The sequence below is a fragment of the Homo sapiens genome, chromosome 11, assembly GCF_000001405.40.
Source record: "Homo sapiens chromosome 11, GRCh38.p14 Primary Assembly".
Lineage (NCBI taxonomy): Eukaryota > Metazoa > Chordata > Mammalia > Primates > Hominidae > Homo > Homo sapiens.
In genome coordinates, this window is record NC_000011.10 from 106,628,225 (window position 1) to 107,204,940 (window position 576,716).

The window sequence follows — 576,716 nt, forward strand, 5'->3', positions numbered from 1 at the left end:
CTGTGTCAGGGAAAAGTTTATTGTGGGGTTGCAATGTCTCTGGTCGGAGGGGAGGTTATCTCAGGGCTGGCATGTCTCTGGTTGGGGAGGGGTTTATCTTAGGGTTGAATGTTTCTAGTCGGAGATGGCATTTGTGATTTATGGTCATGCTGACATTAGCCATTAGGCTGATGCCCTTTGGGTTGGATTTAGGTGGTTTTTGATCAAGAGGAACTTTAAAATGGTGGTGCTTGTCCAAGATGGTGATGCTCCTGCTCTGTCAGTTATACATTATGTTTTATAAGAAATTATCAATAATGTTTCAAAGTTATTGTACTCCATTTATACTCCCACCTAACAATGTAGGAGGATCCCAGTTACTCCACATCCTTACCAGCATTTGTATTTGTCAGTCTTTTAGGTTTTAGCCATTCTGAAGGTTATGTAGAGGTATCTATTTGTGATTGTAATTTGCATTTTCCTAATGAGAAATGAGATTGAGCATTTCTTCATGTACTTATTGGTTATTTGTATATCTCATTTTGTGAAGTTTCTGCTCAAAACTTTGGCCCATTCTTATCGGGTTGTTTGTCTTTTACTCTTAGTTGTAAGAGTTCTTTATATATATTATACTAGACATAGGTCCTTTGACAGATATATATTTTGTGATGCTTAATAATTTGAGAGTCAGCATGTTTAATTAATCTTAGTATTGGCTGCCTAAAGTTTATTGAGGTAAATTTTGAGATTGTAGACAGATTGAGCAGGAAAGGATTCATGATCACTTAACACTTACCATGTAGACAAGAAAAAAAAAACTAAACTTATATTCTTGTTCTTGACCAACACAGTGTCAGTGCAGATAGAATGGAAACAAATTTCTGAGGCAAAATACTGAGAATCTGATCACAGTACAGATGATGGAACAGAAGGAAATAGAAGAGTTGAGTAAGATTCTAGATTACTAGCTCATAAGAATAGGTGGGTTCAATTATAACAATACAAATAAAGAAGAAGTAAATATAATGAGTTTGGTATGATACTTGTTATATTTGAGATCAATTTGGGCATAGATGTCTGCTGAGGAGTATAGATGTCTAATGGGGAGCTGGATTTAAAGGTCTAGAAAATCCTTATGAGAGAGCTATTCCCCCCTCATTTGACAGATTAAGAAACTTGATGTCCTAGAGAGGAAGAGAGACTGTATCAAAATCTCAATGGCAGCTCTAGGTCTAGATCCACGTTTCTTGCTCCTTCGTCTTGTATTTTCCCTACCAGGCAACCCACAGATGACATTCTCACAGCTGAAGTCAGAATATTAGTGCAGGAACAAAACTTTATTTGGTAAACCTTTAAATCTTTTCCCCAAAGAGCAGCACACCATTGGGAAAAATACTAGATGTATTCTGCAGTTGATTAGCTGGTTTAATTCACCTGTGGTAACTAGAGGTACAAACTGCATGATGTTTCAAATGATGCCTGGTGTAGTTCAAAGTCCTCTGGATCTTCACCTTTTGCTATTAAAAAAAATTAAGATTTGACGCTCAATATGATGCAGCTTAATTGACTACCTGATATCAAAACAACTTGCCAAAAAAACAGGTGTTTCCTAAAGCAGATGCAAGGGGAGACAAAAACATAGCTGTTGTGATCCTATATTGAAGCACTGTTGGCTTCTCACATGGAGGCAGAAGAGACAAGAAGTGCCATTTCATCTTATTTCAGATTTAAATGTCAACAATTTCACATCTACTATTCTTGCAAAAGCCTTGAACTCCACTTCTTAATACCTAAAGCCAAGACCAATGACTTCTCAGTAGGCTAGGCCCCATCCACCAAACCTACCAACCTCTAGATTCCAAGCATTTCTAAAGTCAACTTGTATGTAAGAGTTCTCTTAAGAATTCTGGGACTTAAAGAGAAAGTTCCTGAATATGACTTTATTGTAGGGAATGCTATCAATTTGAGCTAGAAGATATCTCACATTCACAAATAATAAACGAAATAACAGATATACTGGGGAAGAGTTGATGTTATGCATGTGGCAACAAAAATTAAAATACTCTAGCTCCTATTAATGTAGTATCCCACCACTCAGTATAGGAGTAGAGAACTTCTTTAAATTGAGATTCCAAATGAGAATTAAATAAGAATCCTTACTAAATACTCAGGAATCCCAGACCCTCATCTGAAATCACTCATTTTCCTGTTCAGCGTATGGCACACCAGTTTGGAACTGCTACCTTAGATGTGATTCTTCCTCCTTTTTCCCTCATTTGTAACTCAAATAGAAACAAGTTCTCAGTGATTGTACTTTTAAAATCGTAATAATACATTTGAGGAATTATTTTCTTTATCGCATCATAGCACCAGTGTTCTGGATTTCTTCATTATTATCTAGGTCCAAAAATTTACTTAACAAATATTTTAAGTGCCAACTGTGGATCATGCATGGTCCTGGGTTCAGGGTATAAAGTGATAAATATGAGAAGGAAATGGTACCGTGGGGTTTACATTCTACTGGATAATAACCCATATTTATATAGTGCCTATTCTGTGCTAGTCATGCCCCAAGTGGGTTACATATATTGTGTTAACATCATGTAATCTTTACTACACTCTAGTACTTCATTACACAGATAAGGAAACCAGAGGACAGAGAGGTTAAATAACATGCTCAAAGTCAGAGAGCAAACATCAGCTGGAGTACAAACTCCTTTCTATTCTATCCATACTCATTGCCATGGGAATTTCATCTAGTCTCATGTCGTTAAACATTTATGCAGCAGTGACCCCCAATTGATATCTCACTTATATGTCTCCTGAATTTCAGGTGCATAGATCCCATTGCCCATCCAATTTATCCACTTGGATTTCTAACAGATTTCAGTTGATAATGTAACTAATTGATCTCTTGATACACCTCCCGGACCCGTGCCCTAAAATTACTCCACTTGCAATAGGCTTTATCTCAATTGGCAACAACTGCATCTTTCTAGTTGCTCAGAATCCCCTGTTTCTATGACACCTCATGTACAATCCGTCTTGGCTCTACATTACAAAATTTCTGGCACTTTGCAGCAGCTCCACTGCTACCACCCTAGCATGAGCCACATCATCTCTCCCCTGAATTCTGCGGTGGCTTCCTAACTTGTGTCTCTGCTTCCAGTCTTGCCTCCATATCACAGCCTGATAATCTTTCTAAATTTTTTCAAGTCCATCAACTTTGAAGTCATCTCTGATCACTCTGCTTTAGCAATGCTGGCCTTCTCGGTCTCCATTGAACAGACAGGCTCTCACCTTGGGGCCTTTGCACAGTCTCTGGCACCTACTGACATGTTCTTTCTTCAGGCATCCACACACTAAATCTTGCACTTTTTACAAGCCTTCATTCAAATGTTATATTCTCCAAGAAGTCTATCCTGTACTTGGTATTTAAAATTATAACATCCCTTTCCCTCGGTATTTCTATTCCTGCTCCAATTTTTTTGACACTTATTCCTTTTGTCTTCTAAGACATTATATAATTTATTTATTTAGTCTATCTTCGCCTACGTGACTGTAGGCCCCAAGAGGACAGCAATTCTTGTCTGTTTTGTTCATTAATGTATCTTGATAACCTACAATGTCTAATATCTAATAGCTGCTCGGTAAGTAATTCTTGTTTTAATTTAAACAGAGGCATTTATAAAAAGTCATGTGGAACAGCATTCCAAAGTTAGAAACAATTAGAGAAAGGAACTTGGGTGGCTATGAGCTTGGCAGCTTCTTGAACTGAAAGATCAATGTAACTGCAGCCCAGTAACTCAATAGGAAAGTGGTATGAAGCTGTGCTGCTGGGGCAGGAGGGGCAAAACTGTGGAGGGCTTTGTAGGCCACAGTGAGAAGTGTGGGCTTCATTTTTAGTGTTGCATGAATCACCCAGAGGTCTTAAGCAGAGTAGAGACATAACTGAGTTTATATTTTAAAAATATATTGGGTGCTGTACGCAGGGTCAGTTGTAGGGAGGCAAAATTTAACATAGGCTGGTGGCATTTTTAAAAATTAAGACTATTTTGGAAAACTATTTGACATTATCTTCTAAAATTGAACTTAGATGTGTCATAGACTCTGCAATTCCATGCTTAGTTATAACAAATATACGTATTAACCTGGGCACTAAAAAGACAGGCACAAGAAGGTTCATGACAGCATCGTTCATAACAGATGAAAATTAGAATCAGCCCAAATGACCTCAAGAGTAAAATGGATAATTAAATTGTGACACATTCATACAATGGAATATGGCATGGCAGAAAAAAGACCCTCAGCTCCCGCTGTGAGGAACTGTGAAAATTGATCTCACAATGTCTTTCAGCAAAAAAAGCTCAACACTAAAGAATACATACTTATGACAACTAGTCTCCAGAGATGGCCCCTCAATGAACTAGGCCTCTAGGAATTCACATTTTTATATAATTCCCTACAGCATTGAATTCAGCCTCAGTTGGGACTAACTTAAACCCACAGATTATGGTAGAAGTGACATGTGCCAGTTCTAAGCCTAAGCCTTAAGAAGGCTTATTAATTTCCACTTTTGTGCATTTGGGAATTCTGACCTGCATGTAATGCAAAATCAGCTATCCTGCTGAAAAGACCACTTGGACAGGCCCCATGATAAGGCCACATGGAAAAGAGAGACCCTGGGACTACTTTGTGGGGGAAATACCCAGATGTCCCACGTGACATCAGCTGCCATCTGACTGTTAGCACATGAGAGAGCCAAGGCAAGAACCACCCAGCTAAGTCCAGCCAACTTTCAGAACAATGGGAGAACCATGTTGTTTTAAGCCACTAAGTTTTCAGATGGTTTGTTGGAAAGCAATAAATAATAAAAACATAAATTAGAACATATTTATTAGAGGAGAGTTCTGTTTACAATATAAACTGCTGTAACAAAAACCTAAACATGTAGCATTGGCTTTGGTAATGGGCAGCATTTGGAGGCCAGAAGGCCTAAGCCTTACTGTTAAAGGAGGCTGCAAGGACAAGGAGGCTGCAATAATGGTGACCCTTGGAATGCAAGGACGAATAGTTTGGCAGCACTGTCATCTGTGGTAACATAGAAAATAGAAAATATATCTAATAAATTGTGCATATTTGGTTAAGGAGATTGCTAGGCATAATGTTAAAAGTGCCAACAATTTTCCTTTAGCCGTACTTAATCAGATACGAATACAGAAAAAGATTAGGAACTATTCAATTTTCAACAAGATAAACATTTCCATGTCAAGACTTTCTGGGTCCCTGGCAAAATACTCTAAAAGGAAGAAAGGGCCTTAGGGGGAATATCAAACCCAGTGTTTTTCATTTAAAATGTGATCTCAGGGTAAATATCTCAAGATCCTTTTTTTAAGATCTCAGAAAAAATGAAGATGGTGCCCCAAAGGCCCCCTCAGCTAGATGTAGGGCTTTTAAAATCCTAAAGGTACTGTTTCATAATATTCTGCCATAGCAGTTACTTAATCCAACATAGAAAGAGACCTGTCTTACAGAGATACGTGGGTATGGCTTTTGTCTCATGCTATAAATTATAATTTGAATTACAAGAAAACCCACAAAGTTTTAAAAAGAACTTACATAATTTTGAACTGAAAAGGAAAGAAGAGAAGCCATTTGAAATAGAAGAAAAAAAAAGCAAACCAAAAGGTCTTTGGGCCCCTAAATTCTGACGGGAGGGAGCAAACCAAGAAAACAAACATGAATTTTTTATTAAAAAAGGAAGAATGACTCAGAAGCTGGAGCCAAAAGCTCTGAGGGTAGAACTAAGAGGGGAAAACCACTTCCAGGGAACAGAAATGGGCATTTATCAGGAGCTGGCAACAGGTGCCTGGTGAAAATCTGGAGTTCAGATTTGTTATGAAGGAGTGACTGCTGTGTGCTTGCTGGTTTTCCATTCTCTTTTTAAATGGAAGTGTCTACTGTGGTCCTTTCACTGCAGTCTCATCACTGTATGTTGGTGGTGGATGAAAAGTGGGGAGAGAACATCTCTTTAGTTCACATGTCTTCAGCCTGAGAGAAGTCATACTCAGAGAGCCTTATCAACACCTGGACCTAATTTAAAAGACAAGGTCCTAAAATCCAACCCTTAGCCTGATGCTATATCAGAATGAGATCTGAGAATGGGACATGGTGGGTGCATTTTACATGTGGGAATGACATGACTCATTGGGGGCCATGTGGCAAACTGGTAGCCATCCAAAGATGGCTCCCCAGTGAATACTTCCTGATGTTTACGCTCTTGTACAGTAATTTTCAGGATCTCTTTCTCTGATTATCCTTTACTTAGCATCGTGTTCTTGGTTTATGGATGCAATAATCTTCTTAATCTGTCTAGAGATACTAATTTGAGTTACTCTCATATAAAGTGATGCTCCCTCTCACACCCTGAATTAGCTCTTATTCCATTTGGAATCATTTTCTTCTATATGTGTGTGTATTTTTTTTCATGTTGCAACCTTTCCTCAAATAATAGTTGATGTTAGGTTGCCCATATATACTTAAGGATTAGATACTAAAACTGACTGAAACAATGGATGGAGCTTGTCAGTTAGCAAGGCTTCATTTTCAGATCATCATTTGTTCCTGCCACAAAGCCTTGTACTGGTTGCTCCTCCTACCTGGGAATTGCTTGAGAGGATATTTGCACAGCTAATTTCTTTGGGTCATTTTAGTATCATTTGAAATATCCCATATTCAGCAATGCCTTGTCTGACAAAAGTATTAGTATTTAATGTTACCTACTACTAACACCTCCCCTCAACCAGGTACATGCTCTCTCTACATTATATTTTCTGAAGACTGATTACTATTTTAAATGGTCCTTTTGGTTGACTTGTTTGGCTGTCTTTTGTACTAGAAAGTAAAACTGTGAGGGCAAAGGTCTCATCAGCTTTGTTCGCCACAATGTCCCAACACCTAGAACAAGGCACTGGATGTTGCATGTTCTTAATAAAAATTCATTGAATCGGTGATTGAGACCCAGGCAGCCGCCTTGTTCTGGAAGTCTCGCACACGTATCTTAACTCCCATTGTCCAGTAAACCCTCTCAGTGCTCTAACGAAACTTTAGGAAACTGACTTTGAAAAGTCTCAATAAAAACAGTTAAAGTCCACTATGAAACTCTCTCCTTATGGAATTACTACTAAATCACACAAATCCAGGCCAAGGAGACTATTTTCAGCAGCGTTTTTATAAGAAAGATCATCTCATACACCAATTGTCCTTTTCCTATAGAGCAGAATGAGGCATGGAAAAAAGAACACTAGAATTAGGTCAGAACACCCGGGTTTGAGTCTGGGTTCTGTCACTTATTAGTTGTATGATCTTATTCAGGTAGCTTAAAATCTCTGAGCCAATATCTTTATATGTAATTTGAGGATAATACACAGTTGAGGTTCTGTATGAAAATATCCACATAGTGCATGTCATGAGTAGTGATTTAATGAATAATCCTTTTCTTCCTATACTGTACTTTACAATTAGGAAGCATTTCTCCTGTCTAAAGTCCTCTGTTCTGTGTTCCTAAATCTGTCTATTCTTTGTTCTCTATTGTGAATGTGCTAACAGAAACTACCCACCAGATATGGTGATTCTAAAGTTTTACTTTAATTCTCAAACCAAGCAGGGAGTGGGAAAAGCTGCCTGCTTTGTAAAGAAAATCTGAAATACAGCCATGTTCATTCTTTTACATACTATCCAGCTTACAGCTGCTTTCATGTTATAACATCAGAGTTGAGTAGCTGCAATGGAGACTGGATCTGCAAAGATCAATATATTTAGTTCTTGCCCTTTAGAGAAAAAATGTGTTGAGCCTTGCTTTAATCCATTGGCAAGCAAACTTTTAAGCAAATAAAATGTTTAAAACATAATTTTTAAAAGTAATTTTTGTATTACAAAAAGTTAAGGCAAAATGGGTAGAAGTCTTAGGTGATTGACATGTTTTAAAATCCCATTAAAAAACAAATTCAGAAAAATCATAAAAGTTACTGTCCTCTAAGGGACGAAGCTTTTACTTTGTAGAACAGTGGCTTCCAACTGGGGGAAATTTTGTCCCCCAGTGGATATTTGGAAATATTTGCAGACATTTCACTGTTGTCACAACTAGGGGTCAGGCAGCTACTGGCACCTAGCAGGTAGAGGCCATGGATTCTGCTAAATAGCCTGCAATGCACAAAGCCTCCCCCAACAATGAATTATTCAGCCTCAAATGTTAATAGTGCTGAAGGCGAGATGGAGGGACACGGTGTAAAACAAGCTGTGTACATAATTAAACAGCTCCTTTGGGATTTGTGATGGTATCTAGTGTGGCTTTCAAAACCTTTGACGTGCTGACCTGGCTCTCCAAGGAGAGTCCAAAACACTCAAGTAAGTCAGCCTTCTACTTATGACTGACTGACAAGTGTAAAAAGCATATGGCTGTTTTCCACAATAATACAGATGTTTTTGTTGTCCCTACATTCCCTCTTCCCAGGGTACAAATAGTTACACCTTCCCAGGTTCCCCCATCTCTGCCTGCACCAGAGGCACTGAAACTGCATCAGGTCATTAGCCCCTAAATGCTGCCCCGTGGCTGAAAATGTCCAGATAATGTCCACGTGCTTCTGCCAGCCATTGCTAGCCAGCATTTCCCTAATCATCACCATTACAGGCTTATTTTAAATAAGGCTAAAATTTTTATTTCTTCTTCTAATCAGGCAGTAGAGGTATTTAGAAACAGTGAGCACTCTGTATGAAAATTGGCTCCAGTGTCTGGTCCTCAAAATAGCATTCAGACACCTGAAAAATGCTTTTGGGAGAACAGAATAGTTATAATGAACATTTATTATATATCATTTTCTCCCCACAGGAGAATAAATTGACAAATGGACAATTTAGTGTACCCTCAAAGATTTTGTCATTAAAAATGTTTTTATGCAAAGACCATGCTAACAAAGATTCTCTGAACACATCATATGCACAGCATGTCCCAGTTCCCTTTCTTATGGGGCCTGTGGGTACATTTGTGTACGTCCACTTCAATATTGAGCTTGACTCATTTTCAGACACAACATTCTATGGTAGTGATGTAAAATAATATCTACTCTGTGCCTCTTGTCTTCTTTAGTGTCACAAGTATTAATCAAATAGAATGTTTGATAGCCAAAGTTATTTCAGTCCCTGTGGTTGATTCTATGCTCTTCTGTGATGGTTAATACTGAGTGTCAACTTGATTGGTTTGAAGGATGCAAAGTATTGATCCTGGGTGTGTCTGTGAGGGTGTTGCCAAAGGAGATTAACATTTGAGTCAGTGGACTGGGAAAGGCAGACCCACCCTTAATCTGGGTGGGCACCATCTAATCAGCTGCCAGCATGGCCAGAATAATAAGCAGGCAGAAGAACACGAAAAGACTAGACTGGCCTAGCCTCCCAGCCCACATCTTTCTCCCATGTTGGATGCTTTCTGCCCTCGAACATCGGACTCCAACTTCTTCAGCTTTGGGACTCAGACTGGCTTTCTTCCTCCTCAGCTTGCAGATGGCCTATTGTGGGACCTTGTGATCGCGTAAGTTAATACTCCTCATTAAACTCCCATATATATATATATATATATATATATATATATATATATATATCACACACACACACGTGTGTGTATATATGTGTGTGTGTATATATGTGTGTGTATATATGTATATATAGGATATATATGTGTATATACGATATATGTATGTATATATAGGATATATGTGTGTATATATGGGATATATATGTGTATATATGGGATATATTTGTGTATATATATGGGATATATATGTGTATATATAGGATATATATGTGTGTATATAGGGTATATATATGTGTGTATATAGGATATATATATGTGTGTATATAGGACATATATGTGTGTATATATAGGATATATATATGTGTGTATATATAGGATATATGTGTGTATATATAGGATATATGTGTGTGTATATATAGGATATATATGTGTGTGTATATATATAGGATATATGTATGTGTGTATATATATAGGATATATATGTGTGTGTATATGTATAGGATATATATGTGTGTGTATGTGTATAGGATATATATGTGTGTGTATATGTATAGGATATATATGTGTGTGTATGTGTATAGGATATATATGTGTGTGTATGTGTATAGGATATATATGTGTGTATATATAGGATATATATATGTGTGTATATATAGGATATATATATGTGTGTATATATATAGGATATATATATGTGTGTGTATATATAGGATATATATATGTGTGTGTATATATAGGATATATATGTGTGTGTATATATAGGATATATATGTGTGTGTATATATATAGGATATATATATGTGTGTGTATATATATAGGATATATATATGTGTGTGTATATATATAGGATATATATATGTGTGTGTATATATATAGGATATATATATGTGTGTGTATATATATAGGATATATATATGTGTGTGTATATATATAGGATATATATATGTGTGTGTATATATATAGGATATATATATGTGTGTGTATATATATTGGATGTATATATGTATGTGTGTATATATATAGGATGTATATATATATATATGTATATCCTATTAGTTCTGTCTCTAGAGAACCCTGAATAATACATCCCCCATACCTCACTGCATGAACAAACAGGAAAACATGGGTAGCCAATCACTTCTGGGCTATATAATGTTCTGGGGCTAGTCTACTGTATTAGTCAAGGTTCTCCAGGCTAACAGAACGAGGCTATAGATAGATTAGATAGATATGGATATAGATATAGGCTTTTAAAAATTTCGGAGATTTTTATATTCTCTCTCCTTTGTTTCTTTTTCTTACTCAATTAGATAGGGGATAATTATTGGCTAAGTTGATCAAAGAGATCTCAGAACCAAAGCCAAGATTTAATGTAAAAATTGGATCCTTAATTATAAATAACCAAGTAGTCAAACTTCTGGCTATGCCTACCTTTACATGTATAAATATTATACCCCGGAAGAAGAAAATGCTTACAACAATAGCCAGATTTTACTAAGGAAAATTTAAAATTACAGCGGAACATTCCAGATCCACAATAGTATACTTTTAGAAGTGCATGTAAAAAAGAGAGCTCCTGAATTAGGTTAAACCAGGGATGTATATTGATATGTGAAAGCTTCTTAAGAGATTTTAATATTTGTATTGCCTCTTTTAAAAACTCTTTACAAGAGGAAATTAAAAGCTTAAGTGACTAATTAATAACAAAACTTGAATCTGCTCACCATTTGGCTTAGTTACTATTGTACGATAAAGGCCAAAGAAAGGTGGATAATGTATTTATGAAAGGGAGGCCCTCAGATAATACAGGCTTGCTTCTTTTTCAGAGCTATTCATGCTGAGTCCCTGCATAGGGAATGCTTTCTTTGCCCTACTAGTTAATGGAGTCTTTTCTGAACTCAATAGTTTTAGCTAACAAACAGTGGCTAAGTTAAAAATATCTATATCCAAAATATACCTTTCTGGTACTTAGCTGGCTATTTTGAAATCCTTTTTAAAAGAAATTTATATCTATAAAGAAAATCTCCATTTGTAAAGATGTTTGCCTCTGCAACCTGGAGTGAGGAAGGACTGAGTCACTGGGAACCCTTACAATTGGTTTAAATTTACAAACAAATCTTACTTTTGTTTAAGGTGCATTTTCTGATCATCCTGTCTCAACTGGCCTTCACCTAAACCCTTCCTCCTTGGTTTGGGCAAATGATGATACAACATTTATACCTGAAATCTCAGATTTATGCTTTTGAGATAAAAAATTTCTATCTTATTTCATCTAGCAGTCAACTGTTTAGATATAAAAATTTAGGATTGCTTAGCTAACAATTGCTTAGGGCAATGAAACAGGTAATTGACAAATTGATAGTATGAAGGAGAAAAGGAAAAAAACTATTTGGAAAGTGGCAAATAAAAAATCTTTATGAAAGCTGTAAGATCTACTTCTGTTTGTGTATCTCTGTCTTTGTCTATGTGTTATGTGTATGTGATATCTCTAATATTTCACAATTAAAGCTAGCTTTAAAATTGGTGGTAAAATAAAATAGGAATGTCTTCAGAATTATTAGTATTAAATATAATTCAGACTTTTTGCCTAGGTCTACTCATCAGACAAATTTATACCGTCTCTGCTAGATGTTTTAAGGTAATAACATTCCTACTTTCATAATTTTTTTGATACTTGCTTAGTTTGTCCTTAAGCCAAAGCTATAAGAGCTGGCTGCTGGGTTCCCCCAAAGCTTTGCACACACCTTACTGTGAGCTTGTGTCTTTGGTTTGGAGCTTCTGGATTCTGAGGTCTGGACAGGTGGCCATGATGATGTCAGGAATATATGGGATTCATAGTGCTTGGGCCACCATTTGCAAAGCAAATGCAAGCTCAATATGGCCCCATCCTTTCTGACCTAGCTGCCTCCTGACCATGTTGAGAGGCATCAATTCCTCTGGGCATCGCCTGCACAACTCTGTCTTCTGTCCTGAGCTTTACATTTGGTGTGTAAATTTAGGGCCCAGACAGGCCATGTTCTTCATATCCTTCCTTGGGTGCCTCATGGGTACTTGAGAACCAGGACAACTGGGGAAGATATAAGGAAGAGTACTTGTGTAATAGTTTCAAAACTATTTTTAGTAATTTAAAATCCTAAAATCATGTTATGTTAAGTAACATATTACCGTAAAGTGTATGAGGCATCTCTAAGTAAATTAAATTACTGAACCATTAATTTTTAAATGTAAGTTTATATATGTTGGAATCTAATTTCTTATGGTATAGAAAAGCTAAATATATTTAGATCTAATAAACATAAAAAATGAGAAAACATTTATAAAATTACATCTACAAATTTCAAATTGATGGAATAAAAAGAAATATAGGTAAAACTAGATTAATATATAAAGTTGGGAAAATAAAAAGAACAGATAAGAATTATGTTTATGGAAATCTCAATATGGTCAAAAGCTAACTGACATTGGATGAATTTGTTTATAAAATTTTATTAAAATTAGCTAATACAAATTTGGTTTTCTTTTTTGAACAAGATTTTCATGTAGTATTAATGCAAAACAGTAGAAGATTTTTGTTCACCTGTTGAGTAAACTGCAAAACAAGAACAACAACAAACAAAAAACAAAAGAAAAACAGAGGAGAGAGAAGGAGAGACTAATTCCATCTCATGCTGTTGTTATTGGGTCTTTTAATTGTTTGGAAAACTGAGTCTCCACTCTGTAAAAGAGTAAAAATATTTGCTTTTAAAAAACTTTTTTAGTTATCATTTGGCTAAATAAATTATATTACTTTACATTGACCTGTGATTTGATTTGGATTAAGTATTAACCTTTGATGTATTTAACAGACTTTCCAAAATCAAATTTTAACTCTAAAATTGTTTATTGACCTCAAACTAACTTTGAGATGTTCCCAAGGGCCCCTGAAGCATCCAAAAGACTGATAATTAACAGGTTTATTTGATGTGTTATGTTACATGGGAGGCATTGCAGTAAGAAATAATATTTAATTTTTAAGTTATATTTGTATAAATATAACTTAATATGTGTTTCAAAATTGTATGAGGTTTCTAAAACTCTGATATGTTTTGGTATATGTTATCGCACATAATTATGGCTATTATTTTAAATCATTGAAGGCCACAGAAATTACTGAATTTTTCATCAATTGTGTCTATAGTCATGAAAATTTATCTTGTCCAAGTTAATTGCTTAATTCTGATGATTTTGCTACAAGCTGTTTGCAAGCAGTTGTAATTCTAAAGTATTCTTTCTTCAAGGAGATTCATAAACAGAATGAAAATAATACTGACAAGCACTCCTGAATAAAAGTTTCTGATAACATTAGGATTGTATCATTTGGCCTGGGTAAGAATTCCCAGAAATCTAATGAAGAGACTGAATGGATTATAAACCAGCTAGCCCATGCAGAACAATAAACAATTTAATACCAACAAAATACTTTGCCGCATTTTCATGCTAAATCAGCCAGTATTAAAATGCTAAGATATGCAATTTGAATGAACTCCAATCTCAGAGGTTCAATTTACCTCTGGTCACCCATTTAATAATCAGTGCTATGCACCTAAGCTAAAAAAACAAAATTGGTATTTAAGAGGATATAAGCTCAGTGTGGACTCATGGAGAGCCTGGATGGTCTCCTGGTTCTTCTGAGTCCTTAAAGCTTCCATTATTAAAAGCTCTGTATTCCATGACTCATCGTGGAAGAGATAAAATGATCTAAATAAAATATGTATACACATGCCCATATATAGTGTGGTGACTGTTCTAACTTTCTGAAAGTTTATACCAATGTTTGTTTTGTCAAATCTTTAATCCTGGGAAAGAGAACTTCTGGTTCATTTCTGCTATCTGATGGATCCCATGAACATTAATAGAGAGATTTCCTTCAACTGCCATTTTCAATTCATGTTTTCTAGTTTTATAGAAATTCTCCCAATCAGGAAGGTCAATGATATAACAGTAGCTAAAATGTTGTTAGGAACTGTATTTCTTTCATGAGACTTATTTGAAAAATATCCATTGATAGAAGTACTTGTTTTACTAGACATGCTGTAAAACAATTAAATAAGGCATTACAGATACGATTGTATTAGGCAAAACTAAATGAATTGAGGATTGCCTTGGTGAGAAGTCTTACAGATTTGTAGCAATTAGATCCACTTTCAGTGTAAAGCAGAAGTTGACCTCTTATAAAATAGTCAGTGGAAGACTATTTATGTATCTTCTATGTATCTTCCCAAGTATCTTCCACTGCTAAACTCTGCTATGGCTAGATGTTGTGAGGCTTTAATGCATTATGACAAAATGTATTTTCAGTAGGTAAAGGAAGCTTTTGATCATCTACGGACTGAGAGCAATCAAACCCTTCATGATCCAGAACTTAGAGATTGGATATTCTGAAAACCAAGAGAAAAACTGCCTTTTCCACACACCCTTCCACAAACCTTTGGGACTTCAAACCTTAGGTTTGTAATCTCAAAACTCAGAAGGGTTTCTCCAAACTCTTGGAATATGGCACACCCTTGGAAACCTTAAGAATCAAGAAAGCTTCTCCCCAGAAGCAGATGACATCCTAGATTTGGACAGTTTCCTCAAGATCACAAATCAATACTTCTCTGCCATCACAATACTTTTAGCTCTCTTAATTGTTTCCCTTGCTATGAACAATAGAACTGGAAAAGGGGGCTTGTGTTTACCCACTTCTTTTTGTGAAGGATTTTGCAGCCAATCTTATACATGGGCAGTCTTGTGCCTTGATGAATGAAAGATGAAAGTCCAATGTGGGTTAGAAATTTTAATGGTACCTTTGTTACTTCATAGTTAGAACATTGGTCAGCTCCTCTTAACCTACATCATAGGTTAAAGAGAACAGTGTCAGGAGGACTTGAGCTTTCTGGCTGGGCATCAGTTTTAGGTCACTTTTTCCATGGCTTGGAGTAAATGAGGCAATAATCAAAAATTTATCCCGCATAATAAGCTCTGTAGCAGGATTCCACTGTGAGGTTATTGTTGCACAATAGAATTTCAAAAATTATCTCGCTAAAATTGTACTAGATTATAGAATTGCTCAAGATTACCTACTAGATGACAAAGGAAAAATTTGTGCAGTTGCTGATATTTTTTGTTGCACACGGATGAATATATAATGCATTTTAAAGACTCAGTTGCAGGGGGTTAATGAAGAGGCTGCTTGGTTAAAGCAAGTAGACTCTTAATTTGGCTCATTCTTTGATTGATTTGATTTTAGTTGGCTTGGATCATGGGGACCCTGGCTAGGGAACATACTCCAAACTTTGGTATTATCCTCCTAATAATCATAATGGTAGTCTCCTTGGTGTGCTACATTCTTTCAAAAGTTTAAATGTTTACATGCAGCCACTAATACACTGTCAAATGGTCGCTCTTCAGCTGGAATGACAACTCAAAGAAATGCATAATCATAAGAACAACATTATCCACAAATGATATGCTGAGACCGAAAACCCAAAATGATGGTAACTGGGAGTAGCATTAAAGCCCCAAGTTTTGGTCACTCTCACCTAACTGAGAACCTCATCAAAAGGGGGTAATTGTAAAACAAAATTAGGAGAGGCAATTGTTTTGGACTGAGCTTGTACACTACGCCACAAAAGACCAAAATAAAGTCACTCATGCTAAGTGCAATATAATCAAACTGAAACTTTAAGCAAACAGATATAACCCTAAACAGACCAGCTTTTTTTTTTCTGCTAGAAACAGGAGATTCCAGCAAAATAAGAAAGTCTTGTGCTCTAACCCTTACAAAAAAGTAACCTGAAGTGACTTTATGTTAACCCATTAGGTTTTTTTCCTATTGTTCTGTTTCCTTGTTTGCAGCATACAAAACCCACTGATTTGTTATTTCCCAGATAAGTGGGAACAGATAAGTGGGAATGAGTAGGAACAGATAAGTACCCCAGTAAGTCCATTTATAATGGTGACAGAGTGATGTCAATGCCTGAAGTTTGGTCAATCTCTTTGGTCAAAATTGAGAGGCTGACCAAAAGGGAGGAATTATTATATTAAGTTTAGCCTAAAGTTGCCTCCCTAAAGGTTTTTCCATACATAGTAAACTGTAGCATAACTGAATGTGTGAACAAACTGTAACCTACTCATGTAACAAGTAGCAGAGTCTCAGCCAATCACAGGCAGCCAACTGTTCAAACCATGTTCAAATAAAGCAAACACCCAGCTGTGACCAATTCAGTTGTTTCTGTACCTTGCTTTCATTTTCCTTCTCTGTCCATAAATGTTATCTGATCATGTGGTAGCCGGAGTCACTCTGAACCTATCCAGGTTCTGGAGGCTGCCTGATGTGTGAATCATTTTTTGCTCAATTAACTGTTAAATTTAGTTCATCTGAAAAGTTTTCTTTTAACACTTAAAAATGCCAATTGGATCAAAGACTTAGTAGAAAAATATAATTTATTAAATGACTCTATTAGACCTAGAAAGTTTAACAGAACAATTCAATATAGGAAAGAAAATGGAAAAAAGCCTACCAATCTTTTAAAAATCACATATTTCTAGTGCTACTTAAACTGTACCAAAATTGAAAAAGAGACTAGTTTAATGAAAAGAATATAATATTGTTACTAAAGCTTGATAAAGATTATTTTAAAAAGAAAAACTACATACCACTTAATAGTTATAAAAGCATAACCATTATCCTATACAATTCAACTGCATATTCAAAAACACATTATAATCTACTGGGGTTCATTCCATGAATCCAGTTTCAATAAGTAGAAAATAGAATTCATTGTATAAGTAGGTCTGAAAAGAAAAAATCCGCTTATTTCCGTAGATACTTTAAAATCCTCTAACTTTTTATTTAATGGGGAACCATTAGAGGCATCCTAGTAAAGTGAAGAAATGACACAAGCATGATGACTTCTGCTACTATTTAGCAAGCTATTGGTAGCGTTATGAGATGTATTTAAGTAAATAAAATCAATAGTAAGATATCTAGAAACTCACAACCTAACAAAACTGACTCATGAAAAAGTAAAGTCTAAATAAAACTATACTACTAAGGAAATTGAATCAGTAATCAAAAAACCTCCCAACAAGGAAAAGTCCATAATCAGATGGCTTTACTGATGATTTCTACCAAACATTTTTAGAATTACCACCAATACTCTTTGAATTTTTCCAAAAAACTGAAGAGAATACTTTTGACAAAGGTTATAAGTTGCCTCAAAGGGGGCAAGGCAGTCTTCAACTAACGGTGTTGGGGAAACTGGATATGAACATAGTTATAGAAAACCATGGGCAAAGAACTAAAGGAAATCAGAAAAATAAACAGTAAGGATGTCAATAAGGAGATATAAATTATAAAAAAAGCATAATTTCTGTGCTTAAAAGTACATTAACTAAAATGAAAAATTTGCTGCAGGAGTCAACAGTAGATTTGAACAGGCAGAAGAAAAATGTAAGTTAATTTGAAATTACCCAATCTGAGAAGCAGAAAGAAAAAGAATGAGATTGCCAGTTCCAACCTCTCCTATATAAGTTCCAGAGCTGACACTAGAGATAAAATATTCTATTTTAGCCCTCTTTACCACTCAAGTGTCTGTATTCCCTTTGCAAATCTAGTTCTGGATGAAGAAATTGCTGGATGAAGGAAGATCATCCTTTCTGGCCAACTCCAGGGGTTTGCTATATCGTGGTTGCCTTTTTGGGTATCAGCACTTCCGAAGTCAAGAAAGCCTAGAGAATTCTGTACTTCAGTGATGTTTACAGATTGTGCCTAGGCCTCCTCAAAATATATTTTTCCCTGCACACACTGTCCTGGTGAGTGGGAGTTGAGATTTTGATTCATAGGAAGCCATTTACGTGAGTATAGAACATTTACCTTGACCTGAAAAATCTCAGAGATCCCTTCATCTCAAAGTGTTTTCCAAATACTTATCTCACTTTGCAGAAGTGTTCCAAGTCTTCCTGTGTATATGCTTTTGACATTTTCAGTCTCTTCCTTTTAACCTCTCTCTGGAAGCTCTTCAGAGACCTGCAGTTTATCCTGATTATAGAATGTCAGGTTCTTTTCTTAAACTAACTCCTTAGGGAAAACATTGTTTTTGTAGATTTAAGAAGGAAAACTTACATTTCAGCCTTCTCAGTGTTCTATATTTAATTAAGGATAGCTAACCCTTTGCCTTTTCTTCACATACCAGTAAGCACCAACAAGTTGTGAAGATTAGAATTTCAAAACTTATGAATTCAACCAAAACCAGTAACTTAAATTTTACTATTGTTTATATTTGTGCTCTCATTTGTTCATATATGAATACAAAGTAAAATATAGTTAATAAAAATTGAATATATCCCACAATGTACTCATCTTAATTAACTGGAACTCTGTCAGCCTATATTTCTGCTTAAACCCTATGTAGTGTTATTGGAAATTTATTAAATAGCCTTGAAGCACTTAAATAAATGAAAAAAAGTGGAATCAGTCACAAATTTTTAAAGGTAAAACCTGCATTTATTTGATAAACTTTTAGGTCTGAATACATTTGAACAATTGTAAACTGGTAATTTTTTTAGTGATGTGTATAGACATTTTCTGTTAACTGAAATATTTGATTAAATCCTGATATATCAAAACAAGAGTGATGGTCAAAATATTCAACAACTTGTATGGTACAGACAACTTCATCGGCATGGGCATTAGTCATAAACAACCAGTTTGACCCATACTACTGAGTCTCTATTATAAGTCTTTTTGGGAGTTTTGACCTTAATTTTTCTTTTTAGCTTTAATAGTAGGCCATCTTCCTCACCATCATGCTGTTTATATTAGGCTTTAAAAATATTACTTAATGGCAATATGCTGAAACCTGTCAATGAGAACATTTCAGATGGTTCAAGATATTTTATATAACACAATTTTATTTTGCTCTATATTCCCTTATACCATGCAATCAGCAAAAAATATATGTGGTCTCTTAAATAACATCTAAGTTGTGATCTAGCTCTGATTTCTTGAGAAATCAGATGGCACTATGTGTCATCCCATTATTTAGCTTTATCAAATATTATTTTCGTCATATTTGTTTCCACTCACTCTCTTTAAATATATATTAAACCAATACCGACAAAGTGATACCTTCTAGATACCCATGTCTGAACGTATTTATCACCAGGGATTGTCAATATTGTGAATTTATCCGTCTTTATACATCCATTTTTCCTTCTAGCTAATTAGAATTATATTGTATGACTATATTACATTTTTAAACTATTTTTATACATGTCTCCTTCTGTACATATGCATACATTTCTCCTGCATATTAAACAAAGGCTTAGAATATGTGGTATCTGTAACTTCAATTTGGCCAAACCATGGGGTGGGGGTTGTTTTGTTTATTTATGTTTTATTTCATTTTAAATTGACACTTAGTAATTGTATGTGTTTATAAAGTGCATTGTATTAGTCTGTTCTCACACTGCTGATAAAGACATACCCAAGAGTGGGTAATTGATAAAGAAAAAGAGGTTTAATGGACTCACAGTTCCATGTGGCTGAGGAGGCCTCACAATCATAGCTGAAAGTGAAAGGCACGTCGTACATGGTGGCAGACAAGAGAGAATGAGAACAAAGTGAAAGGGGAAACTCCTTATAAAACCATCAATCTCATGAGACTTATTTATTACCACGAGAACAGTATGGGGGATACTGCCCCCAATGATTCAGTTATCTCTCACCAGGTTCCTCCGACAACATGTGAGAATTATAGGAGCTACAATTCAATGTAAAATTGGGGTAAGGACACAACCAAATCATATCATTCTCCTCCTGGCCCCTCCCAAATCTCATGTCCTCACATTTCAAAACCAATCATGCCCAACAGTCTCCCAAAGTCTTAATTTATTTCAGCATTAACTCAAAAGTCCACAGTCCAGAGTCTCATCTGAGACAAGGCAAGTCACTTCCACCTATGAGCCTGCAAAATCAAAAGCAAGTTAGTTACTTCCTAGATACAATGGGGGTATAGGCATTGGGTAAATATAGCCATTCCAAATGGGAGAAATTGGCCAAAACAAAGGGGCTACAGGCCCCATGCAAGTCCAAAATCCAGCAGGGCAGTCAAATCTTAAAGCTCCAAAATGATCTCCTTTGATTCCGTGTTTCACAACCAGGTCACGCTGATGTAAGAGGTGGGCTCCCATGGTCTTGGGCAGCTCCGCCATTGTGGCTTTGCAGGGTACAGCCCCCCTCCTGGCTGCTTTCACAGGCTGGTGTTACATGTCTGTGGCTTTTCCAGGCACACGATGTAAGCTGCCAGTGTATCTCCCATTCTGGGGTTTGGAGGACAGTGGCCCTCTTCTCACAGCTCCACTAGGCAGTGCCCCAGTGGGGACTTCCCACTGGAGAAGGGAAAACCCCACATTTCCCTTCCGCACTGCCCCGGCAGAGGTTCTCCATGAGAGCCCTGCCCCTGCAGCAAATGTCTGCCTGGACATCCAGGCATTTCCATACATCCTCTGAAATCTAGGCAGAGGTTCTAAAATCTCCTTCTGTGCACCTGCAGGCTCAACACCACATGTAAGCTGCCAAGGCTTGGGGCTTGCACCCTCTGAAGCCGTGGTCTGAGCTGTACATTGGCCCCTTTTAGCCATGGCTAGAGCAGCTGGGATGCAGGGAACCAAGTCCTTAGGCTGCAACAGAAGAGCCCCACAAAACCGTTTTTTTCTTCCTAGGCCTCTGGGCCTGTGATGGGAGGGATTGCTGCAAAGGTCTCTGACATGCCCTGGAGACATTTCCTCCATTGCTTTTGGCTATTAACATTTGACTCTTTCTGCAGCCAGCTTGTATTTCTCCTCAGAAAATGGGTTTTTCTTTTCTATTGCAATGTCAGGCTGCAAATTTTCTGAAATTTTGTTTTATTTCCCTTTTAAAACGGAATAATTTTAACAGCACCCAAGTCACCTCCTGAATGCATTGCTGCTTAGAAATTTCTTCTGCCAGATTCCCTAAATCATCTCCTTCAAGTTCAAAGTTCCACAAATCTCTAGGGCGGGGGCAAAATGCTGCCAGCTTCTTTGCTAAAACATAGCAAGAGTCACCTTTACTCTGATTCCCAACAAGTTCCTCATTTCCACCTGAGACCACCTCAGCCTGGATTTTATTGTCCATATCATTATGAGCGTTTTGGTCAAAGCCATTCAACAAGTCTCTAGGAAGTTCCAAACTTTCCCACATTTTCATGTCTTTTTCTGAGCGCTCCAAACTGTTCCTACCTCTGCCTGTTACCCAGTTCCAGTTCCTTTCACATTTTCAGGTATCTTTACACCAGTGCCTCATTCTACTGGTACCAATTTACTGTATTACTCTGTTCTCATGATGCTGAAAAAGACACACCTGAGACTGGGTAATTTATTAATAAAAAGGGGTTTAATGGACTCACAGTTCCATGTGGCTAGGGAGGCCTCATCAGCATGGTGGGAGGTAAAAGCCATGTCTTACATGGTGGCAGACGAGAGAATGAGAGCAAGTGAAAGGGGAAATCCATTATAAAACCATCAGTTCTCATGAGACTTATTCATTACCATGAGAACAGTATGGGGGAAACCATCCCCAAGATTCAGTTATCTACCACCAGGTCCTTCGCACAACACATGCGAGTTACGGGAGTTACAATTCAAGATAAGATTTGGGTGAGGACACAGCCAAACCATATCATGCAGTGTGGTGTTTTGATACATATGTATTGTGTAATGATCAAATCAGGGTATTCAGCTTATTCATCATCTCAAACATTTATTTTTTGTGTGTGTGGTGAGACCATTGAAAGTCTATGTTCTAGTTATTTTGGAATATATAATACAATATTGTTAACTATAATCATCTTACTTTTTCAATGGAACACCAGGACTTATTTCTCCCATCTTTAACAATAATCCTTTCCTGTAATCTTTTCCTTTATAGTTTCTCTGGGGCTTACATTAAAAATCCTGTATAAGATTATTTTCAGCTGATAAAAACTTAACATTGGTCATATACAAATATTCTAGACTTTTATCTTCCTTCCCCATAATGTGTAATTTTGTTACCTTAATTTGCATTTGTATAGGGTATATTCCTTAACAGCTTATTGTAGCTATAGATATCCATGTCTATTTTGATGTTTTATCTTCATAGGAGAGACTTAAAAGATTACATGCCACTATTACAGTAATGAAGTCTTCTGAATTATGCATTTACCTCTACCAGTCAGTTTTATACTTTCATATAATTTCATAGTAGTAATTGGCATCCTTTCACTTCTAGTTGAAGTACTGCCATAAATGTTTCTTTGTAAGGCTGCTGTAGTAGTGATGAATTCCCTCAGCTTCTGCTTGCTTCATTTCTGAAAGATAGCTTTGCTGGGGAGATTATTCTTTGATAACAGTTGTCTTTTCAGCATTTTGAATATATAATCCCATTCTCTCCTCGCCTTCAAGGTTTTGTTGAGAAATCTGCTGATAATCTAATGAGGATTAAATATGACTTGACATTTTTCTCTTGCTGCTTTTAGAATGTTCTGTTTGTCTTTGATATTTGGAAGTTTGATTATAATGTGCCTTGAAGAGGACCTCTTTGGGTTGATTCTAATTGCAACCTTTAAACTTCGTGTATCTCATTGTCCATGTCTCTCTCATGACCTGGCAATTTTTTAGCTTTTATTTTGCTAAATAGCTATCTGTACCTTTCTCTGTCTATTCTCCCTTTGCAATGCCCATAATATAAATATTTATGAGTCCGTAGGTCTTGAAGGATATTTTCACACTTTTTCATATTCTTTCTTTATTTTCCCTCTGACTAGGCTATTTCAAAAGACCTGTTTCGAGTTCAGAAATGGTTTTTTCTGCTTGATCTAGTCTGTTCTCAAAGCTCTCAATTGTATTTTTTATTTTATTCATCGAAGGCTTTAGCTCAAAGGTTTGTTTTTTTTAATATCTATCTCTGTTAAATTTTTCATTCAGATCATGAATTGTTTTTCTGATTTCACTGAATTGTCTGTCTGTGTTCTTTTTTTATCTTGCTGAGTTTCCTTAAGATCATGATTTTGAACTCCTTTTCAGGCAATTTATAAATTTTCTTTGGGGTGAGTTATTGGAGAGTTATTTTGTTTCTTTGGTGGTTTGAAGTTTCTTTGCTTTTTCATGTTTCTTTTTTCCCTGCATTGACATCTGTGCATCTGGTATAAGAGTTACCACTTCCAATTTTATAGAGCATCTTTCACTGGGAAAGATTATCACCTATAGATACATCTTCCGGTGTTGGCTTTGGTTCCAGGTGGGCACAGAAGTGTAGTCTCGTGCAGTTTCTTTGGCTGTAGTCAACTTCAGTGATGCCTGCCAGTGACTCTGGCTTAGGCTACAGAAGTTTGTGCAGCTTCTCAAGAGCAGCCTCCCCACTGGAGCCAAGGGCACCAGGTTGTTCCATGCACCAAGGGTATACTGGGGCTGCTTGACCACTGGGTCTGCCATGACCTCCCTGCTGGTGATGGCAGCACAGAGCTGTGCCATGGTGAAAGGTGCCTGGGGGCTACTCCACCACCAGTTCAGTCACAACCTCAATGTGAGCAGGACTGCCTATTCCTTGCAAGGCAGGACACGACACCTTGTAAGATTGAGTGCCCAGATTATGGCTATTCTTCTGGGCCTAGGCTTTGAATAGCAGGGTCAGGATTTTGCAGCAACTTGAATGGGAAAGATACAGTGCCTCCTATACAGTTTATTCTTGGAAGGTACAGCTGTAGCTGCTTGGCTAGGGGGTGGTGTGTTATGTATGAGCACTGTGTAGTGGCAGCAGAGCCTCAGGTTTGGGGAGTTACAGTGGCTACTGGCCCCCAATGCAGGACACACTAGCAGTGGCTTCAGTCTCAAGATAACACCTTACAGCAGCAGCTTGGATCATGTCATGAGGTAGAGGAAGCACAATGTAGACTTCCACTTTGGAGCAATGCAATCATGTGAACTCTTGGCAGCCCCACCCCAGACTGGGCTCAGGACCTGAGAGTACTAGATCGTTCTCAACCAACAAAGACAATGAGTTTTGACAGTTTTAATTAGGACTTCTGGTGACCTCCTGCTTACCTTTTCCCCCACAGGAAGAGTCTCTCCTAGTTCCAAACTGACCCCAACTAGGGAGATGGAGTAGCAAAAACACAGTGTTTAGTTTCCTTTTCTATGCATCCATTCTCATATGGTTTGCCTGTGTCCCACCCAAATCTCATCTTGAATTGTAATCCCCATAATTCCCACATGTCATGGGAGGGACCTGGTGGATGGTAATTGATCACTGGGGGCAGTCTCCCCCATGATGTTCTCATGATAGTGAATGAGTTTTTACGAGATCTGATGATGTTATAAGCATCTGATATTTCCCCTGCTGGCATTCATTCTCTCTCCTGCCACCCTGAGAAGAGGTGCCTTCCGCCATAATTGTAAGTTTTTTGAGGCCTCCCCAGCTATTGAAACTGTGAGTCAATTAAACCTCTTTTCTTTATAAATTACCCAGTCTCGGGTATTTATTCATAGCAGCCTAAGAATGAACTAATACACATCCCATGTCTCCATGCTCTACAGGAGATCTGCCAGTCCCCTGCTGCACTCCAGCACTCTGCTTCAAGTACTTTGGTTAAAATATGGTTGTTTGTTGTTTGGGTCCTTTTTTTTGTAGGAGAGAAATGAACATTAGGCACCTCTTGTTAGCCATCTTGCTGACATCACTCCTAAACCTTGATTTTGTAACTCTTTTTAATTTTTGCCAATAACTGGATTTGAAATGGGATATCATTGTTGTCTTAATTTGCATTTCCATGATTACTAGTGAGTAGCACACCCTTCACATATGTATTGGCCATTTGTGCTTCCTCTTCTGTGCTACTACTCATTCTCATGCTTTTCCTTTGTAGTTATTGTATCTATACATTTGTCTCTTCCCAAGCAATATATTTTTAGATTTATCTGCTCTTGAATATTATATAAATAAATCATATTTATATGATTTTAAAAATTTGTTTCTTTTGGTCCACATTATGTTTTAGAGATTTATTAATGTTTCACCATATTTTATTTCATCAATTTACATGCCTTTTCTTAGATCATTTTAAGAGCATACCATAACTGAATTAATCTTTCTATTGTTGATAGACATTTGAATAGTTTTGGGGGGTTTTGCCTTAAAACAAGGATTTTGTAAATATCCTTGTACCTGACTTCTGGTGCATATGAAAAATTTCTCTCACATATAAATATAGTAGTAGAATTAAGAAGCCATAGGTTATAGGTATGTTGTGTATATTCAGCTTTAATAAGTAATACAAAACTGGTTTTTAAAGTAGCCTTCCCTAATTTGTATTTGTACCAAAAGTGAACAAGGATTTCAATTTCTCTACACACTCTGGCCATCACTTGATATTGTTTGATTATTTAATTTTGTCCATCTGGAGGAAGAAAATGGTGTCACATGGTGGTTTTAATGTGTATATCCCAAATGATTAATGGCTTTAACATTCTTCATATGTTTGGGACAATTATAGTATCTCTTTTGTGAAATTTCTTTTTCTTTTGTAGTTGATTTTTTTACTTATTTTTGGAAGTTCTTTAATATAGTATTCCTTTTCTAAAATGCTTGGGACAAGAAATATTTCTGATTTTGGAATGTTTTCATATGTATAATGAACTATCTTGGGAATGAGATCATGTCTAAACACAAAATTTATGTTTCATGTAGACCTTATACACATAAACTGAAGTTAATTTTATATAATATTTTTAATAATTTTGAACACAAAACAGTTTGTGTACATTAAACCATCAGAAAGCAAAGGTGTCACTACTTTAGCTACCCATGTGGACGATCTGTGGTTGTTTGGCATCACTGTCATTCTCACTATACATTCATAAACTACTGATAAGCAATCTTTTCTTACATTTATTCACACATAAGTACTTAACAGTAAAAAAAAATTCCATATTTAACACAATGAAAAAATAATGTGTTCAGCGTAACTAAACAGCACAGTAGCATCACCAGAATACCTGTATCAGGTATTCAACAAGAGCAACAACAAACAATATTGTTTTTTTGGTCTCCATCTGTGAATCTGTTTTGATTAAATGGGAACTATACACTGTATTTTAAATTTTTTAAGAGGAGAAACATCAGAAGGAATTGAGGGCCCAGAAAGTAGGTTCTCTGGGGATGAGCAGGCATTCTGCTGGATGGCTTTTAAAACTATTTCTTCCAGAGTCATTTTCCTCATTAACAATAGTTTTTGTCTTAGAAGTCTCTCTTTAATTTTATAAACTGATGTGATTTCTTGTTCTGTTATGAGGGCATGCTGCTCTAGTATGATAAAACCACATCACACATTTTTACCATGTCATCTATAGGCACTTTTTCTCCAGTGTTAACATCATCTTCATTGTCACTATTATCACAATCACCTTAACTTGGAAGGACTTTAACTAATTTACCACTGGTTAATGAATGAACAACTGGAGCCTCATTATTGATGTTAAAATCTTCTTCAACATCCACTTCTTCCAGCTCACAGATGGACTCTGAAGGTACATATTTAGCATATGAAAGAGATGAAACTTTTTTTTCTCATTTGAATACAGAATCTAAGTCACCCATCTTGTTCACGATCACTGTACATAGCTCAGGCCAGAGGTTGTGCCAGGCATGCACACTGTGTCTTTAGTCACTGTGTTCCAAGCATTGGGAAAAGCATATATGGCATCCTTCATGCTAAACTTATTTTGAAGACCTTCCACACCCACACCTCTGTTCACTGCTATTACCATGCTGTTCAAGAAAGTGTTTTTATATCTACTTTTCATTGATCTAAGGATATCTGGTCACAGAGTTGAATTAATAAAGTCATATTTGGAAGAAAGTACATGACATAAACATTATTTTCAATGGGAATTACAGCTGGAGAATAAGCGTAACAGTTGTCAAGAAATAACAAAATTTTATAATCGTTATCCAGTCCTACTTCACTGCAATCAGCATGTGCCACTAGTACAAAATATTTGTGAAACCAGTCAAAAAAGATGTCCCTAGGGATCTATGCCTTTTTGTTAGCATAATAATATAAGAAACTCACTACTTGAATACAGAGAGAATGCAAATTTTGCCTATCACAGCAAGTTTACACTTATGCATACTTGCTATATTAGCACATCTCCACACAATTATTATTTACTTGGCATCTTTAATTACAAAGCTATCTCATCAACTGTCGTCCACGTCTTCTGAAACAAAAATGCCAAAATAGTGGTGCTTCATCATCATTTTAGACTTGTTCTGGCATCAGATTTTCATCAGTAATGACCTTGGCAAACTCATCAATGAATTTCTCCCCTGCTTCATAATCAGTGGATGTTTTCTTACCACAAATCTTTAAAAGTTTAATGCTGTGTCTTTTCTAAAATTTCTGCAATCAACCTGTTGAATATTCAGTTCTCTTTCACTTTTAAACCCTTTCACTTTAATCCATTGTGATAGTTTTTTCTTGTTTCATGATCATCATACAATTAAGTGACACAAGTTTTCTGTAATGCTGAAGGATCCATTCATTCAATACACAATTGAGATCTTCATGCAGTGTTTCTGTATTTTTCATTAATTTTTGTTCACTTTCAGCATAGAACTCCAATAGTTTATCCTTCTGTTTCTTCAGGTCATACTAGCTGGTCATTCCAACACCATACTTCTCTGTAAGATGTTTCACACTTACACTGCTGTCTAGTTTCTCTAGTAGCTTGACTTTCTGTGCTATAGTTAAACACGAATGCTTCTCTTTTCCTAATTACTAGTACCCATATAGGTATCTGCAAGTCCTTTTGACATTTTTAACAATACCTTTACCAATACCTTTATATCACAGAGAAAGAATAAGCAAAAAAAAAAAAAAAAAACAAACAAAAAAAACCACAATGAGTAATGCACATAGGTCTTGGCCTCATGTGGATCATTGTAGGGAACATGCCATTGGCGTGTCTAACCTGCAGATGTGCCATTTTATTGTCCTTTTGGGGCATGCTTGCATGAGGGAATCTGGGCATGCACAAAAAAACATGTCTCACAGCTGAAGGGGGTGTTTTTCTCTGGGAGATGCTGAATGATTGTGTGTTGTGTGTCCACATTTTGACTGTGACTCAGGTCAGGGCTAAAATTTCCAGTTATGGTATCATTTCAGCACTCAAAAATTTTGGATTTTGGAAAGTTTTGAATTAGGAGTGCTAAAGCTACATGTTCTGAATAGAAATGCTTTATTGATTAGATGTGATGAAAACATGATTTTCCAGTTTGAGCTTTTTTTTCCCACTTCCTTTGTGTTTCTTAAAATTTAAAAAAATTAATATACCAGTATTTTCTTTATGACTTATACTTTTACTGTCTCAATAAGATATCCTTCTCTGCCCTAAGGTCATACAGATTTTCTGCTTTATTTCCTTCTAAAGCTTTATAGTGTAGCCTTGCACATTTAAATTTTTAAACCACCTGAAATGTGTGTTATAGATGATATGAGATAGAGGTTTGATTTAATTTTTCCACATGAATGTTATAAAGATCACCATAGACACCTTATAGTTTTGATATCATAATATTTAAATGATTTGTGGGTCAAAGAACAAACCATAAGGAAACTTAAGTAATATTTAGAACTGAAAAAAAAGCAATCCTTTGGAATTTGTTCAGATGTGTCATATAGTACAAAATGGAAACATTTCAAACCATTTTGTGTGCTTGAAAAGGGAGGGTATTCAGCCGTTAGGTAAAATGTTCCATACATGTTGTTAAATGTGTTGTTCAAATATTTCACATACGTATGACTCTTATATCTGCTTGATCTATCAATTACTGAGTAAAGCATGTAAAAAGTATTTTTCACTAGGATTGTTGATTTGCCTATTTTACTTCTCCTTTCTGCCAATTTTTATTGGTACATATATGGTTTATATACATATGCTTATCTATCTATCTACCTACCTACCTACCAACCTACAGCCAGCCCTCCATATTCATGGGTTTTGCATCCTTGAATTCAACCCACCACATGTCAAAACCTGAGGATGTGGAGGACCAACTACATGTATTTTCTGTCTGCAATTTGTTAAATCCTGAAATGTGGAGGCTGAAAATATGGAGGGCCAACTTTACTACACTGTTTTGTATAAAAGGCTTAAGCATCTGAGGATCTTGGTTTCTGTGGGGGGATCCTAGAACTTCCACATATGGAGGGCCAACTGTACCTGTGCATACATACACACATCCGTACACATGAACACACACACACCTCTTCTTTACCAAGAGCAAGTTTATAATTTTACTATCTTAAAGTAAACTGAACATTTCAGAATTGTGAAAGTGATATTCTTAACATCTAGTGGTGTTTTTTGTCTAAAGTCTATTTTCCATGATATAAATATAGCTAAATTTGGGGAGGGGGACTCTCAGTATATTTTTTCTATCCTTTTATTTCCACCTTTCTGTATGTTTCTGTTATAAATGTGTTTATTATAAATAACATATAGATGAACCTCCCCCCAGTCTGACAATTTTTCCTTTTTTAACATCTATTTAACCTCTAACAAATTTAACCTCTAAATTTGTCTTTTTTTATTATAATTTAATGACATATTTTGATTTATTACTAACATGTTTTTGTGCTTTTATTTCTCCCAGTATTTTCTGTTTCTTTTTCTTTGTTTTCTTGCTTTATTTTGGATTGAGTGACTATTTCATTTTTCATTATATTTTTCCTCTACTAATCTGGATATAATTTATTTATACCATTTTAATATATATCTATAAATTTTAAAATACATATGCAACTTACCAAAATCTCACATTAATCAATACCTTTAGCCTCTGGCAAATGACACAAGGTCTATTCTTAAAACATCTAAGGATATATAAATATGCTTTATATTATCTGTGACCAGCCTGTCCCAACCTGTATGATATTGTTATCATATATTCTGGTTTAGTTTTATAGTTGATAATCCCAAAATATTATAATAATTGTTTTATGTGGCCAATGCATTTTTTAATTTATCCACTTTTTTTTGCTTTCTATTTTCTTAATTAATTGTGGAATCTCAGATTCTTTTCCTCTGGATTCATTTTCCTTTCACCCGAAGCACATTCTTTAGAAGGTTCTTTAAAAAAGTTCCGTCAGAGACAAACATAGACCATTTCTTTTGCCTTAAAAAGATTTTATTTTGCACCCACTCTTGAAAAATTTTGGCTGGGTATAGAATTTAGTAAATGAACATTTATTTTCTTTAACACACTCTGCAAACCATCTCACTGTCTTGTGGCATCTATTGTTACTGTTAGTCCATTTTTCACTATTTTAATAGTGAATCTGTCTTTTATTCTCACTAGTTTTAAAATCCTCGGATTCAAAGTTCTGCAGTTATAATATACATAGTTCTGGATTTCTTTTTATTTGTTTTACTTTGATGTTGTTTGGCTTCTAAGTTTTCTGGAAAATCTGAACTGTTATCTGTTCAAATATTACCCCTGCCGCATTCTCCCCCACCACCGTCATTCTATTCCTCGTGGCATCTCAGTTAAACCTGTGTTAGCTTTTCTGACTTTATCCTCCATTCCTCTTTATCTTTATTTCACATTTCTATCTCTTTATTTACCTAATATGCCTTCCCTTATTATAAATTCTATCTTTCCATTCACTATTCTTTTCTAATTGTGTCCAGTCTGCTGTTAGGCTTATAGATGGAGTTTTTAATTACATTATTATATTTATTCATTTCTATAAATTTTGTCAGCTCTGTTTATATCCTGATTGCTGTTTGTTCTTATTGTAAAGCCTCTTTAAATTTCTTGAAACTGTTAAATATACTCATTCTATAATCTGTGTTCTATTAATTCCAACATCTGGAAAGTTTTACAGCCCTAATTCTGCCACTTTTTTTAGTTGCCTCTTTCTCATAATGCCTGATTTCCTTCAGTTATTTTTATCTGTTAAACACTTTCCTTGAAACTTATCTGAGTAAATGTCTTTGTAGCCAGGGCAAAATTAGGTTCCTCCAAAATAACTTGTCTCCTTGCTTCTCAGGTACTTGCGATACAACTGGTTTGGTATGACTCAATCCTTGGCTTGAGGTTATTGGCCAGCCCAGTCAATTTTCATTTGACTTGCTCACCTGCATTAGAATCAAGATACGGTTATAATTTCTCAAGGGAGATTTTAATTTTGTCCTTTAATCAGTGACAAGGAATGAAATAGACAGTTTTCTTGCTATTTTCTGAGTAGTAGGGAGAAGTTACATTTTCGCTTACTCTTACATCAAAGGTGTAGTTCTTCGTGGTCTGAGTTTAAGAAATGAAGGTAAAATCCTGGATTTATCTTCTATTTTCTGATGATACTAAGCTCTCAACTCACACATGTTCAGTTCTACTGGATACGATAAAATGTTCAAGGGTAGATTGGCTTTATGGCTCTTAAATACTTGGCTCATGTTCTATTTCTTATACCTCAATTATACATATATAAACACACATACAAGCATACACACACACATACACACACACACACACACACGCGTAAATTATTTTTAGTATTCCACAGAAAGGCTGCAATGGGCAGACTGAGTGCTTGCAAAATTCATGTTATAATCTTAGCCCCCAATGTGGTGGTATTAGAAGGTAGGGCCTTTGGGAAGTGATTAAATCATGAGGTGGAACCCTTGTAAACAGAATTTGTAACCTTATAATGGCCCAAAGGAGCTTGTTTATTCCTTTCATCAGGTGAGGACACAGCTAGATGGCACCATCTATGAGGAAGCTGGGCTTCACCAGACAAGTATTTGTGTGCTTTGATCTTGGACTGGAAATGTGAGAAATAAAATTTTGCTGTTCATAAGCTACCTAGTTTATGGTATTTTGCTATAGCAGCCTTGAAAGACTAAGACCAAGGCCTAGGCACCTGGACTTTTCATCTTTCGAGAAATTGAACAAAGTATTTCTCTTTACCACTTAAGCTGAAAATTATCATTTTTGGACTGGCAACATTAATTGATTGACATTATTGTCATTACTCTTATACACATTCTATTTTGTAGTTCTTCTTGGCCATGCCGATGTATTCTCTTTTTCTGTTTCTTTGTATTAATTGAAGCTTTTTTAGTTTCTTTCCACACACTTATTTTTTCTTTGTTTTCTCTTTTTGTGTTTGAAAGTTTACAATTTATTTCTGTTTCTGTTGAGTTTACTTTTAAATTGTAACAGGCATAACTGATGTAGAAAGTCTAATGTTAATCAACATTTATATCCTCCTCTCAAGAACAAGACTCAAAAAACTTAACTCTGATCACTTATTCTCATTTTACATGTTGTTATTTTCTGTATTATCCCACTTTGATTTTTGTAATCTCCTAAATTAGCACTGTGGTTTTATTTATGTATATAGTCAGTGCTTATTTGGATTTACCAAAGCCTGCATTAGTATCTTACTTCTTATTCTTCCTACGTCTCAGATCATCTTTCTGAGATATTTTTCTAATTTCTTTCAGAAATATATTCTTAAGTAGCTTTTTGTGATGAGTTCATCTTCATGTAAAAATGTCTTTATTTTGCCCTAACTTGTGAATTCCAAATTTGTAGTCTTTTTCTCTCAGCACACAAAAATATACCAACTCCTTTCTGACTTGTGTTATGGTTACTGAGAAACGTGCTGCTTGTCTAAATATTATTCCTCTGTGGAAATTCTATTTCTGTCCTCAGGTTACTTTTAAGGTCTACTTTTTTATAAGATAATTCTTTTGCATTTACTGAGATCAACAACTCTTCTCCTTTCTGTCATTTTCTGTTTGTACATTTTTGGTGGAAGTTTTTTTTCTGCTTCTATGTCTTGAAATTTTAGATTGTGAACTAATGTTTGGTAGTGCTTTATCTTTAGGAATTCTATTTCTTCTGGGTTGGAATAATCTCATTCTAGAGATATTTTGATTTCCTTTTTGCTGGGCACCCAAGGAGTTTTAGCATTTCAGGGGAAATTTTTTATAGTAGCATAATCTCAATAGCCTAGCTCTGGCCTGTGGTCATCAATTCTTAGGAGAAATTATTATTTGTGTCCCACCTGAATCATACTGAGAAAGAAAAACTTCCTCCATGCAGCTGTACAGGAGAGGGTGGATTTTTTTCTCCCCAGTCCACCTTTTTTACTGAGCCCATATAAGTTTTGAATTTCTCCCAAGTGTTTCCGGTTCCCTGTGGCCTATGACCTTGTGTCTGTTAGATGTTAAAATTTCTTATTTAATGAGACCAACGGTCATCTTTTTTTCTCCCCCTCCTCATACCACTACAGGGCTTCTGAAGCATCAGCTCAAGTGTTTCTCTGACTTTTTGGCTTCCAGTTCATCCTCTTACTTTCTTGTATGCCAATCTATATATTTCATCCTTCATTTTTACCTCTTTTTTAGAGGGGCATTTTCAGGCTTTCTCCTCTTTTACAGTGCTGGAGATAGAGGCCTCTCTTCTATTTTTTTAGAACTCCCACTCACCCATCAGAACTCAGCTCAAAATCTACATGCTCAGTGATTTTTTTCTTTCATCTCTATTGTACATATCACAGTACTTCCTAAGGTTCCCACATCACACCATTCAAAATTTGTATTTATACATTTGATTGTGCAATTCTGATTAAACTTTGTCTCCTTTATAATTTATTCAGTTCCCTCATGGGAGGAAGCATGTGTTTTACTCATGATTGTCCATGAGCCAAGCACAGCTCCAGGCACAAGTTTATGTTTAGTAAATAAATGTTTGATAAATTAGTGAATGTTAGAACCTGGATAGGGATGATGAAAAATTAACACATACCATTCAAGCATTGCAATTCAGGCTCTTTAATGTAAGATGAAGAAAACTGGAGGTGATTTTAAGACAGAGAAAATTAACAAAAGGAAAGATTTAGCGTTCCTCTGTAAATATTGGAGAAATACAGGTAATAACACTGAATCTGATGTTTAGCTCTGTAATCTATCAGGTGATTTTGGAACAGTTGCTAATTCTCAATGTTTTCTTTTTTGACTAACAGATACCCACACACTAATGTTAAGATGGGGACAAAATGAAATAAATAATGTAAAATGGGACCTTACACATAGTCCAAATTTACTAATAACCATAGCCCTTTTTTACCCGGAAAACTTTAAAGGAGAATTTACTGTTAAACTCAGCCTTAAGAAACCCCTTCTGAATATAAAGATGTGCAAGGATTGGCCATGAAGCTTGGTGATAGTTGGGTATCTTCTGTTGGAAAACTGCATGTGGGGTCATTGTGATTATGTACAGTGGTTCCAGTCATCTTGTGCTGAGGTGGTGGGTGGATTAGGTGAGGTGGTGGGTGGATTAGGTGAGGTGGTGGGTGGATTAGGTGGCCATTCTTATCTATGAGTCTTGATTAATTGCACATAACCACAAAAAAAAACAAAAGTTATTTGGAGAGTCCTTTTCATCTTAACTGGCTGAAAGTCTTGCTCTACATTTAAATGTGTTACTCAGTGTGTATCAGGTATTTAAATCAATTCTCACTTTCTTATATTAGCACTAAGAAACTCAGAGTTGCATTAACTTATTGAAACATCTTTATATTTGGTCCCAAAGCAGAAAAATCAGTCTTCTGACTAGATAGGGTTCCTACATGTTCAGTATTACCATTGATCATGAACCTCCTTCCGTAAGAGCATGTAGGAATCCTTCTAGGTGAATGATGAGGAGCAGACAGAAGGCAGAGAGACAGACTTTAAAAAATCTGTTTAAATTAAGATTTTAATATCTCTCCACATGGTAGGTAGATTGTATCCCAAATTCCCTACCCTCAATACAGTTAATAATTTAAAAGAGGCATGATTTAGCAGTGATATTAAAGCTCACATTACCTTTTTTCTGGTCCTAGAATTGCTTTTATGCATATACAAAGCAGGAGGCTACCTACGTGATGTGACTTATAGGATACTAGGAACTAGCCTTCATCTGAAAATATTACCTTCTATGCGCTATTTCATCACTGATGTTGATTCCTACTTTGAAAATGCAAATATCTCTACTACAATGAATTGGTTACACGGGTACTAAATATGTTTAAAATGTGTTGCATATTTTGGGTGACCCACTGGCAGATTAAATAATCCTGAGATATTTGGCATAACTATGGCTAACCTGCTAAATCCACTCCACCCTTTTCCGATTGGATAACTGCCAATCAAAAGCTACATGGATGCTTATTTATTGCCATAAACTAACAGTATAATTTTCTCCCTCTTTAATTCAGGCTGGGTTCAGGGATGTTTTATAATCCAGCTTCCACTAGTGAGGGTACAGCATTCCTCCAGTCAAACCAATTATTTTAAATTTGTTTTATGCTTCACATCAGAACATAATCCAGAGAAATAGAGAGGGCCTTCTTTTCCTTCAATGACTGAAGAAAAGTACTACCAAAGCCATTTTATTTTACAAGAGGAGCCAGTCTGCAGACCAAACTGACAGGAAAAGGAGGATGGAGTCACAGGTACACAAAATCTGTGCAGCACATCTAAATTTTTAATTCTATGAATGTATAATTTTTCTTTATTTTTTTAAAAGTCCATTGCATTCAGTTTTCTATTACTTGCTAGTATACCCATCTTAAAAGACACTCTTGCTTTTCCATCATTGGCTGTTAATGAATAATGGTCTGTTCTGTTTTAGATTCCTAAGGCTGGGACAACCTCCCTCTGATACTAATGTCCCACAGTGGCATTACAGTGTGTTGGGAAGAAGATAAGAAAAATTTCATAAAGGCAAGAGATAGTAGTGGTCACACTGAAGAATGGATAAACATTCTCTAGGTAGGTCAGGACAATGAGCAAGTATTCCTACAAACTAAAAAATGAACATCTATTGTCAACCGAGGCTCTCGATACAGCTAAATTGGGCTTTCTGTTACTCAACCTCTAAATTAAAAGCTGTTTTTCAAATTAAATTGATTTAGCACCACATAATTTTTTTTCATTTTTATGAACAAAAAAGTGTTTACAGATAAGTGCTGTTTCATGGACCAGTGCTAGTGAAGCATTGTCTGGGTAAGAGACAATTGCATCTGCCATATCCATGACAGCAAGAACCACTATACTTTGGTTGAGGATGGAAAAGAAGTTATCTGAGGCAGAAATTTCAGGATTTGATGATAGCAAACAGGTATTATGTCTTACATTTAATTATGTGATAGATTGCTTTTGTGTGACCTTATCTCTAAAAACTCAGTAACATTTGGAATTTAAATCCTCTCTCTAAAGTTTAAACAGATCTTTTGGGGAGGACATCTCTTCCACAAACTCTGTTAAATTCATCACCTGGGCTTTGAAACAACACTGCTTGTTGTCTAGGTAGCATGTGAGTCTTTAGCAGAACAACTTTTACAGCTTTGGCTTTTGGGGTTCCTTCCTATAAGAGTCCCTGGGGCCAGGTTGGGGAGCAAATACTGTATTCTCGTTTCTGAATTTTTCTGTTTTTCCCCTTAGAGCCCACCTATAACTCCTCCTTTCCTTTAGCATATGAATAAATATCTTCAGGTTAATCAAATCATGCCCATAAACAACCATGCTTATTCATCCAATTACTTCTTAAACTTAGCTAGGACGCTCTGTAGCCCATTTTTTTCCTTTTAACTTTTTTGCCACATAATAATCGTACATGTTTATGGGATACAGAAGATATTTTGATACATGTATACAATGTATAATAATCTTATCGTGTCAATTAGCATATCTGTTACCTCAAAGATTATCATTTCTTTGTGTTGGGAACATTCAAAATCTTCGAGCTTTTTAAAAATATACAATATATTACTAACTATATTCACCTTACAACGCTATACAGCACTAGAACTTTTTTCTACTGTAGAGCTACAACTTTTTATCCATTAAAAATCCTCTCCCTGTCCTCCCCTGTCTCCTCCTCTTCCCAGGCTCTAATAACCACAGTTCTACTCTTTACTTCCACGTGCTCAACTTTGTAGATCCCACATGAGTGAGAACGTGCATTATTTATCTTTCTGGGTCTGACTTACTTCACTTAATGTAACGTCCTCCAGGCTCATCCATGTTGTCTCTAATGACAGGATTTTATTCTTTTTTATGACTGAAGAGTGTTCCTTTGTGTATATATTCAACGTTTTCTTTATTCATCTGTTGATGGACATTTGGGCTGATTTTATATTCAGGCTATTGGGAATAATGCTGCAATTAACATAGGGATACAGATATCTCTTTGAAACACTGATTTCCTTTCCTTTGCATAAATATCCAGTAGTGGGACTGCTGGATCATATGGTTCTATCTTTAGTTTTGTTGAGGACTCTCCATACTGTTTGCCATAATGGCTGTATAATTTACATTTCCACCAATAAAGTATAGGAGCTCCCTTTTCTTTGCATCCTTGCCAGCATTTGGGGTCAGGTGATATCTCATTGTGGTTTTAATTTGTATTTCCCTGATGATTAGTGATCTTGAGAATTTTTTCATATACTTTTTGGCCACTTGAATGTCTTTTTTTGAAAAATGTCTATTCGTATCCCATATTTTAATGGAATTTTAAAAGAACCCTTGTGTTATTTGACTTTCTTGCATATTCTGGATGTTATATGGATACTTGTCATATGGATAGTTTGCAAATATTTTCTCCCATTCTACAAGTTGTCTTCTGACTCTGTTGATTATTTCCTTTGCTGTGCAGAAGCTTTTTAGTTTGAGATAGTACCATTTGTTTGTTTTTGTTTTTGTTGTCTGTGCTTTTTAAGTCTTATCCATAAAGTATTTTACTAACCAATGTCCTAAAGCTTTTATCTTACGTTTTCTTCTGGTGTTTTCGATAATTTCAGGTCTTTCATTTAGTTCCGTAACCTATCTTGAGTTGATTTTTGTATGTGATGAGAGATAGGGGTTTATTTCATTCTTGTGAATATGAATATCCAATTTTCCTAGCAGCATTTACTGAAGAGGGTGTCCTTTTCCAGCAGTACATTTAATATAATTGAGTATCTAGACATTCAGCATCTATCTAGCAGAAATGCATTAATGATTACAGCCAAGAACATAGTGAAATGATATGTAGAATAATACAAAATATTTAAATCAAATATGCATTTGATTAAGAGATTGATCCCAAAACCTGTAAGATCGAGAAAGTAGAAATATTGAGCTGCAACTATATTCTGATGAATGTTCTCTTGGTAACGTCCTACTAATCGATACTTATTTTGTTACACAGAGGACACCATATAAATAAATCTTGAGATTATAATTTAAAGATAGCTAATATTGGAAATTTAGCTTTTGGAAGAAGATGTAATTGGTCTAATCTTGGATAGTTAGCTCTTTGCTACAACAACAAACTTAATGACAACTCCTGAGACTAAGGCCATCTGAATCACTAATGCTGTCAAAAAAGTTCTGTGTGGAAGTCACATAAAATCAACATATTCCCTCCTATTTGTATGTAATTTAAAAGTAGAGCATATGATTTTTAGTCAGCCCCTCAAGCATTCTGCATTGAGAGACAAAAGCTTATTAGTCACAGATCCAGCATCAAAGAACATTTTAAAATGTAAGCAATTCCCTTCTCCAAATTGAGAAGATCAGCTAAGTTGCATGCTAAAATAAGGAAATTAACAACGTCTCAAAGAGCCTTATCTTGTCTTAAAAAAGAGACTCATGCCAGTCTTCCCATGGGGTTTATTAGAGGAATGGGAAAAAAGTTTTCCAATTTTATTGGAAATCTAGACTGACTGAAGTACAGTTATCTAATTTAGTAGGAATATTTTGTCATTTCCTAGCTAATAAATTCCATAGCTGGAACAGAATACAGAACCCAGAAATAAAGCAAAATACCCACAGCCAACTGATCTTTGACACAACTGACAAGAACATACACTGGGGAAATGACATCGTTTTCAATAAGTGCTGGGAATATTGGATTGTTGTATGCAGAAGAATAAAACTGGACTCCTATCTCTCACTGTACACAGAAATCAACTCAAGGTGGGTTAAAGACTTAAATGTGAGACCTAAAATTATTTTTTAAAAAATACTAGAAGAAAACCTAGGGAAAGCTCTTCTGGACGTTGGTCGTGGCAAAAAATTCATTGTTAAGACCTCAAAAGCACAAGAAACAAAAATAAAAATAGACAAATGGGACTTAGATAAACTAAAAAACTTCTGCACAGCAAAGGAAATAATCAACAGACTAAACAGAAAACCTGCAGAATGAGAGAAAATTTTTGCAAACTGTGCATCATACAGGGGACAAATATCCATAATATATAAGGAACTCAACAAAAAACTCCCCAAATAATCCCATTAGTAAGTGGGCAAAGGGCATGAATAGACACTTCTTAAAAGATGACATACAAATAGCCAACAAGCATATGAAAAAATGCTCAACATCACCAGTCATCAGATAACTCCAAGTTAAAACCACAACGGGATATCAGCTTACACCAGTCAGAATGGCCATTATCAAAAAGCCAAAAATAACAGATGGAGAGGATGTGGAGGAAAAGGAATGTTAGTGGGAATGTAATATGGTTTGACTGTGTCCCCACCCGAATTTCACCTTGAATTGTAATAATCCCCATGTGTCAAGGGCAGGGCCAGGTAGAGATAATTGAATCATGGGGGTGGTTCTCCCATACTGTTTTTGTGGTAGATCTGATGGTTTTGTAAATGGCAGTTCCCCTGCACAAGCTCTCTTGCCCTCCCAACATGTAAGAAGTCCCCTTTATTCTTTCTTCATATTTCGCCATGATTGTGAGGCCTCCCCAGCCATGTGGAACTTTGAGTTCATTAAATCTCTCTCCTTTATAAATTACCTAGTCTTGGGTATTAGCAACATGAGAATGGACTAATACAGAATGTAAATTAATACAACCTCTATGAAAAACAGTATGGAGATTTCTCAAAGAAGAAAAAATAGAACTACCATTTGATCCAGCAATCCTACTACTGGGTATATATCCAAAGTGAAAGAAATTATTATATCAAAAAGATACCTGTACTTATCTGTTTATCACAACACTATTCCCAACATGGAATCAACCTGTGTGTCCATCAATGGATGATTGGCTAAAGAAAATGTGATATATATATATATATATATACATATATGTGTATATATATGTATATATATATATATACATATATATATACACATACACATAATGGAATCCTATTTAGGTATAAAAAATAAAATTGTGTCTTTTGCAGCTATGTAAATGGAACCAGAAGCCATTATCCTAAGTGAAACAACTCAGAAACAGAAAGACAACTACTGCCCTCACTTATAAGTGGGAGCTAAATAATACGTACACATAGACACACAGTGTGGACTGATGGGCGTTGGAGATTCAGAAATGGGGAGAGTTGGTGGGGGGCGTGGTGAATGAGGAGAAATTACTTAATGAATACAATGTACATTATTTTGGTAATGGATACACTAAAAACCCAGACTGGCCAGGCACAGTGGCTCATGTCTGTAATCCCAGCACTTTGGGAGGCCGAGGCAGGTGGATCACCTGAGGTCAGGAGTTAGAGACCAGCCTGGCAAACATGTTGAAACCCCATTTCTACTAAAAATAGAAAAATTAGCTGGGCATGGCGGCACAGGCCTGTAATCCCAGCTACTCAGGAGGCTGAGGCAGGAGAATCACTTGAACCCAGGAGGCAGATAAATAAATCTTGGGATTATAATTTAAACATAGCTAATATTGCACATTTAGCCTTTGGAAGAAGATGTAACTGGTCTAATCTTGGATACAGCCAAGATTGCGCCATTGAACTTCAGCCTGGGCAACAAGAATGAGACTCCATCTCAAACATTAAGTAAACAAATAAATAGAAAATACAAACTCAGACTTCAATTCTACACAATATATCCATGTAACAAAATTGCACTTTACCCCCTAAATTTACATAAATAAAAATAAATAAATGAATAAATAAAAATAAAATAAATTGCATAGCTGAGATTGATTCCAGGTCTGTGTAATTGCTAATATCACACACTTAAATTATAACACCACGTGCTTGCTTCTTTTGTTTCTGTAGTCATAACTTTGAACTAAAAGGCAGACATTCAGGTCAAAATCTGGTAATGTGCTTCTATATAACTTTTGTATTTTGAAAAATTGAAATCGTACAGGTATTGCCTCCCCATAATGGAAAATGTCCTAGGTTTGAAGTCTAATGCTGAAAACCCAGAACTGTATGTAATCTATCCAGTACTGGGGTGGAAAAGAGTTACTTACTTCCCTTGTTCTGCTCACTGTAATTCTAATGACATATGCACTTTGCGTATGCCAACAGTTCTATTCAACAGGATCATTAGGCCCTTTTAACTTAGTGCTTGAGAGGAAATAGTGGTGGGGAGGCTTTGTCCTAAGGAATTTATGTTACTTTCCATCTTATTTGATCATGGTGATGACTACACTTTTCATTGAAGTCCCTTCCTGATTAGTATAGCTCACTCAAGAGAAAACTGAGAACCTTGTGGGATCTGTGGTCTAGTCAATGTTTTATGTGGGGGATTTGTTTGCAGATACTAATCATAATTTGGTTAGAACATCTCTATCCATGGGAATTAGAGAACCAAGACAATCTCATAGCTGATATTATAATTATGATTTTGAATGATCTGAGCTCTGTTTTGAATAGAAAGACATAGCTTTAATTCTGAGATAGTTTCATTTTCCTGAGAATAAGATAATAAATAATCTCAAAAAATACAATTGTGGCAGAAATAGCTGTCCACCAAAATCCTTACTCTTCTTTCTGGTGACAATGACTCCCTCCTCACCAAATCTGAGTCAGGGTCCTCTCAGCCCCCTGTGTGGTTAGGCCCCAACCTTGTCCTGCTTAGCCAGTTTTAGCATTAATCCTGCTGCGTTAGTTTAGAGGAAATGGCTCAACCCTTGATATCTCTCAATATTTGATCAAATTCCTCATATTCCACTCTCAATATCTAATCATGCTGACCTCTCATCAGGAAGAATCCTGTCAGATGTTTAGCCAGAATTTCCCTAGCTTTGATGTTTTCTTTTGGTAATTTTCCATCCCTCCATTGACGCCCACCCTGCTTGTTGGCTATAAATCCCCACTGATCCTTGATGGAGTTGAGAGTTGAGCCCAATGTCTCTCCCCTACTGCAAAACCCCATTGCAGTATCCCACAAATAGTCTGCCTTATCTTTAACAAGTGTTTGAAAGATTTTTCTTTAACACTGGTATGTAACTGGAGTGCATTTTCCATCTTTTTTGCAGTTTGATTTGGTTGTGTGACTGATTCTAGAGGTAGAAATGTGAGTAAAAGTAATCTGTGCTGTTACCAGGCCTGGCCTATGAAATCTTTTTTTTTTTTTTTTTTTTTTTTTTTTTAAGACAGAGTCTCGCTCTGTCACCCAGGCTGGAGTGCAGTGGCGTGATCTCGGCTCACTGCAAGCTCTGCCTCCCGCGTTCACGCCATTCTCCTGCCTCAGCCTCCTGAGTAGCTGGGACTACAGGTGCCCACCACCAGGCCAGGCTAATTTTTTGTATTTTTAGTAGATTTGGGGCTTCACTGTGTTAGCCAGGATGGTTTCAATCTCCTGACCTCGTGATCTGCCTGCCTCGGCCTCCCAAAGTGCTGGGATTACAGGCGTGAGCCACCGCGCCTGGACCTGGCCTATGAAATCTTAACAGGTAGAATCCCTGTCAGCCTGGGCCTCTAAATAGCATGAAGCAGCTTTACTCCAATCTGGTACCCTTTTGGCCTGATGTATTAGTGGGAAATACACATTTATTGCAAGAGGTCTTTATCTGTTTGGATTGTTTAACCTAGCCTAAGTAATATGCAGAATATGAAGCCTTGAAGATGAGTGCTCCTAAAACAGAAGCCTAAATTCTGTGGCACTGGCTGAGAACCAAGGTGGGAGTTTCTGAGATCAAAAAGAGCTAGGTGGTAGCAAAACACTTAGTAAGTATGCTGATCTTGGATAACTTGGAAGGCAGATCAAGTGCTCTGAGTGTCTACATTTATAGGAGAGTGGTTGAGGGGAACCAGAATATCAGTAAGCGTTGGCTTCTTGTTTTACAAGAAGGTTTTGGACAAACCTGGGTGGTTTGTAGGCAGAAACTGAAGAATGCCAGTGACTTCTGTCCTTCAAAAAAAGGAGACAAGACTGATAAGGACTGAGCAACAGCAAGTAACTCATTAAGACTTCTCATTTTACCAAAGGGACTCTGCCCCGTAGCAAAGATCAGACAAAGAGTGCTACTTTCCCTCCAAAACCTTCCTTCCAGTTCTGTGTGACATCAAAGTAGCTGCCATTAAATTAAGGGACAAAGAAATAAGGCAGGAGTAAAAACTTTAGAAGAGAACCTTGGTTGGGATGTCTCACATGGGACAGACTGGAAGCAAGCAGATCAGAAGCCTTTCAAGTTTTAAGGTGACTGTTTTGTCCAACAACAAAGACAAATGTGATCCTGTCCTGGATCATATTTCAAAATGATCCAGTGAGTCAAATTTATTGCTTCATTACAAACATATACTAGCAGGGAGTGGGCTGTGAAAGCTATAGAGCTCCTAAGGAGGGCATGTTTCCTAATATCCACTTCAGATGCAGCCATGGTATGGAATGAACAAGGAAGAACTTCCCAGCCAATGGAGGCGAGTGCTACAGATGGAGCTGGAGGCCATAGATAATGATTGCCCATAGGGACTCCAGCTAGGGCAGGGGCTTCTTAGTACCTGTCTATCATGCCATGAACCAGAGAATTATAATGTGTTTTCCCTTTCTTTCAAATTTTTTATTGAAATTATGCCTTTGTCTTTGTCTGCCTTTCACTCATCGATCTATGTGACTATGCACACACACATATATTTATGTGGGAGTCTGGGTAGAGAGGGATAAAGCAGACATTTGTGTTTTGGTTCCTAAGTGACCAGGTGATGATGGAGATGACTGCATATCACCCAGCACATCTGGACTTGAGATACTCTATATTGTCTTCTTTGCAGAGGGACCTGAAGGCATTCTACTTGTTCAGGAAAGTGTGCAAATCAGTATTTGGCATGCAGAAGGGCAATTGTGTCAAAAACTGCTAGTCCTTAGCCAAAACCATTTCTAGTTTTCCTGAGCACAATATCACTTAACTGCAGTTTGCCTTGTAGTTAAGTTCCTGAAAGTTCAAACTGTTAACAAAAGGCCTCATCATGTGTTAAGTAGCAACCACCTTGGCTATGCCACAGACAACTTCTTAGTCTCTCTCTCTCTGCTTAAATTTTCTTACCTCTAAAATGAAGAAAGCAGGTTTTTATAGGATTAAGATGTAATTAAGAAAATTGTTCATAAATGCAATTTTACCGTGATTATCATTTAAGAACTATTCGATAAGTGTTTCTTCTTTTTTACCTGCTCAGTGTCAATTCTCTTATGGTCAGGGAAGTGGTTCTCAGGAGTAGCATGGCTTCTGAGCAGCAGATAACAAGAAGACAAGGGCAGAAGATGAGAACAGCCCTGTTTTGTGAACACAGGATGAAGACTGCCTTAGGAACTTCTAGAAATAGATGGAAATTTGTATGGTTGAGACTAAATGGTTATAGAGGAGAGGGCCATTAAATAATGAAGATAACTCGATTCTGCCTACATAGACTGCTGGAGTATAGGAACATCAGAATAAAATGGTCCTCTTATAGATATGTGCTGCGTCTCATCTAGTTGATGGTTATGCTCTTGAAAGTTACTCAGCGGGCATTCAAATGACATTGAACTGTGATAGTAATATGAACCCTTTTCTCTGTCCTTTCAAGAAAGCAACTGGCTAGTCAGAAGACAGCTGAGTTATGCCTTTTCTTTGTCATATATATTTGGGGTACATAGCACTACAGTAATTATAATGTGTACTCTTTGGTTTTGCAAGAGGACTAAAGAGATATTTCATGTTTAAAAAATTCAAAATTGGCTTTGTCAAATATTGTGTTAGCAGCTGCATCTGCAGCCATAAAGGTAATGCATTATGAACATCCCATTCACTCCTATATTCTTTCCCCCATTCTTTCATCTATTATTCATTCACATTCTTAGGCATTGTTATTCACCTTCATTGTGTGGAAAGAAATGCTAAAAGAATGTTCAGACTCCTTTTTGGTATTATTTATTGATTTAAATATTTTATAAGTGACAGTTTGGACACTTTTAAGGTAAATAAATGCATGACTTAACTAGACAATTTTGTAATGAATTATGTAAATATAACACAGAACTATCATTTCCACTTTGTTTTATAAGAATCCCACGTTTCCATCACTTATTTTTCATATACAAATTCACCTTGTTCTGCAGTCTGTAAATGCAAAGACATTTTACATCATGAAACATGCTATTTACATTGTGAATGATTTCGAATAATAACAAATAAAAGAATGAGTAAAAAGTGGTGTTACATGAAAATCAAAGAAGATATTGTGGATATTTATAATCTTATATGAGTTATACTTTTACATGTATTATTCTTAAAATTCTAGTGAAATGAGGCATATTTTATCATTTCAATCAGAAAAAGTTTCTTTAAACCTGTACTACTAGATAAAGAAAAATATTTTAAAATATAATATGAAATACCAAATGAAACTTTTTTAAAATTAATGGTACAGGTTTAAGAGATGCATTCATTTTTTTAAAAAAACAAAAAATAGTTTGACATTTCAAAATATATGCAATTTAATCATGCCCTACATATATATTAGTATATTTACCTGGTATTAGTTGATGACATTATAATTTAAGTTTTTGATAACTCAATTTTTAAAAGATATTATTCACAAAGTAAATCTAATAACAAAGGAGCAGATATACAATATGATTTACATTGCAAACCAAACCAAAAATTTAGACCCATGAAATTGCAGCAAACAAATTAGCCAAAATGTTAAAATAATTCAGGTTAAATGAAAACCACCCCATGCAGAGGATGCTAATGAAGGCCGAGCACATTATAACTGTGTGTTTTTATTAAGTGATTTTGGAAACCTATTTATTATTATATAGTGCCTGCAGACTTGATGGAAGTGCATTGGCTGTTTATTTTATGCATTGAAGTGAGTATTAATAGGATTATTACTATTAGGATATTACTATTAGGATGATATTTAAAGTACTGTTTGGGAAATGAGACCCTTTGGTTTTGTAAAATGGCTACTCATGATTGAAGAGTCAGAATTCAGGTAGGTTGATTTTGAAATGAATGATATGTATTATTTCTGGAATGCACTTAATCAGTATTTTAAAAGCATAATGAGACAGTTTTGTCACTTAATTACCGAAGTTATAATGTAGCTACAGGCAGCTGTTATAAAACTTCTTTTTCGAAGGCAAAATTCTCAGGAGGACTTTTTTTTTTTTTTTTTAAATAAAGAAAAACCTTTCCATCCAACTTGAAGAAAAATCAGAAAGTATTTTTCTCCATGGACCATTATTCTATTTGAACCTAACCTGAATTCCCTCATAGTCAAAACCTGCCATGATGATGTGAATTCATTTCCGCATAGTCGGAATAATTTTTGCTCCAAATTCTTAAAGGAGACAATGAATTAGTAGCTTGTAAATTTTGCAGATCTGGGCCTTCAATAACTTAGTAGAAGGCAATAAAATAGAGGGAAAAATGGGACTGTGGATTACAACTGTTCAAATTTCATCTTAATTTCTTCTATTTTTCTCAACCATATTTCTTCTATTTTTACAATCATTATTAAAATATTTCCCTAAAGAAATACAAATGGTAAAGGTATTGAAAGTCACATTTCTTTATCTGAACAAGTATTAAGATTGTCCATCATTTCAAGACAAAGGTTTTCTTAACAGTGAAAATCACAGGAAGAAAGTAATCAGTATTTTCATAGATACCAATTTATATGGTAGCTGCCTGTTTTTTCACAATTTCAAAATAAGTCAGTATAGGATAAACAAAAGTTAACAGAGAAATTCGTCCCTTTTGAAGTTTTAATTTTTTTCAAGTATTTTATACCCCTTTGACTACTTCATCTGTTAGAATTTAAGACCCCTGAGGTACATAACAGAAAAGTCCAAATAAGAAATGAGAACCAAAATTCAAGGGTATTTAACTCATTGAAGCATATCTTTCCACAGAGGAACAAATCATGTTTTTTTCTGTATAATTTTCTATTAACACAAACTTATGTCATGAAGATAATTAAGTGGTTTGAATATAATCTTAATACATAAAAATAAAAAACCAGAAAGAATACAATTTTAAGTTTGGGAGATTATAAATTCTTTAAATCTTGTTCAAGATTTGTTCAAATTATTATAAAGTCAATTAGAAATACCTACAATGGAAGAATGCCCTTACTCTTAAAGAAGATATTTGACTTATTTTCCCTTAGGAGTCAAATACTCTGCTAGAAATGATTTAATTTTCCCTGAAAAATAATGGCTTTGGATTGAGATTTGTAAATGTTTGATCTCTTGATCCAAGCTGTACTTTTTTTTTTTTTGTATTTAATAAAATGGCAATTTGTAAATTCTGGTGAATACTCAAAATTGTAGCTAAAAACAGCTATCTGAATATAGGTTTAAAACCTCAAAGACACAGAGCTAAGAAATATGGAATACATTGTATATTGCTTTTTCAATAGAGTAGACATAAAATTGATGACAAATGTTTCCAAACCCTCAATAAGAACTCAAAACATCATACTATGCCAAGCTGAATTACAGAAGGGTATCTAAGAAAGAAGACAGTGCATCAGTTATCTCTAGATAAAGAGCCAGTAAAATCAAGTTGCATTTGATGTATACATCTTATTGGGAGTAGTTTTCAGAAAGCAATTTCCCTACAAACAGAAAAAGCATTTTTTTTTTCTATTTCAGTCTTTAGCAGTGTGGTACTCACATAAAAAAAAATGACTACTTGAAAATAAGAGGTTTTTCTAACTTAAGACATTTGTAAGGGGGTAAAAATAGGAGATTGTCCAAACAGATTGACCCTGATACTTCTTGAAAAAGTGTTTAAATTCAATGAAAATGAACACACATAGATTTTTATAGACCCACATTTCTCTTGACTGACAGTCTCTGGAAGTCAAGGTCCCAATTCTCTCAGTCACTTCTATCCTCAACTGATCTGCATCTACGTGCTCATCTTCTTTCCCCTTTTCTCACAAATCCACAAAGTGTTCAATCATGTGAAAGTGAAAAAGGGAGGCTCCAGCCCAAATAGTAAAGTACTATTGTCATTTATCTTATAAGAGCTAGAAAGAAATAAAGCAAAGAGGGAGGGAAGGAAAGGAAGGAAAGGAAGGAAGGAAGGAAGATAGGAAGATAATTCAATGGAAAAAAGAGGAGCTAAGCATGCTAACAAGTTTTAAAGCCTAATTAATTTACTGCACATAAAACTTATGTATATAAACCATTCATTTCACATTCATCAAGAATTTTATTCATGAACACCAAACTCAACTGATTCAAGCTGTCACCACACTTGATATTTGGACTCTTGCATGGTTTCTCATTAGCACAAAAAATATACTAATGTTTAATTAGATAATGCAGCAAATATTGATTGAAGACATAAAACCAAATTTTCCCAGCAGATAATAAATTCTGCACTGGGGAGACATCTATGATGTGACAAGTTATTTTTGTCCCTTTAAATATTCACTCTAATTAGCATATTTATTAAATTTCTTGTTTGTTTTATCAAAGTTTTGACATGCTGAATTTCATGGCATTCTGTCATTTTTATGACATTCTGTTAAATATAAATACTGTGTTTAAAAATCTATTTATCCTTACCATCTATTTTCAGCTTGCCTCTAGGTTAACAGGATTAGACAACAGACCTAATTTTGATGTAAGCAAAGTCTGATTTTTGTGTCTCTTTCCATCTTCTCTACTGGTATCCATTCCTTTCTCTAAGTTGCATTTCATCTGAATCCAACTAAATATTTCATACATGTTCATAAAATGGGACTCCTCCTATAGCCAGGTAATCATTTGGATTTTAGCAGGAGAATTTTTTTTAGACAGAATAAAATTGTTTTTAAGGATCAAATGAAAAAGCAATGAGCACCTATTATTTCAGGTCATTGAGTTATATAACAAATAAATGAATTTTATGAGTGCCTGGTGACACACTTGAAACAAATTTTAAAAGAAGAATAGTAATTTGGGCTGCCATCCATTAATAATAATTTTTACACAGGAACAAAAATTAAAGAATTTTTCTAAAAGTCCCCCTGAATTACTTTAGATAATTATACAGTCCTCTAGTTTATCTAGACCTTCTTGGCTAGAGTTTGATCTACCATCAGAAATAATTTCTTCTTTTTGAGAATACTTTGTAGTCAAAGAATACAAAAGCAATTTATCTGAGAGTCCAAGCCAAGGTTAAGTTTTGGTTTCAGTGTGGTAATTTTTACCAAAAAAATTCAGAAGGAGGGTTTCACATTATTGATAAATCAACTAGCTGTTTTCATATTTTGCTTCATTTTATGGAAGTTTTAATTTAAAAGGCCAAAAAAGGAGACAGCCTTTCAAGTGGTTAGATACATAAATATTGATCCAGATTGCCCAAACCTCAGAAGAAAGTCATATTTTGCTAGCTTTTAAAGAGTGATATTGACCATGAAGAAATAGTTCTTGGGAGGCAATAAAAGTAGAATTGCTGTAGGAATTGAGGTTTCATTGGGTATGGAAATGCATAGTTTCTTACTAGTCAGAGAGTCAGAGGTGATGTAACAATATTCATATTTGTTGTTCAAATGATTTGAACATAAATTGGTTTTGACTTAGATTTTATTCCGAGAAGTTTACAATGCGTTGTTCTATATTCTAATGTGAACAAGCTGAAAATACAGTATTATTTGACTATTATCCTTAATGTTTATGTTATTTTAAAAAGTGTAATATTTTAAGTAAAATAATATTGCCAAATTTGCAAACCCTGGCTCAATGCCACAATTTTTAAGTCTGTCATATTTATGACTTTTTTTCTGTAACAAATGGAAAATATAAAGTAAAAATCACTTAAATGTAATTCACAATTAAGTGTTATCATCAGAGGATAAAACTCTAAGGAACCTAGAAACAACATTAATTGAATCTCTCATTGCTGAAGAAGTTGACACATTCAGAAAACTTTCAAAAGTCTCTGACATTCTAAGTTTTGGATATGAGTGAGTTGACTCTTTCAGGACAATAAATCTTTGTCTTAAATTCTTTTTCTAACTGATAATTTTGATTAAAAATTGCTCAGGTTTGTTCCCTCCTTTTAAAGTTTCTGTTCTAAACAAACTCTATATGAATTAACCAGTTACATGTAAGTGAAAAATCTTTGATGATTAAGGTACTACCTAACCACTTTTAAGTTTAGAAGACTAGAGTCTTCGTGTCTCACAGAATACCATTAAATGCTATGGGGTGATTCTCTCTCCAGCTCAAATACTCTGGCACATTCTGTAAGAGACAGATGGACATTTTTCTGCTCTAAAGTTCCACACTTGTTTTGCTAGCAGCCAAACCCAATTTGAGAAGAATGTGAAGAAGAATATGGCGTAGAGTACAGCCGCCAAAAGTTTAAAAATTTCAGGACACAAAATAAATATTTCCTATTATTTGTGATTAAATTTTTCAACTAAGGGAATATGTAATTTATTTAATGTCAGAACAACAACAAATGTTTTTAAATGATTCATAAGACAAAAGTATATTCTTCTCACTGAATGCTAGCTCAGCCAGGCATGTTATAAAAGGAAAAAATATAGTTTGTTTTAATATCACTTGCATAGTGTTAGTCTGTTTTTCTATGCTAATTTTAGCAGGGTTTTCTGTGGCATATGGCAGAGCTGGTATTGGGCCTTCTTTGTTCCTTCAACCCAGATGTTCTGACACTTTCATTTACCTTAATCATTGTAACCAAGACTAGTTCTATCTGCCACCTTCAGAAAGCATCTATTTGTAGCTCTGTAAGCTTCTATCCCAGCTTCACTGAGATGTGCAGCTGCCGAGAGGTTGGCACTACCTCCTAGGAAAACTAAAAATGGCTTGTGAAGGGTTTCTCTTTTTTTGTCTTTCTCTTTTCTTTTTAAAAATGAGTGACCAGTAGTCAAATAAATCATGTGGCTTCCATTAAACCAGAGGTGTTTGTTACGGAAATTGCCTCTCCTTTAAGAGTCTCTACATCTTCCTGAATAAAAAACTAACTCTCTTTGCTTCATCTCTTCTAAAGCTCCTGCCCACCTCACTCACTCCATTTGTCCCTTTGTCCTGAGTCTGCTGTGTAAATGCCAGGCAGCAGAATGCAAAGAAGTGTCTTCAGAAAGTGAGGTATGAAGAAACAATTTTGCACATTCCTGATTTTATTTCAGTTATTACTTTCCTCTTAGATATAGGTTTAATGACATTTAATAGACCACAGTAAAAATATATTAAGTAGAATTCCTTCTTTATCTGCAAATAGCAAAAAGTCCACAGAAGAAGACTGAATATAAAGTGATTTCTTCAGTTTAAAAATATGTATCAAAAGAATCAAAAAGTAACTATTACTCAGACCTGCCATTTGGTTTTTCTTTTCTGCTTTTAAATAATAAGCAACAATACTTAAGTCTAATATAAAGAATGATCTGATCAGCAACTAGCTGAATTAACTGGAAGGATAACTTCAGTGTAATTTAATAGATTCAAATTAAATATTTTCCATTATTTATTTAACCCAAAACCATTCTTACTAAGGATTTAAGGATCCAGTGATATACAAGAGGATAATTGTCAAAGCCTCAGTAAATCAACAATCCGGTTTGATTTTGATAGGGAAATTTTCCAAACTGTGGGCAGGAGAATGCTAAAATTAAGTTTTGCTATGAGTAATAGAAAGGTAAAGACAAAATATCGAACACACCCACCATTCAAATGGGTTCATATTCATGTTTAGGGGATTGTTTACCTTGCAGGGCAATAATAGGAGCTGTCATCTTATTTAGATGCTTAGGAATGAATCCTAAGCTTATATGCTAAATCATAATCTGATGTTTAGATACTGTTCAGTATAAACATAAATTTACTAGTTGATTTTAGCTGTAATCCTTATACATTATTCTAAATGATGAAGTAAATTTAACTACTAAAGAACTGATTATCATTGACTATGCCACATTCTATTAAAATTGTATTTTAAGTAGACTAAAAACATGATTTTTTCATTTCGAAATCTGAAAGCTTTAGTGTTTTTTCAGTATTACTGAATAATCATTTTCAGACTTTTATTTATTGTGCTACAGGTGACTTTCAGTCAATCATATTCTGAAGTCAAAATACTATCATACTTACCAAAAACTTGTGTAGCTATCATTGAAAACAGTAATAATGAGCTCTTTTATCTTTACTCTTTCATCTTCCAAGACCATATCAAACCAACATTTGAATAAATCTGCCGCAAGACCCATCTATATTTTTGCAAAGCCTACTTTCTCAATCACCTCTTCCAACCTATGCTCTACTTCCACTCATTTATCCATCCTTAACTTCTTCCTTACTATTATATACTACAAAGATCCAAAAATTGGGCAACATTATAAATAATACACAAATCTCTTTGACAGGAATAGAAATCATATTTTTATAGCCATGTTTAAAATTATGCACCAGAAATAATCTGATGTATATTAATCACTTTACAGCATGTTTGCAAATGAATAACTTCTGAGATAGATTAAACATGTCATTTGCCCGAATATTTTTAATCTGAGTCATTACTTGCTGCTCATTTTGCTACAGAATAATGAGTATCTTTAAAAAGTCCACACCAGCTATATTATTGCTTGTATAAAACATGTTTCTGTTTTCACAAAGGCTCTATGAAATGCAAAGAAGTGCAAGCTTCATATGGCATCATCACCATGGCTTAAATTATTGCTTGAAAGGTTGTTACACGGTATTGCTTGGAAATCAGTTTTCAGATAATGTACAATTCAATATGAAAAGTACATAGTGAGACTAAGTATTAAGTTGATGTCTTTTCATGACATAAAAATCAAAGCATTCAGAAGTAAGGCTGTCACTTTGATATTTGCTTCTGTGTCCCAAAGGTCATAGTTTTTACCTCGGTGGTGAGGATTAGCAAATGTTGTAATATACTGCACAGCTCTGGCAGTAACTAAGAAAATGGTACTGTATCTAGTATGCCTAATAGCCCTATAGTGAGCAATATTCATCCCTCATGCTTATCAGTGTTGACGTCTGTCTCTAAGTTTGAAGATTCATGCTCAGAAAGAAGACCACAAATTGGAAATCAAAGCTAAAATTAAAATTTGTGAAAGAAATAATGGTATGAGGCCTAGAGTATTTAACTTTTCAAAATAACTACAAATGAAATAACATCACTATCCCAGTCAACTTGTATTTATTCCTAGTAATTGGGATTATTTGAATACTTTTCAATGATTCCCAAGTCTGGCTGTATATTAGCATTACTTAGAGTGATTTTCTAAACACAGATTCCTAGGCCCTACCTGAGACCTACTGAATCCAAATCTCTGAAGGTAAAGACTAGTCTTCTGTATTCCTAAAACTCCCTACGGAATTCTTATGAAGCCAGCCAGATACTTCCAAGCAGATCAGCTGAACCACTGAACTAGGTCATTTCTTAAGGATGGGATGGCAATGAGGTACTTAACTGAAACCGTGATCTGGTTATAACATATTAGAAATAAAGACACAAACTTTACTTCTCTGCATTCCCAAGTCCTTCCAAAGAAACTTACTTCTTTCAATCATGAAACATCTACATTCAATAAACACAGATGCATACACACAAACTAAAAATATTAATCACTTTATAAAACTATTTTAGAATATGGGATTAGCTGTGATACTTCCTGTGTTATAAATGTATCAGTGACCTTTTTTAATTAAAGGAAAGAAGGAACAAAGGAAGGAAGAAAACAAGGGATGGAAGAACAGTCATACGCAGGTTTCAATTGTTTGGATCAAGTGTGAGGAAGGAATTTTGCACACTATCTCAGTATAGCCTGACAAGATTGTTAATCTGTATGTAATATCAGTGTCTGCTCTTCATTCACCACTACGAGGATCTTGAAATTGAGTCCATAGCTGAGGTCAACTTACCCATTTAACAATAAATTTTGTTCAATCACATGAACACAATTTATGTGTATGTTAAACCAGCTGGTTGTGGTTTAGGAACATTCATATCAAGAGCTGCCCATAAATCGTTTAGAAATATGTTAAACTTCAATAATTCAGTCTCATGCATCATGATTTTTGGGTTATATCTATTATTAAGCTATGATTATAGAAGCCTCTGAAATGACATAATTTTTGTAGCTGAAGGTCTATAATCTAATAGTAGAAAAAACTAAGCTACGATATAGGGCTTGGTTCTTGAACTTGAGTTTCTAGATATTGTCAGCTGAAAGACGCCTGGTGCTACCCAAAGCCTATTCAGAGTCATTTATAATTAATTTCAAAGGAACATTCAGTGAAGCTGTATGAAGTGCTTGGAGTCAGACTGTGTTTTGAAGAAAGAGCAGAGGGTGAAGCTGCAGATATAATCAATGCCCCGGCACATCCAGTTCATTACTACACTTCAGAAGTACATTGTTGCTCAGGCCTGACTGTGTGTGGTCCTTCCTATCCGCCTGAATGAGGCACCAGCAACCCTTTCTGTAGCCATTCTGGGTTCAGAAGTGAAGAGAGAATGCTGTTTGCTGTGGCCAGGCGTGAGGGGGTGAGATGGTTTCTAGTGACAGAATGGAGTAAGAAAGGGTCCAGAATGGACTGAGTCATTCTCAAAATGACAAGACAGAAACCTGTGTGTAAAAGTTTTACTTTTTGCCTTAACCATCCACAACACCTGCTCTCAGAAAGTCAGGGACCCAAGGAGCCTTCAACAAATATATTTAATTATGGTCATAATTTTGAGCTCCTACCTGATGCCTTACGACTTTAGATACACAATTTCATTCAGCAGCAGTATGATTCTATACAAAACACAGAGCCTGGTGGGGTTTTCAGAATTCTCCATGGCTTTGCCTTTTGTTATCTATCAATTTAATTTTGCTTTATTGCTGGAACTCTTTGGAGGCATTTGCAAAATTAAAAGTCTTGCTCCCCTTGTGAATGAGATTTTGTTTAAGTTGTTATTATCCTCTTTTGCTTTGTTTTTCCTGGAAAGACACACATATTCACACTAAACTACTGTGTCCTGACACCGTTGTTACTGGACAAGAGGAAGGAGTGCAAGACTGTAAGAAACAACATTTGAAGTGCTGAACCTACAGACCCACTCTCAAGTCTCAGGCATCAATGTCTGTCTCAGAGTCCCAGATCAAAGCTCACTTGATTCCACATAATCAGATATTAAAAGGAAAATCTGAAATTACTTAAAATATAGAGCAAGAGATGAATATAAAGGCAGATTGTACGCAATTGGGTCCCATGTTACCTGGAAGCTATGTCTTCTTCCCCTTCTCTACGTTATATAGACAAGAGATCCAACTACTATGTTTCTGAAGCATATTATTATTTTTTATTATGGCCAATGTTACCTAATGATTAAGGTCCACAAAGAAGATACAGGGTAGTACATTCTGAGTACATATTGGGGGATTCTGATTTTGTTAGATAACTGATTTATTTGCAAATGATGACATTCTCTCCATCAAAATAATCCTGATACCAACGTGATGCTTTGGTGCTAATGGCTAGTTATAAGGTGCCTTCTTCCAAACAGCAGCTTAAAAGAATATTAAAATGCAAGAGCTATAGGTGCCAAATTATATTTTAAAGTATCCCTTGCAGAGTGGGTTAAAACCATTTCCCCAATTTAATATCATTTGGTTTCTAAGGGAACATCACACAAATTTCTTGTATCTGCCATACTAAAATGCATGCTGTTGGTAATAGTTTGTAAGTAAGTGAGAATACTGTATAGATAAAAGTCATATGAAATAACAAATGCCACCACATTGTTACAATCACAATTCCTAAGAGAAGAGATGTAGATGGCATTGTGTAGGACAAATAAAAATATAATTTTTTCTCCATCTTCTAACTTCTGTGATTGAAGTTTGAATGAACAGACATTTTATATAGTACCTCATAAACATATATAGCAACATTGTAACTACAATAATCAACTATAATAGATTAGCAAAATGATAACAAATTGGACCATTATCTCGGACTATAGCTGTGAAAATACACTTAGGTTATAATGTATGAAAAATGTAGTTGACATCCTGTCAGTGATAAATAAGAAATCTCTGGCACGTTCTTCATCGTGACATTTATGGCAATGTAAATGGATACTTATTCTCTAAGTAAAATCATATAAACTAATACAGAATTTGTGATTCTTCTGATAAATTGAGATATATAAATACAATACTTCTCTCCAGGCCTATCACTAGTATTGAGGTGGATTTCCAATGATGCTTTTCAAATATGCTTCCCGTAGATATTCTTAAGTATGGAGATAATAAATATGTGTTTAGAGTAGTTGCTTAGACAAATCTTTATAAAAAGTGAGAGAAATAGATTGGATATTCCTGGAAGTCCCTTTCAGCCTTATGGTTACAAAACACATTGTTCATCACCAACATTTTATTGATTTAATATACCATAATAAGTTCTAAGTTACTGAAGACAATAGGCATAAATGACATCAGTGAGCTTGTTCCCTCCCCATGCTCCAGTGCTACAAGGAGCCCATCAACATTGCTAAGGCATTTTCTAATATAAGCATGAGGATTGAGGTGCTCCCAGTCTGCTCTGCTCATACTGGCTGTAAACCTCCCCATTGTCCAGAAACACAGGCCCACAGAAGAGGGGGTCAGGCAAAGGTTTAGAGCTCAAGGTCTATTTCCTGTCTTCTCCATATAAAGAGTGTTGCACTCGTGTCCTTGTAAACCCCCAGGGCAAGAAAATAACTCAAATTATAAAAGGGATCAGGATTATAACAAATATTTGCATATCTACAAATGCCTTCTAGCCACACACATAGAAAATTTAAAAACATTAAATGAACCTCATAGACTACATTGGAAATTAGTAAATATATTCCTTAACTGAGTTATGTCATAACCAAATCATAATGCAGCCAAAATCCCTGAACAGAAAAGAATATTGCATTCAGTAGACATAAGCTATCAATGAGTAAGAAAATGACCTCTCCAAGGCTTAAAGGAAACAAATGCTTCCAGCTTATTAACCTCAATAGAAACTTAGATTTTATATCTGAACCCAAACAGGAAAACTCTGGACACCTGATGCTCCTAATTTTAGTGTGAGCCAGTAATATTTTCATGCAGTATTGATTAATGAGAACAGGTCTTCATTTGAGCAGGACATGCGATGGAATCCTATCTGTAACTATAATGATTACTAGTTCTGAAGATTATACCTACTTCAGTATTCATGAAAGTGATTCACTGAATTTAAAAGCCATATCAATCAAACTGCAGAACATTTTTTAAAACCTCAAAGCCATAAAATACAGAGGTTTCCTTGCTTTGTGTTGTACAAGAAGAAACAACATTCTTGGCAAACTGTCCTGACACTTCTTTGTCACTAATGCCAGTATCCAGGAATTTGTTCTCAAGAATAGCAGTCGGCTCTTAGGAGGCATCAACTGGGGAAGAGGAAGGGGGTAACTAACATGTCATTTAGCTGAATGCTGTTTATTAGAATGCAGTTTAGTGTTGCAAAAGCTACCTATATTTGTAAGTGCTAAGTTGAAAAGGATCCAGTGTAGCAAAGCATTTCATTTTAACTGATATTTGTTAGAAGGTGGCAAAAAGACCTTTCTTTAATCTTGGTTACAGATACATCTGGTGTTAGGAAATTCCATTTCCTCTGGATTCCATGCTACATTAGTTAAATCTAAAAGATATATTTACTAAGCAGACATATAATGCTTTCTTGGTATCTGAAATCCTTGGTTATATGTATTCTCAGTCGAAGCACTGATCTCTCTAAATAAGGGAAACTATATTAGATTAATAGGTTAGCATTATATATAATATACTAACAATACAGAAGCAGATTCTGAAAATCTAATAATGTTGTGCGAAATGTAGTTATCTAGAAGAGATATGTATAAAAATAGGTAATATCCCTAAAATATTTTGCCGAGTTACAATTCTTCCAGTTGGGAAGTTTACCACACTGCCATGATACATGTATGAAATGTCTGTTCAGAAAAAGAAACTTAGAAAATATTCCTCACCCACCAACTCACTAAATGTAGGAATATATAATCAAAACTGGCTCTCAAAAGTGGTACAAATATATAGGGAAAGATACTTGTATGTGTGATAAACAAGAAAACATGGAATCTATTTATTGGTTAGTTCTGAAAGGGGACCCACACTTGTAATTAAAATATATGTGTATATATATGACCAAAACCACTCATATGAATGGACACATCTTATTTCCCTCATCCTCCGGCTTTTTATTGACAGCGGTCACCTCCACCTTTTAGTAGGATTATTGCCTGACATAATACAGAAATTTTGCTGCTTGTTCTCAACAAAGCAATGAAAGAGACACAATCTCTTTCCACCCCCCATTGGTGACCCATGTTCTGGGCTTGTGCTTTTTGGAGGAGTCTTTGATCTGTAGCAGGTCTCAGAGGCTTGTCTCCCGGAGGAACATGGTGCCGATGTTGTAGGAAACCTTTTTTATTCTCGACGAAGAAAGAGAAGGCTTTGGTGGCTTTGGACCAGTCCTTACCTCCAGGAAATAGCAGATCCCAGGAATTTCCTTTGGAAAGTTGTCTGGAAGCTCTTCACGAGACCGCGGAATGAATGTGAAACTTTCTTCTCGTTTTAATAATCTAAGAAGAAAATACAGAGCACATGAATCAAGTAGGCCAGGGAAATGTAAATACATGGACAGAAATTTTAAAGGCTCAGGAAGCCTATCTCTGACTGTTCATGGTAATACCTCTATTTCTTTGTATAGATGTGGCCTTCATCAGATTCCAAATGCTAGGAAATGTTATAACTCAGAAAAGATCCCTTCATGTGATAATAATAAAAAAACCCCAAAGCTGAGTATGGTACTACCTGAAAATATTTGTTCAAGATTGATTTCTTTCTAAACAGCATTCCTTGAAAATATTTGTTCAAATGTTATTGTTTTCCCTAAACAAATGCCCAAGGAAACTTCATAATACAGGTTTTATTTCAAGCATGCAGGATTTACCTTTTCCGTTTTTAAAACCTGCCCAAATTCTAGTGCACTCCTTTTATGTTTGGTAAACCGTAAGCTTTAAATGTGTGTCCTGTATGTAAAAAACTTTAATCAAGTATTTAACTTTGTAGAACAACACTTCGTGACTCCCAATGTCTCTGATATCTGCTTGCTGATTTCTAGCCAAGCATGCTATCCAAACTCGATAGCATTATTGGTTAAACAGCTTGATTCTTCTCTTCCAGTCACACATAAAGACTCTTTTTCAAAACACTAACAACATTGGAATAAATTTATTCTTTAAACTTGTCCAGTTTCATGAAAGGTTCAGTTTGATACTTGTATCTAAAAGTGTGGCCCAACAATTCAATTTAATTCAACAGCTCTTGATAGACTGTTTCTTATTGCCCAAGAAAAGCCTCCTAGACACTTCTGTGAATATAAGAAGTGGAACACATCTAAAAAGCTCACAGTTTTGTCAACAGATATAGAAACAGAATAAAAGAATTTTTAAAAAAACCCAATAAATGAACAAAACACAGAGTAATATCAAAGTATAGAACGTAATAGGCTAGATGCCATCAGAAAAGTAGACACGAAAATTGCAGAAGTCTAGAAGAAAAAAAGTATTTGCAGTGGGAGGACCACAAAGCTTTCATGGACTAGATGTTATTTAAAGGCATATACAGTTTCAACAAGTGGATAAGGAAAACAATGTAACCAAAGGGTTAGAAACAAGAATATTGTAAAGTTTCTAACCATATGATAGCATTACCCAGTGAGGTAAGAATGAGGGTTAAGGCTGGGGCAGTAGGTTAGGAAAAAGTTTTAAAGCCCTAAACTAAGAGTTTAGACTTTATTTGGAAAGCACCTTGGATCCAAACCCATTATCTTTTTCTTAAAAACAATCCATCCTCCTAAGACAGATTCATGTTAGCAGCAGCTCCAAGTAGGAGGCAGGTCGGGGCAAAAGAAACAATGAGCACAAGAAGAATAAAGGATGTGTGAACAGATAAGAACATTGCACAATCAATTATGAGTATCTCTAAGGAGAAGAAGAAAATATTCCTCCTCGAATGCTATTAATGGATAGAAAATATTACCTAAAACAATAGTTGGTAGTACTAATAAGTTATAATATGAACAGTCTATATTTAATTTTAAAAACTAGAGCTATAGTATTTTGATTGCTAAAGGATATAATGGCAGTTAAAAAAAACCACAAAATGATGATATTCATTCGGTATATAAAAAACAAGTCTCCTTCTAACATTTCAAAATTCTTTCAAAAGCCTTATCCCATTTTATTCACATAATATAGTTGTATGCAAAAGCTAAAAGTATAAACTATGCATCCAACAAAGGTCTAATATCTAGCATCTATAAGAAACATAAATTTACAGGAAAAAAACACAACCCCATTAAAAAGTGAGCAGAGGACATGAACAGGCATTTCTGAAAATAAGACACACATGAAGCCAACACGTATATGAAAAAAAGCTCAACATCACTGATCATTAGAGAAATGCAAATCAAAACCACAATAAGATACCATTTAACACCAGTCAGAATGGCTATTATTAAAAAGCCAAGGGCCGGGCACGGTGGCTCACGCCTGTAATCCCAGCACTTTGGGAGGCTCACAAGGTGGGCAGATCACGAGGTCAGGAGTTCGATACCAGCCTGGCCAACATGGTGAAACCCCATCTTTATTAAAAATACAAAAAAAATTAGCCGGGCATGTTGGTGCGCCCCTGTAATCCCAGCTACTTAGGAGGCTGAGGCAGGAGAATCACTTGAACCGGGAGGTGGAGGTTGCAGTGAGCTGACATCATACTACTGCTCTACAGCCTGGGTGACAGAGCGAGACTCAGTCTCAAAAAAAAAAAAAAAGTAAAAAAATAACAGATGCTGGCAAGGTTTTGGAGAAAAAGGAACATGTATACACAGTTGTTGGGAATGTAAATTAGTTCAGCCATGGTGGAAGACAGTGTGGAGATTCCTCAAAGACCTAAAGACAGAAATACCATTTGATCCAGCAATCCCATTACTGGGAATATACCCAGAGGAATATAAATCATTCCATTATAAAGACACATGCATGTGTATGTTAATTGCAGCACTATTCACAATAGCAAAGACATGGAATCAACCTAAATGTCCATCAGTGGTAGACTGGATAAAGAAAATGTGGTAAATACGGACTATGGAATACTATGCAGCCATAAAAAAAGAATGAGATCATGTCATTTCCAGCAACATGGATGGAGCTGGAGGCCATTATCATTAGCAAACTAATGCAGGAACAGAAAACCAAATACTGTATGTTCTCATTTATAATTGGGAACTAAATGATGAGACCACATGGACACATAGAGGAGAACAACACACATTGGAGCCTTTTGGAGGGTGGAGGGTGAAGGATGGGAGGAGGGAGAGGTTCAGGAAAATAACTAATGGGCAGTAGTCTTAATACCTTGGTGATAAAATAATCTGTACAACGAACCCCCATGACACTCATTTACAAATGTATGTAAGTATGTATATACATTTGTATGTAACAAACCTGTGCTTGTACCCCTGAACTTAAAAGCTGAAAAATGCTCATCTCCACCAAATTTATAGAGGGTGAAAATGAGTTCAGAATAAGTTAGACTGAATTGCTCCAGGAAACAGCAAGACAGTAGTGACAATGGAACTGGAACCTAGACCTGTAAACACAGTCAAGCTTAGCCCAACAATAAATAACAAGACTACGTAAGATAGCTCTCCATCACAAAACAACTAAACTAAGAAATAATTAATGACAATAAGAATGGAAGTCATCAGTACTTTTTACTTTCATTTTCACAAATGTCAATTTTCTTTACTATTAATATATAATCAGTCACTTCAGAAATAAAATGTAAAAAGCTCTATACAGCAGTTTTAATTTAGCAGTGAATTCCACAACAATTTTGCTAAGCTCAAATAGAACAGTCATCAATGTGTAATATATAGGTGTCAATCATTGATGTCAATCAATCAAACTTTTTTTTAGTGGTTATGACATTGTAAATAGTCCTCTGAATGGAGACGAGTAAGTGGGGACTTGCAGAATAAGTTAATATAACTAAAAAGACAAGAAATGCTCATTGAAACAAATTAGCAATACAATGATACAACATCTGATACAATCTAAAGGAAGAAATTCTACAGGAGAAAGGGAGAGATGATGACTATGGATTTAAGTACAAAAGTTAAGAACCACATATAGCCATAGTTCAGTCTTTCCACAAAGTTTCCTTAAAGCCCATAATCAACAATTAGGACTGCACATGAGCTACACTCTCTTCTCCCTATCTTTTAAGTCCTCAAATGTATCGTTTACAGTTTGTCTCACCAAGATCTTTGTTTTGCTATAATTGAGATTTTTCAACCCAAAACAAAAATGGGGTTAGATCTATGAAGGTACTTGTAAATGACTGAAAGAAGATGGTACCAGCTGCTTCAGATGTCAGAACTTTTAAATAATTCACTGCACATTGGCTGGGAGGAAACTTTTCACAATGAATTGATCTCTTGACATTTTAAATAGATCTCATGTACTTTGCTAGAAATTACAGAGACAACAGTTTTTATGAAATGGTATTTGCTTTTCCCAGTAAACATTTTGGTATCCATAAACTAAATACAGTTTTAAATTTCAATAGTAAAAATGAGAGCACATAAGGATAAATTGATTCAAGCTCCTATGATATCCAGTATTTATTACAGCAGACTTTGTAGATAAGAACACTGAAGTGCAATATTCAGTTGACTTCCAATAGGACAATCTGAATGACTTACTGGGGGGTTTGTGGAGGAGGTCAGGGGAATCATTTCACACAGCATGCCTGTTGATGATATGAGTCATGGTGCTGAAACTGAGTAAGCAATCAAATGTATACAAGGATTAGGAATTATTTAGAACCTGATCATCCCAGAGCCTAGGATCCCCTCTGAAATGCTTTATTAAGTCCAAGTCCCTGGGTTGGCTCTAAAGCTCTGCCTAACAATCCATTTCTTTAGCACCTCAGGGCTGATATGGAAGGTTAGATTCTATATAAATCTAAATTAATCCTCTAAATTAATCCCCAGCTGTAATCCCCAGCTGGTTGTTACACACTCTGGGAGTTTTGGCAACATGTTTAATAAGCATTTGGAAATCACACAAATCCTAGTTTACCTGCCTGTCACCCTTTCTCTGCTCAACAGTTTTTTCTACAAATTGTTTTTCAAAATAAAAATCCACTGCTGCTTTGGATCAATGGATGGCTCCCAAGCATGTGCAGGAAGCTTGATTCCATGGAGGTCCATGGAGCTTCTCCATCACAGCTGCAGAAATGAAGCTGGTTTCTGACTCTCTCACCTCTTGTTTTTATGCTCATTTCCTCCAATTTTCACCAAGCTCTGTGCTCTGTCCTACATCCTACCTTGGGAAAGGGTCTGACACTTATTCATACTGAAGTACAAATGATCTAAATGTAGTTCAAATTTTAACACAAAACACAGAATTTTAAAAAAGGGTCAGTGAGTTCAGCAGTCAACTGGTCAACAGGTAATCATTAAGTGCCTTCTGTGAGCTAGGCCTGAACCGATACTTTCCTATCTCTGACGATAATATGTATGGGACAGGAGAAGACTGAGAGGGAAACAAGAGAATTTTGAGTTTTGCTGAAAATGTCTTTCCATAAAGTGATTATTTTTATTTGCGAATTTGCCCCCTGGACAACCCCATGGACAGAATAAACCTTGCTGAAATGAATAGATCCAGTTCCAGCCTCTAATAGCGGCAGACTAGTATATATAGCTCTCTGACATCTGCACGTTTGAAATCACTGTGTGAAATTGGAAAATCTTTTGTTTGTTTCAACAACTGGAAAGATCTGTGTAATGTGCAGAGCTATAAGAGAGTGACATTCTCAGAATGCTGTCTACCAGGGGGTAATCACAAATTTGTCTACTCACTACCCAGCTACTGCTCACCAAGCGATACTTGAAGGGCAAAGGAAGAGGCAGTAGAATCTGATGCATCTTGTAGAGGGGTAGAAAAGATATGAGGACAGTGACATTTTAAAGACTTTAGATGTCGGAAATATCTTTAGTTCATTCTTCTCTCAACTTGATTGGTTTAATTAGGTATTAAATTCTTCTTTAGAATTGACTTTCTCCTCAGTATTTGGCTGTTAAAAAGTAAGATGTCATTCTGTTTTTTAATCCTGGGCATGTGAATTTTCTCCTAGTCTTTTTTATCATCATCATCATCATCATCGTCGTCTTTCTATCTCTGGTATTGTGAAAATTAATAATAATATGGCTAAGTGCATCTTTTTTATTTGGTACAATGACAATTAGTGGATCCTTTTGAACCTTTTGACGTAGCAAACTATGTCTTTCAGTTCTAGGAATTTTTAAAAAGTTATTTAATAATTTTGTATGCCTTGTTTTATATGTTTTCTTTTTATGCATTTTGGCTTAGTCAGACATTGACCTGGTAAATTAATCTTCTAATTTGTTTTCCTTTTTCTCGAATTATTCCCTCATTTTAAAACATTCTATTTTCTGGAAGATTGCATCCAACATTATTTCCCAACACATAAAGAATTTTAAAATTTCAGATATCTCATTTTAATTTCCACTCTTGTGGTATGATTATTTTTTCTTATGTTGTGTTCTTACTATTTTAAATCTATGAGAATATTAATCATCTTTTTATAGTTTTCTTTAGTTCTCTATATTGTCTCTTTTTCCTCTAGATATTAATTGACTAGATTTTGTTGTTTGCTTTTTTGTTTTGGTCTCTTTTTTCATGTCAAGGCATTCAACAAATTACTAATGTCTGTAAATATCTTTCTATTTAAGTATAAGTCATTATGACATGGTTAGAAGTTTTGTGTGTAGCAAAATAATGTTGAATTGTAGGTTTACCCTGACCATTTCATTAGGGTTCCCAAATATCAATATATTTACTGTTTTTCCTTTGGTCCAGTTTGTCCAAGTAACAATATTCCAATCATTCCTATGGGATTACACCTGGATTCCAGCATTCTGGAAGTTGAATTTAGGAAATAACCTGGGAATCTCACTGTTATGAATGTAGACTTTTATTTAATCCTCCCATATTTACCTTCCTGAATTTAGAATTCCTCTGGTTCAATGTCTCAGGAGAACAAACCTCTCATATCTTTCTAGAGTTAGCTGTGACCCAAAATTTGTTCTCCCTTTATTTATTAGTAATAAAGTTCTACAAAAGTACATGGCTACCCAGCTTGAAACTACATTTCCCAATTTCCCTAGCTACTATGGTTCTGAGTAATTATTAGGCTCCTAAAATAAGATTGACCTGACAAAGTTTTGAATGGCAGAAGTGAAGTAGATTCCGTTTCCCTTGGCAACTGACCATTAACAGTGACTATTGATATTGGAGTTTTGCAGAAGCAGGCTCCAGTTTTTAGCTTCCTAAGTGTCAAGAAAATGGCCCAGTACTGGTGACACGTTAGTCTAACATCTAACTTCATAATCATGGGAATGCATATTTAGGCATCCATTTTTCAGTTTCCTGACGTCCAAAGGCTGGTATGGCTGTGGCCACGGCTCCTGACCTAGACTATTACAGTTCCCGTGGTGAGCACAGGGGTAGGAGCTTGTGCACCTGGCCAGTTCTATATTTTATGGGTATCATTTCAAGATATCCAGCTTAGAACCTGATTTTTATCTCTTCTCATGATTCTGTAAGCACATTATTCCCTGTATATCTTCTGACTTAAAATACCCTAGAGTATTTTCTACCCTTGTACTTTTTCTGGAATCTCTTTTGGTCATATTTTGGATGTTTTAGATTATCCTCCTAATTAGGTTGGGTGTGTGTGCATGCATGTGTGCATGTAAACAGGCTGATATTTAGATTTAGAGTGAATATACTTGCTTCTTACCCACTCCCTCTTCTGTAGGACCTGAGACTTCAGCTTTCTTTTAGACATTAAGCCAAATATCACTCAGGCATACACTTACCACCTTCCTCTCTTCCATTTTTAAATCCTCTTCCAGTCTTTGTGTGTTTGTATGTGTATATGTCATTTTGTTCCAACAAAATGGAAGAGAGGACGGTGGCAAGTGTGTACCTGAGTGATATCTGGAAGCCATTTTGTTGTCGTTTCAAAAAAGATTAATTATTAACTTCCGAAAAGGGTAATGATAAACTCAGGGCCTCAATTTGCTTAATTAGAAATTTCTGTTGTTACAAATTATTCATCTGAATATCTTTTTTTGCTAAGGAATGCATTTGGATTCTATTGTAATAGCATTGGGCACTGCATTTTTGGGTGTAGGAGAAGGACGACGGTTCTGAAAGATGAAAATAAAAGACATCAAGACACATTATGTTTTCCTAAGTGTTGTAAAGTTCCTGAATTTTTCCTATTTACCTTCTTCTTTCTACTTGAGTGGAAGAAAGGAAGGAACTCTGCCCTGTATTTCTGCTTTGTGCTTCACTGCTCCAAGATCTGATGCAGTCTGAAGATAGGTCCAATGGAACTGTTGTTATTGAGTCGGCTAGACAGCCTGAAATCCCCTGAAATGCAGTGATTCATTCTCTGGAAATACACCTTTCCAAATAAGGAAAGGAAGAATCTAGCTCATGATGAAATAAAACAGAAAAAGGATCTCACCAAATGTTTATGCGTTTTAAGGTTGCAAATATTTTTACTTGTAGATGTTGAGGTAATTTTATAATTTGAGGCAATCTGTGGGATCTAAAATTCAGGCCAATAAGTTCTCCTAAAGGGATAGCCTTCCTGTATGTCCCCTGAAAATGATAAGGCAGAGAGTCTCAGAGGCACTTCAGCGACACCCCTGCACATTTTTTCTGCAACCCACCCCAGGAGTAGGTACTGATGGCAAAGTGTGCTTAAGTATAGGTTCATACTCTGCATACCTGATACCTGCTAGAGAGTGTACATCTTCTGGGATGTTCCTATTTGAGTGGCAAAACTAATGCCCTTTACATTCTTGAATTTTAGGATGCTAAATAACTAAAGATCATTCTACCCCATTGACTTCTCTGGACCCTGTCAATTTTGACCTTTAACAGCCTAAAAACTCCACTTCTAGTAAATGTCAAGGAATTTAAACTTTAAAACATTCATGCAAAAGTTTGATATGTCTATAGACAGAACTTTAAAAAGAGATAAGTGAGAGATTAGAAAAGATAACTGTAACCAGTTCTTGTAAGTTAAATAATTTCCTCACATTTTTCACTTCTCTGACCAAAAGTCTTTCTTAAAAACAAGTTCATCATTGTGCTGGTCTTTCTGTATAAAAGATAAAGAAGTGGAAAGAAGAAAATATGCACAATTATTTTTAAAAATTAATATTAGTTGATTTCATTACTTAAAAATTAGTACCAAATTAGATTCCTAGACTTAAGAATTCTATGTTCTCTATTTTCTATATTATTCAACCAATCAGAAATAGTTAGCCTAAATGTATTCTAAGGAGATCATGCAAATTTTAATAACTTCAGCCCCCAAGAAGGCAAATCAACCTAGGAAAATATTTGGAGGCTAAAAAAAGGGCATACTTTTTTCCTTTTCTTTAAGAGTTCAACCGACTTCTTATATGAACAATGTTTTATAGAAAATATTCCTTGCAAATTCCACTAAAATTATGCTTCTCAGAAATACTCATTTTTGTGGAGAGAAACTAAGAGAGGAGAAGAGGTATAGGTAGGCTCAGTATATCTAATCTCTTACATTTTAGAGTTTTTCTTTCCCCCATACAGGTTAGATAGAGACAAATTAGTTGATGGCATTAGTTAAGTCGCTTAAATTCTCTGGTTTCTTAATTTCCTTGTGGAAAAAGAAAGATTTTACTCTAATTTATTTCAAAGATTAGTTACAGCTCTAACATTTAGGGAAGCTTGAGAATTTATAAAGTATTCAGTTTATAGAGGATCATACAAAGCAGCGTGATCAAACATGTTAGTTTTAGACTTGCAAATCTGAAAAATTTTCAAGTAAGATCTCCAGAGGAAACACTGTCATGTTGGCTAATATCACAAAAACTGATTACAAAGCAATTTTGATTTAGTAATAGGTGACTAATGCATGAGAATCTTTGCACTTTAATAAGAGCTGCAGAAAGGATTCTTAACATAGCATTTAGAGCAATCAGATTTTTCCTGATGCACAGTGTTTCACACAAAAGAGCAGTGGGAAGAACTGACTGCTAAAAGATTAAGGCCCAGTTAAGACTGGTTTCAATTCTCTAGTTTAAAAACGAATACTCCAAACATGCTGTATTTTATTAAATATTAAAATGTATTTAAATAATACAATTCATGATCAGCTTTTTGGAAGTTAGACTTCCAAAAGTCTACCTTCCTGTTTTGAGAGGATTTGAAACAAACATATTTCCTTAATACAACATAGTACCATATACGAACAAACAATATAATATAAAATTTTGCCATTTCCTTCAAAGGACAATGTACACACAATTAGAAAAAAGGAGAAATTTAAAACGATATAGAGGCTTGATTACATGCTAAACCTAAAAGTAAGAACTTTAAAGTTAAAAATATATTCATAAGGCATTAATTCTGAGAGTGAATAAATATGGCTTTCCAATTTCAAGGCACAGTATTAACCATACAATATATAGAATGGCTATGTGTTTTTGCCCAGTCAGCCCTGTCAATTATTTCTTTAAAGTTTTTTCATACCTTCTATACCTCTATTCCCATGATCATGGCCTTAGTTCATGACTGTACCTTAGGCTTGGAACAACAATGACCTCTTCTCTTATGGTCATTTCACCTCTAGGTGTTCCCTACTCCACTCCCTGTGGAACATCACTTCCAAGTAAGCTTTTCTTTGATCATGTTGTTTCCAGGCTCAAAAACATTCAGTGGGTCTCTAATAATATATAAGATCCTCTGTTATGTAAGTTGAAAATAAATTTACAGCTTTCACTGAATGTTAGAATTTTTTTTTTTTTTTTTTTAGACAGGGTCTCACTCTGTTGCTGAAGCTGGAGTGCAGTGGTGTGATCACGGCTTATAGCAGCCTCCATCTCCTAGGCTTAAGTGATCCCCCTGCCTCAGCCTCTTGAGCAACTGAGACTTTAGGCACATGCACCATGTCTGGGGATTTTTTTTTTTTAATTTTAGTAGAGACAAGGTCTCACTGTGTTGCCCAGACTGGTCTCAAACTCCTGAACTCAAGTGATCCTCTCCCCCAGACTCCCAAAATGCTAGGATTGCAGGCATGAGCCACTGTGCCTGGTCTGGATGTCAGAACTATAATAATTTTTTAAATAAGCATTTTTTGGAATAATGTTAGATTTATAGAAGAATTGCAAAGATAATATAGAAGAATTGCAAAGATATATAGTATAGTTCTGCAAGAAGTGAGTTCTCTTATATTCTTTACTCAATTTCATCTAATATTAACATTCCACTTAACCTGGGTACATTTGTCAAAACTAAGAAATTAACAATGGTATATTACTATTAAGTAAATTACAGACTTTATTCAGATTTCACTGATTTTCTATTAATGCTACTTTTTCTGTTCCAGGATTTAGTACAAAATATTTGTAGAATTATCTAGACCTAACCTAGTTTATAAGTACATGAAAGATGAGATCATTTATGTGGCTTATCCAGGGCCATAAACTAATTAGTGGCAGAACAGGAATATGAAATTCACATTATTTTATTTGGTCATTCATTTATTTAATCAGTCAGTAGTGATTCTTAATATTTTCTGAATCACGGTCCATTTTGAAATCTGATGAGAATATTAAAAAAAACTCTTTCCAGAAACAAGCACATGTGAGTATGCAAAGAAAATGCTTCATAAACACACTAATCATAAGGCTTAAATGTAACAGCAGCCCCCAAAATCCTCAACAGTAATACTTTTATCTATGTTCTACCTTGGATTTTGAGTTAGATATTACTTGAATTGTTTCCACAGCCAAACATGTTTAACACTTACTTTTCTAAAGAACTTGGCCTTTTTAGCTAAACTGTGGACATCTAAAAGAACCTTCAGAAAGGATTATTAAAGCTGTGTTAATTACAAAATAAATATTGACCTCCAGGCCACTAGAAATGGTGCCATTTTTAATGGAGAAAGGGAAAGGAAAATGTAAGGAGTGACTTTTTCTTTTGCTTTAAATCATGCTTAATTACCTTAGTAACTAATTTTCACCTTATAGTATTTTAGATAATGTGGAAAATTTACTTAAGCTTGGCATTCTTTGTAAACGTTATTTATGACATATATTTATGTATATGATTCCCACATTTAAGCAGAGTTGCCAATCACAGTATTTATACTTCAAGGAAATTCTTTCTGTGTGTGAAATTAACAGATGTCTCCCATATAAATAGGAATTATCGACATGAATACCAGATTAATGCCTTTAAATTCTGAATCCTGGAACTAGGTAATTAACTTTTTAGCCCTGCCGTCATGAGAAGAGAGAACCACCAAGCTTTCCCTTCATACTAGTTAGGAATGGGACCTAAAGAAAAACAGCAAAACTTTACTTCTAGATTTAATCTTATGCCTAATCATATAAGCCAAACCTATGCCAAATAATAAACTAAATCATAAAGAAAAATATGTCTTTTTTCTTTTTTTTCTTTTTTTTTTGAGGCGGAGTCTCGGTCTGTCGCCCAGGCTGGAGTGCAGTGGCGCCATCTCGGCTCACTGCAAGCTCCGCCTCCCAGGTTCACGCCATTCTCCTGCCTCAGCCTCACGAGTAGCTGGGACTACAGGCGCCCGTCCCCTCGCCTGGCTAATTTCTTTTGTATTTTTAGTAGAGACGGGGTTTCACCATGTTAGCCAGGATGGTCTCGATCTCCTGACTTCGTGATCCGCCCGCCTCGGCCTCCCAGGGAAAAATATGTCTTAAATTTCCAGACATACTCTTCATTTCATATCTATGAAAACAACCAACCACTTTTGCAAAGTACATAATTATATATTTTCTCATTGATTCTTACAAATTTTAGCAATTAGACCTTTAAGAGTAAGCTAATAGGTAAGTTTTTACTATTTTTACTGTAAAAATAACTGCAACATTATATTCTGATTTTTAAAGACTTCACTGCAATGGCCTTAAATATGCTGGTAAATATATGGAATGACTGAAGTGGAATATTCTAAAATCCCCCTACCCCCAAAAAAGACAGACTTATTTTTAAAAAATTGGGAAGGCATCAGATTCCTGATCCACAGAATTACATTTTCTGGGGAAAATGCTTTTTGATATATAGCAGAGAGACAAAGAAAGAGATAGTAAAAAGAAGTATTGAAATGAGTAGAATATCTCATTCAATTGTGCTAGATATGACTTTTATTGGCACATTTAAAAGGGTAATATTAATGTTGCTGTTTGTAATTGGAAAAATAGAAATGTAATTCTTGAGGCACCGCTCCAGTTTATCCTTTTGGGAAAACTACTAAGTCATTTGTCTTTACTGATTATATTTCTTTTGTAAAATATGTTTACTGTTTTGGTGCTTCCATAGAGAAAAGGATAAGATGATTAATAAAGTTATTTAAAAGACTGAAGGATAGTAGCATGCCAGCCCGAATACTTTTTATTTTTAAATATCAAATCACTAGTGCAGATGAGCATGTTGATTTTTTTTTTTAAGAAAAGGCTACAGAAAAACTACTAGATAAGAATTTCTTGAAGTTTCTTTGGATCTTTCCCCACATTAAGCGTCCATAGGAAGAAGAGTAAATATTTATAACATAGTATCTCATCCTTGTATAATAATTATATTGACAAAGGAACAGAAGCAGAGTTTCTAGCTAGTGTTTTTGACTAGTATTACTGATTATTAAACTATATCGAAGGTATAGTTTAATGAAATAAAAACTATACCCAAGGAATGTCATCATTCTTCAATTATTCCATTCGTCTTTCTCTGAATTTACCAGAAAGATATGCATTCCTCCAAATTGTTTATAAAGTAAATTCCTAAAAGCAAGCCTATATTCCCAGTAAATTATTATATGCATTAGAGACATGCTTATACAAAATGTTTTTTAGCCTCACAGAGGCAACAGACAATTTTTTTTTTCACTTGGAAGCTTCCACTTGCCACAAGTTTGTCCCATATACTCATGTTCATTTCAGAGCTAGAGACAGAGATACTAATATAGTTAGAAATACAGACACTCCAAATAAACACGTTAGAAATAATATCCTTCCTTTTTATTATCCTGAGTATAAAAACAACTCCAGAATAGCAAAAGTTCAACCTGAGGGCATTATATCTACAAAGAGAAAACGAATCTCCCTTGCTGTAATTCCACTTTGCTCCCCACTGCTCTCTTCACCATTTTCTTGCAGAAGAAATCCTCTCATCGAGGCTAGTAATATTCAGAAATTAATGGGTCTTTAAAAAAATAAAATTTGTGCTCATAAAAGTAGAGAGTAGAATTGTGGGTATTAAAGGCTAGGAAGGGTAAGGGGGAGGAGACAATGTAGAGAAGTTAACAGATACAAAATTTCAGCTAGATAGGAGGAATAAATTCTGGTGTTCTGTAGCACTTGGGGTGAATAGGGTTAATGATAATTTATTGTGTATTTTCAGAAAGCTAGAAGAGCAGAGTTTGAATGTTCCTCACACAAAGAAATGATAAATGTTTGAGGTGATAGTTATGCTAATTATCCTAATTTAATCATTATGCATTGTAAACACTTATCAAAATATTACTCTGTATCCTATAAACATGTACTATAATGTGTCAGCTAAAAAATTTAAAAAGTAATTATTGTTTTTTTCCATGTTATTTCAAGTAGTTATCAACCCATGGGACAGCTTGGCCACAGATAAGATCTCAGGCTTTAGAGTAGGGCAGCTACGGGTTTGAATTATGACTCCCGCACTTATTTAGCTCAATGTTCTTAGTGACTTATTTAACCTAAGTTTCAGTTTTTCTCATCTGAAAAACAAAGATAATCACAATTCAGAACTCACACTCTTGCTGTAAGGATTAAATGACAATATAAATAAATTGTCAGTAATTCAATAAATGTTTGCTGTGACTATGATGAGATATTGGAGCTAAAAGATGCATGAGAGCTCATCTAGGACATCAAATAGCTTAACCAATATTAGATGCAGTTCTCTTAATTCCTAGGGTAGGAATTATGCACTGTATCAAACTCTTGCACAAAAATGTGGTCTGTGCAATTTTAAACTTGGTGCTAGAGGTCTAAAGAGAAATTAAATATTATAACTTCTTGAGTTTTGTAAGAGATGATATGTGGGTATCTGTGTCTGAGGGCAGGTTATGCAGTGAGAGGACTGCAGTCATCTTTATAAAAACTGCTTATTTCTCAGGATAGCTTCTTAGTCTTCTCAAGCCAAGGGCTCTACTGCTTCTTAAATATAGAAATATCATTCAGTCCTACACTAGATTCCTGTCTTCAGGAATCTATATCTTAAGTCCCAGTAAAAATCCTTTACAGGCCAGAGGTCTCATTTGTGAAAGTTCTTTTTCCTCCCTAGATTTTGCTTACATAATTTATATGGTTTTTTTTTTTCAAATCCTCAAAGACAAGTATGCAGAAGTAAGATTGGGGCTATATTTCCAGGCAGGTTTTAGCATTTAAATTTTCCCTTCTTGTAGGAAGAATAACCCCCACCTCCCAAGATGTCCACATCCCAATCCCTGAAAAATGTGAATATGTTAGGTCTCATGGTATGACGTTTAATATTGAGTGTCAACTTGATTGAATTGAAGGATGCAAAGTATTGTTCTTGGGTGTATCTTTGAGAGTGTTGCCAAAGGAGATTAACATTTGAGTCAGTGGACTGGGAAGGGCGGACCCACCCTCAAGCTGGGTGGACACAATCTAATCTATTCCAGCACAGCCATAATAAAACCAGGCAGAAGAACATGGAAAGATTAGACTGGTTTAGTCTTCTGGCCTACGTATTTCTCTCATGCTGAATGCTTCCTGCCCTTGAACATTGGACTCCAAGTCCTTCAGCTTTGGGACTTGGACTGTCTCCTTGCTGCTCAGCTTGCAGACGCCCTATTGTGGGACTTTACCTTGTGATCCTGTGAGTCAATACTCCTTAATAAACTCCCCTTTATACATACATCTATCCTATTAGTTCTGTCCCTCTAGAGAACCTTGACTAATACACATGGCAATGATGAATTAAGGGTGCAGATGGAATTAAGATTGCTAATCAGATGACATTAAAATAGAGAAATTACCATGGATTATCCAGTGGGCCTGACATAATCACAAAAGAGTCCTTAAAAGTAGAAGAGGGAGGAAGAGTCAGTAAAAGATATGTGATGATAGAAGTAGAATTAGAAAGATGAACTATTATTGGCTTTGATGATGGAAGAAGAAGGTTCTGAACAGAGGAATGAGAGTGGCCTCAAAGCTGGAAAAGGCAAGAAAGCATGTTATCACCTAGAACTTTCAGCAAAGAATGAAGGCCTCATGACGCCCACGCTGATTTTAGCTAGGTGAGACCTGTGTCAGACTTGTGCCCTATAGAACTATAAAATAATGTTTGTGTTGTTGAAGCCAACAGTAAGTAATTAATCTAATTAGTAAGCAATCACATATATATGATTACTTACTAATTAGATTAATTATATACTATATATACGATTACATACATATATATGATTACTTATTAAGTAATGATTACTTAGTAATCATATGTATATAGATATACATATATGATTCCCACATTTAAGCAGAGGTACATAATTCAATTAATCATGTGATTAATTGAATTAATTATGTACCTTAGCTTAAATTTGGGAATTTCCCATGTACACAGCCAATTTTTAATCATATGACTATGATTTAGACAGTCATCAGTAAGGGACTTTTGTTAATAAAAACACATAGGAATAAACTGATTACTATCTCAGCTCTTAGTCACAGCTCAAAATGCACCTTTGACCAAATTACCAAACCCATTCTTTCTCTCAAATTTCCAGATGAGGTCTGTAATCCTACTAGCACACATCATTCATCATGGCTAAATTTATAAATTATGAGATTCAAGTGAAGGAATAAGATGGTTTCTTCCTCCATGGAAAGAACAGGATGAAGCAGTAAATGAATGTCTAATATGTTCCAAGTATAAGGAGCTTTAAAAATATCACATTAAATGCCAACAATAATCTTCATAAACATGTACCCATTTTAGAGATGAGATAACTTGGTCCAAAGAAATTAAGTCACTAAAGTTCATGTAGACAGGAAAATTTAGAGCCTGGATTCTACCTTAGGCATTTTGATTCTGAGCTCATGCACTTCACCACTGCCTAATCTGCTCGACTGTACATGCTCTCATACAATGAGCTGTTCAGGTAGCAGTGGTTAGGAAGAAGCTTGGTTTTAACAGAAAGAAGCCTTTCACAGTCAATTAAAAATAGGCGTTCTAAAACATCTGGAAGTAGATCAATTGTAAAATGAGAAAAGCAAAAATGTTTAAAGATTAAGAAAAATTTCATACCAAAGTAATTCAAGTCTTTCTACACTTTTAGTTTGCACTGTAGCAAGAAAAAATAATTATGCTGAGATAAATCATTTATTTCAAAATTTGCTAAAGCCATCCTTCATATAAGCAATTATTTCTGTTTTATAGATCAGCAGCATGATGTTAAGACAGTTGTTTATAATATATGCATTATTTTAAAATATATATTATATGCAGTAAAGTAATATTAGTATATATGATATATATATTATATGCACTATTTAAAGTGCATATATTAATGGTGCATATATTATGTGCACTATTTAAAATCCATATCCCATAAAAAACTTATCCCATCATTGGGATGATGGGAACAAAAATGTGTGTAAACACATTTATTGAAGAAAAATGAAAATGTCTAATTTGGAAAACTTAAAACTCAATAAAAATTTCTTTTTTGTAATGTCATGTAAATAATGTTCACAGGAACAAACTTTGTGATAATTAAAAAATAGAAAATATACCGAAGTGTTGATCAACAGAGGAATATATGTATGAAATATTAAAATATGGTGGAGTCATACACTGAAATGTCATACAGCGATTAAAATGATGAGCTAGAGCTGTCTATGATTTAGACAGTCATCAGTAAGGGACTTTTGTTAATAAAAACACATAGGAATAAACTGATTACTATCTCAGCTTTTAGTTACAGCTCAAAATGCACCTTCGACCAAATTACCAAACCCATTCTTTCTTTGGAATTTCCAAAGAAAGATGCTCCAACATGGATAGATCTTAAAAGTATTAAATTGTGTTTAAAAGAAACCAAAGTTAGTGATAACAGTCATACAGTAAAATACCATTTATGAAAATTAAAACATGTAAAATAAAATTATATTGTTCATGGATACATATGTAGAAAGTTAATATATAGAACATGGGACTGAGGCAGGGCGCAGTGGCTCAGGCTTATAATCCCAGCACTTTGGGAGGCCGAGGAGGGCAGATCACGAGGTCAGGAGATGGAGACCATCCTGGCTAAAAAGATGAAACCCCGTCTCTACTAAAAATACAAAAAATTAGCCAGGTGTGGTGGCACGCACCTGTAGTCCCAGCTACTTGGGAGGCTAAGGCAGGAGAATCCCTTGAACCCGGGAGGCGGAGGTTGCAGTGAGCGGAGATTGTGCCACTGCACTCCATCCTGGGCGACAGAGTAAGACTCGTCTCAAAAAAAAGAAGGAAAAACAAAACACGGGCCTTTGAAACACACCAAACTCATTAGGATGTCACAATGAAAGACTGAGAAAATTACAAAGAAAATGTTTTGTTCATTTTTATTAAGAAATATCTGAAGCAAAATATAAAGTGTTTAACTATGGTAGGATCATGGATATTTTATTATCTTTTCAGTACTCCACAATAGTTACAAAAATATTTTTAAAATTCAATTATTTGAATATTTAAGACAAAATGCATTTGGAATGAACAATTCAAAAAATGATTTCAGTTTATCATAATATCAAAACAGTCCACTTCCAAAGTTTATAATAATCATATAGTTTTCAAGATAAACAGGTAATGTTGGACATTCTACAGAATGTAATTCAGGGATAAAATAGAGATTTCAAACTCTCATGAGCTTAATACTGGGTTTTACTTCATAAATTATATTTGTTCTAAGAATCTACCCACCTGTCAGCTCAACGTGTCTATCTATGGCTCTGTTTGATTTTGGGGGGCCTGGGGGTGAAGGTGCAGAACAATAACACAACAGTAAGCTTCAGTGTATGCAGTAGTTGAAATGATTTCATTCCTCAGACCTTGTTAATCACTAAGGATCATCATAAACTGTGAAAAAGACTACAAAAACTCTGAGTCACCACCAAAATGCACAGACTTGTATGGCTGGCAGAGTTTTTTTTTTTTTTAATACATCACTATGTAAACAAAGCCAGCTACTGTTATGATGTCTAAGCAACAGGGCATGAACTCCTCACACAGGTTGGGCCCATTCTTTTACACATCTTTTTTTTTTTTTTTTAAGTGAAGTTGTCACAGAAGACATAAATCTACACTAAGTTACACAAACATGGAAAATAAGTATCAATACCATGATGGGAATAAATGGAACCATGTAATAGGATATGAGTGAGGTAGCTGATCTTCAGTAACTTTTTTCATCGTATAGAGCAGAAAGTATCAGAATCACTGATCTCTACTAGAGAATTTGACAAAATTCAATTTGCCATGGTAATTGTTGTCAGATCATCTGTAATATGCCCAGAATTGTGTTGGGAAAATTGGGAGAAGTTTAAAAGATGCAAATCCTCTTATAAATATCCTGAAAATAGCATATAGTTCTTAGATAAGTAATGATTAGATAGAATCCTGAAACTTTGTCCAGAAGTTGTCTGTGAGGCCCTCAAAATCTCTTGGGTTCCTTAAAATTAGTAAGAGGTGTGTCTTTATTCAAAAACTGTAAAATCAAGGTATCCACTACTTTAATGAGCTTAGCAAGAGCTTTAAAATGTATTTTTAATGTGCACTTTCTCTTAATTTTATATTTGTAATTTCAGTTTTCTTTCTCATCTATTTTGCAGAATCTGGAAGTATCTGCTTTCATCTAAAAACTTTAAATTCCCTCTCTGGAATTTCTGATACCAAATTACCCTCTAATTTGGTATCAAAAGTTTGAAAATATCACTATTTTATTTATTATTATAGTCAACTTTTATCTTTATATTCAAATTTTCTGCTTGAGTTTTTTGTAACCATGTTAATAGAAAAATCAATGGCCACTATTCCTACTATACATTTTTTTCAGTATGATTCTAAGTTACCTAAAACATGAAATTAATTAAGCAGCTGTACAGTAATGCCCAGAATAAAGCCAAAGTGTGATAAAGTAAGACATTTTCATGCTTTTCTTTGCTGTTAATTTTGAAAATGTCCATCTTATCAATGTATTTATTCATTAATTTGATAAATATTTACAGAGTGCTTATTATGGGCTAGACATTTTTATAAGTTTGGGGATATAATGATGAGCCAAACTCATCATTATGACTGTGAGAGACACAGTCGCTGCCCATATACAGGGCTTAATATCTAATAGGGGAAATTTCTACCAGACACAAAATAAGAATGAATTCAGGAGGCAAAAATGTGTAGTGTTGTCAAAGATTACCTTTAAGATAAAAAGAATTTAATGTTTTACTCTGTACCTGGTATAGCAGAGCATTCAAAATCCCAAAGTCCAAAATGCTCCAAAATCTGAAACTTTTTGAGAACCAACACGATACTGAAAGGAAATGCTCTTTGGAAGATATTGGATTTCAGATTTTCAAATTTGGGATGCTCACCAGGTAATATGCACAAATATTCCAAAACTCAAAAAATTTCAAACCGTAAAACACTTGTGGTCCCAAGCATTTTGAGTAAGGTATAATTTATATATATATAAATTTAAAGACTTTATTTATTTATTCAAAAAAACAGTCCAACCACCTTTTCTATTGTATTTCTTCCATTTTTATAAACAGAAACATTTTGAAAATATTGAGATTTCTATTATAATGCAGATCCTTAAGAACATTTGCTCTCCTGTATTTTAAACAGGTATACTTAAGAAGGACAGAGACTGTGGGAAATGACAAACCTATATTCACCTCTCAGTCATGTCAGATTTTTCATGCACTCTCACAGAGTGCAAATAAAAGTTTGTGTCACAATTACTATCTATCTTTTGGGTTTGGGCAGTTCTACTCATAATATCTTGGAGAATGACAGGATCAAGAAAAAGAACAGGGACTCACAGATGACAGCATAGCAGCCCAAAACAAAGGCCAAGACAGGAAGGAGGAGGCCAGAGAACACTTACTGGTAAGTGGTTGGGCTGACATTGATGCGCCGAGGGTGACTTCCCGACTCGAATTTGCTTGCCAGTGTGACATTATTTCCAAACAGGCAATAACGTGGCATTCGCACCCCAACAACTCCAGCCAGCACGGAGCCTGAGTGAATTCCTATCCTCATCTAAAGAAGAATGAAAGAGGAAAAGGAACATATTTGTTTCCATTTGGTATGCAATTATTTTAATGAAAGGCACTGCTAATTAATAATAATAATAATAAAAAAAAACTATGAGCTCCTCAAAGACAGGAACTGAGTCCTGGTCATTTTTGTGAGCCTAATAGCTGGATCATTATAGGGCTCAAAGAAGATAAATGCTATTGAATACACAAATAAATAGATTAAGTATATGAAAAAATTTATGTTTAATTTGCTACATAAATCTGGTTATGTTACAGGTTAAATCAGATTTCATCTGTATGTAATATGGTCTAACTTGAAAAGTATATTTTTCTCCACTTTCTCCCTCCAGTTATTCTTAAATAAAACCTTATTTGTTCCTTTCATAGCACTAAACATAATTATAAATTAAATATTTATATTTCTGTTTATTTTGTTTAAATGTTGGATTTTCCCATCAGAGAAGGATATAGTTATATATATTATATACATGTATATAATATATATAACTATATATTATATATAACTATATATAATATACATGTATATTATATATAGTTATTAATAATTGTATACTATATTGTATATAATATATATAAATATATTTATATATATAAATTTATATATATTTATATTTTTATATTTATATATATTTATATATATTATATAAATATATATAAATTTATATATTTTATATAATATATATAAATTATATATATTATATATTATATAAATTATATATTATACTATGTATATATTATATATAAGTATATATAATAATATATATTCTATATTTATAGAATAATATATATTATTATATATTTATATATATATAATAATATATATTATTCTATAAATATAATAATAATATAATATATTATATTATTATATAAATATGTTATATACGTGTATATAATATATAGTTATATATAATATATAGTTATATATTATATACGTGTATATATTATATACACGTATAGAATATATAGTTATATACACGTATAGAATATATAGTTATATATTATATACACGTATAGAATATATAGTTATATACACGTATAGAATATATAGTTATATACACGTATAGAATATATAGTTATATACACGTATAGAATATATAGTTATATATTATATACACGTATAGAATATATAGTTATATATTATATACACGTATAGAATATATAGTTATATATTATATACACGTATAGAATATATAGTTATATATTATATACACGTATAGAATAGTTATATATAACATATAGTTATATATTATATACATGTATATAACATATAGTTATATATAATATAGTTATATACATGTATATAATATATAGTTATATATAATAGTTATATATATTATATACATGTATAAAGTATATAGTTATATATAATATATACATGTATATAATATATAGTTATATATAATATATAGTTATATATATTATATACATGTATATAATATAGTTATATATATAATATATAGTTATATATATTATATACATGTATATAATATAGTTATATATATAATATATAGTTATATATTATATACATGTATATAATATAGTTATATATATAATATATAGTTATATATTATATACATGTATATAATATAGTTATATATATAATATATAGTTATATATTATATACATGTATATAATATAGTTATATATATAATATATAGTTATATATTATATACATGTATATAATATAGTTATATATATAATATATAGTTATATATTATATACATGTATATAGTATATATATTTCTTTACTGCTGAATATTCGACATTTAGTATAGTACCTAGAGCAAAGCAGGTATTCAACATTAGTGATAAATGTTGAATAAATTGGCTGAATTCCCCATTTAACTCCATTTTAAAATGGAGTTAAAATAGAGACTTCAACCCTTGAGACAGTCAATAGGCATTGATTAAAAATTCTGAAGAGTAAATTAAGTGCTGTGTATTTACTCTCTGATTAGTCTGTCTGGTCCATGCCTTGAAAAAGCTCTCAGTGTACAGTTGTTATATAATTAAACACGATAACAGTAATGGGGTTATACTGACACAGTCTACACCAAATAACTGAAGCGAATGGATAACAAGTGGGAGATGATATCCTTAGTTCTAGGGGAATGTAGAGTGTTCCTTGGAGGGAGGAAACCTGACCCCTAGATGCCTACCAAGTAGCCAAATATCACCCCTTCACCACCAGGCTCTCTTTGCCACTCTGGTTGTAAGGAAAAAAGTCAGTCTGAGAACAACCCTTGTATTGGGGCTGGAGACTTCTGCATATATCAACTCATAAAAAGATAGGTTGAAACTAATGTGACCTAGCTGCATCCCCTTATAACCTTTTCACCTACTTTTAAAAAATTGACTCTAAAATTTATTTGAAAATTCAGTATGGTAGAAAGAGTCAAGATATATCTGAGAAAGATGACAAGTTACAGTATTTGCCCTACCATAAACATATCTAATTAGTGCATGGATAGCATCATATAAACAAATAGACAAATGGAGCATTTAACCCAGAAAGGCTGCCATGCATATGTAGGTGCTAGATTTATAAAAGAGTTGGCATTTCAGATAAGTGAGAAAAAGATGTCTTTTTTATTAGAATGCTCTGGATCAACTTTGTTTTATGTGGAAAAAACATTCCAAGTAAATTAAAGATCTTGATGTAGCAGACATAACTTCACAGCTTTAAAAATAATTGTATTAATTAAGAAACAATTGGTAGTATCAGTAAAACTGCAAAATATAGATACTTTGAAAACATAGACTTTTATTTGTCTTTCAATAATAGTTCCTAGATGGGTCATCCAGATTGCCAGGCTGCTCTATTCCCCTCAGTAATTCAAGGACCTGGTCCTTTTCATTGGTCCTTCTTCATGTCTTGGCACATATCCAGAGCACCCTCATGTTCCAACTCATGGGATGTGGAAAGATAGCAAATTTATCATTTAAAGTGACCTTCATTTCTTTGTGTAGATCCATTTGTATCTGGTATCATTTTTCTTCTTCCTACAGGACTTCTTAAATATTTCTTATACTGTAGGCCCACTGATAATAAATTCCCGCTGCTTTTTTATGTTTAAAAGTCTTAATTTTGTCTTCATATGTGAAAGATACTTTCACTGCATATTGAATTCTAGGTTTAAAGAGTTTTTTACCCCCAGTAGTTTAAAGATGCTGCTCCACTGGCTCCCATCTTGCATCATTTTGGATAACAAATCTGCTATCATCTTTATCTTAATTCTTCTATATATAACATATCTTTTACTTCTGGTTGCTTTTAAGTTTTTCTTTTATCATCAGTTTTAGGTAATTTAGTTATGATTTACCTTGATGTTTTTTTCTTGTGTTTTGGGTTTGTTGAGCTCTTGGATCTGTGGGTTTATAGTTTTTATCAAATTTGGTAATTTTCTATTTCTTTGAATATTTTTTTCTGTCTACCTCTCCCTCTCAGAGATTCCAATTACACATATGTTAGGAGCTTGAATTACTTCCAAAGTCCACTGATGATCTATTCATTTAAAATAATTTTCTCCATTTATTTGGGATAATTTCTATTGCTATGTCTTCAAATTTATAATATTTTCTTTTGCAATGTCTAATTTGTTATTAATCACATTCAACATATTTTTCATCTCAGACATTGTAATTTTCCTCTATAGAAGTTCAATTTGGAATTTTTAAAAATCTTCCAGGTATCAATTTAGCTTTTGAAAATATGGAATACAGTTAAAAATCACCGTTTTAATGCCCTTGTCTGCTAATTCTAAGATCTGTTTCAGCTCTGTACCTATCCATTTGGATTAATTTTTCTCTTCATTATGAGTCCCATGTCTCAGATTTTCTTTATGTCTAGTAATTTTGGATTGGATGCCAGATATCATAAATTTGACTTCTTAAGTGCTGGATATTTTTATAATCTCATAAATATTATTGAGCTTTGTTCTGGGATGCAGTTTAATGACTTGGAAAAAATTTGTTCCTTTCAAGTCTTGCTTTTAAGATTTGTTAGGCAAGACTGGAACAGTGTTTCATGAAGGGCTAATTACCCTCCCTTACTAAGGCAAGAACCTTGAGTACTCTCTGCAGTGTCCTTGATTTATGAGGTTTTCCATTCTGCCTGATGGAAACAGGCATTGTTTTCCAAGTCCTGTATAAGTGCTAGGTGCTTTTCCATATGATCTTTTGGGTATCTCCCTCACACCAGGGCTCAAGTAGTTTCTTCACATATGTGCACTAATCACTACCCTGCAGAATACATAATGAGGATCCTTGGAAGATGTCAGAGGGTCTTTTTGCAACTCTTACTTCTCTGATACTCTGTCTATGACCTTTAGCCTCCTTGGTCTCCCAAGACTCTCAGCTCCATCTCTTCAACTCAAGAAGTTTGTTGGGTATCTCCTGGTTTGCCCCTCCCTGAGCCACAGCCTGGATGCCTCTCAAGGCATTTAGCTAGGACAATCATAGGGCTCATTTAATTTGTTTCTTATCTCTCAGGAATCACTATCTTCCATTGTCTAATGTCCACTGTCATGAAAACTGTTCTTTTGTATGTTTTGTCCTGATTTTAAAAAGTTTTTTTAAAGATGAGACTGCAAATCTAGTCACTGTACTCCATATTGGCTGGAAGCAGAAGTGAGACCTACTTTTTAAAAAAAGTAAACTATTTGAAAAACTTAAGCCTGTTTCTGATGAGGGATTCTCTATTTGGACTGAAAGCAAAACATGCTGAGTAGCAGTATTCCTCTTAAACAAACTAAGTGTAAAGCACCTTTCTCTAAAATCAGCAAAGCACACTGCAATATTAGTATGTTTCTTTTTTTTTTTTTTTTTTTTTTTTTTTTGAGACGGAGTCTCGTCCTGTTGCCCAGGCTGGAGTGCAGTGGCGCGATCTCAGCTCACTGCAAGCTCCGTCTCCCGGGTTCACGCCATTCTCCTGCCTCAGCCTTCCGAGTAGCTGGGACTACAGGCGCCCGCCACCACGCCTAGCTAATTTATTGTATTTTTAGTACAGACAGGGTTTTACCGTGTTAGCCAGGATGGTCTCGATCTCCTGACCTTGTGATCTGCCCTCCTCGACCTCCCAAAGTGCTGGGATTACAGGCGTGAGCCACCGCGCCCAGCCCAACATTAGTATATTTCTTTGGGTTTGTTTACTTTCAGAAGGCCAATTTATATTGTTATCTTGTGCAATGCATGTTTGCTAGAAGTACACCCAAACTTTAGATGCTAAGACTGTCCGTTTGAGATTCTAATTACTACAGCGATCTTTTCAAGCAGGAGGAGAGCAGAAGTGAGTATTACACTGACACATTTTACACTCTTTTTTTCTTTTCTTTCTGTTAAAAAAAAAAAACAAACTCCATACTCCATACCAACTATTTGAAAGGCTTATCTAGTTCTATTTCTGCCTCCTTTCAAAAGACCTGAGGCTTTCTTTTCAGCCTAATTTTTAGAATTATAATTTATTATAACCCGAAAAATGCTGAAGACAAAAACTCTGATATCCTTGAGGGGGCAGAGGGTCATAGAGAGGAACAGTCATTAAAAAAAAAAGTCTTGTCTCTTAGAAAACTATCTAAAAGAGGCACAAGAGTATCAACAACCACATAAACAGCACTGACCCACAGTCACTATCCTATCATGGAACAGGACTCAGAGAATTATTTAGTTTGGGAAGTAAGGCGATACCACTGGAAACTTACAAGCTGAATCAGCAGACTGTTTTCTTTTGCATTTCTTCTGATAATTTATTGAGATTTCCCAGGAATTGTTGCCTATATAAGGAAGTCACTGATTCCCTCATTCAGAATGTGCCAAGAGTATCTAGCAGTAAGACAAACAGTGAGATACATTTAACTATCAATGAGGGCTTTACATTCATTTGGGCAAGATTTAACTTTGTTTAAATGGGTTAACCAAGCAGTAATATTTGCATCCATCTGGCCAGTATGCTCTAGTTAAAGGAGATTACTTTGCACTAAACCAATGGTTCTCACCTGAGGTCATCTGAGCCCCTCAGTGGACATTTGGCAATGTCTGGAAGCATTTTTGATTCTCACAACTGGGAGGGAGAGGTGCTACTGGCATCTATCTGTTAGAGTTAGAAATTCCTGTAACAGCTCCCCAGCCCTGGAAAAGAATTTTCCAGCCCCAAATATCAACAGTGCCAAGACTGAGAAACTCTGTACTCAGACCTCTAGCAACCTATTAATCTTGGTAAACGAGGATAAACAGAAATATAAATGCTTTCATCTGATCAAAGCTTTGACAAAGCATAGTAGACTTTATTTTAAGAGAGTGTTCATGGAAAAAAAATATTTGTCCTAGGGATTTATTGAAAAACACAAAAACTTAAGGATATATCGTGAGGTTAGGCTATCTATCACCCAATCTTTTATATATTCAATGTATAAAATAATGCAAAACTCTGGGACACGTTAAAGTCCCCAATTATCAAAAGATTCAGTTATTCTCACAATATTCTGCTTCTTTATTACCAGGTTCACAAACAACTGCATTAAAAAAAATTCCTCCTGCAATTTTTAAAAGTAGAATGCTTGCACAGTTCCATCTCAGCAAGCCAAAACTCTCTTTTAGCTTAGTAAAGGAGGAGTGTTGGATTAGGAGGGCGGCACAGATCCTTTAGTCCAGCTCCCTCATTTTACAAATAGACTGAAGCTCAAAAGAGCACAATGAAAACAGTACATTAGTGTTAGGCTCAGCTCTAGATCTTAGTTCACTTGGCTCCGAGTTCAGCGCATTATAAAAAATGCCCAAATTTAAGTGATGCCTCAGGCTGTTTCTTCTGGGCCCATCAGACTTAATCAGATAAACAAAATCAGATTTAATCTGGTTTTACCTACTTCATCTACACAGAAGAGTTAGCATATTCCAATTGAAACTCAGAAAATACTAGTTACACAATTATTAAATCCAACACCAGAAACCTTCCATCCCTTCTCCATCTTACTGTTCATGCTTTTCTACACTAAATATTTCCTGACTGCTCTACTCAGCACACTCCCTAAACTGCTTGCTGCATTCAAGCCTGTGAGCTTTTACTCTTATTGATTGCCTCATCTAAAATACATCCAATCTTAATCACAGACTCTGTTCTAAGTGCTCAGAGTATAAACAGAAATAAGTCTTCATTTGTTGTTTTAGAGTTTTCATTTGCTGTAAAAGATACAATAGCTAATTGAAATTATGATCATTGCTACAAAGTTAAAGTATAAAAGAGGGCAGGGCACTACTGACAGGTGGGTGGGGCTGACCCACTCTGGAGAATCAGTAGTCTTTCTCAAGAAAATACTCTTTGAGCTCAATGCTTCCCCACCTTTGGCTAGGTTTGGAAAGAATGATGCAGCTGTAGTCAGAGGGGTGGGAGGAGAACATCCAGGTAAAGTGAAAATAATGTTCAAAGATCCTAAAGCCTGAAGAGCTTTGGCACATTTTTGTAACTGAAAGGAGGCCCCTCAAGGTAGCTGCTGCTTAAAGAAGAGGGGAGGGAGGCAGTTTGTAAGGCTGAGGGAATATGCCCCACAGCAGATCATATAGCACAGGGTTTCCCAGTGTTGGCACTATTGACATTCTGGGTTGGATAATGCCTTTTCGTGGGTGGCCTGCATTGTGCATTATAGGATGATTACTGTCCCTGGCCTCTGACCACTAGATGCCAGTTGTAAACAGAAGGAGGAAGTTATGTCCTGTTAGTTCTGTTGCATAACGGACACAGTGCAGACTTTATATCCAATCCTGGCTCTACTACTTAACGGTGGTAGAAATTTTCCAGCCAATAGCATTGTGATTTTCTTTAGGCAATTCGCTTTCTCCCGTTCTCAGCTCCGCAGGTTTGGTGGGACTGACGCCACCCCCAGGTCCAGGAACAGACCCAAACTGGCAAGGGTATGACAGTTCCCCGAGGTTAGCAAAAAAATTAGCTGAGCGTGGTGGAGGACACCTGTAGTCCCAGCTACTCAGGAGGCTGAGGCAGGAGAATGGCATGAACCCGGGAGGCAGAGCTTGTAGTGAGCCGAGATCACGCTACTGCACTCCAGCCTGGGCGACAGAGCCAGACTCCGTCTCAAAAAAAAAAAAAAAAAAAAAAAAAAGATAAGAGTAAATCTCAGGAATTATAAGAGAGCTATAAGGAGAGATCCTCTTTTCCCCCAGCTAGTGCAGGATACATTTGTGAACACGGTACAGCGTTCTAGTGAACGGCTAGAGCCAATTTGACACCATAGTTGTCAGAGTGAGGGGGACTGGGGCTGCAGCAGATCCGCTTGTAGAGCCTGAGGATAAGGCCAATGCTGGGAAGGGAAACCAAAGAGAACAACAGAGATGCCAAGTTCATGGTAATATCAATTTTGCAGCTATATCTAGCCTCTTAGAGAGCTAGTCCTACTTCTGGGCTTCTGTTATTTGAGTCAGTGGATTCCTTTAATTGTTTATGCCAGCTTATTTATTTTGTCACTTGCAAAAGAAGGACTCTTAAAAGATACTCTAGCTGTGTGAATTTTAGGCATTCAGCTACCTCTGTGAAGTTTTCATTCATAAGATAATAATGATAATACCTTCTTGGCATGATTAATACTTTCTTAGGTGGGCTGTTAGCAGAATCAACTGAGAGAAACAACAGGCCCATAGTAGACATTCGAAAAGATCTAAGTTCCTTTCCCCCACTTCCTGATAGCCATTATATTTCTCATGGTGTCAAGGACAATGACACACACCCATTTATAATTAAGTAAATAGATTTATTCTGGAATGTGCAAGTCAAACTGAAACCATGAGTAACATTATGAGCTAGCAAGTTAATACATTCAAATTTGTATTGAAACAGTCTTATTTGTGCAAGAAAAATGTCCAAATTCAAATAGGTCTATAATAGAAAAAGAAGAAAGTCTTTTAGTAGAAAAAGCCCGTAAGCTCTTCACTCATGTTTGCATTTAAGTGTTGCTTTTAGATTTATGTGATTAAGATTTTAGACTTTGGAAAAGTCTTTAACTGCTTTAACAGAAAGGAGCTTAAAATCATTGTGCACATTGTGAGGTAAGGGTGAAACAAATATTTAATCCTTTCACCAGAATTAGTTAAAATGTATCATAAAGTTTTATTAAATACTCCTTTAATAAAATTAGGTAAGTAAAATTTCTTTTTACATTTTTGTCTCATTCTTTTCTTAATAATCAATATTTTTCTGACAAGAAAGTCCATTATTTTAAATTCAAATTTTGAAAGCTCAAGATTCTTAGGAAGAAAACAATCAGCTCACTCTAGCAGCTTTTACAATTTTTGCTTATTTCCCAGATGTGCAAGGAAACAGGGTGAAATAATTTCTGTGGCTATGTGGCATTTTTCTTTTTATCAGAGGACTCAGCCTCCAGTCTGATGGTGTCAGAATGTCACATCAAGTAATACACTAAGACAAACAGCACTTTGGGCAAAATATCTTACTGTATTTACTGTCAACATTACAGAAGCACCATTCATAGATAAATTTAACTTTACAGAAAGTATTTGACCAAATAATTATTCTCATCACTGGTAATTTCAGACCATATAATATGAGCTATTATCACTTGTATAAAATAAAACACGGTAAAATTTTAAATAATTAATATTTTACAGTTGGGGAAGAAAGTGGGTTTGTAATCTTGTTTACATTTTCTGATGAGGAAGGATAAAACCCTACAAACCACTGATTAGGAGGGCATGTCTAGAATCATATAGCTGATGGCACTGAATAAAATGTCAGATATTGCTGTGGGGATATAGCAATATGGCTCAAATTCACCACCACTTTCTCACAGGGCACTCATTAATGTGTATGTTTTTATTTAAATATATTTAATACCTGATAAGATATTTAAATTTGACTCAGTCTGTAGGAGTGTTATTATTAAGGCCTATAAGCTGAATCTGAAATTTACCTCTGTGCAAAAAAAGTCTTAAAAATCTTTTCAAAGTAAGAAACTGATTTAAATCAACTGAGATACTTAGATTGAATATGCATGTACTTAGAAATAACCAGCATATAACTTAGCGGTTGAAAAAAAAGATCATTTTGTGTTAGAAATGTAGACAGCTGACATATTTAACAACATAGTGACATACTTGAAGCACACACAAACTGACCACTATAATGAAGAGTAATAGCAGAATTCAAGGATGAAAAACATATTTAAGGAATTCAAGAAAACAATTGTGACTTTTTTCTATAATTTGATTTTGATTCTCATATGTAGAAAAGAATTGGAAACCTTTCTCTGACATCCAGTCTTTGGCTATCTAACCAATGGCACTAAGGATACACTTATTCTACTAATCACATTTATAGCATTAATCAAATCATTCTGTGATATTTTAGTTAGTAATAAAGACGTCTATATTGTATAATTGCCCAGATTGAAATCTACCTTGTATTAATATCCTTGTTAGTGGCTTCATTTTTAATAAAGTCTGTTAATTGCTAAAACTTCAAAGCTCTTAGAAGTTTCTATCTTGAGACTACCACTGGAAAATATTCCTACTTACTTATCAATTCACTCAGTTAATAAGGAAAATCATTTTCTGTCAAAATGCAGCTCTTAACAGATAATCCGGAATAAAATTTCTAGGAAGAAAAAAATTTCATAGAAGCACAAATTAAAAAATGATTTAAAAAACTTTAAATATGTAGAAATAAAATCCTTTGAAAATAGATAAAAGGATTTAGGAAAGGAGTCTCATAGTATTACATGTGTGTTTATCAGTTATTAATTCATTCATCTAAATTACTCAGAGAAAAAACAATGCATTTGACAGAAGTATAAGAAAAAAAGGAATTTTAATAATGAGTTTGATTGTTAAACATAATAATGCTTATCATCTTTCGTAAGCCATACCTTCTTTTAAAAATAAGAATAAATAGCATAGCTAAGTTTATGCTGCAGAATAAAAGTACAGGAACAATATTAAACCCCTGAGTTACAATGTAGAACTCTTGGCTACACACTGGAATCAACTGGGGAGCTTTAAAATTGCTGTTTTGAATTTGATTACTGGAGAGTAAGATTTAGCTGGTTTGGAATGAAGATTGGGTATTGGGATTTTTAACCCTCCCTAGGGTTTCTAATATGCATCCAAGGTTGAAATCTATGAGTGTACAAAAATCACTTAATGTTTTACAGATATATTCACAAATAATCAATACTGCAGGATCCAAGTAATTTATATACCTCTACTGTTTGCCCAGGAAATCATTTTCGCCAGCATTCTATAAATTCCTTCACATCCATATACACATATATACTACTTCTTCAATTAGGAAACACAATATTCCATTTTGCTCCCAGGACACTGAAGTTATCAAAAAAATATTCCTTTATATCTCCTGATGGCTTTTAAAGGCCACAAAAATATATGTTTAATTAAAATATTAGCAACTAGGACAGAACTGTGAACCCTCCTCAGACTTAATGCATTCCAGTTAGTGTAAGACAGAAGTTTCCTTGAGACCTCAGCACATCTGTTTTCGTGGCAAACACAAAACAGTTTGGGTGGCAACCCAGGCTCATTTATAGAGTATTTTATATAAACTTTTTATATAAAATAAAAAGTGCTTGTGAGGGGCAATGGGACTCCAAAGGCAAACGACTTTGTCTTGGGCGTTGGTCATTCCAGAAGCCCTTGCAGCAGCATGGTGCTGGGGTGGAGGGCATTTTAAGCTTATGCATGCCAAAAGATGTGTTAGCTTTTTGGAAGGTGTCATAGGCTTTGGAATCTGACCCATCATTTATTTATTATATTATATTGGCAATCTTGGCAAGTTAAACATTTTGATAATCCTCTTTCTTAACCCTTTTTTTTCATTATTAGAGATGAACGATGCATAATGATAATGTATGTTTATACAAACCCCTATAAAACTGATTAAATAGTCATGCAGTGTTATCAAGGGAACAGAACAAGGGAAAGTGTTTTCTGAAAAGTTAAATTGTTTTAAGATTTTGAAAAATAACAGAAAGCTAAAATAAAATTCAAAGACATACAATATCAAATGTAAATCAAACTGTCATAACTAAGCCTAAGGAGGTATGATTACCAAATGTAATGTGGTGTCCTAGATGGGACCTTGAAACATAAAAGAACATTAGGGGAAAATTAAGAAAATATGAATAAATTGTAGACTTTAGCTAATAATAATGTATTGATACTGGTTTGTTAATTGTAACAATTGTACCATATTAGTTCTGGGTGAAACTGGGTGTGGGATACTTGGGTATTCTATGGACTATCTTTGCAAATTATTCTGAAAAACGAAAAACATTCTAAAATCAAAAATTTATTTAAAAATGTAAGTCATATGCTTCTCCACCAATAAAAAGGACATATTTGCAAATTTTTTTTTTTTTTTGAGACAGAGTCTCTGTCACCCAGGCTGGAGTGCAGTGGTGCCATCTTGGCTCACCGCAGCCTCCACCTCCCAGGTTCAAGCAATTCTCCTGCCTCAATCTACCGAGTAGCTGGGACTACAGGCGTGCGCCACCATGCCCGGCTAATTTTTGTATCTTTAGTAGAGACGGGGTTTTGCCATGTTTCCCAGGCTACTCTCAAACTCGCGGCCTCAGGTGATCTGCCTGCCTCGGCCTCCCAAAGTGCTGGGATTACAGGAGTGAGCCACCGCGCCTGGCCAACAAAATGTTTCTTATTGTTAAAAATGTTTCTTATCTTCAAATTCAGACAGTAAGGGACTGTTATGTGAAATAAAATAATTGAAAATGATAATATCAAAAAATAATTAACAAGTGTTAGAAATGAGTCAACCAACCGATAACAAAGTTAATTCCTTTGTACATACACCCCATACTCTAATCTTCTGTGTATTAATGTTGTTACCAACATTTATTCTGTTTGGGCATTAGATGGCGCTCATGTTCATTTTACTGAGCAGGTTGGTTCTTTAACGTCAGCAGTAGGTCTCTCAACTGGAGAAGTGTCTTTAAGATTTGACCCAATATTACTTTTAGGGGTTAATTATGAAAACGAAATCAACCTTATAATAAGGATAAAAGCTTTGGATTGGATGGCAAAATTCAAACAATGAACAAAACTGTAATTAAGAAATTGCTAAGCAAAATTCATAAGTCCCAAGGAATCCAATGGTGGGCTTCAAGGCATCCTCCTCAGCCCCACTGAAGTTATGAGCACAGATATGCCTATGTTGCACCCATAGTACCTATCACCTTTTCAAAGAAGTTCACAGATTTCTCAAATTTTGAGAACCATTACCTTAAGTTTCTTTTCAGTGCCAAATCATTGCTGCATCATCAACACCCACTAGTGGATTTTGTATTGAGTAGGCAATCTTTAAATGTTTGTTGATTGACTGAATAAGTGAATTAATAAGCAGAAGAATAAATGAAAATGAAAGGAAATGCTATGCCAGGCACAAATGTTCCTCTTTCCCTCTTCTAAATACTTGCAGCATGATATTTTTGACACCAAAGGGACTGGATGCTCATTCATCTTTGTATTCCTCAAGATTTGCAAACAAAGAATGAGAAGCACCATTTAAACAAGAAATCTTGAATCAATGCTTTATTCCTAGTCCTACTTCTGCTTGTCAGATTATTCCAATAACTGATAAAGTAATCTCAGACTAGACTTTCTAAAATTGTATGTTGAGATCCTCCCAAATTTAGCTATTTTTAAAAAACTAGTTAATGGCTGCAAAAAGAAAAAAAAATCTTGGTAGTGGGGTCTAAAATCACTACTGAAAATTCAAGATTTTTCTTTTAGTGTTTCAGTACAGCTGTGATGTTTTTATTTATTTTGATAGTGCCCTTAGTACAAAATAAAAGAATAATAGAACCATGAACCAGTAAATCTATGGACTAGAATATGTCACTTGATTTAACTGGGACTCTTCTTTTAACCTGGGCTTTGAGAAGAAAGCTCTGAAGTTTGAAATAAAAGGCTTGGTAGTATTTATTTACGATTAGCCAGTCATCGATCCCATTCAAGCAAACAAAAGAAAAAAAAATAGGAAATTTTCTTTTTCAGAAAGAGCACCTGCTAAATGAAGAACTTATACAAAATAGTCATCAAAGACCAGTTCTGTGTGTGTGTGTGTGTGTGTGTGTGTGTGTGTGTTGCACACAATGTCAATTTTAAGGAATCCCTTTGCATATAGAACCAGAATGGTTAGCACTGGTTTGTTTTGTTTTGACCCCATTCCCCCAGACATGTGAAATTCAGAATAAGAAATATGTAGTTTTAACCAAAGCAATATCTTCAATAGCAAATGAATTTATCACTATTATTTATATGTTTATATATGTGTAATTTTATAGGACTATTAAAATAGTTATTTTGATATATTTTATTATGATACAAAGTCAACTGCATATCTTAAAACACAGCAAGCTGTTTGTCTCCCCGATCCTTTATGATTGTTTCCTCTGACTGTGCCCCAACACTTCTCTTGAGAAATTCTCATCACCACAGAGGCCCAGCTTAGCCATCATCCCTGCTCCATGTCTGCGTATAAGTTGTTTCCTCTGGTTTTCTCAACCCTTCATCTAGCTGGATAGTTTCTCACTTTTCAGACCACAGCTTAGAAGTCACTTACTTTGGGAAGCCTTTCATCAGGAACTTAGGAATCCCTGGTATGAACTGTATTCACGATTCTTCTCTCCTAACATTTCCTACACTTTATTTTGACTGTTTTGTTTTGTTTTCATTACCTGTCTCCTTTGCTTAGTACTGACTTCTGGGAAAACAAAGATATAACAACATTTTTCTCACTGTAATATTCCAAGCACCCACCAGAACCTTCCTGGTACACAGCAGTGACTCAATATTTAAGTAAAAAATGGCCAGGCTCAGTGGCTCACGCCTGTAATCCCATCACTTTGGGAGGCCAAGGAGGACAGATCACCTGAGGCTGAGTTCGAGACCAGCCTGGCCAACATGGCAAAGCCCTGTCTCTATTAAAAGTACAAAAATTAGCTGGGCATGGTGGCGCATGCCTGTAGTCCCAGCTACTTTGGAGGCTGAGGCAGGAGAATCACTTGAATCCAGGAGGCGGAGGAAGCAGTGAGTCAAGATCATGCTACTGCACTTCCAGCCTGGGCAACAAGAGCGAAACTCCATCTCAAAAAAAAAAAGTAAAAATATGAATTTAAACCACTTCTTAAAACATCTTTGAACATAAATTAATATGCTTTTTGAATTAGATATTTGAAATGTATTGTTTTCTTCAACTGTTTCACCTCGTAAAGGGAGTTTCTTAAAAAATGAATTTAAGTAAATAATAATTTGACAGAAACTTGCTTAAGGTATTCCTCCATTCCCGTTCAGTTTACTTTTTCTACCAAGTTAAAAACAACCATATGAATAAACAGAACAAGCTAACTTGGGTCAAGTGAGTGTATCCAAGCCATGGCACCTGCCTTGTGGAATTATCTAAGGGTGGCCTGAGCCCTTTCAGAGATGTACACCAGGAACCAGTAACACAGCAAAAGGCCAGGACAGCTACTGTGGGCCTCAGCCCTGCAAGCAGTCTAAGGGCACATGGCAGGCAGAATTGGCCAACACAAGAGTTTATTCATCAGACTCAATTTGTCAGACCCTTCTACTTCTCAAGTTAAAAGGAAGAAGAGTACTATAACCCAGTAAGGAACTTTTGTTGACCTGGGTTCATTTTTCATATTGTCACGTAGCTAGATCCACAAAAATTGGCTCCAATCCCTGAATCTGATCACCCTATCCTTCCCTCCGGCCCCATCTCACTCTCTCTGGTCACCTGCCCTTAAGTGCCTTTATCCTGTTTACACAGGAGGAAGCTGTGGCTCTCTTGCTCTTGAGTGCTTATTCCAACCACACTGGGTTATCAAGGCTTTTTATTTTTCAAATCCTGAGAAGTTCTTGCTCAAAGCATGGTTTAAGAGTCTTGGATTTAAGCCTATTTGAAAAATCAGTGTTTCACTCCTGGTTATGCAATATATTATCTGCCTGCCCTTATGAGTGAGTCATTGTTACTCTCGCAGCTTTCATATCTCTATGTGTAAAATGAGGATAACGAGATAACCTGACAATACAGATGTGAGCATCACTATCCTCATCATCTCTGGCATTTTACTGAGCACTTAGAGTGTGCAACACTCTGTGTCAAGCCCTTCGCATCTATTATCTCATTTGATTTCATTTACTAGATTAGCTTTACCACCAAATCTTATTCTCCTACTCAGATAAGCATATCTCCAAGTATACAGACACCTTATGTAGATGTTTATTAAAAAGAAGCCTGCAACAATTGATGTTATTACTTTTTAAGAATATTAATTTTCACAATAGAAATTTAATTACACTGTGCAGAAATAATTAGGATTGCAGACTGAATTATTTAAGAAATCCTTTATTTTGGTAGAGAACAACTCAGATATTTATGATATTTCTATGTATCTTCTTATTGACATAAATTCTTTTTTTTTTTTTTTTTTTTTTTTTTTTTTTTTTTTTTGAGACGGAGTCTCGCTCTGTCGCCCAGGCTGGAGTGCAGTGGCGGGATCTCGGCTCACTGGAGGCTCCGCCTCCCGGGTTCACGCCATTCTCCTGCCTCAGCCTCCCAAGTAGCTGGGACTACAGGCGCCCGCCACTACGCCCGGCTAATTTTTTGTATTTTTAGTAGAGACGGGGTTTCACCGTTTTAGCCGGGATGGTCTCGATCTCCTGACCTCGTGATCCGCCCGCCTCGGCCTCCCAAAGTGCGACATAAATTCTTATTGGCTAAAATTCTAACTGTGATATTTATTTTCATGGTGTATATTTAGGAGAGTATACATATTCTAAAATTATCAGAATTATACCAAATAGTTCAATTTAAAAATATATTTTTAAAAGTTAATTTAATCACGTAAAGTTATTATCAAAACAAAAATGAAGCCATGGTAGAGTATCATGTATAGTATATGGTAATATTTTAATATGTAATTACTTTTTATCACAATATTAATAAAGTATTTGTTCCCATTGATGGAGGTTAGTAATATTTCAGAGTACTTTGAGCCAAATGTTTGAAATGGTAAATTATGAGCTTAAAAGTAGTCAGTGACAGGCATTTGCATGTTTAATTAAATGCTTGACTCTCCAGTGACTACTAAAATGACAGCAGTGGACTCTAGTTTCTTACTCCAGATCTTTTTTTTTTTCCCTCCTTTTATATACCCATCCACAGACTGTGCAGTACTCTGGGGGCAGGGAGAGGACGAGGAAAAGTAGATCTTACCCATTGCAATACCCCATTTTTCAGCTGGTAGGCTGGAACAGACTAGGATTTTATGAACTGTAAGGGCTTTTAACAGATTCTGAAAGGCATCAAGAGTATAAGATTGACTAAGTATATTTTATTTATTGTGATAACACTGCATCCTCCCACAGTGCCTGACACATAAAAAGCAGATCAGGCTGGGCGTGGTGGTTCACGCCTGTAATCCCAGCAATTTGGGAGGCTGAAGCAGGCAGATTGCCTGACGTCAGGAGTTTGAGACCAGCCTGACCGACATGGTAAAACCTCGTCTCTACTAAAAAACACAAAAATTAGCCAGTCATGGTGGCGGGCACCTGTAATCCCAGCTACTTGGGGGGCTGAGGCAGGAGAATCGCTTGAACCTGGGAGGCAGAGGGTGCAGTGAGCCGAGACCGGGCCATTGTACTCCAGCCTGGACGACAAGAACAAAACTCCATCTCAGAACAAAACAAAAACAAAAACCACAGAAAAACAGATCAATAAGTGTATATATATTGGGTAAGCAAGCAAAAATTAAGTAGCACATTGGCAGATTGTATTTCTGTTTTAGAGTATTAATATGGGCTACAGGATGGAGAATGACCTTAGGCGGGTGGGCAGGAAACACTACAGGCTAAAAGTTTTTAGTGACATTTAAGTGGTAATGGTAATGGAAAGAAGGAGACTGATTAGAGACACATGTAGGAGAAAAATTGATAAGACTTGGTGACTGACTGGATATTAAAGACAAGAGATAGCATTACAAAGAAGGGTGTCCCAAACCTGGCTTAGTGGGTTGGTGTCATGGATTGGAATAAGAGCTAAAGGAAAATTAACAAGTTCCCTTTGGGTGAGATAAAGGTGGTGGCAGATTGTGAAATAATTTTGAATGGAAGAGTTAAATCTGAATTGAGAGATACCAGCTTTGAGGTGGTTCTGGATGTTCTGGCTGTGGCGGACTTACCAAAGAGTATGTGGCATGGGAAACAAAAAGAGCTGGATGAATAATTTTGGAACTGAATATTTAAAAGATTCGTAATCGGGGTAAAACCGAGGACCTGAAGCCAAGTGAAGAGTGTGAAATTTTAGAGCCAACAGGTTGGGACTGTTGGTCAGAACAAAATGGCAGAACAAAACTAGGAAGCAAGAGATGCACAAGAAGTCAAGTGTTGAAGTATGAGGTAAAGTGTGGAAAAAAGGAGTCCTTGATATCAACGCAAATCTGTTAGGACAGGAGCCATTCCCATAGCAGGGCCTGTGTAAGGTCTGAAGAAAGAAGGAAGCTACAAAGAAGGACATCCACGTTGTGGTGAGCCAAGTCATCCTGACAACATGAGACCAGATTCAAGAGCTGTCCAAATTCAAGAGCTGTCCTGTGGGATGCAGCCCACCTTGAGAGTTTCCTGGCTCAGAGTCCTCTGAAGCAGGCTCACTGAATCTGTCAAACAGAAGCCAGCCACTGGCATTTTTCCACATCTGCAAGATGAGAACATGTGATGGATGACATGAACTTCTCCATTAGATGACCTTAGCTTCTTGATCTTGGAAGAAAACCACATTCTTAATTTCTTATGCCCCTGAAGAATTTTCAATCTACTAAACACAGTACTCAGGTCACATTTTTCAAGGACTCCTTTGCTCCAGTCATTTAAAAAGAATTCAGTGAAAAAAGATATACACATTTATGGAAAAAAAATCACAGGTTTCTTAAAAATAAAAGGAAAAACAACTTATATTCAGAAACTAGACTTTGTACACTAAAATCGCTTAGGAAGTATCTTGCCAATTTTGCCTTCTAAATGTCTCCATATTTTCTGCTTTTCTCCATTCCTACTGTTCCTACTTTAGCAGGGATTTTCCTCCTCTTACCTGGCCAATCACACTAATCTAATTTCTCCACCTGACTCCAGCCAATTTCCCCTTCAAATTTCCAATACACAGCTACCAAATGGTTCTTTCTAAAACATTCTAAGACATTCATCTGAACAGGTTTCTCCCAAATTAGAATCTCCCAATGGCTCCCAACTTCCCACTAATAATATCTAGAGATCCCTGTGAAAGGAAGTCATAATGCCTAATGGCCTGGCTCCTCGTAAATGTCCCATTTCATCTGATGCTCCTCCCACCTTTATAACTGTTTCTCTTAAAACACCGCATGCCTTCTTGTTTACTAAATTCCCCAAATAATTTCATATTTCTGGGATTTTATACATGCTATTTCTTCTTCTTGCACCATCCTACCTACCTTAATTACCTAACAATTTCCTATTCGATCTGTTAATCTTCAACACTCGTGTCATACAACTTCTCAGCAAACGATCTCCTGACTTCTTGCCCTCCTTTCTCTCACCCTTTACTAGCCACAGTTTATCATCCCATCCTCTCTGCTATCCCAGTTTCTTGTACATTCCTGTATTTTAGTACATATATATCATAGTAGACTCTGACAATTCTCCTGAAGAGATAGAGAAGACACCTCTTTGGAACTCCAAACAAATATTTGGAAATCCCTGAATTCATGATGCCACAGCATCAAATCATTTTTCCCAAAAAATGTTTATCTAAGAATGAGACAGAACACAAGCCATGTGGATGTGCAGATGGTGAACACTAATCTAAAATCACTGACTAGCTCTCTACTCAAGCCTTGCAGCATGGGTGATTTAAATGCATGCATGCTTAGGCAAAAATATATTTACTATATATAACTACTCTGAGATCACTTCTGAATAGTTAAAACTGAAGATGTAAATTTTATAATTACCGAAGATCAATATTATGACACTTATCTGTTTGCATATTTGCAACCCCATCTAAATCTACACTCTGAGAGGAGGGACTATCTCTATTTATCTTTATGTAAGAAGTAGTGGATGTTCAATAAGTGTTGACTGCAATGTTTAAACAATCACAAAATGCTCATTTCCCTCTCCCTTACTTTTGATAAGAATGACAGTGTGACAATGTCTTCATATTTATGAAAAGTATGATTGCCAAGGAGAAGATTTACTTCATTTAATATTGATTTATTTCACTTATTCATTCATTCACCAAATATTTGTTGAGTTTGTAATACATGCTTTATATTGTTCCATGTGCTAGGTATAGAGGAATAAATAAGACAGATGAGATGTCTGCTTTTATGGTATTTAAAGTAATGGAGACATGCTATAAGCAAATAAATAAAAATTCCATACTGCCACAAATTCATTTTTTAAAGTCTTTTATTCTTTTTAAAACCTGGGAAGGAATTAGGTGGGAGGAAGATATGGGGATTGAAGCTAGAAGGAAGAATTGGTGGGGACTGCTGTCTTACTGCCGTTATCCAATACATACTCTGAGCGTTATCACTTCAGATTGAGGATCTTTTAAGTCTTTTCAGTGTTCCTAATTACCTGTTTGTGTAAAAAGCATTGCCAAATGAATGACTAAAATATGTTTTTTTTTAAATTTCTGTGGGCTGGGTGTGTGACTTTGCAAATGAGCAACTTTGCCAGGAAACTGAGAAATATATTCAAAAAATCTTACTTTTGTCATAGGGACTATGTCTTGCTGAGAAAATGGAAAGGAAATTAGAAGATACAGCCATTTTGTGGAAACTGCTCTTTAGAAGTTCAGGAAGATTTAATTACAGACCATTTTCTGCAATGACACAAGCCAGCTTATTATTGTAATATCAGCACAGCAAAAAATGATTCCCTCAATGACAAAATAGCTGTTTTTGTAAATTTAGAAGATGTCATACTTGCCAGAGTAATCACAATTAATTATGCCAGGCTAGAAAGAGTGAAAATATCTTGATATTGTTTCTCACAACTGCTGTCTCATTTGGAATAATTTCCCCTCTACATGTCTTTCAAGGTCTAGCTAAGGGATCACATTGTATTTTAATTATTTTTTATAAACCTGTTTCCTCTCTTGATTGTAATCTTCTTGTGTCTATGTACATTTCTAACCCTCAGGAATTATCTTTGTGGAATGCATAGGTTGAATGAAAAATTAGAGTCTATTTTCTACATTGGCATAAACAGGCACATTATTCTCAAGTGATAAGCAAAAATGTCATTCTTTAATGACAAAACTGCTTTCTTTAATCAGCATGGAATATATATATATATATATATATATATATATATATATTATAGTATATAATATATACTGTTTTTAAAACTTTTAGGTTCAGCGGTACCTAAAAGTGTGCAGGTTTGTTATATAGGTAAATTGCATGTCACGGGTGTTTGTTGTACAGATAATTTCATCACCCAGGTAACAAGCATAGTACCTGATAGGTAGTTTTTTGATCCTCACTCTCCTCCTACCCCCTGCCCTAAAGTAGGCCCTGGTGTCTGTTGTCCCCTCTGTATGTACATGATGTTTAGCTCACACTTAAAAGTGAGAGTGAACATGTGATATTTGGTTTTCTGTTCCTGTGTTAGTTCACTTACAATAATGGCTTCAGCTCCATCCATGTTGCTTCAAAGAACAAGCTCTCATTCTTTTTTTATGGCTGTGTAGTATTCCATGGTATATATGAACAACATTTTCTTTATCCAGTCTACCATTGATGGACATTTAGGTTGATTCTATATCTCGCTATTCTGAATAGTGCTGCAGTGAACATACACATGCATGTGTCTTTATAATGGAACAATGTATATTCCTTTGGGTATATACCCAGTAATGGGATTGCTGGGTTGAATGATATTTCTGTCTTTAGGTCTCTGAGGAATCACCACACTGTCTTCCATAATGGCTGAACTAATTTACATTCCCATCAACAGTGTATAAGCATTCGTTTTTCTCCACAACCTCGCCAGTAGCTGTTATTTTTTGACTTTTTAATCATAGCCATTCTGACTGGTGTTAAATGGTATCTCACTGTGGTTTTGATTTGAATTTCTCTAATGATTAGTGATGTTGGGCATTTTTTCATATGCTTATTGGCCATGTGTATGTCTTCTTTTGAAAAGTGTCTGTTTGTGTCCTTTGCCCACTTTTTAATGAAGTTGTTTGTTTTTGGCTTGGAAATATGTTTAAGTTCTTTACAGATTCCAGATATTAGACCTTATATTTTCTACCATTCTGGAGCTTATCTGTTTACTCTCCTGATAGTTTCTTTTGGTGTGCAGATCTTTAGTTTAATTAGATCTCCTTTGTCAATTTTTGGTTTCGTTGCAATTGTTTTTGGCATCTTCCTCATAAAATCTTTGCCCAGTCTTATGTCTGAAATGGTATTTCTTAGGTTATCCTCCTGAGTTTTTTATAGTTTTAGGTTATACATTTATGCCTTTAATGTGATTCATCACCTAAAGAGAACTAAAAACAAAAACCACATGGTTAACTCAAAAGATGCAGAAAAGGCTTTTGATAAAATTCAACATCCTTTCATGTTAAAAACCTCAACAAGCTAGGCATTGAATGAACATATTTCAAAATAATAAGAGCCACCTATGACAAATCCACAATCAACATCATACTGCATGGGCAAAAGCTGGAAACATTTCCCTTGAAAGCCGGAACAAGACAAGGATGCCCTCTCTCAACACTCCTATTCAAGATAGTACTAGAAGTCCTGGCCAGGGTAATGAGGCAAGAGAAAGAAAAAAAAGGCATCCAAATAGGAAGAGAGGACGTCAAACTAACCCTGTTTTCAGACAATATGATTCTATACCTAGAAAACCCCATAGTCTCTACCCTAAAACTCCTTGATCTGATAAACAACTTCAGCAAAGTTTCAGGATACAAAATTAATATTTAAAAATCAATAGTATTCCTATACACCAACAACATCCAATCTGAGACCCAAATCAAGAATGCAGTCCCATTCACAATAGCCACCAAATAAATAAATAAATAAACTACCTACTTAGGAATACAATTAACCATGGAGGTAAAAGATCTCTGCAATGAGATTTACAAAACACTGCTCAAAGAAATCAGAGATGGTACAAACAAATGGAAAAACATTCTATGTTCATGGATAGGAAAAATCAATATTGTTAAAATAGCCATACTGCTCAAAGCAATTTATAGATTCAATGCTATTCCTATCAAACTACCAATGACATTCTTCACTGAATTACAAAAAACTATTTTAAAATTCATATGGAACCAAAAAGAGCCCAAATAGCCAAGGAAGTCCTAAGCAAACAGAACCAAGCTGGAGGAATCACACTACCTGCTATAGCAACCAAAACAGCATGGTACTGGTACAAAAACAGACACACAGACCAATGGAACAGATAAGAGAGCCCAGAAATCAGGCCGCAAACCTACAACCATCTGATCTTTGACAAAGTCGACAGAAACAAGCAATAGAGAAAGGACTCCCTATTTAATAAATGGTGTTGGGATAACTGGCTAGCCATATGCAGAAGACTTAAACTAGACCTCTTCCTTACAAAAATTAACTAAAGATGGATTAAATATAGTATATTTTTATATTCATATTCTTCAATTTTAAGTACATAAAGTTAGCTTCATAAGACATTTAGCCTCATTTATTGAATTTGTTCACTAAGACAAAATGGAATATTTAATGCATCTGTAACCTACTAGAAAATATTTAAATGTTAAAGATTATTGTTGCCTTTCCATACTGCCAACAATGCATTTAGATGGTGGTAATGATGATGATGAAGCATATCCTTGAAATAAAACAAAACAAAATGTTATTCCTAACAATGACATGTTTAGTAGAATTGGATTTAGTGAAAAACCATTAGGAGAGCAAGAAATTCTTCAAGTTCTTCCTTTAGGATGGACAGTTTTTCTCACTACAGAAATTAAGGAATGAAATATGATTGACTCATTTGTGAACATATACACACAAGGCAAATGGATGCAGAAGTCATTTCTTAATGGAAGCTGAATGATAACATCAATTTAAGAGAAAAGATATCAGAAACAAGATTGGAATAAAATGTAGCCTAGATTTCATAAAAACAATAGCCTTACTTTCCCTGTCTCATTCATCTGCTACAAAATCACATTTAGAAATTTAGTCCCTGAGAAAAATAACACAGGAATGGAAAATTCAGATTTGGAATAATCACAGACAACTGTAATCTAAGATTATTTGTTATACTTTCTTTCAACACTATAATGGTTTCAAAAACGCTTGTTTTCCAGCGAGTAACATAAACCACCAAACACATTGCTGTTCAAACTTGCCAAAAGGACATGTTATGTATCACGGTTTTTTAAACTGCTGGTTGCAATCTTTTAGTGAGTTGTAAGGCTAGGAGTTTTATTTTTTTAAATGAATCTTTTTTAGTTAGATGTACTTTTTATATACATAAACATATATGTGTGCTCTGGGTCAGGATGTAAAATGTATTTATTATGAGTTGTAGTCAAAATATTTGAAAGCCATTGTTTAGAGACTACGAATATGCTAACAATGTTTAATGAATATTACTGCCAATAATATGTTGGTACCAGACTGTAAGCAATATTTTCTCAAGAAGTTAACTCCTCAAACACTGGTCAAGGCATCATTCTCTCTTCTTCCCTTACCAGAAAGTCTCACCATTTAGTACCTCTTTAAGAGAATAGCTGCTTAAAGATCATATATAAAGTAATTACTTTTTATTAAAATGCGATGAAATTTTAAGTCTAGTTTATGAAAGCAGCACTTACTAGACTGAAGATACAGAAAGACTGGCTCTGAAGAACAGAGATACGGAGCAGACACATGAGGTTTAGAAGTACTGAGCGAGCTGACCGAGTGGTGGGGACAGGCCAGGGGAACTGATTGGAACTAATTTGGAAAGGAGGAGGAGCTTGGACAGGGAATACAGCCCTCAACAGCTGGGGAGAAAGACTGAGGAAGCAGGCCAGGAGAAGGAACCTTGGCAATGAGATGCCCAAACTTGGATATCGAAGGCAATCAGGGAATCTCTCTTAGAAATATTATCAGTCCTCTCTTGAAAATGCATTCCTCAACTCCTCCTAGGGGAGCATTCCTCTATCTCCTAGAGACTCTGAAACATTTGGCCACATGTAGACTGTAGGCTATAACTGGTTAGTCACAGTGTATGACTGTGGATGTGAATAGGTAACAATATAGTAATCTCCCTTGAGACAAACTATACTGAGTTTCTTTTCTGTTTGTAAAACAGGCAAAGAAGAAAGAATGATTTAATAGTATTTTATGGCACCTTTCAAATACACTTTTAATGAACCTTATCAGTATCCTCAGAAAAAACACAGAGTTGACATGACCCACACACATCCACATACCAGCAACCACTGGAGCAAGAACTAAACTGCACTCCAAATTCTTTGCCCTTTAGTTACACTGACCTGCTTCTCTCTACTTGAGAGAGAACAGAAAGTCAAAATCAAAGATATATTTTGCTTACCTCATGCCTCTGCCCTTAGCCTGCCTTGGCCTAAGGATATATAAGAATATCCTACAAACTTGAGGGTGTTGCTCTGTCCTATCTTTTATGTACCCTTTTACAATAGGTTTGAAAAAAATAAATGTATTTCATAGAATGTAAGACTCCATCAATAGCAAAAGGTATGAGTATTTTGTGTACCACCAGGAAAAAATTAAACCATGACATGTTTGCATATCTTAGTATTTCCTTTAACAACTGCTAAAATATTTGACTGATTTAGATATATTTTTTATTATATTCATTCTAGTCACACATAAAAAGAAAATATAAGCACAATAATGCTGTGAAGTTATTGCCAAAGTTCCTCATTTTCAGGGTCTAACTCTTCTGAATCACTTTTCAAGTTGGAGGTATTGTTGTCCATGTTTTCCCACCTGTTTCATTCTCTGGGACATCAAGAATATTTCTTAAGAGGTTTCACTCTTCAGGCTTTGAGGTTGGAACATCTCGATTTTAGCGGAAGATGAGCAAAAGAATGTTTGCAATCACTAGGACCCATGGTCTTTCTTCAAATATGGTAAGACATATCCTGGGTTCAGTGATTTTAAACAACAGGAAGGAAAAAGGTGTGTTTTAGAATTGATGGAATAAAATACTCTCCTAGTATTTTCTTTTAATTTTTATTTTTTTAATTTTTTATTTTTATGGCTATATAGAAGGTATATATATTTATGGGGTACATAAGTATTTCGATACAGGCATACAATGTGTAATAATCACATCAGGGTAAATGAGATATCCATCACTGCAAACATTAATCATTTATTTGAGTTATAAAGATTCCAGTTGTATTCCCTCAGTTATTCTAAAATGTACAAAAAATTATTCCTGACTAGTCACCCTGTTGTGCTATCAGATACTACATCTTATTCATTGTATCTAAGTATATTGTTGTACCGATTAGCCAACCCCATTTTCCTCTCTCCTTTCCAGTACCCTTTCCAGTCTCTGGTAACCATCATTCTACTCTCTATCTCCATGAGTTCAACTGTTTTAATTTGTAGCTCCCACAAATGGGTGAGAACATGCAATAGTCATCCTTCTGAGCTGGGCTTATTTCACTTAGCATAATGTCCTCCAGTTTCATTCATGTTGTTGCAAATAACAGGATCTCATTCTCATGGCTGAATAGTATTCCATGTGCATATGTACCACATTTTCCTTATTAATTTGTCTGTGGACAGGTTGAATGCAAATCTTGGCTATTGTGACTAGCGTTACAATAAACATGGGAGTGCAGTTATCTCTTCAATATACTGATTTCCTTTCTGTGGGGTATATAACTAGCAGTGGGATTGCTGGATCATATGGTAGTTTTATTTTTAGATTTTTGGGGAACCTCCATACTCTTCTCCAACAGAACTGTACTAATTTATTTTCCCACCAACAGCATATGAGGGTTCCCCTTTCTCCAGATCCTCAGCAGGATTCATTGTCATCTGTCTTTTGGATAAAAGCCATTTTTATCTAGGTTGAGATGCTCATGGTAGTTTTGTTTTGCATTTCTCTGATGATTAAGGATGTTTAGCACCTTTTCATATACCTGTTTTCCATTTGTGTGTCTTCTTTTGAGTAGTGTCTATTCAGATCTTTTACTCATTTTTTAATCAAATTATTAGTTTTTTTTCCTATTGAGTTGTTTGAGCTCCCTACATATTCTGGTTTTTAATCCCTTGTCAGATAGATAGTTTGCAAATATTTTCTCCCATTCTGTGGGTTGTATCTTCACTTTTTTGATTGTTTCCTTTGATGTACAGAAGCTTTTTAAGTTGATGTGATCCTATTGGTCCATTTTTGCTTTGGTCACCAGTGTTTTTGAGCTACTACTAATTGAATCTTTTCCCACTCCAATGTCCTGCAGAGTTTCTACAATGGTTCCTTTTAGTAGTTTCATAGTTTGAGGTCTAAGAATTTAAATCTTTAATCTATTTTGATTTGATGTGCCTATGGTGAGAGACAGTGGTCCAGTTCGTTTTTCTACATATGGATATCCAGTCTTCCCAGAACCATTTATTGAAGAGACGATCCTTTCCTCAATGCATGTTCTTGGCACCCTTGGCAAAAATGAGTTAACTACAGATGTATAAATTTATTTCTGAGCTCTCTATTCTGTTCTATTAGCCTATGTGTCTATTTTTATGCCAGTACCATGCTGTTTTGGTTACCATAGCTCTGTAGTATAATTTAAGTCAGGTAATGTAATTTCTCCAGTCTTATTCTTTTTGCTCATAATGGATTTGGCTATTTTGGGTCTTTTATGGTTCCATATATATTTCAGAATTATTTTTTCTATTTCTGTGAAGAATGTCATTAGTATTTTGATAGTGATTGCATTGAATCTGTAGATTGCTTTGGGTAGTATGAACATTTTAATAATATTGATCCTTCCGATCCATTAATATTAAATATCTTTCCATTTCTTGTGTGTCTTCAATTTTTTTTAAAGTCTGTAGTTTTTAAAGGTAGAAAGTACAGGATTGCCTTTTATCTCCAAACGTGACACTTACAGTGATCATTGCATTTTGCTTGTTTCTGATGATCAGGTGCTACCAGACAGTCTCTTTCATCTGGGGAGCATACCACCACATTGCTCTCAGGGAAGCCAGTCCTTCAGCAGTATCTTTTGTCTATGGAGGGCAGGACTAGCCTACAGAGGGCAGCTCCACTGACTTTACTAACATTGTTGGTACCCATCCTAGTAGCAAATCCCTTAGCACTTTGGTAACTCAAACTGTCATTGCTTTTCATTGTAGACGCACATTTTGATTTTTAAAACAAGTACAAAAAAAGAACAAAAATTTATCAGTTTTATCACTCAGTATCCCAGCAAGAAACAGATGGTACACTCAAAGTGGTTTAATGAATAGAAGAGAACTTAACATACTTACTCTGGCTCCCCCGTGATAGTTAACTAGTTAATTGTATGGCTTTAGATAGTATATCCACTTTAGAATGCTTATTCATTTGAGGTTTTTGATTACTTCTTTTTAAGGTAGATTTGGTGGCTCCACTTCTCTTAGAGTGGACCATCTCTTTTTCTTTTTTTAAATTATACTTTAAGTGCTGGGGTACATGTGCAAAACATGCAACTTTGTTACATAGTTATACACGTGCCATGGTGGTTTGCTGCACCCATCAACCCATCATCTAAATTAGGTATTTCTCCTAATGCTACCCTTCCCCTAGCTCCCCACCCTCACAACAGGCACCGGTGTGTGATGTCCCCTCCCTGTGTCCCTGTGTTCTCATTGTTCAACTCCCACTTATGAGTGAGAACATGCGGTGTTTGGTTTTCTGTTCTTGTGTTAGTTTGCTGAGAATGATGGTTTCCAGCTTCATCCATGTCCCTACAAAGGATGTGAACTCATCCTTTTTTATGGTTGCATAGTATTCCATGGTGTATGTGTCCCACATTTTCTTTATCCAGTCTATGATTGATGGGCATTTGGGTTGGTTCCAAGACTTTGCTATTGTGAACAGTGCCACAATAAACATACATGTGCATGTGTCTTTATAGAATTATTTATAATCCTTTGGGTATATATCCAGTAATGGGATTGCTGGGTCAAATGGTAATTCTGGTTCTAGATCCTTGAGGAATCACCACACTGTCTTCCACAATGGGTGAACTAATTTACAGTCCCACCAACAATGTAAAAGTGTTCCTATTTCTCCACATCCTCTCCAGCAACTGTTGTTTCCTGACTTTTTAATAATCACCATTCTAACTGGTGTGAGATGGTATCTCATTGTGGTTTTGATTTGCATTCCTCCAATGACCAGTGATGATGAGCTTTTTTTCATGTTTGTTGGCTGCATAAATGTCTTCTTCTGAAAGGTGTCTTTCATGTCCTTAGCCCACTTTTGATGGGTTGTTTGTACTTTTCTTGTAAATTTGTTGAAGTTCTTTGTAGAATCTGGGTATTAGCCCTTTGTCAGATGGATAGATTGCAAAAACTTTCTCCCATTCTCTAGGTTGCCTGTTCACTCTGCTGATAGTTTCTTTTGCTGTGCAGAAGCTCTTTAGTTTAATTAGATCCCATTTGTCAATTTTGGCTTTTGTTGCCATTGCTTTTGGTGTTTTAGTCATGAAGTCTTTGCCCATGCCTATGTCCTGAAGGGTATTGCCTAGGTTTTCTTCTAGGGTTTTTATGGTTTTAGGTCTTACGTTTAAGTCTTTAATCCATCTTGAGTTAATTTTTGTATAAGGTGTAAGGAAGGGGTCCAGTTTCAGATTTTTGCATATGGCTAGCCAGTTTTCCCAACACCATTTATTAAATAGGGAATCCTTTCCCCATTTCTTGTTTTTGTCAGGTTTGTCAAAGATTAGATGGTGGTAGATATGTGGCAATATTTCTGAGGCCTCTTTTCTTTTCCACTGGTCTATACATCTGTTTTGGTACCAGTACCATGCTGTTTTGGTTACTGTAGCCTTGTAGTATTGTTTGAAGTCAGGTAGTGTGATGCCTCCAGCTTAGTTCTTTTTGCTTGGGATTGTCTTGGCTATACGGGTTCTTTTTTGGTTCCATATGAAATTTAAAGTAGTTTTTTTCTAATTCTGTGAAGAAAGTCAATGGTAACTTGATGGGGATAGCATTGAATCTATAATTACTTTGGGCAGTATGGCCATTTTCATGATATTGATTCTTCCTATCCACGAGCATGGAATGTTTTTCCATTTGTTTGTGTCCTCTCTTATTTCCTTGAACGGTGATTTGTAGTTCTCCCTGAAAAGGTCCTTCACATCCCTTGTAAGTTGGATTCCTAGGTATTTTATTCTCTTTGTAGCAATTGTGAATGGGAGTTCACTCATGATTTGGCTCGCTGTTTGTCTATTATTGGTGTATAGGAATGCTTGTGATTTTTGCACATTGATTTTGTATCTTGAGATGTTGCTGAAGTTGCTTTTCAGCTTAAGAAGATTTTGGGCCGAGACAATTGTAAATATACAATCATGTCATCTACAAACAGAGACAATTTGACTTCCTCTCTTCCTAACTGAATTCCCAGGGAATCAACCAAAAAAGGATACATTTCAAAATTATTTAGCAAACAGTGGTCGAACATAAAATTAACATTTATTTAACACTTACAGAGTGCCAGACACTATGTTTTACCTTGTTTCTAATTCTTAGACTTTACTTTTTACAGATTAGGGAATTGAAAGTCAGAGAGGGTAAGCAGCTTGCCTACAACCTAAGGGCAGCACAGGCCAGTGCCTGAATTCAAACCTGTGGAGGATACTGCACTGCCTGAGCTATAACCCTCAATTCTCTTTTATGCTCCTAATTAGTTTCTTATTATCTATAAAACATGTCTTTTAGAATTGATTTTCCCTACTTTCTTCATTTCTATCTGCCTCTTTTTCCTTTGTTCATGTTTCCTTACTCAACAGATACTTTATGGTGAACCATAAGATATCCCAATTCTCAGGAGACATACTATTGGGAAGTGTTACTCTTGTGTTTCCCCTCCCTCCTGGAGTTAAGCATGGGTACAGGCGAGCTACTTCTTTCCCATTTCAGTAGCTAAAACCAGAGTTTAGCTCCTCAGAGGTCCCTAGCAGCACGACTGACATAGCATCTTTCTAGTCTGCCGTAAGTACCACTACCTTTACACCTCATTGAGAGGCACTTTTTTTTTTTTTTTTTTTTGAGATGGAGTCTTGCTCTGTCACCCCGGCTGCAGTGCAATGGCACATCTCAGCTCACTGCAACCTCCGCCTCCCAGGTTCAAGTGATTCTCCTGCCTCAGCCTCCCAAGTAGCTCGGATTACAGGCACCCACCACCATGTCCGGCTAATTTTTGTATTTTTTAGTAGAGACGGAGTTTTACCATGTTGGTCTGGCTGGTCTCAAACTCCTCACCTCAGGTGACCCACGTGCCTTGGCCTCCCAACAATGTGCTGTGATTACAGGTGTCAGCCACCATGCCCGGCCTGAGAGGAACCTTTTTTTCTCAGTGGGAGTAGGTAAGGAAGTAGAAACAGATGCTTTTAAGAAAAACTGGTAAGAAGCTTAAAATATTTTCTGGATAGATTTTTATTTTTCTATGGTTGGCCATAGAGCAGTGATGTGATAAAATAATATTTGAGGTGACTGTTTCAGCAGCCTGTTTCTTGTCACCAAGACTTAACTTACACTGTCTTCTGTACTTGAAATGCTAACACCATTGCCCTCCTTCTATGATGATTCAATATCACTTCTTCCATGGATCTTTCCTCAAATGCCCTGTTAGAAATGTTTACTCACTCTTCTCTTTACACTCTCCTATGGACCATATCACTGTATGTATGTATGTATGTATGTATGTATGTATGTATGTATTTAGAGACAGAGTTTAGCTCGTTACCCAGGCTGGAGTGCAATGGTGTGATCTCGGCTCACTGCAACCTCCGCCTCCTGGGTTCAAGTGATTCTCCTACCTCAGCCTCCTGAGTAGCTGGGATTACAGGCATGTGCCACCATGCCTGGCTAATTTTGCACGTTTAGTAGAGACAGCGTTTCTCCATTTTGGTCAGGCTGGTCTCGTACTCCCAACCTCAGGTGATCCACCTGTCTTGGCCTCCCAAAGTGCTGGGATTACAAGCATGAGCCACCAAGCCTGGCTCCAATTTATGATATTATAGTTAGTCTAGCTGCACAGTCTTGGAGCAGAGAGCATGCCCTCTTTAACTCTAGTGTCCTTTATTGCAATGCTGTCCAATAGAAAAACAATGTAGGCCTCAGATGTAGGAGATGTACACAATTTCAAAATTTCTAATAGGCATGTTAAAAACAAAAAAGTCCAACTAATTAAATAGCATTTTATTTAATACATTCAAAGTATTATCAGTTCAAACTGTAATCAAATTAAAAATCATTAATGACTTTTTAAATATTCTTATTTTGGAGAAAGTCTTCAAGTCTGGTATGTAGTTTTTATTTACAGCACATCTCAATTTTGACTAGCCATATCTAAAGTATTCAATAGTCACATGTGGCTAGTGGCTACCATATTGGACAGCAGCTCTGGAGCTGCACACTGAAGCATACATGTGAGCTGGGGACCTTACATTTTTATTGAACAAAAAAGGCAGTGCAGTGGAAAGATCAGCAACATGTGATGGTATTGTGTATCAAAGGAGAAGGAAGAAGGAAAAGGAGAAAATAACCACAGAAATGGAGCTTGGGAGAACAGGTTATGGTATTACATTAGACACCAATAAATTATTGGAAATAGAGGAGGTAAGGGACCAAAATAAAAGATGATAAGTTTTGTACTATTGTTGTCAGAATTATCCTGGAGAAAGCAAACGTAATGCTTTTAACAAAAGTGTGGTGATTCTACTAGCACCACCCACATATGGATATTTAGAAAAAAGTTTACAATGGTGATAATGATGAGAAGACAAATACATGTAACCTTTCCTCATTTTGCAGTCACAAGCAATTATCATGAAGATGATAGATTTTACCATTAAATAAAATGTCAACAATCAAGTGCACTGAATCCTTTTAGTTCTTAATCTAGATAATTACTTCATGAATTTGACTTGCATTCACTTCCACATAGTGCATACAGCTAGACAGATAAAACTGAATGAAGTTATGACATTTGCATGTATAACAAGGCTGTTCATTTTTGTTCTCTCCAACTATTTATCACTTGATTAAAAATATGACCCCACTATACCTACTTAGTATTACTTACCTAGCAATTACTGCCTTTCAATTGCATGCCATTTTATTCACAGTTCATGTTGTTATCAAAATACACTCAACAAAATCAAATAATAAGTGGGGAGAAAAAAGTAGCACATGAATTTCAAATGGATGAATTTTCTTTTTTTTTCTTTCCAACTTTTATGTGCAGGATGTGCAGGTTTGTTACACAGATAAACATGTGCTATGGTGGTTTGCTGCACAGATCATCCCATCACTTAGATATTAAGCCCAGTATCTATTAGCTATTCTTCCTGATGCTCTCCCTCATTCCACTCACTACCCACTGAAGGGCCCCACTGTGGGTTGTTCCCCTCATGTGTCCATGTGTTCTCATCATTCAGCTCCCACTTACGAGTGAGAATATGTGGTATTTGGTTTTCTGTTCCTGCGTTAGTTTACTAAGGATAATGGCTTCCAGGAACCATCTGTGTCCCTGAAAAGGACATGATCTTGTTCCCCTTTATGGCTGCATAGTATTCCATGGAGTATATGTTCCACATTTTCTTTATCCAGCCTATCAATGATGGGCATTTAGGTTGGTTACATGTCTTTGCTATTGTGAATAGTACTGCAATGAACATGTGTGCATGTATCTTTATAACAGAATTATTTATATTCCTTTGGGTACATATCCAGTAATGGGATTTCTGGGTCAAATGATATTTCTGCCTCTAGGTCTTTAAAGAATTGCCACACTGTCTTCCACAATGGTTGAACTAATTTACACTCCCACCAACATTGTAAACGCTTTCAAATGGATGAATTTTCAATGAGTAAACAGATACTACTTTCAATAAGTAAACAGGTACTTCTGAAGTACCCTCTTCATTTTTTTGTTTGGTATTTGCCTATTAATCTGAGTCTTCTTTAGGTTTTGCTAATATGGAAAAGTATAAATATATTCTTTTGATGTTCAGTGGGTTCCCATTAATGTCATAGTACCACACCACTAAATTGCTACTACCCAAGCTATAATCCTAAGAGTAGTCTTTTATTCCTTCATGTACTTCATCTAATCAAGTAAGTTTATATACATATATATTTTTGAATCCTGCTCCATCTCTTCTTCTTTATCTGTAACACTACTGCCTGAGCTCAGGCTTTTGTCAGCTTTCACGTGACTCCTATGGTCACCTCCTAACTGATCTTTCTGTTCCCAAGCTTGTCCCTTCAAATTCATAATACATAAAGCTACCAGAGAGGTACCTTCCCGCTTGAAAAAGGTCACGAGTTCTCAGGTGACCACAATGGTTCTAACAAAAATGTGGGGCTTCTATTAGCTCCACCCACATATGGGTATTTAGAAAAAAGTTTACAGTGGTGATAATGATGAGAAGACAAATACATGTAACCTTTCCTCATTTTGCAGTCACAGGCAATTACCATGAATATGATAGAATTTACCATTAAATAAAATGTCACAAGTGCACTGATGTGGTTTCTGCCCAGCACCTGTCTCTCTTCCTGTCACTCAATTACCCTCCATTGACTTTGTATTAATAACGAACTCGTGGTTTCCATGACTAGAGGGCGGGATTGGGACCTCCTTTACCTTTCATATGCTATCCATATACTAATTTTGTATTTATTTTTCTGTATTTTAATTATGTGTTTCTGTATTTGTCTCTTCTACTAGTTTGTAAATACACTGAGGCCAGGGAAAGCCATTCAGTTTGTAAAAAGTCTAGTTATTTGCATAATATAGAATGTGATAGGATCTTGATTGGACAACCAAAGTCCTAGGGTAGTGTTTTATGTATAAAGTGGCACTGAGTAAATATTTGTTGACATGAATTAAATCTATGAACATGCCCAGAACTGGACACAAGATTCCAGAGTTGAATACAATATGCAGAAAACTAAAAGGTTGCCTTTTCCTGTAAGTCCCTAGTTTAAGAATCCACCCCATTTTTAGATGAATCAAGTTCTAATTTAGAAACTAGCTCAGGAATGAACGACCAAGAAGACCATGGATGTATAACATACATCATTATTAAATAAGGAGTATTCCTATCACCCTTTGTTACTCCATCAAGGAAAAGAAATACAGTTTCCTATCATTCCTAATTGAAAAGAGTACTGAAAACAAGAAAGTTGAGGAGGATATGAGAAACTCTGTAAACTTCTAGTATAGCAAATATCTTTCTGTGTCTCATCAATCATCAACATAAATGCTTTTTTTTTTTTTTTTTTTTGAGACGGAGTCTCGCTCTGTCACCCAGGCTGGAGTGCAGTGGTGCAATCTCAGCTCACTGCAAGCTCCACCTCCTGGGTTCATGCCATTCTCCTGCCTCAGCCTCCTGAGTAGCTGGGACTACAGGCACCCACCACCACACCCGGCTAATTTTTGTATTTTTAGTAGAGACAGGGTTTCACCATGTTACATAAATGCTTTTTAAATCATCGGAATGGTTGCCTTCCCAAAGAATTTAACTTTTATCTTGTACAAGCTTTCCCCACCCTTATCCTTTTGACCTTACATTTTTTTGGACATTTTTGAAGATGTGCTTATGAAAAGTAATAAGCAGGAAGGTTTACTTGTCATGTCTTATAATAAGTTTGTTTTAGGAGTTATTTGAAGAGCCATATAAAACCTGTTTTACTGAGTGAACAAAGAAAGAGCTTGCTAGCGCTTCCCCAACATTCAAAAATAGTAATTTGTCATCATAGAATGATGGAGTGGGGGATGGGGCAGAACTTATATTATGATCCATATAAAAGCAGCTAATTGTGTACCTCATTAAAAATTATATTTTGGTGGGTACTCATGTTGTCAACATGGATAATGATTGACTTCTCTTTGTCCTTAAACTGCTATATACTTTAGTTAAGCATTACTACTTTGACATTTCTGAAAAGGCTGCCTCATCAAATATTTTGAATTTTAAAAAAAATCTTGTGAGTGTAAACTACTTTGTATAAAATTATTTAAAATACTATCTAAAACACTGTTAATTATGAAGGAAAAGAATAAAAATTATTAGATTTAAGAGAGAAAAACAGGTTAAATTTACCATGAGTTAACAAAGTACAGAAAAAAGGAAAGGATTGAACGATTTGCCATGGTTTATCCTCTGAAATATTCACAATAAGTGCAACAAGCAGTTACTATATTACTATATTTAGACTGAAAACTAGTTTCTGTATTTTTATTTAATGGCATTCTATATTTAAAAGGGTCTTACTAAACCCCACAGTGTTCTAGGGTAATGTGTAGTGACATGTGTGAATGGACACACACCCACACACTCTCTTTCTCTCTTAAAAAATAAATGAGAAGTACTTTGTCTAATTGGTTCTCCACTTCTTAAAAAACAGTGAAATTTATTAGCCATTTTATTATACCACTGTGTATTATAACTCTCACTAAATTGCCTCCCATTTTAAACAATAAAAACCTATCAAATATTTATTTTAATTACCATTTGTTGCCACATACCACCATTTAGTGAATTGAGATTTTAATATTCAAATACTTTCTTGGCATGGTGTAAACACTGATCAATGTTTATTTTGTAGCAACAGGAGCTAAAGAATATTTCCTTCTTAACTACCAACCCATCTGTATACAATAGATATTCCATAAATAATGACTAACCATATGTAATGACTGTCCTAAGATGCACACACAACTGTTGTCAGAATGAACTATATTTGCAAATGTGGTCCCTCATGGTCTCTATGATGTCTTGCAACTGGATAACACATTTTATCTTTTGCCATGAATTCTTCAAACATTTCTTAAATCCTACTATAGTTCTGTGCTAATGACAGCCAGAGGGATATATTTTGAGCCCAGCAAATCTGTGCTATCTAATGTAACTTTTTCAGTTTATACTCCCTTCTTGTAGGCTTTTGCTTTGAAGCTTGCACATTTTCCATCATTTTGGTGGTCCTTATCAGTATCTATTATAGAAACAAATGGCGAATTTCCATCTTTAGCCCCACTACCAGGACAAAAAAACTGGGGCAAAAACAAAAGTATTTTCTCTTTGGCTAAAGGACAGGCACTTCCTGGTGAAGTAGAAGCCATGAATGAAAGCCACTGGAATCTGGGGAGCATATCAGTGGCTAGCACCCAAGAGATGATCAAGCCTGGAGAGCAGTAGCTCATAGTGGAGGGAAAAAAAAAAGCTTTGAACTAAAGTGACCTAAGTTTGATTTTTGGTTCTGCCATATATTACCATGTGACTGGGGCAAGTGTCTTCATTTTTCTTGGCCTGTTTTATTTGTAGAGTGAAGAATGTGAGACATACTTTATAGGGTTTCTGTGAGGACTGAAAAAATTAACATTTACATATGCTCTAAATAATATTTGGGACAAAGTAGAGTCTCAACAAACTACCAGTACTACTACAAACAAAAGGATGATGATGATATTTGAATAAATGAATAAGGATTATACTCAAGGAAGTAAGTAATAACCAATATGCATAGCTGTATCCTCTGTTTTCCTTCTCCCTATAAGTGAAGCTCATTACCTTTTCAGTACCCAAATCCGTTTCACTTTGATGCTGATCTGGAACCAGCTGGATGGAAACAGGAAAGGAGAAAAGGAGTTCACTCCTCTGGGGCTTGAAAAGTCACACCGAGACACCAAGTGAATCAAGGGACAAAAATAAAAAATCAGTACTGTGACATTTTTTATTTGCATATACATATAGCCATGATTTTGTAGTTTATGGCCAATGTCACTGAGGTTGACATTGGTGGTACAATAAAAAAATTATCTGGCATAGGAAGCTCTGTCATTTGAAGGGATGAGAGAATATTCCAAGGGAACTTGGAGAAAGCATCGTAGAAAAAGGAGTGTAAAGGCACCCACGTGATAAAAAATGGCACGCTGGGCAAAACCTTATTTTCCATACTGAGTTGTGCAAATAGTCACTGTCCTTTAAGAATCAAAAGATGTGGGTTTTTTTTGTTTGTTTGTTTTGAGATGGAGTCTCGCTCTGTCGCCCACGCTGGAGTACAGTGGCGCAATCTTGGCTCACTGCAAGCTCCACCTCCCGGGTTCACGCCATTCTCCTGCCTCAGCCTCCCAAATAGCTCGGACTACAGGCGCCTGCCACCATGCTCAGCTATTTTTTTTGTATTTTTAGTAGAGATGGAGTTTCACCGTGTTAGCCAGGATGGTCTCGATCTCCTGACCTCGTGATCTGCCCGCCTCGGCCTGCCAAAGTGCTGGGATTACAGGCGTAAGCCACCGCGCCCGGCCCATGAAATAATAAATGTGAGAAATTCTAGGTTTGAAAAGTTAAATAAATTTTTTAACCTTGATACTTTTCAGAATCTGTAGTAGGCAACACTTTGCGAAAGTTACTTTACCACCAAATTGTCATTTCACAAGACACCAATTGACTTGACAATGAGGTCAGTTTTTCAGATTGCTATACTGGAGGATCTACTGCAATGAGGAGAAGGCAATAACTGCTTAAGGATTAGTACTAATAGTGTTTATTAGAAACAGCTGTGTACTCAGTTGTAGAACACATCCAGCAGTAGCTGGCAAAAGGCACATGACATTCTGGGTTTTTGCATTTTTTCCCTTTATCCACCCCTTTTGGGGTTTATTCTCCAATAACTGGAAGATAATCAATTACAACTGAGATTTGGTGAAATATTGATATTGATTGGTAACCTGTGAGCACACACTCCTGTGTTATCTTTCCCATGAGACAGATTTACAGGAGTGCTGGGGTGGGATGGGGAGGTCGGGCTTCCAGGAGGAGCTGTGTACACAACAGCAAAGGTGGAGCTTGTAAGCATGAGGGATCTGATGGAAAGTTATGGCTTGTGTGAGGGTTACTATTCCCTTACTTGTTCACTTACTCTTTAAACTGTACTCTGTTGAGACAAGTCTTACAACAGCAGTGCTTGCAGATCACTGTGGCTGTGATATCCTTAAACACAACAGCTGACAGTAGAAAGAGGCAGCAAAGCTCATAGAAACTTGATGGGATTTCCCATATTCTTAAGCTCTCATTTCCTCCAAAGAAAATGCAATAAGAAAGAATAAAGAAGTTTCTTTAAAAAAATCCATTTGATTTTGAGGGTAAAGTGGGTGGCTGAATTATGATGACACACCTTCAGAGCATAAAAATTACAGGTAATTTTCTCTTCTAAAAGGTGATTATGATAATAGAGCTATCCTCTTAGGAGACTGAAAGCTCTTTCTCTATGAAAAGAGAAAAGAAGCTTAAAAGTGACAACTGTCAAAACAACCTGAAACAAACATAAGATGCAAAAGGATCCTGAGATAGGGCACTAGGAAGCTCTACCTATAGGGTAACATCTAGCTGGCTGTGTATATGTACACATACTTATACAGGCTGTATATACGAATTCTCCTCACTATATGTATATGAATTGGGATAGCAGGAATCACAGCAGCTGAGGTAAAAGAAGGAGAACAGCACCTCATTTTTCAGCCCTTCTGTGTTCCCTCCCTGTTAATTCTCTTAGGGAGCTAGATGTTCTTTATCCATTTGCAGATTCTGAAACACTGACAGATGAAATCTAGAACCATGGTACACATTTAAACCATGCTACTCTATTTTCTAATTTCTTAAGAATTGAGTCTTTCTTGACCTTAAAACTATGACCTTTATTTCTAAACATCTCACTGTATATGGCTTAGGTTACATGATTTCCATTATTTTTAATACGCTAATATTTACCTTCTTAGGTAAATTAATTATCTTTTCGGCCAATGTTTTCCAAACCATGGATTTAAAAATTACTTTAGGGAGTTATGAAGAGCAGTGTTTAATTAAATAGAACAGAATAACACAGCGTAGAACAGAATAGAAAACATCAGACCTCATTGTGCACAGCAAGGGTATTATTTCATAAATTTTTGTCTCTGTATGCCCAGTAGAATCATATACAGTCATGTGTCACATAATGACATTTTGGATAATGATGGGCTCACATATACAATGGCAATCCCTTAAGATTATAATACTGTATTTTCACTATACCTTTTCTTGTTTGGATACATAAATACTTACCATCATGTTACAACTGCCTACAGTATTCAGTATAGTCACATCCGGTACAGGTTAAGTAGCCTAGGAGGACTAGGCTGTATCAGGTAGCCTAAATTTGCAGCAGGCTGTACCATCTAGGTTTGTGTAAGTGCACTCTGTGACATTTGCATAATGATGAAATCATTTAATGATTCATTTCTCAGATCATATCCCTGTCATTAAGCGACACATAAATAACTGTAATGTATGTATTGTCCACAAGAGAAAATATTTGAAATCTATTGTTTTTGGTGCTATTTGGGTGTCAAGTTCTCCTTTGGGCTGCGGAATCAATCATGTTACATAACCCCTGCCTAACAGAATCCCTCTGCTGCTCCACCTCACAGCCTCTGCACCCACCTCTGAGTTCAGCCATAGCTACTGGACTGTTCTTAGGAGCTTTTAGGCTTGTTCTATACTGATCACCTTTTGCCTTGAGGTAAGTTAATGCAGCCTGGAAGTGAGAAGGAGTTAATGTCCTTGGAGTGTTAACCAATATAGAAGAACCAGTGGATATATGTTCTTGCCTGCTCTTCCCTAGACAGATAATTTAAGAGGTATTCTCTATGCCTCTTAGGAGCAATCCCCAGTGGAATCTAGTCCACATTGCTCACAGAGGCATGACCTTGAAAACGTACTCGTACATTGCCCTTTCCTCCTTCTCACTCTTCACTCTCATTCCTGACCCTGGGATCTCCTTCCAAGTAAACTACCTACACCCAAGACCTTATCTCAGATTCTTGAGAACTCACACCATTATATCATGTAAACATCTAGCACTAAATACACCAGTAAATATGATTGTATTAGGGTTCTCCAGAGGGGCAGAAACAATTGGATCTATGTATACATAGGAGAGAGTTTATTAGGGAGAATTGGATCACATCATTACAAGGTGAAGTCCCATGATAGGCTATCTGCAAGTTGGGGAGAGAAGCCTATAATTTCTCAGTCCAAGTTGGAAAGACTCAAAACCAGAAAAGCTGACAGTGCAGCCTTCAGTCTGCTGCAGAAGGCCTGACAGCCCTGGGGAAGCCACTGGTGCAAGTCACAGATTCCAAAAGCCAATGAACATGGAGTCTGGTATCTATGGGCAGAAGAGTGGAAGCAAGTGTCCAAAACAGGCAAAAGAAAAAGAGCCGGCAGATTTAGCAAGCCAGCTTATCCCACCTTCTTCCCCCTGCTTTATTCTAGCCATGCTGGCAGCTGATTGGATGATGCTAACCCACACTGAGGGTGGGTCTTCCTCTCCTAGCTCACTGAGGCAAATGTCAGTCTCCTCTGGCAATACCCTCACAAACACACCCAGAAACAATGCTTCACCAGCCATCTAGGCATCCCTCAGTCCAATCAAGTTGACACCTAATATTAACCATCACAACAAAACAAAATATTGAATATTTTCATGAGCTATTACAAAGCTAAAATTTTAAATTATTATGCAGTAAAGTCCTTGCTGCAATTAGAAAACAGTACCAATTCAAACTGCATAAAAATACAAAATGACACTACTATAAATGAAATGAATTCAGCACTATAAATGGTTTCTAAATAAGAAAGATATTTGATTCATACCAATTACCCCATAACTAAGGGATTTTTCCAGTGTAGTTGTTTTAGCACCATAGTGGATGTAAAAAAAAAATTATGTATTTTCATCACAAATTAAGCTCTTAATTAGACATGCGATTTCCTTTTTTTTTTCTATAATATTTCTTTCTTTTCTCTTGCGAAATCTTTTCAAGGTGTCCCTGGATTACAAGAATAGAAACACACTTGATGGATCCTACTTGTCAATCAAATTGACAGCTATAAAATAAAATCAGTCATTCTGCTAAAGTATAACTTTTAAGGATGAATTTTTAGCTCAGAAATTTAATCATATGAGTGCTTCTGAAATAAAATGATGATGCCTGGTTAATTCTATGTGCCACTGCATATTAATTCACACATCTCCTCTTTAAGAATACCATTTTAATGGGATATTGTCACTGTGTAAAATGTATGACTAGCCCAACTGTTGGTGCAGTTTGTATTTTTTCTACTTTTCACTGCAAAGGTTGATAATGTTAAATCTAACAACTAGTAAAGGGCAGAAATAGCTAATTATTCAACCTTTGGTGACTTCACTGAATTCTATAAGTAGTCCTCTATATTCAAGATATTAAAATGTACACATATGAGAAGGAAGAATCTTCTCTATTTCTATTTCTAGAGTCTTGCCAGCTAAGGCAGTAAATGATATACAATAGAACTGGAAATGATCAGTTTCATTAAACCCAGTTTATAAAGACTCTTTCGAAGTTTTATTCTCCTGTGGTTACTATCATGCATCAAATCATTAAATAGCATTCTCTTCTCTATTCCCTTAGGGATTCCCTTCATGGGACTTGACACAGGACCAGGTTTTCAATGTGTCTGAGTAGTACTGATGTGAATAGTACTGTATCACATCCCAGGGTTCTGAGCTATGGTTCTTAAGAGACCACGTGCAAAAACATTTGCCAGTATTTTCTAATTTGCCAGTATTTTCTCAAAATAAAATAAAATAAAATAAACTTTCATATTTTTATTTTAAAATATAAAGTCAATATTATATTCCCCAAATGCTACCAGAGTGGATTTATTTGTAGAATTAAATTATAAAATAAATTTCAGTTTATTTAGTACCTTGTATTAAGCACATGGTAGTGTCTTGATAATATTTTATATGTAAAACCAATGTATGAAAAATGAATAAAGAATTAACAAACGTATATCAGGATATAATTTTCCATATTTTGCTGCAGAATTTTATATATTTCTACATTGATAAATCTGTTTAATTCACAAATAATAAATTCCTTGCACTATGATATACAAAGATGAACAGGACATAGTCCCAAACAGGAAAGTTCTCACAGCCTAGTACATACAACACAGGAATTTACACACACAATTTATTTGCAAGTTACAATATGTTAAATACCAACAGTAAATTGTGACAAAGTTATCAGTTTCCTAAGGAAGAAGGAAGTAATTGCTACTAAGGAGATAGTGAGTGTTGGAGATGACTTCTTAGGATTTGAGCTGGCCAAGAAAGATGGATAGAATAAGAAAATAAACAAAATATAAACGTAACAAAACCTAATATAAATATAACAAACCAATTAACAACATGGCTAAGGTAAACTTGGTGAATATGGTAAAGAGATAGCAATGTACAGAATGGCAATAATCTGGAATGTTTAATGCCATATTATGGTTCAAAAAGGTTTATTCAATAGAATATAGTTTTATTATACTTTAAGTTCTGGGGTACATGTGCACAACATGCAGTTTTGTTACATAGGTATACATGTGCCATGTTGGTGTGCTGCACCCATCAACTTATTTACATTAGGTATTTCTCCTAATGCTATCCTTCCCCCAAGCCCCGACCCCCCAGCAGGCCCTGGTGTGTGATGTTCCCCTCCCTGTGCCCATGTGTTCTCATTGTTCAACTCCCACTTATGAGTGAGAATATGCAGTGTTGGTTTTCCGTCCTTGTGATAGTTTGCTGAGAATGATGGTTTCCAGCTTCATCCATGTCCCTGCAAAGGACATGAAGTCATCCTTTTTATGGCTGCATAGTATTCCTTGGTGCATATGTGCCACATTTTCTTTATGCAGTCTATTACTGATGGACATTTGGGTTGGTTCCAAGACTTTGCTATTGTGAACAGTGCCACAATAAACATACGTGTGCATATGTCTTTATAGTAGCATGATTTATAATCCTTTGGGTAGACAGACAGTAATGAGATTGCTGGGTCAAATGGTAATTCTGGTTCTAGATCCTTGAGGAATCACCACACTGTCTTCCACAATGGTTGAACTAATTTACACTCCCACCAACAGCATAAAAGCATTCCTATTTCTCCAAATCCTCTCCAGCATCTGTTGTTTCCTGACTTTTAATGATCATGATGTTAACAGGCATGAGGGCATGAGATAGTATCTCATTGTGGTTTTGATTTGCATTTCTCTAATGACAAGTGATGATGAGCACTTTTTCATATGTCTGTTGGCTGCATAAATGCCTTCTTTTGAGAAGTGTCTGTTCATATCCTTTGCCTACTTTTTGATGGGGTTGTTTGTATTTTTCTTGTAAATTTGTTGAAGTTCTTTATAGATTCTGGATATTAGCCCTTTGTCAGATGGATAGATTGCAAAAATTTTCTCCCATTCTGTAGGTTGCCTGTTCACTCTGCTGATAGTTTCTTTTGCTGTGTAGAAGCTCTTCAGTTTAATTAGATCCCATTTGTCAATTTTGGCTTTTGTTGCCATTGCTTTTGGTTTTAGTCATGAAGTCTTTGCCCACGCCTATGTCTGAATGGTATTGCCTAGGTTTTCTTCTAGGGTTTTTATGGTTTTAGGTCTTACATTTAAGTCTTTAATCCATCTTGAATTAATTTTTGTATAAGGTGTAAGGAAGGGATCCAGTTTCAGCTTTCTACACATGGCTAGTCAGTTTTCCCAACACTGTTTATTAAATAGGGAATCCTTTTCCTTTTGTCAGGTTTGTCAAAGATCAGATGATTTTAGATGTGTGGTGTTATTTCTGAGGCCTCTGTTCTGTTCCATTGGTCTATACATCTGTTTTGCTACCAGTACCATGCTGTTTTGGTTACTGTAGCCTTGTAGTATAGTTTGAAGTCAGGTAGTGTGATGCCTCCAGCTTTGTTCTTTTGGCTTAGGATTGACTTGGAAATGTGGGCTCTTTTTTGGTTCCATATGAAATTTAAAGTAGTTTTTTCCAATTCTGTGAAGAAAGTCAGTGGTAGCTTGATGGGGATAACATTGAATCTATGAATTACTTTGGGCAGTATGGACATTTTCACGATATTGATTCTTCCTATCCATGAGCATGGAATGTTCTTCCATTTGTTTGTGTCCTCTTTTATTTCATTGAACAGTGGTTTGTAGTTCTCCTTGAAGAGGTCCTTCACATCCCTTGAAAGTTGGATTCCCAGGTATTTTATTCTCTTTGCAGCAATTGTGAATGGGAGTTCACTCATGATTTGGCTCTCTGTTTGTCTATTATTGGTGTATAGGAATGCTTGTGATTTTTGCACATTGATTTTGTATCCTGAGACTTTGCTGAAGTTGCTTATCAGCTTAAGGAGATTTGGGGCTGAGATGATGGGGTTTTCTAAATGTACAATCATGTCATCTGCAAACAGAGACAATTTGACTTCCTCTCTTCCTAACTGATTACTCTTTATTTCTTTCTCTTGCCTGATTGCCCTGGCCAGAGCTTCCAATACTATATTGAATAGGAGTGGTGAGAGAGGGCATCCCTGTCTTGTGCCAGTTTTCAAAGGGAATGCTTCCAGTTTTTGCCCATTCAGTATGATATTGGCTGTGGGTCTGTCATAAATAGCTCTTATTATTTTGAGATATGTTCCATCGATACCTAGTTTATTGTGAGTTTTTAGCATGAAGGGCTGTTGAATTTCGTCGACGGTCTTTTCTGCAGCTATTGAGATAATCATGTGGTTTTTGTCTTTGGTTCTGTTTTTGTGATGGATTACATTTATTGATTGCATATGTTGAACCAGCCTTGCAACCCAGGGATGAAGCTGACTTGATCATGGTGGATAAGCTTTTTGATGTGCTGCTGGATTTGGTTTGCCAGTATTTTATTGAGGATTTTCACATCAATGTTCATCAGGGATATTGGCCTAACATTCTCTTTTTTTGTTGTGTCTCTGCCAGGTTTTGGTATCAGGATGATGCTGGCCTCATAAAATGAGTTAGGGAGGATTCCCTCTTTTTCTATTGATTGGAATAGTTTCAGAAGGAATGGTACCAGCTCCTCTTTGTCCTCTGGTAAATTTGGCTGTGAATCTGTCTGGTCCTGGACTTTTTTTGGTTGGTAGGCTATTATTGCCTCAATTTGAGAAACTGTTACTGGTCTGTTAAGAAATCTGACTTCTTCCTGGTTTAGTCTTGGGAGAGTGTATGTGTCCAGGAATTTATCAGTTTCTTCCTGATTTTCTAATTTATTTGCAAAGGGGTGTTTATAGTATTCTCTGATGGTAGACTGTATTTCTGTGGGATCGGTGGTGATATCCCCTGTATCATTTTTTATTGTGTCTATTTGATTCTTATCTCTTTTCTTATTAGTCTTGCTAGCAGTCTGTCTATTTTGTTGATCTTTTCAAAAAACCAGCTTCTGGATTCATAATTTTTTTGAAGGGTTTTTTTTGTGTCTCTACCTCCTTCAATTCTGCTCTCATCTTAGTTATTTCTTGTCTTCTGCTAGCTTTTGAATTTGTTTGCTCTTACTTCTCTATTCTTTTAATTGTGATGTTAGGGTGTCGATTTTAGATCTTTCCTGCTTTCTCTTGTGGGTATTTAGTGCTATAAATTTCCCTCTACACACTGCTTTAAATGTGTCCCAGTGATTCTGGTACATTGTGTCTTTGTCTTCATTGGTTTCACAGAACATCTTTATTTCTGCCTTCATTTCGTTATGTACCCAGTAGTCATTCAGGAGCAGGTTGTTCAGTTTCCATGTAGTTGTGCGGTTTTGAGTGAGTTTCTTAATCCTGAGTTCTAATTTGATTACACTGTGGTTTGAGAGACAGTTTGTTGTGATTTCTGTTCTTTCACATTTCCTGAGGAGTGTTTTACTTCCAGTTATGTGGTCAATTTTGGAATCAGTGCAATGTGGTGCTGAGAAGAATGTGTATTCTGTTGATTTGGGGTGGAGAGTTCTATAGATGCCTATTAGGTCCACTCGGTCCACAGCAGAGTTCAAGTCCTGGATATCCTTGTTAATTTTCTGTCTGGTTGATCTGTCTAATGTTGACATTAGGGTGTTAAATTCTCCGATTACTAATGTGTGGGAGTCTAAGTCTCCTTGTAGGTTTCTAAGGACTTGCTTTATGAATCTGGGTGCTCCTGTATTGGGTGCATATATATTTAGGATAGTTAGCTCTTCTAGTTGCATTGATCCCTTTACCATTATGTAATGGCCTTCTTTGTCTCTTTTGATCTTTGTTGGTTTGAAGTCTGTTTTATCAGAGACTAGGATTGCAACCCCTGCTTTTCTTTGCTTTCCATTTGCTTGGTAGATTTTCCTCCATCCCTTTATTTTGAACCTATGTGTGTCTTTGCACATGAGATGGGTCTCCTGAATACAGCACACTGATGGGTCTTGACTCTTCATCCAATTTGCTAGTCTGTGTCTTTTAATTGGGGCATTTAGCACTTTTACATTTAAGGTTAATACTGTTATGTGTGAATTTGATTTTGTCCTCATGATGCTAGCTGGTTGTTTTGTCCGTTCATTGCTGCAGTTTCTTCATAGTGTTGATGGTCTTTACAATTGGCGTGTTTTTGCAGTGGCTGGTACTGATTGTTCCTTTCCATGTTTAGTGCTTCCTTCAGGAGCTCTTGTAAGGCAGGCCTGGTGGTGACAAAATCTCTCAGCATTTGCTTGTCTGTAAAGGATTTTATTTCTCCTTCACTTATGAAGCTTAGTTTGGCTGGATATGAAATTCTGGGTTGAAAATTCTTTTCTTTAAGAATGTTGAATATTAGCTCCCACTCTCTTCTGGCTTTTAGGGTTTTTGCCGAGAGATCTGCTGTTAGTCTGATGAGCTTCCCTTTGTGGGTAACCCGACCTTTCTCTCTAGCTGTCCCTAACATTTTTTCCTTCATTTCAACCATGGTGAATCTGACGATTATGTTTCTTGGGGTTGCTCTTCTCGAGGAATATCTTTGTGGTGGTCTCTGTATTTCCTGAATTTGAATGTTGGCCTGCCTTGCTAGGTTGGAGAATTTCTCCTGGATAATATCCTGAAGAGTGTTTTCTAACTGGATTCCATTCTCCCTGTCACTTTCAAGTACACCGATCAAACGTAGATTTGGTCTTTTCTCATAGTCCCATATTTCTTGAAGGCTTTGTTAATTTCTTTTTACTCTTTTTTCTCTAATCTTGTATTCTCACTTTATTTCATTAATTTGATCTTCAATCACTGATATCCTTTCTTCTGTTTGATAGATTTGGCTATTGAAGCTTGTGTATACTTCATGAAGTTCTTGTGCTGTGTTTTTCAGCTGCATCAGGTCATTTATATTCTTCTCTAAACTGCTTATTCTAGTTAGCCATTCCTCTCATCTTTTTCCAAGGCTTTTTAGCTTCCTGGCATTGGGTGAGAACATGCTCCTTTAGCTCGGAGAAGTTTGTTATTACCCACCTTCTGAAACCTACTTCTGTCAAGTCATCAAACTCATTCTCCATCCAGTTTTGTTCCCTTGCTGGCAAGAAGTTTTGATCCTCTGGAGGAGAAAAGGCATTGTGATTTTTGGAATTTTCAACCTTTTTTCATTGGTTTCTCCCCGTCTTTGTGGATTTATCTACCTTGGTCTTTGATATTGGTGACTATGGATGGGGTTTTGGTGTGGGTGTCCGTTTTGTTGATGTTGATGCTATTCCTCTCTGTTTCTTAGTTTTCCTTCTAACAGTCAGGCCCCTCAGCTGCAGGTGTATTGGAGTTTGCTGAAGGTCCACTCCAGACCCTGTTTACCCGGGTATCACCAGCGGAGGCTGCAGAACAGCAAATATTGCTCCCTGATCGTTCCTCTGGAAGCTTTGTCCCAGAGGGGCACCCATGAGATGCCAGCCAGAGCTCTCCTGTATGAGGTGTCTGTCAGCCCCTACTGGGAGATGTCTCCCAGTTAGGCTACATGGGGGTCATGGACCCACTTGAGGAGACAGTCTGTCTGTTAACAGAGCTCGAATGTGGTGTTGGGAGAACCACTGCTGTCTTTAGAGCTGTCAGGCAGGGATGTTTAAGTCTGCAGAAGCTTTGCCCACAGCTACCCCTTTCCCCAGGTGCTCTGTCCCAGGGAGATGAGGGTTTTATCTATAATTCCCTGACTGGACTGCTGCCTTTTGTTCAGATATGCCCTGCCCACAGAGGTGGAATCTAGAGAGGCAGTCAGCCTTGCTGAGCTGCGGTGGGCTCCACCCAGTTCGAGCTTACTGGCAGCTTTGTTTACACTGTGGGCATAATACCACCTACTCAAGCCTCAGCAGTGATGGACGCCCCTCCCCACACCAAGCTCCAGCATTCCAGGTTGATCACAGACTGCTGCACTAGCAGTGAGAATTTCAAGTCCATGGATCTTAGCTTGCTGGGCTATGTGGGCGTGGGACCCACTGAGCCAGGCACCGGAGGGAATCTCCTGGTCTGCTGGTTGCGAACACAGTGGGAAAAGTGCAGTATTTGGGTAGGAGTGTATCATTCCTCCCAGTATAGACTCTCATGGCTTCCCTTGGCTAGGAAAGGGAAATCCCCCACCCCTTACACTTCACAGGTGAAGCAACGCCACACACTGCCCTGCTTCGGTTCGCCCTCCATAGGCTGCACCCACTGTCCAACCAGTCTCAATGAGATGAACCAGGTACCTCAGTTGGAAATGCAGAAATCATCCATCTTCTGCATTGATCTCACTGGGAGCTGCAGACCACCACTGTTGCTATTCGGCCATCTTGAAAGCTCACCAGAATATAGGTTTCAACAACTAGCTTGAGAACACATTAAAGGTACTTACTGATTAGGATTTAGTTCTTATTTCCTAGGCAATGAAGAGTCAACAGAGTGGCTTTCCATTATTTTTTGATCATAAACAAAGCAGCAGCATGTAGCATAGTTAGAGAGGGAAGCTTTCAAAGAAAATGACATTTTTGCATTAATTACAGAGGAGGTTTTGTTGACACACTGGGGCCAGTCAAAGGGGAGAGATGAAAGGCAGAGAAGATATTTGAAGAAAGAATAGTGTTGGGGAGGGGTGTGGAAAGAATGTCAAATTTATTCATATTGATGTCTTCTAGCATTTCATTTAGTTAGGAAAGGAGGGGTCTGTTTGGAGTAAGAGTAGCAAAGTTAAAAGTCAAACAAATGTAGTGACTATGCTCACTACCTAGATGATGGGATCATTTGTATCCCAAACCTCAGCATCACACAACATACCCATGTAACAAACATGCACATGTACCCCTTAATCTAAAATAAAAGTTGAAATTATTGAAAAAAAAAAAAGCAAGTATTTGCAACAGTCATAGCTAGGGGATGGTGAAACAAGATCCCTACAGATTTAAGGCCCAGTTGAGTTCAAAACATATGCATTCTTAATGGGTATTTTATTACCATGATTATGTAATTTTCACCAGTAATGTCCATCAATTCCAGAGCAAGAATTTTCTACTTAGGTAGCTCTGTATGATGGAAGACAAGAATAAAATTAGAAGGGTGATAGGAGCCATGTTGAGATAGGAGATAATGGGATTCTTCTTTTCTAGATAAGAAGGTATTATGGATGGAATTGTGCCCTACCCCCTTAAATTCATATACTGAGTTCCTAATCCTCAGTATCTCAGAATTTAACATTAATTAGAAGTAGGGTAATTGCTGATATAATTAGTCAAATTGAAAATTATTAATATGAGTTCCTACCAGAGTAGGGGGGACCCCCCAATCCAATATGACTAGTATCCTTATAAAAAGGAGAAATGGCCAGGTGTGATGGCTCATGCCTGTAATCCCAGCACTTTGGGAGGCCGAGGTGGGCAGATCACCTGAGGTAAGGAGTTCGAGACCAGCCTGCCCAACGTGGCGAAACCCTGTTTCTACTAAAAATACCAAAAATTAGCCAGTCGTTGGGGCAGGCGTCTGTAATCCCAGCTACTGGGGAGGCTGAGACAGGAGAATTGCTTGAACCTGGGAGGCGAAGCTTGCAGTGAGCAGACATTGCGCCACAGCATTCCAGCCTAGGTGACAAGAGCGAAACTCTGTCTCAAAAAAACGAAAAGGAGAAATCTGGACACAGATACATCCATGCCCACAGGGAGAATGCCATGTAAAGATTGGATTTTATGCTGCCAAGGAACTACCAGAATCTAGTAATAGTAGAGAGACCTGGACAGCTCCTTCCCTAGTGTCTTCAAATAAAACATGTCTTCAAATAAAACGGCCAACACGTTGATCTCGGGATTCTAGCCTCCAGAACAGTGAGACAACAAATTTCTGTTGTTCTAAGCCACTTAGTTTGTTGGTTCTTTGTTATGTCAGGCACAGAAAACTAATATACTCAAAATAGACTGGAAACCTAAGAATGGATAAAGGCTTATACATCACAGTGATGAGTGAGAATGGTAGAATAGAAAGTGGCAGAAGAACAAGTAATGTGACTATGAAAAGACATTTGGAGTTGAGATTATGTAGTTGGAACAATTCTAAGCTATGATGAGTTTGGAGGCATGGCTATATGTGAATTTCTAAAGTGGGCCGAACTTCAAGGAATGATACATAAAACGATCGTTTATGTGAGCATATATTTTTTATAACAGTCATAGTTTTTCACTTTTTAATACATGAATAGTATTTACAACTTGATATTTGGACAAAGTAGGTAAAATAATTTTATTCTAATTTTTTGACATACTTGAGGATGGTAACAAATAGAAGAAATGATGAAAAAATAAATATTCCTGAAGATGTACCACTATTTTTAAAGATCTGGTATTTTCAAAAAATTAATATGTTCTGAGAGATAATACAGAAGAGGTGTGGGGATATAAAGGTACACATTTATTGTTTTTTCCTCCTTTTACAAGCTAACAAATAACTGGCCCATCATTTCCATAGAAAATACTAAAGGTTAAAAGGAGAAAAAAATCCACGTCAACTTTGGCTAAATTCTATATGAATAATGAGAGGCTCTCACAGAAGGAAGACAGGAACTGAGGAAAGAATTAATAGTTTTAAAAGATTAAAAAGGAAACAGTAAAAATAGTAATACTCTGATAATAAAGAAATGACACTCAAGAGGTCAAGATAATTGGACCTTCTGCCACAGATTTGTGCAATTTTCCACCTCTTTCATATAATAACCTCAAAACACACTTTCCAAATTATACTTCTTCTATCATGATGAACAATTGCCAGAAAAAGAAAAACTACAATATTATTTCTCCTTCTTCTGGCCTTATCTTCTTCATTAGCTTCCCTGGTGAATTTCACATGTTCAGATCCTATTGCTAACTAGTTAGATAACTTAAGTATAATCAAATACTTTTTTGATATCTTTTTATCATGTATGAAATGAGAGTTGATCTTCAAATTTCCAACTTTTAAAAGCTTACAAAATGTTAGTTATTCACAACCAAATTTCCTAAGCTACTATATAATTATCCTTTTGTAAATTATCTCTGGTGCATTTCTGGCTAAGCTAAACCACAAGAAAAGAAGGATGGGTGTCTTAGCCCCAGTTCAGTAAAGCAAAAAGGGTGAATTTACAGTCATAGTTGCAACGTTTTTTCAGACACCAGCAGCAAGTCAGAAAACATCTGGAGACCTCAGGCAAATACATTTGGCTCTAGAATCTGGCATAAATTGGCCATCAAAACATTGCCATAGAGATGGATAGAAATATGTTTGCCTGAGATAATTTTTAAATCTAAATATCAATCTACTTGAACACACTAATAACTTTCCCAGTGTAAAACAGGAATTAGTAATTTTGGAGCAAATTTTTGAAGGCATAAACAACCCTTGAAGCACCAAGTTTAAAAGGGAAGCTTTGCCATGATTGTTTGTGGCTGATACATTATGCTTAGAGCTCTGATAAACTGTATATTTTTAAAATATGGTATGACTCTTGCTTCCCTGGACAGGCCTTCTTAACCACAAAGTAAGAGTTTTCACAAACTACAGTTAAAATGAAGAGAAAAATAACACAGAACAATGTTTGGATATAGTGTGCTACAGTAACACAACTAGTGAAGAGATTTTAATATAGCACAGGATGCTGCGCTGCATAGAGCACAGTGTGATCACTAATCATAACCTCATAATAGGTATTCTCACTGGTGTAATGAGGCAGGTCTACTTTACTTCATTATACTTTGGGTAGCAAAATTACTAATTTGTATTTTGAGTGCTGGGGTAAAATATGAGCATGGGATAAGTTTAGTATTTTTCAAAAGGACAAGATTATGAATATGCAATTTAGAGTAAGAGAAAGATGAGAAAACACAATAAAAGAAATGGAGAATACTATAAGTTTATTAAAAACCTGGAAGTCAATGTATTTACTTATTTATATGTGAGGTAAAAGACATGGCAAAAAGTTGCAAATATAAAAGAATACTTACTTGTGCAGCAAAGGATCAGAGAGATAAAAACTATAATCATCCAAAGATATAATAGCTATCACTGCCACAACTAAATAAAGTTCTCTACTTTCTCCTACCAGTTGGTAACATTTAATTCAGTTTATTGAGCATGAATGTCTAGAACCATGATACAGCTTCTGTTAATTCATCAAATAATTCCTTAGGCTAATAAAACAGTTATAGTTCAAGACATTTGCACCCCAACAAAGGAGTACAAAGATTGAATGAAATATAATAATACTGAAGAATTATTATGAAGAAAATTATTTTCTGGACTAAATGCTATTAAGTCAATTTAATTCCTTGATCTATTTTCTGTATACTACATATAAATTGATTCTAATATTTTACATTTATTCTAATATTTTACATTTCCAGTTGTGTCCCTCTGAAAATATTTTAATTGGCATGAATTCTTTCCCATTGAAACTTTACAGTGATGATTTGGGACTCATTAAGCAGTAGTTTGCTCATATTAATTTCTGCCAGTATAGTTTTCTTTTATGGTCATTATTTCTATAAACCCTCATTAGGCTGGCCAAATGTTTCACAGTGTAATTTTGTCAAAGACATTTGATGCTCCCACTAATTTTTAGCCAATAAAAATTTTTATTCTGTGCAGTTGTAGGCATTGCCTGCTGATTATTCCTGTGAACCAAATATATAAGTGAGAATTTGTGCTTACTTTAGAAATTATATTTATGAGTTATTTTAAGTATAGGAAACTTTAAAGAAGGAAAGAAAAATGGTCCGTGATGGCAACTCCCATATAATTTCTATGGATACTAAAAGGCAATACATAAATAATTCATACGTATATTTGGAAAATGTGAACAGATATAAAACTGTAAGATTAAAAATGGAAAAAGCTCTTTCCCCTAAGTTAGCCAGTATCAACAGTTTTGCGTACATTATTCATAACAATGTAATTTTTTTTGGTAAGTCGTTCTTAGGTAATTCATGGAAAATTGATGTCACTTTTAGGAAATTGAGAGAGAAATGGAGACTGAGGGGTCCCGAGAGTGGGGGGCAGTGAGAGATGGGTGAGACCAATTCAAAAAGGAAGGCAAACAGTATAGAAGGCAGAAAACAACATTAAATCTGTTAAAAGCTTGATGGAGGTGGGAGGAACAGAACCTGTGTTTTCTTCCCTCCATAACTGTACCTTTTCATATGTAAGATGCCAAGTACTATTGAAATAACTAAATATATGCTATTACCTATTTGACATAGCTTTCAGATAAACTAACTAATTAAGGCAAACAAGTTGAATGGAATCCTAGAATCAGAAAATCTGGGCGGTCAATTGAATTTTTGACTGAATGGATTTAAGTGACCAGATGTTTGGGTATTGTGTATACAGAATTTTGACTTGAGAGCCAAGAAAAAAAGCAGATTAGTATTTGGCACTCATGCAGTTCAGTCTGCAACTCAATTATGTGGTTTTGCACATGAGAGAAATTCAGTAAAGGCTTGCAGGCTGACTGATCAAACTATTTGACTACATTTTTCTTTTTCAATCAATCAGTGCTTTTCGTTACGTAAATAAAAAATAATCTTAGATAACAATATCCAAAAGGATCAACTGATACCATCTGGAAGATAATATGTCCAAAAAAGCAAATATGCCTTTTGGATTCTCTGATACGGTTTTAAATTTCTGCTTTCCTAGTTTTTGGATTATTATGTTTCTACAAAAAGTTCATTTCTTCTATTTTTTATAAAAAGCTAATATTACAGAAGTGTATATTTCAATATTATTCCCAACTTAATTTTTTCTTCAGATATTTTGAAATTCTATAGAACTATCAATTTTCAACTCATTCTGTTAAATGTCGACATAATTGTCCTCATTATTTCAACATCTCGATGTGAGTTTGCCTTGAGTTAGAATGCCTTCAAGACATTGCACTGCTATTACGTCTTCACACTTCTTTCTTAAGGAACAGGGAATAGCAATAATTTTTTAAGGAAAATTAAAGTTATTAGCTTAGTCATAAGATTAGAAATCATATTAATACATTCCAGTTGTATTGTGAGTGGCAGTATAGGGTAATGGTTACGAGCATGGACTTTGAAGTCAAACAGATTTGAATTCCAATTCCGAATCAATTCTTACTTAGTAATATTATTTACTCTTGACAAAAAGTCCCTTAACCTTTCAGTCTTGGTTTTCCCATTTATAAATAGAGATAACATCTAATCCATGGTCCATGATTGTTGTAATAATTATGTATATACAGTACAGGCATATTTCACAAATATGAAAATATGCCTAAAATATACACATACATGTAAATAATTATACAGGTGTATGTGTATATGCATATATATTAGGAAGGGAGAGGACATGTAAGAGAGAGAGTGCTCACGCACTCTAGCTTGGCATAATGCTGAGCACGTAGTAAGCACTAGGTGAGAAGTAACTCTTGTTATTAAGTACTCAGGTAATAAAATTCTACTCTGGGCATTCTCCAGTTTCCTATACTGAAAAAAAGCAAAGCTTTTTTCTTTTTTCCAAACAGATATATCTGGATTCAAATTTAGTTCTGCAATTGGCTAGCTACATAACCTTGATCAAATTATATAAACTTTCTAAATCTCAAATTCTTTAAATGTAAAATAAGATTAACGAAACTTACTTTGCAGATTTTTTTGGGGGGGGGTTGGGGGGCAGGAATAAATAGTGCATAAAGACATGGCACAAGTCTGACATCTGGAAAGTGTCCAGTATGCATTTTTTCCTCTATAATCTTGTACATATTTTTAACCCCAATGTCTTTTTTTATCTTTTAAGTATATAAAAATTGCATATATGCCCTTCTTAGTTGTTGTGTAGATTAAGTGAGATAATATGTAAATGTCAAGCTAACCCCTACCACATAGTTGGTTTTTAATGCCTTTCAACCTCACTTCCCTAAGAACATATGAAATCTACAAAAACACCAAAATAATGTAGGTCTGAATGTAAATGACATCCTGAATATTTGCTCTACAAAGAATTATATTCCTAAAAGCCTAACCCAAACCTCTCGATGTTAAGGTGGAAAGAGTATTGAGAGAAAACTGAGTCTATTTCTCCTTCCTCACCAAGTTAGTAATTTCTAGTTGTTGGTTCCATAGGCTGTAATTCGTGGGAGGATCAGGGATGTACCTGGTTTGCTTACCCTCACATTTCTAATACCTAACCAATTGTTTAGAAAATCATAAGCATTCAAAAAACATTTGTTGAATAAATGAGTAAAAGTCGCTGCCAGCAAGGCTCCAACCAGATTCATGTAGAATCAGGCTTCATGTGAGTTGAAACAGCAAGCCTCCAAAGTAAGCCTTTTCTCCCCTGGGACACCCCATGCATACTCCGGACCTGTGTTTCTAACAACCTCCTGATTACATGGTCATTTGACCATCAAAATTACTCTGTTTCTTCAACTTCAGGAGGTTCCCCACTAAGAACTATTTGCATATATTTTGGAATTTGTCAAAATTACCATATTTCCCTAAAGAGTCTGAATTAATGAGGTTTTCTAAATTCATTTTTTATGATTGATTGGTTTAACCTCTGAACAAACACATTAAAGGCAAGTGATAAAGCAAAATAATTTCTTAAAATGGAATCTACATGTAAATTTGGTCTTGTAACATTTACACACAAGGTGACAATTTCTGATGCAGTAGGAAGCATTACAAATGTCCAGAAATCAATTCAGCCATTAGGAAAAAGCAAGAGTTGCTAGGAAACCACATTCCAAATAAGGAATATTATAGTGGTGACCCAGACAATTACCATATGCCTGACATGACATCAACAAAAAGCTTAACATACTTTGAAAAGCACTTGTGACACTGAATTGTTAGTACCACATTTGCAACTCAGGTGATTAAAGAGTTACCTTCCAGTGTCTCAAAAATTCAATTGTAGGAACAGAAAAATACAAAACCAAAGTGAGTTAATAATAATGAAAGATTCTTCCTAGGGCTAACCAAGTTTTTTCTGCATATTTCTCTGCATCTTTGGTACACTGTGTGTCATGATATTACCAAGTTGAATGAAGCTTATTCAGTTTTTAAAATAATCTACTTTTTAAGTCCATACCTTCTATTTCTATGTGTTTGTATTGAATGTTTGCATATAAAAAGACTTTAAAGATACATAAAAATGTAAAATATGTCTATAATTGGTTGGTAAATTATAGGTGATTTTAACTATCTTCTGTAATACTAGTTTTCAGAGATCTTTTTTTTGTAATTTTAGAAAACAAATAAAGAGATTAAATAATTTTTAAACTTTTATTTGAAACGAGATATGAGATCTCAAAACAACAGGTCAAAAACGTAAAAGCTAACTAACTAACTAAATCAATAGTGTGATTAGCATGCAGATAGCACATTACTGTCTTATGTGTTGTATCTTGCTATTTTCATATCATTTTTCATATTGTAAGAGTTAGGCTACTCATGTTGGCCTATATGCATATAGGCTTAAAAGAGACTGAAGTGTCAGTAAAAGATTAAAAACCCATTCAAAAACACCTAAGAAAGGGACCATATGCTAAAGATAATGGGCTAACCTACTAAATGGGTTGATGAAATCACATTTACTGTCTCTACCAGGGAAAAAATATTGGCAGATGGAGATTCCTATTCTTTACATAAACGTCAGATAAATAAAAACACGAGCTTCCTAACTGCTTGGAAGTCTCACACTTCTAAAGCACACCACACAAAAATCAAATAAAAATGAGTGACTTTGCTAATATAACTTTTAGCCTCTTCTATGGACATTGTATCAGTAGTCTTAGTGGGACACTGGAGACAAGAGGCAGGAATAAAATACATGAAATAGATTATAACTTATTTAAAGGTAGTTATCCTCATAGTGATGATAATATTTAACTAACAAAATACTCAAACCATGTCTCCACTAAAGAATGTATTTTTCTTCCAAAAATGTGAAAGTCAAGACTGTTGCACAAAATCAAACTAAGCAATTTTGTGCTTTGCATGCACAGTTTCATGTGAATCAGTTTAGCTTTTTTTCCCATCACTTGGTTTTGTTTTTTCTTTCACTAACTTATTAACTATTCTTTCTTGTAGCATAAATATGCAAATATCTTCACAAAAGGACTGCTTGGGAAATCTGTTTGACAAATATCATAATAAAACTTTTCAGTAAGACTAGCATTTTTAGAAATGTATGCCTGATAGACTATTTTATAGTCTGAAAATATGATTAAAATTCTGTGATTATATAAAATTGGAATCTTTCATGATTACAGATAAAAGCTAAAATAAACTAGCAGTGGAATTCTGTCTCATTGACATACACATCACAGACACAATATTGTGTTTTAAATCATTATGCTGATATCTTACAGAGGAATTGTAAGGTATTAAGGATGCTCTGTCTATTGAAGTTCAGCACTATAGCATCATGTCAGAAGAGTAATTCTATAATTAAAACAAATAATGTGCTCAGTAAGTAGATCTGTCTATAAATAAATTTGTGTATTAAAGTTCAGCACTATAGCATCATGCCAGAAGAGTAATTCTATGCTTAAAACAAATGTGCTCAATAAATAAAAATAATTAAATAGAATATGACCTAATCTTTAAATTCAATGACTACCCTATGAAATAATGTAAATATAAAACGTTTAAATATGTAGCTTCTGCATTACAATCCACAACAAACAATAAACAAGGGGAAAATATAGAAAAAAAGCAGAGCATCATGACTAATACATCCCCCACCCAATCTGGCCAGTGATTGCAGTTTACAAAATGATTGATAGAATAACACTCATTTTTTTCACATAACTGAATTTAATCAATGTCAATCTCTCTCTCTCTTTCTAGATAAGGTATTGTTATGCTGTCCAGCACAGGCTGGTGTCTAACTCCTGGATTAAAGCCATCCTCCCTCCTCAGCTTCTCGAGTATCTGGGACTACAGGTATGCCCCCCTACCACCACATGCAGCTAGAATGTCTCTTACTTTCTAATTTAAAAACAAATTATTTTATTTTTGGATGGAATACCTTTAAAATAGAGAACTTACTTCTACTTTTTCAAAGAGGACATCTAACATACATTTAAATTTATTGAAGACTAAAGCCATGAAAAGTCTAACTTTAATGGAATATTCAAGGCAATAGGAAGATTTGACAATATAAATGTTATTTAACATGCTTTTATTTAATGTATACACAGTATATATATTAGAAGCTCTGGTTAACTATTTTTTATGCTTATTTTCTTCATTTACAAACTGGAAATAATAGCAATAATTCCTTCACAGAATTATTGTGAAACTTAGCATATATACATATAAAATAGCAGGTTATATCATTTGAATTACCCTATGCTGGTCAGCTAACAAAGTAACGAAAAATTATTGTACCAAGATATGGCAGAAGATAAACCTGAGAAGTGAAAAGTAAACTTGGTGGTGCTTTTATCCTGTGGGCATCTTCTGGCTCCAGAAAAGGTAATGGAAAGGTTGAGAAGCTGAGCAGCATTTTTGACAGCCAGGGCCAAGAGAACATAAACTGGAGCCTAAGAATTCCTAGGGCAAAGACCTTAGAAAGCCCTCCCCACTTTGAGATGGGAACATGACCACAGGTATAAGGGTAATACCAAAACATAGAGGTGAACCAGAAGTAGACAGGTCCTCACAGAGACCAAAACCCAGCTTTAAATCCCCTGATCGCTAACTGCTAGAGCCCCTAGTCTCTTTCAAGAAGCACACTAAAATTTCCCTGCAAAATCATCCTAAGTCTTAAATTATTTCTATAATATTTTATATACAATCTCCAGCATTCAAACAAAAAAAAGTGTAATTAGTCACACAGGAAACAAGTAACATGACTGAAAATTAAGTGAAAGAACAAATGATGTAATAGACTGCAGGAGTTCTGGAGACTGACTTACCAGGAGAAGCATTTACAATCATTACAGATGATTTATTCAAGAAAATAAATAAAAACGGTATGAAAAATTTTGTCAGACAAATGGAACTGCAAAACACTATAAACTGGTATAATCAGCATTTAAGCATCAAGTGGATGAGTTTAATCAATAATTTTTACAACCAACTGAGGGAAGTATTGGCAAGTTGGAAAATAGATCTAAGGAGAGTATGTAGAATGAGGCATTGATTATTAAAAGGAAGCAAACTACAGAAGAGACTCATAACTTTGCTGGTACACTCACAAATATTAATACTTTAAATAAATACTTTTTAAAAACAAACACATTTATAGTTACAAATAAATTTACTATTCAAAATGATAAATCTATCGGAAAATATATCTATCTAGTCCTAAGTTTCACCAGTAACATTATACGGTATTTTTCCATATTACTGTTACAATAGAACACTGACTTATGAAAACTGCCACTATATGCATTATCTAGGAGATTAAAAGCAAATTTAAATACTCCTAATTGATAAATGTGAGAAATGAGGATAACTGGGATCAGTATCTTAACAGTAATTTTATATAATGCCTATGTAGTTTTTTCTGACCCCTTAGGTTTTTCTCCTTATATGTTTTTAATCTCAATGTGATTAAAAAGTACTAACTTGAGTTTTATAAATAAATAATTATCAAAGAATCTTAGAAAATTAATTAGGTTACCAAATACAGTCGACCCTGTGTATCCACAGGTTTCACATCTGCATGTTCAACCAACCGTGGATTGAAAATATGGCATTAAAAAATAAAAAAAATATAACAAACAAAAATAACAATTCAACAATTAAAAACTACAAACAAAATGATATAGTATTACAATGATTTATATAGCATTTACTTTTTGTTAGGTATTATAAGTAATATAAGAGACTTGCAGCCCTTATATTAAGTAGTGTTGTACATGCATACAACCTATGGACATCCTACCACATTCTTTAAATCTTTAAATCCCCTGTAGATTACTTATAATATGTAACGTGTTGTAAATAATGAGTAAATAGTTGTTAGGCTGTATTATTTAGAGAATGACAAGAAAAAAATGTCTATACATGTTCAATACTGAAGCAACTATCATTGGCCTACCTACATTTTTGACCCACAGTTGGCTGAATCGGAGGATGCAGAACTCATGGATATGGAGTGCCAACTGTAATTAGTTTTTCTTTTTTCTAAATACAGTCTCAGGCTGAAATCTGATAGGGTTAATTAAATATTGCAATATTTCCAAAACCCAAATCCCTCCAAATATTAAAATAACAACATCAGGTTTCCTCTGGAAATAGCAAAAACTATTTAAAAATTAAAAATTATTAGAGAATAATTATTGCATAATCTCAAAAAATCCTGTAAGCTCATTAAAAGTTGAAGCTAAAAATTAAAAATTAATTAGAGAACAATTATTGCATAATCTCAAAAAATCCTGTAAGCTCATTAAAAGTTGAAGCTTAAGGAGCTGTAATTTAATGTGTTACAATACATGTAAATTGCACATTAATATTCCTGCTTTTGCACCAGGCAGTAATACTAATGTGTTTAGCAATCTCAATTGCAAATCAGGGAATGCTGTGAGTCTTTTTCTCATAGCATTTCCCTGATTTGCAATTGAGATTGCTAAACACATTAGTATTACAACATGATTACACATTGTTTAACTCTAGTTCACAATGTTTCCTGCATACTTGCCTCATTATATAAAATGCACTGTCTTTGAACTAATGAAGAAAATTTGAATTTGTATGCCTATGAGATAAAATTTAATGAAAATAGTTTTTAAACTAAGTACAGAATTAAAAGACATTTGGACATACTCAATATTCTTCAAAAGCCTTAAATCGTGAAAATGCTATTTGTCTTTCTCATATACCCTAGGTACATTCTCTAGTTAATCCTTGACCCAACTTCCCTTTCCCTATCAACAGTGTTTTTTAAAGAAAGAATAAGTCATAGGCAGTAATAAATATTTGGTTATTTTAATCAAAGTGTGGTTAAACTATTAGTGTAAGTTAGCCAGTCAGCACTAAAAACTATTCAAAATACCTTTGGGTTCACAAGATTAGAGAACTAAAGTAATACATTTCTCTGGTGAATTCACAATATAGCTAGTGCAAACAAGGAAGAGAGAATACAAATATAATTTTACTTTTCAATTGTCTACTGTTTAAAATTTAAAAATTCAGTCCTGGCATGGTGGCTCATGCCTGTAATCCCAACATTTTGGGAGGCTGAGGCAGGAGGATTGCTTGAGGCCAGGAGTTCACGACCAGCTTGGGCAACATAGAGAGACCCCCATCTCTACTAAAAAGTTTTTTTTAAATAGTCAGGTGTGGTTCCACATGTTTGTGGTCCCAGCTACTCCAGAGACTGAGTTGGGAGGATCCCCTGAGCACAGGAGGTTGAGGCTGTAGTAAGCTGTGATGGTGACACTGCACTCCAGCCTGGACAACAGAGCAAGACCCTGTGTCTTGAGGAAAAAAAACAAGAAAATCAGATTCTCCCTTGGGAAGAATAAAAAGGAAACAGTCATAATGCTGTTCTTCCATATTTTCAGCCAGCAGAAGAAATATCATATTGATCCAGGGTGAAAAAGTTCTACTCACTTTTTATAAAAGCAGTTCTAATTAAAGTCAACATGAACTGATTTTTCAGAATGTATTGTATAGATAGACCATATTTATGAATGCTTTATAGATATAGTCCAGAAGTAGCCTCTGAGTTTCATTAGAGTACTTATTGAACAATAATTTACTTGAGTATTTATAGGCTGAAAAAACAAAATGCTACATTCTCTGGTTATTTTCAAAATTAAAAAAAAATAAATGCAGGCAGTTTTACAATTAGTGAGTCAAGGGCATTACCAATCATTTCCAAGCAATTGTATATGACAATTTTGGCTCCTATTTCCCATCATTACAGGATGCCTCAAAGGTTCATAAATCCATATACAAATTATCAATTTACTTTTCAAAGTTTGGATTCAGTTTTAGTCAATTATTGCTATTATAATAACTTGTAATTTAAATCACCTAAAAACTTACATAATTTGAGGTAAACAGTAAGCTATCACATATCAACTCTACTACAACACCCCAGCAGTTTCATAATAAAAGATTCTCTCAATAAGTTTGGAAATGTTCCCACAGCACCAAGCTAGAAGGCAATTTAAAATCAAATTAATATGATGAAAAATAATCCCAAATCATGCAAATACTATAAATTAGTAAGGAAGCTAAAATTACTAAGGTGGTTTATTATTTTGAATTCTCTTTCTGCATTCTTATTAAATCTTTATGGATATTTCCTCTTCTGATTTAATAAGACTATCTGATTCATAAGAAAGAGCTAATATTAAATCCCACAAATGAAAATATTGATGAACACACTGTAAAACACAATTCCCTGGTTTTGTTCTCGGGTAATTTAACTGTGCTATGACAATGCTAAATTCAATACAAACATACTCTCCATAAAAGAAAATCCAACATCAAAAACAATCCCAAATGAGAAGCCTGCCCAGCTGGTAGGCTTGAAAATTTAAGAACTGATTAGTTCAATCTGGAATGTCTATATTTGCAGTGTGCAGCAAATGTGAGACAGTATTCCTTTTGTTTGTTTTCCTGGCATGGTAGAAGTACCATTCAATAATTATTCCCTGAGGGAACTTAAACTAGATTTTATTTTTAATGCTCCATATTTTCCCATTTTCATCACTGGTAGGAGTGGTTAGAAAACTCTCTTTCCACTTATAAATGGTTAAATATAAACATATATGTGCATATTAAAGAAGAGTAATAAAATAAAAAATTTTATACTATGTTTATCTTCCCTATTGTATCCTCTTACTTCCCATATCTTTCCCTCAGAGATAAGCACCAGCTTGAATTTTGTGTTAATCATTCCTTTTATTTTTTACACTTTTTGCCATCAATGCAAGTATTTCTAAATAGAATTGTTTCCATTTTTCCAGTTTTAAACTTTAGTTAAGTGGAATAATACTACAGCATTCTTTAATGACTTGATTCTTTTGTTCAAGATTATGTTTTTGACATTCATCCATGTTGATGTCAGTAGCTGAGGTCTTTCATATTCCCAACTATATGGTATACCAAGGTATAAATATAACACAGTTTATCTATCCTACTGTTGATGGATATTTGAATTAGCTAGAGTTTGAGACTGTTACAAAAACTATTCTTGTGTGTGACTTTTGCTACACGTGCACAAGTACTTCCCTTGTACATGTGTAAACGTCTAGGAGAGGAAATGCTGGGTTGTAGGACATGCAAAAGTTAAACTTTACCAGGTGATGCCAAGTAAATTGTACCATTTATACTTCCACTAGCTATGGGTGAGATTTCCTGCTGCTACAGATCCTCACCAACAGTGGCACTGTCAGACTTTCAAAGTTGTGTCAAACTAGTAGGGAGAAATGCTTATGATAGTGTTGTAAATTTCTATTAATTTGATTACTGACAAGGTTAACTAGATACTTATTGATTACATGTGTCACAAAAATATTCTCCTAATTTGTAGTTGTATTTTAATTTTTTAGTTCTTCTTAACAGGAAGGTTTTAATTTTAATGTTCTAAACTTTTATTTTATGATTTGCAAATTTTTGACCTGATAAGTTCACAAAAAATCCTTCCCTACTTGTCAAAATTTTCTAATGACAAATTTATAGTTTTATAATATGAATTTTTACATTTACCTCCCACACCAAAAATTGATTTATATAAAGATTCATAAAGTACAATACCAATTTCAATTAGTTTTCTTCATGAATAGCCAAGAGTCCCCCAAGCATTTATTGAATGCCTTGTCCTTTTCACACCAATCAATGTCACTTTTATAATTTTTTTTTTTTGAGATGGAGTCTCGCTCTGTCACCCAGGCTGGAGTGCAGTGGCGCATCTCGGTTCACGGCAACCTCTGCCTCCCGGGTTCACGCCATTCTCTGCCTCAGCCTCCTGAGTAGCTGGGATTACAGACGCCCGCCACCACACCTGGCTAATTTTTTGTATTTTTAGTACAGACAGGGTTTCACCATCTTGGCCAAACTGGTCTTGAACTCCTGACCTTGTGATCCACCCTCTCAGCCTCCCTAAGTGCTGGGATTACAGACGTAAGCCACCGTGCCCAGGCTGTCACTTTTATAATTTATCAATTGCTCTTTTTCTCTGATGCCCTGCAGTCTCGTTAAGATGGGTTTAGTTTTGGATTCCTATGGTTTAACTTTTGCAGAATTCTTTGGAATTACTGTGTCTGGGTGCTGATTACTGTGTCTGGGTACTGATTGACATCTTTTAATAGTTCCTGAAAATAATTCTCTTTTTTGTATTCACTCTGTTACCTTCATTTGGAACCTCAATTGAATATATATTACATCTTTCCACTCTCTCCGCCCTGTCTCCCACATATTTTATATTTTACATTCTCTTATTCATATTCCCCATTTTTAAATATCTGAACTTAGTTATTGATAATTTCTTCAGTTCTTTTAGTGAACAAGCTCTTGCTTCATCTATGTCTAATCTGCTTTTAAACTTGTCCACTTTGTTCTCTCTTCTTTTCTTAAGCATCGTGTTGATTGCTTAGAAGTTCTCTGATTCTTTCCCAAGTCTTGTCCCTTTCTCACAGTTTTCAGCTCTTTTTATTTCTTATAGTTACGTTAAAAATTGTCATTTTAATTCTGTGTCTGATAAGTTTGATATCTGAAAACATCCCAGGTATGTTTTTTCACATCTATAATTTCCCCCGGTTCTTCCCCATAGTACTTTGTTTTCATGTGTGTGTGGCTTTTTTCTTTTTTATTACTCGTTTTAATAACCTTTATCTTCCAGGTGGGTTAAATGTAAAAACCCATACTATGAAACTGCAAATTTATCATTAGGAAATTCTGACTTAAGTCAGGAAGAATTTTTTGTGAACTGGTCAGGTCAAAAATTTACAAATTATAAAAGAAAATATGTATCATTTAAAACATTAAAATTAAACCTTCTGGTTTATCAAGAACAACTAAAAGATAAAAATACAACCACAAACTAGGACCTTATTTTTACAACACATGGAATCTGTGGAAATAATTTGAGGATAGGATTGAAGTTGGCATCCTCCAGGGGGGAATAGTATTTCCCAGTTTCCTTCTATCATTGCTAATAACAGGGCTCTTAAGTTAAATTCACCAATTACGTTTTTTTTTTTCAATCTACACACGTAGTGTAATTGTCATGTTTTTCCTGTTCCTGTGAGCTCAGAGAAGTGCCTAATAGTTTTTTAAAAATATTTTTTAATATATTTAACCCAATATTTTCATAATTTTAATCAGATGGATTGTTCAGTGTCCCCAATCTGCTATAATGCCAGAACTAGAACGGTACTCATATTTTTAGCCATTTCCTGTGCCCGCCCCCCCGCCCCCGTGTTTTCTTAACTCTTAGCTGGTAAGCTGTTATAAAAGGGTGGACTTGAATACAAGTTTACTTCCCCAAATATAAGATTTCTGATTTCAAAGTAATGACACTTCTGGGATCCATCACTGGGCTCAAGCAGAAATATGGTAGATGACCTCATTCATTCTTCATTCCCAGAGGTAGACCTCAGATTGCAGAAGACCATCAGACCCAAGAGTACAACACACCAGGATCTGGACTTTCCACTGTTTTTAAAGTTTTCACAGGCTGCAATCTTCAAACTCTGCCACAAGAAAAACTCCAGAAGTAACTCTGAGGTCTGATGTTTCACAAGGAATACCTGTATACTATCTACAGGAAGTTGCGCAGGTCCTCCATTTTCTTGCTTTTTTTGTGTTTTACTTCTTGGATTACCTCTAAAACTCCGAATCTCATCATCATCATTCTTGCTTGGATTTCGTGACCTGGTCACTGACAGTAAGTTCTTCCCTTGGGTCTAATCTTTTAGCTCTTTCTTTCCTCCACAGTAATTTGCCTTCCACAAACCATTTCCTATCTTGGACCTATTCCATTTGTTCTTTTCCTGGATTTATGAGTTATCTCTAGTCACTCCTTGTCCTCCTTAAGCACCCAACTTGTCTAGATCTATAAATTACAAAAAGTAGAACTTGGAAGGGAATTATTTGCCTCCTCCAGTTAATGGTGCACTTACTACTCAAACTAGATTGTTGGGAGGGTTACCTGAATCGGTCTTCCATCAGGTGTCAGCACCTCTTCTGAAAGTTCCATCATCTTCAAGGCCATCAGAGCAATGGGTTTAGCATGGCAGAGGCTTTTTCTGTGGAGCCCTGCTGCAACACAGTAGGCATCACCTATTGTTTCCACCTGCAGCAATCAGACAAATCAAATGCAAACGTATGATAATGAGCCCAAAGAGAAATGATTAGTTATCTGCAATCACAAATGTTGCTGAAAAACATGTCGGCAAAACATCAATAAATTAAGCAATTAGACTACTGTTTATAATCACAGCAGAGTTTGCAAACAGCCACAGTCAAATACTGACATCTCACTCCAGGGTTGTTCATTAACATTATCACTAGAGATGATCATTGAAATTAGGAACAACTATAATATAAAATAATTATCCCCCACGAAAACAGGACTGTCAGTATTTTGCCTAGATAATTTCCAAATAATCGCCTTTTCCAGAGCCATCCCTTCATCTCCTTCCAACTTTCAAGTATTCCTTTGGAAAGCATTTTTTTCCCAGTTTTTCCACCTGAAGAAAATTGTTCCACACTTTTAGATATATCTGTAATTTTTCGTCAGGTCTGTTCTTTCTTACTCTTAAAAATTGTAACGCCTAATGTTTCTTAAATATTCATACCCCATACCATTGCGTCAACCACTTTATGTACATTGTCTCATTTTATCTTCACAAATATCCTACATGAAAGAAACAAGTATTGGGCCAGGTGCAGTGGCTCACTCCTGTAGCCCCAGCACTTTGGGAGGTTGAGGCAGCGGATCACGAGGTCAGCATATCGAGACCATCCTCCAACATGGTAAAACCCCATCTCTACTGAAAATACAAAAATTAACTGGGCACGGTGGTGCGTGCCTGTGGTCCCAGCTAGTAGGGAGGCTGAGGCAGGAGAATCGCTTGAACCCAGTAGGCGGAGGTTGCAGTGAGCCGAGATTGCACCACTGCGCTCCAGCCTGGTGACAGAGTGAGACTTGGTCTCAAAAAAAAAAAAAAAAAAAAGTGGCACATATACACCATGGAATACTATGCAGCCATGAAAAAGGATGAGTTCATGTCTTTTGCAGGGACATGGTTGAAGCTGGAAGCCATTGTTCTCAGCAAACTAACACAGGAACGGAAAACCAAACACTGCATGTTCTCACTCATAAGTAGGAGTTGAACAATGAGAACATGTGGACACAGGGACAGGGACATCACATGCTGGGGCCTGTCGGGGGGTGGGGGGCTAGGGGTGGGATAGCATTAGGAGAATATCTAATGTAGATGACAGGTTGATGGGTGCAGCAAACCACCATGGTACGTGTATACCTATGTAACAAAACCTGCATGTTCTGCACATGTACCCCAGAACCTAAAGTATAATTTTTAAAAAAAGGAAGAAACAAGTATTAGTGACATTTGAAAGATGAAAAATTGAGGTGCAGAGGCCCATCCATAACCATATAATTGAGAGTTAACAGCTACCGTAGGGGTCTTTCCAGACCCTCTTCTAATTCTATTGTCACATCCATTCTGAATGTCCATTGCTGTTAATAAATATTTTAAATATTTACCCCAGGTTAAAACTCCCAAATTTCCAAAGCATAGAACATGGAATAAAAGTTCTATTACTTTAGAGAAAAGCTCTCTAATTATCCACAATAGAGATGGTGGTATTAATGGCAAAAACTGCAATTACTTTTGCACCAACCTAATAAAATCCTCAATAGTTTTAATATTATTAATTAGGCTGAAGTGATGAAAAATTGTACTAAATGCACAATTCCAGTGTCACTTTTTCTGTGATGTGCTCCATGTTCCTTCCTTTAGTTTTTATCAAATAATTTCTCAAAGAACTAATCCTTTCTTTATTCTGTTTCCACAGCACTTCCACATCTTTCTGCTTTAACGTTCAGCACAAGCTATAATCAATATGTATCTATATAAAGTCAATACATATCCCTGGCTACGATGTGAGCTTTTAAGAAATGGGACTATGTTCAGGAGATCAAGACCATCCTGGCTAACACGGTGAAACCCCATCTCTACTAAAAGTACAAAAAGAATTAGCCGGGCATGATGGCGGGCACCTGTAGTCCCAGCTACTCGGGAGACTGAGGTAGGAGAATGGTGTGAACCTGGGAGGCGGAGCTTGCAGTGAGCGGAGATCACGCCACTGCACTCCAGCCTGGGCAACACAGCGAGACTCCATCATCTCAAAAAAAAAAGAAATGGGACTATGTTTTTTTCATCTCTGTATTCACAGAGCTTAGCATAATGTCTATAATATAGCTATTTATTAAATATCTCATATTTATTGAATATTTGCTAAATGAATAAGTCAATCAACCATGCTAACCATAATCACAATAAGTAATTTTCACTGTTTGCTTATTTTCACCATTCATTTTATGAGCGCCATCTAGATCTGTGTGCTATGTAGATCTGTATAGGAAAAATATGCGTCAGTGATGGAGATGCTTCCAGCATAAATATACCAAGAATTATTATAAAATATTCTGTTATTTTTAATATCAAAAATTAAATTTCCATGTAAAAGCATTCCAACACTACAATATTAAAAAGATATACTGCATGAAATTATATGAGCACTAATTTAGGGAATATTATGAGAACACTTAAGAAGCTCATGAGACCAACAGTGCAAAACTTATCACTTGATCATCAGGAAATATGCATTAAAACTGATTCAAATACCCCCAGATCTATCATTATATTCAAAAATTTCACTTTAAGACCTGTTTTCTGATGCCAGAAAAATGAAAATAAAATTATACTATAAGAATAGAAAGACAATGCAATATGAGTTGGCAAAAGTTTTATTCCAAAGACTAAAATATACTTCCTGGAAATAATTCTCACTGAGGAAGACACCCATCAAAGAATAAACATCTAAAATGTGCCTATTTACCATTTTACCCCTAATAAGACAATGTTCTTTGCTAATCTTCACATTATCCCACCCGTTCATATTTGTATACACTTTGAAAATCTATCTATGATGCTATTAGCTGTGTACTTCAAAACTTATTTCTGGTAGTCAGATATCAGAACATATAGTCAGTAAATTGCCTGCACAAATCAAAATGCTTTGCAGTAGCTCTGAACATCCAAGTTCCTAGAGCACAATCACTTCCTGAAATGTCTATCACCATCATCATCCTCATCAGCATCTCAATTATCTTTTCAGAAAAAAAAATGCATTGAATTCCATTAAATATGTATGACTAGAATTTGCACAAGAATACATGGAGATTAGTTAGTTATATGTTGCATTTTCTCCTTAGGAGTATGTACTCTAATTGCATAGAAAAGTTAGACCAATATGTTACCAACTGATACATAAATGAATGAAGTAGAAAATAAATGTGGGCACAATGTAAATATGACAAATTCATATTACAATCCGTACATGATTGTATAAAACTTTAAGACTAGGCGTGGTGGCTGACACCTGGAATCCCAACATTTTGGGAGACCAAGGCAGGAGGACTGCTTGAGTCCAGGAGTTCAAGACCAGCCTGGGCAACAGTGAGACCTCAATCTTTACAAAAATAAAAATTATCCAGGTAAGGTGGACCTTACCTATAGTCCCAGCTACTTGGAATTGCTAGAGCCCAGGAGATCAAGGCTGCAGTGGGCTATGATTTCACCACTGCACTCCAGACTGGGTGACAAAGCGAGAACGAGACCTTTCTCTCTTTCTCTCCATAGGTGTGTAAACTAAATATATATATTTAGTTTCCAAATATTAGAAACAATAGGACCAAAGAGGTAGGGAAGACACAGACATCAAAAAAACAGTGACACATATTAGGAAATGAAATTCTCACAATTATTCATAAATATCCAACATACAGAAACCTAAAAAATGTTTTCATAGGCTGGGTTAGATTATGATACAGTAACAATTTAACCTCCAAATCTTAATGCACTAAATTAGCAACAGTGTATTTCTCATTCATTCTACATATCCATTTGGATTAAGGGATTGGGGTGGAGGGGAGAAACTGTGCCACATCTCTTCACTCCAGGAACAATGCTAACAGAACCTCCACGTCGGGAACTAGTCGCCACAGCAAAGGAAAAGAGGTTCTGACCCAATTGTACAGGAGCTCTTAAAGCTTCCTCCCAGATGTGACATATATATCTTCTTTTCATGATTCATTGACCAGAGCAAGTTACATGGCTATGCTTAATGTATAGAGAATGGGAAATGCCAAACTACCTTGTGTACTGCATGAATGAATAAATAATCACACATTCTCTAATATCAAAATGTCTGGAAAGTTTAAGTAATTGGCATATACATTAAGTAAAGTGTATGTAATATATCTTTGTGATTTTTTTTCTTTCCAGATATATTCGGCACCTTAAGAATATTGGCAGAAACACAACAGTCTTAATGCAGCTTTCCAGGAATGCTCCATTTTTCTCTCTTCTCTCTTCCTCTAAGGCAGCTCTATACAAGTTTAGCAAAATTAAATATATGTGGAAGTGTTAGTGGATTCCTTCAAAGTAATTAGTGGGTTTTGCTTCATGAGGAGCAGGAAAAGTGAAAGTGTCATGTATCAATTCCATTGCTCCTGAGTTTATTTCCTTGAGCTAAACCAAAATGAAACAAGTGGACATGGTAAACAGACTACAAAAAAAAAAAAAAAAAAAAAGAAAAACTGTCTAAAAGTTGACTTTGTTCTGAATTCCTTTATAATTGCCTCAGTGTTTTTATATAGTTTAAATACAACAGACACAGTTTAAAATAGTGCATTTCATTTATTTTCACCATCTCCCACCTGTTCGTGAATGGCACTGGGTAAGAATAAAGATGGCTAAACTAAGCATGGAGATGGGGAAAAGATAATGCTTATGCAAATGTCTGAAAAAACTTACATTATTTTCTGAACATAGAAGAGGAGGCTTAAGTACTAAAAATACATACAACTGCTCCCTTACATATTACTATAGCTGCTTTTATAAAACTTTGAAGAATTTGCCTATCTCAGTTTATCTTTTCTCAAAACTTCAGAATCAAAATCTTTACATTATTCCAGAAATAAAGGTGGTGTAAATAAATATATTAGAGCTATGCATTCACCTTGTTTTTTTGTTTTTTTAAGACAGGGTCTCACTCTGCCTACTTAGACTGGAGTACGGTGGCATGATGTGGGCTCTCTGCAACCCCTCCATCCCGGGTTCAAGCAATCCTCCCACCTCAGCCTCCCTTGTAGCTGGGACTACAGGCGCATGTCACCATGCCTGCCTTTTTTTTTTTTTTAATTTTTGTAGAGACAGGGTTTCACCATGTTGCCCAGGCTAGTCTCGAACTCCTGGGCTCAAGAGATTTGTGCACCTCAGCCTCCCAAAGTGCTGGGATTACAGGCATAAGCCACCACGCCCATCCCATTTACCTTGTTTGTTTATTTTAGTTTTAGATCATTTAAAAGAATTTCTTTTAGCTCCTAATTAAATTTCATTCCCATAACATTTTTCTCCTTGCCCTCTAGGCTAATACTTAAGAAATATCTGGGAACTTCTTGGATATTTGGGCACAGATGGAAGAAAGAAGTCGGGGTGAGGGGGTCAGTATTGAGGATAAGATTAGCCAAAAAGAACAATGTACACAATTAGGCAATTAACCATCCCTGTTCCATGGGACTGGTGACCACCTCAGTCCTTCAATCTGACAGTCCTAGGTCTGTGCCTCTTTGAATTTTCTATGGGGCATAAGAGCAGAGGTTCAGAGTCTACATTACTGAACAATCTTCCCAGGACACAATCAAGAGAAGCAGCAAATTAGAAAGTCTGCTTTCCAGCCGTTTTGTGTTCTAGGGTGCTCTGGTGCCTTAAAAAGAGACAGAGAGAGAAGAGATATTGGAATAAGATGTAGGCAGACAGATATAGATAAACTTTAAAGATGAGAAATGCTTTCTTTTCTCTCTTAGTATCTCACAGAGCACCTGGACACCTCATCATGCTCAGGTGGGTGAAAGGGGACTGGTAAATGTCCCATATTCTTCATGGGCTTATTGGCTGTCACCAAGAATGCTTGGTTCTTAGAAAGGATGCCATATTTCCCTTGCTGAGAGAACTGGGCCACACCTGCCAGCCCAATCAGCTGACATTTGTTGTGGTTCCTGGGTGACAGGGAGGATGGGGCATAGTAGAGGGCTTCTCCAATGGTTGGCCAAGAGTCTGAGTCCATAAGCAGTTGTGGAAGTCTTTGGTGACTAGAAACTGAACAATGAGGTCAATGGCGGTCTGCACAAGAATATCCAAAAGGTTGGCCAGGAAACACAAACACACACACACAAAACCATAGCCCAGACTTTCATGGATACTTACTAGTAACAGAAGAGCAGGAAAAACTATGGTCTTGGGTACATTAAGAGGCCCTCTACTTTTTATCCTTCACTTCAGACATACACAGCAACTTGCCACTGTTTATGTCCCTGTGTTGCCAGATACTCAGTAGGGTGGCTGAAGTGAACTCTTAACCAAAGATGAAAATCTACGTGATTGTGGTCAAGCAAAGGTATTAGGTCCATGGAACGCCCATGGGACATACTCGAAGATAACCAGCTTGCCACCAGCCTTGAACCCAGCCTTTCGTTGTTCCTGAGGTTGCGGTTCTTAAAGATACACTGACCCTCTTTGAAGATAACTCATAAAGACCTACATCAAAGAGAGACAGGAAGGCCCTGACACAGACAAGGGTTCAAGCCATGTAGATGAAAGAATGCAGTTTTCACCATTTTCCTGGCTTAGACAAAGTGATGGGCATGTTCATAAAAGCCACATTCTTGAAGCTGGGAGCACTAAAAGTCCGGAGAAGCCAAGATGCAAGGAGGTCAGCACATAGACATCACTGTTGGCCAAGCACAGGTCCAACAATAGATGGCAGATGATCTGGAGCAGGGGCAACTTCCAAAAGTAGGAGTTGGCTACACTGATACCAGAACAGCCTGAGTATCTCCATGGGCTGCCCTGCTGAAGGTAACCTGGCTTTCCCTCCACATGACAGTTGGTATTTCAGGAGTTGGGCTAGAGATCCCTTTAAAAATAACAGCAATCTTATCAGGTTCTGGAAGGCTACAGTCTGAGGACCAGATGAAGAACCTATAGGTGATATCCTGCTCCTACAGGACTGGGGCATGGGATCCTTGCCATGTGACTGGAATGAAAGGAAATCCCACTTGTCCAGAGGATCTAACCCCATATTGTTTAATGATTACCTTGTTTCTGAAGTAGAGGTTTGTTCAAAAAAAGATTTTGAACATGTAGCATGTCGTTAGATGTCTGAACTCTTTACCTCTTAATTGAGATGGCCCTCAGCAAATCTGCACCTTGGCCCCTACGCATGACCTTGGGTGGGGGTGGTTTCAAAAGGTGGCATCCCAGAAGGGATATTTTTTGTTTGATGAATCTGTGGTCTCATCTCAGTGTCACCATATCCACCCAAACTTGGGCTCCAGCTGGAGGAAGCCCCTGTTAGCCTGTGCAGGTACTGTCTCCAGCTCCAGCCTTCAGAAAGTCCGTGGCATTCAGAGGCCAGGGCTTTGCCTCCTCCTTCATCTCTGTCACTTTATTTTCCTTCATCATTTCCTCTCTTCTCTACATGGATATCACTTCATCAACTCTTCTTCAACCTACATTTCTTCCTCCACCAGCATCTCTCCACCTTCTTTTCACCCACCACCTCCGCTGCTTTCCTCCCCTTTCCTGCTGTTATTGAGAAAATGGCACACTCCTCAGTTGTCACTTTTTTAGCCAACTCAACATACCAGCTATTGCCTGAGTCCCGGTGCCAGCCACAACCCTGTAGGTTATTCTCCCAGTATTTATGGGGGTTAAGAGGGCACTCCTTCCTGAAAGCAGGATGCTCACCAAGACTAGTGGTGCCAGTAGAAAACTAAGTCATCACAGGTGATGACTGGCAGGGTGGGGTAGCCTGAAAATTGCCATACCTCGGTCTCCCTAGCTCTAGAGGAGGGAGTGCCCCTGGTCCCAGTTGCTGGGACCAGAACAAGAGATAAACAAAACTGAGGAAAAAGGGGCTCCACCTCCCATAGGGAACAAAGAAGCAGCCTCTACCTCTTTGGCATCTGGGCATAAGCATAAGCATTTTAATCAGACATTATATTGTGATTCTACCTCCACATTTTAATTTTATCCTTCCCCATAAATGTGATTACCAAAAAGGAAAGTTATTAAGATTTTTTTTAGTTTCTGTAAGTAACCTTGTAGTCATTCAATATGAAGATCTGCATTATAGGATCTTATTTTATGATGCGAAAGATTAATATTCTAGCAATAATTTTTGTATATTAATGAGATTAATGTTGCAGAGGCTGGAGCTCCGTACTTGTCCTCCATGTGAAGTCATGGGTAATATCTACAGAACTAAGGTGTGATAAAGAGTCATTAAAGTAACCTCATAATACCTCTAACTTTCTATGGGCATTAATCTGTCATATGAAGAACTGAAAGTCCTCAGCTGGCATTGTCATTAACCTACACAGGCACTTCAGAGAGAAGAATCTGTGTACATAGGTACCCACTCCTTGCATAGGCTCAGGAAAATAAAAGGTCATCTCATCTCTTAATGCCCACCATCATTTTTAGATGTGGGTAGCTTTTTTCTCCAGTACAGCTTTAAATTCACAGTCTGATTCTCAGAGACCCTAACGGAGACGATGGATTGAAACTAGGCTTATTTACTCTTTCTAAAGGCCCCTGAAAGCCTCATGGATGCACATATTACTTTTAAAGGAGAAGATGCAAAGAGAAAAACCGTTTCCACTTCACTGAGTATACGACTTTTTCAGGGCACATCCCAAACAAAGCTGCAAACTAGGCAAAGTCTATCTCAGCACTCAGCCCTCAGGATTTTCAACTTTTCTTTCCTGATTTCTGGATCTGTAATTTTCTTTCTTTTTGTTTGGCAAGGGGGTATCTGTAACTTTCTTACAACCATACCTGATGGACAAATTTCTATCACTCTCACAGTATGTATCATGTTAATGTGTGTGTGTATGTTTATACTCCTCTCCGCCTACTAGATATTTACTTAACTTTATATCCCTGGACCTGAGTACAGTATCAGGATGCCCATAAGAGTTCTATTAAATGCTTTAAATTGCATTCAATTTCTACACTTAGGGGTCAGAAGTGGCCCTTAAGCAAGTTTTCAATTGCAAAATTCAGGACAACCTGCATAAGAATCACCCAGAAGGTATTTGTTAAAAATTAGATTCCCAGGCTCCACTTGGATTTACTGAATCAAAATATGGATATAAGGGCCAGCTATCTGCATTCACAAGCTTCAGTTGTTTTAAATGATTCCCAAAGTCTGAAGACTTCTGTATATGAAGTGAGTTAAAAATAGTACAATATTCACCCCGATATCCACCTTTTTTTTTTTTTAAAGAGCAGTGGCTTTCAGAAAGGAGAAAAGCACTTCTAACCTGACCCCAGCTATTCCCATGTACTCCTTCTCTGTTCTCCACTCCATCCATAGGGTAATAAACTTTTCCAGATATTTCCTTGTTTGTTGAAAGTGCAGACTACAACAACCAGTCCAAATGTGCACATGCACACACGTACACACCACACATGCTGAGAATCTGGCACAGTAGGCATTCAATGATCCAAAGAAAGTTTGTTGAGCTCAATTAAACACACCCAAGCTCATTGTACATAATGATTTAGCAATTCAAATGGAAACAGGTTTAAGGATTTACTGACAAGGCTACAAACAAAAACAAAAACAAAACAAAAACAAAACAGCCTCTTCATTCTTTCTTTAAAAAAAAATTTTTGTCTAATTACACTCATTTTGGTTGACATTTTTGACCCAAATACGGCTGCTTTTAAGGATGACTCTACACAGTGCTCAGCTGGTACAGTGTTGAAAAGGAGGTCATGGATATAAATAGAACAGTGATTTGGCCTGGGAACTACTCCCAAATGAAGGAAAATGGATTCCAAATGACTGTCTATCACAGAAAGCTCTCCTCCTGATAAAACTCTCAGTAGGTCTTTCAATGTGCATTCCAATTCCTGCACAGGAATGTCCATCGTGTGGAAAATACTGTTTCTACCTCCCAGGTTGTTTATCATAAAGGATATTGAATACTGAAGCATGTTAGGGAAGAGAAATACATTAAAATATCAAGTCAAAATTTCATTCTAAATCATTGTTAGATGTGGGCAATTCAAAATTTCTTTCTGACAGTCCTGTAAGATCTTCAACACTAGGGCTCCAGTTTCCCAGGTTCATCCACCTCTACCACTGTAATTGACTCCATGTTCCAATCAAAATGGGTAACTCAATGTTTTTTGCAAACTTTCTGTACCTCCCACCACCATATTAATACTCAATGTTATTATTCTACCTAGAGTTCATCCACTCACTCTTTAGAAAATAATATTGAGTCTATTATTTTTCAAGGATTTCTGATTTACCAGAACTTTAAATATATCCCCAGAGAATGGCAAATGTCTGCTATATTTTGAATAAACACATAAGGAGTGCTAAGTAATGTTAATTGATGTCACAAAAGTAAATCCTGTGACCCAATTTAGCATATCAAGTGAAAATATTAAGAATTCATTTTTTTAGTATTTTTTGTGTGGTGGTTTCTTTTTTATTAATTTTTTATTTTTAATTGTGGGTACACAGTATATATTATATATAATTATACTCTTAGTTATTTTTAAATGTACAATTAAATTATTTTTTACTATAGTCATCCTGTTGTGCCAGCAAATACTAGGTCTTATTCATTCTTTCTCTTTTTTGTACCCATTAACCATCCCCACTTCGCCATGACCACCCTACTACCATTCCCAGTGTCTAGTAACCACCCTTCTGCTGTCTATCTCCATGAATTCAATTTTTTACATTTTAGTTTCCACAAGTGAGAACGTGGGAAATTTGCCTTACTTTGTTTTTTTTTTTGCTTGAAAACTTTATTAAAATAAGGATTAAACCTGAAAAAAGAGCAATCAGAATGCCAGCCCTTAGCATAAAAGCAGCAAGAAAAAGGAAAGAGAGAAAGGGAGAGAGAAAGAGAGAAAGATAGAGAAAGAGAGAGAGACAGAGACAGAAGGAAAGAAAAAGGAAGGGAAGGGAAAAAGAGAAAGAGAGAACAAGAGAAAAAGAAGGAAGTTTGTCTTTCTGTGCCTGGCTTGTTTCAGTTAACCTAATGATTTCCAGGTCCATCCATCTTATCGCAAATGACAGGATCTCATTCTTTTTATGGCTGAATAGTACCCCATTGTGTATATGTACCACATTTTCTTTATTCATTTGTCTGTTGATGGACACTTAGGTTTCTTCCAAATCTTGGCTATTGTGAAGGGTACTACAATAAACATGGGAGTGCAGGTATCTCTTCCATATACTTACTTCCCTTCTTTTGGACATATACTTAAGAGTAGGATTGCTGGGTTGTATGGTAGCTCTATTTTTAGTTTTCTGAGGAACCTACAAACTATTCCCCATATTGGTTGTACTAATTTACATTCCCACCAACAATGTACAAGGGTTCCCTTTGCTCCAGATTTTCTCCAGTATTTATTATTACCTGTCTCTTGGGATAAAAGCCATTTTAACTGAGGTGAGATGCTATTGTATTGTACTTTTGATTTGCATTTCTCTGATGATCAAAGATATTAAGCATTTTTTCATATACCTGTTTGCCATTTCTCTTCTTGTGAGAAATATCTACTCAGACCTTTTGTCCATTTTAAAATCAGATTATTAGATTTTTTTTTTTCCTATTGAGTTGTTTGAGCTCCTTACATATTCTGGTTATTAATCTCTTGTTAGATGGGTAGTTTGCAAATATTTTCTCCCATTCTGTGGGTTGTCTCTTCACTTTGCTAATTGTTTCCTTTGCTGTGCAGAAGATTTTTAACTTGATGTGATCCCATTTGTCCATTTTCACTTTCATTGCCTGTGCTTGTGGGATGTTACTCAAGAAATCTGCCCACTCCAATGTCCTGAAGAGTTTCTCTAATGTTTTCTTTTAGTGGTTTCATAGTTTGAGGTCTTAGATTTAAGTCTTTAACCCATTTTAATTTGATTTTTCTATATGATGACATAGTGGTCTAGTTTCTTTCTTCTGCATATCCAGTTTTCCCAGCATATGCATATCCAGTTTTCCCAGCATCATTTATTGAAGAGACTGTCCTTTCCCAAATGTATGTTCTTGGCACCTTTGTCAAAATTGAGTTAACTATAGATGTATGGCTATATTCTGGGTTCTCTGTTCTGTTCCACTGGTCAATGTGTTGGTCTTTATGCCAGTACCACGTTATTTTGGTTACTATAGCTCTGTAGTATAATTTGAAGTCAGGTATTGTAATTCCTTGAGTTTTGTTCTTTTTGCTCTATAGTTTTAGCTATTCTGGGTCTTTTGTGATTCTGTATACATTTTAAGGTTATGTTTTATATTTCTGTGAAGAATGTCATTGGTATTTTGATAGGAATTGCATTGAATCTGTAGTTTGCTTTGGGTAGTATGGATGTTTTAACAATATTGATTCTTCCAATCCATCAACATGAAATATATTTCCATTTTTGGTGTCTTCTTCAAAACATGAAATATATTTCCATTTTTTGTGTCTTCTTCAATTTCTTGAATCAATGTTATATACCTTTCATTGTAGAGATCTTTCACTTATTTGGTCAAGTTCATTGCTAGGTATTTAATTTTATTCCTCTGACTGTGTATTTTCAAGTAGCTTGTCTTCAAGCTCACTAATTCTTTCTTCGGCTTGATCAATTCTGCTATTAAAGAGACTGATGCATTCTTCAGTATGTCAATTACATTTTTCAATTTTAGAATTTCTGCTTGAGGTTTTTAATTATTTCAATTTCTTTGTTAAATGTACCTGACAGAATTCTGAATTCCTTTTCTGTGTTATCTCAGATTTCTTAATTTCCTCAAAACAGCAATTTTCAGTTCTCTGTCTGAAAGGTCACATATCTCTGTTTCTCCAGGATTAGTCGCTGGTGCTTTATTTCGTTCATTTGGTGAAGTCACATTTTCCTGGATGATCTTGATGCTAGTTGATGTTCACTTGTGTCTGTGCATGAAGAGTTCAGAATTTATTGCAGTCTTCATAGTTTGGGCTTGTTTGTACTTGTCCTTCTTGGGAAGGCTTTCCAGGTATTTGAAAGGGCCTCGGTGTTGTGATCTAAGCCCTAGATCTAATGCCACCTGCATTAGCTCTGCACTGGGGGCACCCAAGCCCAGTAATGCTGTGGTTTTTACACACCCATAGAGGTACCACCTTGGTGGTCTTGGATAAGACCCAGAAGAATTATCTGGATTACCAGGCAGAGACTTTTTCTCTTCCCTTACTTTCTCCCAAACAATGGGAGTCTCTCTCTCTGTGCTGAGCCACCTGGGGCTTGGGATAGAGGGACACAAACAACCCTGTGGCCACCAACACTAGGACAGTGCTGGGTCAGACCTAAAGCCAGTACAACACTGGGTCTTGCTCAAGACCTGCTGTAACCACTGCCTAGCTACTGCCTTTGTTTTCTTAAGGCCCTTGGGCTCTAAAAGCAGCAGGTGGCAAAGTTAGCCAGGCTTGTATCCTTTGCTTCACTGCAGTGAGTTACCCCAAGGCCCAGAGATGCCATCTGATAGCTAAGGACTGGAATAAAAAAACTTGGAAGTCTACGTGGTTTTCTATTCTAGTGTGGTTGAGCTGGCCCTGAAACCATGATACACCTTCCTACTCTTCCCTCCCCTTTCCACAGGCAGAGGAGGCTCACCCTGTGGCCACCACCACCATAGGCCCACAGGGACATCAAACAGGCTACCGCTGATGTTCACTTAAGGCCCAAGGGCTCTTCAGTCCACTTGCGTGAATGCTGCCAGGCCTGGGGCTTATCCTTTGGGGCAATGGGCTGCCCTCTGGCCCAGGGCAGGTCCAGAAATGCTACACAAGAGCAAGGCCTAGAATCAGGAACCTCAATGGCCTACTTATTGCTCTACCTTACTGGGGCTGAGCTGGTACCTAAGGTGTAAGACAAAGGCCCTTTTACTTTCCCCTCTGCTTTTCTCAACCAGATGAAGTCGCTCACTGTAGCCTCCACAACTGAGATTGCTGAGTCTCACTTGAAGCCAGTGCATCTTAGAGTCTTGCTTAAGGCCCACAGAATAGTAGCTGGGTATCGCTGGTGGTTATTCAGGGCCCAAGGGCTCTTTAGGTGATGGGTCCAGCTAGGACTGGATCCTTCCCTTCAATACAGTAGGTTCCCCTTGTGGCCCATGGTGTGTCTAGAAATGTCTGGGAACTAGTGCCTGAAATGGGGGCCTCATGACTCTGACTGGTGCCCTATCCTACTGTGGCTGAGCTGGTATCCAAGATGCAAGACAAAGTCCTCTTTACTTTTCCCTCTCTTCTCCTTAAGCGAAAGGAAGAAGTCTCTTTTGGAGATGTAAGTTGCACTGCCTGGGGTTGAGGGAGGGGTGCTGCAAGCATTCCCTTAGCTGCCCAAGTTGGTATCTCAGTAAGTTGTGTCTCCCACAAGTCCACTGGCTCCAGGCCCAGCTCAGCACTAAAACTTGCAGTACTTGTGGCCTGGACTGACTTTCAAGTTTATTTAAGACTCCAGAGCACTTTAGTCCATGGTGGCAAGGTTTGGCAGAACTCAAGTTCTGAACACTGGCATGGGTGATTCCCCTCTGCCTAGGGCTGGTCTAAATGCTCCCTCTGTGTGAGTGTCAGCTGAATTCAGCCTGGTTTTGCTTTCTGCTATGACAGGACAGCACTGAGTTCAATACAAAGTCTCACAATCACTGCAGTCTCCTTCTCTCCAGTGTACAAATTTCTCCATGCTTTGCAGCTACTACAGGGGGAATTGGGAAGGTATAGTGTCAACAATTGAGGACTGTCTTTCCCACAGTCTTCAGTGCCTCTTTCAGCGATATGAAGTTTAAATCAGATACTGTGAGTATTCACCTGATTCTGGTTCTTATGGAGGTATTTGTGTGTGTGTGTGTGTGCATGTGCACACGTGCTTGTTGAATTTGGTGTCCCTGTGAAGGAGACAGTCAGTGGAAACTTCTGTTCTTCCATCTTGATCCACCCCTCAATAATTCATTTTTTAAAGGAGACCATCTTAACCCATAAATCCTACAATTTTTATATATCTACGGAATTACTATCTTTTATTTTCAGAATAAATATAGATTTAAAAAAGGCCTCCCCTAGTCCCTCTTCCAGAAGTCAAATTTGTCACATGCTTCCAAGTCCACCTCTCATGCCACATCTTTTCTGAAAGTATCCCCAGTCCTCAGCAGAATAATACATTTGATTCCTTTAGAACACCAATAAAATTTGGTTTTTATATATCTTATACTAAACTCATTTACGTTTCATACCAGAAGAGCTGGTACCATTCCTACTAAAACTATTCCAAAAAATTGAGGAGGGACTCCTCCCTAACTCATTCTGTAAGGGCAGCATCATCCTGATACCAAAACCTGGCAGAGATACAATAAAAAAAGAAAAAAAACTTAGGGCCAGCATCCTTGATGAACACTGATGCAAAATTCTTCAACAAAATACTGGCAAACTGAATCCAGCAACAAATCAAAAAGCTTACCCACTAACAGCCGGGCGTGGTGGCTCACGTCTGTAATCCCAGCACTTTGAGAGGCTAAGGCAGGCAGATCACGAGGTCAGGAGTTCGAGACCAGCTTGGCCAACATAGTGAAACCCCATCTCTACTAAAAATACAAAAATTAGCCAGGCTCAGTGGTGGGTGCCTGTAATCCCAGCTACTGGGGAGGCTGAGGCAGGACAATCACTTGAATCCAGGAGGCAGAGGTTGGAGTGAGCTGAGATCACACCATTGCACTCCAGCCTGGGCAACAGAGTGAGACTCCATCTCAAAAAAAAAAAAAAAAAAAGCTTACCCACTATCATCAAGTAGGCATTATCCCTGGGTTGCAAGGTTAGTTCAACATACACAAATCAATAAATGTGATTCATCACAAAAACAGAACTAAAGACAAAAACCACATGATTATCTCAAGAGATGCAGAAAAAGGCTTTCAATAAAATTCAACATCCATTCATGTTAAAAACTCCCAATAAAATAGGTATTGAAGGAACATACCTCAAAATAATAAGCATCACAAATGACAAGCCCAAAGCCAATATCATACTGAATGGGCAAAAGCTGGAAGCATTCTCCTTGAAAAGCAGCAGAAGACAAGGATGCCTTCTCTTGCCTATCCTATTCAACACAGTATTGAAAAAGAAATTAAGAAAATGATCCCACTTAAAGTAGCAACAAAAAGAATAAACTACTTAAAATTAATTTCATCAAGGATGTGAATGATGTGTACATTGAAAACTATAATATATTGATTAAAGAAATTGAAGACACATCAGTGGAAAAATATCTGTTCATGGAATGGAAAAATTAATATTGTAAAAATGTCCATAAAACCCGAAGTGATTACAGATTCAATGCAATCTCTATCAATATTCCAATGCAATCCCTATCAAAATTCACAGAAATAGAAAAAAAATCCTAAAATTCATATATAACTACAATATCCAAAATAATCTTGAGAATGAAGAACAAAGCTGGAGCCGTCAGATTTCCTGATTTCAAACTAATCACTACAGAATCGTAATGAAAATAGTATGGTGATTGCATATAAACAGACACATACACCAATGGGACAGAATGAGATCCCAGAACTAAATCTACACAATCTTTTACAAGGGCACCAAGAAAACACAATGGAGGAAGAATCTTCTCTTCAATAAATTGGTTGGGCAGCTAGATAGGGTTGGGGAAATGAAATTAGATCCTTCTCTTATGACATACAGAAAAATCAACTCAAAATGGAATAAAGACACAAATGTGAGTCCCAAAACTGTAAAACTTTTAGCTAAAAACATAAGGACAAAGCTCTGTGACACTGGCCTTAGCAATGAGTTTTTTGGATACAACAACAACACAGTCAACAAAAGCAAAAATTAGCAAGTGGGATTACATCAGACTAAAAATATTCTGCATAGCAAAAAAAAAGCAATCAACATAATGAAAAAGGCAACCTACAGAAGGGGAGAAAATATTTGCAAATCACAGGTCTGATGAGGGGCTAATATCCAAAATATTCAAAGAACTCATACAACTCAATAGCAAAAACAACAAACAGCCCAATTTAAAAATGAACAAAGGACCTGAATAAACAGTTTTCAAGAGAATACCTAAAAATGGCCAAGAGGTATATGAAACAGCTCAAAATTAGTAATCATAAGGGAAGTACAAATTAAAGCCACAACGAGATATCACCTCACACCTGTTAGAATGATGATTATCAAAAGTCTGAGATAACAAATGCCAGTTAGTGTATGGAGAAAAGGGAACATTTGTACACAGTTTTTGAGGATGTAAATTGGGTCAGCTATTATGGAAAACACAATGGAGGTTCCTAAAAAATTAAAAGTAAAATTATAATTTTCAGCAACTCCACTTCTGGATACATATCCAAAGGAAATGAAATCAGGATTTTGAAGAGATATCTGCACTTCCATGTTCATTGCAGCATTATTCAAAATAGCCAAGATGTAACATCAACCTGTGTCTATCAACAGATAAATGAAGAAAATGTGATACACACACACACAGATGTATGTAAAGAAATATTCAGCCATAATAAAGAACAAAATCCTGCCATTTGTGGATGAATCTGGAGGACATTAAGCTAAGTGAAATAAGCCAGACACAGAAAGATAAATACTATATGATCTCACTTATGTGGAATCCAAATAACTCTCTGAGTTTCTCATATGAACAGAGAGTAGAATGGTGTTTGCCAAGGGGTGAGGGTGGAAGAAATGGGAAGATGTTAGTCAAATGGCAGAAATTTTCAGTTATAAAGACTACATTCTGGGGATCTACCATATAGCATGCTGACCATAGTAACTAATACTGTATTTTATACTTGAAATCTGCTGAGAGTAGATATTAAATGTCCTCACTACACACACACACACACACACAGAAACACAAAGGTAATTATGTCTGATAATAGATCAACTATGTATTAATTTGATTGTAATAATCATTATACAATCTATGCATATATCAAATTGTCACATTGTCAACCTTAAATTTATACTATTTTTATTTAATTATTAATATAACCCAAAAAAGCTGGATAAACACATAAAATCCAATAAATAAAATCCAAATCTAATAAAATAAATATCTCAATAGTGTTATTACCCAATGCCTAGATTAGCACTTAAACACAGTATGTGACTGATAATTATTTATTGAAAATGAAAGTAATGAATAAACATATAAAAAATTTAGCATGGTACCTAGCACATATTAGGCATTCAACTAATATCAGTCCCTGTCCCTTCTTTCATAGCAAATTCCTAAAGACATTCTCTCTGATCTTGGTCTTCTTTCATATGAATAACTCCAGATGGAGTCAATTGCTGATACTGTTGATTAATTTACAACAATTTTCCACATATATATCGTTATTTTGAATTATGAATAGACAAATTCCAAACAATCATTTGCTGAACAAGTTTTTTGTGTCAACTGCAACAAATATGTGAGACCTATAATACTGCTCCCATTTTATAGATGCAGAAGCTGAACACAGATAAGTTACGTGACTTACTCAGTTATGTGACAAAGATATAATTAAAATCAGGTTTTCAGACTTTATCTTCAATACCCTTTCCCCTACATTTAGCTACCATTGCACTGTCATAGGCAACTACAACAGTCCTCATCTGGGCTCTCTCTGATCGTCAAAGGACCTTATATTAAGCAGAGGGCTGAAATATGCCCGACTGGATATGAGGCGATGACACTAATTATGGAATTTGGTAAGGGAAAAAGAGAGAAGCACGAAGTTGCCCTTTGATGACAGCATAAAAAGCTATCCAATATTAAACTCTGACTATCACAGGAAAATATAACATTAAAAATGCTTTGGACAATCTTAAGAACAGCATTATCTTAATAGACAGCTTTCATAGACTCCAACACATGTGCACCTATGCATGTGCATGCCCTCCATCCCAACACATACTCACAGCTAAATCAGCAGTCTCACAGCGATTTTGTTTCAACTGATTTATCTTTTTCCAACTTGAAAGTCATGTTACCCATTTCAAAGCTTGAAAAATGCATCAAAACTTATTTATATCCATTTTAACCCAAATTTAAGATGACAGAGTTAAATTCTCATCTTTCCACTTTAAAAGATGTTTGCAAAAATAAACACAAATCATTTAAAACTTATTAATAGGGAGGCAGCAGCATTGATTTGCAGTTTGAAAACATTTTCCTAGCAAACTACATATAGCTCCAACACTAAGAATTTAGAATATTAGAATCTCATAGAATCTAATGTTGACAGTGGGGTGTTAAAATCTCCCACTATTATTGTGTGGGAGTCTAAGTCTCTTTGTAGGTCTGTAAGGACTTGCTTTATGAATCTGGGTGCTCCTGTATTGGGTGCATATATATTTAGGATAGTTAGCTCTTCTTGTTGAATTGATCCCTTTACCATTACGTAATGGCCTTCTTTGTCTCTTTTGATCTTTGTTGGTTTAAAGTCTGTTTTATCAGAGACTAGGATTGCAACTCCTGCCTTTTTTGTTTTCCATTTGCTTGGTAGCTCTTCCTCCATCCCTTTATTTTGAGCCTATGTGTGTCTCTGCACATGAGATGGGTCTCCTGAATACAGCACACTGATGGGTCTTGACTCTTTATCCAATTTGCCAGTCTGTGTCTTTTATTGGAGCATTTAGCCCATTTACATTTAAGGTTAATATTGTTATGTGTGAATTTGATCCTGTCATTATGAATTTAGCTGGTTATTTTGCTCGTTAGTTGCTGCAGTTTCTTCCTAGCATCGATGGTCTTTACAATTTGGCATGTTTTTGCAGTGGCTGGTAACAGCTGTTCCTTTCCATGTTTAGTGCTTCCTTCAGGATGTCTCAGCATTTGCTTGTCTGTAAAGGATTTTATTTCTCCTTCAGTTATGAAGCTTAGTTTGGCTGGATATGAAATTCTGGGTTGAAAATTCTTTTCTTTAAGAATGTTGAATATCGGCCCCCACTCTCTTCTGGCTTATAGAGTTTCTGCTGAGAGATCAGCTGTTAGTCTGATGGGCTTCCCTTTGTGGGTAACCCGACCTTTATCTCTGGCTGCCCTTAACATTTTTTCCTTCATTTCAACTTTGGTGAATCTGACAATTATGTGTTTTGGAGTTGCTCTTCTCAAGGAGTATCTTTGTGGTGCTCTCTGTATTTCCTGAATTTGAATGTTGGCCTGCCTTGCTAGGTTGGGGAAGTTCTCCTGGATAATAACCTGCAGAGTCTTTTCCAACGTGGTTCCATTCTTCCTGTCACTTTCAGGCACACCAATCAGACGTAGATTTGGTCTTTTCACATAGTCCCATATTTCTTGGAGGCTTTGTTCATTTCTTTTTACTCTTTTTTCTCTAAACTTCTCTTCTCGCTTCATTTCATTCATTTGATCTTCAATCACTGATACCCTTTCTTCCAGTTGATCAAATTGGCTACTGAAGCTTATGTGTTCATCACATAGTTCTCGTGCCATGGTTTTCTGCTCCATCGGGTCATTTAAGGACTTCTCTACAATGGTTATTCTAGTTAGCCATTCGTCTAATCTTTTTTCAAGGTTTTAACTTCTTTGCGATGTGTTCGAACTTCCTCCTTTAGCTCGGAGAAGTTTGATCGTCTGAAGCCTTCTTCTCTCAACTCATCAAAGTCATTCTCTGTCCAGCTTTGTTCCTTGCTGGAGAGGAGCTGCGTTCCTTTGGAGGGGGAGAGGCGCTCTGATCAACATTAGACAGATCAACGAGACAGAAAGTTAAAAAGGATATCCAGGAATTGAACTCAACTCTGCACCAAGTGGACCTAATAGACATCTACAGAACTCTACACCCCAAATCAACAAAATATACATTCTTCTCAGCACCACATCGCAGTTATTCCAAAACTAACCACATAGTTGGAAGTAAAGCACTCCTCAACAGAAATTATAACAAACTGTCTCTCAGACCACAGTGTAATCAAACTAGAACTCAGGATTAAGAAACTCACTCAAAACCACTCAACTACATGGAAACTGAACAACCTGCTCCTGAATGACTACTGGGTACATAATGAAATGAAGGCAAAAATAAAGATGTTCTTTGAAACCAGTGAGAACAAAGACACAACAAACCAGCATCTCTGGGACACATTCAAAGCAGTATGTGGAGGGAAATTTATAGCACTAAATGCCCACAAGAGAAAGCAGGAAAGATCTAAAATTGACACCCTACATCACAATGAAAAGAACTAGAGAAGCAAGAGCAAACACATTCAAAAGCTAGCAGAAGGCAAGAAATAACTAAAATCAGAGCAGAACTGAAGGAGATAGAGACACAAAAGACCCTTCAAAAAATCAATGAATCCAGGAGCTGGTTTTTTGAAAAGATTAACAAAATTGATAGACCACACAGCAAGACTAAAAAAGAAGAAAAGAAAGAAGAATCAAATAGACGCAATAATGATAAAGGGGATATCACCACCAATCCCACAGAAATACAAATTACCATCAGAGAATACTATAAACACCTCTACGCAAATAAACTAGAAAATCTAGAAGAAATGGATAAATTCCTGGACACATACACCCTCCCAAGACTAAACCAGGAAGAAGTTGAATCCCTGAATAGACCCATAACAGGGTCTGAAATTGAGGCAATCATTAATAGCCTACCAACCAAAAAAAGTCCAGGACCAGACGGATTCACAGCCGAATTCTACCAGAGGTACAAGGAGGAGCTGGTACCATTCCTTCTGAAACTATTCCAATCAAAAGAAAAAGAGGGAATCCTCCCTAACTCATTTTATGAGGCCAGCATCATCCTGATACCAAAGGCTGGCAAAAACACAACAAAAAAAGAGAATTTTAGACCAATATCCTTGATGAACATCAATGCAAAAATCCTCAATAAAATACTGGCAAACCAAATCCAGCAGCACATCAAAAAGCTTATCCACCATGATCAAGTGGGCTTCATCCCTGGGATGCAAGGCTGGCTCAACATATGCAAATCAATAAATGTAATCCAGCATATAAACAAAACCAAAGACAAAAACCACATGATTATCTCAATAGATGCAGAAAAGGCCTTTGACAAAATTCAACAGCCCTTCATGCTAAAAACTCTCAATAAATTAGGTATTGATGGGACGTATCTCAAAATAATAAGAGCTATTTATGACAAACCCACAGCCAATATCATACTGAATGGGCAAAAACTGGAAGCATTCCCTTTGAAAACTGGCACAAGACAGGGATGCCCTCTCTCACCACTCCTATTCAACATAGTGTTGGAAGTTCTGGCCAGGGCAATCAGGCAGGAGAGAGAAATAAAGGGTATTCAATTAGGAAGAGAGGAAGTCAAATTGTCTGTTTGCAGATGACATGATTGTATATTTAGAAAACCCCATTGTCTCAGCCCCAAATCTCCTTAAGCTGATAAGCAACTTCAGCAAAGTCTCAGGATACAAAATCAATGTGCAAAAATCACAAGCATTCTTATACACCAATAACAGAAAAACAGAGAGCTCCATTCACAACTGCTTCAAAGAGAATAAAATACCTAGGAATCCAACTTACAAGGGATATGAAGGACCTCTTGAAGGAGAACTACAAACCACTGCTCAATGAAATAAAAGAGGACACAAACAAATGGAAGAACATTCCATGCTCATGGGTAGGACGAATCAATGTCATGAAAATGGCCATACTGCCCGAGGTAATTTCTAGATTCAATGCCATCCCCATCAAGCTACCAATGACTTTCTTCACAGAATTGGAAAAAACTACTTTAAAGTTCATATGGAACCAAAAGAGAGCCCTCATAGCCAAGACAACCCAAAAGAACAAAGCTGGATGCATCACACTACCTGACTTCAAACTATATTACAAGGTGACAGTAACCAAAACAGCATGGTACTGGTACCAAAACAGAGATGTAGACCAATGGTACAGAACAGAGTTCTCAGAAATAATACCACACATCTACAACTATCTGATCTTTGACAAACCTGACAAAAACAAGAAATGGGGAAAGGATTCCCTGTTTAATAAATGGTGCTGGGAAAACTGGCTAGCCATATGTAGGAAGCTGAAACTAGATCCCTTCCTTACACCTTATACAGAAATTAATTCAAGATGGATTAAAGACTTAAATGTTAGACCTAAAACCATAAAAACCCTAGAAGAAAACCTAGGCAATACCATTCAGGACATAGGCATGGGCAAGGACTTCATGTCTAAAACACCAAAAGCTATGGCAATAAAAGCCAAAATTGACAAATGGGATCTAATTAAACTAAAGAGCTTCTGCACAGCAAAAGAAACCACCATCAGAGTGAACAGGCAACCTACAAAATGGGAGAAAATTTTTGCAATTTACTCATCTGACAAAGGGCTAATATCCAGAATCTACAAAGAACTCAAACAAATTTACAAGAAAAGAACCACCCCATCAACAAGTGGGCGAAGGATATGAACAGACACTTCTCAAAAGAAGACATTTATGCAGCCAACAGACACATGAAAAAATGCTTATCATCACTGGCCATCAGAGAAATGCAAATCAAAACCACAATGAGATACCATCTCATACCAGTTAGAATGGCGATCATTAAACAGTCAGGAAACAACAGGTGCTGGAGAGGATGTGGAGAAATAGGAACACTTTTACACTGTTGGTGGGACTGTAAACTAGTTCAACCATCGTGGAAGACAGTGTGGCGATTCCTCAAGGATCTAGAACTAGAAATACCATTTGACCCAGCCATCCCATTACTGGGTATATGCCCAAAGGATTATAAATCATGCTGCTATAAAGACACATGCACACATATGTTCATTGCGGCACTATTCACAATAGCAAAGACTTGGAACCAACCCAAATGTCCATCAATGATAGACTGGATTAAGAAAATGTGACAGATATACACCATGGAATACTATGCAGCCATAAAAAAGGATGAGTTCATGTCCTTTGTAGGGACATGGATGAAGCTGGAAACCATCATTCTCAGCAAACTATCGCAAGGACAAAAAACCAAACACCGCATGTTCTCACTCATATGTGGGAATTGAACAATGAGAATACTTGGACACAGGAAGGGGAACATCACACACCAGGGCCTGTCGTGGGGTAGGGGGAAGGGGGAGGGATAGCATTAGGAGATATACCTAATGAAAATGACGAGTTAATGGGTGCAGCACACCAACATGGCATGTATATACATATGTAACAAACCTGCACGTTATGCACATGTACCCTAGAACTTAAAGTATAAAAAAAAAAAAGAATCTCATAGAATCAGGGGACCTACTGAAAGTTGTTCCTACCTGCTCCACCAAAAGGTTGTGGCATATCACTCCTGTGATCAGAGCATATGCTTCTGCCAGTCTATTTCACTGTTAGAAACACGGTTTTTCTTAAGGATCTTCTACTGTGCTGAAACTATTCTTTTAACTTTTGTACAAAGATCCTCTTTAACCTCCGGGAGCCAAAGAGAATAAGTATTTATGATATCCAACACATATTCAAAAATAGTGCACATTTGTTGAATACCTTAAAAAAGGAAACCTAGTTATATTTTTACCTCTAGGGTAGAATTCAAATTGCAATTTACAAATTCATGTTCATCTTCTAATTACTACATTGAGGGCCTCATGTTTGTAACAAGGACCTTTGGCTCATAGTTCTTTTCAGCCTCATAACAGTCCTGTGACATACTATTGTTTTCATTTTAAAAAGATGAACTCTGGTAATTTGTCAAAGTTGTTGGAGAGACCGTACCAATTGATAAATGAATATCTCATTTTATGTATTAAAATTAAGGGCAAAACCCACAATTACTTTTGCACTAACCTATAGTATGTAAGTGCCAGAACAATTTTTTTGTCCTGATTCTCCATCTAGGTAATTGGAAACACTAGCTATCTGACACATGAATGATTTAAACCATTGCTTTCTAAAATTTGAGCTTTTAACTAAATCAGAACTAAATTCAAGTAGCATCTGCAACTTACTAAACTCATCTTCAAAAGGGACACTTATTATTTGATAGCACAACAGAGCCATCATACTTAATAATAATTTAATTGTACATTTTAAAAGGGTCTAACTGGATTGTTTGTAACACAAAAAGTAAATACTTGAGGGAATGGATACCCCATTTTCCATGATGTGATTATCACACATTGCATGCCTGTATCAAAACATCTCACGTACTCCATAAATACATACTCCTACTATGTACCCACAAAAATTGAAATAAAAATTTAAAAACACAGAAGGGACATCATAACACCTATTCCACAGGATTGTTCTGGAAAATAAGTGAAATATCACAGTTTAAGCACTTAATACTGAGAATACAAGTAAATGTGAATTCTGTTAGTTTCATTTTGCTTTCAGAAATTTTCACTTTTTAAATCACTGTTATTAAGTGATAAATAGTGGCAGAAGTATTTACAGCATTTCTACTACATAAAAGCATTAATTAAAGGTTTGTTTGTTTTAAAAAGGTAATAGAAACACCTCAGTTCAGTGAGATTTGCAGATTGCATTAAGGCTATCCTATCAGGTGAGTGAGAGATAGCGGTCCTGCCTAGAAAATGAATTTCCATTTTAGTAAACTCACCCTATGTATAAACTAAAGGCAAGTTGTTCATACTGTTCTGCTGAAGTGGTAGTGGCAAAGATAAATGAGCAGTTTGAGCTTACAGCTTAAATTCTTTACAGTTTATTGATACACAAAAGAGAGATACTGTGCAATAACACAATTAACTCTATAAGGCTAATGAAAATCTTTCATTTGCATCAATGGGACGGTAGCATTTATTCTTATTAGATACAGGAAATCCTAGCAATATGGACTAATCTACTAAGAGAACTTACTAGAGACTTGTATCATGAAGAAATTTCCACACTTTCTGTAGAAGTGATATACCTTCTCTTGGGATTTCAGTCTGCTCAGGCTGCTATACCAAAACACCATAGACTGGGTGGCTTAAACAACAGGAATTTATTCCTCATAGTTATGGAGGCTGGAAAGTCCAAGATCAAGATGCCAGCCAATTCACTTCCCAGGTGAGGGCTCTCTTCCTAGCTTACAAGTGGCTGCCATCTTAGTGTGTCCTCAAAGAGGAAAGAAAGCAAGCTCAAGTCACTTCTTCTTATAATGATGCTAATTCCATCATTGAAGTCCCCACCTTCAAGACCTCATCTAAACTTGATTAACTCCAAAATACTCTACCTCTAAATAATATCACATTAAGTAGGGCTTCAACTATGAATTTTGGGGGGTCATAAATATTCAGTTCATACTGTTTGTAAAAATCAAAAACACCAATCTGTTTGCAGTTGCCACCACTCTTCAGAAATTAAATATCGATAGGGACAAAAACCTCAAAACACTTTGAAAAATTCAGCAAGACACATCATTAATATTAACTTCTGCTTAGCAACTAAAAGTATTTTAGCCTTCTAACTGTCTTCAGAATATGCCACAACACTAAAAGAAATGTTCTCTGAATATAGAAGAAAAATAATTCAGGCTGCCGTATTAGAATATAAAAATAGACATTTGGGGTTCAGTTTCATAGTATTGGTCACAGACATCCCACGAGTCATTCTGGCTTTCAGAAATATTGTCATCTTTATAAATTCCATATTGTAATTCAGAGTATGCAGATGGAAGCATCTTTAAGAATCTTTGAGGCCCCATGAAGATGACACAAATAATGCATTTCGGAAAGCTATTTATCTCCCTCCCTCCTTTTATTTCTCTATCCTTCCTTCACAGTCTTTGGCATACAATGCAATTCTAATAACCTAAAAGAATAAATCCAAATAAATAAGCATTTTATCTATTTCTAGTAAGCGTTGGATACACAATGTTTATGTACATAAAAATGCCTGCAGATATACAACACACACACTCACACAGACACACGCGCTTCCCATATAGGACCAGATATACCTGTTTGGAAAGTAATAATAGCTAATATGTACATTTACTACCATGAAGGAGACACTGTTTTAAGCACTTTACATAAATCTCATTTAAAAGCTCACAAAATAAAACTATAAAGTGATAAAATTAGTCTCTTATTTACAGATGATAAAATGAGGCAGAGAGATTAAATAACCCATGAAAGGTGGAATGATGAGAAATCCAACTAGTGCACTCAAGATAGCACTGGGATTCCACAGCCTTGTCTGAATGGATTGAAAGAAACATATCTTACCCTTGCCTCTTCCTTATCTCCAACCAAAGTGCTCGCCAAAGGCAAACGTATAAATGAGGTTAAACCCTCTTCAGGTAATTTTTACAGCATTATGGTATTTTGAAACTGACAATATAACTCCTGCCATAGAAAAGCTATTGGAACAGAATGCTTATCTGTGACTTTCACCTTACTTCCTACAGCATATAAATGAGTTCTTTTCTATTCATTAAAATTGTTCTAAAAATACATGCTAATTTCCATAACATTTTAAAGGTTCTATGGAAGTCATGGCTCCTTATCAAATGAGTTGTAAATGTTTATTGAGTGAATGAATGAGTTGAATAAATTTTTGACTTAAGAAATTCTTATTTCCTAATTAGAAAACATTGTTGCTTTGTTTCCAACAAAATATCAGTAAAAGCAAATGATGTTGATGTTGATGGAGACTACTGAAGAGAACTAACATAAATCTGAAACAGTGCTCAATTTAAAAAGTGTGTGCACTGATCATTAAAAGAGAAAATATGTAAATCTTGGGGAAAAATGAAGCAGTTACTCTTTACTAAATGGAACTGGCATTTCATGCTGCAAATGACGTAAAATGGCATATACATATTTATAAAATTCCAACAATAACCTAAGTACCTAAGTACTTTGAAAGGCAACAAAACAAGGTGGAAGTGAAGCATTTCATTTTTCTGTGAAATCTATTTCATGCTGAAGTGATATCCTTGAGAATCTACTGCATTTTCTAGAGGCTGGCTGAAGGTCCAGCGAAGAAGAGAGGGCTTTAGTAGCTTCCTATCAAGTGGCAAGACAAATCAAAATTCTTGAGGCATAAAGCTGTGTAGCCCTAAAACTCTATGTCAGAAACATCTGTTTTCAGATGTTTGATGAGGTTGCCATATTCAGTTCCCCTTTGACACTGTAGACTTGTCCTGTGCACCCTCTGATTCTAAGCTTAATTCTGTCCAGGGAAAAGACTCTGCTTCTTTATCAAAGTTTGTACTGATACCCATATTTATACTTTCTATCTAGACATGTTGCCTGGTTTCCAGTTCCTATCATCTAGTCCCCTTGGGCCCACTCATATTCCCTGTGAGTGAGCCTGGATTTCCTACTTTGCTAATTGGCCTGAACTCTGCTTTTCCAGCTAGGCTTATAATACTTACATTTCCTTGCCAATATGAACTTTGTGTTGTTGTTTTTCAGATTTTTAACATCAGGTTCCCTAATGTAATAGAATTTGGGTCCTGGTATTACCTGGTTGCCCTATCTTGTCTTACTGTTCCTTCTTCCCAATCTAAACCTGACAATGTTTAATGCCATGGACATTTGCAAACCACACTTAGAGGCTGTGATGGGAATACTCCCCCTCTACCTTTACTCTGACAGAGAAAACTATTTTATCACTAACATTTTTTTTTTTTTTTGAGACGTAGTCTCACTCTGTTGCCCAGGCTGGAATGCAGTGGCGTGATCTCAGCTCACTGCAACCTCTACCACCTGGGTTCAAGCAATTCTCCTGCCTCAGCCTCCTGACTAGTTTGGATTACAGGCACCCACCACCATGCCTGGCTAATTTTTGTATTTTTAGTAGAGACAGCGTTTCACCAGGTTGGCCAGGCTGGTCTCGAACTCCTGACCTCAGGTGATCCACCCACCTCGGCCTCCCAAAGTGCTGGGATTACAGGCGTGAGCCACCGTGCCTGGCCATCACTAACATTTTTAGAGTTACCTGGGTAAGATGATTTTTAAAACCAGATCAACTTTTATTCCACTTCACTGTTTAAAAAATATACCTCTTATTGCCTGCACCTGGGACCACTGCTCCCACAATGCCTCTTTTGGTATGCCACTTTCCATAGGAGGAATGAAGACAGAGGTGCTGGCTGGTTTCTAACAAAGAGAAAAGATGGCAGACGGGAGAATCTCCTACTTTACAGAATCAATAACTGTAGTTATACTGTCATGTCATTTTTAAACAGTTTCCACTCTTTGTTTCTATCATTTGATCTTTGTCTAGATCACAGCCTAAATTGTACAAAAACTATAGGCTTTAGAATCAGACAAGTCTCAGTTCAAATTCTGACTTGTGAGCTACATTATCTGGATTTAACCTTTCCAAAACTCAGTTTTCTTATCCGAAAATGTACATAATGCCACATGTTATTCAAGGAGGGATTATATGAGATCATATTTTATTCTTTTCTAAAAAGCTCTGGGCCTACTAGGTATGTGTGTATATATACACACACACACATACACACACACAAACATAATCACATAACACACATCCCTGTATGTCTAGATAGATACACCTGTCTGAGAAGTTCTAATGGCAGCTAATATTTACATTTACTACTATGTACCAGATGGTATTCTCAACTCTTTATAGGAAAGCTCACTGAAATGCTTATGATGTAACTGTGAGACTGATGCACTGAATATCTTTATTTTATGGGGTATAGAACTGGAGAAAAGTCAAGTTAAAGTGCTTAAAGGTGAAAAGATGGGGATGCTAAAGATTGTATTTAAAATAGCACTGGAACACTGCAACCATGGCAGAATGGAATCAGAGAAAGGCAAAGTCTTTCTCCCTGCTTATCTAAAATCAAAGGCTTTCCCAAAGACAAATGTAAAACAAAGCAAAATGTACATGAATTTGCTTCAATAGTCAATGCCATTATTATTGTTACTATTTATATGCCATTGATTTACAAAATTAGATACTGGTTCTTTATGTTCATGTGAGAACAATCTGAGAAGCAAAATATTACGTATGTTGTTTATGTTGACTTTTACTGAAAATTTGCCTTTCTAATTACAAGAGAAACAAAATTATAACCCAGGCTTTCTTCAATTTGCCTAGCTCTTACTTAGTATTCATACACCTGTAACATCTTGGCAGTTAAGCATTGGAAAGGCTTTCATTTTCTCAGTGCTTGATATATGCACAGCAAAATCCACAGCTTCTTCCTCAACCCTCTAGTTTATAGATAGCTTGATTATTTTAGCAGAATGGTCATATTATGTCTTAATTTATCTGAATTCTACCACTGAAATTATAATTCTTCACTCTATCATCTGCCTGATGATAGGAAAACATGGAGTAATGACATGAAGAAGAGAGGGGCAACCACAAATTTAGAGACTAGTATCTCATGTCGTAGCACACTATGAAAGCCCCATGTGGGCCACTCCATCTAGTTCTTTTCTCTTGGCATTTAGTTTTACCTGGCTTCCTTTCACATTTCTAACATAAAAGGTGGGCTGTACCTTATTTTTCTCTGTGGTATGGTTATTCTACATAATTACCCAAATTCTATACATACTTTCAATCTAGCAAAACTCTTTTCATTTCATAAAATAAGACTTGTGGTCCTTACAAAAAATTCTACCACCTCTGGGATTCTTTGTTTCAATAGCCATTAAAAATCTGGCAAATAGTTCATGGTTTAAAATAGCACTGTGTGTATTTTCTAGAAAATACACTAGAATGTTTATGAAGATTACAAATCAGGCTGGTCAAATAGAAGTTTTCTAATTTATATCCCTCCTAATGCATTTCTCCTAATGTACTTTTTTTATCCTATACAGGACTAATATCATTTTGTCTTTCCCTCTCTGGCCAAACCATTACTGCTATGGATTTAGCATATATTGTATTTCCAGTCTGGATCTCCCAAACTCAACCTCCCTAATCCTGAATAAGCAGCCAAAGCTGCCCTATACACCTATCCTAGATACATGTACTTACTAGCTGTGATAGTTAATATTGAGTGTAAACGTCATTGGATTGAAGGATAAAAAATATTGTTCCTAGGTGTGTCTATGAGGGTGTTGCCAAAGGAGATTAACATTTGAGTCAATGGACTGGGAGAGGCAGACCCACCTTCAATCCAGGTGGGTACCATCTAATCAGCTGCCAGCGTGACTAGGATAAAAGCAGGCAGAGGAATGTAGAAGGACTAGACTGGCCTGAGTCTTTTGGCCTTCATCTTTCTTTTGTGCTGGATGCTTCCTGCCCTCAAACATTGGACTCCAAGTTCTTTAGCTTTTGGACTCTTGGACCTACACTAGTGGTTTGCTCAGGGTTCTCAAGCCTTCGGCCACAGACTGAAGGCTGCACTGTTGGCTTCCCTACTTTTTGAGGTTTTGGAACTCGGACTGGCTTCCTTGCTCCTCAACTTGCAGATAGCCTATGGTGGGATTCCACCTTGTGACTGTGTGAGTCAATACTCCTTAATAAACTCCCTTTCATATATACATCTATCCTATTAGTCCCATCCCTCTAGAGAACCCTGATTAATACACTAGCATTGAAGATATGTTAAGAACACCAAGGCCTGGAATCTTTAGTTGTAATTAATTGCAAAATTTCCTAAACAAGTTTAGTTTAAGAAAAGTTGTGAACTAGAATTATTATATGTGTGTGTGTATATATATATATTTATATAAACATTTTGTAAGTTAAAACTTGTTGATTATTATTCATGACTATATGAAACTGTCCACGGTTTAATAATATATAGGAAAATTTGAAGATCATACGGAGTATTTCTACTGTTTTTCTGTGAGATGTCCTAACTCACAAGGGAATGAATGCTTGATGTCTAAGAAATCAAATCATATTTTAAAACCTTGAACCTGTTTTGGCATACTCAGAAGCATCACATTTCTTCTTTTCTCAAAATCTAACTGATACTTATGTTTGTCAGGGATTCCCATGTTTTTTCCAGAGAATAATTTATTTATCTATTATCATTCTCATTTAGTTGTATGAACTTAGGGCTAAAACAAAACAAAACAAAACAAAAAAAACATGACTGCTTTAACTGGAGGAAGCAAACACTGCAAATCAGTAGTTTAGAGGGAAAAGATTGGTTGTGGCAGAGATTGGTGTAATAGTGCCCCAAGTATGGAGGAAGGAAAGTGATGCCAAATTCAGCTGATCTCCTCTGTCCTGGAAGTGACAGTTTAACATTATAGTATCTCTCCGGTTTAGAATCAGACATTTGGCTACCACTGCTGTAAATTATATACCAATAAATTATAAGGGAGTTAAAGATAATTTATAAGAACTTAATTTTCTGTAACAAGGAAAATCCCTTATACATACTTCATACTGAATGTTTACCACTCAGAAGAGATTCAATTAAAATATTTAACATTGGCTACATAGTCTACATAATGAAACTAAAGAGCTCATTTCCCCAAGAAGACACACCTTCATAAAAACACCTTCTGGATGATAATATAAAATTTACAAAGTGAATCAGACAAGTTCTTTCCAAATCTGCTTATGTGAAGATCATACTGTAAAAATAAGTAGCTGGTCAATATGTATTAGTAAAGAAGAAAATAAAACCTGCAGCTCACAACTATTTATACTAAAAGTACTTGATTCCCTTCATATAAAAAAAGCCCTATGCCCTGACATTGTGCAATCTACGTAAGATTCTAGGTAAAGTTGTAGAGTTATTGATTAGGTAGATATGGAGCTAAATGACTCAAAATATTGCTATGATCTTAGTAAGAAATTAATAAGGAGTTCACCAAATCAAACCAACCATGGTGGTTGGCACCAATTTTGGAAATTTTTCCATTATGTAGCTTGGAAAATTAAGGTACTTCCTCAAAAACTCATTAGTCATTTGAGCAATAGCTAGAGTATTTATATATAGGTTTTTTTAGAATTAAAGAGATCTCACTTAATAATGCAGTGCAAAATACTGATTAGCCATATTTGACAATACAATGCATATTTTAATATAACTTGCTATTTGTTTTTAACTGTCAAAATAAAATTCTTAGTTTATATTGGAACCCCATTTTCTAAGCAAGAATAATTATGTGGTAAAAAGTTACCTAGAATTCAACAAGTTTAATTTTTTAATAAAAATAAACTTAGAGGAGTAGCTATATAGAATTTTTCCTTACTGAGCAATATCATGATTCTTCACAGTTATCTATGTCAACACAAACGAACTCATATTGAAAGTTTACTCATAAAGAAGAAATACCTGTATTATCTATAAAATTTCTAAATTAAAGAGTTGTCAATTATTTAGTATCAAGTTTAAGTAAAAAAATCAATTTAATTCACATGACAATTTACTATTAAAAAACATTTATATGTAAGTAACTAAACTCCCTTACCTTATAAATATCCAAAAATCCACACTGGTGGTCAAATCTGGTGTACAGTTCATTCAGCATGCTGATTACTTGCATGGGAGTACACTGGGCACATATGGCTGTGAAGCCAACAATGTCTGAAAAGAGCATGGTGACATCATCAAACTTTCTGGCCTGTACTTGCTGCCCTTGCCATAATTGCTGGGCTACATCACCAGGGAAAATAGAATATAGAAGATCCACTGTCTTCTTTTTCTCTTCTTCCAGGGCCTGGTGAGTTCTTTCTAAAGTTGCCTTTAATTTATCCATCCTTTTCTTCAACCCATCTTGGGCCTTTGCCTGCTCACCAACCAAAATGACATCTCGGGTGGCATCATGGATAGGGATGTCTGAGAGATGTAGCCCTCGGCCCATGAGTTCATCCAACTTGTCCACACATGGAGAGCCCAAAAATAAAATGGAATTTGATTCTGGAACATGGATCATTTGTCCTTTGACTTCCATCACCTGTGAAATTAACATGGAATTTTGATCAGTACTCTTCACATAGTAGGTTCACAAAATTTAATATATTATCTGATGAATAGAAAGAAAAAATGTTTTATTAGCAATACTGAGTTACTGCATTCATATAAGCAAATTTAAATCTGATTTTCAGCCAGTTTAAAATTCATGGTTCTGAAGAGAAACAATTGTTTTATATCTCACTCAGCTACTTTCTAAAGACAATAATGAAATGGAAAGTGAGATCAGTGAAAAATGAAACAGGAAAACATTTTTTATTCAAGATGATACTCCAAGGTACATCATGAAACTGGTTTATGAGCCAATTCAAAAGCTTTCAGCCTACTAAATAATAATGAAAATATGGTAAATCCATCTGTCAAAATAACTATATTTAACTGTCATTAAAATAATACCCCTTTCAGAAAATAAATCCAGGAGGTTAAAATGAATCAAAGTAATTGGCCTTATGTAAATCATTTTTCAACTATTATAGTACTTTTAAAATGTACTAGTCATTGCACTTGTTAGGTTAGTGGACAGTTCTCTTATTCTTAAAAATAAAAATATAAACCAGATATTAAGCTAGCATTATCAGAAAATATCACTCAACTAGCATGTTCATATAAGCTAAAAATAAATGAAAAAATAATAATTATAATACTAAAGGAATTTGGGTCATATGATAAAGAATCTGAGGGTAAAGTAATTTAAATCTATTCCTCTTTTCTATGCCCTTTCACTGGAGAATTTAGGGAACTGAGATTTAATGGGAAACTTAGTGAACACAAGCTTATGCCCAGTAGCCTAATGAACACCTTCAGAGGGCATGAACAATGAACACCAGTAGAAAAGGAAGGTGGAGCTGGGGTATGGCTACAACTATAACTATTTGGATTGGACTAAGGTTAAACTAAGCACACCTGGAGAAAAAGCCAGTTGCAATTACTTAGAAAGAATAGGCTAAAAGTTGACCAGTTGGGACTGTGCATCAGTTTCATCTATGTTCCACTACTACATGGAATGTGCTCAATACATGTATTTTCCTGTTTTCTTTATAGCTAAATAGTTAAGCTAGTTGATAAAAACTGGTGGCACTGAACAAATATGGAATAAACTATTGGGATCTGGATTTTTAAGTCATTAATATTTTTACTTTTCTCCCTTGTACCATTCACCAAGATCTTGTTTATATAAGAAAATAAAATGGAATCTTGCTTGATGTTATAATTTTTATGGAATTAAATGCTCACTTTACCTTATGTAAAATTTCTGCTAAAGTTCAGTATTTCATCCTTTTATTTATATTACTCTTATTTATTCACTAAAATATTGATTATTTTCTATTTACTAGTAATGCTCTGCTCTGGATGATAAGGATAGAAAGATAAAATACAGTTCCCCTTTTCAAACGTATCACAGTATGGTGGAGAACCAAATCTATATCGGCCAGAGAATAGGAGGAGGAAGACATTCTAAATTCACTACCTAAAATAGGCTCTCAAAATACTACAGGTTATGGTTTGAGTAAAAAGAAAATAATTGTCCTGTAAAATATTTACAGATTGTTTGTATATGTTTCATATGCTCTTTAGGGTAGGAGTGTTGCTAATAATACATACTTTCTTGTTATTAGGATCTTAAGGGCATGGTAAGGAAGAAACACATAATGTACAATCCCATAGTTTAAAAATTATTATATAAATTTTTTTAAGATTGACATAAGCGCAAAAACCTTGATAAGCTTAATAGAGTTAATCATATTTTTAAATGGCAATGATAACATCTGATACTCATATATTTAAACTTCTATGTAGTCTCTCTCTCTCTCTTCACATTTCTTTCCAATTACTTCTTTTTTCTTCTCCATCTTGATTTCTTCTTTCTTCTCCCTTGCTTCGTGGAGTTACACTTTTTTCACCCTCCTCTCTTTATTTGGTGTTTGTCTCTCCTTCTGCTGGTCTCTCTTCTTCATCGCTTGGACTCTACTCTCATTTTTTTCCATTGGTTCCTGTTTTCTTTTTCTTTCTCTTTTCTTCCTAGGTATCAACTTTAACATTTACCATCACAACTAGACCTTATTCTCTTTTGCCTTTATCATCTCCATCTTAATTTTAAATGTGGAATTAGTGTATGTATGTATGCATAAATTAATATATATTATTTCCTATATGTAATGCATTTTAAATATTAATTTATAAAAAGTCTAAATTGAATAGTTCACATTCCTGTCTCAAAAATGTAAAATAGCAAATATGTCCTTGACTTATATGTGGCCATTAGTTTGTTTTCTGAAATCTCTACATAAACAGACCCTGAAGGAAGAAAATGTTGTTGATTGCCTACACTACAGAAAAACAATTCATAGACGATAAGCCCAAAGAAATAAAGTAAATAACTTCCTTTTCAATATTTTCTATCAGTGAACTTTTTATTTAATAAATGGGCAGATTCAATGGCACCATTTGTATCTCTGTCACCAATGCATTTTTACTTTAATTGGAAAATAATATAAATTATCCTTCTTGAATTATGTTTCTCATAATTATAACTTCAGAAATTCATCATTATTTGCATTTATTAACTTAGCAATAAGCAAAACTATTATAAGAACTACATATTTGTATATAAAAGAATTGTGGAAAATTGCTTAAAATATAAACATCTATCTAAGGTTTTATTGCATCTTACATCATATTGAAGTTTCAATGAGATAGCACAGAAGACATAAGAAAAATAAATTGTCATAACATTTGTCAGATTTCAGAAATTGGCAAGCATAACAAAGGGGAGTATTTTGCTCTGAGCTATAGTAAAGGGTTAAATATCATACTATCACAAACCTTGGTTGTCAGGTTCTGTTAAACTATCTTCATTATTTCTTTTTTCATTTTACTTTTATGCTGGGTTGGGGGGTACATGTGCAGGTTTGTTATATAGGTAAATTCATCTCATGGGGGTTTGTTGCATGTTAATGCTCAGATAGTTCTATGAAAATATTCACCACTGTTATCAATAAGTAATCAGAATTGAGTAAGTCCAGGTCATATAACTGCACATTACATGTTTTATATTTTTGCCTATCTTGAGCATGGCCTAATCCATGCTCTCATGGAGCTTCAGGTTTTATAAGAAAATCATTTGATGCAGTGTTACATAATAGTTTGAAAAGAAGGATTTGGAAGAAGTCAGGTCTGAATTTGAATTTCAACTCTCCTGAAAATTAAGTGGGAAAACTGACCTACGTTCAGTTCCCTATCCTTTCAAAGCCTCGGTTTCCTTATCTATAAACTGGAAAAGATGATAATGATGTTGAGGAGGATGATGCCTGTAGCTAACTCAACACATCTGTGAGTACTTGCTATTGCCCATGTACTGTGCTGAGTACTTAATTAATACTTAATTTATACTTTGTTACTGAATTTTACTCTTTTGCTAGCTATTACTATCCTCAGTTTTAAGATTTAGGGAGGTTAAGAGATTTGTAAAGAATACAAGCTAATAAGCAGTAAGGTCAACACTCAAACCCAAACTGGACTGACTCCAAAGGAAACACTCTTAACCACTGTAGAAGCCTGAAGGTGAAGGAGAGAGAAGCGAAGCAATTACAATTTTAAATATAAATCAATGTGATGGCAAAACAACCTTAAAGAGATGTTCACAATGGGCAGTTGAAAAGAGAGAAGTTGTTGCTACAGATATAGATGTAGCTGCTGATATAGATTTGCATGACTATTCTTTAGAATTCAGTTCAGTAACAAAAAATGGGCACTTCTAGATTTGGTTTCTGGTCTTTCAGATCCCTGCAATGTAATTTATGAAAGCACAAACAGAATGATATGTCCCGGGTGCTTCAATAATTAAAGGGGCTTCCAGAAGGGCCACTGCTCTCACAGAGCAACATTTGCTTTCAAAGAACTAGCTCTAGCTAAAAAAGCAGGAGACAGTGCCCAGTCTGAGAAGCTTCCATGTTCTTAATGTCCTGATATTCTCCCTCTCACACCCACCATAACTCACTACTCAAGAAATTGTATGGCTAGAGTCACCAGCAAGAGTAATTTTGCACAACAAATGCCCAGCTAGGAATTACTCTTCATCCACATGGGCTGAAAAATCCCCTCCATATAGAGACATAAGGATATCTGACCTGGAGAAGCTTGCTCTGCACCCTCAAGCAGCATTACCAAGGACAGTGGGAGCCATGAGGCATGAAATAAACCAAGATGAAAATAGCACCACATAACCTCTGAAAATTACACAGTCATTGCAACTAAAACCCACAAAAGTAGGCCAGGACCTACATGCCAAACCTAAATAGAGGAATTGACTGTTAAAATAAAAATTTTAAATAGAATCTAGAGTCTCCTAACAAACACAATACCCAAATTATCAAAAATATAATAGAAAGTCAACCATCATAAGAATCATAATAAGAACCAAGAAAATCACAACTTGAATGAGAAAAGACAATCGATTGACGCCAACACTAAAATGAATCAGATGTTGGAATTATCTGTCAAGAATTTTAAAGAGGGCATAAGAAAATATTTCAACGAGCAATTATAAATTCTTTTTAAATGAATTTTAAAACACAAAATCTCAGTAAAGCAATAGAAATATAAAAATAACCAATGTAAATTATACAACTGAAAAATACAGCAACAAAAATAGAAAACATGCTGGGTGGGCTCAAAATTAGAATGGAGATGACAGAGGATAGAATCAGTGAATTGAGGACAGCTTAATAGAATTTACTCAATCTGAACAACAGAGAAAATAGGCTGAAAAAAAGTTTTAGGGATCTTTAGGACAATAAAAAAGAAATCCACATTCATATCCTAAGAGTTCCAAAAGTATAGGGGAGAGTGAGGTTGAAATAGTATTTGAATAAACTATAGATGAAAATGTCTTAAATTTGGTGAAAGACATAAACCCACAAATTCAACTATATGGATTCTAAATAAGGATAAACTCAAAGGAATTCACTCCAAGATACATTTTAGGGTGCATATGTACCCTAAAACTTAAAGTATAATAATAATAATAAAAAAGAATGGCTAAAGAAAGGTCTTTAAACAGAAAGAAAAAGATAAGAGAAAAAAATCTTTGAGCACCAGGAAGGAAGAAAAGGAACAGAAGGACTAGAAGTATGGGTAAATACATAGATTATCTTCTCCTCATGAGTTGTCTAAATCATATGCGATGACTGAGACAAATATGATAATATTATACATTCTGATACTTTGATCGTCATGAGTGGCCTCACAAGAGGAAGGCAGAGGGAGACCACACATGCACACAGACACACAAACACACGCACACACACACCACACACAAAGGAGAAGGTGACGTGAAGAAAGAGACATAGATTAGAGTGATGTGACCTCAAGCCAAGAAACCTCAAGACCTGCCAGCAGCCACAAAAAGCTAGAAGAAGCAAGAAATGGATTCTACCCCAGAGCCTCTGGAGATAGCATGGTCCTTTTGACACTTTGACTTCTGGCATGCAGGACTATGAAAGAATAAATTTATGTTGTTTTAAGCTACCAAGTTTGTGGTAATTTGTTACAGTAGCCACAGAAAACTGATACCTTAACAACAAAATCTACAAAAACAACAAAATCTACAAATACGATCTAATTAATATCTAAAATAATTTGACAATCCAACAACAGCAGAATACTCTTTCTTTAAAAAAAAAAAAAAAAAAAAAACCCAAGGAGATCATGGAACATATACCGACCAAATCCTAGGCCATAAAAAAACACCAGAATAAATTTCAAAAGTTGAAATTGTACAGAGTATGTTAACTAGGTGAAATAATACTAGAAGTCAATAACTGAAAGACAACAGAAAAATCCCTAACAATGTGAAAATGAAACAACACTTTTCTACACAATTCATTTTAAAAGAGGAATTGTTAACAGAAATTAAATTGCATAAAATGAAATCAAAATGGAAATACAGCATATTAAAATAAGTAGCATGCAGCCAAAGCAGTGAAGAGAGTGCTTATAATCAAGGCGAGAACAAATCACGAATCAATAATCTAAGTGTCTACCTCAGAAAAGAAAAATATAAGAGCAAAATAAACCCAAAGCAAGCAGAAGGGAGGAAACAAAAACCATAAGAGAGGTAATCAATGAAATTACAAACAGGAAAACAATAAAGAAAATGAGCAAAAAAAAATGGTTTCTTTGAAAAAACATCAATAAAATCAGTAAAGTCTAGCAACACTGATGAAAATGACAGCTAAGTAAACAAAAATCAACATAAGGAACAAGATAGGGGTTATCACTATAGATAATATAGACATTACAAGAATAATAAGGGGATATCACAAACAGCTTTACATTAAAAAATTTGACAGTTTAAATGAACCAATCCCTTGAAAAAAACCCAAACTACCAAAACTCAACCAAGATGAAACTGATAATCTGAATCATTTTATAACCATTAAAAACATGAAATGTATAATTTAAAGTTTTTTGAAAAAAAAATCTTCAGGCCAAATAGTTTTGCTGGAAAATTCTAACAACTATTTGAAAAAGAATTAACACCATTTTGTCAGTGTCTTCCAGAAAATAAAAGGGGAAGGAACATTTAAATGTGGTGCAGTTCCACCCCTTCCTAAAGATTACATCAGCTAAGTTAATGACGAAATAATTCATTTGTCCTCTAACATTCATCTTCTAGCTGGGATATGATGAAGCATATGAAATGACAGTTATATCTGGCCCAAATTAAACAATCACAATATGAATTTTCCTTAAAACATATTGATAGATGTCATCTTGCCCCCAAGATTTACCATTATGCAAAGTTTATCCTTTAAGCTTGGAGTATTTGCACTAGGACCTCCAGCAAAAATAGCTCCTATAACTTTAGTTCCAATAGTTCCTATTTAAGACTAGAAACTAACTACTAAAAGAAAACATAGAGGAAAAGCTCCTTGACATTGCTCTGAACAGCAATTTTTTGGACATGACCCCAAAAGCACAGACAATAAAAATGAGAATAGATCAATGAGATTCTATCAAATTAAAAAGCTTCAGCACAGCAAAGGAAACATCAACAGTGTGAAGAAACGACATACAGAATAGGGGAAAATATTTGCAAACCATATATCTTACAAGGGTTTTAGTATCCAAAATATATAAAGAACTCAACTGACTAAGAAGAAAACAACCAAATTAAATGGGCAAAAGGCCTGAATACAGACATTTCTCAAAAGAAGACATACAAATAGCCAAGAGAAATATGAAAAAAATGTCCAACATCACTAATCATCAGATAAATACAAATTAAAACTACAATGAGATATCACCTGATACCTGTTAGAATGGCTATTAAAATGATGAAAAATAATGAGTACCAGCAAAATGTGGAGAAAAGAGAACCCCTGTACACTGTTGGTGGGAGTGGAAATTAGTACAGCCATGATGACAAACAGTATCAACATTCTTCAAGAAAGTAAAAATAGAATTACTATATGATCCAGCAATCTCACTACTGAGTATATATTTAAAAAATGAAATCAAATGACAGTAATCTGCACCCCATGTTCACTGCAGCATTAAACACTATAGCCAAAATACGGAATAAACCTAAGTGTCCATCAACAGATGAATGGATAATTGTGGTATGGATTGTGGTATATACAAGCATACCTCATTTTATTGTGCTTCACTTTATTGCCCTTTGCAGATATTGCATTGTTTTACAAATTGAAAGTTTGTGACAACCTTCTGTTGAACAAATCTACTGGTGATATTTTTCCAACATCATATGCTCATCTCATGTCTCTGTGTCATATTTTGGCAATTCTCATAATATTTCAAGCTCTTTCATTATTATATGTGTTATGGTAACCTGTGATCAGTGATCCTTGATGTTACTATGGTAATTGTTTTGGGGCACCACAAACCACACCCGTATAAGACAGTGAACTTAATCAGTCAACATCGTGTGTGTTCTGAGTGCCCCACCAACGAGCTGTTCCCAGTTCTTCTCCCTCTCCTCAGAGCTCCCTATCACATGAGAACAACAATATTGAAATTAGACCAATGAATAACACTACAATGACCTCTAAGTGTTCAAGTGAAAAGAAAAGTTGCAGGGCTCTCACTTTATATCAAATGCTAGAAATGATTAAGCTTAGTAAGAAAGGCATGTCGAAAGCTGAGATAAGCAGAAAACTACACCTCTTAAGTCAGTGAGCCAAGTTGCGAATGAAAATGAAAGGTTCTTGAAGGAAATTTTAAAAAATGCTACTCCGGTGAACACACAAATGATAAGAAACTAAAACAGTATTATTGCTGATACGGAGAAAGTTTTAGTAGTATGCATGGAAGATCAAATCAGCCATTACATTCTGTTTAGCCAAAGCCTAATCCAGAGAAAGGCGGCCTTAGATCTCTAATTCTATGAAGGCTGAGGGAGGTGAGGAAGCTGCAGAAGAAAGCTTGAAGGTAGCAGAGGATGGTTCATGAGGTTTAAAGAAGCTGTCTTCAGCATTAACAGTTTGGAAGAAGTTTATTTCAACCCTCGGTGATGACTTGGAGAGCTTCAAGACTTCAGTTGAGGGTATCACTGCAGATATAGTAGAAATGGCAAAAAGCACTAGAATTAGATGTTGAAGATGTGGCTGAATTGCTGCAATCTCATGATAAAACTTAAATGAATGAGAAGTTACTTCTTACAGATGGGCAAAGAAAGTGGTTTCTTGAGAAGCAACCTACTCCTGCTGAAGACTCAGTGAACACTGTTGAAATGACAACAAAAGATTTAGAATATTACCTAAAATTAGTTGATAAAGCAGCACAGAGTTTGAGAAGACATATTCAAATTTTGAAAGCAATACTACTGTGAATACAATGCTATCAAACAGCATTGCAAGCTATAAGGAAATGTTTTGTGATAGGACGAGTCAATCGATGCAGCAAACTTCATTGCTGTCTTACTTTAAGAAATTGTTAGAGCCACCCAACCTTCAGCAACCACTACCCTGATCAGTCAGTAGCCATTTACATCAAGGTAAGACCCTCCACCAGCAAAAAAGATTATGACTTGATGAAGGCTCAGATAATCATTAGCATTTTTAGCAATAAAGTTTTTTTTTATTAAGGTATATACATTTTTCAGACATAATGCTATTGCAAACTTAATGGACTACAGTATAGTGTGAAAAGAACTGTAAATACACTGGAAAGCAAAAAATATTGTGTGATTTGCCTTCTTGTAATATTTGTTTTATTGGAGTGGTTGTAACCAAACCCACAGTATCTCTGAGGTGTGCCTGGATACACCAGAGAATACCATTCAGCCTTACAAAAGAAAAAAAATACTGTCTTTTGAGACACCATGTTTGAACATGAAGAACATTATGTAAAGTGAAATAAGTACAGAAAGACAAGTACCCAAATACTGCATGGCCTCACCTATATTTGAAGTATAAAATTCAAACTCATAGACATAGAGATTAAAATGGTGGTTACCAGAGGCTGGGATATGGAAGGATTGAGGAGATGTTGATCAAAGAACACAAACTTTCAGTTAAAACATAAATAAATAAAAATAATGTAGAAGAAGTTTGTTTTCCTTGCTTATTTGTTTTCCTTGCTTATTTGTTTAATCATTCGATGTGTATGTGTGTTTTGATTCTTAACACACAATTATTCCAAAAAAATAAGGTGCTTTGAAATAAAACCAACTTTCCCCCATAGGGCTATTTATTTTTTAAAAAAATATCATCCTAATGTCTGCATTTATAATAACCATTTATTTGTTTTAAAAATATTTACTTAATATCTAAAACCTACCAATACTATGGTCTTCCTTAAGAAATTGTCACAGCCATGCAACCTTCAGCACACGCTACCTTGATTAGTGAGCAGCCAGTACTAGGCTAAGCACTTTTTAAAAAAAATATTATTTATTTAGAGACAGAGTCTCACTCTATCACCCAGGCTGGAGTGCAGTGGCATGATACCGGCTCACTGCAACCTCTCCCTCCCAGGTTCAAATGATTTTCCTGCCTCAGCCTCCTGAGTAGCTGAAACTACAGGTACATGCCATCATGCCTGGCTAATTTTTGTATTTTTAGTACAGACAGGGTTTAAACATGTTGGCCAGACTGGTCTTGAAGTCCTGACACAAATGATCCACCCGCCTCAGCCTCCCAAAGTGCCGGGATTATAGGCATGACCCACTGCACCTGGCCTAGCCTAAGCACTCTAAATATGCAGGAACTAAAGCAGAAAAGATTTGCCTTTTTACTGAAGTGAACCATAGAAAAGTGTATGTGTGAGGAGGGGATATTAACTCAAGGCTAATTATGCTACTGTTTATTCAATAGATTGAAATGTTGCCTTTGTTGAGATGAGATACTGTATAATTCATATTGTTTATTCATTAAATAAACAAAAATACCAAAAATATAGCCTTTTAGACAATTTATCTCTGTGCTTTTTTATTTTCTTGTGTGTTTGCATTTAGTTTCATTTCTATTCTTTAAATCTCAGAAATTCATTCTAAAAATGGATTTGAATTCTTTTTTGATAAATAAGCCATAAACTACATAACCAAGTCAATTTAATGTTCCATGATTAGATGCCACTTTTCTTTTTAAATCACAGCAGGATTCATATAATATTTAAAGGAAATACGTCTATGCTTTATAGTTGAAAGAAGAACATCAACAAATATTTTGGCATTCTGTTGTGCAAATTTTCCAAATATGAAATGTTTATGTTTTGCTTTTAGAGTCTTTATTCAATTTTACTTAACAAGCATTAAATTTTATGCTATGTGGAGAATATTAAATTTATATGCAGTCTTTAATACCTTACACAAACAAACTGCCTTTTTTCCCACAGGGTGAAAATGATTTTATTTTTCAGCACATACACACAATCAGTAAATCATACACATTAAAGGCACAGAACTAAAAGTTTTCCTTGCTTTAAAACCAACAGTTAGCCTGAACCCCTGGGGTGCTTTTGTCACCACACTGTCATTCACACATCCCATGGGAGATGTGGGTTCTATTTCTACATATCTGGTGTATATAACTACACTTCAAGAAGCTATAATAAATATATAGCACCACCATTCAATGTTCTGCAAAGACAGAAAATTCTACACTTTTTTCAAGGAAATATTACAAAAACAATTCTGCACAAAGCACTAACACAGTGTCACACAGGAATGAACGAAACCTCCTCAGTGTAATAGAGAGCCATTTGGATGTGTAAAATCTTATTGGCCATTCTGACCCAGCCAATTTAACACAGAATATTCTGATAAAGCCTTAAAAAAGACTAACATCCAATTATTATTATGTGTTTGTGTATTATTTTATGTTATCATTAAATTATTATTATTTTACGTTAAAATTTATTTGTTCTTCCATTCCTCGTTTCAATTCTGTGGATTAAGGGTGAGGAACAAGTCAGGGGTGTTTGTTTAATATATTGCTTAGTAATAAGGATAGTGTTTTGGCATTCTGGCTGACTTGCATTAAATATTTAAAACAAATAACTAGAATTTAGGCTGGGACCCAAGTTGGCAAAACCCACTGTTACATACTGAGAATCCTGGCTGTTGCATAAGCAGAATTAAGAAAATTTGAGTACAAAAGGAATTTTCTAAAGGAATAATAGAACAGTTGCTTAGTCTATGGCTAAAGAAATACAGAGAGCTGCTAAACTTAGTTTTATTTATTTTGCAAATTTTAGGATTCATGTAGAAATTCAAGACTTATCTTTTTACATTACCATACGAACAATTTTTTTCTTTGCTTTGCTAAATATTAAAATTTTAATTGACCATGACACAGAAGTAAAATTATGAATTTTTCCACTATTATTGTTTATTTATTTTTCTTTTCTCAACTTTTATTTTAGGTCCAAGGAGCACATGTGCAGGTTTGTTACATGGGTAAATTGTGTGTTGCTGTGGTTTGGTGTACAAATGGTTTTATTACCCAGGTAGACAGCATAGTACCCAACAGGTAGTTTTTCGACCCTCACCCTCCTCTCAGCCTCCTCCCTCAAGCAGGACCCAGTTTCTATTGTTCCCATCTTTGCATCCATGTGTACTCAACGTTTAGCTCCTACTTATAAGTGAGAACATACGGTATTTGGTTTTCTGTTCTTGTGTTAATTCACTTAGGATAATAGCCTCCAGCTGAACAATTTGAATAAGTAATACAAATTCCAAGAGGTTTGGTCTCAAAAAGTCTAGAGTTTAAGAAGAATATTTTTTAACTCCTGTACTCATCATTTTCCCTTATCAAAGTAAAGCATTTCTTTCACAGGTTATACAGTAATACCTCTATTAATGAAAAAAAGACATTTGAATATCACAATTTGTCATCAACAATTTTGTGATTAAAATAATAGTTGAAGGCATTGGAATGTATTCTAGGAAGAGGGAGAATAGGGAATAGGATACAGAAGATATTATTTGTAATTGTTACTTTTTTTAAAAAATGTAGATTCTAGTGCCAGGGTTTGGACTGCTACACCCTGTTGTTTGTCAAGTGCTATGAGATCAGAGAGAAGAAAATGATATTTGTTTAGTTTCCTAAAAATAAAAACAATCACTTATTTTCTTCTGAAAAAAAAATGTAGATTCAGGGGGAACATGTACATGTTTGTCACATGGGTATTTTGAATAATGTTGAGGATTGGGCTTCTGGTGTACCCATCACTCAAATATTGAACATTGTACCCAAGAGGTAATTTTTCATTCCTCAGAGCCCTCCTGCCTTCCCTGCTTTTGGAGTACCCACTGTCTACTATTTCCATCTTTATGTCCATGTGTACCCACTGTTTAGTGCAGACTTATAAGTGAGAACAGGTGATATTTGATTTTCTGCTTCTGAGTTAGTTCACTTAAGATAATGGCCTCCAGGTCCATCTATGTTGCTGCAAAGGATATGATTTCATTCTTTTTCATGGCCATATAGTATTACTTGGCATGCATATACCACATTTTTAAAATAAAATCAACAGTTGGTAAACACTTAGGTTGGTTCCATGACTTTCCTATTGTGAGGTACTGTGATGAACATTCAAGTGCAGGTGTCATTTTTAATATAATGATACCCAGAAGTGGGATTGCTGGGTCAAACAGTGGTTCTATTTTTAGTCCTTTGAGCTATTTCCATACCGTCTTCCATAGAGGCTGAACTAATTTACATTCCCACCAACAGTGTGTTCCTTTTCTCTGCATCCACACAAACATCTATTGTTTTTCGACTTTTTAATAATAGCCATTCTGACTGGTGTATGATGATGTCTTAGTGTGGTTTTAATTTGCATTTCTCCAAAGATTAGGGATACTGATCATTATATCATGTGTTTGTTGGCTGCTTCTATTTCTTCTTTTGAGAAATGTTTGTTCATGTCCTTTGCCCACTTTTTTTTTCTTTAAAGGCTTTATTTGCATTCTTGTAAATTTTATTATTTCAAGTCAATGTATTAAAAATTACTGCGCATATAGTTATTGCTTTTATAAATTTGTTTTCCGTGATTCCTTCAAAAGCTTTCTTATTGTTGGCATTTTCTGCAGAGAAGACTACAGTTTTACAGCTTATGCTACCATTTCTTATTTGAAAATAGGACCTAAAGCTAATCTTCTGAACAATGAGGCACATGCTATTACTGTGCAAGTGACAAAGTCCACACAGAACTCTTTCAGGGTAAATGGCTATTAATTTTCAGTTTTATATATTTTAAAAAGTATATTAAAGCCTATGGGATGCTTTTCTGTCATATTCCCCTAGGTCCAGTTGAACATGAGAAAAGTCAGTTTTCTGATTAGATTTCTGGGTATGGAAGAGAGAAAATATAGTTTTCTGTAAAGATATAAGTGAAAGAATTTAGACTGGCCTTTTAACATAAACTAGGGGTTTCCAGTTTCTTGGAATGGGAGGACTCTGTTTTAATATCTAATTTTGTTATGCACTCTGCTCTTATTTGGTTGTGATTACTAATAGTTGAGAAGTCTGTTTCTGCTGTTCCAGTGGTTAGAAACCACTGTTTTAAACCAAATACTATCAAGTCTGCAAAAGCATGTCAAGTCAAGTGCCATTGTGTCTAAGGACATTTGAGGTCTTTAGAACTTCTCTCACAATGTAGCCCCTTTTATTCAAAATAGAGCTCATATTTGAATAGAAATTTGTAGATAAAAAACTAGACCCCTGTATACTTAAAAAGCCAACTGATACAGAAAGAATATTTTGAAATATTTAATCTCATGAGAAAACTGAATAGCTGGATTTTTACCAAGGTGCTTGCTTTGTTATTTTTTTTTTTTGTAGGCTGAATCGTCTCAAACTTGTCATTCTGAACAAGGTGATAAAAAGATGGAGGAAAAAAATTCAGGCAACTTCCAGAAGAAGGCTGCAAACATGCTTCAGCAATCTGGTTCTAAGAATACAGGAGCTAAGAAAAGAAAAATCGATGATGCCTGACATGAATGTTACTAAATTTTCTAATTAAAGATGGTTTATGCATGTATATGCCACTATTTTTGTAGTTAGACAATAGTTTTTAAAAGAATTTCATAGATATTTTATATGTATGGATCTATATTTTCAGAGCTTATCTCTGAAGATCTAAACTTTTGAGAATGTTTGAAAATTAGAGATCACGATTATATAATTTTCCAGTATAAAACAAGGGAAAAATTTTTATGTAAAACCCTTTAATTGTAAAATATTTGAGAATAAGTCCATATAATTGTCTTAAGTTTTTTATGCCTTTATATACTTAGCTATATTTTTTCTTTTGACATAACTATCTTTTTGAAAGCAATATTATACTGACAGAGGCTCAATGAGTGATACTTTAAGTTAAATATGTAGATCAGGGATGTCCAATCTTTTGGCTTCCCTGAGCCACATTGGAAGAAGAATTGTCTTGGGCCTCACATAAAATATGCTAACACTGATGACAGCTGATGAGCTTAAAAAAAAAATTGCAAGAAAAATCTCATGTTTTAAGAAAGTTTACAAAAAATGTAAAATATTTGAGAATAAGTCCATATAATTGTCTTAAGTTTTTTATGCCTTTATATACTTAGCTATATTTTTTCTTTTGACATAACTATCTTTTTGAAAGCAATATTACACTGACAGAGGCTCACTGAGTGATACTTTAAGTTAAATATGTAGATCAGGGATGTCCAATCTTTTGGCTTCCCTGAGCCACACTGGAAGAAGAATTGTCTTGGGCCGCACATAAAACATGCTAACACTGACGATAGCTGATAAGCTTAAAAAAAAATTGCAAGAAAAATCTCAAGTTTTAAGAAAGTTTACAAATTTGTGTTGGGCTGCATTCAAAGCTGTCCTGGGCTGCATTCGACCCGTGGGCTAGAGTTGGACAAGCTTGTAGATGATTTCAGGTTATAAAACCAGAAGTACAATTCAACAAAAAAGGAGTAAGTCATCAATATAAATATTAGCAAACGAGATATTGCTACATCTCTATTTAAAGTAAAATACAACCGATTTTAAAGTTCCTGAAACCACAGCCATATTTTGACATTTCACAAAGAATGGTTCTAATCTACTAGAGTACATTTGGCTAAATAGATAACTTACCTAAATTTGCTCCAAAGCTAAATCACAAGTAAACATATTTATGTTTAAAACACAGAAATAAATAACTTAAGATTTTTATCCAAGTGGTCAGTGTTGTATTGGAAAGATATATCTATAAATAAACTTTGAACTGATTTCAAACTTAGAATTTATGTTTTTATATTTTTCCACTAATATCATTATCACTTCTGTAATTTTCAGTGTGGTCATCATTAACTCAATACAGTCATTCATTTTATTGACTTGTGATTTTTCTGGTGTCATTTGGAACTTTATATGATTCTTGAAGAAATTCCATTTTTAGTCAAAATAATCTTCTATATCAATATTTGGATCTAGCAGATCTTCTCCATATGATGAAAGATTCATTTGGTTTAAGATTAGGTTTTCAAATGTTTCTTCTAAATCAGTTTCACCAATTAAGAAAGCTCCCATCATTCGTCCATTTTGCATGACGACTTTGATGTATTCTTGTCCTTTGGTACATCTCAGCATTAATTCATGATCTGAACCTAAGCCCTGTGCATTGTATTTTCCCAGCAGTACAACCTTATAGTTAAAAAATTTTGTCACATGAGCAAACAGTTCAAAGCTGAAATCCATGTCAATAGAGTCTCCTGAACTCGCTGCAGCCATGCACTTTGCTGCATACCATCCCATCTGTCTAGCCTGGGTCCACAGCCTCATCTGCTGCCAGACTGGGCTCAGCTGCCAGGATGTAGTACAGATGTCACCGGCAGCATAGATATCAGGAAGGGATGTGTGCATATGATCATCCACTTTCAGGCCACCATCTTCTCCTAGATCAAAACTGTTACCATGGAGAAAAGGTTCTATATTCGGTGTAACTCCTGTAGCACTGACAATGAAATCGCAGCCATATATCTTTTCATTGGTCAATTCCACATAGACAGGCCACATCTCTGTATTAGTTGTAACTGACGTATGGTCTCTTGGAAAAGTGAAGGACTTTTTCTTCAAAATTCTAAACTCATCCTGAAGGTAGATTTTCTTTACTTCACACATAGCTTCAAGGTGAATCTTATGAGAAAACTCTTTTGTTCCTTTAAGATTCAAGCCTTCATGCCAATCTGGTCCCAACGCACTGCCTACATTATCTGATTTAGATTTGCTTCTAGCTTCCTTTTTCCTTCCTTCAGTTGTATATCTGGTTCTTTTATATGCAATTTTAGCCTCTGATTTTTCAGCAATGAGCTTTGAAGTCAAGAATTCAGCTGCTCCTGCATCGAAGAAAGTATTCCCTATAGCTTTATCTTTAATGGCCCAAATCACTTCACAGCCTTCAATTTCATACACTAACTCAAGTGCGATACCACCGTTCCCTAAGATCATTATTCTTTTAGCTTTAGTAAGCTGTTTCTGAAATTCCTGAGCACTGTCTGTATCACGGATTCCTAATACATAAGGATTTCCTTCACATATCAACTTTGGTTTAGCTCCAGCACACAGAGTTTCTTATATACATGCTGATTGCCATCTTCTGTTACAATGCAGTGTTCTTCACTCTTCAGTTGCTTTACGCCAGATTCTATAACCTTGATGTTGGGAAAGCGTTTTTCTAACATGGTACTTGATTGTTCTTCAACATCAAATTCTTCCAATATTTTAGAAATCTGCTTGAAATTTGTAACTGCTTTCATAACAGGAGAAGCTGTTACCAAGAGAATATCTTCTGATGGAAAGTGAGTAGCCAACTGCTCCGCACAAGTGACGCCCGCGATGCCGCCGCCGACCACCATGAACTTCCCTGCAGTCATGGGAGGGCGCGCTGCCTTCATGCTGCCGGACTCCCAGTGGTTTACTGAATATCGCGGCGGAACAGCGAGACTCTGGACTCCAGGAGAGGAAGCAGCCGCGAGGCGGTCACTTCCGGTGCCTTATCCAGAGAATCCGACCTACGGGTGCTCGGGCCCTTTGCCCACTTTTAATGTAGCTCTTTATTTTTTTTTCTTGTTGAGTTGTTTGAGTACCTTGTACATTCTGGCTATTAGTTCTTTGTTGGAGGCATAATTCGCAAATATTTTCTCCCGTTCTGTTGTCTGTTTGTTGATTTTTTTCTTTTGCTGTGCAGAAGCTTTTTAGTTTGATAAAGTCACATTTGTCTATTTTTGGTTTTGTTGCATTTGCTTTTGGGGTCTTCATCATAAATTATTTGACTAGGCCCATGTTCAGAAAAGCTTTTCCTAGATTTTTTTTTTAAGGATTTTTATAGTTGCAAGTATTATGTTTAGGTCTGTGATCCATCTTGAGTTGATTTTTGATTATGATGAGAGATAGGAGTTCAGTTGTATTCTTATGTGTATGGCTAGCCAATTTTCCCAGTACCCTTTATTAAATAGGGTGTCCTTTCCCTATTGTTTATTTTTGTCAACTTTGTCAAATATCAGTTGATTGCAGGTATGTGGCCTTATTTCAGAATTTTTTTATTTTAACAACACCTACACATGATTCAAAATATCAACTACACTGGGGAATTATTGTATCAAGTATCATCTTGTCCAATCCATCCACTCAATGGTATAAATGAAAAGAAGGCATGGAGAGGAAGACAACTTGCATGACATCACAAGGCAAACTCGCAAGAAGGCAAGGATTGAACCCTGACCTCTTGACCTACACAGCCCACCATAGACGGCTCTGTGCCAGAATATGTTTTCAAAAGAATGAAGACTAGAATGTGGAGTTCAGTGGAATCCCAGAGCTAGCACATGAACAAGTCCATCAAGTAGCCTGTAAATACATTAATCAAAGATGAATCACAGAGCTATTTCAACAAATACTCCAGAAAGTATTTGTTTTAACAACTTTATTAATGATTTTCCTCCAACATTCGTGAAAACATTAGAGATGTAAAGGGGCCCTTACATTTTCAGTCGCACTGCTATATTTTATAAGAGGAATTATATGATTGCTTTGTTTCCAATTTGGAGATTTGAGTGCTCTGGGCATATCCTTAATATTTGCCAAGAGTCTGCTCGACGAACAAAGTCAATCTGTGACTCAATAATAATCTTCTGATTATCCCTTGGATTTGTACAGCATGTTGGAATTTTCAAAGTTTCCACATACCTTGTTGCATTTTATCGTCCTGCAGTGGTGTGGAACACACAATCACAATTACTGTAATCACGGAAGCTAAGATAAGGGAGGGTTGGGTGAGTTGCCAGAGATCACACAGTTTATAAATTAAGAGAGCCCTGATTGGGGCCTGTCTCACTCAGTATTCTTTCCATACATGGTGTGGAAAGATGAAAAGAGTGAGACTTTTGAAACTAAAAATGGCCTGACTTTAAAGCCTAGTTCCACTACTTGCTGGCTGAGTGACGACAGGCTGATCACATGGTCTCTCAGGGTCTTAGCATCCTCATTTGTAAGACTGGGATAATGATAATTTTAACAGAACAGGATCAGGATGAATATGATGGTTAATATTGAATGTCAACTTGATTAGATTGAAGGATGCAAAGTATTGAAGAATGCAACAATTCTATTAAGCTGGAAGTTAAGATTGCCACCTGGATATTTTGAGCTCCTCCTACCTTTAGAAGGTAAGTTAGGGAGGCTAAGAAGGGAGTTACAGTGTTTGGTTGGGGTGACTGACCTGGACTATCAAGATGAAATCAGTCCACTACTTCAAAATGGAGGTAAGGAAGAATATGTGTGGAATACAGGAGATCCCTTAGAGTGTCTTTTAGTATTACCATGCCCTGTGACGTGATTAAGGTCAATGGGAAACTAGAAGAACACAATCCAGGCAGGACTACAAATAGCCCAGATCCTTCAGGACTGAAGGTTTGGGTCACTACACCAAGTAAAAAACCATGGCCTGCTGAGGTGCTTGCTGAAGGCAAAGGGAATACAGAATGGGTAGTAGAAGAAGGTAGTCATCAATACCAGCTACGACCATATGACCAGTTGCAGAAATGAGGAGTGTAATTGTCATGAGTATTTCCTCTTTATTTTGTTAAGAACATGTTTGTGCATGTATACACTTGTACTAAGAAAATATCTTCATTTCATTCATTTCTCCTTTATCATGTGACATAAGATTTATTGATTTCATGTCAGCATTTAAGTGTTATTACTTTATGTGATAGCACTTGGGTTGGGGATTGGTGCATTTCTGGTTGTACAAAGGATAGTTGTATTATGTTATGTGTAATTATGAACTTATTGTCTTTATTTGAAGATTATGTATGATTTCAGGAGATGTGTATGGGTTCAAGTTGACAAGGGGTGGACTTGTGATGGTTATTACTGAATGTCAACTTGATTGGATTGAAGGATGCAAAGTATTGTTCCTGGGTGTGTCTGTGAGGGTGTTGCCAAAGGAGATTAACATTTGAGTCAGTGGACTGGGAAAGGCAGACCTACCCTCAATCCGGGTGGGCACCATCTAATCAGCTGCCAGCGCTGCCAGAATAAAAGCAGGCAGAAGAAAGTTGAAATATTAAACTGGCTTAGCCTCCAAGGCTACATCTTTTTCCTGTGCTGGATGCTTCCTGCTCTCGAACAACAGACTCCAAGTTCTTCAGCTTTGGGACTCAGACTGGCTTCCTTGCTCCTCAGCTTGCAGATGTCCTAATGTGGAACCTCACCTTATGATTGTGTGAGTTAATACTTCTTAATAAACTCTCCTTTATACATTTATCCTATTAGTTCCGACCCTCTAGAGAGCCCTGACTAGTACAATGAAGTTTAAATGAAATAATACATATCAAAAGCATAGGCCAGTACCCACATATACATGTACACAACAACTACTATCAATTATTATTGTTGTTATTAAGCATTATGACAATGATAATGATTATTCAGCTGGCATATGAAAGATACTACCAACAGGTACTATTAATTATGAAACTATTAACTATGAAATTATGTTGAAGAATTTATAATACATTTTATGAAGCTATATAAGCTTCATAAAGCTTATATAGCTATAAGCATGGAATGCAGATTAAAAATACACCCTTATTCAGTACAGCATTTTCAGTAACAGTGAAACTCTGGAAACAACTGTCTATAAATACATTTCTGCTTAGTTTTATCAATTAAAAACAGTTTTATAAAGCATAAAAAGTGCCACATAAATCATAATATCATGATGAAGGTTGACTTTGCACTAGCAAAATGTCTCAGACACAGATAATCAGAATTTGTCTTTCTAGACATTCCCGTGAACATGAACAACGTGTAAAAAACTCCTTGACAAGATGATAGAGTTCAACTGAAGAAACATTCCTTGGAAGCTTGCTGTGCTGGTGAAAAGCACGTGGGTTATTGGGATATGGCAAGGAAGTGCCCCAAGACGGGTAAAGGAAAGTTCAAAGGCCCAGAAGGAAAAGAAAAATTGCATACTTAGAGCACTGAAGAAAGGCCCATATGATGATAGCAGAAAGCAAAACGTTATTGGTCAGGGTCTTGTCAGGTTACAGCTATACTGACTGAGTTATGACCATTGGAATGTGAGTTTAGCCTATGTGATTCTCCACTTCTCTCTCTACTCTTTCCTCAGTAGCCATGGAGGCCACTTGTCTAAGATGGTAAAATCACAAGATAGGAGACTGGATTCCACAGTCTCTCTCGCAGCAGGGCTGCTCAGTAGAGGCACCCAACCTGCCTCAGACCTATGATGTGAGCAAGAAATAAATGTTTCCTGTTTTAAGGGACTGGGATTTCACGATTGTTTGTTATAGCAGCTAGCAATACTTACCTTGACTAATATACCAGGTCTTGGTAAGAAATCATTTTCCCCCAACTCCATCATACACTTGAGATGTGATCTAGACTCGCACCTCCTCCATACTAAGAATGTGGTGAAAAGAATCCATCAAGATTCTTTCCCAACCCAGTCTGACTATATTCACTCTCATTTTAATTAATATACTTCCCATTTTTAGGTTCTATGCCATAAATTAATTAAAGGCAAGTCCCAAGATTAACACATATTTTAATCTATAATTCTGAATCCAAAGCTTTGCTTAAAGGACAAATATGCAGTTGGTTTTATGCTCGTTCAACATTAATCATTATGAATTATAATTTCATATCAATTTTTATCTCTTTGAAAGTAATTGTATGTGTAGTTTGCATTCCAGTCAGATGGTTTTAAAGCCTTTCAAGTATTCTCTAAATAATTTAAATGGTTTCTTAAATCTCAGTGTTCACAAGCAGTGTATAAATTAATACATTATTTGAGAAAATATTGAGGGAATAATCCCTCTAAAAATGAAAATCTCTAGGGCAAACTATGTATTAGAGACTTTATTTCTTTTTGATGTTTATTTTAACATTTAAAATTATCATCTGACTTAATTTTATAGTAACCTAGTTAGTATTAGGAGGTGTAAGATGGAGGCTGAAAGAAATGATGTGTCCAGGGTCTACGGCTCAGGAAACAGAGGTGCAGGACTAGGATACAGGTATTCTTGTCTGGAGCATGTCCTTTGCCTACGTCTTTCACTATCACTAGAGAATGAGCTTTTTAAAAACTTGCATAAGTGTGCATGTGTTATATGACACCCTCAGGAAAATCCCCTATATAAGGTCTAAGAATGTCTGCCCTGCCATGCAATGTTTGCTTGAATGTTTTCCTGACATCTTTAAAATAATAAATGAACCTATATAACACAATTGTTATTTGGATGCACATTGGTTAATATTTACAAATTTTCTACAGTAGTCCCTAATTTATCATAAACATTATATATTTGTTAAATTAAATGAAAGCAGCTATACAGTGGGCTAGAAGTAATTTTAGAGCCCTTAGCTCAGCACCTACTATTGTCCTACATACTATTAAGCTGTCTATATTAGTTTGCTAGGGCTGCTGTAAGGAAGTATCACGAATTGAGTGGCTTACACAACAGAAATTTACTGCCATATGTATTGGAGGCTATGAGTCTGAGATCATGGTGTTGACAGATCTCCATTCTCTCTCCTAGGTTCTGGTAGTTCCTTGGCTTGCAGCAGCATAACTCTAATTTACACATGGCATTCTCCCTGTGTTTGTGTCTGTGTCCAAATATTTCCCTTTTTGTAAGGACAGAGGTCATACTGGATTAGGGCCCACCCTACTGGCCTCATTGTAACTTGATTATTTCTGTAAAGAAATAATAGAGAAACTTATCTGTAAAGAAACTTATCTCCAAATAAGGTTACATTCAGAGATACTGGGGGTTAGGACTTCAAAGTATCTTAGGAAGAGGTACACAGTTAACCCATAACACTCACTCTCCTAAATAATCTGTTCACTAGATTATGGGAGTGGTCCGCCTGTGATCTAACAGTCCACAGAATGCATTAAGAAAATGCTCAGAAGCAGTGAATCCATATACCCATCTAATATTACAACAACTTTCACCATTCTTGATTCCTTTTCCAAGTTTTATTTTTCTCCTTAGCACTTACTATCTACCGTACTATTTATTTTACTACCTTTTCTCATTTATGTCTATCATGATGATAGGATGCTAGATCCATAAGAGTAGCGATTTCTATCTACATGTTCCTTGCTATGTTTTCTACCATGTGGAACAGTACACGCCATGTAGGCACTCTATAGATATTAATGGAATGGTTAACTTATATGAACTTAATCAACCGTAAGTAAAGATTATTAACTATTGGAAAAATAGACAAAATATCTTTTAATGTCTTAGACTTTTTAATGAGTCAATTCTCTACTTTCCCTTCAATTTTCCATTACAAAGCATATTAGAATAAAGAAAAAGAAGCTTTGAGAAGAGCTATGCAGTAGTCTCCGAGTGGCCCAGTCACCACTCTGTAAAAGAGAAATTATTTTTTCAGCCTTATTAAGGTACAATTGATAAATTAAAAATTTTATATATTCAATGTGTACAACATCATGTTTTGATACATGTATATACTGTGAATTGATTACCATAATCAAGCTAATTAACATATCCATATTTCACATATTTATTTTTTGTGGCGAGAATATTTAAGATCTACTTTCTTAGCCTATTTCAAATATATAGTACATTAACTATAGCCATCATGCTGTACATTAGGTCCCTAGAACTTATTCATCTTATACTTGCAAATGTGCACCCTTTGACCAACACCTGCCCATTTCTCCCATACCCCAACCCCTTGTAACTGCTATTCTACTATTTGCTTCTATGTATTAGCCTTTTTGCAGTTTCCACATATAAATGAGATCATGCAGTAATTGTCTTTCTGTGCCTGGTTTATTTCACTTAGCATAATATCATCTGGGCTCATTTTAAATATTTTACTAATACAATATTTTACGTTGCATCCAAATAGCACAAAGTAGCAAGAATCAGTAGAGACTACTAAACTGGACAAATCAGATGCCAAGTTCATTTTTGTTTGTTTATTCTAAAGTATTCCAGTTTGGCTTACCTATATTGATCAAAACAACTTGATAATTTCCAGACTGTCATTGTGCTATAGGCAAAAAATATCTATCATTCAGCTTCTGGCAGTAGGCTGGAAGGATCCTCATGAAAAACAAACAAAAAAAGTAGATTTTGCATAAAATATAATTTTCATAACACTGCTGGGCTTAAAATAGGTGAGGAAAATCTCCAAGGGGCCTAAGCAAAAATAAAAGCATAAACGTTGAGCTAAAAGCTTAACTATGAGCTGAAAGCGCATACTTAAGATAGGATAGCTTGAGGGTAAATGCCAGTCTCTGCACTGTGGTTTGGAGATTTAGCTTTACCTTAGCAGCAAGGAAGATAAGCTGAAAATGAGATTCTTGGATTATACCTGAAACCCTGGAAGGGGCTAAATTTGTTCTAGGTTTGTAATGTCTCCAAAATCCCTGTGGAAACACATGAACCTTCTCTTACATGGAATATATCTTTAAATTAGGCATCCTAGTTTTCCTCAGAATAAAATAAAGTCAAATATAAGGTAACAATCAACAATCACCAAATTTACAATAAAACTTACCACCAGAAATGAGAGTAGGTAGGAAAAAACATAATAGATTTAGCTCACCAAGGGCATCAAATACTAGATTTTACGACTTGGAATATAAAATATACATAGGACATTTAAAGAAGTAAAGAATGACATCACAAAATACAATGAGAGCCAATTAAAAACTGATGAGGGATATTTGGAAAAGAAAATAGAACCTTTATAAATTTTTAAAAAATGGTTGAAAGTAAAACAAAACAGCAGATGGGTTAAATAAAATATTAGATGCCACTAAAGAAAGTAAATAAACTAGAACTGGAAGATCTAAAAATACCGTAACATGTAGAACAAAGAGCTAAAGAGTAGAAAATATGAGGAGATCAAGTAATATATGATATAGAATGTGAAAATCTAAATTAATCAGAGTACCTGAGGGAGAGAATAAAGAGAATGGGGAGAATAAAGAGAATGGGGAAAGGTAAATTTTGAAGTACCAGATTGTGAAACTCCCTGAAGTAATGAAAAATATGAACTCACGATATCAAGCACAGCATCCACCAAGAAATATAAATAAAACAAAATCCAGAATTAGACGCTTAGTCATGAATCCACAGATAGCACAGAGATCATAAAAGCAGAGAGAGAAGACTGACACTATATAGAAGTAATAGAAACCAGAACACAATGGAATAATATTTTCAATGGATTGAGAAATAATAACTGTCATCCTAGTGTGGTACACTCAGAAAAGCTATATTTTTATAATGCTAATGAGATCAACACAAACCAAGAGACTTCTCCATGAATAACACAAAAGAAAATTCTAAAAGTGCATTACTGAAACAAAGAAAAATGAACCCAGAATAACCTAAGATTAAAAAAATAGGAAACAAAGAATGGGACGAATGTAGGTAAATCTAAGCAAAAATTTTCTGTGGAAGATAATGGAATAACTATAATAACTGTAGTATGCTATCTTTTACAAGCATCCCAAATGATTCTTTGTATTGAGTGAGTTTAAGAAACAATTATGTAAATGAAAAGTTTTATAAACCATATAGAGATTAAAAAGAGTAAATTATTAAGAATGAAAAAAGTGCAGTTGGCCCTGGAACAACATGGGGATTGGGAGCGCTGGTCCCCCATGCAGTTGAAATTCCATGTATAACTTTTGACTCCCCTGAAACCTAACTACTAATAGCCTACTGCTGACCAGAAGCTGTACCAATATCATAAACAGTTGATTAACACATATTTTGTATTTTATATTATGTATTATGTTCTTACAATAAAGTAAGCTAGAGAAAAATAAAATGTTATTAAGAAAATCAAAAGAGAAAATACATATACAGTACTGTACCATATTTATCAATACCATAAGTTTACATTGTCTGTTTACAAGATGAATCGTCTGTCTGAAATGACAGGCAACTGCAGCTGCAGGCCGCAATATACAGTACGTATAAAGTATTTCAACTTTTTCTTGTAATGTCATGACTTTTCTCTGCCTCAAGGAAGCACATTCAGCATCACCAGTGGGACTTCATGTGGGCCCCATGGTGTTATTCAAGAATTACATTATTGCACTAAACACTGTAAAAAATACACAAAAACCAAGAGAGGTAACTTTTTACTGTAATACGCAATTTACTGGAGAGATGAACTGCTCATGCAGATCTGATTAGCATCACATGCCATTTTAAGAGGATACAATAGGACTTCAACAGCAACAAGAGGTGGTTATGAAATTATTGCAATAGTACAGTATGTACTATAATCTTATGCAGTTATGATGTAATACTACATCTTTACATTTGTTTACATTTCTCTCAACTGCAAGTGGTAGTGCCGGGTAGAGTCAGTGTTTTTGTGCATAAGTTTTTTTATAAATTTCAACTTTTTGCAATATATTTGTATATATTTTATAGTAGTAAATGATGAAACAGACTAGTATCTACATTTTTTTAAACTTTTATTTTTGGTTCAGGGGTACATGTGTAGGTTTGTTATACAGGTAAACTTTTGTAACAGGGGTTTGTTGTACAGGTTATTTCGTCACCCAGGTACTAAGCAAACTACCCAATAGTTATTTTTTTCTGATCCTCTCCCACCTCCCAACCTGCACACTCAAGGAGGCCCCAGTGTCTATTGTTTCCCTCTTTGTGTCCATGAGTTCTCATTATTTAGCTTGCACTTACAAGTAACAACATGCAATATTTGCTTTTCTTTTCTTGTATTAGTCTGCTAAGGATAATGACCTCTAGCACCATCCATGTCCCTTGCAAAGGATGTGATGTAGTTCTTTATGGCTGCATAGTATTCCATGGTGTATATGTACCACATTTCTTTATCCAATCTGTCATTGCTGAGCATTTAGGTTGATTCCATGTCTTTGCTGTTGTGAAGAGTGCTGCAGTGAACATTTGTGTGCCTGTATCATTATGGTAGAATGATTTATATTCCTTTGGGTATATACCCAGTAATCGGATTGCTGGGTCAAGTGGTAGTTCTGTTTCTAGCTCTCTGAAGAATCACCACACTGCTTTCCACATAACTAACTTTTAAATTATTTCAATATACCTAGGCCACAAGGTTCATCTGCAAGTTTTTTCAAATTGTCGCAAATCTCCAAAACATTTTCCAATGTATTTATTGAAAAAAGAATCTATATAAGTGAACCCACACAGTTCAAATCTGTGTTGCTCAATGGTCTACTGTATACTGAAAAATTAGTACATAAAAATTTATAGTCACCACTGTATTGCAACTGTTCCCTTCCTGCAAACAAATGAATCCCCACCATACTATTAGTTTCTTCCTGAGAAGAATCCCCTTGCTATTTATGTTTAATAATAGTTTTTGGTTATTTTTCCATTTGCAGAACATGCAGTCTGGTCACCATTCCAAGCCTTTTCAAGATCCTGTCTTACTCCATGCTTTGCATCTTCTCTATTCTGAGCACACACTCTATGCTAATACTTTCCTCACAGGCTGGAAAAATGTGCTTTTCTCCAATCCTGCTATGTCTCTGTCCTATCCATTCTGGGAGATGCTTTCCCAATGTCACCTCCATTATAAAATTGTCCCTCGTGTGCAACCCTACCCTCTCAAGTAGAAATAACCTCACTTGTCTCAGATGTAGAATGGCTTTGCACAAGACTTTCTTTTGGTGCTTAGCACATTGTCTCTTGTAGTATGTCTCCGTGCCTTACCCCCTTTCTAAACTGAAAGCTTTTTCAAAGCAGGATCTGTTTAAAAGTCAACTTTAAAAATAGGTCTAGCATGGGACCTAACACACAGTAGTGTTTCAGTGAATATTTGTAGAGTCAATCAATGTATGAATGAATAAATGAAAATGTATAAAGTTGAAAACATTTTGGAAACAAGTAGAATTCAGTTGTAATTTCAGAGGGATCAAATATTTGCAAATTTATATACATATATTCATAAATTTATTCATATCTACTGTTAACTAATAACTAATGGACAAACAAATTTTCATCTTTATAAGCAGCCGCAGACCATGAGCAATTGGTGTAATTTATCATAAACTATGTATCAGAATAATCCCACATTTGGCAAGATCAGAGCCTACTATATACAAATTTTCTGGGTTTCTTCGTGATTTGAAAAATGTCATTCTAACTGCTGTGAGATCATATCTCATTGTGGTTTTGATTTGCATTTCTCTGATGGCCAGTGACGATGAGCATTTTTTCATGTCTGTTGGCTGCATAAATGTCTTTTTTTTGAGAAGTGTCTGTTCATATCCTTCGCCTACTTTTTGATGGGGTTGTTTTTTTCTTGTAAATTTGTTTGAGTACTTTGTAGATTCTGGATATTAGCCCTTTGTCAGATGAGTAGATTGCAAAAATTTTCTCCCATTCTGTAGGTTGCCTGTTCACTCTGATGGTAGTTTCTTTTGCTGTGCAGAAGCTCTTTAGTTTAATTAGATCCCATTTGTCAATTTTGGCTTTTGTTGCCATAGCTTTTGGTGTTTTAGACATGAAGTCCTTGCCCATACCTATGTCCTGAATGGTATTGCCTAGTTTTCTTCTAGGGTTTTTATGGTTTTAGGTCTAACATTTAAGTCTTGAATCCATCTTGAATTAATTTTTGTATAAGGTGTAAGGAAGGGATCCAGTTTCAGCTTTCTACATATGGCTAGCCAGTTTTCCCAGCACCATTTGTTAAATAGGGAATCCTTTCCCCATTTCTTGTTTTTGTCAGGTTTGTCAAAGATCAGATAGTTGTAGATGTGTGGTATTATTTCTGAGATATCATCTCACACCAGTCAGAATGGCGATCATTAAAAAGTCAGGGAACAACAGGTGCTGGAGGGGACGTGGAGAAATAGGAACACTTTTACACTGTTGGTGGGACCGTAAACCAGTTCAACCGTTGTGGAAGACAGTGTGGCAATTCCTCCGGGATCTAGAACTAGAAATACCATTTGACCCAGCCATCCCATTACTGGGTATATACCCAAAGGAATATAAATCACGCTACTATAAAGACACATGCACACGTATGTTTATTGCGGCACTACTCACAATAGCAAAGACTTGGAACCAACCCAAATGTCCAACAATGATAGACTGGATTAAGAAAATGTGGCACATATACACCATGGAATACTATGCAGCCATAAAAAAGGATGAGTTCATGTCCTTTGTAGGGACATGGATAAAGCTAGAAACCATCATTCTCAGCAAACTATTGCAAGGACAAAAAACCAAACACCACATGTTCTCACTCACAGGTGGGAATTGAACAATGAGGACATTTGGACACAGGAAGGGGAACATCACACACCGGGGCCTGTTGTGGGGTGGGGGGAGGGGGGAGGGATAGCATTAGGAGATATACCTAGTGTAAATGACGAGTTAATGGGTGCAGCACACCAACATGGCACATGTATACATATGTAACAAACCTGCACGTTGTGCACATGTACCCTAAGACTTAAAGTATTATATACATATATATATAAATGTCTACTGTAAAATAATTTAACATGAGCCACTGAATCCATAAAGTTTGAAAATATGACATTGTAAGCTGATTAAGAAGTCATTCTTTCAGTTGTGTCCCTCCATCTATACATTCACCTAAGAAATAAGGTATCTCTCATCTGTGCCAAAAATGATGATATTGTTATTGGAAGAAAAGAAGCACTATTGATGGCACTATTCCTTTTTTCTGTGTTAATATCCATCAGGGCTACTGTAGTGGTGAAAGAAGATACTTGGAAAAATAATAACATGGAGAAACATATGATTGACAGGATCCCCAGTAATTCTGACAGTGATCTTATGATGGGTTTTGACAATACATGTTTGTATGAAATGATACCATCTGCATAAACGCTTCTAGCTCAAGAGGGACTCTGCATGTCCTTTTTGCTTGGCTAGAATTCAAAGAAATACATATTGGTTGTGATTTACCTTCTCCAGAAAGGCAAAATAACTATATTGATATAGAAGTATCAGTAAGCTGAGGCAGTAGATGAAGAAGTTTGAAAGTAAGTGCTATTGCTGACAGAGATTAAGAAATTCCAGCAGTAAGAATACACACATACATACACATAAAGAGGTGTAAAATTTATTTCCTAATTATTCACATAATTCTGTGATACTTTTTGTATTCTACTTTTGGCAACAATCAATTTAAAATGGTTCTATCTTTATAAAATTGCTAATAAAGAACACTTGCCAATTTCCTTTTAAAAGATGTTATTACTTTAATATACAGCAAAACATGACAGAAAATTCCGAACAATTCAGCTATTTTCTTAAATTAGAAGTAAAAAATAAACTTCGGAAAAAATTTTGAGAAAAATTCATTCTTGTGCTTATTTCTCAGAAAAACTTTAGAAATAAACACATCAACATAAAGTTTTAGTTCAAAATGGTAATAATAGAAGTCCAAATTTTATATTCATAATTTTTCCATTTGATGGAGTGATTCATTTACTTAGAATATTTTAATACCTTTCTAGTGCTGTAGGATAAAGGACAATACCACACTCCCTTTACTTTCTGCTCCAGTTATAATAGATTACTTTCACTTTGTTAAATATGCCATGATCTCTTTTCTCCCTGGGCCTTTTGAACACATGATCTTCTCTGCCCTTCTACTAGTACGCCCCTGCAAACACCCTCATCTCTACTGCCCCCAGCTGCCCTTCACCTTACTATCCTCTATGACCTGAATAACTTCCTACTTATACTTCTTAAATGCTTCGAGGAGGCTTTTTTGGCTCCCCAATATGTTAGGTGTATTTGATACAAATTCCTAAACAACTCCGTATTTCTCTTTTCAAAACACTTATCATGCTTGAAATGTATAATTAAAGTCCACCTTTCAAACAAGATTACAAATTCCCTGTCCACAGGGAATTTGTTTTGAATTTCTGACTCGACTTAAAGACATTGCCTGGTATATAGCAGGTGCTTAATAAATATTGGCTGAATGAACGAAATAAAGCATTCCATTCCATGTGCATATTATAAACATATTTGATGTTTTTGCCCTTCAACCAAGATCATAGTTCTCTGAGGGAGGGACCATGTTTTATACTTGAGTGTCCTTAGCAGTGCCTACAAAAGGGTATGTGCTAGATAAATACAGATTAACAACGTTCTCTTATCTAAAACTTTCTACAGCAGAAGAAAGTATAAAGTCTCTTCAAAGTACACATTTTCTGCTACATCTCACTATGTCTTAGAAATTCCCCCTTGTGCTTAATATACATACACACATAAGTGTATGAACATATATGCAAACAAAACAAGCACAAATGAAACCTTTCCATTAGAATTTTACTTTACTACCTTTTTTTTCCTATTTACAAATCCAACTATTTATCATGTTAGATATTCTGAATTTCCTCTTCAGAACCACCTTCCACCTTCTGTACCCTGCTCTGTACCCCAGGAAGATGACTTTTCTGTACTGCATCAAATCATTCCCCTGCACTCTAGTTTCCAGTTGGGTTTGGCCAATGGTAAACGATGGCAGGTGACCAGAGTGGGAGAGGAGAGAAAGTCTGGTTTATTCATTCTCTTGGTTTGCTCTCTGCTGATCTGTGATTTGGCAGTGGCTTATTCTCCCACCTAAGGCAAGAGATCCCACAGTGGGCCCTTCCCACTGTTAAAGCTTTCCCTAGGTTCCATCCCTTCCCTTGCTCCATCAAGATTGACAGTGTTAGTGGTTCCCACCATTGCTAGTCCCTAGGGCTTCACCATCCCTTAGTGGTTTCCTTAAGATTGCCCACAACTTTGTTAAGAAGTCTCCCACTGAGTGTGGCATTAAGTTCCTGCTGGGGCCCTGACTGATATGCTAATATACATAAAGGCCACTATGTAGTCCCTTTCTTTGAGTCAGTGTTGTAGAATAAACAGACCACTGGACTGTCTACTAAATAAAATAAAACCCTGCATTCTATATTCCTATATTTCTATAAGACTAAAAATGGCATTAGTGCCACTATTTCTTGTTCTTCTTGCACACTGGGCTTCCAGCTGAGAATCAGTCAGTGTGGTGTGTGAAAGGACAAAATGAACATCATTCATCTCTATGAGTTAACTAGTCCAGTAGTTACTTTTCAAATGGAGTTGCATCTGTATTTAGAGCGGAGCTTCTCAAACTTTAGTGTGAACCAGATCATAGTGGTGAGGAAAAAGGGGGTAGGGAGGAATGAAGGTGGGTGGTGGGTGGAAGGGGCCTGTTAGAATGTAGATTTTGATTTAGTAGGTCCCACTGGAGCTTGTGATTCTCAAATAAGCTTCTGAGATTCTGTATCCCTAACCAGCTGATGCAGCTGATTCCTGGACCACACTTTGAGTAGCAAGGCCCTTGGGTGTCTGTGGCAGTGCCATGTCAGTCTCATAAGGATGGGAATGGCTGAAAGGGTAGGACTCAAGAACTTCTCCTGCATCTTTGCCTTCATCTGTTTTACATATTATGATTCCAAGTAAGAGTTCATTCAAGGGAGAAAAAGGTTCTATTTATTTATTTTTAAAAGTGAAATCATCAGCAAATTCCAAATTTATTATGTTCTTCCACACATGTAAAATTCCCATAAGGCTCTGCTTGTGAAAACAATTGCTACCATTTTGAAAAGTTTATAAGGAAAACATGTAGAATGGATGAGTAGCTTAAAGGAGTAATAAGATACAATATCTGAATATTTTTAAGAAAAAAAGTAATAAAACAAAATGATACATTGGACTTTGGGGACTCAGGGGAAAGGATGGGGGTTGGTGAGAAATAGAAGACTACACACTGGGTACAGTGTTCACTGCTTGGGTGATGGGTGCACCAAAATCTATGCATGTCACCAACTACCACCTGTTTCCCAAAATCCTATTGAAATAAAAAAAATTAAAAAGTAGATGAACATAGAGGGCTACTGAAAGGCACAGAAATATACCTGTAGAGACGTATTAGATATATTAGGGTGTAACAGCAAGTGGGAGAAGTTGAAATTAAAAGCATTTGAAAGTAAAGAATAGGAAAAAGGGTCAGAACTTCAGGAATAATTTAAAAGTGGAGGAAAGAAAGTTTTCTATACTATACTTTATTGATAAAGGTTCTACTTCTTCAAACACTTGGAAATTATTGAAATACAGCCTAATGTTCATTTTGCAAGTGAAGTCAATAGGTAAGATGGTTTACCCAAAGTTTCTAGCTAGTTGGTGACAGAGACACAACTAGAATTTAGTTCTCCTGACACAATACTAATTATTCTTACTACTTTACTGATTCTTCTTTCCTTGTCTCCTTCCTATCCTTATTTTTAATGTCACATTACTTCGAAAATTGTGAGAAAAATCTCCTATTTATTATGACAAAGGTTGTTGACTCTCACCACCATAGGATCCATCATAGAGCACTTAGAAACTTTCAGGAAATGAGGTATAACATCGGTCAGCATCTTGTCATATCATTGGAGGGCACTCTTAAAGAAGTCATTATATGAAAAAGACACTTGCACATGTATGTTTATGAAGTAAGCATCTTCTTATACAGAGTTCCAAGGCCATATTTTCAAATACAAAGAAAACTTATAGTTGTTTATGTTTCAGATTTGGCTGGCATTACTTTTCCTTTGTATTCTGGAATCTGTGGACATAAGTATTTTTAACCTCAGGTACTAATTTAGATTTTCAATTTACTTTTGACATGGAAATATGGCCCATGCTGTCTGCCATTCTGCTTATATGATTTCTCTAAAACTTGTGACTTTCTGAAAATATAATACAGGAAAACATTTCTGAAGGGTTTTTTCCATGTTTTTATGTAGTATATGTATTTATGAGTTCGGAATATGTGCAATACCTAAGAAACATTTATCACCAGACAAATTCAGTAGTATGGATCATCAATATTTACTCATATTCATCTTCAATTTGGCTCTTCTCCGTGGATATCAAAATTGAAACCTTACTCTGATCTGAAGCCCTGACAAAGTTGGGTTTATTATTTTCATCTGGTAGCTACCTGTGACTCACTGCTCTTAATTACTATTCCTTCAAAATATTTATATTATGTTTCTTGTGTCTCACAATCAATATTTATAGGCTTGAAATACACATTTTAAGCCTGTGGTCAAAGCAGAAACATAAAAACCAGGATTGTACTGTTTTGCTCTTTTTCAATATCATTGCTATTATCAGACATGTTTTCAATAAATCCTGTTTTGTTTAATATCTTGCCATGGATGGGCCTGTCTAACAGAATCAGAGTGGAAGGGCTTATTATGCTATAAATGATGAGTTGCAGGATGTTATCAAGAACAATATCTTACTCTTCTCTAATATCACAGGAAAGCTTTTGCCTATGATTCTCACAAATTAGTGAACTTTAAGGCATCATTTTTCCAATTACCTTTCAGGTAAACATAACAGAAAAAAAAGGCTTCATTTGTGGAAAAGAATGGCAAATCCTTGCCATCAGTAGGTTAATCTTTGCTTATGTTATTTCCTTCACCTAAAGTTACCTCCGGCAATCTCCACATGTCCTAATTCCACCCATCTTTCAAGATGGAGTTACCTGTTCTTCAAAAATTTCTCAATCCTGGCTGTACATTAGAATCACCTGGAGATGTTTTGAAAAATTATCAATGTCCAGAGTCTACTCCAGGCCAAATATATGGAAAGCAAATGGCTTATGTTTCATAGAATTAATGTTTTCTTCTTAATTAAAATAAAACAAAAACACTAACAAAAATCCCTGCGGCCGATTAAAAAAAAAAAATGCTCCATTTTCCAATAATAGAGTAGGAAATTTGAAGTCCTTACAGTATTGCTCCCCCTCTTCTTTCAGAATGAGTTTTATATTTACAATTGGGTGTTTCTTAACTGTTTACATGAAGGAAAGGAGACATATCCAAGGATGAGTGCTAGAGACAAACATGTTACGTGGATTGTCTTTGCTTTCCTGAAAGATCACTCAGGTGCTCACTGACTATCTCTTCCATATTGGAAGAAGTTAAAGAGCAGGTCAATGTAGGTACAATTTTTTTGTGTTCCTGATGCTCATTAGACATTTAACACTGTACTTATTTCTTTTTTGTAAAAGAGATCTCACTGTATCTACCAGATAGTTTTAAAAAAAAAAGAGGCCCAGAAAATTTGGGACAGCTACCTTAATGAGGTCATAGTTGTGCTTAAGAAGATTAGGAGTAGAATTAGAAAATCACCATTTTGCCAACACGAATACAATTGATTCTGGCAAGGATCATTAATGATTTCTAAATCCATTCAATGAAAAGTTGTTGGAAAACGGTATGCTCATATGGTCTAAAGTGTCACCCTACAGATAACTTGTTAATTACCAAAGGAAAGTTTTCCTTTCAACGAAAAGATTTACAGCCAACACCTTAACTAAGTAATTTAAGATAACATTACAAAGAATAGGATAAACTACTATTTTGTACCACTTAATGTGATACAGCTCTTGCCAAAAACATTTAACCTAATCTAATCATGAGGAAACAATCAGAAAAATTCAGATTGTAGAACTCTAAAAAATGTTAACATCAGGACACTTTAGAATAAAGGATGTTAAAGAAACATGAAAACTAAATGCAATGTGTAATACTCAATTGGATCCTAGGAGAGACAATCTATAAATAAAATTGTTGAGAAAATTGGGAAAATGTGAATATAAACTACATCTTTGGTAATATACTTTCAAAGTTAATTTTGGGGGGTACTGTGACTATGTAGATGAATCATCTTCTTTGGAGATACATGCTGAAATTTTAGAAGACAGTGGAATTTAATTTTAAAGAGTAATCAGTGAATCTAGATTTGTTTTAACATCTTGCTAGTTTCCAACTTTTCTGGAAGCTTAAAACTTTTTAAAATCCAAAGTTGGTGGAAAAAAATCTAGATTTTAGACTAAAGCATTAATATCTTTTGTCTTTACAGGACTTAGCACATGGTAAAGACACACTAAATGAGGGTTAAATACTAACTTAAAAAACGATTAAGAAGGAGCAGTGTTCTATTTGTACTATTGTAGGGAGTCTATGATGGCTGACACAATACGGAGATCTTCAGGGGAAACATTTTGATTGGGTTTCCCAGACGCTCTGACCTCTTCGACACTACTTGTTCTGAACTGTACATCTGATACATTTCCTTCATCTTTGCTTCTTATAATGTCTTATATCTACTTAGCATCTAACCATTTCATATTTTCCTCTTATTTTCCTAAACTAGAGAACTGAACAAATGAAATAGAAAATTATTCAAAGATATAATACAGGAACGTTTCTGTGAAATAGAGAATTCAATAGTAAGGTAGAAATGGCACACCATGTATCAGGGGAAAAGGTTATTAAACTTCAATATTAAATTAAAAATTCTATAGGCACCAAGCAGAAATAAAGTAAGTCTCAAGGGACCAAAAAGAGGCCAATTTCAAATGTCCCTAACAAGAGGATTAGATATAAGAAAATAAAAGGTTCTGAAGGGGAAAATGTAACCCAGGTTTATTTTGTACAGAATAATTTGCTCAAATTCTCATTATCAGCAGAAACAATCCTTATAAAAACCATAGTTATACATATAACTGAAAAATTATATAAATCCATTCACTCATTCCACCAATATTTAATTGGATACTCAACATCTGCCTGGCAGTACACCAAGATACACATTTGTTATAGTGATATTGCAAAACTCAAAAAAAAAAATATATATATATATATAAAAAATTGTGGTTTTTATAAGGATTGTTTCTGCTTATATATATACTCACATATATATTTATGATTCTACATGTGATAAAATGACATATGATAAAATGAAGATGATAATAATACCTTTGCTGTAAGATAGTTGTAAGAAATAAATAGGATCTTACACATCAAGTATCTGACCCAAAGGAAATAATCAATACTAATCATTGCTATTATTATTATTACTGTTTAAAACAACTAAGAACTATACACAAATTACTCCAAGATGAGGCAAAATAAACAAAGCCACAAAGCCCTGGGGACCCAAAGGAAGGAGAAGGCATTTCAGCTGAGCCCCATTAGTGGAAGCTTCCTGAAAAGGTGATATTTCATTACATATGCCTTAGTAAATTTCAGTGGCACAAAAAAAAGTAAACTATTAATTAAAATTTGAGTCTGTAGAGGCTGAGCCCTAGAAATTTTTGAAAGGTGTATAAATCCATTGTATTTCCTTCTTTTTCAACATATGTACTTATTTATTCATGGGATAAGAGGCTAAAGAAAGGACAGACCAAAAAATTAATAAATAGCAAGTTTTGAAAAACACTAAAAGAAATAAGAAATGCTTTTTTTTAAATTAGAAATCTAACCCAATGTATTAAATGGGGAGAGCAAGAATACTATAAATGACTCCAGAAAATCTCTGTTTCTACAAAGGACCAGAAAAGCAGCCACTGCAATAAGAGTGCAAAACACCATGACCAAATAAGGAAGGATCTGGACACTGATTACTTAAAGTAACTTAATGGATTCAGATCTGTGGGCCCAATGAAGTTTATTACGCAGAAATTTGAAAATAGGCTGAAGACATCACAGAGCTCTACCAATCATAACAGAGAAGGCATGGAAAGCTGGTGAAAATGCTGGAACGAGTTTCTTTTTACATGTTGTTCAATTTTTATTTTTGCAATTAGAGCTATATAAAAATCAACAGAATGTATGTCAATATAAATAGGTCAAAAGCCATGAGCAGAAAATAAAGAGTTCAAACAGCAAGCATAAGCACACAATCAGTGAATATGAAATAATTGATTTTTCAGAAACATATACAGATATTGCTAAAGATGTACTCCCTTTAAAGTAACAGAAAAATCATATTAATTCATTCACTCATTATACCAACATTTGATTGGATACTCAACATGTACCTGGCAGTGAACCAAGATACACATTTGTTATAGTGATATTACAAAGCTCAAAATCCATTTTTAAGAACTGTAAATGGTAGCATATCTTCTTGTTTTAACAGTGGATATAATTTTGGAAGCACCCCAAAGTGAGCTAACCCTAGAATGAAGTGGTTGACTAACTGGAGTATTATAATTTTTGTTATAAACAATTATGATGGAAAAGTACCAAAACTGTTTATTCATATAATTTGTACACTGGCTTTGAGAGAAGGACAGACATTCCAAAAGAATAGCTCCAAAAATGATTTTATAACAGCAGCCTTAGTGGGAAAAGTGTGCTGCCTGCCAAGGACCTCCTATGAAAGATGCTTATTTGAATGTTTAGTCATTTATTGAAAATTCCATCTTATTGCTGTATTGTATCTTGCACATGTGGAATACTTGTACCAAATGAAGTATTTTCAGCATTTGTTTTTAACTTTGTAAAAATGTGTGAGAGGAAAAGTTACGTTTTGAATTTTACTTAGAATTCCAGTAAGTCAAAGTCTTCTAAGCCAATTCTATTTCACAGAGCTACCATTTTCTGTACAAAAATGAGCTACTAACTGATGAGCCCTGTAAGATTGTATAGAGTATCTTTAATCTTTGCAAACTATTTATCCAACAAGGGACTAATACACAGACTATACAAGGTGCCATTCTATAATTTTCTGGATTACTGATAAAAGCCACTCACATTAATGTTCAACCCCTTCTCTCTGGTGTAGAGACTGGCATTATCTACTACCCAACTAGAAACACTTATTAATTAGCTCATATATGTAGTGAACTGTGTTAGGTCTTTAGGAAACTTTAAAAAGCTTTCGTCTATTGACTTACAATTTATAAATTAAGCTAAATATATATAATATGCAAATTATTATTTTACATATATTATATATGTAATATATAAACATATATATTTAACTTTATACAAGCCTGCATATGGTAATTATAAGCAAATTATAGAAAAAGAAGTATTACAAGGTTCAAAGGAGGTAGCAATTAGTGTTTTGTGGTTTAAGCTGTTGGATTTGAAAGCTAGTACATAGTTATTTTGGTAAATATATTTGATTGAGTGTATTTCGAGGAATAATGTAGAAAAATACGAGCTACAAAATGTGATTTGAGCCCTCTCCCAGCTCCATAACTGAATTTTAAATCTTTTATCATATATCTACAGCTCTGTTTGTATAAATGTTTCATAATGTTCCAAAGGAAAAGGTAACCCCCATTTAAGACACTCTTTTGAAAAATATCTGATGGAAAACCACCAAACCTACCTGAAAATTTCAGCAAAAGGAGAACTAATATTCCATCCAAACTGAGCATTATCTTGGAAAGAATTTAGGGAAAACAGTCACAGGAAGGAGAACATAATAGAGGTGAAGAGGCCCCTTTGTCTTTATTTTTAATGGTTTTATTTAGATAAAATTCACATACCATAGAATTAACCCATTCAAAGTATACAATTCAGTGGATTTTACAGACGATTCAGAGAATTACAGAATCATCATCACAAACCCTTTTAGAATAGTTTCATCACCCCACGAAGAAACTTTGTATTCCATTAGCAGTCAGTCTTCATCTCTCTCCCTCCCTGCGTCAGTCATAGGCAAACTACTAATCTAGTCTTCACAGATTTGCCCATTCTGATGTTTCATATAAATGGAACCATATTCCCATGTTTCCTTCTAAGAGATTTATTAATATCATTTGAGTTCTCCATTTAGGTCTATAATCCATTTTTTCCCTTTTTCTAGTTGATATTTAATAATTGTATACATTTATGGAACGTAGAATGGTATTTCAATGTGTGTACAATGGGTAATGATCAAATCAGGGTAACAAGTGTATCAATCACCTCAAACATTTATTATTACTTTGTGTTGTGAACATTCAAAATCCTCTCATCTAGCTTTTTGAAAAGACACAATAAATTATAGTTATCCATATTCACTGTAAGGTGCTGCAGAACACCAGAACCCATTCCACCTATCTAGCTGTAATTTTTGTATCTGTTAACTAACCTCGTCCCATCTTTCTCTATCCCCTACTCTTCCCAACCTCACCCACAATTCTACTCTCCATTTCCATAAGCTCAAAATGTTTTTTTGGCACCCACATATGTGTGACAACATGTGGTTATTGATCTTTCTATGCCTGATTAGTTGTGTTTAATATAATGTCCTCCAGGCTCATTCATGTTGTTGCAAATGACACGGATGCATTCTTTTTTTATTTCATTGTGTATATGTACTGCATTTTCTTTAACCATTCATCCATTGATTGACATTTAGGTTGATTCTATATATTAGCTATTGTAAATCGTGCTGTAATAAACATGTGAGTGTCAGCAACTTTTTAATATCCTGACTTCGCTGGCTTTGGATAAATACTCAGTAGTGGGATTACTAAACTGTATGGCAGTTCTATTTATAGTTTTCTGAGAAACCTCCATGATGTTTTCCATAATGGCTGTACTAATTTACATCCTACCAACAGTGTATAGGAGTTTCCTTTTCTCTGCATCTTTGCCAGCATTTGTTATTTTTTGTCTTTTTGATAATAGCCATTCTAACTGGAGTGACATCTCTCATTGTGGTTTTGATTTGCATTTCCCTAACAATTAGTGATGTTGAATGCTTTATTCATATATTTCTTGGCCATTTGTATGTCTCCCTTTGAGAAATGTCTGTTTAGTTTCTTTGCCCACTTTTTAAATGGGTTTTTTTTTGTTTTGTTTTGTTTTTTGCTGTTGATTTGTCTGAGTTCCTTGTATAGTCTGTGTATTAGTCCCTTGTTGGATAAATAGTTTGCAAATATTTTCTCCCGTTCTACAGGTTGTCTCATAACTGTTGATTCTTTCCTTTGCTGTGCAGAAGCTTCTTAGTTTAATATAATCCCATTTACCTATATTTCTTTTTTGTCACCTGTGCTTTTAAAGTCTTACCCATAAAATATTTGCAAACACTAATGTCCTGAAGTGTTTCCCTATGCTTTCTTCTACTGGTTTTATCATTTTCATTTTACATTTAAGCATTTACTCCATCTTGAGTTGGTTTCTGTCTATGGTGAGAGAGAGGAGTCTACTTTCATTCTTTTGCATATGGATATCCAGTTTTCCCTTCACTATTTATTGAAGAGTGTATTCTTTACCCAATGTATGTTCTTGGATACTTTATTGAAAGTCAGTTGGCTGTAAATATGTGGATTTACTTCTCTATTCTGTTCCATTGATCTATGTGTCTGTTTTTATATCAATAGCATACTATTTTGATTACTCTTGCTTTGTAGTATACTTTGAATCACACCACGCCAGGTGGTGTGATGCCTACAGCTTTGATCTTTTACTCAGTATTTCTTTCGCAATTAGGGTCTTTGTGGATCTCATACAAATTTTAGGATATTTTTTCAAATTCTGTAAAGAATGTCATTAATATTTTTGATAGAGATTGCATTCAATCTGAAAATTTTGGGGGGTAGTATGGCCATTTTAACATTATTAATTCTTCCAATCATGAGCAAGGGATGTCATTCCATTTGTTTGAGTCCTCTTCAATTTCTTTAATCAGTGTTTTATAGTCTTCATCATAGCAATCTTTCACCCCTTTTGTTTAATTTATTCCTAGGTATTTTTTGTAGCTATTGTAAATGGCATAGTTTTCTTGATTTCTTTTTCAGCTAGTTCATTATTGGTGCGTAGAAATGCAATTTTACTGAACTTGTGTATCACTTCTAAGAGATTCTTTTTTATGGGGTCTTTAGGTTTTCTTATATACAAGATCATGTTGTTTACAAAGAGGGAAAATTTGACTTCCTGTTCTCCAATTTTCATACCTTATATTTCTTTCTCTTTCCTGATTTCTGACTAGGACTTCCAGTACTATGTTGAATAAGAGTGGTGAAAGCAGACATCTTTGCCTTGTCTCAGTTCTTAGAGGAAAGGCTTTCAGCTTTTCCCGATTCAGTATGTATGTTAGCCATGGGTTTGTCATATATGACCCTTATTATATTGATGTATGCTCTTTCTGTGCCTAATTTGTTGAGTCTTTAACATGAAGGGATGCTGAATTTTATCAAATGCTTTTTCTGCATCTAGTAAAATGAACATTTGGCTTTTGTCCTTCATTCTATTGATGTAACATATCACATTTATTGAGTTGTGTAGGTTGAACAATCACTGAATCTCTGGGATTCCTATTTGATCACGGTAAATGATCATTTTGATGTGAAATCGGGTTTGGTTTGCTAGATTTTGTTGAGGAGTTTTGCATCTTTGTCCATCAGGAATATTGGCCTGTACTTTTCTTTTTTCTTGTGTCCTTGCCTGCTTTTGGCATAAGGGTAATGTTGGTCTCATATAATGAGTTAGGAAGAATTTCCTTCTATTTGATTCTCTGGAGTTGTTTTGACAGATTTATTTCTCCCTCATGTTTGAAAGATAGCTTTGCTGGATATAGGAGTTTTGGCTGGCAGTATTTTCCTTTCAGCACTTGGAATAGATCATTCTCTTTTCTCTTGGGCTGTCAGACTTCTGTTGGAAAATCTGCTGTTAGTCTGATATGGCTTCCCTTACATGTAACTGAATTCTTTTCTCTTGCTGTTTGTAGAATTCTCTTTTACTGTTGCCTGTTTGACTAAAACATGCACCAGAAAAGATCTTTTTAGATGAAATATGTTTAGGAATCTTTCACCTTTCTGTATCTGGATGTCTATATCTTCCAAAAGACTTGGGAAATTTTCAGTTATTATTTCATTAAATAGGTTTTCTATAGCTTTGCCCATCTCTTCTCCTTCTGAAAATCCAAATATATCTGTTTACTTTATAGCATCCCATGTGTCACATGGATGTTCTTCACTCCTTTTATTTTCTTTTGGCTTTTTAAAATTTTTTTGGTTTTTTGTTTTTATTGGGGCTGGGTTATTTTGGAAGCTCTATCTTCAAGTTTAATTATTTCTTCTGCTTGATCTAGTCTACTGTTGAAGATATCAATTGTATTTTTAAAAATTCATTGAATTCTTCAGTTCTACAATTTCTGTTTGGTTCTTTCTTACATCTATGTCAAATTTCTCATTCAGGCCATAAATTATTTTTCTTATTTCTTTATATTGCTTATCTGTGTTGTCTTGTATCTCACTAAGTTTCCTTAAGATCATTATTTTGAATTTTTTCGGACATTTAATAGACTTTTCTTTCTGCAGGATCTGTCACTGAAAAAGTATGTTCCTTTGTAAGTGTCATGTTTCCTTGCTTTCTCATTCTTGTGTCCTTATGTTGATACCTCTGCATCTGTCTTAATAGTCACTTGTTCCAATTTTATGGACTGGCTTTAGTCGGGAAAGATTTTTTTCCCTGTAAGTAGATCTTTATTGTTTGTTCAGTAGGGTGTTTTGGCTTTTATTCTGGGAAAGTGCAGTAGTGTAGTCTCTGTATGATTTCTTTGGCTGTAATAAATGTGAGCAGTGAGTTCCTCAGTGACACTGGCTGCAGTTGTTGCTGGCAGCTGTGACAAGGACTTGCTGGGGACAAGGTCACCAGGTGGGCTGGTCCTTGGGCATGAGTGATGTTGCTGGTAAACTAGGCATGCCAGTCCTTGGGCCCTTGGGTAGTATACACTGGCACCAGTAATGGCTGTGGGGTGACCCAGGTAGGCTGATCCTCAAGCCCCAGGCAGCATGCTTGGACATTAGTGGTAGCTGAGGAGGGCCAGGTTGGCATGTGTTTGGGCCCCTGGACAGTGTGCATAGCACTGGCAGTGACAATAGCAGTGGCAGGACAGCCTTGGGCCCGTGGGAGTGAAGACACCAGAAGTAGTGTTTGTAGGCTGGGCAGACCAGTCCCTAGGATCTTGGATGGAATGCCTAGATGAGGAGTACAGCAGCAGGTTGAGTGGCCTGTCTCTGGGGGCCTGGGAAGTGCACATGTGCAGTGGTAGTGACCATGACAGCAGATGGCAGCAGGTAGGCATATGTCAGTGGCAATGAACATGGTAGGCCTGTCCTCAGTCTTCTGGCTAGTGGACAAGGGGGCATGTGGTGGTGAGAAGGATGGGCTGATCCTCAGGCTTCAAAATAGTGCATACAGGCAAAGCGGGGTAGTACCACGTAAGGCGGACGAACCCTCAGGCTCCTGGATGGCATGCACAAGCATCAACAGTGGCGATCAGGGCAGGCCTGCCCTCAGGGCCCCGGATGGATGAGCATGTGGTAGTGGTGGCAGCTATGAGTGGGGCAGGCCAATATGCAGGTATCCGGAGGGTGTATGTGGGCACTGGAGACAGTCTGCCTATGGAAGTCCTGTCCTCAGGCCCTATGAAGGTGCACACAGTTGTGAAGTTGGAGTGGAGGGGAGGTTGTTCTGAGTTGCAGCAGCCCAGAACAGGCAGCTCTAAGGCTCTGGGGAGTATCAGTACTGGGGGCAGCCACCCTGGTGTGCTCTATCACCTGTTCCCCAGGGTGTAGTGCACTGCATAGGCCAGAATCCTGGGGACCAAGCCACAATGCCAGATTTAGCTGTCATTGTGGTGTTGCAGCTTTCTAGGTGAATACAGGGGTTATAAGTGGGACTTTGGGGATGTGAAAATGCAAGGCCCGTTGGGCCTCAGGGAATAATGTAGTCTGGTGGGAGTTGGGTTCTCAAAGTGGCTCCATGCTGCAGCTGCTTTGGTCTCGGGGAGTGAGTGGGAGCCAGTGTGAGTTCCCTCTCTGCAACAATTCACTTGCACAGACCCTAGGCAGCTCCCTGTACTAGGCTAAGGGCCTGTGAGTGCTGAGTGGCTCTCTTGTGGCTAGTATTACCAGCATCTGTGGTGGGAAAGTGGATGGCTGGGGATCTCTCACCTACCTTTTCCCCACAATGAAGACACCTTCCTCATTCCAAACCGATCCTGGCCAGGCCAGCTGCTTGGCTGCCCTCTCACTCTATGCCTCAGAGGGTCCCTGTCACTTCCTTGCTGAATTTCAGTGTTCTCTTAGATACTCTATTCAATGTGTGGTTATCCTCTTGCTGTTTTGGTCCTTTTTTTTGTGGAGGAGGTGACTGCGGGATACTTCTAGTCAGCCACCTTGATCTTTCTCCCAGGTCTACAACCCATTTTGAGTTAATTTTTGTATATGTTTTAAGGTAGCTGCCCAAACTTATTTTTTCACATGGAGATAGACACTTGTACTAAAAACATTTGTTGAAAAAAGACTATTCTTTCCTTGCTGAATTATCTTGGCATCCTTGTCAACAATTAATTGACCATAAAGGTAAGGGTTTATTTTTGAACACTCAATTTTATTACACTGGCCTACATGTCTATATTTATAGCAGTACCACTGTCCAATTAAGACCACTATCTTAATTACTGTAGTTTTAAAATAAATTTTGAAATCAGAAAGTATTAGTCCTTCATAGTTCAAGGGTGTTTTATCTGTTTGGGTCTCTTGTATTTTATTTATTTATTTATTTATTTATTTATTTATTTATTTATTTATTTTTGGTGACAGGGTCTCATTCCATCACCCAGGCTGGAGAGCAGTGGTGTGACCTCAGCTTACTGCAGCCTCAACTTCCTGGGCTCAGGTGATCCTCCCACCTCAGCCTCCCAAGTAGCTGGGACTACAGACATGTGCCACCACACCTGGCTAAATTTTTTTTTGTATTTTTTTTTTGGAGACAGAGTTAAAACTACAAAAATTAGCCAGGCATTGTGGTGGGTGCCTATAATCCCAGCTACTTGGGAGCCTGATGCAGGAAAATTGCTTGAGCCCGGAAAGCAGAGGTTGCAGTGAGCTGAGATCATGCCACTGCACTGCAGCCTGGGCGACAGAACAAGACTCCATCTCAAAAAAAGAAAAAACGTGTTAGCTAGAAGAAAATTATTCCGTCTTCACATGCCCCAAAGCCTGGGCATTTTGTTTCACTGTCATTTTACATAAGTAATATGACAGAAAGAACCACAGAGAATAAAAAAGATCTGCCTTTTTTTTTCTGAATCTGAAGCTATACGAGTTTTGGCAATCTTATTTTCCTTATCTACAACTCAGAGATAAGACCATCAGTTCTATCTGTTTTTAAGGATTAATTTTGAAGATAAAGTGAAACTATGTTAAATATTTCTGTAACTAGAAAGTTTCATTCCTCTATATCCTATTACATTTATTATTTCTTGAATATAATATAAAAAATTATCTCTGCAGACAGTCAAAATTTCCATTAAGTGTCTGAGAAGCAAGACTGGCACCTTAATCTATGTCCCTGGGGTAAGTATTACAGCACCACGGTGTGCATTGTACTGAAATGAGTACCCGTGGTGATGTGTACCCAGTTCCTTTTTCTTTCCATTACTCTTTCTTCTAAACTCTATAGCACCAAAAGTAGAAGGCAGAGCTCTGCCAACTTCCCTACTTGGTGTCTTTATAAGAAATGCAGACATCATCTGGACATTCTTTTCACTTAAACCGTACAGTTTATACTAGTCCCCATAGTGCTTTTCACTTCTAGAAAACAAAGCTAATCTCCAAATAACTGGTATGTTCCCTTAAAATGGACTATATCCTACCTACAGAATTACCTAAATGAGCTATTACATATCTACTTCTATGTCCAAACCTAGCATTAAGTGAATTAACTTCCTCATTTCTATAACCTTGAGAATAAATTTAGTCCTTGTCTTAGCTAGGGCTGCTATAACAAAATACCACAAACTGTATGGCTTAAACAGCATTTATTTCTCATAGTTTTGGAGGTTGGAGGTCCAAAATCAGGGTGCCAGAAGGGTCGAGTTCCTGGTGAAGACCCTCTTTCAGGTTTTAGACTGCTGACTTTTCACTGTATCCTCGCATGACAGAAAGCTAGCTAGCTAGCTCTCTTTTTCTTACACAGGCTCTAATCTCATTCCTGAGGGCTCCACCCTCATGACCTAATTACCTCCCAAAGGCTCCACCTCCAAGTACCAACACATTTGGATTAGAATTTCAACATATGGATTTTGGGGGAACATAAACATCCCATCAGTTGCAGTCCCCTACTTACACACAGCTTCATATAAAACCAGTCATTGCTGCTTCTCATATCTTGCTTTCTCAACCTTCAACTGACCTGACCTTTATTCTAACTCCTCCCTCTATTGTAGGTCACCTTGCCTTTGCCAAATGATTCAGTTTTTTCGAGAACGTACAGTCAGCTCTCTGTATCTGTGGGCTCCACATCCATGGATTCAACCAATTGTGAATTTAAACCACTTGAAAATAAACTGCATCTGTACTGAACATAGATAGACTTTTTTCTTGTCATTATTTCCTTAAAAATACAGTATAGCAACTATTTACATAGCATTTACATTGTATTACGTATTCCAAGTAATCTATAGATAATTTAAAATATACACGAGGATATGCATATGTTATATGCAAAGGTTATATGCAAATACTATACCATTTTATATCAGGAACTTGAGCATCTTTAGATTTTGGTATCTGTCAGGGATCCTGGAACAAATCCAGGACTTTAAGAAGGAAAAGTACAAAAGGAAAAAATATATGATATAAAGATTAAACTTCCACAAACTAAACCCAAGATAGGCCTCTCAGCAATGACAACCAACCTGAAAGGCAATGTGCCCCAAATGTACCTTTCACATATATTGTCTAAAGCTTTCACTTCAATTCATCATCATGCCTAAATTTTCAATATTTAACAGATTTCAAAAGATAGATATCTCTTAAAACATAAATAAGTCTTGGAGAGTTATGGTTACCAGTGATTCACATCTTAGTAAAAATTAATGTAGCTAGATTGTTTACCTTTTAATGTCTATTTAAATTCTATGAGTTATATAAAGAAATGAATTATTTGTCAGGGAAAAGATTAGATCATCTTGAATGAGAAGCAATTTGTAAAGTTGAAAAGCTTTGGCTGTATACCACATTAAAGGACTTAGGGCACTATAATGTCAATACTCATCATATATTTAGTGAGTTATATCATTTAATCTTCTTGACAAGCCTGTGAAATAGATACTACTGTTATCTCTGTTTTATAGATGAGAAAACTGAGACTATGGGGAATTAGGAAACTTGGCTAGGAATACATCATCAAGAGGTAGAGGCAGTAGGATTTAAACACAGGTCCATCTAAACTCAGAACCAGAGTTCTAGGCCTCTATGATGCCTGGCACGTATAGACCCAAGACCAGAAGTATTATGACTTATAAGGCAGATAAAAATGGATTACAAATATGTGAGAGACAAATTCCTTTGACAACCTTTGTTGGTATCAAATATTGTTCTAGGCCTAAATCTAGAAGACAAGGAGAAAAATCACTATGTTGCCAGTCCACTCCCAGCTTTCTTCAGGCTAAAATCTTAGATGAGTACAATTCCAGGCCACTGTATTTAGATAACAGGTTTTCAGAAAGTAACCTGAGAACATAATAAGAAATATGTCACATAAGCAGATAATTGTGTTTTGATTACAAATAGCTGATTTAAAATTGAAACATTGGAGCAGGGGCCATTCAATAATTCTGGATGCCTTGATCACATATAAGATACATAGGTTATAAAATCTGAAAACTGTAAATTAAAATTAACCCTGGCCTCTTTTTGTCATAATTTTTAGGGACTGTAGTTCATTGTTACAATAATTTGACCTACTACTGACATTATGTAAAATTAATGAATTCAGATTAAAATGAAGGGTAAGAGTGCAGTAATTATAAATAATCTTACATCTACAATTCAATTAACAGGCACCAAACTGTGAACCAAGATTGTCAGTGAACTGATAACTTTAAACCTGAATCCAATCCTGTGTTAAGGCTTGGTATTTTTGTATGAACATTTGAACTTCCCTGAAAAAACAGTACTTTATTACCAACAGGGGATAATAGACATTGTCTCATACTTAAATTGAGCTGGCCATCCATGCTTAATTTATGTATTTATTCTGCTGAACCTCATCAGTCTATTTTCCCTACCCTGTTAAAAAATAAATTACAAGAAAGGTATAGTGCCAACGGAATTGTACAATAGATTTAATTAATTGACTTCATAAAAGTTTACTAAGCATCTTTTATGCAAAAGGCATGATCAAAAATTTAAGTACTAGTCAGACAGATTCCTGTTCTCAAGAAAAGTGCATTTTTAAAAGTGAAATAAGATTCTACAAAAAATAATGACAATACAAATACCAGGTAAAAGTGCAGTCATACATCACCTAACAATGTTCCAGTCAATGACCGACCACTTACACAACGGTGGTCCCATAAGATAATACCATATTTTTACTGTACCTTTTCTATGTTTAGATATGTTTAGATACACAAATATCATCATGTTACAATTGCCTAGAGTACTCAGTACAGTATCATTCTGTACAGGTTTGCAGCTTCAGAGCAATAGGTTATACATAGCCTAGGTGTGCAGTAGGCTCTACCATCTAGATTTGTGTAAGTATACTCTATGATACTTGCACAATGATGAAATCACCTAAAAATGCTTCTCAGCAATTATCCCCATTGTTAAGTAATGCATGACTGTACTGTAATCTAGCACTAATGGGAGGAGTTTCATCTAATTCAGCATAAATAAATGAAATTACATGAACTAATATGTGTAAAGTGCTTTTAATTGCTATTTTACTATTATTACTCAACATATTTAAATTTTATGAATTACTTAAGTTTATGTTTTAAAATACCAAAATATGTTTCAGTTTTAACATATTGGGTTAAAAAGAGCTAATAATGTATACACACAGTGCTCTGCTGTTTTCCAGAGTACCCAGACATAAACATTTCTCAAAACTAAGAGTAATAGTATGAACATTGATTTTTTTTTTTTTGCTGTGATGTAATACAGCAATGCTTGCAGGGGAAAAAAGGAAAACACATGACATGAACTAAGTGTCTAGTATTTATCAAACATTTTACATATTAAATATGTACTAAAATGTATATTTTAATATTTGTTAGAGTTTCTGTCTTTCAAATTATAGGTCATTTTCCTTTATAGCCCCATTGACATCAGGTTTTCCACTATCACATTTGCTGTCATTAGGGGCAACTCTACCCAACCATAGTGTATTTTACCATATTGTATCTAATCTGTTGTGGACTGGGAAACCAGACAACCAAGCATATTCAACTATGTATAAAGAGAGTAAGTGAGAGCATAATGAATTCTTTTTACGTGCCTGGTGACCCAGATTTTGTGGTCTATATTTTAGCTTCTCAGAGCTTTCTATACATACTTGGCTGAGTTCACAAAACTTGAAGCTGTCAGATAATGCAACTCCATATAAAGGAGGTGCCAATGTCTATCCTTTCACTTATTGTTCTAATGGCTGAATTAACTCACAAAAATTAAGACAGTGCATCTTCTGTTGCTGCCACTGAATATGCAATGCCATCATAAATAGCTAAAGAATACCCATCCCAACCCTCATTTCAGCTTGACTCCAGTCCAAGGGATGAATCACAGATAAGAAAGGGAAAAGCTCTACTCTTCCTGTTATAAAGATAAATTTTAAGAAGGAGGAGGAGGAGGAGGAAGATGAGAAGAAGATTATTTGCTTATGAAGAGGAAGGAGGCAACTTCCTTCTCTTATCCTCCTGAGTCTCCTTGAAAACACAATGTGCTTGAGTCCTCGCTCTAACCTATTAGATATAAATGGTCTCCACAGGGTCTAGATAAACCCAGTCTCTAGTTTCACACTGCAAAGATGTCTCCAAGGTTGCAGACCTCATAACCCCTTGAAATATAAACATACTCTTAGAGCTAATCTAGGAGCCTATCTTGAGATGTAACTGAGGAAAGAAGAGAAATGTTATTTCATTTTCTTATTCTTTGCTGTATAAATTGTGTGAAATGTCATTCTGTCTTCAAAGGTTTTGTGTGCTGTCTACATGCACGTAGTCTGTTGTGTGTACTCAATAACAAATCAGTATTCTTTTTTCCCATATTGATGTGGATAGGTGTCTCTTTGTTGCTAGGACTTTTTACTTATAAACTTCCCATTTGTCAGCCATGTTCCCATCAACTTTCAGTTCTGAAATAATCATCTTCCCCAAAGCACCAAGCTTCAGAAACAAGTTGGGGCTCTATCACTAAGAGTCATTACAGCTATGGTTAGCAAGTTAAAGGGATGTTCTTAGGATAATAAATACATCCCTAATTCTGAAGGCAGAGATGTGTATAAAAGAATAGCATTTAAAATTAGGATTTCCTTTGATATATTACGTACTCAAGCTTACAATATGGTAATGCAATTTTTTCTTGAACAAACATGCTATTAAAAATGAAATGCTCAAAATCAAATATGGGGAAATTACTCATTTAAAAAAACACTTTTATCTCATTTTTCTATATTTTATTCCCTTAACAACACTTATCATTATCTAACATTAGCTTTTATTCAACAAACCATTTCTTTCTACCAAATTTTCTGTAAAATAACAAAACTCTGATAAACTAATGGTGAAAAGAGGAAAACTTCTAAAAGCAAGTGTTAAGGGCAGTTTTGGTTTTCCTCTTCATTAAACACTGTAGAGAAATCTGTACCTAAAGACATAATAAATGAAAAATGCAAAATTATGTCGTCAGTCCCCTTCGTCAACACAGATGACCTTAAGTGCTCTAAGAATGCAACACATAGCATCTATTGTTCTGCCCACCCCACTAATAGGTTTAGAACACTGTTTTCTTCACCAGAGTCTGTGTTAATAGTGGAAAGACTATATAGGCTTTGAGGTCACAGAAGATCTGTATTTAAATAAAGTATCTATTACTCACTGACCTCAAACAAGTTCCTAAGTTTCTCATTGGTAAAATGAAGATAATACTACTACTTTCATATAATTGTTATGAGAATTGAATGAGATATAAAAAAAACACATCAATAGATAAGTTTCTAGTACAAACAAGGAGGTTAAATGGTAGCTGATATCATCATCATCATCATCATTTAACCATGCTCAGCATCCCAGCCAGAAGCATCTTGCTCCTGAACAGCTTCTGGATTTTATTTAACTCTGTAAAAAACAAACAACAAACAAAAAAACCAGCCTTTTCTATTGTGAAAACTGAAAGAAGCAGCACCTCACTGAAGGAACAAAGAAACATTTAAAACCTTTGTGGGCACTCTAAGGGAATACCCAGAGAAGAGTGATAATTGCTGTCTTCCTTAGGCAATTAATACTATACTGAACCGTTTTTGCTAGATTAATGGGAGACTCTATTCCAATTCCTTCCCTGACCAGAAACTGGAATGAGGAGAAAATTCTCTGCAAATTGAATTTAAGAAAAGGGAGGCATGGAAGTGGCTCTGTAAACGACTCTGTTCTAACAGATCCCTGGCTGGATTTTCAGATACATTAGGACAAAAATCCTGGGAAGTGCAAACTGCTCTTTGTTTCTATGCTTTTAAACTTCTCTCTTTCATTGAGATACCTAGAGAAGATTTCTTTTGAAAAATGCTATGCTTTGTAAACTAAGAGGAAGAAAGATCTGCCAACTTTAGGGCATTTGTGAATCATCTGTGACCTGGGACAGAGGTGGCTGGGGCTGTCTCTGACTATGCTGCCCCCTCTCACTGCTTAGTCCTCAAAGATAAACTTGTAAGAGATTTGTATCGAGGCTAAACACAAAGGGAGAGTGAAAGATAATCCCTTTTGCTGTGCAGAAGCTCTTTAGTTTAATTAGAACCCATTTGTCAATTTTGGCTTTTGTTGCCATTGCTTTTGGTGTTTTAGTCATGAAGTCTTTGCCCATGCCTATTTCCTGAACGGTATTGCCTAGGTTTTCTTCTATGGTTTTTTGGTTTTCGGTCTTAGATTTAAGTCTTTAATCCACCTCGAGTTAATTTTTATATAAGGTGTAAGGAAGGGGTCCAGTTTCAGTTTTCTGCATATAACTAGCCAGTTTACCCAACACTGTTTATTAAATAGGGAATCCTTTTCCCATTGTTTGTTTTTGTCAGGTTTGTCAAAGATCAGATGGTTGTAGATGTGTGGTGTTATTTCTGAGGCCTCTGTTCTGTTCCATTGGTCTATATATCTGTTTTGGTACCAGTACCATGCTGTTTTGGTTGCTGTAGCCTTGTAGTATAGTCTGATGTCAGGTAGCACGCCTCCAGCTTTGTTCTTTTTGCTTAGGATTGTCTTGGCTATATGGGCTCTTTCTTGGTTCCATATGAAATTTAGAGTAGTTTTTTCTAATTCTGTGAAGAAAGTCAATGGTAACTTGATGGGGATAGCATTGAGTCTATAATTACTTTGGGCAGTATGGCCATTTTCATGATATTGATTCTTCCTATCCACGAGCATGGAATGTTTTTCTATTGTTTGTGTCCTCTCTTATTTCCTTAAGCAGTGGTTTGTAGTTCTCCTTGAAATGGTCATTCACAAGCCTTGTAAGTTGTATTCCTGGGTATTTTATTCTCTTTGTAGCAATTGTGAATGGGAGTTCACTCATGATTTGGCTGTCTATTACTGGTATATAGGAATGCTTGTGATTTTTGCACATTGATTTTGTATCCTGAGACTTTGCTGAAGTTGTTTATCAGCTGAAGGAGATTTTGGGCATCTTTGAGACAGGGCATCACACACCCTGCCTGTCGGGGGTTGGGAGCGATAGGGGATGGATACCATTAGGAGAAACACCTAATGTAGATGATGGGTTGTTGGGTACAGCAAAACACCATGGCACGTGTATACCTATGTAACAAACCTGCATATTGTGCATATGTATCCCAGAACTTAAAGTATAATAATAATAAGAAGAAGAAGAAAGATAATGCCAGACTTGAATTCTCTCTACCCAGGACTTTTTTTAAAAACTCGTATGGCAATTATTATATAATTTATATATAATTACATAAAAATGGGGTTTTCTAAATATACAATCATGTCATCTGCAAACAGAGACAATTTGACTTCCTCTCTTCCTATTTGAATACCCTTTCTTTCTTTCTCTTGCCTGACTGCCCTGGCCAGAACTTCCAATACTATGTTGAATAGGAGTGGTGAGAGAGGGCATCCTTGTCTTGTGCCAGTTTTCAAAGGGAATGCTTCCAGCTTTTGCCCATTCTGCATGATATGGGCGATGGGTTTGTCATAAATAGCTCTTATTATTTTAACATACATTCCATCAATACCTAGTTGAGAGTTTTTAGCATGAAGCGGTGTTGTATTTCATTGAAGGCCTTTTCTGCATCTATTGAGATAATCATGTGGTTTTTGTCAATGGTTCTGTTTATGTGATGGATTACCTTTATTGAGTCACATATGTTGAACCAGCCTTGCATCCCAAGGATGAAGCCGACTTGATCATGGTGGATAAAGCTTTTTAATGTGCTGCTGGATTCGGTTTGCCAGTATTTTATTGAGGATTTTCACATCAATGTTCATCAGGGATATTGGCCTGAAGCTTTCTTTTTTTGTTGTGTCTCTGCCAGGTTTTGGTATCAGGATGATGCTGGCCTCATAAAATGAATTAGGAAGGAGTCCTTCTTTTTCTACCGTTTGGAATGAATTTCAGAAGGAATGGTATCAGCTCCACTTTGTACCTCTGGTAGAATTTGCCCGTGAATCTGTCTGGTCAACTACTAATTACTGCCTCAATTTCGGAACTTGTTATTGGTCTATTTAGGGATTTGACTTCTTCTTGGTTTAGTCTTAGGAGGGTGTATGTGTCCAGGAATTTATTCACTTCTTCTGGATTTTCTAGTTTATTTGCGTAGAGGTGTTTATAGTATTCTCTGATGGTAGTTTGTATTTCTCTGGGATCAGTAGTGATATCTCTTTTATCATTTTTTATTGTGTCCGATTCTTCTCTCTTTTCTTCTTTATTAGTCTGACTAGCAGTCTGTTAATCTTTTCAAAAAACCAGATCCTGGATTCATTGATTTTTTGAAGGGTTTTTTGTGTCTCTATCTCCTTCAGTTCTGCTCTGATCTTAGTTATTTTTTGTCTTCTGCTAGCTTTTGAAATGTGGCACATATACACCATGGAATACTATGCTGCCATAAAAAAGGATGAGTTCATGTCCTTTGCAGGGACATGGATGAAGCTGGAAACCATCGCTCTCAGGAAACTAACACAGGAACAGAAAACCAAACACCGCATGTTCTCACTCATAAGTGGGAGTTGAACAATAAGAACACATGGACACAGGGAGGGGAGCATCACACACCTTGCCTGTCAGCGGGTGAGGGTGATAGGGGAGGGATACCATTAGGAGAAACACCTAATGTAGATGACAGGTTGTTGGGTACAGCAAAACACCATGGCACCTGTATACCTATGTAATAAACCTGCATATTGTGCATATGCATCCCAGAACTTAAAGTATAATAATAATAATAATAAAAAGAAACATAATCCCAGACTTGAATTCTTTCTACCCAGGATTTAAAAACAAAACTCATATGGCAATTATTATATAATTTATATATAATTATATAAAAATGCATATGGAAATTATTTCCTTTGTTAGAATGTAAACTTCTTGAGAAAATAAACATTGTCTTTCTCTTTGGTTTACTCCACAGCATCTATCATAGCACCTTGCACACAGTAAATGCTGAACACATATGTGTTAAGGCTTATAATATTCACTTATGCTTTTATTTTAGTATGCATATTATAAAGAAGCAGTGTATGTGGTGCAAAAAGAACTAGATCAGGAACATCTAGGAGCTACTTCTGGCTCTGGCAGTAATGAACCTGTTTGGGCCTTCGTTTCCTCAAATGAAATAGTTAAATTGGATTATCTCTAATTTAATTTCAAGTTCTTGAATTAAAAAAAAAATGAAAGAAGGAAGGGAGGACAGGAGGAAGAAAAGGGGGAGGTTAGGAGACAGAGAGGGAAGTAGAGAAATGGTGCTTCTCCTGTTAGACTAATGAGTCACAAAACATTTCCTAAGGAAGCATATTTGTCATTTAATGACTTCAATGCATGACTTGAGACAGTGTGGACGTCGCTGCTGCTATTCAACTAAAGACAAATTTTAGTAAATTGAAAGAGATTTGGAGAGAGAATGAACTATTCTGTGCTCAGGCAGATGCAAGGAAGAGAATGCGGATGAGCCACTGAAAATCGCCAGTTCCCAAGGTCATTCTGCAAGTTGGTCCTTCTATGTTCAGTTAGCATTTTTGTACCTTTTATTTGGTCTGTGGTAATAATGACATTTCTCCCTTAGTTTGCTAAAGCCTGAGCATTCATTCAATAGCTCCTCATCTTTGTAATTCAAAAGGTGAAGAGGCAAATTAGTCAATTAAAATGCACAGTATCTGTGGTGTGTACCTCAGTGTCTTAGAATTGCTATCTGCTGCTCCATGGAATAACACAGAGAGAATCTTTTCTGAAATGCAGACAATGAGGATCTTACCTTATAGCAACAACCTACAGTAATGAATTATGTTGCCATTAGTTGATACTAGTAAAACCTTTTCTAATACAAAAAAAAATCTATTTTAAAAGATAGCACAGGTCATAGCTGCCCACCAAATTTCCACAAGCCCTAGGTACTGCTTTCCCCTAAGTATAAATATTAACCAAACTTTCTTTAGAATACTATCTATGCATTTCAACAAATAATACCAAGTTTCCCCCAAATTAATTAATTAATAAGTCAGTTAATTAAAAATAAAGTGCTACTGGACTCACTCCTTTAGGAAGCTAAAATATCTGGTGGTTCTCAAAGAGAGGTAATCATCTATGTTTATTATAAAGATAGTTGGTTTTCTACAAAAATGTACAATTTATTTTTAAAACACTGTCCAAAGTATATTATGTGTTAAACACTACACAGGGAAATAAAAGAGACATAAAGATATTTATCAGCCTGCTGTCACAATCTCAATCTTATTTTCTACCATTCTGAAAACACCACAGTGTCTAGGAGATAGACATACGTATCAGACACCAATACAAACTATGAGCAATAGAGACTCTCCAGTTAGGAAGAGAAAACAGAGCACACGCTAGAACAGAATTATTTTCTAGTTGAGACTAGTTGAAAAGCCATCTTAAGTTTTCAGTCTGTAGAGAATCCTCTAGAATTAAAATTTACTTAGACTGGCTAAGTTTTAGTACATCCTCATCCAAGATCCAAAATATCTAATCAGCATCTTATAACATATTTAATATAAGATGAAATAAATTAAATCCAAGTTCAACGACACAGCATGAATGCTAAGGACCATTATAGCACTTTAAGAACAAAATTCAAGCTTAATAGACTCCTCTGAATAAGTTAAAAATTTCAAAATAAAACAGGCCAAATGAATTTTTGGTGCAGATCACTGAATCGTTGATTTTATATCAAAGACTAGAATATCAATATTTAGGACACAAAAGAAAAAAGAGGAATGGAACAGAATTAAGAGGTTTTTAGTGGCCATGGCATGGTAGCTCAGTGCTAGTAAGCACATGATTATTTATAAACTAATCTGCATATGGAATGACATTTGTTCCAAATTTATTATTGAATTTATATGAGAATTGCCTCTCCCACCTTAAATACACACCCCAACCCCCAAAAAACCCTCTGGTCTGGTGACAGATATGCAGAACAAACTAAAAGTAAATTCTGAAAGCTCTATTCCTAAAGTGAGTTAGTAGTATGTAGTCTTCGGTTTCATAATGTTCAAGATAAAATACTGAATAAAACTACATAAACCCAGGTTAGGGAACATAATCTAAAATTTGGTAGCTATAAAGCTATGCCGGTACCTAGAAAAGGCAAGATTGAGTAGGTGAAATGATAAGTAGTCATAACATTGAATGATAATTTACAATTAAGGAAAAGTGTGTCTCACATATTCAACCTAATAAGCAATGCAGTTAGGCAAAGAGGAAGTCAAATTGTCCCTGTTTGCAGATGACTTGATTGTATATCTGGAAAACCCCATCGTCTCAGCCCCAAATCTCCTTAAGCTGATAAGCAACTTCAGCAAAGTCTCAGGATACAAAATCAATGTGCAAAAATCACAAGCATGCTTACACACCAATAACAGACAAACAGAGAGCCAAATCATGAGTGAACTCCCATTCACAATTGCTTCAAAGAGAATAAAATACCTAGGAATCCAACTTACAAGGGATGTGAAGGACCTCTTCAAGGAGAACTACAAACCACTGCTCAACAAAATAAAAGAGGACACAAACAAATGGAAGAACATTCCATGCTCATGGATAGGAAGAATCAATATCATGAAAATGGCCCTACTGCCCAAGGTAATTTATAGATTCAATGCCATGCCCATCAAGCTACCAAGGACTTGCTTCACAGAATTGGAAAAAACTACTTTAAAGTTCATATGGAACCAAAAAAGAGCCCACATTGCCAAGTCAATCCTAAGCCAAAAGAACAAAGCTGGAGGCATCACGCTATCTGACTTCAAACCATACTACAAGGCTACAGTAACCAAAACAGCATGGTACTGGTACCAAAACAGAGATATAGACCAATGGAACAGAACAGAGTCCTCAGAAATAATACCACACATCTACAACTATCTGATCTTTGACAAACCTGACAAAAACAAGAAATGGGGAAAAGGATTCTCTATTTAACAAACGGTGCTGGGAAAACTGGCTAGCCATATGTAGAAAGCTGAAACTGGATCCCTTCTTTACACCTTATATGAAAATTAATTCAAGATGGATTCAAGACTTAAATGTTAGACCTAAAACCATAAAAACCCTAGAAGAAAACCTAGGCAATACCATTCAGGACATAGGCACGGGCAAGGACTTCATGTCTAAAACACCAAAAGCAATGGCAACAAATGCCAAAATTGACAAATGGGATCTAATTAAACTAAAGAGCTTCTGCACAGCAAAAGAAACTACCATCAGAGTGAACAGGCAACCTACAGAATGGGAGAACATTTTTGCAATCTGCTCATCTGACAAAGGGCGAATATCCAGAATCTACAAAGTACTCAAACAAATTTACAAGAAAAAAACAAACAACCCCATCAACAAGGGGCAAAGGATATGAACAGACGCTTCTCAAAAGAAGACATTTATGCAGCCAACAGACACATGAAAAAATGCTCATCATCACTGGCCATCAGAGAAATGCAAATCATAACCACAGTGAGATAACATCTTATGCCAGTTAGAATGGCAATCATTAAAAAGTCAGGAGCAACAGGTGCTGGAGAGGATGTGGAGAAATAGGAACATTTTACACTGTTGGTGGGACTGTAAACTAGTTCAACCATTGTGGAAGACAGTGTGGCGATTCCTCAGGGATCTAGAGCTAGAAATACCATTTGACCCAGCCATCCCATTACTGGGTATATACCCAAAGGAATATAAATCATGCTGCTATAAAGACACATGCACATGTATGTTTATTGCAGCACTACTCACAACAGCAAAGACTTGGAACCAACCCAAATGTCCAACAATGATAGAGTGGATTAAGAAAATGTGGTACATATACACCATGGAATACTATGCAGCCATAAAAAAGGATGAGTTCATGTCCTTTGTAGGGACGTGGATGAAGCTGGAAACCATCATTCTCAGGAAACTATCGCAAGGACAAATACCAAACACCGCATGTTCTCACTCATAGGTGGGAAATGAAAAATGAGAACTCTTGGACACAGGAAGGGGAACATCACACACCAGGGCCTCTTGTGAGGGGGGGGGAGGGGGGAGGGATAGCATTAGGAGATATAACTAATGTAAATGACGAGTTAATGGGTGTTGCACACCAACATGGCACATGTATACATACGTAACAAACCCATACATTGTGCACATGTACCCTAGAACTTAAAGTATAATAAAAAAAATATATCTATAAAAAAACTACACCATAGCAGGTGCAACTTAGTTTCAGCAAACATTTACATTCATATAATTTAACACTGTTAAATTGAATTTGATTAGTTTTGTGGGAGTTCTTTGGTATTTAGTTTATAAATATATTTTATTTTATAGTTGTATGTGAATTATATGTACAAGAATTCCAAATTCCTGTTAGGTTTGAACATAACCAATTAACATTAATATAAAAATAATTTAAGTAAATACAGGGGATCAACAAGAAGTTATTTTGTATGTTTTTGTTGTTGTTGTTACTTGTTTGTTTCCCTTCCTTTGAAAGAGCTTGCTACACATCTAAAGTTTGTAGGGGTGGGAATTATTATAATGGCTGCGTATGACCTTCAGAAAGAAATCCAAGATCTCTCAATAAACAGCTCTGGATAACTTTTCCAGCCTTCTCTCTTCCCTGCCACTGACTGTACTGCAAACAAATCTACTTACCTAGATTTCCAGAAAGCTTCTTCTTCTCTCCCATCTCCATGCTATGCAAGGTTCTTTCATTCTTTTGTTTTAATTAATTGATGTATGTGGTTTCGCCTAAAGCCATACATCATATTGCACTCAACCTTAAATTCAGTGCTATGGAAAACTTCCCAGGTTTCTTCCCCCTATTCTTGCTTTCTCCTAGGACTACAGGTATCCTATTTCATTACACTTGTTGCTCTAAATTACAGTGATATTTTCATTGGCTTATTATGATAAGCTTCTCAAGTCCAAGGACCATGTCCATATTTCCAGTGTCTAGCTTAGTTCCAAGTGCATAATTAGCAACTAATAAACAATTTTAAATGAGTACACAGTGGAGTAAGTGAGCATCTGACTACCTGGAATTTGTATAAACTTAGAGGAACATTAAAATATCCTAATAATGTGATGATTAATCAACCTTCAGTAATCTTCAGAGAAACACAGAAAACCAAATTACTGCCAGAAGAATTAAGATGAGTATATTTTGATCTAATTTCAAAAAAGGGGTAAAAATGAAATGTCGACATTAGCGTTATGTCAAGGTTTTTAATTTTCTACAAACTGGCAGTCTTAAAATAACAAACATTTATTCTCTCACAGTTTTGGATGCTAGATGTCCAAAAATCAAGGTGTTGACAGGGTGATGCTCTTTCTAAAGGCTTTAGGAAGAATCTGTTCCATACAGCTCTCTTAACTTCCAGTATTGTCAGCAATCCTTGCTGTCCCTATGCTTTCAGACATGTGACTCCCATCTCTGCCACCATGGTCACAAGGAATTCTCCCTGTGTATCTGTCTTTGTGTTTCTTCTCTTCTTACAAGGATACCAGTTATATTGTATTAAAATAATGACCTCACCTTAAGGTCATTTGATTATAACTGCCAAAAGCTTATTTCCAAATAAAGTCACATTCACATGGAAAATGAAATGGACATATTTCTGGGACTCAACAAATGTGCATTAAAAGAAAAGGTATGTCACATTAACACGATTTCTATTTGCTTTAAGGTTATTATACTATTTGATCTGGGTAATGTCAAAGATGTAATGTACTTTGATTTAGAAGATATTTAACAGACTCATTATGAATTAGGAGTATAGACAGGAAAATATTAGCTGGTTTAGGTGAATTAAACTAATTAGTCAAATCCCTGAAGTATTTTATATTGCAAATTCTGCATATTACCAGCCTTGACGTGTGTTCTATAGTGCTCTGCTGTAGATGTTGTCATGTATCCTTTGAAATTCTACATTTTTATCAAAAGTTAGAATGAAAGTATATTTATCTAAGTTACACAGGATTAAAAAACATAAGCGGTTGATAACACAGAGAAAGAGAATGAAGATTTAAGTATCTCTACAGGCAATTATGCTAGACCAAAATTAACTATAATTAAATTGAACAAGAATAAATGTAAAACCTTGTAACATAGGAATCATCTGCACGATTACAGGATTGGGCAGAATCAACACAGGAGTGAGTCTTGGAAAACTAATCTATGGGTTTTAAAGTCAATATATACAAATATAATGTAGCTGACAATTATAGCAATAAAAATACTAATATTATCATAAGTGACACTCATATTCCTACTTGCAGAATCCAGAGAAAGGTCACAACATTGCTACATACCAGTCAAGTTGCTTATTATTAGACTATCTACATTCTGAGGCTGGAATGTTCTATGAAGAGCATGATAAATAGTTTGAATGACTGGAACTTTAATTCTGAAGACTAGAAGATAAGGAACAGACACTTTTAAATATCTGAGGGATAGTCATATAAAAGAGATTTATACTAATTTTAATTTAAGGAGTTGAGAATAGGACCAGTGAATACAAATCAGAAAAAGATCTCAGCAAAATATATAGGCAAAAAGCCGGCAATTAGCAGTACTCAAAAGTGTAATTGCTGCTTTGTGAACTCTGGATATAAGCATGCTGTCTGGATGACCAATTTAAGTCCCAATTCTTCAGAATGGTGCATGTGCACACACACACATACCAACACAAAAGCTGTTCTTTTTTTTCTTTTTTAAAATTTTACTTTAAATTCAGCTACACATGTGCAGAACGTGCAGATTTGTTACATAGGTATACATGTGCCATGGTGGCTTGCTGCACCCATTGACCCGTCCTCTGAAGTTCCCTCCCCTCGCCTCCCACCCCCGAAGAGGCCCTGGTGTGTTTTGTTCCCCTCCCTGTGTCAATGTGGTCTCACAGTTCAACTCCCACTTATGTTTGAGAAATGCAGTGTTTGGTTTTCTGATCCTGTGTTAGTTTGCTGAGAATGATAGCTTGCAGCTTCATCCATGTCCCTGCAAAGGACATGATCTCATTCCTTTTTATGGCTGCATAGTATTCCGTGGTATATATGTACCACATTTTCTTTATCCGGTCTATCATTGATGGGCATTTGGGATGGTTCCATGATTTTGCTATTATAAATAGTGCTGCAATAAACATACATGTGCATGTGTCTTTATAGTAGAATGATTTATATTCCTTTGGGTATATACCCAGTAGTGGGATTGCTGGGTCAAATGGTACTTCTGGTTCTAGATCCTTGAGGAATCACCATACTGTCTTCCACAATGAATGAACCAATTTACATTCTCAATGACAGTGTAAAAGCATTCCTATTTCTCCACAGCCTCACCAGCATCAAATGTTTCTTCAGTTTTTAACAATCACCATTTTGACTGGTATGAGATGGTATCTCAGTGTGGTTTTGATTTGCATTTCTCGGACGATCAGTGATGTTGAACTTTTTTCATATGTTTCTTGGCCACGTACATGTCTTTTTTTGAGAAGTGTATGTTCATATCCTTTGCCCACTTTTTCATGGGGTTGTCCATTTTTTTCTTGTAAATTTGTTTAATTCCTTGTAAATTCTGGATATTAGACCTTTGTCAGATGGGTAGATTGCAAAAATTTTCTCCCATTCCGTAGGTTGCCCGTTCACTCTGATGATAGTTTCTTTTGTTGTGCAGAAGCTCTTTAGTTTAATTAGATCCCATTTGTCAATTTTGGCTTTTGTTGCAATTGCTACAAAAGCTTTTCTTAATACGTTCTTCACCAATAGACTAGTTTCATCTCATGTCAATCTGTTAATAATTATCCAAATTGTCTATGAACTCTCCATGTCTCCATGTTTTTGCATATTGTCTCCTCTGCCTAGCGTGCTCTTTGTTTTCTAAGCTTCATGTTCAAAGACTAATTCAAATGTTAGAGCTTTCTGGAACCTCTGATATATAAATCAATGTTATCCTTTATTATAGAATATTTTAGTAGCCTGTTCACTCCATTCTTCTATCTCATTACATTGAGAGTTTCAGCAGGAGGGTATTTTGATCTTATTTATCTTTGATGTCTAGCACAATGTCTTCTAATTAATATGTAATCAAAAAATATTTGCTGAATACATATTATATAGTGCACTCTCCCACACAGCTGGATGTTATGTTAGATAACCTTACTTAAGGGCTCTTTAAAATCCAATAGGCTGTGGCCTTTGTAGAATAGGATCGAATACAGAAACCGAGTAGTCCAGGAATTGATTAATAAAGAAATAGCACATATAAGTATTGAGGAACAAAATCAGCAATCATACAGTAGTCTGATAATAATTAAAAGGTGATCTAATTATTTATCCAAGAAGAAAATTTTTGAATCTTCCCTCCTTCTGCCTATCTTATGTCACAGTCTCAAAGCAGAGTTGTTCTGAATTGCAGACACTGCATAGTGACTGCTCTGTTCATTTGTTGTTTCCAAGTAATTTTAGTATGCCATTGTTATTTTCCAAATATTTCTATAGTGCCACTTATACGTAGAATTTAGACAACTTTCTTTTCCAAAGAAGAATGCCGACCTTATTATTGGCATAAAAATCTCAGCAAACCAGAAAAAAGAAATGGGCACAACTTCTGCAAGAGTTAGCAACAGAACTACTCTCTCTGCCTCTTAGGTTATATGGGGTGATAAGAAAGGAGAGCCACTAAAAGAAAAAAAAACTGGAAAAAAATATTGTAATATTTAATCTTTTAAAAAAAAACTTGGTTAAAGTTTCTCCCTAAGCAGAAATTATGGATGAGAATCAAGACTGATTCCTATCATTTACTGGATATCTCACATTCAATAAAATCTTTAAAGATTCTTTTAGCAAAACTATCTCTTACTCCTTATAAATACCCCAGGAATCCCCCAACATTTATTGCTAGTGAAATAAAGAAATAATCCATTATAGTAATAGATAAATTGAAGACAGTCTTGTGTTCATTCCTCTAATTCCATAAATAGGAAAAATATGAAAAGATTTATCAACCAGGTTTTTGTCCCCATTATGGCAATTAAATATTTTTCCTTTAGAATCCCTGTATTAATGCTACTATAACAGTATCATATTTGAAGAGAGTTGTATGACTCAGCAAATTACCAGGAGGTAGCAAGGAAATCTAGCTCACTCCTTCTGCCAAGATACAAAGTCAGGCAGCTGAAGGGGAAAACTCAACACCATGACAAACATGCCACAGAGGGACCTTGAAGAGACTTTGGAGCCCAAGTAAGAGTTCTGGTTGTATGTGTACTGTGCAAGAGTGGAGTCTTGACAGAAACTGATAGATGAACAACTAAAATCAGCTTAAATAATGAAGAAAATATACTGGCTTATAAACCAAAAGAAACAGAAATATTTGAGTTTAAATCATGGTTGGATCCAGGGCTCAAATCATCTCACCAACACTGAGACTCTTTTTTATGGGCTTTGCTTTCCTCTGCACTGACTTCATTGTTAAGAAAACTCTCTCTAATGGTGACTCTCAGCAGTCCCAAACTTAAGATTTACCAGCTTATCCACCTCAGTAGAGAGTGGGTGTCTCATCTCCCAAGACCTAGCAAAAGTTCCAGCCACAGGTTACAGGCCAACTATAGAATTCATTACTCTGATACTAAATGACCATCAATTAGAGTTGGAGAAGGGCAAAATTCATGTATTGCAATAGGGAAAGGATGGAGAAGGTGCCTATCACCAGCAGAAAAATAGTATATTTTATATCTTTTTTTATATCTATGCTTTTTTTATCTATTATGCATGCAGTCCTTTCCATTCTGGTGCCAGAGGAAATGTGGCACTTTACTCTGACGTTAAATATAATGAGGACACCATGGTCTTTGGACCATCAAAAACCACATTGCAGTTGATATTCCATTACAAGTAAAAAGGTGAATCCTTTTTATTCAACTAAGTGTTGACCCTTTCCAGGTGAAAGCAATAAAAGCTCCAGTTAAGATGTACTTAAAGTAAATATTCAGTCTGATGTCAGTATCTTCCCCCTTGGAAGAATTCACTAATATCACAAATTTAATAATTAAAGAAGAAAATGTATAACAATATCTAAAAAAAGTAATTTACCATTCCTAACATAAAGTTACTTTCACAAGAACACATAAGATTTCTCTGAATGAGAAAAAGAAGAATCCCTTCAGAATAGCCATTAGCAAATAGGTGTTAAGACAGAGGGAAAGACAATGAGGAAGCAAAGAAAAACCACTGACTGACAAGGTATGAATTGACAACCATCACTATGGTCCAAAAACAGATACAATATAAAATAAGTGAATTGTAAAAAAATTAATAATTGCTACTTTAATTCAAAAATATAATTTTTGAGTCAAACAATTTATAGAAATGCATTGTATCCAACATACGTAAATAACTATGCAAGGTACCACATCTGACTGTACATTTACGATTCTCCCTGCCATCAAACTTTCTCTCCACCAGGCTCTCCTACAAATCATACATGACCAACCTCCTATAAATACCATTTTCATAACAGTAGCCACTTCTTTAAAAACTTGGAATGTTCGCTAGTATTAACTGCATTAAATCTAAATCTCCTGTCCTGAGTTTTAAAGGGCTTTGTAACTTATACCAGCCTGCTTAGCAATCCTGTTTGCCACACTTCTTAATACATACTTTACATTTCATTTTGATCTTTTTATTATTCGGCTATACACTCCATGCTTATTTCAACTTCCGTAACTTTGCTGATGCTGGTTTTCCACTGTGGTAGAAAGAATAATGGTCCCCAAAAGATATCCCAGTCTTTAATTCCCAGAATCTGTGAATCTGTTATCTGACATGACAAAAGAGACTTTGCAGATGTAATTAAGTCAAAGATCTTGAGATGGAGCAATTATTCTACATTATTCTGCTGGGCCCAGTAAAAATCACAGGGTCCTTATAAGAACGAAGCAAAGGTTATAGTGATGCACTTTGAAGATGCAGTAAAGGGCCGTAAGCAAAGGACACAAGCAGCCTTTAGAAGTTGAAAAAGGGTTCCTGATTTGGCTTTCAGCTTGACTACTGTTGTACAGAAATGCTAGTGATTTTTGAATGTTGATTTTGTATCCTGAGACTTTGTGAACCTGCTTATCATCATAAGGAGCTTTGGGGCTGCGACTACAGGGTTTTCTAGGTATAGGATCAAGTCATCTGCAAACAGGGATAGTTTCACTTCCCCTCTTCCTATTTGGATGCCCTTTATTTCTCTCTCTTGCCTGATTTCTCTGGCCAGGACTAAGCAAAAATACCAAGGCAGCAGGCATAATGCTACCTGACTTCAAACTATACTATAGGGCTACAGTAACCAAAACAGCATGGTGCTGGTACAAAAACAGACACGTAGACCAACGGAACAAAATAGAGAGCCCAGAAATAAGGCCATACACCTATGACTATCTGACCTTCAACCAAGGTGACAAAGACAAGTAGTTCAACAGCTGGTACTGGGATAACTGGCTACCCATACACAGAAGACTGAAACTGGACCCTTCCTTACACCACATACAAAAATTAACTCAAGATAGATTAAAGGCTTAAATGTAAAACCCAAAACCATAAAAACCCTGGAAGATAATTGAGGTAATACCATTCTGGACACAGGAATGGACAAAGGTTTCATGTTGAAGATGTCAAAAGCAATTTCAACAAAAGCAAAAATTGACAAATGGGATATAATTACACTGAAGAGCTTCTTCACATCAAAAGAAACTATCAACAGAGTAAACAGACAAACTACAGAATGAGAGAAAATTTTTGCAAAGTACGAATCTGACAAAGGTCTAACATGCAGCATCTATAACAAACTTAAACAAACTTACAAGAAAGAAAAACCCAAACAAACCCATTAAAAAGTGGACAAAGGACATAAACAGACACTTTTCAAAAAAGGTATACAAGCAGCTAACAATATATGAAAAAAAACTCAAAATTACTGATCATTAAAGAAATGCAAATCAAAACCACAATGAAATATCATCTCACACAAATAAGAATGGCTATTATTAAAAAGTCAAAAAATAACAGGTGCTGGCACGGTTATGAAGAATAAAAGCACTTATACACTGTGAGTGGGAGTGTAAATCAGTTCAACCATTGTGGAAAACAATGTGGCGATTCCTCAAAGACCTAAAAACATAAATAACCATTCGACCTAGCCATCTCATCATTGTATGTATACCCAAAGGAATACAAATTGTTCTGTCATAAGGACACAAGGAACATCTATGTTCATTTCCTCACTATTCATAGTAGCAAATAGAACCAACCTAAATGCCCATCAATGGTAGACTGGATAAAGAAAATATGGTACATATATACCATAGAATACCATATAACCATAAAAAAGAATGAGATCTTGTCCTTTGCAGGAACACAGATGGACCTGGAGGTCATTATACTTAACAAACTAATGCAGGAACAGAAAATCAAATACTGCATGTTCTCACTTTTAAGTGGGAGCCAAAAGATCAAAACACATGGAAACATAGATGGGAACACCAAACACTGGGGCCTACTGGAGGGTAGAAGGTGGGAAGAGGGAGAGGATCTGGAAAAATAACTAATGGGTACTAGGCCTAATACATGGTCAAGAAAATAATCTGTACAACAAATCCCCCATGATATGAGTTTACCTATATAGCAAACCTGCACGTGTACCTTTCAACTTAAAAGTTAAAAAAAAAAAAAAAAAAGAAGAAGTTGGAAAGGGGAAGCAAATGGATTTTTCCCTGGAGCTTCCAGAAGTAATGCAGCTCTGCCAATTCCTTAATTCTGGCTTTGTAAAACTCATTTCAGACTTCTGACCTACAGAACAATAAGATAATTTGTGATGTTTTAAGACATTAAGTTTGTGATAATTTCGTTACAACAGGACTAATATAACTACCAACATTGCTTTCAATAAATACTGTTAATGTTCAACACTATTTTCTCTACAAAGGCTTCTATGACCTATTCCTTGTAATGGATATGTCCTATATCAAGGGTTTCACACCAGAACAGTCTTTTTTAGTGCGTTAATTGTCTGAAGTACACTCTAAACCTTTTGAGAGAAGGGATCATCAGAGCTAATGCTTCACATACTCTACTGTAGTTACACACTTATGCATGCTTTTGTCCTATGTGTGTTTATTCAGCAAACATTCATCGATGGCGTGATTCATACAAAGTAATTGCCCAGTACCTGTGGAACTTAGTAAAACAAGCTACTGTCCTTGTCCTCTAGAATAATATCTTGGGAGTGATAAAACATGTACTCAAAAAACTAAAGGAAAATCCAGAACAGGGTAAGTAAAATTAGAGTCAAGAAAGAAAAGCTTTAGGAGTTTAGATATGGAAGAGTTAAGTTTGTTGGGTGATTCAAAAATAACCTCCAGGACATGGCATATTGCCCCATTTATCTTTAATATGTCCATGTTTGATGTTTTTCCTTCCTTTGTACTTACCTCACACTAATCGTCTTTCTTGTATCACTTTCTGGTATTTTTACTTGGTTTGAGGTTTGTTCCAGTGAGAAAGAGATGGGCCTAAAACAACCCATCCCTCTGAAATGGCTCTGACTCTCTTCTCTCTTTCCTCTGTTTCCATTGCCATTGCCTAATACCTGTATTTCCATTATTAATTACTAAGTACCATTTTCATCAGTATGCCCTCCAATCAGTTTTCATTAGCTAGAACCTTGTTCTCTCTCCAGAGTCCCTTCACTGAGCCATGAAATGAAAAGATTTGAAAGCACTTATGGGATACTGACCTCTCTATTGAGCAACTGTCTACGTCCATTAAGGTAGAGCTATATGCTGTCATCAGTTAATCTAATTTTAAAAATTGATCGTTATATTGTATGGCAGATGCACCTGACAGCAATGACGACTTAACCATACCCTTAGAATGACCCTGTATGGTCAATGCACCTGACAGCATTAACTTCAGCATACCCTGAGAATGCTCCTGTATGGCCAGTGCGCTTGACAGCAATAACTTAAGCATACCCTGAGAATGACCCTGTATGGCAGATGCACCTGACAACAATAACTTAAGCATGCCCTCAGAATGACACCATGGCCTAAGAAGAATGTGTGTTCAGAGTTCTGAGCTAAGAAATCCAGGAACAGCCAACTTGAAGATTCATTCCTTATCTATAAGGAACCTCTAAACCCCTGACCCATCCTGTGGAATGCAAGCCCATACAGGGAGATTAAGGCCTTTTGTTTGGGGTTAAATGATGGTTGCCACGTGAAGGTTGCCAAGGGGAGGGTGCTAAGTGAAGACTGCATGTTTTTTTACAAACTGTAGTGGTTCTCCTGTCCAGCCCACTGCCGCTGGACCACACTGTATGTAAGTCCCCTGAATAAACCCCACGTCTCATTCACTGGATCCAAGTTTCTCCTTTATCCTCTTCTTTATCCAACACAGTGCTATCCCTATTGAAATCAACAGGGGTTTGGCATGGCATATATAATCAAGTTGCATGCTAACAATAAACAATCTAATTTCATAGTATTATCCAAACTTTCTTTCTTAAAACGTACTGGTTGTTTAGCATAGAAGAGGTTCAGTTGTCAAAAAATTTGGGGAAGAGTGGATTAAATGGTTACATAGATTTCTTTACTGTAGGGTTTCTCAGAGCCTTTACCATATTAAAGTGCATTGTGAATCCACAAGGGATATACAAGATGCAATATTTCAAAAAGTTACTGTGCCACAAAATCCTGGTTTTATTATTGTTGTTTGTTGTGATTGTTTGTTTTGGTTTCACTCACATGAACAATTTTGGAAATGACAATTTGGGAAATACCAATACAGTAGAAAGGAAGCAGAGAGGAAGCTCTGAAATTTGAGTTTTAGTGCTAGCTCTTCCATTAACTAACTGCAGGACTAAAGCTTCTGTGGACTGTAATAATTTCCTATTTATAATTGAAAGGGGTAAATTAAATTATCTCTGAGGTTCCTTCCAGCTCTAGCATCCTATGATTCTATTTTCTCTGAATTAACCTAATTGTCCAGTGGTTTGGATTGTGTTCAGACAGTGAACAACTAATACTTTCACTTCCAATTGGCACATCCCTTTTAAATGTTGGAAGTCCGTCCTATAATAACTTTATATAAATATGAAGCAATGTTACATATAGGGTTAATTGCATATAAACATTAGCCACACTCCAAATGTTCAAAGGATGAATGAATTACAAATAATCTAAATTGGTCATAGAACTAAAGTAGCCTCAAAAGATGGCCATAACTCAGTAAAGCTCTGACTTCATGAATTATTATATTTACTATTTTTGTTTTTTATTTTTTACCAAAAGTTCTTCAAGATCCAGAATGAGTATACAACTTGCTTGCAAATTCACAAAACTAGTCACTATTAAGTCTGCCTTATGGTGTAGTATCCTCATTAAAAATTTATTACATATGAAAGTCTGCCTTATGGTGTATTCTTATTTTAAATTTATTACAAGTGAAAAAGAATAAGAAAATGAATACCAATTTACCGACTGTCCACCTAAAGCAGTAAAATGTTACCAAAATGTCACCTATGCTACATTCTTCCTCTTCTCCCCAGAGGTAATCCACAGTACTTTCAACAGTAAATAAAATGAGAATGTAAAGAAAGCTCTACAGTAAATGCCAATTGCAACCAATTAGAAAGACTTGTCCAGATTAATTTGATGTATGGATTTTACTGATTTAAATGTTCTCTGCATGAACACACACTTAGTTTTATAGGATTTCTGAAATGTTGCGTACTAATAAAGGGATATTATTATAGAATTCATACATAAATGACTAGGCAATGATACAAATATTATCGTAATATTTTTAAAAAGTATCAATCAAAAATCCTTCAGAATATTCCCAGACTATCAATGGGCTATCAATTACAAGGCTTCTAGCATGATGAGTAATTTTTTCTCCACTGGAAATTTTCAAAAAGCGCTCTCATTCTCTTTCTTTTCTTTTCTTCTCCTTCCTTCCTTCCTTCCTTCTCTTTTCTCATTTCTTCACATTTTATATATTTTGCTGAAGAAAAATAAATATTGACTCAGTTTTTTTACACTACATTTCAGTACATAACATCTGGAGATGGGAGGTTTATAGATGCATCACCATTATCTAAGTGGCCAAAGCATTTACTAAAGGTTATTACATAATTTGTAGAGATGTGGAGATTCTAAAGGAAAGACACAGTAGGAGTAGGCTAGGACTTACATTATGCAAAATGGAATTTTACATGAATCTAATTATTCAGGTGATTGCTAACTGTGCACCTTTTCCCCAATAGCAGCAGCTTCCAAAATGTTCTTGTAAGAATTTAATGGAGTCAAGATTTATAACAAGTAGCTCAAAACTGGGGTGGAGGGTGAAAGAGAGAAGAAAGAGGAAAAAAAGTTTGAACAATCATGAACCGTTTTCTAATGGCTATAGTAAGATAAAACATGTATTAGAAGATTTAAAATGTCTAGTGAATACAGACACAAAGCACTCTCCCAGGACTTTATAAATCTAATCCATAAGAGAAGCTATCTGGATATAGGGCTTGGCATGACTGTTGACCCTCATTTAACAGTTATCTGTAATTTCCCCAGCATTATTTCACAGAAAGTTACACATGTCAAAAATATGCACTTATTGCCATCAAAATGTGTCCCCAAAAGAAGAAAATTTGTCCCCAGTGGGAAAGGAGTAGTATATTTGGTAGTGAAATATAAGAATATAGTCAACTTACATAATAATTAGAGACGTGATATTAAGATTTTATCAGTTCTCATTCTGAAACTATAAAACCAACCCATGTTAGAAGTTCCCCAATTCCTCATCCCATCATTCAGATTCTCATCAGAAAAACACATGAAAATTGAATTTTGAGGGTCATTTAGTTAAGTAGCAGGTGTTCCAATATCTCTATGTCATCTTCTACATACGAGCCTGTGTTTAGAGAAATAAAAATTATATTTGCCTTTGATATTACACATTGAAGGTATCTAGAGAAAGTGAATTATTATTGAAGGGAATTAAAATAACACTACTGAACCACTTAAATTCATTCTTTCCTCTGCCCGCAATTGCATCTTTTAAGTCCCACAACACTAAGAACAAAGCCTACATCCCAACCTGAAAACCTGATGATTTGACATTGATCTCTCATTTTTCATCTATGCTTTGATGCTCAGTTCAGCCAATAAATAAGGAAACTCCTGGATGCCTTTATCTATGTGTGTATACCTTACACAACAGTATTTTCATAATGTGTTATTTGTATCTATGATAATGTATTCATTCATTCATTCATTCATTCAAAAATATCATGCACTTAGTGTGTGATGAACATTGTACTGGACACTGGGGATTAAGTTGTTAGAAAAGCAAAATGGTTTCCGTCCCCATGGAGCTTACTATGTAATGTGTAGGAAGAAGAGCTAGAGGATGCTATGAGAGATATACCAGGCAATTTTTATAAATCAGAATTCAGGTAAGGCTTCTCTGAACAAATGATAATTACATTTAGGTCTAATTTAAATCTAATAATAAAATTTAGGCTTGTATATGCTATTCTTAACACAAATATACCTTCAGAAAATTTACTCTCAAAGATAAGAGGCTAAAAGTACTTTGTATTAATTTGAATGCCCACTGGGGTAGAAAATATAAATTATGTCCTCTTGAGCAATGTACGTCACCAGCCCAAAACATCATGATTTGAGTCAGGTGTTGAAAGTGTGGCACACATACACCATGGAATACTACGCAGCCATAAAAAAGGATGAGTTCATGTCCTTTGTAGGGACATGGATGAAGTTGGAAACCATCATTCTCAGCAAACTATCGCAAGGACAGAAAACGAAACACCACATGTTCTCACTCATAGGTGGGAACTGAACAATGAGAACACTTGGACACAGGGTGGGAACATCACACACCAGGGCCTGTCATGGGGAAGGGGGAGGGATACCATTAGGAGATACACCTAATATAAATGACGAGTTAACAGGTGCAGCACACCAACATGGCACATGTATACGTATGTAACAGACCTGCACGTTCTGCACATGTACCCTAGAACTTGGAGTATAACAAAAAAAAGAAAGGAAGAAAGAAAGAAAGTGCTTCATTTTGCCTTTATGGTGATAACATTTACCAGGGCTCTGTTTTTACAAAGTAATATTGCAGAACAAAGACAGTGGAATTCTCTGATTATCTTGCACAGTGAATATGTCAAAAACCAATTAACTTGTAGACAACGTTTGTATGTTACATTAGACATTAGAAGAATAGAAGTTAACCGGTAAATATTCAAGGGAAGGATACTTCAGACAGCGAAAATAGCACGTACAATGTCTCTGAGAGTGAGAGAGAGCATGGGAAGAATGCTAGGAAGTTTGAGAGGTGTACAGAGGAAAGGAAGGGCTGGGAACAAGCCACGTGGAAGGCTGGGTGGATGAACACAAGCCTGCAAAGTAAACTAAGAAAACACAGGAAAAGGGGTTAGAAAGAGAAAAGGAAAGAGTAAAGTTACAGAAACCAAAGAAAGAAGGTATTTCAAGAAGTAGAGAGTCTTCAATAATGGTATTACTGAATGGAGAAGTTTGATGGACTGAAAAATGTCCCTGGAGGTAATGAATGTTAGCAAGAAGCTATACTTCTAGTTTTTATAATTTTTAACCCATTTAAAAACAAAAAAAGACACTTCATATCAGAGTACCTTGTTTTAACCCTTCATTAGTGGTCAAAGTTTCATTCTGGCCCAAATGAGAGTTTAAAATTTGAACAATATTGCTTGGGTTTCTAAGTAAAAATTCAGTCTTTTCAAAAGAGGTAGCTCAATTCCCGGCCTAGTCAGCCACTCAATAGCTCTCTTTTTTCTTTGCTATTCTTAAGATAAATGTACCTTCAGAAAATTTACTCCCAACGATAAGAGGCTAAAAGTACTTTGTACTAATCTGAATGCCCCCTGGAGTAGAAATTATAAACTATGTCCTTTTGAGCAATGTACGTCACCAGCTCAAAACACCATGATTTCAGTCAGGTGTTGAAAGTGCTTCATTTTGCCTTTATGGTGATAACATTTACCAGGGCTCTGTTTTTACAAAGCAATATTGCAGAAAAAGATAGTGGGATTCTCTGATTATTTTGTACAATGAATGTGTCAGAAAACAATTAACTTGTAGACAACTTTTGCATGTTACAATTGCAGGGAAATACATGATTGATGAGTAAATTTATCCATCAATCTTACATTAACTGAGCAGCACCACACAATTGATCTGTCCTATTAGGAGGAGAAAACAGCATGGGACGCTCTGACCATGGCCAAGATACCACTGCTCAGGTGGGTGGGAAAAAATTCTCGAATGCTAATTTATCAAACAAATGACAAGAATTCATGTCCACTAGCATACATTCATTCAAATTAAAATACAAATTATTTTCTAATTATCCTCTGTTCTCGAAAATCCATACTATTATTGCCTTCCATTACTAACCCTAAAGTAGGGGTCAGTGAATACCAGTCCTAGTTTCAATATCGAACCACATAATTCCATTTCCCCACATATAAAATAGGGATAGTACACCATCCTATTTACCTTAAAAGTGTTATATAGATTATATGAGATAACAAGTGTGAATGTACTTTTGTAAATGTTTTTAAAGCTCTATACAAATGCAACTTATTACAATCATCACATGTAGTATACATTAAGCCAATTACATAAACACAAGCATTTCAAAAAACACTTGTGCTTATAAAATGTTATTATTGCCCACAAAATGTGCGTTGATTGTACATTCCCCCTATTGGAAGAACTTCTAAAAATATGCTCACACACATATATCCCCCTACACATACAGAGAGAGACAAAGAAAGAGAAAAAGAGAGAGAGATTTTCTGCATTGAATTACTGGGGAAAAGGAGGATAACTACGTGTATCTGGCATACACAGTTCATTCTCATGCTGTATTCCTTCTTCCCCTTCTTGATCACAAGAGAGCCACCACTATTAAGTGGGTACACTGCCATCCAGAAAGGATAATATTTTATAGCCCCTCTTATAGCTAAGCAAGGCTCTAGGGCTAAATTCTGACCAATGGAATATAATTTAAAATGTCATGTTGAATGTGTCTTTATAGTAAAAGTGTCCTTAAAGTCTTCCATCCTTTCCTCCTTCCTGTTAATTGGAATGCATACATAATGCTGAAACTCAAGCAGACATCCTGGGCAATGGGGAAAAGTTACAGGCTATAAGAAGCAGAACAAAATGATAAAAGGTGTCTAGATATCTGAAACACAAATAACAACTCTAGACTGCCTACATATTTCTTTCTCATGAAAGAAATACAAACTTCTGTTATTTTGGGTCTTCAGTGACTCATGCACAAACCTCATCCTATCTGGATACCACATATGTATATGATATTTGTATATGTATTTGTATACACATATACAAAGTGTGTGCTTATGTTATCTACAATGATCTGTACAACTGTTTATAAACATAAATATATACAAATATTTATACTATATGAAATATAAATTTGTTCATGTTTAATTTGAAATAAAACAAAAACAAAATAAAAGACCATGACTATTCAACTGTCTAGTAGGACAGACACTTTCAACGTGGAATACTCCAAAAGGCCCACAGTATTACCCTCTTCAAAATCTCTAAACTGTCAAAAAGATAGTCACCAGAAATCATATTTCTAAATTTGATCTTATCACAGTCCATCTTAGAGTCCTCCAATGGCTTTCTATTTCCTTCAGGACAAAGTCCAAATAATAATTCTGGGTTGCTAAGGGCGCACTTTTATTCCTCCTCTGCATGCATCCTGTACTCCAGCCTCACCCTGCATCTCTGCCTTTGTACAGAGAGGCATATCTCTTTTGCTTCAAATTCCTCACTCCAGCCCCTATATCTACCTTGCTGATGGCTAACTATCCTTTCAAGTTCAACTCAAATCTTATCTCCTCTGAGTGTCTTTCCATGACACTCTTCCACATGCATCTGCTTGTTGCCCCTTCTTACGATTTCATGCATAAATTTATTCTTTTGATAAAAATCTAAGTACCTACCAAGCAGCAGGCACTATTTCTATTATAATCATCGAGTATATTAGTCATCAGTTTTTCAAAACCTGCCACCACCCAATCCTGCAGCACATAAATAGTATGTTTTTCAATTTATTTGATCCTTTACACCATGTATATGGTGTTCAGTAACTGACTGATGAGTTAATTAGTTTGGGGCAATCTGCCCTATTCACCCTGTTGTCAGAGTTTCTTGACTTCATTTATCTTCCTTTCTCCACTTACATGGCCTCTAAATTTAGATAATGTTATCCAGGGACAAAGATATATTAAATCTCAAAATCTGAAAGTCATCTTTTTTATCCATAAAGTAACTTCTTGCACTGTTCGTTCTCCACCAAAACTGCACTTAGGCATCCAGTCCAACTCCATGCTTTTTGCCAGCCACCAAAGCCCTGCTGAGACCTCATGCCAATCACTTCAATGACTCTGAGTCACACTATTGAGTCCCTTATTCCTGCCACCCTTATGTTGTATCATGGCTACCCAACAATCATTACAACTGGTTCAACTTAATTATTTGTTTACAACGGCAGCTGCTACTGGGAGAAGAAATAGGAGCCTTTGACAGAGATGAAGATGCTTAGGTTAAATGACCGGCATAAAAACTAAGGTAGGTAGAGATATTCAGTGGTATACACTGATTAAAAGCCAGGGAATTAGGTCTCTTGAATCAGAATTAATTCCAGCCTTATATTCCCATTATTACATCAGAGATTGTCAACGGTTGCAATTTATAATGTCAACTTCATCTTTGGCCAGTAGGGCTAGAGTCCTACCTAGTTCTTTACCAGTCTTTGAAGGTTATTACCACAGTGATCCTGGATAAATCACTTCAAAACTTGCCTGACAAAGTCTCTCTCTGAAGAGTGGGGGTTGGGGGAATGAACAATCACCTGTGCCTACACAGGGCACAGATGATTCTCTGGGTAACTTGTCTAAAAAAGTATTTTAAGGATGCTGAGAACCAAAAATGATTTTGAGGCCGGGCACGGTGGCTCACGCCTGTAATCCCAGCACTTTGGCAGGCCAAGGCGGGTGGATCATGAGGTCAGGAGATCGAGACCATCCTGGCTAACACCGTGAAACCCCCTCTCTACTAAAAATACAAAAAAAAAAAAATTAGCCGGGCGTGGTGGCGGGTGCCTGTAGTCCCAGCTACTCAGGAGGCTGAGGCAAGAGAATGGCGTGAACCCAGGAGGCGGAGCTTGCAGTGAGCCGAGATCACTCCACTGCACTCCAGCCTGGGCGACAAAGCAAGATGCCATCTCAAAAAAGAAAGAAAAAAAAATGATTTTGAATGAGCAAGCTATTTATTTCACAGGGTTTGAATGAGAAATTCATCATCACATGCTGCTGGGAAAGTGACACGATTGTTTTTGTTTCCCTTGCTTTCTGGTTTCTTTTAAGAGCTATCCTTTATAGCCAACAGGCGTTTGTACCACAATAAGTGCAATGATTTAGTAAACATCTAATTCATCATTTCTGGTTGCTGAATAACAAAATTACAACAATGGTTTCCTTGTCCCATAAGAATCATTTTTAAAAGTTCATTGCTCCACTGCTATACTTCCTTTGATCACTGGAAAAGCAATCTGATTTCCTTTCCAATTAGACATCTTGATGTATCCTCCTACTTTGGCCCATTCTCTACCTTAGAACAACAAATTATTTTAACACTTCTTGAGGACAGGAAGACCAGGGAGAGCTATAGATAATACAAAATGGCTATTCAAGACATAGCAAGAAAAGCCTCTTCAAAGGTACAACTTAGAAGGTTATAGGTTAATCCGGTATTCTCTATTTAGAAAAAAAAAACCTTAAAAATTGTCCATTAGATTAAAAAAATTACAATGCACTGTATCTCTTAACATAGTAAGCATTTCATAAATAAAAACTGGTTCCTTTAAATGACTTTTCGTTGCCATGCCTCCAGGTTTCCACTTTCTATTAGTCATTTAACAATATTCCCAAGGATAAAAACGTACTTTAACTCCTACTTTTCAGAAGACAATCACATTATACATTCTCAGAAGTTTAGACACAGTATTTTTGGTATATTTTTAAAAAATGTTCTCCAAGGTAAGTTCCTGTGTGTTTAAAAAAGTGCCCAGAAAAGTTGTGGAGATAGAAGCTTCAAGACAAATCAGACAAAAGTCAAATGACAGAAAATAAATGACCACATAACAGAGTCTCATAAACTTCTGAAGAGACCATAGAGAATCCTGACTTCCTATCTCAGATCTGCTTAAATCCAACCCCTCACGTCTCAAGCATTCCAAAATCTATTTCAATTGTCTCACAGCTCACTTCCACAGCAAGGAAAAATCCAGTGCTAACACATTTATTACAGGACCTTTGAAACCTGAAGAAATTTCAGAGCAAAGATAAAAAATGATTTTATTTTACACAAGTGCTAAAACTTTTGGGTTTTTTCTTCATTTTGAAATCTCTTGAGATGTCTGCAAAACTATTATATGTCTTGGCTGCTTCACCTCCCACTGTCCAATAAAATTCCAGTCATTTCACAGTATCAGTCAACTACATATTGTGCATATGGCTTTACATACCTGCCAAAAAGGTGTCTAAAGAAACTGAAGCCTATATTACAACCAAGGTCCTTCAGTGTGATAAAGCATATTAATTTTTGGCATTACGCAACTTAATGTATTTCAGAGGGTTCTTTAATGCTGATTTTTATTTATAATAGAAAAGCAATTACCAAAATTGCAAGTTTGCAAAAACTTCTGTACTAAGAGTCCACCTTATATAATTAATAAATCTCTTAACCTCTCAGACCTTCACATTACTAAAATGATGCATCTCTGTATAGTGTATTTGAAGATCCTCACCTAATTTGTCACTTCACCTGGCCCATGCTGCCCTTTCTTCTGATTTTAAGTATTCCAGTTAAGTAGTAATAAATTGTTATCTTATCTTCATTGCCCGTTAAATCTGCTACTGTATGTTTTTCCTTGCTTTAAGTTCAAAATCTGTGAATTTATTATCTATATGCTATAAGGGTACTTCATCAAAACCCAACTCTTCAGTAAACGTTTCTCTAGTCTTAAGTGCACTTGTAATTGCATAACCAGCAACCTGTTCTAGCTAATTTAAGTAACTTCTCCTTTCTTATGCTTCACAATCTCACTACCTATAATAATATCAAGAGGAAAACAGTAGCACAACCCTTCCTTGATGTTCTGCTGATACTCTTCAGGATGCTGGTTCTGGCTCTTTGACTGACTTTACTTCTTCCACCTGAAACTTAAGTTCTAGTCAAGAAGGCTCAGTAAATGGCCATTGCTACATGCCTTCTGTACTCACTATTTGGGAAATTCACGATTCTGACTTCTTCCTGTATGTGACGGTTCATGACCTTAACCTGCCACACTTACCAAAATTTTTCCTGCTGGCCACAGAATAGAACCACTAGGAGATTATGCTATCCAATCAATTTTTACACAAAATTTCATCTAGTTGATTACACACAACCACCTCGGATATAACTGCAATCTTCACAGCTCACTGTACTGCATAAACACTGCAGAAAATATCATTTAAAAAACATTAGACTTCTATTCAAGATGACTCTTTAAGTTTAAGCCTAGAGAAACTACTGAAGTTCCACCACATTGCAATGATGACAAAATATAAATAGAGAACATTATAATGTTATACCCTATTAAAGAGCAATTGGGTGGTTTCCTGGTTTGGGAAGTTATTCATAAAGCTGTTAGAAATATTTGTGTGCAAATCTTTTTATGAGCATTTTACCTATTTCCCTTCAGTATATTCCCATTAATGAAATTGTTAGGTCATAGGGTAGAAGTATGATTAACATTACTAGTGATTGCCAAATAGTTGTGCAAAATGGTTATACCAGTTACATTTCCACCAGCAAAGTAAGAGAGTTCAATTTGCTCCTTATCCTTGCTGATATTTAGTATTGTCAGTCTTTCCAATGTGAGCCATTGGTAGTGGTATGTCACTGTGGTTTTAATTTACATTTTTTGATAATGATAATGTAAGCATCTTTTTCTATACTTTTTTGTCCATTTATTAAAAAATAGCTGATCAAGCCTTTGCTTTTATTTAAACTGAATTGTCTTTTTATTGATTTATAGTAATTCTTTATGTACTCTAGATACAAGTCTATTGTCAGGAATATTTATTGCAAATATTTGCTCCCTGTCTGTGGATTGCCTTTTCACTTTCTGCCTTTTGATGAAGAAAATATTTAATTTTGATGAAATTTAATTTCTAATTGTTTTCTGTTATTGTTTGTGCCTACTATATTCTGTTAAAAATGTCTTGCTTTTTTCAAGATCCTGAAGATATTTTGTGATTTGCTCTAGAAGCTGTATTTATGTCTATGATCCATCTTGAATTAATTTTTGTTTATTTATATGAGATAGGTTCAAGTTTGTTTTTCCATATAAATACTCAGTTACTGCAACACTATTTAATGTAAAGGTCTTCTATTCTTTATTGAATTGCTTTGGTGCCTTTGTCAAAAATCAATATATATTTGAACCTATTTCCGAACTTTCTATTCTGTTCCACTAATCTATCAGTTATTATGCCAATACCATACTGTGTTATTTACTGCCAGTTTATAGTAAATCTTGGGTCTTGCTTGTTCTCTAACATTGTTCTCTTCTTGAAGAAATGTCTTAGCTAACCTAAGCATTTTGTATTCTCATTTAAATTCTAAAGACAGCAGCGACTACAAAAATGCAGCTGAATTTTTATTGGGATGCACTGGAGTTATGTATCAGTGGGTAGAGAAATAGCATCTCAATGACAGTTTTTAAATCCATGAACATAGTATATTTCAATATATACTTAAGTCTCCTTTAATTTCTCTGCAAAATTTTGCAATTTGGGGTATAGAGGACTTGAACATCTATTATTTTAGGTATTGGCATCCTAAGTATTTCCCAGACAGTAGTTGATGCTATTGTAAATGGCATTTTAAAATTATTTATTAAAAAATTATTTATTTATTGTTGCTTATTCCATTTTCCAAATGGTTTGTTCATAGCATATACAGCTGTCTATGGTGACACAGTAAATAATAACTATAAATTTAGGGCCATTTCCCTTTGACCAATGCTATCTCTCATTTTCAGATCTTTCTCTCATATTCTGGGCCTGTAATATATTTGCGGTCATCATCCTAGCCAGATTATAATTGAACTTTTGTAATAATTTCTTGCTTTCTGGACTTTCAACTAAGACCAGAAATTATAGCAGAACTGTTACTTTTCTTTTTTAATTGATATGTTTACTTTCCCAAAAACTTGCCAGTGTCCCAGTCCTGAAATGTGTCAATCTTCCTACCTTTGTTCTTACAACTTATATCAAGTTAGCTAGCCCTAGCGTCGCACCCACAGGAGTTTCCAAGTTTATTTATTGCCCTTCCTCCTTCAACAAAGAATGTTCCAAAAAATAGTTGTGTATCGTTTTTCCTGATTTTAGTAAATGATGTTCAAAAATTTCTTTATTTCCTCCTTGTAGTAAAGAATGCTTTAAAAGTCATTGTAAAAATATATTGTGTGATGGGGGTCTTGGCATGAAAATTATCCAATGTGTAGAAAATGTTTGGGGTTTGCAAGAAACTTGTATTCAGCAAACTTGGTTAAAGCCATTATTTACATACAAGAGAATTCTTAAAGTCCTTTCCAACACTGAAAAGTAATTATTCCTAGAAGTGATTATTAAATAATTGTATTTAGTTCACCAGTCCATTAAATGTGTTTAGAGACTAGAAAAGTGGGGCGGATGTATTTCTTTATAAGGCAACATTAGCAATAACAACAACAAAAAAAAGTTTCCTGCAAGGAAAGATGTTCACATAGGAAAATCTTCTTCCCAAAAAATGTCAGGAACAATATTTAAGGGGAGCTTTAAAGGTATCTGTTCTTTTTGATATTTCAAGTGTGCAAATCAAAACGAGAAAAATATCTTACAAGATCATCCTAAACATCTCCTCAGTCCCAGGGAACTAGCGTCATATATATGACATAATTTTTGGCTAAGCCAGAAAGGACTTTAACTTGACTTTAAAGGCAAGTAGCACATATCTATTTGTAACCACTGAATCAAAAACATGTTGGTTAAAGGCATCTTGCTGAAATCAAAATGTACAAAATTTCATGGAAGGAAAGAGAAAATAATTTAGTCTTTAAAAAAAAACTTAAAGGATTGGGGAAATAAATAATCCAATAAATTCTGTTTGTTTCTTATTTCTGTCACACATAGGCCAAATATATATATACCACCTATACTGAAATATAAAATTATAGGGTACAACATAACTATATAATTTTAAAATATATGGTGGTGGCCTCCAGTTTCTGGTCCCACATGTAAGAAACTTGGAAGTCACCACTTCATCCTAACAATAAGTAAAAAGCAGAATAAACTGAAAAATTAGCAACTCTTCTTAAATCTATAAGAGAAATGATGTCACTGGGCAAACCACTGCCCCTAAAACTGGAGAGAAAGACAGGCAGATACAGAGAATAATGACTTACTGGAGCAGCAGCCCACAAGCAAAAACGTCCTTGGGAACCAGTGCCACAGTAGAGAAACCTGAACAGCAGTTTACAAATTACTGGAGGCTCGGTGTCGACAAGTCTGAGAGACTAAAAACTCCAGGGGCACCCAGTCATCCCGGAGACTGCACACTTTTGTGATTATTACTTCATGGAGCTCTACTAGCTTCTCACAGTGAATACTAGAGGAAAATTCCCTTATGATTCCCACAAGGGAAGGGGGAAAAGACCCATTTAGAAATACACCAGATCATTTTGTACTTCTCAAAAATGTCTGCCCTCAGGAGAATATATGTAATCACTGCCTATCCTACTAGGATTTTATCAGAGCCTAACTGACCCAGGTGAAAGGAAATACCCAACTCCAATCAACTCTAGCCTTCCGCATGGAGGAAGAGAAATACCCAACAGGTCAAGAAACAGAGTAAGTAAAGTTATCAGGGATGAAGAGGGTCATTACATAATGATAAAGGGGTCAATTTTCCAGAAAGACATAACAATCCTTAATGTGTATGTGCCGAACAACAGAGTGTCAAAACACATGAGACAAAAACTGATAAAAGTTTAGGGAGAAATAGAGGAATCCACTATTACAGCTGGAGACTTCAACACCACTGTACCAGAATTGGGCAGATCTAACACGCAGAACATCAGTAAGAATACAGTTGAATTCAACAACATCAATCAACTGGATATAATGCATATCTAAAGGCTACTTAATCCAACAAAAGCAGAATACACATTATTCTCAAGTTCACATGGAATGTTCACCAAGCTAAACCACAATCTGGGCCATAAAACACACTTTAACAAATTCAAAAGACTAGAAGTCTTACAATGTCTTGAAATGGGGTTAAATTATGAGTCAGTAACAGAAAGGTAGCTAAAAAATCCCCAAACACTTGAATAACCTATGTCAAAAAAGAAATCTGAATAAAAATATAAAAATATTTTTGACTAAATAAAAATAAGTACACAACTTAGGAAAATTTGTGATTCAGTGAAAGAGTGCAAAGAGAGTAACACCACTGAATGCATATATAAGGAGAAAAGATCTAAGATCAATTACCTAAGCTTTCACTTTAGAAAGCTACAAAAAGAAGAAAAAATTAAATCCAAAGTCGGCCTGAGAAAAGAAATAAAGTCAGAATAGAAACCTATGAAATTGAAAACAGGAAATAAACAGAGAAAAGTCAATGAAAACAAAACGTGGTTCTTTGAAAAGGTTAATAAAACTAATAAGCCTCTAGCCAGGCTAACTAAGAAAAAAAGAGAAGGGATACAAATTAATAAGACCAAAATAAACAAGGAGACATCACTATGCATTCTCTGGACATTACAAGAATAACAAAGAAATACTCTATGCCCACAAATTTGATAACCTAGATAAAATGGATCAATTCCTTAAAGACACAATCTGCTGAATCTCACACAAAAGATAATCTGTAAAGCTCTATATCTATTAAATAAATTTAATCAATAATCAATAACTTTCCAAAACAGAAATGACCCAGGCCAGATGAGTTCACTAGTGAATTCTACCAAACATTTAAGAAATAAATTATACCATGCCATTTTTCTAAATCTTTCCCATAATATAGAAGTGATGAGAATACTTGTGATATGGTTTGGCTGTGTCCCCACCAAATCTTATCTTGAATTATAGCTCCCATAATCCCCATGTGTCAAGGAAGGGACCTGATGGGAGGTAAATGAATCATGGGGGCAGGTTTTTTCCATGCCGTTCTCATGATAGTAAGTCTTACAAGATCTGATGGCTTTATAAAGGGCAGTTCCTCCGCACATGCTCTCTTGCCAGCTGCCATGTAAGACATACCTTTGTTCCTGCTTCACCTTCTGCCATGATTGTGAGGCCTCCCCAGCCATGTGGAACTGTGAGTTCATTAAACCTCTTTTTCTTTATAAGTTACCCAGTCCCAGGTATGTCTTTCTTAGCAGCATGAGAATGGACTAATACAACTTCCTAACTCATTCTGAGGCCAGTATCACCCTAATAACAAAACCAGACAAAGACATTACAAGAAAAGAAAACGACAGACTGATATATCTTATAACATAAATGCAAAAATTATTAACAAAATAGATTCACAAATCAAGCCGGGTATGGTGGCTTGGGCCTATAATCCCAGCTACTCAGGAGGCAGGAGAATCGCTTGAACCTGGAAGGCGAAGGTTTCAGTGAGCCAAGATCGTGCCACTCCAGCCTGGGCGACAGAGCAAGACTCTGTCTCAAAAAAAAAAAAAATATATATATATAGTATACATATATACAGATATATATACACACATATACGTATATATTCACAAATCAAATCCAAGAATGTATAAATGTAAGTATACACCACAACCAAGTAGTATTTTTCTCAAGCATGCAAGTCTAGTTTAATATTTAAAAATAAATTAATGTAATCCATCACATCAATAGGCTAAAGAAGAAAAACATCACATGATCATATCAACAGATGCATAAAAAGCATCTGACAAAATCCAACGTCAATTAAATCTCTCAGTAAACTAGTAATGAAGGGGAACTTCATCAACTTAATAAAGAATATCTACAAAATCTCTACAGCTAACATTATTCTTAATGGTAAAAAACCAGCTTTCCCACTAAGATGAGGAGCAAGGCAAGAATGTACCATCTCACTACTCCTTTTAAATATTGTACTGAAGTCCTAGCTAATAAAATAATAAAGGGAAATAAAATTACTATGGTTTGAATAATGTGGTCCTCTCCAAAATACATGTTGAAACATAATCTCCAATGCAACAGTATTAAGAAGTGTGGCCTTTGGAAGTGATTATCTCACAATCCACTCTCATGAATGGGATTAGCATCCTTATAAAAGGGCTCAAGGGTGAAAAAAGTGCTCTCTTGCTATTCCATCCCTTCTGCCACATGAGGATGCAGCATTCTTCTCCTCTCAAAGAGGAATATTGGAAGCACCATACTGAAAGCAGAGAGCATCCCTCGCCAGACACCAATCCTGCCACTGTCTTGATCTTGAATTTCCCAGCCTCCAAAGTGTGAGAAATAAATTTCTGTTCTTCATAAATTATCAAGACTGTGTTATCACAGAACAAATGAACTAGGACAAAAAGGTGTAGTGATTGGAAAGGATGAAATAAAACTGTCTCTGTTCAGAGATCACATGAATATCTATGTAGAAAATTCAAAAGAACCAACAAAAAAATTCCTGAGACTAATAAAATGATTATAGCAAAATTTCAGTGTATAGGGTTAATATACAAAATCCCATTACTTTTCTGTATAACAGCACTGAACAAGTAAAATTTAAAATTAAAAATACAATACATTTACATTAGCATACCCCAAAATAAAATACTTATAGACCTAAAAAATATGTACAAGATCATTATGAAGAAAATAACAAAACTCTGATGAAAGAAATTAAAGAAAAACTACATAAGTGGAGAGAGAGTCTATGTTCATAAATAGAAAGATACAATATTATCACAATATTAGTTCTTCCCCACTTGCTCTATAGATTCAATGAAATCTCTGTTAAAATCCCAGCAAACTATTTTGGGAATATCAACAAACTGATTCTTACGTTTACATGAAGTAGGCAAAATACTTGAAATATACAACACGATATTGAAGGAGAAAAATAAAGTTGGAGGACTGACATTACCCAACCTCAAGACTTATTATAGAACCACAGAAATCAAAATAGAGTGGTATTTGCAAAAGAATAGACAAATTGATCAATAGAACAGAATAAAGACCCCAGAAATAGAACTACAAATATATATATATAGTAAAACTGATCTTTGACAAAGGAGCAAAAGCAATGCAATGAAAAAAAGATACCTTTTTTCAACAAATGGTGCTAGAACAACTGGACATCGAATTACAAAAAAAAAAATTGAATCTAGATACAGACCTCATATCTTTCACAAAAAATGCAAAATGGATCACAGACCAAATGTTAAATGCAAAACTATAAAATTCCTGGAAGATAACATACAAGATAATATAGAACAACTTGAGTTTGGCAATGACTTTTCAGATAAGATGACAAAGGCATGATGTATTTAAAAAAATTGATGAACTTGACTTCATTAAAATTAAAAATCTATGCTCCACAGAAAACAATATAAAGAGAATGAAAAGACAAGCCACAGACTGGGAGAAAATATTTGCAAAATACATATCTGGTTATTATCCAAAATAGACAAATAACCCTTAAAACTCAATATTAGGGAAACAACCCAATTAAAAAACAGAACAAATATCTTAAAAAATACCTCACCAAAGAAGATACACAGATGTCAAATAACTATAGGAATATATGTTCCACATCATATGGCATCAGGGAAAAATGCAGATTAAAACAATGAGATACCACTACACACCTATGAGAATGGCCAAAATCCAGAACACTGACAACATCAAATGCTGACAAGGGTAGGCAGCAGTGGGAACTTTCATTCATTGCTATTGGAAATGAAAAGCAGTACAGCCATTTTGGAAGACAGTTTGGCAGTTTCTTACAAAGCTAAACATACTCTTACCATATGATACAGCAATTGTGCTTCTTGGTATTTACCCAAATAGGTTGAAAACATGTATGCACACAAAAACCTGCACAATGGATGTTTATAGCAGGTTTATTCATAATTGCCAAAACTCAAAGCAACCAAGATGTCCTTCTATAGGTGAGTAAATACACTCTGAACATGCAGGCAATGAAATTTTATTCAGTGCTAAAAAGAAATGGGCTATCAAGCTATCAAGCCATGAAAAGATAAGCAGAAAAATTAAATGTGCATAATTAAATGAAAGAACTCAATTTGAAAAGGTTACATACTGTGTGAGTCCAACTATATAACATTCTGGAAAAAACAAAAATATGGAGACAGTAAAAAGGTCAATAGCTGCTATCTGGGGTTAAGGGGTAGGGAAGGAGGAATAGACAGAGCACAGAGGATTATTATGGCAGTGAAAATATTCCATATGATACTATAATGGTGGACATGTCATTATACATTTATCCAAACCCATAGATTACACAACACTAAAAGTGAACTCTAATTTAAACTATGAATTTTGGACTATAATGATGTATCAGTGTAGGTTAATGAATTGTAACAAATGTATCACTCTGGTAGAGAATGTTGATAATAGAAGGCTATGCCTGTTGAAGAGACAGAAGGTATATGGGACATCTCTGTACCTTCCACTCAATTTTGCTGTGAACCTAAAACTACTCGAAAACATGAAAACTATTAAAATGTTATTAAGCCACATATTTAAGATTTGGGTTCTTGACTGTATGTAAATTATACCTTTAAAAATTAAAATTTTTAAAATCTGGTGGAACATGTACATAGAAAATACTTTGTAATGAGGCCCCCAAAGTGAGAAATTTTTGCAAGAGGAAGATATTAAGAAATAACATTAGGAAACAACCAAACAAAAAACACGATAGTGAATGATGGCAAGGAAATCAATCCATACAATGAAAAGCTGACTCATTTAAAATGCATTTTAAAAAGAATATTAAACTTTACTGCATTTCCAGAAACAGTTTAAATGAAATAATAGAGTCTAAAGAATATATCCTTAAATATAAAAGTATAAATAGCCTGCATATGAAATATTTAGTAGCAGCTCAAAGCATGCTGTTTCCATGGAGAGATAAATAAAACAAGTGTGGGTGAATTTCATGTATTGTAAATTAATTTAGACATAATTAAAGGACTTAGCCTTTGTCTACATAATATCAGAACAACAACTACAGAGAGAAAATTCAAGCAACCTGTTGTTTAGTCTAACTTACATTAAAAATCATATTTTCCTCCCCACAGAATTAAAATATTTATAGTTGTTCTTTAATTACAAAATAATTGAGACTAAGTATTTCCAAGAAATTCTTTTGATAATCTGATGAACCTTCATCCCAGAAAAAGAATCCTATGCCAAATTTTGCATATTAATAATGCAGGGCTTTCATAGAGCCTCTGAAACACACACATATGCCCTACATTAAGAATCTATGGCCGGGCACGGTGGCTCACGCCTGTAATCCCAGCACTTTGGGAGGCCGAGGAGGGCAGATCACGAAGTCAGGAGATCGAGACCATCCTGGCTAACATGGTGAAATCCTGCCTCCACTTAAAAATACAAAAAAATTAGCCAGGCATGGTAGCAGGCGCCTGCAGTCCCAGCTAATCGGGAGGCTGAGGCAGGAGAATGGCGTGAACCCGGGAGGCAGAGCTTGCAGTGAGCTAAGATCAGGCCACTGCACTCCAGCCTAGGCGACAGAGCGAGACTCCGTCTCAAAAAAAAAAAAAAAAAACAATCTATAATATATGTAGCCAATCAATGTAAGATGCCTGATAACTGCAAAAATGTTTTCACAAAACAAACATAATTTTATTATTGTTATTATTATTTTGAGACAGGGTCTTCTCTATCACCCAGGCTGGAGTACAGCGGCACTATATCTGCTCCCCGCAACCTCCACCTCCTGGGCTCCAGAGAGCCTCCTACCTCAGCCTCCTGGGTAGCTGAGACTACAGCTGCAAGCCCCCACACCCAGCTAATTTTTGTATTTTTTGTAGAGACGGGGTTTTGCCACTTTGCCCACGCTGGTCTCAAACTTGGCCTTCCAATGTACTGGGATTCCAGGCATGAGCCACCTCTCCCAGCCACAAAACAAACATAATTATTAATCTAAAAGACATAATTGCGTGGGCCAATTTAACGAAGTAAACATATTTATACTTGAATAGGCATGTAATATCTGCAGTAAATCTGAATAAGACTCGTGTGTTTCTAATGATAAGCTTCCTTTTCTGAATAATTTCTGAAACTATCTTCTATATATCCAGTTTTTCTGTACAGGCATAGCTCAGAGATATTGTAAGTTAGGTTCCTGAATACTAAAATAAAGGGAGTCACATGAATTTTTTTGGTTTCCTAGTGCATATACAAATTATGTTTACACTATACTGTAGTCTATTAAGTGTGCAATACCATTATGTCTAAAAAAGCGACAAACATACTTTGACTTTAAAATGCTTTATTGCTAAAAATGCTAATGATTATCTGAGCCTTCAGCAACTTGTAATCCTTCTGCTGGTGTAGGTTTTGCCTCTGTTGTTGGCTGCTAACTGATCAGAGGGTTGTTGCTGAAGGTTGAGGTAGTTCTGACAATTTCTTGAAACAATAAAGTTTGCCATATTGATTGACCCTTACTTTATGAAAGATTTCTCTCTAACATGCAATGATATTTGATAGCATTTTACCCACAGAGGAACTTCTTTCACAATTGGAGTCAATCCTCTCAAACCCTGCTGCTGCCCTATTATGTAATATCCTAAATCCTTTGTTGTCATTTCAACAACGTTCACACATCTTTACCAGGGGTGGATTCCATCTCAAGAAACCACTTTCTTTGTTCATCCATAAGAATCAACTCCTCATATGTTCAAGTTCTACTGTGAGAGTGCATCTATGTAGTCACATCTTCAGGCCCCACTTCTAACTCTAGTCTTCCTGCTATTTTCACCAGCATCTGCAGTAACTTCCTCCACTAAAATCCTGAAGCCCTCAAAGTTATCTCTGAGAACTGAAATCAATGCCTTCCAAATTTCTGTTAATATTGACATTTTGACCACCTCCCATGAATCGTCAATGTTCTTAATGGCATCTACAATGATGAAACTTTTCCAGAAGGTTTTCTTATTTATTTTTGAAATTATACTTTAAGTTCTAGTGTACATGTGCACAACATGCAGGTTTGTTACATATGTATACATATGCCATGTTGGTGTGCTGCACCCATTAACTCGTCATTTACATTAGGTATATCTCCTAAATCTTTCCCTCCCCCCACCCCACAACAGGCCTCGGTGTGTGATGTTCCCCTTCCTGTGTCCAAGTGTTCTCATTGTTCAATTCCCACGTATGAGTGAGAACACGCAGTGTTTGATTTTTTGTTCTTGGGATAGTTTGCTGTGAATGATGGTTTCCAGCTTCATCCATGTCCCTACAACGGACATGAACTCATCCTTTTTTATGGCCGCACAGTATTCCATGGTGTATATGTGCCACATTTTCTTAATCCAGTCTATCACTGACGGACATTTTGGTTGGTCCCAAGTCTTTGCTATTGTGAATAGTGCCGCAATAACATGTATATTTATTGCGGCTTTATTCCAGAAGGTTTTCAATTTACTTTGCCCATACCCACCAGAGGAATCACTATCTATGGCAGCTGTAGCCTTCCAAAGTGTATTTCTTAAATCATAAGACTTGAAAGTTGAAATAACTCCTTGATCCATGGGCTATATAAATGATGTTATGTTAGCAGGCATGCAAACAACATTTATCTCCTTGTACACCTCCATCAGAGCTCTCGGGTGACCATTTACTTTGTCAAAGAGCACTATTATTTTGAAAGGAATCTCTTTTACTGAGCGGTAAGTCTTAAAGCTTGGCTTAAAATATTCAGTAAACCATGCTGTAAGCAGATGTGCTGTCATCAAGGCTTTGTTGTTCTATTTATAGTAGAGGTAGAATAGATTTAGCATTCTTTTTAAGAACCCAAGGATTTTCAAAATGGTAAACGAAAATTGGTTTCAACTTAAAGTCACCAGCTGCATTAGCTCCTAACAAGAGAAACCATCTTTTGAAGTTTTGACTTCTCCTCTCTAGCTATGAAAGTCCTACCTAGATGGCATCTTCTTCCAATAGAAGGATGTTTCATCCACAATGAAAATATTTTGTTGAGTGTAGCTGTCTTCATTAATTATCTTAGCTAGATCTTCTGGATCTCCTGCAGCTTCTATATCAACACATGCTGCTGGTTTTCTATCATAATAGTGAAAGTATTTATAATCGGCCATCAACATCCATGGGTTCCACATCCAGAGCTTCAACCAACCATAGTCTGAAAATATTTTTTAAAAACCTGTTTCTGTACTGAACATGTACAGACTATTTCCTTGTCATTGTTCCCTAACAATACAACTATTTCCGTAGCATTTAGATTATATTAGATATTATAAATAATCTAGAAATGACTTAAAGTATACAGGAGGATGTGCATAGGTTATATGCAAATACTACACTATTTTACAGCAAGAACTTGAGCATCCGTGGATTTTGGCACCCATGGGAGGCCCTGGAACCAATCTCCCACAGATACCAAGGGACGACAGTACATGCCTCTTGATTATGAATCTATGTCTTGCAAAACTTTTCAAATATAAGAACTCTAACTGAACTTCAAATATGTCCAATGACTTACTGTGCTCAAACACTGATTTTATTCTTTAGAATGTAAACTTCTAAGGATAAAATAAATATGTAAAATCTTTTTTTAAAGATGCCACCAAAGTCCCAACAGCAGAATGCTAAATAAATATTATCTAATAATTATTACATCTTCTGAAATGATAAAAAAAAAACTCATCACCAATTTCTGAAGCCTTCACAGCCAGTCAATTTCATTCTACTCTTCTTTAATGCTGTCTGGCCACATCCAATTTTCTCAGTTCAACTGTATTGCCTCACTATCTTGATTCAATTTACTTTGACCTTTACTGAACTATCTCTAGAGAAACAATGATATGGAATTTCTTTATATTACATTTCAGCTTTACATGTCTTGTGGATTATATTCCACCAAAACATAAAACCAAGACAACTAATAAACCCATAGAATTTACCTTGAAGTCTTTGGTCAGGGTCCACTTTAAGGCATCATAGTCCTCAGGCCCTGGTTGAATCTGTAGCTAACCATTCAAACGAAAGCTGGGGTTTTTTAAAATGATTTTGCTATCTGGTTTCAAATTGCTAGATACTATCCGAACAGAGAGTCATGCTTTTTAAAATACAAACTCTGAGTATATATTGTCATCTAAATAGCAAAGGAGACTGCCAAGGGCAGGGAAGATGATAGAAAGTGATAAAGACATTTCTGTGAAGTGTTATTACCTCTCTTGTAATTTACCATCAAGCCACAGAATGGTCACAAAAAATAAAATTGTCTACAACTGCTTGCAAGCCTTCTTGTAAGAATAGTAGCAACATAGCAGCTCATAATTCCCAGCTAATAATATAAAGATAACATAGCTGATGTGGAACATTTTCTTAGAAGGTAAGAAGTATTTTTCCAATCCAGCTCCTAAACCTTTCATTAAATCACAACCTGTGGCTAAATAAAGGACATTGGAATAACCAGAATTATACTCTGCTTCACTAAACAGAAAGCCATCAAATTTCTCATAGCTATCATAGTCTAACCTAAAGTTATTTATAAGTAACCAAATTTATTTGACAGCAGCCACAAAGCCAGAGCTACTGATAATAATGTTTTACAAAAAAATTTATAAAACAATATATAGATGTCTGATACCTATTCCTCACTTACCTCCACCTTTTCTGAACAAAGCTGCGGCTAATTATCCACAAAGCAGCAAAATATATATAGGACTTGGCCTGTATCTCATCCAAAATGGAGATAAGTAACATACTGAAAGTGTTTATCATAAGAAGTTTTCACTGTTTTCCTTACATACAATGACAATGGAATTGTGTAATTCCTATAATGTTATCTCAATATTCCATTACATTGATTAAATGTTTAGAATGTGTAACCACTGATTACTGTGTTAGTAAACATCTATGTCTCAGTAACTCAGAAGTTTTCATGAACTTCTTTGGAGATGTTTGCCAAAATTACTCTTTGAGGAGCACTTAACAATCAATTTCAGAGTGTTTCAAATTTTTACATGAATTAATTTTGATACGATGGGCTTTTTAAAGCTTTTTTTAATGTACAACAAATATCTATCCATCTAGTCTCCTAAAATGTTTCAGGCACTGAGGTAGATGTTAAATGAAGCTAAATAAAAGACAAAAATTCTTCCCACACTTATGAGAAAATACATATTTTATTTAGGTCCAAAATCTACTACAACTTTAATATATTCAATCTGAGAGTGAGAGCTCAAAAAAAAACAGAGAGGAGAAACATCAGATTGCTATGACATGACTCCTTGAGGAAAAAAAGTATGATGCCAATTGGTAAAAAATAATTAAGTGTAATTATCTTACTTTCTAGGTAGTTCTGACTCTTGAAATGACTCCTGCTCTGAAAAAAAATGAAGATATATAAGCAACACGATTTTGCATTACAGAAGTCTAACTCACAAAGTGTTTCAGTGACCTAATTGAATTACATGGCAAAATAATTTCATATCCTGAGTGTCAGAAAAGACAGGAAATGATGCATAATGCCTAACCATGAATGTAAGGCACTGAGGTGGCTAGAAAAGGTAGTTGCCATTTCATGTAGTTCATTAAGAGTCGGCAAACATGGAAAGATACAACCAATGGATCATTTACTTTATTTAATGCCTAAACACCCTAGAACAAAAATAGACTGTTATAAAATCATTTCTAATAGAAAGCTGACTCATAATTCTATCTCCCAGAGCATTAATTAATATGACAATCACTCTAATGTCAGACAGTGTCTTAGTCAGATAAAGCTGCAATAATATCATAGATTGGGTGGCTTAAACAACAGAAACTTATTTTCTCACATATCTGGAAGTTGAAAGTTACAAGATCAGATGGTAGCATTGTCAGGTTCTAGTGAGGGCACCAGTTCTATCAGACCAGGGCTCCAACATTATGACCTCATTTAACCTTAATCACTTCTTTAAAGTCCTTATCTCCAATACAGTTACATGAAGGGTACGCCTTCAACACATAACTTTTGGGGGCAACACAACTCAGTCCATATCACTTAGAGAATTGGGATCAAGCACTTATCACTGACAGAAAAGAAGCCCAAATAAGCCAAGACCCTGTGAAGTTGCAGATACCAGGATGGAATCACTCATGGCCGGTCTAAACAAATTAGAGCCAGGAAAGCACAAAGGAGGGCAGCTCATGCTCACATGTCTGAGATAAGAACTATCTCAAAAACTTCCTAAAATAACCCCATGAGAAATTCCTTCATGTCCTTAATGCAGCTCATGCTTTTCATGACCTATGTTTTGCATGTATGTACAGATTTCTGTGACAAGGTTTATCACTAGTTATTCTTTAGAACTGCAGCAACACGTATAAGATGCTTTTAAAAGAACACTTGCTTACACCTTATACAAAAATTAACTCAAGATGGATTAAACACTTAAACGTAAGACCTAAAACTACAAAAACCCTAGAAGAAAGCCTAGGCAATACCATTCAGGACATAGGCATGGGCAAGGACTTCCTGACTAAGACACCAAAAGCAATGGCAACAAAAGCTAGAAGTGACAAATGGGATCTAATTAAACTAAAGAGATTCTGTGCAGCAAAAGAAACTGTCATCAGAGTAAACAGGAAACCTACAGAATGGGAGAAAATTTTTGCAATCTATCCATCTGACAAAGGGCTAATATCCACAATCTTCAAAGAACTTCAACAAATTTACAAGAAAAAAGCAACCCCGTCAAAAACTGGGCGAACGATATGAACAGACACTTCTCAAAAGAAGACAGTTATGCAGCCAACAAACATATGAAAAAAATCTCATCATCACTGGTCATTAGAGCAATGCAAATCAAAACCACAATGAGATACCATCTCACACCAGTTAGAATGGTGATCATTAAAAAGTCAGGCAACAACAAATGCTGGTGAGGCTGTGGAGAAATAGGAACACTTTTACACTGTTGGTGGGAGTGTAAATTAGTTCAACCATTGTGGGTGTTCACCCATTCCTCAAGGATCTAGAACCAGAAATACCATTTGACCCAGAAATCCGGTTACTGGGTATACACTCAAAGGATTATAAATCATTCTACTATAAAGACACATGCACACATATGTTTATTGCGGCACTATTCACAATAGCAAAGACTTGGAACCGACCCAAATGCCCATCAATGATAGACTGGATTAAGAAAATGTGGCACAGATACACCATGGAATACTATGCAGCCATAAAAAGGATGAGTTCATGTCCTTTGCAGGGACATGGATGAAGCTGGAAACCAGCATTCTCAGCAAACTAACACAAGAACAGAAAACCAAACACCACATGTCCTCACTCATAGGTGGGAGTTGAACAATGAGAACACATGGACACAGGGAGGGGAAATTCACACATTGGGGCCTGTCAGAGGGTTGGGGACTAGGGGAGGGATAGCATTAGGAGAAATACTTAATATAGATGACAGGTTGATGGGTGCAGCAAACCACCATGGCACGTGTATATCTAAGTAACAAAACTGCACATTCTGCACATGTACCCCAGAACTTAAATTTAAAATAAAAAGACCACTTGCCTAGTAACAGCAGCTCCACTGATGAACTGACACCAACTCCATTTCTGAGCCTCCTGAACCAAAGAACTGTTGTTTCCAAGCAGCTTATATTAACTTCTTTTTGCCAAATAAAAGCTTCCCCTTCCACTCCCCTCTTCAGGTGCACCTATGGCTTGCCATAGTTGTGCCTGAATCCTTTTTTTGCTTACTCCCAAATACATTCATTGTATTAGGAGATATTTTTCTCTGATGTCTTTTTTTAGGGTGACAATTCATTTGTCTGGGATTCTTCTAGCTATGGCTGAGACACAGCAATTCTTTTTTTTAATTTTATTATTATTATACTTTAAGTTTTAGGGTACATGTGCACAATGTGCAGGTTAGTTACATATGTATACATGTGCCATGCTGGTGTGCTGCACCCATTAACTCGTCGTTTAGCATTAGGTATATCTCCTAATGCTATCCCTCCCGCCTCCCGCCACCCCACAACAGTCCCCAGAGTGTGATGTTCCCCTTCCTGTGTCCATGTGTTCTCATTGCTCAATTCCCACCTATGAGTGAGAACATGCGGTGTTTGGTTTTTTGTCCTTGTGATAGTTTACTGAGAATGATGATTTCCAGTTTCATCCATGTCCCTACAAAGGACATGAACTCATCATTTTTTATGGCTGCATAGTATTCCATGGTGTATATGTGCCACATTTTCTTAATCCAGTCTATCATTGTTGGACATTTGGGTTGGTTCCAAGTCTTTGCTATTGTGAATAGTGCCGCAATAAACATATGTGTGCATGGAGACACAGCAATTCTTATCTTTATGCATGTAAGTTTATCCACACAATCTCAAGAAGATATAAATAGAGTTTCAAATCTTTCTGGCAGATTTCTGCAAATGAAAATTACACAATCCAAATACAATAATGAAAGAACTTTATTAGGATTATAACAGAAACTTCAGTGTTAGTAGTATAACACACATCTAAATATTAGTTCATGTACACCAAATGTAGTAAAAATAATTAAAGTCTGGATACTAAAAGCACCATCAAAGAGATATTAGGCAAATGGCATTGGGGTCCCTCATTAAAATCTTAAAAGAGAAAGGAAACGTAGATATTATCAATTTTACTGCTTATCATTAGACCTTTCTTTACTAGGCATGCACTAAACATAGTGAAAAACTCAATTTTTCTCAAATTAATCTATAAATATAACGTAGTCTTAATCAAAATTCTAGTTGAATATTCTGAAGAACTCAACAAACATATGAAATTTATGTAGAATAGAGATCTTTATATAACTAAATTACTTAAAAAGATATATAGGCACAATAATATTTATGTAAATGTGAAATGCATGCAAAATGTTACAAATTTTACAAGGATATACCTATACATAAAGCAGAAAATTGAGTGGGAGTATTGGAGTGAGAGCCGGTGACAAAAAAACAAGTGATAAATAACATATGAATAAAGAAAAAAAGGACTTTGCAGAGAGAGAGGATGATAAAGGGTTTTAAACTGAAGATGTGAGGAATATCATTACTCAATTATCCTATTTAGAGCAACTCTTAAATAAAAAAGTGAATAAAATCAGATTCTTTTTGTAATAAAATAAAAGAACACTTTAACAGCATAACTTATTGACCAAGAGGATATAAATAGGTACGACCAGTTCTTTAGGCACTAAATCAACCAGGGCTGGTCCAGAAATCCTTTGGCAATTACATTTAAAGAAAACAAAAATAAAAATGTAAAAAATAGGCTGGGGTCTGAGCTACCCTACAAAATAGGTCAATGAAATATTTGGGATCATATGTTCCACAAAAAGGCTAGAAGAAGGTGAAGAAATATTTTTGGAATTGCTGTTGTACACAATAATTACTAAAAAGTAAAAGAAGAAAATTTGGGCATGGAAACAAGAAAAGGTCTCAGAACATTTAAATACCAACCAGGAATAGTGCGGAATGAATGAAAGGGATAATTTCCTAATTACAATTACAGAAAAGTTTACATCATCAAACAACAGAACCTTATTATATAAAAGATAATAAGCTATATAATAAATTTTGTGCACTACATTTTAATCAAACTTTTTATTTTGAGATAATTATAAATTCACATGCAGTTAGTTGCAAGAAATAACAGAGATCTTGGATGCCCTTTACTCATTTCTCCAATGGTTACACCTTTAAAAACTGTACTACAACATTGGAAACAATATTGACATTGATAAAATCTATCATCTATCTGATTTTCCTGGTGGTACTCATCTGTGTGTGTGTGTGTGTGTGTGTGTGTGTGTGTGTACGCTTTTCATTCTCTGCAACTTTTTCATATGTGTAGGTTTGCATATCCACCACCATAATCAAGAGACAGAAAAGTTCCCTTACCAAAGAGTCCTGGTGTTGCCCCTTTATAATCACACACCTCCCTGCTTGCTCCTCCCCTTAACCTTAACCCATGGCAACCACTAACCTGTTCTTTTTTTAATTTAAAAAATGTTATATAAATTGAGTCATACAGTATCTAATCTTTCAGGGCTGTCGTTATTCACTCAGCACAATTCTCTACAGATGAATCCAAGTTTTGCATGCATCAATAGCTCCATCCTCTTTATGGCTGAGTAGTATTCCATCTGGATGTAACACAGGCTGTTTAACCATTTACCCAGTTAAGGAAATCTGGGTTGCTTTTGGTTTTTAGCCAATATGAATAAAGCTGTCATGCAAATTCCAGTATAGGTTTTTGTATGATCATAAGTTCTTATTTCTCTGGGCTAATACCTAAGAATGAAATTTCTGGGTCATCTGGTAATTGCCCACAACTTTGTGGGCACATTCATTCCTGGTCTTTGGAAGGTAAATTGGCATAAATTCTTTGAAAATCAAATGAACAGTGTATATTAAGAAACGTAGATATATTCACATCCTTTGAGTCACCAAGTCAACTAAGCTAATAATCAGAAATGCAGGTATGCATTTATGTATAAAAGTTATTCGCTAAAAACATACTTACACTAAAGAATGAAAATATGAATTCCATCAATAAATTTATAATTAAGTTACAGTATATCCTTATGACAAAAATCTGTAGGGCCATAGTAAATAATGTTTTCACGTACATCTGTGGCATGGAAAAAGCTCAAAATATTAGTTTTAAATAAAAAATCCAAAACTATATGTAGTATGATCCCTATTATATTTCAAAATGCATGTAAAGGGCCAAAAATACAACAATATTATAACATCCCCTTGGCTATGTGATTAGGGGCAGATTTAGCATTCTTCTAAATTGTTTATATATATAATAAGTATACTACGCAGCTCTAGGAACATTTTTTTGTAAACAGGAAAAAAGGCATAGAACTTATTTTTAAGGTTTTTAAATTAAAACCAGAATATCTTTGTGAAAACTACTAGTTAGTTCTGGCTCATCCATGACTATGGCTCCACGACAATGTACATGTATCAGAATTCATTCCCCGCTTCTTTCTAGGCACAGGCCTATATTCCTTTTCTCAGTTTCCCTTGCAGTTAGTCTGGATATGTGACTATAAAATGTGAATGGAAATTATGCATACTGTTCTCAGGTCTCCACTCTTTGTATCTTCTTACATTGGCCGAAATGACTTAGACCCACGAAGTCATACATCAGCCTTGGTCCCTTACAGACCCCCATCATCCCAATTTGAAACATTGGCTGGGAACTATTTCCTGAGAAAGACTTCAACTTTGCTTGTGCTAGTACATGTTGATTATATTTGTTACAGGAATGTAACCTACCCTAGCTAACATAATGACTCTGAGAGAAGGAGACTTAACACTTGCACCAAAACCAGTCCGCTGAATGTATGGGCAGTTATCTGATTGTGCCCTTAGTTGTCCATGAAAACTAACATTTCCTCCAGGGCTCCACTGTTAAGATGAAGACATACATTCTAGCACATAGTTGAAGTTCAGTAAGTATGTATTAAAGGAAGAAAGAGAGGGAGGAAGGAAGGGAAGGAATAAAGGGGAGAAGAGGAACCTGAAGAAGAAAAACAAACTCTTAGGAAAAATGGGTAACATACTGAATACAAGCTGTACAATTTAATGTTTTTACCTAGAGCTAACCTCACTATATATAAAAATGCATTAAAAATGTTTAAAGTTCCCACAATAGCCACTTCTACTGAAGACTACTAGAAAACTGAGCCCAAAGTAAGAGAAAATTCTTGATGATCCAGGAACACGGAAAACAAAAACTATGTGAAAGCCACACCTCATGTTAAACCCACTTTAATCATTTTGTTTACACTCTTTAGCAAAATACGATCAGTAATAAAATTAACTAATTTGTATTGAAGGCTCTCCTTCTTCCCCGCTTCTTCCTCTGAGAAGATAACAATTAGCAAAGAAATAAACAATAAACAGAAGCAGCAGAAGTTAAAGCACAGGATTTAGGTAATCCTTAAATTCGACAATTATCCTTTAAATGCCCAAAGGTTGATTTTGCATGTAAATTACAATTTTAAAATCCCAAGAGATATAAGGCCTGAGAGTTTCACAAAATGATACTAAGTTGTATGCACAGCACCTAATATTTTTGTTCTACTATCAAGAAGGAAGAACCTTATTTTTGTGTGTGCACAAACATGAACAATGCTTTGGAAATACATGCTTTTTAAAGTCCTTTTTAAAGCAAACTATTGAAAACTATACATAAATATATCAAATTTGTATTTATCTTGAGAATTTAGAAGTTTCTAAAATAAAATTCAAAGTTATGGTACATATTTAGATTATATTTTTGATGGCAAAACAACCAAATACTCTAATATTTCTGGTATTCCAATTAATCACTTGCATCCAATTGTTTGCTCTAATTTTTGAATCCATATAGAATATTTGGAAGAACTAATATGTTTATTGCTAATAATTAGTCTGAGTAGAAATCCAAAACTGCAGGAAATCTGTACTCCATTGCCACATTCCTCCAACAAACTAGCTGCTAAAAGAAAATAAAAATCAATATAAGTTTTATATTGAAAATCACCTGAACTCTTTCTCTATATTCTATAGCTCATATTAACTCACTGGTTCTTACTAATTCATACCTAAATTTCATATCAACTCCCATCTTTTTTTTTAACCAGTTCTCAATGCAAATCCATCCTCAAAAATATAAGATTAAATTGTCTCAAATACAATACACATTACAACTTAGAATTCTGCCTGCCACTTAAAAAATATTTCAAAATACTTGTTGAGCCATTTACTATTTCATGGATCTTTCCAGCATTTTTCAAACAAATCTATGGAGAAAAGGCCAAAATTCCATCTGAACCCAAACCTTTTCCTCTGTCCTATATAAGCATTCTCTTGTTTAAAAAAATATGTTCTCCCCAGAACCAAATAAAGTGCTACGAGGTTCAGGGGTTAGTATAAATCTCTATTCTGTAGTATCTTCCATCTACAGACACTCACGACTAAATTTTCCTTTTAAATTTGAGAAAACTGCAGTGGGGTGAGGTTTAACTGTGCAGTTCTCTATATTCAATCATTATGAAGGCTTGAGAATAAGCTTGGCACAATCCTGTCAATGAAATAGATGAAATGATTTCTCTATGCCCTAACAGCACTTGGATGCTATAATAATGAAAATAAAATATCAACCTATAAAGAAAAAAGAACAGTGCTGTATAAAAAGAAAATTGTTAACTGTGCCCTTTAATGAAACCTTCTGTTTCTCTATTTGACTAAAGTTCTGTCTACACAGCATAAGAACAATCAGCTCATCAGTGAAAACTATTGTTAGCCAAGTAGGAGTTTGATCTGCCTGCTTCCAAAAAACCTATACTGATTTCTACCACTGATTCTCTCATAAAAATTAAATATTTTGTATCAAACAAACACAAACTATTTGCCTTCAGCAAACACACTGTGGTGATATTTTCCAAACCTAGGAAAACATGTTGGTTTTAGACACAGTACCAGCATTCTATACACAGTTACAAATGTAAGTTGATGTTTTGCTTATGTTGTGGAATTTTTTTCAAAAGATATATATATATATATATAAAAGCAATCAAATATTTTAACACAATTTGTACTAATCTATGAAACACACAAACACATTGTCTTAGTTCGCTTGCACTGCTATAAAGGAATGCCTGAAGCTAGACAATTTATAAAGAAAAGAGATTTATTTGGCTCATGATTGTGCAAGCTGTACACAAAGCATGGCACCAGCATCAGCATCTGGTGAGAGCCTCAGGCTACTTCTGCCATTAGTGGAAAGGAGAACTGCCATGTGCAGTGATCACATGATGAGAATAGAAGTGACAGAGAGGGGGAAGATGCCTGCCTCTCTTTAACAACCAGTTATTATGGGAACTAATACAGTGAGAACTCACTCATCACCATGAGGAAAGCACCAAGCTGGTCAGTCATGAAGGATCCAACGCCAGGACCCAAACACCTCCCACTAAGCCCCATCTCCCAGCACTGCCACACTGGGGATTAAATTTCAACATAGGATTTGGAAGGGTCAAACAAACCATATTCAAACTATAGCACACATAGACATCAAAGTACAGCTCTTCAAAATACAAATCCAGTACCTAAATGAGGCTAGACAGATGTAGACCTAATGTGCTATGTAAATTTATAAGCATGACTTGCTTCATCTCAACATTAAAGTTAAAATACTCAAGACTATCCCACTAAATTATTCTTAATTAAATGCCAAAGAGATTTCCTATAGGGGAAAATACCTTATGCTTGAAGGCCAAAGTGTTCCTTAGCCACAACATAGAAAAAGTACTAAATGTTAATCGGCAACCATCAAGCATAACCTGGCTAAAGACTGAAAGAGTGCTAATGTTTGTTGGGTCATTGATTTCAATCAGGTAATGAAAAAGCAAAAAAAAAAAAAAAAAGAAAGAAAGAAAGAAAAAGAAAGAGAGAGAGAGAGGGAGGGAGGCAGGGAGGGAAGGAGAAAAGAGAGAGAGGGCCAGTGAGACAGAAAGCAAAATCTATTTGTAGGGGAGACAGGCAAGTAAAACAAGCAACTGTGTAGTAAGTATATTACACTGAATACTATGGGAGCATATACTAGGGGGTCTTAACATACATGAAGATATCAGTATCTATACAGATTTTCACTGAGTGACATGCCCTTGAACTTAATGGGTCACACTATCCTTCATTTACTCCCACCAAATATCCATTTATAGTGCCACTCCTAATGTACATAATTAATGTGAAAGTGACCCTACTTTATAAGTTTTTTATGCAGACAAACAAAATTCAGCTACTGAATTACTCTGATGCCATCAACAAATGGTGATAACAGCCAAGTAGGCAGATGTTTAGTTACCTTAACATGTTGTAAACAGGCTTCACTTGGCTTGGTGTTTCTATGTTTGATTTTGAGGTATTTTAAGAATGTCACTAGCCATGCTACGTCCAGTAAGTACAAATACAACAAATACAACATTAAAAAGAGAAATAATTACAAAGAAAATTAAATAAAAATAAAAATAATAATCACAAGGAAATAATTACAAGGAAAATTAAATAAATATATTAAAAATTGAAAATCTGAGAAGAGAAATAATTACAAGAGAAAATAAATAAAGATAATATTTTAAAAATTGAAAATATGAGAAGAGTAAAAATGTTTCATGGGTATTTGGAATTTTGCAACAGTATAAAGTATTTTGAAAGACAAAGAGTAAGTCACAAAGGGACTTCTAGTTTCAGCTCTAACATGTGAAGACCTTGTAAGTTGTCACTCCATCTTCCAACAAGAAAAAAAGATGAACAAACAGAAAATCAACAACTTTTCTTGGATCAGACAATGCAAGCAAGAACAGAGTGGGCTGAAACATTTTATGTTGAAATTTAAAAAAACGCCAACCTAGAATTGTATGTACAGCAATCCTGCAAAAGTAAAGAAGAAATAAAGACTTTTTCAGACAAACAAAAGCAGGAAACTCACTGCTAGCAGACCTGCCCTGCAGGAAATGTTTAAAAAAGTTCTTCAGGAAGAAGAAAAATTATACAGATCAGAAACTTGGATCTTTTTGAAGAAAGAAAGAGAGTTGGAGAAAGAATGAAGGTAAAATAAAATATTGTATTTTCCTTGTTCTTAACTGACTTGATAGACAACTTTATTAAAAGTAATAATAGTAACAATGTATTGCCTGAATATAGCCTGTGGATCAAAGCATATGGATAAGTGACAAGAATGGCAGCAACCTTATAGGGGACAGGGAGGGAGGGATTGGGCATACTCTGTTACAAGGTATCTGTACTACCGACGAGGCAATACAGTGTCATTTGAAAGTGAATTTAGATTAGTTGGAAATATGGGTTGAAAAATCTAGGGCAACCACTAAAAAACGACAACACATGTAAAAGTGCCACATTGTGCAACTGACAGTCTATCAGCAGGAGATAAAAAAACATTTTGTAAAATGTGGCTAGAACATTGCCTAATTTTAATCCTGGGCAAGGTAAAAAGTTTATTCAAGAACATGAAGGAAACATGGTGATTATCTCGCTGTAAATTCAGTAGTCACTGAAGCATTTCTAAGTTACTTACAGAGATCATAGAAAAAGGGTGCTTCTTCGTTCAACCCAATTTTAATATAAATGAGCCACGTAAACCAAGTGAAAAAGAACTATGTCTGATTTTAAGATTTCACACTATTTGTGCATTTTAAATCTCATAACTGCTTGTTGGAAAGGCATTTGAGCATTACAAGCTGAAACCCCTTAAGCCACTTTGGATTTAAGAACAACTGAAAAACAGCCTTCTGGGACCTAACCTGAAATAGAGGAGCTTCTATATACACAACATTTTTATCTGTCATGGTTACTGCCACTCTCACTGTAAAGAAAAGAAAAAAAAAATCCATGAAGGGGAACAAGGGAAAGTAAGGGGATAAGATACATAAAGGACATGATCAAAATGCACTAACATCAGCACACTAATTTGTGACTCTGATTATAAAGACAGCTTTCTAAACACTAGTCCTACAAAGTATTCCTTTGATTAAACATAAAAAGACAAAAGATTTAGTTGACAATTTAGTCATAAGCATAAAGTACTTTTTGGTTAAATAGTAAGACTACTTTGAGAATCATAAATGACAACAGCTGTTATATCAATCCTGTCTATTAGTTGTTCAGGGAAAAATCAAAGATTTATTTAGCAAAAATCCAAAATTTTCATGGGTTGCAGATTATCAGTCTATCAGTCTATATATGTAAAACAAATGTTATAAATTACTGACTCTCTCTAATCCACATTGATAAAATCATACCTATCTCATTTGGTTGTTGAGAGTATTAAATATAAGTAAGAAATCAAAGCAGGTAGCCCTGGGCCTGGATCGTAGTACAGACTCTCAAATATCAGCAGTTATAAATATGGAAGAGATTTCAAGATATCCTTCATGTTCCTGCTTAAAGATTGTGCTTAAACCAGGTGAGCCATATTTTAACTAGAGTGAAATGCAGTTTTGAAGTACACATGAACATAGATATATATGTATTTTTTTAGATAAAGGTAGTATACCAAAATTTACATCAAAGAAGAATAAGTAGCCAATTAGCGTAGCAGGGTTCTGTCATGTTTTTATCTACTGCTAAGTAAACTGACTCGTTGGTTCAGTCCAGATATATCTTGATTACTGACATCATCACAGGAAAACCTGGGCTGAGTCTGCTCTTTCATATGAAAGACAACTTACATAAAATTTATAAACACTTGCAGAAATAAAACATTATCATGATATAAAAAATTAGAATGTACAAACTAGAAATTGCAGAATTGAATACCAATCATTCCTAAATTAATTTTTAAAACATTTAATGAGAATCTATTATGTAATTAAAATGTTGTTCTAGGAGCTAACTGGGAATACAAGATGAAAAACAAAATAAGCAATTAGGCCCATGCCTTCATGTCACTAACATCTTAGTGAGGACACAAGACAATAAAGAAACAAATCATTACAGATAGTAGTGTTATAAAGAAAATAAACAGAGCACTGAGACTGGGCTACTTCTATTTCACATAGAGCAAGAGAAATGCCCCTCTGAGGAGTTGATATTTAAGCTAAAATCTGAGCACTATGAAGCCATTTAAAAAGTTAGGGAAAGAGCATTTCAGACGAAACAAGCAGCATATTCAAAGGCCCTGTGGCAACCAGAAGGAGCTTAGCATATTAGGAAAAGATGCAAGATTGGGGCAGCTGGATGAGACTGCTTATGGTACAGAGTGACAAGACAAGGGGTTGGAGGTAAACAGCAGCCAGATAGATCAGGCAATGCTCTTAGAAATTAGCAAAGCCATCCCATTACTGGGTATATACCCAAAGGATTATAAATCATGCTGCTATAAAGACATATGCACATGTATGTTTATTGTGACACTATTCACAATAGCAAAGACTTGGAACCAACCCAAATGCCCAACAATGATAGACTGGATTAAGAAAATGTGGCACATATACACCATGGAATACTATGCAGCCATAAAAAAGGATGAGTTCATGTCCTTTGTAGGGACGTGGATGAAGCTGGAAACCATCATTCTCAGTAAACTATCACAAGGACAAAAAACCAAACACCGCATGTTCTCACTCATAGGTGGGAATTGAACAATGAGAACACATGGACACAGGAAGGGGAGCATCACACACCGGGGCCTGTTGTGGGGTGGGGGGAGGGGGGAGGGATGGCACTGGGAGATATACCTAATGTTAAATGATGAGTTAATGGGTGTAGCGCACCAACAAGGCACATGTATACATATGTAACTAACCTACACGTTGTGCACAGGTACCCTAAAACTTAAAGTATAAAAAAAAAAAAAAGAAATTAGCAAAGCCCAACAAGGAGAAGTGGGTACCATGGGCAGACAATAATGTGATTCCTCTTCAAATTTAAATTCTCATAAAATAATTTAAACATTCTTTAAGCATTTAGTAGGAACTACTGCTCTGGGTAGAACAGAGAAGGAGAACGAAGGGTATAACGCCCCTGTTTGCATGCCCAGCTCTGCAAAACATGCCTGCAGTTCACTAGTTCTCCTTGGGGGGCACTGTAAGGACTATCTGTTATGATGGAGCACACCACAGATTTACTTGCAACCACCTGTGTTCTCTCCTTGAAAAAAAATTGTGGTAAATGCAATTTTCTCTATTTATTACATTTGCAGTGACACTGCAGAGCCCCACATTGAATGCAGCACTTGGCAACTGTCCAATTTGCCTTCCCTTTAATTCTGCTCTTTGAAAGCAAATATTTTACCCAACACACCATTTTTTAAAAAATCCTACTCTTAAACAATGCATAATTCTACATATTTACTTGTAAGGAGACAACAGAACTCAAATTTGTTTGCATATTCTTCCTCGCCATGGACATCAGACATACATAAACACACACAAATTCTCTCTTCCACACGTGCACACACATCACACATAGACATTACACACACAGAGACATTACACATGTCACATTAATTTCAAATTCACAAAAAAAGAAAGGAAATTTTCAAAATTTATTGGTGACAAGACCTGTGAATCTATTAGATCACTTACCCAGGCAAACAACTAAAGACAGAAAAGATTTATTGTGCACACTTCATCTCATGACAAGTAAAAAAGGTTAACAGCTTTTTATCTTTCTTTCCAGTCAATGAATTACAAGGTAGTTACCCACTCAAGTGTACAATGTACCTAGCATTTCAAATAATCAATATTAGAAAGCCAATAAAATCTTGATTTATCATCTTCTGGGATATACAACTTCAAAGTGGGCAACATCTTTAAAAATCTGATATTTAACCTAAATTCGATACTGCCCAGGTATATAGCCAAATAATTATTGTCTGTGTATTTCATCTTTAATACCAGACTATAATTACATTCATTTATTATCTATTTATTGAATTCCTATATGCAAAACATTTTAGAAGACACTAGGTACATATTGGTGGATAAAGGAGGCATTGTCTCTGCCTGCATGGATCTTTCAGTCAAATCACCGGACAAAAAACAAGCGTGATTATATATTGTTATGTTTGCTCATGTTTTTTGTCCAATGCTCATGTTCAAAAACATGAAGAAACATAAGAATATATAATCACAAATTGGCATACGTTGGTCAAAGGCTACAAACTTTTTCAGTTTTAAGATGAATAAGTTCTAAGAATCTAATATACAGCATGATGACTATAGTTAACAATACTGTATTGTACACTGACATTTGCTAAAAGAGTAGATTTTAGATGTTACCATAATAACAAAAAAAGGTATCTTGGTGAGGTGATAGATGTGTTAACTAATTTAATTGTGATAATCATTTCATAATATATCCATATATCAAATCATCACATCATACACCTTAAATTTATATAATTTTATTCATCAATTATACCTCAATCAAGCTGGAAAAAAATTGGCATAGTGCAATGTGGAAAACTAACAATAGACAATAAAGGCATGTGGACTCCCCAGGTGAAGTGGTCAAGGAAGGAAATCAAATATCAGTTGAGATCTGAAGGACAAAAATTAAGTTAGTGATGCTAAAAAGAGGTAGAAGAGTATTTTAGGAATCAAGAACAGTATATGCAAAATCCCTGAAGTAGAAAAAAGGTTTACATATCTGAGGAAATAAAAGGAAAATAGAGTGGCTAGAACAGTGTGAAGAGAAGAGAATAACATGAGTTCACACTACAGAGAAGCCACATTTCATTTCTTAAAATCTGAGCTTACTCTTCATGGAGTTTATCTACCAAAAGTAAGTGAGTTAGATGTTACCTCCACTGCTTTACTCACAAGGACAACTGTGAAGATGTCCAAGAAAACATGTTAAAGCACTTTAAAAATTGAGATGCGCTAAACCACAGTTCAAAAAATTACAGGTTGACTCATTGGGCAATAGATAAACTAGCTAATACCTAACCTCAAAAATCTCTGACATATAATTACATTTGTTATAAAGCTTAGAAACAAGTAAAAGTAAACAAATGTATTTACAGATATATACATTAGGGGAACGCCATTAAAAAAAACCACACACACACGCACACACCAGGGCAATAACACCAAACCGAGAATGGTTATTTCAGTGGATGGAGCAGTGCAGAACTGGGAAGAAAGTGAAGAAAGTGGATGCAGGGAGTTCCCCAGTATAAAATTGGGAATATTTTAACTGTTACATTAGGCAGTGGATTCACAGGTTATTACGTTATTTATGCTTCATAACTTACATTTATATTACATATCGATTATACTCTTTTGTCTGTATAAAATATTACTTAGTAAAAGATAAAAAGAAAAACTTCTAATGGCTTTTGTCATTAAGTATTAAATCACATTCCACCAACTCAAAATTTATAATACATTAACATGGGTGGAGTGTAAATTTATTAAGCATTGAAAGTGTAAACATGATTATGATTTGAGGGAAATTTTAATCTATTAAAAGAAACTGAACCATGTTTAATGGATTAAACATTTCCATTTGTTTAAACATTTCCATTTGTTTATCATTCAGATCTTATAATTACAAATGACACTTAAATAGACACTAAAGCAACCCCTGTAAGCTGCTTCTTATTACCATTTTGTTAGAAGCTCAAGTAAACAGCAGAAAATTAAGTTGTTGGTTTCTTTCACAGTACTGAATAAAGTCGATCGCAGTAACAAAATCATATTTCCTTTTTAAAAATCTATACTTCACGGGTTTCTTTTATTCTAACTGTCCTTATAATAATTACTCTCAAATAATGGTAATGCAGTAGCTACTGGAAAGCAATGACATTCTAGTAATAAAAAGCAATGGAGTCTCTGCTTTCTCTGAAATTGTCTCATTCAGAATCCTATGATGAACCTCATTTTGATTTTTCTTTTTATATTTTATAATCAACTCAATATTTGCAACATGAACTAAAGCCAGTGAAAATATTAGGGTGTATAAGGTCAACTGTTACATACTCTGCCTTACTCAATCCATGTGCAATGTAATATAATTATATGATACCCTGGGAAAAGCCAAAAACAGGGCATGGAAGTCACCTATTTTTAAAACTTGTTTATGGATTTCTCATTATTATTTCCATAGTCACTGAATTCAATTCCCATATCCTGAAATGCTCCAAGACCAGAACTTGCAGCATCACTTCTCTTACTGGACCTGACTAGAAAAATCCCTCAGCTGTTTCCACACTTCTAACCAACTAGAGCATTCTAAGATGTCCTTTCTGCATATTCCCAGGGATCCATGCCAGACATGTGATCTTAAGACAAAATGTGGTCCAAAAAAGGCTTCAAAAATGATTAAAGGACTAAAACAATTCTAGTTTAAAAAAAAACTGCTACTCTTTTACTAAAAATGTGCTTTAAATAAATCTTTTAGAACTCTTCCTTGACCCATTATGACCATACCATTCTCCTAGTCCCAGTTTCCTTCTCCAATTCCTTCACAAAGAACCAATTGTCCACTCATCGATGGCCCCACAACACAATAGTCAAACTTCAATTTTCTTGTCTGTAAAATGGCGATAGTAATTTTACCCCCTAGGGCTGTTGGAAAGAGTAAATAAAACTGTGTCTATAAAATGCTTATTCCAAGGCCTTGCTCATTGTAAACACTTGGTAAAGCAAGCAAACAAGCAAAAAAACAAACAAACCCCTTCCATTTTAGGGGTTACCACAATGTGTTTGCTTTTGCCTTCCACTTGAGTGAAAGCCCATTAACAACATGTGTTGTATTCATCTTCATATCTCTAACATCTGGCACAACACAGTGACTAGTACAAAGTAGGCTCTTGGGAATTAATAAAATTACTGAATTTACTAAGACAGTCACTCATTTCTTTGTCTAAGTAAAATGTTAACATAAAGTGCACATCAGCTCAACCCCCAAAAAGCATTTATTCTATACAATTTGAAAAAGTGATGAACTTTTAACACTTGTACAATTAGCTTTTTGCCTAGGTTGCTTTCCTCATGAAATTGATTCTAAGTGAGATATCAGCAGACGAGGGTGCTAGCACCACAGCATATGGGAAATCAGACAACATTTGTCTCTCTGTTTCTTCAACTATAAAGTGTGGATGACAAATACCTGCCCTTTTACTTTAAAATGTTAAGGTGAAAGAAGACTTTGAATTGAGGATTATAAATGAAATATTTTTATATGTGCCCTCCAAACATAGGATAAAGTCTTTGTTTCTTAATTCAACAATTGAATGTCTACCTTATGCCAGGCACTGTACTGGGTGCTAAAGAAACACAGATGGATAGGATATAATTCATGTCCTTAAGAAACTCACAATTTAATAAAAGACAGACACAGAAACAAATATATATGTATATATTCAACTATATATTTGTATATAAATACATATATTTGTTTATATGCCTCTCTTATTAAATTGTGAGTACACACACACACGAACATATATATATATATATGTTTTTAAAAAATCTATACTTCATGGGTTTCTTTTATTCAAATTGTCCTTATTATAATTACTCTCAAATAATGGTAATTCAGTGCTTTGTTAACTACATATATATATATATATATATATATATATATATATATATATATATATATATATATGTACTCACAATTTAATAAATATATGAGTGGTTAATTTAAATATATATGAGTAGTTAATGATAAGAGATTCCTTTAGGACTGGAAATCTGTCATTTCACATGTATACTCCCAATGTGCTTGCAATGGAATAAACGTTCAAAAATGGTCTTGAACTGAACCCTGACTGAATATACACAGGCGACAGTGGCAACGAAAGAAGATAAAGGAAGGTGACTAGGGACTCGAGGTCAAAATTCGGACTACCTGTTGTAGAAACATACTAGAAAATGAAAAGGAAATATAATAACATTGAATTGCTATGTTATGGGCAATGACTGAAATTGGACTAATAGCCAAAACTGGGGACCCACTAGGAAATGATTTCATTAGGGTTTTCTTTGCAATTTATGCCAGGCAGATTATAATGACAAGTATATTGGAGAAATATTGTTTAAGTAATCAGATTATTTTATGTTAACAGTGAACATTTAAATGTAATCACTAATTAATGGATGAATAATTGTATCGAATATAATACCTTACATAAGCAGTGCCCTTTAAAATGCTATCACATGTATTCTCCTAGTTTGGCCTTAACAACAAAACAGAATAAATTACAAAATCCTTAGATCGCTCGCTTAGCAAACATTTCCTAAACACTTGCTGTATGCAAAGACAATGGCTAAATGTCAGGGATAAAATAATGAACAAAACTCTACATGTCTGACTGAAAAACATGAAAGATGAAAACAACACATAAATGTGTCCTACATGTGACTGGCCTAGGTGAACTCCAAGGACTCCTTTGCAAGGCCCACAATCACACATCCCCGTAAACATGCCATTGTCAATATGACATTATGTACAAGTTTAATGCAATATTGCAGCAATTTTTTTTAAAACATATGACAAAAAGGTACATTAGGAGAAAGATTTTTTTTAATTTTTACTTTAGCAAATATTGACATATAAAAGGGGGATGGTAACAATATATGAAAACTATATTGAAGAAAATAGGGAGTAGAATAATAGACTACACTATAAATTTATTCTGGATGAGGAGACAGAACAGGTTATAAAATAAAATAAAAGCCTTATGAGACAAAGGTTGAGAAGTTTTAAAGTATTAAACTAATCTGGAACCTGAAAGAACTACCATATATCAGAGGAAATTTTCGTGGGGTAAAAACTGACAGGTTTTCCCAAGACCATTTGTAAAATAAAACTAAAATGACAAAGATAAGTCTTGCCATCCATCTATTGAGATAAACCAAAATTATAAGAATAAAATATATATTCTTAAATCTTTGACGAATGTTACATAAAGCAATCAAGATGATATTAGGAATTTTCTTATTTGATTTTAGAATAGGTGGTAGGAAGGAAACTTATTTCAATTTTCCAGAAGCAGTACACATATGTTTTGTCATAACATTTTTAAAAATTACAAATTGTCAGTAGTATAATCTACTGGCAATTACTATAATCTACACTTGTGTCCATAGGACAAGCAAAATAATTACTTAAATGTAACATTTTTTAATTCAGCTTATCTCAAAGGAAGAACATTACAAGCTCACACTGATTATAGTTCAATGGACAACTTCTTTATACCTTCTGCATTAATCATGATCTCTACATATATTTATATCTCATTCCCAAAATTGATCCTAGACTCCATAAAAATAAGAACTTTATACAGAGCCTATCATAATACTTTTTTGCAATAAATGTTGTGTGATATTCTTTCAGAAGAATACACTAGTGAAGTTTATTTCAGGCCACGCATTGTGGCACAGGCTCTATCTAGAGCCTGACCATTTGGGTCCAATATTGTCCTTGGCATGTACTAGCTATATAACCTTAGAAAAGTTTTCTTAATCTCTTTGTATTTCAGTTTCCTCATCCAAGAAGTAGGCCTTAGTATGTCTCTACCTCACATATTTGCAACGGGAGTCAAATAAGATAATACATATAAAATGTTTACAAGAGGGCCTGCTACTAAGCACTCAACAAATACACATCATCGCCCAGCTTGGTGGCTCATGTCTGTAATCCCAGCACTTTGGGAGGTCGAGGAGGGTGGATCGCTTGAGCCCAGAGGTTCAAGACCAGCCTGGCCAACATGGTGAAACCCCATCTCTACAAAAAATACAAAAATTAGCTGGGCATGGTGGTGCGTACCTGTAGTTGCAGCTACTGAGGAGCCTGAGGTGGGAGAAATCACCTGAGGCTGGGGAGGTCGAGGCTGCAGTGAGCCAAGATTACTCCACTGCACTCCAGCCTGGGTGACAGAGCAAGATCCTGTCTCAAAAAAACAAAACAAAACAAAACCATGTATCATCATCATCACCTTAATAATCATAATCTTTGAAAGGGTAGGAAGAAACTATTATGCTTATCAGGTTAATTTGCATTCCATACTTATCAAAGTCCATTAAAATCCTGAAAAAGTTTTCAAAAGAGAGAGAGAGAGACAGAGAGAAAGAAAGACAGAGAGAGAGGAGAAAGAGAGAGAGAGATTTCAACCAGAAACTGAAAGCCACTAACTTTAAAGAAAAATCATATTACTTTTAAACTTTGATAAACTGTATCAATTATTCAGAATAACTGCTGTAATAAAACATTGTTTTATATTTGCACTGGTAGAATTTTAGAGCACATTCTTCTGTCTCTTACTGCCTGTGAGTTTTATACCAAGAGGTATGAAATCTGTTTTAAATTATCCTCAGTTATGAAAGGGTAAATGATGTCATAGATTCTGGGCCTCCAATTCAAGTTAAATAAAAATAGATTTTTAAGTGTTTTGATTAATTCTAGTAGAAACATAAGTGGAATAAATACTTAGATGATCATTTTTACCCTAATTTTTGGCAAGACAAATACAATGATTTTTGACATTTTATACTAAAAATAAAGAAATATATTGTCTACATTATAATACATAATAGTTTATAAATAAGTTAACGGTTGGTCTGATAAGCAATCTTGAGACTCCACGCTATCAACACTCAAAAGCTTCTTCCCAGTCATAAAGTGTGCTTTTGAAAAATACAACTGAAACTTACAATATGCTAAAAATAGTGTCTTAGTCAATTCACCTATGCCATTCCAAGAAAAATCAATCCAAACATTAAATGCAAACAATGACAAAGGAGATAGACAAAATTGGGGAATGAAATGTCTTAAATAAAATAAATGTAGAATTTTGAAATAAACCATTCGTTCTGGTGATAGCAATCTCTGATTAGGGTAAGGGGTAAAGGAAATATAATTGAAAATTAACCCAGGAAGCCCTCTCACCTATGATAGTATGATCTGTAAAAGTAAATAGAGTGTAAGTATAATGAGTCAAGAATTAACAAGTGTAAAGATAGGAAATAATACTTCAGTCCATTTTTATACACATAATAACAAAAACATCTAGAAATTTATCAGACTAGGCTGGGCGCAGTGGTTCACGTCTATAATCATAGCAATTTGAGAGGCCAAGGTGGGCGAATCACTTGAGGCCAGGAGTTCTAGACCAGCCTGGCCAGCATGGCAAAACCCTGTATTCACTACTACTACTAATAACAATAATAATACAAAATTTAGCTGGGCCTAGGGGTGCACACCTGTAGTCCCAGCTACCCGGGAGGCTGAGGCACGAGAATTGCTTGAACCTGAGAGGTATAGGCTGAAGTAAGCCAGGATCAAACCACTGCACTCCAGCCTGGGTGACAGAGTGAGACTCTATCTCTGTCTCAAAAAAAAAAAAAAAAAGAAATTTATGAGACCATTTTTCCACCTTCAGGAAAGATGAGGTCAGAGCCTTGCTCAGATTATAGAGAACAGTTCATACCAGACCCACTGAATCATCTCTTCCCCTTAGAATTATCAAATTAGTAGTTAAGGGAAACATAGCAGATAGACATACACTCTATATTTAGACTTAAAGAAGGCTCCGAACACATTTTTTAAATTAATTAATTTAAATTGTTATATGATAGTGGTGAGAAGCAGCCCCATAAACCGAGTATCGGCAGTGCCCCGGAGGTCACACTGTAAAACAATGGTTCACTCGAAAGAAATGTCTGGGGAAAACTAAAGTGATCAAACCATATATAAAGTTTCCAAAATCATGTTATTTAAGGAAAATCAAACACAGTTTTATAGTGTCCAATGATCCCCATCAGGAACAGCACAATAATCTTTTTTCTCTATTTTCTCTATTTTTAAACTTGAATCTTCACCACTAAATAACAGAAGGGAATGGACAATTGTGCATTCTCTTCTGTAATTCAGTGGTGAAGATTCAAGTTTAAAAATCGTATCTACTTAAAAACAAAAAAAAAATTAACAGGGTAAAATGTAAAATCTTTGAAATACATAATCCCATAAAATCAAGATTAGAGGCCGGGTGCAGTGGCTCACACCTGTAATCCCAGCACTTTGGGAGGCCAAGGTGGGTGGATCACACAGTTAGGAGATCGAGACCATCCTGGTGAACACGGTGAAACCCTGTCTCTACTAAAAATACAAAAAGTTGGCCAGGCGTGGTGGCGGGCGCCTGTAGTCCCAGCTACTCGGGAGGTTGAGGCAGGAGAATGGCACGAACCCGGGGGGCGGAGCTTGCAGTGAGCAGAGATCGCGCTACTGCACTCCAGCCTGGGCAACAGAGCGAGACTCCGTCTCAAAAAAAAAATCAAGATTATAGAGAAACAAGCAAGAGAACTATAAATAATTTATTAGGTACTATTTATTTCTATAAACTGGGGGGATAAGAACACAAACTTCACAAAATTTTCTTTTTGAGTTGACATAGAATGTAAACATTGTACATAAAATAATATATATTATTTCACAGAATAATAAACTCTTGTATGGAATAAGTCTTTTTTTTTTGAGTCAGAGTCTCGCTCTGTCACCCAGGCTGGAGTGCAGTGGTGCCATCTCGGCTCACTGCAAGCTCCACCTTCCGGGTTCACGCCATTCTCCTGCCTCAACGTCCTGAGTAGCCGGGACTACAGGCGCCCACCACCACGCCCGGCTAATTTTTTTTTTAAATATATTTTTAGTAGACACGGGGTTTCACCATGTTAGCCAGGATGGTCTTGATCTCCTGACCTGGTGATCCACCTGCCTCAGCCTCCCAAAGTGCTGGGATTACAGGCGTGAGCCACCACGCCCGGCCTGGAATAAGTCTTTATAACCACAGAACAGGGTAGAATGGTAATTAAACTACTGAAAAATAGCTGTCATAATTAGTCATATTAAGATAGTAAGATAAGAATTTATAACCTACCTAAAAAATGTATCAGAGTAGCACAAAATTCTTTTACTGTAGGATGTTAAGAATTTCTAACTCCTGTTTATGGCAATTCTATTGTTAGATCTACACCTACCTTATTCATAGTAACATCTAAATTAGAAAAATATGAAAATGCAAGCTGCCATAAATCATAGTATGAGTTCTCCATATATGTTCACAGAGAGAAAGAGATTCCCTCACACCTCTTCTACAGTGGATGGAAGGATTTCTGAAGCTGGTGTTCAATGGCCAAAAAAGAGTCACTGCTTCACTCAAAATTTTGAGACATGTAAGCTTGAAATCTCAATCCTTTGAAGAACCTACACATGTTATTACAAGCATTTTTAACATCAGCCAACAACAACTTCACAGATGAGTCTGTGCTGACAAGAAATATAATTCTTGACCTCTCCTTCAAAAAGCAAGAGTTTTGGAATCAACTTCCACTGCTTGTCACCTACAATATGCTCAGATTTTTGACCCCCCTGTATCTCCAAGGAAAAAAAAAAAACCACCATGTCTTCATTAGGAAAAACGGAAAACGAACCAAGATTATTGTATGATTCAAACATAAATACAGTCATGAATCACTTAACAACAAGAGAAATACATCTCAGAAGCACACTGTTGGGCAATTTCACCATTATATGAACAACAGGGTATACTTACACAAACCTAGAGGCATAGCCTACAATGCACATAGGCTAAATGGTAGAGCTTATTGCTCCTAGGCTGCAAATCTATACAGTATGTGACTATCCTGAATACTGTAAGAACTGGAACACAATGGTATTTTTGTGTCTAAACATTGAAAAGGTATGATAAAATACGGCTTTACAATCCTATGGGACCACTGTCATATATGCAGTCAATCTGACTAAACCATCAATGTGTAGTGTATGACTGTACTTGGATTTTGATTATTTTCAGAAAAATAAAATGTGGTAAACTGTACTCATTTCTTCACAGAATAAGGAAATGCTGTTAAACAGAATGAAGGGTTCTGAATCATGTTATAAGTACAATAGAAACTGATCTCTCTAATAAGTGATCATAATCTTTAGCCACCAGTATAATAGAAATGTGTAAACTAGCTTTGTCTAACAACTAAATAAACTGAAATAAAACTTGTTAATAACTCATAGCCTAATTACTTGTTTACTATTTTAGCATTTCTTAAAGGTTCAATTTCATGGAGGCTGAAAAATGTAAATAAGTGGCTTTCTTATAAAGCACTCTTACAAGTATAAAATGTTTTAAAGGCAGCTTTTATTATTCATCATAGATCATAGAAATCAAGTTTTCATTGCATTTTGAGGAGCAGAAATTGTCTACTAAACTTGGAATCCAAATACAGGCAGCATTTTAAACATACTTTATTGAGTTGAATTTTAAAAGCCACTATGTACTAAGCTTTGAAAGAAGAAGAATTGCTAAATAGTCAAAGCTTTTCTAAATCTCTCTACTCCACCAATTCATTACTTTTTAAGGTTAAACCATATCTGCTATGAAAAGAAAACAGAATCAAAGTTTTTTTTCACAATAGCACAAAATGTTTATAATATGGATACTCTCCCTATTCCTGAAACTAGCATTACAAAAATAACGTGATCATATTATTTACCTTTAAAGTTTGGGTTCCCTTTATGAATCTTCAGTAAAATATCCCTGAGTGACTGTCATTCATTTTCTTTATGAACTCTCAAGTATTATATAGACCTTTATTTCACTAGGCAACTCCCTCCATTTTTAATGTCTCCAGTTGTTGGAAAGTTCCTCTTAATTCTTAACCAAATCTACTTTCTTATAACATCTATTCTTTGACACTGGTTTTGCCTTCTGAAACAAAAACTTTATCTAATTTTTATATGATAACTATTTAAATATTTGAAAGCAGCTTTCACTCCTTTCTTATAACATTTTCATGGAAGACACTTAAAACAGTGCCAGAAATGTTAAGATACATAGATACAGATAAATACTAATGGATAGACAGATATGCCTTTTAAATATTAATATTTTGGCATTTTTCTCTAAGAATAATGATACTAAAATTTAACAAAAGGAGTAAGGCTTAGTCAAAACTAAGGATTAAAAATGAGAAAAACAACTAAGGGAATGTTTAAATATGTCTTCAGTGATAAAACTGAAACAAGTAGTAAACATATTTGTGGAAGTCAGGAGAATGTGGTAGTTATTTTAAAAAGAAATGGGAACAAACAAGAGAGGCCCACTGACTATGAGGTTGGCAATGAAAACAAGCTTCAAAAAGTTAACTTGCTCAAGGTTACCCAGCTAGTAAATAACAGTCTGAAGTTGGGAAGTCCTGCTACAGAGACTGCATTCTTTTTTTTGAGACAGAGTCTCGCTCTGTCAACCAGGCTGGAGTGCAGTGGTGCGATCCTGGCTCATTGCAACCTCTGCCTCCCGGCTTCAAGCCATTCTACAGAGACTGTATTCTTAATCATACACAATACTGTCTCTCAATACTGCTTTTTTTCTGTGCTTGCTCAAGGATGATGCCCTATCAAAGCATATGTAAAGCTAATTGTTTCTATCAGAATTATAATAATTAGAAATTACCATAAAACCCAATTGCAAAAAGAAAGATGCTGTAGCTTAAGTCATGATTCAAAAGTTGCTATAGGAAAAAATACTAAGTTGATGTCTAAGTTCTGGAACTCAATTATACCAAATCTCAAAATCCTTGAAAAGTAAAACTGTAACAAAATAATAAGAAAAGAAACCTAGTGTGTTATGTTGCCATGCCTTTGATATCTTTTCCTGTTTTGAAAGTACTTCGGGGCTGGACACAGCGACCCATGCCTGTAAATCCCAGCACTTTGGCAAGCCAAGGCAGGCGGATCACGAGGTCAAGAGTTCGAGACCAGCATATGGCCACACAGAATATATCCAGAGGAAAACTGTTATTTCAACCTAAGATATCAATAGAAAGGATAAAGTCAAGTGCAACTGAAGGAGATACTGAAATATGTAAACAGTGTTGACCGATAAAGCCCAGACTTACATTTCTATGAATGAAACTTTCTGAACAGAAGTTTCTCCATAAATATTTTTAAAGGACAGTAAATTGAAGATTATAAAAGACAACTGCATAGGAAGTACCTTTTAAAGACAATATCATATCTAGAATGTATATTTTTAATACAATTTATTAATAGGAAAGCAAACAACAATTAAGTATGGACAAAATATTTGCCTACATATTTAACTAAAGAAATTACACCAATGACTAAAAAGTATAAGAAAAGATGTTTACCATCTTTAGTCATCAGGGAAGTATAACTTAAAACCTAAGACACCACTTTGCACTCATTAGGAAGGCTATGATGAAAAAGACCGACAATACCAGGTGTGAGTGTAAAAGCTGAACCTTCTTACGCTGCCAGTCAAATGGGAAATGGCATAAGCTCTTTGAAAAACAGTTCAGCAACTTCTTTAAAAATTAAACATGTACTTACTATATGATGCAACAACTGCAAATCAGTTCAAGAGAAATGGGAACATATCCACACAAACTCTTGTATGTGAATGTTCATTGCAACATTATTCATAATAGCCAAAATCTGGAAAATCAATGTCCATCAACTGGTGAATGGATAAACAAACCGTGTGGTATCTATGCAATAGAATACTGTTCATCAGGAAAAATTAACAATCTGCTGATGCATACTACACTACAGATAAGCTCAAAAACATGATGGCAAACCAAAAGAAAAAGAAAGATAACTAATTGTATGATGACATTTGTAAGAAATGAGTAGAAGAAGCAAATCTATAGAGATGAAAGTAGGCCAGTGGTTGGCTGCAGTTGGAGGTAGGAGCAGGAATTAACTGCAAATGGGTAAACTTTTGGGGGTGATAAAGTTTTCTAAAACCAAATTGTTGTCGTAGATGCACTATTATATTCATTTACTAAAAATTATTGCACTGTATACTTACCAAAAAAGTACACAAGAACAAACAGGAAACTATCAAAAAATGAAGAGGTAGACAACACATTGAAAACATGTATTTTTTTTTCACTGAGACTTAAAGCTACTGGCTAAAATGATTCTAACTTAAAAACAAAAGGAACAGTTAAAGGAAGATTCTGTATGATTTTTAACTAAAGGGATTGATTTTTATCCCTGAGAACCTACAAACCTTTAATAGAACTAAATAAAAATCTGATCTCCAATAGGAGGTACCTCCTGTTATGCTCAGGGCTACAATATTTCTTGTTAACAAAAATTAAATATGGCAAAATAAGCACTTTAAGCCTATAGATGACTATTGGGAATACATAATTCATCATGTAATCATGTACAGTGTCCTCTTACTATACACAATAAAGTAACTATACAGGAACAATGCCATTAAGCCTCCTGTGTGGTTCATTTAAAAAAAATACCATACAGCAATTTTAACCTTATACTAATTTTTAAAAACCCAGAACCAGCATGAACATCACTAATATCTGCATCAAAATATCATACATGAGCCTTGTCGCTCATAGTTTAGAAGAGTCAGTATCATTAAAATGGCCATACTGCCCAAAGTAATCTACAGATTCAATGCTATTCCTATCAAGATACCATCATTATTTTTCACAGAACTGGAAAAAACTATTCTAAAGTTCATATGGAACCAAAAAAAGAGCCCAAATAACCAAAGCAATCCTAAGCAAAAAGAACAAAGCCAGAGGCATCACATTACCTGACTTCAAACTATACTATAAGGTTACAATAACCAAAATAGCTTGGTATTATTACAGAAACAGACACATAAACCAGTGGAACAGAATAGAAAACCCAGAAATAAAGCTACACACAGCCATCTGATCTTCAGCAAAGTTGACAAAAATAAGCAATAGGGAAAGGACTCCCTATTCAATAAATGGTGCTGGGATAGCTGGCTAGCTGTATGCAGGTGAATGAAATGGGACCCCTGCCTTTTACCATATACAAAAATGAACTCAAGATGGATTAAATATTTAAATGTAAGACCTCGAACAGTAAGAATCCTAGAAGAAAACCTAGGAAACACCATTCTGGACACTGGCCTTGGGAAAGAATTTGTTACTAAGTCCCAAAAGCAACAAAACAAAACAAAAATTGACAAGTGGGACCTAATTAAACTAAAGAGCTTCTGAAAAGCAAAGTAAATGAACAGAGTAAACAACCTAAAAAATGGGAGAAAATATTCATAAACTATGCATCTAACAAAGGTCTAATAACCAAAATCTATAAGGAAGTTAAGCAAACAAAAAATAACACCATTAAAAATAGGCAAAATACATGAACAGACATTTCTCAAAATAAAACATAAAAACAGCCACCAAACATATAAAAAAATACTCAACATCACTAAATATCAGAAAAATGCAAATCAAACCCACAATGAGATACCATCTCACACCAGGCAGAATGGGTATTATTAATAAGTCAAAAGCAACAGATGCTGGCAAGGCTGTGGAGAAAAGGGAACACTTATACGTTGTTGGTGGGACTATAAATTAGTTCAGCGTTTGTGAAAAACAGTTTGGAGATTTCTCAAAGAAGTTAAAAAGAGCTACCATTTGACCTAGCAATTGCATTACTGGTTATATATCCAAAAGAAAATAAATCATTCTACTCAAAAGACACTGCACTCATATGATTATTGCAGCACTATTCACAATAGCGAAGACAGGGAATCAACCCAGGTGCCCATCAGTGGTGGATTGGATAAAGACAATGTAGTACATATATATCATGGAATATTGTGCAACCATTAAAAAGAACACATAGCTGGATGCAGCTATGCAGCCATAAAAAAAGATGCAGCTTGAGGCCACCATTCTAAGCAAACAAACACAGGAACGGAAAACCAAATACCGCATGTTCTCACTTAAAAGTGGGAGCTAAACATTGGTGCTCATGGACATAAAGATGGCAACAATAGACATTGAAGACTACTGGATGGGAAAGGGGGGACAAGGGTTGAAAAACTATTGGGCACTATGCTTAGGACCTGGGTGAGGGGATCAGTCAAAGCCCAAACCTCAGCATCATGCAATATACCCACGTAACAAACCCATACATGTACCCACTGAATCTAGATGAAGTTCAAATTATTAAAAAATAATAAATTACATTAAAAGAAAAAAGGGCAATGATCAGAGAGCAGTTCTAGAGAAAGGTAAGCAACACACAAATTAAAAATAAAGGTCTCATTCATACTTACAAGAACAGAGTGAACTCCAGGTAATTCTGAACGAAATCATGTCTCAGCTCTGCTAATGTATAGAGAAAGCTCTAATGTCAGGTTGTTCATCACTAAAGGTAACTACAGTTCAATATTTGAAATTCTCTAATAAAATATTATTATCTGAACAAAGAAGAAATGCTCACACTTTCTCAAATTAAATTAAGGTTGAAGTCAAATAATGTATTCTTGACAGCAAGATGAAACTTGTCTTTCAACGGTTTCATTATGGTATAGTAAGATTAATAAATACTTAAAAACTTTTCAATCATCGCCTCAGAAAAAGGTGGGCAACTGTCTAGAAAAGATAAGAGAGTATTCTGAAAACTGATTTGGCCACAGAAAACCAGACATTTCCTACTTTATTCTTTGAAAATTGTTTCCCAGCGTTTGATTGTAGCTTCTAATTAATAAGACAAATGAGAGCATATTTCTGGGAATTAAAAAAGAAATGTGTTTTTGTTATGCTTTTCCTCAGTTCCAACCCTGAGAACAAAAGTGAAGATGAATAACAATGCTATTGCTCTGTCGCAGGGATGATGTATTTCAAATGCTGGGTTCCTTCCAAGGTGCTATTAAAGTTCTCTCAAGTGATGCTACTAAAAAAAAATGTCAAAAGAACTCATGTTATTTATTGTTTCTCAAAATCCGTTGCTGCTTCAGGTTGTGCCTAAGTTAACACATCCATTTTATTTTGGAAGTTACTGCACAATGCTCTGATAAATGAACATAAAAGACATTAGTAGATACAGGTAATGAAAACTCGATTCCAAACCTTCATCAATCTGACAGAGACCAGAGATTTTAAAACAATGATAGTATGTAAATAAAATGCAGATCCAAACAGAGCTCCTATAGAATGTGTGACAAGTGGTCTTCTAGTCTTTATTAAGGAGACAAGCAGCAGGGTCCAAGGCATATTTTAGGAAGATGTTAGGTGAGCTCAATATTTCTCTAAAATTATCAAACCTACTGATACCTGGTGCTTTCATCTATAAGGCAGTAAGTGAATAGGGGAATAAATACGGAGACTGTTATAGGTGGAAAGGAACACAACTAATAATAGCAGTAGAAGTAATAATGAACATTTATGCAGTGCTTATCCCTGGGGTCAAAGATGCTAAGAATTTTACATGGATTATGTCATTTAATCCTCCCAAATAACTTTCTGAGGTAGGCAGCCTAAACTACCAGAGAATTATTTTAACTAATTCTTGATAACAAGATGATCCCTTCATGGTAGGTAAGTCAGATTCTCCGCACCTCTCTTTTAAAATGCATCTGAATTCACTGAAACATAGAGATGAAAGAAAGCTTCATGGCCAAGTGCGGTGGCTCACGCCTGTGATCCCAGCAATTTGATAGGCCAAGGTGGGTGGATCACCTGAGGTCAGGAGTTTGAGACGAGACCAGTCTGGCCTCAAACATGGTGAAACCCAGTCTCTACTAAAAATACAAAATTAGCTGGGTGTGGTAGTGCACACCTGTAGTCCCAGCTACTCGGGAGGCTGAGACAGGAGAATCGCTTGAACTAGGGAGGTGGAGGTTGCGGTAACCTGAGATCACACCACTGCACTCCAGCCTGGGTGAGACACAGCAAGACTCCATCTCCAAAAAAAAAAATTAAAAAAAAAATTAAAAAAAAAATCATGATCAATTGACCTCATGTATATGTATATATGTTAAGTATGATTTGTAAAGGAGTAAAAATATTAGTTTGTCTAGGTTCATTAATTTCCAATGTATAAAACTGAGGTGCAGACATTAAAAAGATTTACTAAGATCATGGCTGTCAGAGACACCTCTCTCCCAGCCTGTTGATACTTTCACCACACATCATGACCTTACCTGGCAGAGAAGGAAGCTATGTGCTATTACTCTCATTTCTAACAAAGCTATTCACTCAAACAAGATTCATTCCATACCAAGAAGCTTTGTAATCTATATCAGTAGGTTATGTTTACATGGACTAAATATTAACTGCAAACTGCTCATTAAGCTGCAAAAAAAATTCATCTCAAATTTACCACAATGTCTTGTAATTCAAAAGATCTATGCAATACATTTCCAAATTCTCAGAACAATATTTGATATACATGGAATGAAAGAAATACACAGCACAAATTAACATGGATTAATTCAGTCTTTATTCTCTACACTGAATCTGTTGGGTTTTTTAAAAACAACCAATTCATTCATACTTAATGTTTGACATCTGATAAGGAAAGATGATGATGACAGGAAGTTGAGTTTAGGGAAAGATGAAAACATACGAATACTATAATGAGGAAAAAGAAAATAGGGAGAGAGAAGAATATGTGAGGCATGGATGATCACTTAGAGAAAATGTAGAGGAAACCAAGTGATAGAATCAAAGCTTGGTCAAGCCATCTGGAAGAGTTTTTTTCTAACCTCAAGACTGTTGAATCCTGCCACTGATAACTGCGTCAGATGCCCCTCGGTGACATGCTTGCTCTTGATTTTTTTTTTTTATGGCAGACGTAGTGGTTCATTGGTATTAAATGCACAAACAAAACAGTTAAATTATGAGAGCCCTCAATGTTAGAAGAAGGAATAAATATAAATTATTTTAAAATAGCATTTTCTTATAAAAGCCAACTAAAAAATTAGAGACTTCAGACATCATAGAGGTATACATTAACAAGAATAGCTATTATGGGGAAAATAATGAAGACAAAGTCAAATTTATCAACAAAAACACAATTTTTACATATTATTTTTCTTTCTTCTTTCCATGTTTTAATAAACTGTAAATGTGAAATTTGATGACTTACTAATTTAAAAATGTTATTCATCTGGGTAAGACTGTATGTGACAACTTTACTGACCATAGTATCAATTTGGGGCAACTGTAACCTCTCAAATGTCCCATTCTGGCAAACTCAGGTGAGTAAGCAGAAATAAATATAAGGATGAGTAGATTTCTATCCTTATTTTAACTAAAAATCCTGCCTATTACTTTATTTTTAAACTGCCACTAACATGTTTAAATGATAATTGCATCTCCTCAATGAGCACAGTTCCTTATTATTGGAATTGGCAGGGGGCCTTGACATTTGAGTCATCATTTCATTATGTCTATTTCTTACCCTGGTATACAAATTAAATAGAAATAGAAGCCAAATGAAATATAAGGGGAAAAAACCTGAAGCAGTCATTTTAAAATGAATTAATTTTTCCCAAATCGATAAAATATATAAAGCAACAACATTGATAATAATATATTCTAGTTCAGAAATATTTCCAAAAACACCAACTTCAATTCTAAAGGCCAAAAATGCTTCAAATTCTCCTAGCCAAATATTGTGCTTCTGTAAAACAGAACTGATAGTTTTGATATTCCCTAAATTAAAGAGAAAGAATAACTCGTTTTAAAGCATCTACAAATGTGAACAAAAATACACATTTAACAAGTTTCTTCCATTCTAAAGGACTTCAAAATGGGTAGCAATTATTAAACATACATATAATATACATATGTGACAATTTGTATTTAAAACATCATATGATCAAATAATACTAATTCATTCAGACTAAAATATCCAAATGTGCCAAACTGGAATCCAGGTCTATCCTTAGATATTTTCAAATCACTGAACTTGTATGATAAAAACATTATTAATTTCCTAAACCACCTGATTTCGTCATATTGAATAAATGTGCATCTTTCTATCATTCTCAAATAATTTTTTTTTTGAGACAGAGTCTCACTCTTGTCACCCAGGCTGGAGTGCAGTGGCATGATCTCAGCTCACTGCAGCCTCTGCCTCCTGGGTTCAAGCGATTCTCCTGTCTCAGCCTCCTGAGTAGCTGGGATTACAGGCACCCGCCACCATGCCCAGCTCGTTTTTTTGTGTTTTTGGTAGAGATGGGGTTTCATCATGTTGGCCAGGCTGGTCTCAAACTCCTGACCTCAGGTGATCGATCTGCCCACCTCGGCCTCCCAAAGTGTTGGGATTACAGGTGTGAGCCACCACACCCAGCCATCTTTCTCGAATATTTTTTTTAAAAAACTTTCCATTGAACTTCAAAATTATAAAAATCATCAATCATGAAACTAATGCTGTATAAAATCCTCAAAAACAAGTTAAGCGCTGCTTTCAGAGGGCTATTTCCTCATTTATTTATTATTATTCCAGAATATGTATATTTTCACTGAGTCTTTAATTACTTCTACAACTCTTCTTTCCTTTAGCCCAGAGCAACCTGTCATTTCTAATAGCTAATAGCTTCCCTCAAATGCTTGGAAACAGGCTAAATAGCCTAAAAGAACTTTATTTACCCTAGTACAAAATGTTGAAAAGACACTCTACTGGAAACTGAATGGAACTATACAAATTTCTGTCCTGGAAATTAATGTTGTTTTTCCGTTTAATCACTGAAAGCATATTACTAAACATAAAAAATCATGGTTTATTTTTCTTTACATTTTATTATCTATTTTAATGTTGACTTTTTAAAATATTTTACCTGAGGGACAAAATGTTCATTTAAACCCAAATATTTTAAGATTTATTTCTGGTGTCTTTTCATCAATTATTTATAATTTATAATCCAGATTTCCCAAAGGGGATTCAAAGAAATCCACAAAAAATTTCCTAGTCTTCACTTTATTCTCTCAACTAGAGATCATGTTCTAAAGCAATGAATCTCTATTTTAATACTAAAATTTAAACAGAAGTCTCGAGATAGTCAATTCTCAGCTTTTGGGGAATACATTATTCTGCATATTAAGACAAAAATAGGATGTAAACCAGATGTTCCCAGATTATGAAATTTAGAAAAGAACATATTCAAAGTGAAGGTAACTTTTAGCATATGTATTTAAAGATATTGCAGTCACGCCCCACAATATTGAAATGCTATATTTCTCATAGTTTGACTACATTCAGTGGAAATATTCATGTGTTTATATTATCAGGTTTTTAGTGAGTTCTATCATTTTTGTAATTGCTATAGCTAGTATTAATAAATGTCTTCTTTTTATATGCTGAAATAAATTAATGGAGGAGGCAGACACTATGCAAAATGGCTGGGAATGAGGCCAAATCTTTTTACATACATCCAGGGACCAGTAATCTTCTAAATGGCACTTTAAGCTCTCTTGCCTAAATAATTACAAGTACAGCCACCATGTAATTTACTGAAATAATTATCCACTCTTCTAGTTCCCATCACCATCTCAAGTCCATAGCACTTACCTTGTCTTTATTTTCAGAGCCAGAAGCCTCAGGCTTGGTTCTAATCACAAACGGGGTAGACAGTCGCAGCAGGACCCTTTCAAAGGTGGCATTAACCTTTGGAGATACAATCTCGAAGCAGTCCTCAAACTTGAGCACTTTGTGAGTGTCACATCGAAGCTGCTTCCTTAGACCTTCCCCCAACTGAAGGACTGACATGCTGGGATCAAACATCAAGTGGAAAGGGAAGGCTCTACAGAAGGTGTTGATGCTAATTCTGAGGTCCGCAGGAACTTGGGAGGTTCCCTGTGGAAGGTTCTTCATGATATTAGTATTTTCACATTCTTTGATAAGGAAAGTAAGACAGCTACAATTGCCTGGGTTTGAAACATCAGAGCATAGCTTCTCATTTGCAACCTGTTCCACTTCCACATCCAGCCGATAGATCTTCTTTCCTGCAGCCTTAATCATCCCCAGCATTGCAAACCCCACAATATGGTGAGGGTGGAAGTAGTGGAGCATGAGAGTACCTTCAGGGAGCTCTTTGCATAGGAAAGATGGTGACTCCAGAGTGGCCTGTTTTCCAAAAGAAGTTCTAATGTGTTCCAACAAAGCATCAAAGCCGTTAAAAAAGTCCTGCAAAGTGCCACCTACAGCTCGAAGGACTCTCTCATTCTCATGAAAGCATATATTAAAGAACTCTTCACCAAATCTTTTTTGAATTTCCTCAAACTTCAAACCTAGAGGTAAATGGGAAGCAAATGTTAGTGAAGTCTAATATAAATAATTGAATTTATAGCTTTTTAAGTGCTTATCAAAAGAGTAACTACTGAATAAAGTAACAAAGGTTATTTCTCTTAGATCCACAAATTTCCACATAGGTTAATTCACTCATCTTGAATCAGAAAATATAAATTTCAGTTCATCTTCAGGATGCCTCTAAAATGTTAATGAACATGAACCTTTTTGTTTGTTTTTAAATAGACTACATATTTTTAGACCAGTTTTAGAGTCACAGCAAAATTGAGCAGAAGGCACAGTTATTTCCCATATCTCTCTGCCCCGACACATGCACAGCCTGCCCCATTATCATATCTCCCACCAGAGTGGTACATTTATTACAATCCATGAACCTACATGATGCATTATTATCATCCAAATTCCATGGTTTACATTAAGGCTCACTCTTAATATTGTATATTCTGTGGGCTTAAACAAATGTATAATGATATGTATACACTTATCATATCACTTAGAGCATTTTCACTGCCCTAAAAATCCTGTTTATCCCTTCCTTCTCCCTAACTCCCAGAGCATCAGCTTTTTAAATGTTGCTAATCTAGCTGTTCACCTTTCAATAGCCTTGCAGTAGTTATCATAAATAATATATTTTTCTTTTTCTTAATGATTTCCCCATTCTTCACAGAATATCCAAGTTGCCTACATATTATGTCCATATTACATCCATATTATCATCTTACTTCTTATCGAAATGCATGTATTAAGTGGAAAATATAAACCAGAAAAGAAATCTATGGCACATGAATGGGGATAGGCATCAAGCTATCTGGTGGAAACAAAAGGCTTACATTAGCAATCTCAGGGAAAGACATGCAGGTCAGCTAGACCTCAGGGAAAAGGAGAAAAAACAAGAAAATAATAATGACAGAACTCTGGAATGATTTACATTCTTTCACCCACAAAAGTAAGGGCAGCCAAGCATGGAGGAGGAATCTGATGAGACAGAATTAAAGGTTATTGTTAAGTTTTCTCCATATATAATCACTCCCTGATGCCCTGGCAAAAGAGTTCCACCTTATAGTGCTGGATATTACAATGAAAAATAAATAAGTGTGCACAATGTATTCTATCGTAATAAGAAGCAGGATCACATGTGATCACAAGATCCCCCCCTTGAGGATGATATGAGGAAAAATGAGGGAATTTATGTGCCAAAGAGGACTATAACACATACAAAAGATTTTGGCCTGCATATTAAAGACAGCTTCTACCTAAACTCTATTGCTTCTCCTTTGACATTGGTTGAAATCAATACATGTAGTTTACATATTCATATTTTCTTGCCCCATTTCCATCATCTCATTTGAAGTCCTGCAAATCAGGCAGGACTGGGAAAAGAAGGTCACTTTGCTAGCGCCCCATTAGAGTGCAGAGCAATCTAGGCTGTCTACAGCTTAGCTGCTTTCCTACCTTTATCATTCCCTGAGTGTTCCTCCCAGCCAGAAGTGAGGCAAATGAACAGAGTGAATAATATTGTTTTTAAAATAGTCAAAGCACATCTAATATTCTTTAAGAGCTTACTATAGAGTCTAAAACTTCTGGTAGCCAAGAAGTCAGTTTGACAAAGAACTTCTTAAAATCAATGTGATAGGAAAATGAGTAGAAAACCTAAGTGAGAAACAGTCCCTTTATTAATAAGCATTTCATATTCATTTTGGTTTCATGGATTGGATGCTCAAGACTTGTTGAGAAAGTCACTTATTAAGATAAAAATATCACCACTCATGTCACATTGCCAGGTTACAAGACTGCTCTTCAACATGTGTTGCATTCACTAACAATAATGTCAGCCAGAATAGACAATAATAGTACTTATCTGTCCAGTTCTCTAGTGTAGAAGAGAAAACAAAGACAGACAATATTCACTGCCATTAGTCTCCTGTTCCAACTGCTCTGTTGAAACTGCTTTCATAAATACTTAAATCAATACATACTGTTTTGTCCTTATCTTACTTAACCTTGTTTGCTGTTTTTCCTTTAATTTGACACTATTAATCATCCCTTCCTCCTAAAACTCTCATCTCTTTTGGCTTATCAAACCATACTCTCCTGGTTTGATTACTCTGCATGAACATTAATTCTCACTTCCTTCACTAAAACTTCTTTCTATGCCAAATCCTTACATCACCATCACTATGTTATAACTAGAAAACTCTAAGATACAAGTTAAATTTATATACACATTCAATGACAGTCCTTTGTTGCTATGAAATCTTCCAGTTATGAAATTCTTATTAAAAACTAAATACAGAATAAATAAAAATTCCTATAAACTGACCATATATGCTGAACTACAATATTCCGTGTGTCACTGAAAATATTCCATGGATTGCTTCTAAACTTTGAAGAACTGTATTTTCAAAAGACTTCAGGTCCATGTGCATTGAAGAGAAAAAGAGAAGTTCTTCTAACTTGCATTTTTCATAACATTGAAAAGGTCCTCACAGTTATGGTGCACACAAATGTAAAGACAATACAGTGTAAGCTTATGTTCTGTGCCTAATGCCAGGATCCCAAAGAATCATCCAGAAAATAAGAAGTTCACCATAGGCAACAAACTAAAAACTACTCTATGCGCAGCAATCTATCAACTAGAAAGCCTGCTGCTTTATAAAGGACCTCTGTACTTTAAGGTACAATATTGTTAATTTTCAAATGATGATGCTAAGGAATACCAGATGCTAAAGTGACGGTTGTATTACTAAAAAAAAATGAATTTTTTTGAATATTACATTAAAATATTATGAATGGCAATTCTATATAAACCCATAATATTCAATTAACTAATAAAGATTTTTATTCCCAGAACTGTTAAACTGCACAAGATCAGAAAAGAAAAAAGTTATTAGATTTGAAAATATTAAAACTAAGAAAAGATTACTTCAACTTTTACAAATATACAAGTCAATAGCCAAGACTTTGATTTTAAACTTTAATCTCAAAATTCAGAAAGCACAGACAAAGTAATTCAATTCAGACAACTGATGCAATTCTGACTCCCAAAGTTCCGCCTACGATTGACGCAAACCCCCTACTTACAGTAAATCATTTGAAACATATAGACAATGCTAATCTCCTCACATCACAAGATTCTATGACAGCTTGACATCTGGGTCTATAAGAATACATTTCCTCAAGTGGCAAAATTTATAACAAAGCTGCTCTTATTAATGGGTAAGTTAAGTTAGAATTTTTAACTACTGTTAATTCACCTCTTTAAAAAGGTGAATAGCATAAATGCTGGCATCCTTTAGCTGTAAATGAAATACGATCTGTTCCTTCATGATCTGGCCCTGTTGTCTCTCATCTGCTATCCCACCCCACCTCAGATGGCATTTCTTGAGGACAAGGACCTTGCCCTATTTATGTCTGCGTATCTATCACTGGCATAATGCCTGACACCTGGAGAATAAGCATTGTTTCATAGAAATTAAGCATTCATCTAAGTATTTGTTTGGTGAATATTACTAACCTTTTAAGGTTGCACTTGTGCCACATCTAAGGATATGAAAACAAAAAGACACATGACTTTCTCTCATGGGCCCCTACAAAACAGTAAATTACATTATGGTTGGGCTACAACAGGGGTACACAGGAGTACCCACGGAAGTAGAAGAAAAACAGTATCTGCCTCTCCTCAGAGAGACAATGTTTGAAGGGAGACTTAAATAAAAAAACAGGTTAGGCTGGGCACAGTGGGTCATGCCTGTAAACCTAGCACTTTGGGAGGCCAAAGCAGGCTGATTGCTTGAGTCCAGAAGTTCAAGACCCAGCCTGCCCAACATGGTGAAACCCCATATCTAGAAAAAAGTACAAAAATTAGCAGGGCATGGTGGTACATGCCTGTAGTCCGTAGTCCCAGCTACTCGGGAGGCTGAGGTGGGAGAATCACTGGAGCCCAGGATGTTGAGGTAGCAGTGACCCGTGATCATACCACTGCACTCCAGCCTGGGCAACAGAGTGAGACCCTGTCTCCAAAAAAAAAAAAAAAAAAAAAGCAGGTGGTCCCAGCCTGGGCAACATGCCTAAACCCTGTCTTTACTAAAAATACAAAAAAAGAGCCAGGCATAGTGGTGCAGGCCCGCAGTCCCAGCTACTCTGGAGGCTGAGGTGGGAGAATCACCTGAGCCCAAGCAAGTCTAGGCTGCAGTGAGCTGTGACTGCACCACTGTACTCCAGCCTGAGTGACAGAGTGAGACCTTGTACTGAAAATTACTGTAGAAGAGTGTAAATGTCAGGAAGCATTCACTGGGGAGCCATCTTTGGGAGGAGAAAGAAGATCACAAAAAATAACTGAACGGTACCAGGTTTAATATCTGAGTGGCGAAATAATCTGAACACCAAACCCCCATGACACAAGGTTACCTATATAACAAACCTGCACATGTACCCCTGAATTTAAAATAAAATTTTTTAATCTGTGAATTTATGTTTTAAAACATACATCAGAAATAAATTTTAACAATGAGAAATGTGGTATAATGAAGATGAAGCCAACCCCCATGTGAGTACTCTGAAACGAATTTTTTCACCTAGTAACCACATCTAACAAGTGCAGTATCATAAACATACACTACAAAACTATCAGTGTTACTCCTTCCTTTCAAATCACAAAGCACATGTCCGTGTCTTTCTTATAAAATAGCAGATAGTCCCTTGTAGTATTTTTTCTGTGATCCTTCTATTTTCCATAAACATATTTAGAGGAACAACCTCTAAAAACACTATAATGTAGAATGAGAAAAAAGAAACCAATGGAAGAAGGACTATAACTAAATGAATTACAGAGAGAATTTCCCCTGAACCATGGAAAATCCTACATCTACAGATGGAAAAAGCATAAATTGCAACCAGGAATGATAAGAAACACAGACACACACACACACCCCTAAGAATATCTGGTTGGATTCCTGAAAAAAAAAAAAGAGAGAGAGAGATAAAGAAGATCTTTTAAGTTGCAAGAGAAAACAGGTAATTAAAAAAAATTTACTTTTCATCTGCAACAATGAAAGCTAGATGATGAGAGAAAAATACAGGTGAGATACTGAGAGAACTGAAACCTAAAAGTTTATCACCCAGAAGAGTATCTGGCAAAGATTCAGAGATTCCATCACTCAGTGAAACACCTTAGAAAATGAAAAAAAACAAAAACAAAAAAAACAAAACAAAAAAACACATTAATCGATCAAGAAATCACTCAGAATGAAGAAGTAGAGGAGTCTGGTTAAGAGAAGAAGGAAAAGTAGACACATTAGTGAGCAATGAACCCTACAACACACACATAGACACATGCTTTCTGATGTATGTGTACATATACATCATATACAAATGTGTACATACATACAAATGTCCACACATTTATACATATTAGACATGTATTATGGATAATGACCTATTACCTGGACAGTTGTAGTATGAACATTAATTTTAAATTACTGATACAGGCCGGGTGCGGTGGCTTACGCCTGTAATCCCAGCACTTTGGGAGGCCGAGGCGGGCAGATCACCTGAGGTCAGGAGTTCGAGACCAGCCTGACCAACATGGAGAAACCCTGTCTCTACTAAAAATACAAAATTATCTGGGCATGGTGGCGCATGCCTATAATCCCAGCTACTTGGGAAAGCTGAGGCAGGAGAATCGCTTGAACCTGGGAGGCGGAGGTTGCAGTGAGCTGAGATCACACCACTGCACTCCAGCCTGGGCAACAAGAGCGAAACCCATCTCAAAAAACAAACAAACAAACAAACAAAAAAGCTACTGATACATAGAAAAACTACCAAACTACCACAAGGTAAATTTTGTTCATATTCTGAAACTAAACAATCTCAGCAAACCACAGGACTTGGATGGTGAGGAGAGGGGAGAAGGTAGAGAGGAGAAAAGTAAACCTATTCTAAAAGTTTCTTCTTAAGGGGATTTGGGGGGATAGGAATAATATAATCTTAGAAAGAAAATAATTGATATTTTGTTTTAAAATAATAAAAAACCCATGGGTCTAATTCTACTAAGAGAAAAAGGAAGATAATCAATAATGAAATGGGAAATTGGAGTAGAACTCTCCAAATACAAGGTCAAATATTATGTATATGTCAACATGATCAAAACAGCAAAAGACCAGAAACAAAAACAATGTAAAAGAAATATGATAAATCAAGAAAATCATATAGCTCACGGATTAAAGTAAATGTAAATGAATAAATCATCCCATTAAATGAGAAAACTCTCACAAGAATTGTACTTATAAAAGGTGATTAAAAAATAAAAGGTTGAAAATGAGTCAACAGGCAAAGAATTCAAAGAAACTGCAAGAAAAAAAGCAGCAATGGAGGGGCAATATTAATATCAACAAGGTAGAATAAGGGGAGAAGTGATAAACAGAATAAAAAGAGACAAAGTAAAACAAAATCACAATTTACAAAGAAGACCTAAGAGACATAAACCAAGCAACATTGTAGCTAAATATATAAAGCAAAAACAATTAGGAATTAATTACTAATGAGTATGGGGTTTCTTTTTGGAGTGATGAAAATGTTCTAAAATTGATTGTAGTGATGGTTGCAAAACTTTGTGAATATATTAACAACCATCGAATTGTACACTTTTGTTAGGTAAATTGCATGGTATGTAAATCATATTTCAATAAAGCATTATATAGTTTCAAAATTATATATTTTCAAAATTAAGAATGAAAGAAGAGGCTGGGCACAGTGGCTCACACCTGTAATCCCAGCACTTTGGGAGGCCGAGGCGGGTGGATAATGAAGTCAGGAATTCGAGACCAGCCTGGCCAAGATGGTGAAACCCATCTCTACTAAAAAATACAAAAATTAGCTGGGCGCAGTGGCAGGTTCCTGTAATCCCAGCTACTCATGAGGCTGAGGCAGGAGAATCGCTTGAACCTGGGAGGCAGAGGTTGCAGTGAGCCAAGATCGCACCATTGCACTCCAGCCTGGGTGACAAAGCAAGACTCCATCTCACAAAAAAAAAAAAAGAATGAAAGAAGAAATCTATACAACTATAATTATAGTAGGAAACACTAATACATGTCTCTCAGTACCAAGCTATGTAACGAATAGATCAGCAAAATCATAGAGAAATTAAAATTATATACAACAGAACAATGAAGATAAAAGAAAACCTTGATAAAAATAAAATTTTAGTGAAAAACTTTAATGTGTCCTTTTGAGAAATCAAAAGATCAAAACTAAAAAGCAAAATCAGAGAAATTAAATAAATGTTAATAATAAAAACTAACAAAAAGGCAAAGTCAGAAAAATAAAATAGCAAAAGCAACAAACTCAAAACATTTGTATATGTACATATGTATTATATGTATGTAAAATTACAAAAATTGCTCAAATACTTGATCATAAAAACCCCATAAAATATTTTAAAGATTTTACAGATCACATTTTTAATAATAAACAGAAATAACCAAAAGGTGGCATATATATTTGAGAGTTAAGCAATACATTCTCTTGGATTACAGGGAAAGTCAAAATTGGAATTATAACTTTTAGAAATCAATAAAAAGGAGCCTGCATCATACACAATTCTGAGGTACAACAAAACTATACTCAAGGAAAATGCCAGAAATGTTTTCAGCAACAAAAATAAATAAGTAAATAAAGAGCTTCCAAATTAAGAAAACTGTAATGAGCTTAAGAAAAAAACTATGGAGTAGGAATTAATAGATAAAAGCTGAAATTAAGAAAGAAAGTAACTAAATTGGAATAAGAATACATAGGCACATATTAAGACGAATTAGATAAATCAGAAAAGAAACATGCAACTTGCTGTGAACAAATGTGTAAATGGAATGGAAATGGGTAAGTATCTGGCAAAGTATAAATGACCAAAGTTGACTCAAGAAGAACCTGAGTTCTGGCTAGCAATTAGGAAAAAAACTAGATGACTGCAAAGTTTTTAAAATATTTTCCGGCCATAGAAAAAAATTAAAATCACTCAATTCTTTTTATTAATCCCAAATAACTTTATGTCAAAAGCTGATACAGTATACTAAGACCAATTTCTCTTATGAATATTTGCAAAAATAGTAGCAGATAGAATCTAGCGATTTATAAAAGAATAAATCATCATGACCAAGTAGGATTTATATCAGAAATGAAACGGTAGTTCAGCAGTGGAAAATATATCAGCATAAATTATTACATTCATAAAAGTAAACAAAATATGATCATATCAGTAGATTCTGAAAAGTGTGAGATTCAAGTCTTAATAAGCATTTTGAATAAAATAAGATATAAAGAAACTGTTCAAATATAATAAAAGATCTTTTCCAAAAACCAGAAGCAGCTTATTCTAAATAGCAAAATACTAAAAACATTTTAACTAAAATCAGAAATTTGACAAGTATGCTTGCTATCATCGTTTTCAATATTATCTTGGAGGTTCTAGAAAATACTGTGAGATATGAAAATAAAATAACCAGTAAACACATTGCAAAAAAGCATAAAATTATGTCATTTTGCTGAAGTAAATCTGTGTATATGAGAAGTTTTAATATACCACAGAACAGTATTTCAATTCAAAGGGAAAAGAATGGTTTACTTAATAAATGGCACTAGCCATCTGGAAAACAATAAAATTAAATCCCATCTCATGCCTCAAACAAAATCAAATTCCAGATCAATTAAGATCGTACAATGCAAAAGATGAAGCAATAAATATTTTAGAAGATCTAGGGGACGGTATGTATGCCTTAACCAAAACAAGCAAACATATAAAAAAGATGTAAAAAGATGCTTGATTTTGTATGATATAAAGCTAAGCTAAAACTGTCAAAATAATTTAGAATATGATTTTTTTATTTTAATAAAATTACGATTGTGTGTGTGTGTTGTGTGTAAGTTCATAATGCATCTCCCCTGACATTCTGCTAGTCTCTCTATCCTAAATACCACTACTTTGTTTTAGGCCACCATGATCAGTAGTCTAGAATTATACATCTCATCATATTGTTTCTCTGGAAAGCCCTCCAATGACTGTTGCCTTCTGAATAAAGTCCAAAATCAGCAAGGCTTAGTCCAGCTTTTACTTACTAGCCCATCCTTCCCTCTCTCAGTCCCCCATTTCACACCTCTATACCAGCCATTATGAACCACTTTTCAGTTTCCTGAACATGCTCAACAATCTCTCTCTCATTTACAGGCTTCTGTACATGGCTGGTTCTGTGTTTTGTTTTATTTTGTTTTTTAACTAGGATTCTGTTCTCCTACCTACCCCACTTAGCTAGTTCTCTGCTTCACTTATTTTGCATATCTTCACACCAAAATTCCTTCAGAATGCTTTCCTTGACACTCTGAGACCGAGATAGATGTCTCTACTTGTTAGGCTTCCAAAGCACCTTGTGATTACCCCCAGCCTAATATTTCCCACACAATAGCTGCTAATGTGTCCAATCCCTCAACCAGACTTAACCTCTTGAAGAAGAAAAAGGAAATGTCAACTAGGCCACCAAAAAAGAGTAGATAGATAGGGGAGGAAGGAAACCATTCCAGACTGAAGAAACATATATGCTAAGGTCCAGAAAGACAAACTATGGAGTTTTAGAGAAACTAAATGAAGACCACTATAGTAACCCTAATCTTTGGTACCGTGCCTTGTCTGTGGTGAATCTATAAAAGAATGAATATAAAACCAATGGATTAATGAAAACAAATACATCTGGATGTGACTGATCATATGTCCAGGCATAATATATGTAGTGATAGAAATTCATATGTGTGCATACATGATTTTTCCATTGCTATATTTTGTACCCTTCAGTATTCACTGGCAGGCCTTTTATCACAAGCTTGGGCAAGTTATGCCAAATGACTAATTTAATAGGTGTGAATGCTTATTGTTTGACAAATTCTTGTTCCTTTGCCAACAAGGAGCCACAGGTGTTGAGTGCTAAGAAGGGGACAGGTTCAGGGAAGCACATGTCTAATCAGGCAGCCTTCTCAGGCCACTGTGCTATGCCTGCTATCAGATGCTGGCAACCTGGCAGGTGACAAAGGGCTCATCACATTCCCCAGCCTTCCTTCTTCAGCACCCTGGCATATTGCCAGAGAAGACACAAAGCCAGCAGCAGCCCAGCAGCAGCCCAGCAGCAGTAAGGTGCAGAGTCAAAGAATGAGCAGACATGAGCTAATTACAAAGAGGAGCTGCAGGAGCACCTGCTTCAGCTCTGTGCCCACACCTGGCCCCTTATTCTGGAATGCAATCTGCCACACTGAAAATAGGGCAGTGGCTCCCAAGATTTGGAATCTCCCTGCAGATAAGTATTCTCATCACTTCTCACGCCTTTACTTTTTACCAGTCTCTTACCCGCTGGTGAAGAAGGTGGGGGAGGGGATTACTGTGACGTACATAGATTCTGGCTTTTGCTGATGATGACTAGCCCTGTTCAAATTGGCGGCCACAGAAGAGGCAGCAGGAAAGCATGATTTCCACATGGACCGATCCTCGGAGGGCTTACTCAGAGCTGTTAATCAATGCCAATGCCTCTTTAATGGTCACTTTTTTAAATTTCTTCTAAAAAAATGGGATACATGTGCAGAACGTGCAGGTTTGTTACATAGGTATGCGCTTGCCATGGTGGTTTGCTGCACCTATTGACCCATCCTCTAAGTTCCCTGACCTCACCCCTCACCCTCCAACAGGCCATGGTGTGTGTTGTTCCCCTCTCTGTGACCATGTGTTCTCAATGTTCAACTCCCACTTATGAGTGAGAACATGCAGTGTTTGGTTTTCTGTTCCTGTGTTAGTTTGCTGAGAACGATGGCTTCCAGCTTCATCCATGTCCCTGCAAAGGACATGATCTCACTCATTTTTATGGCTGCATTTTATTCCATGGTGTATATGTACCACATTTTCTTTATCCAGTCTATCATTGATGGACATTTGGGTTGGTTCCATATCTTTGTTATTGTAAACAGTGCTGCAATAAACATACATGTGCATGTGTCTTTATAGTAGAATCATTTATACTCCTTTGGGTATATACCCAGTAATGGGGTTGCTGGGTCAAATGGTATTTCTGGTTCTAGATCCTTGAGGAATCGCCACACTGTCTTCCACAATGGTTGAACTAATTTACATTCCCACCAACAGTACAAAAGCATTCCTACTTCTCCACAGCCTCGCCAGCATCTACTATTCCCTGACTTTTTAATAATCACCATTCTGACTGGCGTGAGATGGTATCTCATTGTGCTTTTCATTTGCATTTCTCTGATGATCAGTGATGTTGAGCTTTTTTTCATGATTGTTGGCTATGTAAATATCTTCTTTTGAGAAGTGTGTGTTCACATCCTTTGCCCACTTTATGATGGGGTTGTTTGGTTTTGTTTTTGGAAATATGGTTAAGTTCCCGGTAAATTCTGGATATTAGCCCTTTGTCAGAAAATTTCAAAACTTTTCTCCCATTCTGTAGGTTGCCTGTTCACTCTGATGATAGTTTATTTTGCTGTGCAGAAGCTCTTTAGTTTAATTAGACCCCACTTGTCAATTTTGGATTTTGTCGCAATTGCTTTTGGTGTTTTTGTCATGAAGTCTTTGCCCATGCCAATGTCCTGAATGGTATTGCCTAGGTTTTCTTCCAGAGTTTTTATGGTTTGGGTTTTTACATTTAAGTCTTCAATCCATCTTGAGTTAATTTTTGTATAAGGTGTAAGAAAGGGGTCTAGTTTTACTTTTCTGCATATGGCTAGCCAGTTTTCCCAGTACCATTTACTAAATAGGAGATCCTTTCTCCATTGCTTGTTTTTTGTCAGGTTTGTCAAAGATCAGATGGTTGCAGATATGTGGTGTTATTTCTGAGGTCTCTGTACTGCTCCATTGGTCTATATGTCGGTTTTGGTACCAGTACCATGCTATTTTGGTTACTGTAGCCTCGTAGTATACTTTGAAGTCAGGTAGCATGAGGTCTCCAGCTTTGTTCTTTTTGCTTAGGATTGTCTTGACTATACAGGGTCTTCTTTGATTCCATATGAAATTTAAAATAATTTTTTCTAATTCTGTGAAGAATGTCAATGGTAGTTTGATGTGAATAGCATTGAATCTGTAAATTACTTTGGGCAGTATGGCTATTTTCACGATATTGATTCTTCCTATCCACGAGGATGGAATGTTTTTTCCATTTGTTTATGTCTTCTCTTATTTCCTTGAGCAGTGGTTTGTAGTTCTCCTTGAAGAGGTCTTCACATCCCTTGAAAGTTGTATTCCTAGGTATTTTATTCTCTTTGTAGCAATTGTGAATGGGAGTTCATTCATGATTTGGCTCTCTGCTTGCCTATTATTGGTGTAAAGGAGTGACTGTGATTTTTGCACACTAATTTTGCATCCTGAGACTTTGCTGAAGTTGCTTATCAGTTCAAGAAGTTTGTGGGCTGAGATGATGAGGGTTTTTTTTTTCTTTTTAAACAGAGTCTTGATCTATTGCCCAGGCTGGTACACTCTCAGCTCACTGAAACCTCCACCTCCTGGGTTCAAGTGATTTTCCTGCCTCAGCCTCCCAATATCTGGGACTACAGGTGTGCACTACCACACCTGGCTAATTTTTGTATTTTTAGTAGAGTCAGGGTTTCACCATGTTGGCCAGTCTGGTCTCGAACTCCTGACCTCAGGTGATCTGCCTATCTCAGCCTCCCAAAGTGCTGGGATTACAGGTATGAGTCACCGCACCCAGCCAGGGTTTTCTAAATATAAAATCATGTCATCTGCAAACAGAGACAACTTGACTTCCTCTCTTCTTGTTTGAATACCCTTTATTTCTTTCTCTTGCCTGATTGCCCTGGCCAGAACTTCTAATACTATGTTGAATAGGAGTGGTGAGAGAGGGCATCCTTGTCTTGTACCAGTTTTTAAAGGAATGCTTCTAGCTTTTGCCCATTCCATATGATATTGGCTGTGGGTTTGTCATAAATAGCTCTTATTTTGAGATATGTTCCATCAATACCTAGTTTATTGAGAGTTAACATGAAGCGATGTTCAATTTTATCAAAGGCCTTTTCTGAATCTGTTGAGATAATCATGTGCTTTTTGTCTTTGGTTCTGTTTATCTGACGGATTATGTTTATGCATTTGCATATGTTGAACCAGCCTTGCATCCCAAGGATGAAGCCCACTTGCTCATGGTGGATAAGTTTTTTGATGTGCTGCTCATTCAGTTTGCCAGTATTTTATTGAAGATTTTTGCATCGATGTTCATCAGGGATATTGGCCTGAAGTTTTCTTTTTTGTGTGTCTCTTCCTAATTTTGGTATCAGGATGATGCTGGCTTCATAAAATGAGTTAGGGAAGACTCCCTCCTTTTCAATTGTTTAGAATAGTTTTAGAAAGAATGGTACTAGCTCCTCTTTATATTTCTGGTAGAATTCAGCTGTGAATCCATCTGGTCCTTGCTTTTTTTTTTGGTTGGTAGGCTATTAATTACTGCCTCAATTTTAGAGCTTGTTATTGGTCTATTCAGGGATTCAACTTCTTCCTGGTTTAGTCTTGGTAGGGTGTATGTGTCCAGGAATTTATCCATTTCTTCTAGATTTTCTAGTTTATTTGCGTAAAGGTGTTTATAGTATTCTCTGATGGTAGTTTGTATTTCTGTGGGGTCAGTGGTGATATCCCATTTATCATTTTTTATTGTGTCTACTTGATTCTTCTCTCTCTTATTAGTCTAGCTATTGGTCTATCTATTTTGTTAATTTTTTCAAAAAATCAGCTCCTGGATTCATTGATTTTTGGAGGTTTTTCATGTCTCTATCTCCTTCAATTCTTCTCTGATCTTAGTTATCTCTTGTCTTCTGCTACCTTTTGGATTAGTTTGTTCTTGCCTCTCTAACTCTTTTAATTGTGATGTTAGGGTGTCAATTTGAGATCTTTCTAGCTTTCTGATGTGGGCATTTAATGCTATAGATTTCCATCTTAACACTGTTTTAGCTATGTTCCAGAGATTCTGGTATGTTGTCTCTTTGTCATTGGTTTCAAAAAACTTTTTGATTTCTGCTTTAATTTCATTATTTACCCGGGAGTCATTCAGGAACAAGTTGTTCAATTTCCATGAAATTGTGTCGTTTTGAGTGAGTTTCTTAATCCTGAGTTCTAATTTGATTGCACTGTGGTCCAAGAAACTGTTACGATTTCAGTTCTTTTGCATTTGCTGAGGAGTATTTTATTTCAAAATATGTGTTCAATTTCAGGGTAAGTGCCATGTGGCACAGGAGAAGGACGTATATTCTGTTGATCTAGGGTAGAGAGTTCCGTAAATGTCTACTAGGTCCACGTGATCCAGAGCTGAGTTCAACTCCTAAATATCCTTTTTAATTTTTTCTCTCATTGATCTAATACTGAGAGTGGGGTGTTAAAGTCTCCCACTATTATTGTGTGGGAGTTTAAGTCTCTTTGCAGGTCTCTAAGAACTAGTTTTATGAATCTGGGTGTTTCTGTATTGGGTACATATATATTTAGAATAGTTAGCTCTTCTTGTTGAATTCTTCCCCTTACCATTGTATAATACCCTTGTCTTTTTGTATTTTTGTTTGTTTAAAGTCTGTTTTGTCAGGGACTAGGATTGCAACCCCTGCTTTCTTGTTTTTTTCTTTCCATTTGCTTGGTAAATTTTCCTCCATCCCTTTATTTTGAGGCTGTGTGTGTCTTTGCATTTAAGATGGGTCTCCTGAATACAGCACACAGATGGGTCTTGACTCCTTATTCAATTTGCCAGTCTGTGTCTTTTTTTTTTCTTTTTTTTGAGACAGAGTTTTGCTCTTGTTGCCCAGGCTGGAGTGCAATGGCATGATCTCGGCTCACCGCAACCTCCCAGGTTCAAGCAATTCTCCTACCTCAGCCTCTCAAGTAGCTGGGATTACAGGCATGTGCCACCATGCCCAACTAATTTTGTATTTTTAGTAGAGATGGGGTTTCTCCTTGTTGGTCAGGCTGGTCTTGAACTCCCAACCTCAGGTGATCCACCCATCTCAGCCTCCCAAAGTGTTGGGATTACAGGTGTTAGCCACCATGCCCGGCCCAGTCTGTCTTTTAAGTGGGGCATTTAGCCCATTTACATTAGTATTGTTATGTGTGAATTTGATTCTGTCAACATGATGCTATTTGGTTATTTTGCATAATAGTTGATGCAGTTTCTTCATGGTGTCATTGGTCTTTATATTTTGCTGTGTTTTTGCAGTACCTGGTACTGGTTTTTCCTTTCCATATTTAGTGCTTCTTTTAGGAGCTCTTGCAGGGCAGGACTGGTGGTAATGAAATCCCTCAGCATTTGCTTGTCTGGAAATGATTTCATTTCTCCTTTGCTTATGAAGCTCAGTTTGGCTAGATGTGAAATTCTGGGTTGAAAATTATTTAAGATATTAAATATTGGCCCCCAATCTTTTCTGGCTTGTAGAGTTTCTGCTGAGAGGTCCACTGTTAGTCTGATGGACTTCCCTTTGTAGGTGACCTGGCCTTTCTCTCTGGCTACCTTTAACAGTTTTTCCTTTTTTTGACCTTGGAGAAACTGATAATTATGTGTCTTGGGGTTGATCTTCTTACAGAGTATCTTAATGATGTTCTCTGTATTTCCTGAATTTTCATGTTGGCCTGTCTTGCTAGGTTGGGGAAGTTCTCCTGGATAATATTCTGAAGTGTGTTTTCCAGCTTGTTTCCATTCTCTCCATCTCCTTCTGGTACTCCAATCAATCGCAGATTCTGTCCTTTTATCAAGTCCCATACTTCTTGAAGACTTTGATCATTCTTTTTTCTCTATTCTTGTCTGCATGTCTTATTTCAGTAAGGTAGTTTTCAAACTCTGATAGCCTTTCTTCTGCTTGGTCAATTTGGCTGTTGATACTTGTGTATGCTTCGTGAAGTTCTCATGCTGTGTTTTTCAGCTCCATCAGGTCATTTATGTTTCTCTCTAAACTGGGTATTCTAGTTAGCAATTCCTTTTATCAAGTTTCTTAGCTTCGTTGCATTGGGTTAGAACAAGCTCCTTTAGCTCATCATAGTTTTTTATTATCCATCTTCTGAAGCCTACTTCTGTCAATCCGTCCATCTGATCCTCCCTCCAGTTCTGTGCCCTTGACATTGTAATCATTTGGAGATGAAGCACTCTGGCCTTTTGGGTTTACAGCATTTTTTCATTGATTCTTTCTTACCTTCCTCAATTTGTCTACTTTCAGTCTTTGAGCCTGCTGATCCTTGGATAGGGTTTTTTGTGGAGGCCTTTTTGTTGTTGTTGTTGTTGTTGATGCTGTTGTCACTTTCTGCTTGTTTTTCTTTCAATAATTGGTCCCTCTTCTGTAGGACTGCTGCAGTTTGCTAGGGGTTCACTTCAGGTCGTATTCATGTGATTCGCTCCAGTTCCTGGAGATGTCATTCAAGGAGTCTGGAGAGCAGTAAAGATGGGTGCCTGCTCCTTCTTCTGGGACCTCTGACCTCGACAGGCACCAACCTGATGCCAGTAGGATGACTCCTGTATAGGGTGTCTGACAACCCCTGTTGGAGGGTCTCACCCAATCGGGTGGCACAGGGAGCAGGACCCATTTAATGAAGCACTTTGTCCTTTGGTGGAGAGGGTATGTTTCACTAGGGGAAAACCCACTCATCTGAGCTGCCTGGATTTCTCAGAACTACCAAGAGGAGACAGCAAGTCTGCTGGTCCCCAGAGACTGTGGCCATCCCTCTCCCTAGGGACTCAGGCCCAGGGAGATCTGAATTCTGTCCCCGAGCCTCTAGCTGGAGTTATTGGAGATCCTGCAGGGAAGCCCCGCCCACTGAGGAATGATGGGTTGGGATTAGGCCTGAAGAGGCACTCTAGCCGCAGACTGCCACAGAGGGTGTGTTGGGCTGTGGGGACAAGTCTTGGGAGCAAGTCGTCCAGCCTCCCTGGCTCTAGCTCTAGCAGGGGAAAGTACAGCCTGGAGCTATAGAAATGGGTGTGCCCACCCTGCCCAGGGAGCTTAGTGTGTTAGGCAGTTGCAAGTCCCAGTGCTGACTCTTGCCCCTCCCCCCAGGAGCTCAAATGGCTTAGACAGCAGGCAGCCACAGCTGGTGCTGGTTGCCTCTTCTTCCCCCCTCCCCACCAGCAACCCCCACTTCCTGAGTTCCATAGGCTTAAGCAGACTCCAGCTGAGAGGCTGTAAGAATCTGCATGTTCCAAGGCTGGGACGCTAGGCCCTGGTGGCGTGGGTTCACGAGTGGGATCTTCCAATCCATGGGTGGCAGGGTTCTGTGGAAAAAGCAGTTTCCCTAGCGCACTCACTCACCACCGCCTCCTTTGGCTTGGGGAAGGGGCTTCCCCTTCCCCGTGTGGCTCTCAGGTGGGCCTTCTCACTACACTGCTCTTCCTTCTCTCTGTGGTCAGGCCAGCCTTCTTGTCAATTTTGGCGAGAGAACCTGAATACCTTGGTTGCTGATGAAGGATTCACATGCTTAGATTTTTTTTCCAGTGGGAGCCTCTGAACACGCAGCTTCCAGTCGGCCATCTTGGCCCCGCCTCCAAAAAAAATGGTCACTTTTTTTTTTAAATCACTAAATTGTGATTCACCCTCCTCAACTGCTCCAACCAAGTGTTGGGAGCTATGCTGCAGTCCAGTCTGAGCAAAGGGACAAACTTTTTTTTTTTTTTTTTTTTTTTTTTTTTTTTTTCAGAAAAAAAAGGTGTTGTGGTAAAGAAATGAAATTGATGGAAATCTAAAATTTTTTTCAATTTTCCTATTGAATTAGGTAATAAATACTTAGCCAAAGGTCTAAAATGTATTTCATTAGACAAACAGCATTAGATGTTAAGAGTGACAGAAATTAGTATGTTATTGTGTTTCCATGCTGTAGCTATTACAGTAGCATCACAGCATTTTTACAGCATTCACAAGCAATGCTAATACTTCTATACTTCTGGAAGATGAAATCTTATGATTACGTATATATTTGTTTAAAGCAGAATTTGTGAATACACCATTTAGTATAACATTGATTCATGAAGCCATCAAGTACATGAGAACTTGACTGATAACCAGTCCAATCTCTCTCAAAACACAGCAGATCTCATAGACAGTCATCTTTCCTCTACTTAAACAGCACCCTGATGAGCAGCTCAGGAAGCTTGCTCTTCCAAAACTGAATATCTCCAGTAATTACAAAATTCCTTCCTTCTTGCATGTGGGGCAAAATCTATTCCTATAATTTTAGTCCACTAGTTCTAATATACCCTCATATACTAGGTGGTGATTTGAACAAATCTCCTCTTCTCACAGAAGTCCTTTAAAGTATCTGAAAATAGTTCTCATGTTCTCCTGTCTTTTCTCATCTTGTATTTTTCAAAGAAGTAATTCCAAGTGCATTAAAGGCAGCTTTAAAGAACTGTTTAATATAAAAAAAAAAAAGGGTACACTAGGAAACACACACACAGTATGTATGATTTGGAAGGATACTACGAGTTATGCTTTGGAAGGAAATAAGAAAGCAGTTGAGAAATAGGAAGTCTATTTCAGATAAGGGGAGCTAACATGAGAAACTTTTATGCCAGGATTACAGTCTTTTGTGTATATGTGCTCTAACCTGGGAAAATAGATGTTCAGGTTTATTCTTCTTCACTAGCATATACACCTCAAACTGTTTTTCTAGTATTGTATTTATTTGCCTTGTGCCGTTCACATTTTTCATGCCCAATTCCATTTTGATCATGAATATATAAAATGTTAAGCTGAAAAAGGAAGAAATGTAGAGCCGTGAAAATGAGTATCAGTGGTGCATGTACTTACTGAACTCATAAGCACTGCTTCTTTAGCATCGTGGGTGAGGCAACCCTAGGAAAGATTAAAAGCATGCCAAGCGGAGCAACTATTCATATTCGTTACGGTCTCAAAGTAGATCTCACAGAACACTGAGCTATGTTTGTCATTATGTCATTATCCCACTCTAACATATTCCACAAATAAAACACAAGGGAAAGGCTGAGACCTGAAAGAATTTTTTTAATGGTCATCTTTTAAAATTGAGTGAGGAGGGGAAAATATATACATGAATTCTTTCATTATTTTAGAGGAAACTATCATCTGTTTGGTTTCATTGTTTATTTGGTGAAAGGATTATGCTCTCATGGCTTCTCTTTTCTTTTGTAACAGAGCCATATTCATTTTTTCAGTGTCCCCTCCAGTTTTTGTGCATACTCACACATATTTTATGTACTCGGATTCATAATGTTCATGATATGCCCAAACACTTTATGTATAAAGTTTTCTTTTTTGTATAATCTGTCATCTCTAACAGATACTGGGAGTGTTTGTAGCTGTCAGCTCTCAACTGAGTCTGACTCTAGGCATTGCCTTCAGCTGAAGAGAGCTGCCGGCTCAAGATCCACCTGCCTCCGCAAGGGAAGCTGCTTTCAAAGATAGTTCATTTGGAAAGTGGGGAGTCATAACAAAAAGATACCTCCTTCTTGCCCCAGTCAGGGGCAATTCTGAAGAGATCAGCTGAGACCTCTGTTGTGATGGCTTCTGCAAGAGCAATTCAATTTTTCCCTCTGCCCCATCTACTTTCTTTACATTCTCACAGGGAAACAGTCTGGTAAAACTCCTCAGCTGCAAACATGTACTTACTACCTTTCATGAGAATGACCCAAAAGGCAGAGCTGAGAACCACAAAGGATCATTCTCAGGCCTTGAAACCTAATGAAGTTTGCCTGGTGGGATCACTGATCCTGAGCACACTGCCCAGGAGCCTGTCTGAGTGCAAATCTCCATGTTGGAGTCTGTTTCCTGGGGAACTAGAGCTACAGCAACATCGCAAACATTTTCCCATGCTGTAGCATAATCTTTCCACATAGTTCTCATTTAAGTGGCTGCTTAAAATTCTTCTAAGCAGAGCTATCATATTTTAACTGACTCTTTCCTTATAGTTGGACTGTTGGTTGTTGCCAATATTTTGTCTTTTTATAGGAGCATTCAATAAACAGCACTAAGCTGTTATTTCATGTTTTTTCTTGTTTTGAATTTTTTTTTTAAATCTCAGGTATGGGCAATTACTAAGATAAAGATATGAAGGATTTCAGTCTATTGTTCTTAAGAATTTATATAGTACTATAAGCCATAAGTCCAAGTGTAAGATATATTACCAGGAACACTAAGGAATTAGAACAGATTATTTTCTGTATTGTTGTGTTTTTGATCCAAGACTCAGCACAGGATGCCTGAGAAGCCCAAAATAAAAGGAGAACAGAGTAGTCTGCTATTAATTTGTGCAGCACTCTACTGTACTTGGCTGAGTAAATCAGTACCTACACAATGCCAGCATCTAGAGAGCAATAAATATTTGTTGAATAGATATTTGAATGAATAAATGCATATTCAGGTTCCTTTACATTTTAATTTAAATTCAAGAGGGCTCATTAATGGGGAAATGTAGATAATGTAGAAAATACGGACTGGATACTGGTAAGCCTTTGGTTTTAAGTTCTTAAATCATCACCATTCCAAAGCAAAAATGATGGTGGTAACAGCGGTAGTGCACGTGAGTATGTTAAATCCTCTTTTCTACAGAAGCTAGCACAGAAGGGACTAAAAAGAAGAGTTAAGGAAGAACAAAGTAACAGCCAACACAAGCACCAAGTCAACTAGATAACAACAGACCAATTTTCTAATTATCTCACCAGGACACATACCACAATTTCATGGAAAGGAGTGCCAGAGATTAGACGATATTAGTGAAAATCCAAACCTTTAAATTTGGGGAACAGTGAGGAAGGAAGGATGCTAAGTGGAACAAAATTTATCTAGTGAGATGCACTGGCATATCCTGCAGACACAGCATAAGAACCATTCCCTGTGCTCATTTTTTATAATGCACCAACAAGAATCACATCTCAGATTAGACTAGTCTCTTCAATGCATTGTGAGCACACCTTGCTCATTCCAACTTGTGTCCTGCCACTCACCCTCCTGAAATGCCCAAAGGAGAGCAGCCCCCACTGCAGAGTCATAAACAAACAAAGGCACTCCACTTCTTAGAGAACGAAGGCAAGAAAAATATGTGACATAGGAATGTTAAAAACACAAGCAGAAGCAGGAAGAAAACAGCACCAGAGACTTAGTTTATTCTTATAAATAGCTTAATAGGTAGACTTAGGGCTGTCTGAGCTAAAAGAGATATAAAACAAAGATGTCTGAATGTGGATCTTTTATTTTTTCCCATAAACTTTTAAGATTCCCTCAACACTATTTAATTCCTAAGGAAAACAGAAGGTTATATGAAAGATCTTTCTCAATATTTGAAAGCAAACAAAAATGCATTATCCAAAAGGTCAACCGAATCTAGTACTTGGCAGGAAAAAGATATTACAAAGCTATAAGATCTTGAATTCACACATGATGAAAGATGCCACATTCCTTTCAAAATGCTTCTTAAGTGTGCTTCAAAAAAGAGTCACAATTAAAGAAGCAAGCTGACTTTTCTCTTCTCAGCACATTCCTAGCCTTGCCAGTATATTATTGCTATTTCCTTTCTAGCTTGCAGAAGAATGTCAAAGGTCTACATAGTTTGTTTTTTTTCTATCCCACTAACAGTGAATCAGTTGGCTTGGTGCCCTAGAAGTCAAATAGATATTTGAGAAATTTTTCAGCCTTGTGACTATGGTAACCTTGTTCTAAGTAGAAATCTCCCAATGTAGGCAATCTTCATTTTAAACAACTGGACTATAGACTTCAATTCTGCTGTCTGTAGAGCTGACTACTAACATCCCTGTTTCACTACTCAGAACTATCCAAACAAAGACTTAGACAAATAAGAATAAAGTTAAGTCCAATAAAGTTCCTATGTGGAGATACCAAGATTTACTCCATCCCACAAATCCCTCCTATTTTCCCAACATTTATACTAAGGTGAGAGCAGGAACAATGGTCAGTGAATACCACTGTTACTTGAATTTTTGCCTCCTATTAACAGGACTAGATTCATTCTATTATTTAGTTGAAAATTTTGTTCCCAAAGGATCAGGACTATGAGGTCCATGACAGCATGAAAATGTGTATATGGGGCTGGGTGTGGTGGCTCACGCCTGTAATCCCAGCACTTTGGGAGGCCAAGGCAGGTGGATCATGAGGTCAGGAGATCGAGACCATCCTGGCTAACATGGTGAAACCCCATCTCCACTTAAAAAAAAAAAAAATACAAATATTTTTGTGGTAGCATGTGCCTGTAGTCCCACCTACTTGGGAGGCTGAGGCAGGAGAATCGCTTAAACCCGGGAGGCAGAGGTTGCAGTGAGCTGAGATCATGCCACAGCACTCCAGCCTGGGCAACAGAGCAAGACTCCATCTCAAAAAAAAAAAAAAACTAGAAATGAAAGTCTGTATATGAGTGTGTGCAGGAATTGTGGGAGTAGGTGGGGGGAGTTAAATCACATAGACAGAATACCTGATTATGTCCTGCATATGTTTGCTTAAAATTTTTAATTTCAAATAAATTTGAAATGTGAGAATAATTTACATAAGCCTCAGTATTTTTATGCAACAATTAAAGTTTTAAGGAATTATATATATTTATATATATATATAAAATATATATACACATATATGTATAATCTGAAATGAACACCATTTTTGAAACTGATCTTTTGTCTATTCCAACAAAAAGGGAAATGAATATCCATCATGTGCTTATGCTCTGACCTGTTATTAATTTAAAAATATAGGCAGTGGTAATAATTTTGACCATGTACAGCTATATTATCTTCTAAACAGTTGACTTTACACGCCTATTAGTTCAGTAAACACTAAACACCAACTTAGTGTGATGTCCTGCTTTAAGTGAAGATCCTGTGTAACTAATTCTACACAATGCTATATGGAGATACAGAATGTACTGCTACTAAATATAGAAATACTTTGATAGCACATTGCAATATTATCTAATGACTGATGACAGGCCATGAAAAATGATGCATACTGGCTATTTAAAATGTCAGGGAAGCAATAAAAAAATCAGAGTCTACAGAGGAGAATATGTCAATGATTGATGAGGCTTCTGAATTCAAGGAAAGTATTTGGGAAGTCCAAAATTATCATAATAGTAAAGGGATGACAAGAAGAAAGCTACATGTCCGTGTATAGATGTCACTCAATATAGTACCATGAAAATCGGTACCTTAAGCAATAGAAGTAGTCAGCAGTTTTATTTTTACTTTTATTCTTTGAAAATGTGATTTTATTCTTGAGCAATATTTTTCTGTGTAGAAGAAAGAAATGAAATGTTCTGGAACATACAGGAACCAATCACCTATTCTGGTATCAATTGCCCTGCAATAGGAGATAAACAGAGTGGGACTACGTTCAGACACTATTCCAATTTCATCCTTAATCTCCATATCACCAAATCACGTTATAAGGGAGACAGAAAACAAAACTTAAGGAAAATAAACTCCACAGATAGACTCCAATCTGGACACTAATTATATAGAATTTGATGCATTCATAGGTGATACTAGGAATTTATAGCAGCATAAAAATACGCTGCAAACTCTTAAACTCACTTATGTTTGTTATTTTAGTTAGTTTTGTGGTGATGTCCGTTTGTTTTTAATTGGGGATACAACCCAATAAAAACAAAGTTCCTTTGGACTTATAATATATTTTAACTTTATTCAATCATTTTTGGAAATGTTTATTTTGATATAAGTTTAAACTTAGAGAAAAGTTGCAAGAATAGTATAAAAATTCTCATATTCATCTCGTTTCACCATTTGTGAACAATTTGTGCCATTTGCTTTCTTATTCTCTCTCATTCCCCCTTCTCTTTTGCTACACACACACATACACACGTATACACACACACACACCCACACATCATTTGAGAGTAGGTAGCAGACATTATGCCCCTTCATCCCTAATACTTCCTTGTATAAAAATGTACACTTTGACACAATACTATCTTCTAACCCACAATCTATATTCAAATTTTGCTCATTGTCCCAATGATATACCTTATAGTTGTATTATTTCCTAGTCCGAGATCCAGTACAGGATCATGCTTTGCATTTGTTTTTCTTGTGTCTTTAGTTTCCTTTCTTCAAGAATACTCCTCAGTCTTTATTTGTCTTTCAAACAATAATCCTTGGATAGCTACCCCTCCAGGGCCTCTGGCCTTCCTGCTGTGGTTACAAAGAGTTAAATAGGCCCCAAAGAGTTAAATGTAGGTACCTGACCACTAGGTACCTACATTCAAGTCAAAGAGAAAGACATGTAAACAATTAGGAAGCACATCATGAAGTGTGCATTAATAGAAGTATAAGCTGGGTTCCTCCTATTTTTATCAGCTCAAAACCCTTGCTCTCTAGATCTGTTTTTCTATCTCTCATTTGGAGTCAGAAAAATACTTTCATACCCAGAATAAATATTGTCAGTGCTCACTCTGGCAGCACAGACACAGAATAATCATTGGCAAAAGGTATTTATAAAATATTTTTGGCCAGGTGAGGTGCCTCATGCCTGTAATCCCAGCACTTTGGGAGGCCAAGGCGGGCGGATCATGAGGTCAGGAGATCGAGACCATCCTGGCTAACGCGGTGAAACCCCATCTCTACTAAAAATACGAAAAAATTAGCTGGGCGTGGTGGCGGGCACCTGTAGTCCCAGCTACTCGGGAGGCTGAGGTAGGAGAATGGCATGAACCCGGGAGGCAGAGCTTGCAGTGAGCCGAGATTGCACCACTGCACTGTAGCCTGGGCGACAGAGCAAGACTCCATCTCAAAAAAAGAAAAATATATATTTTTTAATTCAGGGAGTTGGCCAAAATAACATACAGTACCATGTAGCAGTATATACTAATACATAAACACAGGGTGTTGTTTTTTTTTTAGGAAACAGAGGTGGTTCTTTTAATGGAAGATGTGTCACAATTACCACTTATTTTTGGAAACAGAGAAAAATGCAACATGGTAAAAAGAGCGGTACTCCTTTCCTGTAGTTTAAAAAACTATATTCAAATATAGCTGCAAGCATTTGTTGGCTAAGCGATTTGGAGTAAAGTACTTACACTCTGGGTCTAATTCCTTCATCTGTAAAATGGAAATAATAATACCTAATTATAGACTTTAGCAAGGTACAAAATAGTATACATGAAAAATCCTTACAAATAGTAAAGCATATATAATTTATACATGTGTATACATACATATGTATACATGTATGTGTATGTATGTACTTATGTATATAGGCATATATGTGTATGTGTGTGTATATGGAGAAAAAGAAAACAACAGCAAGAGAAAGCTTAAGTATGCATTTGATTTGTGGATTTTACTTCCACTTCTCTTGGGATGGCTCTCTTCTAGTGGTCACACTCAAGCAGCTTTGCATTCTGTCCACTGAGTAGAAAAGTTTTATACCTCCTGCCATGTGGCCTTCCCATTAGCTTCTATGCTGACAGAGCCAGGACAGCAGAGACGACATCAGCCTTACTCACTCTCAAATCTTCATGGCCAGCACAGGCCTGGCACATGGAGGTATTCAAAACACACTGGTGGGATGATGAACACCACTCGGGACTTTGTCTAGCCCAAAATACAATGCTACAGCCTCACTGTCTCCTTTCATTCATCTTAAATAAATCCAGAGTAGCAAATGCTACTCAGACATCAGTGGAGAAACCAGAACTTTCATTAACCTCAACCTCCTCCATATTAAAGTGAAGGTTAAAAAAAAAAAAAAGTTCATTTCTGGAGCTCTAAATCCAGAAATATCAGTGAAACAGCACAAATACTACAGTCATATAGAAATCCTATGAGTTGCTTAAATGGATTTAAGAATATTATCGTTAACATATTATTTAAGCCCTTCACACTCTTTTACATTCCACTGGCTTATTTTTCTTCTCTTTTCTTTTTTGTTTTTTTGAGACAGAGTCTCACTCTGTTGCCAAGGCTGGAGTGCAGTGGCACCATGTCGGCTCACTACAACCTCTGCCTCCTGGGTTCAAGCAATTCTCCTGCCTCAGCCTCCTGAGTAGCTGGGATTACAGGTGCCCATACCAGGCCTGGCTAGTTTTTATATTTTTAGTAGAGATGGGGTTATCACCATGTTGGCCAGGCTGGACTCGAACTCCTGACCTCAGGTGATCCACCCACCTTGGCCTCCCAAAGTGCTGGGATTACAGGAATGAGCCACCGCGCCCGGCCCCATTGTCTTATTTTTCTTCACAGCATGCATCACTCTGAAGTTTTCGTATTTGTTACTTGTCTGTAGTTTTTTACTGCCTGGCTGCCCACTTGCTGTTTTCTCCCTGATGATCACCAGTACCTAGAACAGTACCCAAAAATACAAAATATTCAATAAATATTTGTATTGATGGAACAAAGTACTTAAAAACTATTCCTTTAATAGGGCAAATATTTCCTCCACAATATTATATACAGACGTCTGTGGATTAATCAATCTTTTCCTGCAGTTAATATAACAATATACTAGTCCAGCTGAAACCCTAGTGATCATTTAGAGCTCTGAATTAAAGAAATTGTATAAATTTGCAGTAAGTTAGAGTTGCTTGACTACTAAATTTGGCAACTGGAATATTAAGCTTAAAAATAGCACTAAAGCAAAAATGTACTGACAAATTAAGAGAAGTAAACACGTTTGGCAGATTTGAATTGTTGCTTTTTATTAAAATGTAAGATTGAGAATAAGAATAATGAAAATAGAAAGGTTATAGAAACAAACCAAAAAAAAGAGGTTAATGAAAAACAGTCTGAGGTACTAGAAGTGAATGAAGAGGTGAATGAAGTCTCATAAAATGGTGTGGGGAAGTACACAGAACCAGAAGACAGAGAATGAAAAGCAGAAAAATTATGGCAATTGGGTATTTTCAGTCAACGTTTTCCTGGGCACTAATCGCTCAGTGGAGTAACTCACAAGAGTCAGGATCATTTGTCACTGTTCTGCTTGTTCTCTGGCTGAAATCCCTTGATATCTTCTTCGCAAAGATCCTAAAATGACTCTGCTTTATGAAAGCTCACAGACAAGTATAAACTTCCCTTTCCTATTGCAGCAACAAATTCTATTGCCCACTTTATTTTCTCCCTAGGGTAACACTGTCCTCTCGGAATTAATAGGATTTCTGATCCTAACAATAGTAATAGTGGACAGGAAAGTGTTATCTAAAGCTCTCAAGTAAAAAAATCTAGCAGTAACCAGGCATTTTATGAAAACAATGCATGACCCACTATTTCTGACATTAGTTTGAACAAAACCCTATTGCATGTCATTGTGGAATTAATGACATGGGATGAATAAAGGGAGGGATTTATCTAGAACTAGGTATGCCCACTTATACATAAACAGGAGAAAATCAGAAAAAAATATGATATTCTAATTGGGTGATGCAAATGATGGCAGTCTAAGCCAGTAATCTAAGCCAGCAGTTATCAGCATGAAGGAGATTTGGCAAAGAGATACAGAAAAGGCAAAAGGGAGGCAGGAAGGAAGGAAGGAATGAAGGGAGGAAAGGAGGGAGGGAGGGAGGGAGGGAAGGAAGCAAGGAGGGAGGGAAGCAGGAAGGGAGGGAGGGAGGGATAAATACAGAACATCTAGCAAAAGATAAATACAGAGCATCTAGCAAGAGACATTAAGCATGTATCTGGAAGACAAAAAGCAATGAATGAAAGCAGAGCACCAGTTCCTGTGTGGGATTCAGAAATAGAACTAAAGTCCTGAAGAGAAGTAGGAATAAGTCAAAAGAATTGAGTGGAGTACAAGGCAACAACCCACTTTCAGAAATAAGACAGAAAGAAACACAGGATTTTAAAGTACCAACTAACAGTAGAGGTGACTTGGTATCAAATATCCTAAGAATTGACTACAGTTTCTTAAGCATCCTTGCCCAAGAGCAGGATTAGCCTTGGAGTTAAATTGTTAAAAGTCATGGGTGCATACTAAAATTATCTAGAGAATGTATTTTTAAAATACAAAGTTCTGGTCTCTGCCCTAGATATGATTAATCAAAATATCTGGGTATCATGTCTATAGGCCTCTTTTATTTCTTAATGTCTCTCGATGATCCTACTGTACAATCACTTGTGGAATGTAAGGTCCACTGATCTAGAGTCTAGCATAGACATAAGCATTTTTGGGATTAGGATTCAAATCAATAATGCAATCATATTTCCCTAGGAAGAATAAAAGCATAAATGTATAAATATCAAAATTAAAATTGATATTTTCAGAGTTGGTTTTTCCTCTTTTACTTATCTGGCTCTGGACAATGTTCAATCCTGACCATTATGTAGGAGTCAGGAATTACTTCAGTATCCTTGCTTATGAAAATCACATGCGTTTCTTGTTTAGTTGACTTCTATATATGCTCTACCAGTTTATTTTCATGCCTGTTACCAACACTGGAGGTTCTCCCTCCATTCCATCAATGAGTCATGTCTTCTGTGGGGACCTACACTGGTTCTTCTAACTGCCCTTTTCTACCTGGGAAATGAAGCCTAGTCCTCACATCCCATACCATTCCCTACCACCCAACAATCTCTCTACCCAACCTGATCCTATCTACAACTTCTTTCTTCATACTAGAAAACTTACCATTTCTCAAGGTTAAGATCAGACTTTGTGGAAATATAGGAAAAAACCACAACAGACCAGGAATTGGAAGTTTGGTCTCAAACTTATTAGATTTGAAAAGATGTCACTTTAGGTACTACTATGAGTAACAGAAATGGGAAAAGAGCACTCCAAAACACCTATAAAAATCACCCATGATACATAAGAGTCCATAGCTACCCTGATGGAAAATTTAACATATGGAAATCTTTAACTGAGCAGACTCAAAGAAAATAAGAGATTAATATTTTTGCTTTTGAAAAATGGGACTAACAGTGGGATCATAAGGGGAATTTACCATATATAAAATGTCTTAATTTAAGTAACATCTTTATTGTGACACATAAAACTCTACTCATCAGATTAATTTAAATAAATTACAATAGAAATGCTGTCAAAAGTACTTAAAATTGACTGAAGAACCGAACTCAAGACTAGTAAGAACAACAACTCATCTAGCATAGAACCCAGGATGTTTGAATTTAACTCTAATCTTACTTAAATTTTCACTAACTGTCAGAAGAATTAAACAGAATGCTATTAAAATTTGTAGTTGAGTCAGAGTTATGCATCAAAGAACAATGAAAGCAGAGAGATAACACAATGGACAAAAACATCAGCCTCATGAATGGGAAATAATTCATTTACTTAACAAAAGTCTTCTAACACAAAAGAAAAGGGTTGGGGGAGAAAGGAAGGTGGTATGCTCACTTGAGCTAAAAGATTCAAAGAAATAAAGACAAAAAAAAACAGTATTTCAAAAAGCAAATGTGACAAGTCACTATAAATCTGCTCCATGAGATGGCAACAAAATAAGCTATGAGTTTGACATATGAAGTGATTACAGGCCCACAATCATGTTTCTCACATAGTAAGGGAAGAATAATCTTCCTTCTAACTCAGAGAAAAAGCAATAATAACAATTACTGTTTGGTAACAGAAGCAGTTGAGGGGTCAATAAGTAATGTAGCAGGCTCTACCATCACAGCCTCATAGTTCAAACACTGCCCTCCCCAGAGGCTAATGGTGTGACCCCATGCAAGCAGCCTGACCTAGCTGTGCTTCCATTTCTTCTGCTCCAAGTCAGAGCTAAGTGTTTTTGTTTTGTTCTGTTTTGTTTTATCCAACTAAGGAGTTTTGCAGATTTTAAATGGCAGTAATACTATCTTTGAGAAAACAAAAATAGAAGAGTTTCTAAGAAATTTGAGAATTTTGTTATGAGAATGTATTGAGTAAAGGAGCTTTAGTTAAGTGAGTTTGACTCACTGGCTGTTGATAGTGTTGAAAGGAATCTTAACTCAGGCAAGCTGGGGGTTAGGAGAGCATAACGATATTAACAAAGACCATTTGTGGACATCTTATATTTCAACACCTTCAACAAATGGGACCCTGTTGGTTATATCACCTCAAAGTTACACTGAAATTCCTAAAATATTTCATTTCCCAGTGAATAAATGCTGAATAACTTCATTCCAGGAACTTATTGTTACTAAGCAAAAGAGAAAGAGTCTACCTATTACAGTAGTATCATGGGCAATCATTGCTATCACTAATAAATTTTTAAGCAGTTTCTAAATTCAGTCATAATATCAGGAAAAGTATTTAGAATGACAAAACCAGAAAACAAAATTCTTAATTATAATTGGTATATGCAGAAATTATAAAGAGATAACAGGTGCTGCTTTTGTTTATTAAAACTTCAAGGAGGAAGGCACATGTATTAGAATGGCTAAAATCTAAAAAATGGAAAATACCAATTTCTGGAAAGGATGAAGAGCAATAGGAAGTCTCATTCATTGCTTTTGGAAAGGCAAATGGCTCAGCCACTTTGTAAGACACTTTGACAGTTTCTTACAAGGTTAAACATAGTCCAACAATTGCACTCCTAAGTATTTACCTAACTGATTTGAAAATGTAGTCTACATAAAAACTTGCAAGTGAATGTTTTATAGCAGTTAATTCATAATAACCAAACATGTAAGGAACCAAGGTATCCTTCAATTAATGAATGGATAAGCAAACTGTGGTACATGTTAAATGGAATATTTTTCAGGGGGGTGGGGGGAAAGGAATGAGCTCTCTGCCAAAGACATGGATTAATCTTAAATTCACATTTCTAAACAAAAGGAGCCAGTGAAAAGGCTATATACTATATGATTACATTTATATGACACTCTGGTGAAGGCAAAACTATAGCATGGCAAACAGATCGGTACTTGCCAGGGATTTGGAGGTGACATGCGGTTGAACAAGTGAAACACGGGATTTTTTTTAGAAGAGTGCAAGTATTTGGTATGATGTTATAATGGCAGTTATATGACATTATGCATTTTTCAATACCCATAGAACTTTACAGCAGAAGAGCTAAACTTACTGTATACAAATTTAAATGTGTGTGTGTGTGTGTGTGTGTGTTTAGGAGGTCAAAGTATCACAGGATGGAAGACTATAATAAAAGAATCTAGCTGTATTACAAATATATGAAAAAAATCTTACTGGAAGTGGTGGGGTAGAAAGGTGCTTACCTAAGTAACCCTGGATATGAGTGGACACTATAAAGCTTTATACATAACTACATACTCCCAAACTGCCCATAGGCACTGTATTTTAGTTGATAAAATTGTTTCCCCTGGGAGTTTCTGTTAACAATTCTGAAACAACTATAAACGTACACTGGAATTGAAGAATTCAGTAAATGGATGGCTAAAGGGAGTCAGGTTTCTCCTTGTTAGAAAGAAGGATATAGACAAGCAAGAGGGAAAGGTTAGAATGATCCATATGGTAATGGAGTAAAGTTGGAGACATCAGTATTAACTCATATTTAGCATATGATGAATACATATAAAAATGTTTATAGATGGGCATATATATATGAGTTAGTCTACACACATATATTCTCTTGCTCTGTCAGCTGAGAGGGCGTAGAAGCAAAACACCCCAATAGCAATGAGTACAACCAATGCCCAGGTCATGGTTTCCAATACCATTCTCCAATAAAAGGTATCAGGGCTCCTGAGAGAAATGGCTCATTCTAGACAACTGGGGCAGAAAGTATGAAAGATGAGTCTGGAACATCTTATAGTGCTGGGAAGTAAGGAAGTGCTCAAAACACACTATGAACACACAGACACACACAATATGGGCATATGTCAGGCCAATGATGGGCATATTGCCACATACCAAAGCAAACAGGAAACAAACAAAAGATCTGACCAGTACACTTGAAAACTGTCAAGGTCATCAAAAACAACATAAGTCTGAGAAATTGTCATAGATAAGAGAAGCTATGGAGATAAGTCAACTAAATGTAATGTGAAATGAAATCCTGGAACAGGAAAAGGTTAAAAACTAAGGATATTGAAATAAAGCATGGAATTTTGTTAATAATAACCTATCAATATTGTTTTATAAATTGGGACCAAAGTACCATATTAATGTATGATGTCAAATGGGGAAAATGGGTGTGGGATATATCATAACTTTCTGTGCTATCTTCACAGCTTTTTTATAAACCTAAAACTACATTAAAACTTCATTTAAAAAAAACTTAAAGGGAAACGAAAAATAAACACCAACCTACTGAAGAGTTCAGAAAAGAGAACAAAAGACAACCTGAAGAATTTAGGAATCTGAAGGGTTGTTCTCCCTTCACACAAAGAAGAGGTGCTAGACAGAAAGCTGCTAGTGATAGCGAAACAATGCTTTAGAGACACAGAAACACAAATTTAAAATTAAGAAAAAGGACTGCCATGTTCTTCCAGCAAAAAAGAAAAGCTATGTCTGGAGAAATTTAGCAGGACAAATGGGAAATAGTCTGTCACAAGATTCAGAAGAAGATGTTCCTAAAAGAGAAAAAATATCTAGGAGAAGAGGGAAACTATGCCACATTCCACTCAATATCCAATAACCAAAAATGGAAAGAATCAAGGTATCCTTCAATCAATGAATGGATAAGCAAACTGTGGTACATGTTAAATGGAATATTTTTCAGGGCAGTTGTGGGAAAGGAATGAGCTCTCTGTGAAAGACATGGATTAGTCTTAAATTCACACTTCTAAACAAAAGAAGCCAGCGAAAAGGCTACATACTCAATATCCTTGTAACTTATAAAACTGACTTGTATAACTTAAGGATATGTTTGTATTATAGTGTTTATCCTTTACATATAGGAAGCAGTGTCCATATACAATGGTCTCATTCTTTCTCAGGACTATCTACTGTATCTAACTATCTCAGGGAAAGTATGTAAGCAGAGAGCAGAATACAGAAGTTGTCTCTAATTTACACAGAGCCACTACCTAAAGTCTCTGTTTAGGAATTGTTTAATAAGATTATATGATGATATTCTTAAACTTTTCCATTAAAAGAAATCAACAACATCAGAAACACAGCCTTTTTGCAGGTTTTGTGCTGGCCTAATGATGTCTAACACATGAGGCCAGCTACGTAGCAAGATCAGCTTGAAATATGAGCAAAAAAACTGTCACAGTGTTTACTATAGCATAGCTATGAAACCACGTTTGTGTTGTGATGGGAAACACCATCACCCTTAGTTAGCATTTTCAACACCTAAAATCTAAAGAACAATCCTAGTTTCTAAACTGAAATGATCCAAATTGCAACACAACTGAACTTTCCTCAATACTGACAAGAAGTTTGTCTCATACAAGCAAGTATCCCAAGTACATTTGAAAGAGCAAAGCACTAAGCAAAATGTGACATCATGACGATTCTAAGAATTCAGAGAACTGGAAAGGTGGTGTGTAATTAGCATCAGAGGAGTGATGACACAGTCAACAACTCTGGAAGGCAGCACAAAGTAATGAGAAGAACATGAGGTTTGGAATCAGACTGAAATGAATTTAAATTCTGCCTCTGTGGCTTGTTAACTCTGACCAAAGATATCAACAAGTTAGTTAACCTTGCAAAGTATCAGTTTTCTCACCTAAAAAAGTAAGCAAACCTTCTGCATCTGATGCAAACATTATTTGGGGAATACTCAATAATAATAAAAGCAAACATTCATGTTCCATTTGTTTGTTATATACCATGCTGTTCTAAGTATGTACTTGATATAAATTAACTCATTTAATCGTCTTGGCAACTCTAGGAAGTGTGCAATTATATTATCTCCATTTTGCAAATAAGAAATATGAGGTAAGGAAAGATGAAGTAAATCATTCCAGTTCGTGCAGCTAGTAAGTAGCTGAGATGCATTTTCAACCCAAGTAGTCTGGCTCCAGTCTTGCTCTAAATCACTACATTATAGTAACATTATTAAGTTATTTCCCCTTCAACCGCCTTAATTCCAATTCATTCTAGTAAAATACTGAAAATATTTACTTTTAATGAAAGAGGAAATTGATCAGTTACCAAGTTATAGTAACAAGAACTATAATGGCAGAAGTTATTTATTGCTATTAATCTTAACTCACCAATAAATATGGTAAGTTGTTACTACACTAACTAGTTCTCCAAGATAACAAATATGTTAAACATATTCTTATCTACTAAACAATTATATTATTTAGAGTTATTCCCAGAAAATCTCCAAGTTAGTCTTAACCTAACCTTAAGCTAATTCTTCACAATTTTATGACTAATTAAAAGGCTCCTAAATACACATTACAAATCACAGTGAAACAAAAAAGTATATACAAGTTGACATATAAGCAAAAAATCATTACTTATAAAAAAACAGAGAGTTCCATACCAGCTAAAGATTGTGGAATCAGTGGCATCTTATAAATGATTTCACAGTATTTCAGGATCCCTGATACTAAGAAAATATTGTGAGGAATAAGCCCCAAAGGTCATTTCCTCTATCCTCCTTACTAGCCCTCTCCCAATAAAATAATCCCATGATAAGCATTGCTCCCATTCTGACTTAAATGTGTTACATTTTTAGAGAAGATAAAGCAACACTCTGACAGAGAGAGACCTTTAAAACAGAGAAAACATCAATGAATATCTTTTCAGAACTATGCACTTCCTGACTATTTTGAGAGGAAATGCACTTAGCAAGGGCAGTATAAAACTATACTTTGAGCAATACTTAGCAAATAACTGATGCTTCCTAAACCTGCAAATCTTTATATGCTATAACTCCTCAGTAAATGAATTAACCTAGAGCTCTCATTTCTATTTGTTCTCTAAACTACTGTGGGAAGTCTTTTTCCTACACCCCAACTCCCCCATCTGGTAGCTCCTTAAAGCTCTACAACAACTGAAACACCCACAACACCCTTAATAGTATTAGAACTTGTTAAAACTGAAATAGTCATAACCTCATTTATATTTAACTTATTATGACAAAGGAGACTATGCAATTTATCATCCTTCTCCCTTAACTCTCCTACTCACTTTGTCTCCCTGCCTACAACACTATGTAAACCCAATCCATAAGAACAAGTAGCAACATTTCAGCAGAAAACATGGTACACATGCTTTAATACATGCTTCATCATACCATTCAACCATTACAATTTCCAAGAAAATACTAAATGTTGCCTCATAGAGCATAAACACATTTCTACTATTTAATTTGAGCTAAAAATAGGCTTTGCAGATTAGGGCTAGAAAAGATTTTCTATTTTTTGGACAACTAAAATTAGATCATTTTGGTATGCAAAAGACATTATGTACCAAATAAAGCAATAAATTTAACTCTAAAGTCCTCCAGCAGGGAGGGCACTGTCTACTATCTTTCTTTGCATGGCCAGAGTTTCAAGGGCCCAGCCTCCATTATCACAGCAATTGGCAAAGCACCAAAATATGGTGAAGAGATGGCAAGAAACAGACCATAATCAATATCCGTAATTTGTAAATGATGAGACAGAAAATAGAAACAACCAGTTTCTAAACCAACGAAAGGGAAACAGACATCAAACATTTTGATATCTGGAAGCAGTTCTTTCCCATTACTCCAGAGGCATGAAACACCTTGTAGGGCACAACATGTGCTCCCAGGGAGTCCCATGGAAGAGGTGAGAGAACAAATGAGTGACAGAGGCATAACAGGTCTTCTCCAACTCACTTTCTCCCTCTCCTCAGGTCCTCGTTTTTATTCCATGCCACCCTCTAAATGCAAACTTCAACCTGAAGAGCCAGTAAATGACCAAACTTTCTAGAGGAGTTGTTTATACTAAGTAGGTAGAAATGCTCATTTTGGAAGGAGAAAAATTGCTACTATGATCATATCTTGTGATCTATGACTTCAAGTCTTTTTTGATGATGAAGTATAAATAATATACAAATAAGTGAATAAACGAACACATTTCCAGACTCTAATACAACCCTGTAATAGGTTAAGAAGGTAAGAGAAATATATGTTTGCCAATCTCAGTCCACCAATATTCTAATCACACTCCCCAAAGGTGATAAATATAAACCATGGAGTTGGAACACTGCCTTCTGCCATCCAAAAAAAAAGGTTCCCAGGCATCAAAATTTTTCTTATCTTGGTTGAAATGTTGTTTTCCTGTGCCACCCCCCAACAACCTCCCAAAAAACAATTTATGTCATGCTTTTCTGTCCAGTAAGCTGACCAATTCTTTCATTCTCATATATGATTACAGAAGAGAATTTAAACACAACTTTAAAAAAAGATAAAAATCTAAACAAGCCAAGATTAATCATAGCTCAGTGACTTCTTAAAAACAAAGCTTTTATTGAATATGACCGCTAACGCTGTCCTCAGAGAGTCAATATATCAAGAGTTCTAAAAAGACATTATTCAAGGAGAACAGCTACCTCTGTGCCAGCATCTGGTTGACAGGTGGCAGGCATTAAATGTTAATGTTAATGTTAATCTTCAGAAATTTAAACTTTACAAGATTGTGCTTTAAATCTTGAAAACAACCTATCATTACTTAGAGGAAGAAAATAATCAGACCTAGTATCTCTTTTGTAGAAAAAGTTACTATTCATGGAAATCTAAACCCTGTTACATGATCACCTTCTAAGTTATAAACACTGCACTCACCCTAATGTCATCAGGCAGCACACTGCCTGCTGTTCTTCTCACTCACTACTTATCCAACATCTTAGGGCAACCTTCGAAGGGCAACTAAGCTGTGCTGGGCCAACAGTGTCCCCTGAAAACCATTTCAAATTGACCCAGGGTTTCTCTCCGTGGGAATTGTGCACACTCATTTACAAGCCACAGTCCAACTGCCTTTAGCACCCCAATATAATCATTATCTTTGAACACCTCCTATTCCCTCTAACTCAGTGATTCTAAAAATAGGGAGCATAAAGAAGAAAGACGTGAGGGTCAGGAAAGTGTTTAGAAACTGGATAAGAAGCAACTTCTCAAAATATTAAACATCCCTTCACTGAGATTCTGATACATCCCTTTTAGTGTGGCATCATCACCCCACCCCTTGAAATCACAATGCATTAAGAGAAATGTATGTTACTGAAAGGAGAGTCCTTGAAAATATAAAATCAGAAAACTTTAAACAACTCTTGGGTAATGTCTCTTTTAATCCCATCCCTTATTTTCTCCAGTCATAAGATTTACTTGGGTATTGTGACATCCCTGCAGTTGTTCTAAGATTAAGGTGATGAATCTTTGGCCTCCTTTTCACTACCCATCACTGTCCTGCATGCTGTTATAGACAAACCACTAACATCTATATGCATCCCCTCACAAAAGGTATACATTTTCTTATTATACAATTTTGTGTTTACAAAAGTTACCTAGGATGAAAATGTAGCCAACCGGCAGCTGGATTCCCAGCTTGAATGTAAAAGAAGTCTACCTCTAGAAGTCTGACATGTTTAGAAAATCTGATAGACCCTTGGGTTGGGGTAACCTGGAAACTGTTTGTAGGAGAAACTCAGATGCCTCCAGGGAAAATACTATAAAGGAAAAGAAAGAACATGCAAACTGGTTTGCCCTATTGTCCATCACCTGACCCCAAAAGAGATTCTGCATTCTGTGTGGAGTCGCTCACTAAGATTTATTATTCCCCACTAGCACCCTCCAGCACCCCATGGATTCCTATCTGGGTCATAAAGAAAAAAGAATTCCAAAAAGAACTTAAAGAGAAATTTCTCACTAGAAACATCTGTAAGACATTAGGAAAAAAAATATTTCTTTTAGAATACATTGCATGGAATACAATGTAGCTCTCACACACCAAGAACGTCAGGTAGTATGGTAGTACAGCTCAGTTATGGTAGCTTACGGCTGTATAATTGGCTGCAATTTACAACAGTACCTTTTAGCCATGTTGGAGCATCCAAAAACAGCCCCTCTGTCATAAGTACAAATATCTTTAAGATGGACACTCCCCTAACCCCAAGTAGGGCACAGACACCTCAGGAGATGACCTGCTTCACTGACAAGGCCACAGAAAGGAACATTGGATTGTAGAGTGTTAACAGTACCTGTGGGCCACCCTTCTGCCCCAACCAGGACCTCCCAGAAGTAATAGAGTATGACTGAGAGGAAAAAAAGATCCTACAACTTTAGCTGAGAATAAGGGCCAAAGAAATATGGATTATACAGAGCTAATACTATTCACATGTGAATATCTGAAATTGTTTCCCTGGAATTTAAGTATTTTTGTTTTGATGTTTTTCCATCTCTAAGTAAGTGGCATGCAAGCAATTTCCACTCAAACATCTTCAGGAGAGTTAACACCCATCACTTCACAAGGTCTGGGTCTCAACTTGCCATATTCTCCACATCTCTCTTTGGTAGAACATGAAACACTTCCACCTCGACTTTCCCTCTCTTTCATTCTCTCTCATCCATATAAATATATATAGTTAATATACCGAGTATATTAGCAGTACACTGAAGAATTCCTGAGACATCTTCAATTTCTTCTTTGTTGGAGTGGTCTGCATAGGAGCATCTGTTAGAGATATTGTGGAAATTCTTTTCTGCATCCCTGTAACTAAGAAGAAAACAAAATTAGCATAAGGAGAAATTTTTGAAAGCATCTGCGAATGCAACTCATATACACACGCACAAGCACACGCAGTCTATGCTTTCATCATAGTCACATTTTAAAATAAGTGAAGCTTTGAGACATAATTCTGGCATAACCCACCATTCACATCAGCATTTGCAGTGTAGACCTGGAACTGGAGGCAACTGTTAACAAGAAAGCTATGTGTGAAAAAAATTGAAGAGAACAAAAAATATATCAGCTTTGTACAGCTAATGTATCACTCTGAGAGCACTTCATCAAGGCTAGTGATCTGTTTCTATAAGGAAGCTGCCTAGAAAAGGAAAAGTTAACAATGTTAATTTGGTGTCCTGGCATTCAATGGTGTTGAAAGTAAACACACCATAACTTTTGTCACAGTCAAGAAGATAGCAGTATAGGCCGGGTGCGGTGGCTCACGCCTGTAATCCTAGCACTTTGGGAGGCCCAGGCGGGCAGATCACGAGTTCAGGAGATCAAGACCATCCTGGCTAACACGGTGAAACCCCGTCTCTACTAAAAATACAAAAAATTAGCCGGAAGTGGTGGCAGGCGCCTGTAGTCCCAGCTACTCTGGAGGCTGAGGCAGAAGAATGGTGTGAACCCAGGAGGCGGAGCTTGCAGTGAGCCGAGACTGCGCCACTGCACTCCAGCCTGGGTGACAGAGTGAGACTCCGTCTCAAAAAAAAAAAAAAAAAAAAAGAAGAAGATAGCAGTATGGTGTATAAATAACATACACCTGGCAGAATTTGAGTCATGGTCTTACCATTTTCTATCTGTGAGATCTTGAGCAAGTAACCTAATCTCTGTTAGTCTAAATTTCCTCTCTCATAAAATGGAGGTACCTTCTAGAGTTCTTGTGAGGACTAAATAACACAATGCCTGTAACTGGATATTGGCTGGGACTTTTTGAGTTGCCTCTGAATGAGAGCTAAGACAAAAAAGCTGAGGACATTAAAGGCCAAATCCTCCCACATTCCAAAGGGGTAGCCAAGAAGACCAGAGCTCTTCTTCAGGACTTAAGAGGAGACTAAACAGCCACTGCCCCTGTCACTCTACCACCAGCTTACAGAAGCAAAAGAACAGAAAGACTTCAAAATAAAATCTTCAGAAGAGTGAGGAGTTGGCCTAGGAAGAGAGTGCTATGGTACTTTTCCCCCTCCCCTCCTAGAAAAGGAGAAAAGGGGAGTGTTCCCTGCAGAAGTCCAGTTGGTGAGGGGGGTCCACAGCTGGTAGAGATTGGGGATTACCCATCTCATTCCCCAGTGAACATCTGCAGAGGCAGTGGATTTCCTGATCATACTCCCCTGTCTGACTGATAAGAGGAAGAAGACTCTGGAGAAAGTTATCGACAAGGAAAAGAAATAGAGCAAAATTGGGAGCAACCTAAAGGCCCACCGTTTGGCAGGGCAAATATGTGAATTTCCCATGGGTTAGGGAAGAGAGAGGCAAGCTTGAGTTGTCTGGTTGTCATGGTGCTCTTCCAATCTAGAGGCTGCCAGCCAGGGACAGGGCTCCCACTAGCAAGACCACGAGAGTGAAGTCCTTAGGTGCAGGAGCTGGGGCATCCAAAAGTGTCAGGGCGGAACTCATACATGCACCCTAGTGAGGGCATGACAGCCAAGAGAGGACTGCTACAACCCCAATGAAATTTTCCATTTTCCATTTCATTCATGCCTCACCCAATACATCCGAAGAGAAAGGGACACAGAAAAGAATGGCCTGGAGAAGAGGAGTGAAAACCCACATCATACACTCTGTCCTGTATTCCAAGTCTCTTAGGCCAAGTCCTGACCCAGACAGAGAAAGCAACATTAGAGTCAGACTAGATATGAGAGTAAAAATTTAAATTGGTCTAGAGTGAACTTCATAATTCTTGGAAATACTTGGAAAACAGAGCAATCTGTCTAAGCTAATATCGAAGGGGATGTATCCTAGCATGCTTGATGTGAGTGGAGGGAAAAATAAAAAGGTTTCATGTTTGTACACCTCATTGAGATCAGACTCCAATAAACCAGTTAGGCAAAATGCTTACTACAGTTTCCAGAATGCAGGAGTCACTCAAGAGGTGGAACAGGGAGCACAGATGTTAAACACAGGCAACCCCACAGGGTTATTTTTAATTCAACCTCCACCATTTTTATCAGAATGACCTTAAAAAAGTACTTTTTTCTCTCAACCTCAATTTCCTCATCTGTAAAATGTGCTTAATACAGTACTCTTATGCAATATTTTTAGGATTAAATAAAAGATGGAAAGTGCCCAGCATATCTCCTCAAACATAGTAAGCAATCAAGAGATATTAGCTTTTGTCTAATTTGTTTATGTTCAAAAAGATACAGTTTTTTTCTATGTAAATATATAAAAAAGAAGCTAGATCATTTTTAGATTAAAATAAGCCACAAAATCTGATCATGAAAGCTTAAGTAATATCCTTGAAGTTTGTTTCTCAGAGTAATCAGAATTCACCCATTCTTAATTTCACTCTAGTGTTCTACTGAAATTATTCTGGCTTAATTTCTCCTCAATTGTCAAAAGAAAAAGAGAACAGAAGGTTGGCTGTATAAAACAAACATAGGGCCCACATTAATAATTGGAGCAATACAATTTAATTTTAGATGACTATAAGAATTGGTGTCCCAGACTAATATGAGTTTGGCAACAGTCCTATCCATGATATTAACACAGCAATGCTTATTCTGGCAAAAAAAAAAAAAAAGATAAAATTACTGGCATGGTTCTGAATACATATTTCTTTATTCTTTATTGTTTAAAATATATAGTGAGTGAACACTATATCTCAGAAAGATTATCACATCTCTCATAGTAGTTCACTGAAGAAATCTGTGCTTCGTCTACCCTGCCATGGCAATCCATTTTTGTGAGCCATAGACCAGTAGGAATCATGTAGTAGAAATATGAGTGAGAGCAGTTGGGTCAAGCCCTCTAGAGACAGAAATTTCAGTCAAAAAAAAAAAAATCAACGAAAAAGATGTTCTCTGTGAGAAGAAAACTGCAGTTAGAACACGAACTGGGCATGTTCACCACCAGATGCTAAACAACAGATTCTAAACTTTAAAAGGCCCAAGGAAGACAGGAAAAGGTTGCAGCAGGAGGATAAACTGAAGACAATCCACAAAAGTTGAATTGCAAAAGAGTCATTTACTAACAGTAGTAATAATAATTCAATTCATTTATTGATTATCTTTGTGTACCAGGTACTATGCTAACTACTTTATGTGATTATATGACTTCATACATTATTATCATTAAGATTTCATTTAAACTTCACCACAACCCTGTTATTATTCCCATTTTTAAAATGAGAAAACTGAGGCTCAGGTATTTTAAGTAACCTTCCCAAGATTATTCATAGCAAAACCTGACTATATGTCTAGTAAGTTTCATATGTCTACTTACAAAACACAATCTTTCCACAACATACAAAGAGAAGAAAGGGCACTATGGCAAGAATTATATCAGAAAAAAAGTACCATTATAAACAGACATTCCTCTATCCTCAGTTGCTTTTAATTTCTAAAGTGAATCCTGCCTGTCTGCTACTGACTTCTTCTGCTCCTCACTAATCTTTCCACCCCACACCACCCAGAAAGTTAGTCCATTCCCTAGAAGTTTGAGTTAAAGAGCAACTAACATAAAGATGCACATTCAATGCCCCCTTGCTCATTCTAGGTGGAGGAAAGACAGTGCTATGGGAACAAGAAGCTCTCCAAGTGAGCATGAATATGTAGAGTTTATATAGTAATCAAAATTTTCCACAAAGTCAACCTGACACGATTGGAGTTTGAGGTAGGTGATGGAGAGATACTTTAGACGGGGTGATCAGGGCAGGCTTTCCTGTAGAGAAGACATTTGAACAGAGACCTATATGTATATAAAGAATAAGCCGTGCAAACATCTGGGGAAAGAGCATTGCATAAGAATGAAACGATACATACAAAGGCCCTGAAGCTAAGGTTGGTAAGTTGAGAAACCAACAGAAGGTTGAAATGGAGTGAAAAAAAGGAAAGTGGAAAGGGATGAAATTACAGAGGTAGGCAGAGGCCAGATCACAGAAAGAATTTAGACTTTATTCTACCATAATAAGCCATCATATAGTTTAAAGCAGGGGGTTCAAAGTGTGATCCCTGGACAAGCAGCATCAGCATTACTTGGGAACTTGACAGAAATGCCAGTTTCTTGAGCCCTATCTGAACCTAGGAAATCAGAACCTCTGGGAGCAGGGCCCAGTAATACGTGTTTTAACAAGGCTGGCAGGTGATTCTGATGCACATTAACATTTGAGAACCATTGGTTTCACATAAGAAGGTGGCATGATGTAATTTTTTAATTGCTTTGCTGTGGTGAAAATACATATTGGCGGACAAAAGTAGAAACCAGAAAATTAGACCAGAATGTCTTGGTGAGAGATGATGACGATAGTGGAGATGAAGAGAAGATTTATCACATTGCATGAATAAATTATTTTAGCACTCATTTCCCCAACTTGAATGATCTCTATGAATAAATAAATGAACAAGTGAATGGATAAATTAAGGAACAGAATAATGTTTAAAGATAAAGTGGATAAAGTACAGAGAGGCTATCTTACTCCCTAACAGGAAGCCCCATCAGCTACTCCCTCCCAGTCCTTCTGTCTGTGACCCTTCGAAACAGCTGCTCTCCGCGTTGAAGTCTCAGTCTTGGCAGACACAAAAAGCCTCAGAGAGTTTCTATGGGCAACCAGTATAAGAATCCAAGGAGCAGAACCGTACAATCCTAGAGCTCTGATAAATAAAACAGATTAAGGGCAGAGTTTTCAAGGAAAGGAAAAGAAGGTTAGTGGTTGAAGGATAATTAAGAAATTAAAAAGAGAAGGGCTAGCTCATACTCTGTTACCTGTTCTGCTTCAACACCTCAACACAAGGTATTTAAATGCTGAGTTATTTCAAGACAGCTTTAAGCAAGCCCCATTTCAGAGATTAGGAAAAGCATCTCCTTCCCACCCTCACCTGCCAAAAAATAACTAAAATTATGCTTGTCGGCACTTACTCTCAATTCTCAATACAGGGATTTCAAAATCCCTTTAACTGTAAGAAACACATTCTTTTTCACAATTAGAGATAGGAAGCCTTAAATTGTATTTTCTTAAGAGGAACAACATACAGCTGTAAACACTTTTTAGTTCGAGGGTGAGTGATATTAGCTGCTCTGCTTTCTTGATTGTGAAAAGAGAAATAGAAAGTAGAAAGATGGAGAATAAAAGGCAAAAGAGGAAGTTGGACAGGAAAGTCATCAATGAGAAAAAAGGCAAGAAAGGGGAATACAGTCAAGAAAGGCAAACGTGACAAAATTGCTGCCAACAGGCCCCCTTTGTCTGCATCAGCATGAATGCAAATAAAGTCAGTGAGCAAAGGTACTTCAAGTCCAAGAAATCAGCCAACACCCAAGCAAAAATATGTTAATAGGCCTATTTGAATCATGCCAGACATCAAGACCCCTCTTTATACTGGAGTCAAACTCTCTGTTTTCTTTATACTGTGTATGCAATAAACAGAACTAGGAAAAGACCATTCATGCAATAGACAAAGAAGCACCACAGACCATGTCTACATAGGTAGAAGGGGAGGGCTGAGGCAGCCAGCTGGATAAAAGGGAACTCCCTCCATTCTATCAATGGAGAAAAAACTTTTCTGATTATAGCAATATAGTTTGGTTATCTATTTTGATCACATTATAAGAGTCCCACTCCAATTTGCCTTGAAGGTATACTTTAGTTCAAAAATGAGAATATTTCATCAGTTATTTTATTTCGAAAGCGAAAGAGCATTCATAATCCCAGAAAATTAGACTTTGATGATGGATATTGTCATAAAAATATTAATAATAACGATAAACATAAAAGCAAACAGGTATGTAGTGCTCACCACATACGAGGAACTATTTTAAGTATACTAACTAATTTAATCCAAACACCATACTTGGAAAGCGGCAAATTCAATGAGAGTGATTAAGTTTTATTTCAGGATATGTGGAGAAAGATTAATTTGACATTCTTTATCTCCATTAGGATAAACCATTTTAAATCACTAATGGCCTCAAACTAAAAGCCATCTCATGAGTTTAAATAATATGTTTTTCCTAGAACTACACTCTTGAGGATAAGTATGACAAAGTTTCAAAGCAATTCCCTTTTAAATGACAATTAACATAATCATCAAGCACTTAAAGTATACGGCATTGTACTAGGTACCGAGATTATTTTTCCATTAAGATTTCTTCCCTTCTGTTCTGTGAAAAAAAAATCACACTATACCGTAATAATCAAAATTATGTTATTGATCCCTATGGCAATGGCTATTAGCCATAAATGTTAAATGATCCTGAGAGCAGTTCAAGAAGTACCACAGTTTGAATCTTGACTTCTCAAAAGTTCTTAAAATCTTACAAAGATAAATCACTGTACCATATAAAGAATACTAACAAGGTAAATTAAAATATATACATTGCCTCTAATGTCAATAAATTTAATCTAAAAGCTAGATTGCATGAGTAGGTAAATTTAGGCTTTCATACTTGCCAGCTGCTTTCTGCCACAGCCAATTAGAGGTGTACCTCATACTCATTTGGAGCTCTCTGTTTACAAAATGCTTTCATTGAAATTACCTCATTTAATCATTACATCTAATCCTTGATTTAGTTATTATTATCATCACAGTTTAAAAAAGAGATAAAGTTACTTAGTAAAAGATCTATTTGCTAGTGAGGCCTTGAAGTCCTGTCTTTTGACATCAAGTCTTCTTACTTTACACCACATCACAACCACTTCAAGAAATAGATGATAATAAAGAAAAATATGTAGCACGTGACTCTAAGTAAACTAATTCCTCTCACTGAACTGTGTTAAGGCTGTAGTGATTCTTATCAAACTCTACTTAAGGATTCTAAAATCCCATTCAAAGCATCTGGGTTGGTACCAATAAAGCTCACCACATTAGTAAGGCATAATTATATGATTCAACATCGGAATAAAAGAGTAAGAACATGAGAAGACTGAGAAAAAAAAGAAAAGCAATACCAGAAAGTAATTTCATTTAAAAGAATTAAGCACAAATAAGCCAAAAGAAATCACTCCAAGGGACTCCCCCAATAAGCCTTCACGCCCCACACTATGAAAACATAGCCACTATAAAATCAGGTTGACCTGGGTAGCAGAAAATCACATACTCAACAGCTATGTTTGAGTAATTACCTTTAATTTGTCCCCAATAATAACCGAAATCAATTTTTACTTACCCAATAACTTGATGTTCATAATACTGCAGTGTCCTCTTGAGAGTCTGCTGTATCGTCTGAGGCTACAGAATAATAATAATAATAAAAACATATTATCAGCAAATCAGTACCATTCCCACTGTGAGTATCGTAGGCAGACAGGTGAAGCTTCTGATTTATCTCTTGAGAGTTTTCCTTCTACAGTATTAACCCATTTTGCATCATGCCATGTATTTTCCCCACAGAAACTAATATGAGGCACTCGGCAATTACCCAGAACTTCCCAATTTCAATTATGATAGTATTTCCTAGGAATGTTTTCTTCAATTCTTTTGTAACAGCTATTAAGTTCAATAAAATACACATTGGCTGCCTACAATAAACCCAGGCCCTGGGGATAGCAGGGAGGGTGCCCTGCAGAAACATGAGTCACGGTTTTTCCTTTCCAGCATATGTAATCTGCATGAGGTAATGAGCAACTGAAATCAAATGGCACGTCTTCATATTTTCTTCTACATTTTAACAAGGTTTTCAAGGATGGTCTAGCAAGCAGTGATAAATTGAGTTAAAAGAGTCAACTTTATAATAAAAGATATTTTTAAACTTAAATGATATTTTTTTCCCCGTTCTTTGAGGAGACTAACAAAAAGGCAGAGTAGGATGGGAAGCAGGTGATCCAGGGCCCCACAGCCATGACTGTCACAGCAGTCAGCCTGACTTCCTCCATGTCCCAAGAGAATTCAAGCAAAGGTTCTTTCTGGAGCATACTGGATGGGCCACAAGTGCTTCAGGCAAAATATGGAGTCTGCAACAAATATCTAAGCAGCTCATGACCACATTTCATAATCTCTTCTCCACGATGGCTTAAGACAGAGGTTCTTAATCCCAGATCAAGAAATTAAGCAACAGAGACTGAACTTGGAGTTTCAGACTTAGAGAGCCATGAATGGGACACCAAGATCCTAGAACCTAGATGTTATTAGGAAGTTATGATAAGAAGAACCAAGTTCTCAGTAGCAAGAGAGAGAATGTTTTAAATAACAAAAACCTGTAGTCAATTAAGCAGAAAAAAAGCACTCAAGGCCTCATCAAAGCATTGATCCATTACAGCCAAGGATGAATTCTTGGGGAATACGAATGTAATACAAACCCTTCAAGATGTGAGGCAGCATGGTAGCCTTCTACCTCTAAAAAGGCAATCTGCAGAAAGGGTCTAGCATAGTGCTGATACCTAAGAAGCAGTTAATAAGTATCAATTTCCAATTGCTAATCCTTCAAAGTGGCTGTCTTAAAAATATATCGTCTAAAGGAGACCCCAGGAGCTGGGCACTCTGGCTCACGCCTGTAATCCCAGCACTTTGGGAGGCCGAGGCACGTGGATCACTTGAGGTCAGGAGTTCAAGACCATCCTTGCCAAATTGGTGAAACCCTGTCTCTACTAAAAGTACCAAAAATTAGGCGAGCATGGTGGTACATGCCTGTAGTCCCAGCTGCCTGGGAGGCTGAGGCATAAGAATTGCTTGAACCCAGGAGGCAGAGGTTGCAGTGAGCCAAGATCACCCCCACTGCACTCCATTCTGGGTGACTGAGTGAGACTCTGCCTCAAAAAAAAAAAAAAAAAGACACCAGAGGTCTATGTCAAATCTCACTTAGACCCACTCCATGTCCACCTCTTCATAAAAACATCCAAGACAGATGTAACACTCTCCCTACCTAACACTCTTCGAATCTTTAACATCCTCCTTGGTAGGCAATGGTTAAAGTTAGAGGAAAGTGAGCTTAAATTGAATCAAGGGCATCTACTGAGATCTACTCTACATTACCACGTAGGAGAACCCTTTCACCACACAAATCTAAGGCCTCAGATACCTACTGCACATTAGCCAAACCAATTCACAAATTAATTTTAGGAGGAATCAGCTTCCAAGTGTTCAAAGGAGAGGTACAGAGCAACTTCTTTCAGCAGCTGCTTTTCACTTATACCAGGCCTCAGACTGGCACAAATGTTTCTACTCATCCAAACAGACTCAAAGCAGAGTAAATGGTATGCACCTAGGAAAGAAAAATCATTCCTGAACGAAGAGGCAATGGAATGGTTAAGAAATCTAAAGAGAATGAATCAGACATAGTGATCCTAGTGCACACAGAAAGCATGCTTTAACAACCTAGTCCATGACCAATCTAAATCCAATCATCATCAGTCACTAGCTCAGTACCCCTTGGATCTGGGCCTCTTGCACTGGCTTGGCAGTTCCTGAGCTAAGATAACTTTCCCCTTGGCAACAAACTGAAAAGGCAGTGGATATCCACAGAGGGATGATCCTTCCAATAACCTCTGGTCATAAAACATGGAACAGAAAGCAGGAACTAGAGTGTACAGGGCCAGTTAAGACCAGAATGACCTCATTTGTACAAAAGGACATTTTTTTTTCTGTACCAGGAATTTCCCAGTCATTAAAAAGCACATATTTGTGAAAGGAGTTAAGCCTTTTAAAGATCTAGCTTTTTTCTTGTGTGAAGCAATTACTTCCACTCCCAGCAGGAGTTAAATTTATAGTTTCCACATACATTAAAAAGAAATGTTCTCTGAGCACATCCAACAAAGCTTCAGGTTGATAAAGCATTTATGCACTTCCTATTTCTTGCCAAAGTGGGCAGGCACATTCTAATAGCCTAAACCACAAGCATAGAGGCTGACTGCACAGCATCTCCTAACTTCAGCAATCCAAGACTGACTTCAACACAGCCCTGGCCCCTCCGAATATCTTATCACCATGGATTCATTCCAGTTTTCAGAGTGTGTCTGAAGGCCTCAACCCATGGCCTGATCAGTGAGAGACAAATTCACATAATCTCAGCCTCTCTGACCTGAGTAAAAAGCATGAAGTGAAGACCCACAAACGGGCCAAAGCCTTCCATCAGATGATTTCTGCCTCTGGGGTGGTAGGGTCCAGCTCTCAACAAACTTTTATTAAGTGTCCATGTATGCCAGTGATGCAAGTCAATGTAGATCAGTGGGAACAACAAGGGCTTTGAAAACATGCAGACTGTCTATCCTCTTCTTTAAGAATGCAGCTCCATAACTGGCTCCTACTTAAGAGAACCATCCAACATTCTACAGGCCAAGATCCCAGTCCTCTTATGTGCATCTGTCCTTTTCTGCAAGGAGTTTGGAAAGATGATTTAGAAAAGAGGTTTTAAAGTCAAACTGAATTCAAAAGCAAGTTCTATGACTCACTAGCTAGATGACCTTGGGCAATTTACTTAAGCTCTTCTGAAACAAGATTCCTTATGCGTACCTTATTTTTTTTTTAGTTAAATGATCTTTTTAATTTTTTTATTATTATACTTTAAGTTCTGGGATACAAGTACAGAATGTGCAGGTTTGTTACATATGTGTACCTTATTTTTATGGGAATGCACTGAAATAATTAGAGCAACATCTCTGACACACAGTCGGTGTGTAATAAATGAGAGATATGGCTATGCTAAGCTGAAAAACATGGTTCCTACCCTCAGGAGTCTCATAATCTAATGTAGGAACACAGACTTCAATTAGAAAACTCATCCCACAGGTGTAATGTTTCAAGATCTTCATCATCGAAAAAAAATCAATAAAGCTACCGATACTTCTCATTATGAGAAGTTGACACCAATTCCAGTGAACAGAGGAAAATTCAGAAAAATGGCAGCCAGATTTATAAATATTTCCAATGAAACATTAAGATCAGTTGAGAGAGACAGTGATACAAGCAGAATTCTCAATATTAAGGCTGAGGATAGTACTAAAGCCAGGCCTGCCAGTGAGTAGGAACGACACTGAAACATCATAGCTAAGGTCAAGACCCCAGGCATTTACTTTACAGCTAATAAGAAACAACCATGAACTTCCTTCCTTGTATACAAAGAATGTGCAACAGGATTGCTGAGTGGCCTACTAATTTTATAGCCCTATGCTGGAGGATCAAAGAGACGAGGGTGGGAAAGGAGAAAATCTACTGTTCCTACTATCATAAAAAGAAAGTCAAGAGGTCTGTAATTTTTCTCTCCTTCCCCCAAACTAAGACATAGATAGTGGCCTCCTAGTGTCCCAAATCAACACAAACTAGCAATGGAGAGGAAGCCAGCTGGAAAGAGGAAGCAGCCATCAGTGTCCTGCACACATATTTTCTGTGGTTCAAACAGTGGGTACCAAGAGAGGGTACCCAAAAGCCTCCATCATATGGCGGCAAAAAGCCATCTTCATCTCTAGTCTCACTAACAGCTTCACTATACTTGACCAACAGTGACTGAACCCCACAGACTAAATGTTATGCTCAAGAAAGGTCATGAGATCCGAACAGCCAACCACGAAATAGTCCCAACAGAGCCAGAGAAATGATCCCTGAAGAGTGGGAGGAAGCAGTCCCCAGCAGCTGGCCCTGCAGGCTCAGACAGTCCCGCTGAGGCTCCCACACAGTCCCTGCTCTGGATATCTGCACCAGATGGTGCGGGGATCAGGCAGGAGGCAGAGAGTAAAGATGTGTCTCTCTCTCTCTGTGTGTGTGTGTGTGCGCGCACGCGCAGCGTGAAACACAGTTGTCATCGCACAAAATACATGTATGTCTCAATTTTACAGAGATGAAGAAGCTGCAGCTCAGGGAGGTTAAGCAAGTGTCACAAGATTACACACCCAGTAAGTAAATAAATCACTCCAAAACAGAACTGACTTCAAAGTGTATCCTTTTGCACTAGATGCCTTTGAGGCTCCCTCTTACCTTTCACATTCTGAAAGTCTATATTCTTATTTGATACACACAGCACTTCATCATGCCAAAAAAAGCCACACACATAATTTAAAAACAATCAAACTTCTCATTTCTGCTTAGTGACATATACTCACAAGACACAAACTTAATAGAAACAATAGGTCTGCCTTTAAAGAAACATCCATAAAGAGCCATATTATTTTATTTTTTTGAGATGGACTCTTGCTCTGTCGCCCAAGCTGGAGTGCAATGGTGCAATCTCAGCTCACTGCAACCTCTGCCTCCCAGGATCAAGCAGTTCTAATACCTCAGCCTACTGAGGAGCTGGGATTACAGGTGCGTGCCACCATGCCCGGCTTTTTTTTTTTCTTTTTTTGTATTTCTAGTAGAGATGGGGATTTCACTATGTTGCCCAGGTCTCAAACTCCTGACCTTAAGTGATCCACCCACCTCAGCTTCTCAATGCGCTGGGATTACAGGCGTGAGCCACTGTGCCTGGCCATTATTTTGTTTATTTAAATATGACAAAATATATCTATCAAGGTCAGAAACTAAACAATGTAGGTATATATTTAATCACTACTGCTCTAAGCCAATGGTTTTAAATTCTGCCTCACATTAAAATCACTTGGGGATCTTTATAAAAAATACCAAGGTCTACGTGCCACCCCCAGATTTTCCAGTTGAATTGGTGCGGGGGGACCCAGTTGCTTCCAATGTGTCGTTACGGTTGAAACCTTTCACTTAAGATATAAATATGATGAAAAAGACAAAAACACTGTGAACTTTATCTGAATAAGTCGGCATTAATGAGAATAGGCTCTTAATTCAAGTATCAAGAGAAGTAAGCTTCTGAGATGGATACTCATAACCGCTTAATTCAAACAGAGTCCCTTTCATTAACTGTCACTAATGGCTTATAATCAAATATGAATTTGTTAGATAAGCAAAGAGCTATGCTGCTTGAAGCATAAATACGAGATTTTTTTCTTTAATCTCACAGTAACCCACTCCCATGCAAATAATTCAGCATTTAGTTTTGTGCTAACATGCACATAAAAATACAACAGCTAGAATGACTACCGTGTTTTACGCCAGGCACTGCTTTAAGCCCTCTATGTATATGAACTTCTTTGATTTTCACATCACCACATGAGGTAGGTGTTATTATTTTTCACAGTTTATGAAGGAGAATACTGAGACACAAACTTTAAGTTGCCCTGTGTCACACAGATAAAAAGGGACAAAGCCAGGATTGAAACCCAGGTAGGTAATATGGCTCCCAAATCTAAGCATGTAACCTTCAACCTTTACTGCACACAATATTTAATGTTTTTTATTTGGTTGAGCACTTTACAGTTTGTATTTTTAATATATATTATCCTAATTGATCCTTGCACCAATCAAGTGAAATAATCAGACTGGTGTTATTATCACTAAAAAAGAACAAAATTTAGAGAGATTAGGTAATCTGTTCACCCTCACGTGACGAAAAGTAAAGAAACCCTCTTGTACAAAAAGAATATGTCTTTTTTTTTTTTTTTTTTTTTTGATACCGAGTCTCGCTCTGTCCCCCAGGCTGGAGTGCAGTGGTGAGATCTCAGCTCACTGCAACCTCCACCTCCCGGGTTCAAGCGATTCTCCTGCCTCAGTCTCCCAAGTAGCTGGGACTACAGGCACCCGCCTCCATGCCCGGCTAATTTTTTTGTATTTTTAGTACAGACGGGGTTTCACCATGTTGGCCAGGATGGTCTCGATCTCCTGACCTCGTGATCTGCCCACCTCAGCCTCCCAAAGTGCTGGGATTACAGGCATGAGCCACCACGCCCGGCCAGAACATGTCATCTCTTAGGAAACTGTCTTCAATAAGTAAGTAGTTTTTTAATGTTACATAAAATTACAAAATCACGTGTATTCAAACAATTGATTTTTTTCTTGAGAACACACAACATTCTTTAAATCAAAGCCATATCAACAAGAAAACCTATAAGCAAAATCAGGAATTAAATTTTATTTTAAATAATTCCACTTCCCCTTTCTTAGCTTTCTGTCATCCTCTAGCTCACCTTTCCCCACCCTCTGAGCACCCGGCGTCTTTGTGTTCCTTTCTGTTAGGCCAGATCCTCACCACCATAATCTAAACTTTCCAAAAGCCATTCTTTGCATATTCCCTTTCTTTCCCTCATCAAAATTCCAAATCCCCTTACTACCTTGTTCTAAGATGATGCTCAAGAGGAATCCTAACTCCATTCCCTCAAAACCTCAAGCCTGAATCCTTGCTAAGGTAAATGATGGTGTGAATGAGCTTCTCTACAATATAGAAGATGGTTGGAATCTTTAAGAGTTTAATTTTAGTAAACAGGCTTGTCAGAGAAAGATAAATTGTGGGGACAAGGAACCCTTCTCATCATCCTCCAGGTCACAAAGTGGAGATCACCACCTTCTCCATAACATGAGAACACATTGTTTCTTAGGATACCCTATGTCAAATTCCACAACTTAATCAGAATTATAATCTTAGATATGCTTTCTTTGTAGGTAGGCCTGTAGACACCAATGGATCAAATTATATAACTGACTTTATCACTAAAACTAATCCAAATAATGTCATTTCAAACAACCAGTTTACTTCTGAAGGAGAGGTAATTGTGTAGTCATCAATCTTGCTAGATATCCAGACATAATGTTTACTTTCCCAGCCTCTGACTAAACTTACTACATATAAGCCAAAAAATAAAAAATAAAAAAAAGACTGCAAATTAAATATAGAACTTTGAGTCAGGACCTCTATATTACAAATCCAGCTGTGCTACTGACCTTTTTTTAAAAAAAATAAAATTAGCCAATATCTCTTCACCTGAAAGTCCTCGGGGGAAAAAAAAGCCTCAATTTTCCCATCCGAAAAACATATGTAAGAAGTATGTAGTTCTCAGGGTCATCTTCAAGTACAGCACTGCAAAGTTTAAGCACTCGTAAATACAGAGTTGGAACATACTGGCGGTTAAACAACCTTCTCTGGGTAATCATAACCACACTTTTTAGAAGGATAGCAGCTTTATAGGAAGGTAGGAATACCATTTCAAGTGACCTACAACACTAATTTGCTAAGCAAAACTAGAAGTTCAGATAATTAGTTACAAAATGCAAAAATCCTAGGGGTGCTAAAGGAAAAAATAAAAAGCTAGAGATGCACTAAAATTAGGGTTTTTCTATCCATACTGGTTTAACATCTGGGCCATTTTTTCCAGTCTTCATTTTATTCTCCTTGTGAACACAGGTATATATTTGCATGACCTCATTAGAGCTTGGGGTAAATGTTGACATTATGCTAATTGACCCATCTGGGGATTCAAACTAATAACCTTTGCCTTATTAGAAGTATGCTCTAATAGCAAACCACAGTGGTTATCATCACTATTATTGGTTATAATTGATTATACTTAACATATAATCAATATTGTAATTAAGTCTTCCTATACAAAATGCATGTTTGCTTTCCCAGTATTTTCCCCTTTGTTACATCACTTTAATGCCTTTCCAAAAATAGCCATTGAATTTCAATTTGATACAAAACCTAATACCATCAATACTAATTTGAGCTGAAAACATACACTCCCTGAAGTATGAGTTATTTAGTCTTTCTTCTGCCTTCAGGCAAGAACACACTTAAGTCATCCAAGGATGTCTGATGTTTTCAAAGAACTCCAGAGAGTAACACCACCACCTTCGGTTTGCATAACACATTATGGTTTTTACAAATCACTTTTTTTTCCATCCTATTAGATACTCACAACAATCTCACGAGTCTCAGATTTAATTATCCACATTTCACGAATGAAAAAACTGAGCATCAGAGAGGTTAAAGTGTTTTGCCTCAGCTACAGAACTGGAAAGGAACACCATCAAGACCAGGTCGTGGGTCTCCTGTGCTCTTTCTGTCACAAGCTGCATCCTCCATTGGTAATTTATTTCACTTTGGTGACCATTAGGAAATACTTACCATGTATCTAACTGAAATTCCTTATTTCCTTTTGTCTTTAATGGAATGAAAATGAGATTGTTGTTTTCCCAAAATTGTAAACAGTGTCACTATTACTTAAATAGGTCCAGTATGCTCATTAACTTCTTAATAGTGAGATTTTAGGAGATATTAATACTTGCTTCACTGGTCACCATCACGGCCAATTTGGTTCAGTGTGAATGAAAATACCGATGATAAGACAAGATGGCACTGCTCCTAGACATTTTCTCAGGAAAATGGATCATGGTATAGCAAAAGCCTTTTGGTAGACGTGGCTTCCATCTTAAAGCCCAAAACCAAACAAAACTTCACAGATGGCATAGGGCTGATTCAGTCTTCAAAGTGTAAAATGGGGAAGCTTTCTGGGTTATTCACTGTAATAGCAACCAGCTTTGTGCTGAGTGCAACACTGGACCCTACGTGTCACATGCATCAAGTAATTTGATGTTCAAAATAATCTTACAAGAGAGTCAGAAGTATTACCCCGGTTTTATGAATGTGAAAAAATGAAACCCAGAGAAGTTTAAAAAACTTGCCCAAAGTCACTTAGGTAGTAAGTGTCTGAGTCACAATCCAATCTAGGTCTGACTCCCTCCAAAATCTCCAACCCCTTAACCTGCCCTTCTAAGCTGAAATACATTGTTCTATCTTCACCAACAGCAGAAAAGATTATAGTTGAAAGGGATTAACTCCTGGCTAGCCTGTGTGATTTGGGATACAGGATTTATTTTTCTGAACCTCAATTTAATTTTCATAAAATGGGAAAATTCCTGAATAACCTTTTCTCAGGGCTGTTGAAAGATCAAAATGAAATAAAACTATAAAGTATTACACAAATATGTGTTATGTGATGATTAAACTCAATGTATAAATCTCTTGATTATGAAGTAGTCAAAAAATTGCTAAATTGAACTAAACTGACCATGTCTAACATCTAGGACTGTTGCCAGCCATGCCTTACAGCCCAAAGATGCCAATTAGTAAATGCTGCAAAGCTAATTAGTGACATTTCAGCTCATAGGTACCCTACTGGATAGGAATGGATCTCATGAGAAAATCATTTCTAGTCTTTCAGACACCTTTGTGGCTTCAATTTGAGTATTTCCAAAGAATTCTCTATTGTGCCCAGTACTTGGGAGTTTCAGTGGGGTATTTCCCAAGAAGAGTCTGAGAATAAAGAAGTAATATTTCTGCCTGACAGTTAAATTATAAAATTAACACATAAAACAAAGAGATATGCTGTCAACCCTAAATGCACTAACTCGAACAGTAATTTGTAAACCAGTGGCAGAGAATTTGCTCCAGTCGCATGCCTGGGTTTCACTCCAGGCAAAGTAGGCCATTGAGCAATAGAAGCAACATATCTAAAGGTGACCAACAAAGGGAGGATATGGAGGAAGTGGTAAAATTAGAGATGGCAACCCATAGGAAAAAGAAGGGGAGGGGAATTGTTTATGAAACATTATATCTAATACTGTTTAGGAGCATATGGGCCCTCTGTCACAGTGAGAAAGATTATCCCTAAAGTAAGAAAAATGATTCAACCATCTTAACTAAAAATGAGTCTTATGAATGCCCTTGAACATCAGTTCTCACTGGCAAGGCCTTCCCTACAGCTGGAAAGCTCTATAAACTGGATTAAAGAACTTAGCATGAAATTAATTTTGCTTTGACTCTAAATGGATTAAAGCAAACTTCTAATTATGACTTGGTTCCTCAGATAGTCTGATCAGGTAAGAAATGTGCTGAGCATTAAGATTTTGAGTAATAAGACACATTTCACAGTTACTTCTCCTTGTAAATAAGTAAATCATCATTTACATGTCAACCAAAGTGCCATGGGCATTTTGTTTAGCCAGTCAGTGGCTAAGAGACTGATTATTTCAGGACACTGACAAGAACACGTCCTTGGACTTTAAAAGTCTCAGATGCTGAGACATGTAGAAATCATCAACATACTACTCAGGGTGGGTCCTGCCTAGCTCCATTGCTTCCACTTCTCTTGAAAGAAAAAACTCAGTAAGGGTCTGAATATAATTGGATCTAGTGTTGACTATAATCTGATGATCCAAACGGATATAAAACGTGCTTACTAGGCAGATGTTTGGCAGATAATGACTGCCACATCATCAGTGTCTATGATGCACTAGATTCCTAAGTTAGAGATACAGAATAATCACTTTTTCTGGAAAAAAAATTCATGCAGGCAGAAGATTAATACTGCATAACATAAAAAGTCTTTTTTAGTTTAACTCTAAACTATCTGAGCACATTTTTTAAACTAGCTATCACTCTATTACATATTATATTATTTCCTCATTCCTTCTAATAAATTATTTATGCCAAGATACATGGATGTATGGGTATGCATAGTTTATATACAATATAGGTAGAGAAATATATACCCTTATGCATGTAACTATTTATCTGATAATCAAGACTTCCTTCATATTCAGAAATCAAATGTCAGGTAATGTCATTCTTCTTCCCGCACTCTATAGCATAAACTAAGCTGTTGGCAGTATCAGTGGCTTTTGTCACTTTGCTCCTAGCTGCCTCACCCACAGAAGCCCAGAGCATACAAACATGACAGCGGACAGGCAAACTAGGTCAGCCTAGAGGCAGAATCCTGAGGAAGAAAGAGCCCTTTATCATTTCTAACACAGGCCTATGTTGTGTAAACTCATCACACAGTCTGGAACTAAACAACTGGTAAGAGGTACAAGGCCCACAAAAATCGCTACCACCACTCCTTAACAAGTCAACAAAGTAGGAGCCATAGGGGAAGCAAGATAGGGAACCCCCCCCCCCCACCCGAGCAAGACTATATATTAAGGTTAGACCTCTTCGTGGCTATGCTGAGAAATAATAGCATGGTAGAAAGAGCTTAGGGTTTGCAATAGGAGAACCGGGCACTAAAATGTCGGTGGTTACCAACTTTGGGCCTTGGTTCCTTCACCCTTACATTGGGCCTATCAAGAATCCATGTCCTGCCTACCTCATATACTTCCTGGGTGAATCTAAGTGGGATAATGTATGTGAAAAACATGTTTTAGAAACGCTAAAGAGATGTCACTTATTGCTACTGTCTTTTCTGTAGGGAAAGTATGTATCCGCACATCAATCTCTCACAGTCCTGAGGTGGGGAAAACTGAAAAGAAAAAAATAAAGTGATGTCACTAATGCCTTGTATCTTTAGGTGTTAAAAAAAACAGTATAGTTGGGCAAAGTCCTGGCTTTTCAAAATTCTCTTCAAATCTGCTTACTCTAAAAACTAATCAAAATAAGCTGTTTATCACAAAATGGCCATCATGATGTGAATTGTTGTGGGGGACATTTTCGAAGACCTCCAGCAAAAGACATCAAAACTTGCTCACTTGAGAACCAAACTGTAAACTATGTAGTATTTCTGGCCATCTGTTTGTCTCATTACCTAATGGAAAATTAGTAACTTGGAAAAGGAGAGAGAGAGGGTGAAAGGATGTGAATAAGAAAGGGATATTGGGAACAGCTGCTTACAGAGGAGAGGAAATGTTTCTGACATGGCATCATGTTTTTTCAAATTCTTCCTAGATATTACATCAGTTTAAATATCTTGCTCTACCATTCAGCTTTACAAATATCTGTCAAACGTTGTCCTGCACAAGTTATATAAGTAAGCATGTGCATATATTCACACCGGAATTTTAATGTTATGATGCTTGAAAAGAAGGTACTGATTGGATATCACTTACTATTTTCCAGCTTCTAAAAACATTTTAACTTCCTTGCATGCATAACGACTCTTAACTGGAATTTCCAAGGCAAACCCAGTATGGGGCATGCATTATTACCACAACACATATTAATCCATAAATTATTCCTATAAATAGCAAAATCTCTGGAATCTCTAAGCATTATAAAACATAAGGACAACATCAGCCCCATTTGGTCCTGAACCTTATTTAAAATGAGCCCTAAAGTAGCAGTAATAGTTCATTAAAAAAAAAACAGTTTATAATCCAAAATTTAAAAGTATAATGCCACATCATCAAAAATGCTATATATTATTATTTTGTTTTTACTTCCCAATGTATCCATGTTATCACTACAGACCAAGAACGTTAAATAATTTACCGTCGCAAAGGAGATCTCCAGATGGCTGACTGAGAGATCCCAGAAGCATCACTGCTATATAGTCATCACTACGTGGCAGAGTCTTGTGGGGCCAGACACTAGATTTGATTTTAGGAGCACCAGGAGAGCTATCTCCATCCCACCCACAACCCCATGTTCCTCCAAAAAGGTTACTTTCCACTCCTATGCAGGTCCTTACAATCAAGAGAGGTTCTTTTGAATTAATAATTTTACATTAGGTATTTAAAATGTACATAGTACAATTTATCTGGGAGAGTCTTACAGCAGATTTTTGTGGCATGAGGTTCTGATACAGGAATAAAGACAGAGAGAGAGAATAAGGATTACTAAAAGTAAATGCCCCCACTTAACATTTTCGTAACCTTAATCCATAATATATCAGAGGTTGAACTAGTATAAAATACCAAGGCAGAAACTGATAGGCTTGACTTTAATATGCCCATGATTCATTTCTATTAGTCACTCTGGAAGAGCAAAACCATAATAAACTTTGTTATTTTAGGTTTTTAAGATGTTTTCTTGATGTTATGTAACATCTTTACATGGTTTATAAGATTTGTGGATTTATAATCACACAAAGTAGCTGAATACCTTATCTAATGGCCAAAATGTGTTGGTTTGATCTTATTTGTAGATCCTTATTAGCGGATTCATATTTTATAGTTATACAATTGGTAATATTTCGTTGACTCATACTTGAAAGTGACTTACTAGTATATATTCTTTGAAAAAGTATGTTTCTTGGGGTAACTTGTAGTACAATACTTTTTCCAATTACATGTCCAATGGAATTGTTAATTTCTATCACTATAGTTGCCATTAGCACCATTAAGGTGATATATTCCACCTGTATAATCAAAACAATTGGATATTTGTGTTCACTAGGTGTTTGAGACCTAGATTATCTAGATTTTTCTAAACAGTCAAGAAAGCTAGATTGATGGTAGAAAATTACATTTACAACTTAATTTAATATTTTATTCCTTCCATTTTTCCCTCACCCGCAACCCAAGAATGCAGCTGAATAAGGAGATAAAGTGCCTAAGTCCTTAGAAAATCAGTAGGCAGCAGCCTCCTCCACCACAATTCATATAGTTAGCCACCTGCAATAAGCTGCTGGAGAATCCCATCCATTCTCCTTCAGCAGGAAAGTTAGGTTTATAAATTGCAGGTATACTTTTGGAGAAAAAAATTTAATTCAGAACAAAGGGGAAGATTGGTTTTCTTTGAAATGTGTTTACAATGGCAATAAGTTAACACAGAAAAAGAGAGAAAGACTTTATAGCTTGCAAACACTGTCAGGTCCACAAAGCATTTACTGATCTTTATGTCAGGTGGAAACAATAAATCTCTCTTCTCCAACTTCCACACTAGAAACTCCCTCATATCTGTCTGAAGCTTCAAATGGAATTACAATAGTCTGTATCTAAGGTTTACTCTTTCCCTCCATCTCTGTTCCATTACAACCCAATCATCTCATCATTATCACTCCCTACAACAATGCCTTTGGAGGCATATTCTTTTGTTAAGGAAGTAAAAGACATTTTCATTAGTTGTGGCAAATTTTAAAAAGATACAATAAGGGTAATTATACCTACTCCAGATTTCTATTATGTGATACTTTTAAATTCAGAATCTAATGACAGGGTCATCTCTCTCCCTCTCTCCTGCCCTATGAAATCAATAGTAGATTGGTAGATAAATACATAGATATAAATAGATAAATACAGATCCTTCAAATATCCTATTAAAATAAATTTGGGTTTACATGTGTAAATACTATGATAAAAACACAATTTGTAAGACTCTCTCTATCCTTTCCTTTTTAGAAAATAACAAACTCCTTAAGCCAAAAAGCAAATAATTGGTAAGACAACATTTAAAATCAAGACATGATTCATACACAAATTAAACCAATCACACAAGGGAAAGAAATGAAATTGGAAGAAGGCAAACAGACTCAGAGTGACCATGCACTGAGAGAATTTGGTCAATACTCATTACAAGATATTTATTTCCTTTTGTTAAGGTCTACATAAACCTACTGAATTAAGATAATAAGCTTCTAACTAGTACAATGACAGGTTTTTCTTAAATTTGCTGAAGGGGTAATATGAATTTTTCTTCCACAAGTTCTGGATTTCTCTTGGGAAGACTTTATACAAGAAAGAAGTTGGAAGAAAGATAAAATCTTTCTGAAATTTCATTCCTGAAATGTTTGAAACAGAATCACAAGAAAATAGGTAGCAGAGCAGTAGGTGGGGATATAGAATTATAAGTATTTTCCCCAAATAACTGAGACATCTCAAATCCCTGGCACAGAAACAACAAATATCTGCTTAATAAAATACTATTGAATTTCTTTAAAATATAATTAGATCATGTAGACAGAACTTATTTTTTCTTCCTAGTATATAATGTAAGTTGACTGGTGTAGAAGATCAAGCATTCAAGGAAAATACATTTTTTTTAATTGGGCTAATGACTGGAACCATTTTTTGCTCCACAGATTTAGGGTTCTGGCTCATGACACAGTAAAATTAAGCATGCATAGGGGGCATACAGTAAATATATGAAATAATAAAAATTAAAATAACAGGACATAATAATTATTTACATTTGCATATTCTCTGTTTTTCTACTTTGTTTTTGCTGTTGTTGATTTTATTTTTCTTAAGTGGATTTGTATTCCCTTTTTTGGTTCTTACAACATTTGTGTGGTATACTTAAAAAAAAAATCTTTACATTCACTCTAAATTTACTCATTTAAAAAATATTTATTGCCCAGGCACAGTGACTCTCGCCTGTAATCCCAGAACTTTGGGAGGCAAAGGCAGGCGGATCACCTGAGGTCAGGAGTTCAAGACCAGCCTGGCCAACATGGCAAAACCCCATCTCTACCAAAAATACAAAAATTAGCCGGGCATGGTGGCGGACACCTGTAATCCCAGCTACTCGGGAGGCTGAGGCAGGAGAATCGCTTGAACCTGGGAGGCAGAGGTTGCAATGAGCTGAGATCGCAACACTACACAGCAGCCTGGGCGACAGAGTGAGACTCTGTCTCAAAAAAAAAAAAAAATTGTTGCCCAACCACAATGTGCCAGGCATATTGTAGTCATAAAATTTTGCAGTACATAAAATAGATATAAATCCTTGCTTGATGAAATTGATTAAAATTCACCCAGAAAAGGAAAGAGAGCCAAGAAGCTACATTTGATGACATATGTCCTATTTGGCCTTATTTCACCTTCCACACTACCTTTCAACAGTATAAAATATATTTAATATACCGACAAAATAGAGTCCTATTCACTTGGCTCCTAATACCTCGAGAGTTCCCTCCATTAGTGACCTTTCTACCAGTATCAAAAAAGTGTCAAAAAGAGCTCTAACACTGAACAAAGTCATATCAGACATGGAGAGAATAAGAACAGGTGTGTGTGTGTGTGTGTGTGTGTGTCCATACACAACTCGCATAAATATATAAACTTTTATAACTACATATATATATAAAACACTTTTATAAGTAAAACAAAACAAGCTAATACAAACACAAATAAAAAAACAGTTCCCTCCATATGGTGTTCAATTTATAAATGCTTATTTTTAGGAGGATAGGAGAAAACCCGAAGTCTAAAGCTATTGATAAGACAATCCAAAAGTTATGTAAGCAGTGGATTATACAAATGAAATAATGTACTCTCCATGACTTGAGTAAAATTACTGAAGGATGAATTAGTGACATTTCATACCTGATTTGACATCCCATAGTCAGTGCAGCTGCCATCATTAATATATATCTAGAGAACTGCAAATTGCATGGCAATTTAAATGTGATAATTGCTAGATATACAAAATTACTGGCCAATGACTAAGTTAAAATGACAAAATCTAGACAAGAATGTAATAATAAATTAGGTATGAATAAAACCAAAATATGACAGTAGCCTTTGCACTGTACTCCTACTCTGCCATATTCCTACATTCCCCTTGAGTATAAAGAAAGAAGTGTCCTCATTCTTAGGAAATAGGTTAGAGAATGCCTCTAAAGAGACCCTATCCTTGATCAAGTCTTATCTCATCCATCTCCAGTTTTTTTTTACTTATCTTTTACCTTCAAACATGAATTTCCAACTCTAATAAACTTAGATTTGGCCTCACAGGTGCTGCTGTCTCTATTTTTATCAAATGTCTTGAGTCAGAGATGTATGCCGACAATATCCTTTGTTTACTCACCATATATTCCCTTTTTAAACTTTGTTATATAGGTCTTTATCTCAGTTGCAGGATTGGCATCGCTTTTCTAAGGCCACTAGCAACCTCAATCATACTGGATTTGAAAAGACCATCCTTAAATTTCATTATTTTGCAAATATCAACCACTGGGTCCTTGCTCCCAGCTGCTCCCAGTCACCTCCCATCCTACAAACACACAAAAAAATCCTGTCACCTATATTCTTTTTATTCTTTCTGTATATTTCCCCCTAATTCTCCGTTGTTCTTATTTTTTTCTCTCTCAGAGTGTTTGTCAATTTTCAAGATACTAGCTATCACCTCTAAAGTAACTATCTTCAATCACAAGCTCTTAGCCAGATTCCAATCCCATATCTTCAATCCTCTATTTATTAAATCAACTGGCAGGCACTTAACTGAGCTTGGTCATTCAGTAAACAAACCCTTAAAGATCTCACAGTCCAGAGCTAATCATTTTTACTAAATTCAAAATATCCAAATCCAAAGCTATCATTATATTTCTCCCAAATGCCACCTTCCCATTACTGAATCTTGCACTTTTGTTAATGCCATGACAATTCTCAAACTCACCATCACGAGTTGGGTTCTCCAGGAAGCAGACTCTAAGAAGGAGATTAGCATGCAGGAAACTTATTAGGGAGTGTTCTTGGGATCAACAACCATGAAAGGGTAGAGAAGAAAGCAGAATTGGGCACAAGGAGAAGTTGGACTATGATGAAGACTCAATGGAAGTCTCAGCTGACCCTACATAGAGCTCTGATCTCAGAGTTGCCTAAATTAGAGCAAGAAGGCCTAGCTTTCTTATCACATGGTGATTAATCATGGGAATGGGGCATGACTTTGAGCAAGGCCCCTCTCCTCAGGCCAGGCAATATATAGAGAGGACTAATGATTGAGGGCTGACTGTCAACAGAACCCCTAGCATCTAGAGGAATGAGTCCTTCATTACTAAAGGGGCATCTAGGCAGTGAATCATGACGTCCACCACATTCACCAAAGCTTGAAATATATAAAATACTGAAAGGCATATGAGGTTTGGAGTTAAACAGAACAAGATTCCAACCTTATTTCCGTCAGTAATTAACTGTCATCATAGGCAAGTTACTCAACTTCTCTGAATCGAAATTTTCCTATGAGATTTTGAAAATTTAGTGATACATATTATAAAAGCATTTGATCAATTCTGGCTCCATAGCAGTTGCTTAATACATGTTAATTCTCCTTCTCCCCTCCCCCATGAGTTATTTTTAAATATTCTCTTTCTTTTCCAAGCCCTAAGGCTTCCTCTGAAGTGACACTATACATCAATAAAGTTATATAAAGACCCTACCTCTAGCTAGGACTATTCTAGGTGCTGCAAAGCCCACAGAGAGCAACGCTGACAAGGTTCCTCCTTTGTGTAACTTAAATTATAAGAGGGAAGACAGGTAATAAATAGGTAAACTAGTAAATAAGATAATTTATGATAGTGAAGCTATGATGAAAAGAATAAACAAACAGTGATGTGAAACAGAATGGTTGGTGTAGGAGGACTACTGTCTGATGAGGTGACACTGAGCTGAAAGCTGAAAACTAAGGAAGAGCCAATCTTGGGAGAACCAAGCAAAGGATGTGGGTAGAGGACATTTCTGACATGAGGAACCGAACAATAGTCCTAAGGCAAAATGATGCTTGCTTAGCATATTCAAGGAGTGCATCATAGAACCATGAGTATATAGAGTACAAGATGAGGTTAGAGACATAGGTTCTTGATGTTCTCTGTTAAAGTCCTATGACCATGGTAAGGCATCACCCCTGCATTAATATTGTGAGTATTTAATGGAATAAAATTCATGGAACACTAAGCACACTGCCCGATAATGGTAAGCACTCAACAAATAAATATTATTATCATCATTACTATAGCTTCAACTGATCTTTTTAGATACACACTGTACTTTGACCCTATGTCCCACACATCACACAAAACTAGAAAAGGTCAGCATAGAATAAGGGGCAGAGACAGACAGAGGGGCAGACAATAGCTGCTGTGGACATAATTTGGTAATTTTTTAAATGTGATTTTACATTTTTTAAATTTTTTTGGAGACAACTTCTCACTGTCACCCAAGCTGCCATTCAGTAGTGTGATCATAGCTCATTGCAGCCTTGACCACATGGGCTCAAGTGATCCTCTCACCCAGCCTCCTGAATATCCAGGACCACAGGTGCATGCCACTGTGCCCAGCTAATTCTTCAGTATTTTTGTAGAGACAAGATCTCACTATGTTGCCCAAGCTGGTCTCAAACTCCCGGGCTCAAGCGATCCTCCCATCTCAACCTCCCAAAGTGCTGAGATTACAGGCGTGATTTTACATTTTTAAATACAAAAATGACAATGTAAAATGTTTTTTCTGAGAGCCCCTACTTCATTCATGTGTTTAAAGTATATGGAATATATGCTGAATAAATTAGTAAGTGCTCATTTGATAATAAATGCTGTCTGAATTAATGAATGAATGTGAGAGGTAACTGAATGAGTGAATAAACAAGAACCTGGTAAGATCGCATTTGTTTTTAAGATTTCTGAAAGAGAACATCTTTTATAAGTATATTACCCCTACAGTATAACCCTGAAATGTCATATGCCCAAAAATGTTGGAAATATTTCCCATAAAAAGCATAAGAGCACTAAACACGAACCATGACAAAAGGTATTATCTAGAGACTTTGCCAAAGATTGTGGCTAGAGGTAATTGAAAGTATCAGGATAACTGGTAAGAAGGTGTTAGCTAAAGGCACCAAAATCTATTGATCGTATGCTATAGTCCAAATACTGTGCTAGGCATTACTATACTTTTAATCTTCATAATCCTATGAATTGTAAACCTCATTTTATACAGAACAAACTGATCCTCAGAGAGGCGAATTTATCCAGTGATGCCCAAGATAACAAGAAGAGTTTGCCAGACTGCAAATCTCCTCTTTTCCCAGAATGCAGAGAGTTAAAGAACCTGAAGGAATATTTTGTTTTACAAGAAAGAAGTGAAGCAGAACAAGGAAGTCATGAGTAATAGTAAACACAATGTCTTCCATTCACTGTTCACATTTTATTACATATTTACTCTTGAGTGAGAGATTAGTGAGATAGATGTGATTTCAGAGATGGGAAGTGGAGACAAAAGTTATTTCCCCAAAGTCAAATTAGAACAAAAATCAGAATGCAGCATCTATTGAGTTGCAGGATCAGCCTCCAACCATTCTGTGCATGTATATATACAAATGGGCTGATAGGCATTTTTCAAGGAAAACAAGACAAGCACATTCACCAAATTATACAGAAGTCTAAAAGATAGGAAAACGGTTTGTTAAAATCTACTCACAATATCTTTCCCTTGCCTAAGAGACTCCCTGGTGGAATATGAGAAATGGTATGCACATTAACTTGGTCAGACCACAAGTACCATTTACTTCCTCAGTGCTTCTACATAGAGCAAGTTTGCTATTATCAAGCACTTGATTATCTAAAACACTGCCCACACCAGGATGTTCACACAATCTACAGCAGAGTGATAGTTAATACTCATAAGGACAACACTGAGGCACTGAAACACACAGGTGAACCTTTGGGATTATGAAGGACTGACTAACAAATTTAAAATCCTTTCACTCTTAAGTGCATTTCATAGAATTTCATCTGCTCTCTTACAAATCAGTACTGCATATGTGATAGCTCACTTAGAATGTTTGATTCACCAGAACGAATTTCTACCTTTTTAAGAAGGAAAATATCCACTGCACTCTCCAACACAACCTGAAATGTTTTGGTGGTCACTGCTACTCTAAAACCCGTAGACTGTCTTATATTCAAGGAGTGATGTATCAAGTCTGAGCCAAGAAAACCGTACAGTATACCAACTACTCATTGGAACCATAAAAAAAAATGCATGAATGATGTAGCTAAATATCCTTGGGCTTTTCAAGGATTAGTCCTAACTTTGAAAGCATGATGTAAATACTAATCAAGCAATTAATTAGAACTGAGTTTCTCAAAGACTAACTAGTTACCAGGTTACCTGATTCTGGTTTAGAAGAGGGGTAAACAAATCAGCTACTCCGAGAGAGTGAAATGAATAGTGAAAGAATGCTCTAGATATATTCTAAATAGTCTTAATTTCAGATCGGTGTTCAAACAGAAAGGCTAGAAATGTCTTTGGATTATTGCAGCTTTCCCCGTTTGGACATTCACTCATTATTCCTGAAGACATAACCCTCCACTCCAGCGGATTGTCCCCAAACACCTCAAGCTCAATCTGACATATAGGCCTTCTAATGCATAAACAATACTATCATTGCTTTATACCTCTGCATGTCATACTCATCTTCCCAATTTGATCTACATACTCATTATCTCCAACCTCAAGTGGGCCCTCAAAAAACACCCAATAACACTTCTTCCTATTCCTAGGCAGTTCTCTTCCCCAATCTTTAAACAAGCAATTTCTAACTCTACACTTTTTTCAAGGACACTATCCCTCCCTGTGCCACTATTGTGTCCACTAATGATTATTGTAAGATAGATATATGGATATGCTGGTTTGTAGAATTGTATTTAATAGAATGTTTGGTAATACAGGATTTCTTACATACTAAAATAATAATGAACAACACAGCATGATAGATTTACTGTCCCTCTAGCTTACAGATACACATTTCTTTAGGAGATAATATAGACACCCTTGTAAGTGGCAGCACATCAGCAACCCCAAATAACTGTTGTGTCTACAGGCATTTTAAGATAATCATACTATCCGGCCTGGTGCGGTGGCTCACGCCTGTAATCCCAGTACTTTGGGAGGCCAAGGCAGGCAGATCACCTGGGGTCAGGAGTTCGACACCAGGCCCAGCCAATATGGCGAAACCCCTAATAAACATACAAAAATTAGCCAGGCATGGTGGCATGCGCCTGTAATTCCAACTACCCAGGAGGCTGAGGCAGGAGAATCGCTGGAACCCGGTGGGCAGAGGCTGTGGTGAGCCAAGATTGTGCCACTGTACTCCAGCTTGGGCGACAGAGCAAGACTCCATCTCAAAAAAAAAAAAAAAAAAAAAGATAATCATACTACCCAAAGTGAGAGGCAATTTGCATAAAACCTACAGATTATTATGAAGTCCCAATAAAATGTCAGGTAGGAGAATGTTTAGAAAATCTTAACGCATTCTAAAAAATAATGTTATAACTATATTCCCGTTTATGTCTGAGAAAAAGCTGCAAACAGAACAGTCAGATAAAATAATCAATTAAAAATCACAAAATCATTATAGCCAAAAGAGCAGTACCAAATACATCATAAACTACACAAGGACTTATTCAATCATTTATTCATTCTTTTAACAAACATTTATTGAGTGCCTTTATAATTCAGATACTCTGCTAGGCATGCGCATACATAGATAAATAAGACAGGATTTCCATCTCAAAGAGGCAGAATAAACCAAAATCAAGGTACAATACAATAAGTCCCATAATGGAGATGTGAGTGATAAGTTAGGATTCCATAGGGGAAAAAATGGAGTGACAGAAATCACGATATATATACACGTGTGCGTGTGTACATAAAAACAGTCAGAAAAACCATCCTCTCCCAGTATTAAGTTGGAGGGTTCATGTATGAAGAAGCATAGACATAAAGCAACAAGGAATGGAAGGATGTTTTAGAACATTCTGATTTTTGCCATTGGCCACAGTAGACTCACGCATAACAAATATTATACAGTGAAAGGAAAATGAGTCAAGTGGACTTTATGGACTTACAATTAAGGTAACATCAGGACCTCCACACAGATAACTTCCTTTCATGATAGATTATTAGAGTTGTCTGCAAATACAAATTCTTCAAATGTTGGATCACCATTTATTTACTTGGAGAACTAAATGAGAGACCCCCACCCAACTTCACCACTGAATGAACGGCTAAGGATGCAGAGATTAGGAAGCATTAATGTTAGTGTCATATTTTGGTAAGGTTTGAGAGGTGGCCCTATATATCTGATATCTGAACCTCCTATTGTTTTCTTTCTAGAAAAAAAAAATTCTGGCATTCAGATCTGTTTTTTCTCCCTTTACCTTTTTAATTTTTCATTGGCATGTAAACAAATCACTCCTCCAAAATGAACCAGTAGATGGAGCATTTGAGAAATGTTGTGTCAATCTCACTCTGAAAAACACAAATGCTGGTGATAATGTCAAATTCACCCTCACAACCACCCTTCTTTTTTTCTACAATCCCCAACCTTTTCAAATATCTGTTTCTCTGTTTTGGAAAAAGGGGTCACAAGATACTTATAGTAATGACATGCGAACTACTGAACATAAACATAAGCAGTTAACAAAACATCCTCGGGAAAAACGGGCAGAGTCCACAGATAATTAAAGCTACAAATGGTGAAACCTCAAATACCTTCTACCATACAACCAGTAAGATTATTTCGACCACAAAAGATACAGCCATAGGATGTGGGGATAACAGCACCAATTCACCACCTTTATCCCTAACCCAGTAAAGGTAATAGTTGTCTGGGATACATTAATCCCAAAGGAAGCGACTTTCAGGATCATTCTTCCCAAAAATCAGCCCATAGAGCTCACTGCTCAGTAGTCCTCAAGGTCTGGAATTCAGTCACCTCTAGACATACCTTCAGCATGCTGAGCAATTACCTGGAGTTTTGTTCAAAATGTAGTTTGGGCCCCTCCCTGGAACTATCCAACCAGATCCTCTGAGGATGAGACCCAGGAATCTGCATTCTAACAATTTTCCTCAGGTATGTCTTGTGTTCAATGAAGCTTGAGAGCTACTAGATTAAATGAAGAACTGTTTAATAAGCCTCAAATAAAGCCTGCTCTGGAAGTGATTTCTCACTATTTATAAGAATGTTTACTCTTTCTCATTTCCCTACAACAGCCCCAGCAAATTTCCCGCCTTCCAAGATATTTCCCACTGCCCTACCTCCTAAATGACTCTAGCCCTCAATGTTATGAGGTACTCTGAGCTAACAGCACATAATTCTAGATCTTCAGATCCTGTCCTGAAGTGATGTTTAAGGGCCATAATTATGTCATTTCCATCTCCTAGTAGTGCATTTTTGGCAACAGTAGCCTACTTGTTGACAAACATTTCTTCTCATTTGACAGAGAATTGGGCAGAAAATATAAGCAATCCAGACTGTAGAAGAGTCATTACATTTACCTAACTTCTTAAAATATTATATAAATGGACGACTCAAAGAGTCCAAGGAGGAGGATACTGTTCCATCTGCTCTTTTTGTAAAACGACTTCCTTCCGAAGTTTTGCTTTAAATAGCAGGTGTAAGCAAAATTCAAACAGGTTCGCATACTTGAATATGTCTATCACAGGCTGGATGAAAAATCTAAATATTTTGGTTGATGGAACTAAATATACCACCAAAAAAAAATTAAACACAAAAGAAACATTAATAAAATTGAACAATTAAACAAAAACATGTATTTACTTCTCCTGAGCACTTTTTTTTTACTTTTTTTGAGATGGAGTATTCCTCTGTCACCCAGGCTGGAGTGCAGTGGCATGATCTCGGCTCACTGCAACCTCCCCCTCCCACTTTCAGGCTATTCTCCTGCCTCAGCCTCCCAAGTAGCGGGATTACAGGCGCCCACCACCACGCCTGGCTAATTTTTGTATTTTTGGTAGAGACAGGGTTTCACCATGTTGGCCAGGCTCGTCTTGAACTCCTGACCTCAGGCAATCCATCTGCCTCAGCCTCCCAAAGTGCTGGGATTACAGGCGTCAACCACTGCGCCTGGCCCTCCTAAGCATTTTATTGAACAACCATACTATGCTAAACACAAGTTAAACATAAGAATATCAAGGACAGAGGCTTTAAATGTTAAATTAACCCACTGCCTCATGCATCGAACAAAGGGCCTGTGAAGAAAGCCTGCTCAATAGATAGCCCTTGCAAATATTCTCCCGGCCTATGTGCCTACATGTGTGTGAAATCTCAAAAAAGAAAATTATACCTTCCTAGTAACTCATGATCAACAATGTATGTGTCAAATGACAGTGCATTTATTTTCCTATCATATTCAATAAAATATTTATGTTTTATTTTACTTAGAGCTCTGTATAATTAACGGCAACAGGACAAAAAGGTGAACAAAAAGACTAATGATGACATAGATGGGAAAAATATATAATAGCACTCAAGTACTTCACCTATGCATCTTAGAGTCCTTAAAGGTAAATAAACTATACACTAAAAAGGAATATATAATCAGGACTATATAATATATATAAAATATATTTTTAATATATTAAATATATAAATATATTTATAATATATACACATATATATTTATAATATATAAATATATATCTTTAATATATATAAAAAGGAGTATATAATATATAATACTATAATATATAGTCAGAGTGTCTGACTTCTACTTACAAACCTAATAATCACTGATGTCATTTCTCATTGACAAAATGTAACTTTAAAGTGAAAGTTCTACTCTTCAGAAGGCTGAGGCAGGAGCAAGACCCTATTTCAAAAAAAAAAAGAAAAAGAAAAAGACAAAAGAAAGCCTAGCAATTGAACCAATAGCCAAACAAGAAGGCAGCACCATAAAATATAAACAGCATTAGCTATGTAATTGTTGCATCTCACTATCAAGGCCTTTGAACACACATACAGATTAGTTTGAATGCAGTAGATGAAGAATGCTTGGAATTCTTAGGCAACTGAAATAAATAACTTCTCTTTCACCTACAATTTTTCTAATTTAAAATTAACTTGTCATGAAATATCTACATTCTACCAAATATATATGTCCTTGTATTTTTATAGAATTTATAAAGTAGTTTTCATATTGCCACACAGCAGTCAGTAATCTGATGGAAATGTTTGGATCTGCAATTTTTATATGTCTGTGTACACACATGAGTCATACCCAGGGGCCAAAAAGGGACTCCAGTTTTAATTTTTTTAATGGATTGTCTGGGCTATGCCGACAAAATACAGTGCTTCTTATTACTTTTTTTTTTTTTTTCGTACTTGACATCTGTTAACCTATTCTATAAACTTTTCCAATTAGGTGACTAGCAAGTGAATTATTGAGAAAAAAAGAAAATGAAAAATTTAGATCACTTTGAGGCATTCAAATTCAGTTAAAATTAATAGATCTCACCCTGAAACTATCATCTATTGAGTTTAGGAAGCTTTAAGAAGAATATTCCTCCTTATACACAACAAACCTACAAGGTAGTTGTTATTCCTAATTCACAAAAGAGGAAACTAAGGCTCAGAGAAGATAAGAGTTAGCTTTCCCAGGGACTCATACTTAGTAAGGGGCTCAGCAGAGGATTACTCAAACCGAAATTTGTCAGACTCCAAAACTTTGTGCTTTCAACTCTGTCATGTTGTTTCTAAATGATTGGGGATAAGGTAAAGAAAGGCAATAGATTGCCATTAAATTCTGATTTCAGATTATAGTATCTATTTTCAACAAATGTGAAAACATTAAACAACTGAAATATACTTTATATAATTTTATAATGGTAATGAATCTGTTTCTATAACTTTGTTAGCCAAATTAAGCCCCAAATTTAAAAAGCTTTAATTAAACTACCTAAATTTGTCCAATAGCCTACCTTACGAATATATTTTTTACATTTTTCATTGTCTACATGTTAGTTACACACATACTTTCTAAGGTTTTTTTTCAAGGTTTATACATGTCAGAGAGCTCATTTTATTTAATATCAACAGAAGCTAAAGTATTTTATGCCTTTTCATTCTTTCCTTGACATGTATTAAGATAATTTCCTTCCCCAAAATAATAATTTATGCTTTTTTGTCACTTGAATCTAAGCTTCCACCTTCATTTTTTCCTCTTCACTAGTCTCTGTTTCTTGAACAACTCCACAGGTCAGTAGCTCTCCTCTCCTTATTTGCCACTCCTCCAATTCTGTTACTTTTTTTTCCTGACATTCTGCTCTCTAAAGCTTCTGAGGTCTTCAAAGCCACTTGCAATGTTCTCTGTCAAGAAACCTAGAGAAGCCTTGCCCTTATATGACTCTAGTGGTGTATCTTCACTGACAGGCTGACACCAGCAAACCCAAAATTGATGTCGCAGTGATAGGGTAACTAAGCAACTCTCATTTAAGAATAAAATCCAAATAAATAAGTCGCTAAGTTCACCCTTGATGTGAAATCCCCAGCTGTTGCTTAATATGTATTCCCAACTATTATATTATTTTAAAATAAAGAATGTAATAAATGATTTATACATCTTCAATCAGGTCTTAAGGTCTTGAGGGTTTTTGTTTGTTTTGTTTTGGAGACAGAGTCTCGCTGTCACCCAGGGTCTGGAGTGCAGTGGTGTGATCTCAGCTCATCACAACTTCCGCCTCCCGGGTTCAAGCGATTCTCGAGCCTCAGCCTCCCAAGTAGCTGGGATTACAGGCGTGCATCATCATGACCTGCTAATTGGAGGGTTATTTTTATTATTATGGCTGCACCCCAGAGATTCACAATGAACAAAACTACCCAAAGTGAATGACAAATAAAACTTCCCCTAGATTTCGCCAAGACAATTGGAGTTCTTATGTTTTCCCTTTATATAGTTTCATTAAAATAAAGATAATGATTAAAGAAGTTCCATGAAATCAAAGACTAGATATGTTTTGTTCAGCATTTGTCTTTCCAAATGCTCTGCACAATACCTGCCACATAGATACTACAATATTTTTTAAATAATTGGGTGGATTAAATAGCATTTTGGTGCCCCTATCTTAAAAAGTAAACTACTTTCCTCAAAAGTTTTAAAACTTATAATATATGCCATGTTTTCCTTTTTTTTTTTTTTTTTTTTTTTTTTTTGAGACGGAGTCTCGCTCTGTCGCCAGGCTGGAATGCAGTGGCGCAATCTCGGCTCACTACAACCTCTGCCTCCCGGGTTCAAGCAATTCTCCTGCCTCAGCCTTTCAAGTAGCTGGGACTACAGGTGCACGCCACCATGCCCAGCTAATTTTTGTATTTTTAGTAGAGACGGGGTTTCACCATGTTGACCAGGATGGTCTCAATCTCTTGACCTAGTGATCTGCCTGCCTCGGCCTCCCAAAGTGCTGGGATTACAGGCATGAGCCACCACGCCTGGCCCATGTTTCCCTTTCATATGCCAATATGACAGTTTGTCCAAAGCCTGGGAAATCCCAGATATTTAAAGTAATGTGTCCAGAGATATGTAAGTTTCTCATTGTTCAAGGCAAAATTAGAATCAGGTCTCCCGAATTCTGGAATTTTTTTTCAATTTCACCAATACAACTTACTCTTATTAAATAGTATTAGAAATTATTATAACCTTTATACTCAACATCGGTGCATCTTAAAGTGACTATTAAGCATCAAAAACCTGAGTGTGGATATCCCATGGGTCAAATAACTAGTTTAATAAATAAATTTTCATTTTTCTATTTGCAAATCATTCTGAATAAAGAAGAAATCCCAAGTGACTGAGACATGCCACGATGAGACAACTGACAAAACAGGAGCTTCCATGGCAAGTACAGTTTCTCCTGAAGTATATTGTGATGGCATGCAAGAAAGCTCACAACATTCAAAACAACTAGAAATTCCCATCTAAAAAGGCTCTGGTAATGGCTACTCTCAGTGGTTCAAAAACAAAAAAATGTCCAGCTTTCATGAGAGAATAGAGAGGACATAATCCATCTCCTGAAGAGTATTCAAAGAAGTTTCAAATCCTGACAATGTCAAAAAATGAATCTACTGGAACTTTTTGAGCTAGTGTTCTAACTTGCCAAATAAAATAAGGTAAGGACTGCCCAGAAATGAGTCACTGCTTTGAAATATAATCTCTCTCTTTTATTTGTGTCACTAAGTCTATTGATGATATGGTTAACCAAGGAGAATTTTTCTATACATGTGTTATGTTGAAAATGTTTACAGTATATTCACCTGTATGTTCTCAGCGTCCACCTGACAGACCCTTTTCATAATAGAAAACAACTATGGCATGGAAAGTATATAGAGCTGTTGCATTTATTTGATCATCACAATTATTTTTAAATTGCTTATTCTGAAAACCATTCTCTGGATACATTCTTTTCATCCAGCAAAAAGCCAGTCATTCAAATTTAACTTATAAAAGTAACCATCAGAGACTATTTCCTTCCTCTTATTCTAGCAGAAAATACTGCATTTCTCAGTTTCTTTTATCTACTCCTCATGTAAGTTGTTGAAAATAGTCTTAGCTTAAATTAGCATTATCAGAGGCATTGACATTACTTTTTAGAAATCTGTAAATTCTCTTAGGCAAAAAAAAAAAAAAAAAAAAAAAAAAAAAAAAAAAAACCTCCAAGGTTATATCAACAATTCTCCCCAAACTAATCATTATCTTTAGCAAAATCATTTCATTAAATAAGAATCTGTTGTACTAAATAACTATTTTATTGCACAAATGTTGCTTTAAGTACTGACACAAGCCTACAGACGCTCGGGGTCATTGGACTCCTGTTGTAAATAAATATTTTCAACAATTTGCAACATCAAATAGTTTATAAAATTACGCTGCCTGGGAAATATTGGCAGGGAAGAACAGCAAAGAGTAGCCAATCTATTCTGAGGATTGTTTTCTAGGTTAATGATGAAAGAAAAAGTGGCAGAAAGATATATCAAATACGAAAATACACAAGAATAGGAAGATGACTGTTTCTCAATATGTGTTCCTAAGAATTAAATTAGTTCAAAATAAATAATGTAATAAGTGATTTATACATCTTCAATCAGGTCTCGTAAAAGAAAAAAATCATTCTCCATTAATACAAGTGCCACAAGAATATTTGTAGACCTGTCTGGTACCCGTACTCAGTCCCCTCAGGGTTCCACTCCTTCTTAGGTCCCCCCTACCATCATTTGCAGTAGTAATCTCAAAAGAGAGACTCAACAGTAATCAAACAAGATCAGTGTTCAGATTCATTTCGGAAACTTTAAAAAAGTAAAAGTCCTAGGGGTGGGCAGGTGAAAGTGCTGTCAGGAGGAGCTAAAGCTCTTGTATCCAAGGTCAGGGTGAGCATAAAAGATGGGTGGAGGTTTGACGCTGAATCTTTTTCAAATTCTGTCTGCAACAGAGTGGATTTCTTTAAAACAGAGCTCTCCCAGACACGGTAAGATTGGATCAGAGGTCTGGCATTCCTGCAAGAGGTAAAAGCCAAGGGTAGCTGAAATGCCTGGGCAGGAATAAGGCAGTACTCCTCTGGAAGGATGCCTACAACCAGGGGGAGTTTGTTGTACACCTGAAACTGCTGATACAGACATCCCAAGATGACCACAAGTTTGGAGAGGCATTTATTCATTCCACAAATATTTAGGAAGGGCCTAATATAAAGAAGCCACCAAAAAATGAGAGAGAAAGCACTAGAGAATCAATTGAAGAGAGAGTAAAGGATGAGGTGCAGGTGCAAGAAGTACAGAGCGGTTTAAATAGCTAATGTGAGAGAGAAAGCACTAGAGAATCCATTGAGGAGAGAGTAAAGGATGAGGTACAGGTGCAAGAAGTACAGAGAGGTTTAAATAGCTAATGTGAGAGAGAAAGCACTAGAGAATCCATTGAGGAGAGAGTAAAGGATGAGGTACAGGTGCAAGAAGTACAGAGCGGTTTAAATAGCTAATGCATGCGAAGCTTAATACCTAGGTGATGAGTTAGTAGGTGCAGCAAACCACCATGGCACACGTTTGGTACCTATGTAACAAATCTGCACATCCTGCACATGTAACCCGGGACTTTAAATTAAATTTAATTTAAAAAAAAAGAAATCCAGACACCAGGTTTACCCAGAGAAGAATAAATGCCTAGTGGATAAGAAAGAAAAAGAAAAAAAGCTACGGGGTGAGGACAACTCGAGATTAGAGATTACTTGAACAGAAGGCAACTCAGAAAAGTATCTGGCAAAAAGTATCTGAAGATGTGAGAAAAAGGATGCAACATAGAATGCAGATAGCCTGTGGAATTCAAAGATGTCAGAGAAGGTCACGCTAAGACCAAGAGAGTGTGGGAAATAAGGAGAGGAAGGGTTTCCTGGAAGGGGTTGGGGCTCCTTTGGGATGCTGGAGAACAGGATGAAAGACAGGGAAGCTGAACTGCAGAACACAGTGCCTGGGAAAGTTTAGGGGAAAGAAAACAGGTGGGTGTGAAGCAGCACTGGGGCTGTCCAGGGGGAACAGTGGTGAAGTAGGGTTCAAGGCTAGAGGTGGGCAGACAGGCCCCCGAATCAGGATACCCCAAAGGAGTGGAATCTTATTCCTTCCCAGTGCTGTAGTCCCCTCTTCCGCCCTAGCCTAGGGGATCCTCTGTCGCCGGAGCCACTGGAACCCTAGGCCGTGCAGGGTAAGGCCGGGCCGCCCCCCAGCGGTCGGGCTCTGCGCTCGCGCCCCGGCTCGCCCAGCGCCAACTTTACAGATCCGCGTTCTCTCCCCCGAAGGCGGTCCCCCCTTCCGCCCCCCGCTCACCGAGGGCGCCGTCAGGCGGCTGATGCTCTCGCCCAGCGAGTCCAGGTTGACCCGCCTCCGGCGCTGCACCCTCCTGGCCCCGGCAGTGGCAGCGGCGGCGGCGGCAGAAGCAGCCGGGGTCGGGGCCGGGGCGGCGGCAGCGGCAGCTGCGGCCGGGCTGGGCTCCAGCGGCCCGGGCGGGCTCCGGCTGCCATTCCAGCAGAGCCTAGACAGGGGGCACTCCCCCTCCTCCTCCGGGCTGGTCTCCAGGTAGTCGGAGCCCAGGGAGCTGAAGGACTCGGACGAAATCTTCCTTCGAGACATGCTGCCGGCGGAGCTGCAGCGGCCGAGGCGGTGGCGGCGAGGACGCGAGCGGCGGCGGAGGCGGCGGTGGCGGGACCGGCAAGCGACAACGTTAAGCGCGTCGGGGCCGCGGGGCGCTGCGGTCGCGCCCGGCGGGGCGGGAGTCCCCGGGGCCGCGGAGCCCCCCGAGCCGGCTGCTCATGGCGGGAACTTGGGGCGCCGCCGCACCTTGGGGCCCGGGCTCGGCGGCGGCGCCGGGCTGGGCTGGGGGCCGCCGCCGCCTCTGCTGCTGCTCGCGCGGCGCCGCCTCAGCGCCCGCCTCGGCGCATCGCCGTGCGCCGCGCTCCCGCTCACGGGGAGGCTCCGAGAGTGTGTGACCGCGGTCGGCGGGGCGGGGAGGGCTGCGGCCCAAGCAGAAGGGGAGGCAGAGGCAGAGGCTTCTGCCGCCTGCGCGCCTATCTCGCCCCCTTTCCCTCTCTGCTCCCGCCTCTCTCCACTTGCTGCCCTGCCTCCCTCCTTCTCCCTTTATCCCCCCGCCCCCCCCCATGCTCTCCCTCCGCGGGAATCACGTGTCGCCATCATACTCATTGGGAGTCTCTGCCTCGCCTGTCGCCACGTTTCAGGAGCAACGAGGACACTTCGTTGCTGTCCTCTGCGCGCCCTCCCTGCTCCGAGGAGGTGCGCACAGGAGCTCGGGTCGGACTGAGGGCCCCAACCCCAAACGCCTTATCCTCGGCCCTCGGGAGCAGATGGGTCCCGGCGGCGCTGGTGGGGAGAAGGGCTCGGGGCTGGGGGGCGAGAGGCCTCCCCCTGGAGCCACCTTGGGGAAACCTGACAGTGTGAAGTGGGGGTTAGGGTCCATGTTGTCCTTTCTCCGAGTTTATTTAGGAAGTTCCGAGGCAAAAGGGAAAGGCCAAGCGTCCAGCCAGCCCACTCCAGAGGAGACGCTTTCAGGGGAAGGGAAGGACAGGGGCAACATTTTGGCGCCCATCCTGCTGGAGCAGCTCCTGGGGACTTGTGTTCCCCGCCTCGTGCGAGGCCGTGTGGGCGCGGAGCGAGCCCAGAAAGGGGCGGCAGTGAGGACAGCGTCTGCTCTGACAAGACAGCACTGTTGCTGAGCCTCAGCCGGGCGGGGTGCGCGGGGCTCCCGGCTCCGCTGGCTCCTCACTAGTGCTGGACAGCTCCGCTTGCCACCTATAGCCGCCTTTGCAGGCGTTGAGAACTGGAGAACAGTTCCTCCTCAAACGACCTAGCACCTGGCCCGGGGGAAACCGGGGAATGATCCCACGTCCCTCATCCTCAGGGCTCTTTGCGCCAAATATGCGATCTGTTTGCACCTGACTGCAAATGCTGCTCAGAAAGCTAAGGGGAGTAGGGATAAATGCTTCTCGAACTGACTCGCCACAGCGCGAGCATGTCTTGCCGCGAGTTTTCAGCTGTGCGGCTTCATTCCAAAGCTTATCTCTTTGCAAACCAGTCCTTCCAGCGCCTGACCCCACTGCCCCTTGCCTTAGCCCCAGAAAACTCTCATACTGGTTCTGAGGATAGAGTAAGAGATGGGAAGAAGGGGCAAATGACAGTATCCCGAAAGGGGTTCCAGGCTGTACTTCCCCCTGCAATGAAGTGGATGAGCACCCTCCCCAGCTCACCCGATCTGCGGAGAGAAAAGTTTAGGGGCTCTGGCTTTAGTTTCCCAGTGAAACCGAAGCCAAAGCGTTTTTTTAATTAAAGAACTGGTCCTTCCAGGTGAAGGCAGATGGGTTTTTGTGGACTGTGTTTATTTAAAAAGCAAAACAAAACCAAACCACAAAACCTGTGCTGTACCCCCACCACAATTTGCTTTTAACTTCAAATCTTCCCAAGTGTTTGTTAGGGCTTAAATATAAATGCTATTTGAGGTTTCATTTGGAAAAATCCACTCAAACTGGTTCAGAGACATACCTTTTTCCCCAGATCTTAAATGGGCTTTAAAGATAGAAAAGTGTGTACTATCACTCAGACACTCCCCCTTCAAATTATATATATATATATATATATATATATATGTGTGTGTATATATATGTATATGTATATACATATACATATGAGAAAGAATATATATAATATATATTCTTATATATATGTATTCTTTCTCATCCTGAGGAAGTTTCTTTTAAAATAATAATTGTTACAATTATTATTTAAACTGTTGTGCATCTACTATTGATTTCCCCATTACTTCAATTAATTCTATGTGCATTTGTGTCCATTGAAAATTAGACTCAAATTACACTTTTAATCATAAAAAATCATCAGTTTTGCTAAAAAAGTTTCACTAGCCCCTTTTTCTAAATTATAATGAAAATTACATTATTCTAACTTTGGGGTAATTGTTTAATATTTCTGCTACACAGTATCAATCAGCATAAAGGATTGGAGTTCCTAGTTCTCTTCTTTGGTACTGATTATATAATAGTCAAGTTCTTTCGAATTATAGGATTTTAGTTAGTATTAAATATACTAAATAGCATGTGTCCTTCACATTCTTTCAATAAACTGCTGCGCACACAAATAAATATTATGGTAACGGCAAATAAACTTCATATTGAACTTAGAATTGGAACTTTTTATTAACCATTCCAACTCTTGTCTCAAAGTCAAAATTATTGAGTGCAAGGCAATGAGTATCATTTGTTTCTAAAATTTGTAAGAGGCCCAAGAGCCTTCCTGTTTACACTGGAAGTTTATTGCCAGAAAGAACTCTGAACCTATGGGACATTTTTTCTTTGTGTGAACCATTTGAATCAAAGACTCTTTACAGAATCTAGCCAGATGAAGTCGTCTTACAATTTTCTCTATGAATTACACCCTGCCTTTGATCATTATTTTCCCATGGATTTTTAAACTATAAACAAATCAAGGCCTAGATATAGCCAGTACAACATCTGCTTTGCTTTCAAGGGTTTCCTTTGTATTTCTGTTCAGGAGCGGGGTTCAAAAGCTCTCAATATGAAGAGTGCTGTGTTTATACTAGAATTGACATTTTTAAAATGAAGCATAGCTATTCTCCATTAAAAAAAAAGAAGAAGAAGAAGGCTTACAGTTAGCAAAAGCAATCTAAATACTTTAGGAAGAGTAGTCTGCTGAGAATGAATAGTCTGTGCTCTGATTTTAGGAAAAGAAGCTTGCCCAAGCTCATACCCACAAATCCAGCCCTGCTGGATATATTGTATTTCAATAAAGTATTTAAAGGCCACTCTCCAACTGGAAAAGAAAAATGCAGAAATATTCTTGGTTTATTTGTGAAGTTGGCGTAGGCACCTGACAACTCAGATTGATCAAGCATTGGGAAAGACTTCCTAAAAAAACAGATTCTTCACTTTAGTCAAGACGATGACTATTTTACATTGAAACATAAAGTAACTATTGTTTGTGCGTGCCTTCCCTTCACATAAATCAATCCTATTTATAAACCCTTTCACTTATATAGCCTCATTTAACCTGATTTTCATCCTTCTCAGAGAAGTTGTTGAAGAAAAGTCACGTGTGTCAAATTCAAATCAAAACCACAATCAGTCCTCCTTCCCAAAATTCTTTGCGTTTCCCAGGTTCAAACTCTTTACTAGTTTCTTTTCATCTAACACTCCAGCAAGAAAATCTGCAAGATTTGCATAAGCGTTCCCTGGAGCAGAGCTCTATCCTGATAGAAGACTGAAGAATTTCTCCCTGTCATTCTTTACATAAATCTGGCAATTCACAGGAATTGTACATGTAATATTAAAGCAAGTTTTCTAAAGAAATATAGTAGCTGGTGAATCCTTAACTAGGGCAAGTTTTTCTGGATCCCTAACCTGGAAAATCACACACACATACACACACACACACTTCACACTGTTCACCTGCTAGTTTAACCCTATGTTTGTGTTCGTGAATGAGATCTGTCTACTCTCTCACACTTAACATACCCCCTCTTTTACAAGAGGGCAAATGTGCTTTCTCTGAGAAATACTGGCAGCAAATAAGAGATACTGTACTTCATATTGTTGCACAATTTTGTAAGTAAAACTAAATATTAAGGAGGGCAAATGTGCTTTCTCTGAGAAAGACTGGCAGCAAATAAGAGATACTGTACTTCATATTGTTGCACAATTTTGTAAGTAAAACTAAATATTAAGGATAATATCAAAGTGAGAAGAACCATCTGCTGTGTTCACATATAAAGGGACACATAGAAGACAATGTAATCCATTGTCCTATAGTTATATTTTATCATAAAACCATCCCAAAGGGGTAGGATTCTTGCTGCTCAAAAAAGGATAGAGGAGGAGAAGGCTGGGGGAAAGGAGGAAAGAAAGAAAGACAAGCAACAAAGTCAATGCTACACTTAGTAGAATTTGTGACCCAGAAAGATACTTAAGGGTGTAATAACTGACTTTTTTTTGATGCATCAAATCCATGACAGCAAGAAAGAGGCAGGTGATCAGTGTATGTTGGTGCCTCTGGCAGACACTACTCTCTCCTTAAGTGGCTTTACATTCAACCATGCACCACAGGAATCCATCCTCCTCTTAAGAAGAGACCCTATTAGTCAACAGTTTGAATACTAATATCAGCACCACAGTCTCCTACAACTCTCAGCCTTTTTGTCTGCATACTCAACAATCCCAGGTCTCTATACACTTTATTTAAATTGGGATTCTTAATCCCAACATAATAGGACATATTTTTCCAATTATAAAGTTATGGAAATTCTGGCACAGAGATTTAAAATATCTTCCAATGTCATGGAGCTGATAAATATTAAAGTCAGAATTCCAATCCTGACTACTAAGCCCATGCTATTTCCACTGAAACACTTTTCCTGCCTGTCTCTTGTCCTCAAATGTCCTAAAAACAGATTTTAAAATATGCTGAATTAAAATCACAATGTGAGTGGGTTATTGCATTAAAATAAATATTAAATACACAATTAACTTGTATGAATTATGTCCTGGAACATAATGTGGAAAAGCACTGACATGTGCAGAAGTTCTACAGTTCTCTGCTGATAACTAGCTCTGTGACCAAAATCAAGTTGTTAACTGCTCTGGGACTCAAACCCTTCACCTCTAAATCAAAAGTGTTGGATAAAATCCTTAGGTTATCATCAATCCTCAAAATTCTGTAATTTTTCTATTTGTTGAACTGTTCATTTCCTTTCCAGATATATCTTGTGCCTAAAAAATGTACCCACATACATCATCATAAGGTTAGATTCTCTTTTTCTTCCCTGTCATATCCTTTCTGAGAATTCAATTCTTATACAGATCCCTCCTTAAACCACCCAAGATCCTCTCCTGATACAAAACTGCCATGAACATGGTCCATGGAATTAAATGGATAAAAAAAAATTTTTCAACTGAATCCTATTTGGTTAGATGCTCACTATCTCTCTGTCTTTTCATAACCTAATTCTTCTGTCTGCTTTATTGTATTATATAAAGGAATTATATCTTCCTGTCTGCAGCTTATTAAGCTTGACAGCTAACAATAATAAGTATGAATTATCAATAAGAATGCCTCAATATAACTTTGTTAATGTTAATAGACACTTACTTAAATATGTCCAATTTATAGTAAATATGCAGTCTGTTATTTAATCATTATTTTAAATAATAAATCTTTTAAAATCCAATTTTAATATGATGACTAGAATTCTTAGAAGTATTAACATTAAGTATGAAGTGTGCTTTTGTCACTAGATAAGAAAACATTAGAAAAATGTTACTAATAATGATTAAGCGGAAATGTAATGGATCCCTTAAGATAATCCATAGGTACAATTTTCTGTTTAAAAACTTGAGAAACAAATGACAGTGGATACCCAATGTTATGATCATTTCTGGAAAACTTTTCAAGTTGGACATTGAAATGAGGTCCTCAGTTATGAATAGATTAGTTCATGCCTAAAAACCCATGTTAATCTTAAAATAATTCTAAAACATTTCTCCACCAAAAGTAGTGAAACTTTTAGAATAAAACTTACGTTTACTCACTTCCGGCAGTTCTCCTTATAGTAAGTAAAACGAGCATTAATTCTTTTTGTATACAAAAATGAACAGCCATCTGTACCACGACTGTGAACTAAAATCAAATGTTCCATTTCTCTGTTTCACATGGGGTCTCATTAGCACCACAGAAGCAGAGTAATCCTTGTTTCCAGATAAGCAATATGTATTCACAATCATCCCAAAGTGAGCCTGTTTCAGTCCTCTCCTTCAGGACCCCCCAGGTGACTGTGTTTCCCTCCACAGCATGCAGACATAAGCTGGAATCATCTCTGCTCAATCTCCAAAAAATTCTTTGGACATCTATCTCAGAGAAGAAAATTCCCAGATTTTCTTGGTTTTCAGGTTTTCTCGGTAATATTTAATAGCACCCTAGGCCAAAAGAAATACCTAACAATTCAATTTAAAATGTAGGCCAGGCACAGTGTCTCACGCCTGTAATCCCAGCACTTTGGGAGGCTGAGACGGGCAGATCACCTGAGGTCAGAAGTTCAAGACCAGCCTGGCCAACATGGTGAAACCCCATCCCTACTAAAAATACAAAAATTAGTGGGGCATGGTTGTGGGCACCTGTTAACCCAGCTACTTAGGGAGCTGAGGCAGGAGAATCACTTGAACCCAGGAGGCAGAGGTTGCAGTGAGCTGAGATTGTGCCACTGCACTCCAGCCAGGGTGACAGAGAGAGACTCTGTCTCAAAAACAGAAAATAAAAATAAAATGTAGCCTGGTCCAAACCATTTAATAATTATTTATATCGTAACAACTTAGCAGCATTTGAAAATGTAATAATGTAAAGTGAAAGAAAAATAATATCTTTATTTCATTATTAACTAACTATAATTATTTAATTATTTTAGCTAATAAACTTGAACACTGCACAACTTTTCAAACCTTGGGATCATATTGGACATTGTCATCCTCATATTTTATTCCACACTGATTTTCCCATGGTTATTGCTCATAATCATAGCAGCCTCCAAAACCCACCTTCACAAATGCATGAAGTGATTAAAATAAGGTAATACAATCCAATGCTAAAACTATAAGCTACCTCAAGCTAATAGTCTGTTTGGTGCTCAACTGACATTAAGCATCACTGCGTTCCTCTCAAAATGTTAAAATATACCTCAGCAGCCATGTGCATCCACTGCACCACCCTAGGACCTGTTGGTACATAGTTTGGAAACCAGGACTCTGGTTGCTCAGCTTCCAAAGTTCTCAGAAAAGCTTGTCTTTTATCTTGATTACAGACTCTGAGTAAATAGGCAATAAGATCTTACAAATATAAAATGAAAATGATGTATTTTAAGTCATTTTTGCTGCAATAATTTTGTATACATAGTGTTGCCTATGCATTTGTGGTTTATAAATAGTGCATTATTCTATATTTAAACATTTTATAGTTTTAACTGATTGTCTATAAACTGAGCTTTAAATACATAATAAGAAACAAAAGAATTTGCAAAGACAAATTATTTGCTTTTGATATTTATTAAACATACAATTTTTTTTTACCAACGGCTATACATGTGATAGATGAGCAGAATATTATCTCATGAAGTATTATTTTTGAAAAGACTTCATACATGTAATTATATACATATATTTCTAAAATTATATATTTTTTAAATACAGACCCTGAAATCTTGGTAACCACTCTTTGTTTGGAAAGAACAGGGAAGTCAAAGGTAGGGCTCATTATTTCCTATAACTTCTATTATCAAGCAAGGGAAAGAAGGCAATTTATTGTATGTTGCTGATAGAGAAACAAAAGCATGCAAAGATTGAGGAAACTGTCCATGGTCCTATGGCACATAGCTAATCACAGGTAAGCTCTTAGCTCTGCAAAATCTCATTTTATAGCTCTAGGGTAGAATGCTGTCTCTAAGAAAGACTATTGCTTGAGGAAAAAAAAATAAATCTGGCTCATTATTTGCAGAGAATTTTATTTCAGTCCTTTTCTCAGGGAGTAATAATAGGTTTGCATTAGTCCAGTTACACATAGCCATCATGGCTAAGTTAACTCATCCATTCATCTCAACACATATTTGAGTAACTGAACGTTTAATATTAAGCCAAACGCAATAAGCATTATAAAGATAATATATGGTTCCTACTTTTGAGAAACTTACACTGTAGTAAGCATAAGGAAAAGTTAAATAACATGAAAAGTTAAATGGCCATAGAAAATAGTACTAGTTAAGATGTCATATGGAAAATAAGTAATATAATATTCTAGGAGAAAAAGAAATATAAACTCTAAATATTTGCTTATGAAGGAAATGGGGCTTGAACTAGTCTTTGAAGAATGGGTAAAATTTTAATAGATGGAAATGAATTAATTGGGCATGGAGAAGAGAAAGAGTATGTTTTGTTTGAAAATGCTATGTATCACATCCAAACTGGATAAAAGAATGCATACTGAGAAATGGCAAGAAATAGAATAAGAAGATAAAGACCAGATTGGGAAAGGTTGACTGAACTTTCTCTGACAGGCATTGAAAAAAAATAATTTTAACTTTTTGACCTGGGAAATGATACAAATAGAGTTTTGTATAAGCCAATAAAAGCTACTCAGTCATCTATGAAGTTCATAATTCCCAAGAACATAAACCAGCAGGGCAGACTGCCTCAATGTCCAGGAAACCAGTTGCAAACCATTACTGAGGTATGTGCAGCCTGAGTGACAGACTGAGACACTGTCTCTAAAAAAACAGAAACAAAAAACAAAGTTTCTTTATGCTCTTCCCCCTTCACATATACACACACATTTTTATATTAGTCAAACTTGAAGCACACCTGCTATAAATTATTTGCTTATTGTATTGTCCAAGAATATAATTCCAGTCAATAAAGTATATCACCTCCTTATCTCCATTTACTATTTGTCGAAATTGGCTAATTTTCCAAGCATATCAGTCTTTAATAGACCAGCAGGATGAAAAGTTAACCTTTACAGAAACCATTTTTAAAAAATAAAAAAGGTTTAAAATTCCCCCAAAACCTAATAAATGCCACTTCTGTGTTAGGGTCAGTGATGAACAGACCCAAAATTTCTTAATTTGGTGTCCCAATATAATAACTTAGTGGATTCAGTGAAGAGGATTTTAAACCAGATTGATCAATAATAATTCCACCTTGACTCATACCAAATATAGTGTGCTCTTATGTTCAATCTAATACATTTCTTTTTTCTATCAGAGAAAAAGGTTTTCAGCTTGCTACCTTTGTTTTCAACTACTGGAAAGAGAATGTTCATCCCTACAAACTGAAAAGACTAGCTCTCAGGAATTTATTGTCAATTAGTGAATCAGGGTAAACATACACAATGAACACTTGCAGCTAGGTTCAGAATGTATTAGAGGCAGGGAAGAGAATGGAGAAAGACAGATGTATGTGTGAATATTGAGATTTGTCAAGATGACTGCAGAATATCTGAAGAAGGGAGGTGGATATCATGTGCTCAGCTGTAAATACAATTCTAGAACAAAGATTGGCCAACAGGAGTTTGAAATCACTAGACTGGAATGAAACCAAAGCAATGACTAGATGTATTTGCTAGAGGCACATAATATAAAGAAGAGCAGCTTAGGAGATAACATTTGATTAATAAATTAATGAGCATTTTAACAAGTGGATTATTTGCGAAGAGAGCACAACTGAAAGTGCTTACTACTGTATTTGAGAAAACAAATGAAAAATGAAGAAGAGTCATTCCCAGCCATCCCATATACACTGTTCATTTTATAAGGCAGTAGCCACCATTTGTAGCTTTGTTTAAAAGTGCCTCAAAAAGAGGTCCAAATGATTTGAGTGTAAATCCAAATGTCCCATCCAAATATCATAATTAATTACTTCAAAACTGTCTTTTAATGAGATAACTAAACATTAAAACCACTGAAGGGAAATGCTTGTCTTGCTCTCTATCAGTAATTCTTCTCATTGCTTCTTCATTTTTCTTAGTTTACATGGTGCTTGTATTTTCAGGAGGTTATGTAATGAACCATAATAAAATTAATTGTCTCCAGGCTGATGAGGTCATAGATTTTCAGTGTCGTTGAGTCCCAATTATTTTAGCAGAATTTCTTCCTCAGTTGTTCGCTATTTGGTGCCCTATTTCAAAAATGAGCACTTTTCCTTTTTGCTGTTTGCTGTTTGCTTTTTGTTGGTAGTTTTCCATTAGAAAAAAAAAAGTGCCTTATTCTTATTATATAAAATGACATAATTTCTGTGCAATCTATCCAGATTGAAAAATAAGTCACTGTAATCACTAATAAATAGTTTCAATTTATAAAATAGATTATAATATTCTTCACACATCTGGGAATTAAGTAAACATGAGCACTGGCAAAACTAGATTGTCACTCAAATTCACTGGAGTATAGCACTAATAACAGGAGCAGCTGATACGAGATTGGAGCAAGGTCCAGCATTCTCAAACAAAGCTATACATTTTTTAACAAAGAATAACAATCTTTTTTCCAGGGTATTGGTCCTCTGTTACTGTGACACAAAATAGATATATTCCTGTTGGGTAAATTGACAATTTGGAATTTGTCATTGGTGCTTTCCTGCTTGAATGAATATGTATACAAACAGAAATAGATTTCCCTTCTATTACTAGTTATTTATAAGAAATTTAAATTGTATAAAGGCATTTTACATTTTCTCTTCATTATACCTTCAGCTTACTTATATTGAACAAGGCAAAAATAGAAAAATGCTTTCATAGGGACAATAAAAGCATTCTTCTATTAAACATTAATATCATGATTTCATATTATTTTATGTAAGGCAATTTCTTATCAAGACAGGAATCCATATTACAGGTAGAATTCATTTTCTTTCTTCAGCATGGTAATTGCCTCCACTATGATTATTATCTAAAGACTTAGAGGTAATATCTTCATGCAGAAAATACAAAGACTGTTTCTAATCTTGTTGAGAAAATGATAAAAATGAATATGCACACATTTCTTCATTCAAGAGCATTTATTGAGTAATATTTTGTGCCAGGAACTGTGCTAGACATTGTGAAGAGAGAAGAGTATAAAACACAATCTTTCTCTTCAAGTATCCAGCAATAGAGTAAAACACACATACATATACACAAGCAGCAGAAACAGACACACAAACTGATATTTTTTAGACTGCTAGGTTTAATAGTGGAAATACACACAGGATATAGAGGAGCACTTAATACTAACTTAGGGAAAAGGGAGTTTAAATACCTTCTTAGTGATTATGTCTGAGCTGAGTTTTAAAGAACAGGTAGGATTTTAAAGATGGGGAAGTTAAGGGAAGGGAAGTCTAGGCAAAGATTAGCCAGAGTAAAAGCACAAGATTGAGAAAAACAGGTATGCACCAAGAAATACAAGGATGTCAGGGCTGCTAAGAGTATTGAATTAAAGCAGGATATGGCTCAGAAGAATATGGTAATAAGAAGTACACAGAATCCAGATCACAGAGAACCTTGTTGAGGAATTACTATTGAATCTTAGAAAGATCATGTGACATTGAGGACTATAGACTTGAAGAGCCAAACTTAATTATCAGGGAAAATAGTTAGGAGGCTATTTGAGTAATCCAGAAAAGATAAAAGGAACTTGCCTAAAGTAGAAAAAACTGAACCCCACATTTAAACTCCAATTCTCTTGTTATGTAACCTTGCAAAACGTTCTGACTTCTCTATGCTTTAATTTCTTTATCTGTAAAGTTGATATCATAATGCTTAAGAATTATGCACTATCATTCCATTCTGCAAATGGGAAAACTGATCATTGAAATAAGGAAGATTTAGAGGGGACATATTAGACAAAAAGATAAGTTAAATTAACAGGATGCAGCAACTGCTTTAATATGGGAACTGAGAGAGTGGTGAGATTTAAGAATGACCACATATTTCAGTTTTGGAGACTATTAACTGATATAAAAAACATAGGAAGTGAAAATGGCCTGGGGGACGTGATAAGGTCTACTTCTTATAATTGAATTTTACATAAATCCAGGTGAAAATGTCTAGCAGGCAGTTGGATGTATGGATCTTGAGTGCAGAACAGAAAGCTGGGTAGAATACACGGATATGAAAATCATCAACATTTAGTTTAATCAAAACTGTAAGAATGAAGGTGATCAACAAGAGTGTAGTAGGCTAAATAATAACCTCCCTGAATATCTCAACATCTTAATTCCTAGAATTTGGGAATATGTTAGCTTATATGGCAAGATGGAATTTATAGATGTAATTAAGTTAAGAAATTTGAGATGGAGCAATTATTCTGGATTATCTAGGTGGGCCCAGTGTAATCACAGGCTTCTTATAAGAGGAATGCGGGAAGAATCAGAGTTAGAGGAGAAAGTGATGTGATGACAGAATTAGAGATTTGAGTGATATGACATTGAAGATGGAGAAAGGGGCCACAAGCCAAGAAACATAGGAGACTTCTAGCAGCTGCTAGAAACACATCCTTCCCTCACCGCCTAAAGAAGTAACAGCCCTCCCACCGCCTGGACTTTTGTCCAATGAAACTGATTTTGGACTTCTGACCTCCAGAACTGTAAGAACATAAGCTTCTGTTGCTTTAAACCACTAAGTTTGTGGTTGTGGTAAGTTGTTACAGAAGCAATAGGAAACTGATACACAGAGATAGTGTACTGAAAATACAAATAAAAATACTTGAGTAACACCAACATCTAAGATGGCTCTCAGAGGAAAGAGAGAAAGACAGGCCAGGCAAGCACAATGAGGAATCAGAAGAATGTCATGTCAATAAATTTAAGAATGGAAGACTCCATAGTTAAACATGGTAAAGTAGTCCAATAATAGCTTTTAGAAATGGAAAACATTCATTGGATTTGTCAAGAAGTCTTTGGAAAACTTAAAATAGTTTTAGTGAAGGCTGGAAGCCAGTTTGCAGTGAGTTGAGCAAAGTGAAAATTAGAAAGTAGAGATATCAAGTATACACTATTTTATGTTCTACCCTGATTTCTATATAGAGATAATATAAATTTATATTTATATATAATCACCCAACTGTGCTGACAACTGATAATCAACAGGTATATTTTGTTGGTGTTCTCCAGAGAAACAGAACCAATAGGACATACACACACACACACACACACACACACACACACACATATATAATGTGTCTTATATCTTATTATTACCTATCCTATTATTTATATATATGTTATAAATATATATAATGAAATTTATTATAAAGAATTGGCTGATGCAATTACGCAGGCTGATAAATCCCATGATCTGCTGTCTGCAAGGTGGAGACCCAGGAAAGCTGACAGTGCGGTTTGAAGGCCTGAGAGCTGGAGGGCAATGGTACAGATTCCAGTCTAAGTCTGAAGGCCTGAGAACCAGGAGTACCAAGAGCAGGTGAAGATTGATGTCCCAGCCCCAGCAGTCAGGCAGAGAACAAATTCAGACTTGCTCTAGCTTTTTGTTTTATTCAGACCCTCAGTGGACTGGATGGTGTCCACCCACACTGGGGAAAGCCATCTACTTTACTCAGTTCCCCAATTCAAATGCTAATCTTCCGGAAACACCCTCATAGACATACCCAGAAATAATGTTTAACCAGATATCTGGGCATCCCATGGCCCAGTCAAATTGACACATAAAATTAACCATCACAACAAGTAAAGGTCCTGGGTATCCAGTCAGATACTATAGGATAGCAGAGGGGTTTGAGGATGTGCAGCATAAGAATATGTAGAAGATGTTAATGAGGCCTCAGAGAAAAGGGAACACTTACATACTGTTGGTGGGAATATTAATTAGTTCAGCCACTGTGGAAAATAATTTGGAGATTTCTCAAAGAACTTAAAACAGAACTACCATTCAACCCAGCAATCCCATTACTGGATATATACCCAAAGGAAAATAAATCATTCTACCAGAAAAGATACATGTACTTGTATGTTCATCACAGCACTATTCACAATAGCAAAGACATCATATCAACCTAGATGCCCATCAGTGATGGATTAGATTAAAAAAATTGGTACACATATACCATGGAATACTATGCAGACATAAAAAGAATGAAGTCATGTCCTTTGCAGCAAAATGGGATGCAGCTGGAGGCCATTATCATAAGCAAATCAATGCAGGAACAAAAAACCAAATACCACTTGTTCTAACTAATAAGTGGGAACTAACCATTGAGTACACACAGACATAAAGATGGGAACAATAAACACTGGAGACTACTGGAGAGGGAAGAAGGGACAAGATCAAGGCTGAAAAACTGCCTGTTAGGTATTGTGCTCACTTCCTGGGTGATGAGATCATTCATACCCCAAACTTCAGCATCACACAATATACACAGGTAACAAATGTGCACGTGTACCTCCTGAATCTAACATAAAAGTTGAAATTATTTTTAAAAAAAGAATCTGTGAAAGAAAGAAAAAACTGGATCAAATCCCTACAGCATAGAGAGATGCTTGAAAGACATTGAAGCAGCAACAACAAAAAAAATGGAAAAAAATAAAAATAAAATTAAAATTAAAAATAAAATAAAAATAAAAGTCCCCCCACCCCCACTTCCAGGCCTTCAAAATTAACTATGAGAGGAGAAGAAAGATATGGGCATCTTGAAGACATTAATGGAGTTGTCCCTTGCTATCCATGGAGGATTGGTCCTAGGACCCCCACAGATACCAAAATCCATGGAGGCTCAAGTCCCTTATACAAACGGTGTAGGGTTTGCATATAACCTAAGCACATCCTCCTGAGAACTTTAAATCATCTTTAGATTACTTATGTTATCTAATACCATGTAAGTACTATGGAAATGGTGTTATACTGTATTGCTTAGGAAGTAATGACAAGGAAAAATGTCTATACATGTTCAGTACAGACATAACCATCCTTTTTTGTTTGCTTTTAGTATTTCCAATTCACAGTTGATCGAATCCATGAATGAGGAACCCACAGATACGGAGGGCCAATTGTATTAGTAAACACCACTGGAGTAAAGGGGGCAGTACTAAAGCAAGATCAGAGTGTTATATCTGGCTTAACCAGCTAGAATGCTAGTTGAAGAAAAGTAGATAATAGCTTTAGTTATATAAGTAAAGTTTTATATATAGCTTTATTCTATGGGTTTTTTAAGCAGTGAAAATATCAGGGCTTTATTAGGTAAAGAAAAAAGTGAAATATGGAAGCCAAAAAAAGAGAAAATATGACAAATAATCATCATAGGAATATCCAAAAGAGTTAGTAAAAGAAGTACTTATAGCAGACAAAGTTTTCAGATTAAAAATTTGAAGGAGGAGGGATTAAGATGAATAAATTGTTTTGAAAAAATAAACCTCAAAATACACTTCAGCCATTTAATAAATTAGTTCAATGTTTTGTCGGTGATATGCCAAGTCCCTAGCACCTATATCCACCAAAAGTAGCACTACATGAGTAATATCTGGCACAGGGTAAGACATTTTCCATCGAATCCTTTGACTTTTATAATATTGGTATTTCCTTCTGCATTTCATGCGAAGGTATTTCCCAAGCCATTGTAAAACATTCTGTAGATACTATGTGTACACACGGATATGATGTGTGTATACATACTATTCATTTATTTTCTAGCTCTGTCCACAGAAAGGGTCTAAAGGCAATGACACCCAGTTTTAATAAACACATCCAGTATCAAGATCTTGGTTTCTAAATGCAATTTCCAGTAAATGAAACTAGGAGTCCTGGAAAAAAACAGCTGATTCTAGGGCCAGCACAGGAAAAATATAAGATGAGTCTAGAGCGGCCGGGTGCGATGGCTCACGCCTGTAATCCTAGCACTTTGGGAGGCCGAGGCAGGCGGATCACGAGGTCAGGAGATCAAGACCATCCTGGCTAACACGGCGAAACCCCGTCTCTACTAAAAATACAAAAAATTAGCCGGGCGCGGTGGCGGGCGCCTGTAGTCCCAGCTACTCTGGAGGCTGAGGCAGGAGAATGGCGTGAACCTGGGAGGCGGAGCTTGCAGTGAGCCGAGATTGCCCCACTGCACTCCAGCCTGGGTGACAGAGCAAGACTCCATCTCAAAAAAAAAAAAAAGAGTCTACAGCATCTTGTAATGTCAAAAAGTAAATAAGCACTAAAAAGGAAAATAAATAGGGGTTATTTATGTGAAAAAGTCACTGGAGCCAACCCAAAAGTGCTCGCAAAGTCCAAACAAAGCTAGAAATTTGAACAAAATAATGGATTATTAGAGTCTAAAACAAAGTATGAAATAAATACCCATGAGTCCATACTGATAAATATAAATTATTGAAAAAATAAGTAAATGGATAGAAGATATAAATCTTCTGTACAGAAAATTTCCCTTTAATATACGTAAATAATGCCCACTCCAAGAGAGGGAGCTTAATTCCCATGATGCCCCTTGTCCCCACCACAGACACATGTTGAGTGTGAACTAGACTTAGTGACTCGCTTCTAAAGAATAGAATGTGAAAAGGGAAAAATAGTAATCTCACAGTGGAAAAACCCAGCAGACATCATCTTATCCGAGTCATTAAGGTTAACGTCACCAGTGATAAGTCATATTGATACTATGTCCCTCTAATATGTTGTGATGGGAAGGACACTCCACTTCTACAGTATTTCTCTCCAAAAAAAACTATAACCCAGGTTAATAGTGTGAAATGCATCAGATAATCCAAATTGAGAGACATTCTACAGAATTTTTGACCAGGACTCTTCAAAGCTATCAAGATCATGAAAAACAAGAAAAGACTACGAAACTGACTCAGGCCAGAGAAGACTAAGGATACATGATAACTAAATGCAATATTCTATCTTTTGGATTGAATCCTGAAACAAACAAAAAGGACATTAGCGGAAAAAATGGTGGAATCCAAATGAAGTCTAAAGTTTAGTTCATAGTAAGGTACCAGTGTTCATTTCTTAGTTTTAACAAATGCACCATGGTTGTGAGAGTTGTTTAACAGTAGGGAAATCTGGGTCAAGGGTATATGGAATCTTTGTATTATCTTCACAACTTTTCTGTAAATGTAAAATTATTCCAAAGTAAAATGTGGAATTTTTTTTAAAGTTTGTTGGCAAGTTTTAAAATGCAGAATTTAACATTTGAGATAGTGAAATGTAACCACAGTGGTGAATGATTTTTTAATGCCAAGATCTAAATATATTAGCTCCATCATATTTATGACCAATAAAAGTCCTACAAAATGTTTTGATGACCTATGGTAGTGATAAATTCTACATTCTCCTTTCAGAAGACATTGTGTTCTTCCTACTACAAGATGATTTGAACAAACTCCCCTTTTTCACTTTGAGAAAGAGGGTTTTAAGCCAGAATTATCTATCTGTAGGTGAGTCTGGGTCAAGGGCAAAGTGTTGATACGGATATTTAATTTTAGGGCACTCTACAGGGTGAAATCTTCTGTAATTAGTTTTAATTACTGGAACAGAGTATGACCAGCATTTTAAGACATCATAAGAATGAGAGCAAGAAGGGGTCTGGGGCAATGATAGCTCAAACATTCTATTATCATCTATTCAATACTTTTTTAAAATTTAAGCTGAATATCAACTGAGCTACAAACAGCTAAATGTACCACATAACTGAGGTCTCTCCCTGCTTTGGTCAGCACTTTGTTTTTGTTTTTGAGATGGAGTCTTGCTCTGTCACCCAGGCTGGAGTGCAGTGGGGCAATCTCGGCTCACTGCAAGCTCCGGCTCCCAGGTTCACGCTATTCTCCTGCCTCAGCCTCCTGAGTAGCTGGGACTACAGGTGCCCGCCACCATGCCCGGCTAATTTGTTTGTATTTTTAGTAGAGACGGGGTTTCACCGTGTTAGCCAGGATGGTCTCGATCTCCTGGTCAGCACTTTTAATGACTCTTATACCTATTATCACAGACAACTGCTTAACATAGAAAACTCTGAATATTCATTCATTCCTTCTCACTACATAGTTTAATCCCCATACTACTTTGTCTTTCCTCTCCAAGATTCTTCTTTGCACTCTTGACTGCCGTTCTCGATTTTTTCATCATACCCTCCAGATTTCTGGTAGTATTGTTAATAAATACGCTTATTAGGTTAGGTATACTTCCAAACAATGAAATACTACTTTACACCCACTGGAATGGCTAAAATGAAAGCTGACTATAGGAAATGCTGCTGAGTATGTGGACAAACTGGAAACTTCTTATATTATTATTTATAGTAAAAATTGTATAACTACTTTCAAAAACTATTTGGCAATTTCTTATAAAGTTAAAAATACACCTATACAAGGACTCAGCAATTCCATTTTTGGGTTTATATATAAAATAAGTGAAAGCATATGTCTTCAAAAAGATGTGTATGAGAATGTTCATAGCACTTTTATTCAGAATAGTAAAAAATCATAAGTGACTTTAGCATCCATCAATAGAATGAATAAACAAACTGTGATGTATTATACAAGAAAATAATACACTATAAATAGCCACACTATTGATATACTCAACAACATGGATAAATTTCAAAAATGCTCTGCTGAGCGATAGAAGCCATACATAAAACAGCCAATTCCATTTATATCAAGTTTAAGAAGGGGAAAAATTAACATATTGTGATAGAAATTTAAAAAGTAGTTGCTAGGAATAGGAATGTGGGCAGGATGAATTGACTGGAAATGGGATTAAGGTGAATAGAGAACTTTCTAGGGTGATGAAATTGTTTTATATCTCAACTTGGGTATTGGGTATACAAGTAAATATATTTGTCAAAATGTGTCAACGGAAAACTTATTATCTGTGCATTTACAAAAACCTAATTACTAAAGAAGTCATTTCTGTCCTAACTAATCTATACTTAATATCTAGTATAGCACTGAGTCCAGAGTCTGTGCTCAGTGAATAGTCAATTAATGAATAAATAAATATTATCAATATAATTTTATATTTATGAATATTTAGCACATAAGACCAGATTTCAAACTCTTTGGATGCACATTCCTCCTAACCCAGTGAATTTCTTCAGTTCTATCTGAGCATGCTAGCTTAGGGTTCCCCAGTCATAGAGGTAGGAGAAGGTATAGAAAATGGAAAAACACCCTCAGCATTTCAGTTACCTGATAAAAATGAGAGACAGATGAAAAGGAGGCAGATAGAAGGAGAAGGAGAAGAGATAATGTCTATGACATGGGGAGAGAAACAAAGGCTAGAGAGAGGTATTTCATCACATGGAACGCTAGACCAATCTTTTTAAAAGTACTATTTTATGTCATATATGCAGATACATAATCAATCAGTACAATAATTTAAAATGCAAAAAGGCAAACTCGCTATTTGGGCAAGAAAAAAATGATATATACACCCACTAAAGTAGATCATTTGGGAAGAAGAAATACTTCTTCCAGAGTTGTTTTAAAAAATATTAGAATGGCATGAACCCAGGAGGCGGAGCTTGCAGTGAGCCGAGATTTTGCCACTGCACTCCAGCCTGGGCGACAGAGCAAGACTCCGTCTCAAAAAAAAAAAAAAAAAAAAATTCACTTACTAAAGTTTGTAAGCTTTAGATGGTTACATACTCATTTTCCCATCACAACAGCAGCAGCAACAATCACAAAATTAAAATCAGGTAAATGCCTGCTCTGATAGACCACAAATATCATTGTCTACTTATAATTTAGCCCCATCTTGTGGTAGTCCAGGAAACTGGACTAAAGGCTGTCACTGTCCGATTGTGTTTTTGAAACTATAGGCATAAATGATACTATTCCAGTTAGGTTTAAGCCAAAAGAAACTAGACTAAGAGGACTACATTTCCAGTTAGTCAAGGGTTTCCCACTCCTTAGCTATACAATAAAGACATTCAAAGAAGTCTGTGAAATACTTTTGTTTCCTTGGACAAGCCACTTCTCTCAGAATAGTTATTTTCACAGAAGACCAGTGCTAAGTAACACAAGCCTTCATGTAACGTTTCTCCTCTGCCTCAGCAAACCAAAAGCAAAAAAGCTCAAAATCTGTCTTTGGGAACTAGTTAGGGAAAGTCAAACCACTTGAAAAGAACAGAATAATGTTGTTCTATCATCTCTATAACCATTAAAATTTTGAAGCAAATGACAGTTTACAATACTATTAACAAAGACATTTTAACAAAGATTCATGGTGATCAGTGACATTCAGCTAAAAGATTAAATTGGAATTTATTTCTTTGATTTTTCTTTTTTTTAACATTCAAAATTATATGGGGAAATGCATTTTCACCTGCCCTTTGGCAGTAACAGTGCTGCCGTTTTTGGAAGTGCCATTTAGAAATGTCTTAAGCCTGACCTTTCAGCACTAAATGAAACTTGTTCTATGTAACCAAAAATAGATATTTCTTTTAATCTAATTTAGAAAGTTGACCATAATATGACTCTGAATGTCATGATTACGATTATAAAATTATCAAAATGAGAATTATTCAGACATGACCATATAACTCAATTTCACTGGATTAGATACATCAGTAATTTACAAAAATACTTTTATTTGGATCTGTGTCAAGGTAGCCTGCAAATTTAAGTATGAAGATCAATGTGAATTATAAGCATACTTCAAGTACTATTGCCCGGTACTGATTTATCACACCAATGACATGACGTAATACCACAAAGTTCAAGAAACCCTTTCCTATACCATCACTTAACTTTAAAAGGAAGAATATGTAGCTAAAGTAAACAACAAAACTTGGGATAAACAGACATACTCTTGCTTAATGCAATAACATAGGTTCCTGAAATTTAATATACAAGTCTCATAAATTTGGTAATATTTTCATATTGATTTAAATGTTTTATTTTTATTTTCAATTCATCATAAGTTGACCTATAAATGTACTGAGGTTTTCATATTTTAAAAGGTGCCCACCTAACGAACCTATGCTAGAACAAATAATAATTTTGGAATAAAAATATTCTTCTTAATGCAAAACTAGATGCATCAAGCTAACAAAATGCATCTAATTTTGTAGAATTCCTTAAAGCAAGGCAAATCTTTGCTATAAACATGAAGTTGCATTGCCTCTAACACTCCCTTTCCACTGCATGACATAATTCCCATACATTTCTCACTGGATTTTATCCCCATTAACACTGTTGGGAAACCATTTTCATAGATAAATGTGTCAGTTAACTAAAGGTTTTCTTTAAAAAAGAAATAAAATTTTAATGTCTATATTTTAGGCACTCTTGAAATGTGTGTGTCCATGTTTGCATGTGTATGTGCTTATTCCCTCTGACTTCCATTTTTACAGGCAGGTGTAATTATTAAACCTCTCTTCTTACCCAAATATGTAACACAATCTCATTTTCTCCCCACTTACCCTAGGTTCTGCTCTCCTCTCCATTTATCCTCTGATTCTCTTGCTTTCTCTTTCCTCATCTCTCCTCTCTGTTTTTTTTCCTTTTTTTTTTTTTACTGCCATATCATAAAAATTCAATAAATAATGTAATTCTTTTATCTTCCTTATTTTATCTCTATCTCTTTATACTCCTTGATTTTATCTTTCTTGATTGCCTGCATGATAAAGCTAATTCAATAAGTAAATCCTGTGTGTGTGCATAATTATATATTACTAAAAACTTTATATTCAAAAAATATAAATCATTCTATTATAAAGATACATCCATGTTTATATTCACTGCAGCACTATTCACAATAACAAAGACATAGAATCGGCCTAAATGCCCATCAATGATAGACTAGATAAAGAAAATGTAGTACATATACACCACGGAATACTATGCAGCCGTAAAAAAGAATGAGATGGAGCTGGAGGCTATTATCCTTAGCAAACTAATGCAGGAACAGAAAACCAAGTACTGCATGTTCTCACCTATCAGTGGGAGCTAAATGATGAGAATACATAGGCACTTAGAGGGGAGCAACACACGCTGGGGCCTATTACAGGGTGAGAGTGGGAGGAGGGAGAGAATGAGGAGAAATAACTAACAGATACTAGGCTTAATACCTGGGTGATGAAATCATCTGTACAGCAAACCCCCGTGACACAAGTTTACCTATGTAACAAACCTACACATGCACCCCTGAACTTAAAAGTTAAAAAAAGAACTTTAATGATAGCTCAGTACAGAAGAAATGTATTAATACTTAGAGCTTTTGATTATAAAGTATTTTAAAATACTTTAAAATTACATACATATAGTCAATTCTCATTATTTGTGGAAGCTATGTTCTATAAAGTTGCTGTGAGCATTGAATTAGCAAACACTGAAACATTGCTCCTAGAGGAAATACAAAGTGAAGTTCCTGCAAGCTTCTGGTCACAACATTTTTATCAACCAATCAATATATAGCCTTGTTTAATGATGTTTCTACTTTAAAACCTCTTGTTTAATGTATATCATTGATTCAATAACATTGAATTAGCAGCCAATAAAACTGTAACCCCTGCCTGAAGAAAGTTCCAGTAACCCATATGTGTTCTCCCTAAGGCACATCATAGTGTTATTATGAAGCAGGAAAAAAACAAGCCTTGTACTAGGCTGACACACTCCAAGACCCAGTGATAGGCAGAGCTCTGGCATGGCTTTGATAACACTATCTGCAGAGCCAGGGCCCTCAAGGGATGAGCCCCAGAGCCCCAGAGCCATCCCATCCTGGAGCAGGGATGAGAAAAACAAGTTCTTCTCCCCTTTTAGCTTCCCCCTTCTCCCTTACCATTCTCGTGATTATTTTTGTAAGTTTGTAGGAGTTTTGCAAGTTCCTGCTTTCCCATCTGTGCAGTATGGCAAAGGTCACAAGACACGCTTGAGTTGCAGTGTCTGTCACTGTTTGATAAACTGCCTTTGTTCTGCTTCTGTAAGCTTGCTTGCCCACCCTGCAGGTTTCACACCACTAAACTGGCCAACCCCCTTCAGTTGCATGTATAAAAGTCAAGCCCTGTCTTTGTTCAGGGCTCAGCCTTTGGATTTTAATTCACTGGACTGGTGGCCAACTAAATAAAATCCTCCTGTTCAACCTATTGGTCTCTCCCATCCCTTAATTCCCACAACATTTCCACTTAGGAACACTAGATAGCATGTTGGCACTATACTTACTATAAACAAGGAAAATTACCAAAAAAAACACAGAAGATGTGCTCAATAAACCTCAAAAAAATACTTGTTTGTAGTATGATAGCTGAAGCAGGAAAACAGAACATAGCCTTGTTTGACCGCAGCTGGGAACACATGCATTGGGTGACTCATTTTTCTCACTGCTCTTTGCATGTCTGTGAATGACCACAAAAGTGATACAAGTACTGATTGTGGGGTTGCAAATAAATTTTAATGAGTAGACAAATTTGCAAATACAAAATTGACAAATTATGAGGATCAACTGCACTTTGGTTGCAAAGATATATAATGTTACGATTTATAAAACATATTTGGGTATAAAAACTTCAAGACAGCATTCTGTAGGGAAAATGGAACAAAAATACAAGACATGCAGAAAAAAATGATGTATTATTTTTGACTATTAAATAAAAAATTGTTCCATGTATTTTATAACTGGGTGACAATCACTTCATACTATAGGATACATTCAAAAGACTAATATAATTGGTACATTAGATACATCAGAGATGTTACATTTGAAGCTATTTAAATTTGTAATGAAAAACTTTACATGTCAACTTAAAAATGCATGAATGGGTGCAGATTTGTTGAAAACTTTCATAAAGTTCATGACCAAAGATGAAAAGAGACCTTTGTGCCTGATTTTGAAACTGAAGTCTCAGAATAGCTATGTGATATTGGACAAGTCCGTTGTATTCTCTGTCTCTTAGGGTCTTCATATTATAGGAACCAAATAGCTATCTGAAGGGATTATTCTTATGAGGCAAATAAAATAATACAGGAAAAATTTGTATAAAATTTATAATTGCAATAATTAATAATCATAATAATATAATAGCTACATGATGCTAGGACATTGGTAATTCAAAGGTGCCCGAATTCCTATTGGTCTGCGAAAGCATTAATAAAACTGTAGAGCTGTCTTTCATCTTTTTTAAAGAATGACTAGTGGAAATCACACTTACATCTCAAAAAAGTGAACAAAGGTCTAAAACCATTTTTTTCTCTCCTAGCTATAATGTTTCAATTGATCAGAACTTCTGAATTATGGCTGCTGTTATTAAATTGGGAGTACATTTTATTTAATACAGGTGGTTTGATAGAGGACAATTTTTCAAAACATGGTACGTTTGACGGAGATAAAAAATAAAAGACATTCTTAATGATTAAAAGAACAGAAATATTTTATAATTAAGATATCAGATTTTTATTTATATTTTATTTATATATTATTTATTTATATTTTATTTATTTTTTATATTTTAAAATTTTAATATTATAATATTAAATTTATAAAATTAAAATTATAATATAAAAATATAATATTTTATAATATATATTTATATATATTATTTTAAATAATACAAAATATCATTTATATATTTTTTATTTATAAATTATTTTATAATTTAAAATATCAGAGTTCTGCTGGGGTTTTGCCACATCTCCCATAGAAAGACAGCACCTACATTTCCCTCCAGCATACATTCCTACGAAAAATGCTGTTTTGTTGGGAAGAGAGTAAGCCTTCTAAAATGTAAATGAAGATAAATCTGTGCCTATTTATAGCAAACAGTAAGCTGATGGCATGTAATTAATTGTACACAGTAATGAGGAGATATTTTTTGCAGCTCAAGAACATTCTAAGCCAGTCGTTCCCACAGTCAGGGGAGATCATATCACACAATCCCATCTGGCACATACAAAATCATCCTCAGCTCCTTGTCCACATTATGCATCTGTACATCCTAGCAAACGTGACAGATCAACGTGACTGACAACAGACAGATCTAGCTACTTGCCTACAGCAATGAAACTCCCTTGGCCAAGAACACGGGAGCAGTGCAGTGCATTACAATGAAGCTTCCTAGTCACTGGCCTGATGTTGGTAATGCTTCTCATTTGTCTTTGTGCCTGCCTTTTTTTCTGGAAGCTGCTTAAACCAGCACCTGCTCCCATCACAGAAATGCAACAACTAAATACCAACTTACTAGTTAAACAAAGTCAGTAATGCGATCAAGGGAGATATAAAACAACTATTAAGAAATGAAGTACTCTTCTGTCAGTTCACACAGACCACTTTATTAATGTCACATTTGGTTCAGCTTTACTAAGGAGACAGGCTAAATAAGAACTCCACCGCAGAGCATCTTTAGGCACTACCAGGCCCATGGTTTGCATGTGAAGAATAAGATTCAGTGGTTGTAGTTAATCAAAAGTGATAACACTACTTTGAAGGCTATGTTAGATACACCAGCAATCTTGGTATCACAATACTCATCCTATGAACTCTAGGCCTTGTTCTTTTACTGCCACAAACTCAAGCATGGAGTCAAACTGATATGACCTAGCTGAAAATAGCTCTTTTATATGAGGTTCCAACACTGTATTTATTCATTTCTTTCTAGAGATAAGGAGCTTGTAATAGAGATATTAAAGGAGAACAAAAACTAAGATCATCTCAGCCACTATTCAGTTTTTTCTTCCCACGAGATATCCAGCTTCTCCCACATCATCACTACATAAAAGGCCCAAATTAGAGGCTTTTTCAAAGCCACTAAAACAACCAAGAAGCCAAATCATACTCATCTTGTGACTATTTCTAATTTCTAAGACTGACCTCACAGTCTTACTATTGCTGTCTCCAGATCAAAGCTTAAAACCAACAAGAACAATGAGAATTGGCATGTGTGGTCAGAAGCAACAGTTACCGAGTCTGAGTCAACGGAGTGTGGTCTGAGGAAGAATGTGAAAAGTTCAGCATATGTTAAAACTGCCTGGTTGCTAATGTACAAGAATGACTATCTTTTAAATATCAAAATTTCCACACACACAAAAATCTATTCCCTAATTTACATACATGACAGCCCTTCACATTCACAGCTAATAATTGTGTCTTTTCCCTTTTCCACCCCCACTTCCTGCTTTGTGCACAGCAAATTATTCCCACTTTTTTAAAGCAATTATTTGTATGATTTGGTTGATAGATCTTTCAGTAGTCTGGATACCCTTTTCCAGATTGCCAATGTTCCTTTTAAACAGTGATTTGGTATTTAGTAAAACTTTACATTTCTACTGCACAGAAAATAAAATAACAGTAACTACCATTTTTGAGCACTTACAGTCTGCCAGTCAGTATGCTAAGTACTTTACAAGAATTATTTTTATGATGATTATTTAATCATTATTGTCTCAGTTTACCAAAGAGGAAACTGAGATGCAGGAAGCATAAATAAATTAAGTAGCTTACAGCTATTGAAGAGCCAGAATACAAACTCCATTCTCTTTGACTCCAAAGCTATTGTTGGAAAGTGATGCAGTTGAGTTGATATCAGTAAAATATGCCACAAAACCAGATATTATATACCATATTTTCTTGGTTCTAAGAAGCATAATTTCCTCCATTTTTTAAAGTTTCTGTAATCAGAAGGTATCTTAAAATTGGTGTAGACATCATGTGTATCTGTGTTGCTTTGCTCCTCCCTACTCCCCGCAAAAGAGCTGTTATTAAATAAGTGAATCATCTTAAAGCTGACAGGAAAGTAGAATCAAGGAAACACTTGACTCATTCCTGATTGTTCTCAGGCCTCATCCACCTGTCTGCTTCTACATGAAAGCACATCAATAATAATAATAATAATAATAAGGCAAATTCTAGTAGCTATTGCCCCAACCAACTCTGGCAATACCTCAGCCCTCAGGAAAGTGCCCAAAATGTGTTTGTTCATTCTTGTGTTCACCAGTTCTGTGGAGCTACACACCAATGCTGCCCATCTAGGCTGAACCATGACTTAAATCCCAGTGTTTCACAAATACCTTTGTTACGAGAGCTCCTGTAGCACCAGCCTGAAGCTTTCTCCCCAGAGAGTCTGATCACGAGGCCAGACATGGCAGGCAAAAGAATAGATTCCACTGTGACCTCCCTACCATGCCATCCCCAAGTGCTCCTATAGAAAATTCTGCCTGATAGGCCCCTTATGCCCATATAAATAAACCCATCAAAGACTTAACTCTGAGTTATGTGCTCCACTAATTCATATGATACTCCAAATACATCTGAATCCCACCAGGCTCAATTGATCTACACTCAAGACCCCGTATCTACCCACTCTACATACAGTTGTCCCAGATGAGGAACCCTATATATTATTCCATCATGGGAACAATATCATTCTCAAATATATGATTACAATTATTTCCAGAAGTAGAGGGAACTGGGCCAGGTGCAGTGGCTCACACCTGTAATTTCAGCAATTTGGGAGGCCAATGTGGGAGGATCACTTGAGGCCAGTTCGAGACCAGCCTGGCCAACATGACGAAATCCTGTCTCTACTAGAAATACAAAAATTAACCGAGTGTGGTGGCACATGCCAGTAATCCCAGCTACTTAGGTGGCTGAGGCAGGAGAATCGCTTGAACCCAGGAGGCAAAGGTCACAGTGAGCTGAGATAGCGCCACTGTACACCAACCTGGGTGACAGAGTGAGACTCTGTATCAAAAAAAAAATGTAGAGAGAATCATGATCCTTCTGGTCAGAAATGTTTATAAAGTTGGGGAGACACAAGGGAGGGTCTAAGAGCTAAACTTTTTCAATTAGGAAAACATGAGGTTACCAAATTGTGTAGGAGGATTGTTTGGGATGAGGTCACTTTGTCTCAAATTGTTTTGTACAGAAATACTTTAAAGTTAACACTTAATACATGCATGGTTTTTCAGGGTTCATGATGACCACTGACGATGAAAACCAGGCTCCTCCATTAGGAGTAGAGAAAGATCACCCAACAGAAATGCCTAGAAGTGACGACAGTGGAAGTGAGGTGAGCCTAGAGAGGCTGTGAGTAGTACCAAGCAGCAGATTTACATCAGAGACAAGTTGCAGGATCTGTACTTATTTTATAAGAAATCTTTAAGAAAAAATGAGACTAAGATGATGTGTGAGGTTCGTCGTGCTAGTGCTAGCAATCACAAATAAGTATAGACCGTTGTTTAACAGCTTTAAACCTATCCAACATAATAATCATAACAGCTACCATTTACTGAATGCCTACTGTGTGCCAAATCCTGTCCTGAGCCTTTTACATAAGACCATTGTTTATTACATAAGCAAAATGAGCTTTATAAACCAAGCTTTACTAACGCTAAACCAATACTTTTTACATGTCAAAAGTTAAAAGGTAGACTGAAGGTTGCCAGGGGCTGGTGGGGAGGAGAGAATGGGGAATTACTGTGTAATGGGTATAGCATTTCAGTTTTACAAGACAAAAAGAGTTCTGTAGATGGATGGTGATGATGACTACACAACACTATGAATGTATTTAATATCACTGAGCTGTATATTTAAAAATGCTTAAGATGCTGCATTTTATGTGTAGGTTATATGCATACCACAATTTTAAAAATTGGAGGACAAGATCTAATGAGAACCAAAGGGAACTGTGTTTTTCAAATGTAATCCTTTTAAATAAAACACAGAATCAAATATTGAATGTTATTAGCACAGATATTCTTCTAGATAGCACGTGCACTTTAGATTTTGGTTTACACATGAAAATAGAAGCAACATCACTAAGCAGCTCCTAAAAGGATTGCAAATATACCCATCACCACCAGAGAAGTCAGAAAGTACGTTGTTAATTCTGGTAATAAACGTGATTTTCAGGATCAAATTGTTGATTAGCATCCAGAAGATAAAATCATTTTAAGCCAGCCCAGAGAGATGAAAACATTCCTAAGACTTCCAAAGAGAGATTTTTAGTCCTTTCTGGAGCACTCAATTTCTATGTGAGTAGAGTCTCCCGTCAGAACTCATTCCAGTATTTGAAACTGTGAAAAAATTATTTCTAATATGAAAATCTGTACTTCATCTCGAAAAGAAAACAAAACACTTGCCTTCTAGTAGGCTTAAGATAAATTTCAGAACTTAGCATGATGATCAAGACCCTTTTTGACCAGGATCCTGCTAACTTCACCAACCTCACGGTGCAGGTCTCTCTTGCTCTGACTGTCAGCCTTCTGTAATGAGAAGGCCTTGGAGCTACACGGAGGCTTTGCTCACCACACAGCTCTCTGTCCACCATTTCTTCTATCTGGGCTGCTCTTCCCTTGTTAGGTGAGCCAATGCCTGTTTAATCCTTCAGAGCTCAGTTTAACTGTCATTTCTTCTGGGAAGTCTTCCTTGACTCCCTCAGTATTGAAATAAGCTCCCCTGCTTTGGGGAATCTCCTACAGGACCCATACTTATCTGTCCCATCACACTGTGAGGTTCTTAAGATCAGGGATTATTTTACTTGTATCATCAATACACAGCATGGAACTATATACAAAGTTGGCATGAATAGCTATTTGTGAATGAATTAAATATGAAGACAGGATGCCAACTCTGGGCATGGCATGACCAAAGCCCTAAGTGTAGGACACAATCCTTACTATTGAGGCATGTTTAATCTGTGCAGTATTGATCTAGGTGGAAATAAAAACAAACTGCCCACTGTCTTCTGTACAGTAGCCTTTTAAGTATGTAGACAGTATTATATAATTCTTACATAGGAAATAAAAGTCTAATGTCTTTAAACTTTGTTTTCAAGCCTTATTGTTCAATCTTTTAGACTTATTTCCTTCTTCTGAGCCCTCAAAAATCTTTCAAGACTTGACATCTACAAATTATTTTAGGAAGTAGTTTGTGAAAAGGTTCAGTAGATTCACAATTATTTAGCAAGGTCAGGGCTGGTCAGGGTTTCCTGCTGAATAATTCCTTTCTAGAGGATCCCTTTGTAAAGCACAAATAAGCTGACGTAATTCCACTGCTTAAAATCCCATTTTGGTTTCCCACTGCACTTAGATTAAAACTAAAGGTCCTGGCCAGGCGCGGTGGCTCACGCCTGTAATCCCAGCATTCTGGGAGGCGGAGGTGGGTAGATCACGAGGTCAGGAGATCGAGACCTCCTGGCTAACACAGTGAAACCCCGTTTCTACTAAAAATACAAAAAAAATTAGCCAGGCGTAGTGGCAGGCGCCTATAGCCCCAGCTACTCAGAAGGCTGAGGCAGGAGAATGGCGTGAACCCGGGAGGCGGAGCTTGCAGTGAGCCGAGATTACGCCACTGCACTCCAGCCTGGGCAACAGAGCGAGACTCCGTCTCAAAAAAAAAAAAAAAAAAAAAAAAAAAACTAAAGGTCCTAATAAACAGGTCATACAAGTTATGTCTTGCCCTCCTTGTTGATTTATCCCCTCCCCTCCAGCCTGCTCCCCAGCCTCATGCACTCCATTGTAGCTGGTACTTAAACATGACCTTACAGCTGGTCCTTAAACATGGATAGTTCATTCATGCCTCAGAGTCTCATCCCCTTACCTGGTGTACTTTTCCCTCAGGTATTTTCATAACCTGATCACATTCTTCATCCAGGTCTCTGTCCAAATACATCCTTGTTAGAAACTCCCCATGGCAGTGAATATTACTCTACTTTGCTCAATTTTACAGCCTTCATCACTACCTGAAATTATATCACATAGTATATCCTATGTGGCATACCAAAAGACATCTATGTTTGTTTATCATTTGCAATTTGCATCTCCCCTACTATGCACACACAATCTGGTCTTGTCTGTCATGACCACTACTGTATCTCTAGCTCCAGAACAGTGCCTGAAGCATAACAGAAGCATATTAAATACTGGTTGAATGGATGTATAAGCCTGTTGATATTTGTTTACTGTATAGGTTGCTTTTAGAGGAGCCATCTATACAAATATTCACTACTTCAATCACTGGAAACTCTTGTGCAGGCCAGGTGCAGGAAGGAGAGAGTTCTAACCCCTGATTTGAGTAGACTGGGGGTTGCATCCTGGCTCTTCCAGTTATATGGCCTTGTTACTCAATCTCTGATAGCCATGACTTCACCTTTATAAAATGTAGATAATAATGACCACTTCCTAGGTCTATTATGAGGATTCAATAAAAGTACCCACAAATCCATGAAAACACACATGCTTCACAAAGGGGGATTTTTTATCTCATCCCCCTCAGGTCTAGATTAGTACCTGGCAAGTGGTAGGCACATCTCTGCTGAATACTCTGAATGATTAATTCAGTAAACGTGTCAAGGGCTCAACACGGTGCTTCAGATGTCTGGGAGGCATAATCAGAGGGAGTTCCGCTCTCTATTCCTTCAATGTCAGAAAGAAAAAAAACTTTGGAATATCTGAAACAGTACATGCTTGAGGAAGAAATTTTGCCCAACAAATAATTAGGTTAAAAACTTATTAAAATGACAAAAGTTACATGAATTATAACATCCTCAGTGGTGAGGACAAAAATTCTGATACTTTTCTTTCAGGGACTTTTCAGCCTTATTTTAGGCATACAGAATACTTTTTTGTTACATAAACTATATGTTAAAGACTATAAAATTAATGTATCTTGACACATTCACTATCTGGACTCACATTACCTTTCTAATCACATCCTTTATAACTCTCCAACCCAAGCTCCATATCTAGTCAGACATGCACATATCCCTAAATTTTATATCAAAGATTCCTGTGGTAGTGACTGCGTGAAACCAATGCCAAGCACTAACTGACCTCTCAATTGGGAGAATCATAAGGAAGGGTGGTTTTTAATACACTCTTACGAGGACACATGGGGCGGAGTTGGAATAGCCATAAAAGACATTTGATGACCTTTTAAATATTCTAGTCTATCTAATACATATTGAACCATTTAGAAGCCCTTAAAACAATCTGTGCATGCCAGTACTAATAAGTAATAATCTAATGCGAGAGCTGACTATTGAAACCATCCTTATAAACTTCATAAAATTAGTCAGGGAAGAAGGGAGGAGAAAAATTAAAAATAAACCAAGTTTGCGCACAGCATTAACCATCAGCTCAGCTTGCCCTCTGACCTGCTTCCTCATAGTCATTTGGGGCCTACTGCCTCAGAATCACATAGATCTTGTTGCAAGAATATAGTCCTCCTTAACCGCTCTATAGACAACAACTTTAACATTATAAACATTAAGTTTTCCATTTGAGATATCCTTTCAAGGCCTGCATTTTTGTGAAACTACTGATGTCAGATGGTTTGATGGACCCCACAAGAAGCTGACTCATCAAGGAATGAGCTTTCCACATCCTGATGATTTTCACCCCCCGGACCTCGACCAATGAATGACCCCAATTATCCAGCCCCTCCCTTTCCATGGTCCAGCTCAGAACTCGTTGGTGTTGGATTTGAGAGTCTCCTTCCATCTCCTTACTTGGCATCCTGCAATGATTACACTCTTTCTCTGATGCAATCCCTGCTATCTCAGTGAATTGGTCCGTTACTGTGCAGCAGGCATATGAACCTATTAGTCCTTGATATGGTTTGGCCGTGTCCCCACCCAAATCTCATATTGAATTCCCCATGTTGTAGGGAGGGACCTGGTGGGAGGTAACGGAATCATGGGGGCAGGTCTTTCCCATGCTGTACTCATGATAGTGAATAAGTCTCACAAGATCTGATGGTTATAAAAATGGGAGTTTCCCTGCATAAACTCTCTCTCTCTTTGTCTGCTGCCATCCATGTAAGATGTGACTTGCTCCTCCTTGCTTTCTGCCGTGATTGTGAGGCCTCTATAGCCACATGGAAATATAATTCCATTAAACCTCTTTTTCGTTCCAGTTTTGGGTATGTCTTTATCAGCAGTGTGAAAACGAACTAATACAGTATATTGGTACCAGTAGAGTGGGGTGTTGTTGAAGAGATACCCAAAAATGTGGAAGCAACTTTGGAACTGGGTAAGAGGAAGAGGTTGGAACAATTTGGAGGGCTCAGAAGAAGAGAGAAAAATGTGGGAAAGTTTGGAACTTCTTAGAAACTTGTTGAATGGCTTTGACAAAAATGCTGATAGTGATATGAACAGTAAGGTCCAAGTTGAGGCAGTCGCAGATGGAGTTGAGGAATTTATTGGGAACTGGAGCAACAGTGACTATTGTAATGTTTTAGCAAAGGGATTGGTGGCATTTTGCCCCTGCCCTACAGATTTCTGGAATTTTGAACTTGAGGGAGATGATTTAGGGTATCCGGCAGAAGAAATTTCTAAGCAGCAAAGCATTCAAGAGGTGACTTGGGTGTTGTTAAAGGCATTCAGTTTTAAAAGGGAAACAGAACATAAAGGCTTGGAAAATTTGCAGCCTGACAATGTGATAGGAAAGAAAATCCCATTTTCTGAGGAGAAATTCAAGTTGGCTGCAGAAATTTGCATAAGTAACAATGAGCTGAATGTTAATCACCAAGACAATGATAAAAATGTCTCCAGGGCACGTCAGAGACCTTTGTGGCAGCCCTTCCCATCACAGGCCTGGAGGATTAGGAGGAAAAAATGGTTTTGTGGGGTTTTTTCCCTCTGCTGTTTGCAGTCTGGGGACTTGGTGCCCTGCATCCAAGCCACTCCAGCCATGATTAAAAGGGGCCAATCTACAGCTTGAGCTGTTGCTTCAGCGGGTAGAAGCCCCAAGCCTTCGCAAATGCACGTGGTGTTGAGTCTGCAGGTGCACAGAAGTCAAGAATTGAGGTTTGGACACTTCCACCTAGATTTCAGAGGATGTATGGAAACACCTGGATGACCAGGCAGAAGTTTGCTGCAGGGGCAGGGCCCTCATGGAAAACCTCTCCTAGGGCAGTGCGGAAGGGAAATGTGGGGTTGGAGTCCCCACACAGAGTCCCCACTGGGGCACCACCTAGTGGAGCTGTGAGAAGAGGGCCACCGTCCTCCAGACCCCAGAATGGTAGATCCACTGACAGCTTGCACTGTGTACCTGGAAAAAGGAGATCATTTTGGAGCTTTAAGATTTGACTGCCCTGCTGGATTTTGGACTTGCATGGGGCCTGTAGTCCCTCGTTTTGGCCAATTTTTCCCACTTGGAATGGCTGTGTTTACCCAATGCCTGTACCTCCATTGTATCTAAGAAGTAACTAACTTGCTTTTGATTTTACAGGCTCTGCCGAAGGGACTTGCCTTGTCTCGTGTGAGACTTTGGACTGTGGACTTTTGAGTTAATGCTGAAATGAGTTAAGACTTTGGCAGGCTGTTGCAATGGAAGGCATGATTGGTTTTGAAATAAAAGGACATGAGATTTGGGAGGGGGCAAGGGAAGAATGATACGGTTTAGCTGTGTCCCCACCCAAATCTCATCTTGAATTCTCATGTACTGTAGGAGGGACCTGGTGGGAGGTAATTGAATCATGGGGGCAGATTTTCCTGTGCTGTTCTCATGATAGTGAATAAGTCTCACAAGATCTGATGGTTTTAAAAATGGGAGTTTCCCTGCACAAGCTCTCTTTGCCTGCCGCCATCCATATAAGACATGACTTGCTCCTCCTTCCTTCTCCCATGATTGTGAGGCTTCCCTGGCCATGTGGAACTGTAAGTCCATTAAATCTCTTTTTCTTACCAATCTTGGGTATGTCTTTATCAGTGGCATGAAAATAGACTAATATAGTCCTACAACACTATTGTCCCTTTAACAATAAAGTTTACAATCCCAAATATAGTTTTAGTTTTTCAAAATGTTCTCCTTTCTGGAGGCTTTAACCATTTTAATCCTCATTTCTTTTCCTTCTTTATAACATGCACTTATGCAGAGGAAGAAAGAAAAGCTGTGTTCTTTAGAGAAAGTATTTAATGACAACAATTTACAGGAAGTAGACAAATATTTAACCAAACATACATTTAGTGTGATTCAAGTGGATGCCAAACCCAGTTATCTCTGCTGTATGCATGCCATCTGCTCAGCAAGGCACAGGAATCTATAACCCTTCTTAGAATGATAGAAGACAGGCTACACAGCATGAAGATACTGGCAATTTTGAGGCAATTTTGTAATTAAATAAATATCAATTCTTTTAAAAATTATTGTAAAGCAATACTAATATAAAATTACTATAAAGCAATGGGTACAATGTACACCCATTAGGTGATGGCTACTTTAAAAGCTCATACTTCACTACTACACAATATATCCATGTAACAAAATGACACTTGTACCCTTCTAAATCTATTCTTTTAATTACTCTAAGGCAAATAAAAGAGAGGTTTTCTTGTTCATATGCATGCATGATTTCATCTAAGATCACAGGAGAACACATTTTACAACTTTCATATTAAATAAATGACATTTTTCCAAGTATCATTCATAACTATCATATTTGGTTATCACATAAGATTCCATGAAGTAGATAAACCATAATTTATGTAACACCCTCCTACTGGTGGTCAATTAAGGTTTCCATTGTATCTTTATTCTGGGTAATGTAAAAAATATAAATGTGTGTCTGCAAATACAACATTTAAAACTTCTGTGTGAATTATTTTCTTTATAAATGTTCATATTCATTTTAAATCATTTATTTCCTTATTCAAGAAATGTTTTTAACTTGCTACTTCGTTCAATGCTTTGTGCAAACAGAAACACTTGCTCAAAAGGACTTTCCTATTCCTCATTGCCACTCTCTAATGATGATTATCATTTAATAATGTGTCACAAAACCTGCAATGAATGTGCTGTTAATTAAAATAAATTAATATCAAGAGGCCTGAAAATCAGATTTACTTTCTGTCCAATGCCTTCCTTTGTGTTAGTCTGTTCAGGCTGCCATAAAAAAAATAAAATAAAAACAAAACCATATTCTGGGTGGCTTAAATAAGAAAAATTTATTTCTCACATTTCTGGAGGTTGGGAAGACAGATCCAGTTTCTGATCAAGACTCTCTTCCTGGCTTATAGATGGTTACCTTCTCACTACGTCCTCACATGTTCTTTCCTCTGTCCTTGGGGAATGAGAGTGAGGCGGTACTAGAGCATTCTCTGGTGTGTTTTATTAGGGAGGCCAATCTGCTTTATTTAGTCTGTCAATTTAAATGTTAAATTATCTGAAACCACTCTCTCAGAAACACCCATAATAATGTTTGACCAAATATCCAGTCATCTTTTTTTTTCAAAATGGAGGATTAGAGGCAGTGTTAGCATGCCTCTCCCACTTGGAAGGATAGAATAGTGAGTAGAGGTTCACACTGAATTTTTTTTCCCAAGAACCAATGCACGAACTTAACAGAAAAACTGAAAGAATCCACAGACCCTTTGAAAGAAGTGGCAGGCTGCGGCCTACTCCATGAGAAAGGTGAAAAATTACAAGTTCTCAGAGTGTGAGAGGAGGACAGCCTGCCCTTGAACACACATACCCCCACACCCTCTCCCCCACCAGGGAATATGAAGATCCAGGCCATGGGAGAAGGCCTTAACCCTATCCAGAGCTGGAACAAACTTAGGGAGCAGCATGAAATATATAAGTAGAAGCAGCAGCAGGAAGTGCCTTGCAGGCATTCCCAGTCTCCAGTATTAACCAAGATAAGCCATTCCTGACTATATCTCACAGGAGCCCTTGGGGAAGTCAGCCGAAGAGCTCAGGGAGGGGCCACAGGGTGAAAGAGGCTCCCAACTAAACTATGTGATATAATCTCATCTGGGAATGAATTCCTGCTGCTGCTTCTACTTGTGAGACAAAAGCATCAGGTAACCTATAAAGGAAAACCTATCAAACAAACAGCAGATTTCTCAGTAGAAACCTTACAAGCCAGAAGGGACTGGGATCCTATCTTTAGCCTCCTTAAGCAAAATAATTGTCAGCCAAAATCTTGTATCCACAACAACAACAAAAAAGAAAACTTCAGGCCAACATCTTTGATGAACATCAATGCAAAAATGCTCAACAAACACTGGCAAACTGAATCCAGCAGCACATCAAAAAGCTTACCTACCATGATCAAATAGGACTTATTCCTGGGATGCAAGGTTGATTCAACTTATGCAAATCAAAAAATATGATTTATCACATAAACAGAACTAAAGACAAAAACCACATGATTATCTCAATAGATGCAGAAAGGACTTTCAATAAAATTGAACATCTGGCCGGGTGCGGTGGCTCACGCCTGTAATTCCAGCACTTTGGGAGGCCGAGGCAGGTGGATCATGAGGTCAAGAGATCAAAACCATCCTGGCCAAAATGGTGAAACCTTATCTCTACTAAAAATACAAAAATTAGCTGGGCATGGTGGGGCTTGCCTGTAGTCCCAGCTACTCAGGAGGCTGAGGCAGGAGAATCGCTTGAACTAGGGAGGCGGAGGTTGCAGTGAGCCAAGATCACGCCATTGCACTCCAACCTGGGTGACAGAGCCAGACTCTGTCTCAAAAAAAAAAAAAAATGAACATCTATTCATGTTAAAATGCTCAATAAACTAGGTATTTAAGGAATATACCCCAAGATAATAAGAACCATATGAATAGGCAAAAGCTAGAAGCATTCCCCTTGAAAACTGACACAAGATAAAGATGTCCTCTCTCACCACTCCTATTCATCATAGTATTAGAAGTCCTACCCAGGGCAATCAGGCAAGAAAAGGAAATCAAAGGCATCCAAATAGGAAGAGGGGAAGTCAAACTATCTCTGTTTGCAGATGACATGATTCTATATCTAAAAATCCCCCAAAACTTCTTTTTTTCTTTTTTGAGACCGAGTCTTGCTCTGTTGGCCAGGCTGGAGTGCAGTGGCACTATCTTGGTTCACTGCAATCTCCACCTCCAGGGTTCAAGTGATTCTCATGCCTCAGCCTCCCAAGTAGCTTGGATTACAGGTGCATGCCACCATACCCAGCTAATTTTTGTATTATTATTATTTTTTCCAAGACGGAGTCTCGCTCTATTGCCAGGCTGGAGTGCAGTGGCTCGATCTTGACTCACTGCAACCTCCACCTCCCAGATTCAAGCGATTCTCCTGCCTCAGCCTAATTTTTGTATTTTTTGTAAAGATGGAGTTTCACCATGTTGGCCAGGCTGGTCTCTAACTCCTGATGTCAAGTGATCCACCCACCTTGGCCTCCCAAGGTGCTGGGATTACAAGTTTGAGCCACCATGTCTGGCAGAAAAAAAAAAAAAAACCTGAGAAAGCTTCTTAAAGTGATAAACGACTTCAGCAAAGTCTCAGGAAAACAAAATCAATGTGCAAAATCACTACATTCCTATACACCAACAGCAGTTAAGCTGAGGGCCAAATCAGGAACATACTCTCATTCACAATTGCTACAAAAAGAATAAAATGCCTAGGAATACAGCTAACTAAAGAGGGGAGCAAGGAAACTAAAAACCACTTCTTGCAGAAATCTTAGATGACATAAACAAATGGAAAAACATTCATGTTCATGAACAGGAAGATCAATAACATTAAAATGGCCATACTGCCCAAAGCAAGTTATAGATTGAATGTTATTCTTATTAAACTACCATGGAGACTCTTCACAGAACTAGAAAAAAACTATTTTAAAATTCATATGGAATCAAAAGAAGAGCCTGAATAGCCAAGGCAATAGTTAGTAATAAAAAACCAAGCTGGGGGCATCACACTACTCAATGTCAAACTATACTACAGGGCTACAGTAACCAAAACAGCATGGTACTGGTACAAAAACAGACACATAGACCAATGGAACAGAATAGAGAGAACCCAGAAATAAGACCACAGACCTACAATATCTGATCTTTGACAAAACTGACAAAACAAGCAATGGGGAAAGGATTTCCTATTCAATAAATGGTGCTGGGATAACTGGCTAGCCATATGCAGATTAAAACTGGACCCCTTCCTTACACCATATACAAAAGTTAACTCAAGATGAATTAAAGACTTAAATATAAAACACAAAACTATAAAAACCCTGGAAGACAACCTAAGCAATACCATTCAGGACATAGGTATGGGCAAAGATTTCATGAAGAAGATACCAATAGCAATTGCAACAAAAGCAAAAATTGACAAATGGACTCTAATTAAACTAAAGAGCTTCTAAACAGCAAAAGAAACTGTCAACAGAGTAAACAGATAAACCACAAAATGGGGGAAAAAGACACATGCACATGTATATTTACAGCAGCACAATTCACAATTGCAAAGATATGGAACCAACCAAAGTGCGAATCAACCAACAAATGGATAAAGAAAATGTGGTATATGTACACCATGGAATACTACCCAGCTATAAAAAGAAAAGAAATAATGTGTTTTGCAGCAACTTGGCTGGATCTGGAGGCCATTACTCTAAGTGAAGTAACTTGAGAATGAAAAACCAAATATTGTATGCTCTTACTTATAAGTGGAAGCTAAGCTATGAGGACACAAAGGCATAAGCAGAATATAATGGACTTTGGGAACTCTGGGGGGATGGGGAACAAAGACTGGGAGGGGAGTGAGGGATCAAAGGCTACATATTGGGTACAGTATACACTGCCTGGGTGACAGATGCACTAAAATCTCAGAAATCACCACTACTTATGCATGTAACCAAAACCCACTTGTACCCCAAAAACTACTGAAACAAAATGAAATTTTTAAAAAACTTGTAAAGGCCATCAAAAATGAGAAACTGTCATAGCCAACAAGGCCTCAAGAGACCTGACAACTAAATATATCTGGTGTCCTGGATGAAATCCTGGAACAGAAAGGGGACATTAGGTAAAAACTATTGTATCTATATTGATACATTATCATTAACTAAAGTTCGAAATTTATTCCGATTTTTAAACTAAAGTTCATACTTTAGTTAATGATAATGTATCAATATTGGCTCACTGATTGTAACAAATGCGCCATACTAATGTGGGATATTAGTAATAGGGATGCTAAATGTTGAGTATATGAGAATTCTGTACTATTGTAAATCAAAGATGTTTCTAAAGAATAAAGTCAATTAAAAAATAAAAGTAAATAAAAATAAAATTAAAAAATATGTATCCAGGCATCCATTCTACAGGATCAGTGTCCTACTCTTATGACCTCATTTGACCTTAATTACTTCCTCAAGGCCCCCTCTCCATATCCAGCCCCTTGGAGGTTGGGGCTTCAGTATATGAATTGAGGGAGTGGGGAGTATACAAACATTTCATCCATAACATTCTACCCACATGCAGGATAGTTGTATCATGTTAGATGGAATTATGACCTTGCTGTTGTTTTCATCTGGAGATTAAGTATAGTTTAAGGAGATGTATATGGGTTACCAAGTTGACAAGGGGTGGGCTTGTGATAGATAATTTTAGGTGTCAACTTGATTAGGCCACTGAATGCCTGGATATTTGGTCAAACATCATTATGGGTGTTTATGGGAGGGTGGTTTTGGATGAGTTTAACATTTAAATTGACAAACTAAGTAAAGCAGATTACCCTCCCTAATGTGAGTGGGCTTAATTTAGTCAGTTGAAGACCTGAGTAGAACAAAAAGTTGACCCTTCTCCATACAAAAGGGAATTCCTCCTGCCTAACTGCCTTCAATCTGGGACATCATTTTCTTTCTGCCTTCAGACTCAAACTGAAACATCATCTCTGTCTGAGTTGTGAGCCTGAAGCCTTTGAACTGGAATTAACACCATCAGCTCTCCTGAGTCTCCAGCTTGCTAACTGCAGATCTTGGATCTTGGGTCTTGTCAACCTCCATAATTACATGAACCAGTTCCTTATAATAAGTCAATGTCTGTCTGTCTCTCTCTCTTGCTCTGTCTCTCCATATGCGTATACATCCTATTGGTTCGATATCTGACTAACACCCCTAAGGCACGCTTTCTTCAAGATGCTTTATAAAACAAACTTAAACAACCTCAAACTTAAACTAAAATGTGCCTTATTTAAGAAGCAGTTGTATTAGTTACTCAGATCAAAATAAAATGCCACAGTTCTGGGATCAATAAAATTCTGGAGGCATAAGTGTTCAGCTGTGAAGTAGAACCACAGTAGATTTTTCAGAATTTTAGAGAGCGCCATTCAATTTCAAGTCATCCACTTTATTTTACCCACAGCAGGAGACTCAAATTATTTTAAATAAAGTGTCATAACCGAAGCAACTTCCTTAATATTCTGATAAACCTCAGCTTTGGGAATGTGCAGAGCGACAAATGGAATAAACCCTGGCACTTGCTTACTTGTGGTACAAATCCTAAGAATTTAACCTCTCTACTATACTAATGTAATACCAATGGTTAAAAAAATTATGTACCTATGTCTGTCTATATAAATAGTTGTGTGTGTGTGTGTGTGTGTGTGTGTGTGTGTGTGTTGAGACAGATATATAGAGAGAAACAATAATAACAACAGAAACATTAATTAGAAGCATCTCTGTTTTCAAGGATGCAGGAAAAAGAAAACACTTACACACTGCTTGTGGGAATATAAATTAGTACAACCATAAGAAGGCAGTATGGAGATTTCTCAAAGAACTAAAACAGAAGTGCCACTGAATTCAGCAATCCCACTACCAGGTATGTACCCACAGGAAAATAAAGCATTATATCAAAAAGATACCCGCAATCATTATGTTTTTAACAATAGCAATGATATGGAATCAACCTAATCGTCCATCAATGGAGGGTTGGATAAAGAAAATGTGGTATATATACACCATGGAATACTATTCAGCCATAAGAAAAGAATAAAATTATGTCTTTTGCAGAAACATGGATGGAACTGGAGGCCATTATCCTAAGTGAAATGACTCAGACACACAAAGTCAAATACCACATGTTCTCACTTATAAGTGGGAGCTAAATAATGTGTGCATATGGAATTACAGGGTGGAATAATAGGAATTGGAGACCCCAAAAGGGGGAAGGGTGGAAAGAAATTGAGAGTTGAAAATGTACCTATTGGGTGCAATGTTCATTATTTGGATAATGGGTGCACTAAAAGCCTAGACTTTGCCACTACCCAATACAGATGCGTAAGAAGTCTGCACTTGTACTCCCTAAATATATTTTTTTAAATTTTAGTTTAAAAAATAAGCATTTCTTTTTTTTAGTTTCCATATCAAAAAGGAGATGAATGTTACATTTGTTCTATATCCAGCATGAAAGCACCAAAGCACCTTTGATACAGTCAAAGATTAATTTTTTAAAGCCAATGGAGAAAGGGTGTTTTAAAGATCATCTTACTTTACAACTACTGCCTGCAAGGAAGGTCCCCTTCAAGTTACCAGGTCTAGGTCATCTGATCTTTTTAACTCACAAGTCAAGAAGAATGAAAAAGTTTTAAAATGTTAACAAAAAAGTTATTTTAAGGGAATAGCTATCAGGACAGCTCACATGATTACCGTGGATGTGAGGGTAAAAAATGGAGGCAAAGCTGCTTCTTTTGAAAATGCTCTGCTTACTCCCCAAAAGAGGCACTTAGATCATGAATGGTCTCTGAAACCTGTACCCAAAGGCATCCTGTAGAACGTGTCGGATCATTGTTAAGAACTTCTTCTGCTACAGTTTGGGTATGGCTTGTTGTACCCACTAAATCTCATGTTGAAATTTGACTCCCAATGTGACAGTGCCGGGAGGTGGGCCTACTGGCAAGTGTTTGGATCAAAGGAGCAGATCCCCCATCAATGGCTTGCTGCTGTTCCCTTGATAGTTCCAGAGTTCTCTCTCTGGAAAGATGGCATTTGTCCTCTTAGGAATAGGTTAGTTTCCATGAGAGTGGGTTGTTAAAAAGATAGGATGCTTCTTGGGTCTGGCCCCTCTTTGCACACACCCACTTCCCCTTTGACCTCTGCCATGTTTTGATGCAGGACAAAAGTCCTAAATATTCATTTCTTTTTAGATATGGAAATTTTAAAAGGGATGCTTGTAGTTAATTTTTCTGTTATTATTGTTGTTGTTTTTTTCTCTCTATCTCTGGGATAGAGAGACAGAGTAAATTTATAGGGTTTGTGCCTGAAGTAAACAAGTTGCCAAACTTGTTTCTAAAATAACCAAAAGCTGAGGAGATACCAGCACCATGCTTTGTGTACAACCGCATAACTATAAGCTGAATAAATCTCTTTTCTGTATAAATTACTCAGTCTCAGATATTCTTTTGTATTAACACAAAATGGACTAAGGTACCCTCTGGACTCAGAGAATATCAATCATTCATTCTTTTATTGACTGACAAATCATATATCTACCTTTTAGCACATATTATTAAGCATCTCCTCCTTTTCTTTCTTCATTTCTCACACGCATTGCCAGCACACTCAACATCACCAGCTAATCTCATGGTGATTTTCTAAGATCTCTTATATAGGGCTCCAACCAGATTTTCTCCCTCTGAAGACCTCTACATTCCAAATTTGTGCTTCAATATCTTTTGCCCAACACACACACACACACACACACACACACACACACACACACAGAGAGAGAGAGAGAGAGAGCCTTCCATCCCTTCAGCTAAGTGAATATCTCATTAAAGGCAAGTAAGCTGTGAATCATGACTAAAAATTTCCCCACAGAACTGCATGTAAATTCTTAAATACTAATTAGTGGATAATAGGGTATTTTGGAAAAGAGATGGTAGTTAAGAATATTCTTTTCTCAACAAATACCACCCACTTCTATGACTACATCCCCTCTCATACACAAATATACACACCCACATTGTTAGAAGAATAGAAATTAGACCCTTAGGAATTAACTTGGAAAAGTTTTCTACTTCTAAAATGTAGCCAAACTTACTTCTAAAATAACAAAGCAGTGTCTTAGCTCAAAGGACAGTGTAGATGAAAACACAGCCTCTCTTGGCAGTATGAGAAAGATTTGAGTATTTCATTTTATCTGTATGTCTGATTAAAATGCAGAACTGAGTTATTTCATCAACACTTTTAATGCAGTCATCATCATCACCACCTCTTTAAAGAGGAGCAGTAGAGAGTATTGTCTAGTCTACACAACTTTCCAGAAATGTTTGAATTAATTCAATCACGGACTCACAATTTTGGAAACCATTCATTTTTCTTCTTTTCCTGTTAACAAAATATTTCAGGTAGAACTCACATTCACTGGTTGTAGTTAACCAATCATAAAGATTAAAAAGGGACAGTGAGTCTTCTTTTGGCTTTGCTTGCCTATGTCTTTGGCTGTGTGTCAAAAGCACTCAATTTTGCCATCATAATTCTTTAATAATGTGGCTTGTAGTATTGATTTCAGTAAACAGACCCTAGAGAGCCTAATAGATTTTAGAGATTTATGAATGATAAGTAGGCCCATTTGGTCATGTCTTACAGAGTAATAAATGTCTGAGCCAATTTCCTTTGCCTTTGTACACGCAGCATCTACTCTTTGCCTAATGCAGGCTTTGAATGGAAGTGGAATTGGCTGATGAAGAGCCCAGGCTTCAGTGCCTGACCACTAGGGTGGGAACCTGACTTTGCCAGTGACTGGTGACTTGCAACTATTCATTTATTCATTCAAAAATATTAATAAATAATTCAAAATATTTATTGAGTACTGACAATCTGCTAGACACTCTTTTAAATGCTCATGATACAACAAAGAACCAAACTAAGCTCCCTGCCCTTCTGGAGTTTATTCTCACAGGAAAAGAGAAAGAGAGAATAAGCAATAGTTATTAGAAAACAAGTAAGTAACTATACATGGCATATTAGACTGTGCTAAGTATAACATGGGGGAAAATACAGAGTCAGTGACAGGGACAGTAAGGTGAGAAGTTGTCATTTTAACTAAGGTAGTTTGGGGAGACCTTACTGACATTTAACAAACATTTAAACAAAAAGTTGAAGTGGGTGAGGGATTTATCTATCTGTAGAGTTCAAGGAACATTATGGAAGCCACTTTGGCTAGAACACTCCAGATTCATATACTCAGTTACTTACCTAACAGTGAACATCTACAATTGAATGTCACTCAGTCATCTCAAACTTTACATGTCTAAACTGTAACTCTGGATTTTCTCTCACAACACATCTCTGCCACCAGCTCCAATCTTCTTCATTTCAGTGAGTAACCCTGACATCTACCCAGTTGCAGAAGTCAAAAACCAAGGAAATGAGCTTGATTCCATCTTACCCAGCCATACCCACATTCAGTGCGTAATTAACTTCTGTCATAACAATCTCCAAATGATCGTGCAACTGTCCACTTCCCTGGGAGATTCTCTGCTGCCACACTATGCTAGGCCCCATCATCTTTTTGTCACCTAACTGCTCCCTAACTAGTCTCCATGTCCATTCCCATGTCCATCCTTGCTTTCCTCAAATCCACATATCATGCAACACCCAAAAGGAACTCTTTAAATATAAATCAAACCATATCACTCCCTTGCTTGAAACTATTCAAAATAATAATTCCAGATGAAAATATAGTTGAATTTATTTATAATTCATTTATGCTGTGGGAGTAGAACTGGTCTTTTAATCACAGCATAAAACCTAGGTGCCATAAAGAACAACTTGATAAATTTGACTACTTGAAATCAAAACCCTGGAAAACAAAATATCAAGCTGTGAAAATATATACTATACCAGGCATACTTTCCTTGATTACAAATTAATCATTTCACAAGGAGCTCAGATAAATCAATGATGAAAAGAATGACCCAGTAGAAATGTGGTTAAAATGTAGGAATAGGATCACAAAAATACAAACATAAAAAACTTATAAACGTAAGAAAAGAAACTCGATTGTAAGAAATTAATTTCAAATGACATTGAGAAACCATTTTTTATTTCCCAAATATAAATTAAAACATTTTCTGATATCCAGTATTGTGGATTGTGTAGGAAAATAGACACTCTTGTATAATCGGACGGAGCAGTTTTAAGTTGGCGAAGTTATTCTGGAAAGACATTTTAACATTATCTCTCCATGATATTTCTTAATAATAGCACTTGCAAAAGTGTGTCATGATGTACATATGAAGATGTTTCTTGTAGTATTATTTGTCATAACAAAAAAAGAAAGCCACAAAAATATCAATAGGTGACTACTTAAAAAAATCATATACTCATAATATAGAATATTATGCACTTTTAAATAAGAATGAGATATTCTGTGAGTGCTGATATATTTTTATGTGAAAGGGTAAATACAGAATATGATACAAATATAACCTCTCTATATATGTATATATAATATAAATATATTACATATATATTTGCATAAAATTTTAAAGAAAATAAACTTTAATAGTGAATACTCTTAGGAAAAGGGCATGAGCCATCAGAGTGAGAAACAGAAATATGTGGTGTTCACATGTATAAAAACAAAACTTTTATTTTTAATCAAAATATGCTACTTGGGCAGGAAGATTATGGATCATTTAATTTTTTGCATTTCTCTGTATTAAAATAAAGAAAAGTAAATGCCATACAATTTCAAAAAGAGAAGATCTGATCTTAGAAATAACAATGTAAACTCTTTTAAAATACCTTCAATGGTTCCCCATTGCACCTAGAATATGATCCAGGCTTCTTACCATGGCCTAGATCCCATAACCTGCATGCACTAGGCTTTGTCTACCACTTTTACCACTCTTTCCTGCAACTAAACAACATCCTCGCTGCATTCTTTCAATTTTTCAAATGTGCCATAGTATGAGAGCCTCAGGAGCTTTGCACCTGCCACTCGTTCTGCTAAGGATATTCTTCCTCTGGCTCTGTATGGCTAACTCCTCATTTTTTAGATCTTGGCCTAAATGTCACTTCCTCAGAAGATCTTTTCCCATCTGCTCTAACTGAAGATGTTCCCCTACTCCTAATTATTATCTCAGGTCTTAGTTTATTCCTTCATATTGTCTTCTAATTCTTTTGTTTATTTTTTCTTTTACATTTTTGGAGAGTAAGCGCAGGTGGACCTTCCACTAAAACACATCTCCTCGAAGACAGGGAATCACGTTTCTTTTGTTCACCTTTGTGTTTATGTCCAATGCCTAGCACATAGTAGGTTTGCAATAACCAAGGTGACCACATAATTGATCATCCAGATAGTGACAATTTTCTAAAAAAAAAAAAAAAAAAAAAAAAAAAGGAGCTGAGTAATTCCTCCAGGGCAAAAAGTACAAACAGGAGAGTTTTAGATTTCATGCTCAATGATTTCATTAGGAAAAAGAGACAGCTCAAAATAGACAAATATTAAAAATCTGTCTTTAAAAGTTGTTTTCTGAACTCCCCCTCTCCCTTTATGCTGTTTCTTGTTCCTGCTGTCCACAAACAGAAATGGCAAGGTTTCCATTTATCTTTTGGGTTGACCTTCTAATTTAATTCAGCCAGCTAATCTATAGGACTTGCCTCAAACTATAATTCTTCTCCCTAATTCCAATTGCTGCTCCTTTACTACACTTGATTGAAAAATAACACCATGCAAACGGTCCTCAAGAAAACATTTCTAACTCAGAATTGGACTTTGTCCAGGCAGAATTCAGAACTGCAGTTAAATATGTTGTCAATTTCCCTCTAAACTGTGATAACTAAATTAATGAGAATCAACTTTATTTTCCCCTGCTTGGCCAGAAGAGATTAAAAATAAATAAAGATATAGCCACATATCTGCCATGATCACTCTTATTAAATAATTCAGTCCTCCACAATGCCCTGGAGGGCTACCGGTTTATCAATGTTATTACACAAATATGCATGTGCACACACACATACACTGAATAAAAGGTAGCCTACAAGAGTGTAATTCTTGACACTCTAGGATGTCCACACATCTCAAAGGGACAGGTATATTTCTTTGCAAATTTCTGGGACAATAGTATGAGTTGGATGAACCTAAGTTTGAACTAAGCTCAAACAATAACTATAGAATTATTTAGACTTTTTTCCTTAGTTTCTTATCTTTCTACATGAGGTCAGTTTCTTATCTTTCTACATGAGGTGGGTACATGGTACCTAATTTGTGGGGTTTTGTGGGATTAAGTGGAAATCTCATAGTAAATCTTATTATCCAAATATCAGCCCAGTACTTGGCATATATATAAAATGTTCGATAAATGTTAGCTTCTTTGATACTTTTTCTCTCCCCCTACGCCCACCACAGGAGAGCAGCATGCATTTCCCAGGACACATCAACCTAACATGTAGGCTTTGCAGTGGGGAGGAGGGTTATAAGGAAAGAGGAAAGGGGGAAGTGAATAATGAGGGTAAAGATCGTAATGATTTGTCATTCTCCCTGTGAAACTATTTTGTGTTCTTGGTACTGCTGCTTGTGTTCCCTCCATTCTGATTCACAAGAGTCTTTTCTTAACAGCTTCCAGATACATGATGTTCTGACAAGCTAACTGAATACAGCAGTTTTACATTTTTGACTTGACCCTTAGAAATAAGCCATTATACTGTTAGCTTTTTTATTACTAAGTATTATACTGTATATAAGAGAAATCCCTCCTTCAGCTTCAGTAGGTATGAATGACGTAGGTATGAAAATCTGGGACAGAGCACAAATCAAGGGGAGCTATCAACAATGGCAGAAGGGTCAAAGGTGGGTTGCAGTCTAGATGGAGCAGAGAGTTCAAGTGTCTGCAGGTGCTACTTGAAAACACTATAAGCCAGGCTGGGCGCAGTGGCTCACACCTGTAATCCCAACACTTTGGGAGGCTGAGGTGGGCAGGTCACTTGGGGTTAGGAATTCAAGACCAGCCTGGCCAACATGGTGAAACCCTGTCTCTCCTAAAAATACAAAAAATAGCTGGGCGTGGTGGCGCATGCCTGTAATCCCAGCTACTCTGGAGGCTGAGGCAGGAGAATTGCTTGAACCCGGGAGGCGGAGGTTCCGGTGAGCTGAGATCACACCACTGCACTCCAATCTGGGCGACAGATCCAGACTCTGTCTCAAAAAAAAAAAAAAAAAAAAAAAAAAAAGCACCATAAGCTAGAATCGGAGGGTTGTTTTTAAGACCCTGACGCATCCATGGTATCAAACCAGACACCTCAACTGGTCCTGGTTTACAGGACTCTCTGGAGTTTACAGGTTGGTGGCAGCATTGACTCTTCCCTTCCCCGCACCACTTCATTTAAAAACCTCAGCCCCAGTGTTTTAAAGTTTCTCCGTTAATCAAATGTATATATCCTCAGGCAAATAGGATGGCCAGTAAATCCCTCTATTTTTCCAGAACTCCTGAGGCAGGCACTCAGTTAGAACACACCTGCTGGGATTCTTACTACCCAAAAAAACAATTAGAAAACTTTTAAACTCACAAGGAAGAAAATGCCAAAATTTGAATCTTGCTGAATGTCTTTGCAACTCTCTCCCATTTTTTGGTGCAAAATATGAATGTAATTAGTAATTTGTGTTTGAAGTTTCTCTTTGTCTATGTAAAGCTTCAGCTCAAAATATTTTAGTATCTGCTCTTTCCTTCAGCAATGTTAAATGAAGCATTGCAAATTCAGCTTTATATACAATTATTTTTTGAAAAACAAATCCTAAAAGAATATTTAAATTTAATTTCATAAAGAAACCAAATTTACCACATTTCCATTTTGTAATTATTTCCCTTTGTTTTCAAGCAGTTATGGCCATGAATGGTTGTTTTCTTCATAGTAATATTTCTTTTCTGGCATTTGAAGAAAGGATACTTAGCTTTCAAATTAATAGTGTTCTTTTACACTATTCTTACCTATTTGGAAACCCTATGATGCACAGACACTTACAAAATTTGGAAAAAGACCACATTTCCATTTGAAAAAATTGGAAAATAATTACAAGAACTGTCACTGAATTTTTGGCTAACAAAATACAGCGAAATAGAATAGGCAAATGTCAATAAGTGAGTGCATTTAATGTAAATGAATTATTTGCTATAACAATGATGCAAATTTATTCTCATGACTACTTCTTGCTCCAGAGCGACTCCTTAGTGTTAAGAAGTTAGGACTAGTAAGAGGCCAAATGAGGTGTGGGTAGTACTTTACTTTATCTTAGAAGTGGCAGAGCTGACACTGACCTGAGCGAATGACATTAGCTTTCTCTTAATCCTTGGGTGCATTGATGTATTTTCCAGCCCTTCTTTGTGTCTCTCTTGAAGTGTGCCCCTTCCTTCGCACAAGCCCCTTGGGCCTCCTGAAAACATATAAACTCAAATATGTGCATCCCTCCTATAATTAACCACACCTCTCTGAAGTCCTCTGCACTGGAATAATTACCTCGTGTTCATCTCTGTCACATGAAATTTCAACCCAATACCTGAAGGAGCCAGACAGCAGCTTGTTCTACCTATAATTCCTTGATCAAAGTATTAATGCCTCTGAACTTGTTTTCATATATTTAAATTAATGATGATAATACTTATTTCATACTGCTTCTGTGAAGACTAAGTAGGTTAATATATGGGTAAACCCTACTATGGTGCTACTAACCTCTAAACTCTAAACTAGAGAAAGCTGCATTTCTACACACCCTTCAGAACCCTGGTCTTGAGTAAGATTTAGGGTATTTACTTTACTTTTACCCCAGTCCAGCCAAAGATGCTGTAAAATTAATGGTGACAATGGCTATATTGAAATGTGGGGTGCCAATCCTATTGACCACAGGCACTGCCTCTTTGTGGGAGGAATTATTTTCAAAGATCAAGGTTCCTGGAGTTTAACTAACAGAGAACCACTTAGCATTGATCTTTCTATGTCTTTATTCTGTTCAGAACATTATAGAAAAGACTTATATTTTTAAAAGAGTCTCTTTTGTGCATATATTGCTGTGTAAAAAAAAACTAATTTCCATATATAGCAGTTCAAAATAACAAAGGTTCAAAAGCAGAAGTTTTGTTTTTGAGCCAGAAAACAAAAACAGCTTAACTGAGGGTCTCTGTCCCAAGGTCTCTCATAAGCTTATGAGGTTGTATTTGAGCCATAAGCTGGAACTGTTGTTTCATCTGAAGTCTTGATGGGGAAAGTGTTTAAGGAAATTTATTTCTAATCTGCATACAGTTGTTGAGAAGCCTTGGTCTCTCTCCATGACAGCCTCTTCACAAAACATGGCAGCTGAATTTTCCCAGGGCAAGTGATTTAAGAGAGAGTGAGTGCTATGGTTTGAATATTTGTCCCCTCCATAACTCATGTTTAAATTTAACCTCCAGTGTGGCAGTATTGAGAGGTTGGGCCTTTAAGAGGTTATTGGGTCAAAGGGCTCTTTCCCTCATGAATGAATTAATTTACCTATAGATTAATGGATTAATGGGTTAATGGATTCATGAGTATTATGCGAGTGGAACTACTGGCTTTATAAGAAGAGAGGCTTGAATCAGTGTGCTCAGCTCCCTCGCCATGTGACGTCTTGTGCTGCCTCAGGACTCTTCAGAGAGTCCTCACCAGCAAGAAGGCCCTTTGCCAGATATGGCCCCTCAACCTTGGACTTCTCAGCCTCCATAACTGTAGAAAATAAATTTATTTTCTTTATAAATTACTTAGTTTTAGGTATTGTGCTTTAAGCAGAAGAAAATAGACTAAGACCACGAAAGAGTCCACAAGATAGAAGCACAGTCTTTTTTATAACCTAATCTCAGAAGCAACATTCCATTACTACTGCCATATTCTTTTCATTAGAAGTAAGACCCTCAATTCATCCCACACTCAAGGAGAGGTAATTACAAAGAGAATAAATACCAGTATATGGGGATCCACTTAGTCACAGACATAATCATTTATGTCTCAAAGAAAGGCTGGATGACTCCTCTCTGGCAGTGACCAATTTGTTGAGTTTCTCGACTGTGAGAGTGCTGCTGCTTTCTCTCTCCCTTCTTTACCAAGTTTAGAGGAACTGGAAACCCATCACCCTTTAAGAAAGTTTATATCTGACAAGTATGTCACAATGCTTCAGATCATGTTTATAACCCATGCCTACTTGGTACAATTTCATGATGTGACTTTGTGAAAAAAGCAAATAAATAATATTCTCTAAAAGATCCATTGTCACTGGTATTTCTGTTCAAATTCTACTCTTGGCCAAGCTAATGCAATATAGTTAGAATGTCGCACATTCTCTGATTGTCCTGGTATTTATAAGTCTTCCAACCAAAGCATGAATATTTCCATAAGCATTAGTTCAGTCCTCTGGAAAGCCATTTGGGCCAAAATGGAATACACCAGTGTATTAAATTTGGAGGTGTTACCCTTGAAGTTTGCTAAATGTTTCTCTTGTGATCTGAAGGAGTTAATATGACACACATGGCTTAATTTGTAATGAGGATGGTAATTGAGCACTGAACATAATAAAGCACTTTATATTGGTGTCCTACTGAGATCTGGTTTATAGTCTTTGGAAACAATGCATAAACATAAAATGACTTTTTTCTTTTGTGCCTGGAAAACTAGAAATTACATTTAAATACCACTAGAACGCAAAGATTATCAGCCAAAGGAACACACTATCAATTTGAAAGCTAAGTATCTTTTCTTCAAATGCCAGAAAAGACACATAACTATGAAAAAACAAAAAATCATGGCCATAAAGACAATTGAAGAAACAACAATTTTCAAACTGCATTAAATGGGGCCTTGGGATTCCCTATAAGTGCTCCCAGAGACCTACAGACAAGGGAAAGGGGAAGCCAACTGGACAAGGCTCTGAGCTCTCCTGAGTCGGGCTCCCACTCCACTCAAGGTAGCTGTGCCTTGATCTGTTTCACAAATAGGATTAGTTTACAATGTTATGCAAAAATCGAAAATATCCAGCACTGGCAAACATGAGAAGTGAGATCTTATGCACGCATTGTAGGTAAGCATGCTAAATACTGCAACAGCTTTAGATGGTACTCTATCTATAGAGTCTATCAAAATTTAACTCTGAATACTTTTGCCCCAGAGAGTCTACATCTAAAGTACTACAATGGGCTAATAGACAGATCCTGTGCAGCATAAACTCAAGCAGAATAATACATTTAATAGGATAATTAACACCTTCTGGCTTTGGGATAATAATATAGCCCCCGACTGATTTAATGAATTAAACTATTCTTACCCTATTTTGAAACCCTATGATATACAGGCATTAAGAAAATTTGAAAAAAAAAAAAAAAAGACCACATGCAGGACAATGTTTACCTCTCACTGGACAATAATTTTTTAGTTTCTGTAAAAGGGTCCATAGTTTGTATTTTCATATCCAGCCAGCATGACCACAAACTGATACAGAGAAAGTGTCCAAAAGATGTTTGCTGAATAGTTAAATGACTAAGTGTTGAATAATATGTAAATACATCAAGAAAAAGCAATAATAACTATCATTGCCTTGACAGTATCACTGGAAATGGCTCCTTTCAGGAAAATCAAACAGCCACTTATTATATACTCTGTCACTTATTTTCTACTCAGATGCACAAAAGAAAGAAACAAGAAATGTGTCATGGACAATGGTAAATTAAACAGATTGCTCCATGGCCATGGAAAAGACTGCAAGCTATATACCTATGACAGCAGCAACTCTAAAAGTATTTTTATTATCATGAGGGCAAGTACAATTTATTTGACATCTCCAGGTAATGGGAAAAAGTGCAGTGAGTTTTATATTGTCAGTTAGCTATCAAGTCACTAAAACAATAATTCTACTAAACATTTGCAGTGATAGCCTAGAGGAAAAGTATGCCTGATCTGAAACATAATTTCCCTTGACAGTCTGTGTCACACCATGGTCTCATACCTTAGTGGACAAGATACAAAAATATAGCTTTTTTCATGTGTTCACAAAAGCAAAATCTATACTACAATGCCATCTACACTGTACTTCTACCAAGAAGTAAAAAATAGTTTTAATACCCAAAGCATTATCTCAACAAGGGCAGGGAATATGTCTATTTATATTTCATATTCAATAGCTAGTATGTTATTTGACACATAGTAGATATCAACAAATATTTGTTGTTGGGTGATACTCCCAACAGTCACTATACACACCCTACTCAGTATCAGTTTTCTTTTCTACTCCACTCTCATCATTGGAAATGAGGGCCAAAATATCTTTAACAGCTATATCCAGGTATAATTCACATACAATAAAATTCACTTGGGTGGTAGAATTTATAATCTTTACTGGATGGGCCAAATCTCTGAAACACCTATCACTTGCAAAGTTCCTTCTAAGGGGCTTCGTCGAGTCCCCTTCTTTTTTTTGAGACAGAGTCTTGCTCTGTCACCCAGGCTGGAGTGCAGTGGCACGATCTCAGCTCAATGCAACCTCCATCTCCCAGATTCAAGCGATTCTCCTGCCTCAGCCTCCTGAATAGCTGGGATTACAGGCACTCGACACCATGCCCAGCTAATTTTTGTATTTTTAGTAGAGATGGGGTTTCGTCATGTTGGCCAGGCTGGTCTCGAACTCTTGACCTCATGATCCGCCCACCTTGACCTCCCAAAGTGCTGGGATTACAGGTGTGAGCCACCATTCCCAGCCTGTCAAATCCCCTTCTTAACCACTTTCACACAAGTCCCAATGCCACTGCCACATCACCTGTCAAACTAGCAATTAGCTGATTTAAGAAGGGATGGGTCCCTGACCCAAAGGCAGTCAGTCCACAGATATCCCTTGGGCCATGAGGTGAGTTATAAAGGAAAGGTCTCTCCAGTAGGCAAGATGGTGAACACCTATACTGATTATATTCATCTCTGAGAGAGTTTGACCTTGAGATATATAGAATTCAGGACCTAGAAGTTAAACTATAACCCCCAGAATGTAGCAGAGACAAAGTGAGAAACTGTAGCACACCAAAGGAGGGAACATAGAACCCCAGCTGTGAGGGATCAACAAGAGTCTGCTCTCTAGAGCTGAGAGACTATTATAGCCCAACTCCATGGGGAAGTAAGTGAGCCCTACCTAGCAACTGAGGCACAAGGTTTATCAGTGTTCACTGTCTAGCCGAAGCTGCCACTGATCTCCCAAGACATCTTAACAATACTTGGTTTTGACCTTGGTTACGCCCATTTCTCCAGCCTTGTATACTGTCCTTGTCCACAGAGCTTCTTTGATCAAGTCATGCAAGCCCCAGAAGCTTGTCTTATTGCCTTGAGCTGCCAGTCAGAGTGCAGGTCCAGTGATTCATTTTCTTCTAAGTCATTGCCAAAACTATTTTGCTTCTAATAAAAATGGTGGTGGCAATACCTGACATTTGCTGAGCATTTATTCTTTGCCCAGCCCATCTTTATCAGACTAAATTTTTCCAAGAGCCACAAGTAAGATTGGTCATTATCCTTATTGTACAAGTACACTAAGTCTTAGAAAACATAAGTAACTGGACCAAAAGGCAGGCCCTGGTCAAGGAGTCAAGATTTAAGCCAGGACTGCCAGATGCCTCGTCCTGAATATTTAGCTACTAAGTACATTGCCTTGAATTTATTATGTTCAAAGGATAAGGATATGAACCCTGGATATCCCAGGGAGAGTTAGGTACATGGAAGAACTTGGAAAAATAGTTAGAAAATAGAGCCAGTAGTGCTCTGCAGGAGTGTAAGAAAGGATTGTGACTTAACTGAAACCAAGGACACTGCCACATTCTTAAGAATTAACTTATTGCTATTCAAGGAGAATCTAAAGCCCCAATCATCCTAAAATGAATGAAAGGGACATAAAGCAAAGGCAATCAAGAGCAGCAGGATCCTGCAGCTCATGGGTCTGTTAAGATGACTTCCAGTTCCCCTGAGACCTACCTGTGCTGTATTGTCAACTTTCTGTAAAGGCTGTGGTAGAAGTTACTGTCCTCTTTATTCGTATTGATGTCCTCACAACAAATTCCTATTACTTAAAGTAGCATGAGTGTGGCTTAGCTTCTTGAAATCTAAAAACAAAACAAACAAAAACTCCAACTAAAACATATGTTATTGCAAGGAAAGGCATTCATCCTTTGTTTCCTTCTGCTAAAGAATGAATAATAGAGCTAAGAAGACAGACAGATGATGCACATAACAATTATATCAGTCAGGGTCCCAGCAGGTAACAGCTGGCACACTCAACTTGGAGGATTTGAAAACAGTTTAATAAAGAGACTATTTGCAAAGGTTTGAGCAGGCATGGGGGAAATTATGGGGAATGATGGTTCCATTCACCCTCTGGCCTGAAATGATGAGGGAAGGAAAGGTAACTGGAACATATGAACAATAAGAACTGTGTGGGGAGGGTCATGTGAGAGTCGCTGGTGCCTTTGGTCATTGAACAGGGACGCAGCAAGCCCAAAGTGACTGCAGAGAAACAATCTGGGGAATAAACACCCTGACCTCACTACCTTCCTCCCTCCAACTTTGATTCTCCCTGTTAGCCAGAGCAAACATGAAGCCAAAGAGCCAGGGAAACTGTTGTTATGGTTCAGCCTTCCGGGGCAAAGGCAGAGTCAAAAATAGCTATGGAAGAGAATGTGGGAAGACATCTGCACAGAGTGGCAAAAAGAAAAATTTGATGGGGATCAGGTTTAAGGAAAGAGAAGAAGGGTGGGCACGGTGGTGCATGGTGGCTCACACCTGTAATCCCAGCATTTTGGGAGGCCGAGGCAGGTGGATCACCTGAGGTCAGGAGTTCGAGACCAGCCTGGCCAACATAGTGAAACCCTGTCTCTAATAAAAGTAGAAAAAAATTAGCTGAGTGTGGTAGCACACGCCTGTAGTCCCTGCTACTCAGGAGGCTGAGGCAGGAGAATCGCTTGAACCCCGGAGGCGGAGGTTGCAGTGAGCCGAGATCATGCCACTGCACTCCAGCCTGGGGAATAGAGTGAGACTCCACCTCCAAAAAAAAAAAGTTTTAAAAAAAAAGAGAAGAGAAATTGTGACAATAGGGAGTAGGCAGTTATATAAATGTGTCAGGTTAGTGAACAGCCAAAAAGTACCAAAATTGAATCAAGAAGAAATAGAAACTATGAATACACCTATAATGAATAAAGAGATTGAATTAGTAATCTAAAAATTTCCCACAATAAAATGTTCAGGCCCAGATGGCTTCACTACTGAATCTACTAAACATTTTTCAAAAATTAACACTAATCCTCCATAAAATCTTCCAAAAAGTAGAAGTGGAAGTAGCACTTCTAAACTTATTCTATTATATGAAGTCAGTATTACTTTGATAGCAAAGCCAGACAAAGATATCACAAGAAAACTAAAAATCAACATATCTTATCAATATAGATGCAAAATTCCTCAAAATACTAGCAATGCCAATCCAACTATATATAAAAAGAATTGTAAAACATGACCATGTAGAATTTATCCTAGGAATGAACAGTGGGTTTAGCATCTGAAAGTCAATCAATACAAAAGACTACTAATAGAATAAAGAACAGAAACCACATGATCACCACAATAGATGCAGCAACAGCATTTGACAAAAATCCAACAACCTTTAATGATAAAACACTCAACAAACTTGGAATAGAAGAGAACTTTCCCAATCTTATAAAGTGCATCCATAAATGCAGCTAATATCATTATACTTCATGGTGAAAAACAATGATGTTATCCTCTTAAGATCAGGAACAAAATAAAGAGTATCTGTTCTCCCCACTTCTCTTCAACATTGTCCTGAAAGTTCTAGCCAGGGTAATTAGATAAGAGAAAGAAATGAAAAGCATTCAGACTGGAAATGAAGAAGTAGAACCATCTCTATTTGCAAAGCCATTATTGTACACATGAAAATTTCTAAGGAATTTACTAAAAACAAATTATTAGAACTAATAAACTAGCTCAGAAACATTGCAGTGTACAGGATCAATACACAAAAGTCAATTATATTTATTTCTATATATCAGCAATGAATACTTAGAAATGAAATTAAGATTACAATTACATTTATAATAGCATCAAAAAGGATAAAATACCTAGGAATAAATTTAGGTAAAGAAGTGCAAGACTTATGTGCTGAAAGCCACAAAACATTGTTAAAATAAATTAAGGAAGATCTAAATAAATACAAAGAAATCCCACGTTTATGAATGAGAAGACTTTATATTGTTAAAATTATAATTGACAGATTCAAATCTTGCCCAAATTCCTACCTAGAGGGTCTAGGGAGTCATGCCCTACAAACCACAAATTCTCATCAGATGGGTTTTATTTGACCCTACATATTGTGACTTACTTTTCAATCTGACTCTGGCATAACATTATGAGACAAGGGAAAAAAATATTTAACCCCAAAATATATTTCCTTGCCATACCTTGAGCTTGCCCTGCAAAGTCTCTTATGGGAGAAATCCACATTCTCTGGAGAATCCCCTTCTCCCTTTGTTTTCTTTCCTTTCTTTTCCAGATCCAGGAGATAATCAACGAAGAGCCAGGCATCCTTTTAGGTCCCATGAGAAACATTTTACAACCTGCTCTCTCTCTGAAGTTTGCTATCTGAGAGGTTCCCCTGAACAATAAAACTTGGTCTCCACAACCCTTTATTTTAACCTGAACATACCTTTCCATTGATCCCAGGTCTTCAGATAAACTCAACCAATTGTCAAGCAGAAAATGTTCAAATTTACCTGTAGCCTGGAAGCCCCCCCGCCACCCGCTTTGAGTTGTCCTGCCTTTCTGAACCAAACCAATGTATTTCTTAAATGTATTTGATTGATGTCTCATGCCTCCCTAAATTATACAAAACCAAGCTGTACCACGACCACCTTGGGCACATGTTCTCAGAACCTCCTGAGGACTGTGTCACAGGCCATGGTCACTCATATTTGACTCAGAATAAATCTCTTCAAAATATGTTACAGAGTTTGACTGTTTTTGTCAACATAAGTGACCAATAAATGTGAGCTCCATTCTCCTCTTCCCAGAGATGTGTCTTAAATTTATACTAATCTATGACATTTTTTCTATGTCATTGGAAAACATTTTTTCTATGTCTTTTTTTGGCGATCTCACTCTCTTTATATAAAATAAGTGCCCCCTGTAAAATCTCCCCATGTTATCTGTGTTGTTCCCGTGCACTGATAGATCTATCTCTGTTCTTCCTCTTGTCTAGAACCATGTTTCCCTAAGTGCTTTTTACTGATGAAAAGGCCAAGAGGTGACCATGTGAATATGGGCCAAGAAATGTTAACTTCTGGTTCTGTGAGAAGACAGCATTTGACTCCTTTCCAAAACAACCCCATCTGTGGAGAGCATCAAATGTTAGCGGACTGCTTTGCTGTGCTTAAAGTATTTCTGGCAGTCTTGGTGGGAGAAAGAAAACATTTCTTCTCTGAAGAAGAATGGTTATCTCCATTTACACTCAGATTGTTAGGTTATCTCCAATCTGAGTTGACAAAGGGAAAAGACAGAAATATGTAGTTTTTAATAATTACTTTTAACTTCCATGTACTAATCAAAGATCAGTTTTGATAATTGTACCTTGTCCTATCTAAAATTCCTTTCATATTAATGGGACATAACATATTAATTTATTGTTATAAATGGCAGTATTTTATCATCTCATGATTGTGTGTGTGTGTGTGTGTGTGTGTGTGTGTGTGTGTGTTTATACCCATAGTACCTTTATTCACAACAACCACAAACTGGAAGTAACTGAAATGTCCACCAACATGTGAATGACCAAACAAAATGTGACATATTCATGCAATATACTACTACTCAGAAACAAATTGCGTGACGTTTTATTGTTCTTATACACTAGAAATTTTCTTTATAAAATCTTCACTTTTTTGAAAGTAGTTTATGATTTTTGCTATTGTAAGCTACTCTTCTTCTAGGGGTATTTTTGCATGAATAGTCACAAGGATTCTCGATTATAGAAGTGTCTCTTCTAGAAAGTTCTATTTATCTTGCACAAGGGCTCCAAAGGTTTCACTGGTCCCAGACTGGTAATTTTAAAATATCTTTACTAAGGTATAATTGACAAAAATAAAATTTATATGATTAAAGTTTATAATTTGATCAATGTTGACATTTGGAGGTAAAATATGACCAAAGAAAAAGAAAAAAAAATTGAAATATATATGCACCCATGAAAATATCATTGCAATACAAAATTAACGTATTTATTACCCAAAAGAGTATTTGTGCCACTTTGTCATTCCTCTCTCCTGACCCACACACAACCCCACATTCCGAGGCAACCACCGATCTGCCTTCTGCCACTACAAATTAGTTTGCATTTTATAGATTCTTGCACAAATAAAATCATGACTAAGTACTCATGGTTGATTTGCTTCTTTCGTTGAACTACAATTGTTTTAAAATTAATCCATGCTGTTAATACTTATGGACAGTTTCTTTTTGGTGCTGAGTAGTATAACATTGCATGAATGTACTACCATTTATCAATTCACCTTCTTGTGGACACTTGGAGTTGTTTCCAGTTTGGGGATATTACAATTAAAGCTCCTATGATTATTCTTGTATAAGTCTTTGCATGGACATAAGCTTTCATTTTTCTTGGGAAAATGCCTAAGCACGGAATGTTGGGATAATATGGAAAACATAAACTAATTTCTAGAATAGTTGTACAATTTTACATTCTTACTAACAGTGTATGAGAGTTCCAACTCATCCACTTACTCATCAGTGCTTGATATAGATAGTCTTCTTAATTTTAGCCATTCTAATAAGTATATAGTGGTTTCTCACTGTGGTTTTAATTTGCATTTCCCAACGACTAACTATAGGGTGCATCCTAAGACTATGGCCTCAGGAACACTCTCGTGCAAGTCCACACTCAGCCTCCAGGAATTCACTGAAATTACCATGGAATTGTTGCTACCAGAGTTTATGGCTCTAGTGGTTTCTGCTCCAGTTAAGCAGATTTTGGGTTCTCTATCTTTGTGCCTTAGTCCATTTGCATTGCTATACAGGAATACCTGAGACTGGGTCATTTTATAAGGAAAAGTGGTTTCTGTGGCTCATTGTTCTGTGGGCTGTACAAGAAGCATGGTGCTTCACATTTGGTTCTGGTGAGGGTCTAAGGAAACTTCTACTCATGGTAGAAGGTGAAGGGATGCAGGCATCACATGGTGAGAGAGGGTGCAAGCTGGGAAGGGGGCAGTGCCAGGCTCATTTTAACAACCAGGACCCACCGTCAGGGAACTAATAAAGCAAGAACTGACTTATTACCACGAGGATGTCACCAAGCCATTCATGAGGAAATTGTCCCCCATGACCCAAATACTTCTCAGTAGACCCCACCTCCAACATTGGGGATCAAATTTCAATATTCAATTTGGAGGGGATAAATATCTAAACTATATTACTTTGGATGTGCCTATGTCTCCATATTTAGGGTGGCAGTTTATCCTAAGACTTCAGTTCTCTGATAGGTCCAAGAAAAGGCATTGATTTTCTAGTTTATCCAGCTTTTCCTTATTGTGAAGATTTCAAGTTTATTACAAAGCTGAAACTACATCTATGGAAAAGTTTTTAACTAAAGTTTTTAACCAAAATTTAATTTATTCAATAGATATAGGGCCATTTTGGTTATCTGATTATTCTTTTGTGAGCTTTCAAGGTTTGTGTTTTTAAGGAATTTTTCCATTTCATTTAAGTTGTCATACTTATTGGCATAAAGCTCTTTATAATAATTACTTATTATTTTTTAATATCTGTAGAATCTATAATCATGTCTATCTCATTTCTAATATTAATAATGTGTGACTTCTTTTTTCTCCAATTACTCTGGCTGGAGGTTTACCAATTTTATCTTCTCAAATAATCAGCATTTACTTTTATTGATTTTCTCTATTGGATTTGTTTTCTATATTATTGATTTCCATTTTTATCTTCATTATTTTATTTTTCATAATTTAGGTTTCATTTGCTTCTCTTTTTCTAGCTTCTTAATGAGGTGAAACCAAGATCACTAATTTAAGAATTTTTTTCTTTTCTAATGAAGTTTAGTGCTATAAATTTCCCTGTATATACTATTTTAGCTGTATCCTACATATCTTAATATGTTGTTTTAATTTTCATTTAAAAATACTTTTAAATTTTTATTGTTTCTTTGAATCTTATTTAGAAATGTGTTGTTTTTAGTTAGAGTATTTTCTGATATCTTTTCTTATTGGCTATTTATCTAATTCAGTTTTGCTCAGAGAACCTGCTTAGTATGACTTGACTCAAAGTTTATTCAGACTTGTTTTATGGACAAGGATATTATCTATTTTAATAAATGTATACTTAAAAAGTATCTGTCATTTGGTGGTGCATTCTATACATGACACAGGTCAAGGTGGTCTATGGTACTGTTCAAGTATTTATATTCTTATTGATATTCTGTCTTCTCATTTTAGGTATTATTGAAAGAAGAGTTAAAAATCATTGAACTACAATTGTGGATTTGTCCATTTCTTTCTATTTTAACAGTTTTTGCTTTATTTATTTTGGAGCTCTGTTAATAAGTGCATAAACATTTAGAAAATTTCTTAACTTTAAGTTCAGGGGCACAAGTTCAGTTTTGTTACATAGGTAAACTTGTGTCATGGGAGGTTGTTGTGCAGATTATTTCATCACCCAGGTATTAAGCCTAGTAGCTCCTAGTTATTTTTCCTAATCCTCTCCCTCTTCCCACCCTTTACCCTCTTATAGGCCCCAGTGTGTGGTGTTCCCCTCTATGTGTCCGTGTGTTCTCATTATTTAGCTCATTCTATTACATTTAGGAATCTATGCCCTCTTAATAAACAGGTCCTTACAAAATGACTCTCTTTATCTCTGCTTGTATTCTTTGCTCTAAAACCTAATTTATCTAAAATAAAAATAGCCACTCCAGCTTTCTTTGGATTAGGGTTATTGTGGCATATATATTGTGACCATCCACACTGCGTTTAACCTAGCTGTGTCTTCATATTTAAAGTTCCTTGTAGGTTTCTTATAGGCATGATATAATTAGGTCCTGCTTATCTGATCTGACAATATCTACCTTTTGGTTAGGGTGTTTAGAATATTTATATTTAATGTAATGTTTATATTTTTGGTCTTAAACAGACCATCCTCATAGTTGTGTCCTATATATTCCATATGTTCTTTTATCACATTTTTCTGTCTTCTCCCTTCTTTGGGATTAATTGAGCATTTTTTATTACATTTTTGCTTCTTTTTGCCTTAGCAGCTATAACTTTTAAGTTATTGTAGTTGTTGCATTAGGATGTATATTTTATAACTTTATTTTGTCACAGTTTACTTCTATGTGATATTTTTATCATTTCATTCATAAGGATTTTGCCAAAATTCTTCACAAAAGTTCTTTAAAGAAGAAGTTTCAATTCTCTCTCCCAGCCTTTTTGCTGTTGCTTTCATACATTTTACTTAATATATATGTTATAAATCCCAATTTATTATTACTTTTTATTTAAAGAGTTAATTATCTTTTAGGAAAAAAATGTAATAAGAGAGAAATGTTTCAATATTTACCCACTGTATTAGTCCATTCTCACACTGCTATGAAGAAATACCTGAGACTGGGTAATTTATAAGGGAAAAAAGGTTTAATTGACTCACAGTTCCACATTGATGCAGAGGCTTCAGGAAACTTACAATCATGGTAGAAGGCAAAGGAAAAGCAAGCACCTTCTTCACAGGGTGGCAGGACAGAATGAGTGCAAGCAGGGGAAATGCCAGGTGCTTATCAAATGATCAGCTCTCATGAGAACTCACTCACTATCACTAGAACAGCATGGCAGAAACCACTCCCATGATCCAATTACCTCCACCTGATCCCACTCTTAACGTGCAGATTATGGAGATTACAACTTGAGATGAGATTTGGGTGGGGAGATAGAGCCAAACCACATCATTCCACCCCAGCCCTTCCCAAATCTCATGTCTTTTCACATTCCAAACTAATCATCCCTTCCCAACAGTCCCCCAAAGTGTCATCTAATTTCAGCATTAACTCAGAAATCCACAGTCCAAAGTCTCATCTAAGACAAGGCAAGTCCCTTCCACCTATGAGTCTGTAAAATGAAAAGCAAGTTAGTTACTTCTTAGATACAATGGAGTACAGGCATTGGATAAATGTTCCCATTCCAAATTGGAGAAATTGGCCAAAACAAAGGAGCCACAGGCCCCATGCAAGTCTGAAATCCAACAGGGCAGTGGCTTTTTCAGGTGCACAGTGCAAGGCGTTAGTGGATCTACCATTCTGGGGTCTCGAGGACAATGGCTCTCTTCTCACAGCTCCACTAGGCAGTGCCCCAGTGGGGAATCTGTGTGGGGGCTACAATCCCACATTTCCCTTCCACACTGCCCTAGCAGAGGTTCTCCATGAGGGCTCCACCCCTGCAGCAAACTTCTGCTTGGACATCCAGGCATTTCCAAACATCCTCTGAAATATAAGCAGAGGTTCCCAAACCTCAATTCTTGACTTCTATGCACCTGTAGGCCCAACACATGTAAGCTGCCAAGGCTTGGGGATTACACTTTCTGAAGCAATGGCCTGAGCTCTACATTGGACCCTTTTAGCCATGCCTGGGATGCAGGGCACCAAGTCCTGAAACTGCACAAAGCAGCAAGGCCCTAGGCCCAGCCCACAAAACCATTTTTGCCTCAGAGATCTCCAGGCCTGTGATGGGAGGGGCTGCTGTGAAGGTCTCTGACATGCCTCAGAGACATTTTCCCCATTGTTTTGGTGATCAGCACTTGGCTCCTCATTACTTTTGCAAATTTTTGCAGCCAGCTTAAATTCCTCCCCAGGAAATATGGTTTTCTTTTCTACTGCATCCTCAAGCTACAAATTTTCCAAACGTTTATGCTTTGTCAGCTCTTGAATGCTTTGCTGCTTAGAAATTTCTTCCACCAGATACCTTAAATCATCTCTCTAAAGTTCAGTTTCACAGATCTCTAGGGCAGGGACAAAATGCTGCCAGTGTCTTTGCTAAAGCATAACAACAGGCACCTTTATTCCAGTTCCCAACAAGTTCCTCATCTCCATCTGAGACCACCTCAGCCTAGACTTTATTGTGCATATCACTATCAGCATTTTGGTAAAGACCATTCAACAAGTCTCTAGGAAGTTCCAAACTTTCCCACATCTTCCTGTCTTCTTCTGAGCCCTCCAAACTGTTCCAACCTCTTCCTGTTTCCCAGTTCCAAAGTTGCTTCTACATTTTTGGGTATCTTTATAGCAGCACTCCACTCTCACTACCAATTTACTGTATTAGTCCATTCTCACACTACTGTGAAGAAGTACCTGAGACTAGGTAATTCATAAAGGAAACAGGTTTAATTGACTGACAGTTCCACATAGCTTGGAAAGCCTCAGGAAATTTACAATCATGGCAGAAGGCAAAGGAGAAGCAGGCATCTTCTTCACAGGGCAGCAGAACAGAGTGAGTACAAGCAGAAAAAAATGCCAGATGCTTATAAAACCATCAGATCTTGTGACAGCTATCACTAATACAGCATAAGGGAAAACCACCCCCGTGATTCAATTACCTCCACCTGGTCCTGCCCTTGATACATGGGGGTTATGGGGATTACAATTTGAGGTAAAATTTCGGTGAGGACACAGAGCCAACCCATACCACCCATGTAATCATTTCTGTTTTTCTTCATTTCTTTGTGTAAATCTAGGTTCCCGACTGATACAATTTACCTCTCCTTGAAGGACTTCTCTTAGCAAGTCTTGCATTGCAGATCTCTGTATAAAGAATTATTGCAACTTTTGTATGTCTGAAAAAAAGCCTTTTTTGAAGAGTCTTTTCTTTGAAGTGTATTTTCGACAGACATATAATTCTAGGTTAAATTTTTTTTCAGTACTTTTAAAGATGCTGTGCCTTTTTTGTGGCTTCTATTGTTTTCAACAGGAAATCTGCTGTAATCCATATCATTGTTCTTCATTAAATAATGCATATATTTTCTATGAGGATTTTGAATTTTTTTTTCTTTTTAATCATGGGTTTTTTTTTAAATCATTGGTTTTAAGCATTTGATCATAATGTGCCTTGGTATAGTTTTCTTGTTTCTTGTACTTTGGGTTCATTGAACTTTTGAATCTGCATGTTTATAATTTTCACCAAATTTGGAACGTTTTCAGCTATTTTTTCTTTAAATGGTTTTTCAATCTCCTCCCTCCATCCTCTGCTTAAGGGACTATAATTATTTGTATATTTAGTTTCTTGAATTTTTTGCATAGCTCACTGATGCTCTTTTAAGTATTTTTTTCTATCTTTGTTTCTATTGCTATGTCTTCAAGCTCACTAATCTTTTGAGCTCTATTGTCTACTCTGTGAATTCTACCCAGCATATGCTTGATCTCAGAAATTGTCATTTTTATCTTTTAAAGTTTTATTTGCTCAATCTTTCTTCTGGCATTTGAACATATGGAACACAGCCATAATTACTTTTTAAATGTTTTCTTTTTTCTAAGTTTATCATCTATATCATGTTTAGTCCATTTTCATTTACTGATTTGTCTCAACATAGATTGCATTTTCCTATTTCTTTGCATACCTGGCAATGTTACTCAGAGTCCAAGCATTATATTTAGACCTTGTTTGGTACTAGATGCTTTCATATTCCTATAAATATTTTTGAGCTTTATCTAGGACATAGTTGAGTTATTTGGAAACTGTTCGATCCTTTCAGATCTAACTTTTAATCTTGATTAAGTAGGAACAGGACAACATTGGATCTAGGGTTCATTTTTTTTCTACAACTGATGCCCCACACATTATTAGGTTTTTTGCTCTAGCTGTTGACAATAAACACCCTTCCCAGTGATGTGTGAGTTCTATGTACTATTCCTCCTACTAGTTTGGGGTATTCTTTCTCCCACCTTTTCCCTCACGTGCACATTCTAATCAGTATTTCCCTCACGTGCACATTCTAATCAGTACTACTAAATATTTGAGGGAGAGTCTCTACTAATTTCCAGCATTTTATTTCTGCACAGCTCTCTTCTTTCTGTTACTCTACCATGCTAACCTCAGCTGCCTTAGCCTCTCCAAACTTCCAGATCAGTCTCTTCAACAGAGAGGAGGCTCCCCATCCCTGAGCCTTGTCCTTGTCCTGGAAACTTTCCAGGCCATTCACAACATATTAATCAAAAATTTGATTTTACTGGAGGGGCACTGTGCTTTGTTTGAAAATGACAGGAAAACCCCTAAGAGTTCATGCCATATTTTCCAAATTTTTAAAAGACAAATCTAGGGGTAGATACTTTCAGATAATTCCTTATTGCACTCATTTTATTGTTATGAAATTTATTGTATTTTATAATCTCTCATCCAAGCTCATATACTCTCATATTCTATATTGGTAATGAAGGCTTTTTCACTAAGTTCATTAAGAATATTATTTGGAGTTGTAATGTTTATATTATTATCATTTTGATATATAGATCCATCTTTTGTAGATTGTTTATATAATTCAATTCATATACAGGTGAGCCATTTTAAACCTCACCTTAATTATTAAATATTAAAGAAGACTGAAGAATGCAGTCCTAAATCATTCACAATTTTTAAGAACACAGTGATTAAAATAGAGAATTGTATATTTCTCTGACAAGATAATAAATCTTGTATTTAAAATATGGAATGTACTTGTAAGTTATTTTATCACTTTTTCTTCTAAAATTGCCAAAGCCTGCTGGTACTCTGTAGGCTTACAGGGATTCTGAGAGGTACAGTGGTCACATTTGAAGAAATGCTACCTTAGAAAATCCAATAAAACTATAGACCCTTTCAAAGAAATACATAGAAATGTTTCTGAAATGCATTTGAGACTTCAGGCTTGGAATCACTCTTATAGTGGTTTACTTTGATTAGGGAATAGATACTCCAATAAATAGATTATGAGCATGGTAACAGGGTCCCTTGTCTGAAAGCCTAATAATTTCTGAATAGGAACATCTGGAGTTATTTTCTCAATGTAGGATTATGATATGGCAGACAGTTATAATTACATAAGTAATCCAATATGAAAACTAAAATGAAAAATTTAGTGTAGTCTTATAATTTCAGGCGTCTTCGTATTCAAATATCATCCATAGGCAGAGTTCATTATCATTTACATATAATGAGTTTTGGAGAAATGGCTAAAGCCTTTTTAGACATTACTAAGCTGGAAATTACCAGAAATGCTGCAGGATACATCTAGAATACTAGGAAAGCCAGAGGTATATCTCCTTAAGTGAGGCAATGATGCTGTTACAAAACAAAAACAACAATTAAAAACCTAATGTGAGTCTTGGTGTTGTGGCTTTGGCACCAGTACAGTTCCTCATGGAAACCAGTCTTGGTTTCTACTCCACATGAATAGAAAAAGTGGCTGAGTGCGGTGGCTCATGCCTGTTATCCCGGCACTTTGGGAGGCCAAGGCAGGCAGATCACCTGAGGTCAGGAGTTCGAGACCAGACTGACCAATATGGAGAAACTCTGTCTCTACTGAAAATATAAAATTAGCCTGGCATGGTAGTGCATGCCTGTAATCCCAGCTACTCAGGAGGCTGAGGCAGGAGAATTGCCTGAACCCGGGAGGTGGAGGTTGCGGTGAGCGGAGATCGTGCCATTGTACTCCAACTTGGACAACAAGAGCAGAAACTCTGTCTCAAAAAAAAAAAAAAAAAAAAAAAAAAAGCATTTAGCCAAATTGCATCTACCACTTAGGTGTTACAAGTTTTAAACTCACTAGTTACTATCCACATGCATGTTCCTTTTTGAAATCAATAAGATATTCTTTTCAAATGACATTGTAATCAGATATCAATAAATTTTAAAATGCTTCCTAATTCAATTTGCTTTAATGTTAAAATTCATTTGAGTGTAAAATAACAAGCAAACAAAGATGCTTTGATTAGGAATAACTCAAGTTTTATTTAACTAAATATACTGGAGTTTGGTTTAAGATGTTTGCTAACACTTCTCAGCCCCACATCCCTCAGTAGCTCTCTAGCATGAAGCCTGCCTCAGGTTCTGATCTCAGATCAGCTGACTCTCAAGTAGTGTTATAATCTCTTATTAATATCTTCAAATGTAGAGGGACACCTTTCAAAATACCTTTGAAGGAGTTCATGAAAATAATTTTTCTACCTACCAGACACAGTGTAATATTTCGGATAGTTCATGGAAACTCTGCCATCCCAAGTAGAAAAGCAGCCCAATCTTTTTCAAGGTAAGGGAGATAATTGAAACAAGATCAAAAAATTAAACTCAGTACTGCAACCTTTACAACACAATACTATTATCTTCTAGAGCCTCTAACTCAGTGTCTCACACTGAGTAATTAACATATCCTGGTTATAGTGAGAACTTTCCAAATCTCTATTCCTTTGGTGACTTTTTAGAGCAGTATCAATAAAGGGCTTATAATAAGCATGGATTTTCCCCACTGGCTTCCTTCAAAGCCTGAAACTGCCTTGGAATGGAGCAAAAAGGATTAAAAAGTTTTAAATATTCAAAAGCAGTAGGCACAATGTTCCTGAGCCTAGGGACATAATAGAGAAAAACTGAACTGTTCCACTTTGAGTAATTCAAGCAATTATCAGAGGAATGCATATATAGCATATATAAGGCTTAAGATATAGGAACACAGTCAAGGAAATATAATTGGAGCTGTTGGGTTGAGAGAGGAGAAAAGCATTGGCTAGTCAGTTACTGAAGTTGCAAACTTTTTCATTGGAAAGTGTCCTGGATTTAGGTGAGAAGGCCTGATTCCTGTATCAGCTCTACTATTATCATCTGTATGACATGAGGCAAGTGACATATTCTCTAATTCAGTTCCCGCAGAAATAACACAATCTTCTTAGGACAGTTACAGGAATAATATTTTAAAAAATAAAAGCACCTGGCATCTCAGCACCTGGAGATGGATTTAAGACTTGGCTCTAACTGTCTGAATTAGTGTCTTTGAACATGCCACTTAACATCTCTGAACATCAGCTTCTTTCCGCTGTATGTTTAAAGATTGCTGGTATGACTCTGATGCTTGGGCTGACTACCAGAGAGCAAACATAAACCAGGCCCATACCAAGAGATTAGGACTTGAAGAATGAGAACCAGAAATGGCTTAAGCTATGTGTACAATGGACACTGGTATATATCGGTAATAAGTAGGGTTCCAGGAAACTGGTAAATCAGTAGTAACTTTGTGAATTTATGTATTCCCGAAATGTGCAGTCTTGTTTAGTCTGATTAGCTTAGAGACAGCTATTTGATTAATCTGTTCAATAAGGCAGAATTTGAAGACCTTTCCAGGGCATAAATGAGATCCATGTTGAGAAAGTCCCTAACAGGTAGACTTGGAGCACGTTCTGTAAAATAGTCATTTCTATAAAGCTGTTTACAGCAAAGTCCTTTCCCCATCTCTTTGAACTCCTGTCTCCCCTCAGCCAAACACTGGCCTGGGCACAAAAAGAGAAAGACTGTCAAATGGTCTTAACATTTGAAAGCTAACGTCAGCCAGGCACAGTGGCTCACACCTGTAATCCCAGCACTTTGGGAGGCCAAGGTGTGTGGATCGCTTGAGGTCAGGAGTTCAAGACCATCCTGGCCAACATGGTGAAACCCCATCTCTACTAAAAATACAAAAAATTAGCCAGTGTAGTGGTGAACACCTGTAATCCCAGCTACTTGGGAGCCTGAGGCAGGAGAATTCCTTGAACCTGGGAGGCGGAGGTTGCAGTGAGCTGAGATCTCACCAGTGCACTCCAGCCAGGGCGACAGAGTAAGACTCTGTCTCAAAAACATAAAAAAATATAAATAAAGCTAACTAAGGTAGAATAATAAGGGTTGCATTAGTGTTTTTGTCTTTTTACAATAGCCTTTCTAAAAATAAAACTAGCAAAGAGAATAAAAAGCAAAAACAAGCAAAGAAAACTACTCCATCTCTGATAAAATAAGACACAATTACAACTCCAAATCAAAATCTATGAAGAACAGTGTTCACGTATAGTATAACCTGGCCCGAATTCAGGAAAGGGGTTGAGAACAGAAACTTGTCTCTGTAGAACTATGGCAATACCCCAAATCCACAAAAAGTGAGTGGCAAAATTGATGTAACAAACCAGTAATCCACTGCTTCAAATAGCAGTATCTAGGAGGTTGGGCTAAGGGAAAGTCACGAGCCACGAGATGGAAGGAACAGGGCTTAAGAAGGATTTTTTCAGACTTAACATCTTTCAAAGTAGGCTATTAGTGAGGCAAGGTAGAATAGAAAGAGTGAATGGCCTGACAGAGAAGAAAAAGAAAAAAAAAAAAAGAGTGAAGAGAAACCAGCTCTGCAACGTATGCAGAAGTCAATGCTACATTGTCCTAGTAAGGGCCAGTGAGATGCACAGTTTCACTACTAGCCAGGCACATATCCAGGTCTCCAGGAGTGGTGATATAACTATGAAAACCCATGACCAGTAGAGTCAATAATTAAAGTGTGTTAGTACTCCAGCTTGTTCCCCTAACCTTTCCCTTACATTGTACTTCCATAAACACCAGGCCTAGGAATGAAGCTCTTTTTAAAGAACTAGTTTACAGTTCAACCATTGTGGAAGTCGGTGTGACAATTCCTCAGGGATCTAGAACTAGAAATACCATTTGACCCAGCAATCCCATTACTGGGTATATACCCAAAGGATTATAAATCATGCTGCTATAAAGACACATGCACACGTATGTTTATTGCGGCACTATTCACAATAGCAAAGACTTGGAACCAACCCAAATGTCCAAAAATGATAGACTGGATTAAGAAAATGTGGCACATATACACCATGGAATACTATGCAGCCATAAAAAAGGATGAGTTCATGTCCTTTGTAGGGACATGGATGAAGCTGGAAACCATCATTCTCAGCAAACTATCGCAAGGACAAAAAACCAAACACCGCATGTTCTCACTCATAGGTGGGAATTGAACAATGAGAACACATGGACACAGGAAGGGGAACATCACACACCAGGGACTGTTGTGGGGTCGGGGCGGAGGGGGAGGGATAGCATTAGGTGATATACCTAATGCTAAATGACGAGTTAATGGGTGCAGCACACCAACATGGCACATGTATACATATGTAACAAACCTGCACGTTGTGCACATGTACCCTAAAACTTAAAATATAATAATAAAAACAGATCAGAAATATCTAAAAAAAGATAAGAAACAGTGCATTTATACTATTAAAAATAAGTAAATAAATAAAAATGAGCAAAATTTAAAAGTATTATACAACAAAACAGAAAAAATGGAATAATCACCTCTCCACAAATTAAACAAAATATTGCCTAGCTTCTAAAACAGAGATTTCAAACACGAGATGATGACAACCAAAGTAGATTCAATATGAAACAGTGCAAATGCAAATCAGAAACTGAAGAGAAAAATAAATAATTACCAAGATAAAATTACTCTGAAAGCTACAAAAAGGAGAATAAACATAGGTGGGTCCAGCACATGGTGAATAGCATTGTAGTCAGGTGTGGTGGCTCATGCCTATAATCCCAGCACTTTGGGAGGCAGAGGTGGGCAGATCACTTGAGGTCAGGAGTTCGAGACCAGCCTGGCCAACATGGTAAAACCCCTATCTCTACTAAAAATACAAAAATTAGCCAGGTGTGGTGGCAGATGCCTGTAGTCCCAGCTACTTGGGAGGCTGAGGCAGGAGAATCACTTGAGCCCGGGAGGAGGAGGTTGCAGTGAGCTGAGATTGTGCCACTGCACTCCAGCCTGGGCAACAGAGCAAGACTCCATCTCAAAAACAAATAAACAAAAAAAGCAGCGTAAAGTAGAGTATAATAAAATGTAAAATATCAGAGTTAAATAGAATTAAGGAGAAAATAATAAATGCAGAATATATACAAAGACTAGTAAATCTTTAATGGGTGTCACTGAAGACAAGAATGAAACAAATGGAGCAGAAGAAATATTCACTGTACTATAAAACAAGAAATAAATATCAAAAAGATAGCAAAAATATACAAATATGTGAAAATTAAGCAACACACTCTTGAACAATCATTGGGTCAAAGAAGAAGTCAAAAGGCAAATTTAAAAATATCTTGAGACAAACAAAAATGAAAACACAACATACTAAAACTTATGAGATGCAGCATTCTTGGTGATAAATGCCTAAATTATAATAGAAGAAAGACCTTCAACAAATGAGTCAATGTTACGTCTAGGAACTAGGGAGAAAAAGATCCAAGCCTAAAGCTAGTAGAAGAAAGGAAATAATAAAGATTAGAGCAGAAATAAATAAAATACAGAACCCAAAAGCAATGGAAAAACATCAACAAAAGCAAGGGTTGGTTTTCTGAAAAGATGAACAAAAATTGGCAAATGCTTAACTAGACTAACAGAAAAGAGAAAAAATTCAAATACATAAAATCAGAAGTGGAAGAGATGACATTTCGATTGATGCCACAGAAATAAAAAACATCACTAAAGGATTATTAGGAACAATTATAAACCAACAAATTGGACAATCTAAAAGAAACAGATAAATATATGGAAGCATGCAACCTACGAAGAATGAATCAAGAAGAAATAGGAAACCTGAACAGACCCATATCAAATAAGGAGACTGAATCAGTATAAAAAAAATCTCACATCAAAAAAAAAAAAAAAAAAATCCCAAGACCAAATGGCTTCACAAGTAAATTCTAACCAAACATTTAAAGAGGAATTAATACCAATTCTTCTTAAACTCTTCCAAAAAATCGAAGAAAAACACTTCCAAAGTCTTTTTAAGGAGGCAGTACTACCCTGATACAAAGGCCAGATAAAGATACCACAAGAAAAGGTAAATACCCCTGATGAACATGAATGCAAAATCCTCAACAAAATGTCAGCAAACTGAATTCAAAAGCACAATAAAAGAATCACATACCATGACTAAGTGGATTTATCCATGAAATTCAAGAATGGTTCAACATACACAAATAAATCAATGTGATATGCAACATTAATACAGGATAAAAATTATAGAATTTTCTCAATAAATGCAGAAAAACCATTTGACAAAATTCAAAATTCTTTCATCATGGCTTGGTAGAAGGTAGATCATGGTGGATGGGAGGCAAAACTAGACTGCAGCTTCAACTTGGACAGTCAGAGCAGCGTGTGGAGGCTCTCATTGTGAATTTTTGCTCCAGAATGACTGCAGGAATACATCAGGAAATCTGAGAGGACCCACAGACCCTCTGAAGGAAGCAGATTGCTCCTGCAGGACCCAGAAGACACCCCAAATACTGTGAATGCCCAAACTGTGGATGTGGGAAAGGGAGATCATCCACCCCCAAACACACACCCTCACTGGGGAAACTGAAGGTCTAGATTATAGAAGAAGATTCTGACCTTACCTGGAGCTGAGTGAATTTAGATAGCCGAGTGAAATACAGGAGTAGAGGAAGCAGCAGGAAAAGCCCTGCTGGGTCCCCTAGGAAACCATTTCTGCCTGGCCTCACATGGGTCCTTCAGGAGGGTGGCTGGAGTCACTAGGAAAAGGATACAGGGAGAAGCGAATATCCAGCTGAACTTTGTAACAATTTGAACTGATCAAGAAGAATCCTGGCCAGAACTCAGGGGAGGGCGTGAATCCAGTGTGCAGATTCCAAAAGCAGGGGAAGAATGAAAGCCATACTTGGTTTTGCAGCTGGGAGGCAGGTAGCGTGGAGCAAGTCCTCAGCCCTACTTACCCACTGCCTGGAAACAGACTCAGTGCTGTTGGGGGTTACGGTGGGAGTAAGACCTGCCCTTTGGATTGCGTGGGAGCTGGGTGAGGCCTGTGACTGTCGGCTTTCCTACTTCCCTGACAAACTGCATGACACAGTAGAAACAGCCATAATCCTCCTAGAAACATAATTCCATTGACCTGGGAACCTTACCCCCATCCCCCACAGCAGCTGCAGCAAGACCTGCCCAAGGAGTCTGAGCTCAGACATACCAAGCCCTGCCCCTACCCAATGGTCCTTCCCTACTCACCCTGGTAAGTGAAGACAAAGGGCATATACTCTCGGCACTTCTAGGGCCCCACACACGGCCTATGCCTCCCCATACCACCACAGCTGATGCTCTCAGGAAAGCGCCACCTCCCAGCAGGAGGCCAACCAGCACAAAAATAGTGCATTAACCACCAAAGCTAAGAACCCTCAAAGAGTCCATTTCACCCCACTCCTCCACCAGAACAGGTGCTGGTATCCATTACTGAGAGACCCACAAATGGTTCACATCACAGGACTCTGTCACAGACAACCCCCAGTACCAGTCCAGAGTCTGGTAGACCTGCTGGGTGGCTAGATCCAGAAGATAGATAACAATCACTACAGCTCAGCTCTATGGAAGCCACATCCATAGGAAAATGGGGAGAGTACTACATCAAGGGAACACCCCATGGGACAAAATAATCTGAACAAACGCCTTCAGCCCTAGACCTTCCCGCTGACACAGACTGCCCAAATGAGAAGGAACCAGAAAACCAACTCTGGTAATATGACAAAACACGGTTATTTAACACCACCAAAAAATCATACTAGCTCACCAGTAATGAATCCAAACCAAGAAGAAATCCCTGATTTACCTGAAAAGGAATTCAGGAGTTTAGTTGTTAAGCTAATTAGAGAGGCACCAGAGAAAGGGGAAGCCCAATGTAAGGAAATTTTAAAAATGATATAAGAAGTGAAGAGAGAAATATTCAATGGAATATATAGCATAAATAAAAAACAATCAAAAGTTCAGGAAACAATGGACACGCTTATGCTGTGCAAAATGAAATGCAATGCAAAATGCTCTGGAAAGTCTCAGCAATAGAATTTAACAAGTAGAAGAAAGAAATTCAGAGCTCTCAGACAAGGTCTTTGAATTAACCCAATCCAACAAAGAGAAAAAAGAATAAGAAAATATGAACAAAGCCTCCAAGAAATCTGGGATTATGTTAAATGACCAAACCTAAGAATAATCAGTTTTCTTGTGCAAGAAGAGAAATCTAAAAGTTTGGGAAACATATTTGGAGAAATAACTGAGGAAAATTTCCCTGGCCTTGCTAGAGACCTAGACATCCAAACACAAGAAGCACAGAGAGCACCTGGGAAATTCATTGCAAAAACATCATCATCTTGGCACATTGTGATCAGGTTATATAAATTTAAGATGAAGAAAAGAATCTTAAGCACTGTGAGACAAAAGCACCAGGTAACCTGTAAAAAAACAACAACAACAAAAAAAACCTATCAGATTAACAACAGATTTCTCAGCAGAAACCCTACAAGCTAGAAGAAATTGGGGCCCTATATTCAGCCTCAAACAAAACAATTATCAGCCAAGAATTTTGTATCCAGAAAAATTAAGCTTCATATATGAAGAAAAGATACAGTCTTTTTCAGACAAACAAATGCTCAGAGAATTCAGCACTACCAAGCCACCACTACAGGAACTGCTAAAAGGACCTCTAAATCTTGAAACAAATCCTGGAAACACATTAAAAACACAACTTCTTTAAAGCATAAATCTCACAGGACCTATAAAACAAAAACACAATTTAAAAAACAAACACAAAAACAAACAAACAAACAAAAAAAAAACAAGCTTTACAGGCAACAAACAGTATGATGAATAGAATGGTACCTCACATCTCAATACTAACACTGAATGTAAATGGCCTATATGCTCCACTTAAAAGATACAGAATTGCAGAATGGATAAGAATTCACCAACCAACTATCTGCTACCTTCAAGAGACTCATCTATCACATAAGGACTCATATAAACTTAAGGTAAAGGGGTGGAAAAAGACATTTCATGCAAATGGACACCAAAAGCAAGCAGGAAGCAAGAATAGCTATTCTTTATTTATTTATTAATTTTTTTAGATGGAGTCTCACTCGGTCGCCAGGCGGGAGTGCAGTGATGCAATCTCAGCTCACTGGAACCTCTGCCTCCCAGGTTCAAGTGATTCTCCTGCTTCGGTCTCCCAAGTAGCTGGGACTACAGGTGCACACCACCATGCCCAGCTAATTTTTGTACTTTTAGTAGAGACGGGGTTTCACCATGTTGGCCAGTCTGGTCTTGAACTCCTGACCTCAGGTGATCCGCCTGCCTCGGCCTCCCAAAGTGTTGGGATTACAGGCGTGAGCCATCACGCCCAGCCAGTAGCTATTCTTATATCAGACAAAAAATCTTTAAAGCAACAGCAGCTTAAAAAGACAAAGAGGGACATTATATAATGATAAAAGGCCTTGTCCAACAGGAAAAATCACAATTCTAAACATATATGCACCTAACACTGAAGCTCCCAAATTTATAAACAATTACTAATAGACCTAAGAAATGAGATAGACAGAAACACAATAGTCGTGGGGGACTTAAATCTCCACTAACAGCACTAGACAGATCATCAAGACAGAAAGTCAACAAAGAAACAATAGATTTAAACTATACCCTGGAACAAATGGACTTAACAGATATATACAGAACATTCCATCCAAAAACCATGGAATATACATTCTATTCAACAGCACATGGAACTTCCTCCAAGATAGACCATATGATAGGCCATGAAACAAGCCTCAATAAATTTAAGAAAATTGAAATTATATCAAGCGCTCTCTCAGACCACAGTGAAATAAAACTGGAAATCAACTCCAAAAGGAACCTTCAAAACCATGCAAATACAAGGAAATTAAATAATCTGCTTCTGAATGATCATTGGGTCACAAAAATGAAATCAAGATGAAAATTTAAAAATTCTTCAAACTGAACAATAATACTGACGCAGCCTATCAAAACCTCTGGGATTCAGCCAAGGCGGTGCTAACAGGAAAGTTCATAGCCCTAAACGCCTACATCAAAAAGTGTGAAAGAGCACAAACACATAATCTAAGGTCACACCTCAAGGAACTAGAAAAACAAGAACAAACCAAACCCAAATGAAGAAGAAGAAAGAAAATAACCAACATCAGAGCAGAACTAAATGAAATTGAAACAAAAAAAATACATAAGATAAATGAAATGAAAAGCTGGTTATTTGAAAAGATAAATAAAACTGATAGACGATTAGCAAGATTAACCAAGAAAAGAAGAGAGAAAATCTAAATAAGCTCAATAAGAAATGAAATGGGAGATATTACAATGGAGACCACAGAAATACAAAAGATCATTCAAGGCTACTATGAACACCTTTACATGCATAAACTAGAAAACCTAGAGGAGATGGATAAATTCCTGGAAAGATACAACCCTCTTATCTTAAATTAGGAAGAATTAGATACCCTGAACAGACCAATTACAAGCAGCGAGATTGAAACTGTAATTTAAAAATTACCAACAAAAAAAAGTCCAGGACCAGATGGATTCACAGCACAATTCTACCAGATATTCAAAGAAGAATTGGTACCAATTCTATTGACACTATTCCACAAAAGAGAGAGAGGGAACCCTCCCTAATTCATTCTATGATGCCAATATCACCCTAATACCAAAACCAGGAAAGAACATAACCAAAAAAGAAAACTGTAGACCCATATCCCTGATGAACATAGATGCTAACATCCTTAACAAAATACTAGCTAACCAAATCCAATGACATACCCAAAAGATAATCCACCATGATTAAGTGGGTTTCATACTAGGGATATAGAGATTGTTTAACATACAGAAGTCAATAAATGTGAGACACCACATAAACAGAATTAAAAACAAAAATCACATGATCATTTCATTAGATGCAAAAAAAGCGTGCAATGAAATCCAGTATACCTTTATGATTAAAACTGTCAGCAAAATCAGCAAACAAGGGACATATCTCAATGTAATCAAAGCCATCTATGACAAACCCACAGCCAACATAATATTGAACAGGGAAAATTTGAAAGCATTCCCTCTGAGAACCGGAACAAAACAAGGATGCCCACTCTCACCACTCCTCTTCAACACAGTACTGGAAGTCCTAGCCAGAGCAATCAGACAAGAGAAAGAAATAAAGGACATCCAAAATGATAAAGAGGAAGTCAAACTGTTGGTGTTTGCTGATAATATGGTTGTTTACCTAGGAAACCTTAAAGACTCATCCAGAAAGCTCCTAGAACTGATAAAAGAATTCAGCAAAGTTTCTGGATACAAAATTAATGTACACAAATCAGTAGCTCTTCTATATAACAACAGCATCCAAGCTGAGAATCAAATCAATAACTCAACCTCTTTTACAGTAGCTGCAAAAAATAAAATAAAATAAAATGCTTAGGAATATACCTAACCAAGGAGGTGAAAGGCTTCTACAAGGAAAACTACAAAACACTGCTGAAAAAAATCATAGTTGAAATAAATGGAAACACATCCCATTCTCATGGATTGGTAGAATCAATATTGTGAAAACAACCATACTGCCAAAAGCAATCTACAAATTCAACACAATTCCCATCAAAATACCACCACCATTCTTCACAGAATTAGAAAAAACAATTCTAAAATTCATATGGAACCATAAAAGAGACCTCATATCCAAAGCAAGACTGAACAAACAGAACAATTTTGAAGGCATCACATTACCAGATTTCAAACTATACTATAAGGCCATAGTCACCAAAACAGCATGGCACTGGCATTAAAAAATAGGTATAGGCATGGGCAAAGACTTCAAGACTAAAACACTAAAAGCAAAGGCAACAAAAGCCAAAACTGACAAATGGGATCTAATTAAGCTAAAGAGCTCTGCACAGCAAAAGAAACTATCACCAGAGTGAACAGACAAACTACAGAATGGGAGAAAATTTTTGCAATCTATCCATCTGACAAAGGGCTAATATCCAGAATCTACAAATAACTTAAACAAATTTACAAGAAAAAAAACCCCATCAAAAAGCAGGCAAAGGATATGAACAGACACTTCTCAAAAGAAGACATTTATGCAGCCAACACACATATGAAAAAAAGCCCATCATTAGAGAAATGCAAATCAAAACCACGATGAGATACCATCTCATGCCAATTAGAATGGTGATCATTAAAAAGTCAGGAAATGATAGATGCTGGAGAGAATGTGGAGAAATAGGAACACTTTTACACTGTTGGTGGGAGTGTAAATTAGTTCAACCATTGTGGAAGACAGTGCGGTGATTCCTCAAGGATCTAGAACCAGAAATACCATTTGACCCAGCAATCCCATTACTGGGTATATATCCAAGGACTATAAATCATGCTACTATAAAGACACATGAACATGTATGTTTATTGAGGCACTATAGCAAAGACTTGGAACCAACCCAAATGCCCATCAATGATAGACTGGATTAAGAAAATATGGCACATATACACCATGGAATACTACGCAGCCATAAAAAGGATGAGTTCATGTCCTTTGCAGGGACATGGATGAAGCTGGAAACCAGCATTCTCAGCAAACTAACACAAGAACAGAAAACCAAACACCACATGTTCTCACTCATAAGTGGGAGTTGAAAAATGAGAACACATGGACACAGGGAGGGGAATATCACACACGAGGGCCTGTCAGGGGGTGGAGGGCTAGGGGAGGGATAGCATGAAGAGAAATACCTAATGTAGATAACGGGTTGATGGGTGCAGCAAACCACAATGGCATGTGTATACCAATGTAACAAACCTGCAGATTCTGCACATGTACCCCAGGACTTAAAGGATAATAAAAAATAAAAAATAAAATAAAACCCAAAGCTTATAGGAAAAGATAGGCACATAGACCAATAGAACAGAATAGAGAACCAAGAAATAAACCCAAATACTTACAGCCAACTGATCTTCGACAAAGCAAACAAAAACATAAAGTGGGGAAAGGACACCCTTTTCAACAAATGGCGCCGGGATATTTGGCTAGTCACATGAAGGAGAATGAAACTGGATCTCCATCTCTCACCTCATACAAAAATCAACCCAGATGGATTAAGGACTTAAATGTAAGGCCTGAAACTATAAAAATTCTAGAAGACAACATTGGAAAAACCTTTCTAGACCTTGGCTTAGGCAAGGATTTTATGACCAAGAACTCAAAAGCAAATGCAACAAAAAGATAAATAGCTGGGTCTTAATATAACTTAATATAACTTTTGCATGGCAAAAGTCAGTCACCATAGTGAACAGACAACCCACAGAGTGGGAGAAAATCTTCACAATCTATACATAAGACAAAGGACTAATATCTGGAATCTACAATGAACTCACACAAATCAGCAAAGATAAAAACAAAAATCACATCAAAAAGTGGGCTAAGGACATGAATAGACAATTCTCAAAAGAAGATATACAAATGGCCAACAAACATATGAAAAAATGCTCAACATCAGTAATGACCAGGGGAATGCAAATCAAAATAATGCAATACCACCTTACTCCTGAAAAAATGGCCATAATCAAAAAATAGTAGATGTTGGCACAGATGTGGTGAACAGGGAACACTTCTACACCGCTGGTGGGAATGTAAAGTAGTACAACCACTATAGAAAACGTTGTGGTAATTCCTTAAAGAATTAAAAGTAGAATTACCATTTGATCCAGCAATCCCACTACTGGGTATCTACCCAGAGGAAAAGAAGTCATTATATGAAAAACATATTTGCACATGCATGTTTATAGCAGCACAATTCACCATTGCAAAAATGTGGAACCAGCCCAAATGCCCATCAATCAACAAGTAGATAAAGAAACTCCGGGGTGTGTGTGTGTGTGTGTGTGTTGTGTGTGTGTGTATGATGGAATACCACTCAGCCATAAAAAGGAATGAATTAATGGTATTTGCAATGACCTGGATGAGATTGGAAACTATTATTCTAAGTAAAGTAACTCAGGAATGGAAAGCCAATCATCATATGTTCTCACTCATAAGTGGGAGCTAAGCTATGAGAATGCAAAGGTATAAGAATGACACAATGGACTTTGGGGACTCAGGGAGAAAGGGTGGGAAGGGGGGTGAGGGATAAAAGACTACCAATAGGGTGCAGTGTATACTGTTCAGGTGATGGGTGCAGCAAAATCTCACAAATCACCACTAAGGAACTTAACCATGTAACGAAACACCACCTGTTCCCCAGTAACCTATGGAAATAAAAAATTTAAAAACAAACAAAATTAAAAATCCTTTCATGATGAAAAATCTCAACAAATTATATGCCGAAAGAAGCTGATTCAACACAATAAAGGCTACAAATTAAAAACCCATAGTTAACATCTTGCTCAATGATGAAAGCTTTTTCCCCAAGATCTGAAACAAGTCAAGGATGCCAACTCTCACTGCTTCTACTCAACATGATACTGAAAGCCTTAACCAGAGTAATTAAGGAAGAAAAAGAAATAAAATGCATCTAAATAAGAAATAAAAAAGTAAAATGATCTGTTTGCAGATATAATGTTATATGCAGAAAACCCTTACAATTTCACAAAAATAATTGTTACAACTAATAAATGAAATCAGCAAAGTTTCAGGATACAAAATCAATACACAAAAATCAGTTCCATTTATATATACTAACAACAAATTATCCAAAAAATTAAGAAAATCTATTTTTCACCCAATTCATTCATCCCCTTGGTTAAGTTTATTCACAAGTATTTTTATTTGATATAACAGCATCAAAAAATACTTATGAATAAATTTAACAAAGGACGTGAAAGAATTGTACATTGAAAACTATGAAGCACTGATAAAATAAGTAGCCACAAACAAATGAAATGACATCTATTTTAAAAAGTAATCCAACAAAATATAAAAATAATAATTCCTCATGACCAAGTGAGGTGTACCCAGAAATGTAGAGTTGATTTAACATTAGAAAATCAACCAATGTTCCAAGCATGGCTGCATTTTAAATTTTTTAAAAATATATCTAAAGAAAAGAAAATCAAGCAATGTAATCTACCATATAAACTAACATAAATAAAAAAAACTGTTTAATCATCTTTACAGATGCAGAAAAAAACATTAGGGAAAATACAACATTCATACCTCATAAACTCTCTTAGAAAACTAGGACTATAAAAGAACTTTCTCAACTTGATGAAGGCCATCTATGAATCACTAACAGTTTATATCATAATTAATGGTGGGAGATTGAATGCTTTCCCCCTGTGACCACGAACAAGACAAGTCAAGGACTCTTACCATTTATATCCAGTGTTCTACTGGAGTTTCTGGCTGTGCAGTCAGACGAGAAAAAGAAAAGGCCAGGTTAGAAAGGAGTAAACTGTCTTTATTTGATACATGTTAAGTTTATGTATAAAATTAAATATAATCTAAAAAGAAGCTACTAGATTTAATAAGTGAATTTATTAAGGTTTCAGGATCCAAGAGCAATATATAAATATCGAATATATTTCTTTTTTTTCTTTCTTTTTATTCATGCCAGAAGACCCTAAATTCAATGTATTTCTGTATGCTAGCAACAAACAGTCCAGAATTTAAGCTAAATAAACAAGCCCACTTACAAAAACATAAAAAATACAAGCTACTTATGGGTGAATTTTACAAAAGATGCATTAAGACTTGTACGCTGAAAATTAAAAAGCATTGCTAAGAAATTTTAAACTATTTAAATAAAGTGACACAACATGTTCCTGAATTGGAAGATTAAATATTAAGACACTGATTCTTCTCAAAATGATCTTTAGATGCAATACAATGTTGAATCTAAAAATTTACAAGCTGATTCAAAACTTTATATGCAAATACAAAGAAACTAAAATAACCAAAATGATTCTGAAAACAAACTTGAAGAGCTTGCACTACTTCATTTCAAAATTATCATGAAGCTACACTGATTAAAACGGTGTGGTATTGACGCAAAGATGACCAAATCAATCAATGGAACAGATTACAGACCCCAGATGTGGACTCACACATATATGGTCAATTAATTTTCAACAAAGTTGGCAAGGTATTTTAATGAAAAAAAATAAAATTTCTACCCATTTTGCAAGAACTGTAGCTGGTATGGATTCTAATCTCACACTTCACGCACAAAATTTACCTAAAAACATATCACAGAATTAAATATAAGAGCTAAAACTATAAAATTTCTAGAATAAGACATGGGAGAAAATATTACTTACCTCAGGCTTGGCAAAGATTTCTTAAATATGACACAAAAGCACAAATTATAAAAGGAAAATATCAATAAACTGGATTTCATTAAAATTAAAAATGTACTTTAACAGACACTGTCAAGAAAATGAAAAGACACAGACTGGGAGAAAGTATCTGTACAACATGTATTCAACAAAAGACGTGTATCTAGAATATATAAATAAATTTTACAGCTTAAAAGAAACGAACTACCTGATTCTAAAATATGGGCAAAAGATTTTAAACAGATACTAGCAGATGGGAGGCATTGTTAGCATGCCTGTCCCACTTGGAAAGACAAAATAGTGAGTAGAAATTCACCTGTGAACTTTTTTCCAAGAAGCAACACAGGAACTTAACAGAAAACTGAAAGAAACATCAGACCCTTTGAAACAAATGGCCGGCAGCAGCCTACATGGTAAAACAAACTGAAAACTGTGAGTCTTCATAGCATGAGACAGGGAGAAACTGCCAAGGCAACACACACTTGAACAGGGGAGCCAAGCCATCCAGGCCAGGGGAAGGTCTTGACCCTCTCCAACGCAGGAGCTGATGTAGGGAGTGATGGGGAGTATACGAGAAGGAGCGGCATTGGGATGTGCTTTATATGCCCTCGCGGACTCCATCAGGGATGCAAGGAAGCCATTCCTGATCCTGCTTCACAGGGTACCTTGCAGAAGTCTGCCAGCTAACTCAGGTAGTGATCATAGGTTGAGAGAAGCCCCTAATTGGAATTTGAAATACAACCTTTAGTGGGGATGAGCCCCATTGGCCAGAACTGAGGCATAAGAAGGACACGTGCTACAGCCATGGGCGCAGGAGCTGGATACTCCTGCTTCACTGGCAGACAAGGAGGGGCATGGCCTGAGAGCAATGGTTTCTGTCTCCCTCAGGAAGGCTTATGGCCTGGAGCAGTTTTGAGTTCTGAGCACAGGCTGCCTCGAACCTAGCTAGCTGCTATTAGCAGAACACTGGAATGTGAGATCAGCCTTGCCAAGTGTATGGGAGCTGAGTGGGGCTTACTGCTGCCTGCCACTCCCTACTCCCCATGTAGATTCTTTTGTGTGACGCAAAGGCAGCTGCGCTCCTCCCTGGAACGTTACCACGGTGGAAAGGCAAATGATCTCTGATCCCCATTGGGGCCACTACTTGTGCCCACATGTGGGGAGCCAGAGCACAAAGAGCACAAACATAGCGGACCTAGCTTCCACTGGCTTTCACTCTCAACCTACCCTGGTAGCATAACATAATGAACAGGGACATTTGGTACTGTCACATTCCCTCCCACTGCCTGAAACACCAGATCACCTCCCCTGGGTAACATAAGGTAAGCACAGATTCCTCCGCTCTCACCACAGCTGGTGCTCTTTTGCAAGTGCCACCTACTGGCTGGAGGCCAACTGGCACAGCCCATTATATCATCTGCAAGCACAATAATACAGCACTCAGGAAGGAGAAAGCTTTTGCACCACCTCAGCTATTAGCATTGCTTTCATCACCCTGGCTAACCAGGAGGTCATGAGTCTGTCCACATGCCCAATACATTACTGCTACAGCTGGCACTTAAGAAAGCCAACACACTAAGGGTATTTATAACAAAGGAAATCTCAGTGTCAACATCATTCCCATCCCACCCTCATCAGAGCTGGTGCTGGTACCCACTGCTGGGAGCCTAGAGGACAGATCAGATCACATCACTGGATCCCTTACAGACATTCCCCAGCACCAGCCTACAGTGTTGCAGCCCCACCAGATGGCTAGACCAAGAGGGGGAGCAGGATTAGTAGTAGGCTGGCCCTCAGGGATAGTCACTCCTAAGGAAGGGTGAGGACAACACATTAAGGGAACACCCTGTGGGACGAAAGAAACCAGACTGCAGGCCTTGAGTCCAGGCATTTTCCACTTATGAGAAGTTTCTTTCAGATGAGGCATAGGCCCAAAGTTGTGCTCAGTAAGGAAAGTCTGCAACTCTTCATCAATAGTCAGGCATCCCTGGTGCTCATGAAGAGTCTTGGAGAAGGAGACTTTTTCTCCCCCTTGCCCACCACTGCAGATGCAGCTGGGGCTTCTCCTAGAGAGCTTGGCATGGGTGCATCTATAGGCAGCCTTTTGGGAACACTTCAGAGTAACTGCATAACCACAGGAGGTGTGCCCCCCAGGTCCAGGCTAGCATGAGAGTTAGAGTTACAATCCCTCTCGCATGGAACGTTAGCATTCCTGCAGATGAATGGAGGTGCCTGTCTGATCTGAATAGCCAGAACACCAGGTCTGGAGTGTTACTGGGAGGTGGATCACTTTCCTGCTGGCCTGGAAGGAGATCTGTGGTAGCCCCTGAAAACACCTCAGTGCATTTTACTGAGAGCTTCCCTAGCCACCTCCGTCAAAGCTGGGACCTCTGCCCACCATTGGGGTATTGCATTTACCCACCTGCTTTAGCCACAGCTAGTTTTTAGCTAAGCTACATGACATAAGCTTCGTGAGACCTCCGCCATTCCAGTCCCAAAGGAGACAGTGAACATGCTCCCACACCTTCTACTACAGCATCTGAGAAAGTCATCACACAAAGATTCACTATAATTAAGTGTATCAGTCTTTTCTCACACTGCTATAAAGAAATATCTGAGACTGGGTAATTTATAAAGAAAAGAGGTTTATTGGCTTATGGTTCTGCAGGCTCTACAGGAAGCATGGCTAGGGAGGCCTCAGGAAATTTCCAATCATGGCAGAAGACAAAGGGGCAGCAGGCACATCTTACATGGCTGGAGCAGGAGAAAGGGGGAGGGGAGATACCACACTTTTAAACAGCCGGATCTCATGAGAACTCTATCACAAGACAGCACTAGGGGGGTAGTGCTAAACCATTAGAAACTGCCCCCATGATCCAATCACCTCCCACCAGGCCCCATTTCCAACAATGGGGATTGTAATTCTTTGACACGAGACTTGGATGGGAACACAGAGCCAAACTGTATCACAAAGGAATTCATACAGATTCTTCACCATTGAAAGTGCTCAGAGCCAAAGATAGGTGACAATAAACAATAAACATTAAAGTCACTTCCTGAAGGGGAAAAAAAGAAATTTTTAAAAATCTAGTTGAATAAAAAATAAATGCAAAAATGATTAGAATAAATAGTTTACCTAAATTAGAAGAAAATAGAAAAGTAATTCCACCAATATGAAAAAATAGCATCTTATAACACCCCAAAAATCACACTAACTCTCCAGCAAGTGGATACAAGCAATGACAGAATCTTTGAAATACCAGCTAAAGAATCTAAAAGATTGGTTATTAGGTTATTCAAGAAGATACAAGAGAAAGATGAAAACCAACATAAAGAAATTTTTTGAAAAATTATCTAAAGAGGTAAATGTTTTAAAGAAAACCAATAAGAACTTCTGGAAATGAAAGACACATTTGGGGAACTACAAAATGCAGTGGGAAGTTTTAACAATAGACTACAACAAGTAGAAGAAAGAATTCCAAAGCTCAAAAACAAGGCTTTTCAATTAACCCAGTCAGATAAAAATAAAGAAAAAAAAATAAAAGCAATGAGCAAAGTCTCCAAGGAATAAGAGATTATATAAAATACCAAAACTAAGAATTATAGGTGTTCCTGAGGGAGAAGAAAAAGCAAAAAGTCTGGAAAACCTATTTGGGGGAATAATTGAAGAAAACTTCTCTTTGCTTGCTAGAGATTTAGGCATACAAATAAAAGAAGGTCAAAGAACTCCTGAAAAACTCATTGCAAAAATGGCATCACTAAGGCATACAGTCATCAGACTATCTAAAGCCAATATGAAGGAAAGAATTATAAGAGCAGTGAGATAAAAGCATCAGGTAACCTATAAAGGAAAACCTATCAGACTGACAGCAGACTTCTCAGTAGAAACCTTATAAGCCATAAGGAATTGGGGTCTTATCTTTATACACCTTAAACAGAATAACTGCAGCCAAAAATCTTGTATTCAGCAAAAGTAAGTTTCATAAATAAAGGAGAAATAAAGTCATTCTCAGACAAGCAAATGCTGAGGGAATTTGTCCATTCTAGACCAGCCCTACAAGAAATGCTAAAAGGAGTTCCGAATCTTGAAATAAAAGGTTGATATGCACCTGAATAGAAACTCCTCAAAGCATACAATTCACATGGCTTATCAAAGAGTAACACAATAAAGAAAGTCACTAGGCAACTATCAACACGATGGCTGGAATGGTACCTCACATCTCATTGTTAACATTGAATGTAAATGATCTAAATGCTCCATCTATAAATATACACATTGACATAATGGATAAAATATCACAAACAAAATATCTGCTGTCCTCAGGAGACACACCTAACATGTAAGGATTTTTATAGATTCAAGGTACAAAGAGGTGGGAAAAGAAATTTCACACAAATGAAAACCAAAAGTCGGCAGGGGTAGCTTTTCTCATATCAGATAAAACAGATTTTGAAACAATAATAGAAAAAAAAGACAAAGAAGGTCATTATATAATGATAAAAGGAACAATTCAACTAGAAGATATAACAATCCTAAATATGTATGCACCAGAGTTCCCAGATTCATAAAGCAATTACTACTAGACCTATAAAAAGAGAGCAGCACAATAATAATGAGGGACTTTAATACTCCTCAGATGGCACTAGACAGATCATTGAGGCAGAATATCAACAAACACTGGATTTAAACTGCACTCTAGAATAAATGAACCTAACAGATATTTACAGAACATTCTACTCAAGAACTGCAGAATGTACATTACTCTCATCAGCACATGAAACATTTGCCAAGATAAATCATATTCTAGGCCACAAAACAAGTCTCAATAAATTTGTAAAAGTTGAAATCATATCAAGTATCTTCTCAGACCACAACAGAGTAAAGAACTCCTGAAAAAAATCAATACCAAAAGGAACCCTCAAAACTATACAAATACATGGAAATTAAATAATCTACTCCTGAGTGGTTTTGGGGTTAATATGAAATCAAGACAGAAATTTTAAAAGTTTTCAAAAAACCCAAAGCTAGCAAAAGAAAAGAAATAACAAAGATCAGGGCAGAACTAAGTAAAATTGAGACCACAAAAGATACAAAAGATCAATGAAGCAAAAACCTGGTTCTGTGAAACTATAAATAAAATTGATAGACCACTAGTTATATTAAACAAGAAAAGAGAAGAGTCAAATGAGCTCAGTTAGAAATGGAAATGAAGACACTACAATGTACATCACAAAAATACAATACATAGTAGTCTCATTTGAGACTACTATGAACAATGCGTTTACAAACCAGAAAAGCTACAGGACATGGATAAATTCCTGGAAACACACAATTCACCTAGTTTGAATAAAGAATAAATAGAAATTCTGAACAGACCAATAACATGCAGTGAGGTTGAATCAGTAATTTTAAAACTGCCAACAACAACCACAAATCCCAGGGCCAGATGGATTCACAGCTGAATTCTATCAGACATTCAAATAATAATTGGTACAAATTCTACCAAAACTATTTCAAAATGTTGAGAAGGACAGAATACTCCCTAACTCATCCTACAAAGCAAATATTAACCTGATACCAAAGCCAGGAATGAATATTATAAAAAAGAATAAAACTACAAACAAAGATCCCTAGTGAATATAGATGTAAAAATCCTCAACAAAATATGAGCAAACTGAATCCAAGAGCACATAAAAAAAAAATTCACCATGATCAAGTGGGTTTCATTCCAGGGATGCAAACATGGTTCAACAAGCAAGTCAATAAATGTAATTCATCATATAAGCAGAATTGAAAAAAACATATGATCATCTCAATAGGTGCAGAGAAAGCATTTGATAAAATTCAGCACTACTTTATGATAAAAACCCTCAACAAGCTAGCCATAAAAGGGACTTACCTCAAAATAATAAAAGCCACATATGACAAAACTACAGCCAACATCATAATAAATGCGGAAAAGTTAAAAGCATTCCCCTTAAGAACTAGAACAAGACAAGGATGACCCCTTTCACCAATTCTATTCGACATAGTACTAGAAGTTCTAGTCAGAGCAATTAGGCAAAAGAAAGAAATAAAGGACATCCAATTGGAGAAGAGTAAGTCAAACGATCTCTGTTTGCCAATGATATGAACTTATCATTCATATATATCTAAAAAATATATATGAATAAATTCATATATATCTAAAAAATCCTAAAGACTCCTCCAAAAGACTCCTAGATCTGATAAATGAATTTGGTAAAGTCTCAGGTTACAAAATCAATGAACACAAATCAATAGCACCACTATACACCAACAACAACCAAGCTGAGAATCAAATTAAGAATTTCATCCCTTTTAAAATAGCTGAAAAAAAAATACCTAGGAATATACTTAACCAAGAAGATGAAAGATCTCTACAAGAACTCCAAACACTGCTGAAAGAAAGCATAGATGACACAAATAAATGGAAATACATCCCATGTTCATGGATTGGAAGAATCAATATCATGAAAATGACCATATTGTCCAAAGCAATCTACAGATTCAATGCAATTCCTATCAAAATACCAACATCATCTTTCACAGAATCAGAAAAAAATCCTAAAATTCATATGGAACCAAAAAAGAGCCTGAATACCCAAAGTAATCTTAAGGAAAAAGAATAAATCTGGAGGGATAACATTACCTGACTTCTAACTATACTACAAGTCTATAGTAACCAAAACAGCATGGTAGTGGTATTAAAGTAGATACATAAACCAATGGAATATATTAGAAAAGCCAGAAAGAAAGCTAAATACTTACAACCAACTGATCTTTGACAAAGCATACAAAAACATAAACTGGGGAAAGGACACCCTATTTAACAAATGGGGCTGGAAAAATTAGATAGCCATACATAGAAGAATGAAACAGTTTCCCTATCTCTCACCATATAAAAAAATTAACTCAAGATGGATTAAAGACTTAAATCTAAGACCAGAAACCATAAAAATTCTAGAAAAAAAAAAACTAAGAAAAACTCTTCGGGACCTTGGTCTTATGACTAAGACCCCAAAAGCAAATGCAACAAAAACAAAAATAAATAAATGGGATCTAATTAAGATAAAAGGCTTCTATACAGCAAAAGAAATAATCAGAGTAAACAGACAACCTATAGAATGGAAGAAAATATTTGCAAATTATGCATACAACAAAAGACTAATATCCAGAATCTACAAAGAACTCAAACAAATCAGCAAGAAAAAAAAAACAATCTCATTAAAAAGTGGGCAAAGGATATGAATAGACATTTCTCAAAAGAAGATACGCAAATGGCCAAAAAACATATGAAAAAAATGTTCAACATCACTAATCATGAGGGAAATACAAATTAAAACCACAATGAGATACCTCCTTACCCCAGCCATAATGGTCATTATTAGAGTCAAAAAACAATAGATGCTGGCATGGATATGGTGAAAAAGGAATGCTTATACACTGGTGGTGGGAATGTAAATTAATAAAACCTCTATGGAAAACGGTAAGGAGATTTCTTAAAGAACTACTCTGCCATTAAAAAAGAACAAAATAATGTCTTTTGTAGCAACTTGTATGGAACTAAAGGCTATTATTCTAAGTGAAGTAACTCAGGAATCAAAAAAAAAACCCACATATTCTAACTTATAAGTGGGAGCTAATCTACGGGTACACAATGGCACACAGCATGATATAATGGACATTGGAGTTTCAGAATTTGAGAAAGCTGGAGCAGGGTGAGGGATAAAAAATTACCTATTGGGTACACTGTACACTACTTGGGTGATAAGTGCAGTAAAATCCTAGACGTCACTACCATACAATTCATTCATGTAACCGAAAACCACTTGTACCTTTAAAGCTATTAAAATAGAAAAAATTTCAAGATTAAAACAGACACTTCATCAAAGATAATATATGAATTAATAAATAAGCATCTGAGAAAAGTATCAACATCATTAGTTATTATTGGGGATATTTAAATTAAATTCACAGTGAGATACCACTCAGTAGAATGGCTAAAATTTAAAAACTTGATCACACCAAATATTAGCATATATGTAGAACAATTAGAACTCTCATACATTGTGTGTTGGAATATAAAATGGTACATCCTCTTTGGAAAACAGTTTTGCAGTTTCTTAAAATAGACATACACCTACCATACATCTCATCCATTCCCCTCTAGATGTTTATCTAAGACTAGTAGTTGAGCAAATGTTCACAACAAAGACTTGTACACGAATGTTCACAGCAATTCTATTTGCAATAGCCAAAGATCAGAAACAACCTATCAACAGGTGAATGGGTAAACAAATTTTAGTACATCCATAGAAAGGAATACTACCCACCAAAAGGAATAAACAATCAGTATATCCAACAACATAAAGGAATCTCAAAATAATTAGGTTCTAAGTGACAGAAGACAGACATAAGAGTAGCTTCTTCTGTATGATTTCATTTATTTAAAATTCTAGAAAATGCAAAGTAATTCTAATTCCACGAAGTACAGCAGTGTTTGATTGAAGACGTCAGAGATGTGGACAGAGGGAAGATTTACAAAGGAGCTTGAGGAGATTCTTGAGGGCAATGGATATATTCATTAATTTGATTGTGGTTATGGTTTCAAGTGTATATTCATACACCAAAATTTATCAAATTATATACTTAAATTGAATCAGTTTATTATATATCATATAACTCTGTAAGGTTAAAAAATGAAAGTGGTACTCTAAGTTTATGGGTCTCAAGGTTTGTGAAAGATGTTTTAGATAATTTTATAAACTTAGCTAATATTTTTATAATTTATAATTGTGTCTACACATTTCAGATGCAAGAGAATTCACTGCAAACTTTCTTTCATCTCCTCTCTTTTCTCACCTTGGATTAAGTCCTATTAGACACACACTATAAAAGCTCAGTGTAACTTCTGGTGGTTTAGATAGGTTTTATAATTACTGATCCCTGCTGCAGCTGTACATGACAAGCTTGAATTAAACAGAAGTACTTCTGACACTTTCTAATCTAAAGCCAACACAAAGTCTCATTTTTCCAATATACGATGACAGCCCAAGACCACACATATCTGTCATAATGGAAATGAGAAAAACTGAACTATTAAAGTGAAAACATTTTCAGACTGGGTAAAAAAAAAAAAGTTTCTGTCTATAAGAAATACATGCACATCAAAGTCATTTAGAAAGAACGGAAACAAAATGGAAGAATTATACTAGGAAAATACACACACACAAACACACAGGGAAACTAAAAGTTGGATATTCGTATCAACTGGGGTTTCAAAAGAAAAACTGAGATAACAAAGGGCAACTGATAACAATAAAATGTGAACTTTTTATAAAATTTGATGTATTAAATAGTATAATACCATTTTTCAAAATGCAATCCTCCCAAAAATAGAACAGAAAGTACAATAATATATTAAGGTACTTCTAATTCACCTTTTTCATCTCATAGAAAATTAGGTACATAATCAAAATAAGTAACAATATGGGGAAGAATTTTTCAAAGTGCAAATTTTGCAACAAACTTCCCTAGGATTCTTGTAAAAGAAAATTCATTTCAAGTCTCTACTCTAGACTATGAAACCAGGTTTTCTGGGAGTGGTACCCAGAAATCACCATTTTTGCAAGCATCTTAAATGATTTTTATGCATTGAGCATATAAATTATATACTTAATAAGAAAATACTAACACATTTACATATAAGTATTGCAGTCAACAGAATATATAATTTCTAATCCAGGGACAAATAAATGTTTATAAAAATGGACCAGAAAGTGTATTAAATTTTTAAAAAGTAGAAATAGTAAAGGCTACACTCATTTCAATCATTAAAAAAAGAAAGAGAAAAGCTATAAATAAATGTTTTTAGAAAAGAAGGAAACAACACCTTGACCAGCTGAAAATTGAAAGTTTTCTCTTAATATGGGCCAAAGAGATAAACCAAAGTGTAGAAAGTTTTAGAAAATAAAATGGGGGTGATGTACACATTAGAACCTATGGAATGTGATTAAGTAGAGCTCAAGAGATATTCATAACCCTAAACATTTAATTACTATGCAAGAAAGAATAATAGCAAATAAATTCAGAGCTCATTTTAATAAATTAGGAATATAACAGCAAAATAAAACCAAGTAAAAGAGAAGAAAACAATTATAAAAATTAGAGATTAATGGACTTAAGCTAATTTATATTATATATAACAACATAATAAACACTAGAGCTGCTTCTTAAAAAATAGGAAAGTTAATAGCTGACATGCAATCAAGAACAAAAGATTACATATTCTCTACTTCCATTTATAAAATATCAGTGGTTCCTGGACCTGGAGGTAGGAACAGGAATTAATTGCAAATGAACACGAGGACACTTTTTTGGGTAATCGTTAAACATGAATTGAAATGTATCAATTTACTAAAATTCATCAAACTGTATATTTAAGATGAATAACAAATGTTATGTTTTATATCTTATTTTTACCTCAATAAACTGCTAAAAATACATATTTGTATAGATCTCACTACAGCAATAGAAAAGGTGTAATACCTAAAAATAATGAAGGTGCTATTTTGTGAAAGACAGTGACTAAGACTTGGATGGATAAAAAGATATGACTTGTTCTTGGAGAAGAGAAAGAATGTAAAATACCCTTGAGTTTATCTGTACATTTAACGCAATATCAACAAATAAAACAGAGTAAAATATTAATTAAACAAATCACATTTAATTGGACAAAATCTGATTATTCAGTGGATAGTTGGGATGGCCACTAAAAGAGGGATAAAAAATAAGAGCCTATTTCACTCTCAACACCTTAACATACACTCAGTGGAAAAAAGAAGGAAAATATTTTGTGTAATTTAAAGTACAGAGGGTAACTTTTCTAGAGAGCACACATAACCCAGAAACCATGACGAAGGAAATGGATGAAACTGACTACATAAAAATTAAAAATGCATTAATGGTAAAGACACACACATACACACACACAACAAACTATTTAAAAATCCAACATTTTTGACAAAGATATAATTCTATTGTTGTAGAAATAACTCTTTAAAATTCCACATCTAATGTATCAATAAAACTTGTTGGCTCTATTGCCACCACATATTTAGCACCTGAGCATTTCTTATCACCTTACACTGCGGCCCTGAGTCTGTAACCATCACATCTTACCTAGATTATTTCAATGGCCTTCTAATTGATCTATCTCTGCCCTTGTTTACTTCCAAGTGATTCTCAAATAGCAGCTAATGTAATCCAGTTAAAACTATAACACTTCTGCTCAAAAACCTCCAATAACTTCCCATTTTAAATGGCTGTCAAGCTAACAACTAGCTGCATGAGCTTAGAAGTGCCTTCTCTAGTTCCAGTCAGTCCTTCAGATGACTGCATTTTCAACTAACACCTGCACTACAACCTCATAGTAAATCCTGAGCCAGAACCACCAAGCTAAAACCCTGAGCTGCAGAAACCATGAGACATAAGTGTCTTCTAAGACTAAGTTTTAAAGTAACTTATTACACGGTAATATATAACTAATACAGAGCCTCTCAATCTACCTTTCATGTCTTATCTCTTCTTGTACAGTTTGCATCCCTGTATCTGGAAACTACATTATGGGCAAATTCATTCTATACTCTGGTTAGAATCTATTTGGCTGACTGAATTTTCATTTCAATAATGATATTTCTCATAGACATTGCTCCTTCTTCTTTTCTTCCTTGTTTCAAGTTTTCTGATTCTTTTTTAGTGAAGTGATACTTTCATTTGGGCCTTTGATCATCTTCAAAATAGTTATTCTAAACTTTTTTCAGGAACATAGTTATAATATTAATTTCATCTGGATTAATTTCAACTGCTAATTATTTATTGTATTGACTGCCTTTTTGACTTTGAGGATCTTCATTTTTAGCCTCATTTTTTGTGAGAAGTGTTTTTGTTATTATTGTCTGTTTGCTTAACATATGTTCACTCTTCCTTTTCTTGTCCTTCCCTCCCTTCCACAAAACTAGTTTTATGGTTATCTCTACCCAGGCTTTTGAGCTACTGATTCAGAACCAGGCTTAGGGTGTGATTTTCATGGTAAAGGCCCCATAATACCAAGAATACTGTAGATCAAGCCATAAAGCCAGTAATGGCCTTTATTCAAGATTATTTCTGAGAAATTGTGGCCATATCTTCCTGCCTCTTTGGACTTTCAGCTTGCAGCTGCTAAAGACCTGGGCATCACAAAAAGAATAAAATACTTAGGAACACAGCTAACTGGGGAGGTAAACGATCTCTACAAGAACTCAAACCATTGCTCAAAGAAATCACAGATGACACAAACAAATGGAAAAACATTCCATGCTCATGGATAGGAAAAATCAGTGTCATTAAAATGGTCATACTACCCAAAGCAACTTATAGATTCAATGCTCTTCCTATTAAGCTACCATTGACATTCTTTACAGAACTAGAGAAAACTATTTTAAAAGTCATAAAAGAGCCTGTATAGCCAAGGCAATCCTAAGTAAAAAGAACAAAGCTGGAGACATCACTTTGCCTGACTTCAAACTATACTGCAGCGCTACAATAACTAGAACAGCATGGTGCTGGTACAAAAACAGATACAAAGACCAATGGAACAGAATAGAGAACCCAGAAATAAGGCCACACACCTACAACTATCTGATCTTTGAAACAACTGACAAAAACAAGCAATGGGGAAAGGATTCCCTATTCGATAAATGATGCTGAGATAACTGGTTAGCCATATGCAGAAGATTTAAACTAGACCCTTCTCTTACACTATTTACAAAAATTAACTCAAGATGGATTAAAGACTTAAATGTAAAACCCAAAACTATAAAAAACCATGGAAGACAACCTAGACAATACCATTCAGGACATAGGCATGGTCAAAGATTTCATGAAGAAGATGCCAAAAGCAAATTGCAACAAAAGCAAAAATTGATAAATGGAATCTAATTAAACTAAAGAGCTTCTGCACAGCAAAAGAAACCATCAACAGAGTAAACAGACAATCTACAGAATGGGAGAAAATTTTTGCAAGCTATGCATCTGACAAAGGTCTAATATCCAGCATCTATAAGAAACTTAAACAAATTTACAAGAAAAAAAAAACAACCCCATTAAAAAGTGGGCAAAGGACATGAACAGACACTTTTAGAGGAAAACATGCATGTGACTAACAATCATTTGAAAAAAAGCTCAACATCACTGATCATTAAAGAAAAGCAAATCAAAACCACAATGAGATACCATCTAACACCAGTCAGAATGGCTATTACTAAAAAGTCAAAATAACAGATGCTGGCGAGGTTGTGGGGAAAAAGAAACATTTATACACTGTTGGTGGAGTATAAATTAGATTGACCATTGTGGAAGACAGTGTAATGATTCCTCAAAGATCTAAAGACAGGAATACCATTAGATCCAGCAATCGCATTTGGGTTACATCCAAAGGAATATAAACCATTCTGTCACAAACACACATGCACATGTACATTCATTGCAGCACTATACACAATATCAATGACAAGGAGTCAACCTAAATGCCTTCAATAGTAGACTGCGTAAAGAAAATGTGGTATATATACACCATGGAATACTATGCAGCCGTAAAAAGGATCAAGATTATGTCCTTTGCAGGGACATGGATGGAGCTGGAGGCGATTATCCTTAGCAAACTAACACAGGAACAGAAAACCAAACACCATATCTTGTCACTTACAAGTGGGAGCTAAATGATGAGAACACATGATATCATAGAGGGGAACAACACACACTGGGACCTGTCAGTGGGTAAAGAGTGGAAGGAAGGAGAACATCAGGAAAAATAACTAATGGTACTAAGCTGAATAACTGGGTCATGAAATAGTCTGTACAACAAACCTCCATGATACATGTTTACCTACGTAACAAACCTGCACATGTACCCCTGAACTTAAAAGTTAAAAAAAAAAAAGACCTGAGCATCACTTCAAAGCAGTTTTTTTTCAACTTCTTATGTGTTGAGGGTTTCACATAGCTCCAATCCAGCACCTGGATTTAAGCAACGGGCATGAGCCAGCCATCTCAAGTGGAGTCCTTTAGGTTCCTCTTATTCCTCAGAAGCTCAAGTCTTAACCAATAAAAAGAGACTAGTCAGAAAAAATAATACATAAAACTGTCATAATCGATGTTTATGGTTCTTCCTGAAGATAAGATGCTTAGAAATAAGTCTGTGCTTACTGAGAGCATAATTTCATGCCTCCCAAGTAATCCTCTCAAATTATGCTAGAGAGAGCCTTTTTCATAATCCACACCTGCTGCAGGGGGCTCTTAAAAACGTCAAAATTCAAATCAGACAATTTTCTTTTTCTATGAACAATGCAGTGCCACATGCAATTCCCTTACAATTTATATGAGCATATTCTCTGTAGATAAGGACTTTTTCAAGCATAAGAGAAAGTACATTTTTTTCTTGCCTAGATTTCACAAGTCTTACTTATGGTCTTATATTAAAGTGTGTTTACAAGATCCATCACAGTTCTGCATAGTTATCATACTTTCACACTTCAATGCAGAGAGTTCTGCATTCCATCACTTGCCTTTGTTCATTCATGTGTCCATCGGTTTTCGTCTTTGAATTAATCTTCCTTTACAAGATGAGTAATGAGATTTTAGATGACATTGCAAAATATTAGAAGGAGTTCCTATATGTGAGGAAATTTTGTGTATGTGTGTGTGTGTGGGGGTATCAATGAGAAAATATGTCATTCTCAACAGTGGTTTCAATTAAATACTTGAAGTCTTGAAAGGTGAGCCTAAGAAAATCCCCCAGAATGTTATGATGCCAAAGATAAGCTGAAGATCCAGCCATGGGAAGAAGTAATGGACTGGAAAATAAGCCCCTAGGTGGGGGTAAGTTCTTTTTGTCCAGCCTCACTGCTGACTTGTCTTTCATGGATAAATGGCTACAATACCCTGTTCAGTAGTTCCATTTGCTCATTCTTCTGAGCCTAGCTTCAATGGCATTTCAAGGCTATATATTTCTATTATTCTCACAACAGCAAAATAAGTTTTCTTTTCATATGCACTGCCACAATGCCTTATGTATACCTATATTTTAAGTACATTAAATTTCCTACTTAAATATATGATTACTCCTCAGGCTAAACTGACATCTCAGGGTCTAACTCCTGCAAAACTATCTGCAACAAGGCTGCCTGCTATGGGAAGCCTTCCCTGACTCTCCCAGGAACACTTAGATTCTCCTCTCCAGTGCTTCTGAAGAAAGGCAGGCAAGCCCCCAAATTGGGGCTTATCCCAGGAGAGTTCTTGGTTTCATCCAGGAAAGAATTCAAGGGTAAGCTGGTGGTGTTAAACAGCAATGTCTACTGAAGCAGCAGTGTACACCAGCAGAGATACTGCTCCTTGTGAAGCAGGGCTATCTCATAAGCAGTGTGCCCAGAGTAACAGCTCAAAGGCAGTTCTGCAGTCATATTTACGCCCACTTTTAATTACATGCAAATTAAGGGGCAAATTATGCTTTCTTTCCTGCATTAGCAATATTCCCAGAAAGATAGGCCAGTACCTGTTATTGTACATTGGCTGATTATTTGCTCCGTCTGAAGTTTTATTCCAGTTAAAGAAAATGAATCCTTCAAGAGATTTTTGCTAGTGCTGTTATTTTCTCAATATGTTCTTCCTGTCCAAGATAAGTGTAACACCATCTTTACTTTTCAGTCATGCCATACAGTAAGAGCCATGCCATCTATATATTGAGAATGGCCTGGTAAGGGGCTGAGAACAAACGACAATTGGATACCTAAGTTGCAACTCACCAAGATATTTCAAGGAAAACTTGATGACAATTTGAACTTGATTTTTCATTTTACATAATGCAGCATGGATACCTTAGATGCTACTAACCATGGACATTTCAAGGACAACTTAATTTGAACTTGATTCTTCATTTTACATAATACAATATATCTGTAGTTCTCTCTAAAATAAGGTTGGCTCAAAGGTCTAGATCCAGGAAGAAACAGCTGCTTTTATTGAGAAAATATGCTGCATCCAGAGGCAGAAAGGCAAGTGCTATGGTTTGAATGTGTTCCCCACAGTTCATGTGTTGGAAACTTAATCCCCATTGCAACAGTGTTGAGAGGTGGGACTTTTAGGAGGTGATTAGGTCATAAGGGTTCTGCTCTCATAATTGGATTGATGTTATTATCAAGAAAGTGGGTTAGTCATTACAGGAGTAGATGCCTGATAAAAGAATGAGTTCAACCCCTTCTCTTGCTCTCTTTCCTGCCCATGTAATGATTTTCATTATGTTATGACACAGCAAGAAGGGCCTCACCAAATGCATGCCCCTGGACCTTGGACTTTCCAGCCTCTAGAACTATAAAAAGTAAATCTCTATTTTTTATCAATTACCCAGTATCAAGTATTCTGTTATAACATTACAAAATAAACTAAGACAGCAAGCATCAAGAATCTTTCTTATAATGGCTGCAACTGCAGACCAATATGCACAACATGTGGTCATAAACATGCAAAAAGGACTTGCTGTCATGAATTGCTAGGCTTTTAGTCATCCATACACTGTGACACATAATTTCAAAGGCCACACTAGCTATTTTCTCAGCTACCAGAAAACATATCATGCTTTCTATAAAATTACTGTCATCATCATTATTAATGTTATTGTTAGTCAGAGGTTTGCAATGGACCAGAAATGGAAACTGACAAAAGGATTCTCATCTTCAAAGTCACACAAACATACACACACACACACACACACACACACACACACACACTGTTAATAGTCTCTGTTAATGCTACTTACTGATCTGTCATTACAGGAATTTTCCCAATATGATGGGCAAAAGTAAAATAATTCAAGTGACAGAAACAAGCTTCAGTTGTTTAATCATGGATTATAAAGAATGAAATTTATATATGAATATATAATTACTGCTACTTCACTAGTTATATAAAGTCCAAATTGAACCTCACTCAAGGAAATTTAATAATGAAAGTTCAAAGCAATTTTTATCATATGCTGTCTATGTCAAGACCTTAGATTGAAAGCAACAGAAATCAAGTGTAGCTTGAGCAAAAAAAAAAAAAGTTGAGTAGAAAGATAAGAAACATTAACAGTAAGAATGGATAAATATGCTTAGAAGTGGGTAAGAACAAAACCAGAAACTATAGTCTTATAGCAGAAACAATTTGGTCAAGTCACTGCCAGAACGAATGTATTCCTACCAAGATGCAAATTTCAGGAAGGAAGCAACTAATTGACTGTGTCAAATGCCTGCCCCTTGGCTAAGAAGGTCAATGCACACGCTTAACATTTCCATCAAATTGTACCCAATAAGGATGACATGACGCTATTCCCTGAAAGTAAATTAGGATGCTTTGGGGTAAAGGAAATAGATACTTAATCAACAACAAAAAAATCAATTGAATCCAAAAAGAATAAAATAATAAAACCGCTGTTCATATGTACTATTGTTTTTTCATTGGCAATTCCATTACTGAATCAAATTGGGGACATGAAAGTTTATTTAACATTCACTTAATAAATTTAGGACATTCTGAGTTTTTCCAGTGATGCATCTACTATCTAATTAACAGCTAGGGATAATTAATGATGTTGACATTTATAACCCTCATTTGTGTCACCAATTCCTGCATCATACTAATTGGCATTTAGAGCCACAGGAAACATGTTTTCGAACTGAACACTGACACCATCATGCTGATGCAGTTTTTTTGAACTCAAAGACCCATTGTCCTGTTGACATATTAGTATGATTTTTAATTGCATTTGTTTAGAGGGATTACTCTGAATACATGAGAACTTTGAATAGGTACATGTTATGTCTACTTTTACAGTTAGAAGTTATAAGCGTGAGTTCGCTCCCTAAGGTACTTTTCAATATTTTTGTAAAGTAAATATGTAACAAGCATGACCATGTGTACATTTGGGTTTAGTAGCAGAAGACTGTTCAGTACTCTAAATTTAAGAGAAAAAAAATACACCTTGCTGAAAAAGTGCATAACTAAGAACACTACACTCCTGAGCCAAAGAGTGTATATTGTGCCCCCTTTTTTACAAAATTACAAAATAAACTGACACTTGTACTCTTTAACATGTTGAGTTTATTAGATAGTATTTGGGTTTATGGGAAGAGAGAGGAAACAGATTGAGGAAGGGAGGGACAAAGGAGAGGTGACAAGAAAGAACAGAAAAAGGAGAGAGAGTAAGGGCTCTCTCCTCTTCCTGTCGCTTCTGTCCTCTTTCACACAAGGACCAAATAAATAATTACTCTTCAACAATCTAAGTGACTCATCTTCAGTCACAGGTGCTTCACTCCAACCACCATTAGATTCAGCAAATTTAGATGATTTGCTGAAATGCCTAATAGATATAAACACAGTATTTTTCGGAGCTTCCAAAGGTCAACAATATGTCCATACTTTTATATCAGTTACAGAATATAGTTTCTTACTAGTTCTAACAAACCTCAAGGTTTTTTTCTTTTTCTTCTTGTTTTCTAAAGGAAGTGAAGCAAGATAGCCAAATGGAACTCTCTGGCAGTCATTCCCCACAGGAAGAACACCAAATCGAAAAACTATCTGCATAAAAAAGCATCTTCATAGAACCAAAAATCAGGTGAGTGATTACAGTGCCTGGTTTTAACATTACAGCAAGGGAAGAGGCACTGAAGTGGGTAGAGAAGACCATACTGAATTGCCAATGCAACCCTCCCTGATTCCCCAGCAGCGCCATGCAGTGTGAGAGAATCTGTGTGCTTGGGGGATGAAGAGAGCAGTGATTGTGGAACTTTCCATTGGAACTCAGAGCTGACAGGTCACAGTGAAAAGGAACACAGAGCAGAATTCAGCCAGCACCAAGGGAGGGAGGATTTAGACCTGACCTAGCTAGACAGGAATTGCCCATTCCAGTGGTCAGAACCTGAGTTCCAGCTGGGCCCACCACTGTGGGCTAAAGTGCTCTGGGGTTCTAAATAGATTTCAAAGGCAGTCTAAGCCACAAAAACTGCAATTCCTGGGCAAGTCCTGGTGCTGTGGTGGGCTCAGAGCCAGTGGACTTGGGGTGCATGCAACTTAGTGAAACACCAACCAGGGGAGCGTAGGGAGTGCCCCAGGCAGGGCAGCTCACAGCACCAGGAGAGACTCCTTCCTTCTGCTTGAAGAGAGGAGGAGAATAAAGAGGACTTTGTGTTGAAACTTGGATACCAGCTCAGCCACAGCAGGATAAGGCACCAGGCAAACTACTAAAGCACCCATTCCAGACCCTAGCTCCTGGATGACATTTCCAGACATAACCTGGGCCAGAAGGGGACCCACTGCCTTAGGATCCAGTCCTGGCATGATCCATAACCTGCTGACTAAAGAACCCTTAAGACTTGAATAATCATCAGCAGCACCCAGGCAGTACTTGCTGTTGGCCTTGGGTGAGACCCAGTACTGTCCTAGCATCAGGTATGACCAAGCACATTCCCAGCTGCGGTTGCCAGAAGGAGAGACTCTTCCTTGAGAAAAGGAGAGGGAAGAGTAAAAGGTACTTTGTCTTGCAGCTTGGGTACCAGCTCAGTCACAGTGGATCAGAGCACCAAACAGGCTCCTATGGCCCCCAGTTCCAGGTCTTGGCTCCTGGGCAGCATCTCTGGACCTACCCGATGCCAGAGCAGAGCCCACTGCCCTGAAGGGAGAGACCTAGGCCTGGCAGCACTTATCATATGCTGTCTGAAGAGCCCATGAGCGTTGAGTGAATCTCAGAGGTAGCCAGGCAGTATGTGCTGCAGGCCTGAGGCAGTGGTGGCCATAAAAGAGGCTCCTGCTTGAGAAAAGAAGAAGAAAGAATGGGGAGGAGTTCGTCATGTGGCTTGGGTACCAGTTCAGCCATGGTAGAATACAGCACTACTTAGATTCCTACGGTCTCTGACTCCAGGCCATGGCTCCTGGATGGCATTTCTAGACCTGCCCTGGGCCGGGGGGAGCTTGCCACCCTGAAGGGAAGGGCACAAGCCTGGCTGGATTTCCCATCTGCTGACTGAAGAGCCTTCAGGCTTAAGTGAACATCACTGCTAATCAGGCAGGGGTAGCCACAAGCCTATGGTAGGACCAGTGCTCTGCTGGCTTCAGGTCTGACTGAGCAGAGTCCCAGTGGCAGTGGCCTCTGGGATGCTTGAGTCACTCTTCCCCCAGCTCCAAGCAGCTAAGCATAGAGATATGGACTCCACTTGTTTGGGTGAAAGGTATGGAAAAGAACAAGAGTTTCTGCCTGATAATCCAGGGAATTCATTCTGATCTTATCCAAGATCACTAAGGCAACAAGGTCTTTATGAATCTGCAAGAGTCACAGTGTTCCTGGGCTTGGGGTGCCCCCTAATGCATATACAGCCCCAGTAACCAAAGAGTTAGATCACAACACTCAAAACCCTTTGACTACTGGGAAAGCCTTCCCAAAAAGAATGGGTACAAACAAGCCCAGACTGCAAATATTACAATAAATGCCTAACTCTTCAATGCCCAGACAACAACAAACATCCACAAACATCAAGAACATCTAGGAAAACAGTCTCCCCAAATGAACTAAATAAGGCACCTGTGACCAATCCCAGAGTGACAGTGATACATGGCATTTCAGACAGGGAATTCAAGGTATCTGTTTCGAGGAAGCTCAAAGACATTCAAAATAACACAGAGAAGGAATTCAGAATCCTATCATAAATTTAACAAAGAGATTGAAATAATTTTTAAAAATCAAATAGAAATTCTTGAGCTGAAAAATTCAATGGGCATACTGAAGAATGCATCTGAGTCTCTCAACAGCATAACTGATCAAGCAGAAGAAAGAATTAGTGAGCCTATTTAAAAATACACAGAGGAGAAAAAATAATAAAAAAGAATGAATCATGCCCATGAGATTTAGAAAATAGCCTCAAAAGGGCAAATCTAAGAGTTATTGGCCTTAAAGAGGAAGTAGAAAAAGAAATTGGGATAAAAAATTTATTCAAAGTGACAATAAATTTTTTAAACTTCCAAATCTGGAGAAAGATATCAAGATTCAAGTACAAGAAAGTACTAGGACACCAAGGAGATTTAACCCAAATAAGACTACCTGAAGACATTTAATAATCAAACTTCCAAAGGTAAAGGATAAAGAAAGGATACTAAAAGCAACAACAGAAAAGAAACAAATAACATATAATGAACCTCCTGTACATCTGGCAGCAAATGTGGCCTCCTACCGGCCAGGAGGGAGTGGTATGATATAGTTAAAGTAGTGAAGGAAAAATCTTTTATTCTAGAATAGCATATCCAATCCAGTGAAAATATCCCTCAAACATGAAAGAGAAATTAAAAACTTTTCCCAAACAAAAGCTGAGGGATTTCATCAGCACCAGACTTGTGCTACATGAAATGCTAAAAGGGGATCTTCAGTCTGAAAGAAAAGGACATTAATGAGCACTAAGCAATCATCTGAAGGTGCAATCACTGGTAACAGTAATTACACAGTTTATACCCAATTTTATAACACTGTAATTATGGTATGTAAACTACTCATATCTTGAGTAGAAAGACTAACAATTAACCAATAAAAAATAATAACTATAACAACTTTTCAAGACATAAACAGTATAATAAGATATAAATAGAAATGACAAAAAGTTAAAAAGTGGGGGATGAAGTTAGAGTGTTTATTAGTTCTCCTTTTGCTTGTTTATTAAATTGTTTGATTTTTTCAGTGCTATTATCAGTTTAAAATAATGGGTTATAAGATGTTATTTGCCAGTCTCATGATAACCTCACATCAAAAAACCTAGAACAGATACACAAAAAATAAAAAGCTAGAAATTAAAATGTACCACCAGAGAAAATCACTTTCACAAAGAGGAAAACAAGAAGGAAGGAAGGAAGAGAAGGGAAGGGAAGGGAAGAGGAGGGGAGGGGAGGGGAGAAAAGGAGGGAAGGTGTGAGGGAGGGAGGAAGAAAAAAACGTCACCAAATAATTAGAAAAAACTAACAAAATGGCAGGAGTAAGTCCTTACTAATCAATAATAACATTGAATATAATAAACTAAACTTGCCAATCAAAAAAATAGAGTGGTTGAATGGATTAAACACACACACACACACACACACACACACACACACACACACACACACACACAAGACCTAGTGATCTGTTGCCTACAAGAAACACATTACCTATAATGGCACACACAGACTGAAAATAAAGGGATTGAAAAAGATGGTCCATGCAAATGGAAATCAAATAAAAAAGAACAGGAGTAGCTAAGCTTACATCAGACAAAACAGATTTCAAGACAAAAACTATAAAAAGAAACAAAGAAAGTCATTATATAATGATAAAAGGGTCAATTCAGCAAGAGGATGTAACAATTGTAAACATATATGCACTCAATACTGGAGCACCCATATGTATGAAGCAAACATTATTAGAGCTAAGAGAGATAGGCCCCAATACAATAATAGCTGGCGACTTCAATACTCCACTTTCAGCATTGAACAGATTATACAGACAGAAAATCAGCAAAGAAACATCAGACTTATTCTGCACTACAGACCAAATGAACCTAATAGATTCTTATAGAACATTTTATCCAATGGCTGTACAACACACATATTTCTCCTCAGCACATAGATTATTCTCAAGGGTAGATCATGTGGTAGGCCACTAAACAAGTCTTTAAAGAGTTCAAAAAAATCGAAATTATATCAAATATCTTTTCTGATCACAATGGAATAAAACTAGAAATTAATAACAGGAACTTTGGAAATTATATCAACACATGGAAATTAAACAATGTACTCCTCAATGACTAGTGTGTCACTGAAGAAATTAAAAAGAAAATTGAAAAAAAATTTGAAACAAATAAAGATAGAAAAACACATACCAAAACCCATGGGAAACAACAAAAGCAGCCTTAAGAGGGAAATTTATAGCAATAAGTGCCTATATCAAAAAAGTAGAAAAACTTCAAATAAACAACCTAAGGATGCATCTTTAAAAAAATAGAAAAGCAAAGCAAACCAAACACAAGATTAGTAGAAAAAAAGAAATAATAAAGGTAAAAGCAGAAATAAATGAAATTGAAACTAAAAAAAAAATGCAATAGCTCAATGAAACTAAAATCAAAGATGAAAGAGACGTTATAACTGGCACTGCAGAAATTCCAAAGATCATTAGAAACTACTATGAGCAAGTATAGGCCAATAAATTGGAAAATCTAGAAAAAAATGGAAAAATTTTCAGTCACATACAACCTACCAAGACTGAACCATGAGAAAATCCAAAACCTGAGTAGACCAGTAACAAGTAATGAGATTAAAGCTGTAGTTAAAAAGTCTCCAGCAAAGAAAAGCCCAGAAAACAATGGCTTCACTGCCGCATTTTACCAAACATTTATAGAAGAACTAATACCAACTCTACTCAAACTATTCCAAAAAATAGAGAAAGGAAAACTTTGCATGTTCTCACTCATTTGTAAGAGCTAAAAATTAAAAAAAAAAAAAAATGAACTAGGAGATAGAAACTAGAAGGATGATTACCAGTGACTGAGAAGGGTAATTGGGGGCCGGGGAGAGGAAACTGGCGATGGTTAATGGGTACAGAAATATAGTTAGATAGAATGAATATGATCTAGTATTTGATAGCACAACAGGGTGATTACAGTCAACAATAATTTACTGTACACTTAAAAATAACTAAAAGAGTATAATTAGAATGTTTGTAATACAAAGAAAGGATAAATGTTTAAGGCAGTGGACACTCCATTTACTCTGATGTGATTATTATGCATTGTATGACTGTGTCAAAATATCTCATGTATGCCATAAATATATATACCTACTATGTACATACAAAAAGTTAAAAATATTAATAAAAATTTTTAAAGACCTCAATGTGGATGAATATAAGGACTAATCTGGTCAGATCCCCTAGTCCTTGGAAACCTGACTCTCTGACATTCATTGAGAGGTAATCACACTAGTCCATGGCAGCTATCACCATTCCCAGCCCTTCTCTGTGACATCACATTTCCTCCCAACTCCTCCTTCATAGCTGATGCAGATAATTTTTCACTCACTTCCTTCAGTGCTCATTTCTACTGGCCTTCCTCCCTCCTGGACCATCCGATAGTCCCTGAAGGGGACTGTTTCAAGCCCAAGATTTGAGGCCTGTTCCATCAGGACCCTATTGAGAAACAGATGAAATGCTCAAATTAGAGTAATTCAAGAATGAGTTGCCAGGCATGGTGGCTCAAGCCTATAATCCCAGCACTTTGGGAGGCTGAGGCAGGCAGATTATGAGATCAGGAGTTCAAGACCAGCCTGGCCAACATAGTGAAACCCCGTCTCTACTAAAAATACAAAAATTAGCCAGGTGTGGTGGCACTGAGGATTGCCAGCTACTCAGGAGGCTGAGGCAGGAGAATCACTTGAACCTGGGAGGCAGAGGTTGCAGTAAGCCAAGACCGCGTCATTGCACTCTAGCCTGGGTGACAGAGTGAGATTTCGTCTCAAAAAAAAAAAAAAGAATGCGTTAATGAAGACATAAGTGCAGTTCCCAGATCAGCATCAGCATCACTTGTTAGGAGTACAAATGCTCAGGCTTCACCCCGCGACCTACTGAATCAAGTGGTTTTAACACTCAAGAACCACTGTTGTAGGAAACCACAAGAGAAAGTACAGGGCCCAGGGGCTAAAGAGCTAGTTACTGCCCTTAGGCCTGGATATAGTACAGAGAAGGTCACCTTCAAGGAGCTGTAACCTTTGGATCAGGAATGCAGCTAATCTGAGAAGACTTACATTGACAAAATTGGGGTAATAAATGCCCCAGCTTCACTCTCCTTCCCCCTTCTGATCTCCTGCTAGGGCTTCCCATTGGAGAAACCTAACTGGAATCCAAGGATAAAGCAGTCCCCTTATGCAGTCTATACAGGTCAGCCTCTTAAGGGACAGAGCACATCTGGAGAGGTCAGTAGATTATATCTGATACCCAGGCAATTCCAGGCTCATCTCATCTCTAGCTGGCCTCACTCACAAAACCTCATCCATTATGCTATTTACAGGGTTTATTAACCACATACTCCTATGTATTCTTCGATCAACACTAATATTCAGCTGAAAAGATCCACAGTGGTTTCACTGTTGCTATAGTCAGGCAGCTTAAACAAAGACAGATAGATATGAGGAATGTGATTATACTGTGATGTAAAGCACCACTAAGGAGAAAAGGACTGTCTCCGTTCAAAGAGGCCCCCCAAAATCGGTACATATTTCCTAATATTTTCTTATTTATCCATAATCAACCCCCAACATCCCTCCACCCCTGAGAGAACACATGGAAGAAAAAGGGAGCCGTGGGCCTAGTAGCTTCCACCAAGGAACCATTAGGGAAACATAATTCACACAAGGACAACATCGTGTTTTACAGCTCAGATGCCAAAACGTCCTTAGCAGCTACTGAATGAATCACTGGGTGTCTTTCACCTTTCCCTGGATACAAAATTAATTTTTCTAAATCCTTAATCATCTGTTCTGGCAATATTCCAAAGAAGAGCCTTCCCCAGCAGCACTTAGGCTAATTAACTACCTTGGGTTTTACCTATTTAGGCATTCAAATTACTCCTTTTGTAACAGATATTTTGCTTGCCAACATTTTTTTTTTTTTTTTTTTTTTGAGGCGGAGTCTCGCTCTGTCGCCCAGGCTGGAGTGCAGTGGCGCGACCTCGGCTCACTGCAAGCTCCGCCTCCCGGGTTCACACCATTCTCCTGCCTCAGCCTCCCGAGTAGCTGGGACTACAGGCGCCCGCTACCACGCCCGGCTAATTTTTTGTATTTTTAGTAGAGACGGGGTTTCACCGTGTTAGCCAGGATGGTCTCGATCTCCTGACCTCGTGATCCGCCCGCCTCGGCCTCCCAAAGTGCTGGGATTACAGGCGTGAGCCACCGCGCCCGGCGTGCTTGCCAACATTTAATTCTTCATATCCAATGGTAAAACTGATACGGGCCATTAATCTCTAATGCTTTTCCACTAAGGAGATTGTAATTCAATTCTAAAAAAATGTTTTAAAATGTGTCTCTTTTCATAAAAGCCTAGGGATTCTTTTCCTTTTTATTTTCCCTCAACTCTCTAAAAAAAGAAATTAAAATAATTTTCTCATATTCTCTTAATAGAAAATTGCTTTCAACCACCAATCTGTCTTAATGCTGAGCCATATGGACTGATGCCTGTGACTTGAACCATGGAAGAACTGTTCATGGTAACATGAACCCAAGGAAGCGTGTGACTTTCATCACACAGAGCTCAGGTTGCCTGATTTCCTGGTCTTTTCTTTGATTCCACCATATCTTTGTGCTTTCACACACACGTCTAATTAATCCCCAAATCCTGTTAATTTTATCTTCTAAATTTTGGAGAAAAATCTAGGTGATAAAATTGTACCCTCCTGCCAACTAACCACCTGTGTCTTGATTTAAGCTTTACTATCCCTCCCCTGAGCTGTAACATCCACTTTCTGGCTGGCCCCATACTCCAGTTTGTTCCCACTCAATTCCATTTCCACCAAAATGACCTTTTCAAGCTCAAATATGGTATGTAGCTTTCCTACTTAAAACTCCTTAATCGTGCCTCACTGCCTACAGGAGACAGTCCAGACTCACTAATAAAGCACACGAAGTCCTCCAAGGCCTGTTATGCCCAATTCCACATTCTTATTTCCCTATCAAAGCCTGCATCACATCATATGCTAATTCCCCAGGCACAGCATGCACTTTTACACCTCCATGTCTTGGTTCATGCTGTCCCTTCATCTGGAACATCTTCTTCCCACCCCCTTTGTCTTTGCCTATCTCCTTTCATGCTTTAAACTCATCCCCAAATCTCACCCTCACTCCCAGTGCCAGGATCCTAGAAGTCCCTCTTCATACTGCTCCAACCCGTGTGCATGCACTTAACTCTGTCCTTACCTCTTAACATTGCCTCTGTCCTTGCACTTAACATAAGCTGTATTAATCTGGAATTATCTGGAAAAGTTCATTTTCTCTACTTATGGGCAGAAATTATGACTTCATCTTCTTTGTGTGCCCATGGCCCGAAAATACCTGAATAAGTGCTCGTTGAATAAATGTAGGAACTATTGTGAAATAGCATATTTCCCATAAGCTTCAAGGTTCTTTGCTGCTGCTGCCCCAACATGTCCATTATGTGGTTCACATATTGGTAAAAATATAAAATGGGCATGATCCTACAACTGAGAGTTTCTCACTTTGGGTAGGGCAGATACAAAAAAACTACTTTTACCTAAATACAGTGTTAAGGTTAGAATAGAGTAGTTTATATTGAGTGTGATCTTTGCTTCGAGTAAGGGAGAAAAGAGAATAATTACCATGAAATTTCATAAACTCTGCACAGGAAAGTCATCTCATCCAAGTCCCAGTCACCAGAAAAAGAATGAAGCCATCTTAGCTAGTCCAGGCCTCTCTTTATCTTTTAGTCACCTTGCCATGGAGGCAAATCGAGGTCTAGATTGAGGTAACTCAGCTCCTTACACTATGCGGTTGTTCCAGCATGAGCCACTTCTTCCTGCTTACTTCCATGAACGGGCAGGTAGCAAAAGTATGAAAGCCAGTAGGCTCATTTTGGTAGCAAAAGCAGCAGGAGCCAATGGCCCAACCCCAGGAAGTCCATGAATTATTCTCTACGTTTAACTCCATAACAGCATCCACCGTCATTATCGACGCATCTCAGGAATCATCAGGCACCATCCAGTTTGCTGGATGCCCTGAGACAGTCAGTCCCTGAGTGAAGGAGCGGAGCTAGAAGAGGAAAAGTACAGACAGCCTTTAGGATGTGTAAATGAAGTGAGTCATTTAGTCAGGGGGGTGAGAGGGGTTGGGGTTTTAAAAAAAAGAATATAAGGAAAATTTGTTATATGATTTGTGGCCAGCACAGTCCAGAGGAGGAAGGTAGCACTTTTACTAAACAGAGGGGATGGCTTCCTGGCCATAAAGACTGAACTCACCTTCAGGACCTCTCTGTTCTTCCAGCTTGGCCTAGTGCTGGGTTTTGCTCCTTTCTGGCCTCCATATTGAATATGTGGTGGCTTTACCCTCAAGGGAGTAGGAACAGCCATGCAAGACAGGTTTTGTTTTTGTTTTTGTTTTTTAACTACTTTTTCTTTTCCCCCCTGAGACGGGGTCCTGCTCCGTCGCCCAGGCTGGAGTGCAGTGGCGCGATCTCAGCTCACTGCAACCTCCACCTCCCGGGTTCAAGCAATTCTCCTGCCTCAGCCTCTGGAGCAGCTGGGATTACAGGCGCCCGCCACCATGCCCAGCTAATTTTTTTATTTTTAGTAGAGACGAGGTTTCACCATGTTGGCCACGCTGTTCTCAAACTCCTGACCTCAGGTGATCCACCCGCCTCAGCCTCCCAAAGTGCTGGGTTTACAGGTGTGAGCCATGGTGCCCGGCAACTACCATTTTAAATTACTACAAAGTATTCTATATTCATTGCAAGAAATGTTTACTACAAATAAGTGGAAAAAATAAAACCTTCCATAATCACACAACTCAGCAATCAAAACATATTATAGGATAAAAACAGAATTATAGTACTTAGGAAACTTGCTTTTGTAAGTTAACAGTAAGTTATGCACATGTTGCCCATGTTGTGAAGTGTCCTTTTATAATGTCATTTTTAGTGGCTGAATATTATTTCATTGTGCAGATGTACCATAATTTATTTAACCAATTACAAATTGATAGACTTTTAGATTTATATCCAATTCTTCTTATTTTTAGCACTTGCATGATGAACATCTTTGTAGTAAAATGTTTACAATCTATAATTGCCCTAGAAGAAATTGCTGCCATAGAATTACTGCATCAAATATATAAATGTACTGATGCTATTTATATGTAAAGCTAAATTTCCCTGCAAAAAGTTTCACAAATTTATACTCTCACCTGCAGGAGATAAAGGTATGCATTTCCCAATTTCCCACAAAGAGTTTTTAAAAGAAAAGCAACTGAATATATTCTCAAAGCTCCTATGTAGAAACCAGTCTATTGATCACAGTTTATTTATCTGCTTGATTTCAATTCAACATTTATTGAGTACTTCTGTGCTGAGCAATATGGATAGAATCCACATGCTTAATGAGCCTAATAATGAATGTTCTACTCAACTTGGCCAAAATAGTCACATTGGCTGATATAGAAACACCTATACAAGTATTTTTAAATTATTTTAGGGTTAAGATTTCCATTTTGAAATCCTTCTTCTATAGATTATGATGTTTGTTTAGCCTCTAACTAAGAATTAATGACAAAGAGTTCACAACTGATCCAACACATGTCCAAACTGAGAGTCTTTAATCAGGGAAAGACCTTTATTGTATTAAATTTAAAATTTCTCTCTATAAATTCCACATATTGGTTCTGCTGTTACCTAGGGAAGAATCTATTTCCTCTTCAAATATGTTATCTGTTCTTCAAGACAAACAGCCCCAATTCCTTCCACATTCCTAATAAAACATTATTTCCAAAATCTTTCCACGATCTGGAATGCCTGTAATTATTTTGTGTTCCTTTTCCTACATCCTGGTGAATCTCTACTCATCCTTCATGGTTCAACGCAAATGTCACCTTTCTTGACACTTCACCCACTATATAATCTGTCCAGAATTAATTGCTTCCCTTTCTGTATTCCCACAGCATCATTTTGTACATATCTTTATTATAAGCCTTCACTACCCAATGTGGTAATTATTTGTTTGCATTACTGTCTTTATGACTCACCTGTGACCACTTTGAGGACAAAGTCTATGTCCAAAGCACCTGAAACCATACCTATTAGACATGGTACGTACTAAAAAATGTGTATTAAAATGAAACAGTAGGAGTTTATCATCTAGTACTAATCTGGTATCTAGTAACAAAAGTGAGACATGGATACAAATGACTACAAGTCATAAAACATAGAAGATGGTAAATATCATGAGATGATTACAATTAGGTTCTGTGTAAATGCAAAGATAAGGCATTTAAAAGATAAGAATGGTGGATATCCTTGAAAGCCAAACTGAGGACATTGTCTTCTCACCATAGACAATGTGAACACATTCTGAGCAGTGTGGGCAGAAAAGCTCAGAGGAAGGAGCAAGGGAAAAGTCCACTGACAAGCTATAAAGAGTATAAACCAGGATCAGTAATAGCATAGAAAGGATAAAAAAGGAAACCATTGGGAGAAAAGAGGCAATAGCATTTGGTCACAGATAACTTCTGGGTCAGGGAAGAAAGAGGAGGGAGGGAAATCCATCTGAGATATCCAGCTTGGGTAATTAGGATACTATTGCTACCCAAATGTAAATTAGTAACTCCAGAAGATGAAACTTGCAGATGTGGATTTATAGCCCATACACTGAGTTAGCTTTTTTTTTTAATTTGAAGGCTTTTAGAATTAGTATGTTATCTTCAACACACCACAATCCCCACTACTTTCTTTTGTCATGGACTCAGGCCATTTTACTTATTTATATTTCATACTTGGCCCCTGTAGGAATTTGATTTTATGATTCCTAGCAACAAAAATTAAAAAATCTATAATAGAATGAACTAGTTTAGGACAAACTGTGGTAGCTCAGTGGTTCCAAACATTTCTTTAGCATTACAATCCTTGATTAAATTAAATCTCCCTTAGAAGTCCCACGTATTTAAAAAAAAAAAAAAAAAGTTCTCCAGTTAGTAGAAGCACTAGAGCCCTCATTTTCACAACCATCAGTCCCAATCTCATTTGGCACTTAAGACATTCTCATGAACCTTAGGGACCTGGAAACCATAGTTTGAAAACCTCTGATATGAATGATAAATTGAGATTTATAGATATTGCTTTTGAGGTACCAACAGATCTACAGGTGAAAATGTTCAGCAAGCCACTGGGTAGAGACAACAGGAGACTGGGAGAGAGTTAAGGTCTGGATAAAGATTTGAGAACCATCTGGAAGAAGGTGATATTTGAAGCCATGGTAAATAAATGAGAAGAGTGAGAAAATAAGTGGGCAGGAAAATAAAAGAATACAGATAAGAATAGGCCTTTTGGGAATGCCTACATTTTTAAGGTGGGTGAGGAGGGAAAAATCAGCCCAGTAGACAGATGAATAATCTGACAAGTAGAAGGAGAATCTGAATAGTATAAAATATTAGAAATTAAGGTAGCAGTTTCAGGAAGAGAGGAGTGATAGAGAGTGTCAGATAAGCCGGGAAGGAAGATGGCATTGAGGAAAGGTAATCTGTTAGACCACTAACAGATGACTAAAACGATAGCACTACAAGAAGCAACTTCGGAATTATGGTGGAGACAACAGGCAGAGAGCAAATGGGATAAGGAGTGAACAGGCAGAGTGTTTACTCTCTTGAGACATTTGAAGGTCAAAGAAAAGATATAAATAGGTTGATAATGTGAAGACCTCACCAGGAATATGGAGAGGTTGCTAAGAAATATGTTAGGTGATAGTGGAAAACATTTTTATGGCAAGTGGATGCTTATATTTCTTTAGTTCAACCTGGCAGAAAAGTGAAGACATACCACAAGCTCCCCACAAGTGGTTTCTAAACTGTTGCAGGGGCAGTTGGCACTGAAGGGCTGGTGAAGTCTCCTCTAGGCTTGAGTGTCTGTGGCTGTGTATCGGGTACTGTCTTAAAGGAGATCTCCTCCCCAGTCAATCAATAAAGATTATATATCAATAGGGCAAGTGAGTTTGTTTTGCCTATGGGGAGACAGAGGAAAAGGAACCATCCCAAGATGATGACAGCATGTGGATCACCTTCAGGCTGGGAGGTATTCTTCTAGGATATACCAGATGTACCAATATCTGTTGTGACAATTTGGCTCTGCTCAATGTTGTAAGGTAATGGTCAGGGTTTCAATCCTGTGTAACAATACACATTTCTTTATTTGATCTGGAGTATATTACATCCAGGGCCAGTGGTCTTGTAAATGCTCACCACTGAATATGAATAAAATCAGTAGAAAGTGAGAATGTGTCTGAACAAATTATCCTATCATGAAAAGTAATTCAAAGTGATGCCGTAGTGGTGTGAGTCAGAAGAGACTCTTTCCTCTGTGAAGGACAATGCTTCTTATTGAAGCTAAGCCCAAAGAGAAATAAATTGGACTATAACACACAGATTTCAGAATCTTGAAAACATAATCACAGAGAATATAATGCTAAGAGTTTGATGATAAGAATTATAGCCACTAACATTTATGAATCCTTTATTATACTCCAGGCTCTTTACATACCTTGTCTCATTTAGTCCAAATAGAAATTACGTAAAGTAGAAATTTCCAATTTTACTTTTCATTTGAGGAAAGAAAGATTCACAAGGGCTAGGTAACTATCTAAGGTCACAGGGTCAATAAGTGACAGAGCAGGATTATAACTCACATATCTCTTATTTATATATTAGTGGTTCCCCAGCATTCTACACTGCCTGACAGTGATGTTAGTATAACCCTGTACTCCACATCTGCAGATTGACTGAGAGAACCCCATTTACTCTTTGAAGGTCAACTTTTCACCAATAGACCATGTGCTTTTGGCAGCTTTTGGCCTCGGCAGGACTGTTTGCATCACTGGGCTCAGACCACACTTCATGTGCCCCAGAAAGGTAGACTGTGTAATGGAAATAAAATATAAAACTGTTTCAGTCTTGGAGCGGCACCAGACAAGAAAGCACGCAAATATAGTTGGCAATCCCTGACACCTGAGGAGGCTCCAGATCAGCAGGGCGACCTCGCCCAAATAATGACACTTGAAAGCCAAGACTATTCAAGTAAGAATTAGATATGTATGGAGATTTTCCAAAGGAGAGGCGGTAAAACTGTTTCTTCACACAAGCTATTCTTCCCTACCAAAGGTCTGGGAGGGAAGGAAAGATAAGGGTCCTAGCCAGCCTTCTGCTGGGAAGTGTCAGCCATGCCTAGGAGCCCATCATTCATCATCATGTGGCACAGATGATTACTATGAACAGCTCAGGTGTTCATAATAATGGACTGGATTCAGTTTTCTATTTATCAAATCCTATCTGTATGGTGGATAAAACTTCAGTCTTGCTGTCAAGGCTTACAAATCAGTTTCTCCTATACTAATGTAAATCCCAAGGTTTGGCTCCTCTTGCCAAAATGGATCCCATACATACAATACATACTTGAGGGAAAACAAAAATACCATATCTCTCTTATTCCTGAAAGAGTTTCAGGACATTAAAAATTATCTAGTGCCCAAGGGAGAGAATACAGTCATGGGTTCTTAGTTTCTGTTTCTGGTCGGGCCAGTAAAGCCCCTTCCTCATCCCTCTTTTCCACTTAACACTAGAGACAGACACTAAAAACCATGGCTTCAGGCTGCTAAAAGCCTAAAACAAAACAAAACAAAACAGAAAAACAACAACAACAACAATAAGGAAGGTTGTACAAACTTAATATAGTCTTTCCCTCTGGGCCTTAAAAAAGAAAAGTGTGGCTTGTTGTTCCTCACTATGCTGAGGGCACTCTGGTTGAGATTGGGTGCCATGAGGTGTAAAGTGATTGTCGAAATTCAGATCAACAATGAAAACAGTTCTCTGATTTAGAGAAAGCTACTGGATTCCCACAAAACCTGGCCAAGTGTGGGCAACAGGGAAAGACGGAGCAGGTGAGAAATGAACCAGATCAGTGGTATCATAATAGTTGTGACTACATTTCCTCATCAGTAAAATAAAGCACCTTGGGAGGCCGAGGCAGGCGGATCATGAGGTCAGAAGATCGAGACTATCCTGGCTAACACAGCAAAACCTCGTCTCTACTAAAAATACGAAACAAAAATTAGCTGGGCATGGTGGCACGTGCCTGTAGTCCCAGCTGCTCGAGAGGCTGAGGCAGGAGAATCACTTGAACCCAGGAGGTGGAGGTTGCAGTGAGCCAAGATGATGCCACTGCACTCCAGCCTGGGCAACAGTCTCCGTCTAAAAAAAAAAAAAAAAAAAAAAACCAGTGGCAGTGATATCATTCAGAACCACCACCCCGTGTGTCAATAACTAGCCCATAAAAAGTCTATGCCCTTCAAATATCACTACCTCTTCAGAATAACCAGGAACTTTTACTGCTTAACTAAAGCAACATGGGGTTCTACCAACCTACTACTTTCTTATTGCTACAGTAGACTACATAATCTTTGATTGTCAAAAATAAATAACCAGAAGTCCATACTGATATAAATATTAATAAATGACTGAATAAATAAATGGGGGAAAGAGACAAATCTCTCGTGCAGAAAAATTCCAAATTATTTATATAGATAAACTGCTCTCAAAGAGATGGAGTATAACTGCTCACTCCTTAAGCGTGGGTTGTGCAGTGAATTCCTTCCAAAGAGTATAGTATGAAAGGGGAGAAAAAACAAAAACTTCACAGTGGAGAAGCCTTACATATATACTACTACAGCCAGGTGATCAAAGTTAACAACAGCAATAAATTATATTGACAGTATGTACCCTTCATATGATGTGATGAAAATGGCACTTTAGGATGGGTGCAGTGGCTCATACCTGTAATCCCAGCACTTTGGGAGGCCAAGGCAGGTGGATCACTTGAGGTCAGGAGTTCAAGACCAGCGTGACCAACATGGTGAAACCCCATCTCTACTAAAAATACAAAAATTAGCCAGGCATGGTGGCGGGCACCTGTATTCCCAGTTACTTGGGAGGCTGAGGCAGAATCACTTGAACCCAGGAGGCAGAGGTTGCAGTGAGCCAAGATCACGCCACTGCACTCCAGCCTGGAAGACAAGAGCGAGACTCCATCTCAAAAAGAAAAAAAAAAAGGCACTTTAATTCTGTGGTCTTCCTCCTAAAAACCCATAACAGACTAGTTATGAGAAAAACATCAGACAAATCCCAGTAGAAGTATGTCCTTCAACATGCCGAACCAATACTCCTCAAAACTGTCAAGGTCATAAAAAACAAAGAAAGTCCATGCTATGGTCTAAATATTTGCATCTCCCCAAAATTCATATGTTGAGATTCTAAACCTCAAGGTGATGGTGTGGGAGATTATTAGGTCATGAGGGTGGGGCCCTCCTGAAGATAATTAGTGCCCTTATAAAGGAGGCTTGAGAGAGACCCTTCATCACCTACACCATGTAATAGGAAGAAGGTTCTGTCTACGAGGAAGGGGGCTTTCACTGGACACAAATCTGTCAGGATCTTAGTCTTGGACTTCCTAGCCTTCAGAACTACAAAAAGCAAATTTCTATTGTTTATGTGTCACCTATGCTATTTTGTTATAGTAGCCTGAACAGACAGTCTGAGAAGTTGTCACAGCCAAGAGGAGCCTAAGGAGACATGATAACCAAAGGTAATGTGGCATCTTGGATAAAATTCTGGAACAGAAAAAGGATATTAGGTAAAAACTAAGAAAATCAGAATAAAATATAGACATCAGTTAATAATAACTAGTAATAGTATTCATAATAATTAGTTGACAGTATATCATTATTTGTACATTAATTACAATAAATATATAATATTAATATAAAATATTAACAATAGGGGAACTGAATGAGAGGTATATAGGGACTCTTTATATCATCATCACAATTTTTCTTTACATCTAAAACCATTCTAAAAAATAAAATCTATTTTAAAAATGAATGAATGTGTAAACAAATAATAAAAAGACCATTTTTTTAAGATCCAACAGTAGAGAGTTGTAATGAAGAAAAGATCAATTATGTATCCCATTACTGGTTCTGTGTTAAGGCTGCCTCACCTTCCCAGGCCTCTGTTTCCATGTCTGTAAAAGGCAGTGTGGTGTAATGGTTAAGCAGCATAGGCTTTGAGCCAGAAAGTCCTGAGTTTGCATTCCAGCTCTGATTTCTATGAGCTCTATGATCTCAAACCTTGGTTTCATTATCTAATAATGCCTACCCCATAGAGTTAACATGAAGACTAAATGAGATGGTGTGCTTGGAAGCATTTAGGTAAGTAGAAAGCATATAAAAGTGTCAGGGACAAGTCATTGGAGGAAGCTGGAGCCTCAGCAGGAATAAAGCCCTGTGATCACTTGTATAAATGGACAAAGCTGTGTCAGACATTGTTAGCAGGATGATTTGTCCTCAAAGTCAAGTAGCAAGGAAGGCGAGGACAGTAGACGAGGCTCCTCTCTTGTCTCCTTTTGGGCACCAGGTCTGATAACCTTCCCTCCTAAGAAGGACTAGGAGCTAAGAAAATGAAGCAGAGCTGCTTGTCTGGACCTCTAGTTGAAGAGGAACAGGCTGGCAGCACCGTCTTGGAAAATCCATAAAGAAATCGACTGACAGTTTTATTTATTTCAGCTGCTTAATGGAGCACATTTTTGCCAGTGGATATTGAAATCTTCGTTCCTTTCAGAGGAATGATTGCTGCACCTTCCTCTTTAGGACCACTCACCTCATGTTCAAAATACAGCTTTGGAGGAGAATGAAATGTTTTTCAAGAGCACGTAGGGGTTGCAGCTTTTGCAGTAAGTTTCCTCATATAGCTTCAGAACTCATCAAAGAATCCACTCCCAGCAGGCCTCGGTCTCTGCTCTCTCATCCTGTGAGCCCAAACTTTCAGGAGCACTAGGCCAGGACTATCCTGAATCCCCTGCCAAAGATGCAAAATTCAGGCTGATGCCCATTCTCTGAATCCTCTGACGTTTCCCCAATCCTGTATTTAAAATGATCCTTATCCTTTTCAGCTAGGATGTGACCCTAAAAAGGCACATTTAGGATCATTTTCAAGAGTCTTGTCTTGGCACAGGTAAGACTCTTTTCATATCAATCTTTGTCTAAGATCACATTGGGTAATGGAAAGACCTCAGCAATGATTCTTCATGTATCAAAAAAAAAAAATGGCAAGATCAGAGAATGGCTCTGGAGTCAGAGAAGATGGAGTTAAAATCCTGATGCTGTCACTTATTAGCTGAGTGACCTTTTGGCAGGTTGCTTAACTTCTCTGAGCCTCAGTTTCCTTATCTCTAGAAGGGCAATACAATCTTTACAAGACTCAAGTTAGATGATGAATGCGAAGTGCCTAGTGCCACACTAGGTGCATGCTCGGCATTCACTAAACAATAAGTTTAGCAGAATAGGGGTTTCAAATGAAATAGAGATGGTCCCATAAGCCTTTGGAAATTTGCTTAATGTAGAAGGTGAAACAAGCTACATAAATGGAGCTGAATAATTTGAAATTGGTTGAGAAAAAAATGAACTCTCAATGAGATTACGAATCATTCTAGTTGCTGTCTTGGACTTGCTCCAAGAATAATTATTGTGGTTTTAATTTACAAGATGAAATAGGAGCTGCTTCTGAGAGTAAAGGGAGAAACAAGAGGGTGGTCTGACCAGTCCCCACCACCCACATTCACAACCTGCATGGCCAACACCAACCAGTGGCCTTCCAACTACCACAAAGCCCCTGGAACAGCTTCATGTCCCTAAAACCAGGTTCTTTTCCTATGTATTGTCATGACGGAGGCCCATAGGCCCGGAGAGGATCGCATCTGTTCCCACCACAGGTGACACAAGTTCCAGCCAGGCTCTTCAAAGCACAACCTGTTCTGTACTCTCTGCCCGCCCCCTCCTGCTAGTTAAAGATGTCAGTGAAGCTGAAGAACTCAAGACTGATTGATAACAACTTCAATCTCCTGAGGCTCACTTGTTCCTTTTTTAAAAATTTCATTCTGTTTGCCAGCTGCTTCTGTTCATAAAAGGCTGGGGAAACATTAGCACCATATGTCTTCTGGTTATCTGGGTGTCTAATGCAAAATGTATTTAAAGGATTTATCAAATTCTAATAGACAAGCTAGAATGAAAGTTCTGGTTTCCTGCAGACATTTCAAATTTTCTCTTTCTTTTCTTTGAGGAAAGCCATGGCTCACAGCCTCAGACTCTGCCAGCTGTTCCCTCTCCCTCCTCAATTTGCCTCTGGTGCCTGGCATGGAACTTTGCATCTGTGCATATTGAGCAGATATGTATGAAATTTAAGGGAACTGTGAATATAAGGAGAGAATTGTCCTGAGTTACACAATTAATATAAATACAGAGGCTTGGCATCAATTTTAAGTTAGAGTTCCTCTGTTAAGTCCTGAAAATGTATTTGCTCATGATGAGTGATAGATTCTTGTATCTCTAGCTATATTTTGGGAATAAGTTAAATACCCACTTTTGATTCTTTTTGAGGCATAGACTTGGATGCCTTGCTTTTAATCTATGAATTGGAGAGGACTACCCTCATTTACCACTTCCCCTGGAGAACCAGAAACCCCACTCTCCCTGCCAAAAGACTCAAATTAACTATTTACAGATAATGAAACTATATCCCTTAATTTAAAATCAATAACTAACAATCTCAAGGGCTTACTGGGAAAAAAAATGCTTGACGCTCTTCCAGCACGTTGTCTGTATCTTTGGCTACTCTAGTTCAATTGTAGTTAATTGGTCTCTTTGCTGGTTGTTTTCCCACAAACACTGAAAAATCCTTAATGGAAGGGGCTGCACCTCCGTATACACCCCTAGCACTGGGCACAGTGTGTGGCTCGTGGTGACACTGGAATATCGAGAGACTTGAGACAGGATTAGGTTGTTACTGAAAAAGTCAAGACAAGTGATAAAAGGATAAAGCAGGCACTGCCCAGTACTACCTTACAGAGAGCACTAGATGACACACAAATAACAAAACAGGGGACCTAATCAAGTATCTTGCTGTATAAATGAGCATGGCACCCTGGCTTGTCCTGCCTGAAATCCCCACTCTATGCCACACTCTAGACTGGGCAGCAAAGCTAGAAACAATAGCTCCAAAAGTCCACCGTGAACACATTATTATCTAGAGATAGCATCTTGCATTCTACATTTTGCTCAACACCAGTCACAAGACCTTCTCTGCGTGCGAGAAACACTGAGCAACTAGGTCCTGAGCACTTCCATGTAATGCAATAGAAAGATGAGGCCAACCCACTTCCACCAGGTCCCAATATCACAGACAATCTCACCTCTTCTCCTTCCAATTCCCACTGGCTGTTAGCCTGCCAGCCTCATTGCGGTGTTTTATAAATTCAGCTCTCAGCACAGACATGCTGTTTGGGGAAAGGAAGCATGTGCAGCAGAGATCTTGCCTGAGTTAAATGCCTCTCCACTGCTTCTGAAAGTGTGACATCTCATCTGATGTGAGCTCACTCCAGCTGCACACAGTCCCCTGGTACGAGGAGCGTGTTCCTGCTTCTCAGTCAACCTATTACCTCTGAGTCTCTGACAGTCAGGCTTCCTCATGTCTGACTTGTTCCAGCTCCAGCAGGGCAATTTACTGTTTAATGTAACTGTGCAAATGGTTTATCTGGAAATCCATGTGCTTCTTTTGGCAGCTGTGTTTTCTAATAGCAAACTCAGGGGTCACAAGTGTGTTCACTCTTATTTTTAAACAATTTGCAGGTAAGTATGCAAAATAATTTAAATGACATACAATCCAGTTAAGCAATATCTAGCTTAGAGGCCAAGGCAACTCCAGGTTAGCTAGAAAGGAGTCCCGGTGGGCCTAGCTGAAAATTCCTCTTAATCAGAAGATGGCAAAGGAGGAGGAAACTGAGAGTGATAGTCATGTATGTTGACTCAGCTGTCTTGAACTAAAGATGATATTTATTAAGGGTTTTAATATCTCACTCTCAAGATATTGTGAAAGTTGCAAGAATGGGTTTCCTGGAACCAAAATGCTTAAGGGAAATTTCAATTCTATCCACCACATTACAGCAGAGAATTTTTCATTTTTTCTGACTTTCAGCTTCTATTTTAGTAATATGCTCCTAGAGGCAGGAAAATACCATTTATTACTTTTCTAGTTTTAGCCTGTTTCATTTGGCAGGCTGTGAATTCTTCCCTCCTAGAAGATCCTTGTGGGGTGAAAGCAATGATGGGGCTGTTTACTTGGCAAGGCTCTCCTTCTGAGAGGTCAGTAGAGAGTATAGGACGGTCGTGGTGCTTGGTTTCCTTCTGTTAGGGGGAAAGGATGCTTAGAAACATGGCAGTTTCTCTCTAACTGATGAACAGATACTCAGAGATAGTTCTACCCATATAGAAAACAAAGAAGCAATCTCACTTTGAACACTTAGAGAAAGGGAGTTCAGCTCTTCAAATTAGAAACTGCTGAGGAACCCTCATATGAACAGTGACTGAGGGGACTGAATAAAGAGAACCTTATCTATATGACAAACTGACAGGAATTGGGTCCCAAAAGTAATTAATTAGCAGTTAGCCTTAAGTGAGACGCTCATTTAGAGCATTAGATCCTCCTCTTCCTTCTCCTCCTTCCCCACTTTCACATCTCTTCTTTTTTCCAATGTCTTCCCCTTTCCCTCTTTTCCTCCTTCATTCAAAGGAATGAGAAAACCATGCTACAAAGTATAAGCTCTCTGCTGAGACGTTTTAAAATAGCTTTGAAATGGAAAAGTACTAAATCTGTAGCTTTCAAAGGGTATGGAGAAGGAGAAAGAGTAAGTCCCTGAACTGGATAAATGTGACCATTAGAAACAGTCACCTTTTTCTGATTGTTGTCTTACACCCTCTCCATCTTCTGGCCAAACTACATGTGGGGTTGCTACTAGTAAAAAGGGTCACATAGATGTCACTGCTGCACAGATCGGCCTCCCACAAGAAGATTCCTTCCCCAACGTCTGCTCCTGGGTTCTCCCACTGGAACCTTTTCCCCTGCAACTCAAGCTCTGCCCTCCTCTACCCCATCTTCTATTGCCTGCTTCTTTACTGGTCACCACCTGGAACTCCAGGGCCGCAAACCTAATCCAAGCCTTTGTTTCCTTTCCTGGCATCTGCCCTTCTTTGAGTGAATAATTCCACCATCAAAGCTCCAATGTATGACTCTCAAGCTTACATGGAAAAATACCACTGACTGGTTCTCCCAAACCACAGTCTCACTTGGGGGCTGTTCTCATTTTAGAGGTTAATCCTCAGAAGTTAATTCTTTCTGTCTTCTAAGCTACTTAATGGTGACTCCACAGAAGAGCTTAAGCAAGAGGTTCTAGAATAAGCTTTGACCTCCAAGTCAGTGTGAAGTGCCAAATTGGGGCTCTGCCTAAGGTTCCAGGGAATAAACATGACCTCAAATGCAACAGGAGCATGCCAGGACACACACACACACACACATGCCCTCACACACAACACAACTTTATAAGATAACCATTTGTTCCCAGAGTTGGTTTGTTACTTATCCATATTGAAGAAAGAGAATCTCCGTGAATTGCACACACCCTACCTTTGGCTTTTCATTCTCATGCGGGATGTGGCAGTCTTGAGTCATGTTCAACTTATGACTTCCGGGTCATGTCCTAGGGTTTCTGTACATTAGGAAGGGCAAGGGCCCCCTTAATATCATCAATAATTTGAAAATTACCATTAAAACAGTCAAATGTCAAAATTTTTTTCTCTACCAAACTGGAAAGGTTTAAAAGTTTGACAATACGCACTGTGTGTAAGAAGGTGAGGAAACAAGTGTTACATACACCATTGCTAGGAGTATACATTTGGGTAATCTCTTTAGCAATGTTTTTAGCAATTTATTTCAAAATCCAAATTTTCCCACATATACAACAATGTGTATATGCATCAGTGTTGGTAATAATGTAAAACTGGAAGCAACTTAAAGTTCCACCAATAGGGCACTGATTAAATACAGTATGGTATATCCCTACAACGAAATAATATACAGCTGTTTAAAAAATAGACATCAATTTGCGTAGGCTAATAGGAAAGACCTCCAAGATATATTGTTAAGTAAAAAGGCAATCTATAAATACTATGATCTCATATATATTTTAAAAGGATAGTTACATATGTAAACATATAATCATGGAAATTTTCTGGAAGAACACTGTATCAATCAGTGTCCAGTCAGGAAACTAACTGTCCTAGATATTTCAAATAGAAGAACTTAACACACCTGTTTAGCAGACTAAGACAAAAAGCTGAGAAGCTAAACAGAGCAGGGTGAGATACTGTAGGCTTTAGCAAAACAGAAAGTCACTACAATCCTTAGGCTGGAGGAAAAAAGCAGGGGATGGTGTCATCACAGCCCTGTGCTGAGGCCACCCAAAGGAAGCTGGAATCATGATGGGCCTCCCCAGAATACAGGTATTTGCCTTAGGGATGCCGCCCAAAGCCGAGGTGGGTTTCTCCTTCCTCCCCCTCTACAGTCTCCCACTGCTGCATTCCATTGGCTGAAGCTACCTGGAAACCACAGGGTAAATCAGAGGATGGAAGATGAGTTCCCTGCAATACAGAGCAGAGAAAAGAAGGATAGAGACTTGATCTGACAGCAAATAGGCAAATGGCTGGCGGACTATTATGGTAACTCCTTGACTGTGGCTACTTCTTGGGAGTAAAATGAAGTTTAGAGTCAAAGGATGATTTTTCTTTTGTAATCATTGAATATTTTATAAATTGCATAGATTTATTTTCAACATAACAACTTTTTAAATAGAATGAATTGTCACTTTTAAAAATTGTACGTTTCTATTTTGCATCACCTATGTTTACAGTGCTTCAGCACAGGACCTCTCTTCTTCAGACAAAGTATCAGATCTGAAAAGGAGCTCAGAATGTGTCTTTTATAAAATAACTGCTTTATGGACACAAAATTTGCACAACTTAAAATTCAACTTTTTAACGTGTACAATTCAGTGATTTGTAGTATATTCACAGAATTGTGCAACCATCACCACACTCAGAAAATTTTCATCACCTACCAAAGAAATCTCACACCCTTAGCAGTCACTCCCTGTTCTCCCCTCTCTCCAGTCCATGACAATTACTAATCTACTTTCTGTCTTTAAGGATTTGCATATCCCAAACATTTCATTTAAATAGAATTATACAGTGTGTGTCCTTTTGTGACTTATTTCACTTAGTATAATGCTTTCGAGTTTCATTCATGTGTAGAATATATAAATACTTCATCTCTTTTTATGGCTACATAGTATTCTGTTGTATGGCTATACTACATTTTGTTTAATCACTTGCTTGTTTCTCCTTTTATATTATTATGAATAATGCAGCTATGAAAATTTGTGTACAAGTTTTTGTGTTACCTTTACCAGTACTGTTTATAATTTTTGTGGATTTATGTTCTCATTTATTGTCCTTTCTTTTCAGCCTGACATACTCTCTCTAGTATTTCTTGTGTGGTATTTCTGCTAGCAACAAATTCTCTCAGATTTTATTTATCTGGAAAGGTTTTTTTTCTTCATTTTTAAATCATAATTTTGCTGGTCATAGACTTAAAACACAGATTTGCTGTCAATCTTGACTGACAGTTGTTTTCTTACAGCACTTTGAATACATCATTTTGCTGCTTCCTTGTGTCCATGGCTTCTGATTAGAAAAGCTATTATTATTATTATTCAGAATCTTTTCTACATGATAAGTCACTTTGCTCTTGCTGCTTTCAAGATTCTCTTTGTTTTTCAACAATTTGACTATGATGTGTATGTAGATATGGATCACTTTGATTTTGTCCTACTTGGTGTTTGTTGAATTTCTAAGATGCATAGATTAAGATTTTCATCAAATTTGGGAAATTTTTTGCCATTATTTCTTCAAGTATTCCTTCTGCTCCTTTTCTTCTCTCCCTTCTGGGGGATTCCATTATGTATGTTGATATGCTCAATGATGTCACATAGTTCTTTGAAGCTCTGCCCATTTTTTGTTATTATTTTTTCTTTTTGTTCCCCACATTATATAATCTCTATCAATCTGTCTTCAATTTATGGGATTCTTTCTTTGAGATGCTCAAATCTGATGTTGAGCCCTTCTAGTGATTTTTACTTTTCAGTTACACTTTTCAAATCTAGAATTTCTATTTGGTTCCCTTTGATCATTTCTATCTCTCTCGATATTCTCTGTTTGGCAAGACATTGTCCTCATACTTTCCTATAGTTTTTTAGGCATGGTTTATTTGAGTATATTTAAAATAGATGATTTAAAATCTTTGTAGTAAGTCCAATGTCTGGCTTTCTCAGGGACAGTTTCTATTAATGCCTTTTTCCTGTATATGAACCACACTTTCTTTTTTCTTTGCATATTTCTTAATTTTCATTAAAAACTATACATTTTAAACACTATAATGTGGCATCTCTGGAAATCTAATATCCACCCTCCCCAGGTTTTCTTGTTGTTGTTGTTTGTTTGGTGACTTTTTTGAACTATATTCATGCTCCACATAACAATGTTTTGGCCAACAATGAACAGTATACATAACAGCATCTCCAGAAGGTTATACCATCAGATTTTTACTGTATGCTTTCTATGTTTAGATATATTTAGATTCACAATTACTTACCATTGTATTAAAATTGTCTACAGTATTCAGCATAGTAATATGCTGTACAGTTTGGTAGCTGAGGTGCAACAGGGTGTATAGCAGGCTATAACATCTAATTGTGTGAGTATACTCTATGATATTTGCACAATGACAAAATCTCCTGACAATGCATTTCTTAGAACAAATCAAGTTGTTAAGCAACACATGACTATGATTCTGTACTCTACTGTCTTTTTGTGCATGGCCATTGGAGTATCTGCTTAATTAACTTAGTGATTAGTTAATTATTGGGCAGAGATTTTCTTAAGTGCCTTGAACCATTAAGTGTCCTATTCTTTGTTGAGAGGCTGTGTGTGTGTTGGGGTATGCCATCAATGTTCTGGCAGGCAGTTTACAACTCTTCCTTAGCCTTCACTTCCCAATTGCACAGAGACTCAAGATCAGCCAAAGATGAATATTTGGAACTTTTTCAGGTCTTTCCTATGTATGCACACATCAAAGCACATGTGCATGGATGCCTAGATTCCCAGGAATATGTTGAAGCTTTTCAAAACCCAATGAATGAGGACATCTCATTCCAAAATCTTTCCTTTTAAATTTTGTGGTCTACCTCTTCTAATCCCAACTGGAAATGCAACTTTGGGCAGTGTTATACTATTGCCACTAATTATTTTTGACAAATACACAGAGTAAGCTCTAAGCCAGGTTAAATAAAGACAAATCCTGGGAATAGAGGATTTTTTTAATAAGCTACCAGACAGGTTAAAAAGTGTCAAATTTCTGAAAATGGGACTTTTCAGGAGTTGTAAACCCATTCCACCTCCTCTAGTAGCTGCTAATTTACAGTTATCATAGCTACTATAATAGTGAAGGTGTTGATTTTCACATCTACTGCAGATCTAGGAAAAAGGAGATGGTACTACAGCAACTTCAAACACCACAAAGTTTACCATTTTTAACATGATTCAGTTGATTTTATTGAATAAATATTCCTTGGAATGTTGCAATTTTAAATTTTCAGAGTCCTGAAAATTTTGAGTTTGATCATTTTTACCAGTGTTCTTATTTCTTTTCTAGAGCAGTGAATTTTCAAAGGTCCTTATTCTACCATTCCAGAAGTGTTTCTTCATCTGGAATGCATCTTGTATCTGACTCTGCATTTTCAACAACCTTCCAAATATCTCTCTTTATTTCACACTCATAATTTTACACATATTTATATAAATGGCATTTACATAAAACATGCTATTATGGAAAGGTTTTTCTCACTTATTAATGTGCTATGGATCTTTCCATATCACTAAATGATCCATCATTTTAAATGGCTGCATTTCACTTAAGACATATTCCCACATTTTTTAAAGGTTATGTTATATTTGATATATGATGCATATATTTAAATTATGAAGCTGGAACCAAAAAATGAACACCCACAAACTCAACACTCAAAAACATTAAAACTTTCTTTGAAACATTAAATCAGGCTGAATAAGTGAGATATACACTGTGTTAATGAGTAGGAAAACTCAACATTCTGAAGATGTCAATTCTATTCAAATTAATTTACAAAGTAACAAAATTTCAATAAAAACCTCAACATGTTTTTAGAGGAACTGACAAGCTGACTTTAAAATTGGCATGAAAGAGCAAAGGCCCAAGAAAAGTTGAGAAGACTTGTTCTCCTAGATATTAACTATAAAGCTATAGTTAATATGATCTATTGAAGAAGATCAAAACAACCACTAAGTATAAGAAAAAGACGGACAAAAGTGATTGCGTTAAAATGAAGAATGTGTAAAAGAGCACCATAAAGAAGAAAGTAACAAAGGCTATAAACAGGAAGATGATATTGATAGGATTGTACTCTGTGGGTCAATTTGGGGAGAATTTACATCTTTACAATATTAAGACTTATTTCCCATTGATATGGCAAATATCTCCTTGTATTTATCCACATATAATGCCTTTCAATGAAATTGTGTCATCTTTGTAATATTCAGGTTTCTTGACAAACGTTTTCAAAAATTTGCTGCTTTCAAAGTTAACGACAAAAGTGCTAAAATCTTCAGTCAGTTAGATATTACACTTGCAATTTTCTAGTCAGTTATCTGTATTTCTGAGGCCAGATAGAAAATTCAGAAGCCTAAGAAACCTGAAAAGAAAGAGGTAAAATTGATAAGCATGATAGCCACTATGAATAGATTCTCTGCCTGATGTCTTATGTGCATCATCACATTAAATTCTCATAACACCAACTGAGAGAACTGAAGCTCTTAAAGCCAACATCTCACAGCTTACGAGAAATCACATATAGATAGACATTACCACCTTTGGAAAGAAAATAGACTTGGATATCCTCAGTCCCACTGCAGAGTGAGTTTAACACATTGACATTCTACCTTCTTATTGCATCAGAGATAGAGCAGAGGCATCTGTCGATAATTGAGCACTCATTCTGACTTCTGGAACAGGTACAGGAAAGTGCACAAACAAGATTAGCAGTTCCATATTTGGCAAAAAAAGAGAATGTTTCATTTATGTATTGTGTATAACAACTCATCACCAGATTTAGTGCTTAAAACTATAATGGTTCATTATTTTCCACAACTCTGCAGTCCCAGTGGGGTTTGGCTGACTTTTCTTCTATTGGTGCTGGATCAACCAAGATGACTTCCTTCGTATGTCTAGCACCACAGTTAGGATGGCTGGAACCACTGGCACAGTTCCAGTTGTTCTAGCATCTCTTCATCTCTCTCCATATGGTCTCTCCAATAAAATGGCCAGACCTCTTTATCTGGTGACTCAGGGATCCAAAATTGAGCAGTCCATAAGTACATGCCCCAGTGTGCAAGTGCTTTTAAAGCCTATTATTGTGTCATGTTTGCTAATGTCCCATTGATCAAAGTCCAAAGGCAATATGGGAGAAAATGACATAAAATGTGAATATCAAGAGACATGGTTTATGGGCTGTAAAATGTATGAGTTAGAATTTTTAATTTACATTGTAGGTCTAGTTATAAAGGCTAGATCAGACAGAAAAGTGCTAAGAGGAACCTGGAGTCATTAGATCTTCTGAAGATGAGCTGGAAGGGGATCAAGAGGACCTCAACTACACTGCAAATTTCTAGAAAGTCCCCCTCCAGAAAGGTGAAGTATCAATAATAAGTGTTAGTCCAGGACAACAGCCAGCCTTAGTCTAGGACATCAGTCAACCTCACAAAGCCTAACATGAGAGAAAGGGGTTTCTATAGATGGGCATAGCATTGCAATATGAAATCCAGAGGCAAATAATATTCAGGAATCAAAAAGGCAGAAAAGTGATCTAAAGGAGCAGATCTAACCATAGAATTCTAATTCCTGAGTAAGTAATAGGAATAAATTCAAGTCTCAGTTTCAGGCTGAGAGGAACTGGGAACGCTGGAGATGTAGTGATGGCAGACCCTATGAAAATGGGAACAAAACAGTTTCCACATATTCAGAAGCAAAGTATTCAGCAACAAGTTGGTCTCAGGGACTAGAAAAAGTCTACTTGTTGAAAATGTGAAGCAACATCAGAGGTATACTAACCCAAATGTGACTTGGTTCCAAAGCCCTGTGCAATGGTTTGAAGATGCTTAGATTTCCCCAAATCACAGAACTGGTGGGCCCAGCCTATAGGGAGTAGACACATGTACTTTATATATTAAAGCATCCTTTCCTTTAAGGAACCCCCACTAATCCATTCTGCATGGTTTTGATGGAATTATAACTGCCTCTTCTCTACTCCACAGCCACACAATGGGCATGTGACCCAGGCCTTGTATATAATAACTGTCCCCTCAACAAGAGAAATTTGTGTTAGGGGTTAAGGCTGTTCTCTAAATAGTGCTAGTGTCCTTCTCTATGACTGATTTTTCAACCATGGAAAATAGAACTTTCTTTCTGTTGGGATTGCTAAATTGAGAGAATGTAAATCTGAGTCTGAGTAGTTGGTTTTTGCTTTCTGTCACATAGAGAGTCTTTCCATAGGATAAAGTCAAGCAGAAACAAACACACACAAGAGAGAGCAAGTCTTGGTGGCTTTCTCTGAGACTAGATTTCCTACAGCTCTTCTTTCAATCCTGTTTGTTGTAACATTATCTTTCCCTCTCACAGGAGTGACTGTATTAGTCTTATCAAGCTGCTGTAACAAAATACCACCAGCTAGGTAGCTTAAACAACAGAAATTTATTTTTCGCAGTTCTGGAGGCTGGAAAATTCAAGACTAAGGTACCAACTAATTTGCTTTCTGGCAAGGGCTCTCTTCCTGACTTGCAGACTGCCACCTTCTTGCTGCATCCTCACATTGCATTTCCTTAGTGCATGCACACACAGAAAGAAAGAGCGCTCTGCTCTTTCTTCCTTTTCTTATAAAGACACTAAATCTATAGGACAGAGCCCTATATTTCACATTAATTAAGGAGTTAAGGGCCCTATCACCAAATACAGTACCATTGTGGTTTAGGGTTTCAACATATGAATTTTTGGGGGGACATAAACCTTCAATCCATAGCAGTGACTAAATCCATCTTTTTGCCTAAAATTGTGTGTTCCTACCACCTTACAACCAAAATAATTATGAATTTGTAGAGAAAAGAGCTATTGCTCAGGTGGGAGGGTTGTGAAAGAGACCCTTGTAGATCTCATTTCTTAATTCAGAACATATCAAATAACTGCAATGAATAGGTGTTGGTGCAACTCTATTTCTAGTGCTATTCTGTAAAAATGACATCAGGGGATGTACTGTGTTTCATTTACTCAGGGGCATTTTTTAAAGTATCTATTATGTGCCAGACTAAAGTACTAGGGAATAAAAAGTCAAGAAAGACAGCTGCCTCCAAGAGAACTCTTCTTCTCCATTATTTCTTTCCAAATGCATTCACACATACTGCTAGAGGCATTTCTGTTATCAAATCTGGTTCTATTTATTATTAAAAACTTGGCAAAACCAAACAGTAGCACAGATTGACAAGGAAAAAGTTGATTACTCATGTAACAAGAAAAGTAAATAGCTAAAATGTAAACATTGAAAATTTAACCCTAAACTCATTCGAAACTAAAAAATAACATCTTTTAAAACAAAATTGCTGTGAAAACGTCTTTACCCAAAATTTTGGTCCACAGCCTTTATTAGATTACCTATCAGGGTAAATAAAGTTTAGCCATGTGAACATGTCCCATTTTATCAAAATATAATTTGGATCAAACTGTCTTTTATAAACTGGTGAGTCTGTGTTTTACTGTCTCCTGACCAAAATTCAAAAATGAAAGCCATAAAAAATCTGTTTGTGTGTATGTATTTAGGTGTGTTTATGCAAATATTTGTATATTAGGTTGTTTGATGTGTCTACATGTTAAAATCTGGCATAGGCAGCCAGAAATCCCTTAAGGAATTCTATTCAGATTGGCTTAAATGAGCACTCATATAAAGTACATGAGTGCCAACACAAATGCCTTTTAGTTCACATGACTTAAGTAAATTTTTAATAAATAAGCTGGTTTTAAAATTGTTGGTAAAATTAAAATAGCAATGTCTTCAAAATTGTTAGCATACATTTTGCCTGTTTACTGGTCAAATAGTTTTATGTTTGTTCCTGACAGACGTTTTAAGGTATCTGGGTTTGACACGAAGGTTATAAAACTATAAACCCAGCCTAAAACAGAATGATCTTTGTTTGTACAAATCTTTAATAAGTATGACTAATGTAATATTGTTGGTTTAATTAAAACAGCTATATTTCCTGAGTTATTAGCAAAATATCCACATATGTAGCTTTAAGTTTCTTACTTAAGGAAACACCTATACTCACAGGCTATAAAAATGGTTAATAGGAAAATAACTTGAAATGATGACTAGCTTTGCCTAATATCTCAGTTTTCATAAGTAATCTAGGTAAATTGTTCAAAATAAATAAATTACGTAAATTTAAATGAAATAAACGTTTATAAATGGGCTTTTCATGTAATTTGAAATCTCAAAATTATGTTGAATTATATAATAGATATTAAAGGTCTGGGTCATTTTTAAATAAGATACAATATGGAAACAAATTGATGAACATAAATATGTTTTTTCTTGGCTTTTTACATTTTATAGAGAGATTAAATATATTTGGGTCTCAGTATATGTGTGAAGATTATGTTATGGAAAAATGTTTCTAAAAATTATAAAATGGTTCTTTTCTATAAAATGCTAATATGTGACAGATAATTCAAAATTACTTGCTATAAATTAAGGTTACTAACAGTTAAAATTCTGATTAAAATACATAGTTCTGTATATAAAGTGTGCCAGGAAATTAAGATGTGTTTTTTAATGAAAAAAAATTACCAGAAAGGCATAAAATGTGTTTTTATTGAGAAAAAAATGGGAAACAGAAACAAGATAGAAAGGAGCTAGTAAGTAGGAGAGAGAGAGAGAGACGTGAAGAAAGCTACAGGCATGAAGATGTATTTATGGTATGGAAGGTCACAAAGAAAAAAGAATAATTTTATATGAGAAAGAATCTTGTGTGATAATTTTTTTCCTAAAGGAAAATGACTGCTTATTTAAGAAAGAGGAAGTATAGGACAAAGCAGAAAGCTACTCAGACCACTCAAAATGGTCTGAGTAAGCCACGGTAAGGTTCATGAAAGATGAATTTATGAGAGGAATTTTTGTGTGATCAAGTTTCTATAATTAGAAGGGAATTATTTATAAGTCTTTCTAAACAATGAACTTTGATTTTAAAAATACACTAATACAAAATTAAAAATGTGGTCCCCTATGGTAGAATCCTGTTTGGTCCCCTACAGTAGAAAGTTTTTGAAGCACTGATCTATCAGTAGTAAAAATTGCAGGTTTTGATTTTTAATTCTAAAACCTGGTTCTTTAAAAGCCATACTTTAAACTGCAGGTAGTTTCTATTTCTGTCACATTGCTTCCTTAGATCCACTTAATTCCCCTAGTTTCAGGTCAGAAATGCTGTCTTTTTCATTTAGAATGGTAATTTTACTTCTTGAGGTTGAGTTTTCCTCTTCAAGCTTTTTTTGGGGAAACTTTAAAAATCAGAAGAAAAAGATTTCAAAGAGAAATCTGAAATTGCCTGGGGCAATAATCAAATGAATCAGATTAATACCTCAGAAGTTCAACTCTTGCTGTATCTTGCAGCACATAATTTGTAATTCATGCATCATTGTCTTCAGTTCCTTATCTTCTTGAGATGACCTGGGATAAGTGTCTCCTTCAACTTTTTGAAAGCTCCTGAAACTCTGCTGTTATGACCTAATGCTGAAAAGTTTGTCTTAAAGACATTTTTTTTAAAAAAGCAATGTTTTCCTCCAGTATAACTTGATTCTGCACTCTTGGTGTTTCCTAATATATCCAAATTATTCCATGTAATAACCAGACACACATTCTTCCTATGTCTGATTAAATTCAAGAACACTTTCATCAGGTTCAACTTCCAGGTTATCTAAATGGACTTTTCATAAGAAGAAGCAATCACATTGCAGGAGGTTTTTGTTTTACCTTTTTGGTAACTGGCTGTATTAGTCCGTTCTCACACTGCTGTAAGGAAATAACTGAGACTGGGTACTTTATAAAGGAAAAAGGTTTAAGTAACTCACAGTTCCACATGGCTGGGAAGGCCTCAGTAAACTTACAATCGTGGTGGAAGGGGAAGAGGCATGTCTTACATGGCAACAGGTGAGACAGAAAATGCACATGGAGGAGAAACTGTCAAGCACTTATAAAACCATCAGATCTCATGAGAACAGCATGGGGAAACCGACTCCATGATCCAATTACCTCCCACCAGGTCCCTGCCCTCAACACGTGTGGATTATGGGGTTTACAATTCAAGAAGAGATCTGGGTGAGGACACAGAGCCTAACCACATCACTGGCCTAAAAAAAAAATTACACTTTATCAAAATAATTTCTGACGTTGTCTTTATTAGGTTTATTATTACTTAGGGAAGCTAGACTTTAAAAGGGTTAAGGGTTTTTTTTTTTTTTAATCCGTGTAACTTTCTGTATTGCTTTTGAAGAATTTTGATCATCACTCTGGTTGAATGAATGACAATTATTTCACAGTGACCTGTGATCCCATTTTGATCAAGTGTTTTAAACTTTTTGGCATGTTTGGCAGGCTTCTCCAGGACCAAAATTCTAAATTAAGTATTTTTGACCTAGAAATAGCTTTGGTATTTTCCAGTGAAGCCCCCAGAGAGCTTGAAAGAATATGTCTCTCATCTTGTAGAGATATTAAATGATTAGGCTTATTTGGTAAATTGTATGGGAAACATTGGCAAATGATAAGTAATGTCAGATCTTTCAGTCACATTCATGTGGTATGTTATTTATATGAATATTCCAATATTGCATAAAACTCTTAGAAATTTAATATGTCATCAGTCATAATTCTAAGTATTATGTTATATGTCATAAAAGTAACTAGATCTCCTTGTTAACTACTGATTATAATAAACTTCCATTATATTTAAATTTGGCTATTCTAAATATTTGTCATCCAAAATTATTTTTTAAATTCTTTTCTAAAAGCATTTGCACTCAGATTTGTGGAAAACTCTAACCCGCACTCTTAAATACAGGTTTCTAATAACTTTAAGATTAATGGATTAAATAAAATGTTTTCAAAACTTGAATAAAAAAACTGATGAGGTTATAAAACTGTTAATCAAGACCAATCAGAACAAAATTAATTACATCAGATTAAATAACTAAAGTTAAGCCAGGCACTGTGGCTCATGCTCATAATCCCAGCACTTTGGAAGGCCAAAGCGAGTAGACTGCTTGAGCCTAAGAGTTCAAGATCTGGGCAACGTGACAAAACCCTGTCTCTACAAAAAGTATAAAAATTAGCCAGGTGTGGTGGTGCACACCTGTATTCCCAGCTACTTGGGAGGCTGAGGCAGGAAGACTGCTTGAGCCCAGGAGGTTGCAGCTACAGTGAGCCGTGATTGTGCCACTGCAATAGAGCCTGAGCAACAAAGCAAGACCCTGTCTCTAAATAAATAAATAAATAACTGAAGATAATGTTTTTATGACTTTTATTTAAAACACTATTGGTTATTTTACTTAAATATTTTGTTTTCCAGATTTAGAGAAATCTTCTCTCTTAAGCTATCTATAGTTTACAGCAACTTGGTAAAATATAGTTTTGTGGACAAAGATGAAAGCATTTGCTTGTTCTTCCTACTCGAGTCCTCCAAATTTTGTAAATTATTTGTGAGTATTCATATGGCAAAAGGGTTATTTGCATAAGCCCAATGAAAATCTACTCTCTTTTCATAGCAGAATACAATTGGAAACATTGCTTATATTACCAATGTCTTTTATTCATGTTTTTACTGAAATGTCATATTTGAGAATATGCATATATTACCTGACTTCAATGCTTCCCATCCTTACAGTGAGTAGCTCAAAATTATCACTTTCTGGCAGGCCCAGGAACCCTAAGACTGTAGGTAAAACCTAAAGTCTGCCTTGGCTTGGCTTCCTAGCTACAAGAGGTTTTAAATCAGAGATTTCCATATGACCAATGTAAGAGAAAAAGTGATGTTTCTAATAAAAAGACAATAATATACCTGTCATTAGATTGAAGCTCTGTGCATTGTTTTCTGGATCTCATTATCTACCTATAGGCTAGACTATATATTGAGTTCATATAGATTTCTCTAATCCAAATTTCTTCCATAGAATTATGAAACACGAAAAATGCTTTAAGGCCTTGTAAGCTAAAACTAGATGAATTTTAAGGAACAAGTCTCATGCCTAATTTATGGGCCACATAAAAAGTTCACCAAACTGCCTGATGCCATAACCAGTGACATTCAAACTACAAACCAGGATAAGAAGTTGATGTTTTCAGGCTATAAACAGCTTTTCCCAAGATATCAGAATAAGACTTCATACTGCAATAGGACTCTTACTTCTCTTAATGCCTATCTTTTTCAATTGCCAGGATAATGTGACTTATTCAATTGGTTGCCTTTAAGCCTAGGTCCATGGTTCAAAACCACTATACATATTGTATTACATATTGCTATAAATTTTATTTTGTATTTTTCCTTTTTAAACTTTATTACTCGTTAAATGTTTGTGGAAGTACAACTCCTAACAGAATAATGCTGGCCCAACATTTTGAGATGACAGTAAAAAAAGCTACAGAACAGACAAAATCAATAACTTAATAATGGACTCCAGGAGGACTTAGCCTGAGAGCCATTCCGGTTAAACTCTCTTGTTGCTGAAATGTGGCTGAAAGTTTTGTTCACACTAACTTGTAGTCACCATTCACTTTCTCCAACATGGGATCAGACAAACAAACTGAGATAGGGCCGTCTTGGAACTGAAGGACAATCAAAACCTAACCACAGGGTGATTAATTAGTGATGCTTTTAGAGAAAGATCTTGATTAAAATGGAGAAATGTGAAAGTTGTCAGAATCGAAATGGAGTCACTTCTTAGGAATGGGTCATACAAAGCTAAGTGGTAATGATGCTATTTGGGGAAAGGTCTTTTTTGCTTAATTTTGTTTTTTAAAACTCTGATATTTGCTTGAGCAACAAGCAGGTTATCTGCCTGGTTGAATTCTGGTTGAACTGTGTATTCTAGTATTTCCAGTTAAGTGGTGACTAGGTAAAGAAACCACTTGGGGTAGCAATTCAACAATTCACTTATGAACGTTCATAAGCTTTCCATTTCCTAGGTAATTTTTTAAAAGCCAGTCAAAACAAAAAAACTTCACTGTCTACTATACCTAAAGGAAATGGCCTTTTTCCTTACTGACTATACCTTCTGAATCTTGGTATTATAAAGCTCTGGGGACCTCTGAGTTTGTTCTGACCATTCGTTAGTCCGCATGGCCAAGCACTCAAGGATTGATGGATACCACACACCAGCTACATTCACTTGCTAAAAACAACAGCTCTTTCTCCAAACAACTCAAACCCCCAGTTCCCATCGCATTCCATTTGGGTGAGATGCAACTAACAGTCCCCTTCCAGGATAAAGGAGTCAAAGAATAAAGCTTGCCTAGAGGCAAAAAATAATAATAAAAACAACAGCAAAACCTGACAAATAGAACCAGGGAAGGTCATGAAGAGAAGAATTCTCATGAACAAATGCCTGATAACAAAAACTATCACAAAAGCCTAGGCAAAAACTGCAACCTTGCACAAAAAACACTTCTGCAAGGTCATCTGCCCAGCAACTGCCTGTTCAACTTTGGACTAGTGTCACACTTATTATTGATCCTTGTAGCCAAGAGTAATGATCTCAAAACAATTGTGTAACCCTCCTCATTTTTTCCTTAAAAACCTTGTCTTTCTTTACCTCCCTGAATATGCACATAGTTTACTATGACTTATATATTCCTATTGCAATGCCCTTATTCCCAAATAAATATTATTTTCTTTTAGATACCTTATCTCTCTGTTTGCTATCTAAGCTGACACTGTACCCCAGTTTGGGGAAATTTTAAAAATCAGAAAGCAAAGATTACAAACAGAAATCTGTAATTGCCTGGGGCAATAAGCAGACAGATTAACCAAGATAAAGATTTAGAAATAGGCAAAGGTCTCTTTGCTCAATCCCCTAGTGGGGATCCAAAGCCTTATGTACGCAAGTGAATGAAATGGTCAGGAAGTGGTGAAGAAAAATTCCTGGGAATCCTTGATATGGGAGCCCCATGCACTGTGGTTCCAAGATTCATTGGTGAAGCCCTTGTTGGAACTACAATTAGATTGAGAGAACATAACAATGTAAAAGTTGATAGGATTATGAAAGTTGGAATATTTAAACAGGCCTTGTTTAAAGAAGTCGTGTCTCCTTTACCTAAATGCTTTATGGGAATGGATATTATGTCTGGCTGGGGAAAACTTCCTCCACCTAGTATTATAAAACAAAAGGCATATAAATCTGCTCTTCAAATGATACTAATTGGATATGCTAAAGGGAACCAGTAAGATTCCCTGAGTCCACACAGTGTAGAACAGACGCTTAAGTAATGGTAGGAACAAATCCTGGGTGTGATAGCCCTATGTAAAGCCTAGACTATTGCTTATGGCAAAAGACTGTGAACACCTCCCAGCAATTACTACTGGGAATCTGAACAAGAGAATTTCCACTTTAGGGGCATTTACTACCTTGCTATGGGATATTAATTGAAGCTAGCCTTATGACTGAAGGACATAAAATGATCTTGAAACCGAAATACCCATGATGTATTGGATAATGTCACAGAAACACTCTAAATGGGGATGCTACTGCCCAGAAGAGTTCCATAATAAAATGGAAATGGCTTATACAAGATCATGCTATCTGAGGAATGCAAAGAGGAAATACTCACAAGCAGGGAGCCTCTCTTCCCCCAGGATTGACTCTGGAAATGTGTGAGGAGCTGCTGGATTCCATAGTGTCCTGTAAACAGTCTCAACTGACTATTCAAGAGCTTTTGGGTTTGCAGGTGGCAATTTTCAGGTGAATGGATGACATGCTATTTAGATGGTTGCTACTCTGGGAAGGTAAAAACAAATCAGCTTGGTGGGCTGAGTTATATGCTGTCTTTCCAGCAGCAATTGAAGAATTGAACAGTGTTAAAAGCCCCTGTGCTTGGGTTTTTACTAACTCATGGTCAGTGGCCAATGGTCTGGAAAAATGGTCAGTCAGAAAGACAATGGAAAAGGAATGCTCATATGGGCCAAAGTCTTAGGGAAATTTGAAAGGTGCACTAAATTTCAATGCCCAGCAATGCCCAGGTCAGGAGGTGATTTGAATTGACAAGCAGATATTCCTGTGTGTTCATTTGAGGTGACCACCCGGGTCCATGAGATGACTGGTCATGAGGCTATTGCAGCAGTGCAGAGATGGGGCTAAGTCTAGACATGTTCTTTTGCACCCTCTCAGATGCATAATGCCAAAAAAAATGGCAATAAAAACTGTTCAATCTGCCAGCAAAAGAGACAGAGATTGCCAATGGCTATGGGGCAGATTCCTTAGTTGGAAGGCTCAAACATAGCTGGCAAGTGAGACTGATGCTGATAACCCTGAGGGAATACAAATATAAGTCTTGACAGAAATAGACACTGATTCTAGGCTAGATTTTGCTTACCCCATGGAAGGTAAAAATGCTCAGCCTGCTACTTAAACAAACAAGAACAGAAGATACTGAATGGATTTGGATGGCCAACCATTATTTCTTCAGACCAAGGAATATGCTGTATATCCCATAATGTTCAACAATAGTCGTAGAGGTAACCTCCTCAGAGTAAGTTTGATAGACATAGAATCTGCAATTAAAACATTGACTGACTAAATCACGGGAAGATAAAAGCATGAAGGGTTGGCTTACACACCTTTACAAGTGTGTGCTCACACTCAACATAAGTGGAGCTAAAAAAAAAGTGTCACCACTATATTTTCCTTTGTTTCTGGTGGAACTGGGAAGAAGGGGTGGGGAAGCATGCTGGCATGACTATGCAATTCTTGCCAAGGGAGTAATATGCTGTTGTAATGATTATAATTTTTTTCTTTCTTCCCCATATTGTCTCAATTTGATTTTTCTCCCCTACCTAACGCAGAGGTCCTAGGACCAGGGCTGCAACTACAAGAGTTAGAAACTGGGATGATTCCTAACCAAGAAACTGTAACTGTATTTTTAAACCTTATGTCAGAATTCCTAAGGGCCTGATGAGGGTGAGTTGAGCCCCCAGCCCACCTGGAAAAATTGGGGTTAACAGTGAATGCAGCTATATTGTCTGGAAGTAAAAAATAAACCATGAGTTCTGCACCTCATAACCTTACTCTTTCTAAATGGGAGTCGACTGAGAGAGAGGTACTTACTAGATTGGTATTGCTGCCTACAATGTAGACCAGCATAGTGGCCTATACTAATGTCTCTTCAAAAGATTAGAAAAAAAAGTTTGGTATTAATGAAGAAAAGGAGGAATAGTAGCTGAGGGTAAAGAAATGAGTAACTGGGTTATGAATTGAAGGACATCCAATATTACATTTACACCTTGAAAGAGGCTCAGAGCAAGAGATGACATTGTCTTTTAACTCAATTATACCAGATGCCTCAAAAGTTGAAGCTATACACTTGCCTTTGGAAACTGGCTAGATTGAATGAACGTCTACTTCCATTTTGTCCCTGTTTTGATAAGGAACAAAACAGCGATGCTCACTTCTTTTCAACACAGTGATGAAAGAGCTATTAAGCAAGAAATACATAGAGCAATTAAGCAATAAATAAATATATAGTACTATTAAGAACAATTAAGCAAAAAATAAAGTCATCATAATAGGAAAGAAAGAAATGAAATTCTCTCTATTTACTGATAACATGGCCTTATATATAGAAAATCCTAAAGACCCCACCAAGAAACTGTGAGAACTGATAAATTCAGTAAAGTTGCAGGATATAAAATCAACATATGAAAATCAGTACTTTCTATATACTAATAACAAACTATCTGAAAAGGAAATCAAGAAAACAATCCCATTTACAATAGCATCAAAAACAACAAAAAATATTTAGGTGTAAATTTAACCAAGGAATTGAAAGAACTGTAGAGTGAAAACTATAAAATACTAATGTAATAAGTTGAAAAAAACACACACAAATAAATGGAAAGATATCCTATGTCCACTGACTGAAAGAATTAATATTGTTAACATGTTCATACTACCCAAAGCAATCTACAGATTCAGGGCAGTTCCTATCAAAATTACAATGTCATTTTTCACAGAAATAGAGAAAAAAAAGTCCTTAAACTGATATGAAATGGCAAAGACTCAAAACAATCTTGAGCAAAAAAGAACAAAGCTGAAGGCATTACACTGCATGATTTCAAAATATATGCTAAAATGTTGTAATCAAAATAGCACAATACTGACACCAAAACATACACATATATCAATTGAAAGGATAGAAAGACCAGAAATAAATCCACACATTTATGGTCAATTGATTTTTGAGAAAGGTACCAAAAGCACATAATGGGACAAGGACAGTGTTTAATAAATGAGATTGGAAAAACTGATTACTTACATGCAGAAGAATAAAATTTGATCCCTGTCTTACACCATGTACAAAAAATTTACTCAAAATGGGTTAAAGACTTAAATCTAAGACCTGAAATAGCAAAACTACTACAGGAAAACATGGTGGAAAATCTTCACATTTGTCTGGACAGTGATTTTTCAGACACAACCCAGAAAACATAGGCAACAAAACTAAAACAAATTGTATTAAACCAAACTATAAAGTTTTTGCATAGCAAAAGAAACTATCAACAGAGTGAAAAGACAATCTACAGAATGGAAGAAAATGTTTGCAAACCGTACATCTGATAAGAGGTTAATATCCAAAATTTTTGAGTAACACAAACAACTCAATAGCAGGAGAACAAATAACCCAATTAAAAAATAAGCAAACAACCTGAACAGACAGGTCTCAAAAGGCATACAAATGAACAGGTACACAAAGAAATGCCCAACATCACTAATCATTACTGAAATGTAAATTAAAATCACAATTAGATATCAACTTCCAGCTATCAAAATAGCTTTTATCAAAAAGATCACATATGTTGGCAAGGGTGTGGAGAAAAAATAACTCTTGTACATTGTTGGTGGAAATGCAAATTAGTACATCCATTATGGAAAATGGCATGAAGGTTCCTCAAAAAACTAAAAGTAGAACTATCATATGATCCAGCAATCCCACTACTGAATATAGAGCCAAAGGAATTGAAATCAATATGTCAAGAGATATATGCACTCCTCTGTTTAATGTAGCATTATTCACAATAGCCAAGACATGAAATCAACCTGTGCCCATCAACGGATGAATGGATGAAGAAAATGTGGGATATATACATAATGGAATACTATTCAGCCTAAAAAAAAAATCTGTCATTTGTAAAAACACAGATGAATCTGAAGGACACTATGCTAAGTGAAATGAGCCAGGCAAAAAAGACATACTGCATAATCTCACTTATATGTGGAATCTAAAAAAGTCGAACTCATAGAACCAGAGAGTAGAATTATGGCTAGGAAATGCTGGCAGTAGGGGTAAGGGTAATGGTCAAAGGGTACAAAGTTTCAAATAGAAGAATACCTTTTGAGATCTATCTAACAGCAGGGTGGCAACAGTCAATAGTACTGTATATTTCAAATAACTAATGATAAATTTCAAATATATTGCCATAAAAATAAGTTAGATTATAGATATGTTAATTAGCTAGATTAAATCATTCCACATTGTTTACATACATCAAAATATCACATACCCCATAATTTGTACCCCATAAACGTATGCAATTTTGATTTGCCAATTAAAATATTAATAAATTAGAAACTAAATACTTAAGTGGAGTGACACAACATGTTCACAATTTAAAAAATAAAATCTATTTAAAAATGTATACACCAACCTTCTGGTGTTTACATTAGTCTTAATGGGAGCCATTTGACCTTCCAGTTCAAGTATTTGTTGGACACTAACCAGAAAATCTGTGTCCTAATCCCCAGCAAAAAGAATATTATTGTACCATCTTGGATCAGATGTTTGATCTATCTTATTCTAAACAACAGTGCCTGGGAGTATCTGGACACATGACTCCTGCTGCCAATGTTTGGGCCATGGGAGAAGCCTCTGTGATGTAAAGTGACTAACATGTTCACCAGCTCACCAGTTCTTCACAAATAGAAGAGATCAGACCCCTGGGAGACGGGGAGGAGGAAATTTTCCCCTGAGTATCAAGAAAAACATCAGGACACAGAGGGGTTACAAAATGGTAATATTCTCATTCTATCATCATTTTTTACCTAGTTGGAATGCCTTCCTTATGTCAACCACTTGGTTATCTTATAGTACAGTGTATACAGGAAAGTCATGTCTTATCTTTCCCTTCATTTATCCGTTTTCAAAATAAAGAGTTGATTTCTTAGCATCTTCTAAAATCTTAATAAATTTTGTTTTTTAATTTTAGTATCAGTACAAATTATTGGACTTAAACATATTTGATGTGTTTCAATCTATTGCAGTTATTATTCTTATTGTTGCTCAAAATTATACCACGTTTATCGAGTGAGATCCTATTCAGGTTGAACTCCAAGTCCTTTCCTATATCACTCTCTGTCTCTAATAGGATCAATTTTGTTAAGCTGTGTATTTTTAGAAAATTAGCTATTTCTCCTTTTTCATTGTATTTATATAAATTGATGCAAGATAGTCTTTTTTTATTTTTAAAATTTCCCCTATTAATGATATTTACTTATATTTCTAATTTTGTGCTAGTTCTAATTTTGAATGTTTGTGCATTGCCTCTTTCTCTTGTTAATTGATACAGAAATATTTTATTATTCTAATTAAAAACATAAAGAAAGTAATTACTTTTTACTTACTCCCCAGTGTGTGGCAAGGATTTTAGCATATATTTTACTTTCACTGTTTATCTTACTCTTATTATTCCTGTTTTTATGATCACGTTCTTTAATGCTGACAGCTTTAAGTTTACATAGAGTAAAATACATAAATCCTAAATGTATGTATTGTACAAGAGTTACAATTGGTTCACATCTTTATGAACACTCCGTATTATCCATATTTTTGACTGTAGCCATTCAGGTGTGTGTATGTAATAGTATCTCATTGTAGTTTTAATTTTCATTCTCCTGGTGATAAGGACATTGAGTACCTTTTAACATGAATATTGCTTAGTTAGATATCTTTTATTAAATGCCTATTTAAACCTTCAGATAATTTTGTATTAGGTTATCATTAAAATATCAATTAGTAATAGTTCTTTATCGTATGCAAGATTAAACTGCAAGTGGTCCTTGACCTACAATGGTTTGACTTTTTTTTAAATTTATGATGAGTATTGGGATATTAAATGCATTTTTGACTTAATGATATTTTCTACTTGCACTGGGTTTATCAGGACATAACCCCATCATAAGTTGAGAAGCATCTATATGGTGAATATTATTTCCAATTCCTGGCTTGCTTTCACTTTTTTGATGACGACTTTTGTAAGTAGAAGTTTTCCATTTTTATGAGGTCAAATTTATCACTTTGTTCTTTTATATTTAGTGGTTTCATGTTTTGTCTAAGAAAGCTTTGACTATTATTTTTGTCTAGAAGATTTATAGTTTTAACTTTCACTTGGAGATCTACGATGCATTCTCCAATTAATTTTGTATACGGTGATATAGGGCTCAAGGTTCACTTGTTCTAATTTGTAAATCCAACTGTTTGGGATATATATGCTTATATATAGCATCTGTATTTATACACATATAATGACATTATATCCTGAGACCTTACTAAACTCACTTATTAGTACAAATAGTTTATTTGTAGATTCCCTTTTCAATTCTGTATGTATATAATCATAAAATATGTGAGGAAATATAACTTTATTTTTTCCTTTCCAAACTGTATTCCCCTAATTTATTTGTCTTGCTTTTTTGCACTGGTTAAGAGTTCAGTACAACGTTAAACAAAAACAGAAAGAGTGGATGTAATTGCCTAGTTCCCAGTCCTAAAGGGAAAGACGTTTAATAGTTCACATTAAGTGTGATGTTAGCTGTAGGTTTTTAACAGATACCCTTTATAAAACTGAGGAAATTTCCATCTATTCTTAGTTTGCTGAGAATTTTTATCTTTAGTTGGTGTAGAATTTTTTCAACTGCTTGTTCTGCACCTATTTGAGATAATGGGGTTTTTCTCTTTTATTCTGTTAACTTGGTAAACTCCACTGACTTTCAAATATTAAACCAATCTTACATTCCTGACATAAAGTACATTTGGTCATATTTGATCACAATGTATTATATGTATAAATATAAATATGCGTATGTATGTATTGTAAGGGTTTTTGCATCTGTACTCATAAGGATACTGGTCTGAAATTTGGTGTCTTGAGGATATTAAAGCAATACAGTGTTGGTCTCATAAAATGATTTGGGATGCATTCATTCACTGTCTTTTCACTAAAAGATTTTGTGCAAAATCAGTATATCTTTTTAAATGTTTTATAATATTCACCAGTAAAGTAATATGAGATTAGAGATGGTTTTTAATTAAAAGTTCAATTTATTTAACAGATCTGTAAGTGTTCAGATTTTATATTTGTTATTGTGTCTAGTTTTGAAAAAATTATATTGTAAGGAATGTGCCCATTTTCTAAGGTGCTAAATTTATTGGCTTAAAAGTTGTTCATGGTATTTCACTTTTATACTTACAATGCCTGTCAAACCTGTAATGATATTTCTGTTTTCAATACTGATTTGTATTTTCTCTCTTTCTCTTTCAGTTTTATAAATCTTTTTAAAGAAAACATTTTGAGCTTTGTCAATTTTCTCTATTATTTGCTTTCTGCTCTTGTTTTGCTTTCCTTTCTTTGCATCTAATTTTCTATTTTTTTCTGTCTTCTTAAGTGAAAGCTTACATCATCAACTGTAATCCTCATTTTCGTTTTTAATATGTGCATTTAAAGCTATGAATTTCCCTCTAAGTAGTGATTTAGCTACATCTCATAAATTTAGAAATGTTGCACTCACATTGTTTAGGCAAAATATTTTCTAATTTCCGTGAGTTAGTTAGATTTATGTTGTTGGATTTCTAAATATTTAGAGACTACTTACTTAACTTTGAAAATACTGATTTTTGGAGAGTTCCATTGTTGTCAATGAATATACTCACTATGACTTCCATATTTTGACATTTATTAATATTTATGGCTGGGCATGGTGGCTCACACCTGTAATCCCAGCAATTTGGGAGGCCAAGGTGGGTGGATCTCCTGAGGTCAGGAGTTCAAGATCAACCTGGCCAACATGATGAAACCCTGTCTCTACTAAAAATACAAAAATTAGCCAGGTGTGGTGGTGCACGCCTATAATCCCAGCTACTCGGGAGGCTGAGGCAGGAGAATCACTTGAACCTGGGAGGCAGAGGTTGCGGTGAGCCAAGATCATGCCACTGCACTCCCGCCTGAGTGAGAGTGACAGAGTGAGACTCCAACTCAAAAAAAAAAAAAAAAAGATTCATATGGCCCAGAATACAGGCTGTAATTTGGTTACTATTCCATGTGCACTGGAAAAAATGTGTAATATGTCATTATTGGGTATATAGTGTTTTATAATTGCCAATTAGATCATAAAGAGTCATAGTATTAAAATCTATGTTCTTTAAATTTTACTCTGCTTATTCAAATAATTACTAACAGAAAAGTTTTTAAATCTTCAACTATTTTTATATATTTGCCTATTTCTCTTTTATATATTTGTCATTTTTCTCTTTACATATTTTGAAGCTATATTTTTGAAAATCATATATTTGGGATTGTTATTAATATATCTCTTAGATGAAATTTAATACCTTACATTATAGAGCAGTGGTTCCCAATGTATTTTGCACCTGGGACTGGTTTCATGGAAGACACTTTTTCCACAGATGTGGTCAGGTGCAGTCTCGAGATGAATCAAGCATTAGATTCTCATGAGGAGTGCATAACCTAGATCCCTCGCATACACAGTTTACAATAGGGTTCACACTACTGTGAGAATCCAATACTGCTGCTGATCTGACAGGAGGTGCAGATAAGGCTCTAATGCTTGCTTGCTCACTGTTCACCTCCTGCTAAGCGGCCTGGTTCCTAACAGGCCGTGGTCTGGTCCTACTAGTTCATGGCTAAGGATTGGGGAACCTTGTTATAGAGAATTTTTCTGATATCTGATAGTACTTTTTGTCTCAAAATCTTTTTGTCTGACATTAGTGTAGCTTCATTATTTTTCTTAAAGGTAGTATTTGTATGATATACATTTTTCTGTTTATTCATGTTCAGCTCAATGCTGTTCTTTTATTTAAGGTGCTATCTGTTGTAAACAGCATATAGTTGGGTCTTTTAACTATACAATCTGACAATATCCGCCTTTTAACTAGAAAGTTGGTCCATTTACAATTAATGTAGTTACTTCTGTGGAAAGGTAAATTGATTTCTTTTGGTCTTCTGTTTTCACTTTTTATTGGTCTTTTAGCTATATTTATTTGTATTGTCTTTCATGGTTGTGCTAGAGATCATAATATGAATTATTAACCCTTTGCAATCATAGTTTACATTTAATTAATGTTATTCAACATAGCATATAATGTAAGAACCTATATCAGTAAATTCCTTTTAACTTTCTTTGCCCTTTGTGTCACTTTTGTCATATATTTTAACTCTAAAATCTGTATAAATCTTATTACACATTTTTCATTATTTCTACTTTGAACAATTTAAGGATATTTTAATGAACTTTTTAATGCACATATTTATCCATGCTCTGCTTTCCTTTCTGAAGAGCCATGCTTTCATCTTGTATTATTTGTCTTCAGCCTGAAGAACTTCCTACTACTATTTCTTGCAGTATGCTTCTAATAGCAACAAATTGTCCTGGTTTTTCTTTATCTTAAAATTCTTTTACTTCATCTTCATTTTTAAAGAACATTTTTACTGGATGTAGAATTTCAAGTGACAGCTTTTTTTCCTCAAGATTTTAAAGATCGCATTCTATTACTCTAGCTTCTTTTTGTTTTCAATGAGAAGTCACCTTATTATTTAAAAATTTTGTCCTCTTTCTCTGGCTGGTATTATAATTTTTTATATTTTTATTTTTCAGCAGCTAACCTATAAAGTAATGAGTGCAGCCTTTGTATTTATCCTGCTTAAAGGATACTTTTTTAACGATTTTTGTTTGTTTTTGAGACAGGATCTCACTCCATCACCCAGGCTGCAGTGCAGTAGCATGATCATGGCTCACTGCAGCCTCAGTCTCCCAGTTTCAGGTGATCATCCCACCTCAGTCTCCTGGGTATCTGTGACTACAGGCATGCACCACCACACCTGGCTATTTGTGTGTGTGTGTATTTTTTCTAGAGCTGGAGTCTCACAATATTGCCCAGGCTTGTCTTGAACTCCTAAGCTCAAGTGATCTGCTTACCTCAGCCTCCCGAAGTGCTGGGATTAGAGGAATGAACCACTGTGCCAAGTTGAGCTTTTTTTAAACTTTAGTTTAGGTTCAGGGGTGCACGTGCAGGTTTGTTATTCAGGTAAACTCATGTCATGGGCATTTGATGTACAGATTATTTCATCACCCAGGTACTAAGCCTAGTAGCAATAGTTATTTTTTCTGTTCCTCTTCCTTCTCCCACTCTCCTCCCTCTGGGGGAGCTCCAGTGTCTGTTGGTCCGCTCTATGTGTCCATGTGCTCTCATCATTTAGCTCCCACTTATAAGTGAGAACATGCAGTATTCGGTTTTCTGTTCCAGTGTTAGTTTGCTAAAGATAATGGTCTCCAGCTCCATCCATGTTCCAAAAGGTCATGATCTCATTCATTTTTATGGCCGCATAGCATTCTATGGTATATATGTCCATTGACGAACATTTAGGTTGGTTCCATGTCCTTGCTATTGTGAATGGCTGCAATGAACATGTGCATGTATGAGTCTTTATGATAAAACAATTTCTATTCCTCTGGGTACATACCCAGTAATGGGATTGCTGGGTCAAATGATAGTTTTGTTTTTAGCTCTTTGAGGAATCACTATACTGTCTTCCACAGTGGTTTAACTAATTTACAATCCCACCAACAGTGTATAAGCATTCCCTTTTCTCCACAACCTCTCCAGCATGTTTTTTGACTTTTTAATAATAGTCATTCTGACTGGTGTTAGATAGTATCTCACTGCAGTTCTGATTGGCATTTGTCTAATGATCGGTGATGTTGAACTTTTTTCATATGCTGTTGGTCACATGTATGTCTACTTTTGAAAATTGTCTGCTCATGTCCTTTGCCCACTTTTTAATGGGGTTTGTTTTTTTCTTATAGTTTAGGTTCCTTATAGATGCTGGATATTCGACCTTTGTCAGATGCACAGTTTGCAGATATTTTCTCCCATTCTGTAAGATGTTTGTTCACTCTGTTGATAATTTCGTTTGCTGTGCAGAAGCTCTTAAACTTAGTTAGATCCCATTTGTCAGTTTATGCTTTTGTTGCAATTGCTTTTGGCATCTTCATTGTGAAATCTTTGCCATTTCTTATGTCCAGATGGTATTGCCTAGGTTGTCGTCTAGGGTTTTTATGGTTTCGGATTTTACATTTAAGTCTTTAATCCATCTTGAGTTGATTTTTGAATATGGTATAAGGAAGGGTATCCAGTTTTAATCTTCTGCATATGGCTAGCCAGTTCTCCCAGCACCATTTACTAAACAGGAAGTCCTTTTCCCATCACTTGTTTTTATCAGCTTTGCCAAAGATCAGATGGTTGTAGGTATGTGGTCTTATTTCTGGGATTTCTATTCTGTTCCATTGGTCTACATGTCTGGTATTGTGCTAGTACTATGCTGTTTGTTACTATAGCCTTGTAGTACAGTTTCAAGTTGCGTAGCATGATACCTCCTGCTTTGCTCTTTTTGCTGAGCAAAAAGAACATTTTGAATTTGATGTTGTTCATCAATTTTAGGAAATTTGTATCAATTTCTTCTACCGTATTCTGTCTCTTCTTTCTTCATGGGCTTCCAAATAAACATATATTAAACCACTTAATGTTGTGACAGATGCTGGGGTTTTTTATGCTCATTCATTTTAATTTTTAAATTATCTTTTATCTATTTGCTTCAGTTTGAATAATTTATGTTTCCCTTTCTTTAAGGTTACTAGTCCTTTCTGTGCTCTATTCAATATGCTTATAAATCCATCCAATTAATTTTTTATTCTAGATATAATTTTTAGTTCTAAAATTTCCATTTAAGTCTTTTTATACTTTGTGTTTCTCTGCTAAAACACCACATCTGTTTGACCGTATATTTTTTCTCTAAATTGTTTTATATAAATAATATTTTTATAATGGTAATTTAAAGTCTTTACAAATTTCTACACTTCAGCATCTCTGGGCCTTCTTCTACTGACTGATTTTTGTCTTGGTTATGTGCCACAGTCTCCTTCTTTACGTATCTAGTAATTTTTTATTATATTATTAACATTGTAGATAGAATACTATGTAGATTCTGGATTATTTCATCTTCCTTCAATAAGGGCTATATTTTGTCTAACAGACAATAAATTACGGTGAATCACTTTGATCCTATAGGTATCTGATTTTAGGTTTTTTGAGGATTTGGTTTAGTTTTGAAGGTAGTCCTAAATACCTAAGGACCTCCATGTTTGTTAACAGCCATTATTCCTAGGATGTGGCACCTACTCTGAAAACTATTTCCCTGAGGTCTTAAATTTGATCAGGATGTACACTAAGATCTCCCTACTCTAGCTCCAATACCTCCTTAGCATTATGCAATCTCTCTTCTACCCCAACAGCAATTCTCTGCTAGCCCTATAGGCCTTGTTCAGCAGTCTTATCCTGCCTATGCACGATTTAGGATTTGGTCAAGAACCTAAGAGGAACCCCTACACAAATTTCTGAATGTTCTTTGCAGCTGTTTTTCTCTGGTACTGTGTCTTTCAATTCAGCTGCTGTTTTAGCAACCACAAACTCCCATCTCTAATTCCTCTGCCCAGAGAGGCTAAGATTCTCTGCCTGAATGGCATATCACCATTAAACTCTAGGAAATGCCCATAATAGCAAACTTGAGTGAATGTAGATCTTACCTTGTATGCTTCACTCAAAGATTGCAACTCCATGCACCGTGCAATGCCTGAAACTCTTGTTTCATGTGTATTTTCCAGTTTATAGTTGTTTATTACAGGAGATTAAATCCAATACTAGCACTCCATTGTGACTGGAACCAAAAGTGCCTGTAATCAATTGTTCAAAATCCAGACTAGTATTATAATATTGCTTATTTCTATAATTATGCTTTTTAACAATTTTTTAACATTTGTATTTTGCTTTGTTACACTAAAGTATTTTTTATTCTAAGCTCTATATTTATACTGCTTCAAAATTCACCCAATGGCTTATCTATTCTTTAAAATAATACGGTTTTGAATTATTAATCTCTCAATTCACTAAAGAATGCCTTTGAGTAATTATTTTTTTCATACCGTTTAAATAACAGACATATTCTAAAGCTTTGCATTTTTAAAAAAAATCTAGCTGTTGCCTTAATATCTTAACATGAATGGTAGCTCCACTGGGTATTTTCTGTTCATGTTGTCTCATTTTTTATTGGCATTCATATTTTAATAGTGTGAAGTCAACCCACTTGGCATCCATTTGAACAAAAACTACATCTTACTTTCTACCTTGTTGCTCATGAATTTTTATTATCCTTGAAGTTTAAAATGTCTTCCATGATGCCTACAGATGTATTACCATTAATATCACCTAGAATACAGTGACCCTTTATATTAATAATTTATAGACTTAGCCAGAAACTTTATATCTATTTTACTGAATATTAATGCTTCTGATATATATCAGAATATAAATATGTCAGAAGCATCAATAGCCAGTAAAATATATTCTGATATATATAAAACATATATAAGTATATATCAGAATATATTGCTTACTTCTGTAGTTATGCTTTTTAAGAATATATTAATATGTCCTGCTATATCTGATATATATCATCAGATATAGCAGAACATATTAAAATATATACATATATATTCTGGTATATATCAGAAGCATTAAAATACAGTAAAATAGATATAGAATATACATATCAAGAGCATTTTATATATATAATAAGAATTATATATATATCAGGGGAATTTTTATAGACACAAAATTTTGATCTTATTTAGGAACACTAAAAATTCATAGGTTGGCTCTCCATTTCTCAATACTTGCTATTGTTTTGCTTTCTTGCTTTTTCTTTACATTCTTTTTCTCTTTAAGTCTCTGAAACTTTTGAATGTTTTTCTTCATCTCCATGGTAAATTTTCTAGAGAGCCAATTTTGCTTCCTATAGATAATTTAGTTGCGCCCTTACGTATTGAAATTCTTTCCATTCTTTACCACATGACAACTACCTTCTGTCATGCTGTTCTTTATCCCATACCATTTTCTCTTTATTAGTTGCTCATGCTTCATAAAGGTCATGCCTTCATATCTTTTACTGAGAGCACTAAACAGATATTATCTAGCTATTCTGATACTTCTTGTCGCAAATAATTTTTAGAGGCATATTTTTCCTTTGAGTCTTCAGATTAACATAACTTTTTGGTGCTATAGAATATTTTATAGAACCAATTTTGCTTTTCATTGCTTATTTGTTTATATTTATGCCTGACTGAGTTGAGATCTCTTTAGGTCTAGCATTGCCAACAGACATGGTAAATTGTGTGTCGTTAAGCATCTCTTTATTGGACATTTGGGGCATTAGATGGCTTCTCTCAAATCTAAACTTAGAAACATAGTAATGAGTATATCCTTAATCCAATTTATGGTGTGCAGCAAGTATTTATGCCTTGTGGCTCTGCTGAAATATGTTAAAATATTCTGTTTTTGTTGTTGAATTCTCCATGTTAGACAATAAAAATGCATATCCTGGGATGCAAGGAATTAACGCACATCCTCTTTTCCCCTGTTTTTGTGTACTAAAAGCTAAAATCAGTGTAAGAAGAGACGACTTGTTTTCATGGTTTAGAGCAGGAGGTGAAACGCTGGGACACTGGTATAAGACATTTACTACTTCAGAAAATATTTCCTGTGCAGTATGGGGGTGACCTGCTTGACATGTACAGCCTTTTTGTTCCTGGGCTGGAAGAAGGTAGATAAAATGAGTCAAACCCTTCTCATGCAAAGGAGTCAGCATGCATAGCCTAGGGAAGTGTTTCTCAATCTAATCCAGTCAGTTTTTCAATTCCTGGGAACTCCTCTCAAATGTTAATTTATAGTACACTCTTATTCATTCCCAGTACTGTCAAAAATTTTATATATCCTAAGTATTTTTTTTAAAGAAAAATCTGGAGAAGACAGCATGCCACTACATTGCCTCAGAATTTTCAGTGATCTCTTGTAACAGACTTTGTATGTGTTTCCATTTTTTTACTTCCTCCAACTGACAGTCACTACATATAATTTCCCCACCTGTCTTGCCTTTAAGTTTAAAAATCTAATACCATATATTAAGAGTAAATAGAAGATTATTGAGAGAGTCCCTTACTTATCAAATTAAAATCCTAATTCTCAGTGATGGAGCGCAATCTCTGAAAATAGTAAACATTGTAGTGTATGCACAAACCAGTCCCTTTGCACAGAATCCTCTGCCTATCTGCAGACTAGTCGGCAACAGAGAACAAAAAAGTGCAGAACTGTAGACATTTTTTAACCTGAAAATAAAATCTCTTTTAAGAAACATTTAACTTTTTTTTTTTTATCTTGCACAGACCAACTTCAAGCCATCTCCTTCAAGAAATACTTCCCTTCTGATTCTTCCTTCCTGTGCTTAGCAACAAGGTCAGACAGTTTAACTTGAAAAAGCAAAATTGAGTAAAGTACTTGTTAATAGTATGTTGCTATGTTGGATTTGGAATACACTGAGACATTTTATCTTGTTTTTTTAAAAATAAAATTCTAAAATATTATTTTATTACTTTTTCAGATAAAATGATTAAAATCATTAAAATTGAATTGTGTTCTTTGTTCCTCAAACTCTGGAATCAACCAATAAAATAAGGATAAAGTAGTGTCTTCTTCAGAGTGCTACTGTGAAGACTAAGACAAGATATGTAATGTACTTAAATAAAAATAAAACTATCAATATTACTGATGAGAAGTGCTAACTATAAGCACAGAACCACAAATTTATTTGTGTATACTACAGAGAATTATAAAGAAAAAGGAAAGCAATAAGTATAGTTTTTGACCCAATAATTATAATTTTTTAACATTGTGGCTGTATTGTTTTTTCTCTATTCCACAAAATACAAAGCATGATATTCAACCCAGAGGAAAAACACTGTTGTCTTGATAGGTACAATGGTAATTTCAAACCTGCTTCGTTAGACTATAAATTCTTAAAAAGTAGAGATTACACCTAGTTAATTCTGCCTATAACCAAGTCCAAAACCATGCATATGGGCAACTCAATGAGCCACGTTCTATCCTGATTGGACATTACCTAGGTAATCCCTTAGTTATATTTTCAGTTCCTACTTTTCAGTTGAATTTTGCAATTTGTGAAATTGATGTGTCCACTATGCCCAGATGATTAAATATTCATCCAATATTTATTGAGCACATTCTAGGAGTCAGCCAATGTGGTAATTGCCTGGGAGACAATCCCAAGTCACCACTTCTATCTTCAAAGATCTCACAGCCTAGCAGAGGGAATAGACTATTTTAAAAAATCACAACTCAGTATGACAAGTGCCGTGGATACTATGGAATAAAATTTGGGAATCCCCTAGCTGAACTGATGGGGTCATGGTTAACCTGAAAAGCAAGTAGGAGTTAGCTATGGAATGAGGAGTCCCACCTGCAGCCAACCTTATACTGCAGAGGGGTTGATGCCTTGACACTGGCAACAGACGCTTGGGTTTGGATTCCCCCTCAGCCAATTCTGAGCTTAGTGAGCTTTAACAAATCCCTTAACCCCTTGGAGATTTTTCTGCAAAATGAGGATTATAATAGTTTCTAATTAATGGAGTCGTGGGGACCAAATTGGTTAAGTAGAGCTTTTACCAGGCCCTGCTACACAGCAAGCCCTAGCTCAGCGTGAACTTTTATTATCATTATTATTGGTTTGCTGCTTTCTCCCGGTGGCCTTCCCTGAAGTTTCCAATCAAGTTATAAGTTTCCTTGTATGTGCTCACATCTCAGGCACAGTAGGACAGCAGCATCAAGGCCATTCAGCAAAGGTTCCGATCAGAGCTCATAAGATCTCACTTAAGCCTTATCTGAATAATGTGCTAGAGGAACTTTCCTGTTGAAAAAGGAAGGAGCTTACCTCTTCAGAGTGCCACTAGATGATTAGAGGCAAAATGTCACGTTGATGTAAATATGAGAATTTAGTTATGGAAGGTGGGAGTGTTTGCTTAAAATGACAGTAAAGCTGAATTTTTATGAATGGCTTTTTATTATACAAGACATCTATGTTCAGTGAAGAAACTTAGAAAGTATAGACAATCAATAATTTATACAAATTATAATCAGCTGTAATCCCACTGCCCATTAAAAAAAGTACTATGGCATTTTGATGCAAATGTTTCTACACATGCATACTCTGAGAAAAATGCATGTACCCTTCTGCTTCTCTCCTTACTAACCCCACACATACACTCACTTGAACATCTCTTAGGAAGAGATCATTTGTCATTTGATTGGCCAGAGTTCATAGTTAACCAGTGGACCAAGTTATTATTCCTTAAAGACCCCAAGTCCTCCTTTGGCTCACTTTTTTCTATGACTCGGTGATAAGAAAAACCAAGGAATACAAAGAGGGTTGTTCGTGTGTGTGTCCCATCTGCTATGTAACTATAATTAAATAGGCAGGGGTAGACTCTGTTTACCCATCCATCCTAGACGCAGGAGGCTTCACTTAAAGTAAAGGTCTCTGGATGTAACCATGTTCTCCTATCCATCTTTTAACAGAAAACTCACAAGGTGAACTAGGTGCTTATCCAGTTACTAATAAACAATATCATCTTCTACCATTCCTTGAGTATCACTTGCTTGGTTGGCAACACCCTGAGAAAGACACATGATCAGCACAACAGAATCTTCACAGCCCTGCATCCCTGACCATAATACCATTACAGCAATACCAAATTCTCACCTCTAATCTTTAAAAATACACACAAATAAATAAACCCATTCATTTTTATAAAAATGAAATTATCCTGCTCTGTCGCCTGCCATGGCTGCCCCAGCCCGAGTGGTTCATTGCACTGTGGAGTCAGATTCCGGACGGTATGTCCAGCAAAGGCTCTATAGTTCTGGCCTGCAGTGGCAGCCTGGACACCTTCTGCATCCTCGTGTGGCTGAAGGAACAAGGCTATGACGTCATTGCCTACCTGGCCAGCATTGGCCAGAAGGAAGACTTCCAGGAAGCCAGGAAGAAGGCACTGAAGCCTGGGGCCAAAAAGATGTTAATTGAGGATGTCAACAGGGAGTTTGTGGAGGAGTTCATCTGGCCGGCCATGCAGTCCAGCACACTGTATGAGGACCGCTACCTCCTGGGAACCTCTCTCGCCAGGCCCTGCATCACCCACAAACAAGTGGAAGTCGCCCAGCGGGAGGGGGCCAAATATGTGTCCCACGGCACCACGGGAAAGGGGAATGATCAGGTCTGGTTTGAGCTCACCTGCTACTCGCTGGCCCCCACAGATAAAGGTCATTGCTCCCTGAAGTATGCCCGAATTCTACAACCGGTTCAAGGGCCACAGTGACCTGACGGAATATGCAAAGCAACGCGGGATTCCCACCCCGGTCACTCCCAAGAACCCGTGGAGCATGGACGAGAACCTCATGCACATCAGCTGCGAGGCTGGAATCCTGGAGAATCCCGAGAACCAAGCGCCTCCAGCTCTCTACACGAAGACCCAGGACCCGGCCAAAACCCCCAACACCCCTGACATTCTCGAGATCGAGTTCAAAAAAGGGGTCCCCGTGAAGGTGACCAACGTCAAGGATAGTGCCACCCACCAGACCTCCTTGGAGCTCTTCATGTACCTGAACGAAGTCGCGGGCAAGCACAGCGTGGGCAATATTGCCATCGTGGAGAACCGTTTCATTGGAACGAAGTCCCGAGGTATCTACCGGGCCCCAGCAGGCACCATCCTTTGCTACGCTCATTTAGACATCGAGGCCTTCACCATGTACCGGGAAGTGCACAAAATCAAACAATGCCGGGGCTTGAAATTTGCTGAGCTGGTGTATACTGGTTTCTGGCTTTCCGGCACAGCCCTGAGTGTGAATTTGTCCGCCACTGCATCGCCGAGTCCCAGGAGTGAGTGGAAGGGAAAGTGCAGGTGTCTGTCCTTAAAGGCCAGGTGTACATCCTTGGCTGGGAGTGCCCCACTGTCTACAACGAGGAGCCGGTGAGCATGAACGTGCAGGGTGATTATGAGCCAATTGATGCCACCGGGTTCATCAACATCAATTCCCTCAGGCTGAAGGAATATCATCGTCTCCAGAGCAAGGTCACTGCAAAATAGACCCCCGTACAAGGAGGAGCTGGGGCCTCCTCAATTTGCAGATCGCCCAAGTAAAGGCGCTAATTGTTGTGATAATTTGTACTTGTGACTAGTTCTCCCCGGCTGGCAGCATAGTGGGGCTGCCAGGCCCCAGCTTTGTTCCCTGGTCCCCTTGAAGCCTGCAAACGTCGTCATCGAAGGGAAGGATGGGGGGCAGCTGCGGTGGAGAGCTGTAAAATGACAAAAGATACACTAGTCAAAAAAATGAAATTATACCGTACATATCAACTTATTAACTAAGTTAATAATAACCCAATCATGTATTTTTATATTGATGAATACATACATAAACATGTCTGCTTCCTCATTTTTTATTTTTTTACTTACATTAATGATTTTGTTGTGTGAATACTACCACAGTTTATTGAACCAATCTTCTCTCATTGGAGAGTTAAATTGTTTTTAAGCTTTGACTATTAAAAACAATGTCTCAGTGAAAATCCCTCCCTCTACATGTACCCTTGTGATTGTGACTGACTATACCCAAAGACCATATTCTTCCCTGCACCATGGCAAATATACGTAATATCCTACCATCATTTCTACCAAAGCTTGACTTCCCCAGGTCTGTATCTAGGTAGCTAGAAGCAGCTCATAACTACTTCACTTCAGATGAAACCGCATGTAAATGGCCTGAGCAGCCTGGAGCTCCACAATTAGATTAATTGGGCCCCCAGGTGACTAATCTTGAATTTCTAATGAGTTCATTGGAATAGAAGGAACTGCAAATCTGAATTCAGATGTCAGAGTCAGGACTAACAATATGAAGCACAGGCCCAGTGCAGTGGCTTACTCCTGTAAGCCCAGCGCTTTGGGAGGCCAAGGCAGGCAGATCACTTGAGGCCAGGAGTTGGAGACCAGCCTGGCCAAAATGGAGAAACCCTGTGTCTACCAAAAAATAGAAAAATTAGCCAGGTGTGGTGGTGGGCACCTGCAGTCCCAGCTACTCGGGAGACTGAGGTGGGAGGATGGCTTGAACCCACGAGGCAGAGGTTGCAGTGAGACGAGATCATGCCACTGCACTCCAGCCTGGGTGACAGAGCAAGACTTTTTCAAATACATATAGCACAATCAACACGCAGAGAGGCAAAAACCTAACTGTGGCTAATTTATCCTACCTGCTGAAGCTCTTACTGTCTGAGCTACTGGACTGGGGGGCAGGTATGAGAGGTAACACTTACTGGACCTTACAGTCATAGCAGGCCAGGCTGGGATAATTAAGAGAATATTTTAGAAAGTTTTCAGGATATGGCTAGAGCCACAAATCAAAGGTGTTTTTTTCAAACGTATACTATCTTTCTCATAAGTGTAGATGACTCAAGAGACAATTTTAGGTCCATAAAATTTTAGGGACACCACAAAACTAGAGTTTTCCAACTCAATGAAACACTGCCATTGATGTGTTTAAAATAGAAACTCAAATTTATAAATAATAATAGTAATGATAATACTCATCATCTTTTAAAATAATTTTTTTTTAAATTAAAAACAGAGCTGGTGACCTTCACAAAGCAAACTAGGGAATACGTCAGTATCCTGGCACTTGAGCAGAATTTCTAGGGCCCGTGTGAATTCTCTCCAGCCCAGAGAATGACTTAAAGAAAGAAAAAATAAAAGCCCTGTAATTTACATCTGTTGTTTTAGTCCTCACCTGTTGTTTTAGTCCTCACCTTATGGAATTGTCAATCACATATTCCTTCCTCCCTCACCATAACAGAAGGCATGTGACGAGACTGTCTAATCAAAGTACCTCATGCTTCAAGATTGGCCCAGAGGCACATTCATGACTCAAGTATAGCCAATAACAGTCATTTATCAAAAGTTTATAGGGAGCTGAGAGAGAATTTCTCTCCTGCAGAGAGCATATGCCCATGGACCATGTAAAACACAGTTCTGTCAGGTGGCATCTTAGTCATTACATAGAAAAAGCCTCTCAAGATACTCAAGTTCTCTCTTTTAGTTACCTCTCTTTGAAGTAAATTTATTTTGCAGCTAAAAGAATTCCCACCTAAAACTCCTAGGATCATTTGATTCCTAAAAAGATCATCTGAGTCTAAAGAAAAGGTGAATGTGAAACTGGAAAATTCATCACAATTCAATTATAAGTTGGATATAACATTAAGATTTGGTTCCAGATTGATTTGTGCTTTCTAAAATTACTTGTGTTGCAGAATACGTTTGACCTCACACTCACATTTCTTTCTGGAGAGGTCACTGACCAAACTGAGAATAATTATGTTTCCTTCATTACTCAGTCATTCATTCATTCAAATTAGTACATGACAATTTTTCCCATCTTCCTAAAAATCATTTCACATGACCTGCTTTATCACGTTATCTTTATTCAAATAACAACCCCAAGTATTGCTCTTACCCTAAAACATTTTTCAAATAATTGTAACAGGGGAGGAGGAAAAGGGGAGTTGTGGTTTAATGGCTATAGAGTTTCAGTTCTGCAAGATGAAAAAGTGCTGGAGATGTTTCACAACAATGTGAAACAGCTTGAATGTGGATATACTCAACACACTAAACCATGCACTTAAAAATGGTTAAGATGGTAAATTTTATATTATGTATTTTTAATACAATAAAAAATTGTAACAGCACAAAACAATAAAATATGTTTTAATACTTTATGATGTTATAGGCTGAATTCAGCTGATGAAGAAAGATATATTATTGGAAACACTTACTGAAAACTTGGAAGGGAAGCTGAATCCCAGGACCTTAAATTTGTCTTGGCACCTAGGCTTCTCAAAATAAGGACAGATATTTCATGTAACAGATGACAAAAGAGTTGGAGTTCCTGGAAGAAATCTAGGGCAGAGAGACAAAAAACATTAAAATGGTCGGAGCTTGTTAATTTGACCCCTCCCCATGACCACATGAAATGTTTGGTGCCAGTCAATTCTTTTGGGAGCAATTCACAAAGACATTTCATTACACATCTGGGTCAATGCTGCAGCTCAGAGGAGCCATTGAGAAGCAAGGTTGAAAAGGTCCCAAATGATGTTTGTATTAAAAGAGTTTACAAGGCACTTTCCTATTCATAATCTAACTAGTCTCCATGGCAACATAAAAATGGGCATTAGCATAAGTTCCATTTTACAGACAAGATAACTAAGGCCCATAAAATCTAGGCATGTTATCCAAAGTCATACAAGCAAGAAGAGATTAGCCTAGTCCTCTAAATCAAGATCCCATACTCTTTCCACATACATTTCCACATTGTCCTCCCCTGACACTGTGCAAGAACCTGAACCTGCTTCCCTAGTGTCAGCTCAAACCACAAAACAGCTCATCTAAATTGTGTAAAATGTGAGATTAGCACAAGTAATATGAGTATATTAGTCCACTCCAGCACTGCTATGTTGAAACACATGAGACTGGGTCATTCACAAAGAAAAGAGGTTTAATTTGCTCATGTTTCCTCAGGCTGTAGAGAAAGCATGGCTGGGGAGGCCTCAGGTAATATACAACCATCGGCAAAAGGCAAAGAAGAAGCAGGCCCATCTTCACATGGCCAGAGCTAGAGGAAGGAGGAGGGGGTGTGCTACATACTTTTAAACAAGATCTCGTGAGAACTCACAATCAGGAGAACAGCAAGGGGGTAATCCACCCCATAATCCAATCACCTCCTACTAGGCCCCTCTTCCAACATTGGGGATTATAATTCAACATGAGATTTGGGCAGGGATACAAATCCAAACCATATCACTGAGACTGAGCCCCTTTTTGAGTGAAGAAGCCAAACCATGATTCTATTCATTTTTAAATCCCCAGTGCTAGGTTCCTGGTAGTTATTCCTAATATGTTTGTTGAATATATACCATTTCAATGGTATAAATTTATATCACCTCTCATGTCAACCTAGTGGAATATAAAATGGATCATATATTAATTTATTGATGGAATTGAATGAATTCCAATTTATCTGATTGTTTCCCTGATGTTATAGGGTTTTCCAGGCTAGGACTTTTTCCACATATTATATTTTCCCTTAAAGACATTGTCTATCAATGCAAATAAAAAATACAATGAGATACTGTCTCACACTAGCCAGAATAGTTATTATTAAAAATCAAAAAACAACAGATGCTGTGAAGGCTGCACAGAAAAGGGAACACTTATCCACTGTTGGTGGGAATGTAAATTAGTTCAAGCACTGTGGAAAACAGTTTGAAAATTTCTCAAAGAACTTCAGTCAGAACTACCTTTCGACCCACCAATCCTATTACCGGGTATATATCCCATAGCAAATAAATCATTCTACCAAAAAGACACTTGCACTTATATGTTTATTGCAGCACTCTTCAAAATAGCAAAGACATGAAATCAACCTAGGTGCCCATCAACAGTGGATTGAATAAAGAAAAAAATGTGATATATATATATACATACACACACACACACACACACACACACACACACACCATGGAATACTATGCAGCCATAAAAAGAATGAAATCATGTCCTTTGAAACAACATGGATGCAACTGGAGGCCATTATCCTAAGTGAATTAACGCAGGCACAGGAAACAAAATACTGCATGCTGTCACTTCTAAATGAGAGCTAAACATTGGGTACTCATGGACATAAAGACAGCAACAATAGACCCTGGGAACTACTAGAGGGGGAAGGGAGGGAGGGAAAAGGGGGCTGAAAAACTACCTATTGGGTGCTATGCTCACTCTCTGGGTGACAGGATCATTCGTACCCCAAACCTCAGCATCAGGCAATATGCCCAGGTAACAAATCCAGCACATGTACCCCTTGAATCTAAAATAAAGGTTGAAATTATATATTTTTAAAGGCATTTTATATCCTTAAAACTGCTACAGTAGTGACATTGGAGAGCTTATTGATGTGAAGTGCAATTCTCAGAATTAGACCACCGAAAATCTGAGTTCAGTAACCTTTATTATTCCTACCATTTTAAGCTTAAAATCTTTGAAATGCATTATGTCACTTGAAAGACATTGAAATATTCATTTTATTCTTTTTCTTTGCATGTAATTATTCAAATGAAAGATGCTTAAAACTTGGTCTCCTTTGGAAACTTTTGCAGTAGTAATTCACTGCCTCCAAATAATTCAAAGTATGTGGTTTTTGAGGTGTGTGGATGGTTGCGTTTGTACTCTCTTACTTACGACATGAGAGCAGTAGCTTTTTGTTCTCAATTATGCCAATTGTAAGAAACAGTCACAAAAATGTAGACAAAGAAAAGTAGAAGAGGTGACCAGCAGTCTCCTTAAGGCAGTATGGCAGAATGAAAAAAAATCTAGTTCTTGAGCTCTGGATTTGTGATCTTGGACCAATCACTTCACCTCTCTTTGCTTTATTTACTTCACTGTAAAAAATAAATGGCAGGATCACTTCTTAAAGCCACTTAAGGTTCTGAAGAGGTGCCACAGGGATGAAAGGAGTGAACAAAGCCAGAGATGATGTGGTCCTTCCATCAGCTCCAGTCAGAAGAACTTCACCTTGACCTATGTTATTAATGATTGAACTTTTGAGTAAGATTTAATTCAACCAAAAAGTATTCCATGCCTAATAATACTTGAAAACCACTGACCTACTATCCTTTTATGATTCAACATTCCTTGCCTCTGATCTCACTCTAAAAACTACTTGTCTAAATTTTCCCATTATACTATTCATAACTGTAAGAGGTGTGCCTACCATTGCAAATTCATGATGCTGTTGTGACCTTTCCCACTGAGGGTGTTTAATAGAATTAAATAGAATAAGTTTTAAGCTATTTGCCAGGTGTTTTCACATTTATGATCTCATGTAATTGACATATATTTGCTGACCTTCATCAATTTGTACCACTAAGCTGGCTATTTTAAGAGTTCAAAAGGCATGTAAAGAGGTAGTATGGCATGAGTAATTCTATACAAATTTAAAGCAAAACAATATGGTTATTAAAAAGAGCTTGGGGCCAGGCTCGGTGGCTCACGCCTGTAATCCTAGCACTTTGGGAGGCTTGAGGTCAGGAGTTTGAGACCAGCCTGACAACATGGTGAAACCCTGTCTCTACTAAAATACAAAACATTAGATGGGCATAGTGGCACACTCCTGTAATCACAGCTACTTGGGAGGCTGAGGCAGGAGAATCCCTTGAGCCCAGGAGGCAGAGGTTGCAGTGAGCCGAAATTGTGCCACTGCACTCCAGCCTAGGCGACAGAGTGAGACCCTGTCTAAAAAATAAAAAATAAAAATAAAAAAGAGTTTCGGCTCTGGAATAAAGCATGTGTGTTTGCCAATGCTGGCTCTACCACAGATGAACATAAATTTGTGCAATTTCTCTAACCTTTCAGGCTCGGGTTTTTCACCTGCAACGTGGAGAGAAGGTCTATCTCATAGCATGACTCTTTAAATTAATAGAAATATTTAACATGTATCGAGGGCTTCAAATGTGTCAGGTACTCTAAGTCTTTCACATGGACAATCTAATTTACTCCTCACATTAACCAAATGAGGTTATTTTTAGCCCCAGTTTACATATGAAATAATAACTGAAAACAGAGAAGCTTGTCCAGCTGGCATGCAAAGGAGCCGCATTTTAAATCCAGAGAGTCTAACTCCAGAGTCCACAAGCTTAATCACTGCACCATGAGGTAATGCACAGGCAAGCATCTAACACACTGCCTAGAACTGAGGAGATGCTCAGTAATAACAAATTCCTTCCTCTATTAGGCTCATTCCACTCTCTTTACAGCAGAGGTGGAGATGTTGAATAATAAATAACAACACAGTATGCTACCAGCCACAAACAAATGCTTAAGAACACATGCCTACTGTTCATTCCATAACAGAATAAACATTAAGAAAATAAAGTGTCTGTCAGTCGCAGAGAGAAATTTGTTGAAGGAGTGAACTTTTGGCTGGACCTTACAGAATATGTGTGTTTGAAAAGACTAGGAGAAAACAAGTCAGCATTTGAAAAAACAGACCATAAACAAAGTCATGGAGCTACAGACAAATATGGAGATTGGGGGAAGGAAGATAAGTTGGAGACATACACAATTGCTCTGTAACTTTATAAACACACTCTCCTTTAGGCAGATCTAACATATTTTAAAAATTTTTTGGATTTTCAGGCAACAAATTAGCAATCATCATTAAGCTTACGAAAGTATTCTTCTTAGAAGAATTAGCTGAAGAGGTTATCTTTAATGAGCTCCTTTCTGGAATTTAAAAGTGTTTCATTTTCAAAAAATAAATTAACTTACATGCTATTTTTAAATATATGGACATTCATAAAGCAGTGGGATACATGCTTATTCTAAGAGCAGAAAACTTTTCCTTCAAACCAAATTATTTCATAAGATCTCGATATATACAGCAGACAAGAAAAAAAGCACTGTGCTGGCTGGAGCCAAGATGTTAAGTATAAAGTCCTGTGTAACCCTGTAGAGCCTAGATCAGTAAGCAAAAACCCCTCACAAAGGAGTAACACCTCTCTGAGCTCAAATGATTGTGCCAATTTTCTCTGCTCAAAAAAAATGTAATATCCAACAAGCCTCTCTGGCTAATGTTGGTTGTATAATGTCACCATTGGCCCAGATTTGATCTCAAACAGCAGTACCAGATGGTGAGAGGGTAGCTGATAGACTCTGCCAACCTTAAGACAGGTAAAGCTAACATAACCCATGTGGAATGTTGTTATGTTGAATAGTATTTTACTTGCCTTTTCTATTTCTATTTTTTGGTGTGTAATATGTTATTTCTTCACACCATTTCTTACAAGTTAAAAAAAGTAAATGACACCCAGAGAGAGTTGGTATAATGCCAGGTTTCTCCATGATTGTAGGACAAAGCCAAGTGGAGTTTTTCTCCCCATTCTTTTATCGAAAAACTTGAATTTCTAATCTTTTTTGATAAGCATGGCCCACCTAGGTTAGCTTGTTGACTTTCATTTTGTGTACAACCACCCACGACATCACAAGAACAAAATATTAGTATTTTTGCAATGTATAACAAAATCAAGCACTTGAGAAATTCATATCTGTCCAAATGATAATAACTGATAACAGAAAAGGAATTTCCATTCTCTAAAAGCAGGTTCCATAGGGCCCTATAGAATTGCTTCACTCACTAATAATAAAACTGTCTACAAAAAAAAAAAGGAATGAAATGGGCAATCATGTCTATCTCCAAAAAAGGAGTATAAACTTATCCATATGTGTTGTTTTTATTTTTAATTACTTTCCCGCTTTTTTGTGTTACAATTGACAAATAAAAATTATACTTAAAGTATATGTGATATTTTGATATATCTATACATTGCAAATGATTACCACAAGCTAGCTAACATATTCATCACCTCGCATAGCTACTTTTGGGTGTATTTATGTGGGCTAATAATATTTAAGATCTACTCTATTCTCAAATTTTAAATATACATTATAGGATTATTAACTATAGTTACCATGCTGAACAGTATATCTGCAGATTTATTCATCCTGCATAACTGCAACTTTGTACCTTTGACTAACATATCTCCATTTCCCCATTCCCCCACCCCCTGCAGACACAATTCTACTCTCTGGTTCCATGAGATCAACTTTTTTAGATTCCACATATAAGTGAGATCATGCAGTATTTGTTCCTAGTTTATTTCATTTAGCATAATGTCATCCAGGTTTATCCACTGTCACAAATGACAAGATTTCCTTTTTTATTAAAATTGTTACTATTTAACTGACAAATATAAATTATACATATATATATGGTATACAACATGATATTTTGAAAGATGTATATTGTGGAACGGCAAAATCAAATTAATTCATATATGTATTATCTCACATACTTTTTATTTGGTGAGAACACTTAAAATATATTCTCTTAGCAATTGTAAGTTTACAGAATTTTAAATTGTATATAACATACTTAAAGTAGTATATATTGTCATTATACATATGTTAAGAATACAATTATCAGCTACAGTCATCATGTTGTACAATAGGTCTCTAGAACTTATTTCTCCTAACTGAAATTTTGTGCCCTTTGAGCCACATCTCTGCAATCTCCCTCAACCCCACCCAGGCTCAGGTAACCACCATTCTACTCTTTTCCTCTGTGAGTCTGGCTTTCTTAGAATCTACATACAAGTGACATCATGTGGCATCAGTCTTTCTGTGCCTGGCTTACTTCATTTAACATAGTGTCCCCAGGGTTCATCCATGCTGCTCCAAATAACAGAGGCTCCTTCTTCCTTAAGGCTGAATGGTATTCCACTGTGTACGTATACCACATTTTCTGTACCCATTCATCTACTGATGATCACTTAAGTTGATACTATATCTTGGTTATTGTGAATAATGCTGCAATGAATATGGGAGCTCAGGTATCTCTTCAAGATAGTGATTTCATTTCCTTTATATAGGATACATACCTAGTAGTGGGATTGCTGAGTCATAGGTAGTTTTAAGTTTTTTTAGGAAACTCCATACTGTTTCCCATAATAGCTACACCAATTTACATTCCCACTAACAGTGTACAAAGTTTCAACAGCCTCATCAACACTTGCTATCTTTTGTCATTTTGATAGTAGCCATTCTAATAAGTAGGAGGTGATATTTCACTGCGGTTTTGATTTTCATTTCCCTAATGATTAATAATGTTAAGCATCTTTCCATATACCTGTTGGGCATTTGTATCTCCTCTTTACAGAAATGTCTATTTAGGTCTTGTGCCCATTATTTCTAAAAACCAAGTTATTTGTTTTCTTGCTATTGAGTTGTATGAGTTCCTTATCTACAAGAGGTCTTTGAAAAAAATGTGGAAATTTCATCTTATGGAAAAACTATGCATGGATTTCAATATTTCTTGCACCAAAATAATTTTATACCAACTTATTACAACATGATTAAATAAGTTCTAGTTTGAAACACTAAGAAGGATAAGACATCAGTTTGAAAGAGCCCCTATAAAAGGATATGAATTCTGCTAAAACTGAAGCAAGAACAAACATCAAATTTATGGTGAAGCTTGGGTGGAAGAATAGTGAAATCATTTAAGCTTTATAAAATGTTTATGGGGATAATACCCCAAAGAAATCCACAGTTTACAAATAAATAACTCATTTTATGAAAGGATGAGGTGATATTGAAGATGAAGCCCATAGTAGCTGACCATCCACATTAATTTGCAAGGAAAAAATTAATCTTGCTCATTCCCCAATTGAAGAGGACCAATGATTAACAGCAGAAACAACAGGCAACACCACAGTCATCTTAATTAGTTCGTCTTACACAATTCCGACTAAAAAATAAAAGTTGAGGAAACTTTCCACTTGATGGGTGTCAAAACCATTGCACCCAGATTAGCTGCAGATAAGAGCAGGGCTTTCAATGGAAATTTTTAAAAATTGGGATCAAGATCCTGAAGCAGTTCTTCCAAAGAATTGTAACAACATATGAAATATGGCTTTACCGGTATGATCCTGAAGACAAAGTACGTCAAAGCAATGGTTACCAAGAAATGGAAATGATCCAGTCAAAGCAAAAACAGGCCAGTCAAGAGCAAATATCATGGCAACAGTTTTTTTGGATTCTCAGAGCATTTTGCTACTTGATTTTCTAGAGGGCCAAAGAATAATAACATCTGTTGATTACAAGGGTATTTTGAGAAAGTCAGCCAAAGCTTTAGCAAAAACAAATGCCCGGGAAATATTCACCAGAGTTCTTTTCCGCCATTGCGATGCTCTTGAGCATTCATCTCATCAAACAAGGGCAATTTTGCAAGAGTTCCTATGAGACATCATTCAACATCCATCTTACAGGGCTGATTTGGCTCTTTTTGACTTCTTTTTGTTTTCTAATCTTAAAAAATATTTAAAGGGCAACCATTTTTCTTCAGTTAATAATAAAAAGATGGCATTGACATGGTTAAATTCCCAGGATCCACAATTATTTAGAAATGGACTAAATGGCTGCTTTCATTGCTTACAAAAGTGTGTTGAATTTGATGGAGTTTACATTGAGAAACAAAGTTTATATTTTTTATCTGTTAATTCCATTTTTCCACAAACTTTTTGAAGTTCCTTCATATTTTGAATATTAACTACTTATCTGATGAATGACCTGAATTTTTTTCAATTCTCTGGGTTGTCTCCTCATTTTGTTAATTGTTTTCCTTACTATGCAGAAGCTTTTTCAGTTGATGTAGTGCCACTTGTCTAGTTTTGCTTCCATTGCCTGTGATTTTGGAGTCATGTCCAAAAAATTATTGCCCAAACCAATGTCAAGAAGCATTTTCCCTATGTTTTCTTCTGGTAGTGTTACAATTTCAGGTCTTACATTTAAGTCTTTATTTTCAGTTGATTTGTGTAAGATAAGGTTCTAATTTCTTTCTTCCATGTGTGGATATCCAGTTGTCCCAACACCATTTATTAAAAAAAAAAACAAAAAACCTAGTCTTTCTCCATCGTGAGAGTTCTTGAAAACTATGTCAAAGACAAATTGACTGTAAATGTGTGGATTTGTTTTAAGGCTCTCTATTCTGTTTAATTGGTCCATATGTCTGTTTTTATACTAGTACTATACTGTTTTGATCACTGTTGTGGTATATTTTGAAATCAGGTACTGTGATGCCATCAGCATTGTTCTTCTTGCTAAAAATTGCTTTTGCTATTTGGAGGTCTTTGGTGGTTCCAAACAAACTTTAAGATTGTTTTTTCTATTTCTGTGAAAAATATCATTGGACTCTTAACAGGAATTTCATTGAATCTGTAGATTACTTTGGGTGGTGTACATATTTTAACAATATTAATTATTTGCATCCACAAACAGGGATATCTTTCCATTTCTTTGTGTCTACTTTGGTTTCTTTCATCAAGGTTTTACAGTTTTAAGTGTACAAATATTTCACCTCTTGGTTAAATTTATTCCTAAGTATCTTTTGTGTGCTATTATAAATGGGAGTCTTTCCTTAATTTCTGTTTCTGGTAATTAGTTTTTAGTGTATAGAAAAACAATTTTGTAAGTTGATTTTGCATCTTGCAACTTTACTGAGCTTTTTCTTTGGTTCTAACAGATTTTTTGGTGAAATCTTTAGGGTTTTCTATATATAAGATCATATCATGTGCATACAGAGACAATTTTCCTTCTTTGTTTTCAGTCTGGATGCATTTTATATTTTTTTCTTGACTAATTGCTCTGACTAGGTCTTACAGGTTCATATCGAATACAAGTGGTAAGAGGGAGCATCCTTATCTTGCTTGTGGATCCTAATGAAAAAGCTAAAGCTTTTCACCATTTCAGATGTTAGCTGTGGGCTCTTCAATGTTGCATGTGTTAGCTGTGATGTCATATATGGCCTTCATTATATTGAGATACATTCCTTCTATACTTAATTTGTTGAGAGTTTTCAACAAAAAGGAATGTTGTAAAATGCTTTTTCTGCATCTAATGAGAAGATTACATGGTGTTTTTATTCTTTATTCTGTTGATGTAGTATATCACATTGATTGATTTGTGTATGTTGAACCATGCTTGCATCCCAAGGATAAATTCCATCTGATTATGGTTCATAATTTTTTTAATACATTGTTGAAGTCAGTTGGCTGTGTTTTGTTGAGCATTTTTGCATCTATAATTATCAGAGATATTATGGTGGAATTTTCTTTTCTTGCAGTGACCTTATCTAGCTTTGACTCCAAGGTAACACTGTCCTCAGAAAATTAGTTTGAAAGTGTTCCCTTATCTTCAAATTTTTGGAAGAGTTTGGGAAAAGTGGATATTAATTCATCTTTATATGTTTGGTAGAACACACAATTGAAGTTATCAAGTCCTGGACTTTTCTTTGTGCGAGAGGTTTTTGATTACTAATTCAATCTTATTACTCATTACTGGTCTGTTCAGATTTTGTATTTCTTTATGATTCAGTCTTAGTAGATTGTATGTTTCCATAAATGTATCCATTTCTTCTAGGTTTTCCAGGTGATTGGCAAATAACTGTTCATAGTAGTCTCTTTTGATCCTTTGTATTTCCTTGGTATCAATGTAATATCTCCTCTTTCATTTCTGATTTTATGTATTTTTCTTCTCTCCTTTTTTTAGTTAGTATAGATAAAGGTTTGTCAATTTTGCTTATCTTTTAAAAAAATAACAATTAGTTTTTTACTATGGCTCTTTTAGTTTCTATTTTATTTATTTCTGTATTGATCTTTATTGTATTTATTATGTCCTTTCTTCTACTAATTTCAGGCTTCCTGTTCTAGTTTCTTGAGATGTAAAATTAGGCTGTTTAAGATCTTTCATTTTTCTTCATTTAAGTGTTTAATCATATAAAATATCTTAGAACTACTTTTGAAAATTCCATAAATTTTAGTATGTTGCTTTTATTTTTTGTCTCATGTATTAATTAGGGTTTTTCAGAGAAAAGGAACTAATAAGATATATATAGATATATAGAAGGAGATATGTTATGGTAATTGTCTTATGTTATTATGGAGGCCAGCAAGTCCCACAATATGCCACCTGGAAGCTAGAGACAAAGGAAGGCTGGTGGTAAAATTCAGCCCAAATTTGAAAGCTTGAAAGTGTGCAGTGGGGAGGGCATTGATTTAAGTCCACACTCTGAAGGTCCAAGAACCCATCGTTCCAACGTCTGATGGCAAAGAAGATATATGTTCCAGCTCAAGAAGAGAGAGCAAATTTTTCCCTTCCTCCACTTTGTTGTTCTATTCAGGTGGGCCTTCAGTGGATTGGATAATGGTGGCCCACATTTGTGAGGGCAGATTTTCTTTATTCAGTCTGTGGATTCAAATGCTAATTTCTTCCAGAATTATCCTCACACACACTTAAATAATGTTTCGCCACCTATCTAAGTATCCCTTAACCCAGTGAAGTTGACACATAAAATTAACCATCATATGCCAAGATATTTTTTTATTAAAAATAAAAATTCTTCTTTCGCCAATTAGTTATTCAGCAGTGTGTTTTTAGTTTCCACATATTTGTGAATTTTCCAATTTTTTCCTATTTTTGATTTCTAGCTTCATACTATTGTGGTTACCAAAGATACGTGATATAATTTCAATCTTTTAAAATCTGTTAAGACTTTTCTCATGGATTAACACATGGTCTATCCTGGAGAATGTTCTGTGTGTGCTTGAAAAGATTCCTTTCTTCCTCTTGCTGCCTTCCATTGTGATTCATTAGCTTTATATAGTGGTATGTATTGATTCCTTTCTCTTTCTCTTTTGTTTATCTACTACATTTTTCTCTTTACCATGAGAAAACACAAAGCATCTTATAGTTATAATCATCTATATTAAGCTGATAAGAACTTAACTGTGATCTCATGGAAAAACACTATACTTTAAATTTTCCTCTATTTTATGTTACTGATGTCATAATTTATATATTTTTGTATTGTGAATCTATTAACAAATTATTGTAGCTATTGTAGTTATTTTTAATACTTTCGTTCTTTAACTTTTACACTGCTACTACAGTATTAGAGTATTCTGTATTTGATAATATTCTTACCTTTCCAATGATAGTTATACTTTAATGTGTTTTCATGCTGTTAGAGTTCTTTTGTTTCAACTTGAAGAACTACCGTTAGAATTTTTTGTAAGAAAGGTCTAGTGGTGATGAACTCCCTCAGCTTTTGTCTGGTAAAGTCCTCATGTCTCCTTTACTTCTGAAGAATAGCTTTACTAGGTCTAGAATTCTTAACTGGCAGGCTTTTTTCTTCAGAATTTTGAATATATCATGCCACTCTCTCCAAGCTTGCAAGATTTCTGCTGAGGAATCTACTGATAGTTTCATAATGGTTCCCTTGCATCTGGTGAGTCACTTCTGTCTTGCTGCTTCCAAAATTCTTTGTCTTTGACCATTGAGAATTTGATTATAATGTGCTTCAGTGAAGATCTCTTTATGTTTAATCTATTAGGAGTTCTTTGGAATTCGTGGAGCTGGATGTTCATTTCCCTATCCAAATTTCGGAAGTTTTCTTTCATTATTTCTGTGTATAATCTTTCCATACCCATCCTCTTTTCTCTGCTTCTTCTAAAATTTCCTTAATGCATATATTGGTCTCCTTGATATAGCCCATAGGTCCTACAGACTTTTTCACTCTTAGTCATTCTTTTATCTTTTTGTTCCTCTGACTGGGTAATTTCAAATGACTGTCCTCAAGCTCACTGATTATTTCTTTTGCTTAATCAAGTCTGCTATTGAAGTTCTCTATGGATTTTTTCTGATCAGCCATTCTGTTTTTCAGTTCCAGAATTTCTGTTTGGTTCTTTTTTATAGTTTCTCTTTGTTGAACTTCATATATTATTTTCCTGATTCCATTTAATTGTCTATATGTATTCTGTTGTACCTCACTGAGCTTCTTTAAGATGATCATTCTAAATTATTTGTTAGGTAGTTCATAGATCTCCATTTCTTTGGGTTGGTTATTGGACTTTATTTTTTTTTTCCCTTGGTGGTGGCATGTTTCCCTGATGATTCATAATCCTTGTGACCTTGTGTTGGTGTCCGTGCACTTGAAGAAACAGACACCTTGTTCAATCGTTACAGGCCGGGTTAAGCAGGGAAAGCCCTTCACCAGTCTGCCCACCCTGAGATTCTGGGTGGGCTGCTGGCACAGTCAACAGGTGAGCTTGTTACTGAGGACTTTGGGCATTCTGGCCTGGTGTCTGGTTTCATAGGGGTAGGTCTACAGCCTGAATTCATTGAGGTGGCTCTGGAGCTTGGGTCCACATGGACAGGACTTGCGCCTTATTTACCTCCAAAAGAAGGAGTATAAGCCTATCCACATAGAAGTTCTTAAATTAGCTGCATTATATTTTTCAGTATGGTGGAAATTGATGAGTAAATAATCCTTTCTCCAAAAGAGTCCTCCAGTTTTGCTTTTTTATTTCAAAGATACTATTACATTTCAAACACCGATAGCATCCAAAGTGTATAGATTATGATTCCAATTCCTACTCACAAAAGGAATGGGACAATAAGGGTATGGAGGTAGAGGGAAAATAGAAAAAAGGAATTGCTCTAACACTGAATAAAATAGATTTTAAGGGATTCCCCCCAAGAATTTCTTAGAACATAGGATATAGAACTGACTGGGTAACATGAGTAGAAATATTTCTTCTCCTGTTGGCCTAACAAAGCAAGGCAGACTGGGATTTTCCAACAGGAACATTTATTTAAAAAGTAAAAGACAAAATAAAATACAAGAGGATAAAGATAGATGGATTTACAGCACACAGACTTGTCAATGTAGTATATCCTATGTTTTCCCGTATGTATCAATCTAAGAATGAAAATGACATCTCCATTAAATAATTTGGGCACCACACCTATGGAGAGGCACTTAAATATGCATCTCAGATCTTGATCTTTCAGCAATCCTACATGGTAAAATAGGGACTATTAACCTCAATCTCTAGTTACTCAGAGAATTTTAGGTCGTTTTCCAAAGGGCCTACAAAAAATGGTTAGGCTAGATCTGGAAGCAGAACTCTTATGAATTCTCACCTTTCTGGTCATCAATTGTGAAAGAATTCTCTAGATCTTAAGTTTCTTACGTACCATGAAAATTTATACCCATATGGTGAGCACGGAGCCTAGAGGAGAGATTGAGCAACCTTTAGGAAAAGTGTTTGAAGAGGTCAAAAGTTATATAAAAGTGCAAGATATGTACACTAGAGGGTACCAACTTTCCTAGGAAAACATAAATTGTGAAAGGGTAGTTTTCACATTATTGGGTATAAAGTGTTTAAATAAAAACTCTGATCTAAGGAAGCATGGCAGAACATAGTGGCATTGCTCAGAAATCACTATGGTTTCCACATCTTCAAAGCAAGGAGGATTTCATTTTCAGCTCACTCTCTGAGCTAAAATCTCTCTGAAACATATCTTCTTTCCTGTGACTAAAACATGACCTAGGATAAGGAAGAATAAGCAGCCTATGAAAAGAGGGCACAGAATCTATAAATTACCTTGGGCAGTATGGCCATTTTCACAATATTGATTCTTCCTATCCATGAGCATCTACTTTAAAGTTCATATGGAACCAAAAAAGAGACCGCATTGCCAAGTCAATCCTAAGCCAAAAGAACAAAGCTGGAGGCATCACGCTACCTGACCTGAAACTATACTACAAGGCTACAGTAACCCAAACAGCATGGTACTGGTACCAAAACAGAGATATAGACCAATGGAACAGAACAGAGCCCTCAGAAATAATACCACACATCTACAACTATCTGATCTTTGACAAACCTGACAAAAACAAGAAATGGGGAAAGGATTCCCTATTTAACAAATGGTGCTGGGAAAACAGGCTAGCCATATGTAGAAAGCTGAAACTGGATCCCTTCTTTACACCTTATACAAAAATTAATTCAAGATGGATTAAAGACTTAAATGTTAGACCTAAAACCATAAAAACACTAGAAGAAAACCTAGGCAATACCATTCAGGACATAGGCATGGGCAACGACTTCATTTCTAAAACACCAAAAGCAATGGCAACAAAAGCCAAAATTGACAAATGGGATCCAATTAAACTGAAGAGCTTCTGCACAGCAAAAGAAACTACCATCAGAGTGAACAGGCAACCTACAGAATGGGAGAAAATTTTTGCAATCTACTTATCTGACAAAGGGCTAATATCCAGAATCTACAAAGAACTCAAACAAATTTACAGGAAAAAAACAAACAACCCCATTAAAAAGTGGGCGAAGGATATGAACAGACACTTCTCAAAAGAAGACATTTATGCAGCCAACAGACACATGAAAAAATGCTCATCATCACTGGCCATCAGAGAAATGCAAATCAAAACCACAATGAGATATCATCTCATACCAGTTAGAATGGCAATCATTAAAAAGTCAGGAAACAACAGGTGCTGGAGAGGATGTGGAGAAATAGGAACACTTTTACACTGTTAGTGGGACTGTAAACTAGTTCAACCATTGTGGAAGTCAGTGTGGCGATTCCTCAGGGATCTAGAACTAGAAATACCATTTGACCCAGCCATCTCATTACTGGGTATATACCCAATGGAATATAAATCATGCTGCTATAAAGACATATGCACACATAAGTTTATTGCAGCACTATTCACAATAGCAAAGACTTGGAACCAACCCAAATGTCCAACAATGATAGACTGGATTAAGAAAATGTGGCACATACACACCATGGAATACTATGCAGCCATGAAAAAGGATGAGTTCATGTCCTTTGTAGGGACATGGATGAAGCTGGAAACCATCATTCTCAGCAAACTATTGCAAGGACAAAAAACCAAACACTGCATGTTCTCACTCATAGGTGGGAATTGAACAATGAGAACACTTGGACACAGAAAAGGGAACATCACACACTGGGGCCTGTTGTGGGGTAGGGGAAGTGGGGAGGGATAGCATTACGAGATATACCTAATGCAAATGACGAGTTAATGGGTGCAGCACACCAACATGGCACATGTATACATATGTAACAAACCTGCACATTGTGCACATGTACCCTAGAACTTAAAGTATAATAAAATATATATATATATATATATATATATATATATATATATATATATAAAAGAAAAGAGAGCACAGAACCCTCACATTATATATCAGAGCTGCAGGACCCAGATTCTCAGAGAAGCCATTTTCATGGTTATAAGTAACCTGAAGACCCATTCTGCAGACTACATTGAAAAAAAAGTAAAGCAACACTTAGTGAAGATGCCACTAAAGATGGCATTTTCAACCCATTATTTCCCTTTGTCATCACAAATAATTTAATACAGTGAGTGTGGACATTCAACTCAGCCATTGTAAAGCAATTTTCGGAAAGATCTTTGTCCACATCTGACAAGGGGTGTGAAAGTGGGTCAATGCCCCTTTTGAAGTAGGAATATCAGCAACAATAATCCAAACAAAGAAACCCCTAATGGATGTAAAATCAGCACAGAGGGTCTGGCAGCCTACCAGGAAATTGTCCTCCCAAAGCAAAATTTTGAGACTACTGAATTGCATTTCTTAAGGATGGCAGTTTCTCTTTATACTCTAGTTTCAAGAATAAAACTTTTTGCAAGATTGGATTACTTGGGATCGAATAATCTGATAACATTTCAGACTGTTTAATGTAAAATTAGGCTCTACATCATATGTACAAAGCTCAGTGCATTAATTATAAGAATAGTGTGTGTCTCTGGCCCTGACATAGGAACTCATGGAAAGAGAGGGCAGGATGAGAGGGAGAATAATAACTCACATACTCTCTCACACACGCAAACACACAACCAGAGAGCTGCTAGAGTAGTCCTGGACTGAGGTCAAAATGTATGGGGTGTCCAGTAGGGAAAGCAGAGACACTAACACAACCCTGAGTCATAGAACTGATCAAACAAAAGGATCAAGAATACAAAGTTCATCTTAGTCCAAACAAATCAAGCCCTGGGAAGCTACTCTGGAGGCTACAGGACAAGCCCATCCTAGAGGAAGCTTTGAGAAAAGGAAATTAACCAATATGTGGTATTGGCTTACTATGTTTTACCCATTGTGCTGGGCAGTACCACATACTGGAGAAATTTACCACTAAGCCCTCCACAACCCCCTTTGTCAGCTGTCTTTCTACTGCCTTCTAAGCATCCCCCAACCACCAACAGTTGGGGCCCCCAGGCAGTTTCCTGATGGATTCCACTTGCTCTCCCCAGAAAAGTTTACCCAGGAAGCTTTCCTGATCTTTTCCTCCTTCCCTCCTCCAATGTCCTTTCCCTCAAGGTCTTGCTAGGTGACAGCTAATCTCAGCAAGAATCTGATGGATTTTAATGTATTATTGAGTTTCCCTTCCCAGACTACCCTTGAAAACACCTTGACCTGCCAGGAGGTTTCAGGGCCTTTACTTCTAAGAGAATTTTTGTCCTAATAATAAATCAAGAATTAGAAGAATGTAGCTGCTCAAATAAATCTAAATCACCTAGGATTAAAACCTGGGAGGCCCTGAGGTGTTTTTGGTTGTTTGCTAATTTCAACTTTTATTTTAGATATAAGAGGTCGACGTGCAGCCTTGTTATATGGGAATACTGCATGATGCTAAAGATTAGAGTACAGATTCCATCACCCAAGCACCCAAGTGGTGAGCATAGTGCGCAATAGGTAGTTTTTCAACCCATCCTACCCTTCCTCCTCTGACTAGTAGTCCACAGTGTTTATTTTTCCCATGTTTATGTCCCTGTGTGCTGAATGTTTAGTTCCCACCTTTAAGTAAGAATATGTGATATTAAGTTATCTGTTCCTACATTAATTTCCTTAGGATTATGGCCTGCAACTGCATCTGTGTTGTTGCAAAGGTTTTTTTTTTTTCAACATGATTTTAAAAAAAGGGGAGGCCATTAGAAATATTAGCCTCACTTAACACTGGATTCCCAATCTACCTTGGGAACCCTCTGCCCTCCTCTCCTCTCCAGCCTTTGGCTCGTTCTCTTCATGTTCCAGTCTCCTCAGTAGTGATTTTGTTTTTGTTTTGCTTTTATCTTTGTGTTCGCAAAAACAAAACAAACACCACCACAAAAGTTCATAGGAATATGTTTGTTTTACAAAGTTTACCTTCTTGCAAACATGAGAGGGCAAAAGAGTCAATCAAACATAAAGATATCAGTTAGGAATCTGTCCTTGTGCAGGTAGAAGTGTAGTTTAGAATTTTAATCACTGATACAAGCAGGATTTGCCTAGCCTTCTTAAGATAATACTCTATAGTATACCAAGCTTGTTGAGGATTAAATTAGAAGGTAGCTAGTTATCTACTGAGATTTTCCTTTATGTAAAAGATGTGAGATGCCTTTTAGGAAATGCCAAGATATACAGGTGCTTCTTTGAGGCAAAGACTGACTTTTTTAGAGTGAGAATGTTTTTGAAAATCTATTCCAACAAAATAATAGTTAAGATCCTGAAATCATTGGCTATAAAATGTTATATTCACACAGCCCCAAGGATACCAGTTCTAAAGAGGAGTTAACCTAGAAAGTAACAAGAAGAAGCAAGCTTGCAATTTGCCTTCCAGAGGAAGGTGAGAAAGTAAAGTGATGAAGCCAAGACTAAGAGCTGTCCCAGATCAATCACTTGCTCAACTTTCTGGCCCACATAATCCCCTGAGATTGCAGGAGAGGAAATGAAGAGCCCTAAGAATCAGGAAGCATGATCAAAAGCAAAAAAAAGATCTGTGTAGGGATGAAGAAATAGGACAAATGTTATTTTATTTTTACTCCCTTCTAGAAGGAGTGACCCAATCTGGGAGATGTGGTTTTTCTGATCTGAAATTATGCAATATCCCACTATCAGATTTATCATCCTCAAGAAAAATTCTGATCATGTCACACATAAAGCAAGGAGGCGTCCACTAGATTCCAGGCTATATAACTCATGTCCTTCTAATTACATTTGGAACAATCCATCTTCCCCAAATTCTATCACATTTCATATTCACTGGGGAATGACATGAAAAAAAACCAGCGGAATTAAGGAAATGTGGATAATATTTGTGAGACTAAATATCCCAGGCACTAATTCAAGAATTCTCACTGGCTATTTACCAAATCTTTCGCCCTACTAAGTTTCACCTGAAATTCTATATCTAAGAAAAATGGAATCCTGCTATACTCCAGAAACACTAATTCCTAAGGTATCTTGTCTGATTTTGGGATTCTCAACCTTTTGAAACTCAGTGCTCCCCTTGTAAAGGAAATACTCTCTAGAGCCCCCTTAACTCCCCAGACATAAAATTCAAAGATAATCTAGCTACATACATAATTCAAAGGTAAATTTAAAAAGAAGTAATATATAACAAAATAATACGTTTTTAATATTTAAAAGTCACTTGAGACATGGTACAAATCCTTGCTGTGAGAACTCTTCCACACAGTGAAGACTATCTGATGTCCCGGCTGAGAGCTCTACAACGCCAATGACCCTTCTCTTCTATCATTGTGACAAACAAATCCTCCTCAGTGAATTTCCAAAAAGCCCCTACCAGCCCCATGGAGAACTACTTAGCCAGCTGAGTTGCACAGAACCATCAGTAACAACAGCATACACTTGGAGGTCAACTCTTTCATCCTTGGACAGAAGCCCATTCTGCAAGGAAAGGCACTCAACATCATCCAACAGCTAGATTGTTTTCTCTCTTTTTTTTTTTTTTTTTTTAAGACGGAGTCTCGCTCTGTCGCCTAGGCTGGAGTGTAGTGGCGCGATCTCAGCTCACTGCAAGCTCTGCCTCCTGGGTTCATGCCATTCTCCTGCCTCAGCCTCCCGAGTAGCTGGGACTACAGGTGCCCGCCACAGCATCCAGCTAATTTTTTGTATTTTTAGTAGAGAGGGGGTTTCGCCGTGTTAGCCAGGATGGTCTCGATGTCCTGAGCTCGTGATCTGCCCGCCTCGGCCTCCCAAAGTGCTGGTATTACAGGCGTGAGCCACTGCGCCCAGACTTCTCTAACTTTTAAACTGGTTGTGTCCCTTAGTTATCTCTGAATACAAGTTTTAAAAGTAGTGTCAATAGTAAATGAAAATTTCAGGATGAAAAGTATAACTTCGTCCAGTAAAAACTGTTGAATTGATGACACCAAACATCTTTATATTTTCAAATACAGACCTTTCGTCATATATCTACATAATGGACAGCCACTTAACATGCAGATAATTGAATGATTTTTCATCTAGATTTTTTTCAAGTTTGCTAGAGTAGAGTGGAAGTGTATGTCTGATGCTGGTCAGTATACAGCTGATCCTAGAATAGAGGGCCCTCCTACCAATGGAAAAGGATTGCTTCTGTAGGAAGAATTTTGAATTTTCATAACATTTTCTGAACACCTATTCCCCACACAATCTTCCATTCTTTAGAGATATGTTACATTTCCAAATGGCATTTATTCATGTATTCTTTTATTCGTTCTTCAAAACATTACAGGATGCTCCTTATAAATCATTCACTGTTTGAGTCACACAAAAATTAATAAAAGGGCCTCTGCCCTCAGGAGGCTTACACTCTTAGAGGTCAGATGTGAAAAATAATCACAACACATACAATGCTTCAATAATACACTTATATGCTAAGTTCAGTATTAACAAGAGGTAGCCTAGGATAAAGGTTTTGGAGTCAGGTTGCCAGGGTCAAATCCGTCTTTCTATTTATTTACTTTGTGACCTTAGGCAAGTTACTTAACCTTTCTGTACCTCATTTTCCTTGGCTATAAAATGGGAATAATAGTACTGCCAATAACTGTATCTACTTCATAGGGCAATTTTGAGAATTAAAAAATCCAATATATGGAACTTATTTAGACTGCACTCATTAAGTGCCTACTGTTGTTTACGTTGTTATAATAGATGCAGAAAGAAAGGATTTTATTTTAACACACTGAGTAGCAAAGGCTTTTCTGGAAGTTTGGCTCCAGTTTTCCAAAATAATGTTATCTTCTCCTCAACTCCTTTGCCAGTTACCAAGTTTTCTTGGCAAGACCAAAAGTCCATTTAAAGATGGGGAAACAATATTAGCCTCTAACAAAAAAGTAGTTAAATAAATTAAGAGACTTTTCATTTTTGTTCACCACTGTGCTTCAGGACTAGCAGAAGACCTGATACATAATAAGAACTAATAATTACTTAATTAATAAATGACTAGATCAATGGAATATTATTTAGCCATTAAAAAGACATATCCTTATTTATTGATGTAAAAAATCCAGCAAGTATTAAGTGAAAATAGTCACAAATGGAAGAATATGGAAGATCCCCTTTTTGTCTTTAACAGTTTACCTAGAATGTATATGCACAAATTCTGAGAAGTAGACCAAGATGGTAACAGTGTTTGTTTCTTAGTAATGAGATTATGGTCGAGTTTTGCTTCACTCTTTGGAAATTACTGAATTTCACTATATCTTTGTGCAATATGTATGTGCTACTTTTACAAACAGAAAAACGGTAATAACACTTAATGGGACACTAATGAGTAGCTAAATGGTCAAAGGTAAAGAGAAAAAACAGTAATAAATGGTACAAATTATTCATTGACAAAAAGGTCATTGACCTAGTCCAGAATTGGCTATTACAAAAATAAGCTTTTGAAAATTATACTGAAATTATATATTGTTCACATATTTGCTTTGTCAGTAGCTAATTTTCACTCTACCTTCCTTAAAAGCTGGTCTTACTACTGTAATCTCACTATCCAGAATTTATTATTTCTGGTCCATAATAATTGACCATTTCCAACTGATTATCCATTCTATCTTCACTTAAAAACAGAATATTAAAGTCTGAATTTTTGTATCCCTTGCAATTACTTCTCTGTGTATTTTGGAGCTTCCCTGTAATGTGAGTCAATTTATATCTTTATCCTTATTTACAGTGAAAGAAGCATGAATTAACTAAGTTCAAGGGCTTTCTGGCAGTGCAATGGTTAAAATTCCTAGGGTTTGCTGCCTCTTTCTAGCAAATGAAAACTAATTCATGACTTAATTTGTAGGTTGGGAGTAAAGCATAATTACTAGGAAATGACAAGTCAACTATGAAGAAGCAGGTGAATCTGCATTTGAACAACTCTTCTATTAGAAGTTGCATGTACAGTATATAAAAGAAGGCTGGATTTAACTCTGGGTTACCGGCCTCTTGAACACTGCAGTAAAAGAGTGAACTAGAACATTCAAGGAAGATGCATTTTCTCTGTAAAAATTAGCATCTTAACTAAAATTTTCAGTGCACTGTGCCACACGAGGACAGCTTGATGGAGCAACAAATGCTGCTCTCCGTATGTCAGCAGAAGCAGTGTTTTGACAGTTCATGGCATATTTTTGCAGGTCTACTGAGACCTCCGGGACTGTACTAAAGGAAGGATTTAGTCTTGTTTCTATGGAAACCATAACTACTCTGTAAGCCTGTTAAACAAGACAGTTTGCAATATGGTATCTTATTCAAGATGAATAGTCTTTGTAATATATCATTGATAAATTTTTCTATCTAGATTTCAACATCTGCCTGAGAAAATTCTAAATCTTTGATGACTCCACAAGAAAAACATCAGCCAGCCACAGTGCAAACAAGCTCTATTGCAATCTGGTTCATGTGCTGGGAAATAAAAATGGTTTCTACCTTAACGAAAAAAAGAAAAGGAATTCAGCCTAGAACACAGGAATACAGGAATGACATTTTCACTTTGAACAACTGACAAGAAGCTAGCATTACCTTAACTAGCTTTTATTTGCATTTCTTTTAATTTTTCACTTTTCTTCACGACAAAGAGATTGGTGGTTTTAAAAATAAATTGGTTTAAGGCTTAAGAAACAGAAAATGTGTGTTATCTCCTCTGTCTACTAGCTTTGAATATTTATGCACATGCACTAGACTATAACTTTTGTTATTGTTCACCAGCGCTTACCACAACATCCAGCATAGAAGATAAAAAGCAGTAATAATATTATAACAATATCAACCACCATTTGTAGCAACAGCTTTGCTACAGATATTGTGGTTAGTGCCTTACATGAATTATCTTATTTAATTCTCACTACAGCCCTATGGGTAGATACTTTGATTAGCCCCGATGCACAGATAAGAAAATTGAAGATTAGTGAGCCTAGGAAACTTGGCCATTTTCACACAGATAGTAAAATAGCAGAAATGGAATTGAAAGTTGATCTGATTCCAAACCTTGTCTTCTTGACACTATCCTATTCTGTATATTGTTAGGTGAGTTAATAATTAACAATACAACTTCTCTGAGCCTTCTCTAAAACAAATGGGGATGGACCCTACCTCATAAGAGGTTTATATTGATTCTGTGGTTTACTTTATAAGCAATAAAGAACCATACAAATTTTAACACTGATAATAATTATCAGTGTTATTATTATTGGCTCTTTGCTTTTACAGGCTAGACATGATCTTCATACAACAAAAGAATCATGTTTGAACTTCTATTTTTTGCATGTGGGTAAGTTTATTTTAATACTGCTGTCTTAAGAGCATCACATAGACAGTGATTGCAAAGAAACATGCATGTGAGTAAGTTAGACATTAGCCCTAATGGAAAAATAGTTGTTTTATATATTATTTGGTCTTATCTCTGTACCAACTGCCTGCAGATCTGAAGACTGGAAAGAGTCTTCATAAAACTGTAGAGCATCTTTTCATCAGAGCTGGTTATCACATCAAGACAAAGTGGGACCAAACTGCTACTGTGCTTATTGTGGAAGAACTGGTTTTCTGCTGATTGCAAAAGCTCAGGACAGAGCTGTGGAAAGTAGTGAGGCAGCCACGAGTACTTATGCAACATTGGTTCATTAGTTGATGACATGGCTGATGATGACATGTAGCCTTGCACACACAGGTGTTTGAGTGCTACAGTCTGCCCTTTATTTCTGGTAACAGTTGCTTCTTGTAAGAGCTGTCATTACTGACAGATTTTCATGCTGTGAGGGTCAACATACAGCTCTTGGGGTGGAACCAGAGGGCCAAAGACCCCAACAGCTCCACCTCACTCTTGCTGAGCTGCATAGAGCTGTGACCAGCAGAAACACGGGGACAGGTGGTGCAGGAGGCAGTCAACCAGATCGAGCTGCAAGTTCCAATGCCACCATGAACTCATTGTATTGTCTTAGACTAACTAATCGTTGTACATTTTGATACCCTCATTTGTAAAGTAGAAAATAATAATACCTGTATTGGCAAAAAAAAAAAAAAAAAGAAGAAGAAGAAGAAGATAGTGCCAGGAGTGGTATGGAGAAAGAATTCATTGAATGCTGGCTGTCACTATTTTAAAACCTCAAATTAGTATCTTTATTTCTTTAATTGAATCTTTACCTTTGCAAATAGACACATTCTGGGTTGGGAGGACTAGAATGTACATAAATAAATGAAATATTTTGAAATAGTTTTTAAATGCTGCTTGTTATTTTTTCACCTTTGCCCTATCCTACATCCTCTTATGTATTAGTCTGTTCTTGCACTGCTATAAAGAAACACCTGAAACAGGGTAATTTGTAAAGAAAAGAGGTTTAATTGGCTCATGGATTTGCAGGCTATACAGGAAGCAAGCCAAGGAGGCCTCAGGAAACTTATAATCATGGAAGAAGGTAAAGAGGAAGCAGGCACATCTTCACATGACCACAGCAGGAGGAAGAGAGAGGAGACAGAAGTGCTACACACTTTTAAACAACCAAATCTCATGAGAATTCACTCACAATCACCAGAACAGCAAGAGGAAAATCCATCCCCATGGTCCAATCACCTCCCACCAGGCCACACCTCCAACACTGGGGATTATAATTTGACATGATATTTGGGCAGGGACACAGACCGAAACCATATCATTCTGCCTCTGGCCCCTCCCAAATCTCA

The 576,716-nt window shown here is 36.4% G+C and overlaps 1 protein-coding gene, 2 long non-coding RNA genes and 4 pseudogenes across 4 annotated transcripts, besides 4 other annotated features; 4 read left to right on the forward strand and 3 right to left on the reverse strand.

Moving 5' to 3' along the window:
* Positions 41,789-42,319: an enhancer, noted in NCBI's record as "OCT4-NANOG hESC enhancer chr11:106540739-106541269 (GRCh37/hg19 assembly coordinates)". NCBI's record gives its function as "activates a minimal SCP1, AML or CMV promoter by ChIP-STARR-seq in primed H9 embryonic stem cells {active_cell/tissue: H9 hESC(primed)}" and the evidence as "EXISTENCE:reporter gene assay evidence [ECO:0000049][PMID:30033119]".
* On the reverse strand, positions 45,795-390,252 carry GUCY1A2 (guanylate cyclase 1 soluble subunit alpha 2). 2 transcript variants are annotated; one of them, NM_001256424.2, is made up of 9 exons: positions 389,529-390,252; positions 357,846-357,907; positions 350,395-350,516; positions 311,236-311,954; positions 181,769-182,254; positions 148,215-148,358; positions 118,327-118,419; positions 80,288-80,442; positions 45,795-59,532 (listed from the first exon to the last, which is right to left on the reverse strand). In NM_001256424.2, exons 1-9 carry the CDS (start codon positions 389,829-389,831, stop codon positions 59,325-59,327), a joined length of 2,292 nt encoding a protein of 763 aa, NP_001243353.1. In that variant the 5' UTR covers positions 389,832-390,252; the 3' UTR covers positions 45,795-59,324. The 2 variants fall into 2 exon arrangements, with proteins under 2 accessions (NP_001243353.1, NP_000846.1); NM_000855.3 differs by lacking the exon at positions 118,327-118,419.
* On the forward strand, positions 137,943-152,925 carry LOC112268081 (uncharacterized). Its single transcript, XR_002957264.2, has 5 exons — positions 137,943-138,031; positions 139,946-140,041; positions 147,651-147,950; positions 150,107-150,340; positions 152,602-152,925. It is a non-coding gene; the product is annotated as an uncharacterized LOC112268081 (long non-coding RNA).
* LOC100418884 (TSPY like 1 pseudogene) lies at positions 155,189-156,254 on the reverse strand (annotated as a pseudogene).
* On the forward strand, positions 195,830-196,930 carry LOC100421306 (RecQ like helicase pseudogene; annotated as a pseudogene).
* LOC100422300 (pyridine nucleotide-disulphide oxidoreductase domain 1 pseudogene) lies at positions 197,871-199,742 on the reverse strand (annotated as a pseudogene).
* On the forward strand, positions 228,418-229,494 carry LOC105369475 (uncharacterized). The gene is made up of 2 exons (XR_947986.3): positions 228,418-228,482; positions 229,355-229,494. It is a non-coding gene; the product is annotated as an uncharacterized LOC105369475 (long non-coding RNA).
* Positions 328,913-329,517: an enhancer, noted in NCBI's record as "H3K27ac-H3K4me1 hESC enhancer chr11:106827863-106828467 (GRCh37/hg19 assembly coordinates)". NCBI's record gives its function as "activates a minimal SCP1, AML or CMV promoter by ChIP-STARR-seq in naive and primed H9 embryonic stem cells {active_cell/tissue: H9 hESC(naive and primed)}" and the evidence as "EXISTENCE:reporter gene assay evidence [ECO:0000049][PMID:30033119]".
* Positions 389,646-389,775: a silencer, noted in NCBI's record as "silent region_3869". NCBI's record gives its function as "represses an Ori minimal core promoter by ATAC-STARR-seq in GM12878 lymphoblastoid cells {active_cell/tissue: GM12878}" and the evidence as "EXISTENCE:reporter gene assay evidence [ECO:0000049][PMID:35858748]".
* Positions 528,959-529,253: a silencer, noted in NCBI's record as "tiled region #1938; HepG2 Repressive non-DNase unmatched - State 23:Low". NCBI's record gives its function as "represses a minimal TATA promoter and a strong SV40 promoter by Sharpr-MPRA in HepG2 cells {active_cell/tissue: HepG2}" and the evidence as "EXISTENCE:reporter gene assay evidence [ECO:0000049][PMID:27701403]".
* ASS1P13 (argininosuccinate synthetase 1 pseudogene 13) lies at positions 547,989-549,543 on the forward strand (annotated as a pseudogene).

Bases quoted from the DNA above. Each gene is read 5' to 3' on its own strand.
- GUCY1A2 (NM_001256424.2), bottom strand. From the start codon at position 389,831: ATGTCTCGAAGGAAGATTTCGTCCGAGTCCTTCAGCTCCCTGGGCTCC. The intron at 357,908-389,528 runs GTGAGCGGGGGG...ATTATTCTGTAG, and splicing joins GCCGCCTGACGGCGCCCTCG to CCTCAGACGATACAGCAGAC. The intron at 80,443-118,326 runs GTAATGAGCTTC...ATTCTTCTTTAG, and splicing joins CGGATTTGGGTACTGAAAAG to ATGAGGATAGGAATTCACTC.